This window comes from Hypomesus transpacificus, chromosome 17 (genome assembly GCF_021917145.1).
Source record: "Hypomesus transpacificus isolate Combined female chromosome 17, fHypTra1, whole genome shotgun sequence".
NCBI classification, from domain to species: domain Eukaryota; kingdom Metazoa; phylum Chordata; class Actinopteri; order Osmeriformes; family Osmeridae; genus Hypomesus; species Hypomesus transpacificus.
This window is the reverse complement of record NC_061076.1, coordinates 14,385,269-14,905,281: the sequence shown is the minus strand read 5'-3', so window position 1 is coordinate 14,905,281 and position 520,013 is coordinate 14,385,269. Positions and strand designations below refer to the sequence as shown.

The following is a 520,013-nucleotide window of genomic DNA, read 5'->3' as shown; positions in this document are numbered from 1 at the left end:
TGCACTACTGGGCTATAGAAACTCCCCTTGCTTAACCCTCTCTACAACAGTACAGGGATGCAAGTTTGATATCAGCTTTGCCAGGGACATAAATAGCTAATTCAGGCACTCACATTTGTTTCACATTTATTTGAGTGCAAATACTGTTTTTTTGAACTTCATGTAATATTGTTTTTGTTTTTGTCAAAATAAGATGATGGGTAGGCCTATCATTTGGAACTATCTTTAGTTTTGTAATATTTTCTTAGCCTACCTCAATTCTGACTTGTGTGCTGAGTACGACACCTAGGGGGTATTCCAGAAAGCAGGTTGTGTGACATACCCGGGTAAGTTAACTCCCCAGCTGAAACAGGGGGCAAGTCTTACTTCATAAAATAATTCAAAAATGGTTCTCGACAAGGGCATAGGATTTACTTTGACATTGGGGGGGACATATCGACCCTATATCTTCTTTGTCGCGCTTTCAAAATAAAAGTTTAAAATGTCCAAAACGTCTATAAAGCCGAACAATGGATTTTGGTGTTTCAAAACCCATTGACACTGTATGACTATGTTTAGCTTGTGTTCTGCTCCTCTCTCTTACCAACCGTCTCTGGAGGAGGGGATCCCTCTCTGAATTGCTCCTCCCAAGGTTTCTTCCATTTTTTCTCCCGGTGGGAGTTTTTCTGGGAGTTTTTCCTTGTCTTCCTTGAGGGTTTAGGTTGGTTGAGGGGCAGTTCTATGGGCGCATGTGAAGCCCTCTGTGACATGCTTGCGTGTAAAAAGGGCTATACAAATAAATTTGATTTGATTTGATTTGATTTGAATGTATTTTTGTACCTGCGGTATCTAGCCTAATTTTGTATTGATACACATGAAGCATTTTCCAATATTGAGGGGGACACATCCCCCACGGTTCCTACTCCAATGGTTCTCTAAAAAGAGAGAACTCTAAAAGAGAGAATCATTAATGAGTTGTGTATCTCAACACTTCAGTTGCCAAACTTAACAAACAATTATATGACATTGTATCCATACAGGAACTTGACTCTGGAAGTATGGTGTCAAAATGAAGACTTTAATTAGATAATCAATAAAACATGATCATTAAACTATAAACACTGTAATAAAATAAACAAAAATAAAAAATAAGGTATAATATTATTCTTATATACTTGCCTGTCTTGCTTGTTCTGGTTATTGATCTTCTGCTGTACTTTCTATGTGCACTATCTGGTGTATTTAGTGTGATGTACAGTGAATGAAATATAATGTAATGTCCTCAGACAAGTCTTTCCAAAGACTAGAGGTGCTTATAGTAAAATCCCTAACAATATTTCAGTATTATTGACACAATTATAGGTGTTCACGAGGAGAAATTAATATTGAGCAACTTGATGGATTTCTTATGAAATTAAAAATGTGAGCTTCAAAACTGAAAGGTGTCAGCCAGATGCGACTAAGATTCTACCCAGTCTGAAACAGCTTCCCCTCCATTGTTACAGGGGTATAGTATCTCAGAATCAGAATGGGTTTTATTCGCCATGAAAGTTTGCACAGAGAAGGAATTTACTTTGTCAGGAAGGTGCCTACCAAGGCAGCCATTATCGGCGTCATCTAGAAAGTTTCAGTATAACATGAGGAGAGGGGAGGAGAGAAAAAAGGCACCCCCAGATTATGCTCCTAGAGGAGTACAGTGTGGGAACAGGAAAAAAAAACACCTCAGCACATACATTGTACAACATTACAGAACCACATGACTTGCAACGGGGAGGGGTATGGACAAGCAGCATCTGGACCTGCAGCCATGGTAGGCGCTGGTCACAGACCCGCCAGCCACCCCGGGGGAACAAGCAGGAGAAGGCGTTGGATGGGGGTGGGGGTGGGATAGCATATCTGTAGTGGATGAAAGTTAGTGTATGAGTATGCCTGGATTGGCGCCTTTGCCTAGGCCACAATCAGTAAGATTCTCAGTTCGCAGATAGTATTGCCATGGAGACATCCTTGGTCATAACCCAAGACAGAGAAACAATCCACAGGTGTCTGTGGGAGGGGGAAGGGAAGAGACTACAGAGAGTCTCACTGCAGCACTCTCCAGGGGAGTTGTTGTTCCAGAAACGGCCTTGGCCAAAGCCTGAGCTGGTTACGGGGCCGAAAGCAGATAAGATTGGGGTTGTTGTTTGGGTCGAGTAGGCGCCTTCAATTCCACGTCTACTCATCGTTATGGTCTCCAAGTCGGTTCACTTTCCTTTGCAGAGTCGCTAGCTCCTCCATGTTGTTTTCCAAATTGCGTTCAACGCGTGGTAAAGTCTCAGTCTGAGTGCCACCAGCTCTGCCCACCGTATCAATCATGTGGGCAGCCTTAGGGGGCTTTTGACGTTTTCCATGTGTCCTGTCATGTTGGACTGTAGATCTGGTGTTACTGCATGTGCTGTCCAAGTAGGTGCAGTCAAGAGGTTCTTCCAGCAGTGGGTCATACAGAAGTTCTCTCAAGTGGTGACTGCTGGGACAACTTCACTCCCATGGTTTTCTATCATAGATGTGCAAGAAACTCTTCAATAGGTCATTTGTTTCACATAAATAGTCAGTGTGGGCTGTTTAGATCTTCTCTTCTGTGTGGGTCCTGCAGTGATGTCTGAGACTGCTTGCATGGCTAAAGGTTTGACCACAGAGGTCACAGCTGTAGGGCTTCTCTCCTGTGTGGATCCTGCGATGAACTGTTAATTCCCCAGTCTGTTTAAAGATTTTATCACAGAGGTCAAAGCTGTAGGGCTTCTCTCCAGTGTGGATCCTGCTGTGGACTGTGTAATTGCTTGCACTTCCTCACAGCTGAGCCGGCCTTGCTCCGACTCCTTAGTGCCTTCTGCTGTCCTGGAGGGCACGCTGTGTGTTGAGTCATGACAATTTCCAATCAGATTCTTTAATTCTGTTAAATAAAACGGAGAGTGCTTAAAAACCACAGTGTAAATGTATGAATGTAAGTTACTGTATTTGTTTTGGGCTTTTCCTTCCCCTGTGCTGCTCGTGAGTGGGAAGCCCTTCTGTGATGAACGTGGATGGAAAGGACATTGCAAAGGTAGAGGACATCTCAGTGGGAATTGGTGCCCTACTGGGGATCTATTTCATCTTTGGAGTTAAATATGCAGAGAATGTAAAGAACACTCCTATTTTATATAGAGTGAATGGTTGGTAAAACTCAAATGATAGGTGTAATTAAAATGGCAAATGTCTTGCTCTAAATGTATGATGTAATATTTTGTATTCATTAAGATTTGTATTTATTTATTTTTGCTAATTTGAGATAATCAACCCAGAATCATTATTGTTGTATCCTCTTCAAAAGCCTGATATGTAAATAAAAAGGTTAAACTTTGACTCTGAAAGTATGGTGTCAAAATGAAGACTTTAATTAGATAATAAAAAAACATGATCATGAAACTATAAACACTACAATAAAGTAAGCAACAACAACAAAAAAGGTATCATTCTTGCTTGTCTTGCTTGTTCTGATTGATCTTCTGCTGTACTTTCTATGTGCACTATCTGGTGTATTTAGCGTGATGTACAGTGAATGAAATATAATGTAATGTCCTCAGACAGGTCTTTCCAAAGCATAGGCAAGAAAGTCTTCAATAAGTCATTTGTTGGACATAAATAGTCATTGTGGGCAGCTTAGATCTTCTCTCCTGTGTGGATCCTGCTGTGAGCTCTGAAATGGCCAGCGTGGCTAAAGGTTTTACCACAATGGTCACAGCTGTAGGGCTTCTCTCCAGTGTGGATCCTGCGGTGAACTGTTAAACCACTAGCCCGCCTAAAGGTTTTACCACAGAGGTCACAGCTGTATGGCTTCTCTCCAGTGTGGATTCTGCGGTGATATGTTAAATCCCCAGCCTGTCTAAAGGTTTTACCACAGAGGTCACAGCTATAGGGCTTCTCTCCAGTGTGAATTCTGCAGTGAGCTGTGAAATGGTCAGCCCGGCTAAAGGTTTTACCACAGAGGTCACAGCTGAAGGGCTTCTCTCCAGTGTGGATTCTGCAGTGAGCTGTGAAACTGTTTCCATGGCTAAAGGTTTTACCACAGAGGTCACAGCTGTAGGGCTTCTCTCCAGTGTGGATTCTGCTGTGAACTGTTAATCCCCCAGTCTGTTTAAAGGTTTTACCACAGAGGTCACAGCTGAAGGGCTTCTCTCCAGTGTGGATTCTGCTGTGGACTCTGTAATTGCTAGCCTGGCTAAAGGTTTTACCACAGAGGTCACAGCTGTAGGGCTTCTCTCGAGTGTGGATTCTGCAGTGAGCTGTGAAACTGTTTCCATGGCTAAAGGTTTTACCACAGAGGTCACAGCTGTAGGGCTTCTCTCCAGTGTGGAGTCTGCGGTGAACTGTTAATCCCCCAGTCTGTTTAAAGGTTTTACCACAGAGGTCACAGCTGTAGGGCTTCTCTCCAGTGTGGATTCTGCTGTGGACTCTGTAATTGCTAGCCTGGCTAAAGGTTTTACCACAGAGGTCACAGCTGTAGGGCTTCTCTCCAGTGTGGATTCTGCGGTGAACTGTTAATTCCCCAGTCTGTTTAAAGGTTTTACCACAGAGGTCACAGCTAAAGGGCTTCTCTCCAGTGTGGATTCTGCTGTGGACTCTGTAATTGCTAGCCTGGCTAAAGGTTTTACCACAGAGGTCACAGCTGTAGGGCTTCTCTCCAGTGTGGATCCTCATGTGCTTCCTGAGGTTACTGGATGAGGAAAGGCTTTTCCCACATGTGTCACAGTGATGTGTCTCCATGACTCAGCTCTCTCTTTCTTCTCTGTCTGGTCTCTCTTGATCCTGTATCTAGTCTATGGAAGCTTGTTTCTCTCTGGTTAATGCTGTTTCTGGTTGATTATCTGTCAGGTTGAGTCTCTCTCTAGTGTCTCCTGTTGAGTCTCTTTAGTCTCTCTGATTGAGTTTCTTTAGTCTCTCTGGAGCCTTTAAGGAGTCTTCTCTGTCTAGTCTCCACCCATGATCGATTATGATTGGCCAGTAGGAGATCTGCAGCTTTCACATATAAATGACATATTTTGTCCGTCATAATGGCCCACAAAGTAGTTTGGTTTTCTTTAAAATCATAGGCTATATGATTAGAAATGGTAAAAAAGAAACACATGGTCGTTTTACAGGGCAAATAAAACCACAGAGACATATCAGTCTGTTTTGTATTCAATTTATTCCATTATCTTCATTTATCTTTTTCATCCTGCATATTTACTGATCATTGATCTGTTGGTCTAAGATCATTCATATGAAATGTTCCAATAAAGGTAAAAAAAAATTGTGAACACAAAGTCCAGGATTGAGAAATACTATTTCTAAAAGGAACCTTAAGGATCTTACATTTATCATCCAGTAAGAGAGGGCCTCTCCAAAACCAGACACACAACCCACACAGGCTGGGCAATTTTGCATTTACCAACTATTATGAAGATTGGCTCAAAAAAATGCTGCCCATCCTCAGATTTTACTCAATAAAAAAACTAAAACCATGTCACTGGGTTCTGTCTATGAAGCTGGATGAACGAAGGTAAAGTCATACCCTTCAGAAGGTGAGTCAGGCTTCTCTGTGTGAATGTAAATTCAAGATGAAGAACGATAATATGTCTCGATGTCATGTTCTGAAAATGATTTATTCTTCTCGTGGTTGCGTGCATTACCACATTACCACTAGATGTCAGCAGTAGCCTGTGCTGCACCACTGGGTAGTAAATCAAGGCACCCACAGACTTTCGTTTTTGGTGTGATGCTACACACATTGTGATCGTTCCGCGACTAAGCGTGTGTTTATGCAACAGATGCTCATGTAGGCCTATATGCACTGACAACTCTGTGCTGTGAATTATATTCATAGGCAACACTCACACACCAATTTATATTGTTAGTTTACATGCCAGCCGCCAGACCGTTATGTAAATCTGACTTTTGAGGTTGTTAAAATGTAAGCCTATTTTTTATGTTCTCAGGTTACATGACTGTAAATATTATTTACTCTTAGCGACACAAGAGGGCGCAAGAGCACACAATAATTAATGTGATGAATGTTCATGTATTGTATTGTGACCTAATGGACTTACCGTACATGGACATTTTTATGCGTAACGTTTCTTACTTTAAAAGTCAGTTCGCGCTCAACCCAACTGACAGATGGCCACATTTCGTTGTTCTGGAATAAATGTCCTATAATGAGAGACGTCGTCAGCCTCCTTTATACGCATCGTCAGCAGAACCACTGCTGATAAAACTCAACAGGTTATGGGCCCAGGAGACGTTTGGAGGAGAAGATAGTCGACGAAAGCCAAGAAAGTTGCAACGGATCGCGTGCTGAGGAAGGCTGCTAACCTGAGAAGAGGGGCACGCTAGCATGGCAGAGCAACGAAGGGCAAGTAGCAGCAGGCTACATCGACTGGTATTCGACGGCGACGAAGCAAAGTATGAAGTTTGGGAAACTAAATTGTTGGAATACTTTCGTTTATTAGGGCTGAAAAACACTGTGTTGAATGAGCCAGTAGAAGAAGCTGAAAAAGCAGCAGATCCTGAGAAAAACGCGGACGCGTATGCAGAGTTGATCCTAATGCTAACGCTAGATGACAAAAGTCTGTCTCTGGTAATGAGAGATGCGCAACATGATGACAGAAAAGTATTAAATATTCTGAGAGACTATTATGCAGGGAAGGGAAAGCCTGGTATAATTAGTTTGTACAACACGCTCAAAAGACCTCACCTCAAAAGTCCATCGGCGAAAGTGTAATGGACTATAGGCTATCATTAGAGCAGAGACCGCCATAACTGCCCTGAGAAGCGCGGGAGAAACGCTGGGGGACAGTTTGCTGGTGGCTATGGCGCTGAAGCGATTGCCAGAGAGCTTCAAGCCATTAGCAATTCATGTGGCGCACATCTACGAAAACATCACGTTTGCTGACTTCAAGACCAAATTGCGGAGTTTCGAGGAAACCGAGAACATCAGAGCAACCGGGTCGAACGATGACAGCGTGATGAAGACCCAGGGGAGAACCGGACGGCGACCTCCCAGTAGCAGCGCACATGGACCGGGCAAAGACAACAGCGAGATGGTGTGCTTCAAGTGCGGGACCAAGGGGCACCGAGCGAGAGCGTGTCGACAGAAGACGTGGTGTAGTGTTTGCAAAAGTGACACACACAGGGACGCAACATGCAGACGAAAAGACAGAGACCGAAGGGACGGCGTGAGCAAAGTGTCGGAGAATGCTGAGGTAAAGGAGGACTTTGCGTCCAAGATGGCGGACGGAAGGGCCAGTGACCAGCGGCAGCCGGCGCGCACCATCCAGGAGAGGGGCCTGATGGTGGACACCGGGGCCACATCCCACATCATCAACGACATCGCCTTGTTCACAAGTTTCGACAGCACCTTCAGGCCGGAGACTCACAGCGTCGAGTTGGCTGATGGGACCAGATGCAGCGGCGTCGCTCAGCGGAGAGGCACGGCAGTGGTTACCCTCATCGACAGCAGTGGACGGCGGTGCAATGCAAAACTGTTGGACGCTCTGTATGTGCCGTCGTACCCGCAGAACATTTTCTCGGTGAAGGCAGCAACCACGAGTGGGTCCACAGTCGTCTTCAAAGAAGACAATGATGTCTTGATAACCAGATATGGTACCAGGTTTGACATTCATGTGTTTCGCAGGTTGTACTACCTGCACACTGAGATTGAGTCAACTGATGATAAGTGTAATGCAACCCACGACCAGTGACGTGCAGTCAGGGTAGGCAAGGTAGGCAGTGCCTACCCTGCCAAAATTCAAACGTAAAAATGTTTATTAAATAATTTTATTTAATAAACTTGTAGGCTATTTGTATTTTTACTGATTATTCTTGTGAGTTATATATGCAATATGTGTGTTATTCCAATTGTTTCGACGTTACGATGACAAATGTAGCAGTTACGCATAATCAAATACAACAAAATGGTAGAATAAGCAGTGCTTTTACTGTCCTCTCATCGCGGACGACAACGAAAAACTCATGTTGCGCATGCGCACTTTGATCCTGTATTCTTTAACATGTACGTCGAAAAGCACAACTCTTCAGTGCCTTTGCACGTAAATATGTAATGCCAGTAATCATCTACGTTAAGTATCAAACATGGACCAATTAAAATCGAGATATTACTGGACATTTGCGCAGCTGACGTCATTACACCAGCAAAACGTAATCCCCGCGAAATTCAAAGTAAAAATGACGGCAGCAGTATCTCCCCATATCGTTGAACTAAGACATTTTTCAAACTCGATTTAATGACAAAAATGAGTTGCTAGCAAGAGGGAGGCCCTATGCCAACCTTGCCTGAACTACACCAGCAAAAGGGACCAAAAATTGTGCGCTCGTTTCAAACGGACTGGTATGACAGACAAGATTGGCTATGTGGCTGTGCTAGCAGTCAGCGGCTGTACTGCCATCCATAATCTACCGATTGGTGAGTCAGAAACTATTTGGGTTTTAATTTTGAATTGGTTGAATTAATGCCGACTGCAAGCCATTTGCCTTCATATTCAATTGAGCAGTGTGTGTTCTCATGTTGCTGAATGACAAACATAATTGGCCGCTGTGCAATAGTTAGGGATAAAGATGGTTGCATTCTGATGCTGGACATTGGTGTGTGTGCGTGCGTGCGTGCGTGTGCGAGAGAGAGACTACGATATGTCATGTCATGAGAGTAAGATGTGATTGTGATGTGTTTGATGTCATCCTGATTGGACATTTCTTGATATCAACCGTGCATGTGTGCCACGCTTGTGCGTACTGTTTTGACGTAGCCTATTAGCCTAAACAATAAATTTGGTAATCTGGCTTTCATAACTCAGTGCCTACCCTCTTACTGACATCACCGCACGTCACTGCCCACGACACGACATCCAAGCATGGCATGAGATACTAGGCTACTGTAATTATGATGATGTGCTTAGGTTACATGATGTTGTTGATGGTATGCAGATCAAGGGAAAAATGAGCAAGAGTGTGAGGTGTGTATTCAAGGGAAGTTTACACAAACTAGAAATAGGAACCCCGATGCCAGAGCAAAGGCTCCTTTAGAAATGATACACACAGATCTTGCAGGTCCAATAGCCTCTGAGTCATTAGATGGATACAAATATGCACAGTCTTTCACCGATGATTACTCAAATGCAGTATTTGTTTACTTTCTAAAGAAAAAGAGTGACGCAGTGCAGGCAACTGAAGAATTCCTTGCAGATGTATCCCCTTATGGGAAGGTGAAGTGTGTGCGATCTGATAATGGAACTGAGTTCACAGGTGGTGATTTCCAGGCGCTGCTGAGGAAAAGCAAAATTAGACATGAGACGACAGCTCCGTACTCACCACACCAAAATGGAACAGCAGAACGTGGGTGGCGTACTCTTTTCGAGATGGGCAGGTGCATGCTAATTGAAAGTGACATACCAAAATACCTTTGGCACTACGCAGTACAAACAGCAGCAACGGTACGCAATAGATGCTTGAACAAGCGCACAGGGCTGACTCCCTACGAGATGTTGACAAACCCAAGCCCAATGTGTCCAGAATGCAACGATTCGGGTCTGTTTGCTACAACTATAAGCAGGAAAAGGGAAAGCTTGACTTCAGGCGTTTTGTGGGGTACGATAAAAATAGCCCAGCGTATTTGGTGTACCACCCAGATACAAACAAAGTGCAAAAACACAGGCTGGTGAAATTTGTGAGCAAAACAGCTGCAGAAAAACAAACACAGACAGATGAGCCAGATCTAAATGATGACAGTGTGGGGCACAGAGTCAGGACTAGGGGGACGCAGGGGGTCAACAGGAGTGCAGAAAAGGCTCTAGAGCAAAACGAACCCGGTAAAAGTCCACATTGCGATAGTCCAAGGGCAGCAAATGAGTCTACTGAGCATAATGAAACTGTTACAAGCGTCGATCCTGAGAGTAGGCGGTATCCAATTAGAGAAAGGAGGGCACCAAATTACCTAGACGACTTCGTGAGAGAAGACAGTGATAGTGACGGGATGCATGTCACAGTAGACTACTGCTGCAGAGCAGTTTGTGGCATTCTGCAAACTTATGGTGAAGCAATGCAGTCAGACAATTCAAAAGAATGGAGAAAAGCAATGAATGAGGAAATCCAGTCTCTAAATGAGAATAAAACCTTTACCCCAACAACACTACCCGTGGGCAAGAAACCAGTGGGGGGTAGGTGGGTTTACGCAATCAAGTCTGGTGTAGATGGGAATGACCAGTACAAGGCTCGATTTGTCGCCAAGGGCTACAGCCAGAAAATGGGGGTAGACTATGGGGAAACGTTTTCACCTACAGACCCAACCAGTGTTAGAATTGTGATACAGAAGGCAGTGCAGGAAAATTTACTGGTCCACCAAATGGACGTGAAAACCGCGTTCTTACACGCCCCCATCGACCACGAAATCTACATCAATCCACCAGAGGGCTATGAAGAAAAAGAGGGTGTAGTCTATAGGCTAGATAAATCGCTTTATGGTCTCAAACAGTCTGGAAGAAACTGAAACAGGGTTTTACATGATTGCTTAACTGAAAATGGTTTCACTCAAAACCAAGCTGACAACTGTGTTTATTCCCAAGAGTCTAAAGAAGGGAAATTAATCATAATTGTGTGGGTCGATGGCTTGATCATCGCTGCAAGCAATGAAGGAAAACTGAAAAAGGTGAAAGGGATGCTTGCAGAGCAATTCAAGATGAAAGATTTGGGGCAACTCAAACATTTTCTTGGTATTGATTTTGATTTTTCTGATGGATGCATTAAGATGTCACAAGAGAAGTACATTAACACAATTCTACTGCGTTTCAACATGTCAGAATGCAGGGTGAGAGATGCTCCTTGTGAGCAAAAGCTCGAATACAGTAATGATGCAGTTAAAATGACAGATATCAGGATGTACAGAGAGGCCGTGGGCAGTCTGATATACCTGACGACCTGCACTAGGCCTGATCTGAGTTTTGTGGTGAGCAGGCTGTCACAGTACCTAGCTGAACCTACAGAGGAGCAATGGGTTACTGTGAAGCATGTCCTGCGATACCTTAAAGGTACAGCAGGCAAAGGTTTAACCTTTAGGAGAAGCACTGAGAATCTTGGTATAAAAGACTACAGTGATGCAGACTGGGCGGCTGATATCAGTGATCGCCGCAGTACCTCAGGATAATGTGTTAGTCTTAGTGAAAACAGTGCACTTGTTTCATGGAAGTCAAAGAAGCAACCTACTGTTGCACTTTCCACATGCGAAGCAGCGTATATGGCACTTGCTTCTACTGTTCAGGAACGCCTTTACCTAGAACAATTACTGGAGAATATGGATGGTTACCAATACACACAAACGGTAATACACAAAGACAATCAGGGGACGATTGCTCTTGCCAGAAATCCTGTAAATACAAAGTGTTGTAAACACATAGACATTAGATATCACTTTATTAGGTCTACTGTGAATGAGGGTAAGGTGAATTTAATGTATTGTGCTACTGCTGAAATGGTCGCTGATGTGATGACGAAGCCTGTCAGCAAGTTCAAACTGGGAAAGTTTGGTGTTTTTGTGTTACCAACCTGAGTACAAGTGGGGGTGTCAAAATGTAAGCCTATTTTTTATGTTCTTAGTTTACATGACTGTAAATATGATTTACTCTTAGCGACACAAGAGAGCGCAAGAGCACACAATAATTAATGTGATGAAAGTTCATGTATTGTATTGTGACCTAATGGACTTCCCGTACATGGACATTTTTATGCGTAACGTTTCTTACTTTAAAAGTTAGTTCGCGCTCAACCCAACTGGCAGATGGCCACATTTCATTGTTCTGGAATAAATGTCCTATAATGAGAGAAGTCGACAGCCTCCTTCATACGCATCGTCAGCAGCACCACTCTGCTGATAAAACTCAACAGAGGTAAAGGGTAAAAAACTATACAGATTGGATAGCAAATTTTTCTGTCAGGAGTATGCTGGCTCACGAAATGTAACTATAATGATAAATTTAAAAAAAAAAGAAGTCATTTAATGCATTCTGTTTGAAAGCAATGAAAAAAATATCCACAAACTTGTTAAGTGTGTGCTAAGAGTTTTGTGATTTCAGTATAAACAAATGTGCTAAACCCATTGTAATGGTTATCGATGGATCACCGATTTCACCTGTATTGTTTTGTGGACTGTGTAATTGCTTGGACTTCCTCACAGCTGAGCCGGCCTTGCTCCGACTCCTTAGTGCCTTCTGCTGTCCTGGAGGGCACGCTGTGTGTTGAGTCATGACACTTTCCAATCAGAAGCACTGACCAATTCTTTAATTCTGTTAAATAAAACGGAGAGTGCTTGAAAACCACAGTGTAAATGTATGAATGTAAGTTACTGTATTTGTTTTGGGCTTTTCATAGATGGCAAAGGATCCTACCCCTGTGCTGCTCGTGAGTGGGAAGCCCTTCTGTGATGAACGTGGATGGAAAGGACATTGCAAAGGTAGAGGACATCTCAGTGGGAATTGGTGCTCTACTGAGTATCTATTTCATCTTTGGAGTTAAATACGCAGAGAATGTAAAGAACACTCCTATTTTATATAGAGTGAAATGATAGGTGTAATTAAAATGGCAAAAGTCTTGCTCTAAATGTATGATGTAATATTTTGTATTCATTGAGATTTGTATTTATTTATTTTTGCTAATTTGAGATAATCAACCCAGAATCATTATTGTTGTATCCTCTTCAAAAGCCTGATATGTCAATAAAAAGGTTAAACTTAGGAGGAATTTGACTCTGAAAGTATGGTGTCAAAATGAAGACTTTAATTAGATAATAAAAAAACATGATCATGAAACTATAAACACTATAATAAAGTAAGCAACAACAACAAAAAAGGTATCATTCTTGCCTGTCTTGCTTGTTCTGGTTATTGATCTTCTGCTGTACTTTCTATGTGCACTATCTGGTGTATTTAGCGTGATGTACAGTGAATGAAATATAATGTAATGTCCTCAGACAGGTCTTTCCAAAGCATAGGCAAGAAAGTCTTCAATAAGTCATTTGTTGGACATGAATAGTCATTGTGGGCAGCTTAGATCTCTCCAGTGTGGATCCTGCTATGAGCTCTGAAAGTGTCAACCCGGCTAAAGGTTTTACCACAATGGTCACAGCTGTAGGGCTTCTCTCCAGTGTGGATTCTGCGGTGAACTGTGAAACCGCTAGCTTGGTTAAAGGTTTTACCACAGAGGTCACAGCTGTAGGGCTTCTTTCCAGTGTGGATCCTGCTGTGAACTGTGAAAGTGTCAACCCGGCTAAAGGTTTTACCACAATGGTCACAGCTGTAGGGCTTCTCTCCAGTGTGGATTCTGCTGTGGACTCTGTAATTGCTAGCATGGCTAAAGGTTTTACCACAGAGGTCACAGCTAAAGGGCTTCTCTCCAGTGTGGATTCTGCTGTGGTCTCTGTAATTGCTAGCATTGCTAAAGGTTTTACCACAGAGGTCACAGCTGTAGGGCTTCTCTCCAGTGTGGATTCTGCAGTGAGCTGTGAAACTGCTTCTTTGGCTAAAGGTTTTACCACAGAGGTCACAGCTGTAGGGCTTCTTTCCAGTGTGGATCCTGCAGTGAGCTGTGAAACTGCTTCCATGGCTAAAGGTTTTACCACAGAGGTCACAGCTGTAGGGCTTCTCTCCAGTGTGGATCCTCATGTGCTTCTTGAGGTTACTGGATGAGGAAAGGCTTTTCCCACATGTGTCACAGTGATGTGTCTCCATGACTCAGCTCTCTCTTTCTTCTCTGTCTGATCTCTCTTGATCCTGTATCTGGTCTCTGGAAGCTTGTTTCTCTCTGGTTAATGCTGTTTCTGGTTGATTATCTCTCAGGTTGAGTCTCTCTCTAGTGTCTCCTGTTGAGTCTCTTTAGTCTCTCTGATTGAATTTCTTTAGTCTCTCTGGAGCCTTTAAGGAGTCTTCTCTGTCTAGTCTCCACCCATGATCGATTATGATTGGCCAGTAGGAGATCTGCAGCTTTCACATATAAATGACATTTTGTCTGTCATAATGGCCCACTTTGCATATGTAATGTTGATCATTTGGTGATTTTTGCTGGAGAAACACAAAACACTTTGACAAAACTTCTTTGCCATACAACTTCTCTTTAAAGTAATTTTGTTTTCTTTAAAGTCATAGGTTATATGATTAGAAATGGTAAAAAAGAAACACATGGTCGTTTTACAGGGCAAATAAAACCACAGAGACATATCAGTCTGTTTTGTATTCAATTTATTCCATTATCTTCATTTATCTTTTTCATCCTGCATATTTACTGATCATTGATCTGTTGGTCTAAGATGATTCATATGAAATATTCCAATAAAGTTAAAAAAAAATTGTGAACACAAAGTCCAGGATTGAGAAATACTATTTATAAAAGGAACCTTAGGGTTCTTACATTTATCATCCAGTAAGAGAGGGCCTCTCCAAAACCAGACACACAACCCACACAGGCTGGGCAATTTTGCATTTACCAACTATTATGAAGATTGGCTCAAAAAAGAGGGGAGAACCGGACGACGACCTCCCAGTAGCAGCGCACATGGACTGGGCAAAGACGACAGCGAGATGGTGTGCTTCAAGTGCGGGACCAAGGGGCACCGAGCGAGAGCGTGTCGACAGAAGACGTGGTGTAGTGTTTGCAAAAGTGACACACACAGGGACGCAACATGCAGACGAAAAGACAGAGACCGAAGGGACGGCGTGAGCAAAGTGTCGGAGAATGCTGAGGTAAAGGAGGACTTCGCGTCCAAGATGGCGGACGGAAGGGCCAGTGACCAGCGAAAGTGAAACGAGTGAAATTCAAAGTAAAAATGACGGCAGCAGTATCTCCCCATATCGTTGAACTAAGACATTTTTCAAAGCTCGATTTAATGGCAAAAATGAGTTGCTAGCAAGAGGGAGGCCCTATGCCAACCTTGCCTGAACTACACCAGCAAAAGGGACCAAAAATTGTGCGCTCGTTTCAAACGGACTGGTATGACAGACAAGATTGGCTATGTGGCTGTGCTAGCAGTCAGCGGCTGTACTGCCATCCATAATCTACCGATTGGTGAGTCAGAAACTATTTGGGGTTTAATTTTGAATTGGTTGAATTAATGCCGACTGCAAGCCATTTGCCTTCATATTCAATTGAGCAGTGTGTGTTCTCATGTTGCTGAATGACAAACATAATTGGCCGCTGTGCAATAGTTAAGGATAAAGATGGTTGCATTCTGATGCTGGACATTGGTGTGTGTGTGTGTGCGTGCGTGCGTGTGCGAGAGAGAGACTACGATATGTCATGTCATGAGATATGTCATCCTGATTGGACATTTCTTGATATCAACCGTGCATGTGTGCCACGCTTGTGCGTACTGTTTTGACGTAGCCTATTAGCCTAAACAATAAATTTGGTAATCTGGCTTTCATAACTCAGTGCCTACCCTCTTACTGACATCACCGCACGTCACTGCCCACGACACGACATCCAAGCATGGCATGAGATACTAAGCTACTGTAATTATGATGATGTGCTTAGGTTACATGATGTTGTTGATGGTATGCAGATCAAGGGAAAAATGAGCAAGAGTGTGAGGTGTGTATTCAAGGGAAGTTTACACAAACTAGAAATAGGAACCCCGATGCCAGAGCAAAGGCTCCTTTAGAAATGATACACACAGATCTTGCAGGTCCAATAGCCTCTGAGTCATTAGATGGATACAAATATGCACAGTCTTTCACCGATGATTACTCAAATGCAGTATTTGTTTACTTTCTAAAGAAAAAGAGTGACGCAGTGCAGGCAACTGAAAAATTCCTTGCAGATGTATCCCCTTATGGGAAGGTGAAGTGTGTGCGATCTGATAATGGAACTGAGTTCACAGGTGGTGATTTCCAGGCGCTGCTGAGGAAAAGCAAAATTAGGCATGAGACGACAGCTCCGTACTCACCACACCAAAATGGAACAGCAGAACATGGGTGGCGTACTCTTTTCGAGATGGGCAGGTGCATGCTAATTGAAAGTGAGTTACCAAAATACCTTTGGCACTACGCAGTACAAACAGCAGCAACGGTACGCAATAGATGCTTGAACAAGCGCACAGGGCTGACTCCTTACGAGATGTTGACAAACAAAAAGCCCAATGTGTCCAGAATGCAACGATTCGGGTCTGTTTGCTACAACTATAAGCAGGAAAAGGGAAAGCTTGACTCCAGGTGTGATCAGGGGCGTTTTGTGGGGTACGATAAAAATAGCCCAGCGTATTTGGTGTACCACCCAGATACAAACAAAGTGCAAAAACACAGGCTGGTGAAATTTGTGAGCAAAACAGCTGCAGAAAAACAAACACAGACAGACGAGCCAGATCTAAATGATGACAGTGTGGGGCACAGAGTCAGGACTAGGGGGACGCAGGGGGTCAACAGGAGTGCAGAAAAGGCTCTAGAGCAAAATGAACCCGGTAAAAGTCCACATTGCGATAGTCCAAGGGCAGCAAATGAGTCTACTGAGCATAATGAAACTGTTACAAGCGTCGATCCTGAGAGTAGGCACACATTAAGTCGCGGACTGATCACGATAAGAGGACTGCTAAGTGTAGCATCAGACCAGAAACTAAATAGTTTACGGCTGTCTTGATCTAGAACCGAGTGGTGCAGCACAGCCTACCGCTCCCATCTAGTGGTAAACTGTGGTAATGCATGCAACCACACTCCCATGTGACGAGTGGAATAAATCGTTTTCACAAAGTGAAATTGACACGTCCCGTCGCATCAATTTAAAATGTTCCAGAAGAGGGGTATTGTGTTGGCATCAGAGGCATGTATACCAAAACATGAAATTATCATGTTATCATTCTTCATGTTGAATTTACATTCACACAGAGAAGCCTGACTCACCTTCAGAAGGGTATGACTTTACCTTCGTTCATCCAGCTTCATAGACAGAACCCAAAGACATGTTTTCTTTCATTGAGTAAAAATCTGAGAATGGGCAGTATTTTTGTGAGTCAATCTTCATACTAGTTGGTAAATGCGAAAGCCCAGCCTGTGTGTGTTGGCGTCTGGTTTTGGAGAGAGGCCCTCTCTTACTGAATGATAAACTTTTATAAATAAGTCTTTCGCAAACCTAGACTTTGTGTTCACAAAATGTTTTCACCTTTATTGGAACATTTAATGTGAATCCTCTTAGACCAACAGATCAATGATCAATAAATATGAAGGATGAAAAAGATAAATGAAGTTATGGAATACAAACACAGGCTGACATGTCTCTGTGGTTTTATTTGCCCTGTAAAACGCAAAAACAGCCTATAATTTTGAAGAAAACCAAATGACTATAAAGATGGGTTGGATTCCAAATACGTTTTTGTCACAGTGTTTTTTGTTTCTCCAGTAAAAATAAACCTTAGAAACATACACCTCTCACCAAGTGATCAACATTACATATGCAAAGTGGCCCATTATGACAGACAAAATATGTTTTTTATATGTGAAAGCTGCAGATCTCCTAATGGCCAATCATACTTGATACTTTTTTGTAAGGGATAGCCTACTTGATAAAAGGCCAGAGTACAACCTTTTAAAATTCCCTTTGCCCTTCTGCATGTACATTTTTGACCCTTTTGTGGAGAGCTAAACAGTTAATGACATGAAACTCTGACTTAGGTAAAAATCGTCTGCTTGATCAGAGCACCGACCCTTAGTATGCGTGTTCACTATTCAGTCGTTTATCTCTACTATGATATGGATTTAACCATAGTAGACCTAGTAGGATATGTAGGCCTAAACAGAGCTCAAAGTGATGACGCGGTCATATGACTGAAAAGTTGTCTAATGCATACAAATTCAAATTGGATCATTAATCAAGGCTGCAGTAGACCAAGTGGTTCCCTTGCAAGACAAGGGAATATGTTAAACACATATGGTCTGCTGCAGGCACAAACTCTGTAAACCCTGTACATGTACATGTTACAGTATAAAAAATATTACTAAAATGTAATACATAAAATAAGAAACTAAATCCTATCAAAATTACATTAAAAGCTGTTTAGAACAATATTTACAAGAACACAACTTTAAATAATAATTCTTCTGTCCACCTTCCTCTTCAACTGTTGAGATGACCTCTCCAGAGGTGTGTCATTCAAGTGTGATTGTCATTTTAGCATTCATGCAAATCAACGACTGTCCCAGACGAGTGTCTGGGTGACCAGTGACAAAGGGGCTGCCAAAAAGGCGGGCTGATTATTGTGTGGCAGTGTATTAAGGATAGATGGAGTCACCTTTAATCTAATTTAGGAGAAGGCCTGTTGAGCAGGAAGGAATGTTGCCGCAGACGCTATGTCTGCCTTGGAAGGCAGGAGGGGGGCTGAGAGTGTGAGGCTGGGCTGTTTGATAGAGGGGGATTTATTCTGTGTGTGTATCTTTTTATGTAGAACACTGCTGATAGTTTAGTTTGGACCAAGAGGAGACAATATAGCTGGCGTTGCTATGGTTAGTTTCAAGCTAATACTAAAACTACCTAAATTACAGATAACAATCAATAATACACTATACTAACCCTAAATGCACATAAAACCTATTTCAACCCTATAACCTATTCTAACCTAAGTGGAGTACAGTACAATAGTGCAAAATTGCAGATCAGTGACTATGTCAATGACCATACAGGAGCCTGGTGACGAGGTACAGTAGTGCAATGATACTGATAGTGCAACCAGTAGTTGAATGTGACAGTGTATAAGTGACTAGTGTGCAGTAAATCAATGTCCATATCAGTGTCCATTCAGAAGCCTGATGGCCCTTGGGTAGAAACTGTTGTCCAGTCTGCGTGTGCGCGACCGGATGCTGCGGTAACGCCTGCCAGAAGGCAACGGGGTAAAGAGACTGAAGGATGGGTGGGAACAGTCTCTTAGAATCCTGCCGGCTTTCCTTAGGCAACATGTGTGGTAGATGTCCTGTAGGGAGCTTCCTGCCGATGATGAACTCAGCAGAACGGACCACACTTCGTAGGGCCTTGCGGTCCCTGTCTGTGCAGCTCCCATACCACACTGTAATACAACCAGTCAGAATGCTCTCTATAGTGCATCTGTAAAAGTTAGTGAGGATGACTGAGTCCATACCAAACTTCTTATTAAGTGTTTCTAGCTGTTCTCAGTAGAAACTAAGGAGCTACGAACTCCAAAGGTTGGGAGCTGGATATGGATATGTCAGAGTGACCTCAAGTAAGGAGGGGGCTGAGTAGGGTAAAGAAAGGTTTGTGAGAACAACATGGTTGGGGGTCAAGGAAAGTGGAGGTTTTTGGGGAACATGCTATGGGGGAACTGGATGAGAGGGGAGCGCAGCCCCCAAAGCCAAGGTTGAGGCTGCGTGCGTAGTGGATCTTATCTTATCTCTTTGGACAAGGGGTGGGCGCTAAATATTCTGCCTATATTACCAGGTGTTGGGGAGAATTGGGTGCTTTTTGTTCTGTACCAGTATGTTGCCTATACTTGCCTATCTGCCGGAATAAAGACCATCAAGCCACTTCTCTTGACTTGAGAAAAAGACTCTGTGCGTTGATTCTACTTTTTTGATCCACTCCTACCTAAAGAATTATTGAGCTTTCCATTTCACTATTTATGAAAAGTCCACAACAAATACATTATCTTACATGAATACAGAACGTTTACAATGTGGTTTTCAAGCACCCTCCGTTTTATTGAACTGAATTAAAGAATGAGCCTGTGCACCTGATTGGAAAGTTATCTGAACATACATTATATTATACTATGGCCTATTGTGTAGGCTAATCATATATCCTATAATTTTGAAGAAAACCAAATCACTATAAAGAAGAGTTGTATGCCAAATAGGTTTTTGTCACAGTGTTGTGTGTCCAAAGAAACATACACCTCTCACCAAATGACCGACATTACATTTGCAAGGTGGCCCATTATGACGAACAAAAGATCTCATTTATATGTGAAAGCTGCAGATCTGCTACTGGCCAATCACACTCGATCATGGACGGAGACTAGACAAAGAATACTCCTTAAGGCTCCAGAGAGACTACAGCTTCTCAACTACAGAAAGACGCTCAACCATAAACAGCAGTAACCAGACAGAGGATCAACCACATGGAAACAAGCTACCAGAGACTAGATACAGGATCCAGAGAGACCAGACAGAGAACAAAGAGAGAGCTGAGTTATGGAGACACATCACTGTGACACATGTGGGAAGAACATTTCTTCATCTGTTAACCTCAAGAAGCACATGAGGATCCACACTGGAGAGAAGCCCTACAGCTGTGACCTCTGTGGTCAAACCTTTAGCCGGGCACACCATTTCAAAACTCACAGCAGGATCCACACTGGAGAGAAGCCCTACAGCTGTGACCTCTGTGATAAAACCTTTAGACATGCTGGGCATTTAACATGTCATCGCAGAATTCACACTGGAGAGAAGATCTAGAAGCAACACTGACTATTTATGTCCAATAAATGACATTTTGAAGACGTTCTTGGTGATGCTTTGGAAATACCTGTCTGAAGACTTAACATTATATGGTATTCATTGCATATCACCCTAAATACACCAGATGCACAATAGAAAGTACAGCAGAAGATCAAGAACCAGAACAAGCAACACAGGCAATAGTTATACCTTTAAAGTTTACCTTTATTTACCTTTATAGTTTAATGATCGTGTTTTTATTGATTATCTAATTAAAGTTTTCATTTTGACACCATACTTTCAGTCAGTCCTCTATTGATACAATGTAATGCTGGGAACACAATACAGGATAATCGGTCTGATTTCGCCCGTTCCAACAATCTTACGCCCCGATTATCTTGATGGTTCTACTGATTATTTTATCAGATATTCCCTTGGTGTGAGTTGTATCAAGAGTGACTGTATCTGCTCGGAAGGACGTCTGAGGCACTCCGATCGCGAATCCTAAATATTCAACATGTTGAATATTTGCGATCAGAAATGTTGTGTGTCTTTTAAGAAGTATGCTTAGAAACAGAAGAAGGTATACATTTCTTCTGGAGTAGGATTTACGTTTTCTATTATTATACAGTTAAAACAGTCCAAATATTTTACAAGTACAGCCCCCCAAGTACAGCCTCTAGGGGGCCCCGTCCTGTAGGGGGCCCGTCCTCTTCCAGCTGTGGGTCATACAGAAATTATCTCAGGTGGTGACTGCTGGAAAAACGTCACCCTGTTTTTTTTTTTGTTTTTTTTGGCTAGTGCAAAAAACTCACTCATAATAAGTCATTTTTTAACGTAAATAGTCTGTGTGGACTGCTTATCTCTTCTCTCCAGTGTGGCACATTCGGTGACGTCTGAGATTGCTAGCATTGCTAAAGGTTTTACCACAGAGGTCACAGGTGTAGGGCTTCTCTCCTGTGTGGATTCTGCGGTGAGCTGTAAATTCCCCAGTCTGTCTAAAGGTTTTACCACACATGTCACAGCTGTAGGGCTTCTCTCCAGTGTGGATTTTGCGGTGAACTGTGAAACTGAAAGCGTGCCTGATGGTTTTACCACAGAGGTCACAATTGTAGGGCTTCTCTTCAGTGTGAATCCTGGTATGAGCTCTGAAATGTTCAGCCCGGCTGAAGGTTTTACCACAGAGGTCACAGCTGTAGGGCTTCTCTCCAGTGTGGATCCTGCTATGAGCTCTGAAATTGTCAGCCCGGCTAAAGGTTTTACCACAGAGGTCACAGCTGTAGGGCTTCTCTCCAGTGTGGATTCTGCTGTGGACTGTGTAATTGCTAGCATGGCTAAAGGTTCTACCACAGAGGTCACAGCTGTAGGGCTTCTCTCCAGTGTGGACTCTGCGGTGAGCTGTTAATTCCCCAGTCTGTTTAAAGGTTTTACCACAGAGGTCACAGCTGTAGGGCTTCTCTCCAGTGTGGATCCTCATGTGCTTCTTGAAGTTACTGAATGAAGAAAGGCTCTTCCCACATGTATCACAGTGATGTGTCCCCATAACTCAGCTCTCGCTTTGTTCTCTGTCTTGTCTCTCTGGATCCTGTTTCTAGTCTCTGGAAGCTTGTTTCTCTCTAGTTGATCCTCTGTCTGCTGTTTCTGGTTGAGTCTCTCTCTGTAGTCTCTCTTGTTGATTCTCTGCAGTCTTTCTGGTTAAGTGTCTGTAGTCTTTCTGGAGCCTTAAGGAGTCTTCTCCTCCTACTCTCCACCCTTGATCAAGCACGATTGGCCAGTAGGAAATCTGTAACTTTCACATATAAATTACATCTATTGTCTGTCATAATGGGACACTTTACATACGTAATGTTGATCATTGGTTGAGAGGTATTGTGGTGTGATACAATAGAAATTCAGATAACTTTCCAATCAGATGCACTAACTACTTCTTTAATTCAGTTAAATAAAACATAGAGTGCTTGAAAACCACAGTGTAAATATATTCTTCTAAGTTACTGTATTTGTTTTGGGCTTTTCATAGATGGCAAAGTCTCCTACCCCAGTGCTGTTCATGAGTGGGAACCCCTTCTGTGATGAATGTGAAATTTGACTACACAAGGATGGAAAGGACATTGCCAAGGCAGAGGACATCTAAGTGGGAGTTGGTGCTCTACTGAGGATCTATTTCATCTTTGGAGTTAAATACGCAGAGAGTGTATTCAACACTATGCCGTGCATGGTTGGTATCAAGTCAAATGATAAAGTACTAATGGGGGTAATTTAAATTTAAATTTAGTCATGATTAGTCATTTGATTACAAGCCCGACTCCCTCACCGCTCAGCCATCTGACTCCTGCAAATTAAATGACAAATGTCTTGCTCTAAATGTATAATGCATTGAGAGCTTCTCCCCAGTGTGGGATATGCGGTGACGTCTGAAATTGCCAGCCCGGCTAAAGGTTTTACCACAGAGGTCACAGCTGTAGGGCTTTTTCTCCAGTGTGGATCCTCATGTGCTTCTTGAGGCTACCCGAAGAGGAAAGGTTCTTCCCACATGTGTCACAGCTATGTGTCTCCATAACTCTATTCTCTCTGCCTGGGCTCTCTGGATCCTGTATCTAGTCTCTGGAAGCTTGTTTCTCTCTGGTTGATCCTCTGTCTGGTTACTGCTGTTTCTGGTTGAGCCTCTCTGTAGTCTCTCTGGGAGCCTTAAGGAGTTATCTCTCTCCAGTCTCCGCCCATGATCGAGTATGATTGGCCAGTAGAAGATCATCAGCTTTCACATATAAATGAAATCTTTTTTTCTGTCATAATGGGTCACTTTGCATATGTAATGTTGATCATTTGTTCAGAGGTGTATGTTTCTCAGGTTTATTTTTTATTGGAGAAACACAAAACACTGTGACAAAACGTATTTGGCATACAACTCCTCTTTAATAATAATAACCTATATGATTAGTTACTACACAATAGGCAAAACATGTAAATGAACAATAAAAGGACTAAAAGGAGAGAAGCCTTACAGCTGTGACCTCTGTAGTAAAACCTTTAGACAGACTGGGGAATTAACAGCTCATCACAGAATCCACACTGGAAAGAAGCCCTACAGCTGTGACCTCTGTGGTAAAACCTTTAGCCGTCACCGCATATCCCACACTGGAGAGAAGCCCTGAGCAGCCCACACTGACTATTTATTTATTTCCATCAAATGACCTATTGTGGTATGACCATATGTGGTCAAACCTTTAGCCAGGCTAGCAGTGTCACAGTTCACCACAGAATCCACACTGGAGAGAAGCCCTTCAGCTGTGACCTATGTGGTCAAACCTTTAGCCAGGCTAGCAGTTACACAGTTCACCGCAGAATCCACACTGGAGAGAAGCCCTTCAGCTGTGACCTATGTGGTCAAACCTTTAGCCAGGCTAGCAGTTACACAGTTCACCGCAGAATCCACACTGGAGAGAAGCCCTACAGCTGTGAGGTCTGTGGTAAAACCTTTAGACAGGCTAACAGTTTCAGAGCTCATTGCAGGATTCACACTGGAGAGAAGATCTAGAAGCACACACTGACTATTTATGTCCAACAAATGACATATTCAAGACTTTCTTGGCGATGCTTTGGAAATACCTGTCTGAAGACTTATATGGTATTCATTGTACATCACGCTAAATACATAGAAAGTACAGCAGAAGATCAAGAACAAGCAAGAGAGGCAAGAATTCTACCTTTTTTGTTGTTGTAGTGTTTATAGTTTCATGATCATATTTTTATTGAATATCTAATTAAAGTTTTCATTTTGACACCATACTTTCGTCAAGTTCCTCTATGGATACAATGTTGTACAATGTAATATCATTTTTTATAAAGTTTGCCAACTGAAGTGTTGAGATACACTACTCATTAATGATTCTCTCTTTTAGAGTTCTCTCTTTTTACAGAACCATTGGCGTAGAACGTGTCCCCCTCAATATTGGAAAATGCTGCATGTGTATCACCCAAAAAATAGCCTGGATACCGCAGGGACAAAAACTGTACATTTAGAACATTTATTTGGAGAGCTCGACAAAAAAGAGTTCGGGTCCATATGTCCCCCAATGTCAAAATAAATCCTACACCCTTGTAGAGAACCATTGAGTGTCCCAGCTGTGAGTGATTTTATGAGGCAAGACTGGCCCCCAAAAACGTACCCATCAAGTTTGTTCAGCTTCAATGTACCCCTTCATCCCCGTTATGCTGGTGTCGTGAGTGCTCGAGCCAAAGACACTGGACATCGGGTAATAAGCGATGCCACCTCCACATAAAAGTAATACATATTTTGAATGGTCATTTTAATCTGCTACGATAATCGGGTTCATTTAGGCAAAATACATTGAATGATGGAGAATAAAACATTGTGGTCTTTGGTCAAACTAAAATGAAAATAAAATGAAATGAACCGTGGCAGCTGTTTGCCGCTTGAATTCTGCAATATCTACCCTTGCCTGAGACAGCAAACAATAGACCAGGTGTTGTACCGAAATCGGTGACCTATCGAAAACAGATTAGCAAAACTGGCAAGCAACAACAAAGAATTACAATTTGTTTAGCACATTTGTTTGTACTGAAATCACAAAACTTTTAACACAAGTCTGTGGATACTTTTCCCCTTGCTTTCACACAGAATGACTGCAATTTTTGCTAAAGTATTAAAGTTACAATGTGTGAGACGGCGTTGTCCTGCCAGGAACATTTGCAATCGAGGATCTGTATTGTTGTCAGATTTACAGAACGGTCTGGCGGCTGGCGCACCTGCAAGAATCACAATGTAGATTTACAATATAAATTGATGTGTGAGTGTTGCCAGTGAATATAATTCACAGCACAGAATACATTCTCAATGAGTTGTCAGTGAGTAGGCCTTCATGAGCATCTGTTGCATAATCACACATTAAATCGCGGACCCATCACGATAGGACTGCTGTGTAGCATCAGACCAAAAACTAAATCTGTGGTTGCCTTGATTTACTACCGAGTGGTGCAGCACAGGCTACCGCTGCCATCTAGTGGTAGACTGTGGTAATGCCTGCAACCACACTCTCATGTAACAAGTGGAATACATAATATACATGTCCCGTCGCAGCAATTAAACATGTTATAGAAGAAGGGTTTTGTGTTGGCCTCAGAGGCATGTATACCAGAACGAAAAGTCAAAGTTCCCGAACTTCATCTTATGCCTGCACGATTGTTTCTTTCTGACCTATAGATAGTCAGGTCATCACAATAGATTTCAAATGGCTAAATGATACTTTTGTTGTTTTAAAAGTGTGCTATATAAATGAAAATGAAAAAAAAAACTAAGTTGATTCAACTACACCACAGTACAACAACGCAGAGAGACATTTATCTTATCTGAATCTGTTATGGAACCATATTGCAAATAGGCTATGCAACTTTTTCTATGGCTCTGCGATCCAGCAACTCAGCTTTCATAACATTTTGTTCAGGAATCATCAACCCGATAGGCTAAACCTTAAAACGATAACTGTAATATGATGCTCTTGTCTTCCGTCGCTGGATCAGAAGCTGGCATAGTGATTTGTGACTGACTGGTGAACAGTGGGACATCCTCGATTGAAAAAATGCGCTGCCAGATGTCAAAATAAACGCTTCTTTTAACAAGATAAATTAAATGTCAATCAGCGTCCAATTGCCAGGGATAGTGAATTAAATTCTGGGGTAGGACCTGGGGTGGCCAGTCCGATATGGGGTCCAGTGCCACCCTGGCCACCCATGGCTCCGCGACTGCTGCTAAATGACTAGATGTAAATAAATCGTTTTCACAAAGTGCAGTGATACACTGCAATTTAAAATGTTCTAGAAGAGGGGTTGTGTGTGGCTTCAGAGGCATGTATACCAGAAAATGACATTGAGACATGTTATCATTCTTCATGTTGAATTTACATTCACACAGAGAAGCCTGACTCTCTGAAGGGTATGACTAACTTTGTTCATCCATCTTCATAAACAGAACTCAGTGACATACATAAATAGTATTTCCCAAACCTGGACTTTCTGTTCACAAAAAATGTTCACCTTTATTGGAACATTTCATATGAATCATCTTAGCCCAACAGATCAATGATCAGTAAATCTTCCTATTTGGAACAGTGATTACAGGCTTTCTGCTGATTGGATTGGGCGCTGCCCTGGTTTATCGGAAAACTGATGAAACGGTAACAGCTGTCAAAAGCCCCCTAAGGCTACCCGACATGATTGATGTGCTGGGCAGAACTGTTGCAGCTCAGACTGTGGCTTTTAACCGCACTTTGGATAACAGCACGGAGAAGCTCGCGGCTCTGCAAAGGAAGTTGGACCGACTCAGAGACTTGTTGGACAAAGAAAATGAGTAGACGTGAAAATTGAATGCGGCAACTCGACCAAACAACCCCAATTTTATCTGCTTTCGGCCCCGTACCCAGCATAGGCCTTGGCCAAGGCCGTTGCTGGACCAACAACTCCACTGGAGAGTGCTGCTGCGAGACTCTCTTGCAGTCCATCCTCTTCCCCCCTTCCAACAGACACCTGTGGATTGTTGCCTCTGTCTGGGCATAATCAAGGCTGTCTCCATGGCAGTACAATCTGCGAACTGAGAATCTGACTGATTGTGGCCTAGGCGAAGGCGACAACCCAGGCCTACTCACACACTAACTTTCACCTACTACAGATATGCCACCACACCCACCGACCCCCATCCCACGCCTTCGCCTGCTTTGTTCCCCCAGTGTGCCAGGCAGGTCTGTGACCAGCGCCTATCATGGCTGCAGGACCAGATGGCTGCTTGTTGCGCTGGCTTACTTCCATTCCCCAACCCCCCTACCCATTGCAAATCATGAGTTTCTGTAATGTTGTACAATGTATGTGCTTATGTGCTGAGGTGTTTTTTTCTTCCTGTTCCCACACTGTACTCCTCTAGGAGCATAGTCTAGTAATCCTCATGTTATGCTGAAATGTCTACCCCCTTGTTAGTTGTAAAAAGTAATGGGAAAAACCAAGGGGTGAATTTGTCCCTGCAGTCAGCACCTGAGAGAACTTCTGTATGACTCACCGCTGGAAGAACTACTAGCCTGAAACTACTGGGACAGCACAAGCAGTAACACCAGATCTACAGTCCAACATGACAGGACACAGGGAAGATACTCTACCCCTGTTACAATGGAGGGGAAGCTGTGTCAGACTGGTTAAAATAATCTGGCTGACACCTTTCAGTTTTGAAGCACACATTTGTAATTTCATAAGTAATCCATCAAGTTGCAATCCATATTAATTTCTCCCGATGAACACCTACAATTGTGTCAATAATACTGAAGAATTGTCAAGGATTTTACCATTAGCACCTCTAGGCTTTGGAAAGACCTGCCTGAGGACATTACATTATATTTCATTCACTGTCCATCACTAAATACACCAGATAGTGCTTATAAAAGGACAGCAGACGATCAAGAACCAGAACAAGCAAGACAGGCAATAATTATACTTATTTTTTATTGTTGTTTACTTTATGATACTTTTTATAGTTTCATGATGATGTTTTATTGGTTATCTAATTAAAGTCTTCATTTTGACGCCATACTTTGAGTCAAGTTTCTCTGTGGATACAATGTTGTGTACAATCAATGTAATATAATGATATGTAAAGTTTGGCAACTGAAGTGTTGAGATACACAACTCAATAATGATTTTCTGTTTTAGAGAAAATGATTGAGTGTTCCAGTTGTGAATGATTTTGTGAGGCAAAACAAAACGTACCTCAATTTCTTTCAGCGACACCCTTCAGCCCCGTTATGTTGGTGTAGTGAGGGCTGGAGCCAAAGACACTGGACATCAGGTAATAAACGATAGATTGGTTCTGCCACCTCCTCATAGAAGGAATACATATTTCCAATGGTCATGTTAATCTGCGATGATAAACTGCCTCATTTATGCACAGAAAAAATACATTGAATGATGGAGAATGAAACATTGTTGCAAATTATGCCCTTGCCTGAGGGACTGCAAACAATACAGTTGTTGTACCAATATCGGTGACCTATCGAAAACAGACAACAAATTACAATGGGTTTGGCACATGTGTTCGTATGGAAATCACAAAACTCTTAGCACACACTTAACACAAGTCTGTGTACTAAACTGTGAATACTTTAGTCATTGCTTTCACACAGAATGCATTGAATGACAATAGTTTTGTTTAAATCATTATAGTTATATTTTGTGAAACAGCGTAGTCCTGCCAGCAAAATTAGCTACCGAGATTATCAATGAGTTGACAGTGAGTCCATGAGCATTTGTACAGACTAGCGCTTCCATCTAGTGGTAGACTGTGTGTAATGCAGGCATTAGCTTCCAGAGACTAGATACAGGATCCAGAGAGACCAGACAGAGAACAGTGAATGAAATATAATGTAATGCCCTCAGACAGGTCTTTCTAAAGTTTAAGGGTGCTAATGGTCAAATCCTAACAATCCTTCAGTATTGACACAATTATCTGTGTTCATCAGAACTACAAAGTATTGTATTCCTTAAATTACAGATATAGTTTCCTGAACAACCTGCATGACCCTCACCAGGTCGTGTTGCTGTTGTATAGCCCTTTTTACGAGCGAGGTCACAGAGGGCTTCACATAAGCCCGTAGAACTGCCCCTTAACAAACCAAAAACCCTCAAGGAAGACACATTTTGAGAAAAACATGGAAGAAATATAGAAAAAACCCTGGGAGTTCAGTGCTCCCAAGTGTCACAGCTGTGACACTCAATGATTCTCTCTAAAATAGAAGATCGTAGAGTTGTGTATCTCAACACTTGAATTGCTAAACTTAACATAAAATGATATTACATTGTACAACCTTGTATCCATAGAGGAACTTGACTCAAAGTATGGTGTCAAAATGAAGATTTTGAAGCATTAAAGCAAGATCATCAAACTATAAACACATAATATAGTAAACAACAATATAAAATAAGTATAATTATTGCATGTGTTTGTCCTGGTTATTGATCTTCTGCATGTGCTGTCCAATTAGGTGCAGGCCAGTAGTTCTTCCAACTGTGGATCTGACTATGTACATCAAACAAATGATCTATTGGAGAGTTTCTTGCACTTCTATGATAGGCAAAAAAACAGGGTGAAGTTGTTGAGAGAGCTGAGAGAACTTCTCTATGACCAACAGCTGGAAGAACTACTGGCCTGCACCAACTGGGACAGTACATGCAGAAGATCAATAACCAGAACAAGCAAGACAGGCAATAATTATACCTTATTTTTTATTGTTATATTATAGTGCTTCTAGTTTGATGATGTTTCCTCGATTTTCTAATTAAAGTCTTTATTTTGACACAATACTTTGAGTCAAGTTCCTTCATGGACACATGTTGTACATTGTAATATAATTGTATGTTAAGTTTGGCAACTGAAGTGTTGAGATACACAACTCTGTATCCCAACTGTGAATGATTTTGTGAGCCAAACTTGCCTCCAAAAAAGGCCATTGCATGACATTGCGAGGTTCATTAGGCAAAATACATTGAATGATGGAGAATAAAACATTGTGGTCTTTGGTCAAATTGAAAATAAAGTAAAATCATCCGTGGCAGTTGTTTGTTGCTTGAATTCTGTAATCTCTGCCCTTGCTTGAGACTGCAAACAATACAGGTGAAATCGGTGATCCATCGATAACCATTACAATGGGTTTAGCACATTTGTTCATACTGAAATCACAAAACTCTTAGCACACACTTAACAAAAGTTTGTGGATACTTTTTTTCATTGCTTTCAAACAGAATGCATTAAATGACTACACTTTTTTTTGTTAAAATCATTATAGTTACATTTCGTGAGCCAGCATACTCCTGTCAGAAAAATGTTGCTATCCAGTACAGTTTTTGACCCTTTACCTCAAAAGTCAGATTTACATAACGGTCTGGCGGCTTGCGCACACTTGCGAGGGTCATCATGTAAACTAACAATATAAATGGGTGTGTGAGTGTTGCCTATGAATATAATTCACATCACTGAGTTGTCAGTGCATATAGGCCTACATGAGCATCTGTTGCATAAACACACATTAAGTCGCGGAACGATCACAATGTATGTAGCATCACACCAAAAACTAAATAGTCTGTGGGTGCCTTGATTTACTGCCGAGTGGTGCAGCACAGGCTACTGCTCCCATCTAGTGGTAATGTGGTAATGCACGCAACCACGAGAAGAATAAATCATTTTCAGAACATGACATCGAGACATATTATCGTTCTTCATCTTGAATTTACATTCACACAGAGAAGCCTGACTCACCTTCTGAAGGGTATGACTTTAACTTCGTTCATCCAGCTTCATAGACAGAACCCAGTGACATGGTTTTAGTTTTTTTATTGAGTAAAGTCTGAGGATGGGCAGTATTTTTTTGAGCCAATCTTCATAATAGTTGGTAAATGCAAAATTGCCCAGCCTGTGTGGGTTGTGTGTCTGGTTTTGGAGAGGCCCTCTCTTGCTGGATGATAAATGTAAGAAACTTAAGGTTCCTTTTATAAATAGTATTTCTCAATCCTGGACTTAGTGTTTACCTTTATTGAATCATCTTAGACCAACAGATCAACGATCAGTAAATATGCAGGATGAAAAAGATAAATGAAGATAATGGAATAAATTGAATACAAAACAGACTGATATGTCTCTGTGGTTTTATTTGCCCTGTAAAACAACCATGTGTTCCTTTTTTTAACATTTCTAATCATATAGCCTATGATTTTAAAGAAAACCAAATTACTATAAAGAGAAGTTGTATGGCAAAGAAGTTTTGTCACAGTGTTTTGTGTTTCTCCAGTAAAAATCACCAAATGATCAACATTACATATGCAAAGTGGGCCATTATGACAGACAAAATATGTCATTTATATGTGAAAGCTGCAGATCTCCTACTGGCCAATCATAATCGATCATGGGTGGAGACTAGACAGAGAACACTCCTTAAAGGCTCCAGAGAGACTAAAGACACTCAATCAGAGAGACTAAAGAGACTCAACAGAAGACACTAGAGAGAGACTCAGTAGACAGCAGTAACCAGGGAGAAACAAGCTTCCAGAGACTAGATACAGGATCCAGAGAGACCAGACAGAGAGGAAAGAGAGAGCTGAGTCATGGAGACACATCACTGTGACACAAGTGGGAAAAGCTTTTCCTCATCCAGTAACCTCAAGAAGCACATGAGGATCCACACTGGAGAGAAGCCCTACAGCTGTGACCTCTGTCGTAAAACCTTTAGCCAGGCTAGCAATTACAGAGCTCATAGCAGGATCCACACTGGAGAGAAGCCCTACAGCTGTGACCTCTGTGGTAAAACCTTTAGCCATGGAAACAGTTTCACAGCTCACTGCAGAATCCACACTGGAGAGAAGCCCTTCAGCTGTGACCTCTGTGGTAAAACCTTTAGCCGGGCTGACCATTTCAGAGCTCATAGCAGGATCCACACTGGAGAGAAGCCCTACAGCTGTGACCTCTGTGGTAAAACCTTTAGCCATGGAAGCAGTTTCACAGCTCACTGCAGAATCCACACTGGAGAGAAGCCATACAGCTGTGACCTCTGTGGTAAAACCTTTAGCCAGGCTAACCATTTCAGAGTTCATAGCAGGATCCACACTGGAGAGAAGCCCTACAGCTGTGACCTCTGTGGTAAAACCTTTAGCCATGGAAACAGTTTCACAGCTCACTGCAGAATCCACACTGGAGAGAAGCCCTTCAGCTGTGACCTCTGTGGTAAAACCTTTAGCCGGGCTGACAATTTCACAGCTCACTGCAGAATTCACACTGGAGAGAAGCCCTATAGCTGTGACCTCTGTGGTAAAACCTTTAGACAGGCTGGGGATTTAACATATCACCGCAGAATCCACACTGGAGAAAAGCCCTACAGCTGTGACCTCTGTGGTAAAACCTTTAGGCGGGCTAGTGGTTTAACAGTTCACCGCAGGATCCACACTGGAGAGAAGCCCTACAGCTGTGACCTCTGTGGTAAAACCTTTAGCCGGGCTGACAATTTCAGAAATCATAGCAGGATCCACACTGGAGAGAAGCTCTACAGCTGTGACCTCTGTGGTAAAAGCTTTAGACAGGCTGGGGAATTAACAGTTCACCGCAGAATCCATACTGGAGAGAAGCCCTTCAGCTGTGACCTCTGTGGTAAAACCTTTAGCCGGGCTGACCATTTCAGAAGTCATAGCAGGATCCACACTGGAGAGAAGCCCTACAGCTGTGACCTCTGTGGTAAAACCTTTAGCCATGCTAGCGGTTTTACAGTTCACCGCAGAATCCACACTGGAGAGAAGCCCTACAGCTGTGACCTCTGTGGTAAAACCTTTAGCCGGGTTGACACTTTCAGAGCTCATAGCAGAATCCACACTGGAGAGAAGCTCTACAGCTGTGACCTCTGTGGTAAAACCTTTAGCCATGGAAACAGTTTCACAGCTCACAGCAGGATCCACACAGAAGAGAAGCACTAAGCACTCCACGCTGACTATTTTTGTCCAACAAATGACCTATTGAAGACTTTCTTGCCTATGTTTTGGAAAGACCTGCCTGAGGACATTACATTATATTTCATTTACTGTACGTCACGCTTAATACACCAGGTAGTGCACATGGAATGTACAGCAGAAGATCAATAACCAGAACAAGCAAGACAGGCAAGAATGATACCGTATTTTTTGTATTGTTGTTTACTTTATCATAGTGTTTATAGTTTCATGATCATGTTTTTTGATTATCTCATTAAAGTCCTAAATCTAACACCATACTTTCAGAGTCAAATTCCTCCATTAATAAAATGTTTTAAAATCATATTTTGTTAAGTTTAACCTTTTTATTTACAGAGGGGAGCCCACTCCACCGGTTGACCCTCACGCAGTCACATGATGGTGATCTGTTTAACGCCTACCGTCCAGGACTGTGGCAACATCTTAGGGACAAATTCCCCACTCAGGTGAAACTCTAGCTCCTCACAGAAGAGCTCCTGGGAGACACTGAAACTCCCTCAGCTCATATTGCTAAGACCCTGAAAATATGGAGGACTGAGCTGGGAGACAGCCCAGAGAAGCATGCACTCCATGTTCTGGCGGAGTGTGATCAACAAGCTCCTAGCCCAGGTAAAAGGGAGACTGGATGAGGTTGTGGGTCTGACATCTATGACTTTTGCTGAATTCTCTGATCATGTGGTCCATGCAATAGAAAAGTTCAGAGAGCAGGAGGCAAAGACATTGGAAAAGGACAGAAGTGAACGGAGAAAGCTCTCTCAGATGCAGTTGACACATTAGCATCCAACTCACGCACCCAGTTTGCTAAAATGTACAGCGATGACCAAAGTACTTTGTCCAACACCATTCTTATTATATGAACAAGTTCCTTTGCTCTCAGTCAAGACAGGACAAGTGTCCGCAGACCTTTTCACCCTGTGAATCTGAATTTATAAATGAAACCTACCCTAAAGAGACTATAAGAATTGAAAAACCGAAAGGAGCACCTGGCGAGAGGATTTGGAACTGGCACCAGAGCATGGTGGCACCATTATAAGACATGATCGTGAAAGCAGGCAGTACCCTGCTATTGACCAAATTGACCTGGACTGGCGAGGGCAAGGATGCATTTGTACATCAGGCACCTGCAGTGACCGTACCCGACTACACCCAACCCTTCCATTTGTATGTATTAAACCGCCAGCACTATGTCACTGTTATGTTTACCCAGGTATCAGGGGAGGGGGGTAGGAAACCACCCGCATAGCTCCTTAATCTGTAGTATTGTCAAAGTAGAGAGGAGGTTCCCACCATGATATCAGAGGGCTAAAGGTTTAGGGCTTTCTCAAGAGTTAACTGTCACCTTTCAGCACTCACCTCAGCAACAGAGCTGTCTCAACTGCCCCTGCATGCTACCCTGCCTCACTCTCAATCTCATACACCTATATCAGGAGACATGCACTGAGCATTCTTTCATATTGATCATTGAAATAAGCTTAATGTAGATTGTTCATATGAACATTTCTGATATGTAAATCATGTTATCATTATATCAAATTCACAATTGGTATAGGTCTAGTAGCTACAGATCACATGTAAGCTTTCAGAAAATACATGGTTTAGGTGGTTGAATCAGTTTCCCTAAATGGCACAGCCCAAAAGGTATCAGCCATATACTCCATTCACCAATACCGAATTTATTATGCATGGGCAGCATACCAATATGGAGAGATGGATGTGTCTCTTGTCTCATTAGATAACATCCTGAGGGTATAAGCTTTCTGAGGATATATGGTTTTAATGGTAGAATTGGTTTTGCCTTCATGTTACAGACTAACATGTAGCAATGAAATTCTGCGAATTGCCAAAATTACAAGCAGAATCCACACTGGAGAGAAGCCCTACAGCTGTGACCTCTGTGGTAAAACCTTTAGCCATGGAAACAGTTTCACAGCTCACTGCAGAATCCACACTGGAGAGAAGCCCTACAGCTGTGACCTCTGTGGTAAAACCTTTAGCCATGCTGGGAATTTCAGAGCTCATAGCAGGATCCACACTGGAGAGAAGCCCTACAGCTGTGACTGTGGTAAAACCTTTCGACATGCTGGGGATTTAACAGTTCACCACATAATTCACACTGGAGAGAAGCCCTACAGCTGTGACCTTTGTGGTAAAACCTTTAACCAGGCTCACCATTTCAGAGCACATAGTAGGATCCACACTGGAGAGAAGCCCTACAGCTGTGACCATTGTGGTTGACCCCCCCCCCCCCCCCCCCCAAATAAGTAAAAACAACTGGTAGGAGGGTCAATAAACACTTTGGAGAAGAAGTTGACCCTCCGATTGGCATTGTATAATTCACACTGTGACCCTTCACCATGTAAACTAACAATCTAAATCGGTGTGTGAGTGTTGCCTATGAATATAATTCACAGCACTGAGTTGTCAGTGCATATAGGCCTACATGAGCATATGTTGCATAATCACACATTAAGTCGTGAAACGATCACAATGTGTGTAGCATCCAAGCCCCCACCCCTCGGCTTGAAGCAACGGCCCCGGTGGATGTAGGTGGTATTGCATGTACGGTTAGGTTTCCGACTCTTCCGGTCGTTTTTATTCTATTAACTCCATTCAACATTTACAAAACTATCTCCCCCAATTATTTTTGTTTGATTCTCGAACCTGGCTCATACTACTAGCTTTTTCATAGAATCATTTTTCCCGATTTTTGCTAAGTTTGAAACCAATCCGAAATGGGTAAACTAGCAACCCATTTATTTGCTTAGTCAATGAAAGTTGCCTGCAAATGTGCTCGCGGACACTAACAGGGCACGAGCACTAAAGTTCACTTTGGCCGACAGTCGATTTAAATGAGTTCTCGGAGCTAGGGAAAAAAAGAGCCACTGTTTAAAGCTAGACCGAAAGACACGGAAGTGGAAATATGGCCGCGTCCAGTCTCGCGCTCTCGCTTGCCTCACTGCGCCACTGAGCACCTTTCATAGAAATGAATGGGGACACCATCTTGGAAGACAAAAGTAGCTTACTCTAGTTATATTAACTCTATGGTAGCATCACACCAAAAACGAAAGTCTGTGGCTGCCTTGATTTACTACCGAGTGGTGCAGCACAGGCTACTGCTGCCATCTAGTGGTAAACTGGGGTAATGCATGCAACCACACATAACGAGTGGAATAAATCGTTTTCAAAAGTGCAGTTGTAGACAAACTGGCTAGAGCTCACAGCAAGATCCACACAGAAGAGAAGCACTAAGCAGCCCACGCTGACTATTTATGTCCAAGAAATGACATATTGAAGACTTTCTTGCCTATGCTTTGGAAAGACCTGTCTGAGCACATTACATTATATTTCATTCACTGTACACTAGGGACACTTTATATATCTCCATGATAAACTGCAAATGTTTACTCCTCGACAGGTCTGCAAACGCCTTTGTAAACCGAGATTTGTTAAAATGTTTGTAAACCAAGACTGTATAGGTCGAGAGGCTTTTAATGGAGATAACAAGGCTGGAGATAGAGAAACTGCAATATGAGAAGGTAGTACATGACTGAATGTATGAATAAATTACACTAAACTTACAGTTACACTGACATTTTTTTTTCTGTGTTCCCAGGGAAGAGAGAACACATGAGGAGGATGTAGTTGTTTAACTCTTTTCTATGTTTTAGTCTTTTTATACCTTTTTTATGGCTTGTCCCAAAGAAGTATTTTGTGCATTAATCTTTCAAGTTTTTTTTTTCTTTCTTTCAATGTTCTATTTATTGTTTTAGAAAATTGAAATAAAAGTGAAAACATCCAAATTCAATGAAAGTGGTGAAATTATCATTTATTTAACTTGTGAAGAGCATTGCACGGTATACTATACACATTGTTCTTTTTGTTTTGAAATGTTTTGTTTTGAAGGAAACCAACATATCTGATATGGAAATTATCAGAAAATGGGTCAAAGCAACCCAAGGACAATAGAAGGGGTTAAGTGGAGACACCCCAGTGAATATATACATATCAACATGAAACTTCCCCAGTTGTAAATGTATGTTCCAATGAGAAAATGAAGCATTAAGTTGTAAAATATGATATATACAGTATGCATACATTGATATATGATATATTTGCATACATTTCAAGAACGTAAATCATAACATTGTATGAAGACAGAATGTAAATCCTTGTTTCATTTTGTCAGCATATTAGAGTCCAAAGTTTCTAAAGAGGGCACTTTGGATATCGCTTTCATCATTTCATAATCAGAATATGGTGGCAACAGCCATTAAATACATTTACATGTTTTCATTTCGCCGACGCTCTTATCCAGAGTGACTTACAGTAAGTACAGGGACATTCCCCCAGGGCAAGTAGGGTGAAGTGCCTTGGCCAAGGACACAAATAAAATCTATATAGCTCAAATGCTATGGAACAAAAATAGCCCAACTGAAAAGTAAAGAATGCTGCTAAATGATTAAATGTAAAGAATAATGGCTTACCCTGTCTTCCCTCAAACAAAAAACTGCTGCTTTATAGCGTCTCTCACGGCCCTGCCAGTAGGGTAGTGAAGGGTGATGGGGTCTCCCACTTCTGGGGGATGCTGACTCACTGACAGGGCGCTCTCCCTTCGTATGGAGGCCACATTGTGGAGTACGACACAGGATGTCACCATCTGACCAGCCGGTTTGGGGCCACTCGGAGGCCACGCAGGCAGTTGAAGCGTGCTTTCAAGATTCCAAAGGTCATTTCTATCTTGACCCTTGTTCTGTTTAGGGCCACATTAAATGTATTCTGTGGCCGTGTGTTCGGGTCAGGATAGGGGGTCATCAAACAGGGCTGGCAGGCGTACCCTCGGTAGAAAGAAATGATCTGTGTCAATCTGCTTGCATGCTCCTGTGTGTGTACAGGTGTGTGTGTGTGTGTACACGTGTGTGTGTTCAGTCCCTCCCCCTCACAGCAGCCCTCAGGCTGCTCCAGAACTCCTCCCTCCCCTGCTCGTCCCGGGGCCACTGCAGGAAGGTTCTGGAGCTCATCATCCTCCTGAGCCGGCAGAACCTGCGGGGGACGTCCTTCTCCCCCAGCGGCTCCAGCAGAACCAAGATGGCCGCCTCGTCCTGGTCGCCCTGGAACATCCGCAGGTGTGAGAACTCCAGCTCGTAGCGGCACCAGTCCGACCGCACAAAGTGCCCCGACAGGACGAAGACGGTGCGCCGGCTGTTCTCCATGGCGATGAGGATGTTGTCGACAATCCACTTGCCCGGCAGGAAGTCCCTCTTGTGGAGGCAGAGGGACAGAGGTGCATCCTGGGAGCTGGAGTCCTCTTCAAGCTCCGGAACCAGGAAGTGTTCCACCCAGTCGGCGTCCTGCTCGCTGTAGGAGACGAAAGCGTCGTAGCTAAACCGCGAGGAGTCGCTGATGGCGTCGTCGTTGCCGAGGAGACGGCTGCGGTCTTGGCGACAGCGGCGGCGCCTGGCGCTGCGGTTGGCAGATAGCCACGCCCACATCATCCGGAGGTACCAGAGGACGTGCAGCCGGTGGAGGAGGGCGGCGAGGAGGCCGGCGGTGAGGAGGGACAGGCCACACAGAGATGCCACGAACGCCAGTCGGTGACAGTCCACCACCGAGAACCTCACCCCGCCCACCTTCTCGCCCCGCACCCACAGCGGAGAGTCACAGACGTAGCTGTCCGGATCGTCAGTGAGACGCACCCCCACACCTCCCGCTCCCGTCCCCTCCACTGTCGCCCCGGACAACGCCGTCGCCATGAACGCCACGAAGGAGCAGGAGCACAGGAAATTGTTTCCGCCGGCCTGCAGCTCTCGCAGACGCCCGAAAGGTCGTAGGTCGTTGGGGGAGAAGTCGCTGAGGGCGTTGGTGGTGACGACCAGCAGCTCCAAGTTGGGGGTCTTCCAGGGGGAGGGCAGAGCCAGCATCTTGTTCCCAGAGAGGAGCAGCTCTCTCAGCCTGGGAAGCACCACACCCAGGCTGGTCAGGTCATTGTGGCTCAGGTCCAACACCTCCACAAAGAAAGCACAAATATATATATATATTTTTTATAGGGTTCTTATGTTTATATTATCTTTTACATATATTATGAAGCTCAGTGGAAGCTTGATAACAACCCATTCATTAGAATCAGGTGTGCAAGAGCAGGGAAACATCTAGAACATGTAGGACAGCGGACCCTGAGGACCAGGGGACACACCCCTGATCTAGAACATGCAGGACAGCGGACCCTGAGGACCAGGGGACACACCCCTGATCTAGAACATGAAGGACAGCGGACCTGAGGACCAGGGGGAACACTCCTGATCTAGAACATGCAGGACAGCGTCCCCTGAGGACCAGGGGGGAACACCCCTGATCTAGAACCTCCACCTGCTTTAAGGGGCTGTTAAACCCAGTCCTCAGTAACACAGACTTTTTAGTGTGTGCCGGTGGCGTCAGCGCGCGCCTACCTCCAGGGTGCTTGGCAGGCAGGGGGTGACCCTCCGCAGCGAGGCCCAGGAGAGGTTGAGGAACCTGAGGGAGGCCGGCCAGGAGCAGGCCCCGGGCATGGAGGCCAGGGCATTCCCGCTGAGGTCCAGGTGAGTGAGCCTGTCCAGGCGTGCCACCAGGCGGCCGGCCAAGGCCAGGGACTGGATGGCGTTGGAGCTGACGTTGAGGACCCGGAGGTTCCGGAGGATGCCAGCCCCGTGGCAGAGCATCTCTGCCAGGGTGTGGTCGGTCAGGAGGTTCTCACTCCAGTCCAGGTACTGGAGGTTGGTCAGGAGGACAGAGGTGAAGCAGTGGAGGATGTAGGCCTGGGGAAGGAAGGGGAGGAGTGGGGGAAAGAGGAGAGAGGGGAGACAAAGGGAAGGGATGGAGGAGGGAGGGGGGTACTTATCAATGATGGAAAATTCTTTTGTGAAACTTTATTTCAAACCTTTTTTTCAAAAACATTACATTTCATTTGAAATCACATTAAAACATTTAATTGTTTTAAACCCGACACAAAAAGTTACACGTTTTTTTTTAGTTACAAGTTTTTTTCACACGGTGAAAGGAGAGAGAAGAGAGAGAGAGACAGAAACCTATTAAAAACCTTTTGTTCACACACATTTAAAGGAGAGAAGAGAAGAGGAAAGGGGAACAGAGAAGCCTAAAACCGAGTAGATCACATCAGAGCAGAGTACAAGAGTACAGCTCCATGGTAGCTTCATAGACTAGCTTACGTTTGTTGTGCGTGAAATGAAACAGCAATTTCAATAAATAATATTTATCATGGTATTGATCATGCCACCAAATATAGACTAAAACTTAAGTAACAAGCCTGTCTTGAAAATGTGAGACGGTAGAATGTCCAGATATTTTTCTGAAAAATAAAATTGTGAAGTCCCATCTCTGCCAGAGCAGAGAATGGATCTGAATCTGGGATGTTCAGATCGCCCCCCCTCTCTCCCCACCCTCCCCCCTTTCTCCCTCCCCCCCCCCCCCCCCCCCCCCCCCCCCCCCCCCCTCACCTTAGCCTTGATGACAGACAGCTGTCGGGGATATTGCAGCAGGAACCCCAGCTGCCGCATGGAGCTGAAGTGGTACAGGTTGACGATCTCCACGTTCCTCAGGTAGAACGTGTCAAACCCCACATGCTGTGTCTTCCGCGCTTGCTCCAGGTGCCCCGTCCCCACCAACCTTACATCCTGCAGCGACACGAAGCTGAGCGGCGCCCCATCCGTCACCTCCAGGAAGTTGACCAATGTTTCATCCGACAGCGAGGTGTTGCTTAGCGACAGTGAGCGCACGCGGCGCCGTGCCACAGCGGCAAGCGGACGCACCGACATGTTCCCGGCCATCTGGAGGTCGCACAGGGTCAGCGGCGTCTCCGGGTACGACACGTCGTCCAGGACAGCCTCCGCCAGCGTCTGGTTGGTCAGGAAGGGCTCCCGCAGGCTGAGGGTGGCCGCGCCCAGGGGCCAGGGCCGGGACAGGGAACCCGGGTCGTAGTGGCGGAGGTGGTTGGCGTGTAGCTCCAGGAGTCCAGCCGGCCCACCCCTGCCAGGTCGTGGCCCCGGATCTCCTCCAGGGAGGGGCCCCCCAGACGGAGGGTCCGTAGGGACAGCAGGCCCTGGAACAGGGGGCGGGGGCCCAGGGACCTGGGCGGGGCAGGGGTGAGATCAATATAGCACACACTCCCTCCTTCAAACTCACTCTCACACACATACACACTCCTTCCCTCACACACATACACACTCCGTCCCTCACACACTCACTCCTTCCCTCACACACACACACACACTCCTTCCCTCACACACATACACTCCTTCCCTCACACACACACACACACACATACCTGTAGGGGTTGTCCAGCAGGTTAAGGTGAGTGAGAGACAGCAGCCCTGTGAACCAGTCAGCGTTCAGGTTGGCCAACCGATTGGCCGACAGGTCAAGACGCTCCAGTCTCCCTAGCGACCGGAACGCCCTCCCCGCCACGCTCCGGAGGTGGTTGCCTTGGAGACGCAGAATGGTCAGGTGGGCGTAGGCGGCGAGGTCGGCGTTGGTCACCGCGACGATGCAGTTGAGGGAGAGGTCGAGGGCGACGACGTGGAGAGGGACCTGGGGGATGAGGGTCAGGTTCCTGGAGGAGCAGTCACACACCTGACGCGCGTCACAGCCGCACGCCGTCCCCCCCTCAGCCCTCACCCCCGGATCTGACCTCTGACCTTCGGAGAGGAGGAGGAGGAGGAGGAAGGGTGGCAAAGGCATGGCTGTCCTGAGAATGAGTGAATGGTGAGAAAGAGAGAAGAAAGAGAGAGAGAGAGAGTGTAAGATAGAGGGAGGGGTTAGTCAAGCAGGTTCTGTAAACTGCAAAAAAGAGCGAGAGGTGGAAGACTGTACCTTTCTGAAGTTCTTCTGTGTGGTTCACCTTCTGTGTGTGAGAGCGTGTGTGTGTGAGAGAGAGTGAGAGAGAATGTGTGAGAGAGAGAGTGTGAGATTGTGTGAGCGTGTTTGCATCTGGACTGACAGAGGTACAGAGGAACTCTCGTGTGTGTGTGTGTTCTGCCTGTTAGGTGTAAAAACATTGGTCAACGCCAACCATCTTAGACCAAAAGAGGAAATGAGCATTTTGTTCTTCCCGGTTACAGATTCTCCACTGCGGTTACCATGACAACTATCTCCACAAGGCCCAGGGTGACAACAAACACTCATACACACACACACAGGTCCTCTGATACAAACACTGTTTCAAATAACCTGAGGTATTCTATATGGGTTTTATTTCAGTGAGAAAACCAGGAGACTATTTTATGAAACTGTCACAGAGACCAACAGAGAGAGAGAGACAGAGAGAGACAGAGAGAGACAGAGAAAGTAGTAGGTTATTCACATGATCTAAAAAGAGGAACTGTAAAATAATCTTAACAACATCTGTGTTAAAAACATGTTCAAACTCCAGCCGTGTCTAAAAGCGTGTGAGGGTGACATTCTGAAGCTTCAGCACACACACACACGTATACACACACATATACACACACACGTATATACATATATACATGAATACACACACATATACACACACACGTATATACATATATACATGAATACACACACAGGTTCACACATGTATACACACATACACGGTGTCCAGTGGTCTCTGCCACCAGCCTTGTCAGTAGAGAGTCACACACACACACACATCCTGTCAGTAAGTGCGTTCGACATGACCCGACTTCATGCGGCGCTGCAGCCGGCTGCAGGCGGTTGACTTGAAACAGTGAATTCTGGTTAGACTTTTTGTCTGACTTGAGACGGCGCCGAGGATACATCACTGTGACGTCGCCATCAAAGTACCGTGAGATCATCGATAGGAGAACTGCCGGCTGTGTAGCCGAGCGCATTGGTCTGAGATGGTTGGCGTTGTTAGACATAAAACTCTACTGGGGCACAGGCCCCTAATTCATATCCCTTTTTTTATTTCAAGCTTGCTGCGCTCAATGCACTACTGGGCTATAGAAACTCCCCTTGCTTAACCCTCTCTACAACAGTACAGGGATGCAAGTTTGATATCAGCTTTGCCAGGGACATAAATAGCTAATTCAGGCACTCACATTTGTTTCACATTTATTTGAGTGCAAATACTGTTTTTTTGAACTTCATGTAATATTGTTTTTGTTTTTGTCAAAATAAGATGATGGGTAGGCCTATCATTTGGAACTATCTTTAGTTTTGTAATATTTTCTTAGCCTACCTCAATTCTGACTTGTGTGCTGAGTACGACACCTAGGGGGTATTCCAGAAAGCAGGTTGTGTGACATACCCGGGTAAGTTAACTCCCCAGCTGAAACAGGGGGCAAGTCTTACTTCATAAAATAATTCAAAAATGGTTCTCGACAAGGGCATAGGATTTACTTTGACATTGGGGGGGACATATCGACCCTATATCTTCTTTGTCGCGCTTTCAAAATAAAAGTTTAAAATGTCCAAAACGTCTATAAAGCCGAACAATGGATTTTGGTGTTTCAAAACCCATTGACACTGTATGACTATGTTTAGCTTGTGTTCTGCTCCTCTCTCTTACCAACCGTCTCTGGAGGAGGGGATCCCTCTCTGAATTGCTCCTCCCAAGGTTTCTTCCATTTTTTCTCCCGGTGGGAGTTTTTCTGGGAGTTTTTCCTTGTCTTCCTTGAGGGTTTAGGTTGGTTGAGGGGCAGTTCTATGGGCGCATGTGAAGCCCTCTGTGACATGCTTGCGTGTAAAAAGGGCTATACAAATAAATTTGATTTGATTTGATTTGAATGTATTTTTGTACCTGCGGTATCTAGCCTAATTTTGTATTGATACACATGAAGCATTTTCCAATATTGAGGGGGACACATCCCCCACGGTTCCTACTCCAATGGTTCTCTAAAAAGAGAGAACTCTAAAAGAGAGAATCATTAATGAGTTGTGTATCTCAACACTTCAGTTGCCAAACTTAACAAACAATTATATGACATTGTATCCATACAGGAACTTGACTCTGGAAGTATGGTGTCAAAATGAAGACTTTAATTAGATAATCAATAAAACATGATCATTAAACTATAAACACTGTAATAAAATAAACAAAAATAAAAAATAAGGTATAATATTATTCTTATATACTTGCCTGTCTTGCTTGTTCTGGTTATTGATCTTCTGCTGTACTTTCTATGTGCACTATCTGGTGTATTTAGTGTGATGTACAGTGAATGAAATATAATGTAATGTCCTCAGACAAGTCTTTCCAAAGACTAGAGGTGCTTATAGTAAAATCCCTAACAATATTTCAGTATTATTGACACAATTATAGGTGTTCACGAGGAGAAATTAATATTGAGCAACTTGATGGATTTCTTATGAAATTAAAAATGTGAGCTTCAAAACTGAAAGGTGTCAGCCAGATGCGACTAAGATTCTACCCAGTCTGAAACAGCTTCCCCTCCATTGTTACAGGGGTATAGTATCTCAGAATCAGAATGGGTTTTATTCGCCATGAAAGTTTGCACAGAGAAGGAATTTACTTTGTCAGGAAGGTGCCTACCAAGGCAGCCATTATCGGCGTCATCTAGAAAGTTTCAGTATAACATGAGGAGAGGGGAGGAGAGAAAAAAGGCACCCCCAGATTATGCTCCTAGAGGAGTACAGTGTGGGAACAGGAAAAAAAAACACCTCAGCACATACATTGTACAACATTACAGAACCACATGACTTGCAACGGGGAGGGGTATGGACAAGCAGCATCTGGACCTGCAGCCATGGTAGGCGCTGGTCACAGACCCGCCAGCCACCCCGGGGGAACAAGCAGGAGAAGGCGTTGGATGGGGGTGGGGGTGGGATAGCATATCTGTAGTGGATGAAAGTTAGTGTATGAGTATGCCTGGATTGGCGCCTTTGCCTAGGCCACAATCAGTAAGATTCTCAGTTCGCAGATAGTATTGCCATGGAGACATCCTTGGTCATAACCCAAGACAGAGAAACAATCCACAGGTGTCTGTGGGAGGGGGAAGGGAAGAGACTACAGAGAGTCTCACTGCAGCACTCTCCAGGGGAGTTGTTGTTCCAGAAACGGCCTTGGCCAAAGCCTGAGCTGGTTACGGGGCCGAAAGCAGATAAGATTGGGGTTGTTGTTTGGGTCGAGTAGGCGCCTTCAATTCCACGTCTACTCATCGTTATGGTCTCCAAGTCGGTTCACTTTCCTTTGCAGAGTCGCTAGCTCCTCCATGTTGTTTTCCAAATTGCGTTCAACGCGTGGTAAAGTCTCAGTCTGAGTGCCACCAGCTCTGCCCACCGTATCAATCATGTGGGCAGCCTTAGGGGGCTTTTGACGTTTTCCATGTGTCCTGTCATGTTGGACTGTAGATCTGGTGTTACTGCATGTGCTGTCCAAGTAGGTGCAGTCAAGAGGTTCTTCCAGCAGTGGGTCATACAGAAGTTCTCTCAAGTGGTGACTGCTGGGACAACTTCACTCCCATGGTTTTCTATCATAGATGTGCAAGAAACTCTTCAATAGGTCATTTGTTTCACATAAATAGTCAGTGTGGGCTGTTTAGATCTTCTCTTCTGTGTGGGTCCTGCAGTGATGTCTGAGACTGCTTGCATGGCTAAAGGTTTGACCACAGAGGTCACAGCTGTAGGGCTTCTCTCCTGTGTGGATCCTGCGATGAACTGTTAATTCCCCAGTCTGTTTAAAGATTTTATCACAGAGGTCAAAGCTGTAGGGCTTCTCTCCAGTGTGGATCCTGCTGTGGACTGTGTAATTGCTTGCACTTCCTCACAGCTGAGCCGGCCTTGCTCCGACTCCTTAGTGCCTTCTGCTGTCCTGGAGGGCACGCTGTGTGTTGAGTCATGACAATTTCCAATCAGATTCTTTAATTCTGTTAAATAAAACGGAGAGTGCTTAAAAACCACAGTGTAAATGTATGAATGTAAGTTACTGTATTTGTTTTGGGCTTTTCCTTCCCCTGTGCTGCTCGTGAGTGGGAAGCCCTTCTGTGATGAACGTGGATGGAAAGGACATTGCAAAGGTAGAGGACATCTCAGTGGGAATTGGTGCCCTACTGGGGATCTATTTCATCTTTGGAGTTAAATATGCAGAGAATGTAAAGAACACTCCTATTTTATATAGAGTGAATGGTTGGTAAAACTCAAATGATAGGTGTAATTAAAATGGCAAATGTCTTGCTCTAAATGTATGATGTAATATTTTGTATTCATTAAGATTTGTATTTATTTATTTTTGCTAATTTGAGATAATCAACCCAGAATCATTATTGTTGTATCCTCTTCAAAAGCCTGATATGTAAATAAAAAGGTTAAACTTTGACTCTGAAAGTATGGTGTCAAAATGAAGACTTTAATTAGATAATAAAAAAACATGATCATGAAACTATAAACACTACAATAAAGTAAGCAACAACAACAAAAAAGGTATCATTCTTGCTTGTCTTGCTTGTTCTGATTGATCTTCTGCTGTACTTTCTATGTGCACTGTCTGGTGTATTTAGCGTGATGTACAGTGAATGAAATATAATGTAATGTCCTCAGACAGGTCTTTCCAAAGCATAGGCAAGAAAGTCTTCAATAAGTCATTTGTTGGACATAAATAGTCATTGTGGGCAGCTTAGATCTTCTCTCCTGTGTGGATCCTGCTGTGAGCTCTGAAATGGCCAGCGTGGCTAAAGGTTTTACCACAATGGTCACAGCTGTAGGGCTTCTCTCCAGTGTGGATCCTGCGGTGAACTGTTAAACCACTAGCCCGCCTAAAGGTTTTACCACAGAGGTCACAGCTGTATGGCTTCTCTCCAGTGTGGATTCTGCGGTGATATGTTAAATCCCCAGCCTGTCTAAAGGTTTTACCACAGAGGTCACAGCTATAGGGCTTCTCTCCAGTGTGAATTCTGCAGTGAGCTGTGAAATGGTCAGCCCGGCTAAAGGTTTTACCACAGAGGTCACAGCTGAAGGGCTTCTCTCCAGTGTGGATTCTGCAGTGAGCTGTGAAACTGTTTCCATGGCTAAAGGTTTTACCACAGAGGTCACAGCTGTAGGGCTTCTCTCCAGTGTGGATTCTGCGGTGAACTGTTAATCCCCCAGTCTGTTTAAAGGTTTTACCACAGAGGTCACAGCTGAAGGGCTTCTCTCCAGTGTGGATTCTGCTGTGGACTCTGTAATTGCTAGCCTGGCTAAAGGTTTTACCACAGAGGTCACAGCTGTAGGGCTTCTCTCGAGTGTGGATTCTGCAGTGAGCTGTGAAACTGTATCCATGGCTAAAGGTTTTACCACAGAGGTCACAGCTGTAGGGCTTCTCTCCAGTGTGGATTCTGCGGTGAACTGTTAATCCCCCAGTCTGTTTAAAGGTTTTACCACAGAGGTCACAGCTGAAGGGCTTCTCTCCAGTGTGGATTCTGCTGTGGACTCTGTAATTGCTAGCCTGGCTAAAGGTTTTACCACAGAGGTCACAGCTGTAGGGCTTCTCTCCAGTGTGGATTCTGCGGTGAACTGTTAATTCCCCAGTCTGTTTAAAGGTTTTACCACAGAGGTCACAGCTAAAGGGCTTCTCTCCAGTGTGGATTTTGCTGTGGACTCTGTAATTGCTAGCCTGGCTAAAGGTTTTACCACAGAGGTCACAGCTGTAGGGCTTCTGTCCAGTGTGGATCCTCATGTGCTTCCTGAGGTTACTGGATGAGGAAAGGCTTTTCCCACATGTGTCACAGTGATGTGTCTCCATGACTCAGCTCTCTCTTTCTTCTCTGTCTGGTCTCTCTTGATCCTGTATCTAGTCTATGGAAGCTTGTTTCTCTCTGGTTAATGCTGTTTCTGGTTGATTATCTGTCAGGTTGAGTCTCTCTCTAGTGTCTCCTGTTGAGTCTCTTTAGTCTCTCTGATTGAGTTTCTTTAGTCTCTCTGGAGCCTTTAAGGAGTCTTCTCTGTCTAGTCTCCACCCATGATCGATTATGATTGGCCAGTAGGAGATCTGCAGCTTTCACATATAAATGACATATTTTGTCCGTCATAATGGCCCACAAAGTAGTTTGGTTTTCTTTAAAATCATAGGCTATATGATTAGAAATGGTAAAAAAGAAACACATGGTCGTTTTACAGGGCAAATAAAACCACAGAGACATATCAGTCTGTTTTGTATTCAATTTATTCCATTATCTTCATTTATCTTTTTCATCCTGCATATTTACTGATCATTGATCTGTTGGTCTAAGATAATTCATATGAAATGTTCCAATAAAGGTAAAAAAAAATTGTGAACACAAAGTCCAGGATTGAGAAATACTATTTCTAAAAGGAACCTTAAGGATCTTACATTTATCATCCAGTAAGAGAGGGCCTCTCCAAAACCAGACACACAACCCACACAGGCTGGGCAATTTTGCATTTACCAACTATTATGAAGATTGGCTCAAAAAAATGCTGCCCATCCTCAGATTTTACTCAATAAAAAAACTAAAACCATGTCACTGGGTTCTGTCTATGAAGCTGGATGAACGAAGGTAAAGTCATACCCTTCAGAAGGTGAGTCAGGCTTCTCTGTGTGAATGTAAATTCAAGATGAAGAACGATAATATGTCTCGATGTCATGTTCTGAAAATGATTTATTCTTCTCGTGGTTGCGTGCATTACCACATTACCACTAGATGTCAGCAGTAGCCTGTGCTGCACCACTGGGTAGTAAATCAAGGCACCCACAGACTTTCGTTTTTGGTGTGATGCTACACACATTGTGATCGTTCCGCGACTAAACGTGTGTTTATGCAACAGATGCTCATGTAGGCCTATATGCACTGACAACTCTGTGCTGTGAATTATATTCATAGGCAACACTCACACACCAATTTATATTGTTAGTTTACATGCCAGCCGCCAGACCGTTATGTAAATCTGACTTTTGAGGTTGTTAAAATGTAAGCCTATTTTTTATGTTCTCAGGTTACATGACTGTAAATATTATTTACTCTTAGCGACACAAGAGGGCGCAAGAGCACACAATAATTAATGTGATGAATGTTCATGTATTGTATTGTGACCTAATGGACTTACCGTACATGGACATTTTTATGCGTAACGTTTCTTACTTTAAAAGTCAGTTCGCGCTCAACCCAACTGACAGATGGCCACATTTCGTTGTTCTGGAATAAATGTCCTATAATGAGAGACGTCGTCAGCCTCCTTTATACGCATCGTCAGCAGAACCACTGCTGATAAAACTCAACAGGTTATGGGCCCAGGAGACGTTTGGAGGAGAAGATAGTCGACGAAAGCCAAGAAAGTTGCAACGGATCGCGTGCTGAGGAAGGCTGCTAACCTGAGAAGAGGGGCACGCTAGCATGGCAGAGCAACGAAGGGCAAGTAGCAGCAGGCTACATCGACTGGTATTCGACGGCGACGAAGCAAAGTATGAAGTTTGGGAAACTAAATTGTTGGAATACTTTCGTTTATTAGGGCTGAAAAACACTGTGTTGAATGAGCCAGTAGAAGAAGCTGAAAAAGCAGCAGATCCTGAGAAAAACGCGGACGCGTATGCAGAGTTGATCCTAATGCTAACGCTAGATGACAAAAGTCTGTCTCTGGTAATGAGAGATGCGCAACATGATGGCAGAAAAGTATTAAATATTCTGAGAGACTATTATGCAGGGAAGGGAAAGCCTGGTATAATTAGTTTGTACAACACGCTCAAAAGACCTCACCTCAAAAGTCCATCGGCGAAAGTGTAATGGACTATAGGCTATCATTAGAGCAGAGACCGCCATAACTGCCCTGAGAAGCGCGGGAGAAACGCTGGGGGACAGTTTGCTGGTGGCTATGGCGCTGAAGCGATTGCCAGAGAGCTTCAAGCCATTAGCAATTCATGTGGCGCACATCTACGAAAACATCACGTTTGCTGACTTCAAGACCAAATTGCGGAGTTTCGAGGAAACCGAGAACATCAGAGCAACCGGGTCGAACGATGACAGCGTGATGAAGACCCAGGGGAGAACCGGACGGCGACCTCCCAGTAGCAGCGCACATGGACCGGGCAAAGACAACAGCGAGATGGTGTGCTTCAAGTGCGGGACCAAGGGGCACCGAGCGAGAGCGTGTCGACAGAAGACGTGGTGTAGTGTTTGCAAAAGTGACACACACAGGGACGCAACATGCAGACGAAAAGACAGAGACCGAAGGGACGGCGTGAGCAAAGTGTCGGAGAATGCTGAGGTAAAGGAGGACTTTGCGTCCAAGATGGCGGACGGAAGGGCCAGTGACCAGCGGCAGCCGGCGCGCACCATCCAGGAGAGGGGCCTGATGGTGGACACCGGGGCCACATCCCACATCATCAACGACATCGCCTTGTTCACAAGTTTCGACAGCACCTTCAGGCCGGAGACTCACAGCGTCGAGTTGGCTGATGGGACCAGATGCAGCGGCGTCGCTCAGCGGAGAGGCACGGCAGTGGTTACCCTCATCGACAGCAGTGGACGGCGGTGCAATGCAAAACTGTTGGACGCTCTGTATGTGCCGTCGTACCCGCAGAACATTTTCTCGGTGAAGGCAGCAACCACGAGTGGGTCCACAGTCGTCTTCAAAGAAGACAATGATGTCTTGATAACCAGATATGGTACCAGGTTTGACATTCATGTGTTTCGCAGGTTGTACTACCTGCACACTGAGATTGAGTCAACTGATGATAAGTGTAATGCAACCCACGACCAGTGACGTGCAGTCAGGGTAGGCAAGGTAGGCAGTGCCTACCCTGCCAAAATTCAAACGTAAAAATGTTTATTAAATAATTTTATTTAATAAACTTGTAGGCTATTTGTATTTTTACTGATTATTCTTGTGAGTTATATATGCAATATGTGTGTTATTCCAATTGTTTCGACGTTACGATGACAAATGTAGCAGTTACGCATAATCAAATACAACAAAATGGTAGAATAAGCAGTGCTTTTACTGTCCTCTCATCGCGGACGACAACGAAAAACTCATGTTGCGCATGCGCACTTTGATCCTGTATTCTTTAACATGTACGTCGAAAAGCACAACTCTTCAGTGCCTTTGCACGTAAATATGTAATGCCAGTAATCATCTACGTTAAGTATCAAACATGGACCAATTAAAATCGAGATATTACTGGACATTTGCGCAGCTGACGTCATTACACCAGCAAAACGTAATCCCCGCGAAATTCAAAGTAAAAATGACGGCAGCAGTATCTCCCCATATCGTTGAACTAAGACATTTTTCAAACTCGATTTAATGACAAAAATGAGTTGCTAGCAAGAGGGAAGCCCTATGCCAACCTTGCCTGAACTACACCAGCAAAAGGGACCAAAAATTGTGCGCTCGTTTCAAACGGACTGGTATGACAGACAAGATTGGCTATGTGGCTGTGCTAGCAGTCAGCGGCTGTACTGCCATCCATAATCTACCGATTGGTGAGTCAGAAACTATTTGGGGTTTAATTTTGAATTGGTTGAATTAATGCCGACTGCAAGCCATTTGCCCTCATATTCAATTGAGCAGTGTGTGTTCTCATGTTGCTGAATGACAAACATAATTGGCCGCTGTGCAATAGTTAAGGATAAAGATGGTTGCATTCTGATGCTGGACATTGGTGTGTGTGTGTGTGCGTGCGTGCGTGTGCGAGAGAGAGACTACGATATGTCATGTCATGAGATATGTCATCCTGATTGGACATTTCTTGATATCAACCGTGCATGTGTGCCACGCTTGTGCGTACTGTTTTGACGTAGCCTATTAGCCTAAACAATAAATTTGGTAATCTGGCTTTCATAACTCAGTGCCTACCCTCTTACTGACATCACCGCACGTCACTGCCCACGACACGACATCCAAGCATGGCATGAGATACTAGGCTACTGTAATTATGATGATGTGCTTAGGTTACATGATGTTGTTGATGGTATGCAGATCAAGGGAAAAATGAGCAAGAGTGTGAGGTGTGTATTCAAGGGAAGTTTACACAAACTAGAAATAGGAACCCCGATGTCAGAGCAAAGGCTCCTTTAGAAATGATACACACAGATCTTGCAGGTCCAATAGCCACTGAGTCATTAGATGGGTACAAATATGCACAGTCTTTCACCGATGATTACTCAAATGCAGTATTTGTTTACTTTCTAAAGAAAAAGAGTGACGCAGTGCAGGCAACTGAAAAATTCCTTGCAGATGTTTCCCCTTATGGGAAGGTGAAGTGTGCGATCTGATAATGGAACTGAGTTCACAGGTGGTGATTTCCAGGCGCTGCTGAGGAAAAGCAAAATTAGGCATGAGACGACAGCTCCGTACTCACCACACCAAAATGGAACAGCAGAACGTGGGTGGCGTACTCTTTTCGAGATGGGCAGGTGCATGCTAATTGAAAGTGAGTTACCAAAATACCTTTGGCACTACGCAGTACAAACAGCAGCAACGGTATGCAATAGATGCTTGAACAAGCGCACAGGGCTGACTCCTTACGAGATGTTGACAAACAAAAAGCCCAATGTGTCAAGAATGCAACGATTTGGGTCTGTTTGCTACAACTATAAGCAGGAAAAGGGAAAGCTTGACTCCAGGTGTGATCAGGGGCGTTTTGTGGGGTACGATAAAAATAGCCTAGCGTATTTGGTCTACCACCCAGATACAAACAAAGTGCAAAAACACAGGCTGGTGAAATTTGTGAGCAAAACAGCTGCAGAAAAACAAACACAGACAGATGAGCCACATCTAAATGATGACAGTGTGGGGCACAGAGTCAGGACTAGGGGGACGCAGGGGGTCAACAGGAGTGCAGAAAAGGCTCTAGAGCAAAATGAACCCGGTAAAAGTCCACATTGCGATAGTCCAAGGGCAGCAAATGAGTCTACTGAGCATAATGAAACTGTTACAAGCGTCGATCCTGAGAGTAGGCACACATTAAGTCGCGGACTGATCACGATAAGAGGACTGCTAAGTGTAGCATCAGACCAGAAACTAAATAGTTTACGGCTGTCTTGATCTAGAACCGAGTGGTGCAGCACAGCCTACCGCTCCCATCTAGTGGTAAACTGTGGTAATGCATGCAACCACACTCCCATGTGACGAGTGGAATAAATCGTTTTCACAAAGTGAAATTGACACGTCCCGTCGCATCAATTTAAAATGTTCCAGAAGAGGGGTATTGTGTTGGCATCAGAGGCATGTATACCAAAACATGAAATTATCATGTCATCATTCTTCATGTTGAATTTACATTCACACAGAGAAGCCTGACTCACCTTCAGAAGGGTATGACTTTACCTTCGTTCATCCAGCTTCATAGACAGAACCCAGTGACATGTTTTCTTTCAGTGAGTAAAAATCTGAGAATGGGCAGTATTTTTGTGAGTCAATCTTCATACTAGTTGGTAAATGCGAAAGCCCAGCCTGTGTGTGTTGGCGTCTGGTTTTGGAGAGAGGCCCTCTCTTACTGAATGATAAACTTTTATAAATAAGTCTTTCGCAAACCTAGACTTTGTGTTCACAAAATGTTTTCACCTTTATTGGAACATTTAATGTGAATACTCTTAGACCAACAGATCAATGATCAATAAATATGAAGGATGAAAAAGATAAATGAAGTTATGGAATACAAACACAGGCTGACATGTCTCTGTGGTTTTATTTGCCCTGTAAAACGCAAAAACAGCCTATAATTTTGAAGAAAACCAAATGACTATGAAGATGGGTTGGATTCCAAATACGTTTTTGTCACAGTGTTTTTTGTTTCTCCAGTAAAAATAAACCTTAGAAACATACACCTCTCACCAAGTGATCAACATTACATATGCAAAGTGGCCCATTATGACAGACAAAATATGTTTTTTATATGTGAAAGCTGCAGATCTCCTAATGGCCAATCATACTTGATACTTTTTTGTAAGGGATAGCCTACTTGATAAAAGGCCAGAGTACAACCTTTTAAAATTCCCTTTGCCCTTCTGCATGTACATGTTTGACCCTTTTGTGGAGAGCTAAACAGTTAATGACATGAAACTCTGACTTAGGTAAAAATCGTCTGCTTGATCAGAGCACCGACCCTTAGTATGCGTGTTCACTATTCAGTCGTTTATCTCTACTATGATATGGATTTAACCATAGTAGACCTAGTAGGATATGTAGGCCTAAACAGAGCTCAAAGTGATGACGCGGTCATATGACTGAAAAGTTGTCTAATGCATACAAATTCAAATTGGATCATTAATCAAGGCTGCAGTAGACCAAGTGGTTCCCTTGCAAGACAAGGGAATATGTTAAACACATATGGTCTGCTGCAGGCACAAACTCCGTAAATCATGTACATGTACATGTTACAGTATAAAAAATATTACTAAAATGTAATACATAAAATAAGAAACTAAATCCTATCAAAATGACATTAAAAGCTGTTTAGAACAATATTTACAAGAACACAACTTTAAATGATAATTCTTCTGTCCACCTTCCTCTTCAACTGTTGAGATGACCTCTCCAGAGGTGTGTCATTCAAGTGTGATTGTCATTTTAGCATTCATGCAAATCAACGACTGTCCCAGACGAGTGTCTGGGTGACCAGTGACAAAGGGGCTGCCAAAACGGCGGGCTGATTATTGTGTGGCAGTGTATTAAGGATAGATGGAGTCACCTTTAATCTAATTTAGGAGAAGGCCTGTTGAGCAGGAAGGAATGTTGCCGCAGACGCTATGTCTGCCTTGGAAGGCAGGAGGGGGGCTGAGAGTGTGAGGCTGGGCTGTTTGATAGAGGGGGATTTATTCTGTGTGTGTATCTTTTTATGTAGAACACTGCTGATAGTTTAGTTTGGACCAAGAGGAGACAATATAGCAGGCGTTGCTATGGTTAGTTTCAAGCTAATACTAAAACTACCTAAATTACAGATAACAATCAATAATACACTATACTAACCCTAAATGCACATAAAACCTATTTCAACCCTATAACCTATTCTAACCTAAGTGGAGTACAGTACAATAGTGCAAAATTGCAGATCAGTGACTATGTCAATGACCATACAGGAGCCTGGTGACGAGGTACAGTAGTGCAATGATACTGATAGTGCAACCAGTAGCTGAAAGTGACCGTGTATAAGTGACTAGTGTGCAGTAAATCAATGTCCATATCAGTGTCCATTCAGAAGCCTGATGGCCCTTGGGTAGAAACTGTTGTCCAGTCTGCGTGTGCGCGACCGGATGCTGCGGTAATGCCTGCCAGAAGGCAATGGGGTAAAGAGACTGAAGGATGGGTGGGAACAGTCTCTTAGAATCCTGCCGGCTTTCCTTAGGCAACATGTGTGGTAGATGTCCTGTAGGGAGCTTCCTGCCGATGATGAACTCAGCAGAACGGACCACACTTCGTAGGGCCTTGCGGTCCCTGTCTGTGCAGCTCCCATACCACACTGTAATACAACCAGTCAGAAAGCTCTCTATAGTGCATCTGTAAAAGTTAGTGAGGATAACTGAGTCCATACCAAACTTCTTATTAAGTGTTTCTAGCTGTTCTCAGTAGAAACTAAGGAGCTACGAACTCCAAAGGTTGGGAGCTGGATATGGATATGTCAGAGTGACCTCAAGTAAGGAGGGGGCTGAGTAGGGTGAAGGAAGGTTTGTGAGAACAACATGGTTGGGGGTCAAGGAAAGTGGAGGTTTTTGGGGAACATGCTATGGGGGAACTGGATGAGAGGGGAGCGCAGCCCCCAAAGGCAAGGTTGAGGCTGCGTGCGTAGTGGATCTTATCTTATCTCTTTGGACAAGGGGTGGGCGCTAAATATTCTGCATATATTACCAGGTGTTGGGGAGAATTGGGTGCTTTTTGTTCTGTACCAGTATGTTGCCTATACTTGCCTATCTGCCGGAATAAAGACCATCAAGCCACTTCTCTTGACTTGAGAAAAAGACTCTGTGTGTTGATTCTACTTTTTTGATCCACTCCTACCTAAAGAATTATTGAGCTTTCCATTTCACTATTTATGAAAAGTCCACAACAAATACATTATCTTACATGAATACAGAACGTTTACAATGTGGTTTTCAAGCACCCTCCGTTTTATTGAACTGAATTAAAGAATGAGCCTGTGCCCCTGATTGGAAAGTTATCTGAACATACATTATATTATACTATGGCCTATTGTGTAGGCTAATCATATATCCTATAATTTTGAAGAAAACCAAATCACTATAAAGAAGAGTTGTATGCCAAATAGGTTTTTGTCACAGTGTTGTGTGTCCAAAGAAACATACACCTCTCACCAAATGACCGACATTACATTTGCAAGGTGGCCCATTATGACGAACAAAAGATCTCATTTATATGTGAAAGCTGCAGATCTGCTACTGGCCAATCACACTCGATCATGGACGGAGACTAGACAAAGAATACTCCTTAAGGCTCCAGAGAGACTACAGCTTCTCAACTACAGAAAGACGCTCAACCATAAACAGCAGTAACCAGACAGAGGATCAACCACATGGAAACAAGCTACCAGAGACTAGATACAGGATCCAGAGAGACCAGACAGAGAACAAAGAGAGAGCTGAGTTATGGAGACACATCACTGTGACACATGTGGGAAGAACATTTCTTCATCTGTTAACCTCAAGAAGCACATGAGGATCCACACTGGAGAGAAGCCCTACAGCTGTGACCTCTGTGGTCAAACCTTTAGCCGGGCACACCATTTCAAAACTCACAGCAGGATCCACACTGGAGAGAAGCCCTACAGCTGTGACCTCTGTGATAAAACCTTTAGACATGCTGGGCATTTAACATGTCATCGCAGAATTCACACTGGAGAGAAGATCTAGAAGCACACACTGACTATTTATCTCCAATAAATGACATTTTGAAGACGTTCTTGGTGATGCTTTGGAAATACCTGTCTGAAGACTTAACATTATATAGTATTCATTGCATATCACCCTAAATACACCAGATGCACAATAGAAAGTACAGCAGAAGATCAAGAACCAGAACAAGCAACACAGGCAATAATTATACCTTTAAAAAAAATGTTTATAGTTTAATGATCGTGTTTTTATTGATTATCTAATTAAAGTTTTCATTTTGACACCATACTTTCAGTCAGTCCTCTATGGATACAATGTAATGCTGGGAACACAATACAGGATAATCGGTCCGATTTCGCCCGTTCCAACAATCTTACGTCCCGATTATCTTGATGGTTCTACTGATTATTTTATCAGATATTCCCTTGGTGTGAGTTGTGTCAAGAGTGACTGTATCTGCTCGGAAGGACGTCTGAGGCACTCCGATCGCGAATCCTAAATATTCAACATGTTGAATATTTGCGATCAGAAATCCTGTTGTGTGTCTTTTAAGAAGTATGCTTAGAAACAGAAGAAGGTATACATTTCTTCTGGAGTAGGATTTACGTTTTCTATTATTATACAGTTAAAACAGTCCAAATATTTTACAAGTACAGCCCCCCAAGTACAGCCTCTAGGGGGCCCCGTCCTGTAGGGGGCCCGTCCTCTTCCAGCTGTGGGTCATACAGAAATTATCTCAGGTGGTGACTGCTGGAAAAACGTCACCCTGTTTTTTTTGTTGTTTTTTTTTGCTAGTGCAAAAAACTCACTCATAATAAGTCAATTTTTTTACGTAAATAGTCTGTGTGGACTGCTTATCTCTTTTCTCCAGTGTGGCACATGCGGTGACGTCTGAGATTGCTAGCATTGCTAAAGGTTTTACCACAGAGGTCACAGGTGTAGAGCTTCTCTCCTGTGTGGATTCTGTGGTGAACTGTGAAACTGCTTGCATGGCTAAAGGTTTTACCACAAAGGTCACAACTGTAGGGCTTCTCTCCTGTGTGGATCCTGCTGTGAACTGTGAAAGTGTCAACCCGGCTAAAGGTTTTACCACAATGGTCACAGCTGTAGGGCTTCTCTCCAGTGTGGATTCTGCTGTGGACTCTGTAATTGCTAGCATGGCTAAAGGTTTTACCACAGAGGTCACAGCTAAAGGGCTTCTCTCCAGTATGGATTCTGCTGTGGTCTCTGTAATTGCTAGCATTGCTAAAGGTTTTACCACAGAGGTCACAGCTGTAGGGCTTCTCTCCAGTGTGGATTCTGCAGTGAGCTGTGAAACTGCTTCTTTGGCTAAAGGTTTTACCACAGAGGTCACAGCTGTAGGGCTTCTTTCCAGTGTGGATCCTGCAGTGAGCTGTGAAACTGCTTCCATGGCTAAAGGTTTTACCACAGAGGTCACAGCTGTAAGGCTTCTCTCCAGTGTGGATCCTGCTATGAGCTCTGAAATTGTCAGCCCGGCTAAAGGTTTTACCACAGAGGTCACAGCTGTAGGGCTTCTCTCCAGTGTGGATTCTGAGGTGAACTGTTAATTCCCCAGTCTGTTTAAAGGTTTTACCACAGAGGTCACAGCTGTAGGACTTCTCTCCAGTGTGGATCCTCATGTGCTTCTTGAGGTTACTGGATGAGGAAAGGCTTTTCCCACATGTGTCACAGTGATGTGTCTCCATGACTCAGCTCTCTCTTTCTTTTCTGTCTGGTCTCTCTTGATCCTGTATCTGGTCTCTGGAAGCTTGTTTCTCTCTGGTTAATGCTGTTTCTGGTTGATTATCTCTCAGGTTGAGTCTCTCTCTAGTGTCTCCTGTTGAGTCTCTTTAGTCTCTCTGATTGAATTTCTTTAGTCTCTCTGGAGCCTTTAAGGAGTCTTCTCTGTTTAGTCTCCACCCATGATCGATTATGATTGGCCAGTAGGAGATCTGCAGCTTTCACATATAAATGACATATTTTGTCTGTCATAATGGCCCACTTTGCATATGTAATGTTGATCATTTGGTGATTTTTACTGGAGAAACACAAAACACTGTGACAACTTCTTTGCCATACAACTTCTCTTTATAGTAATTTTGTTTTCTTTAAAGTCATAGGTTATATGATTAGAAATGGTAAAAAAGAAACACATGGTCTTTTTACAGGGCAAATAAAACCACAGAGACATATCAGTCTGTTTTGTATTCAATTTATTCCATTATCTTCATTTATCTTTTTCATCCTGCATATTTACTGATCATTGATCTGTTGGTCTAAGATGATTCATATGAAATATTCCAATAAAGGTAAAAAAAAATTGTGAACACAAAGTCCAGGATTGAGAAATACTATTTATAAAAGGAACCTTAGGGTTCTTACATTTATCATCCAGTAAGAGAGGGCCTCTCCAAAACCAGACACACAACCCACACAGGCTGGGCAATTTTGCATTTACCAACTATTATGAAGATTGGCTCAAAAAAGAGGGGAGAACCGGACGACGACCTCCCAGTAGCAGCGCACATGGACTGGGCAAAGACGACAGCGAGATGGTGTGCTTCAAGTGCGGGACCAAGGGGCACCGAGCGAGAGCGTGTCGACAGAAGACGTGGTGTAGTGTTTGCAAAAGTGACACACACAGGGACGCAACATGCAGACGAAAAGACAGAGACCGAAGGGACGGCGTGAGCAAAGTGTCGGAGAATGCTGAGGTAAAGGAGGACTTCGCGTCCAAGATGGCGGACGGAAGGGCCAGTGACCAGCGAAAGTGAAACCAGTGAAATTCAAAGTAAAAATGACGGCAGCAGTATCTCCCCATATCGTTGAACTAAGACATTTTTCAAAGCTCGATTTAATGGCAAAAATGAGTTGCTAGCAAGAGGGAAGCCCTATGCCAACCTTGCCTGAACTACACCAGCAAAAGGGACCAAAAATTGTGCGCTCGTTTCAAACGGACTGGTATGACAGACAAGATTGGCTATGTGGCTGTGCTAGCAGTCAGCGGCTGTACTGCCATCCATAATCTACCGATTGGTGAGTCAGAAACTATTTGGGGTTTCATTTTGAATTTAATTTTGAATTGGTTGAATTAATGCCGACTGCAAGCCATTTGCCCTCATATTCAATTGAGCAGTGTGTGTTCTCATGTTGCTGAATGACAAACATAATTGGCCGCTGTGCAATAGTTAAGGATAAAGATGGTTGCATTCTGATGCTGGACATTGGTGTGTGTGTGTGTGCGTGCGTGCGTGTGCGAGAGAGAGACTACGATATGTCATGTCATGAGATATGTCATCCTGATTGGACATTTCTTGATATCAACCGTGCATGTGTGCCACGCTTGTGCGTACTGTTTTGACGTAGCCTATTAGCCTAAACAATAAATTTGGTAATCTGGCTTTCATAACTCAGTGCCTACCCTCTTACTGACATCACCGCACGTCACTGCCCACGACACGACATCCAAGCATGGCATGAGATACTAGGCTACTGTAATTATGATGATGTGCTTAGGTTACATGATGTTGTTGATGGTATGCAGATCAAGGGAAAAATGAGCAAGAGTGTGAGGTGTGTATTCAAGGGAAGTTTACACAAACTAGAAATAGGAACCCCGATGCCAGAGCAAAGGCTCCTTTAGAAATGATACACACAGATCTTGCAGGTCCAATAGCCACTGAGTCATTAGATGGGTACAAATATGCACAGTCTTTCACCGATGATTACTCAAATGCAGTATTTGTTTACTTTCTAAAGAAAAAGAGTGACGCAGTGCAGGCAACTGAAAAATTCCTTGCAGATGTATCCCCTTATGGGAAGGTGAAGTGTGTGCGATCTGATAATGGAACTGAGTTCACAGGTGGTGATTTCCAGGCGCTGCTGAGGAAAAGCAAAATTAGGCATGAGACGACAGCTCCGTACTCACCACACCAAAATGGAACAGCAGAACGTGGGTGGCGTACTCTTTTCGAGATGGGCAGGTGCATGCTAATTGAAAGTGAGTTACCAAAATACCTTTGGCACTACGCAGTACAAACAGCAGCAACGGTACGCAATAGATGCTTGAACAAGCGCACAGGGCTGACTCCTTACGAGATGTTGACAAACAAAAAGCCCAATGTGTCAAGAATGCAACGATTTGGGTCTGTTTGCTACAACTATAAGCAGGAAAAGGGAAAGCTTGACTCCAGGTGTGATCAGGGGCGTTTTGTGGGGTACGATAAAAATAGCCTAGCGTATTTGGTCTACCACCCAGATACAAACAAAGTGCAAAAACACAGGCTGGTGAAATTTGTGAGCAAAACAGCTGCAGAAAAACAAACACAGACAGATGAGCCACATCTAAATGATGACAGTGTGGGGCACAGAGTCAGGACTAGGGGGACGCAGGGGGTCAACAGGAGTGCAGAAAAGGCTCTAGAGCAAAATGAACCCGGTAAAAGTCCACATTGCGATAGTCCAAGGGCAGCAAATGAGTCTACTGAGCATAATGAAACTGTTACAAGCGTCGATCCTGAGAGTAGGCACACATTAAGTCGCGGACTGATCACGATAAGAGGACTGCTAAGTGTAGCATCAGACCAGAAACTAAATAGTTTACGGCTGTCTTGATCTAGAACCGAGTGGTGCAGCACAGCCTACCGCTCCCATCTAGTGGTAAACTGTGGTAATGCATGCAACCACACTCCCATGTGACGAGTGGAATAAATCGTTTTCACAAAGTGAAATTGACACGTCCCGTCGCATCAATTTAAAATGTTCCAGAAGAGGGGTATTGTGTTGGCATCAGAGGCATGTATACCAAAACATGAAATTATCATGTCATCATTCTTCATGTTGAATTTACATTCACACAGAGAAGCCTGACTCACCTTCAGAAGGGTATGACTTTACCTTCGTTCATCCAGCTTCATAGACAGAACCCAGTGACATGTTTTCTTTCAGTGAGTAAAAATCTGAGAATGGGCAGTATTTTTGTGAGTCAATCTTCATACTAGTTGGTAAATGCGAAAGCCCAGCCTGTGTGTGTTGGCGTCTGGTTTTGGAGAGAGGCCCTCTCTTACTGAATGATAAACTTTTATAAATAAGTCTTTCGCAAACCTAGACTTTGTGTTCACAAAATGTTTTCACCTTTATTGGAACATTTAATGTGAATCCTCTTAGACCAACAGATCAATGATCAATAAATATGAAGGATGAAAAAGATAAATGAAGTTATGGAATACAAACACAGGCTGACATGTCTCTGTGGTTTTATTTGCCCTGTAAAACGCAAAAACAGCCTATAATTTTGAAGAAAACCAAATGACTATGAAGATGGGTTGGATTCCAAATACGTTTTTGTCACAGTGTTTTTTGTTTCTCCAGTAAAAATAAACCTTAGAAACATACACCTCTCACCAAGTGATCAACATTACATATGCAAAGTGGCCCATTATGACAGACAAAATATGTTTTTTATATGTGAAAGCTGCAGATCTCCTAATGGCCAATCATACTTGATACTTTTTTGTAAGGGATAGCCTACTTGATAAAAGGCCAGAGTACAACCTTTTAAAATTCCCTTTGCCCTTCTGCATGTACATGTTTGACCCTTTTGTGGAGAGCTAAACAGTTAATGACATGAAACTCTGACTTAGGTAAAAATCGTCTGCTTGATCAGAGCACCGACCCTTAGTATGCGTGTTCACTATTCAGTCGTTTATCTCTACTATGATATGGATTTAACCATAGTAGACCTAGTAGGATATGTAGGCCTAAACAGAGCTCAAAGTGATGACGCGGTCATATGACTGAAAAGTTGTCTAATGCATACAAATTCAAATTGGATCATTAATCAAGGCTGCAGTAGACCAAGTGGTTCCCTTGCAAGACAAGGGAATATGTTAAACACATATGGTCTGCTGCAGGCACAAACTCCGTAAATCATGTACATGTACATGTTACAGTATAAAAAATATTACTAAAATGTAATACATAAAATAAGAAACTAAATCCTATCAAAATGACATTAAAAGCTGTTTAGAACAATATTTACAAGAACACAACTTTAAATGATAATTCTTCTGTCCACCTTCCTCTTCAACTGTTGAGATGACCTCTCCAGAGGTGTGTCATTCAAGTGTGATTGTCATTTTAGCATTCATGCAAATCAACGACTGTCCCAGACGAGTGTCTGGGTGACCAGTGACAAAGGGGCTGCCAAAACGGCGGGCTGATTATTGTGTGGCAGTGTATTAAGGATAGATGGAGTCACCTTTAATCTAATTTAGGAGAAGGCCTGTTGAGCAGGAAGGAATGTTGCCGCAGACGCTATGTCTGCCTTGGAAGGCAGGAGGGGGGCTGAGAGTGTGAGGCTGGGCTGTTTGATAGAGGGGGATTTATTCTGTGTGTGTATCTTTTTATGTAGAACACTGCTGATAGTTTAGTTTGGACCAAGAGGAGACAATATAGCAGGCGTTGCTATGGTTAGTTTCAAGCTAATACTAAAACTACCTAAATTACAGATAACAATCAATAATACACTATACTAACCCTAAATGCACATAAAACCTATTTCAACCCTATAACCTATTCTAACCTAAGTGGAGTACAGTACAATAGTGCAAAATTGCAGATCAGTGACTATGTCAATGACCATACAGGAGCCTGGTGACGAGGTACAGTAGTGCAATGATACTGATAGTGCAACCAGTAGCTGAAAGTGACCGTGTATAAGTGACTAGTGTGCAGTAAATCAATGTCCATATCAGTGTCCATTCAGAAGCCTGATGGCCCTTGGGTAGAAACTGTTGTCCAGTCTGCGTGTGCGCGACCGGATGCTGCGGTAATGCCTGCCAGAAGGCAACGGGGTAAAGAGACTGAAGGATGGGTGGGAACAGTCTCTTAGAATCCTGCCGGCTTTCCTTAGGCAACATGTGTGGTAGATGTCCTGTAGGGAGCTTCCTGCCGATGATGAACTCAGCAGAACGGACCACACTTCGTAGGGCCTTGCGGTCCCTGTCTGTGCAGCTCCCATACCACACTGTAATACAACCAGTCAGAAAGCTCTCTATAGTGCATCTGTAAAAGTTAGTGAGGATAACTGAGTCCATACCAAACTTCTTATTAAGTGTTTCTAGCTGTTCTCAGTAGAAACTAAGGAGCTACGAACTCCAAAGGTTGGGAGCTGGATATGGATATGTCAGAGTGACCTCAAGTAAGGAGGGGGCTGAGTAGGGTGAAGGAAGGTTTGTGAGAACAACATGGTTGGGGGTCAAGGAAAGTGGAGGTTTTTGGGGAACATGCTATGGGGGAACTGGATGAGAGGGGAGCGCAGCCCCCAAAGGCAAGGTTGAGGCTGCGTGCGTAGTGGATCTTATCTTATCTCTTTGGACAAGGGGTGGGCGCTAAATATTCTGCATATATTACCAGGTGTTGGGGAGAATTGGGTGCTTTTTGTTCTGTACCAGTATGTTGCCTATACTTGCCTATCTGCCGGAATAAAGACCATCAAGCCACTTCTCTTGACTTGAGAAAAAGACCACTCTCGTTGATTCTACTTTTTTGATCCACTCCTACCTAAAGAATTATTGAGCTTTCCATTTCACTATTTATGAAAAGTCCACAACAAATACATTATCTTACATGAATACAGAACGTTTACAATGTGGTTTTCAAGCACCCTACGTTTTAGTGAACTGAATTAAAGAATGAGCCTGTGCACCTGATTGGAAAGTTATCTGAACATTATATTATATTATGGCCTATTGTGTAGGCTAATCATATATCCTATAATTTTGAAGAAAACCAAATCACTATAAAGAAGAGTTGTATGCCAAATAGGTTTTTGTCACAGTGTTGTGTGTCCAAAGAAACATACACCTCTCACCAAATGACCGACATTACATTTGCAAAGTGGCCCATTATGACGAACAAAAGATCTCATTTATATGTGAAAGCTGCAGATCTGCTACTGGACAATCACACTCGATAATGGACGGAGACTAGACAAAGAATACTCCTTAAGGCTCCAGAGAGACTACAGCTTCTCAACTACAGAAAGACGCTCAACCATAAACAGCAGTAACCAGACAGAGGATCAACCACATGGAAACAAGCTACCAGAGACTAGATACAGGATCCAGAGAGACCAGACAGAGAACAAAGAGAGAGCTGAGTTATGGAGACACATCACTGTGACACATGTGGGAAGAACATTTCTTCATCTGTTAACCTCAAGAAGCACATGAGGATCCATACTGGAGAGAAGCCCTACAGCTGTGACCTCTGTGGTCAAACCTTTAGCCGGGCACACCATTTCAAAACTCACAGCAGGATCCACACTGGAGAGAAGCCCTACAGCTGTGACCTCTGTGATAAAACCTTTAGACATGCTGGGCATTTAACATGTCATCGCAGAATTCACACTGGAGAGAAGATCTAGAAGCAACACTGACTATTTATGTCCAATAAATGACATTTTGAAGACGTTCTTGGTGATGCTTTGGAAATACCTGTCTGAAGACTTAACATTATATGGTATTCATTGCATATCACCCTAAATACACCAGATGCACAATAGAAAGTACAGCAGAAGATCAAGAACCAGAACAAGCAACACAGGCAATAATTATACCTTTAAAGTTTACCTTTATTTACCTTTATAGTTTAATGATCGTGTTTTTATTGATTATCTAATTAAAGTTTTCATTTTGACACCATACTTTCAGTCAGTCCTCTATTGATACAATGTAATGCTGGGAACACAATACAGGATAATCGGTCCGATTTCGCCCGTTCCAACAATCTTACGTCCCGATTATCTTGATGGTTCTACTGATTATTTTATCAGATATTCCCTTGGTGTGAGTTGTGTCAAGAGTGACTGTATCTGCTCGGAAGGACGTCTGAGGCACTCCGATCGCGAATCCTAAATATTCAACATGTTGAATATTTGCGATCAGAAATCCTGTTGTGTGTCTTTTAAGAAGTATGCTTAGAAACAGAAGAAGGTATGCATTTCTTCTGGAGTAGGATTTACGTTTTCTATTATTATACAGTTAAAACAGTCCAAATATTTTACAAGTACAGCCCCCCAAGTACAGCCTCTAGGGGGCCCCGTCCTGTAGGGGGCCCGTCCTCTTCCAGCTGTGGGTCATACAGAAATTATCTCAGGTGGTGACTGCTGGAAAAACGTCACCCTGTTTTTTTTGTTGTTTTTTTTGGCTGGTGCAAAAAACTCACTCATAATAAGTCATTTTTTTACGTAAATAGTCTGTGTGGACTGCTTATCTCTTTTCTCCAGTGTGGCACATGCGGTGACGTCTGAGATTGCTAGCATTGCTAAAGGTTTTACCACAGAGGTCACAGGTGTAGAGCTTCTCTCCTGTGTGGATTCTGTGGTGAACTGTGAAACTGCTTGCATGGCTAAAGGTTTTACCACAAAGGTCACAACTGTAGGGCTTCTCTCCTGTGTGGATCCTGCTGTGAACTGTGAAAGTGTCAACCCGGCTAAAGGTTTTACCACAATGGTCACAGCTGTAGGGCTTCTCTCCAGTGTGGATTCTGCTGTGGACTCTGTAATTGCTAGCATGGCTAAAGGTTTTACCACAGAGGTCACAGCTAAAGGGCTTCTCTCCAGTATGGATTCTGCTGTGGTCTCTGTAATTGCTAGCATTGCTAAAGGTTTTACCACAGAGGTCACAGCTGTAGGGCTTCTCTCCAGTGTGGATTCTGCAGTGAGCTGTGAAACTGCTTCTTTGGCTAAAGGTTTTACCACAGAGGTCACAGCTGTAGGGCTTCTTTCCAGTGTGGATCCTGCAGTGAGCTGTGAAACTGCTTCCATGGCTAAAGGTTTTACCACAGAGGTCACAGCTGTAAGGCTTCTCTCCAGTGTGGATCCTGCTATGAGCTCTGAAATTGTCAGCCCGGCTAAAGGTTTTACCACAGAGGTCACAGCTGTAGGGCTTCTCTCCAGTGTGGATTCTGAGGTGAACTGTTAATTCCCCAGTCTGTTTAAAGGTTTTACCACAGAGGTCACAGCTGAAGGGCTTCTCTCCAGTGTGGATTCTGCTGTGGACTCTGTAATTGCTAGCCTGGCTAAAGGTTTTACCACAGATGTCACAGCTGTAGGACTTCTCTCCAGTGTGGATCCTCATGTGCTTCTTGAGGTTACTGGATGAGGAAAGGCTTTTCCCACATGTGTCACAGTGATGTGTCTCCATGACTCAGCTCTCTCTTTCTTCTCTGTCTGGTCTCTCTTGATCCTGTATCTGGTCTCTGGAAGCTTGTTTCTCTCTGGTTAATGCTGTTTCTGGTTGATTATCTCTCAGGTTGAGTCTCTCTCTAGTGTCTCCCGTTGAGTCTCTTTAGTCTCTCTGATTGAATTTCTTTAGTCTCTCTGGAGCCTTTAAGGAGTCTTCTCTGTTTAGTCTCCACCCATGATCGATTATGATTGGCCAGTAGGAGATCTGCAGCTTTCACATATAAATGACATATTTTGTCTGTCATAATGGCCCACTTTGCATATGTAATGTTGATCATTTGGTGATTTTTACTGGAGAAACACAAAACACTGTGACAACTTCTTTGCCATACAACTTCTCTTTATAGTAATTTTGTTTTCTTTAAAGTCATAGGTTATATGATTAGAAATGGTAAAAAAGAAACACATGGTCTTTTTACAGGGCAAATAAAACCACAGAGACATATCAGTCTGTTTTGTATTCAATTTATTCCATTATCTTCATTTATCTTTTTCATCCTGCATATTTACTGATCATTGATCTGTTGGTCTAAGATGATTCATATGAAATATTCCAATAAAGGTAAAAAAAAATTGTGAACACAAAGTCCAGGATTGAGAAATACTATTTATAAAAGGAACCTTAGGGTTCTTACATTTATCATCCAGTAAGAGAGGGCCTCTCCAAAACCAGACACACAACCCACACAGGCTGGGCAATTTTGCATTTACCAACTATTATGAAGATTGGCTCAAAAAAGAGGGGAGAACCGGACGACGACCTCCCAGTAGCAGCGCACATGGACTGGGCAAAGACGACAGCGAGATGGTGTGCTTCAAGTGCGGGACCAAGGGGCACCGAGCGAGAGCGTGTCGACAGAAGACGTGGTGTAGTGTTTGCAAAAGTGACACACACAGGGACGCAACATGCAGACGAAAAGACAGAGACCGAAGGGACGGCGTGAGCAAAGTGTCGGAGAATGCTGAGGTAAAGGAGGACTTCGCGTCCAAGATGGCGGACGGAAGGGCCAGTGACCAGCGAAAGTGAAACCAGTGAAATTCAAAGTAAAAATGACGGCAGCAGTATCTCCCCATATCGTTGAACTAAGACATTTTTCAAAGCTCGATTTAATGGCAAAAATGAGTTGCTAGCAAGAGGGAGGCCCTATGCCAACCTTGCCTGAACTACACCAGCAAAAGGGACCAAAAATTGTGCGCTCGTTTCAAACGGACTGGTATGACAGACAAGATTGGCTATGTGGCTGTGCTAGCAGTCAGCGGCTGTACTGCCATCCATAATCTACCGATTGGTGAGTCAGAAACTATTTGGGGTTTCATTTTGAATTGGTTGAATTAATGCCGACTGCAAGCCATTTGCCCTCATATTCAATTGAGCAGTGTGTGTTCTCATGTTGCTGAATGCAGTGGCGTAACTATAGGGAGTGCAAGGAGTGCAGCTGCACTAGGGCCCGTGGCGAAAGGGGGCCCGTCCTTGATCTCACCGTAAAAGTGAGACAACCTGACCGGGCCCCTTCAGGCAATCTGACCGGGCCCTTTGCACCGCTGTAATACCGCACTTAGAGGATCACATATGATCCACTGTTATAAATTCGCAAACATTTCTCAATTATGGTGTCAGTTATTCAGACTTATGAGCTATCACTTGCCCAATAAACATTTTAAAAACAGTCAGTGTTAACAACAGCAAATAATTAATTTTTCCTCATTTGCCTTTTGCTGAATGAAACAAATGTCGTTTTTATTAAGTAATATTGCCCTCGAAAAATAGCAAGGATGTCTGGGTAATATTGTTGTCAAAGATTCCCGCCCACCCACACACGATTGTTCCCATCCAGTTGTTGGAATACCACAGACAGTTGTTGTTGGGATACTACAGTTGTGTTGCATTAGCATTTTGAAGCGAATTAGGCTACCCCATGCCATGCCCTTTAACATGGCTCCAGAAAGCGGCAGGAACGAAAAGAGCAAGATGTAAGGGTGGCAAAGCTGTCAAAACTATCCTCATTTGGATTGTGGCGAAGCGTGTTGAAGAGGACGCTACGTCTGACCCCCAGCCCGGCAACAGCAATGAGTGTGAAACTCAGCCACCAGGGTAGGCTAATAATTACATAACGTTTACTGTCTGGTGTATGCAGTTGACATGGCTATTAAAAGTCATAAAAATGCACATATAGGCCTAGGCTACCAGGCAGCGGCCAGGTTAGATATAGTAAACTATGTGCAGGATGTAGTCGGAAAATAGCTCAAGCTAGATAGACTAAATGTAAACTAGCATATCTAACGAACATAAAATCAAATATTCACCATCGAAGTGACTGTTTTTTTTTTTACTAGTACCCAGATAGCACACATGACAGATCGAAACGTCATTCATAACGTCGGATAAGCCTCGGTAAATGATCAGATTTTCTTCTCATCTCTGTGCTCTATTTCAAACGTCGCAGATACGTCGGCTCATGACTGACTGTTCCATTATGCTCATTCCGTGTTGTAGCAAGAATAATCTAGAGCCAGAGACTCGCGAGTCAGAGCCGTTCACTTTAAAAAACCCGTAATCTATCTTCACATAGAAGGAGCAGTCGTTACCCTTAATTGTACATCATGAGTAGCCTACATTTCCTTGCGCATCGCTAAACTGAAAACTCAATAATTTCGCCTGACGATAGGTCGGTAAGGGGCCCGTTGGTGAGATCTGCACTCGGGCCCGCCAAGTCCTTGTTACGCCGCTGGCTGAATGACAAACATAATTGGCCGCTGTGCAATAGTTAAGGATAAAGATGGTTGCATTCTGATGCTGGACATTGGTGTGTGTGTGTGTGCGTGCGTGCGTGTGCGAGAGAGAGACTACGATATGTCATGTCATGAGATATGTCATCCTGATTGGACATTTCTTGATATCAACCGTGCATGTGTGCCACGCTTGTGCGTACTGTTTTGACGTAGCCTATTAGCCTAAACAATAAATTTGGTAATCTGGCTTTCATAACTCAGTGCCTACCCTCTTACTGACATCACCGCACGTCACTGCCCACGACACGACATCCAAGCATGGCATGAGATACTAGGCCACTGTAGTTATGATGATGTGCTTAGGTTACATGATGTTGTTGATGGTATGCAGATCAAGGGAAAAATGAGCAAGAGTGTGAGGTGTGTATTCAAGGGAAGTTTACACAAACTAGAAATAGGAACCCCGATGCCAGAGCAAAGGCTCCTTTAGAAATGATACACACAGATCTTGCAGGTCCAATAGCCTCTGAGTCATTAGATGGATACAAATATGCACAGTCTTTCACCGATGATTACTCAAATGCAGTATTTGTTTACTTTCTAAAGAAAAAGAGTGACGCAGTGCAGGCAACTGAAGAATTCCTTGCAGATGTATCCCCTTATGGGAAGGTGAAGTGTGTGCGATCTGATAATGGAACTGAGTTCACAGGTGGTGATTTCCAGGCGCTGCTGAGGAAAAGCAAAATTAGACATGAGACGACAGCTCCGTACTCACCACACCAAAATGGAACAGCAGAACGTGGGTGGCGTACTCTTTTCGAGATGGGCAGGTGCATGCTAATTGAAAGTGAGTTACCAAAATACCTTTGGCACTACGCAGTACAAACAGCAGCAACGGTACGCAATAGATGCTTGAACAAGCGCACAGGGCTGACTCCTTACGAGATGTTGACAAACAAAAAGCCCAATGTGTCAAGAATGCAACGATTTGGGTCTGTTTGCTACAACTATAAGCAGGAAAAGGGAAAGCTTGACTCCAGGTGTGATCAGGGGCGTTTTGTGGGGTACGATAAAAATAGCCTAGCGTATTTGGTCTACCACCCAGATACAAACAAAGTGCAAAAACACAGGCTGGTGAAATTTGTGAGCAAAACAGCTGCAGAAAAACAAACACAGACAGATGAGCCACATCTAAATGATGACAGTGTGGGGCACAGAGTCAGGACTAGGGGGACGCAGGGGGTCAACAGGAGTGCAGAAAAGGCTCTAGAGCAAAATGAACCCGGTAAAAGTCCACATTGCGATAGTCCAAGGGCAGCAAATGAGTCTACTGAGCATAATGAAACTGTTACAAGCGTCGATCCTGAGAGTAGGCACACATTAAGTCGCGGACTGATCACGATAAGAGGACTGCTAAGTGTAGCATCAGACCAGAAACTAAATAGTTTACGGCTGTCTTGATCTAGAACCGAGTGGTGCAGCACAGCCTACCGCTCCCATCTAGTGGTAAACTGTGGTAATGCATGCAACCACACTCCCATGTGACGAGTGGAATAAATCGTTTTCACAAAGTGAAATTGACACGTCCCGTCGCATCAATTTAAAATGTTCCAGAAGAGGGGTATTGTGTTGGCATCAGAGGCATGTATACCAAAACATGAAATTATCATGTCATCATTCTTCATGTTGAATTTACATTCACACAGAGAAGCCTGACTCACCTTCAGAAGGGTATGACTTTACCTTCGTTCATCCAGCTTCATAGACAGAACCCAGTGACATGTTTTCTTTCAGTGAGTAAAAATCTGAGAATGGGCAGTATTTTTGTGAGTCAATCTTCATACTAGTTGGTAAATGCGAAAGCCCAGCCTGTGTGTGTTGGCGTCTGGTTTTGGAGAGAGGCCCTCTCTTACTGAATGATAAACTTTTATAAATAAGTCTTTCGCAAACCTAGACTTTGTGTTCACAAAATGTTTTCACCTTTATTGGAACATTTAATGTGAATACTCTTAGACCAACAGATCAATGATCAATAAATATGAAGGATGAAAAAGATAAATGAAGTTATGGAATACAAACACAGGCTGACATGTCTCTGTGGTTTTATTTGCCCTGTAAAACGCAAAAACAGCCTATAATTTTGAAGAAAACCAAATGACTATGAAGATGGGTTGGATTCCAAATACGTTTTTGTCACAGTGTTTTTTGTTTCTCCAGTAAAAATAAACCTTAGAAACATACACCTCTCACCAAGTGATCAACATTACATATGCAAAGTGGCCCATTATGACAGACAAAATATGTTTTTTATATGTGAAAGCTGCAGATCTCCTAATGGCCAATCATACTTGATACTTTTTTGTAAGGGATAGCCTACTTGATAAAAGGCCAGAGTACAACCTTTTAAAATTCCCTTTGCCCTTCTGCATGTACATGTTTGACCCTTTTGTGGAGAGCTAAACAGTTAATGACATGAAACTCTGACTTAGGTAAAAATCGTCTGCTTGATCAGAGCACCGACCCTTAGTATGCGTGTTCACTATTCAGTCGTTTATCTCTACTATGATATGGATTTAACCATAGTAGACCTAGTAGGATATGTAGGCCTAAACAGAGCTCAAAGTGATGACGCGGTCATATGACTGAAAAGTTGTCTAATGCATACAAATTCAAATTGGATCATTAATCAAGGCTGCAGTAGACCAAGTGGTTCCCTTGCAAGACAAGGGAATATGTTAAACACATATGGTCTGCTGCAGGCACAAACTCCGTAAATCATGTACATGTACATGTTACAGTATAAAAAATATTACTAAAATGTAATACATAAAATAAGAAACTAAATCCTATCAAAATGACATTAAAAGCTGTTTAGAACAATATTTACAAGAACACAACTTTAAATGATAATTCTTCTGTCCACCTTCCTCTTCAACTGTTGAGATGACCTCTCCAGAGGTGTGTCATTCAAGTGTGATTGTCATTTTAGCATTCATGCAAATCAACGACTGTCCCAGACGAGTGTCTGGGTGACCAGTGACAAAGGGGCTGCCAAAACGGCGGGCTGATTATTGTGTGGCAGTGTATTAAGGATAGATGGAGTCACCTTTAATCTAATTTAGGAGAAGGCCTGTTGAGCAGGAAGGAATGTTGCCGCAGACGCTATGTCTGCCTTGGAAGGCAGGAGGGGGGCTGAGAGTGTGAGGCTGGGCTGTTTGATAGAGGGGGATTTATTCTGTGTGTGTATCTTTTTATGTAGAACACTGCTGATAGTTTAGTTTGGACCAAGAGGAGACAATATAGCAGGCGTTGCTATGGTTAGTTTCAAGCTAATACTAAAACTACCTAAATTACAGATAACAATCAATAATACACTATACTAACCCTAAATGCACATAAAACCTATTTCAACCCTATAACCTATTCTAACCTAAGTGGAGTACAGTACAATAGTGCAAAATTGCAGATCAGTGACTATGTCAATGACCATACAGGAGCCTGGTGACGAGGTACAGTAGTGCAATGATACTGATAGTGCAACCAGTAGCTGAAAGTGACCGTGTATAAGTGACTAGTGTGCAGTAAATCAATGTCCATATCAGTGTCCATTCAGAAGCCTGATGGCCCTTGGGTAGAAACTGTTGTCCAGTCTGCGTGTGCGCGACCGGATGCTGCGGTAATGCCTGCCAGAAGGCAACGGGGTAAAGAGACTGAAGGATGGGTGGGAACAGTCTCTTAGAATCCTGCCGGCTTTCCTTAGGCAACATGTGTGGTAGATGTCCTGTAGGGAGCTTCCTGCCGATGATGAACTCAGCAGAACGGACCACACTTCGTAGGGCCTTGCGGTCCCTGTCTGTGCAGCTCCCATACCACACTGTAATACAACCAGTCAGAAAGCTCTCTATAGTGCATCTGTAAAAGTTAGTGAGGATAACTGAGTCCATACCAAACTTCTTATTAAGTGTTTCTAGCTGTTCTCAGTAGAAACTAAGGAGCTACGAACTCCAAAGGTTGGGAGCTGGATATGGATATGTCAGAGTGACCTCAAGTAAGGAGGGGGCTGAGTAGGGTGAAGGAAGGTTTGTGAGAACAACATGGTTGGGGGTCAAGGAAAGTGGAGGTTTTTGGGGAACATGCTATGGGGGAACTGGATGAGAGGGGAGCGCAGCCCCCAAAGGCAAGGTTGAGGCTGCGTGCGTAGTGGATCTTATCTTATCTCTTTGGACAAGGGGTGGGCGCTAAATATTCTGCATATATTACCAGGTGTTGGGGAGAATTGGGTGCTTTTTGTTCTGTACCAGTATGTTGCCTATACTTGCCTATCTGCCGGAATAAAGACCATCAAGCCACTTCTCTTGACTTGAGAAAAAGACTCTGTGTGTTGATTCTACTTTTTTGATCCACTCCTACCTAAAGAATTATTGAGCTTTCCATTTCACTATTTATGAAAAGTCCACAACAAATACATTATCTTACATGAATACAGAACGTTTACAATGTGGTTTTCAAGCACCCTCCGTTTTATTGAACTGAATTAAAGAATGAGCCTGTGCCCCTGATTGGAAAGTTATCTGAACATACATTATATTATACTATGGCCTATTGTGTAGGCTAATCATATATCCTATAATTTTGAAGAAAACCAAATCACTATAAAGAAGAGTTGTATGCCAAATAGGTTTTTGTCACAGTGTTGTGTGTCCAAAGAAACATACACCTCTCACCAAATGACCGACATTACATTTGCAAGGTGGCCCATTATGACGAACAAAAGATCTCATTTATATGTGAAAGCTGCAGATCTGCTACTGGCCAATCACACTCGATCATGGACGGAGACTAGACAAAGAATACTCCTTAAGGCTCCAGAGAGACTACAGCTTCTCAACTACAGAAAGACGCTCAACCATAAACAGCAGTAACCAGACAGAGGATCAACCACATGGAAACAAGCTACCAGAGACTAGATACAGGATCCAGAGAGACCAGACAGAGAACAAAGAGAGAGCTGAGTTATGGAGACACATCACTGTGACACATGTGGGAAGAACATTTCTTCATCTGTTAACCTCAAGAAGCACATGAGGATCCACACTGGAGAGAAGCCCTACAGCTGTGACCTCTGTGGTCAAACCTTTAGCCGGGCACACCATTTCAAAACTCACAGCAGGATCCACACTGGAGAGAAGCCCTACAGCTGTGACCTCTGTGATAAAACCTTTAGACATGCTGGGCATTTAACATGTCATCGCAGAATTCACACTGGAGAGAAGATCTAGAAGCACACACTGACTATTTATCTCCAATAAATGACATTTTGAAGACGTTCTTGGTGATGCTTTGGAAATACCTGTCTGAAGACTTAACATTATATAGTATTCATTGCATATCACCCTAAATACACCAGATGCACAATAGAAAGTACAGCAGAAGATCAAGAACCAGAACAAGCAACACAGGCAATAATTATACCTTTAAAAAAAATGTTTATAGTTTAATGATCGTGTTTTTATTGATTATCTAATTAAAGTTTTCATTTTGACACCATACTTTCAGTCAGTCCTCTATGGATACAATGTAATGCTGGGAACACAATACAGGATAATCGGTCCGATTTCGCCCGTTCCAACAATCTTACGTCCCGATTATCTTGATGGTTCTACTGATTATTTTATCAGATATTCCCTTGGTGTGAGTTGTGTCAAGAGTGACTGTATCTGCTCGGAAGGACGTCTGAGGCACTCCGATCGCGAATCCTAAATATTCAACATGTTGAATATTTGCGATCAGAAATCCTGTTGTGTGTCTTTTAAGAAGTATGCTTAGAAACAGAAGAAGGTATACATTTCTTCTGGAGTAGGATTTACGTTTTCTATTATTATACAGTTAAAACAGTCCAAATATTTTACAAGTACAGCCCCCCAAGTACAGCCTCTAGGGGGCCCCGTCCTGTAGGGGGCCCGTCCTCTTCCAGCTGTGGGTCATACAGAAATTATCTCAGGTGGTGACTGCTGGAAAAACGTCACCCTGTTTTTTTTGTTGTTTTTTTTTGCTAGTGCAAAAAACTCACTCATAATAAGTCATTTTTTTACGTAAATAGTCTGTGTGGACTGCTTATCTCTTTTCTCCAGTGTGGCACATGCGGTGACGTCTGAGATTGCTAGCATTGCTAAAGGTTTTACCACAGAGGTCACAGGTGTAGAGCTTCTCTCCTGTGTGGATTCTGTGGTGAACTGTGAAACTGCTTGCATGGCTAAAGGTTTTACCACAAAGGTCACAACTGTAGGGCTTCTCTCCTGTGTGGATCCTGCTGTGAACTGTGAAAGTGTCAACCCGGCTAAAGGTTTTACCACAATGGTCACAGCTGTAGGGCTTCTCTCCAGTGTGGATTCTGCTGTGGACTCTGTAATTGCTAGCATGGCTAAAGGTTTTACCACAGAGGTCACAGCTAAAGGGCTTCTCTCCAGTATGGATTCTGCTGTGGTCTCTGTAATTGCTAGCATTGCTAAAGGTTTTACCACAGAGGTCACAGCTGTAGGGCTTCTCTCCAGTGTGGATTCTGCAGTGAGCTGTGAAACTGCTTCTTTGGCTAAAGGTTTTACCACAGAGGTCACAGCTGTAGGGCTTCTTTCCAGTGTGGATCCTGCAGTGAGCTGTGAAACTGCTTCCATGGCTAAAGGTTTTACCACAGAGGTCACAGCTGTAAGGCTTCTCTCCAGTGTGGATCCTGCTATGAGCTCTGAAATTGTCAGCCCGGCTAAAGGTTTTACCACAGAGGTCACAGCTGTAGGGCTTCTCTCCAGTGTGGATTCTGAGGTGAACTGTTAATTCCCCAGTCTGTTTAAAGGTTTTACCACAGAGGTCACAGCTGTAGGACTTCTCTCCAGTGTGGATCCTCATGTGCTTCTTGAGGTTACTGGATGAGGAAAGGCTTTTCCCACATGTGTCACAGTGATGTGTCTCCATGACTCAGCTCTCTCTTTCTTTTCTGTCTGGTCTCTCTTGATCCTGTATCTGGTCTCTGGAAGCTTGTTTCTCTCTGGTTAATGCTGTTTCTGGTTGATTATCTCTCAGGTTGAGTCTCTCTCTAGTGTCTCCTGTTGAGTCTCTTTAGTCTCTCTGATTGAATTTCTTTAGTCTCTCTGGAGCCTTTAAGGAGTCTTCTCTGTTTAGTCTCCACCCATGATCGATTATGATTGGCCAGTAGGAGATCTGCAGCTTTCACATATAAATGACATATTTTGTCTGTCATAATGGCCCACTTTGCATATGTAATGTTGATCATTTGGTGATTTTTACTGGAGAAACACAAAACACTGTGACAACTTCTTTGCCATACAACTTCTCTTTATAGTAATTTTGTTTTCTTTAAAGTCATAGGTTATATGATTAGAAATGGTAAAAAAGAAACACATGGTCTTTTTACAGGGCAAATAAAACCACAGAGACATATCAGTCTGTTTTGTATTCAATTTATTCCATTATCTTCATTTATCTTTTTCATCCTGCATATTTACTGATCATTGATCTGTTGGTCTAAGATGATTCATATGAAATATTCCAATAAAGGTAAAAAAAAATTGTGAACACAAAGTCCAGGATTGAGAAATACTATTTATAAAAGGAACCTTAGGGTTCTTACATTTATCATCCAGTAAGAGAGGGCCTCTCCAAAACCAGACACACAACCCACACAGGCTGGGCAATTTTGCATTTACCAACTATTATGAAGATTGGCTCAAAAAAGAGGGGAGAACCGGACGACGACCTCCCAGTAGCAGCGCACATGGACTGGGCAAAGACGACAGCGAGATGGTGTGCTTCAAGTGCGGGACCAAGGGGCACCGAGCGAGAGCGTGTCGACAGAAGACGTGGTGTAGTGTTTGCAAAAGTGACACACACAGGGACGCAACATGCAGACGAAAAGACAGAGACCGAAGGGACGGCGTGAGCAAAGTGTCGGAGAATGCTGAGGTAAAGGAGGACTTCGCGTCCAAGATGGCGGACGGAAGGGCCAGTGACCAGCGAAAGTGAAACCAGTGAAATTCAAAGTAAAAATGACGGCAGCAGTATCTCCCCATATCGTTGAACTAAGACATTTTTCAAAGCTCGATTTAATGGCAAAAATGAGTTGCTAGCAAGAGGGAAGCCCTATGCCAACCTTGCCTGAACTACACCAGCAAAAGGGACCAAAAATTGTGCGCTCGTTTCAAACGGACTGGTATGACAGACAAGATTGGCTATGTGGCTGTGCTAGCAGTCAGCGGCTGTACTGCCATCCATAATCTACCGATTGGTGAGTCAGAAACTATTTGGGGTTTAATTTTGAATTGGTTGAATTAATGCCGACTGCAAGCCATTTGCCCTCATATTCAATTGAGCAGTGTGTGTTCTCATGTTGCTGAATGACAAACATAATTGGCCGCTGTGCAATAGTTAAGGATAAAGATGGTTGCATTCTGATGCTGGACATTGGTGTGTGTGTGTGTGCGTGCGTGCGTGTGCGAGAGAGAGACTACGATATGTCATGTCATGAGATATGTCATCCTGATTGGACATTTCTTGATATCAACCGTGCATGTGTGCCACGCTTGTGCGTACTGTTTTGACGTAGCCTATTAGCCTAAACAATAAATTTGGTAATCTGGCTTTCATAACTCAGTGCCTACCCTCTTACTGACATCACCGCACGTCACTGCCCACGACACGACATCCAAGCATGGCATGAGATACTAGGCTACTGTAATTATGATGATGTGCTTAGGTTACATGATGTTGTTGATGGTATGCAGATCAAGGGAAAAATGAGCAAGAGTGTGAGGTGTGTATTCAAGGGAAGTTTACACAAACTAGAAATAGGAACCCCGATGCCAGAGCAAAGGCTCCTTTAGAAATGATACACACAGATCTTGCAGGTCCAATAGCCACTGAGTCATTAGATGGGTACAAATATGCACAGTCTTTCACCGATGATTACTCAAATGCAGTATTTGTTTACTTTCTAAAGAAAAAGAGTGACGCAGTGCAGGCAACTGAAAAATTCCTTGCAGATGTATCCCCTTATGGGAAGGTGAAGTGTGTGCGATCTGATAATGGAACTGAGTTCACAGGTGGTGATTTCCAGGCGCTGCTGAGGAAAAGCAAAATTAGGCATGAGACGACAGCTCCGTACTCACCACACCAAAATGGAACAGCAGAACGTGGGTGGCGTACTCTTTTCGAGATGGGCAGGTGCATGCTAATTGAAAGTGAGTTACCAAAATACCTTTGGCACTACGCAGTACAAACAGCAGCAACGGTACGCAATAGATGCTTGAACAAGCGCACAGGGCTGACTCCTTACGAGATGTTGACAAACAAAAAGCCCAATGTGTCAAGAATGCAACGATTTGGGTCTGTTTGCTACAACTATAAGCAGGAAAAGGGAAAGCTTGACTCCAGGTGTGATCAGGGGCGTTTTGTGGGGTACGATAAAAATAGCCTAGCGTATTTGGTCTACCACCCAGATACAAACAAAGTGCAAAAACACAGGCTGGTGAAATTTGTGAGCAAAACAGCTGCAGAAAAACAAACACAGACAGATGAGCCACATCTAAATGATGACAGTGTGGGGCACAGAGTCAGGACTAGGGGGACGCAGGGGGTCAACAGGAGTGCAGAAAAGGCTCTAGAGCAAAATGAACCCGGTAAAAGTCCACATTGCGATAGTCCAAGGGCAGCAAATGAGTCTACTGAGCATAATGAAACTGTTACAAGCGTCGATCCTGAGAGTAGGCACACATTAAGTCGCGGACTGATCACGATAAGAGGACTGCTAAGTGTAGCATCAGACCAGAAACTAAATAGTTTACGGCTGTCTTGATCTAGAACCGAGTGGTGCAGCACAGCCTACCGCTCCCATCTAGTGGTAAACTGTGGTAATGCATGCAACCACACTCCCATGTGACGAGTGGAATAAATCGTTTTCACAAAGTGAAATTGACACGTCCCGTCGCATCAATTTAAAATGTTCCAGAAGAGGGGTATTGTGTTGGCATCAGAGGCATGTATACCAAAACATGAAATTATCATGTCATCATTCTTCATGTTGAATTTACATTCACACAGAGAAGCCTGACTCACCTTCAGAAGGGTATGACTTTACCTTCGTTCATCCAGCTTCATAGACAGAACCCAGTGACATGTTTTCTTTCAGTGAGTAAAAATCTGAGAATGGGCAGTATTTTTGTGAGTCAATCTTCATACTAGTTGGTAAATGCGAAAGCCCAGCCTGTGTGTGTTGGCGTCTGGTTTTGGAGAGAGGCCCTCTCTTACTGAATGATAAACTTTTATAAATAAGTCTTTCGCAAACCTAGACTTTGTGTTCACAAAATGTTTTCACCTTTATTGGAACATTTAATGTGAATACTCTTAGACCAACAGATCAATGATCAATAAATATGAAGGATGAAAAAGATAAATGAAGTTATGGAATACAAACACAGGCTGACATGTCTCTGTGGTTTTATTTGCCCTGTAAAACGCAAAAACAGCCTATAATTTTGAAGAAAACCAAATGACTATGAAGATGGGTTGGATTCCAAATACGTTTTTGTCACAGTGTTTTTTGTTTCTCCAGTAAAAATAAACCTTAGAAACATACACCTCTCACCAAGTGATCAACATTACATATGCAAAGTGGCCCATTATGACAGACAAAATATGTTTTTTATATGTGAAAGCTGCAGATCTCCTAATGGCCAATCATACTTGATACTTTTTTGTAAGGGATAGCCTACTTGATAAAAGGCCAGAGTACAACCTTTTAAAATTCCCTTTGCCCTTCTGCATGTACATGTTTGACCCTTTTGTGGAGAGCTAAACAGTTAATGACATGAAACTCTGACTTAGGTAAAAATCGTCTGCTTGATCAGAGCACCGACCCTTAGTATGCGTGTTCACTATTCAGTCGTTTATCTCTACTATGATATGGATTTAACCATAGTAGACCTAGTAGGATATGTAGGCCTAAACAGAGCTCAAAGTGATGACGCGGTCATATGACTGAAAAGTTGTCTAATGCATACAAATTCAAATTGGATCATTAATCAAGGCTGCAGTAGACCAAGTGGTTCCCTTGCAAGACAAGGGAATATGTTAAACACATATGGTCTGCTGCAGGCACAAACTCCGTAAATCATGTACATGTACATGTTACAGTATAAAAAATATTACTAAAATGTAATACATAAAATAAGAAACTAAATCCTATCAAAATGACATTAAAAGCTGTTTAGAACAATATTTACAAGAACACAACTTTAAATGATAATTCTTCTGTCCACCTTCCTCTTCAACTGTTGAGATGACCTCTCCAGAGGTGTGTCATTCAAGTGTGATTGTCATTTTAGCATTCATGCAAATCAACGACTGTCCCAGACGAGTGTCTGGGTGACCAGTGACAAAGGGGCTGCCAAAACGGCGGGCTGATTATTGTGTGGCAGTGTATTAAGGATAGATGGAGTCACCTTTAATCTAATTTAGGAGAAGGCCTGTTGAGCAGGAAGGAATGTTGCCGCAGACGCTATGTCTGCCTTGGAAGGCAGGAGGGGGGCTGAGAGTGTGAGGCTGGGCTGTTTGATAGAGGGGGATTTATTCTGTGTGTGTATCTTTTTATGTAGAACACTGCTGATAGTTTAGTTTGGACCAAGAGGAGACAATATAGCAGGCGTTGCTATGGTTAGTTTCAAGCTAATACTAAAACTACCTAAATTACAGATAACAATCAATAATACACTATACTAACCCTAAATGCACATAAAACCTATTTCAACCCTATAACCTATTCTAACCTAAGTGGAGTACAGTACAATAGTGCAAAATTGCAGATCAGTGACTATGTCAATGACCATACAGGAGCCTGGTGACGAGGTACAGTAGTGCAATGATACTGATAGTGCAACCAGTAGCTGAAAGTGACCGTGTATAAGTGACTAGTGTGCAGTAAATCAATGTCCATATCAGTGTCCATTCAGAAGCCTGATGGCCCTTGGGTAGAAACTGTTGTCCAGTCTGCGTGTGCGCGACCGGATGCTGCGGTAATGCCTGCCAGAAGGCAACGGGGTAAAGAGACTGAAGGATGGGTGGGAACAGTCTCTTAGAATCCTGCCGGCTTTCCTTAGGCAACATGTGTGGTAGATGTCCTGTAGGGAGCTTCCTGCCGATGATGAACTCAGCAGAACGGACCACACTTCGTAGGGCCTTGCGGTCCCTGTCTGTGCAGCTCCCATACCACACTGTAATACAACCAGTCAGAAAGCTCTCTATAGTGCATCTGTAAAAGTTAGTGAGGATAACTGAGTCCATACCAAACTTCTTATTAAGTGTTTCTAGCTGTTCTCAGTAGAAACTAAGGAGCTACGAACTCCAAAGGTTGGGAGCTGGATATGGATATGTCAGAGTGACCTCAAGTAAGGAGGGGGCTGAGTAGGGTGAAGGAAGGTTTGTGAGAACAACATGGTTGGGGGTCAAGGAAAGTGGAGGTTTTTGGGGAACATGCTATGGGGGAACTGGATGAGAGGGGAGCGCAGCCCCCAAAGGCAAGGTTGAGGCTGCGTGCGTAGTGGATCTTATCTTATCTCTTTGGACAAGGGGTGGGCGCTAAATATTCTGCATATATTACCAGGTGTTGGGGAGAATTGGGTGCTTTTTGTTCTGTACCAGTATGTTGCCTATACTTGCCTATCTGCCGGAATAAAGACCATCAAGCCACTTCTCTTGACTTGAGAAAAAGACCACTCTCGTTGATTCTACTTTTTTGATCCACTCCTACCTAAAGAATTATTGAGCTTTCCATTTCACTATTTATGAAAAGTCCACAACAAATACATTATCTTACATGAATACAGAACGTTTACAATGTGGTTTTCAAGCACCCTACGTTTTAGTGAACTGAATTAAAGAATGAGCCTGTGCACCTGATTGGAAAGTTATCTGAACATTATATTATATTATGGCCTATTGTGTAGGCTAATCATATATCCTATAATTTTGAAGAAAACCAAATCACTATAAAGAAGAGTTGTATGCCAAATAGGTTTTTGTCACAGTGTTGTGTGTCCAAAGAAACATACACCTCTCACCAAATGACCGACATTACATTTGCAAAGTGGCCCATTATGACGAACAAAAGATCTCATTTATATGTGAAAGCTGCAGATCTGCTACTGGACAATCACACTCGATAATGGACGGAGACTAGACAAAGAATACTCCTTAAGGCTCCAGAGAGACTACAGCTTCTCAACTACAGAAAGACGCTCAACCATAAACAGCAGTAACCAGACAGAGGATCAACCACATGGAAACAAGCTACCAGAGACTAGATACAGGATCCAGAGAGACCAGACAGAGAACAAAGAGAGAGCTGAGTTATGGAGACACATCACTGTGACACATGTGGGAAGAACATTTCTTCATCTGTTAACCTCAAGAAGCACATGAGGATCCATACTGGAGAGAAGCCCTACAGCTGTGACCTCTGTGGTCAAACCTTTAGCCGGGCACACCATTTCAAAACTCACAGCAGGATCCACACTGGAGAGAAGCCCTACAGCTGTGACCTCTGTGATAAAACCTTTAGACATGCTGGGCATTTAACATGTCATCGCAGAATTCACACTGGAGAGAAGATCTAGAAGCAACACTGACTATTTATGTCCAATAAATGACATTTTGAAGACGTTCTTGGTGATGCTTTGGAAATACCTGTCTGAAGACTTAACATTATATGGTATTCATTGCATATCACCCTAAATACACCAGATGCACAATAGAAAGTACAGCAGAAGATCAAGAACCAGAACAAGCAACACAGGCAATAATTATACCTTTAAAGTTTACCTTTATTTACCTTTATAGTTTAATGATCGTGTTTTTATTGATTATCTAATTAAAGTTTTCATTTTGACACCATACTTTCAGTCAGTCCTCTATTGATACAATGTAATGCTGGGAACACAATACAGGATAATCGGTCCGATTTCGCCCGTTCCAACAATCTTACGTCCCGATTATCTTGATGGTTCTACTGATTATTTTATCAGATATTCCCTTGGTGTGAGTTGTGTCAAGAGTGACTGTATCTGCTCGGAAGGACGTCTGAGGCACTCCGATCGCGAATCCTAAATATTCAACATGTTGAATATTTGCGATCAGAAATCCTGTTGTGTGTCTTTTAAGAAGTATGCTTAGAAACAGAAGAAGGTATGCATTTCTTCTGGAGTAGGATTTACGTTTTCTATTATTATACAGTTAAAACAGTCCAAATATTTTACAAGTACAGCCCCCCAAGTACAGCCTCTAGGGGGCCCCGTCCTGTAGGGGGCCCGTCCTCTTCCAGCTGTGGGTCATACAGAAATTATCTCAGGTGGTGACTGCTGGAAAAACGTCACCCTGTTTTTTTTGTTGTTTTTTTTGGCTGGTGCAAAAAACTCACTCATAATAAGTCATTTTTTTACGTAAATAGTCTGTGTGGACTGCTTATCTCTTTTCTCCAGTGTGGCACATGCGGTGACGTCTGAGATTGCTAGCATTGCTAAAGGTTTTACCACAGAGGTCACAGGTGTAGAGCTTCTCTCCTGTGTGGATTCTGTGGTGAACTGTGAAACTGCTTGCATGGCTAAAGGTTTTACCACAAAGGTCACAACTGTAGGGCTTCTCTCCTGTGTGGATCCTGCTGTGAACTGTGAAAGTGTCAACCCGGCTAAAGGTTTTACCACAATGGTCACAGCTGTAGGGCTTCTCTCCAGTGTGGATTCTGCTGTGGACTCTGTAATTGCTAGCATGGCTAAAGGTTTTACCACAGAGGTCACAGCTAAAGGGCTTCTCTCCAGTATGGATTCTGCTGTGGTCTCTGTAATTGCTAGCATTGCTAAAGGTTTTACCACAGAGGTCACAGCTGTAGGGCTTCTCTCCAGTGTGGATTCTGCAGTGAGCTGTGAAACTGCTTCTTTGGCTAAAGGTTTTACCACAGAGGTCACAGCTGTAGGGCTTCTTTCCAGTGTGGATCCTGCAGTGAGCTGTGAAACTGCTTCCATGGCTAAAGGTTTTACCACAGAGGTCACAGCTGTAAGGCTTCTCTCCAGTGTGGATCCTGCTATGAGCTCTGAAATTGTCAGCCCGGCTAAAGGTTTTACCACAGAGGTCACAGCTGTAGGGCTTCTCTCCAGTGTGGATTCTGAGGTGAACTGTTAATTCCCCAGTCTGTTTAAAGGTTTTACCACAGAGGTCACAGCTGAAGGGCTTCTCTCCAGTGTGGATTCTGCTGTGGACTCTGTAATTGCTAGCCTGGCTAAAGGTTTTACCACAGATGTCACAGCTGTAGGACTTCTCTCCAGTGTGGATCCTCATGTGCTTCTTGAGGTTACTGGATGAGGAAAGGCTTTTCCCACATGTGTCACAGTGATGTGTCTCCATGACTCAGCTCTCTCTTTCTTCTCTGTCTGGTCTCTCTTGATCCTGTATCTGGTCTCTGGAAGCTTGTTTCTCTCTGGTTAATGCTGTTTCTGGTTGATTATCTCTCAGGTTGAGTCTCTCTCTAGTGTCTCCCGTTGAGTCTCTTTAGTCTCTCTGATTGAATTTCTTTAGTCTCTCTGGAGCCTTTAAGGAGTCTTCTCTGTTTAGTCTCCACCCATGATCGATTATGATTGGCCAGTAGGAGATCTGCAGCTTTCACATATAAATGACATATTTTGTCTGTCATAATGGCCCACTTTGCATATGTAATGTTGATCATTTGGTGATTTTTACTGGAGAAACACAAAACACTGTGACAACTTCTTTGCCATACAACTTCTCTTTATAGTAATTTTGTTTTCTTTAAAGTCATAGGTTATATGATTAGAAATGGTAAAAAAGAAACACATGGTCTTTTTACAGGGCAAATAAAACCACAGAGACATATCAGTCTGTTTTGTATTCAATTTATTCCATTATCTTCATTTATCTTTTTCATCCTGCATATTTACTGATCATTGATCTGTTGGTCTAAGATGATTCATATGAAATATTCCAATAAAGGTAAAAAAAAATTGTGAACACAAAGTCCAGGATTGAGAAATACTATTTATAAAAGGAACCTTAGGGTTCTTACATTTATCATCCAGTAAGAGAGGGCCTCTCCAAAACCAGACACACAACCCACACAGGCTGGGCAATTTTGCATTTACCAACTATTATGAAGATTGGCTCAAAAAAGAGGGGAGAACCGGACGACGACCTCCCAGTAGCAGCGCACATGGACTGGGCAAAGACGACAGCGAGATGGTGTGCTTCAAGTGCGGGACCAAGGGGCACCGAGCGAGAGCGTGTCGACAGAAGACGTGGTGTAGTGTTTGCAAAAGTGACACACACAGGGACGCAACATGCAGACGAAAAGACAGAGACCGAAGGGACGGCGTGAGCAAAGTGTCGGAGAATGCTGAGGTAAAGGAGGACTTCGCGTCCAAGATGGCGGACGGAAGGGCCAGTGACCAGCGAAAGTGAAACCAGTGAAATTCAAAGTAAAAATGACGGCAGCAGTATCTCCCCATATCGTTGAACTAAGACATTTTTCAAAGCTCGATTTAATGGCAAAAATGAGTTGCTAGCAAGAGGGAGGCCCTATGCCAACCTTGCCTGAACTACACCAGCAAAAGGGACCAAAAATTGTGCGCTCGTTTCAAACGGACTGGTATGACAGACAAGATTGGCTATGTGGCTGTGCTAGCAGTCAGCGGCTGTACTGCCATCCATAATCTACCGATTGGTGAGTCAGAAACTATTTGGGGTTTCATTTTGAATTGGTTGAATTAATGCCGACTGCAAGCCATTTGCCCTCATATTCAATTGAGCAGTGTGTGTTCTCATGTTGCTGAATGCAGTGGCGTAACTATAGGGAGTGCAAGGAGTGCAGCTGCACTAGGGCCCGTGGCGAAAGGGGGCCCGTCCTTGATCTCACCGTAAAAGTGAGACAACCTGACCGGGCCCCTTCAGGCAATCTGACCGGGCCCTTTGCACCGCTGTAATACCGCACTTAGAGGATCACATATGATCCACTGTTATAAATTCGCAAACATTTCTCAATTATGGTGTCAGTTATTCAGACTTATGAGCTATCACTTGCCCAATAAACATTTTAAAAACAGTCAGTGTTAACAACAGCAAATAATTAATTTTTCCTCATTTGCCTTTTGCTGAATGAAACAAATGTCGTTTTTATTAAGTAATATTGCCCTCGAAAAATAGCAAGGATGTCTGGGTAATATTGTTGTCAAAGATTCCCGCCCACCCACACACGATTGTTCCCATCCAGTTGTTGGAATACCACAGACAGTTGTTGTTGGGATACTACAGTTGTGTTGCATTAGCATTTTGAAGCGAATTAGGCTACCCCATGCCATGCCCTTTAACATGGCTCCAGAAAGCGGCAGGAACGAAAAGAGCAAGATGTAAGGGTGGCAAAGCTGTCAAAACTATCCTCATTTGGATTGTGGCGAAGCGTGTTGAAGAGGACGCTACGTCTGACCCCCAGCCCGGCAACAGCAATGAGTGTGAAACTCAGCCACCAGGGTAGGCTAATAATTACATAACGTTTACTGTCTGGTGTATGCAGTTGACATGGCTATTAAAAGTCATAAAAATGCACATATAGGCCTAGGCTACCAGGCAGCGGCCAGGTTAGATATAGTAAACTATGTGCAGGATGTAGTCGGAAAATAGCTCAAGCTAGATAGACTAAATGTAAACTAGCATATCTAACGAACATAAAATCAAATATTCACCATCGAAGTGACTGTTTTTTTTTTTACTAGTACCCAGATAGCACACATGACAGATCGAAACGTCATTCATAACGTCGGATAAGCCTCGGTAAATGATCAGATTTTCTTCTCATCTCTGTGCTCTATTTCAAACGTTGCAGATACGTCGGCTCATGACTGACTGTTCCATTATGCTCATTCCGTGTTGTAGCAAGAATAATCTAGAGCCAGAGACTCGCGAGTCAGAGCCGTTCACTTTAAAAAACCCGTAATCTATCTTCACATAGAAGGAGCAGTCGTTACCCTTAATTGTACATCATGAGTAGCCTACATTTCCTTGCGCATCGCTAAACTGAAAACTCAATAATTTCGCCTGACGATAGGTCGGTAAGGGGCCCGTTGGTGAGATCTGCACTCGGGCCCGCCAAGTCCTTGTTACGCCGCTGGCTGAATGACAAACATAATTGGCCGCTGTGCAATAGTTAAGGATAAAGATGGTTGCATTCTGATGCTGGACATTGGTGTGTGTGTGTGTGCGTGCGTGCGTGTGCGAGAGAGAGACTACGATATGTCATGTCATGAGATATGTCATCCTGATTGGACATTTCTTGATATCAACCGTGCATGTGTGCCACGCTTGTGCGTACTGTTTTGACGTAGCCTATTAGCCTAAACAATAAATTTGGTAATCTGGCTTTCATAACTCAGTGCCTACCCTCTTACTGACATCACCGCACGTCACTGCCCACGACACGACATCCAAGCATGGCATGAGATACTAGGCCACTGTAGTTATGATGATGTGCTTAGGTTACATGATGTTGTTGATGGTATGCAGATCAAGGGAAAAATGAGCAAGAGTGTGAGGTGTGTATTCAAGGGAAGTTTACACAAACTAGAAATAGGAACCCCGATGCCAGAGCAAAGGCTCCTTTAGAAATGATACACACAGATCTTGCAGGTCCAATAGCCTCTGAGTCATTAGATGGATACAAATATGCACAGTCTTTCACCGATGATTACTCAAATGCAGTATTTGTTTACTTTCTAAAGAAAAAGAGTGACGCAGTGCAGGCAACTGAAGAATTCCTTGCAGATGTATCCCCTTATGGGAAGGTGAAGTGTGTGCGATCTGATAATGGAACTGAGTTCACAGGTGGTGATTTCCAGGCGCTGCTGAGGAAAAGCAAAATTAGACATGAGACGACAGCTCCGTACTCACCACACCAAAATGGAACAGCAGAACGTGGGTGGCGTACTCTTTTCGAGATGGGCAGGTGCATGCTAATTGAAAGTGAGTTACCAAAATACCTTTGGCACTACGCAGTACAAACAGCAGCAACGGTACGCAATAGATGCTTGAACAAGCGCACAGGGCTGACTCCTTACGAGATGTTGACAAACAAAAAGCCCAATGTGTCAAGAATGCAACGATTTGGGTCTGTTTGCTACAACTATAAGCAGGAAAAGGGAAAGCTTGACTCCAGGTGTGATCAGGGGCGTTTTGTGGGGTACGATAAAAATAGCCTAGCGTATTTGGTCTACCACCCAGATACAAACAAAGTGCAAAAACACAGGCTGGTGAAATTTGTGAGCAAAACAGCTGCAGAAAAACAAACACAGACAGATGAGCCAGATCTAAATGATGACAGTGTGGGGCACAGAGTCAGGACTAGGGGGACGCAGGGGGTCAACAGGAGTGCAGAAAAGGCTCTAGAGCAAAATGAACCCGGTAAAAGTCCACATTGCGATAGTCCAAGGGCAGCAAATGAGTCTACTGAGCATAATGAAACTGTTACAAGCGTCGATCCTGAGAGTAGGCGCACATTAAGTCGCGGACTGATCACGATAAGAGGACTGCTAAGTGTAGCATCAGACCAGAAACTAAATAGTTTACGGCTGTCTTGATCTAGAACCGAGTGGTGCAGCACAGCCTACCGCTCCCATCTAGTGGTAAACTGTGGTAATGCATGCAACCACACTCCCATGTGACGAGTGGAATAAATCGTTTTCACAAAGTGAAATTGACACGTCCCGTCGCATCAATTTAAAATGTTCCAGAAGAGGGGTATTGTGTTGGCATCAGAGGCCAGGGAATCAGGTGGCTGAGCGATGAGGGAGTTGGGCTAGTAATCTGAAAGTTGCCAGTTCGATTCCCGGTCGGTGCACATGACGTTGTGTCCTTGGGCAAGGCACTTCACCCTACTTGCCTCGGGGAGAATGTCCCTGTACTTACTGTAAGTCGCTCTGGATAAGAGCGTCTGCTAAATGACTAAATGTAAATGTATCAGAGGCATGTATACCAAAACATGAAATTATCATGTCATCATTCTTCATGTTGAATTTACATTCACACAGAGAAGCCTGACTCACCTTCAGAAGGGTATGACTTTACCTTCGTTCATCCAGCTTCATAGACAGAACCCAGTGACATGTTTTCTTTCAGTGAGTAAAAATCTGAGAATGGGCAGTATTTTTGTGAGTCAATCTTCATACTAGTTGGTAAATGCGAAAGCCCAGCCTGTGTGTGTTGGCGTCTGGTTTTGGAGAGAGGCCCTCTCTTACTGAATGATAAACTTTTATAAATAAGTCTTTCGCAAACCTAGACTTTGTGTTCACAAAATGTTTTCACCTTTATTGGAACATTTAATGTGAATCCTCTTAGACCAACAGATCAATGATCAATAAATATGAAGGATGAAAAAGATAAATGAAGTTATGGAATACAAACACAGGCTGACATGTCTCTGTGGTTTTATTTGCCCTGTAAAACGCAAAAACAGCCTATAATTTTGAAGAAAACCAAATGACTATGAAGATGGGTTGGATTCCAAATACGTTTTTGTCACAGTGTTTTTTGTTTCTCCAGTAAAAATAAACCTTACAAACATACACCTCTCACCAAGTGATCAACATTACATATGCAAAGTGGCCCATTATGACAGACAAAATATGTTTTTTATATGTGAAAGCTGCAGATCTCCTAATGGCCAATCATACTTGATACTTTTTTGTAAGGGATAGCCTACTTGATAAAAGGCCAGAGTACAACCTTTTAAAATTCCCTTTGCCCTTCTGCATGTACATGTTTGACCCTTTTGTGGAGAGCTAAACAGTTAATGACATGAAACTCTGACTTAGGTAAAAATCGTCTGCTTGATCAGAGCACCGACCCTTAGTATGCGTGTTCACTATTCAGTCGTTTATCTCTACTATGATATGGATTTAACCATAGTAGACCTAGTAGGATATGTAGGCCTAAACAGAGCTCAAAGTGATGACGCGGTCATATGACTGAAAAGTTGTCTAATGCATACAAATTCAAATTGGATCATTAATCAAGGCTGCAGTAGACCAAGTGGTTCCCTTGCAAGACAAGGGAATATGTTAAACACATATGGTCTGCTGCAGGCACAAACTCCGTAAATCATGTACATGTTACAGTATAAAAAATATTACTAAAACGTAATACATAAAATAAGAAACTAAATCCTATCAAAATGACATTAAAAGCTGTTTAGAACAATATTTACAAGAACACAACTTTAAATGATAATTCCTCTGTCCACCTTCCTCTTCAACTGTTGAGATGACCTCTCCAGAGGTGTCATTCAAGTGTGATTGTCATTTTAGCATTCATGCAAATCAACGACTGTCCCAGACGAGTGTCTGGGTGACCAGTGACAAAGGGGCTGCCAAAACGGCGGGCTGATTATTGTGTGGCAGTGTATTAAGGATAGATGGAGTCACCTTTAATCTAATTTAGGAGAAGGCCTGTTGAGCAGGAAGGAATGTTGCCGCAGACGCTATGTCTGCCTTGGAAGGCAGGAGGGGGGCTGAGAGTGTGAGGCTGGGCTGTTTGATAGAAGGGGATTTATTCTGTGTGTGTATCTTTTTATGTAGAACACTGCTGATAGTTTAGTTTGGACCAAGAGGAGACAATGGAGCAGGCGTTGCTATGGTTAGTTTCAAGCTAATACTAAAACTACCTAAATTACAGATAACAATCAATAATACACTATACTAACCCTAAATGCACATAAAACCTATTTCAACCCTATAACCTATTCTAACCTAAGTGGAGTACAGTACAATAGTGCAAAATTGCAGATCAGTGACTATGTCAATGACCATACAGGAGCCTGGTGACGAGGTACAGTAGTGCAATGATACTGATAGTGCAACCAGTAGCTGAAAGTGACCGTGTATAAGTGACTAGTGTGCAGTAAATCAATGTCCATATCAGTGTCCATTCAGAAGCCTGATGGCCCTTGGGTAGAAACTGTTGTCCAGTCTGCGTGTGCGCGACCGGATGCTGCGGTAATGCCTGCCAGAAGGCAACGGGGTAAAGAGACTGAAGGATGGGTGGGAACAGTCTCTTAGAATCCTGCCGGCTTTCCTTAGGCAACATGTGTGGTAGATGTCCTGTAGGGAGCTTCCTGCCGATGATGAACTCAGCAGAACGGACCACACTTCGTAGGGCCTTGCGGTCCCTGTCTGTGCAGCTCCCATACCACACTGTAATACAACCAGACAGAATGCTCTCTATAGTGCATCTGTAAAAGTTAGTGAGGATGACTGAGTCCATACCAAACTTCTTATTAAGTGTTTCTAGCTGTTCTCAGTAGAAACTAAGGAGCTACGAACTCCAAAGGTTGGGAGCTGGATATGGGCATGTCAGAGTGACCTCAAGTAAGGAGGGGGCTGAGTAGGGTAAAGAAAGGTTTGTGAGAACAACATGGTTGGGGGTCAAGGAAAGTGGAGGTTTTTGGGGAACATGCTATGGGGGAACTGGATGAGAGGGGAGCGCAGCCCCCAAAGCCAAGGTTGAGGCTGCGTGCGTAGTGGATCTTATCTTATCTCTTTGGACAAGGGGTGGGCGCTAAATATTCTGCCTATATTACCAGGTGTTGGGGAGAATTGGGTGCTTTTTGTTCTGTACCAGTATGTTGCCTATACTTGCCTATCTGCCGGAATAAAGACCATCAAGCCACTTCTCTTGACTTGAGAAAAAGACTCTGTGCGTTGATTCTACTTTTTTGATCCACTCCTACCTAAAGAATTATTGAGCTTTCCATTTCACTATTTATGAAAAGTCCACAACAAATACATTATCTTACATGAATACAGAACGTTTACAATGTGGTTTTCAAGCACCCTCCGTTTTATTGAACTGAATTAAAGAATGAGCCTGTGCACCTGATTGGAAAGTTATCTGAACATACATTATATTATACTATGGCCTATTGTGTAGGCTAATCATATATCCTATAATTTTGAAGAAAACCAAATCACTATAAAGAAGAGTTGTATGCCAAATAGGTTTTTGTCACAGTGTTGTGTGTCCAAAGAAACATACACCTCTCACCAAATGACCGACATTACATTTGCAAGGTGGCCCATTATGACGAACAAAAGATTTCATTTATATGTGAAAGCTGCAGATCTGCTACTGGCCAATCACACTCGATCATGGACGGAGACTAGACAAAGAATACTCCTTAAGGCTCCAGAGAGACTACAGCTTCTCAACTACAGAAAGACGCTCAACCATAAACAGCAGTAACCAGACAGAGGATCAACCACATGGAAACAAGCTACCAGAGACTAGATACAGGATCCAGAGAGACCAGACAGAGAACAAAGAGAGAGCTGAGTTATGGAGACACATCACTGTGACACATGTGGGAAGAACATTTCTTCATCTGTTAACCTCAAGAAGCACATGAGGATCCACACTGGAGAGAAGCCCTACAGCTGTGACCTCTGTGGTCAAACCTTTAGACATGCTGGGCATTTAACATGTCATCGCAGAATTCACACTGGAGAAAAGATCTAGAAGCACACACTGACTATTTATGTCCAATAAATGACATTTTGAAGACGTTCTTGGTGATGCTTTGGAAATACCTGTCTGAAGACTTAACATTATATAGTATTCATTGCATATCACCCTAAATACACCAGATGCACAATAGAAAGTACAGCAGAAGATCAAGAACCAGAACAAGCAACACAGGCAATAATTATACCTTTAAAAAAAATGTTTATAGTTTAATGATCATGTTTTTATTGATTATCTAATTAAAGTTTTCATTTTGACACCATACTTTCAGTCAGTCCTCTATGGATACAATGTAATGCTGGGAACACAATACAGGATAATCGGTCCGATTTCGCCCGTTCCAACAATCTTACGTCCCGATTATCTTGATGGTTCTACTGATTATTTTATCAGATATTCCCTTGGTGTGAGTTGTGTCAAGAGTGACTGTATCTGCTCGGAAGGACGTCTGAGGCACTCCGATCGCGAATCCTAAATATTCAACATGTTGAATATTTAATATTCAACATGTTGAATATTTGCGATCAGAAATCCTGTTGTGTGTCTTTTAAGAAGTATGCTTAGAAACAGAAGAAGGTATACATTTCTTCTGGAGTAGGATTTACGTTTTCTATTATTATACAGTTAAAACAGTCCAAATATTTTACAAGTACAGCCCCCCAAGTACAGCCTCTAGGGGGCCCCGTCCTGTAGGGGGCCCGTCCTCTTCCAGCTGTGGGTCATACAGAAATTATCTCAGGTGGTGACTGCTGGAAAAACGTCACCCTGTTTTTTTTGTTGTTTTTTTTGGCTAGTGCAAAAAACTCACTCATAATAAGTCATTTTTTAACGTAAATAGTCTGTGTGGACTGCTTATCTCTTCTCTCCAGTGTGGCACATGCGGTGACGTCTGAGATTGCTAGCATTGCTAAAGGTTTTACCACAGAGGTCACAGGTGTAGGGCTTCTCTCCTGTGTGGATTCTGTGGTGAACTGTGACACTGCTTGCATGGCTAAAGGTTTTACCACAAAGGTCACAACTGTAGGGCTTCTCTCCTGTGTGGATTCTGCGGTGAGCTGTAAATTCCCCAGTCTGTCTAAAGGTTTTACCACACATGTCACAGCTGTAGGGCTTCTCTCCAGTGTGGATTTTGCGGTGAACTGTGAAACTGAAAGCGTGCCTGAAGGTTTTACCACAGAGGTCACAGTTGTAGGGCTTCTCTTCAGTGTGAATCCTGGTATGAGCTCTGAAATGTTCAGCCCGGCTGAAGGTTTTACCACAGAGGTCACAGCTGTAGGGCTTCTCTCCAGTGTGGATCCTGCTATGAGCTCTGAAATTGTCAGCCCGGCTAAAGGTTTTACCACAGAGGTCACAGCTGTAGGGCTTCTCTCCAGTGTGGATTCTGCTGTGGACTGTGTAATTGCTAGCATGGCTAAAGGTTCTACCACAGAGGTCACAGCTGTAGGGCTTCTCTCCAGTGTGGACTCTGCGGTGAGCTGTTAATTCCCCAGTCTGTTTAAAGGTTTTACCACAGAGGTCACAGCTGTAGGGCTTCTCTCCAGTGTGGATCCTCATGTGCTTCTTGAAGTTACTGGATGAAGAAAGGCTCTTCCCACATGTATCACAGTGATGTGTCCCCATAACTCAGCTCTCGCTTTGTTCTCTGTCTTGTCTCTCTGGATCCTGTTTCTAGTCTCTGGAAGCTTGTTTCTCTCTAGTTGATCCTCTGTCTGCTGTTTCTGGTTGAGTCTCTCTCTGTAGTCTCTCTTCTTGAGTCTCTGCAGTCTTTCTGGTTAAGTGTCTGTAGTCTTTCTGGAGCCTTAAGGAGTCTTCTCCTTTTAGTCTCCACCCTTGATCAAGCACGATTGGCCAGTAGGAAATCTGTAACTTTCACATATAAATTACATCTATTGTCTGTCATAATGGGACACTTTACATACGTAATGTTGATCATTGGTTGAGAGGTATTGTGGTGTGATACAATAGAAATTCAGATAACTTTCCAATCAGATGCACTAACTCCTTCTTTAATTCAGTTAAATAAAACATAGAGTGCTTGAAAACCACAGTGTAAATATATTCTTCTAAGTTACTGTATTTGTTTTGGGCTTTTCATAGATGGCAAAGTCTCCTACCCCAGTGCTGTTCATGAGTGGGAACCCCTTCTGTGATGAATGTGAAATTTGACTACACAAGGATGGAAAGGACATTGCCAAGGTAGAGGACATCTAAGTGGGAGTTGGTGCTCTACTGAGGATCTATTTCATCTTTGGAGTTAAATACGCAGAGAATGTATTCAACACTATGCCGTGCATGGTTGGTATCAAGTCAAATGATAAAGCACTAATGGGGGTAATTTAAATTTAAATTTAGTCATGATTAGTCATTTGATTACAAGCCCGACTCCCTCACCGCTCAGCCATCTGACTCCTGCAAATTAAATGACAAATGTCTTGCTCTAAATGTATAATGCATTGAGAGCTTCTCCCCAGTGTGGGATATGCGGTGACGTCTGAAATTGCCAGCCCGGCTAAAGGTTTTACCACAGAGGTCACAGCTGTAGGGCTTTTTCTCCAGTGTGGATCCTGCAATGTGCTCTGAAATGGCAAGCCTGGCTAAAGCTTTTACCACAGAGGTCACAGCTGTAGGGCTACTCTCCAGTGTGGATCCTCATGTGCTTCTTGAGGCTACCTGAAGAGGAAAGGTTCTTCCCACATGTGTCATAGCTATGTGTCTCCATAACTCTATTCTCTCTGTCTGGGCTCTCTGGATCCTGTATCTAGTCTCTGGAATCTTGTTTCTCTCTGGTTGATCCTCTGTCTGGTTACTGCTGTTTCTGGTTGAGCCTCTCTGTAGTCTCTCTGGGAGCCTTAAGGAGTTATCTCTCTCCAGTCTCCGCCCATGATCGAGTATGATTGGCCAGTAGAAGATCATCAGCTTTCACATATAAATGAAATCTTTTTTTCTGTCATAATGGGTCACTTTGCATATGTAATGTTGATCATTTGTTCAGAGGTGTATGTTTCTCATGTTTATTTTTTATTGGAGAAACACAAAACACTGTGACAAAACGTATTTGGCATACAACTCCTCTTTAATAATAATAACCTATATGATTAATTACTACACAATAGGCAAAACATGTAAATGAACAATAAAAGTACTAAAAGGAGAGAAGCCTTACAGCTGTGACCTCTGTAGTAAAACCTTTAGACAGACTGGGGAATTAACAGCTCATCGCAGAATCCACACTGGAAAGAAGCCCTACAGCTGTGACCTCTGTGGTAAAACCTTTAGCCGGGCTTGCAATTTCAGACGTCACCGCATATCCCACACTGGAGAGAAGCCCTGAGCAGCCCACACTGACTATTTATTTATTTCCATCAAATGACCTATTGTGGTATGACCATATGTGGTCAAACCTTTAGCCAGGCTAGCAGTGTCACAGTTCACCACATAATCCACACTGGATAAAAGCCCTACAGCTGTGACCTCTGTGGTAAAACATTTAGCCATGCTAGCAGTTACACAGTTCACCGCAGAATCCACACTGGAGAGAAGCCCTACAGCTGTGACCTATGTGGTCAAACCTTTAGCCAGGCTAGCAGTTACACAGTTCACCGCAGAATCCACACTGGAGAGAAGCCCTTCAGCTGTGACCTATGTGGTCAAACCTTTAGCCAGGCTAGCAGTTACACAGTTCACCGCAGAATCCACACTGGAGAGAAGCCCTACAGCTGTGAGGTGTGTGGTAAAACCTTTAGACAGGCTAACAGTTTCAGAGCTCATTGCAGGATTCACACTGGAGAGAAGATCTAGAAGCACACACTGACTATTTATGTCCAACAAATGACACATTGAAGACTTTCTTGGCGATGCTTTGGAAATACCTGTCTGAAGACTTATATGGTATTCATTGTACATCACGCTAAATACATAGAAAGTACAGCAGAAGATCAAGAACAAGCAAGAGAGGCAAGAATTCTACCTTTTTTGTTGTTGTAGTGTTTATAGTTTCATGACCATATTTTTATTGACTATCTAATTAAAGTTTTCATTTTGACACCATACTTTTGTCAAGTTCCTCTATGGATACAATGTTGTACAATGTAATATCATTTTTTATAAAGTTTGGCAACTGAAGTGTTGAGATACACTACTCATTAATGATTCTCTCTTTTAGAGTTCTCTCTTTTTACAGAACCATTGGCGTAGGACGTGTCCCCCTCAATATTGGAAAATGCTGCATGTGTATCACCCAAAAAATAGCCTGGATACCGCAGGGACAAAAACGGTACATTTGGAGAGCTTGACAAAGAAGATTTCGGGTCAGTAATGTCAAATGTCCCTAATGTCAAAATAAATCCTACGCCCTTGTAAAGAACCATTGAGTGTCCCAGCTGTGAGTGATTTTATGAGGCAAGACTGGCCCCCAAAAACGTACCCATCAAGTTTGTTCAGCTTCAATGTACCCCTTCATCCCCGTTATGCTGGTGTCGTGAGTGCTCGAGCCAAAGACACTGGACATCGGGTAATAAGCGATGCCACCTCCACATAAAAGTAATACATATTTTGAATGGTCATTTTAATCTGCTATGATAATCGGGTTCATTTAGGCAAATTACATTGAATGATGGAGAATAAAACATTGTGGTCTTTGGTCAAACTAAAATGAAAATAAAGTGAAATGACCCGTGGCAGTTGTTTGTCGCTTGAATTCTGCAATATCTACCCTTGGCTGAGACGGCTAACAATAGACCAGGTGTTGTACCGAAATCGGTGACCTATCGAAAACAGATTAGCCAAACTGGCAAGCAACAACAAAGAATTACAATTTGTTTAGCACATTTGTTTGTAACTGAAATCACAAAACTTTTAACACAAGTCTGTGGATACTTTCCCCCTTGCTTTCACACAGAATGACTGCAATTTTTGCTAAAGTTATTATAGTTACAATGTGTGAGACGGCGTTGTCCTGCCAGGAACATTTGCAATCGAGGATCTGTATTGTTGTCAGATTTACAGAACGGTCTGGCGGCTGGCGCACCTGCAAGGATCACAATGTAGATTTACAATATAAATTGATGTGTGAGTGTTGCCAGTGAATATAATTCACAGCACAGAATATATTCTCAATGAGTTGTCAGTGGGTAGGCCTTCATGAGCATCTGTTGCATAATCACACATTAAATCGCGGACCCATCACGATAGGACTGCTGTGTAGCATCAGACCAAAAACTAAATCTGTGGTTGCCTTGATTTACTACCGAGTGGTGCAGCACAGGCTATCGCTGTCATCTAGTGGTAGACTGTGGTAATGCCTGCAACCACACTCATGTAACAAGTGGAATACATAATATACATGTCCCGTTGCAGCAATTAAACATGTTATAGAAGAAGTGTTTTGTGTTGGCCTCAGAGGCATGTATACCAGAACTAAAAGTCAAAGTTCCCGAACTTCATCTTATGCCTGCACGATTGTTTCTTTCTGACCTATAGATAGTCAGGTCATCACAATAGATTTCAAATGGCTAAATGATACTTTTGTTGTTTTAAAAGTGTGCTATATAAATGAAAATGAAAAAAAAAACTAAGTTGATTCAACTACACCACAGTACAACAACGCAGAGAGACATTTATCTTATCTGAATCTGTTATGGAACCATATTGCAAATAGGCTATGCAACTTTTTCTATGGCTCTGCGATCCAGCAACTCAGCTTTCATAACATTTTGTTCAGGAATCATCAACCCGATAGGCTAAACCTTAAAACGATAACTGTAATATGATGCTCTTGTCTTCCGTCGCTGGATCAGAAGCTGGCATAGTGATTTGTGACTGACTGGTGAACAGTGGGACATCCTCGATTGAAAAAATGCGCTGCCAGATGTCAAAATAAACGCTTCTTTTAACAAGATAAATTAAATGTAAATCAGCGTCCAATTGCCAGGGATAGTGAATTAAATTCTGGTGTAGGACCTGGGGTGGCCAGTCCGATATGGGGTCCAGTGCCAACCTGGCCACCCATGGCTCCGCGACTGCTGCTAAATGACTAGATGTAAATAAATCGTTTTCACAAAGTGCAGTGATACACTGCAATTTAAAATGTTCTAGAAGAGGGGTTGTGTGTGGCTTCAGAGGCATGTATACCAGAAAATGACATTGAGACATGTTATCATTCTTCATGTTGAATTTACATTCACACAAAGAAGCCTGACTCTCTGAAGGGTATGACTAACTTTGTTCATCCATCTTCATAAACAGAACTCAGTGACATACATAAATAGTATTTCCCAAACCTGGACTTTCTGTTCACAAAAAATGTTCACCTTTATTGGAACATTTCATATGAATCATCTTAGCCCAACAGATCAATGATCAGTAAATTTTCCTATTTGGAACAGTGATTACAGGCTTTCTGCTGATTGGATTGGGCGCTGCCCTGGTTTATCGGAAAACTGATGAAACGGTAACAGCTGTCAAAAGCCCCCTAAGGCTACCCGACATGATTGATGTGCTGGGCAGAACTGTTGCAGCTCAGACTGTGGCTTTTAACCGCACTTTGGATAACAGCACGGAGAAGCTCGCGGCTCCGCAAAGGAAGTTGGACCGACTCAGAGACTTGTTGGACAAAGAAAATGAGTAGACGTGAAAATTGAATGCGGCAACTCGCCCAAACAACCCCAATCTTATCTGCTTTCGGCCCCGTACCCAGCATAGGCCTTGGCCAAGGCCGTTGCTGGACCAACAACTCCACTGGAGAGTGCTGCTGCGAGACTCTCTTGCAGTCCATCCTCTTCCCCCCTTCCAACAGACACCTGTGGATTGTTGCCTCTGTCTGGGCATGATCAAGGCTGTCTCCATGGCAGTACAATCTGCGAACTGAGAATCTGACTGATTGTGGCCTAGGCGAAGGCGACAACCCAGGCCTACTCACACACTAACTTTTACCTACTACAGATATAACACCACACCCACCGACCCCCATCCCACGCCTTCGCCTGCTTCGTTCCCCCAGTGTGCCAGGCAGGTCTGTGACCAGCGCCTATCATGGCTGCAGGACCAGATGGCTGCTTGTTGCGCTGGCTTACTTCCATTCCCCAACCCCCCTACCCATTGCAAATCATGAGTTTCTGTAATGTTGTTAAATGTATGTGCTTATGTGCTGAGGTGTTTTTTTTCTTCCTGTTCCCACACTGTACTCCTCTAGGAGCATAGTCTAGTAATCCTCATGTTATGCTGAAATGTCTACCCCCTTGTTAGTTGTAAAAGGTAATGGGAAAAACCAAGGGGTGAATTTGTCCCTGCAGTCAGCACCTGAGAGAACTTCTGCATGACTCACAGCTGGAAGAACTACTAGCCTGAAACTACTGGGACAGCACAAGCAGTAACACCAGATCTACAGTCCAACATGACAGGACACAGGGAAGATACTCTACCCCTGTTACAATGGAGGGGAAGCTGTGTCAGACTGGTTAAAATCTTGGTAAAATCTGGCTGACACCTTTCAGTTTTGAAGCACGCATTTGTAATTTCATAAGTAAAATTAAGTTGCAATCAATATTAATTTGCAATCAAGTTGCAATCAATATTAATTTCTCCCAAACACCTACAATTGTGTCAATACTGAAGAATTGTCAAGGATTTTACCATTAGCACCTCTAGGCTTTGGAAAGACCTGCCTGAGGACATTACATTATATTTCATTCACTGTCCGTCACTAAATACACCAGATAGTGCATATAAAAGGACAGCAGAAGATCAAGAACCAGAACAAGCAAGACAGGCAATAATTATACTTGTTTACTTTATTATACTTTTTATAGTTTCATGAGAACGTTTTATTGGTTATCTAATTAAAGTCTTCATTTTAAGTTTCTCTGTGGATACAATGTTGTGTACAATCAATGTAATATAATTATATGTAAAGTTTGGCAACTGAAGAGTTGAGATACACAACTCAATAATGATTTTCAGTTTTAAAGACAATTATTGAGTGTTCCAGTTGTGAATGATTTTGTGAGGCAAGACAAAACGTACCTCAATTTCTTTCAGCGACACCCTTCAGCCCCGTTATGCTGGTGTAGTGAGGGCTGGAGCCAAAGACACTGGACATCAGGTAATAAAAGATAGATGTTCTGCCACCCCCTCATAGAAGGAATACATTCCAATGGTCATGTTAATCTGCGATGATAAACTGCCTCATTTATGCATAGAAAAAATACATTGAATGATGGAGAATGAAACATTGTGGCAATTTATGCCCTTGCCTGAGGGACTGCAAACAATAGAGTTGTTGTACCAATATCGGTGACCTATCGAAAACATATTAGCAGTGTGGCAAGCAACAACAACAAATTACAATGGGTTTAGCACATGTGTTCGTGCGGAAATCACAAAACTATTAGCACACGCTTAACACAAGTCTGTGTACTAAACTGTGGATACTTTAGTCATTGCTTTCACACAGAATGCATTAAATAGTTTAGTTTAAATCATTATAGTTACATTTTGTGAAACAGCGTAGTCCTGCCAGCAAAATTAGCTACCGAGATTATCAATGAGTTGACAGTGAGTCCATGAGCATTTGTACAGACTAGCGCTTCCATCTAGTGGTAGACTGTGTGTAATGCAGGCATTAGCTTCCAGAGACTAGATACAGGATCCAGAGAGACCAGACAGAGAACAGTGAATGAAATATAATGTAATACCCTCAGACAGGTCTTTCCAAAGTTTAAGGGTGCTAATGGTCAAATCCTAACAATCCTTTAGTATTGACACAATTATCTGTGTTCATCAGAACTACAAAGTATTGTATTCCTTAAATTACAGATATAGTTTCCTGAACAACCTGCATGACCCTCACCAGGTTGTGTTGCTGTTGTATAGCCCTTTTTACGAGCAATGTCACAGAGGGCTTCACATAAGCCCGTAGAACTGCCCCTTAACAAACCAAAAACCCTCAAGGAAGACACATTTTGAGAAAACATGGAAGAAATATAGAAAAAACCCTGGGAGTTCAGTGCTCCCAAGTGTCACAGCTGTGACACTCAATGATTCTCTCTAAAATAGAAGATCGTAGAGTTGTGTATCTCAACACTTGAATTGCTAAACTTAACATAAAGTGATATTACATTGTACAACCTTGTATCCATAGAGGAACTTGACTCAAAGTATGGTGTCAAAATGAAGATTTTAATAAGATAAGCATTAAAACACTATCATCAAACTATAAACACTATAATATAGTAAACAACAAAATAAAATAAGTATAATTCTTGCCTGTGTTTGACCTGGTTATTGATCTTCTGCATGTGCTGTCCAATTAGGTGCAGGCCAGTAGTTCTTCCAACTGTGGGTCTTATAGAAGTTCTCTCAGGTGGTGCCTGCTGGGACTAATTCACCCCCTTCGTTTTTCTATCATAGCTGTGCAAGAAACTCTTCAATATGTCATTTGTTTGACATAAATAGTCAGTGTGGGCTGCTTAAATCTTTTCTCTGTTGTGGATCCTGCTATGAGCTCTGAAATGGTCAGCCCGGCTAAAGGTTTTACCACAGAGGTCACAGCTGTAGGGCTTCTCTCCAGTGTGGATCCTGCTATGAGCTCTGAAATTGCAATCCTGGCTAAAGCTTTTATCACAGAGGTCACAGCTGTAGGGCTTCTCTCCAGTGTGGATCCTGCTATGAGCTTTGAAATGCCCAACCCACCTAAATGTTTTACCACAGAGGTCACAGCTGTAGGGCTTCTCTCCAGTGTGGATCCTGCTATGAGCTCTGAAAGTGTCAATCCGGCTAAATGTTTTACCACAGAGGTCACAGCTGTAGGGCTTCTCTCCAGTGTGGATCCTGCTATGAGCTCTGAAAGTGTCAATCCGGCTAAATGTTTTACCACAGAGGTCACAGCTGTAGGGCTTCTCTCCAGTGTGGATCCTGCTATGAGCTTTGAAATGCCCAACCCACCTAAATGTTTTACCACAGAGGTCACAGCTGTAGGGCTTCTCTCCAGTGTGGATCCTGCTATGAGCTCTGAAAGTGTCAATCCGGCTAAATGTTTTACCACAGAGGTCACAGCTGTAGGGCTTCTCTCCAGTGTGGATCCTCATGTGCTTCTTGAGGTTCCTGGATGAGGAAAGGCTCTTCCCACATGTGTCACAGTGATGTGTCTCCATAACTCAGCACTCTCTTTGTTCTCTGTCTGGTCTCTCTGGATCCTGTATCTAGTCTTGTTTCTCTCTGGTTGATCCTCTGTCTGGTTACTGCTGTTTCTGGTTGAGTCTCTCTCTGTATAGTCTCTCTGGTGGAGTCTCTGTAGTCTCTCTGGAGCCTTAAGGAGTCTTCTCTGTCTAGTCTCCACCCATGATCAAGTATGATTGGCCTTTAGGAGATCTGCAACTTTCACATAATAAATGACATATTTTGTCTGTCATAATGGGCCACTTTGCATATGTATTGTTGATCATTTGGTGAGAGGTGTATCTTTCTCAGGTTTAGTTTTACTGGAGAAACACAAAACACTCTGACAATCTTATTTGGCATACAACTCCTTTTTATAGTAATTTGGTTTACTTTAAAATGATATGCCTACACAAATTATATTAGCCTACACAATATGTAGTATAATATAATTGATGTTCAGGCTAACTTTACAATCAGATGCACTGACTAATTCTGTAATTCAGGTTAATAAAATGGAGAGTGCTTGAAAACCACAGTGAAAATGTGATGTGAAAATGCATAAATGTGATGTATTCTTCTAAGTTACTGTATTTGTTATGGGCTTTTCATAGATAGCAAAGGCTCCTACCCCTGTGCTGCTCGTGAGTGGGAACCTCTTCTGTGCTGAATGTGAAATTTGACTACACAAGGATGGAAAGGAAATTGCAAAGGTAGAGGACATCTAAGTGGGAGTTGGTGCTCTACTGAGGATCTATTTCATCTTTGGAGTTAAATACACAGAGAATGTAAAGAACACTCTAATTTGTATGCAGTGCATGGTTGGTATCAAGTCAAATGATAAAGTATTAATAGGGGTAATTAAAATGGCAAATGTCTTGCTCTAAATTTATAATGTAAAATTTTGTATTCATTGAGATTTCCATGTAGTTATTTTTGCTAATTAGAAATGATCAACCCGGAATCATTATTGTTGTATACTTTTCAAAAGTCTGATATGTAAATAAAAAGGTTACGCTCAACACAAAATGATATAAAAACATTGTATACATAGAGGAACTTGACTCTGAAAGTATGGTGTCAAAATTAAGACTTTAATTAGATAATGAAAAAAAAGCTGATCATGAATCTCCAAACACGAATATAGTAAACAACAATACAATGCACACGCAAACACAAACCGCACTTGCAGACACAGATACACACACGCCTGCAGCCTCGGATACACGCCAAACACACACCGCACCTGCAGACGAAAGAAATACATTACAAACTACCATGTTGTTCGTAATCAATTGCGTAGACAACCTTAATGATGTGATGCAGAGCTTGATCTGCTGGTAGATAGACCTGACTGACAACCCTCCATCTCTCTGCTTCTCCAGGACAGATGAGTCAGGAGGGACACACACTGTCCCTCAAGACGGATGGAGAGAAGGAGCTGACAGGGGTGGAGGTGGAGGTGGAGGAGAAGGGGTTGATTCAGGAGGCACAGGTGCAAGAGGAGGAGGTGGAGCAGAGACTAGAAGAGGGGGTGGCAGAGGAGATGCGGGCGGAGGAAGAGAAGGAGGGGTTGGGAGGGGAGACACAGGTGCAAGATGAGGAGGTGGAGAGACTAGAGGAGGAGTTGGAGGAGGAGGAGAGACTAAGGGTGGAGGAGGAGACAGGAGAGGACAGGATGTCAAACAGGAGAGACAGCAGGAGCAGATGTCCCTCAGGATGGACCGGATATGGATCTCGCTGTTTCCTGTTTGTCGACTCTGAAAGAACATGGGCTACAGCCGAGGTACCTATCTTTTCTCCACTCCTCTCAGAGAGACGGACTCTGTCGATCAATTCACACATTCAGTACATAAACTCCTTTCTACCTGCAAAAAAAAAACTAAAGGGTTCTGTTAACAATTAAATGGTTCTGAAATCTGGAATGTTTTTTCAGATGATTCATCGACTAGAACACTAAGCTCTCTTGAGGATGAGGGCCTGAATGTGAGTTTCTGAACAAAATGCTTGTGGATTAGGATTATTCCTTATTCCTTTTTTGTGTTTCTTTCTATCCCTCCTTCCTGTGTAGCGTTACTGTATACACTTCAGTGCCAACCTGGCCTCGGTGCACAGCTCTGAGGAGTATCACTTCCTCCAGGAAGTGGTCAGAAGGGAGAGTGGTGACTTCTCATATGTTTGGCTTGGAGGTTCTGATGCTGTTGAGGTGAGCCTGAAGAGAGATATACCCTGGAAAATGTCAAAGTGACAGACACTTGATTTAGATCATCCCCTGTAAATCAAAGCTAAGTTTATTTATCAAATGCATAGAAGACAGGATGATTTTGACATGAAATGCTTCCTTTGTAGCTCCTTTGACAGTGCACTAAAAGTATAAAATGTTTGAAAAATACAACACATAACAAACAATAAGTAAAAGAGTCAAATTGGTGGCTTGAGCTCAAGTGATTCAAGTCAGATGAAGTTGTCTTTGGGCAAAATAGCAGCATGTAGAGCAAGTTTGTCTCTTGAGGCAACTGGTTCAAACACCTGATGACTTGGAGGTAGACAGTGTTTGTGTGAATGACTAATTTACCATGGGTTGATAGTTAACTAAGCATCTTTGACCGTCAACAAATAATTTGAAAGTATTAATTTAGTGGACGTTTTTGTCCAAGGGCAGACTTGAACCTGCAATCACTTAACCTGCAATCCTATGCTATTACCACTGAGCTATACCTGGGTTATCCTGACCTGTTCCTAACATCGTTTCTACAGCACGTTTCCTTGACATTAAAACTCTTCTTCATTCCCCTCAGAACCAGGCATGGTTCTGGAGTGATGGGTCCAGGTTTGAATACCAGAACTGGCACAGAGGGGAGCCCAATAATGTGAGAAACAGGGAGCATTGTATGATGATGAACTTTGGAGGTAGAGCACATTGTATTATTTCTCTCTCTCTGTCTCTTACACACACACCCGAGTTCTCTCTATATCTTTTTCTGTCTCTCTTTTTGTTTGTCCTTCTCTCTCTCACATACACAAATAACTGTCTTCTTGTATTCCTCAGGTGAATATCGCTGGAATGATGTACCATGTGGAAATCACTACCGGTTCATCTGCTCTTTAAAGCTTTGTTAATTCTGGAACTAACTCCTCGAAGGTTACATTCTTGGACTAAGCTAACTCAAGTATGTTATAGCCACACAAGGATGTTATAATTGAGGGGTCAATTGTACTGATCAGAGTATGAATGCATTTGTGTTTTTCCATCTTTGTGATACATGTAATAGCATTCTTCCTTAAACAAAATAGAAAATGTTTTTTCTGCCTGTATTTACTCTGCCTGGTAAATACAGACTGTTCCTTGACTCCAACCACCAAAACACTGTTTGAACTATGCACTTCTTATGCTTCATTATTTGATGTACTTTCTACATGCCTGATTTGTATGTCGCTTTGGATAAAGGGCTCTGCTAAATGAGTAACATGTAATGTAATGGAATATGAATCACACGGTAATTTACAGGTTTCAATGTGACCTGAGTGATTCAATAAAAGTGCTGAAACCAACAAAAGATGCTTTTTCCGTCTCCATAGCGATCCTTCCACACTTATTGAGAATCAGCAGCTGTCCACTCTAGGGCCGGTTGCATGAACTTCGATTAAGACTAGTCTTAGCCTTAAACTGTCTTAAGTTGTCAGGTTAGACTAGTCTAACTTAGCCTGTTGCATATACAGTAAGACTGACTTAATTTGAGGTAAAAAAAAGTTGGCCATCTCTCCCACTGGCTAAACCTTGCGGTAAGGGCTGAGTTGCTATGCCAGCAATCTGTTAGTAGCCAGAAATCAGATAATAAGATCGATAAGCAGTCTCAAAAATGTTATCAATATAAAAAATAAAACGATCCCTTTCCGTAATCATGAAATGTTCACTGCACCCCCTGTCAATGCAGGCTGCATCCGGCCCTGGATGGAAGGCAATTTCAAGAAAGATGGGAGAGCGAATACATGTTTGTGCTTCAAGGAGAAAAAACTGTATATATTTTGTGTTATGAGGCGATGTCAGTCGTTATAGAGTACAATCTCCGTCTGCCTTTTGACACCAAACATGGAGAACATTTCAAATGTAGCCTTCAAGAAAAACAGCAGATTGTCTAAGAATTTAAAGGCGGACTGCAATCGCAGCAGATTATGTTTACCAAAGCTACAGCTAAAAAAATGTTTTACATCGTAAACATCGTAGTTACAACTGGCCCTTCGAGGGTAACCATAATGCCAATGTGGCCCTTGGTGAAAATAAGTTTGACACCCCTGACTTAAGGCCTCTGAGTCACTTACAGTAGGGCAGGGGTGTCAAACTCATTTTCACAGAGGGCCACATCAGCATTAAGGTTCCCCTCAAAGGGCCAGTTGTAACTACAATGTAGTCATTGGTATAGCTTTGCAATATACATATATACACCAAACCTGCATGCTAAAATAGGGACACCAGCCATATGAAAGAAAGGTTATCTACTCTGCTGCCTTTACTCAAAGCTGCAGTAGACCAATTGTGATGCCTTTGCAAAACAAGGGAATATAAAACACATGTTGGACTACTGCATGCACTAACTCTGTAAACCCTGTAAGTATGTTACAACATTAAAAGTATTACTAGAATGTAATACATAAAATAAGAAACAAAATCATATCAAACATTACATTAAAAGCTGTTTTGAACTATATTTACATGAACACAACTTTTAATGATACTCTCAGTCTTCCTCGGGTCACCTTCCTCTTCAACTGTTGAGACCAGCTCTCCAGAGGTGGGATTGTCATTTTAACATACAGTGATTTTGTGCAAATCTGACTCGACTGTCCCAGACGAGTGTCTGAGTGACCAGTGACAAAGGAGCTGTATAATTCAGGTCTCTGCCAATAGAGCCCTACAACCTAAACACATTTCCCTATGGTTTAAAGGAAGATGGGAAACTGAACAGGTATTAGCATAAACCAAATAATTCCAATACCAATGGAATTACAGTTATTTGACTCTATGTACTAGACTCTACTTTATCTCTAGACTCTGTCTAGTGCTAGAAAGCAAGATGTGAGGAAGGAAAATTAGTAGGACAAGCCAGAGCTGAGGAGAAGGTCTCAGGAGATCAAGAATCCACAGGACAATGCTTCACAATTCCCTTTATACACAAGAACAACCAATCAGACCACTTCTTGACCCTTACTTATCAACATATGACTAGCAATGCTACAGTAAGTTACTCAATGAGGTGTGAGAGCCATCAAGTAGACACTCCGTCCAGCAACTCCAGGTTTTAGCATTTGAGAGGTGAGGGCAGGATGACACCCAGCCTTACATATGCATACATATTTAAAATATACAGAAATATCAGTTGTAAAATTAAGTACACCAATGAAAATTCTCCAAATGTTTGGATGTTTGATATTAGTTTAAACAATAATTGGAGGAGATATAATGAAAAAAAAAAAAAAAACGTCCCCAACTGCAACCGATGCAAGCACATGTCACAATTTACCTGAAATTGTACTCTCTAGTTATGCAAGTATTATATGTTTGTCTTCAACTAGTCAAAATCAACTAGTCACATTCAGTAAAAAAAAAATTAGAGGTAAAGTAAAAAATTATGTCCATCTCAGATTGGCAAACAACATGGGCAAATGTTCAATCTAAAACTCAAAAATGGTTGCCAGGCCATCACTAATTTTCTCCTGCAGCATTTGCTTGTCCTCCTTCCTTTGATTCTCTTTCTCTTTATTCATCGCCACCTTCTGCTTTTTCCTTTCTTTCTTCTTCTCTTTCTGTATCTCCCTCTTCTGCCTCCTGCTCTCCTTCATACTCCTCTGCTCCACTCTTGATTTCTCCTCGTTGTCCTCCTCTCTTTGTCTCTCCTGCTCCTGTTTGTCCTGGTCATGCAGAAAGGTCAGTATCTCATTGGCTTCTTTGGAATGCTGTGTGCTCCACCATTCAGCTATCAGCCTCAACTTTCTTTCTGCCCTATGTTTTTCACCTGTATGAACTGGAATTTGATAGGCTGCTTTCAACTGTGTGACAGCTGCGCTCCGGCTCCTGATTTGATACATCAAGAAACACCCATAGGAGCATAGCACATGCTGCCGCTCAAACTCCCCCAGGCTCTGGTCCTTCTTCAGGGACATGAAGATCTTAGTAGCCTCTTCCATCTGCAGGTTTTGACCGTAGGTCTCTGCCAGCTTCACACGAGCCGAGATGTTGGAAGGCTGTAGCTCCACAGCTCTTGAGAAGTGATGTATGCTCTCTGCAGTTTCGGTGTCAAGCATGCTTTCCGACGCGACCTGCTCCATCCTCGCACGCTGCCTCCTCTTCTCCAGCATCTGGAACAGCAGCCACTGGTGGCACAGGCCTGTCTGGTAGTGCAGAAAGAAGGATGTGGGAGTGACCTCCAGAGCCGTCCTCAGAACATCCAAAGACTCCTTAATGGATCCCTCCATTTTGAAGAACTTGGTTAAATGGTTGGTAACCAGAAGAGAATCTGGGGACAGGCTCAGGACCTGCTTGACAAGAGCCATGGCTTCCTGTCTGTCCTTGTCCTGGCTTTGCAGTTTTAGGGCTAAGAGGGCCATAACCTCCACATTTCCAGGCTCCAGGACCAGGGCCTTCCTTAGCTGACTGGTTACCTTGCTGGTCTCCTCTTCTCCCTGTACCTTGCCCTTTAACCTAACATCTAGTCTGTACAGCACCACAGCATAGCCCACATTGAAAGACACACTCTGTGGTTCCCTCTTAAGGGCCTCCTCAAAACTCTCTTTGGCTAAGAAGATGGAGAGCCCCAACCTAAGAAAAGTCCAACCCCTTTCTCCACAAATGGTGGGAAGTTTGCAGGCTCTCTTGGGATGACCTTTGAGGATGGCACGCATCTTTTGTAGATAGCGTTCCACTTGATCCACATTCCCAGCGTGGTAGGCAATCCAGGCATACAGTGCCCTCCAAAAGTATTGGAACAGTGAGGCCAATTCCTTTATTTTTGCTGTAGACTGAAAACATTTGGGCTTGACATCAAACGATGAATGTGAAACCAGAGATCAACGTTTCAGCTTTTATTTCCAGGTATTTACATCAGGATCTGATGCACAAATTAGAAAATATCACCTTTTTGTTCGAACCCACCCATTTGTCACGTGAGCAAAAGTATTGGAACATGTGACTGACAGGTGTGTTTTGTTGCCCAGGTGTGTCCTATTACATACATTATTCAATCAATAAATACCACTGAATGTCTACACTCAGGTTCAGATTGGGTAAGATAGGTTTTGTCTATGCAGACTGTATCCAGAGGTGAAAACAACATGAAAACCAGAGCGCTGTCTTTGGGTGAAAAACAAGCAATTGTGAGTCTTAGAGAAGATGGAAAATCAATCAGAGCCATTGCAGAAACATTGGCCATAGCCAGTACAACCATTTGGAATGTCCTGAAGAAGAAGAAAACTACTGGTGTACTAAGTAACAGACGTCGAACAGGTAGACCAAGGAAAACATCAGCAGTTGATGACAGAAACATTGTGAGAGCTGTAAAGAAAGACCCTAAAACAACTGTTAGTGAGATCAGCAACAACCTCCAGATGGCAGGAGTGAAGGTATCACTATCTACTGTTCGCAGAAGACTTCATGAACAAAAGTACAAGGGCTACACCAGAAGATGCAAACCACTCATTAGCAAGAAGAATAGGAAGGCCAGGCTGGAAATTGCCAAAAAGTACAGAGATGAACCTCAACAATTCTGGGACAAAGTTTTATGGACTGATGAGACAAAGATTAACTTTTACCAAAGTGATGGAAAGGCTAAAGTTTGGAGAAAGAAAGGAACTGCTCATGATCCCAAACACACAAGCTCATCTGTGAAACACGGTGGAGGTAATGTCATGGCTTGGGCTTGCATGGCTTCTTCTGGGACGGGCTCATTAATCTTCATTGAGGATGTAACACATGATGGCAGCAGCAAAATGACCTCGGAAGTCTACAGAAACATTTTGTCTGCCAATTTAAGGAAAGATGCAACCAAACTGATTGGCAGAGCCTTCATCATGCAGCAAGATAACGACCCAAAACACACTGCCAAAACAACAAAGGAGTTCATCAGGGGCAAGAAATGGAAGGTATTAGACTGGCCAAGTCAATCTCCAGACTTAAACCCTATAGAGCATGCATTTTACCTGCTTAAGAGGAGACTGAAGGGAGGAACCCCACAAAACAAACAACAACTGAAAGAGGCTGCAGTGAAAGCCTGGGAAAGCATCAAAAAGGAAGAATGCAAAAGTTTGGTGACGTCAATGGGTCACAGACTTGCTGCAGTTATTGAAAGCAAAGGATTTGCAACTAAATATTAAGTCTTATTCACTTGAATATGTTTTAAGTATATCTGTTCCAATACTTTTGATCACATGACAAATGGGTGGATTCAAACAAAATGTGATATTTTCTTAGTTGTGCATCAGATCCTGATGTAAATACCTGGAAATAAAAGCTGAAACGTTGATCTCTGGTCTCACGTTCATTATTTGATGTCAAGCCCAAATGTTTTTCAGTCTACAGCAAAAATAAAGGAATTCGCCTCACTGTTCCAATACTTTTGGAGGGCACTGTAGTTCCCATATGTCACCAGCATATTGAGGTCATCCTCCTGTCCCTTCAGTGCAGTTTTTGCTTTGCGAAGACATCGTAACGCGGTACGGCGGTCTCCTTCCAAGTGGCTCAAGTATGCCAGAATGTTAAAGTATGTGCCACGGTATGTGGCGTGGCAGAGCTCTAAATGATTAAAGAGTTCTTCAGAGATGGCTTTTGTATTTTTTATGTCAGACTTGTCTATGCCCCATGTGAAATGACACTGGAGAGCTTTCAGATCGTCTTCCCAAAGCGAAAGAAGCCATATATTGTGGTGGGAAGGGGGGAAATTAATAAAATCTGTGAATATTTACATCAAAATATGAAATAATTACATAATGACAGATTAAATGTAAACATCTGTAAACTTACTCTCTAAACTTACTTATTGCTTATACACTTCTGTCTCCTACTTTCTGAAACAGAAAATATCAAAAGAATAGACAAGTGTAAATAAAACAGGTGTTAATCCTTAAATATTATCATTTGGCCTAAATAAGCTTTGCACAGGGACTTGTTGATGTTGTTGCATCCGCACTGTTTGTGTAGCATAAACGTATCCTATAAAATGTTATGGATGGGTCCTGTATTTGAGAGTACAGTAGGGATTCTCAGTGTGTTTGAAGGTTCAAGGTTTCAAAAGTTTTTTATTTGCCGTAACTTTTTGTTATAGAAATATAGCAGAGATCAATTCTAAAATTGAAGTTCTAAAAGTAACTCAAAAAGTGTCCCAAATTACCTGACTTCACCCTACATTCTGAATACACTGTATATAGGGCATGATAAAGTTAAAACTAAAAATAAATTTCCGTCTTAAATATAAACTGAGGACATATACAGAAAAAAACTAACACCTAAACAGAAATTGTATAGGTTATGTTGCACCATGAGACAAGGGAGTCTATGTCATCAATAAGTATGGGTGTGTGATTGGGAATTAAAGGGGCGATTTACTGTTTTTTTGGGGCATTTCACACTGTTCCTTAAGGTCTCCGAATAGGGTATGTAACATTGGTTGGGTTGAAAATGGCCCGGGTGCTGTTCTATGCCCCCTAATAGATCCTCTGAAATGTTCCCCGGATAAAACACTAGCTTTTCTCCTTTTATGGTATGCTCATTAATATTTAGATAAGCTGCATGCTGATTGGTTGGTTTTCAACGAGTGAAACTGGGGAGCAAAAACGCAACACGGCCAACATCAGCACTCACTGAAACACCAAAGGCGGAGACTTGAAAAAAAAACGCGCAAATAAATCTATTGTGTCTACACAACGCTGTTTTTAACAGATTGACTACATATCATTTGAAAGGAACACATTACTTGTTTCCACTTCCGTTGTTGAAGCAAACTGGATTGACTTTGATCGAGGTGGGTAGAACGTTAGGCTACAGTTTAGCAACCAAAACATATCGTGATTGTACTCGGTTTCAGTTTGCTAGCTCTAGATATCTTGCTGAAAAATAACATGACAAAGACCTGGACAAACATGCATCGTGGATTGTAGATTTACCAAACACAGTTTATTTATTTGAATGAAACACAGTCCGGAACATGAAACAAAGTTAGCCCCATTGCCAATAAACTAGGCTAAATTATCACACATTCTAGCTACTGTACCTATGCGCTTGCGTTAGCAAGCTAAACCAGTTTACATGCCTAAAGTCTGGGTGTTACTAGTAACAGTTACTAGCAATGCTAATGTATCCTGTATCTAGGTCCTGCCTTTCTCCAGTTCTTTCAAATAGAACATCTAGAGTTTTTGTTTTGCAATCAATCGCCCCTTTCAAGTTTTTATAAAAACGTTAGTCTATAAACATGCCAGTTTACAAATATTTCTCAGATTTCAAATTGTTTTGTTTAGATTACTCACCAAGAGGTTCGGGAGACTCCGCCATTTTATGTCAGCAGATAACAAGGAAGTGAAAGTAAAGGTTTAAACTCTTTCAGTTAACCCATTCCTGTGAAGGTAGCAGGCTAATGCATGCAGTTTTTGTTGCAAGCAGGAAAGCATCTATCACGTGCATCCGTCCATGATCTTTGATCTCCCCGTTGTGGTTCTTTAATAACACAGAAAAAATCAACAGGAAGCACACCAGTACTCAAACATTTTAAACGGCACAAAGGGAATGTGACACAAAGGGTTCTTTACCATTCATACCACTTAATCACATGTATTTATAACTGAAGTTGTCTGTTTCTTCTGGTAAGATATACTTTATAGTTTTGATAACGCTGCCACGGTTCTCTTTAGTATCTCTTCAAAATTCCCAGATATCATTGAGGCATTATGTCTTCTCTTAGTTTTGCATACAATAGTCAGATACTGTTTTACGGTAACAAATGTGTAACTAAAGCAGTTTCAATTATACACTCTCATTTCAAGGTAATCTCCTGAGTCCTACCCCCTATTATGATCTTTGAGTGAATTCAACAGATGGATGTAGAACCTGAGAGTAGACTATATAAGAGAACAGTGTATGATAGTCAATTCAGTTTAGAGGATGAATGATTGAGGGATGAGGGTATTTCTGAGGAGGTTATCTTTAACAGCTACTTTGTACACTACACACTGTACACTACTTTGCACAATACTTTGTAGTCTGTCTAACTAAATTAGAACTTAATCAATTGTACACATATTTTAAGAACTGGTAGAGGTGTCCCCTCACAAGTATTCACTGGCAATTTCAGTCTAACCACTGGAGCTTATTTCTTAAAAGCTCTTTTTTAGTTTCTCATCTCATTTCCTTGCCTACTATTGGGATACAAAACCTCATATAAGCCAGTAGTCCACACAGCTGGGGTGTCTTAAAGTCTGCTTGTAACAGTAGCAGGTTAGCCCCAGAAACATCAGTGCTCCCAACAGGTACACACTCTCATGAACAATAAAACAGGGTTCTGTTTGGGTGCATTCATCCAAGATCATTTATTTATTTGTTTGTGGAAAACCCCAATGACAAAATACATTAGTCACGCCAAAACAATCTTCAAGCATAGACTATTTCCGGGCTCTGAAGCAATTAGATATTTTAACACTGGATTTATGTCAGCAGCCATCAGTATACCGGTGCTGCATTCATACCATAATAAGTGAAACCATTGGTACGGTACTATACATTGAGTACCATGATAGAAACGTGGAACCAATAAATCTATTCTTCAAAATGAAGTTTTGAGCAAGTTCTTTTCATAGAAAGCTCTTTCTGAAAGCATGTTTGGAATCTGAAATATACAATATATATGTACTAGGGCTTTTGTTCATAAAAGCAATTTGTAGGAACAGTTTAACTGTTAATACTCATTAACATTAACATAGTGGCACAAACATTTGTTTGTGCCACTATGTCTAATTGTTCTAACCTAGCTATGAATGGGTACGTTTAAATATTTCAAAACATGGTTTTCTTTGCAGGCTCTGAGCACACTTCTAGTTGAAACTCAAAAGCAATATCCAATAATGACCATGTTCAGTACTATCACACTAGTCATTTTTGTAACAATACATACTGTGTACAGTAACAGTATTAGTGACTATGTTAAGATTGTGGAAAAGTCATTGTCTATGTTTTGGAATATGCTACAATGTAAATAATCTCACCTGGATTTTCGTCCCCTTTCGAAGTCTCCAGAGGTTTTGTGTTTAGTCTGTGTTTCTGAAATAGTGCCTAATGACTTACTTGACATGACTGTTTGTAGAAAGTCTCTTTTAGATCCTACAGATCTTCCCTAAACCGGGAGTCCGATGGCTGAGCGGTGAGGGAGTCGGCTAGTAATCAGGGGCCGGTTTTTCAAAAATTGATCCAGATTTGGAAATCTCTTTTTCTGCTATCCAGGATCACGTAATCCATTTGATTTTTATGATGGTTTTTCAAAGCAATGTGGGATTGGATTACTCTGATCTGATCACAATTTAGCTATGTAAAGAACAACAGGTAGAATAGTGTGGGGTCACTCCAATATGCTTTATTTAAACAGAAAATAGGACTGAACGGAACAGCAGACAAACAATATAACCATCCCCCCTCCAATAAAAGTATTTTATTTGACAGAATCAAATAAAAGACTTGAACTTGAACATTGTCCATGTCTTGGAAACAGGCAGTCCACTCATACATGGTTGTGGAAAAATCTGCTGTTTGTGATGTTCTGAAAAGTGTTTCAACTGCATTGGCCAGCCTGATTAATGAATTTGTTAAATCATCATAACATTTTAGATGTACTTACTGTGACAGTATGGGTTCGAGTAATTAATATGGGTTTCTGCAGCAGACGTTCTATGGTAATAGTCAGTAGTCAAGAGATATTTATGATGAACATCATAGATTAAGATACCTAAACTTGGGTATAATCCTAATGAAAGGTTTTGCAGTCCTAGACTCCTAGTTCCAGACTGCAAATCGCTTTCAAGCAAGATCCTTTATTTTATGTCACCCCCAAAATCCCACAGAGATTTACCCTCATGGGCCTTCTACCAGATCATCCAGGCCAAACTGAATTTTTTTCTTTTGGGGAATATGCCCAATATTATTGGAGCAAACGACTGCACCTATGTGCACATACAAGCACCTCATGAGAATGAGTGGGAGTTTGTAAACCGAAAGGGGAGACACAGCATTAATGTTCAACTTGTGGGCAACGCTGAGCTCCTCATCACAAACTATGTTGTGAAGTGGCCTGGATCTGTCCATGATGCGCGCATCCTGAGGGAGAGCGCTCTATATAGAGAACTCCAAACCAACCGACCAAATGGTATCATATTAGGAGACAGTGCCTACCCTCTTCTACCATGGCTGATGACCCCTTTTCTGGCTAAACACACGCCCGAGCAGGCACGCTTCAACACTGCTCATTGCAAAACAAGATGCACCATTGAGCGCTTAATTGGAGTTCTGAAGAGGCGCTTTGCATGCCTTAACTACTTGAGAGTGGAACCACAGAAAGCATGCAACATAATACTTGCTTGCATTGTCCTACACAACATCGCGACCAGGTGCAAAGTCCCTCTCTGTGATGACGTCCCTTATGCACCTGAGCCCATTGGAGACACTGACCAACCTCCGGCATTCTGTCAGAATGAGGGCTCGACTGGACGACCAATAAGAGATGCAATTGTTAGACACTATTTTTGATAAGTCCATGACTGATGATTGTGTCAGTGTGGTTAATGTTTAATAAACAAAGACAGAATTTATTATTTGAGTTCAATATTGACGGCTGTTTGGGGGATTATTTTCTGGGGCCGAAATATTTATAATTTATAGTTTTCTGTACTGAAAGGTTGCTAGCCTACATAGCCTACCTACTTTATGTACTTCCTGTTGAACAATTCAAGTGAAATTGATAAATAAATAGAAATACTGTAAAATGCATGATATAAATGTTGTATTAATTAACTAACCAAGTTTAGTTACCTGATATCCTCCATGAATCCAACCTCCTGCTGGGATCAGTTTAATCCTGATTTTTGGGATCAAAATGATCCCGATCCTACCAAAAGGTTTTGAAAAACCCAAACTCAAGGTTTGGTCCGGATCAACAACAAGATTAAATTACGTGATCCAATCCAATTTCTGAATCCTTTTTTTCTTTTGAAATACCCATTTTCAAGATTTGATCCAATCCGATAGCCGTAATCCGATCAGATTACTTTTGAAAAACCGGCCCCAGAAGGTTGCCGGATCGATTCACCGCCCCGCCAAATTGGCGTTGTTTCCTTGGGCAAGACACTTCACCCTTCTTGCCTCTGGGGGAATGTCCCTGTACTTACTGTAAGTCGCTCTGGATAAGAGCGTCTGCTAAATGACTAAATGTAAACCAGTAGAGCAGGACCCATGGTGTCAGACACTAAGGAATGTTATCAGACAACTCAGAGTGTTTTGACTTGATGTGATGGTACAATTATTTTACACACACCAGTTTATTACTGCTTTTCTGGATCAAATTGTACTAACCAAACATTCTGACTAGCCATAAATTCACAGTTGATTTAGGAAGGTTTTAAAGGGTAGCCAAATACTGTACATTGTAGTTTTGTAAAATAGGTTTCAATCTACTAGTGAAATGAATTTGGAACCAATTACCCTTTACTGTGAGATAAACTACATCTAACCATGTGCACTATCAGTGTCATGGTCAACCTCCGACTGCAGGACAAGTTTGCAAGGAACAAGTTTGGAACTGATTTGATGCAGTAAGCTATCACATGAATACACCCTCTGCTGGTAGTCAACCCTATTATGTACTGACAATGTAACACTTTTTCACTGAAGGCTGTTTATGGCAGCATTGAACTCTGTAAGGTGGAGACATGGGAATTGACTGACTGTAGTGTAAGGCTGGGTGTCACCCTGCCCCCACCTCTCATATACTAAAACCTGGAGTTGCTGGGCGGAGTCTCTACTTGATGGCTCTCACATCTAATTTCGTAACTAACAGTTGCATTGCTAGTCATACGTTGATAAGTAAGGGTCAATATGTGGCGTGATCGGTTGGACTACTGCAACTCACTGCTCGCTGGTCTCCCAGCATGCGCAATCCACCATCCAAGTTTTATAGTTACAAAGTTGTCATTAGCCACAAGCATGCAGCCTGTACACCTTCAAGTCAATAAGATTATGTGTCAACGGGAAAGCTGCACCATCTTCTTCCAGATAAACTGAATCAACCTCTGAGCCTTCCTCACTACAAAACCCAATATTTAATATTTATAGAAAGATAAAAAAGCTCAACTACACCTATTATTAACTTGGTTATTGTGTATTGTATTGCTAAATGTGTTGAAGTTCCATTAATGTAACGTGCTCATCTTAGAATGGAGTAATAATTCCTGAAATTACCAAGTAAAACGGTTCCTTTTCTGTCCCAGCACCAGATTATTTTTGCTACTGCAGTAAATGTCTCTGAGATAATTGTACTTTAAATATTTAATTTGATTAAAAGGTAAGTCCAAGACACAGAAGGCTATATGTGTGCCTACGTATGTGTTTGTGTGTACATCACATCTTTAGTTGTTACTGTATGTGTTTATGCATTTTGCTATATATTCATTGTGTGGTGGTTTGATTACTCTCATGTCAAAGTAACAGCCAGGGCTGCATTTCCCGAATGCATCGTAAGCCTAAATTGATCATAGAGTCCATCGTACGATGTATCTTAAGGCCGAAATATGCTTCTGCGTCTCCGTTTACGGATGGGCGGGCGCACGGATACGGACGGATACGGACGGATAGACTGGGTTTATGGTTCTCCGCAGGCTGTGGGTGCTGAAAACTATTCACCGCCAGAAGAGTAGGTGGCGCAACGGTTTTTTGTAAGACATCGTCGAGTGTTTATTTACCTAGGTTACCGAGAAGTCAGAGCAAATTTACAAACTAGCCATTTCATCAATAAAATATGCACATTTTCAGCAACTACACTGCCCATTTCTCGTCAAATTTGAATTCAGATGCTGATTTACATGTACTGTTCAGCTGAAATATGAATTGTAAAAACTTACAGCAATGGCGGTCAAAGGATTCTGTTCGTCCTGTTAATTACGGCAGCCCCGCCCCTGATGCAAGCGGTTCTTAATACTGACTAATCACAGCAAAGGGGGTCTCCGTAGCTCTCCGAAATTACAACGGATAGTTAGAAAATTCAGGAGGTGCACGTCAAGCTCTCCGAGGCTCTCCGAGGGCTGATTTAGAGTTCGTAGAGGGCGTTTCACGGAGACGAGGGCGTTTCCATGTGTCCGTTTTTCAAAAAACGCAGAAGCCGTTTCCCGAAACCATCGTAGCTAAAGAGGCACTTGAAAATCGTCGTAGATTAACAAGAGCTCCAGACCAGTCGTAGATCGCTAAGTGCATCGTAGCACAGAGACTCAGTAGAGACACACGTAGGCCGACCATGAAAACTACATTAAAGTGAAAGTGAAAACTACACTTGCTGAAAGTTACTTCCGATGGAAAATAAGATTATTTTGGTTCTCTTTTTACACCAGGTATGATGGAACTTGGATATTTGTTAAGCCATACAAGTTTAAGTGCCAAAAACATATCTGAATCCGGTTTATTGTCAAGTAAATTTAGGTTACACAAAATAATTTGATTTGTTGGGTTTGGCGCATGCAATGAAGGTATTTCAAAAACTATGTCAATCTTATTCAAAATACTATAAAATTGAAATATGGCTGTTGTAATGTGGAATAGTAACTAGAAATGCATTAACGCTAGCTTTTACCAGTACAATAACACAACAACAATTGAACATTGAAGATGTTTATTAGAATTATAGGGCTGGTAGCACGCCAAGCCCGGTGGATGAAGAGGCTGGTGGCAGAGCCGAGCCTGATTTTAGGAGATGGTGGCGCCCAGGAAATGGAAAGGATCCACAGGGTTGACTGGGAAGTCACACAGGGTGAAGGGGCCAGGAGGGAGTGAAAACTACTACAAATACAAAAATCATAAAAGTATAGTAAGTCATAATGTAAGTCCTGCACCGCAGACTTGTCCCCTCTGGTTGTGGGGAATTGGATGTGGTCTGGGATGTGGCAAAGTAATGCAGTTGTGACAGCCTGCACGGATCTTGAAACTGAGGCCTTGAGAGCCCGTGTCCATCTCCAATAACCTCCAGAAAACTGCCAGTGGCATACAACTTTAACACTTCAGTAGTTGGGTTGCAGGGGTCAGTGCAAAGGACCTCCTTGTTAGCCTCTGCAGGTCTGCTTTTATGTGGTTCAGGAGCATCATGATATCATGATGTCATCTGACATATCTTACAATCATAATGAGTATAATTGATCAACCATCAATTAAAGTAGAGTTGATTATTCATGTCAGAAACAATGATTCCATGTTGAAGACATGGGGTATTCATTACTTATGTGTTTGTCATTTATCACAAAGTCATTTGTGGCCAATATGTGAGAATTATGAGATTGCAAACATGGTCTTGGAAAGCTGTTTGAAGATTGTAGATATAGTCAGCACTAGAAGATAAGACAGTAAATAAGTTGGATTGAGATGCTTGTATTTGTACATTGAATTGTTAAGGCTGCTAGCTGGGACATGCCATGTGTGATACCATTCATATGCATGGTTTTTAACCTTGTGATTCAATCAAGTAGTAAATATAGGACTCTTATATATATTTGCCTATGGAAAGTGTAGTACCAAGAAGAGTTAAAAACCAAGGCACAAGTAATTTGAGAAATAGTTGTTTTATGGGAGTTTGTTCTCCCTGCTCCTGCCCCTCACATGGATCTATAAGGTGAAAAAACATGGAAGGATTGGACAGGCAACACTGAATATATGATACAATACACAATTCAGCCTTTACTTAATTTAGATAAACATTGTATGCTTAGGCTATAAGGTTACCTAACTTTGACACTACCTTTTTAATTGGGCAGAAGACTAGGCACAGACATGGAGGGCCTTGTGAACTTCATTTCTTCAAACAAGAGCTTCCTCACCTCAATTTGGAGACAAGCCCACTTAATTTCCAAGACTTCCTATTGGTATTTAGCATCCTGTGTCGCTGATTGCAGGGTCTTAACACCGGTGTAAAACTCAGATGCAGCATAGTTTGCACGTTCACCTTATTGTCTTTGCCTTCATGTAGCATCATACAATGTACATTGAAAAGTACTCAAATAAGTAGCCTACAATAAATTTAAAGTTTTCTATAGCGACAGAAAATATTTTTTGTGTACCGTAATTCGTTAAATATTTTGGTGAACGTTTTAATTTTAAAGTCTTAAAGTTGCGTCAGAAGATTCACATTTCAGTACAATGGACAAGCGTATTGTTAGGTGCAACTTAAGAGACACGTACGATGGTTCTCCTTACGAGCATGTTCGGGAAACGCACGTAAGAAATAACGATGGATCGTTATTTTCATCGTAGAGAACCCTCGTAACAGCTACGATCTATCGTTATCGGGAAACGCAGCCCAGATGGAGCCGGATTCACTTTTCAGAGACTTTACTCCAATTCTCTAGCCTGACGTTGTCATACTCATAATTCTAGTCAGAATAAGAGTCTGATACCACTCTGTTGGACTGTGAGTATGGGGCATGTTTCAGGCTAACCCTGAAATAAAATCCCTCTTTGCTCAATTGGATAGACCTACAACCAATCAGAGCAACGCAGTACGTTGTTTGATGAAAACAAATTCAACCCAAGCGCTCTTTGGTGATGTGGTTGATCACTTCACTGTTGATCATCTGTCCATCATCGTAGCCCGCCCTGACAATTTGATTGGTGCGAACAGCTCTTGTTCGGGCTAAGTTCTCCCCAAACGAGCGAACCCAGAACGAACTTCCCGACCAAAAACAATTGAAGGCGGGCTAAGTTCGGCTGGCACCCAGGCTACCAATTGTGTGCTCACCTGTACTCCACTTCACTTCCCCATTCCCCACACACGTCTCAAACCAACCAATCAAACAATAGAAATACCTAAACTCAGGTAAATTCCATGGAAACTACCAGATTTACATATTAAAGATATAAACATAAAAATAACTGTATTCAACATACATATGAATAAACTCAACCTCCTCTAAACATTACAATATTGTACTCATTGTGGTATGTATTTTCCCTGAGATGTACCCGTAGCAAATCACTGCCACTGTAAATATCAACCTCATACATGAGAGTATCTTTCTTCAAAGACTTCTGTTCATCCTCGTCTTTCTAACGAGTCTTAGTTTGAAATATAAAAGTCCCAAATGAATATAATGAATGTGTATTATGTAACAGCATTTACAGTAAACCTAATACAGGGGTCGACATTCCATGGCTCCTTGACCTAATACTGAGGCATAACCCTAGAAATCAAAAAACTAATTTAAGAAAATTGTATTTGAGAATTTAATGTAACATATATAGGACAATGATTTGCATCAGTAGCTATAGCAATTCAGCCAGGACTCCTGTATTTCAACTGCATTAATTGACAGAAGAGAAATCTCCCTCCCTGGCAGCAGCTAGCAATTCATACATTTACATATAAGGCAGGGAGCACACAGTTGAAATCCATTATTGCAACGGACACAGATAATACAGAGGAGTTGAGTGCTGTGGACTTCAACAAGCAAACACAGAGAGCAAGTACACGTTCCATTGGTGTGTGTTGTTCATGCTGTTCTTTTTTGCTGCCCTGAGGGATATGCCCTAATTAAGCGTTCTAAAACTGGTTGTTCCCATCCTTGATTGTGATTGGCTATATCGCATTCCATGCCGTTGTAAAATCCAGTATAATCTCACAGGTTGTCCTAATAACATTCTTTAACATTCCATATTACTGCGCATCGAATATTTCAAATTGAAGAAGACGGCAAAGGTGTCCATCTGGCTGTTGCGTGGCAACGATTTATGTAGGAACTATACTTTGTAGTAGCGGAAGAATGACGGTTTATTATTAAACTATTTTGTTTCTAATAGTTTTTATTGATGAAACCATATACTCCGCTTCGCGTCGTGCCTAACAACTTCCCTTACCTGTTCTAAAATCAGCGTAAACCACGGCCTCTTGGGGCTTATTGCTTAATTAAGAAGCCAAGACCAGGTCGTGTACTGTAATTGCGTGGCTACGAAGCTAAAATTAAATAAGTGGATATCAAGTTAGCAACTAATGGCTAGACCTGAGCTTCCGTCTAACGTTTCAGTAGTTAGACCAGCTAGTTAGCACTGATACCACGGGACAATCCAATATTATTGCTAAAAAATGAACCGAATGTTGCTACTGTAGCTTGCTAACCAATAAACAGCTGCACACCAGTACTAGTTGACAGTCTTTTTCTTCGGCAACCTTTTTGTTATTTTGAGTGCGCACTAATATGGAACGCTCCCTTTTTAAAGGTAAATGTAAAAAGGCGTACAGTACTTTATGCTCCATAAAGCACACCCCGTGACTCACTCTCAACCAATCAGAATGCTTGATTTCAACCACCCGTATTATAACTTGAGATAATACTGCTGCTGTTATAGGCTTTAGTCATTATGATACAAATAAAGGCAAAAAGATGTCACAGAGATATCATCATCATCATTCAGCTGGACTACTGAGACTAATTGAGAGCATGTTTTTGTAACCAAATCAATCCAAGTGAGGTACACAACATGATAGTCTTGGCTGCATTGTTAAAGTTAATGTGTACTTTCTCTGTTAATTTGCTTTACACAACTGGAACTGCCATTCATTGTAATCTAAATGAATCAAATAGTTTGTGTATCTGCCGACAGTGTCTAACAGGAATCCCCCAATGATCTCTTTTCCAGTAGATCAGATCACATCTTCTCCTAGTCTGAACACCTTCTCCGTGGGTCTGTCTCAAAGTCAAAGGTCACATCTGTTCAAAACATTCTCTTAGTCTAAACAGAGTCCTTGTATTCTCACTTAAAATCCCCAGGTTCAATCCTTGTCACAAATTTAACATTTTACAAAGTTTAACATTACTTTTCTAAAACTAATGGCTTATATGAAGTAATGTCATCCCATTGATACAGTGTTAACAAGGGCTTTGAACTGTTTGCAAAGGTTACAAAGTACAATTTGTCAAGTTTATGAAAATGTCTGGGTGTTTAATACCAGTGTGTTTATTCAGAGCAAAACACAATGTTTGTTTTCATATTTCTGTTTCAGGTCATCAATTTCTCTTTGATGTGCTTCCTTTAAGTCTTCTTTCATTTTGTCCACAGTGTCTTGTCCAGATTTAATTTCCTTGTCTTTAAGTTTTGAAATTTCTTCCAACAGGCGTGTGTCTTGTTTATGTTTATACGTTGTGCTTTTCATTTCTTCATCATGTCTTTGTACCGTAGCTTTGTATTCCTCTAAGTATTTCCTTCGGTAATCATTAAACTCCTCTGCTTGGTTCCGAGCCTCCTCTTCATATCTTCTTCTCATGTCTTTTATTTGTTTGTCGTGTGCGTCCATCGTTTCCTGGCGCTGTCTTTCATCTCTCTCTCTTCGAATCTGGTCTTCTTTCTTTCTCCTCATGAATTCTTCACTTCTCTCTCGTTCAAATGCCTCTTGGAGTTCTCTCAGTTTCTTTCTCTCTTCTTCCCTTCTCTTAAGCTCTTCTTCATTTCTTTTGTCTTCATCCATTTTCTTCTCCAACTCCCATTGCTCTTGTTGGGTTTTCATTTCTCTCTTTGTCTCTTCTAACTCTGTCTCAAGCTTTTCTCTGTTCTGCTGTTCTTTACGTCTCCTATCGTTTTCTTCTTTTTCTTGTTTTTGCTTTTCTTCCTTCTGTTCTATGTCAAAATCCTCCCTCAGTTTATTTTGTTTTTGGTCCCATTCTTGTCTTTCTCGCTCCTGTCTTTCCCTGTCTGCATCCTCCTTTCTCCTGTTTTCTTCAGAACGTTCTTTCTCCATTTTTTCATACTTTTTAATCATTTCTTGTTGTAATTCTTCTTTACCCTTCTCTGCATCTTTAATTTGACTCAACAACTTTTCTTTTGATCTCTCAAATTTGAATTGTCTCTCTTTCTCTTCCTCATCCTTCTTCATCTTGTCTTCCATCTGTCTACTTTCAAATTCTTCTTTTTCTTTATGAAGTCTATCGTTCCATAGTTTCCTCTCTCTCTCTATCCTGTTGTTATCCTTTTTTTCTTTTAGTTGCCGTGCCCTTTCCCATTGCTCACGTTGTTTTCTCTGGGAAACTTCCATATCTTTAACCTTTCTCTCCCATTCTGCCCTCTGTTTCTCTTCTCTGTCTCTTCTCTCTCGTTCCTCTGCATCTCTTTTTTCTTTCTCCAGCCTCTCCCTCTTGTCTATTTCTTTACCCATTTGTTTTATTTCATTTTCTTTTCTTTGTAACTCTTCCTGCTTTTGTTTTCTCTCGTTCTCAACCTCAAGTCTCTGTTCCTCCATTCTTTTTTCCATTTCATTCATTTCCTCCTTGTGTTTGGTTCTAAGTTGATTCTTTTCTCTTTCCATCTCTTCTTCTTTCTGTTTGAGTATTTCATCAATTTCTTGTTTGATGGCAGCTTCAGCCTCCTGGAACATCTCATTAGTATAGCTGCCTCCTCCATTCTTCTTCACCATCTCATCTATCTTTGTCATCAGCTCCCTGACCTGGCTATGGTTGTTCTTGTCTCTGTTATTGAAGACATGGTACCTGCCTCCACAATCCTGGATCAGTTTCTTTACCGCCGCATCACCTCTTTGAATGAAACTCTCGATCGACTCTCCCTGAAGATCATCACCTCTTGTAAACAAGACAATAGTGTAAATGCCTGCATTTTTACCGAAGTTTCTCTTGATGAGATCCAAGGTATCTTTTTCCTCTTTTGTGGTTCTTCCAATCCCTAATGTCAGTAAAAAGACATGGGGACCTGGAGATAAAAGACTGATACATTTCCCTATCTCCTCTTGAACTTGATCATTAGAGAGAGTTGTATCAAACAGGCCTGGAGTGTCGACTACTGCAACAGACCTGCCATCTACCATTTCTGTTTTCTTCTGGCACATAGCTGTCACAGATACCATACTTGCTTGAGAAATGAACATACTGCTCCCCAAAATGGTGTTTCCTGTAGCACTCTTTCCACTTCCTGTCCTCCCAATCAACACAATCCTGACACACTCTTCAAGGCTGCTCTTCTGGGAACCTGACAGAATAAATGCAGTCATGTAAGCAATCTGTAAAATCTACTCATAAGCAATGTAGCAAATATAACTTGTACTATGGGCAACAATTTCATATTTTCACAAAACAAAATTTTAGATGTTGAGTAGTGTTAAAACTTTTGACTGTACTGTATGTATGTTGAATTTATGTTGAATGATGATGAAAAGTTAAAACAAAAGTATGCTCTACAGAGATATACATTTTAAAAGACCCCCAGACATTAACATTTCAATGAATATATATTATATTCATAAACCTCACACCTGTCTGTATGTTTCTGATCTGGTCCTCCAGCTCCTCAATCCTCTGCTGAAACACTTTTTCTTTATCTCTCAAATTCTTCTCCACCTGTGCCTTCATGTACATCTCAAGACTGAAGCAGCTGTCACCAGCCATCTTGTTCTCTGTCTTCTCTAGGAGTTGGGGGACTTGAGTGTTGTTGTTGTTAAAAAACTGATAACCTTTTCCACATGAGTTTAGGAGATGTACACAGCTTTCGTTGAGTTTCAATAAAGCCATCAAGTTGTCATGTGTTGCTTGAAGGTCATGAGTGAGTACAGCCAAGACAAAGTCTTTGATCTGTGAGCCATAGTTGTCCTGCAGGGTCTGCAGCTCCCCCTTGTCTTCATCAGTGAGTGGACCCACAGGCACCACCAGGAGGAAAGCATGGACTCCAGGAGGGTCACACAGAGAGACACAGCGGAGAGTCTCACGCATCACTTCCTCCTGAGTGAGGGTTGATCCATACAGAGCAGGCATCTCCACCAGGGTCAGCCAGCGTCCACATACCTCTCCCTCTCTCTTCACACACACTGCTGAGGAGAGAGACTCTGCCCTGGGCTCTCTCTGACCCAGTAAGGTGTCGCCTGCCGAAGTCTTCCCAGATCCTCTCCTCCCACACAGGACCAAGTTCATTCTAGGAATGGACCTAATACCCTCTGGCTGTGGTGTCTCTTCTTTACCTTCATCATGTTTCAGGTATCTCCACCCGTTTCCTCTCACCATCTCCTCTATCTTGTTTGTTAACTGTGAATGGTCACCTCCATGTGTCATTTTGTAATGATGTCCTCCACAATCTCTAAGGATCTGAGTCACACAGCCATTTATTTTCTCTCCTTCATGTGTTGTAATCACCAGAGAGTGTTTGAAAGCATCTTTACCAAACTGGCTCAGGATCAATCTTAATCTTTTGTTGTTCTCTTCTGTGAATTTTTGTGGTTTCAGCAGAAGTAAGAACACGTGAGGACCAGGAGCAGACAGGGACAAACACTTCTCCATCTCCTCCACCAGATCTTGCACTGTCAGATTTTGTGCAAAGAGGTCTGGTGTCTTCACAACAGTTATGTTCTTGCCATTCACATGTGCACTGTCTGACACACATGTTTTAGTGGGGAGTCTTGGTAGATTAAAGGTACCACAATCCTTCCCCAGAATATTGTTTTCAGCCATAGCTTTCTTATCATCACTCTTTCCAAGCAGCACAATTCTAAGTGATGACTCTGTTAGACACATTTCAGGGATCAAATGGGTAAATGTTATATATGATTTTTTATTGATTTTTTACTATTGACATTAAAACCTAAACTGATAAAATTAACCATGACACTATACAGTATATACAACTTTTGTTAGAACAATTTGAAAAATGTAGAAGACTTATAAAAGAACATTAAAAGACTTACCATCTTTATTTTGAGTGCTTGAAGAGGGCCAGACTGGCAAAGCCTTTGAAATTAATGATAACCCTGGAAAACACCAGGTAGAAAACATTTGAACTTTCGTTGGCCAGAATAAAACTTTCCTACTAGTTGCCTATCAGTAAATATTCACACATTATATGATCACTGTCGGAAAAATTTAGAATGTAACATTATATTATGAAAATACTGATGCTTAGCATTCCTTGTCAGTAGAGAACCCTCTCCCCACATGACCTATTTATGACACTAGGCTTATGTAAACAAACTGACCTAGGGTGATCATTATCATACTAGAGGTGCAATAAATGTGTTTAACCTTATCTGTGTTGAGTAAATCATATGGTCAAGCCTAGGGTCAGAGAACTCTGTAAGTTTTCACGTGCACGCGCACTCTACCTCTGGGATTAATCCTATTGACAGCTAATATTCAAGGGAGGGGACCTCTCACCAATATGTATAAATGGTCTTACGTCTTACATGAAGACTTGAGAACTAGACAAACTTTGTATCACGATGGCATGTGATGTTTTTGTCTCCTTGTGGTCTGGCCGCAAGCAATAAAGCTTTTTTAACTTCTCCACCGACTGACTGTGTATTGCTTTGTAAAGATTCATATTTCTGACAATCACGTTCCTATATGTAACTAACTGACTTGTTAACAGTATCCCTACATATGGTTACTTACCATATCCAGGCCATGCTCTCATATTCCACCAACCCCTCTCTTGTGCTCCTCTCTCTGTTGTTGCTCCTCCTGTAGATACTTCATGCAGCTGACAGGTGAGGTGTCCTCCTCTGTTCTCTGACACAATCTTGTCTATACTTGATATTAGTTCAGCATGGTCAACAGAGCGTTTGAGCTCGAAGTTCCTCCGTTTACATTCTCCTATCAGTTGCTGTACCTGGGGATTTATATTCATACAGGTACCCATGTCTCGTCTTCTGTTTGGTTCAGCATTAACTACCACCATTGAGTAGTCACAGGACTTTCTACTAATAGAGTAAAGGATGTTTCTGATTCTGTTTCTCTCTTCCTCAGTGAACTCTTCAGGTGTCACCACCAGGAGGAGCACATGAGGTCCAGGTGCAGACTGAGTCACACACTGCTGCAGTTCCTCTGACAGTTTATCATGAGAGATATTTGGGTGTAACAGGTCTGGAGTGTTGACCACAGTGAAGGATCTTCCCTCCACCTCGGCACTGATTGTAAGAGTATGTTGTAAATAGTCAGGGTGAAGTCCCTCAGTACCCAGGAGGAAGTTTCCCACAATGCTCTTCTCTCTGCCATTCCTCCCCAGAAGAACAATCCTCACTGTGGACCCAACATCACAATATTATGAGTGAATGGAGTGTGCATCACAGGGGCACTGCCATGGGCATCACACACTGTTCAAACCCCTAGGGGGTACATGTGTATCATTGTCAAAAATTATTATGTAGGCTAGGTATATTAAAAATATGTCAGCGCAATATTAATGATTTAACAGTTAACTTACTATCAGGGTGGCTGTCCTGGCTTCTACGTTTCTGGCTCTTATTTTCTGAGACTGAAAATGTCAAAAGAATAGACCAGTGTAAATAAATCATGTTCAATACCAGCGTTGCCACAGTTACTTTGAAAAAGTAACTTAGTTGTGTTACAGATTACTTGATTTTAAAAGTAACTTAGTTACTTTACAAGTTCTTTGATTTTAAAAGTAACTAAGTTAGATTACAAGTTACTTTATTAGTTATATTCAGCAGCTGCTGACAACACCCCCGCCGCCTCAACATAAAAATAGGTGCGTTTGAATTCATGCAGTGCCGGTGTCGCCTGCAGCCGCCTGCAGCCCGGCTGACTTGAAGCAGCCTATGGCATTCTCAGCTTCAAGGCAGCCGGCTGCAGCCGCATGAAGTGAACTAACCTATTGACAACCGGCACTATAAGTTTGACTGTGCAGTGCTGCGACTCCAAATGTTTCTTCAAATTTGACGTTGTGTTTTTGTAGCTTGATAGCACTTTGTCGCCACCAGCACAGAGTGTACAACGAACCTTGATATTTCCATCTTTAGCTGACAAATACTCAAAATAGTGATTGTATTGAAAATGCGCATCTCTCTCTCTCCTGCTACATTGTTGTTTGTGTCGCTGAGTGGTAGGTCTATGTATATTCACGCGATGGGACTTTCGTGCTGAAAACGTGACTTAATTGTCGCATAAGCTTAACTCCCGGAGACGCAAGAAGAAATCAAATATATTTTACAATTAATGACAAAATAGTAACGCACAGTGACTTGGACAAGTAACTTTAATCTGATTACTGGTTTGGAAGTAGTAACGTGTTAGATTACTTGTTACTGAAAAAAGTGGTCAGATTAGAGTATGGCACATGGATTCACAAACTATTCAAGAAAAACTTTAAGAAAAAACTTTTTTAGCATACCCCGATTTGAGAGAGAACATAATATGCATGAACATTATTGAGCTAAAGAAATATTGTATAAGATTCAGGAATGGGCCAACGACAACTCAGTTGCTTTCAACTGACCTTTGTGATAATGTAATTTTATTACTGTGTAGTCTACTTTTTCTGAAATTCGCAGACTGGAGAGAGATGCTGTCTCAATCTAGTGAGAGGTAGACCTAAGGAGACTGGATTGTGGTGACGGATTTGATACGTTAAATCCTGGAAAATGACCCGAAGTGAACGGGGTCATTCACTGTTCAATACAATATCCATATATTATTTTATCAATCCTCAGGTCTGGAGGATTCTCAAACACTGTGGAAATCATATAATTGTGAATTTATTTTATTTTAGTAAGTCTGACACAGCTACTAGCATTAAACACAATAAGACTTTCCAGAATTTTTGAATTAAGTTTAAATAACCTTCTGAGGATGGAAAAAGGATTTGTCTGACATCACACAACACTGGCAGCACCCATAGGGATCTACTGCCTAATTGTTAAACTATAAACTAAAAGGCAACTTAAAGTATACTTGCCTAAATTGAATGAAAATAATTCAACTCAAAGAGGTGTTGGCTGTGGAAGTCTTCCCAGAACTTCTCCTCCCACACAGGACCAAGTTCATTCTAGGAATGTTACCCTCCAGCTGTGGCTGTGGTGACTCTTCTTTATCTCCATCATGTGACAGGTGTCTCCACCCGTTTCCTCTCACCATCTCCTCTATCTTGTTTGTTAACTGTGAGTGTTCACCTCCATGTGTCATTTTGTAATGACGTTCTCCACAATCTCTGATGATTTGAGTCACATTTCTTCCCTCTCCTTCATGTGTTGTGATCACCAGAGAGTGTTTAAAACTCCTTTGGATGTTGATGCATCAGCACTGTTTGTGTAGCATAAACTTATCCTATAAAATGTTATGGACGTGTCTTATATACAGTATAGGTTCTCGGTATGTTTGAAGGTCCAAGGTTTCCAAAGTATTTTATTTGCCATAATTTAATCTTTGAGAAATACAGCAGAGATCCATAACAAGTTCTAAAAGTATCACTTTTGGTAGTCTTTCGAGTTTTGGGTGGGTTTCTTGGTAATCTATACAAAGTGTCCCAAGACTTCTTTACAAAAACCATAAGTCCTGATCCATGCGTAACAGGCACACCTTGTAGTGCATCATTTTCCTTAATGTGTTGCAAGGGAAAACATCCAGTGTGATGCTTATGAAAACCGAAACAAATGGAGGCCATGTGGTATATACTGCATTTGTGTTGCATTTTTGACATTTGTGTTGCACTTGCCTGTTTTTGCTGTGTTTTCTTCGTGATTGTTTTTTTTATTTGTATTCTGCTGTATGCATATACAATAGATTGCAGAGTACATGGAATTTGTAAACGAAAAAAAAAGTATCTTGTATGTAAAATGCCTTTTGTTTCTATATATTGAGTGACATTCTTTCTGCTTTACTGTGGTCATTTTGCAATCTTTGGTAGTCTTTTTATGTTATAGTCTGTGGTCAAATTATTTTAGAAAATAATATTTTTCACAATCGGCAACACGTTTACTCTTCTTTTATTGAATAAAGACAAATGATAGTATCAACAGAAGGCCCAATCAGGGTTAACTATATTAGGTTACAATGATAATTGTAGTTTGTATTTATTGGACCATTGTGTTGACCATTGATTGAACATTCAATGGTAGTATGTTTTGATGAAGATTGGTTTTGTGTCATGTTCTTTTGAATTTGTGTTCCAGTTTGGGGCTGCATGTTTTGTGTTTTAAGAATTTTGTTTAGAAAAGTCCAATTGATTCTGTAACAGTTACCAGCATCTGTACTGCTATTCAGCTTTGGGCTCCAAATGCTTCAGCATAAAATGAACTATATTTGTAGTAACAATATTATTAATGTAATAATAATTTTATTATTATTTTACAAATGTAATATGGATTACAAATAATTAGGAGCATCTTATGCCATTTAGCAAGGTCACTTACCAACAGCCATGCCACGTTCACCATGTTCACCCGCTCCTCTCTCATCCCCCCAACTCCTCTCTTCTGTTTCTGCTCCTCTCTCTGTTGTTGCTCCTCCTGTAGGATCTACATTCAGTTCACAGGTGAGGTGTCCTCCTTTGTTCTCCTCCACAATCTTGTCTATACTTGATACAAGTTTAGTCGGATCTACAGAGTGTTTGATCTCCAAGTACCTCTGTCTGCATTCTTTAATCAGTTCCTGAACCTGGGGATTTATATCAACACAGGTTTTCATGTCTGGTCCTCTGTTAAGTCCAACATTTACTACCACCATTGAGTAGTCACAGGACTTTGCACTTATAGAGTCAAGAATGTGTCTGATTCTGTTTCTCTCCTCCTCAGTGAATTCTTTAGGTGTCACCACCAGGAGGAGCACGTGAGGTCCAGGTGCAGACAGAGTTACACATTGCTGCAGTTCCTTCATGTGTTCCTCAGTAGGGACATCTGAGTCTAACAGGTCTGGAGTGTTGACCACAGTGAAGCATCTTCCCTCCACCAATCCCCTGGCTCTCTCAGTCTGGTGCAGAACATAGTTGAGATCAAACGCCTGTCTACCCAGGAGGATGTTTCCCACAATGCTCTTCTCTTTGTTATTCCTCCCCAGAAGAACAATCCTCACTGTGGACCAAACATCACAATACATTTTAGTTAATTATGAGTGAATTATAAAGTGTGCAGCTCAGATATACTGCCATGTGCATAACACACTGTTCTAAAACAATCAAGCGAGGGGTGATACATGTACTTTACTGTAAGTTATTCTTTATAAGAGCATCTGCTAAATTACTGAATGTATCCTATTAGTATGCAGGCTACTGTATTAGAAATATATCGGTACAATATTGAGGATTTAACAGTTAACTTACTCTCAGGGGGGATGTCCCTGCTTCTACGATTCCGCCTCCTATTTTCTGAGAAAATATCAAAAGAATAGCCAAGTGTAAATAAAACAGACGTTTATCCTTATATATTATCATATAGCCTAAATCTTTGCACAGAAACTTTGGACGTATAAAATAAAATATTATGGACGGGTTCAGTATCGGAGTACGATAGTGGTGCTCAGTGTGTTTGAAAGTCCAAGGTTTCTAAAGTATTTTACCTGCCCACATTTTTTATTTAGAGAAATATTGCAGATATCCATGATAAGTTCTAAAATAATCACTTTAGGTTGTCTTCTGAGTTGTGTGTGGTTTTCTCGGTAGTCCAAACAAAAAGTATAATCCAAAATCCCAAATGACCTGACTTCACACTGTTTTTGAACTTTAAAAAAAATCTGTCTTGAATATAAGTTTACGACATACAGAAAAAAACGAAGGCCTAATCAGAAAATGTATGTTGAACCACGAGACATGTGACCCTGTGGCAACAATAAGTTATATGTGCTTGATTGTGAATCAAATCAATTCAAAATGTATTTGTATAGTTGTATAGTTGTATAGTTTAAACTGTTGTATTCTTTTTCTAGTTAATCCTATTTGTATTGCTTTCCTACAGGTACACCTGCACTTAGAGATTAATGTTGTGTAATTTTTAACTTGTTTAACTACATGCTCTTATGGTTTCTTCCCTTTAGCACTATTTTTTGGTTGTTCACAATATGTACTTCTTGTTTTTGACTACCCGCAATGCTGTGGGGCTATCTTGTTGTTATTATCAGTGACCTATGCACTTTGTGAAGCTCTCTCTTGGAAGTCGCTTTGGATAAAAGCGTCTGCTAAATGAATAAATGTAAATGTAATGTATAGCCCTTTTTACAAGCAATGTCACAGAGGGCTTCACATACGCTCATAAAACCCTCAACCAACCTAAACCCTCAACGAAGACAAGGGGAAAACTCCCAGAAAAAAACTCACTAAAGGAGAACATGAATGCTTGTTATTATCCAAACGCAGTCTATCAATATGCCAGTTTACTAATATTTTTCTGATTTCAAATTGTATTGTTTAGGTTACTCACTGCGAGGTTTTGTAGACTCCGCCATTTTATGGCAGCAAATAACAAGGAAGTGAAAGTGAAGGTATAAACTCATTCAGTTAACCCATTCCTGTGAAGGTAGGTAGAAGGTTAATGCATGCAGTTTTAGTTGCAAGCATGCCAGAAACGTATCTATATGTGTGCATCTGTCCATGATCTTTTGCCTCTCCGGTGTGGTTATTAATACATCAGAAAATACACTAGCACACATAAATAAAAAAACAACAGGGACACTAGGCATTCTTTAGCAGGTGTACGTACACACCATTTATACCACTTAATCACATGCATTTATAACTGAAGTTATATGTTTCATCTGGTAAAGTATACTTTATAGGTTTAACAACGCTGTCAAGGTTCTTTTCAGTATTTCTTCAAAAGTCCCAGAAAACATTTAGGCAATATCTATAACCTCAGTTATTCATAGAATAGTCAGGCAATGTTTTACAGTGACATATTTGGAATTTAAGGATTGGTTTCAATTAGGCTATACACTATCATTTCAAGTTAATCCCTGAGTAGGCTATGAAAGAACAGTGCGTGATAGTTAATTCAGTTTAGAGGATGAATGATTGAGGAATTAGGGTATTTAAGTTGTCATTAACAGCTATTTTGTAGTAGGATTTTGTCTTACAAATGTTAAAAATATTTTGAGAACCTGTAGAGGTGTGTAGCCTACACAACTGACCAGGATTCCCTGACAATTTTTTTGTCTACTGGAGCATATTTTTTCCTTAAAAGCTCTTTTCTAATATCTCATCTAATTTCCTTGCCTACTATTAGCAGTCGCCGAGCCAAAGGGGTGGCCGGGGTGGCACTGGACCCCCCTGATATCGGACTGGCCACCCCAGGTACCACCCCAAATGTCATTCGCTATCGCTGGCAATTGGATGCTGATTGACATTTAATTTATCTTGTTAAAAGAAGCGTTTCTTTTTACATCTGGCAGTGCCTTTTTTCAATCGAGGATATTTCCACAGTTCACCAGTCAGTCGCAAATCACTCCGCCAGCGTCTGAAACAGCGCCAGCGACGGAAAACAAGACCATCATATTACAGTAATCGTTTTAAGGTTTAGCATTGGGGTCGAGGCTTCCTGAACAAAATGTGATGAAAGTTGAGGAATTTCGTTTTTTTCATTTTCATTTATATTGCACACTTTTAAAACAACAACAGTATCATTTAGCCATTTGAAATCTATTGTAATGACTTGACTAGGTCAGAAAGGAATAATCGTCCAGGCATAAGATGAAGTTCCCGAATTGACGTTTATTTACCACACGGTACACAGGCACAATAAGCCAAACAGCTGTTTAGCCCTAGCCCTCGCTAAATAAAAGAAAGGTAGCCCACAAAACAATAGTAACCGTCTCTTGTGAAACCCAGACCTAACAGAAAGAACAGACGCTAAACCTGGTCTTAACTTCGAATGCTCCAACCTCCCTGCCAAACCTCCCTCCATACCCCTTCTCCAACCACCAGGATGCCCGGCATCCGAACATTCTGGGCATTCCTGTGATTAGCAGACAGCAGGTTGATTGGCATGTCGGGCCCCGCGAAGAATACTGGTAAACAACCAACTAACAGCCTAACATAACACAAGTCTTTCGGTGTAGGTCGCTACACTATTTTTGTACTTTAACTAATAAGATTCCTTGATGAGATGCCTTATCAATTTATTAACGTTACAAAAGATTAACCCTGCAGTCAGATAGCTACCCTGTTTGCTACTGTACAATGCCTGTTCGAAATTTCAGAGTAAAGCTAGCCATGATCTAGTTGTTGATTGTAGATAATAATGGGAATATGTTTATGATTGAGATTGGACTCAAATGTGGGTAATTGGATGTGTAAACCTACATGTTATTTTTGCTTAGTGTTCACTTCAAACATTAAAAGAAAGGGTGAGATAGCAGACTTCTTCAAAAAGCTGAGCAAACAGGATCAGGTGGAAATAGACCCCAGTCCTTGCACCACCCCAACACCTCAGAGGAGCATACTAGTAAGTCAGACTAGTTTAGTCTGTGTTTGTAGGCCACACATGTAAACCTACACAAAAGTTTTTCCCCAGATTAAGCCTCACTTTAAAATGTTGGTTGTTGATTCAGGTTGTGAGTATACACTAAAAGTTATGTTTTAATATAAAAGAAGTGGACCCCCTGAAGTAGCCCTGGCCACCCTTTGGCCACCCCATATATAAAAGTCTGGGTCCGCTACTGACTACTAGGATACAAAACCTCATATAGGCCAGTAGTCCCACAGCTGGGGCGTCTTAAAAAGTCCACTTGTAACAGCAGCAGGTTAGACCCATCAGTGCTTCCAACAGGCACACACTCCCATACACAAGACAACAGGGTTCTGCTTGGGCTCACTCAACCATGATTTTATTTATTTGTTTGTGGAAAACCACAATGACAAAATACATTAGTCAACCTTGTACCCATGGCATAACTATGTAGACTAGAGAACACAGGAGAAAATACAAGGCCTTTCTCAGCTGGGATTCCACTACCTTCATCACTTCACAAATCAAACTGCTCAATCTTTAAACTGTATATACAAGATATGGTTTATTTCAACACTGCCGCTCTCATTTTTGGCAACTTAGTTTTCAAATATTCTCCATTCCATAAACTTTGTTGAAGATTCTAAGTTGTCATTATACACGGGCGCCCTCTGCTGGTCATTCCACTATATTCTGCATTCCAATTGGTCACCATGACTGTTTTATTGAGGGGATTAATTCCAGTGTGGAGAAGTGAGTAGATAGAACAGAGTCTATGACATTATTTTATAATAATATTGTTACAATTAGGGGGTAAACACCATTGTGCCGAATTCTACAGCACCACAGTTTCCATGGGAAAAGTTTAAAGTATTCTTCTGGTGGGTGACTACATATCCATGTAGCATATTCTCTTGTTCAAGACATCCTCTGTACTGCCTTGAACACACAATGCCCCAATTACTGGATTATAATCCTGGTACAAATTGTCCAGCCCTTTTGATAAATCCTGTTCATCACTAATCTGTAATCTATGTGGGTGTTGCCTGTTGCATTAGACATTTACATTTAGTCATTTTATCCAGAAAGATTTACAGTAAGTACAGGGACATTCCCCCCGAGGCAAGTAGGGTGAAGTGCCTTGCCCAAGGACACAACATCATGTGGCACCGCGGGGAATCGATCCAGCAACCTTCTGATTACTAGCCCGACTCCCTCACCGCTCAGCCATCTGACAACCCCAGCATTTCCCCCAGAGCGTTTCCCTCCACCAGTGTCAACAAAAATATCTTTCTGGAGGTACTCTGAGTGACCCCACAACTATAGTTAAACAAATCCCAACAACACACACATTGACAGACACTCAAACATATGTACAGATATAATATTCCTCAAATATTCTTATCCAAACAGAATAATTAGACCATTCTAGGGGTGTAACATCATGTCATCAAACATCAAAGCAAGCATAAATCATTTAAAAGAAAACAACAGTACCATTAGATCATAAGAGAAGGTCCAGCTAAAGAAGGATCCTTTTGAGTTGCTAGTTTCAGTCACTTCTAAATCTTTCAGTCAGAAAGTGTCCCGCCATCCCAGGTGGGACCTCCATGTATTTGGCAACACTTCAGTAAGAGGCAGACTTGGCAGGAGGGTGGAGGATACATGACCAATAAAAACAAAATGGAGTTTTCTCTATGAACCACAGTAAATGATACGGAACATGGCACTCATGTGGATGTGTATGTGTGTACGTCAAAGCAAGTCATAAGTTGTGTTTAAGCATAACTTGAGGGGACATGAGTGTACGTGTGTGTTCAGGTTTTTAGATCCATATTGGCAGAGGTATGTGTTTTCATTTCAATAAAATGTGACCTTACTTTGTAACAGATCACTTCCACTGTAAATATCAACTCCTTCCATGAGTGTTTGAATGAACTGTACACAGCCACACGTGTATGCAATGAAATGGAACAGCCAAAGAACAAATTTAGAACAATTTAAAAACAGCACTGTTGAGTCGATACAATACATCTCACTCTTTAAGTTCTGCCACAGTTTAGACCCCTACCCCGACCTCACACACACACACACACCTCTCTCTGTAAAACAATTTAATCCTGTCTTTCTCCATTCACCCCCCAGGGGTCAACCACTGTGTGTGTGAGTTTAGGTAGAGTGTGTACGAGCGTCCCTCTAGAACTCGTCGTCGGAGCTGAGCAGCAGGGTCTTCTCTGTGTCTCCGCGCGTGCTGAGGGTGCTGTGGCTGCGGGAGAGCGCCGGGCCGCCGCGCTGCTCCAGGGTGGACTGCTGGGTGTACTGCTGGTAGGCTGGAGAGAAGTTATGGATGGCGTCCTGGACCATGTCCCCCGGGTTCATGGTCTCCTTCAGGCTGCTGGAGATGCTCTTCATGGGGGCGCAGCGCCCTGGGGGGGAGGAGTGTGGGGGAGAGGGGTGTGATGGAGGGAGGGGTGTGATGGAGGGAGGGGTGAGGAAGGGGGGGTGTTGGAGCAAGGGAGGGAGGCAGGGAGGACAGGGAGTGAGGGAAGGAGGGAGAGGTGTGAGTAGAGCCCGTGGAGAGGATGAAAGATGGATAAGGGAGAGAGAGAAAGATATCAGGAGAAGCAGTGAGTGCATGGAGTTAACACAATCAACAGAATGTGCAGGACTGCCACATACAGCACACTGCCAGTGAACACCATCTACATGAAACAAACACTGATGCAACACAAATGTAACCTTCTAACACTGGAGGAGACGACACACATTCAAGATGAATGAGAGTTACAACACTGTATGACCGGCATCACAGACACAGAATGTCACAAGCTGTGGCCGGGCCAGCCCTGACACAGCTAGGGATAGACCTACCGTACTGTCCATAGATAGGAAACGGGCCTTTTAGTGCAGCGGAGAGAGGAGGGAGGGAGGGGATGAGAGAAAGGGATGGGGTAGGTGGGAGGTTGAAATAAGGATGATGGTTTAACAAAAGAGGGAATATCAAAGCGTATCCAGTTGATTTTAAAGATGGAGAAGGTTTTAACATAAAAAGGTTCCAAGGGGACAGGAGATGAGAGAAAAAGGGGAGGAGAAGTAAGATAAGAAGCAGAAGAAAAGAGAGAGAGAACAGGTCAGTGAAAAAAAGTCAATGACACGTTTGAATAAAATAATTGAACATTTAGACCAGAACACCAAGATTATGACTACGGCAAATCTTAGAATTCCCTTGAGTGAATGCAGGGTTTCCCGCAGCACTTTACAGTTAAGGCGGGCGCCTAAGCAACACGCGCCTGCCGCCTTAACTACGTTGTAACATTTTTTATCTGCTGATGAGGAGTGAGCGTGTGTCAGTATAGATTATATATATATATATATATATACATACACACACACACACACACTGCTCAAAAAAAAAGGAACACTAAAATAACACACCTAGATCTGAATGAATTAAATAATCTCATTAAATACTTTCTTTGATTCCATGGATAATTGATTTAGGAAAATAAGACGCATTTTCTATAAACCGCACCCCACCAGAATAGGAGCTTTGTGTTTGTAAATCTGAGTATAAACCGCACTGGAATATATGCCGCACTTGATACAGGAACAATAATACCAAGCAATGCATGAGTATAGGCGATCTTACTGCATTACACACTTTGGTTGTGGATAGTATGTCCAGAAAGAAAGTGAAGTCACTCATTTAGTGGCAAAATCCATTGCTGTGTCTCCAAAATTCTTTTAGATATCGTATAAATTTAGCTAGCTTGCAAATCCTGAGGATAGCCTACCGAAGATGAATTAGCCAATGTCGTTAGCTAGCGATGCTAGCTAATGTTAGTTTGCTAGCTGTATATAACATTTCACTGGGTCTTGCAGCTGTTTGATTTACTGAAATTATTATGAAATGTTATGTTCTACTAGCCATTTGCCTACTTCAGCAAGTCACCAAGGCCTGATAGTGTAACTGAGACGACACAGTAAATAATTACTCTTTCAAGTGAAAAGCCCCCGTTCAAGTGTTGAGCGTTAAATTAGCTGCACGGTCTGTAGAGATCTTGGGACAAAGCCACTTTTTGTTCTAATCCCGGGCTGTAAACCGCTTCAAAATATAAGCCGTACAACCACTAGCAAAACTGTAAAATAGGGGTACAAACCGCGGCTTTATGTTAGTGTGTTTGTATTTGTATGTATGTGTGTGTATATGTATGTGTATGTGTGTGTGCCTGCCTCACCATTGGAGTCCAGCCTCTTGTCCATGTAGACCTTGTAAGTGAAGGCGTAGCGAAGGGCCACGGCTGCGAAGAACATCTCGATGCAGATGATGAAGTTCTGGTAACCAGCAGCAACCGTGCCCTCGCCCACCGACACCTCGGCAGAGTTGATCTGAGGGATGGCACCACACTTCTCCAGGATGGCCAGGAGCATGCCTGGGGAGGGGGGGGGGGGAGGGACAGAGGGAAGGGAGAGCAGGTAGAACGGGGAGAGGGAGCAAGCGAGCAAAAGCAGAGGGAGATGTAAGGATTCACATTTTGAATCTTAAACAATGAGTTTTCTCAACAATTGTTGAGAAAAGTCAGCATTTGGCTCATACCCTGATACCCATGGTTTGCATGTGTACATATTGTCTGCATTGCACGTGGGCAGTGATAAAAAGAGATATGGAGAGAGAGAGTTGCTCACCCTGCCAGAAGGAGAGGAAGATGACAGACTTGACCATGAAGAACTTGAGCATGGGGCTGTAGGGGACGAGCAGGTCGCGGGTGGCGAAGTAGAAGAGGAAGAGAGCGTAGAGGGACAGGCTGACCGAGACGTTGTAGATGATGGTCACGTACAGGTAACCACCTGACACACTGGGGGGAGCGGGGGGGGGGGACATTAGCATCAGGTACAGGTTCTGTAAAAAATCATGTGTCATTCCACATTTAATTATTTCTAAATTGGTTCAGGCATTGTGCTAAATTATTCTGATTATTCTGAAGCAGACAATATCAATTATCAGCTATATAATCAGGAACTGATTTGCAGTGGTGACATATAATAATATATTGATATCTTTACACACACACACAGACAAAAACAGTAAGGTCCAAAAGTTTGAAACCACTTGTCAAGATACATCCATTTTGCGTTTGTTTCTAAAAGTAATAGAAATGTTTTCATAACCAAGGATCATATCAGCTTAACAATCTCTCCCCCCCCCCCCTTGCTTTAATAACAGAGTGCACTCTGGCCTCTACAAGTTTGTGCAAAAACCTGATGATCCCAGCTTGATATGACATGTTCCAAAGAGCTTCTGTTGATGTCACGGAATGCTTGGCTTTTTCAGTCTCCAATTGCCCCATTAAATGTTCAATGTGGCCTCCGACTTTTGGACTGTACCGTAATAGAAATAAACGCATCACCCTGCTTCTCCTCAACAAGCACACTTTCCTAACTAAAGCGTATTGAGTCGTGTCTGAGGTTGACCACTGGAGGGAGTGGCACAGCTCCACTCACTTGAAGTCTCCGTCTCTGTACTTCCCAAAGGCCTGCAGGATGACTGTGATCATGGCCATCAGGGGCTTGACCACACAGAACTGGAGGGTGGCCTGAGGGAGGGAAGGAGGGGGGGGGGGGGGGGGGGGGAGTGTAATAGGGAAAGTAGAGTTCAAGTACACAACTAAATTCCATCCCCCCGCCTTCTCTGATATTTGTGTTTACGGAGGGGCGGTAAAACAGCTGAAACGAGAGAGCTGGGACGTTTGGTTCGAACCTGTTTGCAGAAGCGGAGGAAGCCAATGGAGTAGGTCCTTCCCCAGAGACAACAGGTGCCGTACACACAGCTGGACCTGCAGGGGAGGGCGAGACAGACAGAGTAGCAGAGAGAGGAAAGATCAAGAGGGGAAGAGAGAGAGAGGAAGAGGAGCAGAGAGGAAAGAGAAAAAGAGAGGATAGAGAGGGAGAGAAAGGAAAGAGGCGAGAGAGCAGAGGTACAGAGAGAGAGACAGTGACAGTAAATGTGTGTGCAAAAGATACGTAGATAGAAGCCGGGAGAAAGAGAGATAGATAGAGAGATAAAATGGAGACTTACTCAATGGGCTTTCCTCTGATCTCAGCCATGATGGCACTCTCCCCTCCCAGGTACTCATAACACAGGCTGAGGAAGTTGTAGATCACAAACGCTGCAAAGGAACACACCAGTGGCGATTTCTTTAAGACTGCAAGGGAAGCTCAGCTTCCCCTAACATTTAAAACAATTCATGGTCAAATATTTACTGTTGTGTTAACATTTTAAATGCGTTAGAACATGTTCTTATCGAAGACGAGTTCGTTCAGAATCACCTACATTAGCTGATTAGCTGGTCAACTGACTGATTTCCTTATCATACACTCCCGTAGCGCAACAGTGCATTTCCCTGTTGAAGCTCAGCTTCCATGGACTTCAATAGGGCTGTTTTGAACAGTTTTTTTCAGTGCCTCGAAACTATACGGTCATTGGATAAATGCTGCAATTATGTCCCGCCCTGGACGCTCAGCGTCTCTGGGGGTGAATGGAGGAGTGGGCTGGCCTGGACGCTGGGCTTCTGCGTGATGATTGGAGGGTCTGTCGCAAGACTGCATCTCATTTTGATTGACAGTGATTTTGTACTATAAAAAGTCACCGAAGCTATTTAAGCTCAGTTTCCCATAACATTCAAAATTATTAATGGTCAAATATTTACGATAGTGTTAACATTTTAAATGCGTCAGAACATGTTCATATCGAAGACGAGTTCGTTCAGAATCAGCTACGTAGGCCTATATTAGCAGGTCGATTGACTGATTTCCTTCTCATACATTCCTGTAGTGCAACAGTGCATTTCCCTGTTGAAGCTCAGCTTCCATGACTTCAATGGGGCTGCTTTGAACAGTTATTTTCAGTGCTTCGAAACTATACGGTATTTGGATTAAATGCTGCGATTATATCCTGCCCTGGACGCTCAGCGTCTCCGGGGGTGAATGGAGGGGTGGGCTTGCCTGGACTTGCTGGGCTTCTGCGTGATGATTGGAGGGTCTGTTGCAAGACATCTCCTTTTGATTGACAGTGATTTTGTACTATAAAAGTCGCCGAAGCTATTCAAGCTCAGTTCCATAACGGATTTTGCATCTGTAGTTGAAAAACAAACTGCTGAAACCTATTTCTTAGTATTTGCTTGGCGAAATTGCTAGCCAATTTTTTCTCATACATACACACAATTATAGGCTACATCACATTCAGTTCATTTAACCTAATGCCATTATTTCCTTCGTGTTTAATATTTTCTCGTTAGATCGTTCGTTCATTCATTCGTTAATTCATTCATACAGTAGGCTAGTGTCGTTCTAGGGGTGAACTGAAAATGTATATGATATAGGCCGAAAATGAGCTTCCTCTATTTGAAAGACCTGAAGCTGCCACTGGCTTGTCATGACGTTGTAGTATTTGACTTTAGGCAACTATCGCACTGTGTTAACGTTCAATCACCATGGTAACATGATGACACATTGAAGATGTCATAAATGCATTCAATGTTTATAAATGACAAGCATTCGATTGATATTCAGATCCATGAACACATCATATGAGAAGGTAAGACCTCGATCCTAAATTAAACATGTAAGCTAATTTAAAACATTTGTTTTAAAACAATGTACTTTGAATATAATTGAAAAACAATCATATCTGCGCTGATAAATACATCATATGAAGGTAACATCTCGATCCAAAATGAAACATGTAAGCTACTTTAAAACATTTGTTTCAAATATACTTTGAATATATTTGAAAAACAATCATATTTGCGCTCATAAACACATCATATGAAGGTTGGATTTAGATCCAAAATTAAATATGTAGGTTAAGCTACTTAAAAAAATACAAATAAAATCAACTTTGAATATTTTTGAGGGTGGCCGCGGCCACGCAAGAACCTCGCAAACCTCGGTCAAAAGATGGCCAAATTCATGTTTGCGTCTATTGGGGGATAGCCAAACAATAATTAGGATATTGAAAACCTTTTGACAATGTTGGCCTTTTAGTCTAAACATAGCAGATTTACAAACTGTCTCTTTCCAGTTTGGCCTCCAATCCAGACCATTGTTCTACGTCATAATGAATAGAATGTTTAGATGAGCGCAGTGACGTCCGATATTTTCTCAACACAGTAGCACAGTTATTTGTATGCATCTTTTATGATATATCTAATTTTCAATTGATTGTGAATGTAGAAAAGGAACAATGAATCCTGAGACAAAAAAAGACAAGGTAGGTCAACCTTTCAACACCGATTATTAAAACAGTAAACTGATATGGCTGTCCTGATGGTTTGTGGAATGAACTGTAGTTTGATTGTTTCACAGAAGAAGCCTTCTGAAAGAGACCTTGAGGCAGATAAAAAAGCCACAGTGAGTCCAACTTTCATCATAAAAACCTATTATTGCGATTATTCTTTATTCGCCACACAATTACATATTAACACATATTATATTGAGTGTTGAGGGTGACAATGCAAGTCACTTAATTATCTCAATTTTGTCAAAGGCCACTGGGGAAAGCCTTTCAAATGAGCTTGGTGCCAAAGGAGACATCAAGCAGACTTCAAGTCAATCTTCCAAGACGGTGGGCAAACCTCAGAGGAAGACCTACGCCTGTGTCCTGAAAGAGGCCGCAGGGGGCTGGGAGAAGATGGCCAGACGGACCTGTCTGATGACCGAGGAAAAGCATCAAGACGTCCTCAGGTCAGCTGAGGCTGAGAAGCCCACTGCCAGAGAGAGGAATCTGGCCAGGGAGGTTGAGAAGATGAAGGTGGAGAGGATCACCTTCAAGAACACAATGCAGAAACTTCACCAGAAGCTCCTGACTGAAGTGAAAGCTCGTGTTCGAGCAGAAGAAGCTCTGGTTAGGGCTCGGACCACCCCGCTTCGCCGCGCCACCGCCAAGATGGAGGCAGAAAGAACCGCCAGCCTCTCAACAGCAAACTTGGTGGACCTCCAAAGGGCCCGACAGGATCTGGAGGATGGTTTGACCTCTCACCTCAGAGCCTGGGAGAAGGAGAGGGAGGAGCTGACATCTCAGAGGAACCAGGCGGTCGAAGCCTTGAAGTTGTCTGAGCAGGGCCTCACTGTGGCCACAGCCAAGCTGCTGGAGGTGGGAAACATGGCCCCCAAACCAGTTCAGCTTGGGGGAGAGTTCCAGACGGAGCTCTCTAGCCTCAGAGCTGAAATCTGGGCGGCCCAATCTGCCAGAAAGACGGCTGATGCTAAATGCAGCATGACCAGGGCGAACCTCATCACGCTGGAGAGGAACCTTCGGGCAGAAATTGCAGAGAAGGATGGGAAGATCCTCGTCCTGTCCAGTGACAAGAAGGAGGCCCTCCAAGTGTCGCAGAAGGCAGAACAGGACCTGGAGGCTTTTAAAGCCAATCTGATGAAGATGGCCGGTGTCATGACCAGACTGCAAGTCAACTTGAGGGAGAAGGACAAGCGCTGCCATGATCTGGAGAAGGCCCTGGACCAAGTTCAGGATGAATCCCGTCACATCAGAAAGGAGCTGATTAGTAAATGTGCAGAGATGGAGGCCCGAGAGAAACAGGCTGCAGACACAGCAGAGGAGTGGCTGTCTCTACAGAAACAGGCTGATCAATCAGCAGCAGACCTGAAGGCTCTGCAGAAACAGGCTGAGCAATCAGCAGCAGACCTGAAGGCTCTGCAGAAAGTGGCTGAGCAATCAGCAGCAGACCTGGAGGAGGCTCTGCAGAAACAGGCTGAAACGAGGTGCCAGTCTCAGGAGACCCAAACTGAGGTAGTCCAGTCGTGTCCAGGGCCTACACTAATTTTTTTTTTTGCCCATAGATACAAGCCTTCTAATATGTCCTGTAATGCATATTGGAGTGTAAACCCTGCATGTTCCCTTGTGTACTGGGGTAGATGTGTTGACACTTTGTGTTTTTCAGAAATGTTTCGGCAAAAAGAAAAAGAAGGGTGGCTGCTTTGGCCGCATGATGTTCTGGAGAAAATCCCAGCATGCATAGGGGGATGTTAACACCTTCATCCACCACCCTCGCCTCCTCCCCCCCTACAACCCTCCTCCACCACAAACCACCATCCTCTCTACCCTCCTCCACCACAAACCACCATCCTCTCTACCCTCCTCCACCACAACAACCATCATCTCTACCCTCCATCACAAACCACCATCATCTCAACCCTTCTCTATTACAAACCACTATCATCTCCACCTTCCTCCACCCCAAACCACCATGACCCTTACTGTGCACACACACGCAAGCACATACCTCATCCCTACCACCATCCACCCATCTGACCTTATCCAAACACAAACACACACATATCCTTATGTGCCCTAACACCCTAACACTTGATACATGGCATCATCCATATCAACATTCTTGCATGCTGAATAGCTCAATAAAAGATGCCTCCCAAAACTTGGGGTCTTGCTTCTTCCTTCCTCATGATAGTGGCGTAAGCCTTTGTACAAGGGATGAAACTGACCTAATAGATAAACGTTCCATGGAATCACATGACATGGAATGTGTTCTAGACTGATAGTTACAAAGCTCTGTGTGTGTGTGTGTTTATTTGAGGCATGTCCACATTGCCTTGAGTGGCTGCTGGTGTCGGGTTGTTTGCTTTTGTGAGCACACTCCCTCTCTCTCTCCTGCTCGTACTACCGGGACCTCTCCCCCACTGGCCCCTGCAGGGTCGGTGGTGACCTCCGCCCCTCTCGTTGCTTTTTGTCATTGTGTTGTCTAAATATTATTGACGTAAGACTGTCAATAACATTTGACCCTCATCCCCCAGGTCCCTCTCCACGCCGTCGCCCTCAACCTCTCCCTCAACTGCATCGCCGCGGTGACCGACACCGACCTCGCCGCCTACCCTCGCCTACGCTCGCCTGAGCACCCTGCGTCTCTACGGCAACCGCCTCCGGAGCGTGGCGGGGAGGGCGTTCAGTTCACTTTCGTTCAGCTTCTATGCACCCCTTCCGCCCCGTTTTGCTGGTGTTGACCCCACGATTGTCATTGTATAATTCGCACTGTGTTTTTGACCCTTTACTTCAAAAAGTCAGATTTACATAACGGTCTGGCTAAAACCTTTAGCCAGGCTAGCAATTTTACAGTTCACAGCAGGATCCACACTGGAGAGAAGCTGTGACTTCTGTGATGAATCCTGAGACAGGCATGTCAATGAAGAACTCACAGTAGGACCCACACAGAAGAGAAGATCTAAAAACACACATTGACTATTTATGTCCAACAAATTACATATTGAAAACTGTATGGCATATATATGATAGTAAAAACAAGGGGGTAAAATTGTCCCAGCAGTCACCACCTGATAGAACTTCTGTATGACGCACAGCTGGAAGAACTACTGGCCTGCAACTACTGGGACAGTACATGAACTGCAACTGAAGTGTTGAGATACACAACTCTGTATCCCAACTGTGAATGATTTTGTGAGGCCAAACTTGCCTCCAAAAGAGGCCATTGCATGAAATTGCGAGGTTCATTAGGCAAAATACATTGAATGATGGAGAATAAAACATTGTGGTCTTTGGTCAAATTGAAAATAAAGTAAAATCATCCGTGGCAGTTGTTTGTCGCTTGAATTTTGCAATCTCTGACCTTGCCTGAGACGTCAAACAATAGGTGTTGCAACAAAATTGGTGACAACAAACATAACAATGGGTTAGCACATTTGTTCGTACTAAAATCACAAAACTCTTAACATACACTTGACACAAGTCTGTGGATACAGAATGCAGAATGCATTGAATGACAAAAAATTGTTTGTGTTAAAATCATTGTAGTTGGGTCAATCCTGTTAACCGGTGCCTTTTGGACCTGGTAACTTCTGAAAACAAAATTATTTATTTTTCATGTTTTTAACATTTAATCAGGAAAGAGATATGTTTAACTGTTTGGAAAACATATTGGCCAAGCTCATGCACTTAAATCCTATAATAATGGGCATTTCGTTCAGACATGGACCATTACATTATTCCACCCTGTTAATACATATGAATAACAATCACAAAGTTTAAAAAAATGTAAAGGCATAACAATATTTACCTTTTCTTGTCCATTATATGTCCCTTGTTGCAATTACATGACAAATATTGTATGCAACTTATTATGTTACTACATTTTCTAACAATATTTCCACCCTGTTAGCTGTACACACCTAACAGGGGGGAATTTTGTTAACTATGTTAGCCCTAGCTCTGTGAGTGATCATGATCTAGCTAGCATGAGACCCTACATGTATACAGCCTTTTAATTCTTATATAAAACCATATTTGAAATTAAAAAAATGTTATTTATTTTCTTAACAAAGTAGCCTAACAGGGTGGAAATTTAAGGTTGTGACGAACAGGTTGACATTATGAAACTTGGAAAAAAGATGAATCTGAAAGTTCATACTAACTTCAGTTGGCCAAGTTGAATTCCTGACACAGGAAATGATATAATTTCATGAACTTTGTGTCATGGGAAGTGTAGGCTATTTTCTTAAGAGGGAAAAACTACAACCTAACAGGGTGGAACTTTTTTGGGGGGACACAAAGTAAATCCCCCCAAATAGGGTTTAATTTTTTTTTTTTTATAAAAAATATGTCTAAGTAGAAAGATTTTAACTTGGTCTACAACATAATGAGCAAATAATTTGAATATTTTATTATTTAATGACTGATATTTATTGTAAGAGTTGATCATTTGTGATGGGGACATGGCAAAACATGGCAAAATTAACATGTGTACAAAATACAAAAGTGGTTAAAATACAAACTAATTGTCTTAAAGACACTTTTTGGTTATTTATATGATAAGGAAGACCTACACCTATAATTAAAGCCTTTTAGAATAAACATTTGTAACATTTTACAGCAATTATGAAGTAGGATTTCCTGGGGACATTAAAAGGCACCGGTTAACAGGATTGAACCAGTTACATTTTGTGAGCCAGCATACTCCTGCCAGAGCATTTCGCTATCGAGGGTATAGTTTTTGACCCTTTACCTCAAAAGTCAGATTTACATAACGGTGTGGCGGCTGCGAGGATCACAATGTAGACTTACAATATAAATTGGTGTGTGAGTGTTGCCTATGAATATAATTCCCAGCAAAGAATACATTCTCAATTATTTGTCAGTGAGTAGGCCTACATGAGCATCTGTTGCATAATCGCACATTACATCGCTGACCCATTACGATAGGACTGAGAAGTGTATCATCAGACCCTAAACTAAATAGTCCGTGGTGCAGCACAGGCTACTGCTGCCATTTATTGGTAGATTGTGGTAATGCACGCAACCAAACTTCCATATAACGAGTGGAATACATCGTTTTCAAAAAGTGCAGTGATACATACACGTCCCGTCGCAGCAATTTAAAATGTTCTAAAAAAGGTGTTTTGTGTTGGCCTCAGAGACATGCATACCAGAACATGACATCGAGACATGTTATCATTCTTCATATTGAATTTACATTCACTCAAAGAAGCCTGACTCACCTTCTGAAGAGTATGACTTTACCTTCGTTCATCCAGCTTCATAGACAGAACCCAGTGACATGGTTTTAAAAACACTTTATTGAGTAAATATCTGAGGATGGGCAGTATTTTTGTAAATCTCACAAAACATCTTAGTTGGTAAATACTCAAAAGAGCCAGCCTGTATGTGTTGGGCGTCTGGTTTTGGAGAGAGGCCCTCTTACTGGATGATATCCGTTCCTTTATAAATAGTATTTCGCTATTTTTAATTATACCTTTTTATTGATATTAATATAATCGTGTTTATAGTTTCACACATGCAACAGGACGAGGTCTGTCTTTAGATAAGGGAGGGGGGCTCTAACTGCTGCTCCCAAGGTTTCTGCATTTTTTTTTGATTCGTTATATTTTTTTTGTCTTCCTTGAGGTTTTTGGTTGGTTGAGGGGAAGTTCTATGGCCGTATGTGAAGCCCTCGGTGACATATTGCTTGTAAAAAGGGCAATACAAATAAATGTGATTTGAATTTGATGATCAGTTGTCCAATGCCTACTGATCTCTTACATTTGCAAGTAAAGAGTCAAGACACTGGATGGTTCTGAAACAAAAGGGTTTATCGTCCTATTTACCAGATGATTGCCTGATAACTGGGCAGTTTACACCCTTCTCTCCTACCTCACTGGAGGATGAAGACTGAAACAGAGATGTGTTAAACGTAGGGCTGGGAAGTAGGCCTATATACTCAGATTTAGGTCATCACAGTATAAATCTGTAGCACTGATGGTAACGGTAGGCTATACAACACAACATATATGTTTTTCTTAAAAAATGTTGTCCATTTGTTTCAATAGACTACAATCTGCCCCGGCCATAATCTGCTGCCCTCACATTCATTCCTCTGGGCCCACACTCCTCCTTCACATCTGGGTCCCCCTGAAATACACACAAGCATCACATGAAAGCATGAAGGAAACATTAGTCCCAAAGCAAATAGGCCATATTACATTCACCTGGTTTCCTTTGATGTAGAAATCTTCTGGAGAAATAATCTCCAATACTTGGGTGAATATCGTGTATCATTGTAATGCATCATTGTAAATGTATGTTGGGCACTGTCGGGACACAGCAGGATATGTGAATACAAACAATTCATTTTGGGAATTACATGTATGTTATTTACCCATGAAACAGTCCACATATAATGTATCTAAGTTCAGAGTATAACCTTTTGAAATTCCCTTTGCCCTTCAGCATGTACATGTTTCTCTGTGTTTGTGCTTTGTACTTATGCCACCCAAGAAGAAGAAAGGGAACTTTTTCATTAAGCAGAGTGTTAGTCAGGCATATTAACTAGTCACACAAACAAACTAGCAGTGATAGTGACCAGGCTTCCAAATGCAGATTCTACTGTGGAAAATAGTATTAACTGGTGATAGTATATGTGACCCAGGATATAGTTACAGCTAAACCCGGCTTCTGTAAAACGAACACATGTCTCTTTTACCATGTCTAATGATATAGCCTATACTTTTGAAGAAAACCAAATACTATGAAGAGGAGTTGTATGCCAAATGCGTTTTGTCAGTGTTTTGTGTTTCTCCAGTGAAAATAAACCTGAGAAACAAACACCTCTCATCAAATGATCAACATTACATATGCAAAGTGGCCCATTATGACAGACAAAAGATTTCATTTATATGTGAAAGCTGCAGATCTCCTACTGGCCAATCATACTTGATCATGGGCGGAGACTAGACAAGGGAGACACCATAAGGCTCCAGAGAGACTACAGAGAGAGAGACTCAACCAGAAACAGCAGTAACCAGACTGAGTGAGGATCAACCAGAGAGAAACAAGCTTCCAGAAACTGGATACAGGATCAAGAGAGACCAGAAAGTGAACAAAGAGAGAGCTGAGTTATGGAGACACATCACTGTGATACATGTTGGAAGAGCTTTTCCTCATCCAGTAACCTCAAGAAGCACATGAGGATCCACACTGGAGAGAAGCCCTACAGCTGTGACCTCTGTGGTAAAACCTTTAGCCGTGCTGACCATTTCAGAGCTAATAGCAGGATCCACACTGGAGAGAAGCCCTACAGCTGTGACCTCTGTGGTAAAAGCTTTAGACAGACTGGGGATTTGACAGCTCACCGCAGAATCCACACTGGAGAGAAGCCCTACAGCTGTGACCTCTGTGGTAAAACCTTTGGCAATAAAAGCAATTTCACAGCTCACTGCAGGATCCACACAGGAGAGAAGCCCTACAGCTGTGACCTCTGTGGTAAAACCTTTGGCAATAAAAGCAATTTCACAGCTCACTGCAGGATCCACACTGGAGAGAAGCCCTACAGCTGTGACCTCTGTGGTAAAACCTTTAGCCGTGCTAGCAGTTACACAGCTCACCGCAGAATCCACACAGGAGAGAAGCCATACAGCTGTGACCTCTGTGGTAAAACCTTTAGCCGTGCTAGCAGTTACACAGCTCACTGCAGAATCCACACAGGAGAGAAGCCATACAGCTGTGACCTCTGTGGTAAAACCTTTAGCCGTGCTAGCAGTTACACAGCTCACCGCAGAATCCACACAGGAGAGAAGCCCTACAGCTGTGACCTCTGTGGTAAAACCTTTAGCCAGGCTGGCAGTTTCACAATTCATAGCAGGATCCACACTGGAGAGAAGCCCTACAGCTGTGACCTCTGTGGTAAAACTTTTAGACAAGCTAACAGTTTCAGAGCTCATAGTAGGATCCACACTGCTATTTATGTCCAAAAAATGACATATTGAAGACTTTCTTGGCTATGCTTTGGAAATACCTGTCCGAGGACATAACATTATATTTCATTCACTGTACATCATGCAAAAATACACCAGATTGGTTCGCAGAGAGTGCATATGGAAAATAAAGCAGAAGAACAAGAACCACAACAAGCAATACAGGGAATAATTATACCTTTTTATTAATTTTATTATTATCATGTTCACATCACACATGCAACAGGACGAGGGACGTAACAGCCTGTGGTCTACACCTCTCACCAACTGTCTTTAGAGGAGAGGAGCACTAACTGCTCCTCCCAACGTTTCTTTCTTTCTTTCATTTTTTTTTTTTTTTTTGTCTTCCTTGAGGTTTTTGGTTGGTTGAGGGGAAGTATATGGGCCTATGTGAAGCCCTCGTGACATTGCTTGTGAAAAGGGCTATACAAATAAATGTGATTTGAATTTGAGGATCAGTTGTCCAAAGCCTACTGATCTCTATCCATTGTTGAAGACTATGGACGCACTTACATTTGCAAGTAAAGGGTCAAGAGACTGGATGGTTCTGAAACAAAAGGGTTTATCGTCCTATTTACCAGATGATTGCCCGATAACTGGGCAGTTTACACCCTTCTCTCCTACCTCACTGGAAGATGAAGACTGGGACAGAGATGTGTTAAACATTGGGCTGGGCAGTAGGCCTATGTACTCAAATTTACGTCATCGCGGTATAAATCAGTAGCACGGATGGTAACGGTAGGCTATATATCACGATATATACGTTTTTCTTAACATTTTTTGTCCATTTGTTTCAATAGACTACAATCTGCCCCGGCCATAATCTGCTGCCCTCACATTCATTCCTCTGGGCCCACACTCCTCCTTCACATCTGGGTCCCCCTGAAATACACACAAGCATCACATGAAAGCATGAAGGAAACATTAGTCCCAAAGCAAATAGGCCATATTACATTCACCTGGTTTCCTTTGATGTAGAAATCTTCTGGAGCAATAATCTCCATTACTTGGGTTAATATCGTGTATCATTGTAATGCATCATTGTAAATGTATGTTGGGCACTGTCGGGACACAGCAGGATATGTGAATACAAACAATTCATTTTGGGAATTACATGTATGTTATTTACCCATGAAACAGTCCACATATAATGTATCTATGTTCAGAGTATAACCTTTTGAAATTCCCTTTGCCCTTCAGCATGTACATGTTTCTCTGTTTTTGTGCTTTGTACTTATGCCACCCAAGAAGAAGAAAGGGAACTTTTTCATTAAGCAAAGTGTTAGTCAGGCATATTAACTAGTCACACAAACAAACTAGCAGTGATAGTGACCAGGCTTCCAAATGCAGATTCTACTGTGGAAAATAGTATTAACTGGTGATAGTATATGTGACCCAGGATATAGTTACAGCTAAACCCGGCTTCTGTAAAACGAACACGTCTCTTTTACCATGTCTAATGATATAGCCTATACTTTTGAAGAAAACCAAATACTATGAAGAGGAGTTGTATGCCAAATGCGTTTTGTCACAGTGTTTTGTGTTTCTCCAGTGAAAATAAACCTGAGAAACAAACACCTCTCATCAAATGATCAACATTACATATGCAAAGTGGCCCATTATGACAGACAAAAGATTTCATTTATATGTGAAAGCTGCAGATCTCCTACTGGCCAATCATACTTGGTAATGGGCGGAGACTAGACAGGGAGACACCATAAGGCTCCAGAGAGACTACAGAGAGAGAGACTCAACCAGAAACAGCAGTAACCAGACTGAGTGAGGATCAACCAGAGAGAAACAAGCTTCCAGAAACTGGATACAGGATCAAGAGAGACCAGAAAGTGAACAAAGAGAGAGCTGAGTTATGGAGACACATCACTGTGATACATGTTGGAAGAGCTTTTCCTCATCCAGTAACCTCAAGAAGCACATGAGGATCCACACTGGAGAGAAGCCCTACAGCTGTGACCTCTGTGGTAAAACCTTTAGCCATGCTAGCAGTTACACAATTCATAGCAGAATCCACACAGGGGAGAAGCCCTACAGCTGTGACCTTTGTGGTAAAACCTTTAGCCGTGCTGACCATTTCAGAGCTCATCGCAGGATCCACACTGGAGAGAAGCCCTACAGCTGTGACCTCTGTGGTAAAAGCTTTAGCCATGCTAGCAGTTACACAATTCATAGCAGAATCCACACAGGGGAGAAGCCCTACAGCTGTGACCTTTGTGGTAAAACCTTTAGCCGTGCTGACCATTTCAGAGCTCATCGCAGAATCCACACAGGAGAGAAGCCATACAGCTGTGACCTCTGTGGTAAAACCTTTGGCAAGAAAAGCAATTTCACAGCTCACTGCAGGATCCACACAGGAGAGAAGCCCTACAGCTGTGACCTCTGTGGTAAAACCTTTATCCAGGCTGGCAGTTACACAATTCATAGCAGGATCCACACTGGAGAGAAGCCCTACAGCTGTGACCTCTGTGGTAAAAGCTTTAGACAGACTGGGGATTTGACAGCTCACCGCAGAATCCACACAGGAGAGAAGCCCTACAGCTGTGACCTCTGTGGTAAAACCTTTAGCCAGGCTGGCAGTTTCACAATTCATAGCAGGATCCACACTGGAGAGAAGCCCTACAGCTGTGACCTCTGTGGTAAAACTTTTAGACATGCTAACAGTTTCAGAGCTCATAGTAAGATCCACACTGCTATTTATGTCCAACAAATGACATATTGAAGACTTTCTTGTCTATGCTTTGGAAATACCTGTCCGAGGACATAACATTATATTTCATTCACTGTACATCATGCAAAAATACACCAGATTGGTTCGCAGAGAGTGCATATGGAAAATAAAGCAGAAGAACAAGAACCACAACAAGCAATACAGGGAATAATTATACCTTTTTATTAATTTTATTATTATCATGTTCACATCACACATGCAACAGGACGAGGGACGTAACAGCCTGTGGTCTACACCTCTCACCAACTGTCTTTAGAGGAGGGGAGCACTAACTGCTCCTCCCAAGGTTTCTTTCATTTTTTTTCTTTTTTTTTGTCTTCCTTGAGGTTTTTGGTTGGTTGAGGGGAAGTATATGGGCCTATGTGAAGCCCTCGTGACATTGCTTGTGAAAAGGGCTATACAAATAAATGTGATTTGAATTTGAGGATCAGTTGTCCAAAGCCTACTGATCTCTATCCATTGTTGAAGACTACGGACGCACTTACATTTGCAAGTAAAGGGTCAAGAGACTGGATGGTTTTGAAACAAAAGGGTTTATCGTCCTATTTACCAGATGATTGCCTGATAACTGGGCAGTTTACACCCTTCTCTCCTACCTCACTGGAAGATGAAGACTGGAACAGAGATGTGTTAAACATTGGGCTGGGCAGTAGGCCTATGTACTCAAATTTACGTCATCGCGGTATAAATCAGTAGCACGGATGGTAACGGTAGGCTATATATCACGATATATACGTTTTTCTTAACATTTTTTGTCCATTTGTTTCAATAGACTACAATCTGCCCCGGCCATAATCTGCTGCCCTCACATTCATTCCTCTGGGCCCACACTCCTCCTTCACATCTGGGTCCCCCTGAAATACACACAAGCATCACATGAAAGCATGAAGGAAACATTTGGCACAAAGCAAATAGGCCATATTACATTCACCTGGTTTCCTTTGATGTAGAAATCTTCTGGAGCAATAATCTCCATTACTTGGGTTAATATCGTGTATCATTGTAATGCATCATTGTAAATGTATGTTGGGCACTGTCGGGACACAGCAGGATATGTGAATACAAACAATTCATTTTGGGAATTACATGTATGTTATTTACCCATGAAACAGTCCACATATAATGTATCTAAGTTCAGAGTATAACCTTTTGAAATTCCCTTTGCCCTTCAGCATGTACATGTTTCTCTGTTTTTGTGCTTTGTACTTATGCCACCCAAGAAGAAGAAAGGGAACTTTTTCATTAAGCAAAGTGTTAGTCAGGCATATTAACTAGTCACACAAACAAACTAGCAGTGATAGTGACCAGGCTTCCAAATGCAGATTCTACTGTGGAAAATAGTATTAACTGGTGATAGTATATGTGACCCAGGATATAGTTACAGCTAAACCCGGCTTCTGTAAAACGAACACGTCTCTTTTACCATGTCTAATGATATAGCCTATACTTTTGAAGAAAACCAAATACTATGAAGAGGAGTTGTAAGCCAAATGCGTTTTGTCACAGTGTTTTGTGTTTCTCCAGTGAAAATAAACCTGAGAAACAAACACCTCTCATCAAATGATCAACATTACATATGCAAAGTGGCCCATTATGACAGACAAAAGATTTCATTTATATGTGAAAGCTGCAGATCTCCTACTGGCCAATCATACTTGGTAATGGGCGGAGACTAGACAGGGAGACACCATAAGGCTCCAGAGAGACTACAGAGAGAGAGACTCAACCAGAAACAGCAGTAACCAGACTGAGTGAGGATCAACCAGAGAGAAACAAGCTTCCAGAAACTGGATACAGGATCAAGAGAGACCAGAAAGTGAACAAAGAGAGAGCTGAGTTATGGAGACACATCACTGTGATACATGTTGGAAGAGCTTTTCCTCATCCAGTAACCTCAAGAAGCACATGAGGATCCACACTGGAGAGAAGCCCTACAGCTGTGACCTCTGTGGTAAAACCTTTAGCCATGCTAGCAGTTACACAATTCATAGCAGAATCCACACAGGGGAGAAGCCCTACAGCTGTGACCTTTGTGGTAAAACCTTTAGCCGTGCTGACCATTTCAGAGCTCATCGCAGGATCCACACTGGAGAGAAGCCCTACAGCTGTGACCTCTGTGGTAAAAGCTTTAGCCATGCTAGCAGTTACACAATTCATAGCAGAATCCACACAGGGGAGAAGCCCTACAGCTGTGACCTTTGTGGTAAAACCTTTAGCCGTGCTGACCATTTCAGAGCTCATCGCAGAATCCACACAGGAGAGAAGCCATACAGCTGTGACCTCTGTGGTAAAACCTTTGGCAAGAAAAGCAATTTCACAGCTCACTGCAGGATCCACACAGGAGAGAAGCCCTACAGCTGTGACCTCTGTGGTAAAACCTTTATCCAGGCTGGCAGTTACACAATTCATAGCAGGATCCACACTGGAGAGAAGCCCTACAGCTGTGACCTCTGTGGTAAAAGCTTTAGACAGACTGGGGATTTGACAGCTCACCGCAGAATCCACACAGGAGAGAAGCCCTACAGCTGTGACCTCTGTGGTAAAACCTTTAGCCAGGCTGGCAGTTTCACAATTCATAGCAGGATCCACACTGGAGAGAAGCCCTACAGCTGTGACCTCTGTGGTAAAACTTTTAGACATGCTAACAGTTTCAGAGCTCATAGTAAGATCCACACTGCTATTTATGTCCAACAAATGACATATTGAAGACTTTCTTGTCTATGCTTTGGAAATACCTGTCCGAGGACATAACATTATATTTCATTCACTGTACATCATGCAAAAATACACCAGATTGGTTCGCAGAGAGTGCATATGGAAAATAAAGCAGAAGAACAAGAACCACAACAAGCAATACAGGGAATAATTATACCTTTTTATTAATTTTATTATTATCATGTTCACATCACACATGCAACAGGACGAGGGACGTAACAGCCTGTGGTCTACACCTCTCACCAACTGTCTTTAGAGGAGGGGAGCACTAACTGCTCCTCCCAAGGTTTCTTTCATTTTTTTTTTTTTTTTTTGTCTTCCTTGAGGTTTTTGGTTGGTTGAGGGGAAGTATATGGGCCTATGTGAAGCCCTCGTGACATTGCTTGTGAAAAGGGCTATACAAATAAATGTGATTTGAATTTGAGGATCAGTTGTCCAAAGCCTACTGATCTCTATCCATTGTTGAAGACTACGGACGCACTTACATTTGCAAGTAAAGGGTCAAGAGACTGGATGGTTTTGAAACAAAAGGGTTTATCGTCCTATTTACCAGATGATTGCCTGATAACTGGGCAGTTTACACCCTTCTCTCCTACCTCACTGGAAGATGAAGACTGGAACAGAGATGTGTTAAACATTGGGCTGGGCAGTAGGCCTATGTACTCAAATTTACGTCATCGCGGTATAAATCAGTAGCACGGATGGTAACGGTAGGCTATATATCACGATATATACGTTTTTCTTAACATTTTTTGTCCATTTGTTTCAATAGACTACAATCTGCCCCGGCCATAATCTGCTGCCCTCACATTCATTCCTCTGGGCCCACACTCCTCCTTCACATCTGGGTCCCCCTGAAATACACACAAGCATCACATGAAAGCATGAAGGAAACATTTGGCACAAAGCAAATAGGCCATATTACATTCACCTGGTTTCCTTTGATGTAGAAATCTTCTGGAGCAATAATCTCCATTACTTGGGTTAATATCGTGTATCATTGTAATGCATCATTGTAAATGTATGTTGGGCACTGTCGGGACACAGCAGGATATGTGAATACAAACAATTCATTTTGGGAATTACATGTATGTTATTTACCCATGAAACAGTCCACATATAATGTATCTAAGTTCAGAGTATAACCTTTTGAAATTCCCTTTGCCCTTCAGCATGTACATGTTTCTCTGTTTTTGTGCTTTGTACTTATGCCACCCAAGAAGAAGAAAGGGAACTTTTTCATTAAGCAAAGTGTTAGTCAGGCATATTAACTAGTCACACAAACAAACTAGCAGTGATAGTGACCAGGCTTCCAAATGCAGATTCTACTGTGGAAAATAGTATTAACTGGTGATAGTATATGTGACCCAGGATATAGTTACAGCTAAACCCGGCTTCTGTAAAACGAACACGTCTCTTTTACCATGTCTAATGATATAGCCTATACTTTTGAAGAAAACCAAATACTATGAAGAGGAGTTGTAAGCCAAATGCGTTTTGTCACAGTGTTTTGTGTTTCTCCAGTGAAAATAAACCTGAGAAACAAACACCTCTCATCAAATGATCAACATTACATATGCAAAGTGGCCCATTATGACAGACAAAAGATTTCATTTATATGTGAAAGCTGCAGATCTCCTACTGGCCAATCATACTTGGTAATGGGCGGAGACTAGACAGGGAGACACCATAAGGCTCCAGAGAGACTACAGAGAGAGAGACTCAACCAGAAACAGCAGTAACCAGACTGAGTGAGGATCAACCAGAGAGAAACAAGCTTCCAGAAACTGGATACAGGATCAAGAGAGACCAGAAAGTGAACAAAGAGAGAGCTGAGTTATGGAGACACATCACTGTGATACATGTTGGAAGAGCTTTTCCTCATCCAGTAACCTCAAGAAGCACATGAGGATCCACACTGGAGAGAAGCCCTACAGCTGTGACCTCTGTGGTAAAACCTTTAGCCATGCTAGCAGTTACACAATTCATAGCAGAATCCACACAGGGGAGAAGCCCTACAGCTGTGACCTTTGTGGTAAAACCTTTAGCCGTGCTGACCATTTCAGAGCTCATCGCAGGATCCACACTGGAGAGAAGCCCTACAGCTGTGACCTCTGTGGTAAAAGCTTTAGCCATGCTAGCAGTTACACAATTCATAGCAGAATCCACACAGGGGAGAAGCCCTACAGCTGTGACCTTTGTGGTAAAACCTTTAGCCGTGCTGACCATTTCAGAGCTCATCGCAGAATCCACACAGGAGAGAAGCCATACAGCTGTGACCTCTGTGGTAAAACCTTTGGCAAGAAAAGCAATTTCACAGCTCACTGCAGGATCCACACAGGAGAGAAGCCCTACAGCTGTGACCTCTGTGGTAAAACCTTTATCCAGGCTGGCAGTTACACAATTCATAGCAGGATCCACACTGGAGAGAAGCCCTACAGCTGTGACCTCTGTGGTAAAAGCTTTAGACAGACTGGGGATTTGACAGCTCACCGCAGAATCCACACAGGAGAGAAGCCCTACAGCTGTGACCTCTGTGGTAAAACCTTTAGCCAGGCTGGCAGTTTCACAATTCATAGCAGGATCCACACTGGAGAGAAGCCCTACAGCTGTGACCTCTGTGGTAAAACTTTTAGACATGCTAACAGTTTCAGAGCTCATAGTAAGATCCACACTGCTATTTATGTCCAACAAATGACATATTGAAGACTTTCTTGTCTATGCTTTGGAAATACCTGTCCGAGGACATAACATTATATTTCATTCACTGTACATCATGCAAAAATACACCAGATTGGTTCGCAGAGAGTGCATATGGAAAATAAAGCAGAAGAACAAGAACCACAACAAGCAATACAGGGAATAATTATACCTTTTTATTAATTTTATTATTATCATGTTCACATCACACATGCAACAGGACGAGGGACGTAACAGCCTGTGGTCTACACCTCTCACCAACTGTCTTTAGAGGAGGGGAGCACTAACTGCTCCTCCCAAGGTTTCTTTCATTTTTTTTTCTTTTTTTTTGTCTTCCTTGAGGTTTTTGGTTGGTTGAGGGGAAGTATATGGGCCTATGTGAAGCCCTCGTGACATTGCTTGTGAAAAGGGCTATACAAATAAATGTGATTTGAATTTGAGGATCAGTTGTCCAAAGCCTACTGATCTCTATCCATTGTTGAAGACTATGGACGCACTTACATTTGCAAGTAAAGGGTCAAGAGACTGGATGGTTTTGAAACAAAAGGGTTTATCGTCCTATTTACCAGATGATTGCCCGATAACTGGGCAGTTTACACCCTTCTCTCCTACCTCACTGGAAGATGAAGACTGGAACAGAGATGTGTTAAACATTGGGCTGGGCAGTAGGCCTATGTACTCAAATTTACGTCATCGCGGTATAAATCAGTAGCACGGATGGTAACGGTAGGCTATATATCACGATATATACGTTTTTCTTAACATTTTTTGTCCATTTGTTTCAATAGACTACAATCTGCCCCGGCCATAATCTGCTGCCCTCACATTCATTCCTCTGGGCCCACACTCCTCCTTCACATCTGGGTCCCCCTGAAATACACACAAGCATCACATGAAAGCATGAAGGAAACATTTGGCACAAAGCAAATAGGCCATATTACATTCACCTGGTTTCCTTTGATGTAGAAATCTTCTGGAGCAATAATCTCCATTACTTGGGTTAATATCGTGTATCATTGTAATGCATCATTGTAAATGTATGTTGGGCACTGTCGGGACACAGCAGGATATGTGAATACAAACAATTCATTTTGGGAATTACATGTATGTTATTTACCCATGAAACAGTCCACATATAATGTATCTAAGTTCAGAGTATAACCTTTTGAAATTCCCTTTGCCCTTCAGCATGTACATGTTTCTCTGTTTTTGTGCTTTGTACTTATGCCACCCAAGAAGAAGAAAGGGAACTTTTTCATTAAGCAAAGTGTTAGTCAGGCATATTAACTAGTCACACAAACAAACTAGCAGTGATAGTGACCAGGCTTCCAAATGCAGATTCTACTGTGGAAAATAGTATTAACTGGTGATAGTATATGTGACCCAGGATATAGTTACAGCTAAACCCGGCTTCTGTAAAACGAACACGTCTCTTTTACCATGTCTAATGATATAGCCTATACTTTTGAAGAAAACCAAATACTATGAAGAGGAGTTGTATGCCAAATGCGTTTTGTCACAGTGTTTTGTGTTTCTCCAGTGAAAATAAACCTGAGAAACAAACACCTCTCATCAAATGATCAACATTACATATGCAAAGTGGCCCATTATGACAGACAAAAGATTTCATTTATATGTGAAAGCTGCAGATCTCCTACTGGCCAATCATACTTGGTAATGGGCGGAGACTAGACAGGGAGACACCATAAGGCTCCAGAGAGACTACAGAGAGAGAGACTCAACCAGAAACAGCAGTAACCAGACTGAGTGAGGATCAACCAGAGAGAAACAAGCTTCCAGAAACTGGATACAGGATCAAGAGAGACCAGAAAGTGAACAAAGAGAGAGCTGAGTTATGGAGACACATCACTGTGATACATGTTGGAAGAGCTTTTCCTCATCCAGTAACCTCAAGAAGCACATGAGGATCCACACTGGAGAGAAGCCCTACAGCTGTGACCTCTGTGGTAAAAGCTTTAGCCATGCTAGCAGTTACACAATTCATAGCAGAATCCACACAGGGGAGAAGCCCTACAGCTGTGACCTTTGTGGTAAAACCTTTAGCCGTGCTGACCATTTCAGAGCTCATAGCAGGATCCACACTGGAGAGAAGCCCTACAGCTGTGACCTCTGTGGTAAAAGCTTTAGACAGACTGGGGATTTGACAGCTCATCGCAGAATCCACACAGGAGAGAAGCCATACAGCTGTGACCTCTGTGGTAAAACCTTTGGCAAGAAAAGCAATTTCACAGCTCACTGCAGGATCCACACAGGAGAGAAGCCCTACAGCTGTGACCTCTGTGGTAAAACCTTTATCCAGGCTGGCAGTTTCACAATTCATATCAGGATCCACACTGGAGAGAAGCCCTACAGCTGTGACCTCTGTGGTAAAAGCTTTAGACAGACTGGGGATTTGACAGCTCACTGCAGAATCCACACAGGAGAGAAGCCATACAGCTGTGACCTCTGTGGTAAAACCTTTAGCCGTGCTAGCAGTTACACAGCTCACCGCAGAATCCACACAGGAGAGAAGCCATACAGCTGTGACCTCTGTGGTAAAACCTTTAGCCGTGCTAGCAGTTACACAGCTCACCGCAGAATCCACACAGGAGAGAAGCCCTACAGCTGTGACCTCTGTGGTAAAACCTTTAGCCAGGCTGGCAGTTTCACAATTCATAGCAGGATCCACACTGGAGAGAAGCCCTACAGCTGTGACCTCTGTGGTAAAACTTTTAGACATGCTAACAGTTTCAGAGCTCATAGTAAGATCCACACTGCTATTTATGTCCAACAAATGACATATTGAAGACTTTCTTGGCTATGCTTTGGAAATACCTGTCCGAGGACATAACATTATATTTCATTCACTGTACATCATGCAAAAATACACCAGATTGGTTCGCAGAGAGTGCATATGGAAAATAAAGCAGAAGAACAAGAACCACAACAAGCAATACAGGGAATAATTATACCTTTTTATTAATTTTATCATTATCATGTTCACATCACACATGCAACAGGACGAGGGACGTAACAGCCTGTGGTCTACACCTCTCACCAACTGTCTTTAGAGGAGGGGAGCACTAACTGCTCCTCCCAAGGTTTCTTTCATTTTTCTTCTTTTTTTTTGTCTTCCTTGAGGTTTTTGGTTGGTTGAGGGGAAGTATATGGGCCTATGTGAAGCCCTCGTGACATTGCTTGTGAAAAGGGCTATACAAATAAATGTGATTTGAATTTGAGGATCAGTTGTCCAAAGCCTACTGATCTCTATCCATTGTTGAAGACTATGGACGCACTTACATTTGCAAGTAAAGGGTCAAGAGACTGGATGGTTCTGAAACAAAAGGGTTTATCGTCCTATTTACCAGATGATTGCCCGATAACTGGGCAGTTTACACCCTTCTCTCCTACCTCACTGGAAGATGAAGACTGGAACAGAGATGTGTTAAAACATTGGGCTGGGCAGTAGGCCTATGTACTCAAATTTACGTAATTGCGGTATAAATCAGTAGCACGGATGGTAACGGTAGGCTATATATCACGATATATACGTTTTTCTTAACATTTTTTGTCCATTTGTTTCAATAGACTACAATCTGCCCCGGCCATAATCTGCTGCCCTCACATTCATTCCTCTGGGCCCACACTCCTCCTTCACATCTGGGTCCCCCTGAAATACACACAAGCATCACATGAAAGCATGAAGGAAACATTTGTCCCAAAGCAAATAGGCCATATTACATTCACCTGGTTTCCTTTGATGTAGAAATCTTCTGGAGCAATAATCTCCAATACTTGGGTGAATATCGTGTATCATTGTAATGCATCATTGTAAATGTATGTTGGGCACTGTCGGGACACAGCAGGATATGTGAATACAAACAATTCATCTTGGGAATTACATGTATGTTATTTACACATGAAACAGTCCACATATAATGTATCTAAGTTCAGAGTATAACCTTTTGAAATTCCCTTTGCCCTTCAGCATGTACATGTTTCTCTGTTTTTGTGCTTTGTACTTATGCCACCCAAGAAGAAGAAAGGGAACTTTTTCATTAAGCAGAGTGTTAGTCAGGCATATTAACTAGTCACACAAACAAACTAGCAGTGATAGTGACCAGGCTTCCTACTAACTAACTGGTGATAGTATATGTGACCCAGGATATAGTTACAGCTAAACCCGGCTTCTGTAAAACGAACACGTCTCTTTTACCATGTCTAATGATATAGCCTATACTTTTGAAGAAAACCAAATACTATGAAGAGGAGTTGTATGCCAAATGCGTTTTGTCACAGTGTTTTGTGTTTCTCCAGTGAAAATAAACCTGAGAAACAAACACCTCTCATCAAATGACCAACATTACATATGCAAAGTGGCCCATTATGACAGACAAAAGATTTCATTTATATGTGAAAGCTGCAGATCTCCTACTGGCCAATCATACTTGGTAATGGGCGGAGACTAGACAGGGGAGACACCATAAGGCTCCAGAGAGACTACAGAGAGAGAGAGACTCAACCAGAAACAGCAGTAACCAGACTGAGTGAGGATCAACCAGAGAGAAACAAGCTTCCAGAAACTGGATACAGGATCAAGAGAGACCAGAAAGTGAACAAAGAGAGAGCTGAGTTATGGAGACACATCACTGTGATACATGTTGCAAGAGCTTTTCCTCATCCAGTAACCTCAAGAAGCACATGAGGATCCACACTGGAGAGAAGCCCTACTGCTGTGACCTCTGTGGTAAAATCTTTAGCCATGCTAGCAGTTACACAATTCATAGCAGAATCCACACAGGGGAGAAGCCCTACAGCTGTGACCTCTGTGGTAAAACCTTTAGCCGTGCTGACCATTTCAGAGCTCATAGCAGGATCCACACTGGAGAGAAGCCCTACAGCTGTGACCTCTGTGGTAAAAGCTTTAGACAGACTGGGGATTTGACAGCTCACCGCAGAATCCACACAGGAGAGAAGCCATACAGCTGTGACCTCTGTGGTAAAACCTTTGGCAAGAAAAGCAATTTCACAGCTCACTGCAGGATCCACACAGGAGAGAAGCCCTACAGCTGTGACCTCTGTGGTAAAACCTTTATCCAGGCTGGCAGTTTCACAATTCATAGCAGGATCCACACTGGAGAGAAGCCCTACAGCTGTGACCTCTGTGGTAAAAGCTTTAGACAGACTGGGGATTTGACAGCTCACCGCAGAATCCACACAGGAGAGAAGCCATACAGCTGTGACCTCTGTGGTAAAACCTTTGGCAAGAAAAGCAATTTCACAGCTCACTGCAGGATCCACACAGGAGAGAAGCCCTACAGCTGTGACCTCTGTGGTAAAACCTTTAGCCGTGCTAGCAGTTACACAGCTCACCGCAGAATCCACACAGGAGAGAAGCCCTACAGCTGTGACCTCTGTGGTAAAACCTTTAGCCGTGCTGGCAGTTTCACAATTCATAGCAGGATCCACACTGGAGAGAAGCCCTACAGCTGTGACCTCTGTGGTAAAACTTTTAGACATGCTAACAGTTTCAGAGCTCATAGTAGGATCCACACTGCTATTTATGTCCAACAAATGACACATTGAAGACTTTCTTGGCTATGCTTTGGAAATACCTGTCCGAGGACATAACATTATATTTCATTCACTGTACATCATGCAAAAATACACCAGATTGGTTCGCAGAGAGTGCATATGGAAAATAAAGCAGAAGAACAAGAACCACAACAAGCAATACAGGGAATAATTATACCTTTTTATTAATTTTATTATTATCATGTTCACATCACACATGCAACAGGGCGAGGGACGTAACAGCCTGTGGTCTACACCTCTCACCAACTGTCTTTAGAGGAGGGGAGCACTAACTGCACCTCCCAAGGTTTCTTTCATTTTTTTTTCTTTTTTTTTGTCTTCCTTGAGGTTTTTGGTTGGTTGAGGGGAAGTATGTGGGCCTATGTGAAGCCCTTGTGACATTGCTTGTGAAAAGGGCTATACAGATAAATGTGATTTGAATTTGAGGATCAGTTGTCCAAAGCCTACTGATCTCTATCCATTGTTGAAGACTATGGACGCACTTACATTTGCAAGTAAAGGGTCAAGACACTGGATGGTTCTGAAACAAAAGGGTTTATCGTCCTATTTACCAGAGAGCTGTGACCTCTGTGGTAAAACCTTTAGCCAGGCTGGCAGTTTCACAATTCATAGCAGGATCCACTCTGGAGAGAAGCCCTACAGCTGTGACCTATGTGGTAAAAGCTTTAGACAGACTGGGGATTTGACAGCTCACCGCAGAATCCACACAGAAGAAAAGCCATACAGCTGTGACCTCTGTGGTAAAACCTTTAGCCATGCTAGCAGTTACACAACTCACCGCAGAATCCACACAGGGGAGAAGCCCTACAGCTGTGACCTCTGTGGTAAAACCTTTAGCCGTGCTAGCAGGTACACAGCTCACCGCAGAATCCACACAGGAGAGAAGCCCTACAGCTGTGACCCCTGTGGTAAAACCTTTAGCTAAGAGCGTCTCAAGAACATTCTAAGGGCGCTCTAGAATGCTCTTAGAACGTTCTTAAGAAGATCTTAGTGTTAAGAGCTTCTTAACAAATCTGGGAAACCCGGCCATTGACTATTTATGTCCAACAAATTACATATTGAAGACTTTATGGCATATATATGATAGAAAAACCAAGGGGGTAAAATTGTCCCAGCAGTCACCACCTGATAGAACTTCTGTATGACACACAGCTGGGAGAACTACTGGCCTGTACCTACTAGGACAGTACATGCAGAAGATCAATAACCAGAACAAGCAAGACAGGCAATAATTATACCTTATTTTTATTGTTGTTTATTAATTATAATGCTTGCAGTTTGATGATGTTTCATTGATTTTCGAATTAAAGTCTTTATTTTGACACCATACTTTGAGTCAAGTTCCTTCATGGATACTTGTTGTACATTGTAATATAATTGAATGTTAAGTTTGGCAACTGAAGTGTTGAGAAACACAACTCTGTGTCCCAACTGTGAATGAACAAGCAGCATCTGGACCTGCAGCCGTGGTAGGCGCTGGACACAGACCCGCCACCCACCCAGGGGAAACAAGCAGTCGAAGGCGTTGGATGGGGGTGGGGGGGGTGATGGTATCTGTAGTAGGTGAAAGTTAATGTGTGAGTAGGTCTGGGTTGGCGCCCTCGACCTAGGCCACAATCAGTCGGAGTCTCCCTATGCAGATTGTGTTGGCAAGGAGACATCCTTGGTCATGACCCGGGTAGAGACCAAGCCACAGATGTAGGTGGGGGAGGGGGAAGGGAAGAGCAAGATAGTCTCGCTTCAGCGCTCTCCAGGGGAGTTGTTTTCCAGCAACGGCCTTGGCCAAGGCCTGTGCTGGTTACGGGGCTGAAAGTAGATAAGATTGGTGTCGTTGTTTTGACGAGTAGACGCGACTCACCTTTAGCCAGGCTAACAGTTTCAGAGCTCACTGTAGGATCCACATTACTATGTATGTCCAACAAATGACATATTGAAGACTTTTTGGGGTATGCTTTGGAAATACCTGTTCATTCATTCACTGTACATCATGCAAAAATACACCAGATAGTGCATATGGAAAATAAAGCAGAAGAACAAGAACCATAACAAGCAAGACAGGGAATAATTATACCTTTTTATTAATGTTATTATTATCGTGTTTAAAGTTTCACACATGCAACAGGGCGAGGGACGTAACAGCCTGTGGTCTACACCTCTCTTTCACCAACTGTCTTTAGAAGAGGGGAGCACTAACTGCTCCTCCCAAGGTTTCTTACATTTTTTTTGTCTTCCTTGAGGTTTGTGGTTGGTTGAGGGGAAGTTCTATGGGCGTATGTGAAGCCCTCTTTGACATTGCTTGTAAAAAGGGCAATACAAATAAATGTCATTTGAATTTGATGATCAGTTGTCCAATGCCTACTGATCTCTATCCATTGTTGAAGACTACGGACGCACTACATTTGCAAGTAAAGGGTCAGGAGACTGGATGGTTCTGAAACAAAAGGGTTTATCGTCCTATTTACCAGATGATTGCCTGATAACCGGGTAGTTTACACCCTTCTCTCCTGTGTTAAACATAGGGCTAGGAAGTAGGCCTATGTACTCACATTTACGTCATCGTGCGGTATTGTAACAGGATATTGTTACAGCTAAACCTGGCTTCTGTAATATTTTATCCAAGGTTAGGACAGTAGTATTGATTAGGGGTGTGCAGCCCAGATAGTCGCATAGAAGTCGCCCTATCATGATGCTACGTTACCAAGTCACTGAATGTTAATCAGCCTACCTTAAGTTACAATTTTGCAGTCACAATTAACAGTGGATTAGAGACATTTTTCGTTTCTATATTCTGTTTATGTAGTGTATTTGTGAGTGTAGCATATACAATTTAAATAAATAAAAGGGAGACCACTGGATTCACAGTTTAATGAAGGAAAGCCATTGCATTGCTACCTGCTGGATAAACGTGTTGGCAATGTGAATAATGTGAAAACACTGTTGGTTATTCAAATATAATGAATGATTATTTGATTAACAATATCAAAATAACATTGTATACAATATGGTAGGAGGATTTACCTTGCAAGCCATAGGATATGCTACAAAATGAATGAACCATTTTGTATGCAGGAAAGTCAGCATCAAACCACTACAGATGTAGAGCAGGCTAAGGAAACAGCAGCAGGTCTTCAGGTGAGGTTATAATTAGCCTAAGTCAAATTGTCAATTGATTTGGAGTCGTCAGCATTGCTGTTTTGTTATAAAATGCTCAACCAATCATCCTATTTATTCAAGCATGGATTATTTTATATGTTTTCGTTTCATTGATCTGAATTAAATATTTAGTCAGTGCATTTGATTGGAAAGTTATCCGAACATCAATTGTATTAATTAATTAATTCAACTTCAAGAATGAAATAGATCCCCAGTAGAGAACCAACCAGAGGTGGAAAGTAACAAAATACATTTACTCACGAGTAGTTTAGGAAGCTTTTAGCATTAAGAGCTTCTTAACGAATCTGGGAAACCTGGCCAATGTCGGTGACTTTTTCCTCAAAGAAGGAGGGAAGAAGTTGTCTGCTGGGAGGGTGGGGGGGGTTAAAAACGTTCTAAGAGTGTTCCAGAGCACTCTTAGAACGCTCCTAAGAAGCTCTTAGCGTTAAGAGCTTCTTAACTAATCTGGGAAACCCGGCCATTAGCAGTCGGTTCCCTGAACCGACCTTTCCTACGCACTCTCCCTCTATGACTGACCCAACTAATGTCTAAGCTCTCTAAGATCTCTGACCCCATTCTCTCTCATCGCCCCACCTCCTGTCCCCTTGATCCAGTCCCCTCCCTTCTCTTTCAAACCATCTCTCCCTCCATCATAACTTATATTCTCCATGTCCTCAACTCTTCTCTTGCTTCCGGCACTTTCCCCTCTGCCTTCAACCAGGCCAGAGTTAGCCCTCTACTCAAAAAACCCTCCCTTAACCCAGCCGTCCTTCAGAACTACAGACCAGTATCACTGCTACCCTTATTTTCAAAAACAATTGACGCTGTATCTAACCAACTGTCAAACCTTCTCTCTCAGAACAACCTGCTTGACCCCAGCCAATCAGGCTTCAAGACTGGCCACTCCACAGAAACTGCCCTCCTGTCAGTCACCAATGCCCTCCAGTCTGCCAGAGCGGCTTCAAGGAAATCCATCATCATTCTGCTGGACCTTTCTGCAGCATTTGATACTGTTAACTATCAGATCCTGCTCGCCAGACCTTCTGAAATGGGCATCACTGGCACTGCACTTCAGTGGATCTCATCCTACCTGTCAGGAAGATCCTACCTGGGGAGGCAACATCCTGCTCAAAGGGCTCTTTCTTGGAAGTCGCTTTGGATAAAAGCGTCTACTAAATGCATAAATGTAATCAACTTATTAACAAATATTATGAGAACTGGTAGAGGATTTTCCTCACTAGAATTCCCTGACAATTTCAGTTTAACCAGTAGAGTTTATTTTCTTCAAAGCTCTTTTCTCATCTAATTTCCTTGCCTACTATTAGGATACAAAACCTCATATAGGCCAGTAGTCCCACCAGCTGGGGCGTCTTCAAAAGTCCACTTGTAACAGCAGCAGGTTAGACCCATCAGTGCTTCCAACAGGCACACACTCCCATATACAAGACAACAGGGTTCTGCTTGGGCTCATTCAACCATGATTTTATTTATTTGTTTGTGGAAAACCACAATGACAAAATACATTAGTCAACCTTGTACCCATGCCATAACTATGTAGATTAGAGAACACAGGAGAAAATACAAGGCCTTTCTCAGCTGGGATTCCACTACCTTCATCACTTCACAAATCAAACTGCTCAATCTTTAAACTGTATATACAAGATATGGTTTATTTCAACACTGCCACTCACATTTTTGGCAACTCAGTTTTCAAATATTCTCCATTCCATAAACTTTGTTGAAGATTCTAAGTTGTCATTATACACGGGTGCCCTCTGCTGGTCATTCCACTACATTCTGCATTCCAATTGGTCACCATGACTGTTTTATTGAGGGGATTAATTCCAGTGTGGAGAAGTGAGTGGATAGAACATAGTCTATGGCATTATTTTATAATAATATTGTTACAATTAGGGGGTAAACACCATTGTGCCGAATTCTACAGCACCACAGTTTAATTCCATGGGAAAAGTTTAAAGTATTCTTCTGGTGGGTGACTACATATCCATGTAGCCTATTCTCTTGTTCAAGACATCCTCTGTACTGCCTTGAACACACAATGCCCCAATTACTGGAATATAATCCTGGTACAAATTGTCCAGCCCTGCTGATAAATCCTGTTCATCACTAATCTGTAATCTATGTGGGTGTTGCCTGTTGCATTAGACAACCCCAGCATTTCCCCCAGAGCGTTTCCCTCCACCAGTGTCAACAAAAATATCTTTCTGGAGGTACTCTGAGTGACCCCACAACTATAGTTGACAGACACTCAAACATATGTACAGATATAATATTCCTCAAATATTCTTATCCAAACAGAATAATTAGACCATTCTAGGGGTGTAACATCATGTCATCAAACATCAAAGCAAGCATAAATCATTTAAAAGAAAACAACAGTACCATTAGATCATAAGAGAAGGTCCAGCTAAAGAAGGATCCTTTTGAGTTGCTAGTTTCAGTCACTTCTAAATCTTTCAGTCAGAAAGTGTCCCGCCATCCCAGGTGGGACCTCCATGTATTTGGCAACACTTCAGTAAGAGGCAGACTTGGCAGGAGGGTGGAGGATACATGACCAATAAAAACAAAATGGAGGTTTCTCTATGAACCACAGTAAATGATACTGAACATGGCACTCATGCAGCGGCGTAACAAGGACTTGGCGGGCCCGAGTGCAGATCTCACCAACGGGCCCCTTACCGACCTATCGTCAGGCGAAATTATTGAGTTTTCAGTTGCGATGCGCAAGGAAATTTAGGCTACTCATGATGTACAATTAAGGGTAACGACTGCTCCTTCTATGTGAAGATAGATGACTGTTTTCAAAAGTGAACGGCTCTGACTCGCGAGTCTCTGGCTCTAGATTATGCTTGCTACAACACGGAATGAGCATAATGGAACAGTCAGTCATGAGCCGACATATCTGCGACGTTTGAAATAGAGCACAGAGATGAGAAGAAAATCTGATCATTTACCAACGCTTATCCGACGTTATGAATGACGTTTCGATCTGTCATGTGTGCTATCTGGGTACTATTAAAAAACAAACTGTCACTTCGATGGTGAATATTTGATTTTATGTTCGTTAGATATGCTAGTTTACATTTAGTCTATCTAGCTTTAGCTATTTTCCGACTACATCCTGAACATAGTTTACTATATCTAACCTGGCCGCTGCCTGGTAGCCTAGGCCTATATGTGCATTTTTATGACGTTTAATAGCCATGTCAACTGCATACACCAGACAGTAAACGTTATGTAATTATTAGCCTACCCTGGTGGCTGAGTTTCACACTCATTGCTGTTGCCGGGCTGGGGGTCAGACGTAGCGTCCTCTTCAACACGCTTCGCCACAATCCAAATGAGGATAGTTTTGACAGCTTTGCCACCCTTACATCTTGCTCTTTTCGTTCCTGCCGCTTTCTGGAGCCACTTTTATGTTAAAGGGCATGGCATGGGGTAGCCTAATTCGCTTAAAAACGCTAATGCAACACAACTGTAGTATCCCAACAACAACTGTCTGTGGTATTCCAACAACTGGATGGGAACAATCGTGTGTGGGTGGGCGGGAATCTTTGACAACAATATTACCCAGACATCCTTGCTATTTTTCGAGGGCAATATTACTTAATAAAAACGACATTTGTTTAATTCAGCAAAAGGCAAATGAGGAAAAATTAATTATTTGCTGTTGTTAACACTGACTGTTTTTAAATGTTTATTGGGCAGGTGATAGCTCATAATTCTGAATAACTGACACCATAATTGAGAAATGTTTGCGAATTGATAAGACTGGATCATATGTGAACCTCAATTTGCGGTATCACAGCGGTGCAAGGGGCCCGGTCAGATTGCCTGAAGTTGCCCGGTTAGGTTGTCTCACTTTTACGGTGAGATCGAAGACGGGCCCCCTTTCGCCACGGGCCCTAGTGCAGCTGCACTCCTTGCACTCCCTATAGTTACGCCACTGCACTCATGTGGATGTGTGCATGTGTATGTGTGTACGTCAAAGCAAGTCATAAGTTGTGTTTAAGCATAACTTGAGGGGACATGAGTGTACGTGTGTGTTCAGGTTTTTAGATCCATATTGGCAGAGGTATGTGTTTTCATTTCAATAAAATGTGACCTTACTTTGTAACAGATCACTTCCACTGTAAATATCAACCCCTTCCATGAGCGTTTGAATGAACTGTACACAGCCACACGTGTATGCAATGAAATGGAACAGCCAAAGAACAAATTTAGAACAATTTAAAAACAGCACTGTTGAGTCGATACAATATATCTCACTCTTTAAGTTCTGCCACAGTTTAGACCCCTACCCCGACCTCACACACACACACACACACACACACACACACCTCTCTCTGTAAAACTATTTAATCCTCTCTTTCTCCTTTCACCCCCCAGGGGTCAACCACTGTGTGTGTGAGTTTAGGTAGAGTGTGTACGAGCGTCCCTCTAGAACTCGTCGTCGGAGCTGAGCAGCAGGGTCTTCTCTGTGTCTCCGCGCGTGCTGAGGGTGCTGTGGCTGCGGGAGAGCGCCGGGCCGCCGCGCTGCTCCAGGGTGGACTGCTGGGTGTACTGCTGGTAGGCTGGAGAGAAGTTATGGATGGCGTCCTGGACCATGTCCCCCGGGTTCATGGTCTCCTTCAGGCTGCTGGAGATGCTCTTCATGGGGGCGCAGCGCCCTGGGGGGGAGGAGTGTGGGGGAGAGGGGTGTGATGGAGGGAGGGGTGTGATGGAGGGAGGGGTGAGGAAGGGGGGGGTGTTGGAGCAAGGGAGGGAGGCAGGGAGGACAGGGAGTGAGGGAAGGAGGGAGAGGTGTGAGTAGAGCCCGTGGAGAGGATGAAAGATGGATAAGGGAGAAAGAGAGAGATATCAGGAGGAGCAGAGTGAGTGCATGGAGTGAACACAATCAACAGAATGTGCAGGACTGCCACATACAGCACACTGCCAGTGAACACCATCTACATGAAACAAACACTGATGCAACACAAATGTAACCTTCTAACACTGGAGGAGACGACACACATTCAAGATGAATGAGAGTTACAACACTGTATGACCGGCATCACAGACACAGAATGTCACAAGCTGTGGCCGGGCCAGCCCTGACACAGCTAGGGATAGACCTACCGTACTGTCCATAGATAGGAAACGGGCCTTTTAGTGCAGCGGAGAGAGGAGGGAGGGAGGGGATGAGAGAAAGGGATGGGGTAGGTGGGAGGTTGAAATAAGGATCATGGTTTAACAAAAGAGGGAATATCAAAGCGTATACAGTTGATTTTAAAGATGGAGAAGGTTTTAACATAAAAAGGTTCCAAGGAGACAGGAGAAGAGAGTAAACAGGGAGGAGAAATAAGATCCGGGGATCTCAGCTAGGATTGAGGCCTGCCTCGCAGACATCTCCGCCTGGATGACCGAGCACCACCTCCAGCTGAACCTCGCCAAAACAGAACTTCTCATCATCCCGGCAGTGGCGGATTGAGCGATTTGGGGGCCCCAGGCAAAGACAGGCATAGGGCCCCCTTAACTCCTATTCTTACTCTTTTCAATCCATATAATAATTATTAATATATATATAATATTGATAACCTATGGCAGCCTCAGTTGAAAAGTTAGATCAAATAAAGATATTGGGCAATCCGGAGAAAACGGTCCTAACCTCTATGACTTTGTCACCTTTTTCCCTTCTAGTGATATTTTCAACATTTAGCCTACTCATATTGCATTAATTCATTAAGAACCCCCCTTTGAAACAAGCTAACAACATTGTCACCGGCAGTATTTCAGATGCAATCGTAATTCAAACAGTACAGTGCCATCTGTTAACTGAAATTATGCCCCCAAAAACGTAAATAAGCTTCACAATTATTTAGGGAGAAAACGGCTAATTCAAAACAAGTTTGCTGGAGGCGATCATTGTCAGTAACAATGCCAAATCTGGTCTCAGTCTAGAGCCCTGCGTGGTGAAGCTGACCCCGGCAAATTGTGCAAAGAGCAAGCTAGCCTAGCTGCTGTTGCTAGCCAAACTTCACTGAGCAGCACTTGTGCTAGCTGCCGCATCATTGGATAACAGTGGAGAAAAATTGCAAATTGTTTTTTGCATTCACTTCACTCTTCTACTGTCTGTCTCACATTCTAAAACTGGTTGTTCCCATCCTTGATTGTGATTGGCTATATCGCATTCCATGCCGTTGTAAAATCCAGCATAACCTCACAGGTTGTCCTCATAACATTCTTTAACATTCCAGATTACTGCGCATCAAATATTTCAAATTGAAAAAGACGGCAAAGGTGTCCATCTGGCTGTTGCGTGGCAACGATTTATGTAGGAACTATACTTTGTAGTAGCGGAAGAATGACTGTTTATTATTAACTATTTTGTTTCTAATAGTTTTTATTGATGAAACCATATCAAATATTTGTAGTAACAGTTTTAGAAAAGCAATAAGCCCCAAGAGGCCGTGGTTTACGCTGATTTTAGAACAGGTAAGGGGAGTTGTTAGGCACGACGCGAAGCGGAGTGCCAAAAACCCCCTTACCTGTTCTAAAATTAACCAATTTATATGACGTGCTTTGCTGCGCAGTTGCTGCAATAGATGGAATAGTCCACAGTAGTATCGGGTGGGAGGGGAAGCCTGAGTTGACACAAATAGAATAAACACTCTGTTGGTATCTTTGTTGATACTTTTGTGGAAGGTTATGACTTTTAATCGATTTGTATTATTATTATAGTTATTATTGATCATATAGTAATTTTATGTAGTTTTTCAAGGGCACCCCTGGCATCTGGGGGCCCCAGGCTTTTGCCTACCTTGCCTAATGGGTAAGTCCGCCCCTGGTTCCAAAGAGCTTCTGGTGATGTCACGGAATGCTTGGCATTCTCTGTCTCCAATTGCCACATTCAATGTTCAATGTGGCCTCAGACTTTGGACTGTAGCGTATAAGAAATAAACGCATAACCGTGCTTCTTCTCAACAAGCACACTTTCCTAACGTAAGCGTATAGAGTCGTGTCTGAGGTAGACCACCAGAGGGAGGGGCACAGCTCCACTCACCTGAAGTCTGTAACAGAATTAATTAAAAACAAGTGTATTGTATATACTACAATGAGATTCACTCACTGTGTATGATGTCGCTATCGCTATCTACCGCTTGTCCGGGGGTCGGGTCGCGGGGGCAGCAACCTAAGCAGGGAGGCCCAGACTTACCTCTCCCCGGCCACTTCCACCAGCTCTTCCTGGGGGACCCCGAGGCGTTCCCAGGCCAGCCGAGAGACATAGTCCCTCCAGCGTGTCCTGGGTCTTCCCCGGGGCCTCTTCCCAGAGAGGTGATGTTGATCTGAATATACTTCTACCTGGTGTCTTGTGTTGATCTTCATGGATCTGATGGTCCTCCTCACCTCCTGTGTTTCAGGTACTGGACAGCGGAGCTTGGAGGCACATGGTGGATGTGAAGCATTTATTCTTCCTCTCTAACCTTGTTATGTCTATTGGATTCAGAAATTCTGTGAAATCTGACATGTTACTCACCGTTTAGCATCGTGTCCCTATTTGCGGTATCACCAGACTTTATTTTAAGTTTTAATATATTTGCAAATGTAGATTTTTTTTTTCGTTATGAATTATTGTATGTTGACTGACCAAAAAAACATTTATTACGTCTATGAAACCAGAGTGTCATACCACTATTCTTTGTGACAATCTGAAGTCCTATGGCCTTACACTATCTCCGTCAGTACCACTTCTCACACATTGTTGACTGTATCACTGAGTCTAGATAGTAAATGCTACTGAATTGGGTTGGGTCACCAGCAAACATTTAGCATATTTCATTTTCTTTAATTGCTTTTCTGAAGCAACTCGAAAGTCAACTATTTTGAAAAATAAATATATATTTGATCTAGCAGATTCAGTCGGTTTAATGATACAGTCTGTGCAAATAACAAGCTTTTCATATTTCACTGTGACAGTTTGTCCAGGTATTACTCAAATCAAAGGTAATGAAGATTTGTTTAGGTGGCTGTACTACGGTACAAACAGATACTTTAAGATAAAGTAACTCTTAAAAGTCTCAAGGCATCTAAATATGTGCACTATGCATATTAGTAGAAAAGCTGTCCACAATTTGTTTAGACAATATATCAATGGAAAACAGATTACAAATTCCACACTTTATAATACGATTTTGTTAGACAATTTGATGGCAGAACAACATTGGAATCATCTTACATCTTACAGAAACGCAAGTGGTGAACACTCATCACCATGTGATCATGTTGATTAATGTGTGACAGCTGACTGCTTCAATCACTCCACTCCAGTAATCACTCAATCTAATAAAGGAAACATGGTTGGGGGTTTAACATACATAGAAGTACTGCATACAATCCTCAAGGAAAAAAGAACATGACACACAATGTCTGACTTTGTTATGTATGGTGGCAACATACATAATTTTAAAATAAACATCACTAAGCACAGTAAGGCACGAATACAGCTATGCCTTTGTTTACGTGGAGTAACTGAATGTTATACATGAATACATGAATGTATTTTTGACTATATTTTTGATATTGATGTTTCTTTCATACTCCTTTGTAGCCAAATAACATTTCTCTGTAAATGTACACAGACACTAAACCAACCTTTCAGCTAATATGCTGTAGCGTGGTATGCACGTTTAAGATTTGCAATACTTCATATATATATTTGCAATAATTCATAATAAAGTATAGTAGTTCTTGGGGGCACCACCTCTTATTTGTTAAAGGGACAGAGGAAACCTTATTTAATAATATTGAATAATAGCACTCGTAATAATCAGTCTAATCTTAAGTAGTGAATTCTATGAAAGTAGAGCAGATCATATAACGTGAGAGATGTGCGAGTATTATACACAATGATTTATTTGAGAGAATGTAATGATAATGAACACATACCATGGGTTAGTTGTGCTAAAGCAGTACAGTAGGCCTAAATTCTAATGAGAGCGCACTACACAATGGCTGCGTAGAGCGCGCATGGAGGGGGAATGGAGAGAGAGTGAGGAAGAGGTAAAGAGGAAGAGGTATAGGCCTCTATAGTAACAATGGACTATCATTGGCAACTGACCTAACGATGGTTAGGTTAAATCATTTGTAAAATACAATCAAAAATCAATAATTAAATCACAACATGCCAATATGTCACAAGTAAGAAATATTGTAAATCGCAGTTACTTTTGTCGGTTTGAAGAAAGTCAAGAGGAGTCAATGGTTTGTTATGTCCAACGAATAGAAAACTGAATTTATCGTGAAAGTTCCGGGCGCTCAATGAATGTGTAGGTTAAAAGGAATAGGTTAGAAAGTGACGTGTTCACCTTAGTTTAATCTTACGAACAAGCGGGGGTGATTGTACGTTTGGGGGTTTTGTACCCCAAGGAACAGGGGTTTATCCATGTGAAGGTGACCTCTTTCGTTGGTCAGTTACTTCCCACCTGGGCGTCATCCTGAGATCTACCTAGAGGTGTGAAGTGGCTGCTAGCTTTGAGTTCCGTTATTTCAAATGTCCATGGAATGCTTAAACTTCACAATATTCCAATACAACATTCATACATGGTTTCGTTAGTATGACACAATTATTTTGATATCAAGATTGACTGACTTAACTATACCTGAAGGGAAGTTATAATCAAACATCAATTAACAACGTTCTAATGCATGAGAAAAGCACACATTATCACACCAACTACTGTCAATGAAATAGGGTCCATGAGCCATGTAGTCCTTGAGAATATGTTTGTAAATCCACAAAAGAAAGTTCTTCCTTATAAATCATTTGTCTGATACTGTGAGACCATGTGGCCTCTTTTCCTGGCCCCATGCTGGGCCAGAAGCTTTGAAGCTTCTCCTGATAAGGATGGGGGGGGAAACCCCCCTTTCCTTGTTGGGGGTAGGAGAAAGGTGTGGATGGTACCGTGCTTTGTCTGTTGACTCTCTGCTACAATGCGGATCCAGAGAGAAGTAAGAAGCAAGAGAACAATGGTCTCACTTCCCTATGGGGGGGCTTAATTCTCCTCTGTACAGTAAGTTGCTTTGGATCCTTCTTTATGATATCATCATCATAACTGTCATATTCTCCATCATTAAGTCTCAACAATTATAAAAACAATTTTTAGATAAACAAACACTTACACAAATAATAAACAGTTTGTTGTTTTGGCCAATCAACAAAAACACTTTGCAGCAGAACCATGGAATTATAAAATATTACACATTGACACATCTTTTTCAAATGACTTTTTTAAGTCTTCTGCCTGTTTTTTATGTTTCTCCCGTAAAGCACCCAATTCCATCTTCAGCTTTGCCTTTTTATCCTCAGAAAGTTCATTTTGGGGCTGATAAGGCGTTTCATTTTCAGCCATTTTCTGTCTCAGAGTATTCTCATTAAGGCCAGAAAGATCTTTCAGGGCCTGATACTCATCATGTTTCTTCTTAATAAGTGTTTCTGTCTCTGTGGCTTGTTTCTCCATGAGGGCTTCGAAGTTCCTGTATTTCTTTTTAAAATCATTAAATTCTTCAGCTTGTTTTCTGGCCTCATCTTCATATTTGTTCTTCATGTTTTCTATGTTTCTATTATGGTCTTCCTCAATTTCTCTGCTCTCTCTCTTCTCCTCTTCTCTCCTGAGTCGATCCTCTTTCTTTCTCTTGATGTTCTCTTCTTCACGTTCTCTCTCAAACTCCTCCTGAAGCTTTCTCAGTCTGTTTTGCTCCTCCTCTCTTCTCTGTTGATCTTCTATTTGTCTCTTTTCCCAGTCTTCTTTTCTTTCTTTCTCCCAATTTTTAAGTTGATCTGCCTGCTCCTTTTTCTTTTCTTTATATAATCTCTCAATTTTCTCTCTTTGTTGCTGTTCTGCCTCCCTTCTCGCTTTTTCTTTTAAAAGCCTTTTATTTTCTTCCTCTTTAATTTTTCTCTGTTTCATTTCCCATGCATGTTTCTGCTGTGTCATTCTTCTGTCATATTCCTCTTCTCTCCTTTTTCTTTCGTTCTTCTGCTCTTCTTCCCATAGTTTCTTACTCTCCAACACCTCCTGCTGTATCTCCATCTTACTCTCTTCAGTTTCTTTTATTTTTCTTTCCCATTCTAGTTTTTCTTTCTCATCGGCTTCTCTCCTCTTCTGCTTCTCATTTCGATATTCCTCACATTTCTTTTTAAATTCTTTTTGTTCATCCCGTAGTCTCTCCTCTTGCTCTTCTTGCTTCTTTTTTTCTTGCAGAATTATTTGTTTTTGTTTATTTTCAAACTCTTCTGTTTGTGATTTTAAGGTCTCCTCCATAGTTTCTAATTTTTGCTCCCAGTCCAGGCGTTGCTTTTCTTCCTCGTTTCTCCTCCTTTCATCCTCTACTTCTCTTTTAGCCTTTTCAGTTTCTCTTTCTTTGTTTACATTCTTGATGAATTCTTCCTTTTCCTTTAGTTGTTTTCCCCTCAGTTTTCTCTCCTTCTCCACTTCTGATCTCTGTTCTTCCAGTCTCCTCTTCATCTCTTCCACCTCTGTCTCATGATTCTTCTGCAGAGTCTCCTTCTCACTCTGCATCTCTTCTTCTTTCTCCTTCAGAATCTTGTCAAATTCTCGTTTAATAGCAGCCTCAGCTTCCTGGAACATTTCATTGGTGTAACATCCTCCTCCATTTTTCTGGACCATCTCATCTATCTTCTTGATCAGTTCACTGACCTGGGAGCGGTTGTCTGGATCATTGTTGTTAAAGACATGATATCTCCTTCCACAGTCTCTAATCAGTTTTTGGACCGTGTCATCACCCCTTGAAACATAATTTTCAATTGTCTGCTTCTTGAGTTCATCTCCTCTGGTAAACAGCACAATTATGAAAATCCCAGAGTTCTTCCCAAAGCATGTCTTGATCAGTTCTAATGTGTCTTTCTCTTCCTGTGTGAAGCGGCCGATGGACAGGATGAACAAGAACACATGAGGCCCTGGAGCCAAAAGACTGATGCATTTAACAATCTCCTCCCCAACTTCATCATTACTGAGAGTTGTGTCAAACAAGCCTGGGGTGTCGACTACTGCAACAGACCGACCATCCACCACTCCCTCTTCTTTCTGGCAACACTTTGTCATAGAGTTCTGGCTGGCGAGGGACTCAAACACTTCCCTGCCTAAGATAGTGTTGCCTGTGGCACTCTTTCCACTTCCAGTCTTACCTATAAGCACAATCCTGAGCTGATCTTTACTCGGATGTTCCTCATCTCCTGCAAGAGAAAGTAATTATATATTACTAATCTGTGTCAGTGAATAACAATGTACACTCACCTCATAGGGTAAAATGTTGATTCAATAGGGTTACTTCTGATTCTGACATTCTAAACAATAGTATAAACGTTTAGGTGAAACTAATAATATTTAGTTAGCATAGGTAATTTTCCAAACCTTCTAACTATCTATTATCAAAATCAATAGTTGTGCATGTAGTGCGGAACATACGAGAGAGCTGGGTCTTCTCTTTTAACTTCTGTATCTCTTCATCTTTCTCATCCAGCAGTTTTCTGAACCTGTCAGCCTGCTTCTCCACATACGTCTCTGTGGTGAAGGAGCTGAAATTGCATTCAGCCATCCCTCCTTCCACCTTCTCCAGCAGTTGAGACACTAATTGGTTATTTTGAAAATTATTTATGTTTAGGATCTCATATCTTCTCCCACAGCTCTGGAGCAGCTGCTGGATCTCTTCAGTTTTAACCAGAAAATCAGTCACAGGTTTAGCTGTAGGATCAGATTCTGATGTGAACAGAACCATGTGATTGATTCTTGATCCGTAGATGTCTTGCAGGGTCTGCATCTCCCCCTTGTCTTCATCAGTGAGTGGACCCACAGGCACCACCAGGAGGAAAGCATGGACTCCAGGAGGGTCACACAGAGAGACACAGCGGAGAGTCTCACCCATCACTTCCTCCTGAGTGAGGGTTGATCCATACAGAGCAGGCATCTCCACCAGGGTCAGCCAGCGTCCACACACCTCTCCCTCTCTCTTCACACACACTGCTGAGGAGAGAGACTCTGGCCTGGTCTCTCTCTGACCCAGTATGGTGTCGGCTGTGGAAGTCTTCCCAGATCCTCTCCTCCCACACAGGACCAAGTTCATTCTAGGAATGTTACCCTCTAGCTCTGGCTGTGGTGACTCTTCTTTATCTCCATCATGTGACAGGTATCTCCACCCGTTTCCTTTTACCATCTCTTCTATCTTATTTGTTAACTGTGAGTGTTCACCTCCATGTGTCATTTTGTAATGATGTCCTCCACAATCTCTGATGATCTGAGTCACACAGGAATTCTCTTTCTTGTCTTCATGTGTTGTGATAACCATAGTGTGTCTGAAAGCCTCTCTACCAAACTGGCTTAGGATTGATTTTGATCTCTCTTCTTCCTTCTTTCTAAATTTTACTGGTTTCAGCAGCAGTAAGAACACATGAGGACCAGGAGCAGATAGGGACAAACACTTAATTATCTCCTGTTTTAGAACCTTTTCAGTCAGATTTTCTGCAAAGAGGTCTGGAGTCCTCACAACAGTTATGTTCTTGCCATTCACATGTGCACCGTCTTTCACACATGGTTTAGAGGGGAAGCTTTGTAGAGTACGGTTACTATAATCCTTCCCCAGAATATGGGTTACAGCCAAAGCCTTCTTATCATCACTCTGTCCCAGCAGCACAATTCTAAGTGATGACTCTGTTAAACACATTTCATGGAACAAATGGGTAAATGTTGCATATACAGGATTTATTTCAGAAGTATTGACATAAAAGCCATACTGATATAATTAATCATGACACTATACAGTGTATAAACATGTTGTGTAAGAACTGTTAAAAATATGTATTATGTGTACCATCTTTATTTTGAGTGCTTGATGAGGACCAGGGTCGCCAGTTGAAGGCACCACCCAAACTGGTGGGAAGCCCGGCCTTTGAAAGGAATGGTAACCTTGTACGAAGCCCTGTATGAAAACATTTAACTCCTGTCAGCCAAGATGAAACATTCCAACTGGTTGCATATCAGTACTTATTGTATTAAAAGTTACTAGTAGCATCTGTACTGCTAAGTCAGTGTAATTGGCTTATATTAACGACATTCAATAATCAAGTTCCTATACTAACCTACTGAATTATTAACAGTATCCCTGCAGTGTAATGTAGCATTGCCACTTACCATCACTCCATGCTCTCACATCCCCCCAACCCCTCTCTTCTGCTTCTGCTCCTCTCTCTGTTGTTGCTCCTCCTGTAGACTCTTCATGCAGCTCACAGGAGAGGTGTCCTCCTCTGTTCTCCTCCACAATCTTGTCTAAACATGATATAAGATTAGTCTGCTCAACAGAGTGCTTTAAGTACCTTTGTCTGCATTCTTTAATCAGTTTCTGAACCTGGGGATGTTTATCCACACAGGTTTCCATGTTTCGTCCTCTGTTGAGTTCAGTATTTACTACCACCATTGAGTAGTCATATGACTTTGCACTTATAGAATCAAGGATGAGTCTGATTCTGTTTCTCTCTCCCTCAGTGAACTCTTCAGGTGTCACCACCAGGAGGAGCACATGAGGTCCAGGTGCAGACAGAGTCACACACTGCTGCAGTTCTTCTGACAGTTTATCATGAGAGATATCTGGGTGTAACAGGTCTGGAGTGATGACCAGAGTGAAGCATCTTCCCTCCACCAGTCCCCTGGCTCTCTCAGTCTGGTGCAGAACATAGCTGAGGTCAAACGCCTCTCTGTTCAGGAGGAGGTTTCCCAAAATGCTCTTCTCTCTGCTATTCCTCCCCAGAAGAACAATCCTCACTGTGGACCGAACATCACAATACATTTTAGTTAATTATGAGTGAATTATGAACTGTGCAGCTCAGAGGCACTGCCATGTGCATCACACACTGTTCTAAAACAATCAAGCGAGGGGGGATACATGTACTTTATTGTATCCTATTAGTATGTAGGCTACTTTACTCTAAATATATCAGTAAAATATTGATGACTTAACAATTAACTTACTCTCAGGGGGGACATCCTTGCTTTTACGCCTCCGCCTCCTATTTTCTGAGATAGAAAAATTCAAAAGAATAGACCAGTGTAAATAAAAAGTATTTATCCTTATATATCATCATATAGCCTAACTAAGCTTTGCATAGAAACTTTGGACGTATCCAATCAAATGTTATAGATGGGTTCTGTATCGGAGTACGGTAGTGGTTCTCAATGTGTTTAAAGGTCCAATGTTTCTAAAGTATTTTGCTTGCCCACATTTTTTATTTAGAGAAATGTTACAGATATCCATACTAAGTTCTAAAATAATCACTTAGGTAGTCTTTTGAGTTGTGTATCGTTTTCTTGATTATCCAAATAAAAGGTATAATCCAAAATCCCAAATTACCTGACTTCACCCTACATTCTGAAAACACTGTATATGATTAAGTAAAATCTTAAAACAATGTTCTGTCTTGAATATAAGTTTAGGACATATACAGAAAAAAACGAAGGCCTAATCAGAAAATGTATGTTGAAACACGAGACACTTGACCCTGTGGGTCCGTGTACCTTGTGGCCATTGGTTTTTCTATTTTGCAACCCGTGTTGACAAACGCAATATAGGGCCGTAATATCGTTTTGTCATTTTAGTAACTCGAACACACATTTAAGTATTACGGCTTGTTTTTGGTTGTTTTGTTTTTTTGGGAATAATGAAATAACAATATAACACAAATGGTATAACGAGCCATTAATCGTTGTTTTGATTATTCCATATCCTTTATGCTAATATCTGCAAAAAATGAAAAATAGCCTCGTAATATCGTTTTGTCCATTTTGGATGTCAGAACCAGATTATGGGGAAAGGTTTGGTTTGTTCAACCCTCCCAGAAATGTTTTATAGGAGTGGCCAGATGGGGCCACTGAAATCTTGGGGTGGCACTCCAAAATCAAAAGCCATATCTGAATTTCAGGGATTGTATTATGCTGTTGTAGTATATAAGTTAGTTGAAAACAGCAGTGGGCTGGGGAAGGATGATTGGATCTCAGTGTGGAGAGATATATGGATTGATATGCCGGATTGTTTTGATATACAGTACACAGTCATCATTTATGCAGGATACAGAGAGAATAGAGTATAGAGACTTAAACAATTGGAAAGCGTGAGAAGGTGAAGCGAGTGGAGAAAAAGAGAAGCAGAAAAGTGCAACACCCTCCCATTACCATTATCTCTAATTCACTCTCATCTGTGTTGTATGTCTGCAACCTGCTATAGCATGGGCCTACACACACGTTATTAAAGTCATTGGACTTGTGTGGGGAGGATTTGACAAGTGTGATGACTGTATTCCTCCACAGATACTATGGGCTTGGATATGGAGTTGGACCAGTTACTATTCACTTTGACTTGATGCCTGTGACCTGTGAAGAATGAATGGCACCATTCAATGGTGAAGGGCTATAACCCAGGGTTGATTGCAACTGGTGTTGGAAAACACATGTAGTAGGGCAGAATAGAGGAACTGGTTTGGTCCCTGGTTAGTCCCCAAAAATGTTGCAGAAACAGCTGAAAATATGACATAGCATTGCATCAAGGCCCAATTGGAGCAGAATTCATAGGTTATTTACAATTGTAGTAGGCCAAAAGATTTGTTTTAAAAGTTCAGGGGTGTAATTTGTTGGATATAAAGGTGTAGCACAGACAAATAAAATCTGATTTTCCTGGGAACCCTCTTGTTGCTGCTCCGTGCTGTTTATGGACTTTGAAGAAGTTGAATTTGGACATTGAATATGATCAGAACTTTGAAAACAGTATCCACAACAGTGCATCTGTCAGTTGTGTGTCTATGTAAAATGCAAAGGTAGCCCTCATGACCTCAACTTGCTCACTATGATTGCCTCAATGCACTTTATTAAAACGTACAATAGAGCTGAAAGCAGTAATTTAGGTGGGGGGAGGGAGGGTTGAGGCGTGGAGTGTTTCTTGCAAGGGTATGATTATCTTTTTCAACTGATGCCGTCTGACACGTTTGGCCTTGTTTGAACACACACTGGAGCCCCGTCTTGTAATGTTTCTAATATATTTTAAAGAAACTTGGGTTCATCAAAGATTTATTAATTAAGTAGCAACTAGAAAACTCGGTCAACATGTGCCTCCAGTTTGGTATGTGTCTTTTGCTAAAGAACCTGCTGGTAATTCTTCAAGATTGTAGGCCTACAGATCACAGGACATTTTTTTTTTTAGCTAGTCGTTGCTGCTCTCTGGTGTTCGATAGTAATAACACCCCCAATCATTACACGTCTCTCCCCCTCTCTCTCTCTTTCACTTGTGCCAGTGTGCATAATACGGCCGATCAAACAAATGAGTAAATGGCTCGTTATACCGTTTGTGTTATATGGATATTCCGTAATTCCAAAATGAAACAAAACAACGGAAACCAAGCCTTTCCCCATAATCTGGTTCTGACATCCAAAATGGACAAAACGATATTACGAGGCTATTTTTCATTTTTTGCAGATATTAGCATAAAGGATATGGAATAATCAAAACAACGATTAATGGCTCGTTATACCATTAGTGTTATATTGTTATTTCATTATTCCCAAAAAAACAAAACAACCAAAAACAAGCCGTAATACTTAAATGTGTGTTTGAGTTACTAAAATGACAAAACGATATTACGGCCCTATTTTGCGTTTGTCAACACGGGTTGCAAAATAGAAAAACCAATGGCCACAAGGTACACGGACCCCTGTGGCATCAATAGGTTATATGTGCTTAATTGGGAATGATTGTTATTATCAAATCAGTAGTCTATAAATATGCCACTTTACTAATACTTTTTTGATTTCAAATTGTATTGTTTAGGTTACTCACCGAGAGGTTCAAACTCCGCCATGTTATGTCAGCAGGTAACAAGAAAGTGAAGGTATAAACTCATTCAGTTAATCCATTCCTGTGAAGGTATCAGGGTAATACATGCAGTTTTAATACAAGCATGCAGGAACTTATCCATATTTCAGTCAAGACAATCACGTATTAGATTTGAGCATTTATTGTTACATGACATGGACATGTAGATTTACTTTGGCGGAGTGGATGGTCTAAGGGAAGCACTCCTTGCCTCCTCGATGCAACACATACATACATGACATATCAGGCAGGGAGCAATAGAGATATAATCCCCCTGTTGGATAGATACAGACAGCATGGGGGAGAAGGGGACGGTGGAGGGTGGCAGCAGCATCATTTAACGACCGGGGTGAGTGTGTGCATATCCGCGCGTCTTTTAAAGACGCCTTATCGGACGTGGCCCAATGGATATGCGCTGCTACATGGGTGTGGTAGTTGGAGGAGTAAGGAAGGTGGAGTAAGACGCCTTACGTCCCCGATCACTGACTGACGCGAGCTGCCCGATTACCCTGCCAGAACTAGCTGCGCTTATGTGTGTATCCGTTCATAATCTTTTATCTCCCCTGTGTGGTTATTTAATAACACAGAATACACCAGAAAGCACACTAGCACACATAAAAAAAACGGCAAAAAAGGGAAGAGGACACCAGGCATTCTTTAGCAGGTGTAAGTACACACCATTATACCACATTTTAACAAATTGAGTTGTATGTTTCATCTGGTAAGGTATACTTTACAGTTTTAACAAATGCTACCATGATTCTCTTTAGTATCTTTTAAAAAGTCCCAGAAAACATTGAGATAATATCTATTCTTTTAGTTTAGCAAACAATAGTCAGGCAATGTTTTACACTAACACATTTTGTTATGTGTAATGTTTCTCATTTAAAGTTAATCCCTGAGCCCTATCCCCTCTTCCGAAGATGTGAGTGAATTCAACAGATGGATGTAGAACCTGAGAGTATAGGTTAAATGAGAGAACCATGTATGATAGTTAATTCAGTTTAAAGGAGGTATGATTGACGGATGAGGGCATTTCAGTTGTCATTAACAGTTACTCTGTACATTCTGTCTAACTACATTAGAGCCTAATCAACTTTACAAATATTTTGAGAACTGGTAGAGGACACCATGTCTGTTTTATTGTTGTGATGAATTCAAGTGTGTAGAAGTGAGTGGATAGAACATAGTCTATTACATGATGTGATCATAATATTGTAACTTTTAGGGGAAAGACACCATTCTAACACATTCTACAGTAGCACAGTTTAAACTGGATCAACCTAATTACACTTATGGAGCCCTCCTCTATACACTTATGGAGCCCTCCTCTATACACTTATGGAGCCCTCCTCTATACACTTATGGAGCCCTCCTCTATACACTTATGGAGCCCTCCTCTATACACTTATGGAGCCCTCCTCTATACACTAATGGAACCCTCTTCTATTCACTGTAATTAAGGAATGTAAGGAATGATAGAAGCAGAGAAAAAATACTCTTTCCACGCCATCTTTATGCTTTTCTATTGTTTCAACAAAACAATCTTCAAGTATAGACTATTTCAATGCTCTGAAGCGATTTGACATTTTAACACTGGATTTCTGTCAGCAGCCATCAGTGTATTGGATTTGTGCTAGAATAAATGAAACCATGAGTTAGTGGGGTACTATACATTTAATACCATGATAGAAATGTGTAACCAATACATCTGTGCTTCAAAATTAAGTTTTGAGCAAGTTCTTCTTTTTAAAGAAAGCTCTTTCTGAAACAAATCATGTTTAGAATCTGAAATTTACAATATGAATATGTACTATTAGGGCTTTTGTTCATAAAAGCAATTTTCTGCCAAAGCAAATTCCTTGTCTGTTCAAACTTTCATGGCGAATAAATCCCTTTCTGATTCTGATTCGGGTATGTTTAAATATTTCAAAACGTGGTTTTCTTTACAGGCTCTGAGCAAACTCAAAAGCAATATCCAATAATCACCATGTTCAGTACTATCACACTAGTACTTTTTGTAACAATACATACTGTATACAGTAACAGTATTAGTGACTATGATAAGATTGTGGAAAAGTCATTGTCTATGTTTTGGATTATGCTACAATGTAAATAATCTCACCTGGACTTTCGTCCCCTTTGGAAGTCTCCAGAGGTTTTGTGTTTTGTCTGTGTTTCTGAAATAGTGCCTAATGACTTACTTGACATGACTGTTTGTAGAAAGTCTCTTTTAGATCCTACAGATCTTCCCTAAACCAGTAGAGCAGGTCCTATGGTGCCACACACTAAGGAATGTAACCTGCCAACCGCACGGTTTGGTGCAGCCAGCAGCATACCTTTATTTGGAAAACTGAACACAACTCATACTATTTTGACTTGATGCGATGGTACAATTTTTCACACACCAGTTTATTACTGCTTTTCTGGATAATAATAATGATAATACATTATATTTATATAGCGCTTTTCTAGGTACTCAAAGACGCTTGGATGAAATTGTACTTGCCAAAGAGTCTGACTAGCCAGAAATGTTGATTTAAGCAGATTCTGTTTCAAAAGGTAGCCGTACATTATATTGTTGTAAAATAAGATTCGATAAATCTACTAGTAAAATTGTTTTGGAACCAATGACCCTTCACTGTGAGATAAACTACATCCAACCCATGTGCACTGTCGGTGTCATGGGCCAAGTCAGACTGCAGGACAAATTTGCAAGAAACAAGTTTGAAACTGATTTGATGCGGTAGGCTATCACATGAATGCACCCTCTGCTGGTAATCAACCCTATTATGTACTGACATAGCCTATATGTGATACAACATATTTATCTTGTTATAATGTGAAACTTTTCACAAAACAAACTAACTTATCTTGTAATGACATGAACAGTTTTAATTGATTTGATAATAACCTAGGCCTATTGCTACATGGATGTGTTTTCACTTACAGTCTTAATCTTTTTACATATCTATCTTATTTTATAAATGTGTGTATTTATTCAGTGCCAGTAAGGAGGATTGCCTCAAATTTTGGCCATTCTTGGTCTGCTCCCATACTACGTGTGTGTCCTTATAAAGCAGAAGAGTGACGGGAAATACTCTCTGCGTTCCCAGGACTGCGTCACACTATCTGGACCTTGTGCCCGTACGGAAATTGGAATGAGGGCTTTTCTGTACTCTGCACCCTCGGCATGGAATGTGTTGCAAAATGTTTTGAAACTACAGAAATTAATCTCGCTTAATGCTTTTTAATTCAAAATGAAAGAGCTAGAGACAGATTCCTTAAAATGTAAATGTTTTTAATGTACCTGGCTACGACACTAACTCCTATATCTTGTCTCCTTTTGTATTTTTGTAACTATATTTGTATGTATGCTGCTGGCCATCTTGGCCAGGTCTCCCTTGAAAAAGAGATTCTTAATCTCAATGGGTCTCTCTTGGTTAAATAAAGGTTATAATAATAATTTTAAAAAGGCACTAGAATCGGGTCATGAACATCCCAATGATCATCTCTAGCCTGGCTTTTTTAGCTAGTCGTTGCTGCTCTCTGGTGTTCGATAGTAATAACACCCCCAATCATTACACGTCTCTCCCCCTCTCTCTCTCTTTCACTTGTGCCAGTGTGCATAATACGGCCGATCAAACAAATGAGTAAATGGCTCGTTATACCGTTTGTGTTATATGGATATTCCGTAATTCCAAAATGAAACAAAACAACGGAAACCAAGCCTTTCCCCATAATCTGGTTCTGACATCCAAAATGGACAAAACGATATTACGAGGCTAGTTTTCATTTTTTGCAGATATTAGCATAAAGGATATGGAATAATCAAAACAACGATTAATGGCTCGTTATACCATTAGTGTTATATTGTTATTTCATTATTCCCAAAAAAACAAAACAACCAAAAACAAGCCGTAATACTTAAATGTGTGTTTGAGTTACTAAAATGACAAAACGATATTACGGCCCTATTTTGCGTTTGTCAACACGGGTTGCAAAATAGAAAAACCAATGGCCACAAGGTACACGGACCCCTGTGGCATCAATAGGTTATATGTGCTTAATTGGGAATGATTGTTATTATCAAATCAGTAGTCTATAAATATGCCACTTTACTAATACTTTTTTGATTTCAAATTGTATTGTTTAGGTTACTCACCGAGAGGTTCAAACTCCGCCATGTTATGTCAGCAGGTAACAAGAAAGTGAAAGTGAAGGTATAAACTCATTCAGTTAATCCATTCCTGTGAAAGTATCAGGGTAACACATGCAGTTTTAATACAAGCATGCAGGAACTTATCCATATTTCAGTCAAGAGAATCACGTATTAGATTTGAGCATTTATTGTTACATGACATGGACATGTAGATTTACTTTGGCGGAGTGGATGGTCTAAGGGAAGCACTCCTTGCCTCCTCGATGCAACACATACATACATGACATATCAGGCAGGGAGCAATAGAGATATAATCCCCCTGTTGGATAGATACAGACAGCATGGGGGAGAAGGGGACGGTGGAGGGTGGCAGCAGCATCATTTAACGACCGGGGTGAGTGTGTGCATATCCGCGCGTCTTTTAAAGACGCCTTATCGGACGTGGCCCAATGGATATGCGCTGCTCAGCGGCGTAACAAGGACTTGGCGGGCCCGAGTGCAGATCTCACCAACGGGCCCCTTACCGACCTATCGTCAGGCGAAATTATTGAGTTTTCAGTTTAGCGATGCGCAAGGAAATTTAGGCTACTCATGATGTACAATTAAGGGTAACGACTGCTCCTTCTATGTGAAGATAGATGACTGTTTTCAAAAGTGAACGGCTCTGACTCGCGAGTCTCTGGCTCTAGATTATGCTTGCTACAACACGGAATGAGCATAATGGAACAGTCAGTCATGAGCCGACATATCTGCGACGTTTGAAATAGAGCACAGAGATGAGAAGAAAATCTGATCATTTACCAACGCTTATCCGACGTTATGAATGACGTTTCGATCTGTCATGTGTGCTATCTGGGTACTATTAAAAAACAAACTGTCACTTCGATGGTGAATATTTGATTTTATGTTCGTTAGATATGCTAGTTTACATTTAGTCTATCTAGCTTTAGCTATTTTCCGACTACATCCTGAACATAGTTTACTATATCTAACCTGGCCGCTGCCTGGTAGCCTAGGCCTATATGTGCATTTTTATGACGTTTAATAGCCATGTCAACTGCATACACCAGACAGTAAACGTTATGTAATTATTAGCCTACCCTGGTGGCTGAGTTTCACACTCATTGCTGTTGCCGGGCTGGGGGTCAGACGTAGCGTCCTCTTCAACACGCTTCGCCACAATCCAAATGAGGATAGTTTTGACAGCTTTGCCACCCTTACATCTTGCTCTTTTCGTTCCTGCCGCTTTCTGGAGCCACTTTTATGTTAAAGGGCATGGCATGGGGTAGCCTAATTCGCTTAAAAACGCTAATGCAACACAACTGTAGTATCCCAACAACAACTGTCTGTGGTATTCCAACAACTGGATGGGAACAATCGTGTGTGGGTGGGCGGGAATCTTTGACAACAATATTACCCAGACATCCTTGCTATTTTTCGAGGGCAATATTACTTAATAAAAACGACATTTGTTTAATTCAGCAAAAGGCAAATGAGGAAAAATTAATTATTTGCTGTTGTTAACACTGACTGTTTTTAAATGTTTATTGGGCAGGTGATAGCTCATAATTCTGAATAACTGACACCATAATTGAGAAATGTTTGCGAATTGATAAGACTGGATCATATGTGAACCTCAATTTGCGGTATCACAGCGGTGCAAGGGGCCCGGTCAGATTGCCTGAAGTTGCCCGGTTAGGTTGTCTCACTTTTACGGTAGTGATGGGAAGTTCGGTTCTTTTTACTGATTCGGTTCTTTGAATCTCGTTCAGTAAAATGAACGAATCTTTTTTCGAGTCATTTGTTCATTTCAGGGGGGGGGGGGGGGGGGGGGGTTGGGGGCTATACGTCCACTGCAAAGGACGTATAGCCCCTATACGTCCACTGTAGGTTAGTGCATGACATGTGCACCAGCAAATACTATTTCAAAATAAATTCCTGCATTAAAATAATGTATCATGAGTTTGTATGATTTGGTCATGTATTATCACACTAGCATTTAATTATCACGTCAAACAATTACACTGCACTAAACTGTAAGTGTAAATGTAAAGTGAAAATAACAAAACCAGTCAGTATGATGACTTGAGCGAATATCATTCATTCACGTCTTACTAAAACAGCGGCCACGCGAAAGGGAATAAGGAAACTGTTTCCTCTACTAAAAAATACAATGCGGGTCACGTGAAAAAAGGATCCAAAGACTCGTAGAAAGACCGAGTCGGGGAAGGAACTAATCATTCGTTTCCTCTAGCTACAGAGCCTATGCAGGTCACGTGAAAAATGATCCAAAGACTCGTAGAAAGACCGAGTCGGGAAAGGAACGAATCGTTCGTTTCCTCTTGCTACAGCCTATACAGGTCACGTGAAAAATGATCCAAAGACTCGTAGAAAGACCGAGTCGGGAAAGGAACGAATCGTTCGTTTCCTCTAGCTACAGAGCCTATGCAGGTCACGTGAAAAATGATCCAAAGACTCGTAGAAAGACCGAGTCGGGAAATGAACGAATCACTCGTTGAGAGGACTCGTTACTCCCGAGTCCTTATAAGGATTCGTTCAAAATGAACGAATCGTTCACGAACGACACATCACTATTTTACGGTGAGATCGAAGACGGGCCCCCTTTCGCCACGGGCCCTAGTGCAGCTGCACTCCTTGCACTCCCTATAGTTACGCCACTGGCGCTGCTACATGGGTGTGGTAGTTGGAGGAGTAAGGAAGGTGGAGTAAGACGCCTTACGTCCCCGATCACTGACTGACGCGAGCTGCCCGATTACCCTGCCAGAACTAGCTGCGCTTATGTGTGTATCCGTTCATAATCTTTTATCTCCCCTGTGTGGTTATTTAATAACACAGAATACACCAGAAAGCACACTAGCACACATAAAAAAAACGGCAAAAAAGAGAAGAGGACACCAGGCATTCTTTAGCAGGTGTAAGTACACACCATTATACCACATTTTAACAAATTGAGTTGTATGTTTCATCTGGTAAGGTATACTTTACAGTTTTAACAAATGCTACCATGATTCTCTTTAGTATCTTTTAAAAAGTCCCAGAAAACATTGAGATAATATCTATTCTTTTAGTTTAGCAAACAATAGTCAGGCAATGTTTTACACTAACACATTTTGTTATGTGTAATGTTTCTCATTTAAAGTTAATCCCTGAGCCCTATCCCCTCTTCCGAAGATGTGAGTGAATTCAACAGATGGATGTAGAACCTGAGAGTATAGGTTAAATGAGAGAACCATGTATGATAGTTAATTCAGTTTAAAGGAGGTATGATTGACGGATGAGGGCATTTCAGTTGTCATTAACAGTTACTCTGTACATTCTGTCTAACTACATTAGAGCCTAATCAACTTTACAAATATTTTGAGAACTGGTAGAGGACACCATGTCTGTTTTATTGTTGTGATGAATTCAAGTGTGTAGAAGTGAGTGGATAGAACATAGTCTATTACATGATGTGATCATAATATTGTAACTTTTAGGGGAAAGACACCATTCTAACACATTCTACAGTAGCACAGTTTAAACTGGATCAACCTAATTACACTTATGGAGCCCTCCTCTATACACTTATGGAGCCCTCCTCTATACACTTATGGAGCCCTCCTCTATACACTTATGGAGCCCTCCTCTATACACTTATGGAGCCCTCCTCTATACACTTATGGAGCCCTCCTCTATACACTAATGGAACCCTCTTCTATTCACTGTAATTAAGGAATGTAAGGAATGATAGAAGCAGAGAAAAAATACTCTTTCCACGCCATCTTTATGCTTTTCTATTGTTTCAACAAAACAATCTTCAAGTATAGACTATTTCAATGCTCTGAAGCGATTTGACATTTTAACACTGGATTTCTGTCAGCAGCCATCAGTGTATTGGATTTGTGCTAGAATAAATGAAACCATGAGTTAGTGGGGTACTATACATTTAATACCATGATAGAAATGTGTAACCAATACATCTGTGCTTCAAAATTAAGTTTTGAGCAAGTTCTTCTTTTTAAAGAAAGCTCTTTCTGAAACAAATCATGTTTAGAATCTGAAATTTACAATATGAATATGTACTATTAGGGCTTTTGTTCATAAAAGCAATTTTCTGCCAAAGCAAATTCCTTGTCTGTTCAAACTTTCATGGCGAATAAATCCCTTTCTGATTCTGATTCGGGTATGTTTAAATATTTCAAAACGTGGTTTTCTTTACAGGCTCTGAGCAAACTCAAAAGCAATATCCAATAATCACCATGTTCAGTACTATCACACTAGTACTTTTTGTAACAATACATACTGTATACAGTAACAGTATTAGTGACTATGATAAGATTGTGGAAAAGTCATTGTCTATGTTTTGGATTATGCTACAATGTAAATAATCTCACCTGGACTTTCGTCCCCTTTGGAAGTCTCCAGAGGTTTTGTGTTTTGTCTGTGTTTCTGAAATAGTGCCTAATGACTTACTTGACATGACTGTTTGTAGAAAGTCTCTTTTAGATCCTACAGATCTTCCCTAAACCAGTAGAGCAGGTCCTATGGTGCCACACACTAAGGAATGTAACCTGCCAACCGCACGGTTTGGTGCAGCCAGCAGCATACCTTTATTTGGAAAACTGAACACAACTCATACTATTTTGACTTGATGCGATGGTACAATTTTTCACACACCAGTTTATTACTGCTTTTCTGGATAATAATAATGATAATACATTATATTTATATAGCGCTTTTCTAGGTACTCAAAGACGCTTGGATGAAATTGTACTTGCCAAAGAGTCTGACTAGCCAGAAATGTTGATTTAAGCAGATTCTGTTTCAAAAGGTAGCCGTACATTATATTGTTGTAAAATAAGATTCGATAAATCTACTAGTAAAATTGTTTTGGAACCAATGACCCTTCACTGTGAGATAAACTACATCCAACCCATGTGCACTGTCGGTGTCATGGGCCAAGTCAGACTGCAGGACAAGTTTGCAAGAAACAAGTTTGAAACTGATTTGATGCGGTAGGCTATCACATGAATGCACCCTCTGCTGGTAATCAACCCTATTATGTACTGACATAGCCTATATGTGATACAACATATTTATCTTGTTATAATGTGAAACTTTTCACAAAACAAACTAACTTATCTTGTAATGACATGAACAGTTTTAATTGATTTGATAATAACCTAGGCCTATTGCTACATGGATGTGTTTTCACTTAAAGTCTTAATCTTTTTACATATGTATCTTATTTTATAAATGTGTGTATTTATTCAGTGCCAGTAAGGAGGATTGCCTCAAATTTTGGCCATTCTTGGTCTGCTCCCATATTACGTGTGTGTCCTTATAAAGCAGAAGAGTGACAGGAAATACTCTCTGCGTTCCCAGGACTGCGTCACACTATCTGGACCTTGTGCCCGTACGGAAATTGGAATGAGGGCTTTTCTGTACTCTGCACCCTCGGCATGGAATGTGTTGCAAAATGTTTTGAAACTACAGAAATTAATCTCGCTTAATGCTTTTTAATTAAAAATGAAAGAGCTAGAGACAGATTCCTTAAAATGTAAATGTTTTTAATGTACCTGGCTACGACACTAACTCCTATATCTTGTCTCCTTTTGTATTTTTGTAACTATATTTGTATGTATGCTGCTGGCCATCTTGGCCAGGTCTCCCTTGAAAAAGAGATTCTTAATCTCAATGGGTCTCTCTTGGTTAAATAAAGGTTATAATAATAATTTTAAAAAGGCACTAGAATCGGGTCATGAACATCCCAATGATCATCTCTAGCCTGGCTCATTTCCTGCAGTGAGCCAAGTTATAATGTTGCTGTGGGCTGGGACCAGGATCAGGGTAAGGTGTCAGCCAATAAGGCTGGCTGGGGTACCCTCTGTCACCAAGCAGGTAACCCTCAAACTCTCCCATTATAATACGAGTATACAGATTGTATTGTGTATGCTCTACACACAGAGCAGATAACGTGGTTATCACTGCTCAGTCCAACTCGTCTAACTTCATATTTATCACGTTGTTGTGGCTTAAGGAATGAAACTGGCAGAGAAAAACACTTCCTCCAGTAAATGTTTCCTCACCATCTTTATGCTTTTTCATCGTTTCAACAAATCGATGATCAAGCATGGACAGTTTCCAAGCTCGCAAGCAATTATGTGTGTTAACCCTTTAGATTTAACCATCAGTATACTGCAAACGTACCAGCATGTTATGTGAAAGTATGGGCACAGTACAGTACATTGAATACCATGATAGAAAGGTTAAATCAATAACTCTTTTCTGGTTTATGAATTAGTTATTGCTTATTAAAAAAAAAGCTCAGATTGAAAACAATATATTTTACTATCTTTAATAGACAATATCTATGTAACATTAGGGTTTTTGTTCATATAAGCTTCTAGTGGAAATAGTTCACCTGTCGATACTCTATTTGTTAATGTCACTGTGTCAACTGTTATAACCTAGCTATGAGTGTGTACATTTAAATATTTCAAAATGTGTTTTTACAGACTATTAGCACATAGCTGAAACTCAAAAGCAATATCCAATATTCACAATGTTCAGTACTATCACTCCAGTAATTTTCGTAACAATGCATACTTTATACAGTAACAGTATTAGTGACTATGTTAAGATTGTGGAAAAGTAATTATCCATGTTTTGGATATAAATGTAAATAATCTCACCTGGACTTATTGCTCCTTTGGAAGTATCCATGGGTTTTTAGCTTTGTCTGTGTTATCTGTTGTCCTGTTGTTTGTCTGTGAAATACTGTCTTATGATTTACTTGATCTGGCAGGTTGTATAAAGTCTCTTGTAGATTCTACAGATCCTCCCTAAACCAGTAGAGCAGGTCCTAAGGTGCCACACACTAAGGAATGTAACCTGCCAACCGCAGGGTTTGGTGCAGCCAGCATTTAGAACCAACAAGGACCCTACACTGTAAGATAAACTACATCCAACCCATGTGCACTGTCGGTGTCATGGGCCAAGTCAGACTGCAGGACAAGTTTGCAAGGAACAAGTTTAAAACTGATTTGATGCGGTAGGCTATCACATGAATGCACCCTCTGCTGGTAATCAACTGACTGTACTGACATAGCCAATAGACAATGTAACACGTTTTCACTGAAGGCTGTTTATGGCAGCATTACACTCTGTAAGGTGGAGACATAAGAATTGACTGACTGTAGTGTAAGGCTGGGTGTCATTCTGCCCCCACCACTCATATGCTAAAATCTGGAACTGCTGGACGGAGTGTCTACTTGATGGCTCTCACATCTCATTGTGTAATTTACTGTTGCATTGCTAGTCATATGTTGATAAGTAAGGGTCAATATGTAGTGTGATTGTTTGTTCTTCGGTATAAAGAGAATTGTGAAGCATTGTTCTGTGGATTCTTCATCTCCTGAGACCTTCTCCTCAGCCCTGGCTTGTCCTAATCGAGAGTTAACCTTAATTGTGTAACATGTTTGCCTAGTAATTGATTTCATTCAATTGCAATGTTATTATGTTTATTTAATTTAACATTACTTTTGACCATTCTTGCTCTGATTTAACCCATATAGTCTGTAATTATATTGGTATATGTCACATGGCCTTTCAGGGGTGAATTTGACCCTACAAAGGCACTGGAATCTGACCATGAACATCCCAATGATCATCTGTGGCCTGGCTCATGCCCTGCAGTGAGCCAAGTTATAATGTTGCTGTGGGCCGGGCTCAGGGTCAGGGTAAGGGATCAGCCAATAAGGCTGACTGGAGCACTGAAGTGTTTTGTCCATCTCTTCATTAACGGAGTGAGTAAATTCAGTTGAGTTCTGGACTTTTATAAGTATTGTCAATCTGCAGATTGGGAAAGAAAACTATAAATCTGACAATTTCTGACAATAAATGACAACACATCACCAGGCTTAGGTCTCAATCATGTCTCTCTCAGCTCTGAAGGCCGGAGGACCATCTTTTATTGGGCACAAGAGTGTAAACATAAATAGTGACAGTTAGGCAGTAATGGTGTTACAACAATCAAAGAGAAAGAAATTCACAGCTCCCCGTTATTGACCACTCTCAGGGCAGAGAGGGATTGTAGGTGGAGCTCTCCTTGTAGCCATCACAAGGGATGTTTATCCAGTACATGCTCCTGATGCCAAACATCTATTCAACCTGACACATACACACAATCTACTCTTGTTAGTAGCAAACTCACATGAGAATCTACTAACTAGTATCCAATGACTAGTTATATTGATTAAGAAAAGTGCTATTGATTGGTGAATAACGTAAATACACAGGAAATCCCAATGACCTCCACAGTACCCTCTGTCTCCAAGCAGGTAACCATCTAAATCTCTCACGATAATACAAGGATACAGTTTGCATTTTCAGTTGCAATAGGAGGAAACTAAATATTAATTAGGATATAGATACAGAAATTCACCATGAGCAAATCTAGCGCTCAGTGTACAATCACAATATATTTGCGAATCATTCACAGAACCAGGACACTTCCACTTTGCTGATGATGTGGGCTGGATCACATATGATCACAGTGCAGAACAGTAATTAGCTGCAGTTGCTGTATTGTGAGGTATCTTTCATTTGGAAAGCTAATGCTAGTATTTAGGTGCTACGTTTACTGGTCAGGGCCTCTTGCTAGAGACAGGCAGGAGCCAGTGAGTGATAAGCACTGATGAGTTCAGGTATGACCTTTCAATAAGGTAGGGAGGCAAAGTAGGGGAAGGTAGGTAGGGGAGGTAGGGAGTCAGGTGGCTGAGCGGTTAGGGAATCGGGCTAGTAATCTGAAGGTCGCCAGTTCGATTCCCGGCCACACCAAATGACATTGTGTCCTTGGGCAAGGCACTTCACCCTACTTGCCTCGGGGGAATGTCCCTGTACTTAATGTAAGTTGCTCTGGTCTGCTAAATGTAAATGTAAAAACGCTAATATTCTGACCACATGCTGTGCCCAGTAAGGAAAATGTATATGGAAACTATATTTGACCCACTATACTCCGTTCTATATAAGGCATTCTGTAACTCATGGCCTCACTCATGTGACCACTTTGCCTGGACTGGTTTAAATGATCCAAGCTCACTCTAATAAACCAAGTCAACCCTTTTAAATGTTGTCCATCTTTACAGCCATCGTGACATCATCCCAACACTTCCTATTCACATAATCTCCTTAATTTAATGATGGAGCTGTTTTAGGAATTTAAGTGCCATCTATGCATCCAATCACACCTGGAAATCCTAAAATATATCAAATTAACTCATTAGTGCATCAAGTCTCAAATTAATACAAAATAAATAAATGAGTGCTTAGACTGGCAACTGCAATACTATGTAATTCTTTTTGTGTCTTGTGGTTAGGGTTAGGGTCAGTGACTTAGAAACAGCACAAAACTATTCAGAAAACATTTCAGTGCAAGTTAGAACAAGAGTCACATTTCTAACAGCACGGCAGACCCGGCCCAAGCCCGGCCTTGGAAATATGCTCAGCGTCATTAATGTTATTTGGAAAAGTCCTGTTGACAAAAAACAAGTGCATCACAAATAATTTGTTCCAAACTGAGAGCATGTCCATGATGAGTCATATGAACAATATGAGGGCAGAGAATAGAGTTCAAATGAATGATTGATTTGTGCAGACAAAACACTAATGGATAATTATCAGTAAATTATCAAACATTTAAGCGGGGTCTGATCAACTCATGTCCTGCTTCTGCAGCCACTTCCTCCTCTTCTCCTCCAGCTCCTTCTGGATCCAATAGATCTTCTCAGATATCAGGTACCAGTACTCATCCTGGAACAGAGAGGACACATGCGTTAGGGAGCATCTTCAACTCTAATGTTATCACTGTACCTGTCTGTTTATCCAACGCCAATCTGCTGTTGGCAGACTGAGTGTGCCTGTGTGTGTGTCTGTACAGGTGTTCTTACCCTGCATGTGATGCATCGAACATGTGATTGAATGTGTGTGTGTGCGTATAGGTATTCTTACTGTGCTGCAGGCCAACTCGTACAAGTGATTGAATGTGCGTGTGGTGTTTGTGTGTGTGTGCGTGTAGGTGCTCCTACCCTGTCCTACCCAGCTGATGGCTGACTCGTATCTCCCCCTCCAAAAACGGTGTTTCTACTGTTGTTTTGTTATAAAAACGTGCTATAACCCGCATCGAAATATAAGCCTCACCACAAGAAAAATGTAAAATCTGGGTATAAACCGCGGCTTTATTTCCGAAGAATACGGTAACTGTGCATGCGTATGTGAGCGTCCACTCACTTGGAGGCAGTCCGGGAGCCATCGCGGCTGGCCCATGCCCATTACCTCAGTGGTGCACGGGCAGCGTGTCTTGCCAGTCTGACCATAAGAGTTATCTTGTACACAACGCTTTTATTGTATTTTTCGACATCTTCGATGTATTCTGGCTGTGAGGAAACGCGCCGACAGCTGTGCTGTAGGTCAACACTGCTAAGGATCTGCGCCGTTTGGTTCAAAAGCTCTTCGGGTGCCGTTTGTTGACGTGTTCGCCGTTCGTGTTTGTGCAGACTGCGCGCGGGCGTGTGTTTTTCATTCAGAAACGGTGCGTGTCTGGTGCAGTGAGGGCGGACTCACAGCTTATGGACGAGGTGGTTGCGCAGGTCCTGGGTGATGTCCTCATGCCAGGACTTCCTCATGCCCGGTGCTGAGGGAGGAGTTGCCGTGGACATGGAGCCCAGACTGCCCACCCCACTGTCATTCATCAAACTGAAGGGAGGGAGGAGGGAGAGGGAGAGAAAGAGAGAGAGAGGTAGAGAAGGAAAACAGAGGAGGGTGGCGAGGGAGAAAAGTAGAAAAGAGAGAACGTGAGTTATGGTGCGAGCCCAAAGCCAAGATAGATAACAGAGATGATGACTTGCCAATTCAAGGGAAAGGAGGATGTGTGTGTGTGTTACCTCTGTGCGTTCATGCTGTTGTGCTGCATGGCGTCTGGGAGCAGGTTGGACTGTTGGTTGGGCTGCTGCACCCCACCATTCACTCCCATGGGGTTCCCTCCTGGTGGACACACACACACAGAGCAGACCCACAGCGGTCACAACACAGCTCCTGCTGGCTTCCACTTCTGTGGAGAACTAGTTATGCAAAACAGCACGCACATTTAAATCATGCTAAAATAAAACTATTCATGACTGAAATGTACTCAAACGAACTACATATGAAATTGGTTTTCAATCACATTTGGTCCTCAAAACAATCCATGGTTGTTTTCTAACAACCAATCACGTGGGTGATCCAAAACATATAGGCAAGAGTGACTGTGTCAGACTCTTGATACCTGACAACAACATCCCACTCTAAAGCAAAGCTGTGACAAGCTCTCCTAATTCAAAACAAGATTGAGTTACTCCTGTGTGGTGATCAGTGACTCGGAGCCCTTTGCAACAGCCAGCACAATTGCGCTGAGCGTGCGAGTGTCGAGGCTCTCCCTTCTGCCAACTCACCCATGGTGTTGAGGGACCTCATGCCGGGCTGGCCAGGCAGACCCTGGTTGGCCATGTTGCCCTGGGGGGGCTGCTGAGGCATCTGGTTGCCCTGGTAGGTGAGGCCCAGGGCTGCGTAGGCCCGCTCGATGGAACTGGGGTCGATCTGGCTGGGGGGGTTCAAGTTGGGGGTGCTGGGCTGGCCCCCCGGTACGGTTCTGAGAGAGCCCAGGCTTACCCCTGCACTACTGAGGAGGGCTGTGGAAACAGACGACCCCTATGAGACATGTGAAGGCATATCAACAACTAGGAAGGTCTGGGACCACACATACACACACCTACACACCTGCACACACAGGTCTGTACACACACACTGCTGGTTCCGCTTGTCTCCGGTGCTCTTTAGTGGAAGGCAGACAAGACAGTCGTGTCACATGCAGTTCTTCCAATGCAGGGCTCTACATTAAAAACAATTGGCACCTTGCCCCACTGGGCCAATGGGCTTGAAACTTACTGGCCAAGAAAATGTTTACTGCCCCCCCCTTCCAAAAGTTGTAATTTATCATTAGTACAACAAAACCAAAGACTTATAAGTTATGTTATTCTATTCATTTTTAACCATTTATTAAACACATCCTGGATATAAAAGAACAAAAATGAAATCACATTTCTAGTGATTAAAAAAATAAAAAGGTAATAGTCAGCAAAACAATTAACTTTTAACCTCAAACATGATGTGCTTTCTCTTCTGCTGACAGCCATCTCTGCACAACTCTGTCTGGCTGAAACTGTGAAACCTCTGGTCCCTTAATGCTACTATATAAAAGCCTGTGGCTGGGCCCAGTAGGTACTGATGCACTGTCTGCAGTAACTGTGTCCACTGGCCCGATCGGGACAGTGAGTTGCTAATTTAATTGTCCCGACGTTATTTTTTACTGGCCCCGGGCCATCGGGCCAACGTTATTGTCGAGCCCTGCAATGGGAGATGATCTGTCTGGATGAGGCACAGTGGTCCACAGACAAGGAAAAGAACAGAGACAGAAAGAGAGAGAAAGAGGAGTTTGAGTATAAAGACAAAGCGTCCGTGAGGAGAGCTGATAGTGGCAATAGGAAGATCCACCCAACAGTAGGACTCAGGGAAGACACAACAGAACCAGAAACGGAGCCATAGCCCTCTGTTTCAGCTGCCTTAGTGACCACAGGTCTTGATGACTGACCTGACCTCACTCAACCAGTGTTAGGACAAACAGGACTGTCAAGAGTGGCCCGACTCACCCTGGCAGGACTTGCCGGCCTGGCAGTGGGTCATGTGGTTGAGGACGTTCTTCATGGTGCGACAGTGGGGCAGGTTGCACTGGCGCACCTCCCCGTTGGCCTGCTCCTGCCACTGGCACTGTCAGTTTCAACTACTTAGGGGTGCACTTCATTTAGGTTGACCTGTGCAATTAAATGAATGGAACAATCCCCATATGTGCAAACTCTGACATATATTTTCAACACACATATTTGACTATTGTAATTGACCCAGGTCTGGATGAAATCAGCATGTTTGATGTTGCAAACATTTGGTTACAGCTTTGTGCTGCTTCTTGAGTCATTGTTGAGTAAAGTAAAATTGCACTTGATGTCCAGTTCAGAAATGCCCTGTTGTAACATTTCTGCAATATATCTTCCAGTATACAAATGTCTATGTGCATACAGTTTTTATTTTAATTGTACAAAAATAAATGTCTCATGTTTAACTAGAGGTTACGTATTGCGCAATCCTATGAGAAAACCAAGCTGAGCTGGAATTAGTGCACCTCTGACATAACAGGTGAATGTAAAATGGGGCATTACACCAATCTATTTTCCAATAGCACAAACTATGTACTTTATTGTACAAAAAAATTATTGGCAAAAACTCAGACCACCAAAATAACTTAAAAAAGAAGAAACTAGTGAAAATGGAGCACAGTTTTTTTTTGCTTTCTCTCAACAAGCACCAAAATGTTAACAAGAGAAAAAAGTGGTCAAAGATTCCATTTGAACACTAAACTACTATTAAATAGTCAAATTTCCAGTCACTTAAGAAGAAACAATAACAACAAAACAAGTTTTTCAGTTAACATGTGTTTGTAAAGTATTTCAGAATGTATTTCCACTTATATGCATTTACATTAAACATTTCTTCAAAATGGCATGATATGCTCAGCAGCCCCAAAGAGGTGGCACAGTGAGCAGTGTAATTTTGCATTACCACAACTTTAATACAAAATCTAATTCCTGTAGTTTCAAGTTTTATTCTAAAAAATAAATCAATAAGAATATTTCTATATATAAAAGACAAGTGTTGTTTCTTGTTTTTTATAAAATAAGTCTCAGGATATATTGCCACTGTTTGTGTTTTGCCCCATTCCCCATCCCCAAACTTGGAGAAAAAAAGTGAGCATGTGTATCTTATGTCATTCTCCCAATATGATGCAAATGACCCAATTCATTTAAATGTTTATTCCATAAGCATTCTCCTCTTGCCCCTTATCTCATTGTGCATGTGTTTAATCATGTGAGAAGTGTTGGTGTTCACAGCAATCATTTAGGAGTGATTTGTCCCCCCCCCAAGGTGGTCAGAAAATACACAAAAGCTCATATGACCTATAACACCTCCCATACCATATGTACCTTTCCAAAATACTTTACATAGTAAAGTCCTCCTTTACTATGTAAAGTCCTCCTGGCTAGAGATGCACACACCTAACCACTAAAGAGGGAAAACTAAACAGTAGAAAAGAGTTTCTCTGTTTGCACCCAAGTCTGAAAGTCTGTACATCTAAAATTTTTGTTGAGTTTTAATTATTTTATTATAAAAACAGTATCCATCACAAGCACACAGAACCCTCCTGTCCATCAGCTGAGAGACACGACCAACACAGACATCAGCAGCTCACCCATCTAGCCACCCATCTATCCCACGCTCTATAGTGTGTTGGGGGGGGGGGGAGTGCACATTCATGGGAGAGGGTGGAGGGAGTGGATTTGAGAGGTATGGTGGTACTCTTTTCCCATCTATCATGGTTCATGTTTCTGGAAGCTTCTATTTTCCAGGATGTGGTGAGTCATCCAGCCAGTAAGATATGCCACCCCACCATCAATACTGTTTAAGATTCATATATATCCCTAAACCCTTAACAAAAAAAACAAAGTCCATTTAAAAAAAAAAATAATAACCTCACCCTTATCGCAACCCCACTGGCTGGAAAAAAGTAAATAACAAAAATATATTCTATTTGAACTGACAGCAGTTGCAATGTACTAGGTAGAAAAAAACGTGAAAGAGAAAAACGTCTGAAAACGCAAAAAAGGTCCATAGTATTAACTCACTCTTCAATTTTTCCACCACATTTAAAATCTTAAAAATATTGTAAACAAAGCAAAGTTCTCAATCCCCAAAAATTTCACTTGTATTACAAACTAAGGAAGATTACTTCCCGGCCCAAAAACCCCACTTACACCTTTTGTAAACAATCGGCAAAAAAAATATATATATTAACAGCAATAACTTACCATTCATTTTAATGTATTCATTTATTGACTTGTGGATTTAATGTAGGAAGATGCAATTCAAGTTATTTGCATTTGCACATCAGAAAAATATTAAAATAAAAAAGAATTACTTCTAGAACTGCCAGTGAGCCTTCCACCCTCCACCACCCTACTTTCTCAGTCCCAGTTCCTCCAGGACAGTTCTCTGAGCGTTGGGGCTTCCAGGTGGAGGACACGAGGCTTCATGATGTCTAGATTGTGGTTTATGTTCGTGTTCATGTCCTGGTTGTTCCCTCCCATCATGTCCCCCTGGTTCTGACCATGCAACCCTCCCATCCTACTCAACTGGGACATGAGGGCATTTTAGTCTGACCCAAACTGGCAGGGGTCCACAGAATTGGTTAGTTATCCCTGCTGTTGGGATAACTATTTTTGTTGTGAGACCACCATGCCCAGATGATGCTGGTCATGGTGCCCAGGGTGGGGTGAACCTGTCTGGGTCTGTGGAGAGATGCGGCGTGGAGAAGGCTGGGGCTGCATGCGCGGGGAAGGGCTCCAGTGGGGGGGCTGGGGCCTTGGAGAGGGCTGAGGGGAGCGGACCTGCTTGTTAAGGGAGCCTGGACCCAGACCCTGCCCCTGAAGATGAAGGGATGTGCCATGGGCTGCTGCAGGCTCATAGGGCTGTGTGCTGGGCGGGGGAGCCCCCACCGAGGTGCTGCTGCTGCTGCAGGAGAAGCCTCTGGTGCAGGGCTTGCTAGAGCATGGCCTGGGGCTGAGGAGGATCACTGCCTTGCTGGGGGGGCTGGCCCTGGACGCCCTGCCCTCCCGGGGGTGCTGACCGGGTACCCCTCCACTTCCTACCCCAGGCCCTCCATCCGGCCCCTCCATCCCAGCCATGGCATTCTGCTGCTGCTGCTGTTGTTGTTGTTGTTGCTGCTGCTGCTGTTGTTGTTGCTGCTGCTGCTGCTGTTGTTGTTGTTGCTGCTGCTGTTGCTGCTGCTGCTGCTGTTGTTGTTGCTGCTATATTTGACCCACTATACTCCGTTCTATATAAGGCATTCTGTAACTCATGGCCTCACTCATGTGACCACTTTGCCTGGACTGGTTTAAATGATCCAAGCTCACTCTAATAAACCAAGTCAACCCTTTTAAAATGTTGTCCATCTTTACAGCCATCGTGACATCATCCCAACACTTCCTATTCACATAATCTCCTTAATTTACTGATGGAGCTGTTAGGAATGTAAGTGCCATCTATGCAGCCGATCACACCTGGAAATCCTCAACATTTCAAATTAACTGCTTAATGCATCAAGTCTCAAATCAATACTAAATAAATAAATAAATGCTAAGACTGGCATCTGCAATTGTGTGTCTTATGGGTCAGTGATTTTGGGAAAGTGCAACACTATTCAGAAAACATTTCAGTGCAAGAGTTTACATTGACATGTAAATGTTAGAACAAGAGTCACATTTCTAACAGCACGACAGACCTGGCCCAAGCCCGGTCTTGGAAATATGCTCAGCGTCATTAATATCATTAATTAATATTATATTATTATTAATATTATTATATCAACTCCTGTTGACAAAAAACAAGTGCATCACAAATAATTTGTTCCAAACTGAGAGCATGTCCATGATGAGTCATATGAACGATATGAGGGCTGAGAATAAAGTTCAAATTAATGATTGATTTGTGCAGATAAACAGTAACACTCATAGATGATTATCAGGAAATTATAAAACATCCAAGCTGGGTTTGATGAACTCATGTCCTGCCTCTGCAGCCTCCTCCTCTTCTCCAGCTCTAGTCAGTTGGCTGAGCGGCGAGGGAGTCGGGCTAGTAAAGTGTAAAGTAAAGTGTTGTGTGTGTGCGTAGGTGCTCCTACCTTGCTGTTGGCTGACTCGTACATGTCTAACTCCACCTTCCCGGCGTAGGCCACCAGGTTCTCCATGCGCCGGTCCTTCAACACAGCCAGGTCCGGGGTGGGGAAGATGGCCTGTACACTGCTCACCCAACACACGCACAAACACAGAGAGACACATATAAGCCAAGTGGACGCGGGTGTCCTCCCCTGACCACACCTCCAACACTGCCTGGTCAGGGAGCGAGGCCAGGGGAATTACCTCAATTTTGGGGGGGGGGGGGGGATGTCTTGCCAGTCTGACAATAAGAGTTATCTTGTAGACAACTTTACTTGCTGTTGGTTCACCATTTGTGTATGTGCAGACAGTAAGTGCGTGTTTCATTCTTGTGTCTGTTGCAGTGAGGGCAGACTCACATCATATAGACGAGGTGGTTGCGCACGTCCTGGGAAGGGAGGGAGGTAGGGAGGGAGGGAAGTCTGCACAGTCACACTTCTACTCATTTGTATTAGTTTGACATCCAGGGTCGTTGTTAGACCCTTTTTACTGGGGCACGTGCCCTAGTATAAATCTGCTGTGTCCCAGTAAAATCTAAAGTTTGAGTTTTACATTTAGATTGATAATCTCGGGGAAAAAATAAACGCAGTATCCCAATCAACGCTTGTCAAATCAAAGGAGTTAAACCAAAAACACAAACCGATGCCAAACAGAAGTCCAGGTTTCGGACTTGGCAAACAAGTCTTAATTGAGGTAAGCTAAGAAAACATTACAAAACTAAAGAAAGTGTGTACATGATAGGCCTAACGATTATCTTATTTTGACTAAAACATAAAACAATATTACATGAAGCTCGAAAAACAGTCTTTGAGCTCCTAAGCTGATATCCAACATGCGTCCCTGAACTGTTGTATAGTGGGTTAAGCAAGGGGAGTTTCTATAGCCTAGTAGTGCATTCTGCGCAGCAAGCTTGGAAGAAAATAGAGAGATATGAAGCCCCAGTAGGGCTTTATGTCTAACAACGCCCCTGCTGACATCATTATTTCTGTAGGTTTGTTATGCTGTTTTGTTATATTAATTTTTCTGAAGTCTTATGGCGTGCAGTATCTCTTTTAGCGCCACACAATGGTGACCACATCACTAAGTCTAGATAGTAAATGCTATTGCATTGGAATGGGTCAGACGGAAACATTTAGCATATTTCCACTTTTAAACACTTTTTTGAAGCAACTCTATAGACTACTATTTTCAAAATAAAAATGCATATCTGATGTAAGCAGATTCAGCCACTTTAATGATACAGGCTTTGCAAATAACATGCTTTTCATATTTCACAGACAATTGATCTAGATATTAATCGAATCAATGTTGCGATTGGTAATGCAGCCTTAGTTTATTTGGACTACAGTACAAACAGATGCGGTACAGATGAAGTAGTTCTTAAAAGTCTCAAGGCGTCTAAATAAATGCATTGTGCACATGAATAGAAAAGCTGTCCACAAATTGTTTACACAAATGAATGAATAGCAGACTGAGCATTGTATAAAAAAATCCATATAAAGACGTTGTGTGTTCAATCTAACTAAAAGATAATTCGGTAGGAAAAATTTAATCTTACAAAAACAGAGGGGTGAAAATTCAGCACCTTGTGATAATATGGATTAATGTTTGACAGCTGACTGCTTTAATCACTCCACTCCAGTAATCAGTCAGAGGCTTACCATTGTTTGGGGTTTTAGATACAATAAGTACTGCATATGTAACGAGTGTCTAACTTTAACACCGCTACAGAGAATAATAATGATGATCAATGGGAGATGTATCAGAATATCTGGTTCTTCGGAAAGATGGTACTGTTTGCACCACAGAATGAAACACACAGAACACGTTGGCTATATTTCAGAGTAATGGAATTGTTTTTGTTTTTGATATTTTGTTTCTCTATTACCTCTGTTTTATTTTTTCCCTTCTCATGGAAAAAAAAATACACATTTACCAACCAAACAACAATTGCAATTGACTTAATGACAATAACACAAAAAATAGTAATTCCCCAAATCAATATGAAAGTGTCAATAAATTGTTCTCCCTGATTCCCTTAAGTTTTATCTATTTATTCTTATTAGCTTGTGGTTTATTTTTGCTTTTAAAATATCTATGGGATTATCACTATATTACATTGATTTGGTTGTGGGACTCTTATTTTGGAAAACGGGCTTGACTTTTTGGATATTATTTTACTCTAATTAAATGAGAGGATTATTGATTTTGATTGAAAGTACAAGTATAAAAAACAACAAATATATGAATACACAAATCAAGTAGTAGAACAACTAATTCTAAAAAATCCCTCACTCCAACCTCATCTCTAAATCACAGCATATACAAAACACAGTGCTGCGGCGTGAACTCACGCGCACTCACAATGATTTTGTACAAGTCTTTCAAAACAACAAACAACACAAAAATGATCAGTCCGGGTCCAAGTGTCTGGCTCTAGGGTAGTCCAGAGCCATAGAAAAAGAGAGTTGCGACACTTCCATAGACTCCCATTGTTATCGAGGAATGCGGAAGTTAAGCGTGTCTCATGCAACCTATAGTTCCAAACATTGTATTTTCCACCGTTGAACCCCATTCGTTTTCAGTGTCTACAAAGTAAGTTAGCTGGTACATTGATGAAAATCATGCATTTTTTCATATTTCAACCACCAAATATCAATTGTTACGAGTAGTATTTCATATGGCCAACTTAAGATAAACATTTTCGTAAGATTATAGCTTGTTAGATTCTAAATGCAGTTAGAGCTGTTAGAGCCATATATATGGCTTATGGGGTCCGAAGCAAGTGAGCTGGTAAATTGATGAAAATCCTGCATTTTTTCATATTTCAACCACCACATATCAATTGTTATTAGTAGTATTTCATATAGCCAGCTGTAGAGAAAATGTATTGTAAGATTATGGCTTGTTAGATTATAGCTTGTTAGATTCTAAATGCAGTTTGCGCTAGACTATAGTAGAGCTATGCAACACTTTTACTGTAGCTAGCTAAAGAGCATGTGTATCAACCAGAGGTTCGTTGGTTTATAGTCTGTCAAATTAGTTCTAGTTATTGGTGTTCTTTGGCATACACAGTTTACAGAATCTGCTCTTATTAGCCTATAGTACATCTGATTATAGCTAGCAACAATGAATTGCAGATTAAAGCCTTGGGTCCCCTATCGTCCAGCAACGCTCGGCAGGAATTTCAGGTCCACTCAATAGCTAGCCAGTTAGTTAGCTCAACTAGATGCATCTACTACTGCGGTCTAAGTTTTGTGAAAAGCAGACATTAAGATCACCTGCTCACTACAAACAAAAGGAGTGGAAGAACACTGGACATATTGTACAATAAAATGTTTTATTGAATTGCAGTTGGTTGCCTTGTATATTCTGTTCAATTTTTTTCTATTGAACAGTTGCCGGTGATGATGGTTAGATTCAACTTGCATCAAGTACAAACGTGTTGTTAATGTGGTAAATTGTAAGTGGGCTGATGAAGAAAAAAAAGTTGAACAAATCCCATTTACTTCAACAGTCGAAGGTTAAACGTTAAGTGGAACAATATAGGCTAGCATAGCCATTTCCAGCTCTGCTTCACAATATTGCGTTATGCATTATAAGTTAATGTTATACATACATGTTAATACAGTAGCATACATACATGATACAACACACCAGTAACCAATTGATATTGTGTTAATATACCGAAAATATCCGTGAATCGAGATGGTGCTGCTGTCGGTCCCGCCGAAAACCATTCAAACAGGTTGACAGCAGTGGGTTTTCGTTTAACTACAGCGAGCTACCGGAACCACGTGACGAAAAAGCTCTAGCTTTTTTCCTGCGTTTCACTGGCAGTGAGTGTTCACAATGTTGTAGTTCACTCCATTGTTCACCAAAAACGTCAGCGAGGACTGCCTAATGTAGATAAGAGTCAGCTGAAGATAGCCAGAATATCGGATTTCTTCAACTGAGCCTGTTTCATTCGTAATTTGCCTGAAAAAGCGACTTCCGTTGGCCAGCTCCATTGAAAACCATTCAAAAAAGTTGACAGCAGTGGGGCTTTTTGGAACTACAGCGAGCTACATGAACCACGTGATCACGTGTCGGCGAGATCAGAGCGTGTCGCAACTCTCTTTTTCTATGGCTCTGGGGTAGTCACAAAACAAATCAAATAGAATCAGGCTCTTGTCCTACCAGTCGTAGCAAGGCTCTTTCTGCTTGATCTCTCAGGCAGCCTGCAGATAGTTGGCCACAGTAGCTAGCAACCCGTAACTAGATGACTCGGTAAGGCTCTCCAGTTCACACCACTCCAACACTGGTACTCAAAGAACCGATCGGGTGTAGCAGAAATCCAAGTCAGTTCGCTGGATTCTCCCCAAGGAATGTAGAAAAATGTAGAAGAAAAGAAAAAAAGGACACAGCTGAGGCAGCTACTGTAACAGTTCTCCAACCGTACTGTAGCAGAGCTTCTTCGGCTAGCCCACCGTAAAAACAAACCACTTCAGGAAAACAAGAAAACAAGAAAAATAACAAATATTCTCTCAATCGATACTCATTCACAAAACAATAACATATATTACTAGCTAACCAAATCAATATCTTCGTCTCTTTCTTTCTTTCTTCTCAGTAAAATGCTATTTGTTTTTCTTTCTTTCTGGTCCCTCGTCTCTCGTATCCCTCTAGTTCGGTTAGCCTTCCTTTCTCCGCGCGAGAGCGCGCGAGACCCCAAACTTTCCCGCCTGCACCCCGAAAGATGCACATTCACAGCAAGTTATCCCAACATAAAAACATAAAACAAATATGTACATGGATCCACAGCATCAACCTGGGACAAAACCACACCGGCATCACTTTTCTTAATCAACAAATAAATAATAGTTCTTGTATATTACTTTTGTGAATATAATAGTTATTTATTTGTAACTCTTTATAAATAATTTTATTTTACATTTAATTAATTTGTGCCCTGTAACCCTGGGTAACACATAACTTCCCCAATATAAAAAGAACATAATACATTAGGACTTATTTAGTTAAATTGGTAGCAAAAATATTACCAAAGATAAACATCGCTGAGCAGAAGGCACTTATACAGCTATGCCAGTCTACCATTGCTTACATGGAGTAACATATCTATGTTTGATTCACTTCATACCCCCTTACTGTCATAACCCTTCCTTACTGTCATAACCCTTCCTTACTGTCATAACCCTTCACAGCCTATTAACATTTCTCTGTATGTACACAGACACACAACCAGCATTTACATTACTTTAAAAACATGTAGACCAAAGCATACCCTTCTCGCATTAAATTAATTTGCTTTGTTCAGGTATGCACCAAACACTAAGGCAATGTGATTACTATTATTGTCTTTTAAAATGTATTGTAAGAAAATAAGCCAACAAAGCCATTTGCATCAGTGGCAAAAAAACCTACATTACACAATAAAGGCTGTAGAAATGTGGCGCAGTACATCACATATGTCAGGAGTAATTGTAGATACAGTCAGTTTTGCTCTGTTGCAATTTGACTAAAACATGTATGTATCTGCTTGTGTATCTGCAATAAAGGTTGACTAACAACTACAGTCTTAAGCAGGGGGTAAGAAACCCCCATATAACCTCTAAATAGACATTGTAGAGAATGATGTCCTTACTAAAGAATAACACAGCCACTCTTTGCCTTTTGTTCATATGCATTCTTCAAGGCTGCTGACTCATGTTCATGTTTTTTCCTCAATTCATCCATTTTCTCTTTCAATGTTGTCTCTTTGTGGCTAGAAAGTTCCTGAAGGAGCTGATACTGGGTGTCATGTCCTGCTCTTAAATTATCCATTTGTTCTTTTAGCATACTGTCTTTACGCTGAGAGAGTTCATGATACTTCAATCTAAGTTCTTTTGTTTCCATGTCATGTTTCTCCATGAGGGCTTCAAAGTCCCTAGCGTATTTCTTTTTGAACTCATTGAATTCTTCAGCTTGCTTTCTTGCTTCATCTTCATATTTCTTCCTCATGCTCTGTATTTTCCCCTCATATTCTTTCTCCATTTCTTTGCGCTCTTTCTCCTCCTCTTCTCTCCTGTGTCGATCCTCTTTCTTTCTCCTGCTGTTCTCTTCTTCACGTTCTCTGTCAAACTCCTCCTGAAGCTTTCTCAGTCTGTTTCGCTCTTCCTGTCTTCTCTGTTCATCTTCTCTCAGTCTTCTTTCCCAATCCTCTTTTTTTTCTTTCTCACAAATTTCAAGTTGATCTGCCAGCTCCATTTTCATCTCCTTATACAATCTTTCAATTCTCTCTTTTTCTGATTGTTCTTCCTCCCTCCGGTCCCTTTCCCTTAAAAGCCTTTCAGATTCTTCTTCTTCTATTCTTTTTTTCTCCTTCTCAATTAATTCTTCCTTTTCTTTTAGCTGTTGTTCTTTTAGTTTTCTCTCCTTTTCAACTTCTAATCTCTGTTCCTCCAGTCTGTTCTTCATCTCTTTCACCTCTGTCTCATGATTCTTCTGCAGTGTCTCCTTCTCCCTCTGCATCTCTTCTTCTTTCTCCTTCAGAATCTTGTTAAATTCACGTTTGATAGCAGCCTCAGCTTCCTGGAACATGTCATTGGTGTAACATTCTCCTCCATTGTTTTTCACCATCTCATCAATCTTCTTGATCAGTTCACTGACCTGAGAGCGGTTGTTTGTATCATTGTTATTGAAGACATGATATCTCTCTCCACAGTCTTTAATTAGTTTTTTGACCCTGTCATCACAGTCTTCTGAAATATAGTTTTCAATTGTCTGTTTCTTTAGGTTGTCGCCTCCAGTGAACACAACAACGATAAAATGGCCAGATTTCTTCCCAAAGCCTCTCTTGATCAGTTGTACTGTTTCTTGCTCTTCCTGTGTGAATCGGCCGATTGACAGGATGAGTAAGAACACATGAGGCCCTGGAGCCAAAAGACTGATGCATTTTACAATCTCCTGCTCAACATCATCATTACTGAGAGTTGTGTCAAACAAGCCTGGGGTGTCGACTACTGCAACAGACCGACCATCCACCACTATCTCTTCTTTCTGGCAACACTTGGTCACAGAATTTCCACTTGGTTTGGATATAAACACCTCCCTGCCTAGGATAGTGTTGCCTGTGGCACTCTTTCCACTTCCAGTCTTCCCTATCAGCACAATCCTGAGTTGTTTCTTACTTTGATGCTCCTCATCACCTGCAAAAAAAAAAATATATATTATTTTTTACGTGACCTGCATAGGCTCAGAAGAGGAAAATAAAGGATTTCTTTACCTCATTCAACTTCACGTGAATGCTAGGTTTAGTAAAAAGTGAATAATATTTGTTCACAAGTAACAATTACTGGTTTTGTTATTTAAATTATGTATTTGACTTAGAGTTTAGTGCAGTGTAATTGTTTGCCATGATAATTAAATGCTTGTGTGATAATAAATGACCATTTAAAATCATACAAACTGTCATGATACATTGTATTGAATGCGGGAATTTGTCTTTAAAAAACAATAATATCTGGCTGGTTTATATACATGAGAATATGATAAATGTTTGAAGTGGACATATTGAGACCAGGAAACTGGCTATCAAATGTTGAGCAACTCCCCCCCCCCTCCCCCGAACTTCCCATCACTACCTGACGCATTCATGTGTTTTGTGGGAGTGGCTTTGGAGTAAGGGGGTGGGATATTATGGTTTGAATAGTTTGGAATAAAAGCCAAAATAGCTAACTTTGCGAAGCTTGAATACACCAGGTTTAAGTTTTCTTTGTGTTTCTATTTCAACTTCAAGGATGTTATGGATATCATGTAAGTTGCCAAACATAAGTAATAAGTAGTGCTGTCAACCGATTAAAATATTTAATCGCGATTAATCGCATTAATGTCATAGTTAACTCGCGATTAATCAATTAATCGCACATTTTATCTATTCTAAATGTCCCTTGATTTCTTTTTGTCCCATTCTTTTTTCAAATTTTAAAGCTCTTATCAACATGGAAAAGTGGTTTGGATTGCTTCGTGCACATTTTTTTTATTGAAAACAACATTGCAATCGCCTGGCTTTGACGAGGGGGCGGAGAATTCGCATGAATCGCATCAGCTGTGTGCTTGGCCATCAAGTGGTATTTCAGACTGGACGTGCTGCGATGATAGCTCATTTAACAACGACAAAACACACAGATGGTCTTGTCAATGGAACCATTTGGCAACTTTTTAAAAGTAAACTTTCCATTCAGAATCTTATTGGCATCCATTTCGGCGTCTCGCGCTCGCCATCCACTCAAAACGTAACGTTAGCCTACTACCAGAGAATGTCTAATATCCGTAAACGGGCTCTGCTACTACTCTTTAGCCGGCTCGCAAGCCAAACAAGTGTGTGTGGCGTGCCTGTTGTTTTATTTCCGGTCTAGCCAGATCCGGTGTGGTGTTGTAGTCTTTCTAACGTCGGTAATTGTTGCAACAGCATGTGAAAAAAACTACAAAGTTTGCTAGGCCAAAAAGAGCGTTAATCGCGCGATAAAAAAATTGACGCCGTTAATTTGGGTTTGCGTTAACGCCGTTAATAACGCGTTAAACTGACAGCACTAGTAATAAGGCATTTTGTCAGCCTCAGCAACTCCCTAAAAGGCAATGGTTTGCCTTGCCTGTTCAAAAAAGATCTGCCTTTACATTGCCTCAAATATACTTGCATCTGCTTCGTTGCGTCCAAATAACCACTGTACATCCTTGGGTTCTGAGCCATGCACCTGAGTAGGGGTGTCACGGTACCAAAAATTCAGTAGTCGGTGCCAATACCATTAAAATAACACGATTCTCAATGCCAATTTCGATACCATGGTAAAAAAAAAAGAGGATTGTCTAAGATTCCATGTAGGCTACTTGAACCATGAACTTCTTTAAAATATTTGAAAAATAGCAAAATGTCCTACAAAGACATACAAAACATGTGCAATAGAGCATAGCACAACATAATAAAGTGCAATTAAGCCATTCAGCTAACAAGATGAACATGACATGAGTTTACCTTCTAAGCTATGGGCTAACGTTAAAACTACAGCTAACCTAAACTATGTACATAAACCATTGTAACACACGTGCCCACCATCTCAAACATAATGTAACGTGTATTTTAGTATGACAGATTAAACAAACAGAAAAAGAGCATTCTTTGGATGTATTCAGAATTTCGCCGCGACTTCAACGAACATTGATTTATTTTGTATGATGCCAGATGTTAGCATCGGTGCTGCGCCTCTTCTGGAACTGAATCAGAACTTGCCTTGAATTCTTTAAACAAATCCAGATGACGATCTTTCAGGTGCTTAGCTAAATTGGAAGTATTCCCCCTTGGTCTGAAGACTGCGGTAGCATTTTTTGCATAATGGCTTCTGCGGATTAATTATAACGCCACGGTCATCTGCCTCAAACGCAAACTATTTTTTTGCCTTTCTTGTCAACAAGTCGAAGCGGGGCGATCGCTAAAGCAGCAGTTGTTATCTTGTTTTTCTTAATGTAAAGGTCGACTGGAACACTCCTAAAGGCGCAGCACCGATGCTAACATCTGGCATCGGCGCTCACGGTACTTACGGTGCTTCAAAAAAATGGGCATCGTCGGTGTTTTGTTATTTTAGCATCGGAAGGTACCGTAAGTATCGGTTCTCGTGACATCCCTACACCTGAGAAATGTAAAGTCCATGCAGTGCCCAGTTCAAGAGATAATCAAGCTGCAGACACACACACACAAATTATTGATATGACTGAAAAAGAATATGAATGACCCGTTCTCATCTTCTTTGCTCAACAGCAGTCACATGAAAAAATAACAAAAGACTCGTACAAGGCCTTGTACAAGCTTGTATGTTCAATAGGTTCACTGGAAACAGACTCAGTGAACGACAAGTCATTTTGCTACCTGCTAAAGCTACAGCTGAAAAAATACAGGCTGGGGTGATGTAATCGCATAGTAGTGTAGTGAAATACAATATGAGTATATGCTTAAAAATATCACTGTAAGAGAAGAATTTAAGTGGAAGTTTAAGTCATAATATAGGTTCGATTTTTTTTTAATTACACAGGCTTGACCGATTTCTTTTTATTGCAACTCTTTCATAGGGAGAAGGTTGGCTGTTCGATTCCCGGCCATGCAAAATGACATTGTGTCCTTGGGCAAGGCACTTCACCCTACTTGCCTCGGGGGAATGTCTCTGTACTTACTGTAAGTCGCTCTGGATAAGAGCGTCTGCTAAATGACTAAATGTAAATGTACATGTTTCAACTATGAGGCTGCCACATAAAACCATTCCCTGTTGCACTAAGGGGAATAAGAAGAGAATGTTTCATTCTTCACTTCACCTTTAGTATTTTGAAAATGTAAATGAACAGCAACAGATGTATGTTGCTTTTTAATCTAATCTTCATAAATAATAAGTATGCATGCTTATTATTACAAGTATACGAAAATACAGAATCAGTTGTAACATTTAAGTACACCCATGAAAATTCTCCAAATGTTTGGATGTTTGATATTGGTTTAAATAGGTTTGGAGGTGATAAAGTCAAAAGAAAATTTAAAAAATAAACTGCCCCAGCTGCAACCGACGTAAGCACACCTCACATTTCCCCATAAATTGTACCCTCTCTAGTTTGATATTGGCGAGCTGGGTTGATGTGGCAAGCTGCATCAACGCAATGATCAAATCAAGTGAGTAACATCTGTACTGTAGAGAAGATGCATTTAGTTGATAAAATAAATAAAGTTATAAATAAAAATAAACAGCTAGTGTCAGACTATATAAAATTAATGGTAATATGCACCTACTAGGCTACTTAAAAATTATACTCAGTTATTATTTCAATAAAATCCTATTAACAAAACTATTTTAAACAACAATAGTAAACTTACAACTGTGCTGAGTCTTCTCTTTCAACTTCATCACTACATCTCTCTGTTTCAGCTCAGCCTGAAGTTGTATGATCTTTTCAGCTTGTGTCTCATGTAACTTGTCCCTTGTGAAGAAGCTAAAGTTACTATCAGTCATCAGTCCCTTCACCTTCTCCAGGACTTTAGACACAGATGGGTTGTTTCTAACATCCGTTAAATTTAGGATCTCATATCTTCCCCCACAGCTCTGGAGTAGCTGCTGGATGTCTTCAGTGTTTTTCACAAAATCAGTCACAGGTTTAGCTGTAGGGTCAGATTCTACTGTGAACAGAACCATGTGATTGATTCTTGATCCGTAGATGTCCTGCAGGGTCTGCAGTTCTCCCTTATCTTCATCAGTGAGTGGACCCACAGGCACCACCAGGAGGAAAGCATGGACTCCAGGAGGGTCACACAGAGAGACACAGCGGAGAGTCTCACGCATCACAGTGAGGGTTGATCCATACAGAGCAGGCATCTCCACCAGGGTCAGCCAGCGTCCACACACCTCTCCCTCTCTCTTCACACACACTGCTGAGGAGAGAGACTCTGGCCTGGTCTCTCTCTGACCCAGTATGGTGTCGGCTGTGGAAGTCTTCCCAGATCCTCTCCTCCCACACAGGACCAAGTTCATTATAGGAATGTTACCCTCTAGCTGTGGCTGTGGTGTCTCTTTTTTACCTTCATCATGTTTCAGATACCTCCACCCATTTCCTCTCACCATCTCGTCTATCTTATTTGTTAACTCTGTGTTGTCGCCTCCATGTACCATTTTGTAATGACGTCTTCCACAATCTCTGAGGATCTGAGTCACACAGAGATTTTTTTCTTCTCCTTTATCTGTTGTGATCACCAGAGAGTGTTTGAGAGCATCTTTACCAAACTGGCTCAGGATCCATCTTAATCTTTTGTTGTTCACTCCTGTGAATTTTTGTGGTTTCAGCAGAAGTAAGAACACGTGAGGACCAGGAGCAGACAGGGACAAACACTTTTCCATCTCATTCACCAGAACTTCCACTGTCAGACTTTGACCTAAGAGGTCTGGTGTCTTCACAACTGTTATGTTCTTGCCGTTCACATGTGCACTGGCTGACACACATGTTTTAGTGGAGACTCTTGGTAGATTAAAGGTACCACAATCCTTCCCCAGAATAATGTTTGCAGCCATAGCCTTCTTATCATCACTCTTTCCCAGCAGCACAATTCTAAGTGATGACTCTGTTTAACACAATTCAGGGATCAAATGGGTAAATTTTATATATGAATATTTTCATATTTCTTTCAAACTATTGACATGAAAACCTATACTGATATAATTAACCATGACACTATACAGTATATACATCTTTTGTTGGAACTATTTAATTTTTTTAGAAGAATTATAAAAGAACATTTAAATACTTACCATCTTTCTTTTGAGTGCTTGAAGCGGGCCAGGCTGGCAAGGCCTTTGAAATTAATGATAACCCTGGAAAACACCAGAAATAAAACATTTGAAATTTCGTTAGCCAAGATAAGACTTTCCTACAGTTGCCTGTCAGTAAATATTATTAGGTATTACTGTAATAGTTACTAATACGATCTGTACTGGAATTCTATGATACTGTAATGGCTTAAATTAATGATCACATTCTATGATCACGTTCCTATATAAAACTAGGGTTAACTGACTTATTAACAGTATCCATGCAAATGCTCTGAGGAGTATCTTATTATGTAGCATGGCCACATACCATAGTCACCCCATTCTTTCCATTTCCCCGATTCCTTCTTTTCTGCTTCTGCGCCTCTCTCTGTTGTTGCTCCTCCTTTAGACTGTTTGTGCAGCTCACAGGTGAGGTGTTCCCAAAGTGCTCTGTTCTCTTCCACAATCTTGTCTATACTTGATACAAGTTCAGCACGGTCAACAGAGCGTTTGAGCTCCAAGTACCTCTGTTGACATTCTCCAATCAGTTGTTGTAACTGGGGATTTATATCCACACAGGTTTCCATGTCTCGTTCTCTGTTGAGTCCAGCAGTTACTACCACCATTGAGTAGTCACAGGACTTTGCACTTATAGAATCAATAATGTTTCTAATTCTGTTCCTCTCCTCCTCAGTGAACTCTTCAGGTGTCACCACCAGGAGGAGCACATGAGGTCCAGGTGCAGACAGAGTCACACACTGCTGCAGTTCCTCTGACAGTTTATCATGAGAGATATCTGGGTGTAACAGGTCTGGAGTGTTGACCACAGTGAAGCATCTTCCCTCCACCTCGGCTCTGATTCTAAGAGTATGTTGTAAATCATTGGGATGAAATCCCTCAGTACCCAGGAATAGGTTTCCCACAATGGTCTTCTCTCTGCCATTTCTCCCCAGAAGAACAATCCTCACTGTGGACCAAACATCACAATATTGGGAGTGAATGAAGTGTGCATCACAGGGGCACTGCCATGGGCATCACACACTGTTCAATCACCTAGGGGGTACATGTGCATCATTGTCTAAAAGTATTATATAGGCTAGATATATTACAAATATATCAGTGCAATATTGATGATGATTTAACAATTAACTTACTATCAGGGGGGAAGTCCTTGCTTCTACGTCTCTGGCTCCTATTTTCTGAGACTAAACATGTCCAAAGAATAGACCAGTGTAAATAAATCATGTTCAATACAATATACAGTGTTTTCCACACAGACTAATTTGTGGCGGTGCGCCACAGAATCAACACCGGCCGCCACCTATTGCGTTTTGTATAGATATTTTTTAACAGTCACTACGTCAGCACAGGTTAGCAACGATGCATACATACGCCGTTCTAGTAAGACGGACAGCTAACGCTATATCAGCGTTAAGGCCAGTTAATACTTCTGCGTTTTTACGGACATGCACACAGGGAACTCCCTCTCCGTCAAGGAACTCCCTCTCCGTGCCCTCTCCGAACCCCTCGGAGAGCTCCGCGTGCACCTCCTGATTTTCCTGACTATCCGTCCATCAGTCCGTCATTTTATGGATACCCCTTGGCTGTGATTGGTCCGTATTAAGAACCGCTTGAATCAGGGGCGGGGTTGCCGTGACCAACAAGACGAACAGTATCCTTTGACCGCCATTGCTTTAAGTTTACAATTCATATTTCAGCTGTACAGTACATGTAAATCAGCATCTGAATTAAAATGTGATGAGAAATGGGCAGTGTAGTTGCTGAAAATGTGCTTATTTTATTGATGAAACGGCTAATTTGTAAATTTGCTCCGACTTTTCGATAACCTAGCTAGCATCGCAGTGCAACGCCATCTATTGTTCTGGCGGTGAATTGCTTTCAGCACGCAGAGCCGTCAAAGTAGTATAAATTCAACCAATCCGTCCTACTCCGTGCGTGCATCTGTCCTTAGAGGAATCGGAGAAGTATAAATCGGCCATAAGTGCCGTAGCCAAAGACTCCGTCACACCCTAACGTTCTGGTCAACGTTCTCTGAAAGTTCTAATCGTTCAATTTCGAGCGTTCTAGGGCGAGGTGGACACATCTGGCGTATGACTAACGTAGGGTGACCAGACGTCCTCTTTTACCCGGACATGTCCTCTTTTTGAGACGTCAGGGAATCGTCCGGGATTTTGCCTCGTTGGATATTTGTGTTTCTCTGGGTCTTTGAGAAACTAATTATTACGCCCGGCCTTACAACTTTTGGAAGGGTAGGCTATCTCCCTTACGTTCCACCTTCTTGCGCGAGCTCTGACTGTAGAGAGAACTGTCATTGGTCAACCGCCTTTTCAGTGTTGCCAGATGCACGATAATTATCCTCCAAATACGATGATTGTGAGCCTTTGGTATGATACCATTTCCAATCTGGCAACAATGTGAGCACCTTGCCGCCTTTGTTGAATATATTCGGAGGACTGAAAAGTGTTTGAATTTTCTTATGTTAATATGTGACCATAAACAATTTATTATTTAGAATTTTGTATTTGTTATCATTATTGCTTTATATATGGATAAGACACATTAAAGACATTAAACAACCACTGAAAGCCACAGAAGCACTGGACTAAATGCCCTTCGTTGTTGGTCTTAATGTTTTGGATATATCCTTCCACTGCATATTGCAGTCCATTTTGCCTTGATCTGGAGGATATCGCAAAGATATTACTCCAAAAAGAATTACTGACACTGACAGACAGTGTAGTGCATGAACGAGTACATAAGACGTAGCAACAGTAACTAAGGGCGCAGGGCTTTTGCTAACAGTCATAGCGCATTAACATGCGCTTGGACCACTGATTCGCCAAACCTGCTTGCAGTCTGTGTTCTACCACAGTCCTCGACGTTTGGTCTCATCACTCTCATGATAATTTTTTTCTAAACATGATTTGATTTTGTAATGAGTAACGAAAGTTTCAGGGGAAATGTATCGGAGTAAAAGTATCAATTTTCTTTGCAAAATGTAGCAAAGTAAAAGTAAACAGAAATATAAGTAGTAAAGTTAAGTACAGATATCCCAAAAAACGACTTAAGTACAGTAACGAAGTATTGCTACTTCGTTACAATACAACACTGCGTGGGACTGAAGCATGAGGAGCGTGTAACAGCAACCAAGTAAGACATCCCTGAAAACTATTAGCGTGTGATGACGTGTCACTCGGTCGCGACGACGTGTGACCAAAGCAAACAATGAAAACGAAGCAAACGATGAATAACAACAAGTAACGCTAGGGTAACGATTGACTAAAGATAGCCAAACGCGTGCAACGTTAGACAAACGTTCCACAAACTTTCTTCAGCGTGTCCAGCGTTTAAAATTCAACGAAGAACGCTGGTCTCAATGAAAACTTTTGTGCATGTTCAAAACTTTTTTTTGGACCAGCGTTCTCCGCCGATCACCAGCGTCACCAGGGTCCACACAACGCTCTTCTGGCGCTATACCAGCGACCCTGGACGATTAGCAACGTTTCCTCTAACGGCATAGGACATAGACCAGAACGTTATGGTGTGACGGGGCCTTAAAGGTCTAGGAAAGTTGAGGCTACTTAAGCTAGGTACCTACGGACATGTGTTAATCGAAGGTTCGTCTTCGTTCTTTTGGTGAGAAGTTTAAGGAGCTAGTTACTTACCCGGCGGCATGGAGTCGACCAGTTAAATTGGGAGGATTCTCAAACATTGTGGAAATCATATAATTGTGAATTGATTTTAATAAGTCTGCAGCTCAAATACAGTGTTTCCCACAGATTTAAAAGATTTATTAAATATTATTCCAAAATGATTCACACCTTCACAAAATCAACAACAACAAACAAATAATTTCTGCATATGCTGGTAGCAACGCTAGTGCTAAATAACTATTTAACTGGTCGGCTCCATGACGCCGGGTAAGTAGCTAGCTCCTGAGACTTCTCACCAAAAGAACAAAGGGAAACCTTCGATTAAGACGTCATGTTCGTAGGTACTTAGCGAAAAGTAGCCTCAACTTTCCTCGACTTTTAGCTACGGCACTAATGCTGAAGGCTTGCTGATATGGCTGTCTGTCTTACTAGAACGGCGTATGTACGCATCGTTGCTAACGTGTAAAATGCATGAGTGACAAAGATACGGAGGGAGAGCAGGGAAAGGAAATGCAGCTGAACGTATATGCTGTGTGTTTTAACCTAAATAGTACGGCTGCAACTAACGATTACTTTAATAATCGATTAATCTATCGATTCTTTTTTAGATTAATCGATTAATCTTTTCTTTTTTTTAAGCATTAATTTCCAACCCTTTATTCAAAAACAAAACTGACAGTGCAAAAAATCTTCAGAATGTGCACAAACAGGCACACAATTTGGAAAAAGTTATTAATATTAGCGTGGATTTAATGCTATTTTCCAAGATAAGATATTTATTTGAGTTTTGTTAAAAACTTTATTGAAAATTGAAAGGTTGTGGAAGTATGCCAGACTTTATTTGAATAATCTGCTGTATATTTAAGATTTTTGGACACAATTTTGAAAAAAAATTAGATTTGCGAGGATTAAGCTATTTTCAAAGAGGGATTTTCTATCATTTCATTTGAAACTTCATGAAAAAGTAAAGGCTGTGGACGTGTACCAGCCATTGTTAAGATACTCTGGTGTCTGTTTGAGGTTTTATATTCCAAAAAAATATTATAAAAGTCTACATTCTTCAAAATGGTATGGGTAGTTTTCACCCGGTTCCCAACGCGATGCTGCAAAGTAGCGTCTTCCGATTGTGAGAAACTTTTTGAATATAAAACAAATTTACCCTCGGTCAATTAACACACTTTTTCAATGTATTTAGTGTGAAATGCTCCCACACCTTGGATGACTTAGGTCGGACTGATCTCTCTACCTTGCCAGTGACGTGCAGTCAAAGTAGGCAAGGTAGGCACTGCCTACCCTGCCAAAATTCAAACTTAAATTTTTTTATTAAATAATTTTATTTAATAAACTTGTATTTGTATTTTTACTGATTATTCTTGTGATTTATATATGCAATATGTATGTAATTCCAATTGTTTAGACGTTACGAAGACAAATGTCGCAGTTACGCATAATCAAATACAAAAAAATGGTAGAATAAGCAGTGCTTTTACCGTCCATTCATTGCGGACAGGCAAAAAAAAATCTTTATTCTTCAACATGTACGTCGAAAAGCCCAACTCATCTGTGCCTTTGCACGTAAATATGTTATGCCTGTAATCATCTATGTTACGTATCAAACATGGAACAATAAAAATTGAGATATAACTAGCCATTTGCGCAGCTAATGTCATTACACTGGCTACGTTGTAAGCGTAATGCCCGCAAAATTCAAGTCAAAATGACAGCAGCGGTGTCTGCCGATATCACAGAGTTGAGGAATTTCCCCAAGCTCTATTTTATTCAAAAAAGGAGTTAATAGCAAGAGGAAGGTCTACGCCAGACTTAGATTGACTACTGCAGCAAAAGGCACAACATGTTTTCAATCGTTTCAAACAGACTGGTATGAAGATAAGATTGGGTATGTGGCTGTGTTAACATTCAGCGGCTGTAGGCTACTGCTTGTACTGTTTACTGCGTTTACTGTTTTGACATATTAGCCTAACAATAAATTAGATAATCTAGCTTTCATAACTTAGTGCCTAGCCTCTTACTAACATCACCACATGTCACTGCTGCCATGTGTTTCAGAACAACGTTACTCAACAACGTCTCTCCGATGGCCTTTCCTCTACCTCCGCCCTACGCTCAACTAAACTTTTTTTTTTTTATACTCAAACATCTCCGCGACTTATTGAGTGGCGTAATAATCGTGCAAATAGGGCGAAATAATCGTGCGAATCGATAACGAAATTTGTTGCCAACGCTTTTAATAATCGATTTTAATCGATTTAATCGATTTGTTGTTGCAGCTCTAATAAATAGTGTTAAACATTTAAAAAATGCATTTTTACGAAACGCAATATGTGGCAGCCGGTGTTGATTCTGTGGCACACCGCCCCAAATTAGTCTATGTGTGGGAAACACTGCAATAAGACTTTCCAGAGAGGAGTCAACAAGGACGACATTGAAGCAAAGACACCCAAATATGTAAAAGTACATATATAATAAAAAATATAGCTGCAAGCAGCGATGCGGGTTCCTCCGCAAAATGGAAAAATATTATAAACATGTACACTGTAGAAGATCGAGACTTGGACAACAAGAGAGCAAAACTACTTCATGTTTGGCCAACAACAATAGGCTGAACGGGGATTTGAACTCATGAGCGTAAGGTTACAAGTCAATGTCTCTAGCCTCTCGGCTACACACCAACCACTAAATTTTATGATTAGTAAGGGCTTAACATTAACTTTCCATAGGATATTAAAACTCTTCTTGAGTTGATCTCTTTCCAGACTCTCAGTCAATGCACAACTAACAATAATCATGTGGGCAGCTGGGCTAGGGCAGAGCTCTGATTCAACTCCTTGCAAGAATAGCCTGTGACAGGACGGCATCCGACTCTCTGGTCAGGTTAAACTACACAACATGCACGATCAGGGTGACCAATAAGATTATATTAACTAACCAACAATAACATCACAAACATCTAACTGAACGAACACAACAACTGAAATCCCTGGTACGGCTTTTGTAACCAAACTATTTTCCACAAGTCTTTGCGTTTTTTGACATGTCGCACTGCATGCTGGTTACCCAAGGGTAATGACGCTGATTATCTAGCTGTGCTCTGACTGCGTGATATGAGTATTAGTGTTTGGTCAGCTTCGGGACAAAGGTTAAGAAACGGTTGACATTTCAAGGTGAAATTGCATGAAATTGCGCATGGTATTTCAGAAGGATGTCTGCCTGTTTAACTAAACAAGTAATCAAAATTATGACAGGCCAAAAGACTGTGCCTGGATGCGAACCTGTGACCTTGCGCTTTGCAGGACAACGTTTCAACCCATTGAGCCGCGGGGCTGAGAAATTCTGGTCAATTTCTGTATAAAAAAAGAAAGCCGTTTCTCCTGTAGCGTGGTTTGTTCGATTTGGACGAAGTTTAAACGGCTGTAATTCAATAATCTTTACACATATCAAGGTGAAATTGCGCATGGTACTTCAGAACGATGTCATCCTGTTAAACTAAACAGACATTCAAATTTAAGACGCGCTAAACGACTGTGGCTCGATTCGATCCTACAACCTCATACTTTGCATGTCGCCGTCCTAGCCCAGTGAGCTAACCTCAGTGTTGAATATTGTCACGTTCAGTTACTGTATAAAAAAAGTAAGCTGTTTCTCCTGTGGTAAGCGAAAGTTGAAACAGCTCTAATTCAATCATCTTTTGACATGCAAAGGTGAAATTATGTACGGTACGTCAGAGTGATGTCACCTTAAAGCCTATTAGGTTTGAAAAACCATCATTCAAAATGACATTTGATTTAGTGACACAAACATAAATACACCCCTTTCAGCCATTTTGTACTTGATTCAATTGCCTTAAGTAACATTTTTTATTACGTCAATGATACATATATGTACCAAATTTCAAGTCAATTAGACCTTTGGTTGAAGAGAAGAGGAATTTTGAATGTTTTCCCAAATTATCACTGTACAGGAAAATCCATCATGGTGGACCTTATGGGTCCTTGAGGCTCTTTTGTTCCCCATGAAAACTGAGGCATGTAGACCAAGTTTCAGAAGAATTGGAGCAATGGGGTGGAAACGCAATCACTCTAAAAGTGGACATTTGGGCGTGGCCTGTGGCGCCCCCTATGATCTGATGTGGGCCATATTTGGTGTGGGGGTACCCACTTGAATGTAGTATCAATGTGCCAAATTAGAAAATGTATGACAAGGGACTTTTTGAGATATTGGGGCGCAAGGAGAAGAAAAATAATAATAAGAATTATATATATATATATATATTTTTTTTTTTGTGCCGTAGTTGTGGCATGTTGTATCAATATGCCAAATTTCAAAACTTTTTACCAATGTGTTCATGAGATAAATTACAAGAATATTAATAATAAATATAGCTGCAAGCAGCGATGCCGGTTCCTCCGCAAAATATTATAAACATGTACACTGTAGAAGATCGAGAGTTGGACAACAAAAGAGCAAAACTACTTCATGTTTGGCAAACAACAATAGGCTGAATGGTAATTTGAACTCATGAGCATAAGGTTACAAGTTAGTCTCTATCCTCTCTGCTACACACCAACTGTTGAGATTGTATGGATAGAAAGGGCAGAGTATTAGCTTTGGTCAGCTTTGGGACAAAGGTTAGGAATTTCAAGGTGAAATTGCATGAATTTGTGCAGGGTATTTCAGAATTATGTCATCCTGTTTAACTAAACTGATAATCAAAATGATGACAGGCCAAAATATAATGGCTGTATTCCAACCTACTACTTTATACTTTACAGGTCACTATCCCAGCCCATTGAGCTATTCTCAGTGTTGAATATTGTCATGTTCAGTTACTGTATTAAAAAGTAAGCTGTTTCTCCTGTGGTAAGCGTTGTTAGATTCAGCCAACGTTGAAACTGCTCTAATTCAATCATATTTTGACATACCAAGGTGAAATTGTTTGTGGGACTTCAGAATGATGTCATCCTATTGAACTAAACAGATAATCAAAATGATGACAAGCCAAAAGATAATGGCTGGATTCCAACTTACTACCTTATACTTTACAGGTCACCATCCCAGCCCATTGAGCTATTCTCAGTGTTGAATAGTGTCCTGTTCAGTAACTGTATTAAAAAGTAAGCTGTTTCTCCTGTGGTAAGCGTTGTTAGATTCAGCCAAAGTTGAAACTGCTTGTACATTTCCTATAAAAATGGGAGAACGGGATGGCTGGGTTGCTGCTGTAAAGAATAACTTACTTATAGGTTTTTTTTAAAGGTTGTTTGGAGTGCCATAACTTGTCATGGAAGGGAATTTCAAATCATGCCTAGCATCAGTGGGGATGTGTCCTGGCTTAGGTTACTGAAATGAATTTGTGCAACAGACAAGGGATCCACCTGAACAATCAATTTACTTTATTAGAGATAACCATTAGTGTTATCTCTACCATGCATAGACTACAAGTAGCTAGGTACTGTGGTGAACCTGACTTGTTTTGCAGTGGTCTACACAGTCTCGCTTAACAGATGATTGGAGTGTTGTGATGGGCTCAAATAAACACACATTGCTATGTTTTACAACCGGAGTATTTATCAGAAGACAAGAAACCGTTTTGTCAGAATAAAAAAATAAAAAACTATGCCTCTGAATGGTTTTGAACCTACAACCCTTTGCGTACCAGCACAACATCTCAGTCAATTGAGCAATTCCCAGGCATGGAATAGACAAAGTTCAATAACTGGATAATAAAAAAAGCTGTTTCTCCAATGGCGAGCATTGTTAGATTTGGTCCAAGTTCAAACAGCTGTAATTCAGTCATATTTTGACATATCAAGGTAAAACTTTGCATGGTACTTCAGAGGCATATCACCTTAAAGCCTATTAGGTTTGAACCATCCTTCAAAAATACATTTGATTTAGTGACACAAACATATTGAAGCAATGTGGACATTTACATAGATACACCCCTTTCAGCCATTTTGTACTTGATTCAATTGCCTTAAGTAAAATTTCTCAATATGTCAATGATACATATCTGTACCAAATTTCAAGTCAATTAGACCTTTGGTTCAGGAGAAGAGGAATTTTGAAGGTTTTCCAAAATTATCACTGTACAGGAAAATCCATCATGGCGGACCTTATGGGTCTTTGAGGCTTTTTTGTTCCTCATGAAAAATGAGGCATGCATACCAAGTTTCAGAAGAATTGGAGCAATGGGGTGGAAATGCAATCACTTTGAAAATTGGACTTTTGGACGTGGCCTGTGGCGCCCCCTATGGTCCGATGTGGCCCATATTTGGTGTGGGGGTACCCACTTGGATGTAGTATCAATGTGCCAAATTAGAAAATTTATGACAAGGGACTTTTTGAGATATTGGGGCGCAAGGAGAAGAAAAATAATAATAAGAAGAATACCAATAATAACAATAGGTTCCCTCCTACCGGAGGAACCTAAATATAGCTGCAAGCAGCGATGCAGGTTCCTCCGCAAAATATTATAAACATGTACACTTTAGAAGATCGAGAGTTGGACAACAAAAGAGCAAAACTACTTCATGTTTGGCCAACAACAGGCTGAATGGGGATTTGAACTCATGAGCATAAGGTTACAAGTCAGTCTCTCTATCCTCTCTGCTACACACCAACTGTTGAGATCATATGAATAGAAAGGGCAGAGTATTAGCTTTGGTCAGCTTTGGGACAAAGGTTAAGAAATGGTTGACATTTCAAGGTGAAATTGCATGAAATTGCGCATGGTATTTCAGAATGATGTCATCCTATTGAACTAAACAGATAATCAAAATGATGACAGGCCAAAAGATAATGGCTGGATTCCAACGTACGACCTTATACTTTACAGGTCACCATCCCAGCCCTTTGAGCTATTCTCAGTGTTGAATATTGTCATGTTCAGTTACTGTATTAAAAAGTAAGCTGTTTCTCCTGTGGTAAGCATTGTTAGATTCAGCCAAAGTTGAAACTGCTTGTACATTTCCTATAAAAATGGGACATCAGGATGACTGGGTTGCTGCTGTAAAGAATAACTTACTTATAGTTTTTATAAAAGGTTGTTTGGAGTGCTATAACTTGTCATGGAAGGGAATTTCAAATCATGCCTAGCATCAGTGGGGATGTGTCCTGGCTTAGGTTACTGAAATGAATTCGTGCAACAGACAAGGGATCCACCTGAACAATCAATTTACTTCATTAGAGATAACCCTTAGCGTTATCTCTACCATGCGTAGACTACAAGTACATTTAGTCATTTTAGCAGACGCTCTTGTCCAGAGCGACTTACAGTAAGTACAGGGATATTCTCCCCGAGGCAAGTAGGATGAAGTGCCTTGCCCAAGGACACAACGTCATTTGGCACGGGCAGGAATCGAACCAAAAACCTTCTGATTAATAGCCCGACTCCCTAACGGCTCAGCCATCTGACCTCCAGTAGCTAGTGTGGAAGGCTTCTGAAGTGGTCCTTATCAATCAAGAATAATAGGCTTTGAGTCGAGGAATACGGATTACAAAAGGTATGCTTTATTACAAAGGTTCTCTCTGGGTTTCACATTCGCTAGAGCTTCTCAGCCGAGAAGTTCTGCCTCCTCCATTTCCTCCAGGTCTTTTATACAGTTCATACACGTCACACAAATAACTCTTGGCATCATCTCATCAATACGTGTTGGTCAATCTTAAACAGACGCTGGTCTGTTTATCGGTTGTCATGAGTCCAGGGTCATCTTTATCTAGGGGAACAGACTCCATGTCAACCCGACCTTGCTAATCTGTGTGAAGCATACAGCTCCCTAACTACACTCTTGGGAAAGAACATTTCTAACACAGGAAGTTTGAGCTGGAACAGCCAAGTGCTTGTCCCATAATTGACTATGGGGCCTGAGCACAACAACATTGTGACTTATCTATATTTCTCGAGCACAGCCTAGTGCTTTCCACCCAGCTCTATGCCCTAAACTGGGCCTTGCCCTGATGTGACCCCAACAAGCATATATCCAACTATAGGGTGATTTCTGGCCCACCACACTAGCTACTGTGGTGAACCTGGCTTGTTTTGCAGTGGTTTACACAGTCTCGCTAAACAGATGATTGGGGTGTTGTGATGGGCTCAAATAAACACACATTGCTATGTTTTACAACCGGATGATTTATCGGAAGACTAGAAACCGTTTTGTCAGATTAAAAAATAAAAGACTATGCCTCTGACTAGTTTTGAACCTACAACCCTTTACTTACCAGCACAACATCTCAGCCAATTGAGCAATTCCCAGGCATGGAATACACAAAGTTCAATAACTGGATAATAAAAAAAGCTGTTTCTCCAATGGAGAGCATTGTCAGATTTGGTCCAAGTTCAAACAGCTGTAATTCAGTCATAGGTTTGCAATAACAGTAGCTTGACAACTAGTAAACCTTCCCACAACAGGAGACACACCAAATATAGCAATCAAAGGGCATGGAGACATACGAATATTAAAAACTGTAGAAAGGGTACCAAAAAAGATGTCCAGCAAGAGTGGGGCAGGAGAAACAAGTGTGTTTGTGGTCTGCTGGAGATTGAGAGCATCTAATACAGAGTTCATCTGTATCAGGAAACAGCTTTTTCAGTCTGGCCCTTGTGTAGTGAATTCTGAAGACAACTTTGAATTGGATGAGGCTCATACGTGCACAAATACAAGTAGTATTAATTCTAAGTAAAACAGCACTCCACCAGAATTCATCTAGTGTAAGACCTAGTTCTTTTTCCGAAATATTCTTCAGCCCTAAAAGAGGAGGAATTTAAGATGAAAGAAGACCATGGATTGACGAAATACTATTTTGTGATACTGGGGAGGACATGATATTCTCTAACAAAGTCTTTTCAGGCAGAGCAGGGAACGAAGTGAATTGTGTTTTGATGAAGTTGCGCAACTGAAAATATCTGAATAGACCTAAATTAGAAATACCAAATTTTGTGGCTAGGTCAGTGAAGCTTCCAAAGGTCCCACCAACATAAAGGTCGCTAAAAGAGACAAGGCCCAACTTCTTCCAGTGTGCAAAGGTTTTGTCTATGCTTGACGGTAGAAACAGGTGATTGTTGCATATGGGAGTAAGGACAGAGGGGGATTTTAACCCATAATGGTATCTGAACTGTTTCCACATTTTTTGTGAGGAGAGAACAACAGGATTATTGGTGTATTGGGAGGGCCGCAGAGAGAGGGGTGCAAAGAGTAATGCAGGGAGTGAAGTGGAAGTCCAAAAGTTAGCCTCCAAGACACACCAGATAATATCAGGGCGATGGCACCATTTTTTCAGCATTTGAATGTTAGTGGCCCATAGGGCTGGGCGGTATGACGGTATATACCGTGCAACGGTAGAAATGTGTCTACCGGGAGAGATTTGGCTATACCGTTTCAACCGCGGTATACTTAATACTATATTTTTGTATTACACGTGTCAATTAAATGTCTGGTTGTTGTATTGTATATAGGCCATCATATAAATCGCATTCTTGCTATATTCAGAATTGTACTTTAACTTCTATTTGATTTGCTATTTTCGTTTGACCTGAAGCACATTTGCGTTGGTCTGACTGAAATGTCAATGTGGAGTGTATTTTGTCTAAGCGGACCACATTCATGCCGATGCTAATTACTTATATATTTGATGTCCCATTCTGCAGGTAACCAATTCGATTTGTTGTTCAAGTTTTATGTCTTGCGCTGTAAAATTCTAGTTGTAAAATTACACTGGTTGCGTTGCTAGCATTCTTGATCTAGGACAGGGGTCGGCAACCCAAAATGTTGAAAGAGCCATATTGGACCAAAAAACAAAAAACAATTTGGTCTGGAGCCGCAAACAAATTAAAAGCCTAATGTAAGCCTTATAATGAAGGCAACACATGCTCTAAGTGTCTATATTAGCCTATTATCAAAATGATAAGTAGGCTACAAATACCTAATGAGCATTCATTAAAAAAGCTAGCTAGCTTCCGTTACCTAGCAACCTAGCATAACACTCGTAGCAATGTTTGTAATATATAATAGAGTGCGATGATGTACGGTATGGTCATTTTGTACCATTTCTTAATTGAATTTACAGAACAATTACTATACCGTGATATGTACCGTAACCGTGATTTAAAATTTCTCATACCGTGATAGAAGGAAAGAAGATTTTGGCCATATCGCCCACCCCTAGTGGCCCAGTAATACTACAGCATATTGGGTAAGGCAAACCCCCCCTGCTAATTTGGATCTTTCTAAATTTATTTTCTGAATTCTTGGAATCTTGCCAGCCCAAATGAAAGACAGTATAACAGTGTACAATGACTTAAAAAATTATTTGGGAAGAAAAAGAAGGAGGGTCTGAAACAGAAATAGGATTCGAGGTAGCACGTTCATTTTGATCGTTTCAATTCGGCCAACAAGTGAAAGGGGTAACTTTCACTTGTTGGCCATCTTTGAAGGTCTGATTTGATATTGTCAGTCAGTTTTATGAAGTTATCTTTATGTAGGGACTTGAGAGAGTGAGAAATATTGACACCTAAATATTTAAAACCATTTGGGGGAAAAGTGAAAAGGCAAAGCCCCTGAGGCAATGGATTTGGCTGGTTGATTAACTGGGAAACAGAGACTCTTAGTAATATTCAGTTTGTACCCTGAAAAAGTACCAAACAACTTCAGCAGATTCACTATTTCATCAACGCAGTTCACAGGATCTTGCACGTATAGCAATAGATCATCCGCATACAATGACACTCTGTGCTCCATGCCTCCTCTGTCTATACCTGAGAATACCAAAGAGCTTCTAAGGGCTATGGACAAGGGTTCAATGGCCAGCGCAAATAGTGAACGTGACAGGGGGCATCCCTGACGTGTGCCCCGTGTGAGAGAGAAGAGATTTCTGAATTAGTTTTAACGCTAGCTACAGGTGCAGAGTATAACAGGCGAATCCAGGAGATGAATTTGGAGCCAAAACCAAATTTGTGTAGTACAGTAAACAGATACTGCCACTCAATGCGGTCAAACGCCTTCTCTGCATCCAAAGAAATCAACATCTCTGGGGTTGGAGAAGCAGAGGGACATAGAACCACACTCAAAAGTCTACGCACACTAGATGAAAGTTGACGGCCAAGGATAAAACCTGTTTGGTCTTCTGAAATTATGCTTGGAAGAAAAGTCTCAAGTCTGCGTGACAGCACTTTTGCCAACAACTTTACATCATTATTCAGTAGGCTTATAGGTCTGTAGCTACCACATAAATGAGGGTCCTTATCCTTCTTTAATTTAAGAGAAATCAGAGCTTGGTTGAGTGTTGGGGGCAAAACACCCTTTTCTAGAGAATCATTATAGACTTCCAATAGTATAGGAGCAAGTTGTTTTGAGAACTTCTTGTAAAACTCCACTGGATAACCATCCTGACCAGGGCTTTTGCTACTCTGCATTTGAGAAATGCAGGAAGTAATTTCTCCCAAATGTAGGGGTTCATCTAAACGTTTTGTAAGTTCTTCACTTAAAGTTGGAAAGTCTAGATTATTAAGAAAGTCATCCATAACAGATGTGTCAAGAGGGGGTTGTGATTCGTAGAGCGTAGAGTAAAAGGAAGCAAACTGAGTTTATTTTTGATGGGTCGGTAGTCAGGGTATGGGATCAATCAGAGATTTGTGGTATAAAGCGGGAGGCTTATTGATGCCCAAGACGGCCGGCCTTATCCCCATGCTCATAGTAAGTCGCCCTTGTACGTCTTTGTAGATATTCTGCCTTCCCTGTTGATATTAAATCAAATTCAGTTTGTAATTGTAGACGTTTGGTTGTTAAATCTGGGTTAATTGTTGAGGCCTGCTGTCTGTCTATATCCAGTATTGCGTCCCAAAGTTCCTGCTGTTTCAATCTCCTGTTTTTAGTTAAATGTGCGCTGAAAGATATGATACCCCCATGAATAAATACTTTTAGCGTTTCCCATAAGAGTGATGGGGATACCTGATCAGACCTGTTTGTTTCTAAGAAGACATCTATATTTGTCGACACAGAATGACAAAAGTCTGCGTTGGCTAGTAAGCCTGAGTTAAGTCTCCATCCTCCTTGATGTATGTGCAAACTAGAGGGGAGACAGAGGTCTAAGATGTGAGGTGCATGGTCAGAAATGACGATGGCGAAGTATTGTGTAGAGTTAACAAAAGAAAGAAGGGTTTTGTAAAAAAAAAAGTAATCAATGCGGGAATAGACCTGATGAACAGTGGAGTAATAGGAGAAATCTTTAGTAATAGGGTGAAAGAAACGCCAGGGATCGACGCAGCCAATTTGATCCATATAAGCTGATAATGTCTTAGACATTGCAGTAGGTCTGACTGATTTAGAGTGAGAGCGATCCAGTGTAGGATTTGTAACACAGTTGAAGTCTCCTCCCAAAATTAAATGATGGGTATCTAAATTTGGAAGATTAGAGAACATTGTGGATATAAAGTCTGGCCTGTCCCAGTTGGGAGCATATATGTTTGCTAAAACAACAGGTGTTTGGAAAAGCTTTCCTGAAACTATGACATAGCGACCACCAGAATCACAGTACACATGCTCTGGGGTGAACTTGATTCGCTTATATATTAAGATGGCAGTGCCTCTGGATTTGAATTTAAAATTTGATTTAAAATTTGAATGAAAAATGTGTCCAACCCAAGGCTTACAAAGTCTCACATGATCATCAATGCGTAGATGTGTCTCCTGTAGAAAGACGACATCAGCAGAAAGACTCTTTAAATGTGAGAACTTTGGAGCGTTTAATTTGCCCTCCTAAGCCGCGCACGTTCCAGGTAACTACTTTAAGATGATGCCCATTTAAACTGCCTTGTGTCATATTAGCGTTTATCATTTGTAATACCCCAGGAATCTGTCAATGAAAAAGGTGCCCAGCCCTGCCATAGGTATTGGACCATGGTGTAGTGGGGAGGGGGAGGGGAAGAGGAGGGAGCAAGAGAAATAAATAAAAATAAAAAACACTGAAACGAAAAATTAAATGAATAACAGTATTGTGAGGGAATGATAGCATTATACTGCTGATCAATGCTGCTATACCAATCAATATCTAATATGAATATGTAAACACACATGTTTTGTAATGCTAATAACTAAGATACAAATATTGAATGTGATCAATTGATTTAATAAAGTAACAGATAAGAAACATTGAAATGTAACTTTGGTGTGTGGACAAGAATGCAGATGTCAGGCAAACTGACTTGGGAGGCGAGTTCGTGACGCTCAGGGACTGGTGTGAGCACAATGAGCTAGTCAGCTCATGGGAGTAAAAGTGTCAACTTGGGAGATAAGGTGATGCTGGGAACATAACTCTTCTCTGCTTCAGGACGAGTCAGACCGGACAGTTCTTACTATGGATAATATGCCCCCTTCCCCTGGAGACCCTGCCCCCCCCCCCCTTCTCACTGGATGCTCCCCTTCTCCTTGGAGCCCATCTGCCCCTTTACATCATCTGACCTAGGAGTGGTCTTACCCTCTCCCCTTCCCCTTGAAGACCCCACCCCGTATATCATCAGGACCTCGAGATGACCTGCTCTCAACTCTGGAGAACTCAAACCCCCCCCCCCCTTGGATTGCATCAGACCTGTGGGTCTTGTCCACCCCCCTCCCTGAACAACACCAGACCTGTGGGTCTTCTCTGCCCCCTCCCTCTCCTAACATCACCAGGTCCGTGGACTGCCCACCTTGCGCCAGCATGAACGCCCTGGACATTTAATTGGTTAACAATAGCCACCCCAAGGTCTCCTGACCAATGGCCACTCACCAGACCTCCCTCTCTGGGGAGTACAAGATCTGTCTCCCAAGGGCGGGGAGACAGAACTTGGGAGGGGCAGAACTTTCTCTGATATTCTGTCACGACCACTTTCTCAACGAAGGCCTTCGTTCGTTCTAATCTTATACTCTGTTTTGGTGGGATGACTGCTGTTGCATCATCGACTGATTCATTGTACTAGACTACGGACATCTTGGTGTATTGTTTTCATTGTGTATCTTGTGATTGCATCATTACTAATTAAACTACAAATAACTTGGTCCGATGCTTAACCATGTATCATTCTTCCTCTCAACACCCAGTTTACACTATCCTTAACAATTGGTGACCTTCCGACGTGCCTGGGTGAGAGATCTGGACGAGAGGTCCCTGAGAAGGGGACCCCAGCCGGCAGGAGCGGGACAGCTGTGGTTCACTGACACTCACTTGGATATCCACAAAAATAGGGTAAGCAGAGCCTGTTTAAACGAAATCTGCATAGCTTAGGACTTTAGCTTTTAGGAGTGAGTGTCTTTAAACTGCACTGTACTGTGACTCTGGGCTGCACACTTTGAATCAAATTGTCCATAGAGAGATTAACGTTGATGCAAACTCAATGATACATTTGTAATTGTGAAACGAGGTGGGGTCTGGCAGATGTGGCACTGTGACGGGAGCGCTTGGCAGTTTCTACGTGAAACGAGGCGGGGTCTGGCAGTAGTCACACTGTGACGGGAGCACCTGGCTGTTTCTGATTGTGTCTATTGTGAAACGAGGTGGGGTCTGGCAGATGTGGCACTGTGACGGGAGCGCTTGGCAGTTTCTACGTGAAACGAGGCGGGGTCTGGCAGTAGTCACACTGTGACGGGAGCACCTGGCTGTTTCTGATAGTCGTAAATAATATGTTTGTGGAGATTTAAGGAGTAGCAAACCTCTTTTTCTTGCTTTCTCTCTCTTTCTCCCTATCTACTGCATTGCTGGAATGGGCTATGCCGAGGTTCGAGCAGGGCACATTTCACAAGCAGACTCTCTCTCTTTCTTGCTCTCTCTCCCTTTCTCTCTATTGCATTGTCGGGATGGGGCCATGCCGAGGTTCGAGCATGGCGCATTTTAGACAAGCTCTCTCTCTCTCCCTTTCTCTCGCTCTCTCTCTCTCGCTATCTCTTAGCATTGTTGGGTTAATAATGTGTATCTCTCCCTTTCTTGCTCTCTCTCCCTTTCTCTCTATTGCATTGTCGGGATGGGGCCATGCCGAGGTTCGAGCATGGCGCATTTTAGACAAGCTCTCTCTCTCTCCCTTTCTCTCGCTCTCTCTCTCTCTCTCTCTCTCTCGCTATCTCTTAGCATTGTTGGGTTAATAATGTGTATCTCTCCCTTTCTTGCTCTCTCTCCCTTTCTCTCTATTGCGTTGTCGGGATGGGGCCATGCCGAGGTTCGAGCATGGCGCATTTTAGACAAGCTCTCTCTCTCTCCCTTTCTCTCGCTCTCTCTCTCTCTCTCTCTCGCTATCTCTTAGCATTGTTGGGTTAATAATGTGTATCTCTCCCCTCGCACCTTTCCCCTCCCCTCTCCTCTCCTCTCACCCCTCCCCTCTCACACACTCTCCCTTCACACACCTCCCCTCCCTTCCCTTCCCCTCTCCTCTCCTCTCCTCCCCTCTCCTCTCCTCCCCTCTCCACTCCTCTCCTCTCCTTTCTCCTCTCCTCTCCCTTCACACATCTCCCCTCAACTCCCTACCCCTCCAACCCCTACCCTCTCACACACTCTCTCACTCTCGCCCTCTCTCTCTCGCTCTCCCCACCTCCCCTCTCCTCTCCTCCCCCCTCCTCTCCTCTCTCCCCTCCCCTCCCCCCCTCACACACTCTCTCCCTTCACACACCTCCCCTCAACTCCCAACCCCTCCCCTCCAACCCCTCCCCTCTCACACACCCTCTCGTCTCTCCCTTCACACACCTCACCTCCCCACCACTCCCCTCTCACACACTCTCTCCCTTCACACACCTCCCCACCCCTCTCCTCCCCTCCCCTCTCTTGCACTACACACACTCTCTCTCTCTCTCTCTCTCTCTATGTCTCTCTCTCTCTTTACCTCTCTCTGGTCAAGGAGCTGAGACCTACCGGTGCCAACTAAACTCCTTGTCTCTCTCTCTCTCTCTCTCTCTCTCTCTCTCTCTCTCTAATACTGATGTGTATGTATGGATCTTTGAGACTCTACCCACAGCTACGACCAGCAACAGGTTACAATTATTTTGGTGGTTGGCATTGACTGGTGACAGTGGGTTGCAGCTGTTACTAGCCTGGATCCGGCTGGTGGCAGTTGGGTGGTTGGTGAGCTCAGACTGGTGGTGGATTATATTATTGCAGTTGTGTTTTGTCTGTGGCTCCGACTGGTGGTGGATGGCATTATTGCAGTTCTATTTTGTCTGGCTCCGACTAGTGGTACATGGCATTACTACAGCTGTTATTGTTTGATTCCAACCAGTGGTGGAACAACAAGTATTTATGGTCAGACGTGACCTTGCTATCTGTGTGTGTCTGTTATGTTTGCCTTATGTTGCCTATATGTATCTGTCATGTTTGTTTTATGTCTGTTTCAAACAAGAGAAAATTATGTTTATGTGTCTTTAAGGAGAGGACAAATGGAGTGGCGTCCATCGCACGTTGAATTAAGGCCAGGTTATAAAATATTAGACTGGTGGCAGACCAAATACACAGTCAACCCAGATACTGGGTTTAAAGAAGGCAGCGGTAAAAAAGACCCCACAACCAACAGAAGAGTGGCATTAACTGAGGAAGAATACAAACTTGTGTTTGCAGGATCGCTGCAGTGCATAAACAAGGAGGAAATAAAAGAACAGTATCCAGCACAAGCAGAATATTTCGAGAAGCTGGCATCACAAATTATAGTCGAACCTTCACACTTGCAGCCAATCTAGGGCAGCAGGCACAGTGTTATCTGGAGGAAATTGTGGAATTTGAAGTTCACTCAGAGATCGAGCGTTTCTGTGAGGCTACAAGTGGACAGGACTGGAGCGACGGCTGTCGCTAGGGCCATGTTCTCTTTCCTCACGGCATTATCTTTTGAACCCCTTTACTTTCACTAATCACGTCCTTATTTACACTGGGACATATCTTAATCAGTAATATCCAGTTTGATTGTTATTCAATGTTCTCAAATTTATTTTATTACAATTCTAAAAGCTTGGCTACAGTTGTATGTATGTGGTGAAGGGGACCTGTGAGTATGTTCAGGTCTGCCGTGGGTACATGGATGTCGAATGTCCACTCTGTGGAGTGACGGTGGGTTTTCCCCTATAACATCGTTAGGGTTTTCCCACTGTGTCCAGTGTGTCCACACCACTTGGCCATAACGCTGCATAGTCTCATTATTATCGTTCTAAGCATTGTGTTCCTTAACGGGATATTTTAAATTTTGTGTTAGTTGTCACACCCTTTAAAGGGTGTGAAAGGAGGGATTCCAAGAAAACTTTAAAATATCCTGTCCGAATTAACAGTTTCTTTCTACATGTATTGACTCTTTTAATGTTCTGTTTAACAGATTGACTGATCGTACGATATGGTCGTCACACCCTTTAGAGGGTGTGAAAGGAGGGTGAGTTCTAGTGAAAAAAAAAAAAAAAAAAATTATATATATCTTCCTGTAATCTGACTGACTGTTTCTTATTGCTCATCTGAACTAACCTCCATTGTTTGCTCACACAGGTTCATAATATTTTACATTTGTGTAGTCACACCCTTTAGAGGGTGTGAAAGGAGGGATCCATGAAACTTTAAAATATCCAGTTTTAATGTTGACACCACATAGTGGTGTCAAAGGAGGGATTGTGAGGGAATGATAGCATTATACTGCTGATCAATGCTGCTATACCAATCAATATCTAATATGAATATGTAAACACACATGTTTTGTAATGCTAATAACTAAGATACAAATATTGAATGTGATCAATTGATTTAATAAAGTAACAGATAAGAAACATTGAAATGTAACTTTGGTGTGTGGACAAGAATGCAGATGTCAGGCAAACTGACTTGGGAGGCGAGTTCGTGACGCTCAGGGACTGGTGTGAGCACAATGAGCTAGTCAGCTCATGGGAGTAAAAGTGTCAACTTGGGAGATAAGGTGATGCTGGGAACATAACTCTTCTCTGCTTCAGGACGAGTCAGACCGGACAGTTCTTACTATGGATAATATGCCCCCTTCCCCTGGAGACCCTGCCCCCCCCCCCCTTCTCACTGGATGCTCCCCTTCTCCTTGGAGCCCATCTGCCCCTTTACATCATCTGACCTAGGAGTGGTCTTACCCTCTCCCCTTCCCCTTGAAGACCCCACCCCGTATATCATCAGGACCTCGAGATGACCTGCTCTCAACTCTGGAGAACTCAAACCCCCCCCCCCCCTTGGATTGCATCAGACCTGTGGGTCTTGTCCACCCCCCTCCCTGAACAACACCAGACCTGTGGGTCTTCTCTGCCCCCTCCCTCTCCTAACATCACCAGGTCCGTGGACTGCCCACCTTGCGCCAGCATGAACGCCCTGGACATTTAATTGGTTAACAATAGCCACCCCAAGGTCTCCTGACCAATGGCCACTCACCAGACCTCCCTCTCTGGGGAGTACAAGATCTGTCTCCCAAGGGCGGGGAGACAGAACTTGGGAGGGGCAGAACTTTCTCTGATATTCTGTCACGACCACTTTCTCAACGAAGGCCTTCGTTCGTTCTAATCTTATACTCTGTTTTGGTGGGATGACTGCTGTTGCATCATCGACTGATTCATTGTACTAGACTACGGACATCTTGGTGTATTGTTTTCATTGTGTATCTTGTGATTGCATCATTACTAATTAAACTACAAATAACTTGGTCCGATGCTTAACCATGTATCATTCTTCCTCTCAACACCCAGTTTACACTATCCTTAACAGTATCAAAAAAGACATAGGACATCATACCAGCCCACCCACCCCACCCAAAACCCCAACAGTCCAACTGGAAACGTAGCACGAACGTCTGATGCTCGTCTGCAGAGGGCAGCGAGCAGCCATAGTACACATACATACAACCGATTTTTCATGTAGTGTTATCTGCTCCTAATATTGTACTGATGTCATACCCTAGGCAGTGAAGCCACCCAATAAACTGAGACTATGTACCATTGCACTCTGAACAGGAGCCTCACAATTATATGATATCTAGTTTGTGGAAACAAAACGTCCGTAAGTCTAGAAAATTACATTTGAGAAAATGTAAGGTAATGCTAGCAAGTTAATGCTGGCCACTAACTGTACAACAAGATAGAGCACCTCAAGGTGGCAGGGGCCACGTAACACCCACTCAAAACGTGATGGTTAAATTATACTGACAGAATTAACAGGCCTAAATGAAGAACAAGCCTACCCATTTTTTCCCCACTGAAACGAAAATGCATGAACCTCAATCAAATCAGTTCAGTATGTTAATATATACAGATTAGCCAGCCAGAGCTAGCAGTCACCTGATGTTAGCAATGTGGCCATTCAACATGAAGATTCAGCGTTCCTCGGTAGGGCTTAATTTCTCGGGCGTATGGATGCGTTCTTGATAGAATGCCTCAGCGTCTGCAGGAGAGTGGAAAAAATGTTCTCTGTTGTCATAGGTGACACGGAGACGGGCTGGAGACAACATGCCAAATCGCACTCCTCGTTTGTAGAGAAGGCTTTTGATGTCGTTGAATGCTGAGCGCTTCTTTGCCACTGCCACGCTGAAATCTTCGAATATACGGATTCCATTACAGTTGTAGGAAATGTTCTTGTGAGATTTCGCCCAGTTCAGCACAATCTCCTTCTCCGTGTATCTGTGGAATCTCACAATAAAAGCTCTCGGTGCATCTCTTGTTCGTGACTGTAAACTTCTATGAGCGCGATCTAGCTCAGGAGGCTCAGAGAGTGATCCACCAAGCAGGGTATGAAACATTTTCGCCATTAAGTCTCTAGGGTTTTTCTCCTTGGTATTTTTTGGTAGCCCCAGCACTCAGAGATTTTGACGCTTTGATCTTGATTCCGAATCTTCCAATTTAGCCATAAGCGCAACGTTCTCCTGAATCACCGACTCTAGGTTGGATTGTAGCCCACTCACATCACATTCTATCTGGGTTATCCTGTCGCTATGATCAGATAGGCCAGTTTCCATTTCGCTATTTGTGAATGCTTGGGTGGATAATGTCGCCTCAATCGATTGGACTGATGAACGGATAGGTTCCAGGAAACCATTTAGTAGAGTTGTAAATTCGCCAGTCATCGTTTTTCTAAGTTTGTCGAGTTCTTGAACTAACCGTTCAGTAGTGAGTGGTGAAGGGCTATCCGACACGTTTAACACTGGGTGTAGGTGTAGAAGTTTGAGTTGACGTCTTGTTGGTTTTTGCCGACCTGCCCGTCATTTCTGTCCTTTCTGAATGTCGAAATCATACGAGGCACTCGAAAGTAGATAGTAGATGGAGATATAGGGTATTATATGGAGTTAGATTAGTTTCATAATTCAAACAAACAAACGCAACACGATTCAAACAAATTTAACACGATCCAAACAAACGTAACACGATTCATACAAACATAACACGATTCAAACAAACAAACGTAACACGATTCAAACAAACGTAACACGATTCACAAATGTATTTCGTGATTCACAATTGTAACGCGATTCACAAATAAATGACCCTATTACATTCGTTTGCAACCTGACAAACACAAGTTACAAATCCCTGCATTCGTTGGTGTGAATCCTTGCATTCGTTCGTGTGGATTTTTGGAACTTTCCTGACGCGCTTTGATCCACAAATGCATTTTTTCTAAAAGATATCCTCAGCAGCCTATCAGATCGTCTCTTCCAATTTTAGCCAATCACCGGAGAATGTCTAATATGGGTAGACGGGCTCTGCGTTAGCCTAGGAAACACGGAAAATGACTAAACATGAATCCTGCCATTCTCAACAATATTTAATCAGGTATGATTATCGGTCGAATAAGATTAACAAGCACTATTTCACCTACATGCTACCAGACGACATTGCTCATGATCTGAAGGAGACTATGTCCGTCATTATGTCAGGTTGTTGAAGTCCACATAGACACGTTAATGTGATTGGCTAAAATTGGAAGAGACGATCTGATAGGCTGCTGAGGATATCTTTTAGAAAAAATGCATTTGTGGATCAAAGCGCGTCAGGAAAGTTCCAAAAATCCACACGAACGAATGCAAGGATTCACACCAGCGAATGCAGGGATTTGTAACTTGTGTTTGTCAGGTTGCAAACGAATGTAATAGGGTCATTTATTTGTGAATCGCGTTACAATTGTGAATCACGAAATACATTTGAAAATCGTGTTACGTTTGTTTGAATCGTGTTATGTTTGTTTGAATCGTGTTATGTTTGTATGAATCGTGTTACGTTTGTTTGGATCGTGTTAAATTTGTTTGAATCGTGTTGCGTTTGTTTGTTTGAATTATGAAACTAATCTAACTCCATACCAAGGAGCCAAACATTCGACATGCATGGCTGCTGTTGTCTGAGAAGATCCCGGCGAAGTTCGACACTCATTCATTCATTTGCTCTGATCATTTCACCCAAGACAGTTTTGACAACCTTGGACAATTTCAAGCAGGATTTGCTAGGAAGCTGAACTTGGAAAGAGGTGCTGTTCCGACCGTATGCTCATTAGTGATGGGCAAATCGAGGCTTTTCGAAACACCGAGACAATTGAAACATTGGAGTAGGGGCCTTTGAAACGCTCGAAACCTTTACTCAACAGCGACATCTGCTGGCATTTACGAACATGGCATAACTAACATTGTTAAACTTAATTCCACATCACGTGGTAAAAGATCCTTGTGGTTGAACTGAATTATTGCCGTCCTGCAATGCAGACAGCGTGGTATCGAATACGGGAGCGACGGCTATCATGTAACAATACAAATAAGTCCAAGTATGATTTTCAAACTGTTTGAGACGATAAACTCAATGTACAGTTGTTACATACTCATATATATACTGTATAGGCTATATATAACGTTCTCGAACTGTCTCTGATTATCTCAAACTGTCTTAAACTCACAAATCTCACTTTTCTATATTTGATTGGCTTAGAGATGGTTTTGGGAGCGGTGATCCCGCCTCCTTCTACAGAGACACAAAACATTTTTTACAAGTTACAAATCTTTTCTACAAATACACAAATATTTTTTTACAGAGCTCCATCTCCTGGCACTAATTTCACGCAATACCATAGTCTCACGCATTCAAAACCTTTGTGGCTTTGCCGCCTCATTTTATACCCCGACACGTCACAGTCTTTTGGCAAGTACGAGACAGATTTCGTTCATGGTCACGTCACAAAACGTTTCGAAACACTTTGACACGTGACCGGAAGTGTTTTTAAAACCCGTCTCGAAACGTTGTTCCGATGCAGTGAGTGTTGAATGTGTCGGGACAGTATCGACACCTTAGTACCGAGCAGCCCATCACTAATGCTCATTGCAACCGCAAGCCGTAAGGACAGTATGATGTTGTGCTAACAGTTATTAGCAATGCTAACGTGTCCTGTATTTAGCATAGGTAGAATGCTAAATACGTTTCTACACACATCAGATGACTAGCTAGACTAGCTGTAGTCGGCATTAGAAGGGAAGCTTCCGAAAAAATAGCCAGAAAACGAACAGCAGTCTGGCCTATTGCTAACGCCTGTCAAGATAATCTATTTGAGAGAACTGGAGAAAGGCAGGTGCTAGATACAGGATACGTTAGCATTGCTAGTAACTGTTACTAGTAACACCTAGACTGTAGTAGGCATGTAAACTAGTTTAGCTTGCTAACGCAAGAGCATAGGCAGAATGTGTGATAATTTAGCCTAGTTTATTGGCAATGGAGATAAGGTTGTTTCATGTTCCTGACTGTGTTGCATTCAAATAAATAATCTGTGTCATGTAAATCTACAATTAACGATGCATGTTTGTCCAGATCTTTGTCAGGTTATTTTTCAGCAAGATATCTAGAGCTAGCTAACTGAAGCCGAGTTGAATCACAATATGGTTTCGTTGCTAATTTGTAGCCTAACGTTCTACCCACCCAAGTCAATCCAATTTGCTTCAACAACAGAAGTGGAAACAAGTAATGTTATCATTTCAAATGATATGTAGTCAGTCTCTTGAAAACAGTGTTGTGTAGACATAATAGATTTATTTGCGCGTTTTTATTTCAAGTCTCCACCTTCGGTATTTCAGTGAGTGCTGCTCAGGGTTGCCAGGTCCTTGTGACAAAACCAGCCCAATGGCCAATCAAAACCAGCCCAAAACCAGCCCAATGGCCAATAAAACCAGCCCAATATCAGAACTCATAATATGCCCCTGCCAAACCATATACACTGCTTTTAAAGTCCAACAGCATTGCTTTCATTGCCAAATCTATTGTAATATCTACAAAGTAACACCAAATGTTTAGTATGCCAGCATTAAAACCAGTTGTCAGGAGATTTTCTCAGGAGACTGAGAGCATTAGGCACGTGTGCACACGCACAGTGCATGTGTGCACGTGCTGATCTGGAGTCAGTTTGGTAGGATTTTGGCATAAATAAATTATTTCATTTAAAATATAAATTTGTATTTAAAGATATTAATGTAATTTGCATGCAATATAGGTCTACCCGAACCAGCGGACAAAAAAATCAACCCGCGGCAACACTTCAGAAGTAGCCCAATTCCGCGGGAAAACTGCGGACCTGGCAACACTGGTGCTGCTGTTGGCCGTGTTGCGTTTTTGCTCCCCAGCTTCACTCGTTGAAAACCAACCAATCAGCGCGCAGCTTATCTAAATATTAATGAGCACACCATAAAAGGAAAAAAGCTAGTGTTTTTTCCCGGGAACATTTCAGAGGATCTATCAGGGGGCATAGAAGAGCACAAGGGCCATTTTCAACCCAACCAATGTTACATAACCTGTTCGGAGATCTTAAGGAACAGTGTGAAATACCCCAAAAACCCAGTCAATCGCCCCTTTAAGAAGAAAATAATCGTTGCTGCTACTGTCGTCTTGGCTGCAGCCTGTGGACACCCCTGCAGCCAAACAGAATTGAGTATTCACCCAGACCATGGTATAAACTGCAGTAAAACACACTTCATAAATGTTGTCAGAGGCTGGAACTCTTACCAGTTTTTATGAGTGTTGCTGATATGGGCTCTGTTGTTTCTCTTTGTTCTCCACCACAATCTTCTGAAGTTACTTTGAAGCTCAGTTCAGTTTGACTCTCATGCATTTTCTTTTCCCCTGAAGTGTCACTTTGAGAATCTTCAAACTGACATATAAGTGGTTTTCCTCCGTTTGCTTTCACAATCTTGTCTATATTTGACAAAAGGTCATAGCGACTGTTGGTGATTTCCAAGTACCTCTGTCCACATTCTTTAGTCAGTTGCTGTACCTGAGGATTATCATCCATACAGGTTCCCATGTCTCGTCCAGCATTTACCACCACCATAGAGTAGTTATGGGCCATTTCACTTAAATCATTCAAAATGTTTCTGATTTTGTTTTTTTCCTCTTCATTGAACTCTTCAGGTGTCACCACCAGGAGGAGCACATGAGGTCCAGGTGCAGACAGAGTTACACACTGCTGCAGTTCCTCTGACAGTTTATCATTAGAGATATCTGGGTGTAACAGGTCTGGAGTGTTGACCACAGTGAAGCATCTTCCCTCCACCAATCCCCTGTCTCTCTCAGTCTGGTTTAGAACAGAGCTGAGGTCAAACGCCTCTCTGTTCAGGAGGAGGTTTCCCACAATGCTCTTCTCTCTGTCATTCCTCCCCAGAAGAACAATCCTCACTGTAGAGCAAACATCACAATACATTTTAGTTAATTATGAGTGAATGAAGTGTGCATCTCAGAGACACTGCCATGTGCATAACACACTGTTCTAAAACAATCAAGCGAGGGGGGATACATGTACTTTATTGTATCCTATTAGTATGTAGGCTACTTTACTCTAAATATATCAGTAAAATATTGATGACTTAACAATTAACTTACTCTCAGGGGGGACATCCTTGCTTTTACGCCTCCGCCTCCTATTTTCTGAGATAGAAAAATTCAAAAGAATAGACCAGTGTAAATAAAAAGTATTTATCCTTATATATTATCATATAGCCTAACTAAGCTTTGCATAGAAACTTTGGACGTATCCAATCAAATGTAATGGATGGGTTCTTTATCGGAGTAAGGTAGTGGTTCTCAATGTGTTTAAAGGTCCAATGTTTCTAAAGTATTTTGCTTGCCCACATTTTTTATTTAATTTTATTTAGAGAAATGTTACAGATATCCATACTAAGTTCTAAAATAATCACTTAGGTAGTCTTTTGAGTTGTGTATCGTTTTCTTGATTATCCAAATAAAAGGTATAATCCAAAATCCCAAATTACCTGACTTTACCCTACATTCTGAAAACACTGTATATGATTAAGTAAAATCTTAAAACAATGTTCTGTCTTGAATATAAGTTTAGGACATATACAGAAAAAAACGAAGGCCTAATCAGAAAATGTATGTTGAAACACGAGACACTTGACCCTGTGGCATCAATAGGTTATATGTGCTTAATTGGGAATGATTGTAATACAGAATACACCAGAAAGCACACTAGCACACATCAATAAAAAAAACTGCAAAAAAGGGAAGAGGACACCAGGCATTCTTTAGCAGGTGTAAGTACACACCATTATACCACATTTATAACAAATTGAGTTGTATGTTTCATCTGGTAAGGTATACTTTACAGTTTTAACAAATGCTACCATGATTCTCTTTAGTATCTCTTAAAAGGTCCCAGAAAACATTGAGACAATATCTATTCTTTTAGTTTAGCAAACAATAGTCAGGCAATGTTTTACACTAACACATTTTGTTATGTGTAATGTTTCTCATTTAAAGTTAATCCCTGAGCCCTATCCCCTCTTCCGAAGATGTGAGTGAATTCAACAGATGGATGTAGAACCTGAGAGTATAGGTTAAATGAGAGAACCATGTATGATAGTTAATTCAGTTTAGAGGAGGTATGATTGACGGATGAGGGCATTTCAGTTGTCATTAACAGTTACTCTGTACATTCTGTCTAACTACATTAGAGCCTAATCAACTTTACAAATATTTTGAGAACTGGTAGAGGACACCATGTCTGTTTTATTGTTGTGATGAATTCAAGTGTGTAGAAGTGAGTGGATAGAACATAGTCTATTACATGATGTGATCATAATATTGTAACTTTTAGGGGAAAGACACCATTCTAACACATTCTACAGTAGCACAGTTTAAACTGGATCAACCTAATTACACTTATGGAGCCCTCCTCTATACACTTATGGAGCCCTCCTCTATACACTTATGGAGCCCTCCTCTATACACTTATGGAGCCCTCCTCTATACACCTATGGAGCCCTCCTCTACACAATTATGGAGCCCTCCTCTATACACTTATGGAGCCCTCCTCTATACACTTATGGAGCCCTCCTCTATACACTTATGGAGCCCTCCTCTATACACTTATGGAGCCCTCCTCTATACACTTATGGAGCCCTCCTCTATACACTTATGGAACCCTCTTCTATACACTGTAATTAAGGAATGTAAGGAATGATAGAAGCAGAGAAAAAATACTCTTTCTACGCCATCTTTATGCTTTTCTATTGTTTCAACAAAACAATCTTCAAGTATAGACTATTTCAATGCTCTGAAGCGATTTGACATTTTAACACTGGATTTCTGTCAGCAGCCATCAGTGTATTGGATTTGTGCTAGAATAAATGAAACCATGAGTTAGTGGGGTACTATACATTTAATACCATGATAGAAATGTGTAACCAATACATCTGTGCTTCAAAATTAAGTTTTGAGCAAGTTCTTCTTTTTAAAGAAAGCTCTTTCTGAAACAAATCATGTTTAGAATCTGAAATTTACAATATGTATATGTACTATTAGGGCTTTTGTTCATAAAAGCAATTTTCTGCCAAAGCAAATTCCTTGTCTGTTCAAACTTTCATGGCGAATAAATCCCTTTCTGATTCTGATTCGGGTATGTTTAAATATTTCAAAACGTGGTTTTCTTTACAGGCTCTGAGCAAACTCAAAAGCAATATCCAATAATCACCATGTTCAGTACTATCACACTAGTACTTTTTGTAACAATACATACTGTATACAGTAACAGTATTAGTGACTATGATAAGATTGTGGAAAAGTCATTGTCTAGGTTTTGGATTATGCTACAATGTAAATAATCTCACCTGGACTTTCGTCCCCTTTGGAAGTCTCCAGAGGTTTTGTGTTTTGTCTGTGTTTCTGAAATAGTGCCTAATGACTTACTTGACATGACTGTTTGTAGAAAGTCTCTTTTAGATCCTACAGATCTTCCCTAAACCAGTAGAGCAGGTCCTATGGTGCCACACACTAAGGAATGTAACCTGCCAACCGCACGGTTTGGTGCAGCCAGCAGCATACCTTTATTTGGAAAACTGAACACAACTCATACTATTTTGACTTGATGCGATGGTACAATTTTTCACACACCAGTTTATTACTGCTTTTCTGGATAATAATAATGATAATACATTATATTTATATAGCGCTTTTCTAGGTACTCAAAGACGCTTGGATGAAATTGTACTTGCCAAAGAGTCTGACTAGCCAGAAATGTTGATTTAAGCAGATTCTGTTTCAAAAGGTAGCCGTACATTATATTGTTGTAAAATAGGATTCAATAAATCTGCTAGTGAAATGGATTTGGAACCAATGACCCTTCACTGTGAGATAAACTACATCCAACCCATGTGCACTGTCGGTGTCATGGGCCAAGTCAGACTGCAGGACAAGTTTGCAAGAAACAAGTTTGAAACTGATTTGATGCGGTAGGCTATCACAGGAATGCACCCTCTGCTGGTAATCAACCCTATTATGTACTGACATAGCCTATATGTGATACAACATATTTATCTTGTTATAATGTGAAACTTTTCACATAACAAACTAACTTATCTTGTAATGACATGAACAGTTTTAATTGATTTGATAATAACCTAGGCCTATTGCTACATGGATGTGTTTTCACTTACAGTCTTAATCTTTTTACATATGTATCTTATTTTATAAATGTGTGTATTTATTCAGTGCCAGTAAGGAGGATTGCCTCAATTTTGGCCATTCTTGGTCTGCTCCCATACGACGTGTGTGTCCTTATAAAGCAGAAGAGTGACGGGAAATACTCTCTGCGTTCCCAGGACTGCGTCATACTATCTGGACCTTGTGCCCGTACGGAAATTGGAATGAGGGCTTTTCTGTACTCTGCACCCTCGGCATGGAATGTGTTGCAAAATGTTTTGAAACTACAGAAATTAATCTCGCTTAATGCTTTTTAATTAAAAATGAAAGAGCTAGAGACAGATTCCTTAAAATGTAAATGTTTTTAATGTACCTGGCTACGACACTAACTCCTATATCTTGTCTCCTTTTGTATTTTTGTAACTATATTTGTATGTATGCTGCTGGCCATCTTGGCCAGGTCTCCCTTGAAAAAGAGATTCTTAATCTCAATGGGTCTCTCTTGGTTAAATAAAGGTTATAATAATAATTTTAAAAAGGCACTAGAATCGGGTCATGAACATCCCAATGATCATCTCTAGCCTGGCTCATGCCCTGCAGTGAGCCAAGTTATAATGTTGCTGCGGGCTGGGACCAGGATCAGGGTAAGGTGTCAGCCAATAAGGCTGGCTGGGGTACCCTCTGTCACCAAGCAGGTAACCATCAAACTCTCCCATTATAATACGAGTATACAGATTGTATTGTGTATGCTCTACACACAGAGCAGATAACGTGGTTATCACTACTCTGTCCAACTCGTCTAACTTCATATTTATCACGTTGTTGTGGCTTAAGGAATGAAACTGGCAGAGAAAAACACTTCCTCCAGTAAATGTTTCCTCACCATCTTTATGCTTTTTCATCGTTTCAACAAATCGATGATCAAGCATGGACAGTTTCCAAGCTCGCAAGCAATTATGTGTGTTAACCCTTTAGATTTAACCATCAGTATACTGCAAACGTACCAGCATGTTATGTGAAAGTATGGGCACAGTACAGTACATTGAATACCATGATAGAAAGGTTAAATCAATAACTCTTTACTGGTTTATGAATTAGTTATTGCTTATTTAAAAAAAAGCTCAGATTGAAAACAATATTTTTTACTATCTTTAATAGACAATATCTATGTAACATTAGGGTTTTTGTTCATATAAGCTTCTAGTGGAAATAGTTCACCTGTCGATACTCTATTTGTTGTCACTGTGTCAACTGTTATAACCTAGCTATGAGTGTGTACATTAAAATATTTCAAAATGTGTTTTTTACAGACTATTAGCACATAGCTGAAACTCAAAAGCAATATCCAATAATCACAATGTTCAGTACTATCACTCCAGTAATTTTCGTAACAATGCATACTTTATACAGTAACAGTATTAGTGACTATGTTAAGATTGTGGAAAAGTCATTATCCATGTTTTGGAAATAAATGTAAATAATCTCACCTGGACTTATTGCTCCTTTGGAAGTATCCATGGGTTTTTAGCTTTGTCTGTGCTATCTGTTGTCCTGTTGTTTGTCTGTGAAATACTGTCTTATGATTTACTTGATCTGGCAGGTTGTATAAAGTCTCTTGTAGATTCTACAGATCCTCCCTAAACCAGTAGAGCAGGTCCTAAGGTGCCACACACTAAGGAATGTAACCTGCCAACTGCAGGGTTTGGTGCAGCCAGCATTTAGAACCAATGATCCTTCACTGTGAGATAAACTACATCTAACCCATGTGCACTGTCGGTGTCATGGGCCAAGTCAGACTGCAGGACAAGTTTGCAAGGAACAAGTTTAAAACTGATTTGATACGGTAGGCTATCACATGAATGCACCCTCTGCTGGTAATCAACTGACTGTACTGACATAGCCAATAGACAATGTAACACATTTTCACTGAAGGCTGTTTATGGCAGCATTACACTCTGTAAGGTGGAGACCTAAGAATTGACTGACTGTAGTGTAAGGCTGGGTGTCATTCTGCCCCCACCACTCATATGCTAAAATCTGGAACTGCTGGACGGAGAGTCTACTTGATGGCTCTCACATCTCATTGTGTAATTTACTGTTGCATTGCTAGTCATAAGTTGATAAGTAAGGGTCAATATGTAGTGTGATTGTTTGTTCTTTGGTATAAAGAGAATTGTGAAGCATTGTTCTGTGGATTCTTCATCTCCTGAGACCTTCTCCTCAGCTCTGGCTTGTCCTAATCGAGAGTTAACCTTAATTGTGTAACATGTTTGCCTAGTAATTGATTTCATTCAATTGCAATGTTATTATGTTTATTTAATTTAACATTACTTTTGACTGTTCTTGCTCTGATTTAACCCATATAGTCTGTAATTATATTGGTATATGTCACATGGCCTTTCAGGGGTGACTTTGACCCTACAAAGGCACTGGAATCTGACCATGAACATCCCAATGATCATCTGTAGCCTGGCTCATGCCCTGCAGTGAGCCAAGTTATAATGTTGCTGTGGGCCGGGCTCAGGATCAGGGTAAGGGATCAGCCAATAAGGCTGACTGGAGCACTGAAGTGTTTTGTCCATCTCTTCATTAACGGAGTGACTAAATTCAGTTGAGTTCTGGACTTTTATAAGTATTGTCAATCTGCAGATTGGGAAAGAAAACTATAAATCTGACAATTTCTGACAATAAATGACAACACATCACCAAGCTTATGTCTCAATCATGTCTCTCTCAGCTCTGAAGGCCAGAGGACCATCTTTTATTGGTCACAAGAATGTAAACATAAATAGTGACAGTTAGGCAGTAATGGTGTTACAACAATCAAAGAGAAAGAAATTCACAGCTCCCCGTTATTGACCACTCTCAGGGCAGAGAGGGATTGTAGGTGGAGCTCTCCTTGTAGCCATCACAAGGGATGTTTATCCAGTACATTCTCCTGACACCAAACATCTATTCAACCTGACACGTACACACAATCTACTCTTGTTAGTAGCAAACTCACATGAGAATCTACTAACTAGTATCCAATGACTAGTTATATTGATTAAGAAAAGTGCTATTGATTGGTGAATAACGTAAATACACAGGAAATCCCAATGACCTCCACAGTACCCTCTGTCCCCAAGCAGGTAACCATCTAAATCTCTCACGATAATACGAGGATACAGTTTGCATTTTCAATTGCAATAGGAGGAAACTAAATATTAATTAGGATATAGATACAGAAATTCACCATGAGCAAATCTAGCGCTCAGTGTACACTCACAATATATTTGCGAATCATTCACAGAACCAGGACACTTCCACTTTGCTGATGATGTGGGCTGGATCACATATGATCACAGTGCAGAACAGTAATTAGCTGCAGTTGCTGTATTGTGAGGTATCTTTCATTTGGAAAGCTAATGCTAGTATTTAGGTGCTACATTTACTGGTCAGGGCCTCTTGCTAGAGACAGGCAGGAGCCAGTGAGTGATAAGCACTGATGAGTTCAGGTATGACCTTTCAATAAGGTAGGGAGGCAAAGTAGGGGAAGGTAGGTAGGGGAGGTAGGGAGTCAGGTGGCTGAGCGGTTAGGGAATCGGGCTAGTAATCTGAAGGTCGCCAGTTCGATTCCCGGCCACACCAAATGACATTGTGTCCTTGGGCAAGGCACTTCACCCTACTTGCCTCGGGGGAATGTCCCTGTACTTAATGTAAGTTGCTCTGGTCTGCTAAATTTAAATGTAAGAACGCTAATATTCTGACTACATGCTGTGCCCAGTAAGGAAAATGTATATGGAAACTATATTTGACCCACTATACTCAGTTCTATATAAGGCATTCTGTAACTCATGGCCTCACTCATGTGACCACTTTGCCTGGACTGGTTTAAATGATCCAAGCTCACTCTAATAAACCAAGTCAACCCTTTTAAATGTTGTCCATCTTTACAGCCATCGTGACATCATCCCAACACTTCCTATTCACATAATCTCCTTAATTTAATGATGGAGCTGTTTTAGGAATTTAAGTGCCATCTATGCATCCAATCACACCTGGAAATCCTAAAATATATCAAATTAACTGATTAGTGCATCAAGTCTCAAATTAATACAAAATAAATAAATGAGTGCTTAGACTGGCAACTGCAATACTATGTAATTCTTTTTGTGTCTTGTGGTTAGGGTTAGGGTCAGTGACTTAGAAACAGCACAAAACTAGGGAGTCAGGTAGCTGAGCGGGTAGAGCATCGGGCTAGTAATCCGAAGGTTGCCAGTTCGATTCCCGGCCGGTGCAACTGATGTTGTGTCCTTGGGCAAGGCACTTCACCCTACTTGCCTCGGGGAGAATGTCCCTGTACTTACTGAAAGTCGCTCTGGATAAGAGCGTCTGCTAAATGACTAAATGTAAATGTAAACTATTCAGAAAACATTTCAGTGCAAGTTAGAACAAGAGTCACATTTCTAACAGCACGGCAGACCCGGCCCAAGCCCGGCCTTGGAAATATGCTCAGCGTCATTAATGTTATTTGGAAAAGTCCTGTTGACAAAAAACAAGTGCATCACAAATAATTTGTTCCAAACTGAGAGCATGTCCATGATGAGTCATATGAACAATATGAGGGCAGAGAATAGAGTTCAAATGAATGATTGATTTGTGCAGACAAAACACTAATGGATAATTATCAGTAAATTATCAAACATTTAAGCGGGGTCTGATCAACTCATGTCCTGCTTCTGCAGCCACTTCCTCCTCTTCTCCTCCAGCTCCTTCTGGATCCAATAGATCTTCTCAGATATCAGGTAGTAGTACTCATCCTGGAACAGAGAGAGGACACATGCGTTAGGGAGCATCTTCAACTCTAATGTTATCACTGTACCTGTCTGTTTATCCAACGCCAATCTGCTGTTGGCAGACTGAGTGTGCCTGTGTGTGTGTCTGTACAGGTGTTCTTACCCTGCATGTGATGCATCGAACATGTGATTGAATGTGTGTGTGTGCGTATAGGTATTCTTACTGTGCTGCAGGCCAACTCGTACAAGTGATTGAATGTGCGTGTGGTGTTTGTGTGTGTGTGCGTGTAGGTGCTCCTACCCTGTCCTACCCAGCTGATGGCTGACTCGTATCTCCCCCTCCAAAAACTGTGTTTCTACTGTTGTTTTGTTATAAAAACGTGCTATAACCCGCATCGAAATATAAGCCTCACCACAAGAAAAATGTAAAATCTGGGTATAAACCGCGGCTTTATTTCCGAAGAATACGGTAACTGTGCATGCGTATGTGAGCGTCCACTCACTTGGAGGCAGTCCGGGAGCCATCGGCGGCTGGCCCATGCCAGGGGGCCCCTGAGGCAGGCCTGTGGGCGGCATGCCAGGCTGGTTGGGCATCATGCCCTGCTTCTGCAGCCGCGTCCTCCTCTTCTCCTCCAGCTCCTTCTGGATCTTATAGATCTTCTTGGCTAACAGGTGGTAGTACTCCGCCTGGGACAGAGAGAGGAGACATGCATTAGGGAGTATGTATGAGCCAAGACTCATTTATGTGATTGAGTGTGCCTGTGTGTGTGCATGCCTGTGTGTGTGTGTGTGTGTGTGTGCCTGAGTATGTGGTAATAGTTTTCCTACCCTGCTGTTGGCCGACTCGTACATGTCTCCCTCCACCTTCCTGGCGTAGGCCACCAGGTTCTCTATGCGCCGGTCCTTCAGCGCAGCCGGGTCCGGGGTGGGGAAGATGGCCTGCACACTGCTCACCCAACACACGCACAAACACAGAGAGACACATATAAGCCAAGAGGACGCGGGTGTCCTCCCCTGACCACACCTCCAACACTGCCTGGTCAGGGAGCGAGGCCAGGGGAATTACCTCAGTGGTGCACGGGCAGCGTGTCTTGCCAGTCTGACCATAAGAGTTATCTTGTACACAACGCTTTTATTGTATTTTTCGACATCTTCGATGTATTCTGGCTGTGAGGAAACGCGCCGACAGCTGTGCTGTAGGTCAACACTGCTAAGGATCTGCGCCGTTTGGTTCAAAAGCTCTTCGGGTGCCGTTTGTTGACGTGTTCGCCGTTCGTGTTTGTGCAGACTGCGCGCGGGCGTGTGTTTTTTCATTCAGAAACGGTGCGTGTCTGGTGCAGTGAGGGCGGACTCACAGCTTATGGACGAGGTGGTTGCGCAGGTCCTGGGTGATGTCCTCATGCCAGGACTTCCTCATGCCCGGTGCTGAGGGAGGAGTTGCCGTGGGCATGGAGCCCAGACTGCCCACCCCACTGTCATTCATCAAACTGAAGGGAGGGAGGAGGGAGAGGGAGAGAAAGAGGGAGAGAGGTAGAGAAGGAAAACAGAGGAGGGTAGCGAGGGAGAAAAGTAGAAAAGAGAGAACTTGAGTTATGGTGCGAGCCCAAAGCCAAGATAGATAACAGAGATGATGACTTGCCAATTCAAGGGAAAGGAGGATGTGTGTGTGTGTTACCTCTGTGCGTTCATGCTGTTGTGCTGCATGGCGTCTGGGAGCAGGTTGGACTGTTGGTTGGGCTGCTGCACCCCACCATTCACTCCCATGGGGTTCCCTCCTGGTGGACACAAACACACACAGAGCAGACCCACAGCGGTCACAACACAGCTCCTGCTGGCTTCCACTTCTGTGGAGAACTAGTTATGCAAAACAGCACGCACATTTAAATCATGCTAAAATAAAACTATTCATGACTGAAATGTACTCAAACGAACTACATATGAAATTGGTTTTCAATCACATTTGGTCCTCAAAACAACCCATGGTTGTTTTCTAACAACCCATCACATGGTGGGTGATCCAAAACATATAGGCAAGAGTGACTGTGTCAGACTCTTGATACCTGACAACAACATCCCACTCTAAAGCAAAGCTGTGACAAGCTCTCCTAATTCAAAACAATATTGAGTTACTACTGTGTGGTGATCAGTGACTCGGAGCCTGTTGTGGAGACTATGTTCTTTGGTCAGTAATGCTTAGAAGCCACTGTGGTGCATCTGATGAAAATGCCGGAGATGATGTACAGATTCAAAGTGGTTTTTTATTGTAAAGTTGAGAGAAATGGTGTTGTTTATATTTGCCTTTATGGGTTCTGCGTGTGTGTGTGTGCCTGTGTGTATATGTGGTTCTGTAAAGAAACAGCATACAACGGATGATTAGCATAAAACAATAACAGGCATTTCAACATATATTGCTAGTGAATACCTCACATCGAGCCATATTATTACAAAATTCTTGTAACAACGTTAATGCAGTGACACTACTGTCTATACTGTCTGTTGTTCCACGTAGGAATATCAGCCGCTAAACAGCGCAAGTAAACATGTCGTTTGCTTGCTAAAAACGATTACATAGCCTTGCTACAGTAACCACCACTTCGGCATCAGAAAACACATTTAACTTCTACAATACCGTATCTCACAAACACAGACTCATAATGACATAACTAGACATAACAAGAAGCATCAGAAATACTTACATGTATATGAACGCACACAATACAACATTATTTTATTCTCCTCAAGAAACTAACGTCCGCACCAGAAACAAGGCAGTCCACTACTCCCGCCACTGGGTGTCGTCAGCGCGAGCATCCCCAAAACCTGCACTCCGATTGGCTGTGCCCGTAGAGCCATAAGGGGTGCATGCACTAACGGCATGACCCAACAGCAGCGAAAGGGCTGTTCACGTGTACAGTCTGAGGGGGCAAAACCATCAGTCCTTCGCAACAGAGCCCTTTACAACAGCCAGCACAATTGCGCTGAGCGTGCGAGTGTCGAGGCTCTCCCTTCTGCCAACTCACCCATGGTGTTGAGGGACCTCATGCTGGGCTGGCCAGGCAGGCCCTGGTTGGCCATGTTGCCCTGGGGGGGCTGCTGAGGCATCTGGTTGCCCTGGTAGGTGAGGCCCAGGGCTGCGTAGGCCCGCTCGATGGAACTGGGGTCGATCTGGCTGGGGGGGTTCAAGTTGGGGGTGCTGGGCTGGCCCCCAGGTACGGTTCCGAGGGAGCCCGGAAGTAGGCAGACCGGACAGTCGTGTCGCGTGCAGTTATTCCAATGGGAGATGATCTCTCTGGACGAGGCACAGTGCGCCACTGACAAGGGAAAGAGACAGAAAGAGGAGTTTGAGTATAAAGACAAAGCGTCCGTGAGGAGAGCTGATAGTGGCAATAGGAAGATCCACCCAACAGTAGGACTCAGGGAAGACACAACACCACCTCCAGAAAAGAGGGAGCCATAGCCCTCTGTTTCAAACGTAAATCAGCAGCTGCCTTAGTGACCACAGGTCTTGATGACTGACCTGACCTCACTCAACCAGTGTTAGGACAAACGAGGAAGAGTGGCCCGACTCACCCTGGCAGGACTTGCCGGCCTGGCAGTGGGTCATGTGGTTGAGGACGTTCTTCATGGTGCGACAGTGGGGCAGGTTGCACTGGCGCACCTCCCCGTTGGCCTGCTCCCGCCGCTGGCACTTGTGGGCGTGGAGGAGCAGCACCAGGTGCTGCTGGATCAGCTTGCGCTACTCCGGGTCGGCCGTGGGGGGCGCCGCCCCCGGGCCCGTTCCCACGGCGCCGAGGCCAGCCTGGGCCCCGGCCGCGCCCGCTGCTCCGCCGACGGCCACGCCTCCGATGCCTGGGGGCTGCTGGGAGGCCTGGAGATGGACGGGGAGAAGTGGAGAGGAGAAGGGGGTTAACGTGATTGGACTAGGGGACTAGTTTTCACTGAATGGATGGATGGATGGATGAATGAATGATAAAGCTCGGTTTGTCTGGCAGGACAAGTGGACTACTACGGAAGTTAGAATTTAAGATTAGCACCAGAGTGATATCTATCAGTCTATCTGGCATTGACTTCATATAACTCTGCATTCAACAATATGAAGCTGAACCCAACGCTAGTTTCCTCAAGGATCACAATGACTCTTATTTGGACTGTTGCTCTTGTTGGTTAGTGGTAGCTGATTTAAACTGTTGTATTCTATTTTAGTTAATCCTATTTTTATTGCTTTCCTACAGGTACACCTGCACTTAGCGATTAATGTTGTGTAATTTTAACTTGTTTAACTACATGCTCTTATGGTTTCTTCCCTTTAGCACTATTTTTTGGTTGTTCACAATATGTACTTCTTGTTTTTGACTACCCGCAATGCTGTGGGGCTATCTTGTTGTTGTTATCAGTGACCTATGCACTTTGTAAAGTTCTCTCTTGGAAGTCGCTTTGGATAAAAGCGTCTGCTAAATGAATAAATGTAAATGTAAACAATAAGTTTAGTTGGGTCAATCAATCAGGGTTTCTGAACTGATGCCTGAACTGAACTGATGCCTGAGCGAATAGTGTTTTACTGAATGTGCATCGTGACTGTCTCCTGACTAAGTAAGTGACTTTAACTTGTAGTATTGTGTTGTGTTTTTGCTAAATCTTGTGTCTGGGTAAAGCTGAGAGACAGCAGCTATCCAGGCCGTTAAGTAGCTAGCTAGAGATCTAGTTTCAGGGTACTTGCCGCTGCGTTTTACTGAATGTGCATCGTGACTGTCTCCTGACTACGTAAGTGACCGACGAGGCGGATCACCTCTTCAAATAAGTACATACATGTTCATATTTAGATAATATTCAAACTTATTCATAGCTAGCATGTGTTTCCTTAGCAGACTTCATCCCAGCGTTTGCATCCCATGCCTCTCTTCATGCCGTTGCACTGATAGAGACATGGATCCGCCCAGAGAACACTGCAACTCCAGCTGTTCTCTCAGTCAACCACTCCTTCACTCACTCACCCCGCTCAACCCGGGCAGGGTGGTGGGACAGGGTTGCTTCTATCCCCACATATAAAATACACATCCACACCACTCTCTGTGGCTGCCAAATCATTTGAACATCATTATGTGATGCTAACTGATCCTATCAAAGCATGCTTAATTGTTCTTTATCGCCCACCAGGACCCCTAGCCGACTTTGTGGAGGAGCTAGACATGCTCCTCAACGTCCTCCCGGATGATGGAACCCCCTGATAGTCCTTGGGGACTTCAAGGTCCACCTCCAAGGAACGCAGGCCGTCGACTTTTTGTCTCTCCTGACCTCCTTCGACCTGACGCTGCTGAGCACACCGACGACCCACAAGGCAGGCAAACAGCTAGACCTCGTCCTGACACGTAACTGTATCACTGACTTAACCTCTGTAACCCCCCTGCACACTTCTGATCACTACTTTATCCAATTCTCTGTCTCTCTCCCTCCAACCCCTCCTACCTCCCCTCCCCTTGTAACTTTCCGCCGCAACCTCCGCTCCCTATCTCTCTCCCATTTCTCCTCTATTGTAACATCCTCCCTCCCTCCCATTGACGAGTTCTCGTCCCACCCCACTAACACTGCCACCGACTCCTTGTTAATCACTTTGACTTCGATCTTCTCCCTCCTGCCCGTGGCTTACGGATGTTATTCGTGAAGAATGGTCCACCCTTTGGGCAGCTGAGAGGAGATGGCGCAGGTCCAAAGACGGTCTGGACCTTGATAAGTATCACTCCCTCCTTAAATCTTTCTCTTCTCACATAACTGGTGCTAAAACCCTCTACTTTCTGAACAAAATTAACTCTGCTTCAAACCCCCACAAGCTTTTTTCTACCTTCTCCACCTTCTCACACTGCTGGTTCCGCTTGTCTCCAGCGTTCTTTAGCGGAAGGCAGACCGGACAGTCGTGTCGCGTGCAGTTCTTCCAATGGGAGATGATCTGTCTGGACGAGGCACAGTGCACCACTGACAAGGGAAAGAGACAGAAAGAGAGAGAGAGAGGAGTTTGATTATAAAGACAAAGCGTCCGTGAGGAGAGCTGATAGTGGCAATAGGAAGATCCACCCAACAGTAGGACTCAGGGAAGACACAACACAACCAGAAACGGAGCGAGAGCCATTGCCCTCTGTTTCAAACGTAATCAGCAGCTTCCTTAGTGACCACAGGTCTTGATGACTGACCTGACCTCACTCAACCAGTGTTAGGACAAACAGGACTGTCAAGAGTGGCCCGACTCACCCTGGCAGGACTTGCCGGCCTGGCAGTGGGTCATGTGGTTGAGGACGTTCTTCATGGTGCGACAGTGGGGCAGGTTCCACTGGCGCACCTCCCCGTTGGCCTGCTCCCGCCGGTGGCACTTGTGGGCGTGGAGGAGCAGCACCAGCTGCTGCTGGATCAGCTTGCGCTTCTCCGGGTCGGCCGTGGGGGGCGCCGCCCCCGGGCCCGTTCCCACGGCGCCGAGGCCAGCCTGGGCCCCGGCCGCGCCCGCTGCTCCGCCTACGGCCAAGCCTCCGATGCCTAGGGTCTGCTGGGAAGCCTGGAGATGGACGGGGAGAAGTGGAGAGGAGAAGGGGGTTAACGTGATTGGACTAGGGGACTAGTTTTCACTGAATGGATGGATGGATGGATGAATGAATGATGAAGCTCGGTTTGTCTGGCAGGACAAGTGGACTACTACGGAAGTTAGAATTTAAGATTAGCACCAGAGTGATATCTATCAGTCTATCTGGCATTGACTTCATATAACTCTGCATTCAACAATAAGTTTAGTTGGGTCAATCAATCAGGGTTTCTGAACTGATGCCTGAACTGAACTGATGCCTGAGCGAATAGTGTTTTACTGAATGTGCATCGTGACTGTCTCCTGACTAAGTAAGTGACTTTAACTTGTAGTATTGTGTTGTGTTTTTGCTAAATCTTGTGTCTGGGTAAAGCTGAGAGACAGCAGCTATCCAGGCCGTTAAGTAGCTAGCTAGAGATCTAGTTTCAGGTTACTTGCCGCTGCGTTTTACTGAATGTGCATCGTGACTGTCTCCTGACTACGTAAGTGACCGACGAGGCGGATCACCTCTTCAAATAAGTACATACATGTTCATATTTAGATAATATTCAAACTTATTCATAGCTAGCATGTGTTTCCTTAGCAGACTTCATCCCAGCGTTTGCATCCCTCTCTTCATGCCGTTGCGCTGATAGAGACGTGGATCCGCACAGAGAACACTGCAACTCCAGCTGCTCTCTCAGTCAACCACTCCTTCACTCACTCACCCCGCTCAACCGGGCGGGGTGGTGGGACAGGTTTGCTTCTTTCCCCACATATTAAATACACATCCACACCACTCTCTGTGGCTGCCAAATCATTTGAACATCATTATGTGATGCTATCTGATCCTATCAAAGCATGCTTAATTGTTCTTTATCGCCCACCAGGACCCCTAGCCGACTTTGTGGAGGAGCTAGACATGCTCCTCAACGTCCTCCCGGATGATGGAACCCCCCTGATAGTCCTTGGGGACTTCAAGGTCCACCTCCAAGGAACGCAGGCCGTCGACTTTTTGTCTCTCCTGACCTCCTTCGACCTGACGCTGCTGAGCACACCGACGACCCACAAGGCAGGCAAACAGCTAGATCTCGTCCTGACACGTAACTGTATCACTGACTTAACCTCTGTAACCCCCCTGCACACTTCTGATCACTACTTTATCCAATTCTCTGTCTCTCTCCCTCCAACCCCTCCTACCTCCCCTCCCCTTGTAACTTTCCGCCGCAACCTCCGCTCCCTATCTCTCTCCCATTTCTCCTCTATTGTAACATCCTCCCTCCCTCCCATTGACGAGTTCTCGTCCCACCCCACTAACACTGCCACCGACTCCTTGTTAATCACTTTGACTTCAATCTTCTCCCTCCTGCCCGTGGCTTACGGATGTTATTCGTAAAGAACAGTCCACCCTTTGGGCAGCTGAGAGGAGATGGCGCAGGTCCAAAGACGGTCTGGACCTTGATAAGTATCACTCCCTCCTTAAATCTTTCTCTTCTCACATAACTGGTGCTAAAACCCTCTACTTTCTGAACAAAATTAACTCTGCTTCAAACCCCCACAAGCTTTTTTCTACCTTCTCCACCCTTCTTAACCCACTTCCCCCACCCCCTCCCTCCACCCTGACAGCAGACGACTTCTCCTCCTTCTTTGAGAAAAAAGTCACCGACATTAGCAGTCGGTTCCCTAAACCCACCTTTCCTACCCTCTCACCCTCCATGACTGACCCAACTAAATGTCTAAACTCTTTCTCTCCCTTGTCCGAGGCAGAGATCTCTGACCTCATTCTCTCTCATCGCCCCACCTCCTGTCCCCTTGATCCTATCCCCTCCCCTCTCTTTCAAACCATCTCCCCCTCTATCATAACTTTTCTTCTCCATGTCCTAAACTCCTCTCTTACCTCCGGCACCTTTCCCTCTGCCTTCAAACAGGTCAGAGTTACCACTCTACTCAAAAAACCCTCCCTTAACCCTACCATCCTCCAGAACTACAGACCGGTATCACTGCTACCCTTCTTTTAAAAAACAATTGAACGTGCTGTAACCAACTGTCTTACTTTCTCTGTCAGAACAACCTGCTTGACCCCAACCAATCGGGCTTCAAGACTGGCCAATCCACAGAGACTGCCCTTCTTTCAGTCACCACTGCCCTCCAGTCTGCCAGAGCGGCTTCCAGGTCATCCGTCATCATTCTGCTGGACCTTTCTGCAGCATTTGACACGAGTAACCACCAGATCTTGATCTCCAGACTTTTTGAGATGGGCATCACTGGCACTGCACTCCAGTGGATCTCATCCTACCTGTCGGGAAGATCCTACCAGGTCTCCTGGGGAGGCAAACTGTCAGGCCCTCGCCAGCTCTCCACTGGTGTCCCACAGGGCTCCGTCCTTGGACCCCTCCTCTTCTCTCTCTACACCACCTCACTTGGACCAATCATCACCTCCCATGGCTTCTCCTACCACTGCAATGCTGACGACATGCAGCTGTACCTGTCGTTCCCACCGACTGATCCGGGGATCTCAGCTAGGATTGAGGCCTGCCTCACAGACATCTCCGCCTGGATGACCGAGCACCACCTCCAGCTGAACCTCGCCAAAACAGAACTTCTCATCATCCCGGCTAAACCCTCCATCTCCCATGATCCGTTAATCACCCTGGGATCTGCAACGGTGACCCATGCATCCTCTGCCAGGAACCTTGGGGTTACCATGGATGACAAGCTCTCCCTCACGGCCCACATTGCCGCAGTCTCCCGGTCTTGTAGATTCACCCTCTACAACATCCGGAAGATCAGGAGATACCTGTCTGAGCACTCCACCCAGCTGCTAGTTCAAGCACTGGTCTTCTCCAAGTTGGACTACTGCAACTCGCTGCTCGCTGGTCTCCCAGCATGTGCAACCCGCCCTTTTCAGAGGATTCATAACGCAGCGGCCCGCCTGGTCTACAATCTACCCAGACACTCCCATGTTACCCCGCTCCTCATCTCTCTCCACTGGCTACCCATCAACGCCCGTATCAGATTCAAGACCCTGGTACTGACCTTCCAAGCAGTGAACGGGACTGCACCCAACTAAATCAAGTCTCTCCTGCAACCTTACACCCCCACCCGTCACCTACGGTCTTCTTCAGACAACCGCCTGGTGGTCCCACCGCTCAAGACTGCCCGGTCCCAACACAAGCTCTTCTCCTGCCTGGCCCCCCAATGGTGGAACCAGCTCCCCACCTCCATCAGGGACACTGACTGTCTCCCCACCTTCAAGAAAAGGCTCAAGACGCACTTGTTCCGGGAGTACAACGGCACTTAGGAATGCTTGGCTGGACCTGATGTTAGTTTCCTCCAGGATCACAATGACTCTTATTGAGTGACTTGTTGCTCTTGTAGGTTAGTTTTAACGAAGTTAAGTCTTGTAATCGCTGTGAAATATTTTACTGTTGATTGTTCTTCTACAGGTACAGTCCTGCACCTTTTGTGGTTCATGTTGTTTTAATTTGTAACTTGTATAACTGCATGCTCTTATGGGTCTTCCCTTTTGGCACTTGTTTAGTTTTTTCACAATGTATGCTTCATGTTTTGGCTGCTTGCAATGTTTGGGACTACCTCGTTGTTATGATCAGTGACCTATGCTCTTTTGTAAAGCTCTCTCTTGGAAGTCGCTTTGGATAAAAGCGTCTGCTAAATGCATAAATGTAAGTGTAACTGGAAGTGACAGTTTTTTGAAGTTTTAAAAACTGTATATGTGCCTCTTCTCTTCAAACATGTCAGTCATACTGCTGCTACAACTGCCTCCACTCTAATGTGAACGCTTTCCAATAGATGTTGAAACAGTGATGCATGATCAGCTTACATTCAGCATCAGTGAGGTCTGGCTCGCAGGTGGCATTAGAATCTAAAGATTCATGGTGAGGTTATTCCACACCAAACTCCCTAAACTTCTTCTGTGTGGAGCACCCCGGTAGCTCACTGGGTAGGGCACGTACCATGTGGGCTGAGGCCCACACCCAGCTGCCCAGGTTTGGTTCCGGCTCAGGATATTACTGCATGTCTTCCCTTCACTCTCCCCTATATTTTTCCAGTCTCTGTCCAATAAAGCCATAAAAGGCTAAAATATATCTTTAAAAAACTAGACTTCTTCATGATGATGGTTTACATGAAGGACAAAATAAACTGCACAGGTGTTGTAAAAACAATGATAATAATGACAATACATGTTTATACAGTTTAAGATGTGCAGTAGGTAAAACCATTACCTCTTTGATGTCCTCCATCTTCATGGTTCTATCCAGCTGGTCTGTGTGTGTCTGGTCTCCCCTGACCTCTGCCAGGAGGTGTCTCTGCAGTGCTGGGACCGTGTAGTGCTGTCTGACGTGACCCTCACAGTAGGAGGCGCTACAGGTCAAGCAGGACTTGATGGCTCTGTGCTTAGGCCCAGCGCAGATATCACAGGGTACATCCCCAGCCCCTGCGTAGGTCTGGGCAGGGAGGGCAGGGCTGTAACCTGCCCGCTGGAAAGCCTGGAGCACCCTGGTCAAGGCTGTGTTAATGGAGAGCTCAGGCAGGGTGCTGAATCTCTTACTGCACTCAGGGCACACATTGTATCCCTCTAGGCTGGGCTGGGCCCAGTAGGTACTGATGCACTGTCTGCAGTAACTGTGTCCACAGGGGATGGAGACCGGCTCCCTCAGAGCCTCAGAACACACGGAACATCGGAACTGGTCCTCAGTCAGCACACTGGCACTTAAATCAGGAGGAGAAAGAAAATGGTGTGTTGACAGATTATACAGTAAGGAAGCGTTGTCAGATTTGACCCAAGAATAAAAAGCTGTAATTCAGTCATATTTTGACCTATCAAGGTGATTGTGGTAGGAAGATGGTTAGATGACATGCTCGTGATGACATTATCAAAGTTTCGTCTCCATACGGTAAACCGTCGCAGAGACAAGGCCTCACATCCGCTTTGGCGTGCCCTTTGTCAAAAGAGCTGTGCGCGTTACTCGTGAACGGTTTGACTTATCGATAAAATTCTAGATGATCTGTTACGATTTTCATGAAAATCGGAGCAACGGCCTAGGAGGAATTTGAAAAAATTGGCATTTCTTAAAATACAAACGACGGAAAAACCTACGGGACAATGACGCCATAAAGTTCAGTCGAATCGTCTGCGTCCAAGGAATCCAATGATACCTCAATTAAGAAAAACGGGCTCATGGTTCAAAAGTTATGGGCGTAAACACACCTCCAACTTTGACGCCTTGGTGGCGCTACAGTGCTTCAGTGATCAAAATGAAACTTGGTGACGATAATCAGGAGATCGTTCCAAATCAGTGTGTCAAATTTCAAAACTTCGCACCAATCGCTATGCATAATAATAATAATAATAATAATAATAAAACTAACAAAAACAATAGTTGCCCCTAATAAGAATACGTAGAAACCTTTAAGGTGGCTTCGCCACCAATGATAAGGTTTGGATTTGGATTTCTTGGGAATTGTATCACAGAGATCCACTCATAATGTGGAATCCTTTCTAAATAAGTCATAATCTGTCTAAATGTTCTCACCTCAGATCAGGAAGAGTTCCTCCTCTAAACACTAAGGGTGGATCCATAGACATCTCACTCTTTACAGACAGACAGCTGGGAACAGGAGACTCCATTCTCTCTTGTTTTACTCTAAGAAATTGCAAGATATTACATCCATTACATCTTGTATTTGAAATGCATAATGCCTTTGATACACATAAGAAAGAAATCTCGGGAATCATATCATACAGTCCACTCATGATGAACCCTATCCTGACTATTGATACTAGGGTTTTAATATCCTCACCTCAGATCAGGAAGAGTTCCTCCTGTAAACACTAAGGGTGGAGCCATAGACATCTCACTCTTCACAGACAGACAGCTGGGAACAGGAGACTCCATTCTCTCTTGCTTCACTCTAAGAAATAACAAGATATTACATCCATTACATCTTGCATTTCAAATGCATACTGCCTTTGACAAACATAATAAATAAATCTTGTTTCACTCTAAGAAAACGCAAGATATTACATCCATTACATCTTGCATTTGAAATGCATACTGCCTTTGACAAACATAATAAAGAAATCTTGTTTTTGCTAACCGAGGTCAATTGATTACACTGATTCACATCTTTCTCAATATATTCACCTCAGATCAGCAAGATTTCCTCCTCTGAACACTAAGGGTGGATCCATAGACATCTCACTCTTCACAGACAGACAGCTGGGAACAGGAGACTCCATTCTCTCTTGCTTCACTCTAAGAAATAACAAGACATTGCATCCATTTCATCTTGCATTTGAAATGCATTGTGCCTTTGACGCACATAATTAAGAAATCTTTGGAATCATATCATACTGGTCCACTCATGTTGAAACCTAGCCTGACTATTGATACAGGGTTTTAATATCCTCACCTCAGATCAGGAAGAGTTCCTCCTCTGAACACTAAGGGTGGAGCCATAGACATCTCACTCTTCACAGACAGACAGCTGGGAGCAGGAGACTCCATTCTCCTCTTTAGGACCCTGGGAAATAAAGTAGTTAATGTACTGTTACACCATGTGAGATTCTATGGGCACGACCATGATTCCAGCTAGACGAGCCAGTGGCCAATGACCAGGGCATTGCATGGTGTGCATACAGCACAGCTCTGTCCTTGTGGAACACAACCAACTGGTTGCGGTCTGCAGTTCCCGAACCTCAGTCCGTGTGAGCTGTTTAAAGGCAGGACAGGATAGTGAATGTTGTTTACAAGCACTTTTATCATATTTGCTGTTGCTTAACATCCTGATAACAAACAATACATTTAATGGGTTGATGGTAAAAATGAAATCAATCCGATATCTATGGGCATAGCAGGACTGTAATAAACACGGCAAATCATTAAGGTCGGACCATCACAAATGATTGGACTGCATTCAGACTGAATATGATGATTGGACGGGATACTTCACCTCAGATCAGGAAGAGTTCCTCCTCTGAACACTAAGGGTGGATCCATAGACATCTCACTCTTCACAGACAGACAGCTGGGAACAGGAGACTCCATTCTCTCTTGTTTCACTCTAAGAAATAACAAGACATTACATCCATTTCATCTTGCATTTGAAATGCATTGTGCCTTTGACGCACATAATTAAGAAATCTTTGGAATCATATCATACTGGTCCACTCATGGTGAAACCTAGCCTGATTATTGATACAGGGTTTTAATATCCTCACCTCAGATCAGGAAGAGTTCCTCCTCTAAACACTAAGGGTGGAGCCATAGACATCTCACTCTTCACAGACAGACAGCTGGGAACAGGAGACTCCATTCTCTCTTGTTTCACTCTAAGAAATAACAAGATATTACATCCATTACATCTTGCATTTGAAATGCATACTGCCTTTGACAAACATAATAAAGAAATCTTGTTTCACTCTAAGAAAATGCAAGATATTACATCCATTACATCTTGTATTTGAAATGCATAATGCCTTTGATACACATAACAAAGAAATCTCGGGAATCATATCATACAGTCCACTCATGGTGAACCCTATCCTGACTATTGATACTAGGGTTTTAAAATCCTCACCTCAGATCAGGAAGAGGTCCTCCTGTGAACTGTAAGGGTGTATCCATATACATCTCACTCTTCACAGTCCGACAGACAGACACCTGGAAGCAGGGGACTCGCTTGTTTCATTGAAGATATAAAAACACATTATATCTATTATACATGTTGTGTTTGAAATGCATCGCGCCTTTGACACAAATTTTATAGATTTCTTATTTTGATATGTAATTGATTATGGTATAATTTATTTGCTGAGAAAGTCCTCAAACATCCAAACGTCACTTCAATGAGAGATATGGGTTAAACCAATACAGTTGGAGCTGGATCACAGAAGCATTTATGTAACTCGTACACAGTGCCAGTGATGCAGTCAGTGATTAAGATGTCAGTGAAACACACAAATGCTGGTTACTTCAACTAGACAAATGTATTGTTTTAAACACTCGGGATGCGCGCGCAATGTGGCTGCAGAAAACCGGGAAATTATAGCATTTAAAACGGCAAAATGACCACAAGGATCATACATATAGTATTTTTGTATGATAGTATATTTTTTGTGCCAAAATTTGTGTCAGGAATGCAAGCTCTATTTCCAAACTGAATGAGCTCAGACAAAGAGGGCACACACACTTGATGAGAACCCTTTTACACAGCGTCCCCTACGTGGCTGTAATGAGCTCTGTGACAATCAACCCCTTTGACATACAACCCCGATCTCCCCGAGTTCAATGCCCCCACCCCGCAAAAGTGGAGGATTACCTACTGTCTCACGTTGTCATTTTTTGTTGAGAGAATAGAAGAGAAGAACGTCGGTTACATAACTTCTCAACACAAAATCCTCAAAACTCGCCATTTATTTTAATCGGGAATGATTATTATGATCAAAACAGTAGCCTAGCTAGTTTATAAACGTGCCAGTTTACAAAATAATTCTCAGATTTCAAATTGTGAGCCTATTGTTTAGATTGCTCACCGAGTGGTTTTGTAAGCTTCGCCATTTTCTGTTCAGCAAGTATCAACGAGGTGAAAGTGAAAGTAAATTTATTGAAGAAAGTGTTGAAATGCGTGGCTCATGGCCAATGCGTGATCACTTGAGAACCCTGTATCATAAATACAAACAACACAAAGGCACAGCGACACTAGGCATTCTTTTAGCAGGTATTAGTTGCCTACACACCATTTATATCACGTATTACATGCATTAATAACTGAATATGTCCGGTTCATCTAATAGGAATAAGGAAAACTTTACAGTTTTAACAACGCTACCAAGAATCTCTTTAGTAGCCTAATCTCTTCAAAAGTCACATTTGTGACAACATTTAGGCAATATCTATTCTCTCAGTTATTCAAACAACAGTCAGGCAATGTTTTACAGTAAAACATTTGGAATTGAAGGATTAACCTATCAATTAACCTATACACTATCATTTCAATTTAATCCCTGAGCCCACCCCCTTTACGAAGAAGTGAATGAATTCAACACGTGGATGTCAAACCCTGAGAGTCGGCTAGAGAACAGTGTGTGGTAGTCAATTCAGTTTAGAGTATGAATGATTAAGGAATTAGGGATTTAGTTGTCATTAACAGCTATTTTGTACATTTTGTCTGACAAATGTTACACATATTTTGAGAACCGGTATAGGTGTGTACACATCTGACCAGGATTCCCTTACATTATTTTAGTCTGCTGGAGATTATTTTTTCTTGAAAAGCTCTTTTCTAATATCTCATCTAATTTCCTTGCCTACTATTAGGATACAAAACTTCATATAGGCCAGTAGACCACACAGCTGGGGCGTCTTAAAAAGTCCACTTGTAACAGCAGCAGGTTAGACCCATCAGTGCTTCCAACTCTCATATACAATACAACAGGGTACTGCTTGGGTTCGTTCATCCATGATTTTATTTATTTGTTTGTGAAAAACCACAATGACAAAACACATTACTCCCTCTAGTACCCATACCATAACTATGTAGGCTAGAGAGAACACAGGAGATAATACAAGGCCCTTCTCAGCTGGGATTCCACTACCTTCATCACTTCACAAATCAAACTGCTCAATCTTTGAACTGTATATACAAGATATGGTTTATTTCAACACTGCCGCTCACATTTTTGGCAACTCAGTTTTCAAATATTCTCCATTCCATAAACTTTGTTGAAGATTCTAAGTTGCCATTATACACAGGTGCCCTCTGCTGGTTATTCCACTACATTCTATGGTGATCAATTGGAATGCAGAATGTAGTGGAATGACCAGCAGAGGGCGCCCGTGTATAATGACAACTTAGAATCAATTCTAAGGGTGTAACATCATGTCATCAAACATCAAAGCTCAAAAATAAAACACTCAAACATATGTACAGATATAATATTCCTCAAATATTCTTATCCAAACAGAATAATTAGACCATTCTAGGGGTGTAACATCATGTCATCAAACATCAAAGCAAGCATAAATCATTTAAAAGAAAACAACAGTACCATTAGATCATAAGAGAAGGTCCAGCTAAAGAAGGATCCTTTTGAGTTGCTAGTTTCAGTCACTTCGAAATCTTTCAGTCAGAAAGTGTCCCGCCATCCCAGGTGGGACCTCCATGTATTTGGCAACACTTCAGTAAGAGGCAGACTTGGCAGGAGGGTGGAGGATACATGACCAATAAAAACAAAATGGAGGTTTCTCTATGAACCACAGTAAATGATACTGAACATGGCACTCATGTGGATGTGTGCATGTGTATGCGTGTACGTCAAAGCAAGTCATAAGTTGTGTTTAAGCATAACTTGAGGGGACATGAGTGTACGTGTGTGTTCAGGTTTTTAGATCCATATTGGCAGAGGTATGTGTTTTCATTTCAATAAAATGTGACCTTACTTTGTAACAGATCACTTCCACTGTAAATATCAACTCCTTCCATGAGCGTTTGAATGAACTATACACAGCCACACGTGTATGCAATGAAATGGAACAGCCAAAGAACAAATTTAGAACAATTTAAAAACAGCACTGTTGAGTCGATACAATACATCTCACTCTTTAAGTTCTGCCACAGTTTAGACCCCTACCCCCGCCTCACACACACACACACACACACACACACACACACACACACACACACACACACACACACACACACACACACACACACACACACACACACACACACACACACACACACACACACACCTCTCTCTGTAAAACAATTTAATCCTCTCTTTCTCCATTCACCCCCCAGGGGTCAACCACTGTGTGTGTGTGAGTTTAGGTAGAGTGTGTACGAGCGTCCCTCTAGAACTCGTCGTCGGAGCTGAGCAGCAGGGTCTTCTCTGTGTCTCCGCGCGTGCTGAGGGTGCTGTGGCTGCGGGAGAGCGCCGGGCCGCCGCGCTGCTCCAGGGTGGACTGCTGGGTGTACTGCTGGTAGGCTGGAGAGAAGTTATGGATGGCGTCCTGGACCATGTCCCCCGGGTTCATGGTCTCCTTCAGGCTGCTGGAGATGCTCTTCATGGGGGCGCAGCGCCCTGGGGGGGAGGAGTGTGGGGGAGAGGGGTGTGATGGAGGGAGGGGTGTGATGGAGGGAGGGGTGAGGAAGGGGGGGTGTTGGAGCAAGGGAGGGAGGCAGGGAGTGAGGGAAGGAGGGAGAGGTGTGAGTAGAGCCCATGGAGATGATGAAAGATGGATAAGGGAGAGAGAGATATCAGGAGGAGCAGTGAGTGCATGGAGTGAACACAATCAACGGAATGTGCAGGACTGCCACATACAGCACACGCCAGTGAACACCATCAACATGAAACAGACACTGATGCAACACAAATGTAACCTTCTAACACTGGAGGAGACGACACACATTCAAGATGAATGAGAGTTACAACACTGTATGACCGGCATCACAGACACAGAATGTCACAAGCTGTGGCCGGGCCAGCCCTGACACAGCTAGGGATAGACCTACCGTACTGTCCATAGATAGGAAACGGGCCTTTTAGTGCAGCGGAGAGAGGAGGGAGGGAGGGGATGAGAGGAAGGGATGGGGTAGGTGGGAGGTTGAAATAAGGATGATGGTTTAACAAAAGAGGGAATATCAAAGCATATCCAGTTGATTTAAAAGATGGAGAAGGTTTTAACATAAAAAGGTTCCAAGGGGACAGGAGATGAGAGAAAAAGGGGAGGAGAAGTAAGATAAGAAGCAGAAGAAAAGAGAGAGAGAACAGGTCAGTGAAAAAAAGTAAATGACACGTTTGAATAAAATAATTGAACATTTAGACCAGAACACCAGGATTATGACTACGGCAAATCTTAGAATTCCCTTGAGTGAATGCAGGGTTTCCCGCAGCACTTTACAGTTAAGGCGGGCGCCTAAGCAACACGCGCCTGCCGCCTTAACTACGTTGTAACATTTTTTTATCTGCTGATGAGGAGTGAGCGTGTGTCAGTATAGATTATATATATATATATATATATATATATATACACACACTGCTCAACAACAAAAAAAAGAACACTAAAATAACACACCTAGATCTGAATGAATTAAATAATCTCATTAAATACTTTCTTTGATTCCATGGATAATTGATTTAGGAAAATAAGACGCATTTCCTATAAACCGCACCCCACCAGAATAGGAGCTTTGTGTTTGTAAATCTGAGTATAAACCGCACTGGAATACGCACTTGATTGAAACCGCACTTGATACAGGAACAATAATACCAAGCAATGCATGAGTATAGGTGATCTTACTGCATTGTGTAACACACTTTGGTTGTGGATAGTATGTCCAGAAAGAAAGTGAAGTCACTCATTTAGTGGCAAAATCCATTGCTGTGTCTCCAAAATTCTTTTAGATATCGTATAAATTTTGCTAGCTTGCAAATCCTGAGGATAGCCTACCGAAGATGAATTAGCCAATGTCGTTAGCTAGCGATGCTAGCTAATGTTAGTTTGCTAGCTGTATATAACATTTCCCTGGGTCTTGCAGCTGTTTGATTTACTGAAATTATTATGAAATGTTATGTTCTACTAGCCATTTGCCTACTTCAGCAGGTCACCAAGGCCTGATAGTGTAACTGAGACGACACAGTAAATAATTACTCTTTCAAGTGAAAAGCCCCCGTTCAAGTGTTGAGCGTTAAATTAGCTGCGCGGTCTGTAGAGATCTTGGGACAAAGCCACTTTTTTGTTCTAATCCCGGGCTGTAAACCGCTTCAAAATATAAGCCGTACAACCACTAGAAAACTGTAAAATAGGGGTACAAACCGCGGCTTATGTTAGTGTGTTTGTATATGTATGTATGTGTGTGTATATGTATGTGTATGTGTGTGTGGCTGCCTCACCATTGGAGTCCAGCCTCTTGTCCATGTAGACCTTGTAAGTGAAGGCGTAGCGAAGGGCCACGGCTGCGAAGAACATCTCGATGCAGATGATGAAGTTCTGGTAACCAGCAGCAACCGTGCCCTCGCCCACCGACACCTCTGCAGAGTTGATCTGAGGGATGGCACCACACTTCTCCAGGATGGCCAGGAGCATGCCTGGGGAGAGAGGGGGAGAGGAGGGACAGAGGGAAGGGAGAGCAGGTAGAACAGGGAGAGGGAGCAAGCGAGCAAAAGCAGAGAGAGATGTAAGGATTCACATTTTGAATCTTAAACAATGAGTTTTCTCAACAATTGTTGAGAAAAGTCAGCATTTGGCTCATACCCTGATACCCATGGTTTGCATGTGTACATATTGTCTGCATTGCACGTGGGCAGTGATAAAAAGAGATATGGAGAGAGAGAGTTGCTCACCCTGCCAGAAGGAGAGGAAGATGACAGACTTGACCATGAAGAACTTGAGCATGGGGCTGTAGGGGACGAGCAGGTCGCGGGTGGCGAAGTAGAAGAGGAAGAGAGCGTAGAGGGACAGGCTGACCGAGACGTTGTAGATGATGGTCACGTACAGGTAACCACCTGACACACTGGGGGGAGGGGAGGGGGACATTAGCATCAGGTACAGGTTCTGTAAAAAATCATGTGTCATTCCACATTTAATTATTTCTAAATTGGTTCAGGCAGTGTGCTAAATTATTCTGATTATTCTGAAGCAGACAATATCAATTATCAGCTATATAATCAGGAACTGATTTGCAGTGGTGACATATAATAATAATATATTGATATCTTTACACACACACACAGACAAAAACAGTAAGGTCCAAAAGTTTGAAACCACTTGTCAAGATACATCCATTTTGCGTTTGTTTCTAAAAGTAATAGAAATGTTTTCATAACCAAGGATCATATCAGCTTAACAATCTCTCCCCCCCCCCCCCTTGCTTTAATAACAGAGTGCACTCTGGCCTCTACAAGTTTGTGCAAAAACCTGATGATCCCAGCTTGATATGACATGTTCCAAAGAGCTTCTGTTGATGTCAAGGAATGCTTGGCTTTTTCAGTCTCCAATTGCCCCATTAAATGTTCAATGTGGCCTCCGACTTTTGGACTGTACCGTAATAGAAATAAACGCATCACCCTGCTTCTCCTCAACAAGCACACTTTCCTAACTAAAGCGTATTGAGTCGTGTCTGAGGTTGACCACTAGAGGGAGTGGCACAGCTCCACTCACTTGAAGTCTCCGTCTCTGTACTTCCCAAAGGCCTGCAGGATGACTGTGATCATGGCCATCAGGGGTTTGACCACACAGAACTGGAGGGTGGCCTGAGGGAGGGAAGGAGGGGGGGGGGAGGGAGGGGGGGGGGGGGGGGGGGGGGGGGGAAGGGAGGGAAGGAGGGGGGGGGGGGGGAGGGAAGAAGGGGGGGGGGAGGAGTGTAATAGGGAAAGTAGAGTTCAAGTACACAACTAAATTCCATCCCACCGCCTTCTCTGATATTTGTGTTTACAGAGGGGCGGTAAAACAGCTGAAACGAGAGAGCTGGGACGTTTGGTTCGAACCTGTTTGCAGAAGCGGAGGAAGCCAATGGAGTAGGTCCTTCCCCAGAGACAACAGGTGCCGTACACACAGCTGGACCTGCAGGGGAGGGCGAGACAGACAGAGTAGCAGAGAGAGGAAAGATCAAGAGGGGAAGAGAGAGAGAGGAAGAGGAGCAGAGAGGAAAGAGAAAAAGAGAGGATAGAGAGGGAGAGAAAGGAAAGAGGCGAGAGAGCAGAGGTACAGAGAGAGAGAGAGAGTGACAGTAAATGTGTGTGCAAAAGATATATAGACAGAAGCTGGGAGAAAGAGAGATAGATAGAGAGATAAAATGGAGACTTAGCCTACTCAATGGGCTTTCCTCTGATCTCAGCCATGATGGCACTCTCCCCTCCCAGGTACTCATAACACAGGCTGAGGAAGTTGTAGATCACAAACGCTGCAAAGGAACACACAAGTGGCGATTTCTTTAAGACTGCAAGGGAAGCTCAGCTTCCCCTAACATTTAAAACAATTCATGGTCAAATATTTACTGTTGTGTTAACATTTTAAATGCGTTAGAACATGTTCTTATCGAAGACGTGTTCGTTCAGAATCACCTACATTAGCTGATTAGCTGGTCGACTGACTGATTTCCTTATCATACACTCCCGTAGCGCAACGGTGCATTTCCCTGTTGAAGCTCAGCTTCCATGGACTTCAATAGGGCTGTTTTTTCAGTGCCTCGAAACTATACGGTCATTGGATAAATGCTGCAATTATGTCCCGCCCTGGACGCTCAGCGTCTCTGGGGGTGAATGGAGGAGTGGGCTGGCCTGGACGCTGGGCTTCTGCGTGATGATTGGAGGGTCTGTCGAAAGACTGCATCTCCTTTTGATTGACAGTGATTTTGTACTATAAAAAGTCACCGAAGCTATTCAAGCTCAGTTTCCCATAACATTCAAAAATATTAATGGTCAAATATTTACGATAGTGTTAACATTTTAAATGCGTCAGAACATGTTCATATCGAAGACGAGTTCGTTCAGAATCAGCTACGTATATTAGCAGGTCGACTGACTGATTTCCTTCTCATACATTCCTGTAGTGCAACAGTGCATTTCCCTGTTGAAGCTCAGCTTCCATGACTTCAATGGGGCTGCTTTGAACAGTTATTTTCAGTGCTTCGAAACTATACGGTAATTGGATTAGGCTAAATGCTGCGATTATATCCTGCCCTGGACGCTCAGCGTCTCTGGGGGTGAATGGAGGGGTGGGCTTGCCTGGACTTGCTGGGCTTCTGCGTGATGATTGGAGGGTCTGTTGCAAGACATCTCCTTTTGATTGACAGTGATTTTGTACTATAAAAGTCGCCGAAGCTATACAAGCTCAGTCCCATAACGGATTTTGCATCTGTAGAAAGACAAACTGCTGAAACCTATTTCTTAGTATTTGCTTGGCGAAATTGCTTGCCAATTTTTTCTCATACATTCACACAATTATAGGCTACATCACATTCAGTTCATTTAACCTAATGCCATTATTTCCTTCGTGTTTAATATTTTTTCGTTAGATCGTTCGTTCATTCATTCATACAGTAGGCTAGTGTCGTAGGGGTGAACTGAAAATGTATATGATGTAGGCCGAAAATTAGCTTCCTCTATTTGAAAGACCTGAAGCTGCCACTGGCTTGTCATGACGTTGTAGTATTTGACTTTAGGCAACTATCGCACTGTGTTAACGTTCAATCACCATGGTAACATGATGACACATTGAAGATGTCATAAATGCATTAACTGTTTATAAATGACAAGCATTCGATTTATATTCAGATCCATGAACACATCATATGAGAAGGTAAGACCTCGATCCTAAATAAACATGTTAGCTAATTTAAAACATTTGTTTTAAAACAATGTACTTTGAATATAATTGAAAAACAATCATATCTGCTCTCATAAATACATCATATGAAGGTAACATTTCGATCCAAAATGAAACATGTAAGCTACTTTAAAACATTTGTTTCAAATATACTTTGAATATATTTGAAAAACAATCATATTTGCGCTCATAAACACATCATATGAAGGTTGGATTTAGATCCAAAATTAAATATGTAAGCTACTTAAAAAAATACAAATAAAATCAACTTTGAATATTTTTGAGGGGGGCCGCGCCCACGCAAGAACCTCGCAAACCTCGGTCAAAAGATGGCCAAATTCATGTTTGCGTCTATTGGGGGATAGCCAAACAATAATTAGGATATTGAAAACATTTTCACAATGTTGGCCTTTTAGTCTAAACATAGCAGATTTACAAACTGGCTCTTTCCAGTTTGGCCTCCAATCCAGACCATTGTTCTTCGTCATAATGAATAGAATGTTTAGATGAGCGCACTGACGTCCGATATTTTCTCAACACAGTAGCACAGTTATTTGTATGCATCTTTCATGAAATATCTAATTTTCAATTGATTGTGAATGTAGAAAAGGAACAATGAATCCTGAGACAAAAAAAGACAAGGTAGGTCAACCTTTCAACACTGATTATTAAAACAGTAAACTGATATGGCTGTCCTGATAGTTGGTGGAATGAACTCTAGTTTGATTGTTTCACAGAAGAAGCCTCCTGAAAGAGACCTTGAGGCAGATAAAAAAGCCAGAGTGAGTCCAACTGTCATCATAAAAACCTATTATTGCAATTATTCTTTATTCGCCACACAATTATAAATTAACACGTATTATATTGAGTGTTGAGGGTGACAATGCAAGTCACTTAATGATCTCAATTTTGTCAAAGGCCACTGGGGAAAGCCTTTCAAATGAGCTTGGTGCCAAAGGAGACATCAAGCAGACTTCAAGTCAATCTTCCAAGACGGTGGGCAAACCTCAGAGGAAGACCTACGCCTGTGTCCTGAAAGAGGCCGCAGGGGGCTGGGAGAAGATGGCCACACGGACCTGTCTGATGACCGAGGAGAAGCATCAAGACGTCCTCAGGTCAGCTGAGGCTGAGAAGCCCACTGCCAGAGAGAGGAATCTGGCCAGGGAGGTTGAGAAGATGAAGGTGGAGAGGATCACCTTCAAGAACACAATGCAGAAACTTCACCAGAAGCTCCTGACTGAAGTGAAAGCTCGTGTTCGAGCAGAAGAAGCTCTGGTTAGGGCTCGGACCACCCCGCGCCGCCGCGCCGCCGCCAAGATGGAGGCAGAAAGAACCGCCAGCCTCTCAACAGCAAACTTGGTGGACCTCCAAAGGGCCCGACAGGATCTGGAGGATGGTTTGACCTCTCACCTCAGAGCCTGGGAGAAGGAGAGGGAGGAGCTGACATCTCAGAGGAACCAGGCGGTCGAAGCCTTGAAGTTGTCCGAGCAGGGCCTCACTGTAGCCACAGCCAAGCTGCTGGAGGTGGGAAACATGGCCCCCAAACCAGCTCAGCTTGGGGGAGAGTTCCAGACGGAGCTCTCTAGCCTCAGAGCTGAAATCTGGGCGGCCCAATCTGCCAGAAAGACGGCTGAAGCTAAATGCAGCATGACCAGGGCGAACCTCATCACGCTGGAGAGGAACCTTCGGGCAGAAATTGCAGAGAAGGATGGAAAGATCCTCGTCCTGTCCAGTGACAAGAAGGAGGCCCTCCAAGTGTCGCAGAAGGCAGAACAGGACCTGGAGGCTTTTAAAGCCAATCTGATGAAGATGGCCAGTGTCATGACCAGACTGCAAGTCAACTTGAGGGAGAAGGACAAGCGCTGCCATGATCTGGAGAAGGCCCTGGACCAAGTTCAGGATGAATCCCGTCACATCAGAAAGGAGCTGATTAGTAAATGTGCAGAGATGGAGGCTCGAGAGAAACAGGCTGCAGACACAGCTGAGGAGCTGCTGTCTCTACAGAAACAGGCTGAGCAATCAGCAGCAGACCTGAAGGCTCTGCAGAAACAGGCTGAGCAATCAGCAGCAGAACTGAAGGCTCTGCAGAAAGTGGCTGAGCAATCAGCAGCAGACCTGGAGGAGGCTCTGCAGAAACAGGCTGAAACAAGGTGCCAGGCTCAGGAGACCCAAACTGAGGTAGTCCAGTAAGCATAGAAACAAGCCTTCTAATATGTCCTGTAATGCATATTGGAGTGTAAACCCTGCATGTTCCCTCGTGCACTGGGGTAGATGTGTTGACACTTTGTGTTTTTCAGAAATGTTTCGGCAAAAAGAAAAAGAAGGGTGGCTGCTTTGGCCGCATGATGTTCTGGAGAAAATCCCAGCATGCATAGGGGGATGTTAACACCTTCATCCACCACCCTCGCCTCCTCCCCCCCTACAACCCTCCTCCACCACAAACCACCATCCTCTCTACCCTCCTCCACCACAAACCACCATCCTCTCTACCCTCCTCCACCACAAACCACCATCCTCTCTACCCTCCTCCACCACAACAACCATCATCTCTACCCTCCATCACAAACCACCATCATGTCAACCCTTCTATATTACAAACCACTATCATCTCCATCTTCCTCCACCCCAACCCACCATGACCCTTACTGTGCACCCACACACATGCACATACATCATCCTTACCACCATCCACCCATCTGACCTTATCCAAACACAAACACACACTTATCCTTAATCAACCTAACACCCTAACACTTGATACATGGCATCATGCATATCAATATTCTTGCATGCTGAATAGCTCAATAAAAGATGCCTCCCAAAACTTGTGGTCTGGCTTTTTCCTTCCTCATGATAGTGGCGTAAGCCTTTGTACAAGGGATGAAACTGACCTAATAGATAAACGTTCCATGGAATCACATGACATGGAATGTGTTCTAGACTGATAGTTACAAAGCTCTGTGTGTGTGTGTGTTTGTTTGAGGCATGTCCACATTGCCTTGAGTGGCTGCTGGTGTCGGGTTGTTTGCTTTTGTGAGCACGCTCCCTCTCTCTCTCCTGCTCGTACTACCGGGACCTCTCCCCCCACTGGCCCCTGCAGGGTCGGTGGTGACCTCCGCCCCTCTCGTTGCTTTTTGTCGTTGTGTTGTCTAAAAATTATTGACGTAAGACTGTCAATAACATTTGACCCTCATCCCCCAGGTCCCTCTCCACGCCGTCGCCCTCAACCTCTCCCTCAACTGCATCGCCGCGGTGACCGACACCGACCTCGCCGCCTACCCTCGCCTACGCTCGCCTGAGCACCCTGCGTCTCCATGGCAACCGCCTCCGGAGCATGGCGGGGAGGGCGTTCAGCTCACTTTCGTTCAGCTTCTATGCACCCCTTCCGCCCCGTTTTGCTGGTGTTGACCCCACGATTGTCATTGTATAATTCGCACTGTGTTTTTGACCCTTTACTTCAAAAAGTCAGATTTACATAACGGTCTGGCTAAAACCTTTAGCCAGGCTAGCAATTTTACAGTTCACAGCAGGATCCACACTGGAGAGAAGCTGTGACTTCTGTGATAAATCCTGAGACAGGCATGTCAATGAAGAACTCACAGTAGGACCCACACAGAAGAGAAGATCTAAAAACACACATTGACTATTTATGTACAACAAATGACATATTGAAAACTGTATGGCATATATATGATAGTAAAAACAAGGGGGTAAAATTGTCCCAGCAGTCACCACCTGATAGAACTTCTGTATGACGCACAGCTGGAAGAACTACTGGCCTGCAACTACTGGGACAGTACATGAACTGCAACTGAAGTGTTGAGATACACAACTCTGTATCCCAACTGTGAATGATTTTGTGAGGCCAAACTTGCCTCCAAAAAAGGCCATTGCATGAAATTGCGAGGTTCATTAGGCAAAATACATTGAATGATGGAGAATAAAACATTGTGGTCTTTGGTCAAATTGAAAATAAAGTAAATCATCCGTGGCAGTTGTTTGTCGCTTGAATTTTGCAATCTCTGACCTTGCCTGAGACGTCAAACAATAGGTGTTGCAACAAAATTGGTGACAACAAACATTACAATGGGTTAGCACATTTGTTCGTTCTAAAATCACAAAACTCTTAACATACACTTGACACAAGTCTGTGGATACAGAATGCAGAATGCATTGAATGACAAAAAATTGTTTGTGTTAAAATCATTGTAGTTACATTTTGTGAGCCAGCATACTCCTGCCAGAGCATTTCGCTATCGAGGGTATAGTTTTTGACCCTTTCCCTCAAAAGTCAGATTTACATAACGGTGTGGCGGCTGCGAGGATCACAATGTAGACTTACAATATAAATTGGTGTGTGAGTGTTGCCTATGAATATAATTCCCAGCAAATAATACATTCTCAATTATTTGTCAGTGAGTAGGCCTACATGAGCATCTGTTGCATAATCGCACATTACATCGCTGACCCATTACGATAGGACTGAGAGATGTATCATCAGACCCTAAACTAAATAGTCCGTGGTGCAGCAGAGGCTACTGCTGCCATCTATTGGTAGATTGTGGTAATGCACGCAACCAAACTTCCATATAACGAGTGGAATACATCGTTTTCAAAAAGTGCAGTGATACATACACGTCCCGTCGCAGCAATTTAAAATGTTCAAAAAAAGGTGTTTTGTGTTGGCCTCAGAGACATGCATACCAGAACATGACATCGAGACATGTTATCATTCTTCATGTTGAATTTACATTCACACAAAGAAGCCTGACTCACCTTCTGAAGAGTATGACTTTACCTTCGTTCATCCAGCTTCATAGACAGAACCCAGTGACATGGCTTTATTGAGTAAATATCTGAGGATGGGCAGTATTTTTGTAAATCTCACAAAACATCTTAGTTGGTAAATACTCAAAAGAGCCAGCCTGTATGTGTTGGGCGTCTGGTTTTGGAGAGAGGCCCTCTTACTGGACGATATCCGTTCCTTTATAAATAGTATTTCGCTATTTTTAATTATACCTTTTTATTGATATTAATATAATCGTGTTTATAGTTTCACACATGCAACAGGACGAGGTCTGTCTTTAGATAAGGGAGGGGGGCTCTAACTGCTGCTCCCAAGGTTTCAGCATTTTTTTTTGTTTCGTTATATTTTTTTTGTCTTCCTTGAGGTTTTTGGTTGGTTGAGGGGAAGTTCTATGGCCGTATGTGAAGCCCTCTGTGACAAATTGCTTGTAAAAAGGGCTATACAAATAAATGTGATTTGAATTTGATGATCAGTTGTCCAATGCCTACTGATCACTTACATTTGCAAGTAAAGAGTCAAGAGACTGGATGGTTCTGAAACAAAAGGGTTTATCGTCATATTTACCAGATGATTGCCCGATAACCGGGCAGTTTACACCCTTCTCTCCTACCTCACTGGAGGATGAAGACTGAAACAGAGATGTGTTAAACGTAGGGCTGGGAAGTAGGCCTATATACTCAGATTTAGGTCATCACAGTATAAATCTGTAGCACTGATGGTAACGGTAGGCTATACAACACAATATATATGTTTTTCTTAAAAAATGTTGTCCATTTGTTTCAATAGACTACAATCTGTCCCGGCCATAATCTGCTGCCCTCACATTCATTACTCTGGGCCCACACTCCTCCTTCACATCTGGGTCCCCCTGAAATACACACAAGCATCACATGAAAGCATGAAGGAAACATTAGTCCCAAAGCAAATAGGCCATATTACATTCACCTGGTTTCCTTTGATGTAGAAATCTTCTGGAGAAATAATCTCCAATACTTGGGTTAATATCGTGTATCATTGTAATGCATCATTGTAAATGTATGTTGGGCACTGTCGGGACACAGCAGGATATGTGAATACAAACAATTCATCTTGGGAATTACATGTATGTTATTTACACATGAAACAGTCCACATATAATATATCTAAGTTCAGAATATAACCTTTTGAAATTCCCTTTGCCCTTCAGCATGTACATGTTTCTCTGTTTTTGTGCTTTGTACGTATGCCACCCAAGAAGAAGAAAGGGAACTTTTTCATTAAGCAGAGTGTTAGTCAGGCATATTAACTAGTCACACAAACAAACTAGCAGTGATAGTGACCAGGCTTCCAAATGCAGATTCTACTGTGGAAAATAGTATTAACTGGTGATAGTATATGTGACCCAGGATATAGTTACAGCTAAACCCGGCTTCTGTAAAACGAACACATGTCTCTTTTACCATGTCTAATGATATAGCCTATACTTTTGAAGAAAACCAAAAACTATGAAGAGGAGTTGTATGCCAAATACGTTTTGTCAGAGTGTTTTGTATTTCTCCAGTGAAAATAAACCTGAGAAACAAACACCTCTCATCAAATGATCAACATTACATATGCAAAGTGGCTCATTATGACAGACAAAAGATTTCATTTATATGTGAAAGCTGCAGATCTCCTACTGGCCAATCATACTTGATCATGGGCGGACACTAGACAGGGGAGACACCATAAGGCTCCAGAGAGACTACAGAGAGAGAGACTCAACCAGAAACAGCAGTAACCAGACTGAGGATCAACCAGAGAGAAACAAGCTTCCAGAAACTGGATACAGGATAAAGAGAGACCAGAAAGTGAACAAAGAGAGAGCTGAGTTATGGAGACACATCACTGTGATACATGTGGGAAGAGCTTTTCCTCATCCAGTAACCTCAAGAAGCACATGAGGATCCACACTGGAGAGAAGCCCTACAGCTGTGACCTCTGTGGTAAAACCTTTGGCCAGGCTGACCATTTCAGAGCTCATAGCAGGATCCACACTGGAGAGAAGCCCTACAGCTGTGACCTCTGTGGTAAAAGCTTTAGACAGACTGGGGATTTGACAGCTCACCGCAGAATCCACACAGGAGAGAAGCCATACAGCTGTGACCTCTGTGGTAAAACCTTTGGCAAGAAAAGCAATTTCACAGCTCACTGCAGGATCCACACAGGAGAGAAGCCCTACAGCTGTGACCTCTGTGGTAAAACCTTTAGCCAGGCTGGCAGTTTCACAATTCATAGCAGGATCCACACTGGAGAGAAGCCATACAGCTGTGACCTCTGTGGTAAAACCTTTAGCCAGGCTAGCAGTTACACAGCTCACCGCAGAATCCACACAGGAGAGAAGCCATACAGCTGTGACCTCTGTGGTAAAACCTTTAGCCGTGCTAGCAGTTACACAGCTCACCGCAGAATCCACACAGGAGAGAAGCCCTACAGCTGTGACCTCTGTGGTAAAACCTTTAGCCAGGCTGGCAGTTTCACAATTCATAGCAGGATCCACACTGGAGAGAAGCCCTACAGCTGTGACCTCTGTGGTAAAACTTTTAGACATGCTAACAGTTTCAGAGCTCATAGTAGGATCCACACTGCTATTTATGTCCAACAAATGACATATTGAAGACTTTCTTGGCTATGCTTTGGAAATACCTGTCCGAGGACATAACATTATATTTCATTCACTGTACATCATGCAAAAATACACCAGATTGGTTCGCAGAGAGTGCATATGGAAAATAAAGCAGAAGAACAAGAACCACAACAAGCAATACAGAGAATAATTATACCTTTTTATTAATTTTATTATTATGATGTTTACATCACACATGCAACAGGACGAGGGACGTAACAGCCTGTTGTCTACACCTCTCACCAACTGTCTTCAGGGGAGGGGAGCACTAACTGCTCCTCCGAAGGTTTCTTTCATTTTTTTTTTCTTTTTTTTTGTCTTCCTTGAGGTTTTTGGTTGGTTGAGGGGAAGTATATGGGCCTATGTGAAGCCCTCGTGACATTGCTTGTGAAAAGGGCTATACAAATAAATGTGATTTGAATTTGATGATCAGTTGTCCAATGCCTACTGATCTCTATCCATTGTTGAAGACTATGGACGCACTTACATTTGCAAGTAAAGGGTCAAGAGACTGGATGGTTCTGAAACAAAAGGGTTTATCGTCCTATTTACCAGAGAGCTGTGACCTCTGTGGTAAAACCTTTAGCCAGGCTGGCAGTTTCACAATTCATAGCAGGATCCACTCTGGAGAGAAGCCCTACAGCTGTGACCTCTGTGGTAAAACCTTTGGCCAGGCTGACAATTTCAGAGCTCATAGCAGGATCCACACTGGAGAGAATCCCTACAGCTGTGACCTCTGTGGTAAAACCTTTAGCCAGGCTGGGAATTTGACAGCTCACCGCAGAATCCACACAGGAGAGAAGCCATACAGCTGTGACCTCTGTGGTGAAACCTTTGGCAAGAAAAGCAATTTCACAGCTCACTGCAGGATCCACACAGGAGAGAAGCCCTACAGCTGTGACCTCTGTGGTAAAGCCTTTAGCCAGGCTGGCAGTTTTACAATTCATAGCAGGATCCACACTGGAGAGAAGCCCTACAGCTGTGACCTCTGTGGTAAAAGCTTTAGACAGACTGGGGATTTGACAGCTCACCGCAGAATCCACACAGGAGAGAAGCCCTACAGCTGTGACCTCTGTGGTAAAACCTTTGGCAATAAAAGCAATTTCACAGCTCACTGCAGGATCCACACAGGAGAGAAGCCCTACAGCTGTGACCTCTGTGGTAAAACCTTTGGCAATAAAAGCAATTTCACAGCTCACTGCAGGATCCACACTGGAGAGAAGCCCTACAGCTGTGACCTCTGTGGTAAAACCTTTAGCCGTGCTAGCAGTTACACAGCTCACCGCAGAATCCACACAGGAGAGAAGCCATACAGCTGTGACCTCTGTGGTAAAACCTTTAGCCGTGCTAGCAGTTACACAGCCCACCGCAGAATCCACACAGGAGAGAAGCCATACAGCTGTGACCTCTGTGGTAAAACCTTTAGCCGTGCTAGCAGTTACACAGCTCACCGCAGAATCCACACAGGAGAGAAGCCCTACAGCTGTGACCTCTGAGGTAAAACCTTTAGCCAGGCTGGCAGTTTCACAATTCATAGCAGGATCCACACTGGAGAGAAGCCCTACAGCTGTGACCTCTGTGGTAAAACTTTTAGACATGCTAACAGTTTCAGAGCTCATAGTAGGATCCACACTGCTATTTATTTAAAAAAAATGACATATTGAAGACTTTCTTGGCTATGCTTTGGAAATACCTGTCCGAGGACATAACATTATATTTCATTCACTGTAAATCATGCAAAAATACACCAGATTGGTTCGCAGAGAGTGCATATGGAAAATAAAGCAGAAGAACAAGAACCACAACAAGCAATACAGGGAATAATTATACCTTTTTATTAATTTTATTATTATCATGTTCACATCACACATGCAACAGGACGAGGGACGTAACAGCCTGTGGTCTACACCTCTCACCAACTGTCTTTAGAGGAGGGGAGCACTAACTGCTCCTCCCAACGTTTCTTTCTTTCTTCCTTTCATTTTTTTTTTTTTTTTTGTCTTCCTTGAGGTTTTTGGTTGGTTGAGGGGAAGTATATGGGCCTATGTGAAGCCCTCATGACATTGCTTGTGAAAAGGGCTATACAAATAAATGTGATTTGAATTTGATGATCAGTTGTCGAATGCCTACTGATCTCTATCCATTGTTGAAGACTATGGACGCACTTACATTTGCAAGTAAAGGGTCAAGAGACTGGATGGTTCTGAAACAAAAGGGTTTATCGTCCTATTTACCAGATGATTGCCCGATAACTGGGCAGTTTACACCCTTCTCTCCTACCTCACTGGAAGATGAAGACTGGAACAGAGATGTGTTAAACATTGGGCTGGGCAGTAGGCCTATGTACTCAAATTTACGTCATCGCGGTATAAATCAGTAACACGGATGGTAACGGTAGGCTATATATCACGATATATACGTTTTTCTTAACATTTTTTGTCCATTTGTTTCAATAGACTACAATCTGCCCCGGCCATAATCTGCTGCCCTCACATTCATTCCTCTGGGCCCACACTCCTCCTTCACATCTGGGTCCCCCTGAAATACACACAAGCATCACATGAAAGCATGAAGGAAACATTAGTCCCAAAGCAAATAGGCCATATTACATTCACCTAGTTTCCTTTGATGTAGAAATCTTCTGGAGAAATAATCTCCAATACTTGGGTTAATATTGTGTATCATTGTAATGCATCATTGTAAATGTATGTTGGGCACTGTCGGGACACAGCAGGATATGTGAATACAAACAATTCATCTTGGGAATTACATGTATGTTATTTACCCATGAAACAGTCCACATATAATGTATCTAAGTTCAGAGTATAACCTTTTGAAATTCCCTTTGCCCTTCAGCATGTACATGTTTCTCTGTTTTTGTGATTTGTACTTATGCCACCCAAGAAGAAGAAAGGGAACTTTTTCATGAAGCAAAGTGTTAGTCAGGCATATTAACTAGTCACACAAACAAACTAGCAGTGATAGTGACCAGGCTTCCAAATGCAGATTCTACTGTGGAAAATAGTATTAACTGGTGATAGTATATGTGACCCAGGATATAGTTACAGCTAAACCCGGCTTCTGTAAAACGAACACATGTCTCTTTTACCATGTCTAATGATATAGCCTATACTTTTGAAGAAAACCAAAAACTATGAAGAGGAGTTGTATGCCAAATACGTTTTGTCACAGTGTTTTGTGTTTCTCCAGTGAAAATAAACCTGAGAAACAAACACCTCTCATCAAATGATCAACATTACATATGCAAAGTGGCCCATTATGACAGACAAAAGATTTCATTTATATGTGAAAGCTGCAGATCTCCTACTGGCCAATCATACTTGATCATGGGCGGAGACTAGACAGGGGAGACACCATAAGGCTCCAGAGAGACTACAGAGAGAGAGACTCAACCAGAAACAGCAGTAACCAGACTGAGTGAGGATCAACCAGAGAGAAACAAGCTTCCAGAAACTGGATACAGGATCAAGAGAGACCAGAAAGTGAACAAAGAGAGAGATGAGTTATGGAGACTCATCACTGTGATTAATGTGGGAAGAGCTTTTCCTCATCCAGTAACCTCAAGAAGCACATGAGGATCCACACTGGAGAGAAGCCCTACAGCTGTGACCTCTGTGGTAAAACCTTTGGCCAGGCTGACCATTTCAGAGCTCATAGCAGGATCCACACTGGAGAGAAGCCCTACAGCTGTGACCTCTGTGGTAAAAGCTTTAGACAGACTGGTGATTTGACAGCTCACCGCAGAATCCACACAGGAGAGAAGCCATACAGCTGTGACCTCTGTGGTAAAACCTTTGGCAAGAAAAGCAATTTCACAGCTCACTGCAGGATCCACACAGGAGAGAAGCCCTACAGCTGTGACCTCTGTGGTAAAACCTTTAGCCAGGCTGGCAGTTTCACAATTCATAGCAGGATCCACACTGGAGAGAAGCCATACTGCTGTGACCTCTGTGGTAAAACCTTTAGCCAGGCTAGCAGTTACACAGCTCACCGCAGAATCCACACAGGAGAGAAGCCATACAGCTGTGACCTCTGTGGTAAAACCTTTAGCCGTGCTAGCAGTTACACAGCTCACCGCAGAATCCACACAGGAGAGAAGCCCTACAGCTGTGACCTCTGTGGTAAAACCTTTAGCCAGGCTGGCAGTTTCACAATTCATAGCAGGATCCACACTGGAGAGAAGCCCTACAGCTGTGACCTCTGTGGTAAAACTTTTAGACATGCTAACAGTTTCAGAGCTCATAGTAGGATCCACACTGCTATTTATGTCCAACAAATGACATATTGAAGACTTTCTTGGCTATGCTTTGGAAATACCTGTCCGAGGACATAACATTATATTTCATTCACTGTACATCATGCAAAAATACACCAGATTGGTTCGCAGAGAGTGCATATGGAAAATAAAGCAGAAGAACAAGAACCACAACAAGCAATACAGGGAATAATTATACCTTTTTATTAATTTTATTATTATCGTGTTCACATCACACATGCAACAGGACGAGGGACGTAACAGCCTGTGGTCTACACCTCTCACCAACTGTCTTTAGAGGAGGGGAGCACTAACTGCTCCTCCCAAGGTTTCTTTCATTTCTTTGTCTTTTTTTTTGTCTTCCTTGAGGTTTTTGGTTGGTTGAGGGGAAGTATATGGGCCTATGTGAAGCCCTCATGACATTGCTTGTGAAAAGGGCTATACAAATAAATGTGATTTGAATTTGAGGATCAGTTGTCCAAAGCCTACTGATCTCTATCCATTGTTGAAGACTATGGACGCACTTACATTTGCAAGTAAAGGGTCAAGAGACTGGATGGTTCTGAAACAAAAGGGTTTATCGTCCTATTTACCAGATGATTGCCCGATAACTGGGCAGTTTACACCCTTCTCTCCTACCTCACTGGAAGATGAAGACTGGAACAGAGATGTGTTAAACATTGGGCTGGGCAGTAGGCCTATGTACTCAAATTTACGTCATCGCGGTATAAATCAGTAACACGGATGGTAACGGTAGGCTATATATCACGATATATACGTTTTTCTTAACATTTTTTGTCCATTTGTTTCAATAGACTACAATCTGCCCCGGCCATAATCTGCTGCCCTCACATTCATTCCTCTGGGCCCACACTCCTCCTTCACATCTGGGTCCCCCTGAAATACACACAAGCATCACATGAAAGCATGAAGGAAACATTAGTCCCAAAGCAAATAGGCCATATTACATTCACCTAGTTTCCTTTGATGTAGAAATCTTCTGGAGAAATAATCTCCAATACTTGGGTTAATATTGTGTATCATTGTAATGCATCATTGTAAATGTATGTTGGGCACTGTCGGGACACAGCAGGATATGTGAATACAAACAATTCATCTTGGGAATTACATGTATGTTATTTACCCATGAAACAGTCCACATATAATGTATCTAAGTTCAGAGTATAACCTTTTGAAATTCCCTTTGCCCTTCAGCATGTACATGTTTCTCTGTTTTTGTGATTTGTACTTATGCCACCCAAGAAGAAGAAAGGGAACTTTTTCATGAAGCAAAGTGTTAGTCAGGCATATTAACTAGTCACACAAACAAACTAGCAGTGATAGTGACCAGGCTTCCAAATGCAGATTCTACTGTGGAAAATAGTATTAACTGGTGATAGTATATGTGACCCAGGATATAGTTACAGCTAAACCCGGCTTCTGTAAAACGAACACATGTCTCTTTTACCATGTCTAATGATATAGCCTATACTTTTGAAGAAAACCAAAAACTATGAAGAGGAGTTGTATGCCAAATACGTTTTGTCACAGTGTTTTGTGTTTCTCCAGTGAAAATAAACCTGAGAAACAAACACCTCTCATCAAATGATCAACATTACATATGCAAAGTGGCCCATTATGACAGACAAAAGATTTCATTTATATGTGAAAGCTGCAGATCTCCTACTGGCCAATCATACTTGATCATGGGCGGAGACTAGACAGGGGAGACACCATAAGGCTCCAGAGAGACTACAGAGAGAGAGACTCAACCAGAAACAGCAGTAACCAGACTGAGTGAGGATCAACCAGAGAGAAACAAGCTTCCAGAAACTGGATACAGGATCAAGAGAGACCAGAAAGTGAACAAAGAGAGAGATGAGTTATGGAGACTCATCACTGTGATTAATGTGGGAAGAGCTTTTCCTCATCCAGTAACCTCAAGAAGCACATGAGGATCCACACTGGAGAGAAGCCCTACAGCTGTGACCTCTGTGGTAAAACCTTTGGCCAGGCTGACCATTTCAGAGCTCATAGCAGGATCCACACTGGAGAGAAGCCCTACAGCTGTGACCTCTGTGGTAAAAGCTTTAGACAGACTGGTGATTTGACAGCTCACCGCAGAATCCACACAGGAGAGAAGCCATACAGCTGTGACCTCTGTGGTAAAACCTTTGGCAAGAAAAGCAATTTCACAGCTCACTGCAGGATCCACACAGGAGAGAAGCCCTACAGCTGTGACCTCTGTGGTAAAACCTTTAGCCAGGCTGGCAGTTTCACAATTCATAGCAGGATCCACACTGGAGAGAAGCCATACAGCTGTGACCTCTGTGGTAAAACCTTTGGCAGTTTCACAATTCATAGCAGGATCCACACTGGAGAGAAGCCATACTGCTGTGACCTCTGTGGTAAAACCTTTAGCCAGGCTAGCAGTTACACAGCTCACCGCAGAATCCACACAGGAGAGAAGCCATACAGCTGTGACCTCTGTGGTAAAACCTTTAGCCGTGCTAGCAGTTACACAGCTCACCGCAGAATCCACACAGGAGAGAAGCCCTACAGCTGTGACCTCTGTGGTAAAACCTTTAGCCAGGCTGGCAGTTTCACAATTCATAGCAGGATCCACACTGGAGAGAAGCCCTACAGCTGTGACCTCTGTGGTAAAACTTTTAGACATGCTAACAGTTTCAGAGCTCATAGTAGGATCCACACTGCTATTTATGTCCAACAAATGACATATTGAAGACTTTCTTGGCTATGCTTTGGAAATACCTGTCCGAGGACATAACATTATATTTCATTCACTGTACATCATGCAAAAATACACCAGATTGGTTCGCAGAGAGTGCATATGGAAAATAAAGCAGAAGAACAAGAACCACAACAAGCAATACAGGGAATAATTATACCTTTTTATTAATTTTATTATTATCGTGTTCACATCACACATGCAACAGGACGAGGGACGTAACAGCCTGTGGTCTACACCTCTCACCAACTGTCTTTAGAGGAGGGGAGCACTAACTGCTCCTCCCAAGGTTTCTTTCATTTCTTTGTCTTTTTTTTTGTCTTCCTTGAGGTTTGTGGTTGGTTGAGGGGAAGTTCTATGGGCGTATGTGAAGCCCTCTTTGACATTGCTTGTAAAAAGGGCAATACAAATAAATGTGATTTGAATTTGATGATCAGTTGTCCAATGCCTACTGATCTCTATCCATTGTTGAAGACTATGGACGCACTACATTTGCAAGTAAAGGGTCAGGAGACTGGATGGTTCTGAAACAAAAGGGTTTATCGTCCAATTTACCAGATGATTGCCTGATAACCGGGTAGTTTACACCCTTCTCTCCTGTGTTAAACATAGGGCTAGGAAGTAGGCCTATGTACTCACATTTACGTCATCGTGCGGTATTGTAACAGGATATTGTTACAGCTAAACATGGCTTCTGTAATATTTTATCCAAGGTTAGGACAGGAGTATTGATTAGGGGTGTGCAGCCCAGATAGTCGCATAGAAGTCGCCCTATCATAATGCTACGTTACCAAGTCACTGAATGTTAATCAGCCTACCTTAAGTTACAATTTTGCAGTCACAATTAACAGTGGATTAGAGACATTTTTCGTTTCTATATTCTGTTTATGTAGTGTATTTGTGAGTGTAGCATATACAATTTAAATAAATAAAAGGGAGACCAGTGGATTAAAGGAAGGACCAGTTTAAAGGACCAGTTTATTAAAGGAACGCCATTGCATTGCTACCTGCTGGATATACGTGTTGGCAATGTGAATAATGTGAAAACACTGTTGGTTATTCAAATATAATGAATCATTATTTGATTAACAATATCAAAATAACACTGTATACAATATGGTAGGAGGATTAACCTTGCAAGCCATAGGATATGCTACAAAATGAATGAACCATTTTGTATGCAGGAAAGTCAGCATCAAACCACTACAGATGTAGAGCAGGCTAAGGAAACAGCAGCAGGTCTTCAGGTGAGGTTATAATTAGCCTAAATCAAATTGTCAATTGATTTGGAGTCGTCAGCATTGCTGTTTTGTTATAAAATGCTCAACCAATCATCCTATTTATTCAAGCATGGATTATTTTATATGTTTTCGTTTCATTGATCTGAATTAAATATTTAGTCAGTGCATTTGTTTGGAAAGTTATCTGAACATCAATTGTATTAATTCATTAATTAAACTTCAAAGATGAAATAGATCCCCAGTAGAGAACCAACCAGAGGTGGAAAGTAACAAAATACATTTACTCACGAGTAGTTTAGGAAGCTTTTAGCATTAAGAGCTTCTTAACGAATCTGGGAAACCTGGCCAATGTCGGTGACTTTTTCCTCAAAGAAGGAGGGAAGAAGTCGTCTGCTGGGAGGGTGGAGGGGGGGGGGGGTTAAAAACGTTCTAAGAGTGTTCCAGAGCACTCTTAGAACGCTCCTAAGAAGCTCTTAGCGTTAAGAGCTTCTTAACTAATCTGGGAAACCCGGCCATTAGCAGTCGGTTCCCTGAACCGACCTTTCCTACGCACTCTCCCTCTATGACTGACCCAACTAATGTCTAAGCTCTCTAAGATCTCTGACCCCATTCTCTCTCATCGCCCCACCTCCTGTCCCCTTGATCCAGTCCCCTCCCTTCTCTTTCCTTCATCATAATTTATATTCTCCATGTCCTCAACTCTTCTCTTGCTTCCGGCACTTTCCCCTCTGCCTTCAACCAGGCCAGAGTTAGCCCTCTAGTCAAAAAACTCTCCCTTAACCCAGCCGTCCTTCAGAACTACAGACCAGTATCACTGCTACCCTTATTTTCAAAAACAATTGACGCTGTATCTAACCAACTGTCAAACCTTCTCTCTCAGAACAACCTGCTTGACCCCAGCCAATCAGGCTTCAAGACTGGCCACTCCACAGAAACTGCCCTCCTGTCAGTCACCACTGCCCTCCAGTCTGCCAGAGCGGCTTCAAGGAAATCCATCATCATTTTGCTGGACCTTTCTGCAGCATTTGATACTGTTAACTATCAGATCCTGCTCGCCAGACCTTCTGAAATGGGCATCACTGGCACTGCACTTTAGTGGATCTCATCCTACCTGTCAGGAAGATCCTACCTGGGGAGGCAACGTCCTGCTCAAAGGGCTCTTTCTTGGAAGTCGCTTTGGATAAAAGCGTCTACTAAATGCATAAATGTAATCAACTTATTAACAAATATTATGAGAACTGGTAGAGGATTTTCCTCTCCAGAATTCCCTGACAATTTCAGTCTAACCAGTAGAGTTTATTTTCTTCAAAGCTCTTTTCTCATCTAATTTCCTTGCCTACTATTAGGATACAAAACCTCATATAGGCCAGTAGACCCACCAGCTGGGGCGTCTTCAAAAGTCCACTTGTAACAGCAGCAGGTTAGACCCATCAGTGCTTCCAACAGGCACACACTCCCATATGCAAGACAACAGGGTTCTGCTTGGGCTCATTCAACCATGATTTTATTTATTTGTTTGTGGAAAACCACAATGACAAAATACATCAGTCAACCTTGTACCCATGCCATAACTATGTAGACTAGAGAACACAGGAGAAAATACAAGGCCTTTCTCAGCTGGGATTCCACTACCTTCATCACTTCACAAATCAAACTGCTCAATCTTTAAACTGTATATACAAGATATGGTTTATTTCAACACTGCCGCTCACATTTTTGGCAACTCAGTTTTCAAATATTCTCCATTCCATAAACTTTGTTGAAGATTCTAAGTTGTCATTATACACGGGTGCCCTCTGCTGGTCATTCCACTACATTCTGCATTCCAATTGGTCACCATGACTGTTTTATTGAGGGGATTAATTCCAGTGTGGAGAAGTGAGTGGATAGAACATAGTCTATGACATTATTTTATAATAATATTGTTACAATTAGGGGGTAAACACCATTGTGCCGAATTCTACAGCACCACAGTTTAATTCCATGGGAAAAGTTTAAAGTATTCTTCTGGTGGGTGACTACATATCCATGTAGCCTATTCTCTTGTTCAAGACATCCTTTGTACTGCCTTGAACACACAATGCCCCAATTACTGGATTATAATCCTGGTACAAATTGTCCAGCCCTGCTGATAAATCCTGTTCATCACTAATCTGTAATCTATGTGGGTGTTGCCTGTTGCATTAGACAACCCCAGCATTTCCCCCAGAGCGTTTCCCTCCACCAGTGTCAACAAAAATATCTTTCTGGAGGTACTCTGAGTGACCCCACAACTATAGTTAAACAAATCCCAACAACACACACATTGACAGACACTCAAACATATGTACAGATATAATATTCCTCAAATATTCTTATCCAAACAGAATAATTAGACCATTCTAGGGGTGTAACATCATGTCATCAAACATCAAAGCAAGCATAAATCATTTAAAAGAAAACAACAGTACCATTAGATCATAAGAGAAGGTCCAGCTAAAGAAGGATCCTTTTGAGTTGCTAGTTTCAGTCACTTCTAAATCTTTCAGTCAGAAAGTGTCCCGCCATCCCAGGTGGGACCTCCATGTATTTGGCAACACTTCAGTAAGAGGCAGACTTGGCAGGAGGGTGGAGGATACATGACCAAGAAAAACAAAATGGAGGTTTCTCTATGAACCACAGTAAATGATACTGAACATGGCACTCATGTGGATGTGTGCATGTGTATGTGTGTACGTCAAAGCAAGTCATAAGTTGTGTTTAAGCATAACTTGAGGGGACATGAGTGTACGTGTGTGTTCAGGTTTTTAGATCCATATTGGCAGAGGTATGTGTTTTCATTTCAATAAAATGTGACCTTACTTTGTAACAGATCACTTCCACTGTAAATATCAACTCCTTCCATGAGTGTTTGAATGAACTGTACACAGCCACACGTGTATGCAATGAAATGGAACAGCCAAAGAACAAATTTAGAACAATTTAAAAACAGCACTGTTGAGTCGATACAATACATCTCACTCTTTAAGTTCTGCCACAGTTTAGACCCCTACCCCCGCCACACACACACACACACACACACACACACACACACACACACACACACACACACACACACACACACACACACACACACACACACACACACACACACACCTCTCTCTGTAAAACAATTTAATCCTCTCTTTCTCCATTCACCCCCCAGGGGTCAACCACTGTGTGTGTGAGTTTAGGTAGAGTGTGTACGAGCGTCCCTCTAGAACTCGTCGTCGGAGCTGAGCAGCAGGGTCTTCTCTGTGTCTCCGCGCGTGCTGAGGGTGCTGTGGCTGCGGGAGAGCGCCGGGCCGCCGCGCTGCTCCAGGGTGGACTGCTGGGTGTACTGCTGGTAGGCTGGAGAGAAGTTATGGATGGCGTCCTGGACCATGTCCCCCGGGTTCATGGTCTCCTTCAGGCTGCTGGAGATGCTCTTCATGGGGGCGCAGCGCCCTGGGGGGGAGGAGTGTGGGGGAGAGGGGTGTGATGGAGGGAGGGGTGTGATGGAGGGAGGGGTGAGGAAGGGGGGGTGTTGGAGCAAGGGAGGGAGGCAGGGAGGACAGGGAGTGAGGGAAGGAGGGAGAGGTGTGAGTAGAGCCCGTGGAGAGGATGAAAGATGGATAAGGGAGAGAGAGAAAGATATCAGGAGGAGCAGAGTGAGTGCATGGAGTGAACACAATCAACGGAATGTGCAGGACTGCCACATACAGCACACTGCCAGTGAACACCATCTACATGAAACAAACACTGATGCAACACAAATGTAACCTTCTAACACTGGAGGAGACGACACACATTCAAGATGAATGAGAGTTACAACACTGTATGACCGGCATCACAGACACAGAATGTCACAAGCTGTGGCCGGGCCAGCCCTGACACAGCTAGGGATAGACCTACCGTACTGTCCATAGATAGGAAACGGGCCTTTTAGTGCAGCGGAGAGAGGAGGGAGGGAGGGGATGAGAGAAAGGGATGGGGTAGGTGGGAGGTTGAAATAAGGATCATGGTTTAACAAAAGAGGGAATATCAAAGCGTATACAGTTGATTTTAAAGATGGAGAAGGTTTTAACATAAAAAGGTTCCAAGGGGACAGGAGATGAGAGAAAAAGGGGAGGAGAAGTAAGATAAGAAGCAGAAGAAAAGAGAGAGAGAACAGGTCAGTGAAAAAAAGTCAATGACACGTTTGAATAAAATAATTGAACATTTAGACCAGAACACCAAGATTATGACTACGGCAAATCTTAGAATTCCCTTGAGTGAATGCAGGGTTTCCCGCAGCACTTTACAGTTAAGGCGGGCGCCTAAGCAACACGCGCCTGCCGCCTTAACTACGTTGTAACATTTTTTATCTGCTGATGAGGAGTGAGCGTGTGTCAGTATAGATTATATATATATATATACACACACACTGCTCAACAACAAAAAAAAGGAACATTAAAATAACACACCTAGATCTGAATGAATTAAATAATGTCATTAAATACTTTCTTTGATTCCATGGATAATTGATTTAGGAAAATAAGACGCATTTTCTATAAACCGCACCCCACCAGAATAGGAGCTTTGTGTTTGTAAATCTGAGTATAAACCGCACTGGAATATATGCCGCACTTGATACAGGAACAATAATACCAAGCAATGCATGAGTATAGGCGATCTTACTGCATTGTGTAACACACTTTGGTTGTGGATAGTATGTCCAGAAAGAAAGTGAAGTCACTTATTTAGTGGCAAAATCCATTGCGGTGTCTCCAAAATTCTTTTAGATATCGTATAAATTTAGCTAGCTTGCAAATCCTGAGGATAGCCTACCGAAGATGAATTAGCCAATGTCGTTAGCTAGCGATGCAAGTTAATGTTAGTTTGCTAGCTGTATATAACATTTCCCTGGGTCTTGCAGCTGTTTGATTTACTGAAATTATTATGAAATGTTATGTTCTACTAGCCGTTTGCCTACTTCAGCAGGTCACCAAGGCCTGATAGTGTAACTGAGACGACACAGTAAATAATTACTCTTTCAAGTGAAAAGCCCCCGTTCAAGTGTTGAGCGTTAAATTAGCTGCACGGTCTGTAGAGATCTTGGGACAAAGCCACTTTTTTGTTCTAATCCCGGGCTGTAAACCGCTTCAAAATATAAGCCGTACAACCACTAGAAAACTGTAAAATAGGGGTACAAACCGCGGCTTTATGTTAGTGTGTTTGTATATGTATGTATGTGTGTGTATATGTATGTGTATGTGTGTGTGGCTGCCTCACCATTGGAGTCCAGCCTCTTGTCCATGTAGACCTTGTAAGTGAAGGCGTAGCGAAGGGCCACGGCTGCGAAGAACATCTCGATGCAGATGATGAAGTTCTGGTAACCAGCAGCAACCGTGCCCTCGCCCACCGACACCTCGGCAGAGTTGATCTGAGGGATGGCACCACACTTCTCCAGGATGGCCAGGAGCATGCCTGGGGAGAGAGGGGGGGGGGAGGGACAGAGGGAAGGGAGAGCAGGTAGAACGGGGAGAGGGAGCAAGCGAGCAAAAGCAGAGAGAGATGTAAGGATTCACATTTTGAATCTTAAACAATGAGTTTTCTCAACAATTGTTGAGAAAAGTCAGCATTTGGCTCATACCCTGATACCCATGGTTTGCATGTGTACATATTGTCTGCATTGCACGTGGGCAGTGATAAAAAGAGATATGGAGAGAGAGAGTTGCTCACCCTGCCAGAAGGAGAGGAAGATGACAGACTTGACCATGAAGAACTTGAGCATGGGGCTGTAGGGGACGAGCAGGTCGCGGGTGGCGAAGTAGAAGAGGAAGAGAGCGTAGAGGGACAGGCTGACCGAGACGTTGTAGATGATGGTCACGTACAGGTAACCACCTGACACACTGGGGGGAGGGGAGGGGGGGGACATTAGCATCAGGTACAGGTTCTGTAAAAAATCATGTGTCATTCCACATTTAATTATTTCTAAATTGGTTCAGGCAGTGTGCTAAATTATTCTGATTATTCTGAAGCAGACAATATCAATTATCAGCTATATAATCAGGAACTGATTTGCAGTGGTGACATATAATAATAATATATTGATATCTTTACACACACACACAGACAAAAACAGTAAGGTCCAAAAGTTTGAAACCACTTGTCAAGATACATCCATTTTGCGTTTGTTTCTAAAAGTAATAGAAATGTTTTCATAACCAAGGATCATATCAGCTTAACAATCTCTCCCCCCCCCCCCTTGCTTTAATAACAGAGTGCACTCTGGCCTCTACAAGTTTGTGCAAAAACCTGATGATCCCAGCTTGATATGACATGTTCCAAAGAGCTTCTGTTGATGTCAAGGAATGCTTGGCTTTTTCAGTCTCCAATTGCCCCATTAAATGTTCAATGTGGCCTCCGACTTTTGGACTGTACCGTAATAGAAATAAACGCATCACCCTGCTTCTCCTCAACAAGCACACTTTCCTAACTAAAGCGTATTGAGTCGTGTCTGAGGTTGACCACTAGAGGGAGTGGCACAGCTCCACTCACTTGAAGTCTCCGTCTCTGTACTTCCCAAAGGCCTGCAGGATGACTGTGATCATGGCCATCAGGGGCTTGACCACACAGAACTGGAGGGTGGCCTGAGGGAGGGAAGGAGGGGGGGGGGGGGGAGGGGAGTGTAATAGGGAAAGTAGAGTTCAAGTACACAACTAAATTCCATCCCCCGCCTTCTCTGATATTTGTGTTTACGGAGGGGCGGTAAAACAGCTGAAACGAGAGAGCTGGGACGTTTGGTTCGAACCTGTTTGCAGAAGCGGAGGAAGCCAATGGAGTAGGTCCTTCCCCAGAGACAACAGGTGCCGTACACACAGCTGGACCTGCAGGGGAGGGCGAGAGAGACAGAGAAGCAGAGAGAGGAAAGATCAAGAGGGGAAGAGAGAGAGAGGAAGAGGAGCAGAGAGGAAAGAGAAAAAGAGAGGATAGAGAGGGAGAGAAAGGAAAGAGGCGAGAGAGCAGAGGTACAGAGAGAGAGAGAGAGTGACAGTAAATGTGTGTGCAAAAGATATATAGACAGAAGCCGGGAGAAAGAGAGATAGATAGAGAGATAAAATGGAGACTTAGCTACTCAATGGGCTTTCCTCTGATCTCAGCCATGATGGCACTCTCCCCTCCCAGGTACTCATAACACAGGCTGAGGAAGTTGTAGATCACAAACGCTGCAAAGGAACACACAAGTGGCGATTTCTTTAAGACTGCAAGGGAAGCTCAGCTTCCCCTAACATTTAAAACAATTCATGGTCAAATATTTACTGTTGTGTTAACATTTTAAATGCGTTAGAACATGTTCTTATCGAAGACGTGTTCGTTCAGAATCACCTACATTAGCTGATTAGCTGGTCGACTGACTGATTTCCTTATCATACACTCCCGTAGCGCAACAGTGCATTTCCCTGTTGAAGCTCAGCTTCCATGGACTTCAATAGGGCTGTTTTTTTTTTCAGTGCCTCGAAACTATACGGTCATTGGATAAATGCTGCAATTATGTCCCGCCCTGGACGCTCAGCGTCTCTGGGGGTGAATGGAGGAGTGGGCTGGCCTGGACGCTGGGCTTCTGCGTGATGATTGGAGGGTCTGTCGAAAGACTGCATCTCCTTTTGATTGACAGTGATTTTGTACTATAAAAAGTCACCGAAGCTATTCAAGCTCAGTTTCACATAACATTCAAAAATATTAATGGTCAAATATTTACGATAGTGTTAACATTTTAAATGCGTCAGAACATGTTCATATCGAAGACGAGTTCGTTCAGAATCAGCTACGTATATTAGCAGGTCGACTGACTGATTTCCTTCTCATACATTCCTGTAGTGCAACAGTGCATTTCCCTGTTGAAGCTCAGCTTCCATGACTTCAATGGGGCTGCTTTGAACAGTTATTTTCAGTGCTTCGAAACTATACGGTAATTGGATTAGGCTAAATGCTGCGATTATATCCTGCCCTGGACGCTCAGCGTCTCTGGGGGTGAATGGAGGGGTGGGCTTGCCTGGACTTGCTGGGCTTCTGCGTGATGATTGGAGGGTCTGTTGCAAGACATCTCCTTTTGATTGACAGTGATTTTGTACTATAAAAGTCGCCGAAGCTATACAAGCTCAGTCCCATAACGGATTTTGCATCTGTAGAAAGACAAACTGCTGAAACCTATTTCTTAGTATTTGCTTGGCGAAATTGCTTGCCAATTTTTTCTCATACATTCACACAATTATAGGCTACATCACATTCAGTTCATTTAACCTAATGCCATTATTTCCTTCGTGTTTAATATTTTTTCGTTAGATCGTTCGTTCATTCATTCATACAGTAGGCTAGTGTCGTAGGGGTGAACTGAAAATGTATATGATGTAGGCCGAAAATTAGCTTCCTCTATTTGAAAGACCTGAAGCTGCCACTGGCTTGTCATGACGTTGTAGTATTTGACTTTAGGCAACTATCGCACTGTGTTAACGTTCAATCACCATGGTAACATGATGACACATTGAAGATGTCATAAATGCATTAACTGTTTATAAATGACAAGCATTCGATTTATATTCAGATCCATGAACACATCATATGAGAAGGTAAGACCTCGATCCTAAATAAACATGTTAGCTAATTTAAAACATTTGTTTTAAAACAATGTACTTTGAATATAATTGAAAAACAATCATATCTGCTCTCATAAATACATCATATGAAGGTAACATTTCGATCCAAAATGAAACATGTAAGCTACTTTAAAACATTTGTTTCAAATATACTTTGAATATATTTGAAAAACAATCATATTTGCGCTCATAAACACATCATATGAAGGTTGGATTTAGATCCAAAATTAAATATGTAAGCTACTTAAAAAAATACAAATAAAATCAACTTTGAATATTTTTGAGGGGGGCCGCGCCCACGCAAGAACCTCGCAAACCTCGGTCAAAAGATGGCCAAATTCATGTTTGCGTCTATTGGGGGATAGCCAAACAATAATTAGGATATTGAAAACATTTTCACAATGTTGGCCTTTTAGTCTAAACATAGCAGATTTACAAACTGGCTCTTTCCAGTTTGGCCTCCAATCCAGACCATTGTTCTTCGTCATAATGAATAGAATGTTTAGATGAGCGCACTGACGTCCGATATTTTCTCAACACAGTAGCACAGTTATTTGTATGCATCTTTCATGAAATATCTAATTTTCAATTGATTGTGAATGTAGAAAAGGAACAATGAATCCTGAGACAAAAAAAGACAAGGTAGGTCAACCTTTCAACACTGATTATTAAAACAGTAAACTGATATGGCTGTCCTGATAGTTGGTGGAATGAACTCTAGTTTGATTGTTTCACAGAAGAAGCCTCCTGAAAGAGACCTTGAGGCAGATAAAAAAGCCAGAGTGAGTCCAACTGTCATCATAAAAACCTATTATTGCAATTATTCTTTATTCGCCACACAATTATAAATTAACACGTATTATATTGAGTGTTGAGGGTGACAATGCAAGTCACTTAATGATCTCAATTTTGTCAAAGGCCACTGGGGAAAGCCTTTCAAATGAGCTTGGTGCCAAAGGAGACATCAAGCAGACTTCAAGTCAATCTTCCAAGACGGTGGGCAAACCTCAGAGGAAGACCTACGCCTGTGTCCTGAAAGAGGCCGCAGGGGGCTGGGAGAAGATGGCCACACGGACCTGTCTGATGACCGAGGAGAAGCATCAAGACGTCCTCAGGTCAGCTGAGGCTGAGAAGCCCACTGCCAGAGAGAGGAATCTGGCCAGGGAGGTTGAGAAGATGAAGGTGGAGAGGATCACCTTCAAGAACACAATGCAGAAACTTCACCAGAAGCTCCTGACTGAAGTGAAAGCTCGTGTTCGAGCAGAAGAAGCTCTGGTTAGGGCTCGGACCACCCCGCGCCGCCGCGCCGCCGCCAAGATGGAGGCAGAAAGAACCGCCAGCCTCTCAACAGCAAACTTGGTGGACCTCCAAAGGGCCCGACAGGATCTGGAGGATGGTTTGACCTCTCACCTCAGAGCCTGGGAGAAGGAGAGGGAGGAGCTGACATCTCAGAGGAACCAGGCGGTCGAAGCCTTGAAGTTGTCCGAGCAGGGCCTCACTGTAGCCACAGCCAAGCTGCTGGAGGTGGGAAACATGGCCCCCAAACCAGCTCAGCTTGGGGGAGAGTTCCAGACGGAGCTCTCTAGCCTCAGAGCTGAAATCTGGGCGGCCCAATCTGCCAGAAAGACGGCTGAAGCTAAATGCAGCATGACCAGGGCGAACCTCATCACGCTGGAGAGGAACCTTCGGGCAGAAATTGCAGAGAAGGATGGAAAGATCCTCGTCCTGTCCAGTGACAAGAAGGAGGCCCTCCAAGTGTCGCAGAAGGCAGAACAGGACCTGGAGGCTTTTAAAGCCAATCTGATGAAGATGGCCAGTGTCATGACCAGACTGCAAGTCAACTTGAGGGAGAAGGACAAGCGCTGCCATGATCTGGAGAAGGCCCTGGACCAAGTTCAGGATGAATCCCGTCACATCAGAAAGGAGCTGATTAGTAAATGTGCAGAGATGGAGGCTCGAGAGAAACAGGCTGCAGACACAGCTGAGGAGCTGCTGTCTCTACAGAAACAGGCTGAGCAATCAGCAGCAGACCTGAAGGCTCTGCAGAAACAGGCTGAGCAATCAGCAGCAGAACTGAAGGCTCTGCAGAAAGTGGCTGAGCAATCAGCAGCAGACCTGGAGGAGGCTCTGCAGAAACAGGCTGAAACAAGGTGCCAGGCTCAGGAGACCCAAACTGAGGTAGTCCAGTAAGCATAGAAACAAGCCTTCTAATATGTCCTGTAATGCATATTGGAGTGTAAACCCTGCATGTTCCCTCGTGCACTGGGGTAGATGTGTTGACACTTTGTGTTTTTCAGAAATGTTTCGGCAAAAAGAAAAAGAAGGGTGGCTGCTTTGGCCGCATGATGTTCTGGAGAAAATCCCAGCATGCATAGGGGGATGTTAACACCTTCATCCACCACCCTCGCCTCCTCCCCCCCTACAACCCTCCTCCACCACAAACCACCATCCTCTCTACCCTCCTCCACCACAAACCACCATCCTCTCTACCCTCCTCCACCACAAACCACCATCCTCTCTACCCTCCTCCACCACAACAACCATCATCTCTACCCTCCATCACAAACCACCATCATGTCAACCCTTCTATATTACAAACCACTATCATCTCCATCTTCCTCCACCCCAACCCACCATGACCCTTACTGTGCACCCACACACATGCACATACATCATCCTTACCACCATCCACCCATCTGACCTTATCCAAACACAAACACACACTTATCCTTAATCAACCTAACACCCTAACACTTGATACATGGCATCATGCATATCAATATTCTTGCATGCTGAATAGCTCAATAAAAGATGCCTCCCAAAACTTGTGGTCTGGCTTTTTCCTTCCTCATGATAGTGGCGTAAGCCTTTGTACAAGGGATGAAACTGACCTAATAGATAAACGTTCCATGGAATCACATGACATGGAATGTGTTCTAGACTGATAGTTACAAAGCTCTGTGTGTGTGTGTGTTTGTTTGAGGCATGTCCACATTGCCTTGAGTGGCTGCTGGTGTCGGGTTGTTTGCTTTTGTGAGCACGCTCCCTCTCTCTCTCCTGCTCGTACTACCGGGACCTCTCCCCCCACTGGCCCCTGCAGGGTCGGTGGTGACCTCCGCCCCTCTCGTTGCTTTTTGTCGTTGTGTTGTCTAAAAATTATTGACGTAAGACTGTCAATAACATTTGACCCTCATCCCCCAGGTCCCTCTCCACGCCGTCGCCCTCAACCTCTCCCTCAACTGCATCGCCGCGGTGACCGACACCGACCTCGCCGCCTACCCTCGCCTACGCTCGCCTGAGCACCCTGCGTCTCCATGGCAACCGCCTCCGGAGCATGGCGGGGAGGGCGTTCAGCTCACTTTCGTTCAGCTTCTATGCACCCCTTCCGCCCCGTTTTGCTGGTGTTGACCCCACGATTGTCATTGTATAATTCGCACTGTGTTTTTGACCCTTTACTTCAAAAAGTCAGATTTACATAACGGTCTGGCTAAAACCTTTAGCCAGGCTAGCAATTTTACAGTTCACAGCAGGATCCACACTGGAGAGAAGCTGTGACTTCTGTGATAAATCCTGAGACAGGCATGTCAATGAAGAACTCACAGTAGGACCCACACAGAAGAGAAGATCTAAAAACACACATTGACTATTTATGTACAACAAATGACATATTGAAAACTGTATGGCATATATATGATAGTAAAAACAAGGGGGTAAAATTGTCCCAGCAGTCACCACCTGATAGAACTTCTGTATGACGCACAGCTGGAAGAACTACTGGCCTGCAACTACTGGGACAGTACATGAACTGCAACTGAAGTGTTGAGATACACAACTCTGTATCCCAACTGTGAATGATTTTGTGAGGCCAAACTTGCCTCCAAAAAAGGCCATTGCATGAAATTGCGAGGTTCATTAGGCAAAATACATTGAATGATGGAGAATAAAACATTGTGGTCTTTGGTCAAATTGAAAATAAAGTAAATCATCCGTGGCAGTTGTTTGTCGCTTGAATTTTGCAATCTCTGACCTTGCCTGAGACGTCAAACAATAGGTGTTGCAACAAAATTGGTGACAACAAACATTACAATGGGTTAGCACATTTGTTCGTTCTAAAATCACAAAACTCTTAACATACACTTGACACAAGTCTGTGGATACAGAATGCAGAATGCATTGAATGACAAAAAATTGTTTGTGTTAAAATCATTGTAGTTACATTTTGTGAGCCAGCATACTCCTGCCAGAGCATTTCGCTATCGAGGGTATAGTTTTTGACCCTTTCCCTCAAAAGTCAGATTTACATAACGGTGTGGCGGCTGCGAGGATCACAATGTAGACTTACAATATAAATTGGTGTGTGAGTGTTGCCTATGAATATAATTCCCAGCAAAGAATACATTCTCAATTATTTGTCAGTGAGTAGGCCTACATGAGCATCTGTTGCATAATCGCACATTACATCGCTGACCCATTACGATAGGACTGAGAGATGTATCATCAGACCCTAAACTAAATAGTCCGTGGTGCAGCAGAGGCTACTGCTGCCATCTATTGGTAGATTGTGGTAATGCACGCAACCAAACTTCCATATAACGAGTGGAATACATCGTTTTCAAAAAGTGCAGTGATACATACACGTCCCGTCGCAGCAATTTAAAATGTTCAAAAAAAGGTGTTTTGTGTTGGCCTCAGAGACATGCATACCAGAACATGACATCGAGACATGTTATCATTCTTCATGTTGAATTTACATTCACACAAAGAAGCCTGACTCACCTTCTGAAGAGTATGACTTTACCTTCGTTCATCCAGCTTCATAGACAGAACCCAGTGACATGGCTTTATTGAGTAAATATCTGAGGATGGGCAGTATTTTTGTAAATCTCACAAAACATCTTAGTTGGTAAATACTCAAAAGAGCCAGCCTGTATGTGTTGGGCGTCTGGTTTTGGAGAGAGGCCCTCTTACTGGACGATATCCGTTCCTTTATAAATAGTATTTCGCTATTTTTAATTATACCTTTTTATTGATATTAATATAATCGTGTTTATAGTTTCACACATGCAACAGGACGAGGTCTGTCTTTAGATAAGGGAGGGGGGCTCTAACTGCTGCTCCCAAGGTTTCAGCATTTTTTTTTGTTTCGTTATATTTTTTTTGTCTTCCTTGAGGTTTTTGGTTGGTTGAGGGGAAGTTCTATGGCCGTATGTGAAGCCCTCTGTGACAAATTGCTTGTAAAAAGGGCTATACAAATAAATGTGATTTGAATTTGATGATCAGTTGTCCAATGCCTACTGATCACTTACATTTGCAAGTAAAGAGTCAAGAGACTGGATGGTTCTGAAACAAAAGGGTTTATCGTCATATTTACCAGATGATTGCCCGATAACCGGGCAGTTTACACCCTTCTCTCCTACCTCACTGGAGGATGAAGACTGAAACAGAGATGTGTTAAACGTAGGGCTGGGAAGTAGGCCTATATACTCAGATTTAGGTCATCACAGTATAAATCTGTAGCACTGATGGTAACGGTAGGCTATACAACACAATATATATGTTTTTCTTAAAAAATGTTGTCCATTTGTTTCAATAGACTACAATCTGTCCCGGCCATAATCTGCTGCCCTCACATTCATTACTCTGGGCCCACACTCCTCCTTCACATCTGGGTCCCCCTGAAATACACACAAGCATCACATGAAAGCATGAAGGAAACATTAGTCCCAAAGCAAATAGGCCATATTACATTCACCTGGTTTCCTTTGATGTAGAAATCTTCTGGAGAAATAATCTCCAATACTTGGGTTAATATCGTGTATCATTGTAATGCATCATTGTAAATGTATGTTGGGCACTGTCGGGACACAGCAGGATATGTGAATACAAACAATTCATCTTGGGAATTACATGTATGTTATTTACACATGAAACAGTCCACATATAATATATCTAAGTTCAGAATATAACCTTTTGAAATTCCCTTTGCCCTTCAGCATGTACATGTTTCTCTGTTTTTGTGCTTTGTACGTATGCCACCCAAGAAGAAGAAAGGGAACTTTTTCATTAAGCAGAGTGTTAGTCAGGCATATTAACTAGTCACACAAACAAACTAGCAGTGATAGTGACCAGGCTTCCAAATGCAGATTCTACTGTGGAAAATAGTATTAACTGGTGATAGTATATGTGACCCAGGATATAGTTACAGCTAAACCCGGCTTCTGTAAAACGAACACATGTCTCTTTTACCATGTCTAATGATATAGCCTATACTTTTGAAGAAAACCAAAAACTATGAAGAGGAGTTGTATGCCAAATACGTTTTGTCAGAGTGTTTTGTATTTCTCCAGTGAAAATAAACCTGAGAAACAAACACCTCTCATCAAATGATCAACATTACATATGCAAAGTGGCTCATTATGACAGACAAAAGATTTCATTTATATGTGAAAGCTGCAGATCTCCTACTGGCCAATCATACTTGATCATGGGCGGACACTAGACAGGGGAGACACCATAAGGCTCCAGAGAGACTACAGAGAGAGAGACTCAACCAGAAACAGCAGTAACCAGACTGAGGATCAACCAGAGAGAAACAAGCTTCCAGAAACTGGATACAGGATAAAGAGAGACCAGAAAGTGAACAAAGAGAGAGCTGAGTTATGGAGACACATCACTGTGATACATGTGGGAAGAGCTTTTCCTCATCCAGTAACCTCAAGAAGCACATGAGGATCCACACTGGAGAGAAGCCCTACAGCTGTGACCTCTGTGGTAAAACCTTTGGCCAGGCTGACCATTTCAGAGCTCATAGCAGGATCCACACTGGAGAGAAGCCCTACAGCTGTGACCTCTGTGGTAAAAGCTTTAGACAGACTGGGGATTTGACAGCTCACCGCAGAATCCACACAGGAGAGAAGCCATACAGCTGTGACCTCTGTGGTAAAACCTTTGGCAAGAAAAGCAATTTCACAGCTCACTGCAGGATCCACACAGGAGAGAAGCCCTACAGCTGTGACCTCTGTGGTAAAACCTTTAGCCAGGCTGGCAGTTTCACAATTCATAGCAGGATCCACACTGGAGAGAAGCCATACAGCTGTGACCTCTGTGGTAAAACCTTTAGCCAGGCTAGCAGTTACACAGCTCACCGCAGAATCCACACAGGAGAGAAGCCATACAGCTGTGACCTCTGTGGTAAAACCTTTAGCCGTGCTAGCAGTTACACAGCTCACCGCAGAATCCACACAGGAGAGAAGCCCTACAGCTGTGACCTCTGTGGTAAAACCTTTAGCCAGGCTGGCAGTTTCACAATTCATAGCAGGATCCACACTGGAGAGAAGCCCTACAGCTGTGACCTCTGTGGTAAAACTTTTAGACATGCTAACAGTTTCAGAGCTCATAGTAGGATCCACACTGCTATTTATGTCCAACAAATGACATATTGAAGACTTTCTTGGCTATGCTTTGGAAATACCTGTCCGAGGACATAACATTATATTTCATTCACTGTACATCATGCAAAAATACACCAGATTGGTTCGCAGAGAGTGCATATGGAAAATAAAGCAGAAGAACAAGAACCACAACAAGCAATACAGAGAATAATTATACCTTTTTATTAATTTTATTATTATGATGTTTACATCACACATGCAACAGGACGAGGGACGTAACAGCCTGTTGTCTACACCTCTCACCAACTGTCTTCAGGGGAGGGGAGCACTAACTGCTCCTCCGAAGGTTTCTTTCATTTTTTTTTTCTTTTTTTTGTCTTCCTTGAGGTTTTTGGTTGGTTGAGGGGAAGTATATGGGCCTATGTGAAGCCCTCGTGACATTGCTTGTGAAAAGGGCTATACAAATAAATGTGATTTGAATTTGATGATCAGTTGTCCAATGCCTACTGATCTCTATCCATTGTTGAAGACTATGGACGCACTTACATTTGCAAGTAAAGGGTCAAGAGACTGGATGGTTCTGAAACAAAAGGGTTTATCGTCCTATTTACCAGAGAGCTGTGACCTCTGTGGTAAAACCTTTAGCCAGGCTGGCAGTTTCACAATTCATAGCAGGATCCACTCTGGAGAGAAGCCCTACAGCTGTGACCTCTGTGGTAAAACCTTTGGCCAGGCTGACAATTTCAGAGCTCATAGCAGGATCCACACTGGAGAGAATCCCTACAGCTGTGACCTCTGTGGTAAAACCTTTAGCCAGGCTGGGAATTTGACAGCTCACCGCAGAATCCACACAGGAGAGAAGCCATACAGCTGTGACCTCTGTGGTGAAACCTTTGGCAAGAAAAGCAATTTCACAGCTCACTGCAGGATCCACACAGGAGAGAAGCCCTACAGCTGTGACCTCTGTGGTAAAGCCTTTAGCCAGGCTGGCAGTTTTACAATTCATAGCAGGATCCACACTGGAGAGAAGCCCTACAGCTGTGACCTCTGTGGTAAAAGCTTTAGACAGACTGGGGATTTGACAGCTCACCGCAGAATCCACACAGGAGAGAAGCCCTACAGCTGTGACCTCTGTGGTAAAACCTTTGGCAATAAAAGCAATTTCACAGCTCACTGCAGGATCCACACAGGAGAGAAGCCCTACAGCTGTGACCTCTGTGGTAAAACCTTTGGCAATAAAAGCAATTTCACAGCTCACTGCAGGATCCACACTGGAGAGAAGCCCTACAGCTGTGACCTCTGTGGTAAAACCTTTAGCCGTGCTAGCAGTTACACAGCTCACCGCAGAATCCACACAGGAGAGAAGCCATACAGCTGTGACCTCTGTGGTAAAACCTTTAGCCGTGCTAGCAGTTACACAGCCCACCGCAGAATCCACACAGGAGAGAAGCCATACAGCTGTGACCTCTGTGGTAAAACCTTTAGCCGTGCTAGCAGTTACACAGCTCACCGCAGAATCCACACAGGAGAGAAGCCCTACAGCTGTGACCTCTGAGGTAAAACCTTTAGCCAGGCTGGCAGTTTCACAATTCATAGCAGGATCCACACTGGAGAGAAGCCCTACAGATGTGACCTCTGTGGTAAAACTTTTAGACATGCTAACAGTTTCAGAGCTCATAGTAGGATCCACACTGCTATTTATTTCCAAAAAATGACATATTGAAGACTTTCTTGGCTATGCTTTGGAAATACCTGTCCGAGGACATAACATTATATTTCATTCACTGTACATCATGCAAAAATACACCAGATTGGTTCGCAGAGAGTGCATATGGAAAATAAAGCAGAAGAACAAGAACCACAACAAGCAATACAGGGAATAATTATACCTTTTTATTAATTTTATTATTATCATGTTCGCATCACACATGCAACAGGACGAGGGACGTAACAGCCTGTGGTCTACACCTCTCACCAACTGTCTTTAGAGGAGGGGAGCACTAACTGCTCCTCCCAACGTTTCTTTCTTTCTTTCTTTCTTTCATTTTTTTTTTTTTTTTGTCTTCCTTGAGGTTTTTAGTTGGTTGAGGGGAAGTATATGGGCCTATGTGAAGCCCTCATGACATTGCTTGTGAAAAGGGCTATACAAATAAATGTGATTTGAATTTGAGGATCAGTTGTCCAAAGCCTACTGATCTCTATCCATTGTTGAAGACTATGGACGCACTTACATTTGCAAGTAAAGGGTCAAGAGACTGGATGGTTCTGAAACAAAAGGGTTTATCGTCCTATTTACCAGATGATTGCCCGATAACTGGGCAGTTTACACCCTTCTCTCCTACCTCACTGGAAGATGAAGACTGGAACAGAGATGTGTTAAACATTGGGCTGGGCAGTAGGCCTATGTACTCAAATTTACGTCATCGCGGTATAAATCAGTAACACGGATGGTAACGGTAGGCTATATATCACGATATATACGTTTTTCTTAACATTTTTTGTCCATTTGTTTCAATAGACTACAATCTGCCCCGGCCATAATCTGCTGCCCTCACATTCATTCCTCTGGGCCCACACTCCTCCTTCACATCTGGGTCCCCCTGAAATACACACAAGCATCACATGAAAGCATGAAGGAAACATTAGTCCCAAAGCAAATAGGCCATATTACATTCACCTAGTTTCCTTTGATGTAGAAATCTTCTGGAGAAATAATCTCCAATACTTGGGTTAATATTGTGTATCATTGTAATGCATCATTGTAAATGTATGTTGGGCACTGTCGGGACACAGCAGGATATGTGAATACAAACAATTCATCTTGGGAATTACATGTATGTTATTTACCCATGAAACAGTCCACATATAATGTATCTAAGTTCAGAGTATAACCTTTTGAAATTCCCTTTGCCCTTCAGCATGTACATGTTTCTCTGTTTTTGTGATTTGTACTTATGCCACCCAAGAAGAAGAAAGGGAACTTTTTCATGAAGCAAAGTGTTAGTCAGGCATATTAACTAGTCACACAAACAAACTAGCAGTGATAGTGACCAGGCTTCCAAATGCAGATTCTACTGTGGAAAATAGTATTAACTGGTGATAGTATATGTGACCCAGGATATAGTTACAGCTAAACCCGGCTTCTGTAAAACGAACACGTCTCTTTTACCATGTCTAATGATATAGCCTATACTTTTGAAGAAAACCAAAAACTATGAAGAGGAGTTGTATGCCAAATACGTTTTGTCACAGTGTTTTGTGTTTCTCCAGTGAAAATAAACCTGAGAAACAAACACCTCTCATCAAATGATCAACATTACATATGCAAAGTGGCCCATTATGACAGACAAAAGATTTCATTTATATGTGAAAGCTGCAGATCTCCTACTGGCCAATCATACTTGATCATGGGCGGAGACTAGACAGGGGAGACACCATAAGGCTCCAGAGAGACTACAGAGAGAGAGACTCAACCAGAAACAGCAGTAACCAGACTGAGTGAGGATCAACCAGAGAGAAACAAGCTTCCAGAAACTGGATACAGGATCAAGAGAGACCAGAAAGTGAACAAAGAGAGAGATGAGTTATGGAGACTCATCACTGTGATTAATGTGGGAAGAGCTTTTCCTCATCCAGTAACCTCAAGAAGCACATGAGGATCCACACTGGAGAGAAGCCCTACAGCTGTGACCTCTGTGGTAAAACCTTTGGCCAGGCTGACCATTTCAGAGCTCATAGCAGGATCCACACTGGAGAGAAGCCCTACAGCTGTGACCTCTGTGGTAAAAGCTTTAGACAGACTGGTGATTTGACAGCTCACCGCAGAATCCACACAGGAGAGAAGCCATACAGCTGTGACCTCTGTGGTAAAACCTTTGGCAAGAAAAGCAATTTCACAGCTCACTGCAGGATCCACACAGGAGAGAAGCCCTACAGCCTGTGACCTCCTTTAGCCAGGCTGTGGTAAAACCTTTAGCCAGGCTGGCAGTTTCACAATTCATAGCAGGATCCACACTGGAGAGAAGCCATACAGCTGTGACCTCTGTGGTAAAACCTTTAGCCAGGCTAGCAGTTACACAGCTCACCGCAGAATCCACACAGGAGAGAAGCCATACAGCTGTGACCTCTGTGGTAAAACCTTTAGCCGTGCTAGCAGTTACACAGCTCACCGCAGAATCCACACAGGAGAGAAGCCCTACAGCTGTGACCTCTGTGGTAAAACCTTTAGCCAGGCTGGCAGTTTCACAATTCATAGCAGGATCCACACTGGAGAGAAGCCCTACAGCTGTGACCTCTGTGGTAAAACTTTTAGACATGCTAACAGTTTCAGAGCTCATAGTAGGATCCACACTGCTATTTATGTCCAACAAATGACATATTGAAGACTTTCTTGGCTATGCTTTGGAAATACCTGTCCGAGGACATAACATTATATTTCATTCACTGTACATCATGCAAAAATACACCAGATTGGTTCGCAGAGAGTGCATATGGAAAATAAAGCAGAAGAACAAGAACCACAACAAGCAATACAGGGAATAATTATACCTTTTTATTAATTTTATTATTATCGTGTTCACATCACACATGCAACAGGACGAGGGACGTAACAGCCTGTGGTCTACACCTCTCACCAACTGTCTTTAGAGGAGGGGAGCACTAACTGCTCCTCCCAAGGTTTCTTTCATTTCTTTGTCTTTTTTTTTGTCTTCCTTGAGGTTTGTGGTTGGTTGAGGGGAAGTTCTATGGGCGTATGTGAAGCCCTCTTTGACATTGCTTGTAAAAAGGGCAATACAAATAAATGTGATTTGAATTTGATGATCAGTTGTCCAATGCCTACTGATCTCTATCCATTGTTGAAGACTATGGACGCACTACATTTGCAAGTAAAGGGTCAGGAGACTGGATGGTTCTGAAACAAAAGGGTTTATCGTCCAATTTACCAGATGATTGCCTGATAACCGGGTAGTTTACACCCTTCTCTCCTGTGTTAAACATAGGGCTAGGAAGTAGGCCTATGTACTCACATTTACGTCATCGTGCGGTATTGTAACAGGATATTGTTACAGCTAAACATGGCTTCTGTAATATTTTATCCAAGGTTAGGACAGGAGTATTGATTAGGGGTGTGCAGCCCAGATAGTCGCATAGAAGTCGCCCTATCATAATGCTACGTTACCAAGTCACTGAATGTTAATCAGCCTACCTTAAGTTACAATTTTGCAGTCACAATTAACAGTGGATTAGAGACATTTTTCGTTTCTATATTCTGTTTATGTAGTGTATTTGTGAGTGTAGCATATACAATTTAAATAAATAAAAGGGAGACCAGTGGATTAAAGGAAGGACCAGTTTAAAGGACCAGTTTATTAAAGGAACGCCATTGCATTGCTACCTGCTGGATATACGTGTTGGCAATGTGAATAATGTGAAAACACTGTTGGTTATTCAAATATAATGAATCATTATTTGATTAACAATATCAAAATAACACTGTATACAATATGGTAGGAGGATTAACCTTGCAAGCCATAGGATATGCTACAAAATGAATGAACCATTTTGTATGCAGGAAAGTCAGCATCAAACCACTACAGATGTAGAGCAGGCTAAGGAAACAGCAGCAGGTCTTCAGGTGAGGTTATAATTAGCCTAAATCAAATTGTCAATTGATTTGGAGTCGTCAGCATTGCTGTTTTGTTATAAAATGCTCAACCAATCATCCTATTTATTCAAGCATGGATTATTTTATATGTTTTCGTTTCATTGATCTGAATTAAATATTTAGTCAGTGCATTTGTTTGGAAAGTTATCTGAACATCAATTGTATTAATTCATTAATTAAACTTCAAAGATGAAATAGATCCCCAGTAGAGAACCAACCAGAGGTGGAAAGTAACAAAATACATTTACTCACGAGTAGTTTAGGAAGCTTTTAGCATTAAGAGCTTCTTAACGAATCTGGGAAACCTGGCCAATGTCGGTGACTTTTTCCTCAAAGAAGGAGGGAAGAAGTCGTCTGCTGGGAGGGTGGAGGGGGGGGGGGGTTAAAAACGTTCTAAGAGTGTTCCAGAGCACTCTTAGAACGCTCCTAAGAAGCTCTTAGCGTTAAGAGCTTCTTAACTAATCTGGGAAACCCGGCCATTAGCAGTCGGTTCCCTGAACCGACCTTTCCTACGCACTCTCCCTCTATGACTGACCCAACTAATGTCTAAGCTCTCTAAGATCTCTGACCCCATTCTCTCTCATCGCCCCACCTCCTGTCCCCTTGATCCAGTCCCCTCCCTTCTCTTTCCTTCATCATAATTTATATTCTCCATGTCCTCAACTCTTCTCTTGCTTCCGGCACTTTCCCCTCTGCCTTCAACCAGGCCAGAGTTAGCCCTCTAGTCAAAAAACTCTCCCTTAACCCAGCCGTCCTTCAGAACTACAGACCAGTATCACTGCTACCCTTATTTTCAAAAACAATTGACGCTGTATCTAACCAACTGTCAAACCTTCTCTCTCAGAACAACCTGCTTGACCCCAGCCAATCAGGCTTCAAGACTGGCCACTCCACAGAAACTGCCCTCCTGTCAGTCACCACTGCCCTCCAGTCTGCCAGAGCGGCTTCAAGGAATCCATCATCATTTTGCTGGACCTTTCTGCAGCATTTGATACTGTTAACTATCAGATCCTGCTCGCCAGACCTTCTGAAATGGGCATCACTGGCACTGCACTTTAGTGGATCTCATCCTACCTGTCAGGAAGATCCTACCTGGGGAGGCAACGTCCTGCTCAAAGGGCTCTTTCTTGGAAGTCGCTTTGGATAAAAGCGTCTACTAAATGCATAAATGTAATCAACTTATTAACAAATATTATGAGAACTGGTAGAGGATTTTCCTCTCCAGAATCCCCTGACAATTTCAGTCTAACCAGTAGAGTTTATTTTCTTCAAAGCTCTTTTCTCATCTAATTTCCTTGCCTACTATTAGGATACAAAACCTCATATAGGCCAGTAGACCCACCAGCTGGGGCGTCTTCAAAAGTCCACTTGCAACAGCAGCAGGTTAGACCCATCAGTGCTTCCAACAGGCACACACTCCCATATGCAAGACAACAGGGTTCTGCTTGGGCTCATTCAACCATGATTTTATTTATTTGTTTGTGGAAAACCACAATGACAAAATACATCAGTCAACCTTGTACCCATGCCATAACTATGTAGACTAGAGAACACAGGAGAAAATACAAGGCCTTTCTCAGCTGGGATTCCACTACCTTCATCACTTCACAAATCAAACTGCTCAATCTTTAAACTGTATATACAAGATATGGTTTATTTCAACACTGCCGCTCACATTTTTGGCAACTCAGTTTTCAAATATTCTCCATTCCATAAACTTTGTTGAAGATTCTAAGTTGTCATTATACACGGGTGCCCTCTGCTGGTCATTCCACTACATTCTGCATTCCAATTGGTCACCATGACTGTTTTATTGAGGGGATTAATTCCAGTGTGGAGAAGTGAGTGGATAGAACATAGTCTATGACATTATTTTATAATAATATTGTTACAATTAGGGGGTAAACACCATTGTGCCGAATTCTACAGCACCACAGTTTAATTCCATGGGAAAAGTTTAAAGTATTCTTCTGGTGGGTGACTACATATCCATGTAGCCTATTCTCTTGTTCAAGACATCCTTTGTACTGCCTTGAACACACAATGCCCCAATTACTGGATTATAATCCTGGTACCAATTGTCCAGCCCTGCTGATAAATCCTGTTCATCACTAATCTGTAATCTATGTGGGTGTTGCCTGTTGCATTAGACAACCCCAGCATTTCCCCCAGAGCGTTTCCCTCCACCAGTGTCAACAAAAATATCTTTCTGGAGGTACTCTGAGTGACCCCACAACTATAGTTAAACAAATCCCAACAACACACACATTGACAGACACTCAAACATATGTACAGATATAATATTCCTCAAATATTCTTATCCAAACAGAATAATTAGACCATTCTAGGGGTGTAACATCATGTCATCAAACATCAAAGCAAGCATAAATCATTTAAAAGAAAACAACAGTACCATTAGATCATAAGAGAAGGTCCAGCTAAAAAAGGATCCTTTTGAGTTGCTAGTTTCAGTCACTTCGAAATCTTTCAGTCAGAAAGTGTCCTGCCATCCCAGGTGGGACCTCCATGTATTTGGCAACACTTCAGTAAGAGGCAGACTTGGCAGGAGGGTGGAGGATACATGACCAAGAAAAACAAAATGGAGGTTTCTCTATGAACCACAGTAAATGATACTGAACATGGCACTCATGTGGATGTGTGCATGTGTATGTGTGTACGTCAAAGCAAGTCATAAGTTGTGTTTAAGCATAACTTGAGGGGACATGAGTGTACGTGTGTGTTCAGGTTTTTAGATCCATATTGGCAGAGGTATGTGTTTTCATTTCAATAAAATGTGACCTTACTTTGTAACAGATCACTTCCACTGTAAATATCAACTCCTTCCATGAGCGTTTGAATGAACTGTACACAGCCACACGTGTATGCAATGAAATGGAACAGCCAAAGAACAAATTTAGAACAATTTAAAAACAGCACTGTTGAGTCGATACAATACATCTCACTCTTTAAGTTCTGCCACAGTTTAGACCCCTACCCCCGCCTCACACACACACACACACACCTCTCTCTGTAGAACAATTTAATCCTCTTTTTCTCCATTCACCCCCCAGGGGTCAACCACTGTGTGTGTGAGTTTAGGTAGAGTGTGTACGAGCGTCCCTCTAGAACTCGTCGTCGGAGCTGAGCAGCAGGGTCTTCTCTGTGTCTCCGCGCGTGCTGAGGGTGCTGTGGCTGCGGGAGAGCGCCGGGCCGCCGCGCTGCTCCAGGGTGGACTGCTGGGTGTACTGCTGGTAGGCTGGAGAGAAGTTATGGATGGCGTCCTGGACCATGTCCCCCGGGTTCATGGTCTCCTTCAGGCTGCTGGAGATGCTCTTCATGGGGGCGCAGCGCCCTGGGGGGGAGGAGTGTGGGGGAGAGGGGTGTGATGGAGGGAGGGGTGTGATGGAGGGAGGGGTGAGGAAGGGGGGGGTGTTGGAGCAAGGGAGGGAGGCAGGGAGGACAGGGAGTGAGGGAAGGAGGGAGAGGTGTGAGTAGAGCCCGTGGAGAGGATGAAGATTGGATAAGGGAGAAAGAGAGAGATATCAGGAGGAGCAGAGTGAGTGCATGGAGTGAACACAATCAACGGAATGTGCAGGACTGCCACATACAGCACACTGCCAGTGAACACCATCAACATGAAACAAACACTGATGCAACACAAATGTAACCTTCTAACACTGGAGGAGACGACACACATTCAAGATGAATGAGAGTTACAACACTGTATGACCGGCATCACAGACACAGAATGTCACAAGCTGTGGCCGGGCCAGCCCTGACACAGCTAGGGATAGACCTACCGTACTGTCCATAGATAGGAAACGGGCCTTTTAGTGCAGCGGAGAGAGGAGGGAGGGAGGGGATGAGAGAAAGGGATGGGGTAGGTGGGAGGTTGTAATAAGGATCATGGTTTAACAAAAGAGGGAATATCAAAGTGTATACAGTTGATTTTTAAGATGGAGAAGGTTTTAACATAAAAAGGTTCCAAGGGGACAGGAGATGAGAGAAAAAGGGGAGGAGAAGTAAGATAAGAAGTAGAAGAAAAGAGAGAGAGAACAGGTCAGTGAAAAAAAGTAAATGACACGTTTGAATAAAATAATTGAACATTTAGACCAGAACACCAAGATTATGACTACGGCAAATCTTAGAATTCCCTTGAGTGAATGCAGGGTTTCCCGCAGCACTTTACAGTTAAGGCGGGCGCCTAAGCAACACACGCCTGCCGCCTTAACTAAGTTGTAACATTTTTTATCTGCTGATGAGGAGTGAGCGTGTGTCAATATAGATTATATATATATATATACACACACACTGCTCAACAACAAAAAAAAGGAACATTAAAATAACACACCTAGATCTGAATGAATTAAATAATGTCATTAAATACTTTCTTTGATTCCATGGATAATTGATTTAGGAAAATAAGACGCATTTTCTATAAACCGCACCCCACCAGAATAGGAGCTTTGTGTTTGTAAATCTGAGTATAAACCGCACTGGAATATATGCCGCACTTGATACAGGAACAATAATACCAAGCAATGCATGAGTATAGGCGATCTTACTGCATTGTGTAACACACTTTGGTTGTGGATAGTATGTCCAGAAAGAAAGTGAAGTCACTTATTTAGTGGCAAAATCCATTGCGGTGTCTCCAAAATTCTTTTAGATATCGTATAAATTTAGCTAGCTTGCAAATCCTGAGGATAGCCTACCGAAGATGAATTAGCCAATGTCGTTAGCTAGCGATGCAAGTTAATGTTAGTTTGCTAGCTGTATATAACATTTCCCTGGGTCTTGCAGCTGTTTGATTTACTGAAATTATTATGAAATGTTATGTTCTACTAGCCGTTTGCCTACTTCAGCAGGTCACCAAGGCCTGATAGTGTAACTGAGACGACACAGTAAATAATTACTCTTTCAAGTGAAAAGCCCCCGTTCAAGTGTTGAGCGTTAAATTAGCTGCACGGTCTGTAGAGATCTTGGGACAAAGCCACTTTTTTGTTCTAATCCCGGGCTGTAAACCGCTTCAAAATATAAGCCGTACAACCACTAGAAAACTGTAAAATAGGGGTACAAACCACGGCTTTATGTTAGTGTGTACTATATGTATGTATGTGTGTGTATATGTATGTGTGTGTGCCTGCCTCACCATTGGAGTCCAGCCTCTTGTCCATGTAGACCTTGTAAGTGAAGGCGTAGCGAAGGGCCACGGCTGCGAAGAACATCTCGATGCAGATGATGAAGTTCTGGTAACCAGCGGCAACCGTGCCCTCGCCCACCGACACCTCGGCAGAGTTGATCTGAGGGATGGCACCACACTTCTCCAGGATGGCCAGGAGCATGCCTGGGGAGAGAGGGGGGGGGGAGGGACAGAGGGAAGGGAGAGCAGGTAGAACGGGGAGAGGGAGCAAGCGAGCAAAAGCAGAGAGAGATGTAAGGATTCACATTTTGAATCTTAAACAATGAGTTTTCTCAACAATTGTTGAGAAAAGTCAGCATTTGGCTCATACCCTGATACCCATGGTTTGCATGTGTACATATTGTCTGCATTGCACGTGGGCAGTGATAAAAAGAGATATGGAGAGAGAGAGTTGCTCACCCTGCCAGAAGGAGAGGAAGATGACAGACTTGACCATGAAGAACTTGAGCATGGGGCTGTAGGAGACGAGCAGGTCGCGGGTGGCGAAGAGGAAGAGAGCGTAGAGGGACAGGCTGACCGAGACGTTGTAGATGATGGTCACGTACAGGTAACCACCTGACACACTGGGGGGAGGGGGGGGGGGGGACATTAGCATCAGGTACAGGTTCTGTAAAAAATCATGTGTCATTCCACATTTAATTATTTCTAAATTGGTTCAGGCATTGTGCTAAATTATTCTGATTATTCTGAAGCAGACAATATCAATTATCAGCTATATAATCAGGAACTGATTTGCAGTGGTGAAATATAATAATATATTGATATCTTTACACACACACACAGACAAAAACAGTAAGGTCCAAAAGTTTGAAATCACTTGTCAAGATACATCCATTTTGCATTTGTTTCTAAAAGTAATAGAAATGTTTTCATAACCAAGGATCATATCAGCTTAACAATCTCTCCCCCCCCCCCCTTGCTTTAATAACAGAGTGCACTCTGGCCTCTACAAGTTTGTGCAAAAACCTGATGATCCCAGCTTGATATGACATGTTCCAAAGAGCTTCTGTTGATGTCACGGAATGCTTGGCTTTTTCAGTCTCCAATTGCCCCATTAAATGTTCAATGTGGCCTCCGACTTTTGGACTGTACCGTAATAGAAATAAACGCATCACCCTGCTTCTCCTCAACAAGCACACTTTCCTAACTAAAGCGTATTGAGTCGTGTCTGAGGTTGACCACTGGAGGGAGTGGCACAGCTCCACTCACTTGAAGTCTCCGTCTCTGTACTTCCCAAAGGCCTGCAGGATGACTGTGATCATGGCCATCAGGGGCTTGACCACACAGAACTGGAGGGTGGCCTGAGGGAGGGAAGGGGGGGGGGGGGGGGGGCGGGAGTGTAATAGGGAAAGTAGAGTTCAAGTACACAACTAAATTCCATCCCCCCGCCTTCTCTGATATTTGTGTTTACGGAGGGGCGGTAAAACAGCTGAAACGAGAGAGCTGGGACGTTTGGTTCGAACCTGTTTGCAGAAGCGGAGGAAGCCAATGGAGTAGGTCCTTCCCCAGAGACAACAGGTGCCGTACACACAGCTGGACCTGCAGGGGAGGGCGAGAGAGACAGAGAAGCAGAGAGAGGAAAGATCAAGAGGGGAAGAGAGAGAGAGGAAGAGGAGCAGAGAGGAAAGAGAAAAAGAAAGGATAGAGAGGGAGAGAAAGGAAAGAGGTGAGAGAGCAGAGGTACAGAGAGAGAGAGAGAGTGACAGTAAATGTGTGTGCAAAAGATATATAGACAGAAGCCGGGAGAAAGAGAGATAGATAGAGAGATAAAATGGAGACTTACTCAATGGGCTTTCCTCTGATCTCAGCCATGATGGCACTCTCCCCTCCCAGGTACTCATAACACAGGCTGAGGAAGTTGTAGATCACAAACGCTGCAAAGGAACACACCAGTGGCGATTTCTTTAAGACTGCAAGGGAAGCTCAGCTTCCCCTAACATTTAAAACAATTCATGGTCAAATATTTACTGTTGTGTTAACATTTTAAATGCGTTAGAACATGTTCTTATCGAAGACGAGTTCGTTCAGAATCACCTACATTAGCTGATTAGCTGGTCGACTGACTGATTTCCTTATCATACATTCCCGTAGCGCAACAGTGCATTTCCCTGTTGAAGCTCAGCTTCCATGGACTTCAATTGGGCTGTTTTGAACAGTTTTTTCAGTGCTTCAAACTATACGGTCATTGGATAAATGCTGCAATTATGTCCCGCCCTGGACGCTCAGCGTCTCTGGGGGTGAATGGAGGAGTGGGCTGGCCTGGACGCTGGGCTTCTGCGTGATGATTGGAGGGTCTGTCGAAAGACTGCATCTCCTTTTGATTGACAGTGATTTTGTACTATAAAATTCGCCGAAGCTATTCAAACTCAGTCCCATAACGGATTTTGCATCTGTAGTTGAAAGACAAACTGCTGAAACCTATTTCTTAGTATTTGCTTGGCGAAATTGCTGGCCAAATTTTCTCATACACTTCACACAATTATAGGCTACATCACATTCAGTTCATTCAACCTAATTCCATTATTTCCTTCGTGTTTAATATTTTTTCGTTAGACCGTTCGTTCATTCATTCGTTAATTCATTTATACAGAAGGCTAGTGTCGTGAACTGAAAATGTATATGATGTAGGCCGAAAATGAGCTTCCTCCATTTGAAAGACCTGAAGCTGCCACTGGCTTGTCATGACGTTGTAGTATTTGACTTTAGGCAACTATCGCACTGTGTTAACGTTCAATCACCATGGTAACATGATGACACATTGAAGATGTCATAAATGCATTCCCTGTTTATAAATGACAAGCATTCGATTTATACTCAGATCCATGAACACATCATATGAGAAGGTAAGACCTCGATCCTAAATTAAACATGTAAGCTAATTTAAAACATTTGTTTTAAAACAATGTACTTTGAATATAATTTTAAAAACAATCATATTTGTGCTCATAAACACGTCATATGAAGGTTGGATTTAGATCCAAAATTAAATATGTAAGCTACTTAAAAAAAATACAGTAAAATCAACTTTGAATATTTTTGAGGGTGGCCGCGCCCACGCAAGAACCTCGCAAACCTCGGTCAAAAGATGGCCAAATTCATGTTTGCGTCTATTGGGGGATAGCCAAAAAATAATTAGGATATTGAAAACATTTTCAAAATGTTGGCCTTTTAGTCTAAACATTGGAGATTTACAAACTGGCTCTTTCCAGTTTGGCCTCCAATCCAGACCATTGTTCTACGTCATAATGAATAGAATGTTTAGATGAGCGCAGTGACGTCCGATATTTTCTCAACACAGTAGCACAGTTATTTGTATGCATCTTTCATGAAATATCTAATTTTCAATTGATTGTGAATGTAGAAAAGGAACAATGAATCCTGAGACAAAAAAAGACAAGGTAGGTCAACCTTTCAACACTGATTATTAAAACAGTAAACTGATATGGCTGTCCTGATAGTTGGTGGAATGAACTGTAGTTTGATTGTTTCACAGAAGAAGAAGCCTTCTGAAAGAGACCTTGAGGCAGATAAAAAAGCCAGAGTGAGTCCAACTGTCATCATAAAAACCTATTATTGCGATTATTCTTTATTCGCCACACAATTATAAATTAACACGTATTATATTGAGTGTTGAGGGTGACAATGCAAGTCACTTAATTATCTCAATTTTGTCAAAGGCCACTGGGGAAAGTCTTTCAAATGAGCTTGGTGCCAAAGGAGACATCAAGCAGACTTCAAGTCAATCTTCCAAGACGGTGGGCAAACCTCAGAGGAAGACCTACGCCTGTGTCCTGAAAGAGGCCGCAGGGGGCTGGGAGAAGATGGCCAGACGGACCTGTCTGATGACCGAGGAGAAGCATCAAGACGTCCTCAGGTCAGCTGAGGCTGAGAAGCCCACTGCCAGAGAGAGGAATCTGGCCAGGGAGGTTGAGAAGATGAAGGTGGAGAGGATCACCTTCAAGAACACAATGCAGAAACTTCACCAGAAGCTCCTGACTGAAGTGAAAGCTCGTGTTCGAGCAGAAGAAGCTCTGGTTAGGGCTCGGACCACCCTGCGCCGCCGCCAAGATGGAGGCAGAAAGAACCGCCAGCCTCGCAACAGCAAACTTGGTGGACCTCCAAAGGGCCCGACAGGATCTGGAGGATGGTTTGACCTCTCACCTCAGAGCCTGGGAGAAGGAGAGGGAGGAGCTGACATCTCAGAGGAACCAGGCGGTCGAAGCCTTGAAGTTGTCCGAGCAGGGCCTCACTGTGGCCACAGCCAAGCTGCTGGAGGTGGGAAACATGGCCCCCAAACCAGCTCAGCTTGGGGGAGAGTTCCAGACAGAGCTCTCTAGCCTCAGAGCTGAAATCTGGGCGGCCCAATCTGCCAGAAAGACGGCTGAAGCTAAATGCAGCATGACCAGGGCGAACCTCATCACGCTGGAGAGGAACCTTCGGGCAGAAATTGCAGAGAAGGATGGGAAGATCCTCGTCCTGTCCAGTGACAAGAAGGAGGCCCTCCAAGTGTCGCAGAAGGCAGAACAGGACCTGGAGGCTTTTAAAGCCAATCTGATGAGGATGGCCAGTGTCATGACCAGACTGCAAGTCAACTTGAGGGAGAAGGACAAGCGCTGCCATGATCTGGAGAAGGCCCTGGACCAGGTTCAGGATGAATCCCGTCATATCAGAAAGGAGCTGATTAGTAAATGTGCAGAGATGGAGGCCCGAGAGAAACAGGCTGCAGACACAGCAGAGGAGTGGCTGTCTCTACAGAAACAGGCTGATCAATCAGCAGCAGACCTGAAGGCTCTGCAGAAACAGGCTGAGCAATCAGCAGCAGAACTGAAGGCTCTGCAGAAAGTGGCTGAGCAATCAGCAGCAGACCTGGAGGAGGCTCTGCAGAAACAGGCTGAAACAAGGTGCCAGTCTCAGGAGACCCAAACTGAGGTAGTCTAGTCGTGTCCAGGGCCTACACAATTTTTTTAAGCATAGAAACAAGCCTTCTAACATGTCCTGTAATGCATATTGGGGTGTAAACCCTGCATGTTCCCTTGTGCACTGGGGTAGATTTGTTGACACTTTGTGTTTTTCAGAAATGTTTCGGCAAAAAGAAAAAGAAGGGTGGCTGCTTTGGCCGCATGATGTTCTGGAGAAAATCCCAGCATGCATAGGGGGATGTTAACACCTTCATCCACCACCCTCGCCTCCTCCCCCCCTACAACCCTCCTCCACCACAAACCACCATCCTCTCTACCCTCCTCCACCACAAACCACCATCCTCTCTACCCTCCTCCACCACAACAACCATCATCTCTACCCTCCATCACAAACCACCATCATCTCAACCCTCCTATATTACAAACCACTATCATCTCCACCTTCCTCCACCCCAAACCACCATGACCCTTACTGTGCACCCACACACACCCACATACATCATCCCTACCACCATCCACCCATCTGACCTTATCCAAACACAAACACACACTTATCCTTAATCAACCTAACACCCTAACACTTGATACATGGCATCATGCATATCAATATTCTTGCATGCTGAATAGCTCAATAAAAGATGCCTCCCAAAACTTGGGGTCTGGCTTTTTCCTTCCTCATGATAGTGGCGTAAGCCTTTGTACAAGGGATGAAACTGACCTAATAGATAAACGTTCCATGGAATCACATGACATGGAATGTATTCTAGACTGATAGTTACAAAGTTCTGTGTGTGTGTGTGTTTGTTTGAGGCATGTCCACATTGCCTTGAGTGGCTGCTGGTGTCGGGTTGTTTGCTTTTGTGAGCACACTCCCTCTCTCTCTCCTGCTCGTACTACCGGGACCTCTCCCCCCACTGGCCCCTGCAGGGTCGGTGGTGACCTCCGCCCCTCTCGTTGCTTTTTGTCATTGTGTTGTCTAAATATTATTGACGTAAGACTGTCAATAACATTTGACCCTCATCCCCCAGGTCCCTCTCCACGCCGTCGCCCTCAACCTCTCCCTCAACTGCATCGCCGCGGTGACCGACACCGACCTCGCCGCCTACCCTCGCCTACGCTCGCCTGAGCACCCTGCGTCTCCACGGCAACCGCCTCCGGAGCGTGGCGGGGAGGGCGTTCAGTTCACTTTCGTTCAGCTTCTATGCACCCCTTCCGCCCCGTTTTGCTGGTGTTGCCCCCACGATTGTCATTGTATAATTTGCACTGTGTTTTTGACCCTTTACTTCAAAAAGTCAGATTTACATAACGGTCTGGCTAAAACCTTTAGCCAGGCTAGCAATTTTACAGTTCACAGCAGGATCCACACTGGAGAGAAGCTGTGACTTCTGTGATAAATCCTGAGACAGGCATGTCAATGAAGAACTCACAGTAGGACCCACACAGAAGAGAAGATCTAAAAACACACATTGACTATTTATGTCCAACAAATGACATATTGAAAACTGTATGGCATATATATGATAGTAAAAACAAGGGGGTAAAATTGTCCCAGCAGTCACCACCTGATAGAACTTCTGTATGACGCACAGCTGGAAGAACTACTGGCCTGCAACTACTGGGACAGTACATGAACTGCAACTGAAGTGTTGAGATACACAACTCTGTATCCCAACTGTGAATGATTTTGTGAGGCCAAACTTGCCTCCAAAAAAGGCCGTTGCATGAAATTGCGAGGTTCATTAGGCAAAATACATTGAATGATGGAGAATAAAACATTGTGGTCTTTGGTCAAATTGAAAATAAAGTAAAATCATCCGTGGCAGTTGTTTGTCGCTTGAATTTTGCAATCTCTGACCTTGCCTGAGACGTCAAACAATAGGTGTTGCAACAAAATTGGTGACAACAAACATTACAATGGGTTAGCACATTTGTTCGTTCTAAAATCACAAAACTCTTAACATACACTTGACACAAGTCTGTGGATACAGAATGCAGAATGCATTGAATGACAAAAAATTGTTTGTGTTAAAATCATTGTAGTTACATTTTGTGAGCCAGCATACTCCTGCCAGAGCATTTCGCTATCGAGGGTATAGTTTTTGACCCTTTCCCTCAAAAGTCAGATTTACATAACGGTGTGGCGGCTGCGAGGATCACAATGTAGACTTACAATATAAATTGGTGTGTGAGTGTTGCCTATGAATATAATTCCCAGCAAAGAATACATTCTCAATTATTTGTCAGTGAGTAGGCCTACATGAGCATCTGTTGCATAATCGCACATTACATCGCTGACCCATTACGATAGGACTGAGAAGTGTATCATCAGACCCTAAACTAAATAGTCCGTGGTGCAGCACAGGCTACTGCTGCCATCTATTGGTAGATTTTGGTAATGCACGCAACCAAACTTCCATATAACGAGTGGAATACATCGTTTTCAAAAAGTGCAGTGATACATACACGTCCCGTCGCAGCAATTTAAAATGTTCTAAAAAAGGTGTTTTGTGTTGGCCTCAGAGACATGCAAACCAGAACATGACATCGAGACATGTTATCATTCTTCATGTTGAATTTACATTCACACAAAGAAGCCTGACTCACCTTCTGAAGAGTATGACTTTACCTTCGTTCATCCAGCTTCATAGACAGAACCCAGTGACATGGTTTTAAAAACACTTTATTGGGTAAATATCTGAGGATGGGCAGTATTTTTGTAAATCTCACAAAACATCTTAGTTGGTAAATACTCAAAAGAGCCAGCCTGTATGTGTTGGGCGTCTGGTTTTGGAGAGAGGCCCTCTTACTGGATGATATCCGTTCCTTTATAAATAGTATTTCGCTATTTTTAATTATACCTTTTTATTGATATTAATATAATCGTGTTTATAGTTTCACACATGCAACAGGACGAGGTCTGTCTTTAGATAAGGGAGGGGGGCTCTAACTGCTGCTCCCAAGGTTTCAGCATTTTTTTTTGTTTCGTTATATTTTTTTGTTTCGTTATATTTTTTCGTTATATTTTTTTGTTGATGTAGAAATCTTCTGGGGAAATAATCTCCAATACTTGGGTGAATATCGTGTATCATTGTAATGCATCATTGTAAATGTATGTTGGGCACTGTCGGGACACAGCAGGATATGTGAATACAAACAATTCATCTTGGGAATTACATGTATGTTATTTACCCATGAAACAGTCCACATATAATGTATCTAAGTTCAGAGTATAACCTTTTGAAATTCCCTTTGCCCTTCAGCATGTACATGTTTCTCTGTTTTTGTGCTTTGTACGTATGCCACCCAAGAAGAAGAAAGGGAACTTTTTCATTAAGCAGAGTGTTAGGCATTGTCAGGCATATTAACTAGTCACACAAACAAACTAGCAGTGATAGTGACCAGGCTTCCAAATGCAGATTCTACTGTGGAAAATAGTATTAACTGGTGATAGTATATGTGACCCAGGATATAGTTACAGCTAAACCCGGCTTCTGTAAAACGAACACGTCTCTTTTACCATGTCTAATGATATAGCCTATACTTTTGAAGAAAACCAAATACTATGAAGAGGAGTTGTATGCCAAATGCGTTTTGTCACAGTGTTTTGTGTTTCTCCAGTGAAAATAAACCTGAGAAACAAACACCTCTCATCAAATGATCTACATTACATATGCAAAGTGGCCCATTATGACAGACAAAAGATTTCATTTAAATGTGAAAGCTGCAGATCTCCTACTGGCCAATCATACTTGATCATGGGCGGAGACTAGACAGGGGAGACACCATAAGGCTCCAGAGAGACTACAGAGAGAGAGACTCAACCAGAAACAGCAGTAACAAGACTGAGTGAGGATCAACCAGAGAGAAACAAGCTTCCAGAAACTGGATACAGGATCAAGAGAGACCAGAAAGTGAACAAAGAGAGAGCTGAGTTATGGAGACACATCACTGTGATACATGTTGGAAGAGCTTTTCCTCATCCAGTAACCTCAAGAAGCACATGAGGATCCACACTGGAGAGAAGCCCTACAGCTGTGACCTCTGTGGTAAAACCTTTAGCCATGCTAGCAGTTACACAATTCATAGCAGAATCCACACAGGGGAGAAGCCCTACAGCTGTGACCTCTGTGGTAAAACCTTTAGCCGTGCTGACCATTTCAGAGCTCATAGCAGGATCCACACTGGAGAGAAGCCCTACAGCTGTGACCTCTGTGGTAAAAGCTTTAGACAGACTGGGGATTTGACAGCTCACCGCAGAATCCACACAGGAGAGAAGCCATACAGCTGTGACCTCTGTGGTAAAACCTTTGGCAAGAAAAGCAATTTCACAGCTCACTGCAGGATCCACACAGGAGAGAAGCCCTACAGCTGTGACCTCTGTGGTAAAACCTTTATCCAGGCTGGCAGTTTCACAATTCATAGCAGGATCCACACTGGAGAGAAGCCCTACAGCTGTGACCTCTGTGGTAAAAGCTTTAGACAGACTGGGGATTTGACAGCTCACCGCAGAATCCACACAGGAGAGAAGCCATACAGCTGTGACCTCTGTGGTAAAACCTTTGGCAAGAAAAGCAATTTCACAGCTCACTGCAGGATCCACACAGGAGAGAAGCCCTACAGCTGTGACCTCTGTGGTAAAACCTTTAGCCGTGCTAGCAGTTACACAGCTCACCGCAGAATCCACACAGGAGAGAAGCCCTACAGCTGTGACCTCTGTGGTAAAACCTTTAGCCGTGCTGGCAGTTTCACAATTCATAGCAGGATCCACACTGGAGAGAAGCCCTACAGCTGTGACCTCTGTGGTAAAACTTTTAGACATGCTAACAGTTTCAGAGCTCATAGTAGGATCCACACTGCTATTTATGTCCAACAAATGACACATTGAAGACTTTCTTGGCTATGCTTTGGAAATACCTGTCCGAGGACATAACATTATATTTCATTCACTGTACATCATGCAAAAATACACCAGATTGGTTCGCAGAGAGTGCATATGGAAAATAAAGCAGAAGAACAAGAACCACAACAAGCAATACAGGGAATAATTATACCTTTTTATTAATTTTATTATTATCATGTTCACATCACACATGCAACAGGGCGAGGGACGTAACAGCCTGTGGTCTACACCTCTCACCAACTGTCTTTAGAGGAGGGGAGCACTAACTGCACCTCCCAAGGTTTCTTTCATTTTTTTTTCTTTTTTTTTTTGTCTTCCTTGAGGTTTTTGGTTGGTTGAGGGGAAGTATATGGGCCTATGTGAAGCCTTCGTGACATTGCTTGTGAAAAGGGCTATACAAATAAATGTGATTTGAATTTGAGGATCAGTTGTCCAAAGCCTACTGATCTCTATCCATTGTTGAAGACTATGGACGCACTTACATTTGCAAGTAAAGGGTCAAGAGACTGGATGGTTCTGAAACAAAAGGGTTTATCGTCCTATTTACCAGATGATTGCCCGATAACTGGGCAGTTTACACCCTTCTCTCCTACCTCACTGGAAGATGAAGACTGGAACAGAGATGTGTTAAACATTGGGCTGGGCAGTAGGCCTATGTACTCAAATTTACGTCATCGCGGTATAAATCAGTAACACGGATGGTAACGGTAGGCTATATATCACGATATATACGTTTTTCTTAACATTTTTTGTCCATTTGTTTCAATAGACTACAATCTGCCCCGGCCATAATCTGCTGCCCTCACATTCATTCCTCTGGGCCCACACTCCTCCTTCACATCTGGGTCCCCCTAAAATACACACAAGCATCACATGAAAGCATGAAGGAAGCATTTGGCACAAAGCAAATAGGCCATATTACATTCACCTGGTTTCCTTTGATGTAGAAATCTTCTGGAGAAATAATCTCCAATACTTGGGTGAATATCGTGTATCATTGTAATGCATCATTGTAAATGTATGTTGGGCACTGTCGGGACACAGCAGGATATGTGAATACAAACAATTCATCTTGGGAATTACATGTATGTTATTTACCCATGAAACAGTCCACATATAATGTATCTAAGTTCAGAGTATAACCTTTTGAAATTCCCTTTGCCCTTCAGCATGTACATGTTTCTCTGTTTTTGTGCTTTGTACTTATGCCACCCAAGAAGAAGAAAGGGAACTTTTTCATGAAGCAGAGTGTTAGTCAGGCATATTAACTAGTCACACAAACAAACTAGCAGTGATAGTGACCAGGCTTCCAAATGCAGATTCTACTGTGGAAAATAGTATTAACTGGTGATAGTATATGTGACCCAGGATATAGTTACAGCTAAACCCGGCTTCTGTAAAACGAACACATGTCTCTTTTACCATGTCTAATGATATAGCCTATACTTTTGAAGAAAACCAAAAACTATGAAGAGGAGTTGTATGCCAAATACGTTTTGTCACAGTGTTTTGTATTTCTCCAGTGAAAATAAACCTGAGAAATAAACACCTCTCATCAAATGATCAACATTACATATGCAAAGTGGCTCATTATGACAGACAAAAGATTTAATTTATATGTGAAAGCTGCAGATCTCCTACTGGCCAATCATACTTGATCATGGGCGGAGACTAGACAGGGGAGACACCATAAGGCTCCAGAGAGACTACAGAGAGAGAGACTCAACCAGAAACAGCAGTAACCAGACTGAGTGAGGATCAACCAGAGAGAAACAAGCTTCCAGAAACTGGATACAGGATCAAGAGAGACCAGAAAGTGAACAAAGAGAGAGATGAGTTATGGAGACTCATCACTGTGATACATGTGGGAAGAGCTTTTCCTCATCCAGTAACCTCAAGAAGCACATGAGGATCCACACTGGAGAGAAGCCCTACAGCTGTGACCTCTGTGGTAAAACCTTTGGCCAGGCTGACCATTTCAGAGCTCATAGCAGGATCCACACTGGAGAGAAGCCCTACAGCTGTGACCTCTGTGGTAAAAGCTTTAGACAGACTGGTGATTTGACAGCTCACCGCAGAATCCACACAGGAGAGAAGCCATACAGCTGTGACCTCTGTGGTAAAACCTTTGGCAAGAAAAGCAATTTCACAGCTCACTGCAGGATCCACACAGGAGAGAAGCCCTACAGATGTGACCTCTGTGGTAAAACCTTTAGCCAGGCTGGCAGTTTCACAATTCATAGCAGGATCCACACTGGAGAGAAGCCATACAGCTGTGACCTCTGTGGTAAAACCTTTAGCCAGGCTAGCAGTTACACAGCTCACCGCAGAATCCACACAGGAGAGAAGCCATACAGCTGTGACCTCTGTGGTAAAACCTTTAGCCGTGCTAGCAGTTACACAGCTCACCGCAGAATCCACACAGGAGAGAAGCCCTACAGCTGTGACCTCTGTGGTAAAACCTTTAGCCAGGCTGGCAGTTTCACAATTCATAGCAGGATCCACACTGGAGAGAAGCCCTACAGCTGTGACCTCTGTGGTAAAACTTTTAGACATGCTAACAGTTTCAGAGCTCATAGTAGGATCCACACTGCTATTTATGTCCAACAAATGACATATTGAAGACTTTCTTGGCTATGCTTTGGAAATACCTGTCCGAGGACATAACATTATATTTCATTCACTGTACATCATGCAAAAATACACCAGATTGGTTCGCAGAGAGTGCATATGGAAAATAAAGCAGAAGAACAAGAACCACAACAAGCAATACAGGGAATAATTATACCTTTTTATTAATTTTATTATTATCGTGTTCACATCACACATGCAACAGGACGAGGGACGTAACAGCCTGTGGTCTACACCTCTCACCAACTGTCTTTAGAGGAGGGGAGCACTAACTGCTCCTCCCAAGGTTTCTTTCATTTCTTTGTCTTTTTTTTTGTCTTCCTTGAGGTTTGTGGTTGGTTGAGGGGAAGTTCTATGGGCGTATGTGAAGCCCTCTTTGACATTGCTTGTAAAAAGGGCAATACAAATAAATGTGATTTGAATTTGATGATCAGTTGTCCAATGCCTACTGATCTCTATCCATTGTTGAAGACTACGGACGCACTTACATTTGCAAGTAAAGGGTCAGGAGACTGGATGGTTCTGAAACAAAAGGGTTTATCGTCCAATTTACCAGATGATTGCCTGATAACCGGGTAGTTTACACCCTTCTCTCCTGTGTTAAACATAGGGCTAGGAAGTAGGCCTATGTACTCACATTTACGTCATCGTGCGGTATTGTAACAGGATATTGTTACAGCTAAACATGGCTTCTGTAATATTTTATCCAAGGTTAGGACAGGAGTATTGATTAGGGGTGTGCAGCCCAGATAGTCGCATAGAAGTCGCCCTATCATGATGCTACGTTACCAAGTCACTGAATGTTAATCAGCCTACCTTAAGTTACAATTTTGCAGTCACAATTAACAGTGGATTAGAGACATTTTTCGTTTCTATATTCTGTTTATGTAGTGTATTTGTGAGTGTAGCATATACAATTTAAATAAATAAAAGGGAGACCAGTGGATTAAAGGAAGGACCAGTTTAAAGGACCAGTTTATTAAAGGAACGCCATTGCATTGCTACCTGCTGGATATACGTGTTGGCAATGTGAATAATGTGAAAACACTGTTGGTTATTCAAATATAATGAATCATTATTTGATTAACAATATCAAAATAACACTGTATACAATATGGTAGGAGGATTAACCTTGCAAGCCATAGGATATGCTACAAAATGAATGAACCATTTTGTATGCAGGAAAGTCAGCATCAAACCACTACAGATGTAGAGCAGGCTAAGGAAACAGCAGCAGGTCTTCAGGTGAGGTTATAATTAGCCTAAATCAAATTGTCAATTGATTTGGAGTCGTCAGCATTGCTGTTTTGTTATAAAATGCTCAACCAATCATCCTATTTATTCAAGCATGGATTATTTTATATGTTTTCGTTTCATTGATCTGAATTAAATATTTAGTCAGTGCATTTGGTTGGAAAGTTATCTGAACATCAATTGTATTAATTCATTAATTAAACTTCAAAGATGAAATAGATCCCCAGTAGAGAACCAACCAGAGGTGGAAAGTAACAAAATACATTTACTCACGAGTAGTTTAGGAAGCTTTTAGCATTAAGAGCTTCTTAACGAATCTGGGAAACCTGGCCAATGTCGGTGACCTTTTCCTCAAAGAAGGAGGGAAGAAGTCGTCTGCTGGGAGGGTGAAGGGGGTTAAAAACGTTCTAAGAGTGTTCCAGAGCACTCTTAGAACGCTCCTAAGAAGCTCTTAGCGTTAAGAGCTTCTTAACTAATCTGGGAAACCCGGCCATTAGCAGTCGGTTCCCTGAACCGACCTTTCCTACGCACTCTCCCTCTATGACTGACCCAACTAATGTCTAAGCTCTCTAAGATCTCTGACCCCATTCTCTCTCATCGCCCCACCTCCTGTCCCCTTGATCCAGTCCCCTCCCTTCTCTTTCAAACCATCTCTCCCTCCATCATAACTTATATTCTCCATGTCCTCAACTCTTCTCTTGCTTCCGGCACTTTCCCCTCTGCCTTCAACCAGGCCAGAGTTAGCCCTCTAGTCAAAAAACTCTCCCTTAACCCAGCCGTCCTTCAGAACTACAGACCAGTATCACTGCTACCCTTATTTTCAAAAACAATTGACGCTGTATCTAACCAACTGTCAAACCTTCTCTCTCAGAACAACCTGCTTGACCCCAGCCAATCAGGCTTCAAGACTGGCCACTCCACAGAAACTGCCCTCCTGTCAGTCACCACTGCCCTCCAGTCTGCCAGAGCGGCTTCAAGGAATCCATCATCATTTTGCTGGACCTTTCTGCAGCATTTGATACTGTTAACTATCAGATCCTGCTCGCCAGACCTTCTGAAATGGGCATCACTGGCACTGCACTTTAGTGGATCTCATCCTACCTGTCAGGAAGATCCTACCTGGGGAGGCAACGTCCTGCTCAAAGGGCTCTTTCTTGGAAGTCGCTTTGGATAAAAGCGTCTACTAAATGCATAAATGTAATCAACTTATTAACAAATATTATGAGAACTGGTAGAGGATTTTCCTCTCCAGAATCCCCTGACAATTTCAGTCTAACCAGTAGAGTTTATTTTCTTCAAAGCTCTTTTCTCATCTAATTTCCTTGCCTACTATTAGGATACAAAACCTCATATAGGCCAGTAGACCCACCAGCTGGGGCGTCTTCAAAAGTCCACTTGTAACAGCAGCAGGTTAGACCCATCAGTGCTTCCAACAGGCACACACTCCCATATGCAAGACAACAGGGTTCTGCTTGGGCTTATTCAACCATGATTTTATTTATTTGTTTGTGGAAAACCACAATGACAAAATACATCAGTCAACCTTGTACCCATGCCATAACTATGTAGACTAGAGAACACAGGAGAAAATACAAGGCCTTTCTCAGCTGGGATTCCACTACCTTCATCACTTCACAAATCAAACTGCTCAATCTTTAAACTGTATATACAAGATATGGTTTATTTCAACACTGCCGCTCACATTTTTGGCAACTCAGTTTTCAAATATTCTCCATTCCATAAACTTTGTTGAAGATTCTAAGTTGTCATTATACACGGGTGCCCTCTGCTGGTCATTCCACTACATTCTGCATTCCAATTGGTCACCATGACTGTTTTATTGAGGGGATTAATTCCAGTGTGGAGAAGTGAGTGGATAGAACATAGTCTATGACATTATTTTATAATAATATTGTTACAATTAGGGGGTAAACACCATTGTGCCGAATTCTACAGCACCACAGTTTAATTCCATGGGAAAAGTTTAAAGTATTCTTCTGGTGGGTGACTACATATCCATGTAGCCTATTCTCTTGTTCAAGACATCCTTTGTACTGCCTTGAACACACAATGCCCCAATTACTGGATTATAATCCTGGTACCAATTGTCCAGCCCTGCTGATAAATCCTGTTCATCACTAATCTGTAATCTATGTGGGTGTTGCCTGTTGCATTAGACAACCCCAGCATTTCCCCCAGAGCGTTTCCCTCCACCAGTGTCAACAAAAATATCTTTCTGGAGGTACTCTGAGTGACCCCACAACTATAGTTAAACAAATCCCAACAACACACACATTGACAGACACTCAAACATATGTACAGATATAATATTCCTCAAATATTCTTATCCAAACAGAATAATTAGACCATTCTAGGGGTGTAACATCATGTCATCAAACATCAAAGCAAGCATAAATCATTTAAAAGAAAACAACAGTACCATTAGATCATAAGAGAAGGTCCAGCTGAAGAAGGATCCTTTTGAGTTGCTAGTTTCAGTCACTTCTAAATCTTTCAGTCAGAAAGTGTCCCGCCATCCCAGGTGGGACCTCCATGTATTTGGCAACACTTCAGTAAGAGGCAGACTTGGCAGGAGGGTGGAGGATACATGACCAAGAAAAACAAAATGGAGGTTTCTCTATGAACCACAGTAAATGATACTGAACATGGCACTCATGTGGATGTGTGCATGTGTATGTGTGTACGTCAAAGCAAGTCATAAGTTGTGTTTAAGCATAACTTGAGGGGACATGAGTGTACGTGTGTGTTCAGGTTTTTAGATCCATATTGGCAGAGGTATGTGTTTTCATTTCAATAAAATGTGACCTTACTTTGTAACAGATCACTTCCACTGTAAATATCAACTCCTTCCATGAGCGTTTGAATGAACTGTACACAGCCACACGTGTATGCAATGAAATGGAACAGCCAAAGAACAAATTTAGAACAATTTAAAAACAGCACTGTTGAGTCGATACAATATATCTCACTCTTTAAGTTCTGCCACAGTTTAGACCCCTACCCCGACCTCACACACACACCTCTCTCTGTAAAACAATTTAATCCTCTCTTTCTCCATTCACCCCCCAGGGGTCAACCACTGTGTGTGTGAGTTTAGGTAGAGTGTGTACGAGCGTCCCTCTAGAACTCGTCGTCGGAGCTGAGCAGCAGGGTCTTCTCTGTGTCTCCGCGCGTGCTGAGGGTGCTGTGGCTGCGGGAGAGCGCCGGGCCGCCGCGCTGCTCCAGGGTGGACTGCTGGGTGTACTGCTGGTAGGCTGGAGAGAAGTTATGGATGGCGTCCTGGACCATGTCCCCCGGGTTCATGGTCTCCTTCAGGCTGCTGGAGATGCTCTTCATGGGGGCGCAGCGCCCTGGGGGGGAGGAGTGTGGGGGAGAGGGGTGTGATGGAAGGAGGGGTGTGATGGAGGGAGGGGTGAGGAAGGGGGGGTGTTGGAGCAAGGGAGGGAGGCAGGGAGGACAGGGAGTGAGGGAAGGAGGGAGAGGTGTGAGTAGAGCCCGTGGAGAGGATGAAAGATGGATAAGGGAGAGAGAGATATCAGGAGGAGCAGAGTGAGTGCATGGAGTGAACACAATCAACAGAATGTGCAGGACTGCCACATACAGCACACTGCCAGTGAACACCATCAACATGAAAAAGACACTGATGCAACACAAATGTAACCTTCTAACACTGGAGAAGATGACACACATTCAAATGAATGAGAGTTACAACTTAAAAACACAACACTGTATGACCAGCATCAAAGACACAGAATGTCACAAGCCGTGGCCGGGCCAGGTTTAATCTGGGTGGGGGTTAATTTGTCCTGTATATTTTGTATGTTTTCACATTTCCCATTTTTCCATTTCCAATGTCTAGTACCTCCAACTAAAGCACAGTACTGATCCTACCAATTCTACCTTTTACTACACACATTTGCAAATCTGGCTGATTTTGGATGAAGCAGCTCCCCCTCACCCCTCCCCCCATGATTTTCAGTGCTTTGTCCATCTATCGTTTTTTTAATCTCCAGACCATCCCACTCTGTGTCAAACTGTCTTGAAGTGTTCACCACAGTCATGTGTCTTCCAGTGACCTCAGCTGTCTCTTTGTGTTTCTCAGACAGCAGTCACTGATCCACTGCTGGTGGCTTCATCAAACACCTTCTCTCCCAGGATGGGGCTTCCTGCTGCACTCCTTCCAACACCTTCCCCAGGAAAACAATCCTGAGACTGTAACCTCCACCAATCCATCTGATAACAGGACAAAACCTATGTAATTAGTGTTGACTATACTAGCTTTAGTATAGGTCGTAGAAGCAAGACCTGGGTTAACTACATGAATGTATTTGGATTTTTCTCAGATGGCACTAATAAGACTGACAACTCAACCATATTCAAAGTGCATGTATGTCAAGCATACCAAAGCAATGAACATTTCATAGTTGAATCCTGTAATTACTATACTTGTATGTGTGTTTTATTTAATATCTTGGATGAGGATTTAATCGCCAGTTCGATTCCCGGCTGCGCAAAATGACGTTGTGTCCTTGGGCATGACACTTCACCCAACTTGCCTCGGGGGAAATGTCCCTGTACTTACTGTAAGTCCCCCATGGATAAGAGTGTCTGCTAAATGACTAACTGAGTATGAGGTTGATCTGAATATACTTCTACTGGTGTCTTGTGTTGATCTTCATGGATCTGATGGTTCTCCTCACCTCCTGTGTTTCAGGTACTGGACAGCTGAGCTTGGTGGATGTGAAGCATCTATCCATCCTCTCTAACCTTGCTTTGTCTATAGGTTTCAGAAACTCTGGGAAATCTGACACGTTGCTCAATATTTGGCATCTTGCCCCTATTTGCAGTGTCACCAAACTTTCTTTTTTAGTTTTTGCAAATGCATTTATGAATGATTGTATGTTGACTGACATTTGTCTACATCTATGAAATAAGAGGGTCATACCACTGTTATTTGTGACATTATTATGTGTGTTATCTGTGTACTAGTAGAAACTAACATTTTCACTAATCAGTTAAAATGAAAGATTATGTATAATTATGTAAAATATCTCACTTAAACTTTCTGGCATTCAAAAAGTCCATAGGCCTAGCTCTTTTGTTATGTTATTTCTGACGTTCTATGGCGTACAGTATCTCTGTCCGTGCCAATTCTCACACGACGTTGACTGTATCATATTGTATCAATGGAAAACAGATTGCACTTACATTCCAGACCGTTTAATACGATTTGGTTTGTTTAATTCAATTGAAAAAAATTGATAGGAAAACAATCATCTTACATCTTACAAAAACAGAAGGGGTAAATACTCATCACCATGTGATCATGTTGATTAATGTGTGACAGCTGACTGCTTGAATGACTCTACTCCAGTTATCACTCACTCTAATAAAGGAAACATGGTTGGGGTTTAACATACATACAAGTACTGCATGACATCCCCAAGGAAAAAAACACATTTGGTCTTACTTCGTTACATATGGTAGCAAAAATGTATAATGAAAAATCATCACTGGGCACAGTAAGGTACTAATACACCAATGCCAGTCTACCATTGTTTACATGGAGTAACATGTATTTTTGATTATATTTTTGATATTGATGTCTCATGTTTCATGCCCCCTTACTTTCAAACATCTTCCCAGCCAAATAATATTTATCTGTACATGTACACGGATAATAAACAAACATTTCCAGCTAATATGGAGAGAGAAGAGCTAATCAGAAGCAAGAGAACAATGGTCTTACTTCCCCTACACAACCATCCATCAACTGTTCAAACTTGTGAGGACCAACAACCAGACGTTCACATCATCTTCACCCTTACGATCAGTGTACTTACCATTAGTGTACTTACTATCATAAGTTACCTTCTTATGCAAGACATTGAAGTTAAAAGCTTAGATCATACTAAAATGAAGGATGGATATCTCTGTCTTCTATTGCAATAACACTGACCTCCTTCAGAACCCCCTTGATTAAGTCAAATTATAGGAAACCTTCTCAAATGTAGAGTAAATGTGGATACTGCGTAAAACTTGAAAATATATTGAAAATATATATAACATCTTTAAACTGAAATACAAATTCATCACGAAACAGTGACAAATATTTGACAACCAAAGGTCATGTTGAAGTACATGTCAAAAGGTGTCTATACACCATCTTCAGCTGCTATTAATAAAAACGTGTTCATTTACCAAATATTTCTTTGAATTTGCATATGAATGTACATTTCTCTCTTTAAGGATAAACATACAAATGATGTCAAATAAAGGTAGTTGAAAATTAAAAATGATAATGTTCCTGGAAGGTGGAATATTTTTATAGGCATTTATCACATAGACATGAACCTTCCTCACTGTCATGTACCACTATGTCTTCAATAAATCACACAATAATCTCCTTTTACTCTCTTCTTTTCTCTGTGTGTTTAGAGACATTAGATAAATAACCAAGACAAAGAGAGAGAAGAAGATAAAAAGAGTATGACAGAGTCTGCTATTTGAATGCCATTTTCAAAGTTACAATGTGATTGTAAACAATTTTTTTGTGTTCATTTTTGTCATGTGGCAATGCCAAGTAATGAACCCAATTAGTAAAGGAATCAATGGTCAATAAAGAGTCTCCAGTGGAAATGTGTTAAGCTCCAGTTCATATAGGAAATTTGACCAAGACTTGCAGGTTAGGTCTGTATAGTTTGTTGCTTTGGATCCATCTTCATGACACTATTATCATAATAAGAAGCGGTAGTCAACATAATTGTAGGGAGTTATGAAATATGATAAGAAACTAATTCACATTACTACCTCACGATACATGCCCACAAATTTCGGACCTTTTCATAACATCTCAAAAAATTAAATGGTATCATATGGTATGAAATACCATGAACTCTTTGGAACTCTGGAAAGTGTTCATTTAGTTTACTAACAATATTTTTAGCTACTGTTTCTAGCTTCCAGAATGTTCTGTTTCCTTGTGTATCTTCCATTGGATTTCACACATTAGGCCTTCACTTCCTACTCATCTGTTTTAATTTTGTTTCCTGAATGTTTCCTTAACGAATGTTTCAAAAATGTCCTTTGCACCTCCAACACAGGCACCCCAAAATGATCCGATCACTTTTCCTGCTGGTAGTCCAAAAACTGAAGCGCGTTTACCATATTTATCTGCCAACCTTACTGAGTGTGATTGTTGAGATTTAGATAGGGCATTGATCTGAGCATCCTTTTTTCTCATTTTTGCTTTAATATGCTCTAGCGCTTCAGATGATTCCTTTTCTGCTTGCTGTCTGGCTTCTCTCTCAGTCTTAATCTTCAGATCTTTCTTCTCATGTTCATGTTGCATCTTTAAACAATCAATGTGCGACCGCAGCTCTTCATTTTTTACTAGTAGTTTACTTTCATAATTTTCTTTCTGTTGCTTGAGCTTTTGCAGTTCTTTTCTCTTCACAGAATCATCTCTCAGCTGCATAATTTTATTTTCTTGTTCTTTGAACTCATTGCCTCTTTTCTTTTTATATAACTGATCTTTGTTTTTGACTTCTTCTAACTTTGAATGATATTTGATCATCAAGTCTTCATTTTCTTTTTCTGTTTGATCCTTTTTTTCCTCAAGGATCCTCTCTTTTTCATTCTTCAGGACCTGCTCTGCCTGCTGGAACATCCCATTGGTGTAGCAGCCTCCTCCATTCACTTGCACCATGGCATCTATCTTCCTTAGGAGTTCAGTGACCTGGTTGTGGTCAGTTTTTTCTTTGTTGTTGAATGAATGGTATCTCTTACCACATTTTTGAATCAATGGTTGTATTTCTTTTGCTCTTTCTACAAAGTCTTCAATGCTTCGTCCTTCCAGGTCATCGCCTCTAGTAAACAGAACTATAGTGTGAGTTGATGCCTTGTCTCCAAACATTTCTTGGATCATGTTTACTGCGACTTTTTCCTCAGGAGTGAAGCGATTTCCGATACTCAGAACCAAGAGAAAGACATGGGGCCCAGGTGCAGAAATAGTGATACATTTAGCTATCTCTGTTTCAATATCCAGAATATCTCTCTCTGTGTCAAACAGTCCTGGAGTGTCTACCACAGTTATGCGTCTTCCATTAACATGAGCTGTCTCTTTCTGACAGACAGAGGTGACAGATCCAAAGCTGACATCCTCATCAAACACTTTCTTTCCCAGGATACTGTTTCCTGTTGCACTCTTACCAGTACCAGTCCTTCCCAGGAGCACAATCCTGACACTGTCCTCGCCTTCCACTCCACCTGATAGCAGAACAAAAGTATTAGTGTCAATTACACATAATTACACAATTACATAACTACACAATTACATATTGGTGCCAAGAGAGGTTGTTGTATGGTGTGTGTACAGTAGAACAAATCCATCTGGTATATCCCAATATTTTCCAATATGTTACGTCTTAATTACGTCTTAAAGTAAATGTTAAGAGTCTACTTAGGTTTCTACATGTGTCGAAATATCTTTATGATGTGAGATTATTTGCTAGAACATGCAATGATATGAATGCCAGTTCAGTGTCTCTCTTTACCTAATACTTTGTTGATCTTCATAGAAGTCCTCATCTCCTGTATTTCACTGAAGCACTGGGATAGCTGACTTTGGAGGCTCGTGATGGATGTGAAGCAATCATCCTTCCTCTGTAATGTCATTCTGTCTACAGAATTCAGTAATTCAGGGGTATCAGACTTTTGGCAACTATCCCTACATAATTGCACTCTCTTCTGACTTTGTAGATCTTCTTTTTTCCTGTTTCCTTGTTCCTTGAAATCCGTCGTATGCTGCATCATGAAAAAGTCATTCATCCTTGAGCTGTAGATGTCCTGTAAGGTCTGCGGCTCTCCCTTTTCTTCATCAGAGAGTGGACCCACAGGCACCACCAGGAGAAAATCATTGGTAAATACTATATATGTGTTGTTTTTTTACTAATCACTTAAAACCCATGCTGATATAATTGACCACAATATTGTAGACAGTATATTGACCATTTGTTGAAACTCTGTTAAAAAACATTTTGAGCTTTTACGGAGGTCAGATGGCTGAGCGGTTAGGGAATTGGGATATTAATCAGAAGGTTGCCAGTTCGATTTGCCATGCCAAATGACGTTGTGTCCTTGGACAAGGTACTTCACCCTACTTGCCTCGGGGTGAATGTCCCTGTACTCACTGTAAGTCGCTCTGAATAAGAGTGTATGCTAAAAAACTAAATGTAAATGTATCACATGCAATCTATTTTATTATGCTTACCATCTTTATGGTAAGCATAATAAGCATCTGTACTGCCATTGAGTTCTTCCATCAAGTGATTTAGCATGAAATCATACAATATACTAAAACATAATGAAGTCACTGTACAGCTAATCTTAATAATCAAGAGTGAAGTTCACATTCAACTGATTTAGACTATAAGACTCACTGCAAATACAGGAGCAGTTTATAATCTAGCATGACCACTTACCATATGCACTCCATGCTCTCATATTCCTCCAACCCCTCTCTTTTGCTTCTGCTCCTCTCTCTGTTGTTGCTCCTCCTGTAGACTCTTCATTCAGCTCACAGGTGAGGTGTGCTCCTCTGTTCTTTGACACAATCATGTCTATACATGATACAAGTTTAATGCGATCAACAGGGTATTTGATCTCCAAGTACCTATGTTTACATTCTCCTATCAGTTGCTGTACCTGGGGATTTATATTCATACAGGTGCCCATGACTCGTCTTCTGTTTGGTTCAGCTTTAACTACCACCATTGAGTAGTCACAGGACTTTTCACTAAAACAGTCAAGAATGTTTCTGATTCTGTTCCTCTCATCTTCAGTGAACTCTTCAGGTGTCACCACCAGGAGGAGCACATGAGGTCCAGGTGCAGACAGAGTCACACACTGCTGCAGTTCTTCTGACAGTTTATCATGAGAGATATCTGGGTCTAACAGGTCTGGAGTGATGACCACAGAGAAGCGTCTTTCCAGAACCAGACCCCAGGCTCCTTCAGTCTGGTGTCGATAGTTGAGGTCAAACTCCTTCCTTCCCAGGAGTAAGTTTCCCACAAAGCTCTTCACTCTGTCATTCCTCCCCAGAAGAACAATTCTCAGCTCTTGAGGATCCTCAGACACTGAGAAGCAAACATCAGAAATCACAGATTGACTTCAGTAAGTGTCCAGCTTATAGGCACAGCTACAACCATTACACACACTAAGAATTTCCAGAGGTGAGTTGACAATGAAAGAAAAACATTAAAGAACAGACATCCTAAAAAAAGTATTTATTGTATTATTTACAAAATATAACACCATGCAACTAGAGAGGGTACAATTTCTGGGGAAATTGTGCGGTGTGCTCCTATATTTTTGTACGCCCTTCGACTGGTTAGCTCCTGCGATTCCCACAAAGCAGAAGTGTAGTAGTTAGCTAGCTCTACTATTTACCGGGGCTATGTCTGAATCTAGGGGCAAAACGGAGCACAGCTGCCAGCTGTAGGTATATGCAGGTAGCAACTGTAGGGCAAAATAACTATTTAGTTGGTCAGCTCCATGACTAATGAATAATAAAATATAGCTTCAAGCAGCAATGAAGGGGCCAAGTAATATTCAAAACGAAAAGAAAAAAAACTTTTGCTTTGAAAAACATGCATTATACATTTTGGCAACACGGTGGCCCTACCCCCAAAATGTTTGATTACCTTCATGGCATTGTGCAAAAGATGTATACCGAGTTTTGTAACAATAACCCAATGAGTTTAGTGAATATATCATTTTAGGACAAAATTCTAAATGGCCGACGTGGCAAAGTATATTTTATGACTCGGTATGCCACAAAGAATCAGAAAAGTCCAATCTTGTGATTTGGGGTCTGTTCAGAGGTTATGATGCAAGAAATCCGATGCGCAGGCTACATGTAGCTGCATTAAATCTACAAAGCACAATAAATCTGACTCTTCTTGAGTATAAACCCCTGAAAATGAAACATTATCATTACCATTATGATTATACTGCCAGACAGCTACTGTGGCATACCTGGCTTCACTAAACAGATAACGCATTATCATGACATGCTTGATGACTGTGGCTGGATTTAAACAGATGATCTTGCACTTCAGAGGAACCCATCCCATCCCAGTGAGCTATTCTCAGTGCTGGGAATTGTTGTGTTCAGTTACTGTATAAAAAAAATAAGCCGTTTCTCCTGTGGCAAGCGTTGCCAGTTTTAACCCAAAAATAATGAGCTGTAATTTATGGAACGCCGTCCTAGTCCAAAATAAATAAATAAATAGGTAAATAAATAAATAAATACATACATAAATAAATATGGCTATAAAAAAAATCTGAAATTAAAAAAAGATGGAAATAAATATATAAATATTGGCGTTATATAATTATGTAGCTGAATCCATTTACCGATGTTCAAAATGACGTTTTTGTAATGACTACATTTATTTATTTCATGAGACTTTTACTTCCTAATTCCACATGTATTTATCTTTTGAGTCTTTTACACACCACATTTATTTCCACATTTATTTTTGTGGTGGCCAACATCATGGCCACCAACAAAACTCAGCAAGGAATGTTCTTGCTCCGGCTTTAACCTATGGATATTCGGCAGCGTTGCCATAACCGCAGAATAGTTTCGCTCGCATCTTTCTCCGCCGCTATTATTGAACTACTCAAACTAGTGCACGACATTAACGTAATCATTTTCAGCCACTCCCTCTGTTCGCTGATTGGACCTACAATTTTTTTTTTTCTGGAAACCGACTTCAGAGCCGAGCTCCCAGACCTAGTACAGAAGCAAAATCCATATTGAGCGGAAGTACGTAGGAGGGCAGAGCCAGGCTAACGCCAAGTGATCACATGACACCAAATGTTTGTATATCCTCATATGAGGGTTCCGAGTCATCATACCAAGTTTGGTGTTGATTTCCCAAGGATTTGCTGAGATATGACCCAACTTCGCGGCTTGGCCACCAATAATAATAGGAAAAGGTAGAAACACTTAAGTGGCTTCGCCGCTTCGCGGCTTGGCCACCAATAATACAACTAACAAAAACAATAATAATAATAATAATATATATGAGAGAGAACAATGGTTGTGCTCGCCGAAGGCTTGAGCACACCCAATTATTTTTGATTAATGAATCAACTTACTGTGAGGAGGCAAAAATTCATAGCTGCTAGTCTCCCTCATCCCTCTGTCTGAGAATGAAACATATAGAACAAGGGAATGAACATTTGAATGGAACATTCATTCATATTTGTTCGTTTACTGAACGAGATTCAAAGAACAGAGTCAGTAAAATGATCCGAAATTCCCATCACTACTGAAGGATATCGGATAGGTATTATTATGTTTTATCTCAACTTAATTGTTGTGGGCTATTGTATTACAGTATACTGTATAATCCATTCACATGACCTTTGTGTTTTACTGACAATTAATCACTATGCATACAAATTGCATGATGAGCGCTGGGACTACAGTGTACGTCCAATGTATTGAAACCATTGTGTTTCAAGGACTACTGTTAACTATTATATAATTATATCATGTACATTCCAGTTTTCTATTATGCTGTTACATGTTTTACTATAAGTACTATTCAATAAAAAAAAAACAAGTCAAAGGACATTAAAAAAAATCTTTGTTTTCAATCTTTATGAATTGTGTTAGCTAAACAGGGACTATGAAGTTACATTTAAATTTATGCATTTAGCAGACACTAAATGCACGCTAAGTTAGTCACTCACCTGACTTAAACGAGGTCTGGAAAGCCATATTTTTCACTGGTTGAATTTGCAGAGACACAGTAAAGTAAGTAAAATAGAATTACTATGGTCAACATTTAGCTTAAAATCCTTTGGTATGATCCTCAATTAGGCCTATACGTGAAAACGTTACAGAGCCTCTCACCAAATGTACAATTATCCTCCCTTATCGTTCTCCTGTTATGTTGTACTATGATCCAATGCCTACAGTATATTTATTGTCTTATGAGACTCCGCTGGTTAGATATTAATTAACTATTGCATGCACACCAACCCAAATATGAACCTAAAAAGGTAACCTACGTAGGTTCTGACACTAAACAAATTCCGCCAAATGTTAATTTTCACAAAATAAATCAAATAAATAGTGAAGTTGACAGACAATTGAAATGAATATAGATTTCTCTTTTCCGATATCATACTAAGATGCCGGCAATCTGTCTGTGTGTGTGTGTGTGTCTGTCTGTGACTCAATTATCTTGCGATAGCCCTTTCTCTGATACACTCGCTATCTCCTGTTGGTGAGCAAGCGTCTTTACAAAGACAGTACTATAGCGGCCATATGCCATGGTTGAATTGGTTTGTGCTTTGGTGCTTTTATTTTGGTATCTGGTGGTATCTCGTGGGTATTGGCATAGGAATTAGTGAATGAATATATGCACCTGGGCACCTGTGGTAGTATGGCAAGGGGGTGAGTAGGGAGAGCACATTTTGGTTGACCGCTCAATATGCTGACTATTGGAATTTTGGATTAACTAAAACGCTTACTGGAAGAATTGCATGTCTTTTTTTATATCGCCACTTTGCACAGAAGCACTTCCACTTTTCTATCTGCTGTCCTGTTCAAGAAATATATGTATCTGCCGATAAATAAACAGAAGAACGTAACTTCCAGAGCGGACATTGAAATGTATGGCAACGCGTCACTCAAGGGAATCTCCCTTACTTAGCCTCTCAGCGAAATCCTTGTGGTCGCTACAAGTACCATTTCCATCACCCCCTGGAGGAAAGGGAAGCCCACACTAACTGTAGTGCATAATACTCCTTCAGAGTGTCTAACCAGCTTGCTAGCACACAGGCCGCTCTTCAGTCTGCATGATGCAGAGAGCGGCTGAGCGCACCACTGAGATGCTGTCAACCAGACCACTTCCATCCAGAGTCAGAGGTCTTAGGAATAGGAAAAGGTTGGGAGTGTATGAGTGTGTGAGATCATTTTAATGTGAAGGTCGTCTCACTAAATTACACAACAATCCACCATGGGTGTTTAAACAGAATAGAACAAACAACTATACTTTTACTACATTATTCTGTTAATTGCCACCAGCGGAGACACACATCAATAAGAGATTACTATACTCACTATACTACAGACTTTCTCTTGATTCTTCAATATTCTTAAACTCACAGCCAAAACTGCAGTTAGAGTACCCTTCTAACAACCATGTGAATGTTGAACTTAGTCTTCAATTCTTCATTCGTTTTATGGCAGCAATATCAATATCCATGGGCTGACCTGCCAGTTATAGGGGATGAACTTTGCCCATATACCAAGTCGTATCATTTTGTAATTGCCAGCTGTAAAGCATTTCAGTAACTACTTTGATATTCCTGAAATGCTAAGCAAAGTTCAGACTACAAAAGCCAGCTCCTTTAGTTCTGTTAATATTTTATTATTTGTCAATTTGTCTGAAAACATTGTCCTGTATATATTTCCAACAAAGCCCAACATGGCAAGTCAGCCAAGGGGTAACCCTTGTAATGCTGCTATATTTACCTCAAAATTGCACATGTAAATATGATGACTTTATTTCAGTCAAGACAATCACGTATTAGATTTGAGCATATGCGCCGGATGCGGCCCACAAAATCATATGGTCCGGCCCGCCATGGCACTGCAGGAACCATATTATTAGGTGCATTATTGGTTGGCAGCAGCACTATACATGTGGAAGAGGACCGTGGAGGCGCGCAGCGTTGCGTACCAATGTACCAAAAAATGTCGCTCGCTCGCATTAAGTGTGGAATTCCTTTCTAGCAAATCAAACCCAGAATATGTTGTTGGTTTGGGCTAAGCCCCAAATGTTTACAACGTATGGCTCCCCACCTGATTAACACTCGGATCAATAAGCAGTCTCAAAAATGGTAGCAATATAAAAAAATAACACGATCCATTTCTGTAATCATTACATTTTTGATGCACCCCTGCATCCGTGCCAGCTAACATCACAAAACAAAGAAAAGCAGTTCCAGCTATCACATTAGAGGGGAGTTTATTAAATGTTTGACTAAATATAGCAGGCACATTTTTAAGTTGATAATTCTGTACGGCCCCCGATGATTTTATAAATATCCAAATGGCTCTTGGGAGAAAAAAGGTTCCCCAGCCCTGATCTAAGGGAAGCACTTCCTGCCTCCTCGATGCTACATATACATGACATTAGAGATATAACCCCCCTGGTGGATAGAACATACAGACAGCATGGGGGAGAAGGGGATGGTGGAGGGTATCCGCACGTCTTTTAAAGACGCCTTATCGGACGTGGCCCAATGATTATGCGCTGCTAATATGGTGTAGTAGTGGGCGGAGGAAATAAAGGTGGATTAAGACGCCTCACGTCCCCGATTTAAATGGATGACGCATGGACACACGCTTCACACCGTGAGCGGGTAGGGGCGGTTTTAGGCCCGTCGCCCGGGTTGCCAAATGTGCTAGAACCGCCACTAGCGGGCAGAGAGAAAGGGAAAGAAAGAAAAAGCTGTCTGGAGGATAACTAGCCAGTTGAGATCGCGTATCGGCGTCCTTGAGAACTTTAAGTCGTATAACTTATGTTGTCAGTTCATTTAAGCCTGTTGTTGTATCAGTCTTTAGTTCGTGCAAATGTAATTTAAGTTAACTGGTGATTTTCATTGTTTGTATTCTTCACCTCTAGCTAAATTGCACTTGGCTGTTGATTCGATAGTGATTGCCAAACGTCCTTGCCCTTTCTCACGCTTGTATTTTAGGTGCTTTATGATGCTGAAGTCAGGGCTGCCAACTTTTCCAAAAACCTTGGCGCCCCCCTCGTCCGTTACTGTTTACAACGTTAGCTTGGCTACTTGTTTGGCGTTGCCTTTTTGGCGTAAGATATACAATGTGTGGCGTGAGAGTGTGAGAAATGGTTGAAATGCGTGTCACACGGCGAAACCGTGAGTTGGCAGCTTATGGAGCTAAATCAGGGACAAATCTTTTGTTAATTCAAAAAAAGAAATCTTTAGTCGAAAAACTAAAGCTTGACATTGAAAATGTACGTTTTGGTCGAAAACTTGAAAAATAAAACCATGTATTTAAAAGGGCAATTGACTGCAAAACCGATTTTACCTTGTCATAGTTGAATAACAACAGTTCGGTGGGTAAACTGAACATACCGTGAATATCAAAGTCCATTGACACCTCTTTCCTATTCAAATCTCAAAAAGAAAAAATTTGGCTGTAAAACGCTAGTTTTTCAACAAAGCTACCGGTCCTACGTAGGACCGGTGATCGCCCTCTTATTGGCTCTTGTCTGTATCTTTGTCACGCCCCAGAATTTACATCCAGACCAGCCTGAGGTAGCGTCTATCTCCAATACTAGTTTTAGGGAGGACAGACCAAAAATTTCCTATCAGTTTTGCTCCGTTTTTCTTTCAATTCCGTATGTAACCTAACGTAACTTAAACTTATCCGAAGTCAGATTTCAGTTACCTCTATTAGTTTTCTCACAAATCCAGTTTTTAGTCGTGATTTTAGGTCATTTTTTTAAACGTTCCACCGCTTTAAGCCTTGAGTTTTGTGGCACCGAGAAGCTGTAAGCTTCCCTTTAAGAACGCCATTGTTCTACGTCACAGAGCTCTGCTTCTAGCCAGCGCGGGAAATATGACTTGCATTTGTCATTTAGCAGATACTATTATCAGATTCTCTGCTCTTATCCAGACTTACATTCTTTGTACATTGCGAGCTAATGGGGTGTCCAGTACTTCGCTATAAATAATTATGTTAAATCGAGACCACGAATATGCAAATGTTTGTCACGTTTAGCATTACTGCTGTAATGTAAATTGGGCCACTTGGGGGTGTATTTAACATTGAACAGGGTTTTTGTGTGTGCTTGTTGTGACATTGCCCATTATTTTCAAATACCTTGATTTGAACACGTCTGTTTGTTTATTATGGAAAAAAAGTATACACTAATTGTATTATGAATAATATACTTTATTTATAGGGATATGAAACTTATGGTCCAAAATGTAGTCATTGCCTGTGAAAAAAACCTCCAGGTTGATAGCTCTCAGAGGACAATTGGGCACCTCTGCATCCATGGTGAAGGTTCAGGGGAGCAACTTGTATCTATTACTTCTATACTAGCTAGACAGTTTGGCTTAACAGGGAGTCACCCCATTACAGGGCCCCCTGTCTCATATCACCAAACTGTTTTACTTTTAATCCTACCTGTATCTACTTTTATAGACATACTCCGTTTTAATATTGCAAAGCTAAGTCTGTCCGTGCCGCACAGGCCCACTTGATCAGACAACCAAATGCTAAAACCAAACAAATACTACTAGTACTTACCCAATGCAGCTATCAGATATTATGGCAGACCATTTGGCTTAACAGGGAGTCACCCCCTACTGGGGCCCCCTGTCTCATATCACAAAATGGTCCATCATGAATATCCTCAAGCTACCACAAAGCCTGAATATTACATACCAATAGCTAAATGACACACTGCAAAGCTAAGTCTGTCAGTGCCGCACAGGCCCACTTGATCAGACAACACAATGCTAAAACCAAACAAATGACTACTTACCCAATACAGTCTGAATATTACATACCCATTGCAAGACTACAAACCTATTTATAAATCCTTTCACAGATGTCTGAGCTGAGGCGAGAACTTTTCTATCTGGATCTAACCCTGACAACCATTCCCAGGACCTATTCTTCTTAAACATGACCATACCCTCTAATGCTATTTTACTTGCCCTGAACTTTGATCTAATCAAATAATCAAATATCACAAAATCCCTCTCGCATGAAACATTTGTTTTGGGCACTGATCTGAGGACATGATACTGATCTTCAGACACATCATCATACCGTCCTTGTTCCAAGTGGTCCGCTACCAACCTACAGCAAACTTTCACTAAACTAGCAAATACAAGTTCTAGAACTTGTTGAGTCATAGCATCAAACTCTTCTGACGTTGACTCCAACAACTTATCTAAGATGGGTCCTCTGTGGATGTCTACATCCTCAAACAGAGTGACCCTTCATAAACTGCCTGCTGTCTGCCTGCCACTCGCTAAGCTTATAACAAGCGTTCTACACCTATCATTCATTGCTAATACATGTTCAGTAGGCAGGGCTGCCCATATATGGGAAAACTTTCTGGGGCCCTGCCGTGGTAGGGCCCAGCCGCGATGCCAGCAATAATCATGTTCGTCCCTAAATATTTTAAGAAATTATAACCAATTTTATTTTGAACTGAAATACTCACGATTAGGGCCTACTTAAAAAAGCAAACATAAACATTGTATTGTTGACTTAACCGGTGAAGTCAACGAGTGGTGCGAACGCAGGGTTGGACCAAGTGTTGATTATTAAACAGTCAGGGTACAGGACAGACTACACAACATAACGCTAGACCAAGTTAGCCGCTAGATAATGGTTGTTGTTGCTTGCTCTCCAGTCAACTTCGAAAGATGCTCCCAGCCAGGCTGCAGAAACCATCGATATATCTATGGCAGAGACGAGCAGCAGTAGCCACGATGCTAACCAAGAGGAAGCTAGTTTGAGCAAAGCTGACACTGAGAAAGCGCATGTTTTGCATTGCTCATTGCTCTGAGGATATTCTGCACTTTACCTTAACCAATTAACTGTGGCAGGAGGAGAAAGGTCCTTAAGTAAACTCAAAGTCTTGCGCTCCACAATGAGCCAGGAGAGGCTCAATCACAATACTTGCCATTGAGTGTGAAATGGCTAAACAAATTGACTTTAAATACATTATAAAAGACTTTGCATCCAGAAAGAAAAGGAAGATAGCTGTATAATAGGCAAAGATGAAGGCAGGTAAATTGCATTTTATACTAGAAAATGTGGTGTGAGTGTAGCAGATCTCAGTATGTCAAATTCTTATTTTTATGTGTGTGTGTCTGGCCCGGCACCACACAAGTTGTTAAGGCCTCTCAGTTATATTTATTAAACTTTATGTTTAAGTTTTATGTATAAAGATGTATTTGTTTTTCTATAATGTAGCACCCATCGCTGAGTAAGTATCTCTCTGTTTACATATGTTTAATGTAGAGAGAGAGAGCACACACGTACATGCGTTAATATAAGTAGCCTAAAGACCTATTAGGGGGGGCTCATTCACTGGACCTTTTCAGGGGTCCAGCCATTTCTATGGGCGGCCCTGCCAGTAGGCCTACAGTATTTGGTCATTTAAATTGGTCATTTTGTCCGGTAAAGTTACATCTTTTCAATGCTTGTGGAGTTTAAAGTCATTTTTAATTATATTAAACGTTACAAGGTGCACTGGCATTTGAAATACTAATGTGTGACAAAGCGTGATAATGTCGATCATGATCCCATTTGTTAATGTTTCTAATGGTAATTTACCACAAACCCTAAGACTATTTGGATCTAAAATCATACCAAAACTTTTGCAAGTGGCCATGTGTTGCTCCCCCTCACCTGTGAATGCAATTTCAGTAGTTCTTGTCTTTTTATCTGCCATAGAATTTCCTGTCTTGCAAAATTGATTGCTGGAAAAAAAGAATATTCGCGCTTTTTTTAAAAATAGATTTGCATTTCCTGACAGACAAAAAGGTAATGATTGGTTCCGATTGGTGCTACGTGACAACAACATTTGCATATCACGACCATGAATCATTTCGATAGAAACTTCTTTTTTAGAAACTTTTTTTTTTAAGTCACCAAGAGAGTGGTTTTTATATCATCAATGTTTGTTTTTTGTTCTGCACACTGAAAAGATGCATGTAAAGTGTCAAAAATATTTATCTTTCAAACCAGTAACCATGACCGATACTTGCTTCCACATACGGGTATATATAATAAGGCTAGTAGGACACAAACTATGTCAATCAATTGATGTGAGCATTGGAAGCGGCCTAGCATGAGTCAAGCGCGGGAGTTACAGAGGCTCAAAACGTCTGACGTCACAGGTTTCTGAAAGACTCATTCAGGGAGCCAAAACACAAAATGTATGTCTTTCGATTTTCTTTAAAATTTGACTGATGACGTCTTTCTACGTAACCTTGCTTTCCAGGAAGTATCAGGGTGGTGCCGACATGTGGGAAAAAGTTACAAGGGAAAAACCAACCTTTTTCTCAATAGAACGTTCAGATTTCAATGCATTCCTATGGGATTTTCAGCAACATGTCTTCAACTTGATTTTTCTCAAAATGTGTATGTTTTAAAATTGACTAAATATACCTTATTTTGAAGAAAACAACCTACTCTTTCATTTAAGATATGTCTCCCGGTGGTGCCGACCTTCTATGAAAGGTAGCCAAAGCAGCAAAAACGATAAACATTATTTTCACACACTTCCTCAATATGTATTGCAACCAACATTTGATAGCATTAAGGGGTAAGTGTCTACATGTTAACTGGCATGTTTGTTTTTAATATCTCGATAGTAGTCGCTAGTTATAGAGCTAAGAAAAGGACGTGGACCTTAAAATTCCGGTGCCAGAATTCTCAGTGGCGTTCTTAGCTACATTCAGGCTAACTTAGCATTCAATTTAATGCGTTTGCTACCGGCGTTCCACAGTATTTGACAGTTGGTTAGCCTAGGCCAAAAATGACGCGTTCTATTGTCCTCCCTACTAGTTTAGCTGCGCGCTGCTCTGTGTAGGCTACTTATAAGGAATTACAAAGAAGAACGTTTTGAATTATAACAAGTATATTGAAAATGGACCACGGTCGTAAATGCTGTGTTCCAGGCTGTACAGGGAAGGCTAACACTCACAGTCTTCCCAAGGAGCCAAACATTCAACAGGCATGGCTGCTGTTGTCTAGTATGAAAAGATCCTGGCGAAGTTCGACACTCAATCATTCATTTGCTCTGAACATTTCACCCAAGACAGTTTTGACAACCTTGGACAATTTCAAGCAGGATTTGTTAGGAAGCTGAACCTGGAAAGAGGTGCTGTTCCGACCATATGCTCATTGCAACCGCAAGCTATAAAGACAGTATGATGTTGTGCTAACAGTTATTAGCAATGCTAACGTTTCCTATATATAGCATACTGTATTCCTGTTCTGTATGTTGTACAGACTATGGTGGCAAACCAGTTTCCCCATTGGGGATCAATAAAGTAAATCATCATCATCATCATCATCATACCAGGTAGAATGCTAAATACGTTTCTACACACATCAAATGACTCTAGCTGTAGTCGGCATTAGAAGGGAAGCTTCCGAAAAAATAGCCAGAAAACGAACAGCAGTCTGGCTTATTGCTAAAGCCTGTCTAAATAATAATAACTATTTGAAAGAACTGGAGAAAGGCAGGTTATAGATACAGGATACGTTAGCATTGCTAGTAACTGTTACTAGTAACACCTAGACTCTAGGCATGCAAACAAGTTTAGCTTGCTAGTTAACCAAGAGCATAGGTAGAATGTGTGATAATTTAGCCTAGTTTATTGGCAATGGGGCTTACGTTGATTCATGTTCCTGACTGTGTTTCATTCAAATAAATAACCTGTGTAATGAAAATCTACAATTCAAGATGCATGTTTGTCCAGATCTTTGTCATGTTATTTTACAGCAAGATATCTAGAGCTAGCCTAGCTAGCTAACTGAAGCCGAGTAGAATCACGATATGGGTTGGTTGCTAAGCTGTAGCCTAACGTTCTACCCACCTAAGTCAAGCCAGTTTGCTTCAGCAACAGAAGTGGAAACAAGTAATGTTATCATTTCAAATGATATATAGTCAATCTGTTGAAAACAGTGTTGTGTAGAAACAATAGATTTATTTGCGCGTTTTTATTTCAAGTCTCCAACTTCGGTGTTTCAGCGAGTGCTGCTGTTGGCCGTGTTGCATTTTTGCTCCCAGCTTCACTCGTTGAAAACCAACCAATCAGCGCGCAGCTTATCTAAATATTAATGAGCATACCATAAAAGGAGAAAAGCTTGTGTTTTTTCCCGGGAACATTTCAGAGGATCTGTCAGAGGGCATAGAACAGGACCCGGGCCATTTTCAACCCAACCAATGTTACATACCCTATTCGGAGACCTTAAGGAACAGTGTGAAATACCCCAAAAACCCAGTCAATTGCCCATTTAAAGAAAAAATAAGTGTACCAATTTTTTTTCAGGTTGTGTACAATTTCGATTACATTTTGGAATGGCACGCAAAATAGATGTGTAAACCCGTGTCATAGATACGCAGAAGTATGAGACTGTGTTGATGGAGCGGACGCCATGCCGACTGCCAACTACTGCCTATTTGTTAGGCTGTCACTCATAATTCCAGCCTCTGAGTTGTACGTTAATGTACGTTTTGGTCGAAAACTTGAAAAATAAAACCATGTATTCAAAGAAAAAAAAAAGTGTACCAATTATCATAGCAGGGGGAGATGTAAGGATTCACATTTTGACTCTTAAACAATGAGTATAAAAAGAATTGTAGAGGAAAGTCAGCATTTGTCTCATACCCTGACACCCATGATTCTGAACGTGTGTTAATCTGTCTGGTTTGCATGTGTACATATTGTCTGCATTGGACGTGGGCAGTAATAAAAAGAGATATAAGGAGAGAGAGTGAGTTGCTCACCCTGCCAGAATGAGAGGAAGATGACAGACTTGACCATTAAGAACTTGAGCATGGGGCTGTAGGGGACGAGCAGGTCGCGGGTGGCGAAGTAGAAGAGGAAGAGAGCGTAGAGGGACAGGCTGACCGAGACGTTGTAGATGATGGTCACGTACAGGTAACCACCTGACACACTGGGGGGAAGGGGGGGGGGGGACATTAGCACAGGTACAGGTTCTGTAAAAAATCATGTGTCATTCCACATTTAATTATTTCTAAATTGGTTCAGGCAGTGTGCTAAATTATCCTAAAGCAGACAATATCAAATTATAAGCTATATAATTAGGAACTGATTTGCAGTGGTGACATATAATAATATATTGATATCCTTACACACACACAAAAACAGTAAGGTCCAAAAGTTTGAAACCACTTGTCAAGATATATCCATTTTGCGAAATGTAATGTAATGTAATAATAGAAATGTTTTCATAACCAAGGATCATATCAGCTTAACAATCCCCCCCCCCCCCCCCCCCCCTTGCTTTAATAACAGAGTGCACTCTGGCCTCTACAAGTTTGTGCAAAAACCTGATGATCCCAGCTTGATATGACATGTTCCAAAGAGCTTCTGGTGATGTCATGGAATGTTTGGCTTTCTCTGTCTCCAATTGCCCCATTAAATGTTCAATGTGGCCTCCGACTTTTGGACTGTACCGTAATAGAAATAAACGCATAACTCTGCTTCTCCTCAACAAGCACACTTTCCTAACTAAAGCGTATTGAGTCGTGTTGGAGGTTGACCACTAGAGGGAGTGGCACAGCTCCACTCACTTGAAGTCTCCGTCTCTGTACTTCCCAAAGGCCTGCAGGATGACTGTGATCAGGGGCTTGACCACACAGAACTGGAGGGTGGCCTGAGGGAGGGAAGGAGGGGGGGGGAGTGTAATAGGGAAAGTAGAGTTCAAGTACACAACTAAATTCCAACCCCGCCTTCTTTGATATTTGTGTTTACGGAGGGGCAGTAAAACAGCTGAAACGAGAGAGCTGGGACGTTTGGTTCAAACCTGTTTGCAGAAGCGGAGGAAGCCAATGGAGTAGGTCCTTCCCCAGAGACAACAGGTGCCGTACACACAGCTGGACCTGCAGGGGAGGGCGAGAGAGACAGGGAAGCAGAGAGAGGAAAGATCAAGGGTTGAAGAGAGAAAAGAAGGGGAGCAGAGAGGAAAGAGAAAAAGAGAGGATAGAGAGGGAGAAGAGAGAAAGGAAAGAGGCGAGAGAGCAGAGGTACAGAGAGAGTGAGAGTAAATGTGTGTGCAAAAGTTACGTAGACAGAAGCCGGGAGAAAGAGAGACAGATAGAGAGATAAAATGGAGACTTTCTCAATGGGCTTTCCTCTGATCTCAGCCATGATGGTGCTCTCCCCTCCCAGGTACTCATAACACAGGCTGAGGAAGTTGTGGATCACAAACGCTGCAAAGGAGCACACCAGTGGCGATTTCTTTAAGACTGCAAGCCCCTGACATTTAAAACAATTCATGGTCAAATATTTACTGTTGTGTTAACATTTTAAATGCGTTAGAACACGTTCACATCAAAGACGAGTTTGTTCAGAATCACCTACATTAGCTGATTAGCAGGTCGACTGACTGATTTCCTTATCTTACACTCCCGTAGCGCAACAGTGCATTTCCCTGTTGAAGCTCAGCTTCCATGGACTTCAATGGGGCTTCCTTGAGGTTTTTGGTTGGTTGAGGGGAAGTTCTATGGGCGTATGTGAAGCCCTCTGTGACATATTGCTTGTAAAAAGGGCAATACAAATAAATGTGATTTGAATTTGATGATCAGTTGTCCAATGCCTACTGATCTCTTACATTTGCACGTAAAGAGTCAAGACACTGGATGGTTCTGAAACAAAAGGGTTTATCGTCCTATTTACCAGATGATTGCCCGATAACCGGTCAGTTTACACCCTTCTCTCCTACCTCACTGGAGGATGAAGACTGAAACAGAAATGTGTTAAACGTAGGGCTGGGAAGTAGGCCTATATACTCAGATTTAGGTCATCACAGTATAAATATGTAGCACTGATGGTAACGGTAGGCTATACATCACAATATATACGTTTTTCTTAACCTTTTTTGTCCATTTGTTTCAACAGACTACAATCTGCCCCGGCCATAATCTGCTGCCCTCACATTCATTCCTCTGGGCCCACACTCCTCCTTCACATCTGGGTCCCCCTGAAATACACACAAGCATCACATGAAAGCATGAAGGAAACATTTGGCCCAAAGCAAATACGCCAAATTACTTTCACCTGGTTTCCTTTGATGTAGAAATCTTCTGGAGAAATAATCTCCAATACTTGGGTGAATATTGTGTATCATTCTAATGCATCATTGTAAATGTATGTTGGGCACTGTCGGGACACAGATATGTGAATACAAACAATTCATCTTGGGAATTACATGTATGTTATTTACCCATGAAACAGTCCACATATAATGTATCTAAGTTCAGAGTATAACCTTTTGAAATTCCCTTTGCCCTTCAGCATCTACATGTTTCTCTGTTTTTGTGCTTTGTACTTATGCCACCCAAGAAGAAGAAAGGGAACTTTTTCATTAAGCAGAGTGTTAGTCAGGCATATTAACTAGTCACACAAACAAACTAGCAGTGATAGTGACCAGGCTTCCAAATGCAGATTCTACTGTGGAAAATAGTATTAACTGGTGATAGTATATGTGACCCAGGATATATTTACAGCTAAACCCGGCTTCTGTAAAACGAACACATGTCTCTTTTACCATGTCTAATGATATAGCCTATACTTTTGAAGAAAACCAAAAACTATGAAGAGGAGTTGTATGCCAAATACGTTTTGTCACAGTGTTTTGTGTTTCTCCAGTGAAAATAAACCTGAGAAACAAACACCTCTCATCAAATGATCAACATTACATATGCAAAGTGGCTCATTATGACAGACAAAAGATTTCATTTATATGTGAAAGCTGCAGATCTCCTACTGGCCAATCATACTTGATCATGGGCGGAGACTAGACAGAGGAGACACCATAAGGCTCCAGAGAGACTGCAGAGAGAGAGACTCAACCAGAAACAGCAGTAACCAGACTGTGTGAGGATAAACCAGAGAGAAACAAGCTTCCAGAAACTGGATACAAGATCAAGAGAGACCAGAAAGTGAACAAAGAGAGAGCTGAGTTATGGAGACACATCACTGTGATACATGTGGGAAGAGCTTTTCCTCATCCAGTAACCTCAAGAAGCACATGAGGATCCACACTGGAGAGAAGCCCTACAGCTGTGACCTCTGTGGTAAAACCTTTGGCCAGGCTGACCATTTCAGAGCTCATAGCAGGATCCACACTGGAGAGAAGCCCTACAGCTGTGACCTTTCTGGTAAAAGCTTTAGACAGACTGGGGATTTGACAGCTCACCGCAGAATCCACACAGGAGAGAAGCCATACAGCTGTGACCTCTGTGGTAAAACCTTTAGCCATGCTAGCAGTTACACAACTCACCGCAGAATCCACACAGGGGAGAAGCCCTACAGCTCTGACCTCTGTGGTAAAACCTTTAGCCGTGCTAGCAGGTACACAGCTCACCGAAGAATCCACACAGGAGAGAAGCCCTAGAGCTGTGACCCCTGTGGTAAAACCTTTAGCTAAGAGCGTCTTAAGAACATTCTAAGGGCGCTCTAGAACGCTCTAAGAACGTTCTTAAGAAGATCTTAGTGTTAAGAGCTTCTTAACGAATCTGGAAAACCATTGACTATTTATGTCCAACAAATTACATATTGAAGACTTTATGGCATATATATGATAGTAAAACCAAGGGGGTAAAATTGTCCCAGCAGTCACCACCTGATAGAACTTCTGTATGACGCACAGCTGGGAGAACTACTGGCCTGTACCTACTAGGACAGTACATGCAGAAGATCAATAACCAGAACAAGCAAGACAGGCAATAATTATACCTTATTTTTATTGTTGTTTATTAATTATAGTGCTTGTAGTTTGATGATGTTTCATTGATTTTCGAATTAAAGTCTTTATTTTGACACCATACTTTGAGTCAAGTTCCTTCATGGATACATGTTGTACATTGTAATACAATTGAATGTTAAGTTTGGCAACTGAAGTGTTGAGATACACAACTCTGTGTCCCAACTGTGAATGAACAAGCAGCATCTGGACCTGCAGCCGTGGTAGGCGCTGGACACAGACCCGCCAGCCACCCAGGGGAAACAAGCAGTCAAAGACGTTGGATGGGGGTGGGGGGGGTGATGGTATCTGTAGTAGGTGAAAGTTAATGTGTGAGTAGGTCTGGGTTGGCGCCCTCGACCTAGGCCACAATCAGTCCGAGTCTCCCTGTGCAGATTGTGTTGGCAAGGAGACATCATTGGTCATGACCCGGGTAGAGACCAAGCCACAGATGTTGGTGGGGGAGGGAAGAGCAAGATAGTCTCGCTTCAGCGCTCTCCAGGGGAGTTGTTTTCCAGCAACGGCCTTGGCCAAGGCCTGTGCTGGTTACGGGGCCGAAAGTAGATAAGATTGGTGTAGTTGTTTTGACGAGTACGCGCGACTCACCTTTAGCCAGGCTAACAGTTTCAGAGCTCACTGTAGGATCCACATTACTATAATAGTATAATTAATTAATTATACTATTATTATTAATTATAATTAATAAGTAATTTATGTCCAACAAATGACATATTGAAGACTTTTTGGGGTATGCTTTGGAAATACCTGTTCATTCATTCACTGTACATCATGCAAAAATACACCAGATAGTGCATATGGAAAATAAAGCAGAAGAACAAGAACCATAACAAGCAAGACAGGGAATAATTATACCTTTTTATTAATGTTATTATCATCGTGTTTATAGTTTCACACATGCAACAGGGCGAGGGACGTAACAGCCTGTGGTCTACACCTCTCACCAACTGTCTTTAGAAGAGGGGAGCACTAACTGCTCCTCCCAAGGTTTCTTAAAAAATGTTTGTCTTCCTTGAGGTTTGTGGTTGGTTGAGGGGAAGTTCTATGGGCGTATGTGAAGCCCTCTTTGACATTGCTTGTAAAAAGGGCAATACAAATAAATGTGATTTGAATTTGATGATCAGTTTTCCAATGCCTACTGATCTCTATCCATTGTTGAAGACTACGGACGCACTACATTTGCAAGTAAAGGGTCAGGAGACTGGATGGTTCTGAAACAAAAGGGTTTCGTCCAATTTACCAGATGATTGCCTGATAACCGGGTAGTTTACACCCTTCTCTCCTGTGTTAAACATAGGGCTAGGAAGTAGGCCTATGTACTCACATTTACGTCATCGCGCGGTATTGTAACAGGATATTGTTACAGCTAAACCTGGCTTCTGTAATATTGTATCCAAGGTTAGGACAGGAGTATTGTACAGTTTAATGAAGGAAAGCCATTGCATTGCTACCTGCTGGATATACGTGTTGGCAATGTGAATAATGTGAAAACACTATTGGTTATTCAAATATAATTGTAGTCGGCGAATCGAAAGGCCAGAGACGCTTGGTGTTCGTCCCTGGCTTGGGAACCACAATTCACCTTAGGTTAGATTCTCAGGGAGATAATTGACTCGTTAATATCTGACTCCAATTTTAAGACACGTGCACGAGTGCGTTACCTGTAACCTCGAGCGCTAAACAGTTAATGACATGAAACTCTGACGTAGGTAAAAATCGTCTGCTTGATCAGAGCACCGACCCTAAAGTATGCGTGTTCACTAAACAGTCGTTTATCTCTACTATAATATAGATTTAACCATAGTCGACCTAGTAGGATATGTAATCGATCACTCAGAGGCCCCGGTAAATTCCTTCGGAGCGTGGAGATCCACTGTAAGTGACTCAGAGGCCTTAAGTTAAAACCTACTCAAAAGTATATGTTTATAATCAGTTAGCCGCATCAACCAGACTAGATCTAAGTTTTCACCGCCGTAGCCTGATAGATACGTTTCAAAGAGAACAAGTAACGTCAAAATGCACAATAATAGTTTATTATCTAAATAGCAAGATAATCAATACAATGATAATGAAATATCATCAAATACAAAACATACCTTCAGAGCAATGGTTAACAAAGGTATGTCACAATGAAGACTAGGCGCCTAACGCACCGGAGCTGTATCGTAAACCAAACTCGAAGTGATTGGTAATATTTCTTCCTATATACACCCAAACCTGACTAAAATGGGGACACCGGTCACATGACTGAAAAGTAGTCTAAACGCATACAAATTCAAATTGGATCATTAATCAAGGCTACAGTAGACCAAGTGGTTCCCTTGCAAGACAGGGGAATATGTTAAAGACATGTTGGTCTGCTGTAGGCACAAACTATGTAAACCCTGTACATGTACATGTTACAGTATTAAAATTATTACAAGCATGTAATACATAAAATTAGAAACAAAAGCATATCAAACATGACATTAAAAGCTGTTTAGAACCTTATTTTCAAGAACACAACTTTTAATGATAATTTCAGAGTCTTCCTCTGTCCACCTTCCTCTTCAACTGTTGAGACCACCTCTCCAGAGGTGTGTCATTAAGGTGTGATTGTCATTTTAGCATTCATGTAAATCAACGACTGTCCCAGACGAGTGTCTGGGTGACCAGTGACAAAGGGGCTGCCAAAACAGCCCTACATAATGAATCATTATTTGATTAACAATATCAAAATAACACTGTATACAATATGGTAGGAGGATTTACCTTGCAAGCCATAGGATATGCTACAAAATGAATGAACCATTTTGTATGCAGGAAAGTCAGCATCAAACCACTACAGATGTAGAGCAGGCTAAGGAAACAGCAGCAGGTCTTCAGGTGAGGTTATAATTAGCCTAAGTCAAATTGTCAATTGATTTGGAGTCGTCAGCATTGCTGTTTTGTTATAAAATGCTCAACCAATCATCCTATTTATTCAAGCATGGATTATTTTATATGTTTTCGTTTCATTGATCTGAATTAAATATTTAGTCAGTGCATTTGGTTGGAAAGTTATCTGAACATCAATTGTATTAATTAATTAATTAAACTTCAAAGATGAAATAGATCCCCAGTAGAGAACCAACCAGAGGTGGAAAGTAACAAAATACATTTACTCACGAGTAGTTTAGGAAGCTTTTAGCATTAAGAGCTTCTTAACGAATCTGGGAAAACTGGCCAATGTCGGTGACTTTTTCCTCAAAGAAGGAGGAGAAGTCGTCTGCTGTCAGGGTGGAGGGGGGGGGGGTTAAGAACGTTCTAAGAGCGTTCCAGAGCACTCTTAGAATGCTCCTAAGAAGCTCTTAGCGTTAAGAGCTTCTTAACGAATCTGGGAAACCCGGCCATTAGCAGTCGGTTCCCTGAACCGACCTTTCCTACGCACTCTCCCTCTATGACTGACCCAACTAATGTCTAAGCTCTCTAAGATCTCTGACCCCATTCTCTCTCATCACCCCACCTCCTGTCCCCTTGATCTAGTCCCCTCCCTTCTCTTTCAAACCATCTCTCCCTCCATCATAACTTATATTCTCCATGTCCTCAACTCTTCTCTTGCTTCCGGCACTTTCCCCTCTGCCTTCAACCAGGCCAGAGTTAGCCCTCTAGTCAAAAAACTCTCCCTTAACCCAGCCGTCCTTCAGAACTACAGACCAGTATCACTGCTACCCTTATTTTCAAAAACAATTGACGCTGTATCTAACCAACTGTCAAACCTTCTCTCTCAGAACAACCTGCTTGACCCCAGCCAATCAGGCTTCAAGACTGGCCACTCCACAGAAACTGCCCTCCTGTCAGTCACCAATGCCCTCCAGTCTGCCAGAGCGGCTTCAAGGAAATCCATCATCATTCTGCTGGACCTTTCTGCAGCATTTGATACTGTTAACTATCAGATCCTGCTCGGCAGACCTTCTGAAATGGGCATCACTGGCACTACGCTTTAGTGGATCTCATCCTACCTGTCAGGAAGATCCTACCTGGGGAGGCAACGTCCTGCTCAAAGGGCTCTTTCTTGGAAGTCGCTTTGGATAAAAGCGTCTACTAAATGCATAAATGTAATCAACTTATTAACAAATATTATGAGAACTGGTAGAGGATTTTCCTCACCAGAATTCCCTGACAATTTCAGTCTAACCAGTAGAGTTTATTTTCTTCAAAGCTCTTTTCTCATCTAATTTCCTTGCCTACTATTAGGATACAAAACCTCATATAGGCCAGTAGTCCCACCAGCTGGGGCGTCTTCAAAAGTCCACTTGTAACAGCAGCAGGTTAGACCCATCAGTGCTTCCAACAGGCACACACTCCCATATACAAGACAACAGGGTTCTGCTTGGGCTCATTCAACCATGATTTTATTTATTTGTTTGTGGAAAACCACAATGACAAAATACATTAGTCAACCTTGTACCCATGGCATAACTATGTAGACTAGAGAACACAGGAGAAAATACAAGGCCTTTTTCAGCTGGGATTCCACTACCTTCATCACTTCACAAATCAAACTGCGCAATCTTTAAACTGTATATACAAGATATGGTTTATTTCAACACTGCCGCTCACATTTTTGGCAACTCAGTTTTCAAATATTCTCCATTCCATAAACTTTGTTGAAGATTCTAAGTTGTCATTATACACGGGTGCCCTCTGCTGGTCATTCCACTACATTCTGCATTCCAATTGTTCACCATGACTGTTTTATTGAGGGGATTAATTCCAGTGTGGAGAAGTGAGTGGATAGAACATAGTCTATGACATTATTTTATAATAATATTGTTACAATTAGGGGGTAAACACCATTGTGCCGAATTCTACAGCACCACAGTTTAATTCCATGGGAAAAGTTTAAAGTATTCTTCTGGTGAGTGACTACATATCCATGTAGCCTATTCTCTTGTTCAAGACATCCTCTGTACTGCCTTGAACACACAATGCCCCAATTACTGGATTATAATCCTGGTACAAATTGTCCAGCCATGCTGCTAAATCCTGTTCATCACTAATCTATGTGGGTGTTGCCTGTTGCATTAGACAACCCCAGCATTTCCCCCAGAGCGTTTCCCTCCACCAGTGTCAACAAAAATATCTTTCTGGAGGTACTCTGAGTGACCCCACAACTATAGTTAAACAAATCCCAACAACACACACATTGACAGACACTCAAACATATGTACAGATATAATATTCCTCAAATATTCTTATCCAAACAGAACAATTAGACCATTCTAGGGGTGTAACATCATGTCATCAAACATCAAAGCAAGCACAAATCATTTAAAAGAAAACAACAGTACCATTAGATCATAAGAGAAGGTCCAGCTAAAGAAGGATCCTTTTGAGTTGCTAGTTTCAGTCACTTCTAAATCTTTCAGTCAGAAAGTGTCTCGCCATCCCAGGTGGGACCTCCATGTATTTGGCAACACTTCAGTAAGAGGCAGACTTGGCAGGAGGGTGGAGGATACATGACCAATAAAAACAAAATGGAGTTTTCTCTATGAACCACAGTAAATGATACGGAACATGGCACTCATGTGGATGTGTGCATGTGTATGTGTGTACGTCAAAGCAAGTCATAAGTTGTGTTTAAGCATAACTTGAGGGGACATGAGTGTACGTGTGTGTTCAGGTTTTTAGATCCATATTGGCAGAGGTATGTGTTTTCATTTCAATAAAATGTGACCTTACTTTGTAACAGATCACTTCCACTGTAAATATCAACTCCTTCCATGAGTGTTTGAATGAACTGTACACAGCCACACGTGTATGCAATGAAATGGAACAGCCAAAGAACAAATTTAGAACAATTTAAAAACAGCACTGTTGAGTCGATACAATACATCTCACTCTTTAAGTTCTGCCACAGTTCAGACCCCTACCCCCGCCACACACACACACACACACACACACACACACACACACACACACACACACACACACACACACACCTCTCTCTGTAAAACTATTTAATCCTCTCTTTCTCCATTCACCCCCCAGGGGTCAACCACTGTGTGTGTGTGAGTTTAGGTAGAGCGTGTACGAGCGTCCCTCTAGAACTCGTCGTCGGAGCTGAGCAGCAGGGTCTTCTCTGTGTCTCCGCGCGTGCTGAGGGTGCTGTGGCTGCGGGAGAGCGCCGGGCCGCCGCGCTGCTCCAGGGTGGACTGCTGGGTGTACTGCTGGTAGGCTGGAGAGAAGTTATGGATGGCGTCCTGGACCATGTCCCCCGGGTTCATGGTCTCCTTCAGGCTGCTGGAGATGCTCTTCATGGGGGCGCAGCGCCCTGGGGGGGAGGAGTGTGGGGGAGAGGGGTGTGATGGAGGGAGGGGTGTGATGGAGGGAGGGGTGAGGAAGGGGGGGTGTTGGAGCAAGGGAGGGAGGCAGGGAGGACAGGGAGTGAGGGAAGGAGGGAGAGGTGTGAGTAGAGCCCGTGGAGAGGATGAAAGATGGATAAGGGAGAGAGAGATATCAGGAGGAGCAGAGTGAGTGCATGGAGTGAACACAATCAACAGAATGTGCAGGACTGCCACATACAGCACACTGCCAGTGAACACCATCTACATGAAACAAACACTGATGCAACACAAATGTAACCTTCTAACACTGGAGGAGACGACACACATTCAAGATGAATGAGAGTTACAACACTGTATGACCGGCATCACAGACACAGAATGTCACAAGCTGTGGCCGGGCCAGACCTGACACAGCTAGGGATAGACCTACCGTACTGTCCATAGATAGGAAACGGGCCTTTTAGTGCAGCGGAGAGAGGAGGGAGGGAGGGGATGAGAGGAAGGGATGGGGTAGGTGGGAGGTTGAAATAAGGATCATGGTTTAACAAAAGAGGGAATATCAAAGCGTATACAGTTGATTTTAAAGATGGAGAAGGTTTGAACATAAAAAGGTTCCAAGGGGACAGGAGATGAGAGAAAAAGGGGAGGAGAAGTAAGATAAGAAGCAGAAGAAAAGAGAGAGAGAACAGGTCAGTGAAAAAAAGTCAATGACACATTTGAATAAAATAATTGAACATTTAGACCAGAACACCAAGATTATGACTACGGCAAATCTTAGAATTCCCTTGAGTGAATGCAGGGTTTCCCGCAGCACTTTACAGTTAAGGCGGGCGCCTAAGCAACACACGCCTGCCGCCTTAACTATGTTGTAACATTTTTTATCTGCTGATGAGGAGTGAGCGTGTGTCAGTATATATATATATATATATATATACACACACACTGCTCAACAACAAAAAAAAGGAACACTAAAATAACACACCTAGATCTGAATGAATTAAACAATCTCATTAAATACTTTCTTTGATTCCATGGATAATTGATTTAGGAAAATAAGACGCATTTTCTATAAACCGCACCCCACCAGAATAGGAGCTTTGTGTTTGTAAATCTGAGTATAAACCGCACTGGAATATATGCCGCACTTGATACAGGAACAATAATACCAAGCAATGCATGAGTATAGGCGATCTTACTGCATTGTGTAACACACTTTGGTTGTGGATAGTATGTCCAGAAAGAAAGTGAAGTCACTCATTTAGTGGCAAAATCCATTGCTGTGTCTCCAAAATTCTTTTAGATATCGTATAAATTTAGCTATCTTGCAAATCCTGAGGATAACCTACCGAAGATGAATTAGCCAATGTCGTTAGCTAGCGATGCTAGCTAATGTTAGTTTGCTAGCTGTATATAACAATTCACTGGGTCTTGCAGCTGTTTGATTTACTGAAATTATTATGAAATGTTATGTTCTACTAGCCATTTGCCTACTTCAGCAAGTCACCAAGGCCTGATAGTGTAACTGAGACGACACAGTAAATAATTACTCTTTCAAGTGAAAAGCCCCCGTTCAAGTGTTGAGCGTTAAATTAGCTGCACGGTCTGTAGAGATCTTGGGACAAAGCCACTTTTTTGTTCTAATCCCGGGCTGTAAACCGCTTCAAAATATAAGCCGTACAACCACTAGAAAACTGTAAAATAGGGGTACAAACCGCGGCTTTATGTTAGTGTGTACTATATGTATGTATGTGTGTGTATATGTATGTGTATGTGTGTGTGCCTGCCTCACCATTGGAGTCCAGCCTCTTGTCCATGTAGACCTTGTAAGTGAAGGCGTAGCGAAGGGCCACGGCTGCGAAGAACATCTCGATGCAGATGATGAAGTTCTGGTAACCAGCAGCAACCGTGCCCTCGCCCACCGACACCTCGGCAGAGTTGATCTGAGGGATGGCACCACACTTCTCCAGGATGGCCAGGAGCATGCCTGGGGAGAGAGGGGGGGGGAGGAGGGACAGGGGGAAGGGAGAGCAGGAAGAACGGGGAGAGGGAGCAAGCGAGCAAAAGCAGAGAGAGATGTAAGGATTCACATTTTGAATCTTAAACAATGAGTTTTCTCAACAATTGTTGAGAAAAGTCAGCATTTGGCTCATACCCTGATACCCATGGTTTGCATGTGTACATATTGTCTGCATTGCACGTGGGCAGTGATAAAAAGAGATACAAGGAGAGAGAGAGCTGCTCACCCTGCCAGAAGGAGAGGAAGATGACAGACTTGACCATGAAGAACTTGAGCATGGGGCTGTAGGGGACGAGCAGGTCGCGGGTGGCGAAGTAGAAGAGGAAGAGAGCGTAGAGGGACAGGCTGACCGAGACGTTGTAGATGATGGTCACGTACAGGTAACCACCTGACACACTGGGGGGGGGGGGGGGGGGGGACATTAGCATCGGGTACAGGTTCTGTAAAAAATCATGTGTCATTCCACATTTAATTATTTCTAAATTGGTTCAGGCATTGTGCTAAATTATTCTGATTATTCTGAAGCAGACAATATCAATTATCAGCTATATAATCAGGAACTGATTTGCAGAGGTGAAATATAATAATATATTGATATCTTTACACACACACACACACACACACACACACACACACACACACACACACACACACACACACACACACACACACACACACACACACACACACACACACACACACACACACACACACACACAGACAAAAACAGTAAGGTCCAAAAGTTTGAAACCACTTGTCAAGATACATCCATTTTGCGTTTGTTTCTAAATGTAATAGAAATGTTTTCATAACCAAGGATCATATCAGCTTAACAATCTCTCCCCCACACCCCCCCCCCTTGCTTTAATAACAGAGTGCACTCTGGCCTCTACAAGTTTGTGCAAAAACCTGATGATCCCAGCTTGACATGACATGTTCCAAAGAGCTTCTGGTGATGTCACGGAATGCTTGGCTTTCTCAGTCTGTAATTGCCCCATTAAATGTTCAATGTGGCCTCCGACTTTTTGACTGTTCCGTAATAGAAATAAACGCATCACCCTGCTTCTCCTCAACAAGCACACTTTCCTAACTAAAGCGTATTGAGTCGTGTCTGAGGTGGACCACTAGAGGGGGTGGCACAGCTCCACTCACTTGAAGTCTCCGTCTCTGTACTTCCCAAAGGCCTGCAGGATGACTGTGATCATGGCCATCAGGGGCTTGACCACACAGAACTGGAGGGTGGCCTGAGGGAGGGAAGGAGGGGGGGGGGGGGGAGGAGTGTAATAGGGAAAGTAGAGTTCAAGTACACAACTAAATTCCAACCCCGCCTTCTCTGATATTTGTTTTTACGGAGGGGCGGTAAAACAGCTGAAACGAGAGAGCTGGGACGTTTGGTTCGAACCTGTTTGCAGAAGCGGAGGAAGCCAATGGAGTAGGTCCTTCCCCAGAGACAACAGGTGCCGTACACACAGCTGGACCTGCAGGGGAGGGCGAGAGAGACAGGGAAGCAGAGAGAGGAAAGATCAAGAGGGGAAGAGAGAGAGAGGAAGAGGAGCAGAGAGGAAAGAGAAAAAGAGAGGATAGAGAGGGAGAGAAAGGAAAGAGGCGAGAGAGCAGAGGTACAGAGAGAGAGAGAGAGTGACAGTAAATGTGTGTGCAAAAGATATATAGACAGAAGCCGGGAGAAAGAGAGATAGATAGAGAGATAAAATGGAGACTTACTCAATGGGCTTTCCTCTGATCTCAGCCATGATGGCACTCTCCCCTCCCAGGTACTCATAACACAGGCTGAGGAAGTTGTAGATCACAAACGCTGCAAAGGAACACACCAGTGGCGATTTCTTTATGACTGCAAGGGAAGCTTCCCCTAACATTTAAAACAATTCATGGTCAAATATTTACTGTTGTGTTAACATTTTAAATGCGTTAGAACATGTTCTTATCGAAGACGAGTTCGTTCAGAATCACCTACATTAGCTGATTAGCTGGTCAACTGACTGATTTCCTTATCATACACTCCCGTAGCGCAACAGTGCATTTCCCTTTTGAAGCTCAGCTTCCATGGACTTCAATGGGGCTGTTTTGAACAGTTTTTTTCAGTGCCTCGAAACTATACAGTCATTGGATAAATGCTGCAATTATGTCCCGCCCTGGACGCTGAGCGTCTCTGAGGGTGAATGGAGGAGTGGGCTGGCCTGGACGCTGGGCTTCTGCGTGATGATTGGAGGGTCTGTCGAAAGACTGCATCTCCTTTTGATTGACAGTGATTTTGTACTATAAAAAGTCACTGAAGCTATTCAAGCTCAGTTTCCCATAACATTCAAAAATATTAATGGTCAAATATTTACGATAGTGTTAACATTTTAAATGCGTCAGAACATGTTCATATCGAAGACGAGTTCGTTCAGAATCAGCTACGTATATTAGCAGGTCGACTGACTGATTTCCTTCTCATACATTCCTGTAGTGCAACAGTGCATTTCCGTGTTGAAACTCAGCTTCCATGACTTCAATGGGGCTGCTTTGAACAGTTATTTTCAGTGCTTCGAAACTATACGGTCATTGGATTAAATGCTGCGATTATATCCTGTCCTGGACGCTCAGCGTCTCCGGGGGTGAATGGAGGGGTGGGCTTGCCTGGACTTGCTGGGCTTCTGCGTGATGATTGGAGGGTCTGTTGCAAGACATCTCCTTTTGATTGACAGTGATTTTGTACTATAAAAGTCGCCGAAGCTATTCAAGATCAGTCCCATAACGGATTTTGCATCTGTAGTTGAAAGACAAACTGCTGAAACCTATTTCTTAGTATTTGCTTGGCGAAATTGCTAGCCAATTTTTTCTCATACATTCACACAATTATAGGCTACATCACTTTCAGTTAATTTAACCTAATGCCATTATTTCCTTCGTGTTTAATATGTTTTCGTTAGATCGTTCGTTCATTCATTCGTTAATTCATTCATACAGTATGCTAGTGTCGTAGGGGTGAACTGAAAATGTATATGATGTAGGCCGAAAATGAGCTTCCTCTATTTGAAAGACCTGAAGCTGCCACTGGCTTGTCATGACGTTGTAGTATTTGACTTTAGGCAACTATCGCACTGTGTTAACGTTCAATCACCATGGTAACATGATGACACATTGAAGATGTCATAAATGCATTCCCTGTTCATAAATGACAAGCATTCGATTTATATTCAGATCCATGAACACATCATATGAGAAGGTAAGACCTCGATCCTAAATTAAACATGTAAGCTAATTTAAAACATTTGTTTTAAAACAATGTACTTTGAATATAATTGAAAAACAATCATATCTGCGCTCATAAATACATCATATGAAGGTAAGATCTCGATCCAAAATGAAACATGTAAGCTACTTTAAAAAATTTGTTTCAAATATAATTTGAATATATTTGAAAAACAATCATATTTGCGCTCATAAACACATCATATGAAGGTTGGATTTAGATCCCAAATTAAATATGTAAGCTACTTAAAAAAATACAAATAAAATCAACTTTGAATATTTTTGAGGGTGGCCGCGGCCACGCAAGAACCTCGCAAACCTCGGTCAAAAGATGGCCAAATTCATGTTTGCGTCTATTGGGGGATAGCCAAACAATAATTAGGATATTGAAAACATTTTGACAATGTTGGCCTTTTAGTCTAAACATAGCAGATTTACAAACTGGCTCTTTCCAGTTTGGCCTCCAATCCAAACCATTGTTCTACGTCATAATGAATAGAATGTTTAGATGAGCGCAGTGACGTCCGATATTTTCTCAACACAGTAGCACAGTTATTTGTATGCATCTTTTATGATATATCTAATTTTCAATTGATTGTGAATGTAGAAAAGGAACAATGAATCCTGATACAAAAAAAGACAAGGTAGGTCAACCTTTCAACACCGATTATTAAAACAGTAAACTGATATGGCTGTCCTGATAGTTTGTGGAATGAACTGTAGTTTGATTGTTTCACAGAAGAAGCCTTCTGTAAGAGACCTTAAGGCAGATAAAAAAGCCACAGTGAGTCCAACTTTAATCATAAAAACCTATTATTGCGATTATTCTTTATTCGCCACACAATTACATATTAACACGTATTATATTGAGTGTTGAGGGTGACAATGCAAGTCACTTAATTATCTCAATTTTGTCAAAGGCCACCGGGGAAAGTCTTTCAAATGAGCTTGGTGCCAAAGGAGACATCAAGCAGACTTCAAGTCAATCTTCCAAGACGGTGGGCAAACCTCAGAGGAAGACCTACGCCTGTGTCCTGAAAGAGGCCGCAGGGGGCTGGGAGAAGATGGCCAGACGGACCTGTCTGATGACCGAGGAGAAGCATCAAGACGTCCTCAGGTCAGCTGAGGCTGAGAAGCCCACTGCCAGAGAGAGGAATCTGGCCAGGGAGGTTGAGAAGATGAAGGTGGAGAGGATCACCTTCAAGAACACAATGCAGAAACTTCACCAGAAGCTCCTGACTGAAGTGAAAGCTCATGTTCGAGCAGAAGAAGCTCTGGTTAGGGCTCGGACCACCCTGCGCTGCCGCGCCGCCGCCAAGATGGAGGCAGAAAGAACCGCCAGCCTCGCAACAGCAAACTTGGTGGACCTCCAAAGGGCCCGACAGGATCTGGAGGATGGTTTGACCTCTCACCTCAGAGCCTGGGAGAAGGAGAGGGAGAAGCTGACATCTCAGAGGAACCAGGCGGTCGAAGCCTTGAAGTTGTCCGAGCAGGGCCTCACTATGGCCACAGCCAAGCTGCTGGAGGTGGGAAACATGGCCCCCAAACCAGTTCAGCTTGGGGTAGAGTTCCAGACGGAGCTCTCTAGCCTCAGAGCTGAAATCTGGGCGGCCCAATCTGCCAGAAAGACGGCTGAAGCTAAATGCAGCATGACCAGGGCGAACCTCATCACGCTGGAGAGGAACCTTCGGGCAGAAATTGCAGAGAAGGATGGGAAGATCCTCGTCCTGTCCAGTGACAAGAAGGAGGCCCTCCAAGTGTCGCAGAAGGCAGAACAGGACCTGGAGGCTTTTAAAGCCAATCTGATGAAGATGGCCAGTGTCATGACCAGACTGCAAGTCAATTTGAGGGAGAAGGACAAGCGCTGCCATGATCTGGAGAAAGCCCTGGACCAAGTTCAAGATGAATCCCGTCACATCAGAAAGGAGCTGATTAGTAAATGTGCAGAGATGGAGGCCCGAGAGAAACAGGCTGCAGACACAGCTGAGGAGTGGCTGTCTCTACAGAAACAGGCTGATCAATCAGCAGCAGACCTGAAGGCTCTGCAGAAACAGGCTGAGCAATCAGCAGCAGACCTGGAGGAGGCTCTGCAGAAACAGGCTGAAACGAGGTGCCAGTCTCAGGAGACCCAAACTGAGGTAGTCCAGTCATGTCCAGGGCCTACACTAATTTTTTTTTTGCCCATAGATACAAGCCTTCTAATATGTCCTGTAATGCATATTGGAGTGTAAACCCTGCATGTTCCCTTGTGTACTGGGGTAGATGTGTTGACACTGTTTTTCAGAAATGTTTCGGCAAAAAGAAAAAGAAGGGTAGCTGCTTTGGCCGCATGATGTTCTGGAGAAAATCCCAGCATGCATAGGGGGATGTTAACACCTTCATCCACCACCCTCGCCTCCTTCCCCCTACAACCCTCCTCCACCACAAACCACCATCCTCTCTACCCTCCTCCACCACAAACCACCATCCTCTCTACCCTCCTCCACCACAACAACCATCATCTCTACCCTCTATCACAAACCACCATCATCTCAACCCTCCTATATTACAAACCACTATCATCTCCACCTTCCTCCACTCCAAACCACCATGACCCTTACTGTGCACCCACACACATGCACATACATCATCCTTACCACCATCCACCCATCTGACCTTATCCAAACACACACACACATATCCTTAATCACCCTAACACCCTAACACTTGATACATGGCATCATGCATATCAACATTCTTGCATGCTGAATAGCTCAATAAAAGATGCCTCCCAAAACTTGGGGTCTGGCTTTTTCCTTCCTCATGATAGTGGCGTAAGCCTTTGTACAAGGGATGAAACTGACCTAATAGATAAACGTTCCATGGAATCACGTGACATGGAATGTGTTCTAGACTGATAGTTACAAAGCTCTGTGTGTGCATGTGTGTGTGTTTGAGGCACACAGCTGCACAGGTCAACATGAAACTCGGAATGAGCGGGGTGGTTGTCATGACACCCAGCTGACTCTTGGCTCAAGGACCTGGCACCTGAGCAGACATCCCAACCTGCAGAGACTCATTTCCAGACCTTCCGGGAGACTTGGGATGTCTGCCTGAGGGTCCCCTACTAACCCATCAAAGCACTCCATGACAACGCCTTCAAAATGCTTTATCGACACACATTTTTCTTGACAAACAGCACCCCTGTACAACTGAACACAAAACAAGACGTCAGTGATATTGTCAAACCACAAAAAGTCCAGCTCACAGTGCTTTCGTTGTACAGATCCTGACTAATACTGTAGCCCAGTGTTGTTTTATACCAAAGCCTCCTGCGCCTTAATGATGTAAACAACTCACACCCCACACAGCCTTCACTCTCTCTCCTCACTGCTCACTTTCTCACGCTCACTCATTCTCTCTCTCCTCCCCTCCTTCTCCGTTACTTTAATAACCACATTCATCATAATAATAAATAATGACAATCTCCAGGTCCAATTAGGACAAGCTGCTTGACAGAGTTAGAGTCATACCCCAACGGGAATTGGTCACAACTTCTTCCAACTTCCAAAGACGTAACAATATTCGGTGTTCGGCAGGCATCAAACTAGTTTCATTACTACGATACAGAATACTAGTTCTCGGTTCTGCACATACCATTGTGTAACGTCAGCTGGGTTGCAGAACACCTAATAACAATAAGATTTTTCGGCCGAGACAAACTGGAGACAGAGAGGAAAACATTCCGCACCTGGACACGTGCGATCACTCACCCCGACCCCACCACCCCTTGGTCCCAGTGGCGATTTATTTAAGACTACAAGGGAAGCTCAGCTTCCCCTAACATTTCCCCAAATTCATGGTCAAATATTTTGAACAATAAAAAGTCACCGAAGCTATTCAAGCTCAGTTTCCCCCTAACTTAAAAAAATATTAAATGGTCAAATATTTACGATTGTGTTATCATTTTAAATGCGTTAGAACATGTTCATATCGAAGACGAGTTTGCAAGTGAAAACATCGCCCTGGGCACCCCATGTGCTAGAACAGCCACTGCTTCTGCGTGATGATTGGATGATCTGTCGAAAGACTGCATCTCCTTTTGATTGACGGTAATTTTGTACTATAAAAGTCGCCAAAGCTATTCAAGCTCAGTCCCATCACGGATTTTGCAACTGTAGTTGAAAGACAAACTGCTGCAACCTATTTCTTGGTATTTGCTTGGCGAAATTGCTAGCCAATTTTCATCATACATTTCACACAATTATACATCACATTGAGTTCATTTAACCTGATTCCCTTATTTCCTTCGGGTTTAATATTTTTCGTTAGATCGTTCGTTCATTCATTCATACAGTAGACTAGGCTAGTGTCGTAGGGGTGAACTAGGATGTAGGCTGAAAATGAGCTTCCTCTATTTGAAAGACCTAAAGCTGCCACTGGAGCACACACACGTTTGGTCATTGAGCTTCTATCTAAGTAACACACACAGGGGCACGTGTATACCATGTTAGCAGACAGTAAAGTATGGAAACTCCACAAATGAATAGAAGGTAGAAAACATGGCCAGTTCACAAAACACACTGGCTGTTGTGTGAATCCCCGTTGCTTTTGCGGCTATTGAGGTTTAGTCAGGGAGGAACACACTAGGCCGGAAAAATACATCTAAATGAACACGACAACCACTTTTGGGTTACAAACCCAGCCATGGGTCATAGGTCATAGGTCATGGGCCATGTTCCTCAGAGCAGAGCTGTGGCTTGGCTGCCTCACACGCTACAGCACCAGAGGGGACTTGGAGGCAGGGTCGTCGGATGGCCTCCAGCTAAAACACCCTCTATTCAGCTTGGATCAACACTGGCTTGTTTGTACAAGCCCAAACACACACATACATACACACACACACACACACGTGCAAAAACACGCAACAGAAAGCTGTTCTACTTCACAGTCGACTCCACCTCCAACCCCCTCCTTCCTCGCCCCGTCCCCAGTAAAGGGTGTTTGTCTCTGGGTGGAATGTGGCTTCAGCTGCTCCTCCTCCAGGTGTGCTGGTCCAGGCTCCTACCCTCTCTGTTTTTCTCCTCCATTCCGCTTGGCTCTTTATTCTTGTTTTCCCTCCACCCTCCCCTTCCAATCCCACTCCCTACACACCTCGTTAACCTCCTCGTTAGGTCGCTTTGCTCCGCACAGGTGTGCAGGATGGGGGGAAGAGAGGGGACTCCCGTCTGCACCCTGAACAAGGCCTGCTCCCTCAGACAGCCACCCTGTGAGTGAGAGAACCACGCGTGCTTCGCGGTTTTAATGAATGCATGCTTGCTCGCAACTCTGGCGTGTGTTTGACGGGGGTGCTGTACCATCTCTAAATATAGGAGTGTGGAGCCCCCCCGGGGGCCACAGCAGCAGCTGGAGCAGGGCTAGGGAGACCCCGTGTGAGCGGCCTGGCCTCGCTCTCAGCTCCACTGCCCTCCATCACGGTGCTCCCAATGCGTGTCACACATGCACACACACAAACGTACAGACAGACACGCACGCACGCACACACAGAATGATGGTGACAGTTCACAGAGCCAGGGGCTCCGACAGTATTAGAACATTATAAAGGGATGTCAGTGGCTCGCTCACAATTTCTGAACTAATGTGCTGCTGAGATGCACAGCTGGATGGCGCAATACAGCCCGGACCATTTATCTGTCCACGAGAGAGAGAGCTCTCTACAGACTCCTGTCAAGGCTTTGGTCGTTCTGCATACAGTTGCTAGGAAACAGGCTTCCCCTCCCCAGCAATCCCAGCAGGCCTTGAAAACGTCAGGAGAACAAAGATGGCCGCCCTCATAAAGGCAGACCGCAAAGGCCATCTGTCACCGGGGGATCGGAGAGATTCCCACACACCCAGTCCTCGGGGGAATAGAGGGGGGCGTTCACACCGGAAGACTTCAGTCAACTTGAGTGTAGCCTCCGTGCTCCACAGATGGCTTCTGCTCACAGTTCTGTGTACATCACGCAGATCATCACTTTTAAGGGTGCGAGAGGTGTTGAGTGTGTGTGTGTGTGTTGGCCCGTCCTCACCCTCGTAGCAGTCCCGCACGGTGTCGAAGTACACGTAGTATTCCTCGTTGGTGAAGAAGAGGAGGCTGAGCCAGGAGTCGAAGGCGTAGATGGGCACGATGAAGAGGATCCTGACGATGTGTCGCTGCTCGTTAGGGGAGCTGTAGTAACGCAGGTGCATGTAGATCTGGGGGGGCGGGGGGGGGGGGGGGGGGGGGGGGGGTTAGTGAATAAGAGAGGGTCTGTATCTGAAAGGAGTGCTAGGTTACTGTAGTACAGGTTCTATGGTATGGGATAAAACATCCATAACACAGGCAAAACAAACAGTTATCTAGTCTGTTGACAGAAAGAAAAAACATTTATAGTCAAGTCTCCTCCTAGTCAGGGACCACAGCTCAGTCAACGTGACCTGTTGCAAAGTGGGTTAGCCGAAACCCGCTTCTCAGGAAATCAATATGTGTGTTTTCACCAGGGCTGTGACACTGACTGAGGTCTAGCCCACATCCTGGATAGAGAAGTCAATAAAAGTGAGTGTGTGTGTATGTTGTGTGAGTGTGTGTGTGTGTATGTTGTGTGAGTGTGTGTGTGTATGTTGTGTGTGTTGTGTGAGAGCTAACTGAGCGAGTTTGTTGACAATTTGCTTCAGTCATTTGTGTTCCTGTTCAGATGAGCAGACTCTTGTGTCATCAGCACCTTTTGTTGCTTCTTCCGCTCCCCTTGCCTTTCCACAATACCCCCCCTATCACCTTTCCTGGCTGGTGCACACACACCTCTGGTAAAACAACAAACAGAGGACGATTGGAGCACGGAGGGGGAGGAAGAGAGGACTGACAAGAGGGAGGGGGAGAGAGAGAGCGTGCAGCCCCGTGCTGTTGCTAGGCAACAGCCCCCGCTCTGTGATGATGTCACTGACTGCACCTGTTGTCCGAGCGACGCTCCATCTTCAACCCTAGTGAACGGCCAATGAGGAAGGACCGCTGACCTGAGCCTGAGAGTGTAACAATGCACGCCGTCTTACGTAACGCCTTCCAGTAAGAGTCACAGCACAGACTATAACATTACAGGAAGAGGCCACATGGTTTACATAATCAGTGTCAGGTACTTTTTCATCCAACCCTATTGTGAGGTAAAATTGTATTTTTTAAGCTAACTTCTTACATTCTTACATAATATTCTCCAATCTAAGATTCTATGCTTTTAGAACGTCCAGAAGTGGAGGTGAACGTGTGTGTGTGTGAGGGGGGGTAATCACCTCCTCACCTCCCCCTCCCACAGCACGCCTGGGAAGCTCATCTCTAACCCTACAGCAAGGTGTACAGTGTCACAGCCGGAGATGCCTTCTTCATCACACAGAGATTTCTTTTGAAGCCTCGCCAGGGCTTCTCCACGGCTCCCTAGCCCGAGGGGAGCCACGCCGGCTGGCTTAGCTCAGCAGCCTTGCTAGCTCATCAACCCGGGGCCTTGCAGGCCCGAGGAGGAGGACAGGGAGGCCCTGATGGGGAAGCCTATGTCCCAGGAAACATCTGCACTGTGAGCTGACTGCACCATGGCTGTCAGCAACAGACAGACCAAGTCACACTGGAAACATTTAGCTCAAACATATGCTAGGGTCAAACATAAGCTAGGATCAAACCTAAGCTAGGGTCAAACATGAGCTAGGGTCAAACATAAGCTCGAGACTAAAGTCAATTCAATATAAAGTCATATTGGCCATTGCCACAATATCGCCCTTTGTGTCAATTTGGGTTTGTCCGTGAACTGAGTAACAGTTAGATAAAGGAAGAGAGCGATAGAGCGAGGGAGCAACTGAAGGGTGAGACGTAGCAGCAAGAGGACGAGTGCGACAGTAAAGGCGTGAGTCAGCTCTGGTGGGACTTACCTGGTGACAGGTGAGCAGCAGGGCAGTCCACACGAAGAAGCCAGACACCGTCTGGGCCGTGGAGGTCATGAGGAAGATGGGCTCGTCGGAGGTGACCAGGGGCGCCGCCGGTACCCAGGAGGAGTTGGACCCGGGCGGGGCTGCTGTGGCCGGGGGCCCTGGGGCCAGACCCATGGGGCTGTCACTCCCCAGCCTCTCTGACAGGGACATGCCTCGCCTCCACAACTGACTCATCTGCAGAAGGGAAAGGGGGAGAGAGAGGGCGGGGGGTGAGGGAAAAGGTTCTGGGATTTTGTTATTTAAATAATGCACAGCTCTCTCACACACACAAACAGTGGTCTTCACCAGACATTTTGGGGTTTCCATATGGAAATTGAAAACACTGTAAACGTGAACCATACCAATCAAACTACTACCCTCTTCAGGGGAGAAGCCTCATTTATGAAAGATTAAAATACGTCTGAAAATGAGTGAGAGGAAGGTGGGCGTGTGAGGGAGAGAAAAGAGAGAGGCAGAAAGATGGAAAGGGGGGGGGGAGAAGGGATTGAGGCAGAGAACGAACACAGGAACAGAATGAATCAGTCAGATCGGGAGAATCGGTTTGACAAGGAGGGCCGCTGACCCAAATTTCTCCTTCCCGTTTTTTTCTGAGGACGGGAACAGACAGGAGATGAGGCGCAGGAGAGATGCAAATAGCATACACAGAAACAAATCCCTCCAGAGTTCTGGGACACCTTGCCACACATTGTTACCTAGAGTCTAGCTTAGTATACCTTGGAACATCATCTGAAACCTCACAGAGTAGCAGAGTGAACCACAACCCCAGAAGTGCCAAATCACTACACAACTTAGGTTAGATTACCGGACATGGTAAGTAACCTTAAGATAGACATAGAGCCATATTAGGCTTGTTGTCCATTTTTTGCAATGTGATGGTGGTCAACCGTCAGATGTGGTTAATGTCATGAGGAACTATACTAAATAAATCAGATGTCTTTGTTCGTGTTGAAGCCTGTCTGTCACATGGCTATTGACAGAAAAAAAAATACAAAAAAATCAAACGGTTGCCTGGGGAGCTCTGGAAATGTGTAGTCTTAAAATGTGTCTGTAAGGATTTAATAAAGTCGTTTATCTAATGAGTAAAAATGGTTTCTGTAGATTCTGCCATCTGCATGGTGGATAAATATAGGCTGGGCTGGCATTGGCCCTGGGTGACTCACCCTGGTTTACGACACTCATTACGGGGGCATTCACCAACAGAGAACAAAACCTAGCCTCTTCTTCCATCTCTCAGAAAGAGACTGTGTTTAAAGATAGAAGTTTGAAACCTGTTCAATGAATTCAGAGGAGTTTGAATGCCTAGCAGAGGCAATTAAAAGCCCTATTACCTATATTATGATATGAGGGTGGTATTGGAATTAATTTGACAGATAAGTGGATGCATCAATTGCTTACATGATGATGACATGAATTGGCAACCCATCATTTTGTCATGGAGTCCTGTTGACTTGGTGAACAAACGGTAACAAAGGGTGGCCTATTATTGGAACATATCTTGAATAAGTCTTGGATCAATTCTACACAATTTGAAGCTAACTATCTGGTGCCAAATTATGTAGTGAATAGCCAGTGTGTGGTCATGTCAACCGTGGTGAATAGCAAAGTAGTAGTGGATGACCAATTCCATTGGTCAGATAGAGACACAGCGAGTCTCTTGGCTCTTCAAACAGTAGCCAAGGGTGTGTTTCAAATCATCTATTGTACTCTGACCTCAATCTTATTGACATTTTTCAGTATGTTTTCACGTCTGATGCCTTCCAGCTACAAGTCAGGAAAGATGAGCCACCATTTTACATGTCTCATTGCATATAAAAACTATCTACAACACCAGTTTTTCAGTAATATACAACCAGCAAACACTACGAACAACGTATCCGATTTGAAAACGTTGGTAACATGTAACTGTGAAAATGTTGGATTTATGTTGTTTGATAATACACTACGTTCAATGAAATGAATTAATCAATCAATCACTGCAACTAATTAAAATCAACTGCGCTCAAATAATATACTGCTCTTAATCAACATAAAACCCAATTGTTCACGCCCAAAGATGGTGAATAGCTTGTTTGTCAATATCTGAATCAAAATCATTCAAAACACTAAACATTTTCCCAGTTAGCCAGCGATTGCTTACCTCAGCTGCTGCGGTTGGATTTGTTCACGCTGCAGATATTCGTATCCAGCATCAACTTTTCCTTGAAATTATTTGGAATTACCGGTCTGTATTCGTACATATAATAACTATTTATAACGAACTATTTCACTGTGCCGTTGTGTTTGTGCCTCCTTGATCATGCCACTAGACTGCCTAGTTTAAAATCATGTTTTATCTCGTTTGCGAGCTGACTGCTTGTAAAGCTAGTACTAGTAGTCTAGCTAGCAAGCTGCTGTACTCTATCAGTATCACTAGCTCTAGCTATTTAGCTAGTTGTTTGGGTGACGTTCTCAAAAGCAATCCAAAGTTTAAACTCAAGCAAGTCAGATATATCCCGATAAACTAAACATTATCAACTGTGAATGAATGTTATGTATCTCTTTAAAATCTGTAGCTCAACTAGCTAGCTGCCGTTATTTTCCTCACATCATCCATAAATTACGAGAAAACTGCTGCTGTTCCGGATCTCACGCAAGCGCAGTGGTGAAACTGGACCCTTTTCCCATGGATAATGATGTGGCCAGCTGGACTTGGATGTGTTCATTGTTGTGATGGACCCTAACTAACATATGGGCAAGGTCAAAAGTCTAGTGATTGCATTACATCGAAACTCGGCTCAAATGATCCGTGTCCAACCAAGAGCTTCTCACCTCGTTGCTCATTCTGTAAACGAATTAGTTTAATTTATTATTTGGTTGGTACGCACAATGAATGAATACAATACCAATTATGTGTGAGGAGCGTTTTTGATTTTTTATTACTTCATAAAATATACACAAATACTGTTGTAAATAAAGTTAAAGTGTGTTAAAGAACTGTACAAGATATCAGTACACAATACATAAACTGAAGTTCCCACCACCAGGACCAGCTTTCACCCTCCCCCCGCCCCTTCGCATACTGCCACTGGGTCACAAATGGGCTTTGGACCTAGCCTAGCTGAGCATTATCAATACTCCACACTGCCAGAATGTGCATTATTAAAACTGCGTTCATGTATCAGTTAAATCAGTGACATCAAAATGGAGCAGTGGATTGACGTTTAGCATCCTTCGTGTTTTGCTACATAGAGCACTGCATAAACACAGCCATTCACCCCTTTAATTTTCTTAAATATTTTTTTTCGTTTTTTTTATTTATTAAGAAAGTCGGCAATTCTATAAAATGTTGGTTAAGCCTTAAAGGCAGGCCTTTAGACAGGCCCCATGAACAAAGTGTCATATAAGCTTGAAAAAGAAAGTGTGGTTGGAAAAACTACTACTCTGCCCACCAAAAAACTGTAAAATTGTTAGAAAGTGAGAAAACAAATACACACAAAATACACAAGAAATGATCTCACAAAATGACAGTCCAGGTGTTCACCAGGGAAAGCATTTTTTAAGGTCCTTGCATAATTTCTACACACCCTGTAAACTAACAAACCACATACAACACACAAGAATGATGGCAGTGGCCCAGCTCTAGGACCCAGCTGGCAGTGTACTGGAACTTTAATGGCTAAAACAACTCCCAATTTAGTACTTTTAATTAGTTCCAAAAATAACCCAGATCCTGATTAACGCATTTTCTACATTACACTTTGAAACAACCAACCACATTTTGTCTATACACAGAAATAGAAAAACAAATATTTACAGTTAAGTAAAAATAAAAATAAAAAGTTTAAAAAAAAAGTTATTTACTTCCTGCCCCACCCCTTAATCCAGCCATAAGAGAACCCACCCATTCATACCAGACCTCTGTTAATACAAGTAATACTCCAAATTGAGGGGGGGAAAAAATAACAATTTGGACATTAAGAACAATCATAAGAATCATAGCCCCCATCACTGACAGGATGGTTTGTCGCAGTCTCTGATCAAAACACATTTAAAAAAATCATTGAGGTTCTTTTTCCCTCCCAAGTCTCCTCAGACAATGGCTTAACAAACCCAGGTCACTTTGCCTTCATCAATCTACTAAACATCACTTGAACAACTAAAACTAAGGGATGTCAAAGTGAGCAAAAATGGAGGACAAAAGAATGCATGTCAGCATGGATGAAAAGGAGTGAGAAAAGACTGGGAGTCTCGCATCAGTCTGTGGTCAATATTTCCACATGGGGTTCACATAGCCTTAACACTGGGCTTAATGATTAACAAGTCAGTAAGACAAATATTAAGCCCAACTAGTTCTACTCTCCATCACAGGTTTACAGCTAAAACGAAACACTTGCTCATCCTTTCTTTTCATCACTCCCTATACCGCTCAGTCTCTCCCACCAGCACCTCTCCATCCTTCTTCTTTTAGCTGTACTTTTCCCCCCAAATTAAAAAGAACAAAAAGACTTGTACATGAACCTGGAACTCATCAGGAACCAATAACCACTATGAGTACAGTATCTATATTCTATAAATGCATCAATTAAAACATTTCCATGGGTATATTTGTGTGTGTTTGGTTTGGTCTTTGCAGTGTAAACAGAAACGGCTAAATCTCCGCTTGCCCGGGATTAACTTGTCCTGATTTGAAGCATGCTTGTTGTGTCCAGGGCTATGTCACCAGCATGAGAGGGAGGGGGGGTGGGGGGGTACAGGGCTGTTCCGGCCACACAACACGACAACGTGGAGGATGGACAAAAGGTGGAGGAGGGGGGTACCTTCATTCTCTTATATACTGTGGTGGTAGACAAGAGCCATGGGGTTTGCTTCCAAAGTGAGAATGGAGGGGACTTATTCTCATTGTCTGACACAAACTGTCTTGAGTCTCCTCTCAAAGTTTTGAGATTCATTGTCCATACCTGAACCATCCATTCTCTGTCCAATTGGCAATTAAAAAAAAAAAAAAAAAATAAGCACAAAAAAGGAAACCTAAATCTCTGGAGTGAACGGTATCTCTTGAAGCCCTGCAACACGGCATAACACAATGAAACTCTTGTTTGCTGAAAGTAAACTTAGCAAATAACGAGTCATTTTCAAAAGCTTGTGTGAGTAAGTGCAATGTGAACACGTGACAAGGCCTCACCTGTCAGTTCATGTGCATGTGGAGCTTGAAGATTCACTTCCCCAGGTGCTCAAATGGCACGCTAACCTGTAAGGAGATACAGAGGTAGAGGGAGGTCGAAAGAGAGGGACAGAAAAAGAAAAAAAATTGAAAGGATAAGTGACTCAGAAGAAAATTAGAGGGCGACAGAGGGGGGGGTGCATTGACAGAAAACACACAATGTTCCAAATAACAAGTCAAGCAGCTGACACCATAAAACTTTCTAGAACATTAAATATACCGGCAAGAACTCACAATACATTTATCCAGCTGTGGAAGAATGAATATTTAAACACTCTTAATGACATACAACCAGATGCATCAACCAGGCGCACTGATAAAGCGTTGATGAAGCGCGTGCGTACCTGCGACGTGGAGATTCGAGACTGGTCGTGGCGGGCTGTGAGGTCAGAGGAGGACACGTTGGCAGGCGCCCCTCTGTGGAGCCTCATGCTCACTTTCCTCTCCCGCTCGGCACGAGAGATGGCCCGCGGTGAAGTGTTCCCTAAACAAAAACAGCAGCAAATTAGAACAGGCTACAACGGCCTTAAAATACACAAATCTACAATTTAGACGTCCTCAGAGAGGCAATTTGTTGCACAGCACAAAACATATAGACACACATTAAAAACACATAAAACAATAATCTAAAGATTATTTATATAGCAGCCATCCTGAATATCATGCAAGTCCAAGTAGACATTTAGGTGCATGTCAATAACTATGCCTACAATTGTAATAATAAACAAATTAATCAATTAATGAGTATACTACACGTCCACTAGGTTTCCAAGTTTTGCACGCCCCTAGTCCATTCCATGTATTTCACACCCCATAGAGTACAACATGTATTTTCCAAGACTCCCCAACAGTGTTTACCATATTTACTATCATTACAATGCCATACTAGGAAATTTTTTTTAATGAAAAAGGTGCAGTGGTCTCTTAATTGTTTCCAGAGCTGTATATGAGCCCTACTCCCAACAATCAACCTACCAGACTGCTGTACCCGCGAGGCGGGGTTGGAGATGGTCTGTTCAGGGCCGTTCCTGACTCTGTTGGCTGCTGGGGGGTTGGGTCCCGGCGGGAGGCCCCGTGCTGCGGACCCTCGCGGAGCCCCTCCGATACGCTCGTCTCTCTCCTCTCCCGTCCTCCTCTCCCGCTCTCCATCCTCCGCTGTCCGGCTGGCGCCCTACAAGAAGGTAGCACGTTACACAACAGTTATGGTTCTGGTTTGATGAAAGACAGAGGTTGAATAAAATATGTAATATCACTAAAAGTTGTGTTCCATCTGCAAGTCAATAGGTCAATTTTAACGTAGGAACATTTCCAGTGTTGACTCACAAACTTGAGCATGTTCCAGTCGAAGACGTAGTCGTAGGAGAAGCCCTGCCTGTGGAACAGGTTCCTGAAGAGCTGCCGCAGGTACGAGTAGTCGGGCTTGTCGTCGAAGCGCAGCGAGCGGCAGAAGTTGAGGTACGTGGAGAACTCGGCTGGCGGGAGCAGGGACATTAGAAGCGGAGTCAACAACATGACCAACATCTGTTTGACGAGCAACAGCTGTGCTAAATAACAGCCCAAAAGTGTTGAGTGACTCGCAGTAGTTTTCACTTAGCGTTCCTCAACAGAGCCAGTATGCATATCCTTTCAATATTCAGCAGCAAACCTAAAGCAACCTCATTGGTTGTGCTTCTAAGATTCTTTTATAAAACACATCCATCCATTCCGCCTGGCTAGCCATCACTTACAGGGGTAGCCTTTGCAGAGCACCTCGATGGGGGTGGACATCTTCTTCTCGCTGATGCGTTCGTACTTCTGCCTCTTGGTGGCAGCCTTGAGGCCCTGCCAGGGCAGAGAGCCCAGGTTGAAGTACATGAGGACGTAGCCCAGAGACTCCAGGTCGTCACGCCTCGACTGCTCTGTGGAGTGGGAGAGGAGGGAGGGAGGAAGGGGAAGAGGAGCACAGGCAGAAACAAGAGCAGGAGAGGGAAGGGAGGAGGAGCAGCAGAGAGACGAGAGAGACAAAGAAGAGAAGGTTATGAAGGTGTAACCAATGCCCACAACCTGTTACACAACATGGAGGCAGTACGGCAGCTGAGCACCAAGACCAGCCATAGAGACCCAAGCCTCCACCTCACACTGAAATATTCAGACACAAATGTTACTTCTGGCGATGGGTGCTAGGAAGACTTAGCATCTAGCTACGCTAAAGCAGGAAGTCTGTTCCCACGCTGCACCTCAGCAGGCGGGGGCATGAGAGAGATCATTGTGTGACAGTTTGTGTGTGTGTGTGTGAGAATCACATGTTCACACTGATGCAGGTGGATCACTGCCAGAGAAGAGGAGGTGAATCTGGATCATGAATGGGCAATCTATCATTGGGTGAGAGCAGAATCGAGGACAGAACACCTAGCAGCACAGAGGATCCTGATCTTCAATCAAGACTAGTTGTTTAACAGATTGGTGTGTTGGAGAATCAGGAAAGTTGCAGTTCTGACAGGTCAAACGTCTGCTCATAATGTAGGGCATCTTCAGTCTACCATGGATGATTGTGTAGGTATGTGTGTGTGTGTGTATCATTCCTTACCAATGCCCAAGTGTGTGTTGATGGAGGCGTAGCGGGCGGTGCCGGTCAGGTTCTTGTTCTCCCGGTAGGGGATGTGCTGGTGTGTGCGGGCGTCGCGGTACTTCTTGGCCAGGCCAAAGTCGATGATGTAGACCAGGTTGCCCTTCTTGCCCAGCCCCATCAGGAAGTTGTCTGGCTTCACGTCGCGGTGGATGAAGTTCTTTGAGTGGATGTACTCGATCCTGCTGATCTGGAAGAGGGGACAATGAAGAGAGATTTAACCGGAGACCCCACAGCACCAAGTATGCTGCACTGTGAACTGAGAAAGAGAGAGAGAGTGTGCAACAGGCTAAGGGCCATAAAGGATCCAGGAGAACACAGCAGCAAGGACAAAGTACAATAGACAAGCTAAAAAGCAAGGGTAAAGGACATCCCACAATCAAACTTCAAGGTTAAAAAACAAGTCAGAAGAACAACCACATCAAAAGGTCTACAGTTGAAAAACCAGCAGAAAAGTTGAATAATTTGGCAAGCCCTATTCCAATAAACGTACGTGTTGGCCAACATACATGTGAGGGCTGCCCATGGGTCTGTAGTTGTGAGTGCCTGTTAAAAATGAGACCAAATGTCTCCCCACAGGTATATCCCTACCATCTGGTCAGCCAGCAGCAGGACGGTCTTCAGGCTGAATTTGCGGGAGCAGAAGTTGAAGAGGTCCTCTAGACTGGGCCCCAGCAGCTCCATCACCATCACGTTGTAGTCCCCCTCCGCTCCACACCACTTGATCGATGGTATCCCCACTGGTCACATACACCCAAAGACGCGTAAAGACACGGGTTAAGTAAGACGTGTGACCAAAGTAGCATTACCAATTTATATAGAGTTTTGAGACTGATTTATGATACATAATACATGTAATGGCCTTCTCGGTGGTTATTGAGAGCCCCGCCCCTTCATTCACCTCCTCCCTGCATCATCTTGTAGAACTTGCTCTCGATGTGGAGCTGGGGGTGTTTGGTCTTCACGCATTCCAGCTTGATGGCCACCTCTTCACCTGTGGCAATGTTGGCACCTGAGGAAACACACACACAGGTGTCAGAACCATTAACAATGCAAATCCAAAAAGCCAATCACCTTCTACCAATAGATACAAAGGTGAGACTTTAGGAAAGGAGGACATGGGTAAATCGCTGATATACAATGTGTTGTCCAGTCGACATGTAAGGTACAAGACAGTTTAGTGCAGAACAAAATGGTGGGTAGGATATGCTAAAGGAAGAATGCCTAGGAACTACACCGGGGGATAGAAGGGTACAGCCACATACCCAGGTAGATGTCTCCAAAGGACCCACTCCCTATCTTCCTTCCGAGTCGGTACTTGTTTCCCACTCTCAGCTCCATGGCCTTCAGAGTTCGCTGTTGACAAAAAAACACACTCCGGCATTCGATACAAAGCAACTGGGATTAACACCAAGTATCTTTGTTAAGAGACACTATGCAAATGCAAAGATCGCATCTGAGGCGATGGTGAACCAGCATTTAAAAAAATCCCACTTTATTTCACTGGCCACTTCCATTGATTTACTCATGACAAACATGAAATAAAAACAACAGAATGAGTCCAGTCAGAGTGCATGTGTTTTGTTGCGTGAGCGGGTTGATTAGCGGACAGCTGTCTGGGATTCCAGCACTACACGATTAGATTTGTAGAGCTTCTGCACTGGGAGGGGAGGAGTGGTGGGGGGGCTAAGCAGAAGCAGAGAATAGAACCAACTAAATACAGAAAGAGTAAAAAAAGAAGAGGGAGAAGAGAGACCATAACCCTGACAGTTAGGAGGAGAACAGACAGAGAGAGTAAGAGAACAGAGAGAGAGGAGAACAGAGAGAGAGGAGAACAGAGAGAGAGGAGAACAGAGAGAGAGGAGAACAGAGAGAGACAGAGAGAGACAGAGAGAGACAGAGAGAGACAGAGAGAGAGAGATAGACAGAGAGAGAGAGAGACAGGCCAGCGCTTAAGCCGGGCCTGGAGGCTGCTGGGCAGTACGGGACTAGCAGACACGAGGGGCAGGAGTGGGTCGGCTGAGCCAAACTGCACGTGACACACTAGAGAGAAGGATCATCATTTATTTAGCGCTCATTCAACCACGCCACGTTCTGCAGCCGCTGCAAAGGCAAAGCAGCGCTCTACTCCGCGGGAGCGGGGGCTCGGCTAGCTGTATGTGTGTCAGAGCCTAGGAACGTACTCCGCCGTGATGGGAGGACTTCAGAGAGCCCCCGGCGGCTAGGGATAGGAAGAAAAGGCATCATTTATAGAGGAGATACTACCTCACTGATTTGGGAAACCCAAGTAAAGCACGTCGATATGCTCGTTCAAATATGGCAAAATGGGCACAATCCGGTTGTGATGACCGTTTCTCTTGTCATACCACCAAAACTACTTCTCCAACCTGCATGCTTGTCATCAGAGTCTTCATGTTTCCATAATGTTACACAAACCAACATTATATCCAGGCTCTCTTATGGCTCTTTGAACTGTGAATAGAGGCCTAATGCATGTGACCATAACTTCCTGCCATGGTCTGACATCCAAGTGTCTTGTGACTATGACACAGGATGAAAAACGGTGATTCTCAAAAAACCTCTGCTTCTAAGCTGCAACAACCTAGGCATGGATAGAGAACATAGATACAGTGCAATCTAAAATGTACCATATTTTATGAAACAAATACACAATTTTGGCATGACTACCAGGCCCCTTCAGCTTACAGCCACAGTTCAGACCAATTTATATATTTTACCAACCAACTAAAAGCACAGCATGTTTCAAGTCCCACCAGGAAGTGAACTACATTTTGCACCATGGCATCTTGGAAAGACTGTACTCTACTGTTTAATGTAGCTCTGCCCAGCAAAGTGAACTGACTACAAACCACATTCTGGGTTGGACTCGACTGTTTTTGGAAGCAACAGCTGACTAGCTGACAGACAGTTAGGCTTCTACACAGATGTGAAGCAGCAGATGGATTAGGGTTAACAAAGGGGTTAGGCTTCGTTACAGCAGAGGGTCTCACGTGCAGGGAACTGCTTTAGAGCCCTACATTAATCAACAGCTATACACTAAGCACCATTGATTAAGGACTTGGTGTGGCATAGTGACACATCGTTTTATTTCACACACTGTTCCGCTCCGGGCATGTCTCCATGAGGCAAAGGCTCTGGGCATGTCTCCATGACAAAAAGGCAGGCAGCTATGGGATACAGTCCCTGTCAGTGTCCAGGTAAGAATGCAAGTAGCAGAGCGATGCTATGTAAATACATGGCCTGCACTGTAATACACTACTGATTAGTCAACTGATCACATTGCAGTGGAGCTAAAATGCTCCAAAAAGTTTCATCTATGAAAGCACATGGAGTAAATGCAATACACTACTATACAGTACCAGCATCATGACCAACAGTACTACTACTATTCCCAAGTGAAGGACTAGGTAGCTACCACAGTCAAGTGCATCCAGCTTTCAGTCTGTAACCTACATAGAATCACTGCGTTTTTGTGGAGACAAATTCTACCATAAAGCCAAAGCTAGGAGTATTTCACAATCACTTGAAGACAGACTTCCTATTCTCAATGTCGACACTACACGTAGCTTGCGATTGCTAAAATACTTCATTGCAATGCCTAGTTGGCCAATGCACACCAAACATTCATGCACACCCACGCAATGTACATAAATTCAGTGTTTTTTGTACACTGGTTTTTGCTATGGTTAGTACGTCACTATATAGCCTACAAAGCTGTCAATGGCAAGTAGTTACTACCAATACATTCTGCAAGATCAACGATTGCTTAATCATTGCCTAATAAACTAAGAAGAGAACTTGTTACGTTGCAAGAACACTTAAAACACTTTAAACAAATTGTGGACAAGGTTGCTGCTACATTGTAAATAATACCAGCTGTCAGTAGAGTACTGTAGTAGGTTGTAGTTCCACAATAGTAGCCTGGAAATAGCTTTCTGGTTCACCAGCGTAGAAACCTTAACAATATATTTAAAAGATGCTATTATGCTAACGAATAATCATTTTAGACCATTTCTTAAATTAGAACTTTATTCTCCAAACCGCACCCTTGCACTGGGATACCCTATGTTAACTGGAGTCGAAAGCCATCTCTTTTGGCCCCCTCCCCCTCTCCGACGCGCTGATACGAGCCTAGGGTTCGGCAGAATCAGGCTCTCTTTCCCCCCTGGTTTCCTCGGTTCCCCGGTCCACCACTCACCCGATACTAGGTTTATCCGATAGCTGGTTCGGCGGTGGTGCTGATCCGTTGGTTGTCAGTCACACTGGAGCCTCGGTAACGAAGGATGGGAGCGGATTCTGTCGGCTCTCATACCAATTATTTTCTCTTGCGCGGATATGCTCCCTGTTGATAGTCCCTGAGAAGCTTCAATACAAATGCCCGTCTCTACCAGATTCTGTCTCCCCCTCTAGTTGCTCGCTACCCAACGCACCATTGACAACCTCAATGATGTCATTCACAGGATGTCAGAAGCACCCGGATGATCTTAAAGAAATACAGAACCACTGAACTGTACACATAATCTTATCTGAAAAAAGGCATGAGTTATATATAACAATTATAAAATCCGTTAATTTTATGAGAACATCCCCAATTCTTCTCCGTACTATGATGTATTATATATACAAATACGCGGATATCAGCCACATAGGCTATTAGGCTAATAAAAACGACACACACTCTTTGGTAAATAAAAACAATATGAAAACATGTAATGATTACCATCAAGTTCAGATGATATGACTCGACTTCCAAACCTAAAAGTTGTGTAAACCCCATTCAACTAAAGGACCTACCTCAACTACACCCCTTGATTTATTTACTCTTCAGACCCTGGAGCATGTTGAAAACCTATGAATACAACTATTCCTAACAATTGTACTAAAAACAGTATTACAGTAAAAACATAGTAACTATAGCATTCAGAGTCAAGTATGTCATAACACTGGGGTTTACTAATGGGGTCAAGGTTATGAGTGACAGATGGACAGGCTTTTTATTAGTGTGTGTGTTTATGTGTGTGTACAATGTTGCCAGTGTGTCAGTGAACATGCAGGAGTTTCAAGTGTATAAGGTACTGAGCCATCTTTAAATGACAACACGAGGCAGATCTGAAGCCAATACTTTCATCTTTATTATTAATCTTGTTCTCTTTTTGTTTAAATAAATTTTTCCTTTGTAAAATCTCAAAACGAAAACACTGAACAGGAGTGTTAAAGCCTGTCTTAATTTATAACACAACAACAAAACAAAAACGTACGGTAACTCTTTATCTGCATTTGTAAACAACCCTGTCCCTCCCCACCCACCCCCACTCCACACAGTTTGATAAGATTTGGCATGTCCTTTTACTCAATGCGTATGCCTTCAGCTCTTTGTCATTAAAATGTTCTTTTTATTATTGCAGGTCGGACGATAAAAAAGACAATTTCTGCTAAAAAACACAACTTAAAATGAGAAAAAAACAAACAAAAAACAAAACAATCAAAGCATTAGTGCCAATATTTCTTGGAACATACAGTCAGCAGTATACCGAATGCACTCAAAACATTGTTTTTGTATAGACCTTCTTAAGCAGCCTTGCTCACTCTTAACAAGACAGGCAGTAACATGCTCACGTACACCATCCTCACACACTCACACACGCAGCGACGCTTTATTCACTTGGTCTCATTCTCACTCATAGAAACGTTGTTCGCGTACTGTGGACTTCCTTAGTATGTGTCCCGCACGCATGGAGAACACATCACAGCCCCATACTGCCAGAAGAATTCAACAATTATCATAGTAACAGTAACAAACGTGATTGAGAGAGAAAGAAGTGAGAAAGAGAGCTGAGGGAACAACAGTAGGAGGTCAGCATCTTGAAAATGAACAATTACATTTTTCAGTAAATCCACTGTTCGGAAAAAAAAAAAAAAAAAAAAAGATTACAAAATGAAAACAACCATACAAACAAACAGAAAAACAAACTGGACATACACGGTAAGATACAGTTCAGTTGTCAATCAGAGCAGTGTTGTTTGCATGTGTTTGGATTTAGTCTCCGTTTTAAGGGACGTGAATGGGAACTGCCCGTTGAGTCCGACGCCACACAGTGGATCCTGCGTGACGGCAGACAGGTAATGCTGTTCTACAGTGACCGTCTGTCTGAAGGCTCCTCTGTATTTGGTGTGTGCATGTGGATGTAAATCTGTCTCAAGTCCCCCTACTAAGCACAACGACATCCAGCCCAGTCTCTCGGACCGACGGACTTAACTTTTTTTTTGTGTGTTTTTTTTTTTTTTCAGGTTCAAGTCTAGCAGTTGAAATCTTCATCTGTGGAAAAAGGCCTTATACACATCTAACAGTCCCTGCATTTGTATATATAGTAGCTTAAGTCTGGCCATGAGAATGTGTGTAAGCATGTCTCACATTTCTGCTTGTACGTCGTGTGTATGTATAAACGTACATATGTAATGAGTACTGAATGTGTGTATTTGTATACATATGTATGTGCTTGGATGTGTGTGATTCCCAGTGTAAGTTGCGTCAGTGTGTCTTAAACATATACTTATATAAACGGCGCGTGTCAGATGGAGTCAGCCCCTCCACCCAGAAGGTCGCCAGGCAACAGGGCGGCTGGGCTGCCCATTTGGTGCCTGTCCTCCATTTGGGGCGTGCCCCACAGACTGCTGCCGGAGTACCCAGGCGTCACCCCACCCCAGAGCCCTGCCCTGCTCGACTCCCCTCCCCCCAGCCCTCCCGCCCCGACCCCGTCCCCAGCCCCGTTGGTGCTCCACTGGGCAAAGACGCCCAGACCAGGTCCTTGGGCCGTCGGCACCTCCGGGGAGGTGATCGTACCATCCAGACTTTGCCAGCCGGAGCTGGATGAGCCCACACTACCTAGAACTCCTCCGCCTCCGTTTCCACCCGTAGTCGTTCCTCCGCCTCGCTCACTCCCCGGGGAGCTGCCTCCGCTGCTGGCCACGGCCGCGCTCGGCCCCGATGACCCCTGACCCGACCCTACCGTGACCCCCGGGCCGGCCCCCTCTGCCCCTCCCGCCTGGGAATGTGCAAAATAACGAGCCACGTCCTCCTCGCTCACAAACTCCGCCAGGATTGTGGTGTTACCCAGGACGCACCTAGGGGAGACAACGAGAGGTACTCCAATTAGGCCAGTCGAAACTGACATCGAACAATGGCAATTCCTGCGCCACAGCAATACATTTAATTCCCATCCATACTAAAGTGAGTGTTGAGAGTTCTCAGGGATGGAAGCCCGTATGAACAGTGCCCTTTTAAACGGCGTGTGCATGCAGAGGGGACCACCTACATGTGCAGTGCACCCTGGGCCTTGGCTGCTTCCTGTCTGGTGCTGTAGCGAATCAGAGCGCTGCCTTGGGTCAGGCCGAGGTGAAAGGTCAGCAGGGGGCCATGCTGCATGCAGATAGTCCTCAAGGTGGAGCCATCAATCTGGAGGGGAGGGAAAGGTTAACATGACGAAGTAGGTGGTCTGTGTGTGTCTAAAAAGGTGGGGGGCAGAATATCCAGTGGCATTCATACATCCACTGACGTGTGAAGAGGGCATGAAATGTGTGTGCATCTGGTGATGGATGGTCCTGTTCCAAGGTATCAGAAGGGGGAAATGTGTGTGTGTGTGTCTGTGTGTGTGTGTGGTTGTGTCTGTGTGTGTATACACACACTGAGCAGCGGCCAAGAGTGAAACTATAAAGAAAAAGGGGGTTGGCTATATAATTAAACAGTTTCCATCCCATGTTTCTCCCTGAGCAGTGCTTTCATGCCATAGCCATTCATGCAATCCCTAATTGATTAAATGGATCATCCAACTTCACAATCCAATTAGGCCTGGGTCACGCATGATACCGACACATTTGCATAAGATACACTGAAGGAGAATGCTGATGAACGACGATGACGATTTAATGGCTCCGCGTTCATGCCCGCTCCCACCAGCCCTGGGTGGCAATTTTGTTTTACAGCGGTTATAAATTCCGCTTCAGGGGCCTTGGTTGGAGAACATTAAATTGTGAAATTGCTCTCTTGCACGCGCGCGCGCACACACACCCTCCGCCATCAACCTTCTGCTCTGTTTCTCTAAGTCATCCAGTCATGAGCGTGTGGGTATTTCTCTACAGGCTGTCCCATTTCCTTTTCTCTCGCTTTCCTTTGCTCCCTCATTTTAATTTCCCTTCCTCCCTTCTCATGTTATTTTAGTCGCTTCCCAACCCACTCTACCCTTTTCCCGCCCCCCCCCCCCCATATGTACCTGAGGGGTCAGGTTGCTAAGCAGCAGCCAACAGCTGCCCCTGGAGGCCGCGCCATCACTCCACGCCGAGCCTATAGGAGGGAGGGGAAAGAAGAGTACAGTGAGCAGGACCAGGAAGTAAGAACATGCAGAAAGTGACAACGCGTTTTCTTCTAAGACCAGACCAACCTCTGCACATATGCAAAGTCAACGACCGTGTCAGGGATGTAACGGTTAAGAACACCTAAGCCTGTACCTGGCCCAAATCTGGACTGAGAGTCCTGACTGCCCCTGCCCCCGCCCCAGCTGCTGGCCAATCGCGGGCCTCCACTGCCCCATGGGGAGGGAGAGGCCTGCTTCTGACTGGTGAGGCCCGGAGGGGGGCGTGGCAGCTGGGAGCTGTTGCGATTGGTCTTCCACAGCTTGTTGTGTCCAATGGGCTCAGGGGGCCAGCTGGGCTTGTAGTCGGAGTACTTTGCTGCTTTGGAAACGAAAGCAAAACGGGACAGAGAGGTGCAGCTTACAAGACAGACCCCAGGAAGGGAACTAAGGAAAGGATGACTTCTGTTCAGACATGCTGCACTATCTATATATAGGAGAAACTGCAGCGCTGGTGATACCTTACACCTGCACAGACAGACACGGGAAGAGAGACGGAGATACAGGCTGAAGGAGGGAGGGAGGGAGAGAGATATAGAGAGAGAGAGGGAGAGGGAGGGAGAGAAGGAGAGGGCACAAGCATGTGCAGGTGCTTACCTGTGCTATGTGCGTTGCCGAGGGGGCTGTCTGAGGCACTGTAGGGCCAGGCACCTGGTAAAGGCAGCGAGGTGTTGAGGGAAGGGTTCGGCCCTGCAGGAGCGAGAAACAAGCCAGAGACAGGAAGTGAGCTCCCGAGAGAGGAAAAAGCTCCCCTTCTTTAACCGCAACACGACCGTGCACGACTCCAACCCAGGGATTCCCTCCATACGTCTACACACAGCAGTTTGAAAGCAGGTCATAGTGCTGTGAGGTAGCTACGCCCCGAAGGCCGGTGTGTCTGACCTGTGTTGTCTCGCAGTAACTGGTGGTCTGAGTCGTTGAGGCTGGCCGGTCCGGGGGAGCCCAGCACACTGCCGGGGGTCATGTAGGGGTCAGACTCCGGGTCGGCGCTCGGGATCCCCTTCCAGGGCACGCCTGGCTGGAACTCTGTGTCAAGACGAGCACAAAGACATGTGGTGAGCTTGGAGACGGGAGGGGATCCTCTGTATTGGCAGGAGCCTCGGCCTGTCATGGATACATGTCCTGAACTTGATCCCGAGTCCATGAGGCTATTTGCATGAGCAGCATGTCGGGGCTTGAGTCAGAACTTGACGGACCGATATCGTGAGGGCGTTGCCTTGGATGATCTCCGCCTCAAGTCAGGCATGGTTTTTGCTCAATTTTGTGGCAAAAAAATGACCGAAGGCATTCCGTTAAATCTAAACCTCCACTCAAGCAACTTCGATTCAGGAGCCTGCATGTCCAAAGGCATAGCAAACCCAAGTCAACGTAATCCATGTCTGTACTGTACCTGGAGGCCAACTGGAGGTGCCAGTCTTGGTGCTCATCTTGCTCCCTGGGGTCCGCTGCCAGTCTGAGGGGCACTGGGGGGGCATCCCCAGGCCCTCGCCCCCCAGCAGCTCGTACTGGGAGTACGGGGAGCCACCACGGGCTTTGATGGGGTTGGGCAAAGGACCTGGGGGAGGGGGGGAAACCACAGGATAGACTCAGAAGTTAGACAGGTTACAGTGGACCCGAGTTACCCATCAGTTCAATATTTGGTGTGGCATGACTCCAGATTATGATCGTGACGGGAATGGATGACGCCCCGAAGCATGAAACCAAAAGCATTTTGTTGAATGATTTAAGACTGTTGTGGCAGTGTCGCATCTCCACAGGAGACCAGGGGAGAGCCTCACCGTTCTTGTGATGGGCCGTGTCTGGAGGAGAGGGGGCGGGGGAGTGGCCCTCCATCATCCACTTGAAGCGGGACTGCTGCCCCCCTCCGTCCTTCATGCCCCCCATCATGGAGCCCAGCTCCAGGCCTGACAAGCCGCCCCCGGGGGCCAGACCTGGGGTGGGGGGGGGGGGGAGAATGAGATGAGACAACCATTTAAAGACGGCAAACCGCAGGGAGAGAGCTCGGGTTGCAGACCCCGATGGGAATGTGATAGTCTTAGACCACAGACGGCAGCCATGATTGCGTGTAATCCCACTGACATCCCACTCCCAGGAAACGAGGCTGCGGGAGATTAAAACGCTGGACCGTCGTCACAGCAACGCCGACACACTAGCCGCTGTTTTGACAAATTAGACGGATATGATTCGCAGATGGCCTCGTCTGACCTTATACTGAAAAGAGGAGTAAACAAAGAGTGACTGACGGATGGAAGCCACCATGATACTGACCCAGGGGGAAACAGAGCGAGAGAGAGAGAGAGAGAGAGAGAGAGAGAGAGAGAGAGAGGAACTATACAGGGACCAACAGTGACACTTTGTCCACACCGAAAAATGACTTATTTTGAAGTGATTATCTCTCCAATTGTGCTTGCACAATACCACCCGCCACATCGGTCCACTTGTCCTTTTAACCCCTCCCCCCGACGGACAGTTCAACTCACCAGAGTACATCCCCTGTGATTTGGCATGAAGGTCTGACAGGGGCCCCCCCACGCCAGGGTGCGGCAGGGAGTCCCCCATGGGCTGCTTGGACTGAGACCCCCCCAGGTGAGACGGGGACAGTTTGGAGCTCCCGACTCCCCCTCCTCCCACGCCGCCCTGCTGCTGTCTCTGCTGCTGCAGGATGGCCATGATCCTGGCCAGCTAGGGGGGAGACAACAGGACGGGGGATTCAACACAAAGACGTCAACATGGGAAACAGAAAATATGGACATGAAAAATGTCACTTTGGCTCTGGTTTATATGTTGAGGAATAGACGAATGGGAGCCGAGAAGGGGGACACATTTTTGGAGGATTTCAGGGGCACGGTGTGATTCTGGAAGGTTCTCTGGGTTCCGAGTGGCGGTCAGGAAGAGGGCCGGGCTACCTGCTGGGGGTCTGCCTGCTGACGGAGAGGCTGGGGCTGGGGGAACTTCCTCTGGTTCTGCAGGAGCTGCTGCTGCTGTTGCTGCTGCTGCTGTTGTTGTTGTTGCTGTAGCAGGAGCTGACAAGCCTGAGGGAGGAGGAGGCGAGGGGGAAGGGAGCAGGTGGAGGAGAGATAGAGATCAGCAAGGAATCCTCACAGTGGAGTGGATAATATAAGACACTTTGGTACACGTGTGTATTTAAAACGTATTTAATCAAAGTCTTAAATGAATGACTAAGTAACTGAAGTCAACTGTAGACAAGCTGTAGCTATATTGGGAATGGTGTCATGGGTTAGCGGAGTGGCGTTGCAAAAATGGGAAAGAAGGTAGTGCAAGTGAACCAACCATCTACAATGAGAGTAAATCCCTCGCATTTGCGACCAAATTTCACGCTGAGCGGCTAAAATGATCTTTAATTAGCCAATGGATAGTAAATTGTTCGATTTCACTCGCCTGTGACTGAGTTAGAGGCAAATAATAAATTTAGAGTTCGATTTTTACGGCACTCGTCACGCACAAAGAGAGGGATACAAAAAAAGCTATAATTCCAGTCGGAGCAGAAAACACTTACTACTTTTTTTGTAATCGAGACAATTTAAGATTACTGTTCCTTGCTCAGATTATTCTTGCTCTGCTAATCAGCTCTGCCAACTGCGAAAGAGCCTTCAGTGCCGAAAAGAGAATAAAATCAGATGTCCGCAGCAGTCTCACATCCTCACGCCTTTCACACCTGATCCTTGTTTCAACAGAAGGCCCAGAGCTTCAGCAGTAGGCCTATGAACCATTGTCAGCACTAGAGAGGTGGCTGAAGTCAAGTAGCAAGAGAAAGCCATTTGCTAAAAAACGGTAGATTAAATCCATATGTAACATAACGAATAATTCAGACAGATAATGTACTTGCATTGTTCATGCATTTCATGTAAAAAGTCTGTCGAGTTAAATAAAAAAATGTACTAGCCAATGGCAAGTCAAGCTTCATCGTGTCCGTAGAGGGTTGTGAACAGACGCTAACCGTGGATCCCAAACAAATCTACTCACCAGGTGGAACTGTTGAACGTGGGGGTAGATGTTACTGAGCACTGCTATCTGCTGGGGGGACAGCTGAGGGGGGAACACCCCTGCCCCCACGCCCCCCACGCCCCCCACGCCGCTGCCCGGAGACGGCATCTGCTTCAGCATGGGGCCTGGCACCTGCACGCACACAGGCACACACTCTGAGAACACACCCTCAACGACCTCGACCAGGAGCTCATGAGCACCATGCGGCTCTCTCAGGGTCAGGATGTACAGAGCTAAACAACACACACAATCAAAATCGCCCGACACACAGGCCTATTCCAAGACGATCACGGCGGTAAATAAATCGGGTCAGATGGATATCAAGGGGACGAACGGCTGTTTGTGCGTGAGACAAGTTGCGGGGGTGAACGGCAGGAGGCCCCCACCTGGGGCGACAGGAACTGATGAGGCACTTGGGCGCGGAGCCCCTGGGAGGGGGTGATGGGGTGCATGCCAGGCTGGGGTATCCCCCGTGGGGGGGGCATCCCTCCGCTGCCGCCTCCGTACACACCGTGAGCCACCATCTGCAGGGTGACAGGGAGGGGGCGGGGCACACAGGGACAGGTTAGGGAGGGGAGGGGGGGGCATTAAGTGGCACGGGTGGTGATGCACACATCTACCACACACGTCTGGTGTACAACATGGGAGGTTCGACGCAGCACTTTGGTTGCAAATCAAAATCAAATCAAACTTTATTTATATAGCGCATTTCATACCAGAAGGCAACACGAGGCGCCTCACAAAAGGGAGGCCTAACATGATATTTCAGGCTGCATGGTCTGGGAAAACTCTACTTGAAGCTGTAGAGTTGTGTGTTTAATCCCTGTGTTCTTTCCTCTGTCCCGTACCTTGTCACCGTAAGGCCCCATGTCTCCAGGCTCTTTGGAACTGGGCATGCGGTAGCCCCCTGCTCCCCCTCTCCCTCCCCGCCGCATCTCTCCGTTGTAGTCGCTCATCCCCCTCCGATCCCCGTCCAGCTTCTTGTCCACACTCGGGTCGTCGCCCTATCAAACGGATAACAGGACACATTCGTCTCCGGCTGGATTGGCTTTCTGAAATACTCTGCTGAGAACGGATATGAACTTATATGGACTTACCAGAAGGCCCATGTTGGAGAACTGGCGGTTCATAGGATTCATCCAGTTATCTCCTCCTCCACCCTTTAGAGTGCAAACAAATATTTTTTATGCTTTTAAAAACTAAACTTCAACCAAACCCTTTCAAAGTAATTGAAAACACCAAAACCAATGCAAAAATAAATCAAACACAAAAGACATTCCCGAAGACACAACAGATTGACTTGCGTGAGTAAAGGGCTGTTGTCTCAACCTACCTTGATGTTGCCCCTCTTGCCCCCGTGGCCTTGGTTCCAGCCGACCGAGTTGTAGGAGGAGTTACTGCCCTGCGGGCCCGCGCTGTTCCAGACCCCGCCCCCGTCGTCCTCGTCCTCCCAGCTGGGGTTCCGGGAAGCGGACACGGAGCCGTCCCCCTTGCCCCAGCCCTCCCCCACCGACTTGGAGACTGGAGGACAAACGGTTTGAATTTAGCCGGTGGGCGTGACATCAGACATATTTATCACTACAAACATTCATTCCGTTCAGCTGTTCCTGTCCGAAAATCTGTCTAGGAATGCATCATCAAGGAAGAAAAACTCGACAAATGGTATGCAAGTATGAGAGGAGCTAGTTCACAAAAAGTGACTGAGCTTGTGGAAGCGCCGTACCAGACTTGACAGGGTTGGGCGAGGGGTTCCTCCAGCCGCCGGCCTTGCTGGAGTCCTCAGGGTCGCCCCAGCTCGCGGGCTCGGTGGACTGGCCCCAGGCAGCTGTGCCGTTGTCTACAGATTGTCCTGCCATGTTGCTGCTCCCTCCCCACATACCTGGACCTGGTGGAGGCAGAGAGAGAGAGAGGCAGAGAGAGAGGCAGGGAGAGAGAGAGAGGCAGGGAGAGAGAGAGGCAGGGAGAGAGAGAGAGGCAGAGAAAGGGAGGGAGAGAGGCAGGGAGAGAGAGGCAGAGAAAGGGAGAGAGAGAGAGAATTGGGAGTTAAAATAACTTTTCAATAGTCCCAAACACACACAATCTCTAAATAATATGAAAACCCCCCTAAATGTATTATTACCCTTGTACATGTATTATTATTAATTTCTTATTAGGATTATACCTGAGGACAAATGACAGTATAGAGTCAGACTGTGTTCCTCACCCATGCCGGGAGCGGTGGCGGGGTTGGCGTCCCTGTTGGGTGGGATCCCCTGCTGTCTCCTTGGAGGCTGCTGCTGCTGAGGGGGCGGAGCCTGCTGGGCCTGGCCTTGCAGTGGCTGCGTCTGGCCAGGAGAGGCACTGTTCTTGTCCCACAGGTTGACATTCTTGTTGTTGTAGCGAGTGGGGTCGCCCCACGCGGACGTCCCGTCGTCGATCTCCATCTTGCGGCTGATGGACTGAGGGGAGGGCTCCTCCCAGCCGCTGGACTCAAGGGCTTCTCCAGGGATCTGGGGGATGGGGCCGGAGATCCAGCCCGGGCTTTGGTTCTGGCTCTGGGGTTGGGGTCCTCCGGAGCGGCCCCAGCCCCCTTGCATGGACCCTGGGGGCTGTTGGGTCTGTGATTGGTGCTGCTGTTGATTTGGGGCTTTAAGTGACGCCGCTTGGCTGTTTGGTATCTGTGCTGTGTGCGGCTTCCCGCCCCCCCAGTCCTGGTGGCCTTTTCCACCCATGTCTCCTCCACCACCTCGGTCTCCACCACCTCGGTCTCCTACACCTCGGTCTCCACCACCTCGGTCTCCACCACCTCGGTCTCCTCCACCTCGGTCTCCACCACCTCGGTCTCCTCCACCTCGGTCTCCTCCACCTCGGTCTCCTCCACCTCCCCAACTTCTCTGTGGGCCTCCCTCATCCATGTTGCCCCAGGAACTGTCGTCGGAGTTGCTTCCACCTCGGCCCCTCCCTTCTGACCATCCTCCACCACTTACTGGCTTGGCATCTCTCTGCCCCCAGTCTCCTCCTCCTCCTCCCCCACCTCCTCTCTGTCCCCAACCTCCACCTTCCCCTCTTCCCATTTCCTTCCAACCCACTGTCCCTTTCTCCTCCTGATTTCCTCCCCAGCCACCTCCACCACCACCACCACCACCTCCTCCTCCACTACCCTGTTCTCCGAACTCTCTCCAGTTACCCCTTGCACCTCCTCCTCTACGGTCACCAGCCCACTCTTGATCGTCGCTCCCCCAGCCTTTTCCCGGCCCCTCAGACGGCCCAACGTCACCCCAGCCTCCAGCACTCTTGCCTTCTGGTTCTTCTCCGAGGGATCCAGGTTTCCGCGTGCTATTCGCCCCAGGCGCTGGTGCACGGCTTGGCTGCGGAGCACTGCCTCCACCCTCCCAGCCATCCCTGGCTGGACCATGGCCTGGACCAGGGTTTGTGTGGGCCATGTGGGCCCCAGCAGATGGATCAGTAGTCTTTGAACCTGTGTTCGGGGGGTAAGTCGCCCCACGACCGGTGTTCATGGTGGATGACGAGGAAGTAGATGAGGATGAACTGCTTCCATCACTTCTCCCCCCTCCTCCCCCCCCTCCTGATCGTGCTTCCAGGTCCCAGGCCACATTCTGACGGATCTGGGTCTGCCCCCACCCGGTGTTGGACAACACCCTGGGATCCAGGTCGGTGCGACTGAGCATGCTCTGTAAGGCCACTTCAGCGTTGGGGCCCTGTTGAGAGCAGTGGCGTTGGCTGGAGTGCTCCGGCTGATTGTTTGGGTCACCGCTCCCCGCACTGGAGCCTCCCCCCACCCCTCCTCCTCCTCCCTGGCCTCCCCACTCCTCTACCCCTCCCTCCCCAGCTTCCACTGGCTTCTGATTGTCCCAAGCTCTTGTCATAGTCGCAAACGTCGGAGAGGCAGAGTCCTGGGAAACCCCTCCTCCAACTCCTCCTCCACCGCTAGCTCCGCTGCTGTTGCTGTTGCTGCTGCTCCCGCCTCGACCTCCTCCGCTACTTCCCGTTGCTAAGTTACCGGAACCTCCTCCTCCGACACCCGCCGACCCATACTCCCCCTCTGGGCCTCTGTCCCAAGCTCCCTGAGATACCGCTGGGGTATTTGAGCTACCCTCGTTGCCTCTTCCCCACCCTTTGTCTCCCGCCGACCCTGCCTTGTCGCCATGGCTGCCGAAGCCCCACACACTCCCCTCCTGCCCCTGAGCGCCTCCTCCAGCTCCTCGACCTCCCCCTCCTCCCCACCCATCAGTCTTAGAGGCACCTGTGTTGAGGTCGGAGGAGGAGGGCGGAGGCATCGCTCTCCACGATGAGGAAGTTGAAGAGGAAGAAGATGATGAGCCAGAGAGATTCCCACTCCCTCCTCCTCCTGCCCCACAGTCCATGATACCATCTGCACCTCCAGTATTTGGTCCCGGTCCACCTACTCCCATCTCCGGCCCCAGTCCCCCTCCCCAGTGCTGCTCCGCGTCCGAGGTAGGCCTGTCCTGGAGCAGGTGCTGCTGACGGTGGCCGGATGGATTCACAGAGGAGAGAGGTTGAGCGCCGCTGGCAGAGAAAGGTGAGGTGATTGAGGATGACGGCGACCCTCCCTCGGTCGTTCCTCCGACGACCCCCGCCGGGGTCCCATCCTGCACCAGGGCGGGCCAGGCGGAGGGGTTGGTGTTGGGGTGGAAGTTGGCACCGAGGCCCCCACCGCTGCTGACCCCCCCGGGGCCCTCCTGAGAGCCAGGGAGAGGGGAGACTTTGGAATTGTAGAGAGCTGTTGCTGCTGCCGGCCCACCCTCAACAACCCCCACGGCCCCGGCTGCCTGGGCCGGGGGGGCGCCCCACGCGGCGCCGGACGGCACACATTCATTGAGCGAAGACGAGGCGGACGGAGGAGAGGAGCGAGGCGAAGAGGGACTCTCGGAGCTCCCGGATCCCGTTCCAGATACTCCTCCTCCTCCTCCTCCTTTCGGCTGTTGGCCGCTTCTCTCACTCCACGAGGCACTGCTGCTGCTGTTCGGGCCGTCCAGCTCGGCTCCCTCCCCTCCCTCGGGGCCCACTCTGGCCCCGGCCACGATGCTAGGCCACTCCTCCAGGTCAGACCCGTCCACAATCACCTTCTCCCAGCCCTGAGAAGGGGGCTGGCTGCCAGAGCCCGCCCCCCATGTGGAATTTGCATAAGTTGAAGTAGTAGTAGGAGAAGAAGCAGCAACTGAAGATGAGGATGATGACGAGTGAGGGGGTGACGATGAGGATGAAGCCAGGTTGGGATCTGGTCGAAACAGAACCGAGAGAAAACAAAAGCGTTTTTTTTAAAGAAACGTAAGATGTCGATTCCTAATACAGTGGACTTGAGGATATGTGGTCAGACAAGAACACAATCAAACACGAACAGTAACCTGAATTTAAAAAAAGGTGAACGCGCGGGTGAAGCGCACCACATGGGCCCTTGGGTTCGAATCCGTCCCCGGGCCTTTAGCTGCAAGTCTTCCCCTCCCCCTGCCTACCTTGAACTGTCCTCTAGCCGAAGCATGATCCATGCCAAAACTATAATCATAAAAAGGTGAACCACGACCACCTGTTGGATTTGACCATCACTCACCTGTGGCTCCGGCTGCATCTCCATGCAGCGGGGGGGTGGCTCCCCTCCCACTGCCTCCTCCAAGCAGCATGGAGGACAGCGGGGGCTGGCCCCTCTTCAGTAGCACTTTCTGGTCCTGCTGGCAGCGAAATCGCGGGGGCACCTCCCGGGGCATGTAGCGCTGCTGCTGGGGGGGTTGAGTTCCAGAGGAGGGGGGCTGTCCGTTGGCCACAGCAGCCCGCTTTGCATTGTTCCCGGCCGGAGGGACCGCGACCCCGGCTGCTGGGCAGGGGGACGAGGGAGGAGCAGGGCCAGGGCTAGGGGACACGGAGCCTGGGGTGGCTGGCGTCTGGGTGGAGGGGGGCTTGCTTGATTCTGGCACTGGAGCGGTGGAAATGGTGGGACAAAAACACAACCGAGAACAATCAGTGCTGCCTTGTGTCAGCTTTGTGGTTTGGAAAGAATGCACTGTGCTTTGTTTAGAAATGTCAGCTACATTCACCCAGATTGTATAGCCCAGGAAAGGGCAAAGAGCTTACCTTTGATTTTCTGTTCAGTCACCTGTAATTAGAGAGGACACTATGAGCAATCGATGCAAAATGGTTAAATGTTAAAATAAACCATTAAAGTCCCCCATGCCTTTGACGTACAGAGGCAGAAAGTACCTTCTGGGAGGCTTCCCTTTTCTTTTTATCCTCTTTCTTCTTTTTCTTGTCTTCCATGAACTGCTGTTCCCTTTCCTGACCCTCCTGTCTGGAAAGAGGTCAGAATTGTCAGGGATCATCCTTTCCAATTGCCTACTATCTCAAGTGTTTAAAATTACCGCTCTGCGATATTTTGACATTTCCTTGACAAAACCAGCTATTTTGGCTGTCTGAGTTCACTGTCATTAACACTCTCCACAATTAGTTAATGTTACAAGCAGGGAGTCAGATGGCTGAGCGGTGAGGGAGTCAGGCTAGTAATCAGAAGGTTGCCGGATCGATTCCCCGCCGTGCCAAATGACGTTGTGTCCTTGGGCAAGGCACTTCACCCTACTTGCCTCGGGGGGAATATCCCTGTACTTACTGTAAGTCGCTCTGGATAAGAGCGTCTGCTAAATGACTAAATGTAAATGTAAATACAAGCAAAGCAGGGCTGTAATGTTAACCTAGTCAACTTGCTTGCCAGAAGTCTACGGTAACCACTCATTGCATTATTCATTGGAAAGCAAATGATTGTAGATGTAACCTACAGGCTATTCCAGATACAAGTACAAGCAAGAGTATGTGAAAATTGATTTTAAAATGGCAGCTGTTGGTACATATGTGTATGAGATAAATAAATTGGCAGAGAAGATGAGACCTTGTTGCTACAGTTGTATAGTACAGCAAGCGAGGGTGGCGCGAGTGTGTCTGCCATTACAAGAAATACTGACATGGGAGGTCGGTTTCACAGTCAAATAAACACTATCTAACGCTAACAGGGAACGATAACCACTTTGCAACTCCGGGGCCTACAAACTAGCCGGGAAGTAAGCTGCAAATTCAATTTAAGCACGGCACAGTTCAGCTAAGCCGCTCAAAATTACCTAGCAAGCTGTAAAGAACGAGCTAGAGCTAGCGAACTGACATTAATCCGATAGTGTAAAAACAAGCTACTCGGCGTGTCAAACTCTGTGCTATTTAAGTTAGCTAGGTTCAGCAAGGCCTAATTAACTAATTTCACATCAACCTTTTCCCAAAACGGCTAATGGTTAGTTAGGCTTTCTGAGTATTGATGCTGCATTCCTTTTAGCTAGCTAGCTAGCAAATCGTCTGCATTGCGATGGAAGATTGAGAACCGTTGGGTTCTGAAAGCGAGGCCTGTTCCCACCAGCGAGTTCGGCTACAATCAAGCCCCTACTCGTTTCTCCATGCAAGGTCCCCTAATCGCGACAGACCAGTCTTGTGCAAGCTCCAGTCAGGTACTGTAGTGGACTGCGGTGCAAGGGCTCGCTAGCGAGCTGACAAGGCCAAAGGCGACGATTAACTTCTTCAGTGACGTTTGCTGAGTAGCTTGCTAGCAAGGTAGAGCGGTGGCTATCCAGCGTTCATAATGTTCCAAGTGCTTTCCAGAAACAGACAGAATAAGACTTCGTCTACTGTACATTTTTTTTTATAACTTGTTATTAAGAACATCACGGAATACAACATGCAAAACAAGAATGTATCAGGCAAGCTACTCACCTCAGGAATCACAAACTACATAAAGTGCTTCTGTGCAAAATTCTTGCAGACCTAAGGTACTGTAGCTGACTGGCTTGCTAAGCTAGCGAGCGAGCTAGTTCTTCGAGGCGTTCAAGGCTAAATAGAAGAATAAAGGAAATCCACCAAAAGGTAAAATGTTAATTATAGAAAAGAGCTGGACATGTAAATATCCTCTCGTTTGTATGTAGTCTTTAAGCTTTAAACAAAACATGCATAACCTCTTGATGACTGTCGAGCGATGTGAGATCGGTTAGTTTACTATCGGCCATTTTGCTTCTCTGTGCAAGCGCCTGTGTTGTTGATCAGAGGGGGGAGGAGGAAGGGAGATGCGATCTGATCTCCCTGCAGAAGGGGGCGCTACCAGACCAAACCATGACGTAATGAATACATTTTGTACTTTTAACTTTGATCACGGTTAAAAACATCACAGTGTAGGTTATGTAAATCACTATTGCACTGAAACAATTTCATGAACATGAGGGTTATAGATTATACAGTACATTCAATGTATTTACATATGGGTTATGTAAATAACAAGTCCGACTTTGGAAGCGATGTTGATCATTTTAATGTAAAAATTCAGTAGAAAAAACACAGCAGCCTGGAAGTTGTTTTATAAGACCATTTCTGTCATCATCAATTCATTGGTCAATCGATAAGATCCATGGATGATGCTTTCTCTCCAACTCAGATAAACCGTCTCGGTCGTCACTCGACTACTTATCTAACCTGTATCTCTATCTATTTTTCAAGCTCTCCCTGAACATCACTTGAGTCTCAAACTCAAACTGCATGTAAAACTACATGTAAAGCAGAAAACGGAAACATCTCCCTGAATAAAATTAACATTTACTATCGTAGTAGGAACCAAATGAAATGTATTTTTCCTGAAAGAATATATAACCATAACTATAAAAAAATACAGAAAAAACGTTGATAAATGCAACCGGATGCCATCTATTGCATCCTGTCCAGCTCGACCCAGACCAGCGCTCTCTGCTGGCTGTGGATGGCATTGCGTAAGGCAGACAGCAGCTCCTCGGTGCAGCTCCATGTGCTGGGCTCCAGGGTGTGGTACAGCAAGGGGAGGTTCTCCAGCTGCAGCTCCTCCGCCTGGCACACCTGTTCCATCACACCCTCCTCCCTATGACCCGACAACAACTTCCTGCCGAAGGTGGAAAACATTTGATGGGTTATAGCTTTTGTCCTGTAATCAAAATGGCACGTCTTGGATGACGAGCCTCTCCACCATGCAGGAGAGCTTTGAGAAGGGAAGACATGTTCTATTTCTTCAGACTGAGGAAGATGACAGTGGATTACAAACAGGTAAAGCGGGCCACGTCTTACAAACTCCGGAAGGATCACAGATGTATAAATGGAACCCTACCTCAGCTTCTTGTGTTTTTTGTTCTTGGGTCGGATGTGAATGACAATGGGGTAGACCCCCTGTCTCAGTAGACGCTCAACGCTGCCCAGACCCAGCTCCAACAGACAATGCTTATCCTGGCATTCACAAAGAAACCAGACGTCAGAACCGAGACAGAAGAAAAAAGACGTAAGTATGTGCGTGTGTTTCGTGCCCGAGCTTTACCTGGCTGATGACATCTTGAATCGACTGCAGCCGTATGCCCAGAGCCTGCTCTGGGCTGGAAGAGTCCAACAGGAAGACCTTCCTGTCGCGCCTGTCTAAGGCCGGGATGGGTTCTACAACAACCAGGGGACCGGGGATACCAGAGAGGATTCACAACCAGAGGACGACAGGAAGATGAAATAACAAGACATTTGCTGTATCTGACATGACCTACATCATGTCAGAAAACACTTGAGTGCGTGTGCGTGTGTGTGCGTGTGCGTGTGTGTGTGTATGTGCGTGTGTGTGTGTGCGTGTGTGTGTGTGCGTGTGTGTGTGTGTGTGTGAGTGTGTGTGTGTGTGCGTGTGCGTGTGTACCTGGTTGACAGGTGTTGAAGTCCAGCCCAGAATCTGCAGGCTGCAGCAGTCTCTCTATCAGGGCATGGGAGAGCAGAGAAGGAGAGAAGATGACGGGTCTTTTGGTTTTGACCTGCACAGGCTGGACCATACTGTAGGGGATCAGGTGGTCCTCATGACCTGAGACACACACACACAAATACAAGAACACACATGTTAACATATCAATTTCTAGCCCAATATACAATATATAAAAGACATCCAAAGATACAAATTAGATAATGATAGTGATTTGTTCACGATTGTCAGAGGGCCTTACGGTGGCTAAGGGTGTAGAGAACTTGGGGGGTTGAACCAATCCCACGACAGCTAGGGGATACAGCCTTGACCAATCGCACGCGCTCGGAGAACTTCTTGTATAACTACACAGAGGAATGGCGAAAAACAAGTTGTTTCTTTTTCCATATTCACTTTGAATGATCACTCACGGTTCATTTGAAGGGTGATATACGGAAACGGATTATATTTAGAGGAATACCTTCTTCTTGAAATCCTTCTGCAACGCCATGGTGCGTAGCCTCACCAGTAACAGCTGTTGAGCTCTGAGACAGACGGAGGGAAATGAGGAGAATTACCAAAACTGGCATGCATACATCGGTCGACCTAACGGACAGTTCTAAGAATTCAAGTGTTAATATATTAGTTTTGCACCACCCCTTCCCCTCCTCCACCCTGTTGGTCTACTGTACCTGTTGTAGTTGGGCATGGCGCCCGCCTGCAGGGCTTTGCCCGTCCGGGTCTCCACCAGCGAGCAGCGCCACTGGTACCTTCCGTTGTAGCGAGTGTCCGTCACGTGGATGATGTCATCACAGTGCACCCTCAGGCAGGGGGAGTCGCCATGGGAACCCAGATCCATGTTGACGCGTACATAGAATGAGTCAGCTCCCAGGAAGTTGGGAGAGGAGAGCTGGGTGCACAGCTTGGAGTAGGCTGAGGAGGGAAGGAGAGGAGGAGGTGGTCTCATAGAGTATTCTCTTTTCCCTTACACTCCCTTAGAACTGGACAGGCGCTACATCTTACAGACTTCAAGCGGTTTTCTGAAACAATGAAATGACAGCACTCCGACTTCATTTCCATCATCGCTTGGCCATTCGGTGGTTGTGAGTCCAGCTCAGCAGTGGGACATACAGGAGGAAGAAGAGGCTTACCTTCAGTGTTGAGCTGGTGTTTGAGTGAGGAGGGCTCTGCCCACCACTGCAGGGAGAAATGAGCCACCTCTCCTGTGCACTGTGCCAGCACCACGCTGCCCCCACCGAACAGCACCCGCTCCAGCTGGGAACAACAGAGTCACCAACACCCGAGTTCATGGACGTCACGTGGTTGGAAGAGCAGCCATGTTGTGGATCAAGTCGAATGGTGGAATAGGTAACCACGTCAGAGAGGAATGGGGTTTACGGTATCGCTACAGCGAGTCTCTGAACAAACTTGAAGCGATTCACTGTTGGGACCATAATCAAGCTCTTGATTATGCACAAGCTCTTCTCCTGCCTGGCACCCCAGTGGTGGAATCAACTCCCCACCTCCATCAGAGACACGGACTGTCTCTCCACCTTCAAGAGAAGGCTCAAGACGCACTTGTTCCGGGAGTACAATGGTACTTAGGAATGGTTTGCTGAATCCAACGCTAGTTTCCTCAAGGTTCACAATGACTCTTGCTTAGACTGTTGCTCTTGTTGGTTAGTGGTAGCTGATTTAAACTGTTGTATTCTTCTTTTTTTAGTTAATCCTATTTTTATTGCTTTCCTACAGGTACACCTGCACTTAGAGATCAATGTTGTGTAATTTTTAACTTGTTTAACTACATGCTCTTATGGTTTCTTCCCTTTAGCACTATTTTTTGGTTGTCCACAATATGTACTTCTTGTTTTTGACTACCCGCAATGCTGTGGGGCTATCTTGTTGTTATTATCAGTGACCTATGCACTTTGTGAAGCTCTCTCTTGGAAGTCGCTTTGGACAAAAGCGTCTGCTAAATGAATAAATGTAAATGTAATGTAAATAATGTTTTGGTCATTAAAGGTTGACAGCCTCTCATCTCATTTCCAACTTTGCTGGGCTTCTAACTTTGTCTCTATGTTCCACGGCACTTCCCACCGTGTCTATATCTACAGCCTCGACTGCTTGATGCACCTCTGCATGTCGTCAGTCACGTCTCTCTCACCTCCAGCAGCTCAGTCCCCTCCTTCAGACCACACGTCTCAGCAGTAGAGCCCGCCTTCACGCTACTGATGAAGATGCCCGTCTGGTTGCCCCCGACGATGGTGATGTCATCGGCCAGGCTGCATCGTCCCCGTTTGGGCGAGGTGGGGAGGCTAGGGGCTGGGGAGAGGAGCTCCACTCTGCGGGAGGGGGACGGTACACACACACACACGCAAACATCATCATGTTTCTTGTTGGCATACTGTACAATATCTCATACTTTTGGGACAGTTCTTAACAGCAGGGGAGGGGGCGGAGGCGTACCCCAGTTGGTTGGGGCTGGGTTTGTGAGGGGCGACAGGCGGCAGGTTGACCAGGTCAGGGGGGAAGAGGTGAGAGTTTAGAGAGCTGCAGGAGTCCCATAGGGATGGCTCATTCTGGTCTCCTGCGAACACAACACACAATGAGACACAACGTCCACACAACCACTCTTAAAACACAATGCACATGCACAAATTACACAAACTGTAAAGCTCTGACTCATCACTGTGAGTCCCTTGAAAAATTGATTCTTAATCTCAATGGGTCTCTCCTGGTTAAATAAAGGTTATAATAATACAATCAATGGCCGTACGTAATTCGGAAAAATTGGATTTACAAACGCTATAGCTCCAGGACCGGAATGAGCTCCTCTACACTGAAACATTATTTGAGGAACATTCTAGATGGAAAGCAGGCAGTGATCCTTGTTCTAATTGCACCACACCTGTGAGGTTCTCGTTTTCATCACTGCCCCAAGAGTCCAGGTCAAACCTGTCAGAGGATGACATCATGACAGATATGTCAAACACAACTGGTTTTTGAAGATTTACACGTATCGAGTTGCCTTGTGTGGACCTCAACTACTTACAGTAGGAAGAAGTATAGTGGTGTCACATTTTTACATGACCGACTTACTCAGTGTTGAATCGTCTGTTTATGGAGTTCACGCAGGGAGGGAAGGGGAAGGTGGAGAGTCGGTTGATATCCTTCTCACTGTCCTCGGTCTATCGACACATGCAGCGAGAAAGAGATCAATGCAGGACGCAGAATACAGAATACAATACGTAATATAACAAGAGGACAGTGGACAGTATTTAGAGAATAAATATTTGGATGGTGTAAGGATAAGAAAGTTCAGGTAGGCAGCCTGTCTTAGAAATGGGGGTTATGGTTTGCCTTCTAAATACTGCACAACACAAGACTCGTGAATTATTTAGCATCCCATTTTCCATAGCCACACATTGTTCAAAGAGCACACAGTGAGTCTGTGCCATGGCCAGAGAACTGAAGCATGTATATCAAAGGTAGATCAGCTTTGATTTTATTCATGGACGTTAAATGTAGAGTAAAACTGAAGGACTTACAGGTGTTAACAGATTCTCATCTGAGTTGGAGCGGGAACCTGCATGCAGACCAAATCCATATTTTGACATGGATTTAACACCAAACACACTTTGTTCTTAACAGTGTTTTATTTTGTTTTTTTTATTTGCACAACCCAACCAAGCCCCTGAAATGTAGCAAAGCTCACCTTCCGAATGTTCACTCTCTTGGCCTCTAGAGGGAGTCTGTGTCAACAGAAAAAAGAGACATGAAGGACAGATGACTGTCTAGCTAGCCTCTCCTTTCCTCCTTGGGGAATCTCCTTGCCTAACCCTGGTGGATAGGATTATCTACACAGCTGATACAAACCCAGCCATCAAGTGATCTCATGGGCAGAGGAGGGTTGCCGTTTTATTGAGAGATCCAGTACAAGCACCTACATGCTGATGGAACTTTCTCTGTCAACACTGTGAATCTCAGGGATAAACTCTGTTCACTCCATGCAGAGCATGTAGAGCCACGCTAATTATGACCTGGATTGTTGTTCTTGTACAACAATGAGAAGTCATTGCAACATCGGAAGAATGGCGTTACTTGGGGGGGGGGGGGATGTTGGTACATTAGAGGAGGGCTGCCAAGTCTCACCAAAAGTTCAGAGGCATTTTTTGTGGTTTGGGGCAGGGATGAAAATTGTTCCCCAACTTTGGGGGGGACGGCCCATTGCCATTTTCTCAAGGACAGTTCCTGGGGACACACACTAGAAGTTGTGCTGTAAAGATGAAGTTTAACTTAAAAATGCTTATTGTGTGTCTTTAATAAGCACAAGGCACAAATTCCTTAATAAGAATATTGAAATGATTCAGGGATCTACTGGGGGCGACGGCATAGGTTTGATTACAGCGTTGATATGGACATAAATTAGTAATGCGAGCGAGTGTGCATAAAAAAACATTTTTTGCATTAAAGCTAATATACACTTCACATCCTGATAGCAACTAATACATCTAAAGGTTTGACAGTAAAATAAAAAAATATCTGTTGACTGAAATAAACACAACCAATGATTTGAAGGGATACTTGTCTTGTCGGTCTACGAGTGTTCATGTGTTTTGGGCGAGTCGCTTTGAAGGGAGTTGGTGAGATGTTTTATTTTGGACTGAGTTATTTGGAACTCAAGCCAAAATTCCTACGTTCGCAAAACGTACCGATCCTCGCTTTAATTTGAGCAATCTGTGGGTGGCAAACACAACATTCAGCTCACAATAGCTCCTTTTAAACAGCCTGCTCAAGGCAGAAATGTTGCACCGTTGTAACTACAGTGCCCTCCAAAAGTATTGGAACAGTGAGGCCAATTCCTTTATTTTTGCTGTAGACTGAAAACATTTGGGCTTGACATCAAACGATGAATGTGAAACCAGAGATCAACGTTTCAGCTTTTATTTCCAGGTATTTACATCAGGATCTGATGCACAAATTAGAAAATATCACCTTTTTGTTCGAACCCACCCATTTGTCACGTGAGCAAAAGTATTGGAACATGTGACTGACAGGTGTGTTTTGTTGCCCAGGTGTGTCCTATTACATACATTATTCAATCAATAAATACCACTGAATGTCTACACTCAGGTTCAGATTGGGTAAGATAGGTTTTGTCTATGCAGACTGTATTCAGAGGTGAAAACAACATGAAAACCAGAGCGCTGTCTTTGGGTGAAAAACAAGCAATTGTGAGTCTTAGAGAAGATGGAAAATCAATCAGAGCCATTGCAGAAACATTGGCCATAGCCAGTACAACCATTTGGAATGTCCTGAAGAAGAAGAAAACTACTGGTGTACTAAGTAACAGACGTCGAACAGGTAGACCAAGGAAAACATCAGCAGTTGATGACAGAAACATTGTGAGAGCTGTAAAGAAAGACCCTAAAACAACTGTTAGTGAGATCAGCAACAACCTCCAGATGGCAGGAGTGAAGGTATCACTATCTACTGTTCGCAGAAGACTTCATGAACAAAAGTACAAGGGCTACACCAGAAGATGCAAACCACTCATTAGCAAGAAGAATAGGAAGGCCAGGCTGGAATTTGCCAAAAAGTACAGAGATGAACCTCAAAAATTCTGGGACAAAGTTTTATGGACTGATGAGACAAAGATTAACTTTTACCAAAGTGATGGAAAGGCTAAAGTTTGGAGAAAGAAAGGAACTGCTCATGATCCCAAACACACAAGCTCATCTGTGAAACACGGTGGAGGTAATGTCATGGCTTGGGCTTGCATGGCTTCTTCTGGGACGGGCTCATTAATCTTCATTGAGGATGTAACACATGATGGCAGCAGCAAAATGAACTCGGAAGTCTACAGAAACATTTTGTCTGCCAATTTAAGGAAAGATGCAACCAAACTGATTGGCAGAGCCTTCATCATGCAGCAAGATAACGACCCAAAACACACTGCCAAAACAACAAAGGAGTTCATCAGGGGCAAGAAATGAAAGGTATTAGACTGGCCAAGTCAATCTCCAGACTTAAACCCTATAGAGCATGCATTTTACCTGCTTAAGAGGAGACTGAAGGGAGGAACCCCACAAAACAAACAACAACTGAAAGCGGCTGCAGTGAAAGCCTGGGAAAGCATCAAAAAGGAAGAATGCAAAAGTTTGGTGACGTCAATGGGTCACAGACTTGCTGCAGTTATTGAAAGCAAAGGATTTGCAACTAAATATTAAGTCTTATTCACTTAAATATGTTTTAAGTATATCTGTTCCAATACTTTTGATCACATGACAAATGGGTGGATTCAAACAAAATGTGATATTTTCTTAGTTGTGCATCAGATCCTGATGTAAATACCTGGAAATAAAAGCTGAAACGTTGATCTCTGGTCTCACGTTCATTATTTGATGTCAAGCCCAAATGTTTTCAGTCTACAGCAAAAATAAAGGAATTCGCCTCACTGTTCCAATACTTTTGGAGGGCACTGTATGTTGCACGCGAGCGTTCACAGTGCATGCAGAGAGGATCTCCCGGAACGCGAGGACGAGTGAGGAAATGTATACGTCTAAAAAGAAAGGAAGAAGCGATTTAACTTTGGGGGTGGGGGGATTCTCAGTGTGAGAAATAAGATGGTGAGGTGTGTGAACTGGTTCAAGTGCGCAAGTCTCACTGTCAGAGCGTGAGACTTGGCAGCTGTGGTTCGAGCATATGAGCACATCGTGGTGTTGTTGGAACACGCTGCTTAGTATGACGATGACGAGGGTGATAATGATGACAGGGGGGGGGGAACCACACCTTGCGAAGCAGCAGGTTGCCGTTGGGCTGAGGGTTGAAGCCCGTGTTCAGGCCCTGAGAGCAGCAGGGGCCGTAGCACTGCTCCTCACTGCAGAGAGACAGGTGGGACTGGGGGGAGGGGGGCAAGGAGGGAGGGGGGCATGGAGGGAGGGGGGCATAGAGTGAGAAAGGAGGAGGGAGGGATCAGAGAGGACAACACAGGCCTTCACATGAGACAGGTACACGGATTGAATAGATGTGTAGTTTCTGTTAGCATGTTCAGACAGACTGCTGGAAGACTCATGCGTGAGTAAATTGACAGGGAGAGAAAGAGAGGCTGAGTGACAGTTTGTTGTTTTGTCCGTCCACGTCCTACTCACACAGTCCAGACAGGGGGCGCTCTGCTCCCTGCTCTTCTCCCTCTCTCTCTCCAGCTCTCTCTGTTGCTGCTCCGCGTTGGCCTCCAGTTCAGCGATTCGTTTACGCAGACGATTCTTGTCCAATAGGCAGTCAGTAAACTCCAACTGCAGGCTGTCTCGACTGCGTAGTGCCTAACGGGGATGGAGACGATTCACAGTCCTGAATGAGCCTAAGCTTCGGCAGGCGTTTCGTCATCATACCCCTTGACCCCTCTGCGATGCGATCACTGCGGGTGATCTCCCCGACTTCTCCACCACACCTGGTCTCTCTCCTTCTCCAGCTCCACGACCTGGTTGAAGTAGGACATGCTCCTCTTCTGCTCCGTCTCCCAGTCCAGCTGGAGGGTCCTCACTTTCAGCTGCAGCTGCTCACACTGGGATTCCAGCTACACAACAACAGCAACAACAAAAATCACAGAACCGTCAACAACAGCACAACAGGGCTAGGGTCAGTCCATTTCGTGACGTTTTGTCACTAGCCTACGACTGAAAGGAGCTAAAGAATCCCTCTGACATAACAGGAAGAATACTGGAACGGAACAGAACTTTTTCAGGCTAGCTGGCGGCTAACGCTGGACCCGTTTCCTCACCTTGTCCCTGTGTTCCTCCGCGTCCTCCAGCTCCTCCTGCAGTCTGGAGATGGTACCGCACAGCTCGTGTCTCTGCTCGGCGGCCTCCCTGCGGTCCTGGTGCACGATGTCCATCAGAGCCTGGGCCCACGGAAACAAAATGCAGGGTAACAGAGGTGGTTCAGGGAGAAGTGCTGAGGCCTGAGACTGCAGGTCCGTCTTTGGCTTTAGCTCGGCATACTTGAGTCCCCAGTCTGGTAGTAGTCAGTCACCGAGTTAGACCTACGGCGACAGCAGCTGTGGTATTTCGGGGAGTTTCAGAAGCGGAAGAGGAACCGAGCAAAAAACAATCGACGTCAGGGAAGGAACTAGGTAACCATACAGAGAAGGTAATTTCTACCTCGTGAATATATTGACGTGGGTAGAAAGGCTTATATGGACACTTACATGCTAACTTAATGATGCATTGTTCATCCTGCGGGCGAGGGGAGCTCACCTGTGTTTGAGTGTGACCCCCCTTCTGGGTGGTTTTAAGCTGCAACGGCTTCTCCGGGACGGGGGGAGCGCTCCTCACACAGTCGCCCACCCTGCTGTTCCTCTTGACCGACCCTGGGGAGACCATGTCACTGCTCGTCTGATTCTCCGCCTCCATCAGCCTGCTGTTCAGCTGCTCCACCTGCGCATTCGGATACAGTTAGCCCGACACGGTGGAATTCACAGCAGGGCGGGGAAGCCAATTTCAGTTCGGTAATGGGTCAGAAGTTGACTCATGACTGGTTCATACTGGCTCGTCTAATTACATGCTCATAAAACATCGGTAGACAGTAATTAAGCCTGTGTTGCCGTACTACATTGCACCTTTTGAAAAAAGTTTTCTATTCTAGGGAATATTCGTGTAAAAGGCTGAACGACAAGTTTCAACAGCCTCACACTTCGATCGCATCTCTTCACCTCTCTACACATTCCTCTGGCAGCTGTTTGCCAAGATAATGGCTCCCGCTTCCTCCTTCATCTCCTCTCCCTGCTTGTCTCAGCGGCTTTCTCCCTCTCCCCCACCCCCTCCATCCACCCCACCGCCTCCCTCTCCCACCAGTGTCTCCCTCTCCTCTCCTCTACCTGAGCCAGCAGCTCCTTCTCGCGTGCGGAAGCCTTGCCCTGCTCCTCCAGGGAACGGGAGTACTTCATGGCCTGCTCCAGGTGCCTGTCCTTCAGCCTGCTAAGCTCCCTGCTCCCCGCCTCCCAGTCCTGACGCAGCCTGGATGGTATATCACACACACACGCACACACATACACACACAACCATACACACACACACCCATGCAGACACACCCACATACACACCCACACATGCACACACACACACACCCATACATACCCACACACATGTACACATCCATACAGAAATCCACACACAAACAAGGTTGAAGTCCACTTCTTGGCCTCATACTCAACATGCGTTGAAAAAAACCAACGGCATGTGAATGTTTTTGCCGCTGCGTCGTCACCTCTCCAGCTGCAGGCGGTCGTGGCGGAGCTCCTGGGCCTTGCGCTCGGCCCGGCTGCGCTCCTCCTCGGCCACGCGGCAGCGCTGGGACAGGCGGCGCTCGCACAGGCGGCTGCCCCTCAGCTGCTCCCTCAGCTTGTTGACCTCCAGCAGCAGGAACTGGGTCAGGCCCTGCGGACCCTCCTCGTCTGGGGGACAAACACACGTCACGCTCCTTCCGCCGTGGGTGGAGACGTCCAGACGGACGACGGGCGTGCAGACCGAGCGATACTGTGTGCCCTTCGCGTCCTGTGTTGTTTGCGGTGTCCCCCGTCATGTGATGTGCCCTGTATGTATGTGTTGTGAAGTTGTGTTTGAGGCGCCTGTTGATGATGGTCATGTTTTGACTGGGATATTTCTGTGAGTGATGGAGAAGGTTGGGTCCTGTCGGATAGAGGAGGATGGGGAGAACCCATGGTGCTGGGAGGGGGTAGGAGGGGTGTGGAGGCTTGGGGCCTACCCAGCATGATGGAGCAGCGGTGGGTGGGCATCTCTCCAGTCAGATGGGTGTACTGGTCTGGGTGGTAGAACTCCAGAGACTCCATGAAGGCCTGTAGACCCCGCTGGCCTCGCCCCCGCAGGATGTCAATCAAGCGGCCTGAGGAGAGATGGGAGTGCATGCTGAGTGAAGATACGAAGACATGGTGGAGAGATGAATGAGCACCGACACCCGCACTGCTATCCTGCAGGCGAGGCCTGATAAAGCACCTGGTATGTATGACCTCATTCTGTCTACTATTGCATCATCAGCCTCTCCTTGGTGGGTTTCCCCTCAGTTTCTGTCTGCCGACCCCTTTCTCTTCTGCCTCCCCTTTACTTTGCTCCTCTTCCTTTTGATCTCTCTGGCTCTTTCTACCGTTCCCACCCTCTATCATTCTCTCACTGTCTGTCTCACTCACTCACTAACTCAGCCACACACCTGTTCCATCCTTTCCTGTTGTCAATCTTTCCCCCCCCCCTTATCACTCACTCCCCCCTTCCCGAACCCCCCCCCTCCCTCTCACCGGCCTTGCTGATACGCAGGGGGTACTGGGTGGAGTTGAGGACCTCGTCCTCGTCCTGTTCGTCCATCACTTTGCACTGGCGCAGGTAGGGCGTGAGCTTGGCCGGGTTGAGGAGACGGGTCAGCTTGTGCCTCACGCCCTCCACCCGGTCCCACAGCTCCTCGCAGCGCTCCTCCGACCAGGGGAACGTGGGGCGACCCTCCTCCTCGCCCTCCTCCTCGCCCGCGTCGTAGTCCGTCGCCCAGATTTGGATGCCTGGGGAGGGGGCGGACGGCACATCCGTCAGTGCCGGTTGACGCACGCGTCCACGCAGTGGCGTGAGACCACGGGATACTGTGCCGCGACATGCGAGGGCCGCGGCTTTAGGTTTCGTTGTTGCTAGGGGCAGCAAGGAATGCGACCCTCGGGAAGCAGGACGGGGAGGACGGTGGACGTGTGGTGAGCACGGTACGTGTTCAGTTTCATTTCATCTTGTCACATCCGGGTTTTTTTTCGAACCCTCGTCCTAACCCCAATCCTAACCTCTGTCGGTGCGTTAGATGGGAAGACGTGTGCTTCCACATTCTGCGGAACCTGCTGAAAGGCATGACGTAGAAAACAAGGTTGGACGTGCAGTGTTTGCTGCAGATAGTTGGGAGTCAGATGTACTGCCTGGGCTCCAGGGAATACTGAATACTGGCCTTCGGGTTAGCACTCACTATGAGGCGGTGTGATGTATGGACTGTGGGTCAAGAGATGTCTTATGTACACTACACAGGACCTGCTGACAGAACCTACACAGGATGCCTCAACAGTTTTTTGATTCATTTGCTCTCCGTGGTACGAGGTGACTGTGAAGGGGTGGTTAAGCTCAAACACTCATAAAGCATAAAGGGGAGGACACCAGTACAGCGCTCACATTATGCCTCATGACCCAAGAATGCAAACACTTGTGTGAATCATTTCACAGTCCTAAACACGCAAGGAGCCCAGACAAAAACCTACTGCAGAGAACTTGGGGGGGGGGGGGGCACGATATAATATTTTGATTGTACTGAAATATTTAAGATGTTTAGTAATTATACCAAATAATATTTGAGATATTATCTCATGTGGGAACAATTTTGTTTAATATCTAAAACATGATCAAATCTGAATACCAAGGGCTTCTTGAAGTAGACTGTAGTCTTGAAGTACTGCACCACGAAACCCAGATTATTACAAGCTAATGGGTGAGAAATACAGTACTTAAGACCAGACTTACTGCTGAGATAAGGAACTAAGAACTGTAGGCTACCTCTTTGTTTGCACTACTAATTAACTTGACCAGCCTTTTAGCAAGTGGACTGACTTGGTTAAACATCTCCCCACCAGGAACCTTTCAAATGTAAAGTGTTAGGCCTACGTTTGAAGGAACTTGAGGTCAGCACTGATAAAGAATCAAGGAGTGGAACGGCTTTGAATTAAGTTGTACTGCAGTCCAGTCCGGCTATATTTCCATCTTAACTCTATTTCCAGTCCCACATAAGTAGAGATGTTTGTGCCTAACTCCTATAAAGTACTCGACAAGTCGGTTGTTAATATGTTTCTCGGTATTACGATGTAACTAGAAATCCCAGCAGCTATTCTGTTGCCTGTCCAATTCGCTCACGTTAACGGTTTAATCTGAAACGTAATTTAAAACGTTAAGACCTATTTGTTTGAGCATGCCATTACCATTTAGAAATACGCCATTTTTATAATAAATTGTAACGAAACATGATTTCATTAGGTACATTTTTAGGCAGCAAATTGACACTGCAACTCCATCTGCTTGGCCGCCAGTGTTGTTCGGTAAGGTAAGGTATTACAGGCAGGTTAGGACAGGTTCACCTGCTAAGGAATCTGAGTCTCCCAGTAGACTAACATATTGACACATTAGCGTATCAAACATACGGTCTACCCTACAAAACACGTTATCGAGTTGATAGTAATGATCTTAGTTACTCATGTGCTAGAGACTGCCTTGCCCACTGTATCACCGACATAAAGTCCTGAAATTCCAGTCACACTGTGGCAAAGTTGGTTCCTTTTATATACATATTTTAAAAAATGTATTAAAGAAAAGCATGCTTAACAGTTTACATAGGCTAATGCATAATTTAGGCCACTTACCACTCATTTTCAGTGACAAAACGAACTGCAATGTATAGACTCCTCAGACCAGGTTGACTCTTCTCGTGGTCATTTTAAAGTCCCAAGTCCAAGTCGGTGAGAAGATGTTTGCCTTCCTTTCTGCTGTAGTTCGGGGGGGGGGGGGGGGGGGGGGGGGGGGGGGGGGTTACCTGGGACAACTTGTCGCACTTTTCTCTGAGTCACACCACCCGTCTATACTCAACTCAACATCCAAGCGTTATGTCCTTCTCAACCAATCAGCTTTCAGCAATTATTCACAAGCAACCAGATGTATAGATCACATCATGTTAGACACAGAAATTATGTTAACAGAAAGTCTACATGACTGCTACAGGTGCCACTATTCCGACGTCAACACAGTAGGCTAGTAGGCCTAAATTCTAAACTCTTCTAAACACATTTATCCGTTAGCCATTCACAAGTGCTCAAACAGCCATGCAAGGAATTAAGCTAGATAAGACATTATGAGACTACCTACTGATATTTTACAAGCGTTTACAATGAGATACGCCCATTTACACGCAGACTTGCCCGATTCCCGTGTCTTCTTCTGTTTGCCTTGCAGCTGTCCACAAGGTGGGGCAATCCACCCACCGGCCCACTGGCAAAGCGGCCCACTTTAATGAAGTCCCAATTGAATTTCAATTGGAATATCCCAACACGGACTGATTTTCTAAGAACAAGAAACGTTTTTCGGTCGAGTTTCGTCTGATCTGTTTAATTACAGCTTATTGTCGAAGCACTCCCCTGCAGTGAGTATGACTCACCATGTTACACGCGAATCCCTGACTCACAATACAAACTAAGGCAGGTTACCATAAACCCCACTATAAAAACAGTTGGAGGGCAGCTTCGTCATTACACAATGAGAACACATTATCTCTTCAATGAGCTCATTACAACGCCATTGGACAATGTTTCCTTTATCATTTATTTTGTATTTTCATGGGGGCCCTGCTTTCTTTTAGCAATGACTTTGGGGTATTTCTGACAAATATAATATATTGAGTTGATATATAGCCTAGTTGTATATTCAGACAAGTATATGAATTACAAGACACACATTATCATGGCAACTACTGTCAGACAGATCACACTATTATAATGCCCCAAAGACAAAGTCTTTCACTATCAGAAAATGTTCACTCTGTATGCAAGTATAGTCTGGCAAAAGAAAAAAACTATTTTTTAAACCAAGAGAATGTGTCTCTCATTTACAGTGCAGAGTGAGACAGGAAATATGGGGTGCCCAGCAGGTCGACGTGTCTGTTCTCTCGGCACACCGACAGGAAATGTCCGACTACCCCGGTACCCTGGGCCTCCCCTGAATAAACAAACTGTCTAGCTGCACAGAAGCAGATACAGCTACAGTGTACCCCAGTCTCCCGCCAACCAAGCCCAACAGTCAACCATTTGGCCAAAAGTAAAACGTTTCTGACCGAGCAAGGAGTAGGGCGATGTCTTCTCTCAATGCTCAGGGTGCCGCAGAACAATAGACACTCATATCATCCTCAAATAAATCTTTGATTTTGTCAGCTCTCTATGTGTGGTTCTGTGTAGCGGCACATATAGCTGGCTGTCCAAGACAGAAATAGTCATAAGAAACAACTGTTGTATTGATTGTATCAAGCTCTGTCTCTCTTTTCTGTGTCCTCTTCTCTGTTTCCCCTCTCAACAAAATCCTCCGACACCACCGTCCAGGCCTGGAGGAACAGGCCTCGTTCTTGTCGTTTCTGAGGTGACAGAGAGACAGAGAGGGCATTGACAACTGCTCCAGGCCCGAGGCAGCGCTGCTGTTGAGGAATGTGTCATTCCAACACAACAGATTAAAATATGATGACAGAGCACAGAACAGCACAGAACAGCACAGAACAGCACACAACAGCACAACAGCACAGAATAGCACAACACAGAATCAAAGCATGGTACTTACACAACAAATCACATCAGCACAACCCTGTCCCCTCATCCATTTTCACTCAGCTGACACGTTCAGCCCCATTTCTTGGTCAGGCCGAGCAGCTTCACGGGACCAGGAGAATCACCGCTTTGTCCCCAGAGAAGAATGTGTCTTTTCTCTTCTCTTTTTTTTAGGAAAACAAGGACTGTGAAATAGGGATTAGGGGTGTGAGACGATGAGACAGATTTAAAACCTTCTCCCTCATTTGTTGACCATTTGCATGCGGCGGACTGGAACACAAGTGCGCTTTAATGATGGGCCAAAAGTCCAACACTTGTTGTTCACTGGTTCAAGGTCTTTGCTGAAGCTTGGGCTGATCCACGTTCGTGTTTGTTGACATAGAATTCTGATGAAAAGCTATACGGTATAGGAGCTCTGTACTGTTCCTTCTCTCATAATAAATCTGCAGTCATTTCTATCTCTGAAACAACACTGTAACGTGAGAGTGTTCCAAATACATTGTGGATTTAAGATCATACGATTTTGTGTTTCAGAATCGGGATCAACGCTGAAGATGCAACAACAGCAGGAAGAACGCAGAGGGTCTCAGAGAGTGAGGGGGAGGAAAGTTCATGTTTTAAAAACAAACAGGGAGGAAAAACAAAGCGGGAGTGAAAAATATGATGCAGCTCTGAAAGGATCACACACACTGGCCCCTTCCGAGGGGTTCAGGAGTCCTTCAAAGTACCCCTGGAACCCACTGGAGTCACATGTAGTACCCCTGGCCATGGAACCCACTGGAGTCACATGTAGTACCCCTGGCCATGGAACCCACTGGAGTCACAAGTAATACCCCTGGCCATGGAACCCACTGGAGTCACATGTAGTACCCCTGGCCATGGAACCCACTGGAGTCACATGTAGTACCCCTGGCCATGGAACCCACTGGAGTCACAAGTAATACCCCTGGCCATGGAACCCACTGGAGTCACATGTAGTACCCCTGGCCATGGAACCCACTGGAGTCACATGTAGTACCCCTGGCCATGGAACCCACTGGAGTCACATGTAGTACCCCTGGCCATGGAACCCACTGGAGTCACATGTAGTACCCCTGGCCATGGAACCCACTGGAGTCACATGTAGTACCCCTGGCCATGGAACCCACTGGAGTCACATGTAGTACCCCTGGCCATGGAACCCACTGGAGTCACATGTAGTACCCCTGGCCATGGAACCCACTGGAGTCACATGTAGTACCCCTGGCCATGGAACCCACTGGAGTCACATGTAGTACCCCTGGCCATGGAACCCACTGGAGTCACATGTAGTACCCCTGGCCATGGAACCCACTGGAGTCACATGTAGTACCCCTAGCCATGGAACCCACTGGAGTCACATGTAGTACCCCTGGCCATGGAACCCACTGGAGTCACATGTAGTACCCCTGGCCATGGAACCCACTGGAGTCACATGTAGTACCCCTGGCCATGGAACCCACTGGAGTCACATGTAGTACCCCTGGCCATGGAACCCACTGGAGTCACATGTAGTACCCCTGGCCATGGAACCCACTGGAGTCACATGTAGTACCCCTGGCCATGGAACCCACTGGAGTCACATGTAGTTTTAAACCAGTGAGAGAGATAGTCATATATTTGAGAGATATTTGATATGTGGAAGCTGATCAAAGCGGATCAGGAAAAGGGCCCCTTGTTCGGTGTCTCTCGTGTTGGTCGGTCGGCTCAGTCAAATGAACACACTCAGATCACCTGTTGAGTTCATCTGGGATACATGGGAGCTGGATCTCTGTCTGTGTCCCCCCCCCCCCCTCCCCCCCAAGCTCCAGATATCCTGGAGCCTCACAGGCTGCTGGTCTGAAAGACACGCCACCCGCACCTCCGCTGTAGCAGGAAAGAAAACAGGAAAAGGAGAAGTGTTCCTCAAATCTGCCCAGTCTAGGTTTCCTGAAGTTCTAGATCTAATGTGAGATGAGGGGCAGGTAAAGAAAAAACAAAGGCCTGTGAATTTGCTTTCGTGAATGTGTCTTATATTTCCATGCTCCCTGGGTGATACTGGTAACGACAATCCGAGATTGTTCAATATTCGACTTTAGTCCTATTTGTTGTGCAACTCCGTTCTGGTCCATTTGTCTTAAAGACGACGGGCCAGTCGGGCTGTGGGGAAACAGGATGTTTGCAGACGGATTGACTGTGTCACTGCTGCTTTGCTGCACTTTGTCAACAGATGCTCAGTCAGCACTGTAACACATCATGCAGTGTTCACTCCACGTTCTGGGCAGCCAGAAGGAATCTCAGTAGGGAGTGTTTGAAAGCTGTGGGTCAGGAGAATGGATCTATCAATGACAGGAAAGTCATTTCGAAAAGAGTCTGTCTGTCTGAGACCATTGAAATGCTCCCAGTTGCTCAATGGACCTGGCTTCGAATCAGCAACTCGATGTTGGCCTACCAGTGGTGAAAAGAATCAATAAGAAGATAATGCCCTTGGACCCTGTGGTGTCCAATCACTGCTGTGGACCATTTATCATTGTCCTCAACTGTCCGCAACAGCTGCTAATCATATTGACACTTGGGATAGCAGTTGTGTAACTTTTTTGCAGGGTCACTAGTGAGACTTAAAGTTGAGGGCAATTTTCAAAAAGCAAGCAGTACCAGTCAAGCCAAGTCTGTGGTGTTTTGTAGATCTAGTGAACATTCCAGAACACTCTTTCTCTCCCGACCACGGGACACTATACAAGGATCTGGGCACGGAGCCGCGGGCACCACGGAGCCCAGCCCAACCGCATTCACAGAGCTGTGTTTTCCACCCGGCCCCGTCGAGGCCACCGCAGGACGCGCACACTAACGGAGGGCCCAGTAAAAACGGCATATTAGCATTAGCGGTCTGGTTGGCATGGCAAGAACGTCTGTGGAATGCTCAAGGCTTTCTGTCTGACACTGTCGTGGATTCTAAAGGCAGGAAAACACCTCCCCAGAAGACGCTTTCTGTCCCTCCTTCTTGTCCTCTCTCTCTTCTCTATTCCTCGCTCTATCTCTCTCTGCCCCGCCACCCCCCCGCCCCCCTCTGGCCTACTCCTTTCTCTCCCACACAAACAAGCCTAACAACATCCATGTCATTGTGACGCTCACACCTTACTCGCTCCGTTGTCTTCCAAAATAGTATGGTTCCAGTTGACATGAGAATTACAGGGTGTGTGACATAACTATCTAAATGAGAGGCCCTACCACACATATGAACTGCATGCACAGACAGCTTCCTTGACCACCACTAATTCAGACTTACAAAGCAGGGTTTGCACAAAAAAAAAGACTTGTTTAACCACATGTTAAATGTTGTGTTGGATGTATTTAGACGTTCAAGCAAAGCACACAAACAGAAATGGAGAGCAAGACCAAGATAGCCACAGACCGTGAGCAAACGCTTTCATTCTTTGATTGTGTGGACTTCCTGTTAAGGAATGCATGTAGTTAAATGCACTCAGAGTACTATTAAACTTGAGGGTTGCTAACCCCGAAAAATGCTCTATTAGTCTATGTGTGTGTGCATGTGGGATCCGTGTGTATGTGTGGGGGGTGTGGGAGTGTGTGTGTGTGTATTTAAGATTCCAGACATAGAGATGGCTCCCAAAGGTCGTGACCCTCTGTAACAGGTCAACAGTTAGAGGTCCCACCGGGGCATTTTACACAGCTTCTGATGGCTCCATGTCTCCCCATAAGTACTGTCTCTCAGGGGGAGGATAACAATGGAGAAGAGGACAGCATTGTCATGACAGGATATGTTTTCATTGGGTGTAAATATAGCAGTAATTCAAATGACAGAACCATTTCGAAGAATGAACAAAGACGATTCGAGTGAAACAGAGTACTCTGTTTCCAACTTTACCTGAATGTTTACATACTAACAAACTTCCCGAGTATTTATTTGTTTATCCTCACCAACTGAGGATCTGTTTGCGAGAGTGCACAATGTCTCTGGCGAGTGTGTGATGTGTGTGTCTATGAACACAACAGTCTGTTTCTGTCAGGCAAGTCTGGCCGTCCATCACACACGAAAAGGGGCTCAGGGGATTAAAGCTTGACTCACTCACGACTCAAACTGACTGAGAGTCTCTACTACTGCATGATCATGACCACTCGGTTCACTGTGGTTTCCCTGACCCTGATTAACTCTCTGTTTCTCCTCTTATCATCTCATCTGTGACTCATGCTGGTTGGTACGGAACCCTAGTATCTGTTCTGTGAATGGGTATCAAACTTCTCACACCAAACCCCCTCAGTGAACGCTCCTTCCAATGAACTCCTCCATTCCAATGAGCAGTGTTCAGGGGAAATTCTGGGACCTTACATTACATTCAGTTCAGAAACTGGGTGTAGGTTCAGGTGGTCTAGAAATGATCACTACACCCATCATTTTATGATTTATGACAGGACTAAACCTAAATTTCCTTGCAAAACGAGTCGAGCAGAACCAACGGAAAATGATGGGAGTGGAAGGTTTCACAGGATACCTTGAGGGCCTGATATGGCCGAGGCTCATCACTCATGTTCTCTGGAACCTGGGATCCTGGATGAACACAGGCTATATTTACACTTTGTCAGAAAAACATGGATGTGTACTACAGACTGTCTAAGTGTTCCAGTGTGTGTGTGTTAAGTGTTCCAGTGTGTGTGTGTTAAGTGTTCCAGTGTGTGTGTGTTAAGTGTTCCAGTGTGTGTGTGTTAAGTGTTCCAGTGTGTGTGTGTTAAGTGTTCCAGTGTGTGTGTGTTAAGTGTTCCAGTGTGTGTGTGTTAAGTGTTCCAGTGTGTGGCTCTGCTTGAGGGTCTGTATGTGTGCGTGTGTGTCTGTGTGTGTATGCGAGTGTCTGTGAGTGTGTCTGTTCAAAGACAGCTTCCTGTTGTAACCCAGAAGAGGTTGTGGGTCGCCATAACAATAGACCATTGTCTCCGGGGCCAATCCCAGCTTCCTGACGGGTCAGAATTCACGGAAACCAGGGGTACAGTCCAAACAATAACAACGGCCTGTGTCTGAGCTCCTCGCTGCACCTCTTAACAAGAACCCCACCGCACACATCCTCCTCACCACAGACAGATACACAGACGGGCACACCCCCGCCGCCCCAGGAGCCGAACCAAACCACCTGAAAAGGACCTCGTTCCCTGGCATGAGGCACTTGGATGCCGACCCTTGGAGGACAAAGGAACATGTCTGTGGAAGACTTGTCTGTGGAATACTTGTCTGTGGAAGACTTGTCTGTGGAAGACTTGTCTGTGGAAGACTTGTCCGTGGAAGACTTGTCCGTGGAAGACTTGTCCGTGGAAGACTTGTCCGTGGAAGACTTGTCCGTGGAAGACTTGTCCGTGGAAGACTTGTCTGTGGAAGACTTGTCCGTGGAAGACTTGTCCGTGGAAGACTTGTCCGTGGAAGACTTGTCTGTGGAAGACTTGTCCGTGGAAGACTTGTCCGTGGAAGACTTGTCCGTGGAAGACTTGTCCGTGGAAGACTTCCTGTCAGACGTTTTCGAACGTGTGCCAACGACGAACTGCCACTGCTTCACCATCTTCCCACTCTGCACCCTATCTGTCCACACGTTGTCACTTGCGTGTTGAAGGGTGTGTGTGAACGTTGCAGCAGTGGTAGCCCAGCTTACTGTGACCTTCGGACCCTGCTGACAGGGCAGGGAAATCCCCTCTCTGGGTCTGATCAGACTCTGCTGCCTCCGCCATAATCACACACACACACACACACACACCCACACAATCACATGCACACACACACAAGCACACACACGCACCAATCCTGGCTGTCCCTACCCTAGCGTTCCAGGAGCACATCTGGATTTCATGAGACCCATGGACTCTCGCCCTGCTCTCCTAATGCACTTCAAATGGCAGCATGCTTGGCAAGCTAACGCCCGCCCTGCGATACACACCACACCGCCTCCCCAGACCAACAATTACATAAATATTTACTTTCATGGGAGGAAAATGACATGCAGAGAATGGCAAGAGGGGAGAGACATAAATCAACTGTTTGCGTCCTACATACGGCAGTTTTTGTCCGCAGTTTTTGTCCACCTTGCACAGGGGTTCACAATGAGAGATTGTTGCTGTTGACTTACTTTAGTTGCTACTAAAAAGACCTTGAGAAGGGTTGTAGAGATTGAGAAAGGGTACTGTGCGTGAAGTGTGAACAGACACCCACAGTGCCCTGGCCCCTCTGCTGGTGTTGGCTCATGCAGCCTTCTGCTGCACATTCCTGCTGTTATTTAGTTTGGCCTGCTGAGGGCATGGTCAATGCAAATGCCACTAGAAGCTATTTTCATAGCGGCAAACACACAACAGTAATTCATCCTGACTGAGGGATGTGGTTGTGGGGGTTTAGATTCATGAATAGTGGTCAGCCCTTAGGATTGATGGGTTTTCACAAAGTCTAGATTCAGCACTGTTATCCAGCGCTAGCCTGTGACCTGATTGATGTTAGATGGAGTAATGACATTGCAGTAGCTTTGTGATACAGTAAAAAAACTAAATCGTGTGCGTTTCCAATCTTGACTGAGATTGAGTCTTCCTTTTGGAAGTCGCTTTGGATAAAGCGTCTGCAAAATGCATTAATGATTGAGTGTCCAATGCTCACAGTCTCACAACATATTAGGGAGACCAGGGAGTCAGTCAGAAGTGACTGCTCAGCTACATTTTGGAAAACCGCTTTTGGAAAATCATAATTTTCAGTCAGAGCAGCAGATAAATGGACCTCAATTCCCACCCAGTTTCAGTCTTTTTGAAACAACACTTAACACATGGCTCAGTTGGCCTGCAGTTGTATTGTGCATGGCCCCTGTTTAATAACCTGAGAAACCAAACTAACTGAAGGATCTTTTTGGACCTTGGCGATGGTATGGGTTGGAAAGCATGAAAGAGTTAAAGGGTTCTTGGCATACTGTACAAACTGTGTGAAAGTCATTTCCTGAAGAGAAATTCTTTTTCTGTATGAGAGACTTCTCATCCTGTTTTACTAGCCCTCCTTCCTCTTCTCCTCCCACTCTTCTCCTCCTCTCATGCACACCCCCATCCTTCCCTTTTCATCTACCGCTACCCACCATCCCTCAATGGATTCTTTTAATCAATGTCTCTTCATAGTTCTTGAGAATCTGTCATATTTTGCTTTTCCCCCCCTCATCTCTCATCTATGACTGTGTTTTTGTTGTTGTTGACATGACTGGTACCCCTCTGTGTCCAGGAGGTACCTAGTTGGCATACTTACTAGTTTTCCTTTGATTTGAAATTCTCTTCTTGTCTCTCTGTCCAGTATGGTTCACTGTTTGGCTCCTTCTTTCTGTATCGTCTCCTCTGCACGCACACACACATCAGCACAATCACACAAATCCTGACCTGGCCCTGTATTGTATCCTCCAGGCCCATCTGAGAGAGCCAATCTTCTCAGAAGAACATCCACGTCAGACTGGGGTCATTGAAGCCTCTGTGTGATGGACGGACATACTCAGCCCTGTGTACATTCCCATCTGTGGGTGTGTGGGTGTTTGGGTTTGCAGTCGAATCCTGCAATAATAAGCACTTGTGATTGTTCCCAGGCCAGAGTGTGTGCGAGTGCGTGTGTGTGTGTGTGTGTGCGTGTGTGTGAAACAGAGAGAAAAGAGTGACAGTATGCATGCTTTCATTCAGAGTTTGTTACTGTTTGTGTGTCCTGTCAGCCTGCGTGTGTGTGTGTGTGTGTGTGAAGAGCTTCCCAGCGTGTGGATGACAGATCCCATTCTGAACCCTGACGCTTCCGGTGTGAGGAGGGACTGCGGTTCCCAGGCTGTCTCTGCTGTCTCAGGACCAGGGTGTCAAATGATAGCCCTCTTAGCTCATTTGTCCCCCGCCATCCCTTCCCATCCTTCTGGATCCACATTTAAACACGTGAAGGCTCACATCTGAAATGTGACAGACATTTTTTCATCCGTTGCCAGGTTCTTAGTCCTGTTCGTTACAATGTCATGCATTTTAAAAACACATCACCACAGATTGTCCTGTAAGTAACAGACACATGTCCATGTGCACACAGAAACATATACAGACATACAGACACACATTAACAAACTCCCTCTCTCCTTCCCAGGCTTATTCCCAAAGTCGTAAAGCAACACTTAAAAAAGACGAGTCTAAAAGCACATGATCTTTTAAGTGCTCCCAAAGGACCCATCAGTATTCTCCCATTCCCTCTATCACCTCTTCATCTTACACAGGAAACGACACATTGATCTCTATCACTTTATTGAGCATGGCATCCTAGTCCAAACAGCTCTTGTGTGTGGATGTACATGCAAGTGTGCGTGTGTGTGTGTGTGTGTGTGTGTGTGTGTGTGTGTGTGTGCCAACTGAGCATGGAGAACACCCTTCATTGGTACCCAGTCACCACGCTCTGAGGATAAACCAATGGGCCTCAACATCACAAAGTGTCAACATCAGAGCCCACAGAAGGAGCAGACAGACGAGTGGAAAATGACTAAACAAGGAGAAGGGGAAGAGAGAGAAAAAAATGGCTACCAGACTATCACACAAAACGAGTAGAGACTCTCGTCCCAATGGCGGATCGTTAGTTGTGTCGCATTGTGTGCAGTGACCTGTGGTCGTTGGTGGCGGTCTTTAAGTGGTTGATTGGATTGGTTGGCTGCCTGCTTTATGGCTGAAGTGGATCATGGGAGCCCTTAGCCCATTTTGCCTGAGGATCAGGGAGGATCTGCAGACCATGGAGACAATGCACAAGATCTCTCTCACCTCACTCGCAATCCAATCTGCTGCGAGACAGGGCTAGACAGAGCTTACCAGAAATTCTCGGTTGTGTTTGTTGAGATTGTTTTAAACCTAAGATCGATCTGTTCAACAGGTCTCAGAGAAAAGACCTTCCCTCTCTCTCTCTCGCTCCCTCTCTCTCTCCCGCTCTTTCACTCTCTCTCACCCCCTCTCTCTCTTTCTTTTCTCTCTCTCTCTCTCTCTCTCTCTCTCTCTCTCTCTCTCTCTCTCTCTCTCTCTCTCTCTCTCTCTCTCTCTCTCTCTCTCTCTCTCTCTTTTCTCTCTCTCTCTCTCTCTCTCTCTCTCTCTCTCTCTCTCTCTCTCTCTCTCTCTCTCTCTCTCTCTCTCTCTCTCTCTCTCGCCATCTTTATTTTGGAGAACTCCAGTCAGCCTGTGTAGGGTCTTCCACAGTCTTCCACTATAATCCTGCACAGAGATGCCTGGACCACGATGGTCAGTGAAAACAATGTTGGAGTGTAATATCACATTACCATGACAACACATTCATCTGGACTTTGGGAGGGGTTTGAGGTTAGAGGGTGCGCCTGCGGTTTCACTTACCCCCACCCCAGGAAGGCCTGGCAGCTGCAGGGGAGAAGGACAAAATGGAAGGAGCAGGGAGGGAAGGAGAAATGGATGGATGGATGAATGGATAGTGGGAGGGTGGAATGGAAAGAGCACAGAAATTCAGAAAACCTAATGTTGAAGCTGAGGTGAAGGGGGGAGACTTAAATACAGTTGGCTGGGATGTCAGTGCACAGTGGAACAGTCTCCCATGGAGGAGAACAGCAGATGTAGGAAGAGAGGTTAGGAGAGTGGAAGAGGAGGAAGAGGTTAGAAGAGGTGGGAAGAGGAGGGAGAGGTTAGGAGAGGTGGACAAGGAAGGAGAGAGGGGGGCAGGGGGTGCAGGGGAGGGATGTGACGGATGGCAGGGCCAGTGAGTCACCCACTATGAGAACTGCCAGCTCCTGTTGTCAGCAGCTGCATAGCATCAGTCTCTCTGCCTCTGAATAGTAAAAGAGAGAGAGAGAGAGAGAGAGAGAGAGAGAGAGAGGGAGGGGGGGAGAGAGACTGAGTCACCTTGATCTTGGTCCCTGTTGCATTCCGTTTTAAAAGTGTTCAAATTCGTCTTCCTCTCCTCTGCATGTCTGTTTCCAGTTTAAGACTATTTCTCTGCACACTTTATCTATGTATCTATTCATTCCAGTGCAGAAGCTTAGTGTATAGTACATATCTGCCTATCTTTGGCTATTTGGAATGTATTCTAAGTCGGTCTATAGATCTGTAAATGCTTCACAGTGGTCCTCTGGCTTTCCCACAGCTGATTGGCTGGTTGTTCTCTGGACTTAGAGACAGGCCGCAGGCAGGGGTCAGCAGGGGTCAAGGAGTTTCACCAGATTAGACCAATCACTAACCACTTTGGAATTTGAAAACTATTTGCTGGCACATCAAGGCTTTGTAAGAAGGACTGTTAGTGTGGAGCATTCCTGCTGGGGTTGTATCCTGTCAGTGTTCAGTCAGTCCACAACACTGCAGTCCTCTCATACCACTGCTTGAACCCCCCATCTTACTCTCTAGTCTAGCCATTATTCTGACGTAGATTAATTTCATATGGTTACATATGGGCAAGCAAATATGGGCATATTTTCACATTAGGCCTATTTCACATATTTCAAAAAGATTTGAATCTTAAAAAATAAAAAATAAAACAAACCGTCACATCCAAATACATGAATTCTGCACCTGCCACATACAAATGGTCCCAAAACTAAACTTTCCTGCGTGCACGCAGGTTCTTTTACGTCTGTTGTGGGTTAATCAGTGTCTTAGGTAGCTGAGCTGGGTAAATAAGCTGAAGGTAAGCACGCGAAACGTGTTGAGCATTTGGTTCATAACTCTGCTGACAAATACAATTTGCAGAGTTTTCTCATTGCCTCATGCCAAGTCTCTACCCCGCCCCGTCGTTCATATCCTGCAAATTTGTTGAAGGCGTCGTTTCCCTTTGCTGAGTTTTCGCTTAGTTCGTCTTACTGCGGCGCCGTCCCATCAGCACCTCCCTAATCTCCATCTTTCCGCAAAACAATTCGCAGGCGCAGCACAGTACCGCTGCACATTGGATTTCATGTGAAACTATCTTAACATCTCTCATGAGGTGGAGATGAAAATAGCTTTTTCACATCTTCTCGCAAGCATAAGGTTGGAGGTGAGTTTGAACAATTTGAAAATATCCACGTGGATTTACTGATTAGTAGTGTTTAAATACGCATGGAAACGTGTGCTTAACAGTTATTTTCTGTTGGTATTGTTAAATGTAGTTGAATGAAGCCATGTTTGCACAGTATCGGTCTGATTGTTCACTGTGCGTCTATAGCGCATTGGATAGATCTGTGCGTAAAAGGGGAACCTTTCGGGGAGATGACGGCCCCAAATGCAAAAGTAAAATGTGTAATTAGTATAAATGTATTTAGGATCGTTTAAGTACATGGGTGGTAAATATGTTATTGTTAATTGGGAGAGTTTGAAAATAACAATTGAGGTATTCGAATATAGAGTGAATGTGTAGTGTGTGCGTTTGTTTGAAAGAGTAAAGTGGGAGACAGAATGTGTTTCTATTCTGTGTCCACTCCTCCAGTGTCTAAACATGCACACAGTAATGCGAGAAATATGAAATTCAATCTCCATGGGAGAATATCTATACTGCAGCTTTCTTGTGACTTGATGTTTTCTTTCTCTTTACCCCCTATTTTGCTTTCTGCTTTCATACATTCTCTGCATCCCCTGGTGCATTCTTTAGAGAACCTAAAACCGCTCCACATACCCTGGCTGCATGTTCATGTTAAATACATTTAAAATCAGTGTTAAATTGCACAATAAGACAATATATATATATATTATCAATATTCAACCCTGATAAGAGTCCTTTGGGCTTGTGTCTTCCTTGGGGATATATATGCAAAGGGAGGGCTGACCAGAGAGTCCCCAGCATATTTAGAAATCACTGTCCTTTCTGAAAACAGAATGCAGCTCTGGAGTTGTAAACGGAGTCATTATGAATGTCCTTCTACTTGTGATATGTAGCCAATGGGGACTGAATCCCATTCCAGAGGACTACCCGACAGGATTTTTTCATTGCGAGGCATTGCAAGATTCTAAATAGCCTTACATACATTTCTAAAAAGTGGATCCGACCTACTCAGCATGCCACTTTAAATGACAAAACAGACTCACAAAATGAGCAGATCTCAATCCCAAAGGAGAAGCCATGAAACCCAGAATTTGATGGGAACTTTGGAATGGATTGGTTCCTGTGGTTTTCCGATAGAACTGCAGCACAACTGTTCTGGAGGCCAGCCAGTGTCTCAGGTCAGTAGATGTTTGAGCTCATTCATGTCTGCTGCAGGCCAGTTTATACCGATGGTAATCTTTGTGCAGTATGGAGGGAAAACTTTGTCACATACAGCAACAACCTGATTTAACCTTTACAGTATGCTTACTGTTGCAAGGAGTTCAGGGAACGCTGTGGTTAGATAATTTGCAAACTTGCCTTTGAAGAAACTGGCAATGGTCTTTTGTGGTGGCTTGAAGTGTAGGGGGAAGTTTAGTCATTTGACAGGGTTTGAAATGGTGCATTCTGTTGTAGCTGTCCGTTGATGTATGCTTGATGGCAGTTTGGAGAACTGACTCTTCCCTCTTTCCGTCTTTGTTTGGGTCAGCTGGTGTTCTGTTTAAAAACCTTCTGTTTGCTCTCCTGCTGTTCAGCTTTATGGATCCTTGCGTGTGTTGACAGAAGTACACTAAACACAAACAGTTTCAAACCTAGTACCAGGGGAGACACACAGAGTGAGAGGGAGATAAGGGTGGGGGAAAGGGGAAAGAGAGAGGGAGAAGGTGTGTGTGTGGGAGGGGGGGTGCTTGAGAAATAAATAGACTGCTGAAGATTGATAGTATTGTAGGAACTTGCTGTGCTGCAAGATGTTTTCCTTGAAAATAAAATCCCCTTGCCTAAAGTCATTGAACTGGAACAGCAGGCGAAGCAGAAATGAACTGTTGTCTTGAATGTTTACACGTCTTATCTTGAATGTTAGTCCACTTTGGTTCATTAGCCATCTTGAGAGAATGAGAGAGGCCATGGGAGAGAGGGGGGACGAGGGAAGTACATTAAGAATGAAATTCTGAAAAGCAGAGCAATCATATGGACTGAATCACACAGTGGTCATTGAATGAGTCGCAGACACAGACACACACACACACACACACAAACAGACACACACATCACACCAAGGGACCTGACAGGACCTTCTCCAGCCGGCCACGTTGCAGCAGTAGTTTCTTGCCTGTGAGTTTAGCTAGATGTAGTATTTGGCCCGTTGCTTTGGGTGTACTGTACCAGGCCACAGCTTGATGGTGCAGTACTGTTAAAAGACCATGGTGCTCCGGTCCAGCGGAGGCCAGCCTCAGGGCTGACCCACTGTGGCAGCACATGTCCATGACAGGCCCAGCACCGAGCCCACTTCTGCAATTAGTGGTTCTGTGGTACCAGATGTTTAACGAGAACAGTGAACTCACTCACTGGCAGGCCACTTACTTCCCAGACACAGGGAAGAGAAAGGGGATGAGATATGCTGTCGAACATGTGGGTAAGAACGAGAGGCTTGAGAAAGAGGGGGAGAGACAGAAAGAGATGAGTGGGGAGAGAGAGCTAAGTAGAGTGCGAAAGAAGAAAAAACCAAACACAATGTCTTCCCAATCAGACTTACAATCTTTATGTGACTGTGATAATGGAGGACGACTGGCTGCTCCCCTCTAGACACACTGTTCCCTTTCCTCTTACCCTGACCCTTCCTGTCACTCCCCGTCTCCACCTTCATCCCCCTTTCCTCCTCCTCGTCTCCACCAAAGTCTCCATAATCTCCCCCCCAATCCCCCCCCCCCCGTATACCCTCTCTCAGCTGAGCACCCCTTTCCTACTCTCAATCTTCCTTCCTCTTACAGTCCCCTCACGGTGCCTCCCCCCCCACCCCCCCGCTGTTTAGATGTAATCAGACATGCTGCTCTCTCTCCTGCCTCACAGCACCAGCTGCCTGTTTACGGATGTTAGCAGGTACAATTAAGAGATAAAGACCGTGTTTAGCAGAGCTGCGTGCCTCTGCGGGAGTCCATAAGCAGGCCTGTTAAAGTGTATAAAGAGCCCGGAGAGAGGATTCCTGCTCTGTGGTACATGGCACGCCTTTATGTACCCTGTTGAGATGAAAGAATAAGAGGTCGCACACTGGGAGAAAAGGAAGAATTGAAATATAATCGGAGAGAGAGGTATTTGGAAAGGCAGGTGAAATGTGTTTCCATTCCGTGCTTGATGGCTGTGATTGAAGTGAAGACGGTTGGCTCAGTGAGTTCAAATGAACAGTAGTTCCAGTAACCTTTTGTTAGTAGTGTTCCAGCCTACATGAGCTCATCCCCGACACGGACACTGTCACGCTACTGGCCCCCTGGCCTAATCGCCTTCTGAATTGAATTGCAGCTAATCGTTAATGAGCTGAGGGATCAGCACAAAGGCGCCGGACAGCAAACAAAAACCCGTCCTCCCGTCCTCCCTCCTCCTGTTCCACCTTTTTCTTCCCTATTCCATCATCCATATTACATTCTGCCATCCTCTGTCTTTGTTTCACTAACCATCCTTTACTTCCTGTCCCATCCCTGCGTCCCGTCCTTTTATTCCTCTGTCTCAAACCTGTTGCTGTAATGTACGTTGGGGTAACAATGTGGCCTTGCGCCATTTGCCTAAATTGGGATTCATTATGATTATCCTGTGGAGCGCACAGGGTACGAGAAGCAGCTACCCAGAACCAGGGCGGGGAGAGAAGCAGGGTGGGAGTGTGGGTGGTGGGGGGAGACGTAAAATGTGTGTTACCGGGAAGCCTCCCCATGCAACAGGAAAGGGGGAGGGGGGGTAACTCTGCCGGTCAGTCACTCTGACAACCAGTGACACTAATCTTCCCAGACACTGAGCAGCAGTCAGGCCAAGCCATGTTGGGCTTAGCTGCAGGTGCTCGCTGCCTAAACAGACAGGAAAAAATGGGGAGGGAGGTGGGCAGCCGAGGACATTGATAAACCTGCCCCAGCAGTAACTGGAGAAACGAGTGATGTGAAAAGCTGTTGATGGTGAACTGGGAGAAGTAAGGACCAAAGAGAGAAGGGAGGTTTTGTCCGCATCGTTAGTTAAGAGGATGTGTGACAAATCAGGCAGTTAGAACCTGTTGGAATGGATCAAATCCATACAAGACTGGCACTGACAAAGAAAGGCCCCCTGTGATTTTTTGATGCGTAAACAGACTTCAGCTCACAAACAAAAGCAGCTGTCTGTTGCAACAGACCTCTCAGCCAAGGCAAGCCAAGTGTAAAGGCGAACATTCCCAAAATATATCAATCTTGACGTCTAGCAGCCTGACACATTTACATTTAGTCATTTAGCAGACACTCTTATCCAGAGCGACTTACAGTAAGTATAGGGACATTCTCCCCGAGGCAAGTAGGGTGAAGTGCCTTGCTCACAACGTCATTTGGCACGGCTGGAAATCGAACCAGCAACCTTCTGATTAATAGCCTGATTCCCTAACCGCTCAGCCATCTGACCCCTATACATTTATGTGGCCCTGATCGTTACTCTTGCTTTGTGTGCAGCTGAGCGTGTAACTGTCTGTGTCTCCCTCTGTCCACCCCTTTCCCAGCTCCCTGACGTGATCTGACTGGAAAGCGGGGGACCCATCTTCCTGGAGGTTCGGGCGCTAAGTGGATTGAAGACGGCAGAGAGCAAGGGATGAAGGGAAGGAGGAGGATGAGGGAAGACAGAAGGAGGGATTAACAGCTAATCCAGCGTACGGCCAATCCCAGAGGAGCCTCTTTGCGCCCTAGCGAGGCGCAGACAAAACAGCCGCTCGGATTACGCCACTCTGCTTTATTGTCTTTTTTTAAGAAAAGCCTTCTTTTAGGGGGGGGGCGGGTGTTTGTTTTCTCTGTCTCTGGGTGCCGGGTGTCCCTTGGAGGGGCTGTGTAGCCCAGGATCAGGAGCAGCAGGCCTGAGGAGAGGGCAACGGCAGGACATCCCACTGACTGTGTGGTCCCACACACGGATAAACGTCTTTAGCGGGAGATGACAAAACCTAGAGTGGACCCCCTGCCCTGACAGCCTGCGACAAAAACAGAGAAGTGCAGACCGCTCTTTTGGATATCACTACACTGTGTATGGGTGATACTTGATATGAAGGACTAACTCGGATCAAGCAACAGGTTGGAGGTACCTTCTTTGCTGTTTGTCTGATGAACGGTAGATTACAGTGGCGCATGAGGTGAGATTGATCCTAAAGCAGCCAGATTACAAGGCAGTTTCCTAAGGGACTTATTTAAAAGTTCAATACTTTTGGTAACCAGAAAACCTTGGTTGATTACCAGAAGGTTCATAGGGGTGACTTTGGTGATGCACGTGCTTCAGAAGGAGTGCAGAATGAGTTTGTCTTCCTGTTTTACGATGCTGCACTGAAGGTTGGATGCTGACTTCCAGACAGACAGCTCTGAAAGGCAGACCCCAGGCACATCAGGAGGAATACAGCTGCTGATTGACCCTGGTGGCGAGTAGTGAAAGCACAAGGAGAGAATCAGGTGGGAATAAAAGGTGTTTTAAAAGCAAGTTAATCCAATTACTCTCGCTTTAACAAGTTATTTATAAACACCTCCCAGCAAGTGTGACAGGCAGGTCACAGGGAGGCACATAGCTTAAACACAGCCTGCTTAATATCTATCACTCACCTCAACTGATATCTACAGTACACTCTGCCAAGGCCTGCAGGAATTTTTACTAGGTTTGGAAAAAGCGGAAATATTTATTCTGGTTTTACGAGGATCTCGTAAACGCTCTGGAGAAGTGATTAGCGTCTAGACTGGTAGGACCTCTGTTAACTGTTTGTAAACATGAGCTTGGATGGCTGGTATAGATCCTGGGGTTACCTGGTGAGACAGCTGTTCTTCCAGTCTGCATAGAAAGACCCCCTTGTGTCCTACATTCTTCTCGGCCTTTGAGTTGGTTCTGAGAAGGAAGAAATACGCCTAAGAAATAAGCCTGAAAGCTTTCTGTAAGATGTCATTCCGGAAGGTTAAGTTATCTTTAGGTTACTAAAGAGGCAGGACGCATTTAAGTTGCGTAGTTTGGTATGTTTTTTAGGACTGAGATTGTTTTAGTTGGAATTATTCACAGGTAGGAGCCTGCCAGCAGGGAAATGCATGATTGTGTTGTTGTTGCTCACAACCAGAACGCCAATACAGACTAACGACCAGGCTCCAATCCAAACCGTGAAGATAAAATCAAGCTGAATGACTTTTTCTTGCGGAATGTTTATAGTTCCCCTGTCTTTCCCGTCTCTGACACAGAGAGGGTGGATTCTCTAGGTCACTGAGTAGGGCTAAAAAGTATATAGTTTGAGGCTGAAAACTGGACGTGTATTTCTGAACATTCACGAACCCAGATCTGAAAACAGCTCCCCAGCTGTGGAACCACAGAGGCCCGCGGTCAGAAGAGCCGACCTTGGAATGTGTCATATCTCCTCTTTTTTCTCCTCACTCCGTTGTGAATGAGGACACAATCTTTGTAAAGTTGAGTGGTCATTCTGGAGAAAAACAAACAACTTGGAAAGAGAGAGAGAGGAATCCATTTTGAATATTGACTGACTTTACATCCTGCCATCCTTCAGCACCAAAACGTGTGGAACATCCAGAAGAGGAACTGCAGCCCAACTCTGTATGAATGGTTGGCACTTGTCGTGTGGAGAATGGATTCTACACACATTCTCACCACATAAAACAATCAGAGATCTGTATTCTCTGTCCTAGGAATCCCAGCCCTGTTAAAGTGACTTTTTTTTATCCCCCAACGCTTTGTCAGTGGACCTTTCACTGGAAATCAAACCTCCTGATTTGAATTGAAGGGAAATTGTGCTTATTATTGTTGAGGACAACATGAGTCTGGGCAAAATGCCAGGGATCAAGGGCCTGGTCTCTGGCTCTCAGGGGAAGCGTCGCTTTAAGAGCGACCTCTCAGTCGACATGATCAGCCCTCCTCTCGGCGACTTCCGTCACACCATGCATGTGGGCCGCGGCGGAGACGTGTTTGGAGACACCTCCTTTCTTAGCAACCATGGTGGCAACGGGGAGACGGGAGATCCCGATTCGCCCACCAGCGGCTCCAAGACCACCCGTTTCTTGTCGCGCACCTTGCGCCACGTTCGCAAGACACCAGCGCCACGTCCAAGAGGCGGTTCCCGCGACCTTTCACCCCCGCCACCGCCCGTCTCACCCATCATCAAAAACGCCATCTCGCTGCCCCAGCTGAATGTGGACTTTCCCAACGGCCGCCTGCAGAGGGTGCTGTTCCCCAGCTCTGCCAGCTCCCCAGGGGACTCCTGTTGCTATGGTAAGATATGCTGACTAACAGGGCCACGCAAGGGGTCAATGTACTGAAACAAATAAAAAAATAGAATAGAATATAACGTAATCAAAGTGTCTTCTAGTGAAGCAGCTTTCAAGAAGACTCAATCGAGACAGAATCAAAGGCTGGCAGAGGTCAAAAGGTTTCCAAAAGTGACAGGAAGTATTGTTCGAAAATAATCTGTCACTTGCTACTGCCTTTGATTAGCATGCATGTGTAAAAGAACCACGCTCCAAGACCAACTGAGAAACTGTGTATGTACCTACCCAGGGGCGCCCCCAGGAATTTTGGGCCCCATGAGAATTTTTTTTGTTGATCATTTCTATTAGTTTTTATATTTTTTTGAATCGTCCTAGCTTTCCCCCCCCCCCTATACGGCGCCCATGTACCTACCCATTTTAACCCAACATGTAGATCTGCAGATCTCCTGGTTCACTTGTTGTTCCATGTTGTTCTAAACTGATAACATGTCAGTGATGATAGATAATGCTCTTGTTTCAGCTACAGTATGGAAACCATTGGATCATGTACATTCAGAGATTAAGCGTCCTTGATCACCATATTAATCTTTACAATTTAAATCAGAATTGTGACTGCGTGAACCCCGCTCCCCAGCCCACCAACCTTTTCCTCATCCCTCGAAGACATCTGACAAACAGACTATCTTTTCGTGAGTCATCTGGAATCACCTAGGTGACACCTGTGGAAAGTTAAAGCTAAACACAAACACACACACTTCTGGTGGGTGGAGAGAAACTGAGAGGGCATTTCCTGTCATCCCTGGTGTATGTGCTGCTTGGCTGCACCACATAAACACCCCATTCATTATACCCTCTCCAAACACTGCTTATACAAAAACTGTGCGTGTGTGTTAGAAGAGGAGGTCCATAGCACAGTACAGCATGTGGGACGTCTGGAATTTCCCCAGTCTCCGGCAACGTTACCCAACATACAAGGAATTTACCCAAGCACAAAGCACCAAGAAAGAGTAACTGGGAGTCAGGTGGCTGAGCTGTTAGGGAATCGGGCTAGTAATAAGACGGTTGCCAGTTCGATTCCTGGCTGTGCCAAATTATGTTGTGTCCTTGGGCAAGGCACTTCACCCTACTGGTCCATTCATTGATATGACGGATTCATCCGTGTACTGTTCAACATCATCTTCATGTACCTGACATAGCAGATTCATAGTTCATCTTTATAATCATGTCACATTTTCCTGTTTCTCCAGTTATTATCCTCTCTTTATCATTCTCTCTTCTATGGCTCTCTAGCTAGCAGTGGCCCTTGACTGCTCACTAGGCAAAAAACTGAGCCCCCCCCTCCAGGGAGCATTCAGAGACAGTGAAGTCATGGCACTGTGGAATGTGTGTGGGTTAGGCTGGGGCCCCAACTACCGAACACCTTCAGTGAGGATGCTTGGTTGTGTACTGCCACCTTCTGGCCAAGGCATCAAACTGCATCAAGGAAGGCATGATTGGTCTTCTCTTTGATTGTTTTTATCGCTGGGAATTCAGTGGCTTTTAAATGTATTGTACACATTAGCAACCTTGTTTCATGTGGTAGACTTTTATCAGTGTAATAACAAAGATAAACATGCCCCCGTCCCTGGTCTATGCCCCCTCCCTCTCTTCTTGTCTGCAGGTCTGCAGTCCGGTTTCGTCACGCTCCCCCGTCTCTCCCGCCTGGACAGACAGCTGGACGATGGAGACAACCGCCGTGGCTCCCTCACGGAAAATGGGGACTTCTTGATGACGCGCTCCGACTCCTTCACCTCCTTGACCTCCTTCACCGTCGACCTGGGCCCTTCCCTCATGAGCGAGGTGCTGGGCTTGATTGACAGTCCCAGCGGCCTGCAGATGACCAGTAACAGTTGGCTGCAGGAGGACAAGGAGGAGGAAGAAGAGGAGGAGGAGGAGCAGAGCTCCGTGTTTGAGATGGCGGTTGAGAGCCCCACGCTGAGCTCCCCCAACCCCTCCATGGGGAGCACGCCGGTCAGGGCGCATCCCAACCACAGGGGGCGCTTTTGTAGCTCGGAGTCGACAGAGCACGAGGAGGACGGCAGGTCTCTCAAGACGCCAGACGCGTCCATGGGGTCGCCGGTACGGGTGGAACCCACCATGGAGGCAGAGAGGTTCCAGAGGGCGGCGGACGTGCTGGCGCGTCACTATGGGGGCGGGTCCTTCTCCAGGGGGAGGAGTCCCAGCGAGGAGGGCTGCGGGTCTGATTCAGCGTCCAGTGCGTCTTCCCTGCACGGCCATAAGGCTCCGTACGCCTTCCCTGATGAGGAGGAGGAGATTAAAGTATAAATGTCAATGTTATATGTTTAAGAGCAGTAAGGAAACGTTTCACTTTTGTATTCACACTACAAGAAGACTGTTGAATCTTGACACATAACAATCGTGAAGAAATCTAGTTTTTTAATAACTTTTTGTAATCTGCATAACTGTGTTTTATTACCCCCAATACCATCAAAAAACAGGCTGACCTTGAATCTTCAAATCCTAATGGATGCGTAAAACCTTGTTGCATGAGAAGAACATTTTAAGAAGTGTTTCTACAGCAAGAACCACGCAAAGTGGGTTAGCCCAGACCAACATGATGACACAAAATTTAATAAAATCTATATGTATTGTAAAATTACAATAAACTAACCCCATTCATAATCTGAATTTTAATAATATTTTTTAACCAACATTGCAGACTCTCATATGAAGAATAAAGTTTAAGGAAGAATTTTGTGCAAGAAGTATAGAAAGGAAGAATACTGTTATCTAAATGTAAAGAAAATCCCTATATCTTTGACAAAAAATTAAAAGGGAAATCAAATGTATCTGTATCAAGATTGTAAAAACGTCAAAAGACAACATAGAGTGATGTAGTAGCTGTTCTTTAGATTTTAGTTTAAGTAGACCTGACAGCACACTTGTGATTTTTCATTTTGAGTTTCTGGACCACAACATGCACATCAATATTCATTAGATCCAAGATCAACAGTTCATAAAGATTTGTCTTTTCAAAAAACATACAGTAGATAGGGAAAGTAGGTAAGGTTTACCCTGAACCATAATAAACCTGTACAGTACATTCTGTATAACCACCCATAATGCTGATCGAGATGGCCTCAAGCATGGGCTATATGTATATTTTCAGTGTTACTATGTCCATTTAGGTGTGGATTGAGTAGGTCTATGTATATATTCTAGGTGGAAGCAGACATTGTTTTGTAAAGTTTGAATGTATCATAGGACTGTTGAAGGAAATCAAATAATTGGATATTCATGTTTTTAAATATATAGGAGCATGTACTGACCTGATGTCTATGTAACGTACACATGTGACTACTGTATGTGGAGCATTTACACATAATAGCAGTTATAATCCCAACAAAGCATACCCATTTAATTAAATAATGTTTTCATAAGAATGTATTTGTTATGTATGACAATACAGTTTAAATCATAGATTTCCCATTATTTAGCAGACTTGGTTCAGGCCAAGAAAGAAGATAATCCAATTGAGGGGTTCTTAGTGTCTGATTATTTGCTTAAATTACAGAGACTAACCTGATGAGGTAGCCTGGGGGGGGGGGGGGGGGGGGTGCTGTGCTCAACATTTAATAACCAATTCCCCGAATACGTCCACTATTGCAAACATTTATCATATTCTAAAGTTGTTTTATATTTGTGGTAGCCTTCAGAGCGTTGCACAGCCACAGCTCCCTGGTAGGTCTACCTCGCTAATGGAGGGGCAGGCAAGAGTGAACCCAAAAAGACATAAAAGATGCTGCGTACACACATTCAGTGCATCAACAGCACGCAACTGTACTGTACAAGTAAAATAATAGCCAACATAATTCAGACAAAATGAAATAGGAGGCTACCTTGCGCGAGTCTGAGATGCACAATAACATGTGTCAGACCGTTGCACAGCCACAATTCTCAAGTAGGCTACCTGCATGAGCACAGGGGAACATGTTTAGCATAGGCTACAGTGCAGTATATTTGCAACATCAATATTTTACAGATCTTTTGCAGACTTAACATTTTACATTACCACAGTTTGTTCAGTTTGTATTATCAAAAATCACAGAAAGACAACTTACCTTGCTAACACCGGAAGGGCAGGCAAGAGACAACAATAGGAGGGTAGACTAACACAGATGAAACAAACCAAAATAAACAAAACTTTTACAATCAATTGCACACAGAAATCTACATCAACTATGCAGTTGTAATTAAATACAAAGCACGCACTGAATTATTGCTTTTATTATCTAAATATGAACATCACCTTTTGACCTGTCCTATTTGAACTGATGTGCAGTTTGGTGCAGGGGGCGAATCTAGGTTCCCACTTTTGGGGGGGCTAAGCCCCTAGTAAAACCTATTATTTTTCCTGTGACCCAACAAAATTGGGGGACGTGTTCCCCCAGAAGACATTATTGAAAATATCATTTTAAATTGTGTCCTTTAGTGGGTTTTAGCACATTTCGATTTAAAATATGAAAGAAAAAAAAAGTTAAAAGTTTATTTTTATTTTAGTAAAATGTTTTGGGGGGGCTAATGAAACTTTTGGGGGGGCATTTGGGGGGGCTCAGGCCAAGGAAACATCCAAGGAAACATCCAAGGAAACATCTAAAACATGCAGGGCAGGGGGTCCCTGAGGACCAGGGTTGAGAACCACTGATAGGGTAACCCTAATCCTAGGGCAACAACATCCCACTGTTAGACAGTGCCATGGACGTTTTTGTCTGCCTATTGCATTCAAACAAAGGTGGAACCAGGAGACAAAATAATCTTACAATCACAACATTTCTTAATTATTCTTGCAAGCAGAGAGACTGGCTAACTCATTCACGTTTTGAGCACTCTTCCATGACTTATAGGCAGGGGCGTCGTTAGACCCTTTTTGCTGGGGCACGTGCCCCAGTATAAATCTGCTGTGCCCCAGTAAAATCTAAAGTTTCAGTTAACAATTTACTTCATTAGTCAGTGCATTAATTTAGGTTGATAATCCCGGAAAAAAATTACACAGAATCCCAATCAACGCCAGGGGGTATTCCAGAAAGCAGGTTATGTAACATAACTGGGTCAATTTTGCAATATTGCGCTGGGTTTCAGCTGGGGAGTTAACTTACCCTGGTGTGTTACATAACCTGCTTCGGACTCAGCACACAAGTCAGAATTGAGGTAGGCTAAGAAGACATTATAAAACTAAAGATAGTTTCTAAATGATAGGCCTACCAATCATCTTATTTTGACTTAAACATAAAATCAATATTACATGAAGCTCAAAAAAAAAATTGCTCTCAAATGAATGCGAAAAAGATTTGAGCGCTCGGATTAGCTATTACTGTTTTTTACAATCGCTATCACAGGTTTTTAAATATCTTTAACAAGTTTCCTAAACTCTTAACACAGTTAGCACAACATCCGTCTGTGTAGGCTGTACAGTTACAGTAACACATTTCTTGTTGCTTTGACACAAAACGCATAGAGTAAACAAACCTTTTTGTGCTTGAACTTCTTTTACACACAAGCTCAACCAAGACCAAAACAATCGATTTTTAGTGCCCAATTTACCAATGCTTTCACACTGTCAGCAAAACAGATAACATCGTGTTCAAAACCTAAATTATTCCAAAGTCAAAGTGAACAGCTGTTTATATTGTGAATTTTACAGTTTTTTACAATTGCTATGACAGTTTTTTCAATACCTTAAACAAGTTTTCTAAACTCTTAACGCACCAACACACCTACCACACACAATTGGCAAAACTGTTAATTTCATGCTCAAAATCACTCATTGTAAACTAAACTCAAACACTAATTGTCATAACACAAAAATACACTAAACAGGACACCATGTCTACCAAACACTAACAAACGTTCTCTTTTCACAGTAACATTTAGTCAATCATAGCACAATGTCATAAAAAACACTAACATCAGATGGAATTACAGAAAATGCATTCATTTATGCAGGTATGTGTCAGGTCTCACAGTATATGGATTATAGATTGTGTTTGCAATGCAGTTTCTTTTGAAGCCTCTACATTTTTGTTTTGTTGGGTTTAGAAAATGCATGCATTTTGTTTCTTTTGCTACAGAAATTCAGAACAAAAAATGAATGACCGATGTCAGATTAGCTTTATAGAATGTACGGTTACTGTATTGAAAAAAAATAACCGTTGTAATGTCCTGTTGCAAATCTTCATTTGCAACAGGACATTACTGCAAAAAATATGCAATTTAGCTGCCAATTACAGTATTACCCTAGCTCTGGCTCTTCTCTGAGCGCCATCACACATTCTAACTCCTCTCCCTTGCCCTTGTCCCACTCCTCTCCCTTGTCCTGGTACTTGTGTTCATCTCCTTCGTGCAGGTATTACTGTATTCTTACTTTCTTCGTGTTGCTCTATATTGTTTTTTTTCGACACAAGATCAGCACAAAGAGCTCCACTTTGCAGTTTATATACCATATGGTCATGTGATTGAAAGAACCTCAACACCATAGTGTTTCCTAGTTGGGAATCAACTGTAATTTATAGTATTTGCATGACTTCAACCAGCTTTTTCTCAGTAGCAATGGAATAAAATACAGGGGATACATTTTTGTTTTAATTCACAATATGAACAGCTGTTCACTTTGACTTTAGCCAATAAATTTGGTTTTGAACATAGTGTTATCTGTTCTGACATAGAGTGTTAAAGCATTGGTAAATTGGTCCGTAAAAATTGGTCTTGGTTGAGCTTAGACAAGTACCAGGACAAGGGAGAGGAGTGGGACAAGGGAGAGGGAGAGGAGTTAGAATGTGTGGTGACGCTCAGAGAAGGGCCAGAGCTAGGGTAATACTGTAAATGGAAGCTATATTGCATATTTATTGCAGTAATGTCCTGTTGCAAATTAAGCCTTTACTGCAGCAATTACGTATGTTACTTTCTTATTTTTTTCAATACAGTAACCGTATATTCTATAAAGCTACTCTGAGATGGGTCATTCATTTTTGTTCTGAATTTATGCAGCAAAAGAAACAAAATGCATGCATTTACAAAACCCAACAAAACCAAAATGTTCAAAAGAAACTGCATTGCAAACACAATCTTTAATCCATATACTGAGAGACCTGACACACTTCTGTAATTCCATCGGATGTTAGTGTTTTTTATGACATTGTGCTATGATTGACTAATGTTCCTGTGAAAAGAGAACGTTTGTTAGTGTTTGGTAGACATGGTGTCCTGTTTAGTGTATTTTTGTGTTATGACAATTAGTGTTTGAGTTTAGTTTACAATGTGTGATTTTGAGCATGAAATTAACAGTTTTGCCAATTGTGTGTGGTAGGTGGGTTGGTGCGTTAAGAGTTTAGAAAACTTGTTTAAGGTATTGAAAAAACTGTCATAGCGATAGTAAAAAACTGTAATGTCCCTGCCCAAGCTGATATCAAACTTGCATCCCTGAACTTTTGTATAGTGGGTTTAGCAAGGGGAGTTTCTATAGCATAGTATTGCATTGAGCGCAGCAAGCTTGAAATAAAAAAAGGTATATAAATGATGGGCCTGTGTCCCAGTAGAGTTTTATGTCTAACAACGCCTCTGCTTATAGGGAAGGATATGTGTTAGCACCTTTGGTGGCCTTGGACTGACATGACGCACAAACTTTTCATCAATAGGTTTCAAACAGTCAGGCCATATCTTACCCAATAACAGCCTTTAACCCCTCAGCAGATGGGCCAAGCACATTTGTACTAGACATAAGGAAAACAGTCTACCTCTGTGTTCTCATTTCCACAGTGATGTTGAATATCCTTATTCAAAACATTGTATCAATAATATTTGTATCACATTGTAATTTGGAACATTGGCAAGTAGGCAAATTAGTATCAGCATCTTTATAAAATGTTTTGAAAAGCATGTAAAAGTTTTGTCGGACAATTACTGTTTTTTTAAATCGCTAAGAAGCGCTTACCCATACTTCGGATACTTTTTCTAAACTCTTAACAAAATTAGCACAGCATCAGTCTTTTTTGGCATTTGAAGACATTTCCACAACGCTTACATTTTCTTAACAGACAAGCTATACCTCCCAACAAAATGATGGATTGTTTGTGTAGTATTTACGAATGTTAACACACAACATCCCACAATAGCAAAAACAATTATCCAAACCTTAGATACAGTATAAAAACATCTGCTTCTGCAATGATATTAGTTCAAAAACAACATATCTCAGCAACAAACAAAAAAAAGACAATTGAAAAATGGACACACAGCTGATTAATGTTGGGTAAAGTGGGCCAACCACAGCTGATTCCAGTGTAGCTTAGACTCAGTGGCAGGGGTTATTTCCTTCAATTACTATAAAAGAAGGACTTTGAGGAGAGATGTTGTTGGATTTAGGAAACAGAAACAGACAAATACAAACACTGTAATGTTTGGACGAGGAAGAGCAAGCTCTCCCTGCTTAGGTCGCTGGCCCCGCGACCCGATCCCCGGACAAGCGGCGGATGACGGACGGACGGACGGAGAGCAAGGGGCCCAGGGAGATTCGAGCAGGCCCAGTGAGAGATGGAGGGAGAGGTGCAGGTACAGTTAGAGGAGCAGGGCTGGGGATAAGACCAGGCCCAATTAGAGGGCAAGGTAGAGGTGTAAGAATGCATGGTGGTGGCATTCCAAGGGCTGCAAGAACAGTAGTCAGTGATGAACTTCGTACCACTATCATTGACCGTCTAATCAACCACGGTCTTTCATTACTGTGAGAGAGGCTGGTGAAAGAGTGCAACCAAAGTTGAGGCGGTCAATGGTTGCCTCCATTTTACGCATCTTTCAACAAACCAATATTTTGTTTACTGTAAGCATTACTGTAAAACTTTTTCTGTTCTATTACTGTATACTGTGTTTCTACTGTACTTCCTTTACGTAGTAAACAGTAAGAAAAAAAAGAACTGATTTGCTTTTTACTGAAATGTGTTTGAATGTGAACATTATTGTATATGTGGACATACAGTTCCCAACCAAGAAATTTAGTGTAAAAGGTGGATTGCATGTTTTCAATGCAAATACCTGAAACATAAGTCTATGCAGTTTTTATAATGTCAACAATAGCCAGTATTTTGAAACCTGGTGTACTTTGATTGACTGCATGTACCTTGTGAAGTGAAAACAAGTGTTATTCTTTGACAGAATATTTTCATTTTGAGTCAGATTTCCAGTGTTTTGGTAAAGTCAGTGTGTGCAGAGAAACATGTGTTCTGTCTTAAAATGGAGAGTTAGTATATATTTAACAAAATGTGTTTTTGAGAAGAAAATTATCCATTTGGCAAATTGTGTTTTGTAGGTGTCAGTCTGTGTTAAGAGTTTAGAAAAAGTATCCGAAGTATGGGTAAGCGCTTCTTAGCGATTGAAAAAAACTGTAACAAGAGTTGAAATCTAAATTAAGCATAGTTTAGGCTTAGATAAAAAAAAGTGTTTTGCAAAAAGAAAAGCAGGCTATTATGTGTGCAAGTAGCCTACTGTAGACAAACTTTCATTCAGTGCCAGTCATGATATTACATTGTATGCCATTATCAAACCGCTTACTGCCAGGTTACGCGTCACCTTGTGTGCATGAAGAGTTTCTATTCCTTAAGTTTCGGTTTACGAAGCATCATATGGGATGTCTTCAGTAGAATACTTAACCAGAGAATAGGCTAACTCGACTCAGTCGTCCAGCGTTGTATGAAAGAAAAAGTATGAGGACGCACTTCAGAATGTAAGTAACCTTTTAGCTATCCATGACATTTGTGTAAAGTAACGTAAATAAATCGGCTAGCTCTCGACTCGCGACTGATGGAGAAAGTGAGAATAAAAAACACTATTGAGCATTGTACTCAATATGTATATATGGCTAGGCTATACACCTTCAAAATTTTCCGGTGTTGTGCCACCAGATGTAAATGGGTGAGGGTATATTATCAGTTTTTGAGTAAGCCCTATTGAAGAATTTTTAAAAGTGGTATGTGGACTAAACGTAAGCCTATTAAAATTGTGTTACACCATTGGAAATGTATTACTTCTATTGCATCACAAAGTTGTCTCAAATGTGAGTGGGGTTGGTTGGCACACTGATATTGAAGGTATACAGGAATAGGCTACATCAAAAGTAATCAAAAGGAAAACTATAATGAAGACGTACATTAATATGTATGTATCATATGTATCATATGTAGTGTGATACATGTGTGTGTGTGTGTGTGTGTGTGTGTGGGGGGGGGGGTATTTTTGCAAGGCACTTCACCCTACTTGCCTCGGGGAGAATGTCCCTGTACTTACTGTAAGTCGCTCTGGATAAGAGCGTCTGCTAAATGACTAAATGTAAATGTAAACATTCCCTACAGTGGCGATTTTAGCTTATATGGCTCCCTGGGGAACCCGCCCCCTCCCCCCAGCTCAAATTTAAAGCCAAACAGTTGTAGCCTACTGCCTCAGGGGGGATTTTGTCCCACTTCTCTGCAGATCTTCTCTAACCCTGCGTGTCCACTACATCGCTGCGAATCGCTTCCATCGCTTGCGTTCCCACAGTGCACCACACTCGGGGGCGTGTTAGACGATGAATGCTGAGTTGTAGTTTTCTAAGGTCACTGTTGTAGTTCTTATAACCGTCATGGCCGTGTGCAGACTTGGGTTTACGTACTCGCAATATCTCTACCTCATCTTCACTGGCAGTGAGCTGGCTGGCTGGGGACTGTTGTGGCAGGCCTCTAGGAGTTGCTGCTTGACTCCAGAAATGGAGCCAGGAACCCCATCACAGCAGCATACTTCCAGGGTTATTATCGGTTATTATCGGTCAGGGTTATTATCGGCTCTGATATTAAGTATGTTTATGGTTATCGGTATACCACTACTGATACTAATAGTGCTGCTACTACTACTGCACCTGCTGCTATATCTTATGCCACTACAACTACTAATTCTGCAGATGCTGCTAATATCTCTTTTACTACTATTGCTAATGGAACTGTTTTATTCTACTACGCCACTGATACTACTGTGTCTGCTACTACGATTACTATCCTAACTATAATTTCAGCTACTAAAACTAATATTTTACTTCTACTACTTCTACAGTTTAACAGTTCAACTTTCAGCTTCTCCCGCATTGTATTTAAGCTCTTAGCTTCGTTAGATGATGCAGTTCAGCTTCCACACTGCCTCTTTTGTGTAATTCACACATTTTTGAAATTCATTTAAGCTTTTAGCTTGCTAAACCGCATCCCAAAAAATCCACCGCCAATTTATTCAAACTACAGAAGCATACCACTCATGTACGAATCCCATTCTCTTATGGAATTGAGGCCTGAGGAGAGAAGTCATACTAAAACCCCATTGGCTCACAGAACTAGGGGTCTCAGGTGGGAGGTCATTCTCAATCCCCATTGCAGTTGGACCCTTCTTGCACGGTCGGACACTACGCACAAAAGAGGCAGCTCGCAATTAAACGTATATTTTTTTCCCAGAAATATAAATTGTAGGTTACAATACTAGCAATTACAACAACTTTATTTTAACAACTACAATATATAGACACACTTTTGTGGGCTTTCCATTGTGACTTAGAGACTAGCCTTTAAATGCTGGGAGTCAGATGGCTGAGCGGTGAGGGAGTCGGTCTAGTAATCCGAAGGTTGCCGGATCGATTCCCCGCCGTGCCAAATTACGTTGTGTCCTTGGGCAAGGCACTTCACCCTACTTGCCTCGGAGGAATGTCCCTGTATTTACTGTAAGTCGCTCTGGATAAGAGCGTCTGCTAAATGACTAAATGTAAATGCTGGTTTATACTCTGTTACTCAAGTTGGAGTATAAACCAGCATTAATACAAAATGAACTAAATATCAGTGGCGTCAAGGCCCTCTAGGCCCCCTAATATATTCTAAAAATATATATTTTAAAAGTAATCTGTTATAATTGTATTTAATTAATCCATAATTTGACAATGTTTCTGAAATAAACCCTTCAATCCTGCCCTATTCAGTTTATGTTGAAATGTGAAGAGTTAAATGAAAAAATCCAGTTTTGTCACCCTATCAGAATTTTGCTGCCTCTGTGATTGGTGGTCCAGCTATGAATTAACTATATCGCTAACTTTATGACAAGTTCCACCCGCTGTGGGAACGGAGAAACGCGATCACAAGCCTAATAAACTAGCTAGCCTGTTCGTTCACTTCAAAAGTGAAGCTGCGAGTAACGTTCCCGCTAGTGAGGAGGACATGGTTTCACATTTGTTATGCGCCGTTTTCTAGGTTAACTTTTAATGAGAAGTTGGAGTTAATCGGCAAAGGAAGACCTACACCAGAACTTAATTTTGTGCAGAAAACCAAAGCTTTTGAGATCCTATGTTATAGTGTTGTGCAGAATGACCGGTCAATCTGTATGCTAAATATATGTACTAACGCAACGTCATTATGCATAATTACCTTATGCACAATTACCATGAATAATGGTAATGTAGGCCTTAATGCTGTTTAAGAGTCACGGTTCGCTACTGCTAAGTAAAGAAAAAGATAACAGAGATCCCAAATAGACATGGTTTTTTATCAGTTTCTCTTTGTCACAAAGATGATCCAGGAAACATGGAGGATTCAAAACATGAGAGCTCAAGGAAGACACCTGGTGTCACTATCAATCAACAAGAGCAGGATTTCCTGGAGCCACAGCCCACAGACCCTGGTCCTCAAATCTTTGAGGAAAAGGGAACCATGGATGATGTTAGCACTGACAGCAAAGACAGCAAAGAAGAGGTAAGAATGCTATGCAGAGAAACCAAAATAGGTTGTAAAATAACACAAGTATTAAAACAATCTTGAATTTAGCATTACGTCTAAACATGAGACCATGCATGAAATTCATGGCTATTCTTTTTTCAGATTGATTACGGGGCTATTGAAATCACTGAATTGACTGTCATTGGCTGTGACTTTCAACATATGTGTTCCCCACAAGCTAGTCAAACAGGTATGAGGACTTGTTCTCTCCATCCTTTTCATTATGAAACAATTTACAAACAATTTACAAACAGATGAGACAGTCATACGAATAAGTAAATGTTGTTGTTTTTCCAGGGACACCTAAATTAACAGTTGTGTTAATTGGCGACACTGGCTCTGTAGAGATGAACTCTCAGAATCTACTCCTCACACATGACAGACATTTAACTCCCATGGCAGCGGCTGGGTGCTCACATACTGCACTGCTACTGTATGATTTGTGTGGCATTCATGTCTCTATTATCAATATGCTGGGCTTACAGACCACAGAACGGGTTGACCAGGTGTCATTAAAGAGTTACCTTGGTCAGGTCGCTCATGAGCAGGGAATCCATGCCTTCCTTTTGCTCTCAACGCTGGGTCAGCATATTGATTCTCTCAGGAGAGGAGCACAGTGGCTCCAAAGAAAGCTGGGAGAAAAATCTCTTGCCTTTGTCGTTCCTGTTTTTACCTGTGATATTCAGCAAGACTACAGTAATGTGTTATGTGAATTGAGAGCCCACAGTGACTTAAAGCATCTGATAGAGACATGCAGAGATAGATATCACACCTGCAAACGGGGCATGGATGATCCCTTAGAGATGGTGTCATTGCTAGACAAAATAAACCTTATGGTCTCTGAAACCCCCCCCGGCTGCTACAGTGGAGAAATGTTTGATGAAGTGAGCAGGCAGACAACGGAACAAGAAGAGAGAGATGAATCAGGTATGCCTTCATAATCAATTTAAACCATATTGTTGTAGTTAAATAAGCTGTTACATTTAATCTACATTTAATCATCTTTTTCCACTCTTGTCTCTGTCCCTTGTCAAATCTATCAGGTGACATGAATGAAGAGGCTGTTGACATAAGTGACAAGGTAAAAAAAAAATATAGATTACTTAGTAAAGTTATGACGATAGTTTTTTTCTCTCCATATATGTATTTCCAGTGACATTTCTGTAATATTATGACTTAAATGTGAACATGTATTTTATTGTATTCCAAGGGGGAAAAAACACCACAAATGGAGGACACTTCAGGTGACATGGTTGACCCAGAGAAGAAACTACTGGCAAACATAGAGACGCTGATGGACATACTTCAACTACAACACAAACATGAATATAAGTTGACAACAGCTGACTTCCTCAACATTGGACCATCCTCAAAACACCAACATGAGCCCAGGTCAGAGAAGGAGTTAGCGCATACCTTCCTGCAGAAGTTGTTTCTGTTAGACTACAGAGCCAGATACATTCCTGTTAAAAAAGACGAAAGTGAGATGAAGTCCATAAATCATACTTTAACTGCTGATAGAGATACAAATGTTTATGATGCTCTTTTCAGTGAGAGAGAACAAAGTAACTCTACAGACAAACACTCCCATGTTCACCCAATGGATGTTCAGATGGCTGTATTTCACTGCTCTGACAGTTTCCTTAGACAATACATGGTCACTAAGCTCTCAGCATGTCAGTATGCCTTGCCGTTGCTTGTTCCTGACCTATTCACACGGGAGATTGAGTTTCCCCTTTGGACATTCAGGCAGATTGGAAAAAGCTGGAAATCAACAAGCAAATTAAATGGGATCACTAGCAAAAGTATGCCCATATATAAAGCACAGACCCCAATGATCGCATTCTTTCGACTTGGATCTGTGTCTTCATCAAAGTCTCAGCTGATGAACAACTTGATAAACCAGCGTCACAGCACATTTTTCCATAGAGACTGCCCTGGCAGCACCAAAACCCGCATTCTAATGGACGGTGTGGCAGAAATCGCTTGGTACTGTCCTGCTGGTAAGACCGATGATGCGTTTACTGACTGTGTTGCATTCTGTAATCTCCGTGGCGATGCTGTTGTCCATAAAAAGCAACGGGACTTTTTGACTGAATTCTCCTCAGTCAATGTTGTTCTTTTACCAAGTCTAGATAAAGATGATAAAAGGGTAGCCATTGTGCAAGATCTTGTCATGTCTCCTAAACCTCTCATCTGTCTCCTCACTGAGGATGACGTTGTTGCTTCTGAGTTCAAACCTGGGAAATACAGAATTGGTTTGAGAGACAGAAATCAGTCAGAGGTATCTGAAGAACTGACGGATATTATCCGCAAGACTCTTTCCCCACTGTTTTTAACCTTCAATCTTGAAGAAGTGGCAAAACAGTCAGGATTTAGGCTAGATGAAAATGATGACGTTTGCCAAACGGGAAAAAATGCAGCTTTGGAGATTAAGGATCTGCTTAAGGTTAAGGCACTCTCTGAAATTAAAGACACATTCCTTCCATGTCAAGATAGATTGTGGCATGACTGGTGTAGAAAGAACAAAGACCTTTATCGCCTTCAGGGAAACGTTGAGATGGAAAAAAGCAAAAAACAACATGAACTGAACAAAATTCGATACCAACAACAAGACGTATCCTTCAGTGAACTGATGAAGTTGTTTCTCACAAGCTTGCGCTCTCTGGGATCAGAAGAGAGAAAGTATTTCCTGAAATGGATAATGATCTTGTTGGACGATCTCTCCACAAATGAGCTCTCAGAGCTTCATCATAGATACGATGAAAAGTGGTCAGAGGTATTGGCCTTAAAAAAGAAACATGACAAATCAGTACAACTCAAAAAAAAGCAATTGGAATTGGAAGAAATATCTGAGAAGCTGCAATCGGCAACTGTTGGCTTTGAGCATATCTGGCGGGAAGTGGGACAAATTTACGAAGCACATGTGTCTGTTCCAAGAGGGCGAATAGCTGATATTAACTTGTCTTACCTTCCTGAGATGGCTGCAGATCTTATGATATCTGGACATCCAATGGAGCTGATGGATGGTGATGCAGGTCATGTGCCTTTGACATGGATCAAGAGTGTTTTGGATGAGGTCATTAGGAAAGTAAATGATCCCAGAGTCTTTGTTCTGTCTATCTTAGGAATCCAAAGCACTGGGAAATCTACAATGCTGAATGCAATGTTCGGACTGCAATTTGCCGTTAGTGCTGGAAGGTGCACCAGAGGTGCTTTCATGCAGCTTGTGAGGTTAACAAAAGAGATGAAAAAAGACTTTCCATTTGATTATGTTCTTGTTATTGACACTGAAGGACTCAGGGCTCTCGAACTTGCAGGAAAGGCAACCGTTCACCATGACAATGAGCTGGCAACATTTGTGATTGGCCTTGGAAACATGACCTTGATCAACATCTTTGGAGAGAACCCAGCAGAGATGCAGGACATCCTTCAGATTGCTGTCCAGGCCTTCATGAGGATGAAGAAGGTCAGACTCTCTCCAAGCTGTGTGTTTGTGCATCAGAACGTCGGAGACATCACTGCTGGAGAGAAAAACATGGAAGGCAAAAGGCGCCTACAGGAGAAACTGGATGAGATGACTCAGTTGGCAGCCAAAGAAGAGGGGTGTGATGCAGAGTGCTTCAGTGAAATCATTACCTTTGACATAAAAAGAGACGTTAAATATTTTTCCCAGCTTTGGGAGGGCAGCCCACCAATGGCTCCACCCAATCCACGTTACAGTGAAAATGTACAGGAGTTGAAGAACATGATTCTGTCCAAAACTTCAAAGTCAACTGTCATGAAGTTATCAGCATTCCAGACCCGAGTTGAAGATCTTTGGAATGCACTGCTGAATGAAGATTTTGTTTTTAGTTTCAAAAACACACTTGAAATCGCAGTGTACCGAAAACTTGAGGTTCAGTATGGAAAATGGACTTGGGCACTCAGGAGTGCAATGTTGACCATTGAAAACCAACTTTACAACAGAATTGAAAATGGAAAACTCCACAAAGCCAACTCCACATCTTACCTTGTAGCAGAAATGAGGAAGACTTGTGACAAAGTGCAAGAAGCCATGAGAAAGCACTTTGAGGAGGAGAGAGATAAAGACATATTGGTTCAGTGGCAAGGAAGATTTGAATGCAAAATAGGTGAGCTTCATGAAGAACTTGTGAGGGGGTCCAAAAAGAAGTTGGAGGAGGTAATTCAGCAGAGGGAGGCCCGCCACAAGCTGGATGAAAAAAATAAACTGTATGAAGACAAACTCTTTCAAAAGAGCAAAGAGGTCGCATTGAAACTGAAAGTCGAGGCAATGGATGAAGATCAACTTTATAAGGAGTTCAGCAATGTTTGGGAAGAGTGGGTGGTTGAATTAACTAATGACACCCCTGCCATCAAGGATATTGACATAGCTGAAAGAATAATTCATGTTCTTGTAGAGATTGGTAATGAACCTGCTCTTGTACATGAGCGTAGAACAAGCAAATTGTACTCAAACATAAGTAATTTGGGAAATTATTCTGAGTACATAATCTTAAGAAAGCACCCAGATTTAAATCAATGCCCTAAAGATGAAATGAATACACAAGATGAACACAGGCTATCCCACAAAACCAGTCTATGGGGTACTTTCAAACAATTCCTGGGAATTGGTTTTTCAGGAAATAAGACAGTGACAAATTATGACTTTGTGAACCATCTGACATATTCAGAAGAAGAGCAGCTAGCAACCTTCATCAATGATGTTGTAAAAGAAACAAAAAACATGATCATGGAGGCGCCCACAGCCACGAGAGGCTACAATGACAGTTATTTGCAAAACATAGCTGTTCATGTCCAAACAAGAGTGAAGGATTTTGAATCAACAAAAAACAACTATGCTCTCAAAAAGACATTCACTGTGGATCTGTCACTCCATGCATGTGAACATGCAGAACATTTTTTGTCAAAGTCCTACAGGGAATTCAAAAACAATAATGATGCACTAACTTACTTGGACAGAAAAAAACCACAGTACTACACGATTTTCCAAAGCTTTTATAAAGGTGCATCATCTGTGACTGTCCTTGGTGAAATCATTTGCAATCAATTGAAAGCATCCATGGTTCAAGCCATCTATGACCAAACAGCCATTGATTTGGCTGAAGAGATGCAAAGCAGTTACCCACCATTCAGTGGAAACAGGTCTAACTTAGAGAAACACATCTTGATGTTGCTAGCGGAGAAGGAAAACTTTGACAGTTACATCACCTACATTAAGAGTCCAAAGACACACTTTGAGTCATTTATAAGAGAGACTGTAAACAAATACATATTCTCAGAAAATGATGTCAAAACTCTCAGCATTATCAAAGGTAATATAAAATGCAAAGAACATTGTGTAAACCATGCGGTGCACAATGCAACTGAAAGAGTCACAACTGAGAAGGGTGACACCACAATGTGGCTGAAAGAATTCTCCAATTACCTAAAAGATGAGCTGAAATTTGAGAAGAACAGATATGTAGATATGGGTGCCATTACTACATTTGACTTTCTTGAAGAGGTGATAAGAGATGGTCTTAAAATCAAAGTCAAGGAGATAAACCAAAACTTCAGTGACGTGTCTCTACTCAAAATGGAGAACTTTCGGGAGAGGCCAGATGATATTCTGATCAAGCACTTCTGTGATTGCTGCTGGGTACAGTGTCCCTTCTGCAAGGCCATCTGCACCAACACCATGAGTGAGCATCAGGGGGTAGATCACAGTGTCTCTTTCCATCGCCCCGATGGACTCGCTGGATGGCACTTCGAAGGCACAGTACAACTTTGTACCAGTTTCTGCACATCTTCAGTTGCAAGTGATGGTAATTTTCTACCAAACCATGACTCTGATAAGTCAATTCCTTTTAAACAGTATAGAACTGGTGGTCCAAGATACGCTGACTGGAGCATCACCCCTGACCTCTCTGAACTGCCATACTGGAAGTGGTTTGTGTGTCGTTTTCAAGAAGACCTGGAAAACTACTATGGAAAGAAATTTCAGGGCTGGGGTAAAATTCCTAGTGAATGGAGGACGTACACTAAAGCCCAAGCTATTGAAAGCTTAAAGAAAATCTAAACAAATATTTAACTTGTGTTGAGACTGACACCCCAACATTTATTCAAGAAAAACTCAATGTTAATATGAACCAAATTAATCTGGTATGATACATAGAAACTTCCTTTCTATTTACATACAAATTATATATATTTGCTCTCTTTACATTTTTTGTGTGTTGCATACACAAGTCACAGACTGCAGGGTAACAAAATCCATTAAGTAAAAATGTATATAAACAGTATGGACGTTTGGTGAAAAAATACCATTACAATACAATATATGTTGTTATACCATTTGTTTAATAGAAATGTCTGCAATAGCATGTTTCTAAATATTTTAAGTGAATTCATTTATGAAGTATTCCTTGGAAAGACTATAGAACTCCTGGTCCAATGCTGACTCCCCAGTATGTAATATAGAGTGACTGTATGATCAAATGTAAGATAAGCAAATTTAACATTATTCTTTAAACGTGGTGAGCAATGATCTAAATATTTAATGTGACTTGATTTATGATAAGGCTAATATTTTCCAAATTGACAAATGAGAGTGTTCCTTGGAAACCAAGGAACTCCAACGTATGCTGAGTGGAGCATCACCTCTGATATATCTGAACTTCTGTTCTTGAAAAGTAGAAATACTATTTATATTCACATAAAGAATGTTATGTAATTTCCTCTTTTGGTCCTGTTTGTGTTGCATTGAGAGTCCTTCATCAATGGGTAATAAAGTCCAGAGTGAAAGGAAGGTTACATGGATGATATATTTGAAACTTAGTTAATATCTAGGGGGAAATACAACATTGCAATGAAGATTGTTTGTTATTGACTTTTGTTTTATTGAAATTGTAAAAATAACATGTCTCTAAATATTTCATCTGAATTGATTCATGATGTGGGTCGTCTTGTCGAAATTGTTATAAACCCTGAACTATTTGAATAAACTCATTCTTCTTTGAACCCAATAGATTTTTTATTTATTTATGACAATAGGAACATTATAATAACCAAAAATGGCACTTGCACTGATCTGATCCAGTTCTAACAATGTAGTCTCATTCTACCTTACTGGATCAACACAAACAAATGGTTGTATTCCATAGCAGAGCTCTGTAGCTTCTCCTAGCAGATCTTGAAGGACTTGAGCTGAAAGTCCCCTTTGATCTGAACGTAGCAGATATCAAGGCTCTCATGGTTGGGGAACTGAATCTCATGACCATCAGGAAGTTCTACCTCAAACATGTCTCCTGCCATCTTCATAACAATCTGGGTGAAGACATTAGTACATTGTTAGAAAGATTACACATTTAGTTATAGACTGGTTTTCAGATGCCATGGCTCATAGCTGTCTTCAGGTATCCACCCCATATCAATTAATGTGTTAGCCTTTGATGATGACCTGGTGTGGCTCAAACTCTGTATTAGTTTGGTTTACTACTACTATTACGTACTCAGTTAGCACAGCATCACACAGTGTAGGATAATCCCTTTAAACGTGCACCTAGTGTGATTAAATTTAAACTGGATCAAAATTATCTGGATTTTGAAATCCCATGTTTTGCTATCCAAGATCATGTAATCCATTTTAGATTTGTACTAGTTTTTCAAAGCAACATTAGATTGGATCACCCTAATCCACTTTTCAAGATGACCAAATTTGGATTCCCATTGTTGTAAATGGGACTACGCATAACAATGTAGGCCAATGTAGTAGGCTAGCCAATTAAAGAACAGGTTCAATAGCCAGCATGGGGTCACATTTAAGTTTTGATTTGAAGACACAGTAAAAGTCCTGCGATGACCACAGATATCGGATTAATTTAATTAAAGTGTCAAACCTTTAGATTGAGTTTTTAAGGGCAAAAAAATATACATATATTCACTAACCAATAAGCATTCATTAGCAGAATGCTAGCGTGTCATGGGCAACAACGATTCACCTTGTAAGAAATCAAAAGGACATAAGTACTCGTTCATTCAACTTTCGACCTATAATCCATGTTGAACATGCAAAACTAGAATCAAATCGGAGATTTCTCAACGACAATCAGGCGAAAGAGCCAAATCTAGCCGTTTAGCTCCATAACCTTCCATTCAATATGCACTCGCTCGCCCAGTGGAACTGGGATGCTGAGGTACTGTCTAGGCTACAGTATTTGCAGGGGGAAAAATAAGCTTGTATATATATAAGCTTATTTTTAGTGTTCATGTCCGAGTTTATATATGTATATGTGCTACTTGTTGCATATGGAAAATAAAAACTCGGACATGAACACTCTCGGTCTCTCGCTCACTAGCGCTCGCTCACACACAAAGTTCTAGGGTTTTCAAGACGCGTCATCAGACCGGAAGTCGCCATATTGGAGGCACTCCGCATCACAACAAAGCACAGGCACTGAAGTATATACCGAACGTCGTCAAGGAAAATGGTTAATTATTGTTGTGTTTCAGGTTGTACCAATAGGACAGATCGAGAAAAACATTTGGAATATTTTCGAATTTCAAAAGTTATTAAAAACCAGGGAGAGGAATGCCAGAGATTATCAAAGGAAAGGATCGAGGCGCTTTTGGTTGGCAATGCTCAATCAAGATCTACGAGGGAAAAAACACGATTGAGAGTCACTTGGCTACACCTTGAGTATCGCAATGATATTATACAGTTAAGGTTAGGTTGGTTAAAGACGTTATTGCATTACTTACTTTGGCCTTCACAACACAACAGTCGTTGATAACTTGGTACTGCGTCTCCCTCACCCATCCACACACCATTTGGTTATAGGCCTCCAAACCTTTGTAGGATTTAAGGTCTTCTGCTGTATGTGGGCTCGGCGAGAAAACCAGGTAGTTGACTATATCGGGATATGCAACTGAAGGAAGAATCACCGGGTCGTCACGGATCCAAGAAGAGGGAGCTAACTGGTAGGGATCTGCACCGCCAATAAATTGTAATTTCTCGAAATATCGCGCATTTTCTTGTGGTCCAAGTCCTTCCCTAAATGCCTTTGCATCTTGGACGCATTTTGATGAGCTTTTCGGTTGTTTAGACATGGCTACATTCACTTGAAGTGTCTCCAAAGCGCACAATACTTCATTGTACTCCGTTCAGTTTTTTACACCAACTGTTGTACTCTACTGTTGTACTCTATTTTAGTTAATCCTATTTCTATTGCTTTCCTACAGGTACACTTGCACTTAGAGATTCATGTTGTTTAATTGTAACTTGCTTAACTACATGCTCTTATGGTTTCTTCCCTTTAGCACTTATTTTTGGGTTGTTCACAATATGTACTTCTTGTTTTTGGCTACCCGCAATGCTTTGGGGCTATCTTGTTGTTATTATCAGTGACCTAGGCACTTTGTAAAGCTTTCTCTCGGAAGTCACTCTGGATAAAAGCGTCTGCTAAATGAATAAATTTAAATGTACACCAGGTGCCTCCACAATGGCCGCGCATCCGGGTTACCGCCCAGAACTTGGTGAAAACCCTCTGCAAACCAACAACTTTTTTCACAACACCCGATAACCTAATATGTCATTGACACAGGATATCCAATAGGCCTACATTAAGTGTTCTGACTTGTACTTGTCTTTAATAATCACCAGGTATACGCAATGTCGGAGTTCATTTAAGTGCTATATTCCTCATACCGTGCATGGTACAATCTACAGGTCTCCAGTTCAAATGCATTTCATAATTCAAGTCCTGCTTAAGCATTTCATAATACAAGTCCTGCTTATGGCAGTGCTAAACATTTAATCTTGCTTCAACAAAAATGTCAACATATACTGTATATACAAAGCACATAACTGAACAATGTTATCATAGTGACAGTTTAGCACAGTGTGGGCTAAACTACTTTTTTCATGTGTGCAGATAACCCCTTGCATTTTTTTTACAAGTTTATAGAACAAATGACTTGAATAATCAATTTAACTAAAATTATTTACATCAAAATGTCGCCTTACATTTCCACCTGTGTCCTGAGATACTGTGAAGGTAAAAATGATCAACATTGTAAGGGCGATCTTAGGGAACAGTACCCGATACAAAAATAAGTAAACTGTTTTCACAGCAGTATTTTGATGAATGCAGCGTAACGTAGCGTCAAGTAAAAATTAATAAAGATGCATGTCTTCTATTTGAAGATTCCAAATGTAGACTTTCGTTCCGGTGTGTTGTCGATAAATATCTTCATCAGTGGCTGAATGTCCATCCGATCAAGAACGTCCCTGTGGACGTGCAGTAAAGTCAGGTGTGTCAGTCGTCTCTAGGTTATATTGTTCCGTAGCCACGTTTTGAGGCAGCAAAGAGTGGAGAACGACCGCTCAGAGGAAGCGGCGGAGACAGGTAGACAGACAAAGTTCAATAAACTTGTCCACCTCTTTCAGTAGCTCCCTTGTATGAGGATGCAGTGTTCCAATGAATCCAGCAACATCTTGAGCTGACTACAGGCCTTTTGTCTTGGAGAGGTCACCCAGCAATGTGAGCTTCATATGTAGACGAGATTTGTCAATCTGATCGGGGAGCTGTGCAGCAGTGATCTCATTCAACCCTGAGTAGTCTCCATTTGCGACATCGATAATAGTTTGCTCTCTCATGGCAGCGACTTGCAGTCCTTCTTGGTCGAATCGGCGATCTAACTCGGTAGTGACAAGATCCAAGGCCTCAGAACTCACGCCGCCACTGCTGCTCTCCTACATCTGTCACGATGACCTTGACCTCCGCTGTATCCCTTAGACGGGCAGGGGTTGTGTTGGTTCGAGAAGGAAGGGGCATTTTAAGCTTGTTTCTTTGTGCACAAGCGGTCACTTTGGAAGTAAATTCCTTGACAAATCCATTTTCTCTCAGTGCATGCATGCGCTGTCATAGCGCACTCCCACACTCCAGTGCGCCCCTAGCACAGTTTGCCTTCTCACTTTGGAGAGTTCTAGCTACGGCCTCGCACGGTCCAAAAAGAGCCTCACAGCTCAAAAGGCCAAAGTACACTACCGTTCAAAAGTTTGGAGTCACCCAGACAATTTTGTGTTTTCCATGAAAACTCACACTTTTATTTATCAAATAACTTTCTAAATGAATAGAAAATATAGTCAAAACATTTACAAGGCTAATTATTATTATAACTTTCGTCAAATAATGCTCCATTTGCAGCAATTACAACAATGCAGACCTTTGGCATTCTAATTCTTTCTAATCATCCATTAGTCTTCTAAAAGGCAATTAGCAAACACAATGTCCACTCGAACACTGGAGTAATAGTTGCTGGAAATGGGCCTCTATACTCCTATGTGGATATTTCATTAAAAACCAGACGTTTCCACCTAGAATAGTCATTTACCACATTAACAATGTATAGTGTATTTCTGATTAATTTAATGTTATCTTCATTGAAAAAAAAGTGCTTTTCTTTGAAAAATAAGGAAATTTCTAAGTGACCCCAAACTTTTGAACGGTAGTGTATGTCCTGACTTTTGTGGCTTGTTTGTAGACCAGCTATTTTTGCCCTAGTATCTCCCCTGACTGTCTTGTCTTGCTCTAGCATCTTCAGTGTCTCCAAAAGGGCTGTATATGAGGAGCAAACCCGTGAAATAGCCCTTGTGCGTATGACCCAACGAGTCGGGCACAATGACAACAAGTTGCAGACCACCTTATCATCACCAAACATAGACTTGAACAATGTCTTACGCTTTGACAACTCACTTATCATCACTGAGACACCCCGTACAAAGTTTAAAGTGTCTGCAACAACACTAACTTCACTTGCCACTTCTTGTAACACCAAATCTAATGAATGATTACTGCAGTGCACGTACAGTGCATTTGGATCCCCAAATCCCTTTAGACGCTCCAGTGGCAAATTCAAGCACACAAAAACATCTTTAATGCATGAAAAAAGTGTTTCTCCAGATGAATCAGGCGCGTTGTAAAATCCAAGGAAAACATTGACTGCCTCGAGTTTTGAATCCACATACTGGGGACTACATGAAAACTGCTCTGATGTACTTACATCGGTAGTCCCGTTTGCTGTTAGACCATAGAAATAATGCTCTCTCGCTTCGGAAACAATTTATCTTCGAACAGCATGAGCGAAGATTTCCAGTATCTCAATCTGAATGCTGTGAGACATCCAGTTGTCTCTTTGCTGTAACCACTCGTGGGCTTTTGGCATTGCATATGTCCGCTCCATCATGAGATTCCAAAGCACTCCATCTCAATTGTTATGGCCTCTCCACCTTCAAGAGAAGGCTCAAGACGCACTTGTTCCGGGAGTACAACGGTACTTAAGAATGGTTTGTTGAACCCAACGCTAGTTTCCTCAAGGATCACAATGACTCTTGCTTAGACTGTTGCTCTTGTTGGTTAGTGGTAGCTGATTTAAACTGTTGTATTCTATTTAATCCTATTTTTATTGCTTTCCTACAGGTACACTTGCACTTAGAGATTCATGTTGTGTAATTATAATTTGCTTAATTACATGCTCTTACGATTTCTTCCCTTTAGCACTTATTTTTGGTTGTTCACAATGTGTAGGCTACTTCTGTTTTTGGCTACCTGCAATGCTTTGGGGCTATCTTGTTGTTGTTATTATCAGTGACCTATGCACTTTGTAAAGCTCTCTCTTGGAAGTCGCTTTGGATAAAAGCGTCTGCCAAATGAATATATGTAAATGTTAACGGAAGACCTTCACGGCCAAGGAATTTGATTGATCTGAATATCAGTAAGACTGTTCTGGCAGTTTTTTTGTCTTTTTCAACAATGTCTGAGAGTAGAGCATTAATTGGAACTAGAAAAGGCATTTCCTGCTGAAAATGCGTTGGAATGCTGAAATCTGAAATTATTTTTTTAAATGGCTGAAAATACAGAAATGAGAAAATACCTGCAAGCTGAAATTAATTGAAAAAAATTGTGACTCACTCTAAAGAGGCAGTGTGGTAGCTGAACTGCATCATCTAACAAAGCTAAGAGCTTCAATAGCCTACAATGCGGGAGAAGCTGAAAGTTGAACTGTTACGTTATTTTTAGACCCATGGGCAACGTTGCCGCGACGTTGTCCCTTGGTCGGCTGGTTACGTTAATTTTGGTCCCATGGACAACGTTGCCGAGACGTTGCAAATATAAGACACTCAAAAAAATACTCAAACCATTGCCAACTAGTTGTAAGGCATACTTAAGTTGGTCTGATCGTGGGGGGAAACATATTTGTCAAAACAACAAATGTTGTCTTACTAATGCTTTGTATACCCCATTCAGCTGTACCATCTTGGGCAAAGACCAATCAAGGTAACATTTGTTATGTACATCAATGTTACAGCTAATCTAGAAGAACCACAGTGTATGCCAATCATGCTAACTCATATAAACTTGTTTTACTTGTCCTTAATTACAGACACATTACAGGTTATGCTCCGGAAGATGGAGACATTGGGAGAGAACCAGCGAGAAGTTTTCCTGTTCAGGCGACCACAGGGCAGACACACTGAAGAGGTGCCAGTGATGGACCTACAGGTGGCCCAAACACAGGCTGAACTCCAAGACCTTGAGGAGCGCCTTAAGGTGCTGGAGTTGCGAAAGAGAGTGGTAAGTGTTTGGAGATCCCATGAACTATGGCTTACACGCATTCAGCGTTCACATTGGGGCTGACAATAAGTTCATGACTTCTAATTCCAGACGCTGTGATGAAGTGGAAGAAACAAGCCAGGTGAATGAATCATGATTGCAGCTTCCATATCCAATCTTTCACATGGCTATGACACATCTAGAATCACATAATATTTTTTTGATGATGTATATTATTTTAGATGTGATTTTTTTAATGATTTGTATAACCCCTTTTCACACGTGCGATTATGTTAATAGAACACTAACTTATTTTGTGCTTCATTGTCAGGGCCAACAGACAGGACCTGTAGCGGAGACTGGCAGAAGATTTTAATTCACTGTTTGGCACTTTGTTTGAAATAAAATGACTGAATGTTACATGGAAATGCTGCCTTATTTATGCTTGAGTTAGGCTACACATCACACAAACATAGTCCTCCTAAAGTTGGCTACCATGTAACCTATTATACAAGAACAATTAGCATTTTGGGCAAATGAGGTCTGCATATGGACCGCCCCAATATAAGCAGTAGAATTGAGAAATATAGGTTACTTAGTTGACGTTGCAGTTACGGACTAGCAACGTCACAAAATTACGTTGCTCAAAACAACGTTGCTAGGAGGTCGCGGTTACAGACTGGCAACGTTGGAAAATAACGTTGCCATGACCTCGCGGTTACGGACTGGTAACGTCACAAGATGACGTTGCGATTACCTTCTGGCGTCCCACAAATGCACGGTCCCGGTATGTTTGGTCCTCGAGTGACGTTGCGGCAACGTAAGGGCAACGTAACTGTGTTACCTGGGATGGTGCAAGTTTTGTCCGTGGAGCATACAAACCCCCCCCCCCCGAAACGCTGTCATGATGCGCGATATGCACCTATCTCTAACAGAAAAAAAATCCCCTATTTCCGGGAGATTGTATAGCATTTGCAGGGGTCAGGGAGCCTGTCTTTTGGATTTGTAAAGAAATCAGATATTATTTTCTGACTTGCCATAGTTAGCTTTTGTTCTCGTTGGAATATTATAATTTTAGCCCAGTCATGTCATTCACGGCAAATCGACTTTTTAAATATATTTATTTCTCAAAATCACAAACCACACTGGACATATAAAAACAAAATTACATTTTGAAAAATGTTATGAATAAAGGTGGAAAATTAAAAACCTGTTGAAAAACAAAAACTATTTTCAAGTCAAATCATTTTAAATTCTCGTGCTGTCAGCACCCCTTGTTCCCACGGCCATGCACCTATATACCTTGATAATAAGAATTTGTTATTTATAACATCTGTCCACTGAGCGGTTGGACGTTTCAGATGGGCTCTTGGAATGAGATTCCGTCGAGGTTTACTAACTAGTTACGCCTATACCTTTGTAAGAAGAATGTTATTTATAGCATCTGTCACTGAATCGTGTCAGTAGTATGTGGATAGGATGAAGTACAGTTTATTAGACTCAGTGTAACCTGTTTTAGGTTGAAATCCAAGCACTGTCATGTAATGTGAACTACTACAATGCATTCGATATTATTGACTAGTAACACAATTTCTACACTAACACCCATTCCCATGCATCGTTGCCCCCGACGACACAGGGTGTACAGAAGACGACAATTGAGTAAATTGGAGAAGAGTTTGCTGCAGTCAGACAGCACCACCTGGATGACATGGGCTGCCTATACAGACACCGAGGACAGCATGAGGGTTAAAGTACATATACAGTTTCAAAAACAACCTGCATGACTCAACAGGTCTTGTAGTTAAAACAATAACAAACTAACCAATCGTACTCAACAAATGGGTCAAATACACAGACACTCTAAAGGGCTGCATAGATAAACAGAGGTCAACCAGAATTGAGTTTCTTGATAGGTTTCTTATGAAATTACAAATGTCTGCTTCAAAACTGAAAAGGTGTCTACCAGGAATCTACCCAGTCTGACATAGCTTCCCTCCATTGTTACAGGGGTAGAGTATCTTCCCTGTGTCCTGTCATGTTGGACTGTAGATCTGGTGTTACTGCATGTCCTGTTCCAGTAGGTGCAGGCCAGTAGTTCTTCCAGCTGTGGGTCATACAAAAGTTCTCTCAGGTGGTGACTGCTGGGACAACTTCACCCCCTTGGTTTTTCATAGATGTGCAAGAAACCTGTCAATATGTCATTTGTTTGACATAAAAAGTCTGTGTGTTGCTTAGATCTTCTCTTCTGTGTGGGTCCTGCAGTGAGCTCTGAAATGGCCAGCGTGGCTAAAGGTTTTATCACAGAGGTTACAGCTGTAGGGCTTCTCTCCAGTGTGGATTCTGCGGTGAACTGTCAAATCCCCAGTCTGTCTAAAGGTTTTACCACAGAGGTCACAGCTGTACGGCTTCTCTCCAGTGTGGATCCTGCTATGATTTCTGAAATTGCCAGCATTGCTAAAGGTTTTACCACAGAGGTCACAGCTGTAGGGCTTCTCTCCAATGTGGATTCTGCGGTGAACCGTGACACTGCACGCATGGCTAAATGTTTTACCACAGAGGTCACAGCTGTAGGGCTTCTCTCCAGTGTGGATCCTGCAGTGAACTCTGAGATTGCTAGTGTGGTTAAAGGTTTTACCACAGAGGTCACAGCTGTAGGGCTTCTCTCCAGTGTGGATTCTGCTGTGAACTGTGAAACTGCTAGCACTGCTAAAGGTTTTACCACAGAGGTCACAGCTGTAGGGCTTCTCTCCAGTGTGGATTCTGTGGTGAACTGTTAATTGCCTAGTCAATCTAAAGGTTTTACAACAGAGGTCACAGCTGTAGGGCTTCTCCCCAGTGTGGATCCTGCGGTGACCTGTGACATTGCTAGCACTGCTAAAGGTTTTATCACAGAGGTCACAGCTGTAGGGCTTCTCTCCAGTGTGGATTCTGCTGTGAACTGTGAAATTGTTAGCACTTCTAAAGGTTTTACCACAGACTTCACAGCTGTAGGGCTTCTCTCCAGTGTGGATTCTGTGGTGAACTGTTAAACTGCTATATTTGCTAAAAGTTTCACCACAGAGGTCACAGCTGTAGGGCTTCTCTCCATTGTGGATTCTGCTGTGAACTATGAAACTGCCAGCACTGCTAAAGGTTTTACCACAGAGGTCACAGCTGTAGGGCTTCTCTCTAGAGTGGATCCTCATGTGCTTCTTGAGGTTACTGGATGAGGAAAGGCTCTTCCCACATGTGTCACAGTGATGTGTCTCCATAACTTAGCTCTCTCTTTTTTTCTCTGTCTGGTCTCTCTGGATCCTGTATCTAGTCTCTGGAAGCTTGTATCTCTGTAGTTGATCTTCTGTCTGGTTACTGCTGTTTCTGGTTGAGTCTCTGTAGTCTCTCTGGAGCCTTAAGATGTCTTCTCTGTCTTGTCATGATCAAGTATGATTGGCCTGTAGGAGATCTGGAAGAAACAGTTACAAGTTAATAAGAACTCAGCTTTCACATATGAAGGAAACTTGTGTCTGTCATATTGTCCATTTGGCATATGTAATGTTGATAATTTGGTTACAGTTGTATGTTTCTCAGGTTTATATTTACTGGAGAAACAACACTGATAAAAACGTAATCTCTGGCACACAACTCCACATAGTAATTTGGTTTCCTTCAAAATAATAATAACTTATATGATTAATTATTTCACAATAAGCATTACATGTAAATTAACAATAACAGGACTCTGGATTGGAATCGCAAAGTTTTAAATCCAATAATACTAATATCACAGTAAAAAATGGGGCGTTAATATTCCAGAGTTAACTTATTAAAACCCACAGAGAGTATTTTCAACAATGTGGAAAGTAACGGCGCTCTAATGGTGTCATTAAAAGACAGTGTTAAATTCTACAGACATGCAGTGAAAAAATCTACTCTTCAGAGTGTTAGGTAATTTCGCGCCACTGCTGAGGTTTAACCGCGTGGACGGTTGCTACTTCGTCATTTTGAAAACGGTTTCCGGACTGAGTGCAGACTTTCTCGGTAAGTAAGGTTATAGTGTCATAAATAAATATCACATTTTGCAAAGTGCCATACGTTTTTAATAGTATTTATGCTAACTGAAGTCATATTAACTTATCCAACTACTGTTGTCGAGCTCCAATGTGACGGTAGCAGTTGAAAGTTAGCCTAGTTAGCTAGTACTGTACTGTAGGTCTGCTCTTAGCCTATAACTGAGCAAAGGTTTTGAGCTACTAAATTAGGTAACATTATCATGAATTAGACGGGACAAACATTTGTTGCAAAACTACCCGCACTCAGGCAAATGCAGGCAAAAACGTTAAATCTATAGTACTGTAGCTAACTTAATTAGTCTTCAGAGATCTGTGAGGTAGCTGTACTGTATTTGCAACAGTACCTCCGTAAAAATAGGTAAGTTAACTGGCTTTTATGTTTTTGCTTGCATATTCCTGCAAAGGACTGTGCACACAGCCTCGGATGGTGGATTGCGCGAGTAGTGAGCAAGCTAGCAACCATCAATGCTAGAAGTCAGAATGTGTTGTCTAACTACTTCAGGTTACTGTGAAGCTAGTGAGTCATGACACACTGCCAAAATAAGCTTGAGCTATTCTTAGCTTGGCGACAACTTGGCAACCAAGTTGGCTCGCTTTCCCAACACTACAATTTGACTTCATTATAGAGTTAGCTTATTGACCTTAATTTTACCTTCACATTCATTTAATGCAGAGGTTCCCGAAGTGGGGGGCGCGCCCCCTAGGCGCAGATGGAATGAAATGCTGAGATTCAGCCCTGAAGAACTGACATGAAAACACTTATCAGTCAAAATTACAGCAATAGACAGGGTCAGGGATTTTTCAGCCGATCTTTATGAGGATGGATCAATACTTTTTTGCAAAGTCTGTCAACATTCAATCGACCATTTTCGGCGTCAAACTATTGTGGAACAGTGGCGGACCCAGACTTTTATATATGGGGTGGCCAAAGGGTGGCCAGGGCTACTTCAGGGGGTCCACAGACCAAGACCACAGACGTTCTGTTTTCCAACATGTAAGCGTAAATCTTACGATAAGTTAACAAGGCTTCAAATGTTCATGCATTGCAGTGGTGCTGGAATGAAATGCTAATTCCATTTAACAGATGTTGCATTGTACTTTTTTATTTGGTTTGCTGGTAAAATATTCCCAGACTTTTGAAGCTCTCGGTCTAACTTGTTCGGCTCTCCCACACTCTGTTCCGCCATGATTCAAAAAAGTTATTCTTCTATGCCTTGGTGCGACAGTGTAAGCGATACTGCCCCCTGCACTTCCGGTAGGGTAGTGCAATGCTGAATGAAAATGACCGGCAGCTCTGAATCTTTTTATAATATATATATATATATAATATATGACGCGTCAACGATAAAAATCCACAATTTTTCACAATCGACATAGTCGATTTTGACGACTATTCGTTGCAGCTCTATTGAACTCCCCTCGCCGACCAACGCATGCTTCGCGTCGAGGTGGTATAGGTTACTTTAGGCTGGTATTGCTTCGGTGAAACGATAACATTCAGTCATTTAGCATTCATTCATTTAGCTGACGCTCTTATCCAGAGCGATAACGTGGGTATATTACATTAACGTGGATATATTACATTAAATGCGTTAAACAAAAATAACGAATTAATCCTGTAATTAAATCATAACCCGTTAACGCGTTATTTTTCACAGCCCTAAATTATACATTTACTAATATGAATAGACTGTGTCTCTACATGTGAATTGCAACTCATTTCTTTCTTACACACACTGTAGTGTAGGCTACTCACAAACTGGAGAGACTTTGGTCACTTTGTTTTCATGAATACACTGTATAATCTGGGTCTAACCAGGTTAGATCCTTCTTTTACATTCAAACACAACTTTTAATGTATACTCACACAAAAAATGCCCCAGCCATCAAAACAAGAACACATGAATCAACAACCAACATTTTAAAGTGAGGCTTAATCTGGGAAAAAACTTTTGTGTAGGCTTACATGTGTGGCCTACAAACACAGGCTAAACTTGGCATGTGACTGACTGACTAGTATGCTGCTCTGAGGTCTTGGGGTGGTGCAAGGACTGGGGTCTATTTCCACCTGATCCTGTTTGCTCAGCTTTTTGAAGAAGTCTGCTATCTCACCCTTTCTTTTAATATTTGAAGTGAACGCTAAGCAAAAATAACATGTAGGTTTACACATCCAATTACCCACATTTGAGTCCAATCTCAAACTTAAACATATTCCCATTATTATCTTCAATCAACTTCTAGATCATGGCTAGCCCTACTCTGAAATACGTATTTTGAACAGGCATTATGCAATAGCAAACAGGGTAGCTATCTGACTGCAGCGTTAATCTTTTGAAACGTTAATAAATTGATACGGCATCTCATCAAGGAATCTTAGCAGTTAAAGTACAAAAATAGTGTAGCGACCCACAACGAAAGACGTGTGTTACGTTAGGCTGTTAGTTGGTTGTTTACCAGTATCCTTCGCGGGGTCCGACATGCCAATCAACCTGCTGTCTCCTAATCACGGGAATGCCCAGAATGTTCGGATGCCGGGCATCCTGGTGGTTGGAGAAAGGGTATGGAGGAGGGTTGGGCAGGGAGGTTGGAGCATTCGAAGTTAAGACCAGGTTTAGCGTCTGTTCTTTCTGTTACGTCTGGGTTTCACAAGAGACGGTTACTATTGTTTTGTGGGCTACCTTTATTTTATTTAGCGTGGGCTAGGGTCAAACAGCTGTTTGGCTTATTGTGCCTGTGTGATAATAATTTTGTGGTTAATAAATGTCAATTCGGGAACTTCATCTTACGTCTGGACGATTGTTCCTTTCTGATCTAGTTAGTCAAGTCATTACAATAGATTTCAAATGGCTAAATGATACTGTTGTTGTTTTAAAAGTGTGCTATATAAATGAAAATGAAAAAAAAAAAAAAACGCAATTACATCAACTACACCACAGTAGGAACTGCACTGTTAGCTAGGCCTACTAAGGTTCTGCTAAGTGCTAAACAAAAACAGATACATTTCTCTTATCTGAATCTGTTATGGAACCAAATTGCCAATATGCATGTTTTTCTATGGCTCTGCGGCCCAGCAACTCAACTTTCATGAATTTGTTCAGGAAGCCTTGAACCCAATGCTAAACCTTAAAACGATAACTGTAATATGATGGTCTTGTTTTCCGTCGCTGGCGCTGTATTAGACGCTGGCGTAGTGATTTGTGACTGACTGGTGAACTGTGGAAATATCCTCGATTGAAAAATTGCACTGCCAGATCAAAATAAACGCTTCTTTTAACAAGATAAATTAAATGTCAATCAGCATCCAATTGCCAGGGATAGCGAATGACATTTTGGAGTGGCACCTGGGGTGGCCAGTCCGATATCAGGGGGGTCCAGTGCCACCCCAGCCACCCCTCTGGCTCCGTGACAGTTGTGGAATATCTTTGGTCGCTCTGACATAAGAACAAAAGGGTAGCGGAATTCCGCAGATTTTCAGTCTGAATAACCGCAGAAAATGTGAAATAAATCTGCAGATTTTGTTTGGGCTTGGTAATGAGGACAGACCACAGTGTGTTGTCTGTCTTAAAGTGACAACTTGGAAGCCAAACAAGCTAAGACGCCACTTGGAGACAAAACAACGTTTTGTTTAGTTTGTGTGTGTGTGTGGGGGGGGGGGGGGTTCTTTTGTACCAAAGGGGGGGCCCAGCACAGAAAGTCTGGGAACCACTTATTTAATGTAACCTATTCTAGAGTCCAGCTTTAGTCTGTCGACTGTAATGTCTCTACTGTTGAGTGCATTACTGGTTAATGATTATTTTGGATGTTTTTTAACAGATGCAAAATGTTGCTGCGAGTTCAGTTTGGGGTAGGGCAATAGTTTTTCAAGCTGACATTTGATGCTCTCTTGCAAGAAGGTGTGTACATTATTCAAGAACTATTCATTCCTATTACAAAGTTTGATTTACCATGGCTTTCAAACTAATTGAGTCAACAATGTGTTTATGATTACATTTACATCTTCAAAAGATAGTCAAATAAAATCTAATGAAAATGTGTTAGCAATTTATTTTGTATTTTTTACCTGAAATAATTGTTTACCCTTTATTGTCTTGGGAAGGAAATACTTTGTGGTTCCATATTGCTTTCTCTGGTGAGCATGTGATTTATTGTTCATTGATGTCAAAATGGTAGCATACAGTTACAATAAATGCTGGTATGGTTATCAGTCAGTGTTTCCCACACATAGACTAATTTGTGGCGGTGCGCCACAGAATCAACACCGGGCGCCACACATTGCGTTTCGTAAAAAAAAAATTGTTATCGCTATTTAGGTTAAAACACGCAGTGTATTCGTTCAGCTGCATTTCCTTTCCCCTGCTCTCCCTCCGTCTCTCTGTCACTCATGCGTCTTTCTCACATCTGCACACAGTCACAACGTCAGCACACGTTAGCAACAATGCATACATATGCCGTTCTAGTAAGACCGACAGCTATATCAGCGAGCCTTCAGCATTAGTGCCGTAGCTAAAAGTCGAGGAAAGTTGAGGCTACTTTTCGCTAGGTACCTTACTCACGTTTACATTTAGTCATTTAGCAGACGCTCTTATCCAGAGCGACTTACAGTACTCGAAGTTTCCCCTTCGTTCTTTTGGTGAGAAGTCTCAAGAGCTAGCTACTTACTCGGCGTCATGGAGCCGACCAGTTAAATAGTTGTTTAGCACTAGCGTTGCTACATGCATAATGCAGAAATGATATGTTAGTTGTTGTTAATTTGTGAAGGTGTGAATCATTTTGGATTAATATTTAATGTAACAAATTATTAACAAATTAACTGTAACGAATTATTAACGAAGGAATTATTACGACCCCCCCCCCCCCCCCCCCGTCTGAAAACACCCACCCCTCCCCGCCACAATTAGATTTCTAATCTGTGGGAAACACTGTCAGTGTTTGTTTGCTTTTGACCTTCATTACATTACAGTAATTCAATAACACTGTCATGCCTTTGAGTTTTTAAATAACACTATATAAGTAGGCTGTATATACCAACAAATTAATACAAATCAATATTTATTTTTACACATTTCAGTGTTCATTTGAACACTTTCCTTCTTGATCCACAAAGATTTTCATATATTACTCTGAGGAGTGTGGTTAAATATTTGTACACATTTCAGAGTAAATTCTAACACAATTTTGAGTAGAATTAACTCTGAAAAACTGACACTGACCAAAGAGTAGATTTAACACTATTTTCGAGTGGGACCAAATATTATCTGAACCAGAGTTAAATTTAACTCTGTAGAATTAACACCTATTTTTACTGTGTACACTCTATTGCATGTGTCTCCTTTTTTATTTAAAACGGATAGTTAAAACATGGAAATTAAATCACGGAATGTTTATGAGCATTCAACTTATATTGGCCCCACTGCAGCAATACAGAACACGGTACACTATATTTCCTCTGCCCACGAGGGCGGTCAACAAAGTACACAAAATGTGAACGTACGTACCTTGAAACTCACAACACTGTCTGAATCTAAATAGCATAAACAAATATTACATACACTTTTCACAGCGTAGGCCTACTCACATATCCCCATTCATAAAGGCTAACACGGAATCTAACGCTAGCTAACAACAGAATGAACAGAATGGAAGTCAAGCTAGCTAGCTAACACCGAAATGAGTTTAAAAAACAAGCACACAGTAGCAAATTCTGGATACAAGCAACGCATATAATGCTAGTACTTACTTTTTTAGTTATTAGAACTGCAACAAAGCTTTGATCTTTAGCTAAATATTTAAGGTCTCAAAATAAATGTTAAAACGTAGGGAAACTTCATTTTACGTACGACAAACTACATTGATTAAGAGCTCACGTAACCGTGCATAGATGCAAACCAATGACTGTAAAAAGTCAAGGATGCGAACACTCGAGATTCCGTTGCACATTTTTAACACCAGATGGCACCAGAACGGTAAAAAGGCTACAATGAAAGGCATGCATACATCGATAGATCACATTTTCATAACTTTTCGTATTAAATCGTACACTTGAACTGTTAAGACAATTTTGAAGAAGGGCTTTTCTAATTATGTAAATATATGCGTGAGTATTTAGGGAAATCATCCTTTATCAAGAAGATTTCAAACAGCAAACAAAAATCTTATCGATTTTCAACCACTTTTACTTTTTTCAAGAGAAAGGAAAACGTATGGCATCTGAAACATCCTTATTTTACACAATCAAATTGGCCAAACAAGTATCCTAATAGATATTTAGCTTAGGGTAGCCTACTTCAGTTTCACAGAAATCTGCTAAAAACGAGGCTATATATAGGCTTGTAGCCTACTCCTACAGTCAGTACGGTCAGTAGCTCAGTGATCGTATAATTTAGTCCGAAACTCGCGTTATTAACAAATGCTTCGTAACTGAATAGTTTCGACTTCATTTATGCGACAAACCTGCCACAGACTATAGGCCCTACTCCATCCCAAACCGGCCGACTGCGGCAGATTACGGCCGTTGCGGATTGCATTCTATTTAAACAAATGGACTAAAAATGTTAAAGGTCACATGACATGAAAACTTCACTTTAGGAGTTTATTTAACATTAATATGAGTTCCCCTAGCCTGCCTTTGGTCCCCCAGTGGCTAGAATTTTTGATAGGTGTAAACCAAGCCCTGGGTATTCTTCTCCACCTTTGACAAAATGAAGGTTCAATTGCTCTGTTTGAAAATCTCCCCCTAGTGACGTAGATAGGAGCAAGGTTATCTCCCCTCTCTCTGCTTTGCCCGCCCAGATCATCTGGCCCGCCCATGAGAAACTGAGCTACCACCGTGCAAGGGCGAGTGCGATTTCGGTTTTTCCTGGAGAGACATCATGGCGAGCAAACAAACGAAGCATAACAGTTGCTCAGTGCTTGGATGTACAAATGCAAGCAAAAATCTTTTTTTAGTTCCATCATCCAAGCCTCTGCACGACCAGTATCTTAATTGTATTTTGCTGGAAATGCGCCGACACAACTTCCCAAAGTTTTGTGTGTCTGCGCCAAACATTTCATCCACTACTGTGTCCTCAACTTGAGCCAACACAAAGCTGGCCTTGCTGAAATTAAATTCTGGATCATTACTAAATCTCCTTGGTCAAGCTACAAACCTTGGACAAGTAAGTTAACTAACTATCATTTTGTTGCTTTACTATATATGGTTACCTAGCTTGCTACCCTTAGAATGTGGCTGTAGAATCAGAATCAGAAAGGGATTTATTCGCCATGAAAGTTTGCACTGACAAGGAATTTGCTTTGGCAGGAAGGTGCATACAATAAACATATAGGAATCTTAAATTTAAATATGTGGTCTAACTATACTAAAACTAGCAGTAATAAGTGGAATACACAAAAATAGAATAAGAGTGGGCATAAAATAAAATATAAGTTGACAAATTACAATATAAAATACAATATAAAATACAATATAAAATACAATATAAAATACAAAATTACAGGAATTGAATGTAGTGCAAAAGTAAAAGTTTTTAGACATGAAGTCATTAGTCAGTGTGAGCTCTTGGCCTTGTTGAGAAGGCCAACAGCGGAAGGGAAGAAACTGTTTGTGTGGCGTGAGGTTTTGGTCCTGATGGACCGCAGCCTTCTACCGGAGGGGAGTGTTTGAAACAGGGAGTGACCAGGGTGGGAGGAGTCCGCCACAATCTTCTTCGCTTGTCTCAGTGTCCTCGAGGTGTGCAGGTCCTCGAGGGAAGGCAGATTGCAGCCAATCACCTTCTCTGCAGTGCGGATGATACGCTGCAGCCTGCTCTTGTCCTTGGCAGTGGCAGCAGCGTACCAGATGGTGATGGAGGAGGTGAGGATAGACTCAATGATGGCTGTGTAGAAGTGCACCATCATTGTCTTTGGCAGGTTGAATTTCTTCAGCTGCCGCAGGAAGTACATCCTCTGTTGTGCTTTCTTGGTGAGGGAACTGATGTTCAGTTCCCATTTGAGGTCCTGGGAGAGGATAGTGCCCAGGAAGCGGAAGGACTCCACAGTATTGACAGGGGAGTCACAGAGGGTGATGGGGGTGAGTGGGGCTGTGTTCTTCCTGAAGTCCACAACCATCTCCACTGTCTTGAGAGCATTGAGCTCTAGGTTGTTCTGGCTGCACCAGGTCACCAGGTTGTCCGCTTCCCACCTATAGTTGGACTCGTCTCCACCAGAGATGAGCCCAATGAGGGTGGTGTCGTCCGCAAACTTCAGGAGTTTGACGGACGGATGGCTGGAGGTTCAGCTGTTGGTGTACAGGGAGAAGAGCAGAGGAGAAAGGACGCAACCCTGGGGAGATCCAGTGCTGATGGACCGGGAATCAGAGACTTGTGTTCCCAGCTTAACGCACTGCTTCCTGTCAGACAGGAAGTCTGTGATCCACATGCAGGTGGAATCAGGCACGTTCAGCTGGGAGAGCTTGTCCTGAAGCAGAGCGGGGATGATGGTGTTGAAGGCAGAGCTGAAGTCCACAAACAGGATCCTGGCGTAGGATGCTGGGGAGTCCAGGTGCTGTAGGGTGAAGTGGAGGGCCAAATTAACTGCATCGTCCACAGACCTGTTGGCTCTGTAGGCAAACTGCAGGGGGTCCAGTAGAGGGTCAGTGATGGATTTAAGGTGTGCCAGCACCAGGTGCTCAAAATACTTCATTACCACAGAGGTCAGGGCGACGGGTCTGTAGTCATTATGTCCAGTTGGCCTGGGCTTTTTGGGCACAGGGATGATGGTGGAGGATTTGAGACAGGCTGGCACATGGCATGTCTCCAGGGAGGTGTTGAAGATGTAGGTAAACACCGGAGACAGCTGGTCAGCGCAGTTCTTGAGGGTGGCTGGAGAGACAGAGTCCGGCCCAGCTGCTTTGCGGGGGTTCTGTCTCTTGAACAGTTCCCCCTGTTCACCCCCTACACAGCACCGGTACGTGCCGGTGTAGGGGGTACATCTGGCGTGCGGATGGCGTCCCGGCCCGGGGGGAGGGGGGGAGAAGCCACGTACCGGAAATGAGTCTCTGCAGGTTGGGATGTCTGCACCAAGGCTCTTTTGCTTATTACCTGATGTCCAGTGTCCTTGGCTTGAGCACTCACCACCCAACAGGGCTGAAGGGGTGCATTGACGTTGAACAATGGGTAGCCTACGTTTTGGGAGTAAGTCTTGCCTCATAAAATCATTCACAGCTGGGACACTCAATGATTCTCTTAAAAGAGAGAACTCTAAAAGAGTTAATTTATGAATTGTGTATCTCAACACTTCAGTTGTCAAACTTAACAAAAAATTATATTACATTGTAGAACATTGTATTCATAGAGGAACTTGACTGAAAGTATGGTGTGAAAATGAAGACTTTAATTAGAAAATCAATGACACCACGACCATACAACTATAAACACTATAATATAGTAAACAACAATTTAAAAAAAGTAAGGTATAAATGATGTCTGTCTTGCTTGTTCTGGTTCTTGATCTTGTACTGTACTTTCTATGTGCACTATCTGGTGTATTTAGCATGATGTACAGTGAATGAAGGTCTTTCCAAAGCCTAGGGGTGCTAATGCTAAAATCCTTAACAGTCCTTCAGTATAGACACAATTAGGCCAAGTGTGAATCCTTTGCAAGACAAAGGAATATGTTGAATCACTGCATGAACAATCTCTGTAAACCCTGTAAATATACACAATACAACATTAAAAGTATTACTAGAATGTGATACGTAAAATAAGAAACAAAATTATATCAAACATGACATTAAAAGCTGTTTAGAACTATATTTACAAGAACACAGCTTTTAATTATAATTTCAGTCATCCTCATTCCACCTTCCTCTTCAACTGTTGAGACCACCTTTCCAGAGGTGTCATTAAAGTGTGATCGTCATTTTAGCATTCATGCAAATCAACGACTGTCCCAGACGAGTGTCTGGGTGACCAGTGACAAAGGGGCTGTATTATTCAGGTCTCTGCCAATACAGCCCTACACCACGATTATCCGTCTTCATCAGAACTACTAAGTATCTTATTCCTTAAAGTACAAATACAATTTTAAGAACAACCTGCATGGCCTCAACAGCTCTTGTAATTAAAGCAATAACAAACCAATCTTACGCAACAAATGGGTCAAATACAGACACTCAGGGCTGCAGAGATAAAGAAGTCAACCAGAAATGAATATTGAGCACCTTGATGGGTGTTTTATGAAATTACAACTGTGTCCTTCAAAACTGAAAGGCGTCCGTCAGTGTTTACCAAGATTCTACCCAGTCTGACACAAACTTCCCCTCCATTGTTACAGGGGTAGAGTATCTTCCCTGTGTCCTGTCATGTTGGACTGTAGATCTGGTGTTGCTGTATGTGCTGTCCCAGTAGGTGCAGGCCAGTAGTTCTTCCAGCTGTGGGTCCTACAGAAGTTCTTTCAGGTGGTGACTGCTGGGACAACTTCACCCTCTTGGGTCTTTCTATCATAGATATGCATAAACTGTTCAATAGGTCATTTGTTTGACATAAACAGTCAGTGTGTGCTGCTAGATCTTCTCTCCTGTGTGGGTCCTGCGGTGAGCTGTGCAATTGCTAGCACGCCTAAAGGTTTTACCACAGAGGTCACAGCTGTACGGCTTCTCTCCAGTGTGGATTCTGCGGTGAGCCGTCAAATCCCCAGTCAGTCTAAAGATTTTGTCACAGAGGTCACAGCTGTACGGCTTCTCTCCAGTGTGGATTCTGCGGTGATCTGTGTAACTACTAGCACGTCCAAAGGTTTTACCACAGAGGTCACAGCTGTAGGGCTTCTCTCCAGTGTGGATCCTGCGGTGATCTGTGTAAGTGCTAGCACGGCTAAAGGTTTTACCACAGAAATCACAGCTGTAGGGCTTCTCTCCAGTGTGGATCCTGCTATGAACTCTGAAATGGCCAGCCTGACTGAAAGTTTTACCACAAAGGTCACAGCTGAAGGGCTTCTCTCCAGTGTGGATTCTGCGGTGATCTGTGTAACTGCTAGCACGGCCAAAGGTTTTACCACAGAGGTCACAGCTGTAGGACTTCTCTCCAGTGTGGATCTTGTGGTGATCTGTGTAACTGCTAGCACGGCTAAAGGTTTTACCACAGATATCACAGCTGTAGGGCTTCTCTCCAGTGTGGATCCTGCGGTGAGCTGTGAAATGGGCAGCCTGTCTAAAGGTTTTACCACAGAGGTCACAGCTGTAGGGCTTCTCTCCAGTGTGGATCCTGCAGTGATCTGTGTAATTGCTAGCACGGCTAAAGGTTTTACCACAGAGGTCACAGCTGTAGGGCTTCTCTCCAGTGTGGATCATCATGTGCCTCTTGAGGCTACTGGATGAGGAAAGGCTCTTCCCACATGTGTCACAGTGATGTGTCTCCATAACTCAGCTCTCTCTTTGTTCCCTGTCTCTCTGGATCCTCTATGTAGTCTCTGGAAGCTTGTTTTTTCTGGTTGATCCTCCGTCCGGTTACTGCTGTTTCTGGTTGAGTCTCTCTTTAGTTGAGTCTCTGTAGTTTCTCTGGTTGAGTCTCTCTCTGTAGTCTCTATGGAGCTTTAAGGTGTATCCTCGGTCTAATCTCCGCCCATGATCAGGTATGATTGGTCAGTAGAAGATCTGCAGCTTTCACATATAAATTAAATCTTTTGTCTGTCATAAGGGGCCACTTTGCATATGTAATGTTGATCATTTGATGAGAGATGTAGGTTTCTCAGATTTATTTTTACTGGAAAAAACACAAAACACTGTCACAAAACATATTTGGAATACAACTCCCTTTCATATTTATTTTGTTTTTCTTAAAGAATTATGGCTATATTTACATTTATATTAATTAATTTAGCAGACACTTTTATCCAAAGCAACTTCCAAGAGAGAGCTTTACAAAAGTGCATAGGTCTCTGATCATAACATCGAGATATCCCCAAACATTGCGGGTAGCCAAACATGAAGCATACATTGTAAAAAAAAAAAAAAAAAGTGCCAAAGGGTAGAACCATAAGAGCATTTAGTTACACAAGTTACAACTAAACAACATGAACCTCAAAAAAGGGCAAGAGTGTCTCTTTTCTCATGGAGGTGGGGAGTTGATTCCATCACTGGGGCGCCAGACAGGAGAAGAGCTTGTGTTTGGACCGGGCGGTCTTGAGCGGTGGGACCACCAGGCAGTTGTCAGAAGAAGACCCTAGGTGGCGGCTGGGGGTGTGAGGCTCGAGGAGAGACTTGATGTAGTCGGGTGCAGTCCCGTTCACCGCTCGGAAGGTCAGCACCAGGTTCTTGAATCTGATACGGGCTGTGATGGGTAGGCAGTGAAGGGAGATGAAGAGCGGGGTAACATGGGAGTTTCTGGGTAGGTTGAAGACCAGACAGGCCGCTGCGTTCTGAATCCTCTGGAGAGGGCGGGTTGTGCCTGCTGGGAGACCTTCGAGCAGCAAGTTGCAGTAGTCCAACTTGGAGAGGACAAGTGCTGGGTGTAATGCTCAGACAGGTATCTCCTGATCTTTCGGATGTTGTATAGGGGTTGAACCTACACGGCCGGGAGACCACAGCAATAGTTTTTGAAAAAAAGGTAGCAGTAATACTGGTCTGTAGTTCTGGAAGACAGCTGGGTTAAGGGAAGGTTTTTTTAGTAGAGGGCAAACTCTGGCCGTTTGAAGGCAGAGGGGAAGGTGCCAGAAGTAAGAGAAGAGTTAAGGACATGGAGAATATAAGTTATGATGGAGGGAGACATGGTTTGAAAGAGAGTGGAGGGGACTGGATCAAGGGGACAGGATGTGGGGCCATGAGAGAGAATGAGGTCAGAGATCTCTGCCTCGGACAAGGGAGAGAAAGAGTTTAGACCAGGGGTCTTCAATGTTTTTCAGGCCAAGGTCCCCCAAACTGATGGCGAGATGGAGTAGGGACCCCCTACTATATAAATTGCATAAAATTATGTTTATTATACTAGGCCTATTGCCATTTATAAACACAGCTACCTTGTTATTGTGCATTCAATAAGCTATTCAAATAAGACACAGGTATTTGTTTATTTTTGAGCTTCGCGCTTTTAGAGTGCATAAACGCGATCTGATTGGCTAGCAGTGCATAAACATTTTTGTTCACCAGCCACTGTGGTAGTGGTTTTCCAAAGTTACTAACCACTGAGCAATTTCATTAGCTTTTGTTTGGAAATTAAGTTTGATTTGATAAAGATGACTAGGGTTTGCTACAATTGACTTGAATAACTAGTTTTACAATACTTTCAAATGTAAATGACAATTTTTTACACCTAAATCAAGACTACAGTACATAAAATGTAGGCTATAGCTAGCTATGTAGGCTACAGTCACCAAATCTTCAGCTTTTAATTCTATTACACTTAGTATTGCTAGTTTATGTACCCTTAGTATAGTTGGACCACATTTAAATTTAAGATTCCTATATGTTTATTGTATGCACCTTCTTGCCAAAGCAAATTCCTTGTCTGTGCAAACTTTCATGGCGAATACATATCTTTCTGATTCTTTCTGAGCTCTTATAAGTGACAAAGACGTAAAGAGTAGCTCATTGCATATAACTGTAGCAAACCAGCCGTCTTCGTTCGTTTCTTTGCAATGCTTTTGACATGGCCAACGGCTATGTGCCGCCACATCCCTGCCTTGCACTGAGCAGGGTCCTCACTCAGGTTTTAAAGCGTGTTCGCGCGTCTGTTGCTTAGTAATGAACCTACGGAGGCCGAGACTGTTTAACACAGGGGGAAACGATACGTGTTGGTTGAAATGCGTGTCTGTCTCACGGTCAATGCGTGAGGCTTGAGAAACCTGTTCAATGAGATTATTATTTTAAATGTGTTTTGAGAAGACTACAATAAAAAATAGAAATAAAACAATTAAAAAAAGAAATATAAAAATTGTCTCATCAACCAAACATTTCGCGACCCCCCTGCAGTACTTCTACGGACCACCTGGGGGACCAACAGGGGGACCACTTGGTGGACCCCCTGTTGAAGACCTCTGGTTTAGACATTTAGTTGGGTCAGTGATAGAGAGTGAGAGGGTAGGAAAGGTGGGTCTCCTCAAAGAAGGGGGAGAAGTTGTCTGCTGTCAGGGTGGAGGGAGGGGGTGGGGGAAGTGGGTTAAGAAGGGAGGAGAAATTTGTGGGGATTTGAGGCAGAGTTTGTTCAGAAAGTAGTGTGTTTTAGCACCAGTTATGCGAGCAGAGAAGGATATAATTAGACATGGTAAAAAATAGAGACACATGTTTGTTTCACAGGGCAAATACAATTTACTGAGAAATATCAGTCTGTTTTTGTATTCCATTTATTCCATTATCTTCATTTATCTTTTTCCTCCTGCATATTTACTTATCATTGATCTGTTGGTCTAAGATGATTCATATGAAATATTCCAATAAAGGTTACAAAAGAAATTCTAAACACAAAGTCCAGGTTTGCGAAATATTATTTATAAAAGGAACCTTAAGGTTCTTACACTTTTGTTGCTCCATAGCTAATTTTTCCTGGCAGGACTACGCTGACTCACGAAATGTAACTATAATGAATTGAACAAAACGATTGCAGTCATTCAATGCATTCTGTGAGAAAGCAATAAAAAAGTAGCCACAGTTTAGTCCACAGACTTGTGTTAAGTGTGTGCTAAGAGTTTTGTGATTTCGGTATGAACAAATGTGCTAAACACATTGTTATTTTTTGTTGTTGCTTGCCACACTTCTAATCTGCTTTCAATAGGTCACCGAATTCGATACAACACCTGTATTATTGGCAGTCTCAGGCAAGGGCAGAGATAGCAGAATTCAAGCGACGAACACCACTGGTAATATAACTTTATTTTCAATTTGACCAATGACCACTGTTTTATTCTCCATCATTCAATGGATTTTGCCCATACATAAATGAACCTCGCAATGTCTTGCAGATTAAATTTACCATTTGAAATATTTACCTACCTACCAACCTATCGCTTATTACCTGATGTCCAGTGTCCTTGGCTCGAGCACTCACAACATCAGCATAACGGGGGTGCAAATGCTGAAGGGGTGAATGCTGAACGTTAACGCTGAACAAACTTGATGGGTCAGTTTTGGGGGGTAAGTCTTGCCTCATAAAATCATTCAAATCTGGGACATTCAATCATTCTCTTAAAAGAGAGAAATCTAAAAGAGAGAATCATTAATGAGTTGTGTATTTCAACACTTCAGTTGCCAAACTTGACAAAAAATTATATTACATTGTACAATATTGTATCTATAGAGGAACTTGACTCTGAAAGTATGGTGTCAAAATGAAGATTTTAATTAGACAATGAATGACAACAGGACCATAAAACTATAAACACTATAATATAGTCAACTACAATAAAAAAGTAAGGTATAGGTTATGATTGTCTTGCTTGTTCTGGTTGTACATCTGGTGTATTTAGCGTGACGTATGGTGAATTAAATATAATGTAATGTCCTCAGACAGGTCTTTCCAAAGCCTAGGTGCTAATGCTAAAATCCTTAACGATCCTTCAGTATTGACACCATTAGGCCAAGTGTGATTCTTTTGCAAGACAAGGGAGTATGTTAAGACATGTTGGACCACTGCATGCACAATCTCTGTAAACCCTGTAAATATACATGTTACAACATTACAATTATTACTAGAATGTGGTACATAAAATAAGAAACACAATTCTATTAAACATGACATTAAAAGCTGTTCAGAACTTTATTTACAAGAACACAACTTTTAGTGATCATTTCAGGGTCTTCCTGGGTCCACCTTCCTCTTCAACTGTTGAGACCACCTTTCCAGAGGTGTGTCATTAAAGTGTGATTGTCATTTTAACATTCATGCAAATCAACAACTGTCCCAGACGAGTGTCTGGGTGACCAATGACAAAGAGGCTGTATTATTCAGGTCTCTGCCAATACAGCCCTACAACACAATTATCCGTCTTCATCTGAACTAAGTTTTGTATTCCTTGAAGTACAGATACAACCTGCATAAGCCTCAAAACCTCTTGTAATTAAAACTATAACAAACCAACCAATACTCTTACTCAACAAATGGGTCAAATACACAGACACTGTAAAGGGCTCTGGAGATAAACAGAGGTCAACCAGAAAGGAATATTGAGCACCTTGATGTTTTTTTTAATGAAATTACAAATGTGTGCTTCAAAACTGAAAAGGTGTCAGCCAGTGTTTACTAAGATGTCTGACACTGCTTCCCCTCCATTGTTTAAGGGGCAACTGTAGCGACGGTGTCCGGTCATGTTGGACTGTAGATCTGGTGTTACTGCATGTGCTGTCCCAGTAGGTGCAGGCCAGTAGTTCTTCCAGCTGTGGGTCGCACAGAAGTTCTCTCAGGTGGTGACTACTGGGACAACTTCACCCCCTTGTTTTTTCTGTCATAGATGTACAAGAAACTCTTCAATAGGTGATTTGTTTGATATAAATAGTCAGTGTGGGCTGCTTACATCTTCTCTCCTGTGTGGGTCCTGCAGTGAGCTCTGAGATTGCCAGCCTGGCTAAAGCTTTTACCACAGAGGTCACAGTTGTAGGGCTTCTCTCCTGTGTGGATTCTGTGGTGAGCTGTTAATACCAGATTCATTCTAAAGGTTTTACCACAGATGTCACAGCTGTAGGGCTTCTCTCCAGTGTGGCTCCTGCAGTGAGCTCTGAGATTGCCAGCCTGGCTAAAGGTTTTACCACAGAGGTCACAGCTGTAGGGCTTCTCTCCAGTGTGGATCCTGCTGTGAACTGTGACACCGCAAGCCTTGCGAAAGGTTTTACCACAGACTTCACAGATGTAGGGCTTCTCTCCAGTGTGGATCCTGCGGTGAGCTATGTAACTGCTAGTTTGGCTAAAGGTTTTACCACAGAGGTCACAGCTGTAGGGCTTCTCTCCATTGTGGATCCTGTGGTGATCTCTTAAGCTGCCAGCATGGCTAAAGGTTTTACCACAGAGGTCACAGCTGTAGGGCTTCTCTCCATTGTGGATCCTGTGGTGATTTCTTAAGCTGCCAGCCTGGCTAAAGGTTTTACCACAGAGGTCACAGCTGTAGGGCTTCTCTCCAGTGTGGATCCTGCAGTGAACTCTGAGATTGCCAGCCCAGCTAAAGGTTTTACCACAGAGGTCACAGCTGTAGGGCTTCTCTCCAGTATGGATCCTGCGGTGATCTGTGTAACTGCTAGCATGGCTAAAGGTTTTACCACAGAGGTCACAGCTGTAGGGCTTCTCTCCAGTGTGGATCCTCATGTGCCACTTGAGGTTCCTGGATGAGGAAAGGCTCTTCCCACATGTGTCACAGTGATGTGTCTCCATAACTTAGCTCTCTCTTTGTTCTCTGTCGGGTCTCTCTGGATCCTGTATTTAATCTCTGGAAGCTTGATTCTCTCTGGTTGATTCTCTGTTTGGTTACTGCTGTATCTTGTTGAGTCTCTCTATGATTGAGTCTCTCTCTGCAGTCGCTCTGTTTGAGTCTCTGTAGTCTCTCTGGAGCCTGATGGTGTCTCCTCTGACTAGTCTCCACCCATGATCAAGTATGATTGGCCAGTCGGGGATCTGCAGCTTTCAGATATACATGAAATCTTTTGTCTGTCATAATGGGCTAATTTGCATATATAAAGTTGATCATTTGTTGAGAGGTGTGTGTTTCTCACATTAACTTTTACTGGAGAAACACAAAACACTGTGTGTATTTAAATTGTATTTAGCTTACAACTCCTCTTTATACCAATGAGGTTTTCTTCAAAATTATAGGCTATATGATTAGCCTACACAGTACGTGTTACATACACTAACCATAAAATTACTTTGGATTGGAAAGGCAAATGTTTAAATCCAATGATAATAATATACTCTGTCTCTATTACATGTGTCTCAAGTTCTATAAGTTCGAAAAAGTGAGACTTTGTTGAGTAATCTATACTGCTATTACATATGTTCAATGTCTCTGTTGAATGACAAATATAATCTATGCTTCTGTTGAATAAAAATACAATCAATGCTTCAGATATACCAAAATGTGCAATGACAATGTTGAACATATATTCCAGATACAATCAATGCTTCAGATAAAATAAGTAATGATTATGATTATGCACCAGGACTTGACAGTGTCTGAGAGAATGAGAAGAAGGTAATTCTCCAGAGAATGTATCCCTTCATGAGAAGAGGAATGCAATCAGTCAGCCTACTCTCAGGGGTGCACGGGGTGATATGATTTGCTGCAGAGAATGTGGAAGTCAAGGCCAGTGAGAGATACTGGATAGGGGAGGCGAGATGACCACACCATGACCACACCATGACCACACCATGACCACACCATGACCACACCATGACCACACCATGGGACAAGTGGACACCCAAATTAGAACCTCAACAAAATGGTGCCCTCCGATGTGTTTGGGGGAGAGAGATGTGGACGAGTAGGTCCCAGAGAAGGGGACCCAGCAGACAGAGTAAGGGAGCAGGGCGTGGTGGTTGACTGACACTCACTTGGGCGCATCTTACCAAGGTAAACAGAGCCTGTTTAAACATAATCTGCATAGTTTACGACCCAGTAACCTTAGGAGTGAGTGTCTGTAAACTGCTGTTAGGACTGTGACCCAAGGCTGCTGGAACCAAATTGACCCTGTACCAAAACCCCTTTAAAGATACTTGGATTTCAGATCAACATTGATGCAAACGCAAAGATAGATCATAATAGATCCCTGATGTAATTTTTATTTTAAAGAACAGCATTTTACTTACTAATTTTGTATTTAAGAGCAGCTTACAGTGTCTGGTTACTCCTACAGCTGCTCTGAAATAAAAATGCTGTCTGCTGTTAGGGATTGCAAACCATAACATTTGTAACCCTAGAAGAAGTCTGCAGTTGTCTTATGCATGCATGGCCATAAGTTAGTTATTTGTCAGGTGTGACTAGGAAATGCCTGTGACACTAGGGTAGGTCAGAGGTCACAGTATTACTAAAGTGTATAATGCCATGCAACTTTGAAAGTGGAAAATAGAAGGAATTTCAAAGTCTTTTCTAGGAGCCCTATCTAAAAACCTAAACAAAAGCTATCTAGCATGCAGTGTCCTTTTGTCTTTGCTTACGAAGGCTGTGCTAATAATCTCACATTCTCCCTTATTGTGATACTATTGAAATTACTCCTTTAATTTCCTGTATTCATTATCCACCCTTCTGAGATACTCAACTTGAGTGTATCAGGCACCTGCACCTTACTGGATGTAGTATGGTAAGATGTTTCTGTGGTACAGCCCCCAGACACAGGGCCCAGTCCACTGGGAGTGTTTCTCAACTGTTGTGCATGGACGACCCCCATCCTACATGGAGGCACCTGAGAGAGAGAGAGAGAGAGAGAGAGAGAGAGGGAGAGAGAGAAAGAGAGAGACCTAGAGAGTCTTCGTTCCTTTTTCTGTGTTATGATTCCACTGCAGTGTTGTTCCCCTCAAGCTTGCGCTCACCAGCCCGGCCTTGGATACAGCTGTGGCTTGCGGCAGGCTTTGGCTCCAGCCCAGCTCCTCCTTCCCTCCCACACACCCAGACTGACATCCAGGCTGTATAGGGTGGGCGTAGGGGCAGGTTGGTCAAGACCTGGGACTGTCAAGCCTAGGGCTCTCCCATTTGGTCCTGGGTGGGCTTGGCGACTACAGTTGTGGATCAGGGCTGGGCTGTGATGTTAGTGGACAGAGGTGTGAGTGTGGGGGCGAAGGTGCCATGTTTTTTGTATGTATGTCCTGTGTGTCGTAGGAACTACATGAACGACAGCCTGAGGACCAACGTGTTTGTGAGGTTCCAAGCTGAGACCATCGCCTGTGCCTGCATCTTCCTCGCTGCCAGAGCCCTGCAGGTGGCTGGTGTAGCTTTCTCCCCTTCTCTCTTCCATCCCACCTCTCGCCCCTTCACCTTTCTCACTGTTTGTAGATACTAGTTAGATCTACAGTTGTATTTAATCTTGCTATCCTCCTCTGTAGATGCCCTTGCCCTCCAGTCCTCACTGGTATCTGCTGTTCGGAGCCACTGACGAGGAGATCAAGGAGATCTGCCTAACCACCCCCAAACTCTACACCAGGAATAAGGTAACACACACTGTCCGCACAAAGCCACATATATCTTCCACCATACTGTTTCCTAGCCTTTTGGGGTCCATGATTGCAATGGCATCTTCTCTGTCTCCTCAGCTTAACTACGATCATCTGGAGAAGGAGGTGGAGAGGAGGAAGATGTTTCTGCAGGAGGCCAAGCTGAAGGCCAAGGGGATGAATCCTGACAGGACACCTGCACTGTCTGCTCTGGGGGGCTCCTACCCCGGCTGCCAACCTTGTGAGGGCAAACTTTTATTCTTCATTCAACCTTTATTTAACAAGGAAAACCTGTTGAGACTAAATCCATTTTTTAAGGAGACCTGGCCACAAATGGCAGTAGAGCGATGCGTAGGCTCTTTTGCTTATTACCTGATGTCCAGTGTCCTTGGCTTGAGCACTCACCACCCAACAGGGCTGAAGGGGTGCATTGACGTTGAACAATGGGTAGCCTACGTTTTGGGAGTAAGTCTTGCCTCATAAAATCATTCACAGCTGGGACACTCAATGATTCTCTTAAAAGAGAGAACTCTAAAAGAGTTAATTTATGAATTGTGTATCTCAACACTTCAGTTGCCAAACTTAACAAAAAATTATATTACATTGTAGAACATTGTATTCATAGAGGAACTTGACTGAAAGTATGGTGTCAAAATGAAGACTTTAATTAGAAAATCAATGACACCACGACCATACAACTATAAACACTATAATATAGTAAACAACAATAAAAAAAAGTAAGGTATAAATGATGTCTGTCTTGCTTGTTCTGGTTCTTGATCTTGTACTGTACTTTCTATGTGCACTATCTGGTGTATTTAGCATGATGTACAGTGAATGAAGGTCTTTCCAAAGCCTAGGGGTGCTAATGCTAAAATCCTTAACAGTCCTTCAGTATAGACACAATTAGGCCAAGTGTGAATCCTTTGCAAGACAAAGGAATATGTTGAATCACTGCATGAACAATCTCTGTAAACCCTGTAAATATACACAATACAACATTAAAAGTATTACTAGAATGTGATACGTAAAATAAGAAACAAAATTATATCAAACATGACATTAAAAGCTGTTTAGAACTATATTTACAAGAACACAGCTTTTAATTATAATTTCAGTCATCCTCATTCCACCTTCCTCTTCAACTGTTGAGACCACCTTTCCAGAGGTGTCATTAAAGTGTGATCGTCATTTTAGCATTCATGCAAATCAACAACTGTCCCAGACGAGTGTCTGGGTGACCAGTGACAAAGGGGCTGTATTATTCAGGTCTCTGCCAATACAGCCCTACACCACGATTATCCGTCTTCATCAGAACTACTAAGTATCTTATTCCTTAAAGTACAAATACAATTTTAAGAACAACCTGCATGGCCTCAACAGCTCTTGTAATTAAAGCAATAACAAACCAATCTTACGCAACAAATGGGTCAAATACAGACACTCAGGGCTGCAGAGATAAAGAAGTCAACCAGAAATGAATATTGAGCACCTTGATGGGTGTTTTATGAAATTACAACTGTGTCCTTCAAAACTGAAAGGCGTCCGTCAGTGTTTACCAAGATTCTACCCAGTCTGACACAACTTCCCCTCCATTGTTACATGGGTAGAGTATCTTCCCTGTGTCCTGTCATAGTGGACTGTAGATCTGGTGTTGCTGTATGTGCTGTCCCAGTAGGTGCAGGCCCGTAGTTCTTCCAGCTGTGGGTCCTACAGAAGTTCTTTCAGGTCGTGACTGCTGGGACAACTTCACCCTCTTGGGTCTTTCTATCATAGATATGCATAAACTGTTCAACAGGTCATTTGTTTGACATAAACAGTCAGTGTGTGCTGCTTAGATCTTCTCTCCTGTGTGGGTCCTGCGGTGAGCTGTGCAATTGCTAGCACGCCTAAAGGTTTTACCACAGAGGTCACAGCTGTACGGCTTCTCTCCAGTGTGGATTCTGCGGTGAGCCGTCAAATCCCCAGTCAGTCTAAAGATTTTGTCACAGAGGTCACAGCTGTACGGCTTCTCTCCAGTGTGGATTCTGCGGTGATCTGTGTAACTACTAGCACGGCTAAAGGTTTTACCACAGAAATCACAGCTGTAGGGCTTCTCTCCAGTGTGGATCCTGCTATGAACTCTGAAATGGCCAGCCTGACTGAAAGTTTTACCACAAAGGTCACAGCTGAAGGGCTTCTCTCCAGTGTGGATTCTGCGGTGATCTGTGTAACTGCTAGCACGGCCAAAGGTTTTACCACATAGGTCACAGCTGTAGGACTTCTCTCCAGTGTGGATCTTGTGGTGATCTGTGTAACTGCTAGCACGGCTAAAGGTTTTACCACAGATATCACAGCTGTAGGGCTTCTCTCCAGTGTGGATCCTGCGGTGAGCTGTGAAATGGGCAGCCTGTCTAAAGGTTTTACCACAGAGGTCACAGCTGTAGGGCTTCTCTCCAGTGTGGATCCTGCAGTGATCTGTGTAATTGCTAGCACGGCTAAAGGTTTTACCACAGAGGTCACAGCTGTAGGGCTTCTCTCCAGTGTGGATCCTGTAGTGAAATCTGAAACTGTTAGCATGTCTAAAGGTTTTACCACAGAGGTTACAGCTGTAAGGCTTCTCTCCCGTATGGATCCTGCTATGAACTGTGACAATGCAAGCCTTGCTAAAGGTTTTACCACAGACTTCACATCTGTAGGGCTTCTCTCCAGTGTGGATCCTGCTGTGAGCTGTGAAACTGCTAGCACGGCTAAAGGTTTTACCACAGAGGTCACAGATGAAGGGCTTCTCTCCTGTGTGGATTCTGCGGTGAGCTGTCAATTCCCTAGTGTGTTTAAAGGTTTCATCACAGAGGTCACAGCTGTAGGGCTTCTCTCCTGTGTGGATCATCATGTGCCTCTTGAGGCTACTGGATGAGGAAAGGCTCTTCCCACATGTGTCACAGTGATGTGTCTCCATAACTCAGCTCTCTCTTTGTTCCCTGTCTCTCTGGATCCTCTATGTAGTCTCTGGAAGCTTGTTTTTTCTGGTTGATCCTCCGTCCGGTTACTGCTGTTTCTGGTTGAGTCTCTCTTTAGTTGAGTCTCTGTAGTTTCTCTGGTTGAGTCTCTCTCTGTAGTCTCCATGGAGCTTTAAGGTGTCTCCTCGGTCTAATCTCCGCCCATGATCAGGTATGATTGGTCAGTAGAAGATCTGCAGCTTTCACATATAAATTAAATCTTTTGTCTGTCATAAGGGGCCACTTTGCATATGTAATGTTGATCATTTGATGAGAGATGTAGGTTTCTCAGATTTATTTTTTCTGGAAAAAACACAAAACACTGTCACGAAACATATTTGGAATACAACTCCCCTTCATATTTATTTTGTTTTTCTTAAAGAATTATGGCTATATTTACATTTATATTAATTAATTTAGCAGACACTTTTATCCAAAGCAACTTCCAAGAGAGAGCTTTACAAAAGTGCATAGGTCTCTGATCATAACATCGAGATATCCCCAAACATTGCGGGTAGCCAAACATGAAGCATACATTGTAAAAAAAAAAAAAAAAAAAGTGCCAAAGGGTAGAACCATAAGAGTATTTAGTTACACAAGTTACAACTAAACAACATGAACCTCAAAAAAGGGCAAGAGTGTCTCTTTTCTCATGGAGGTGGGGAGTTGATTCCATCACTGGGGCGCCAGACAGGAGAAGAGCTTGTGTTTGGACCGGGCGGTCTTGAGCGGTGGGACCACCAGGCGGTTGTCAGAAGAAGACCCTAGGTGGCGGCTGGGGGTGTAAGGCTCGAGGAGAGACTTGATGTAGTCGGGTGCAGTCCCGTTCACCGCTCGGAAGGTCAGCACCAGGTTCTTGAATCTGATACGGGCTGTGATGGGTAGGCAGTGAAGGGAGATGAAGAGCGGGGTAACATGGGAGTTTCTGGGTAGGTTGAAGACCAGACAGGCCGCTGCGTTCTGAATCCTCTGGAGAGGGCGGGTTGTGCCTGCTGGGAGACCTTCGAGCAGCAAGTTGCAGTAGTCCAACTTGGAGAGGACAAGTGCTGGGTGTAATGCTCAGACAGGTATCTCCTGATCTTTCGGATGTTGTATAGGGGTTGAACCTACACGGCCGGGAGACCACAGCAATAGTTTTTGAAAAGAAAGGTAGCAGTAATACTGGTCTGTAGTTCTGGAAGACAGCTGGGTTAAGGGAAGGTTTTTTTAGTAGAGGGCAAACTCTGGCCGTTTGAAGGCAGAGGGGAAGGTGCCAGAAGTAAGAGAAGAGTTAAGGACATGGAGAATATAAGTTATGATGGAGGGAAAGATGGTTTGAAAGAGAGTGGAGGGGACTGGATCAAGGGGACAGGATGTGGGGCCATGAGAGAGAATGAGGTCAGAGATCTCTGCCTCGGACAAGGGAGAGAAAGAGTTTAGACCAGGGGTCTTCAATGTTTTTCAGGCCAAGGTCCCCCAAACTGATGGCGAGATGGAGTAGGGACCCCCTACTATATAAATTGCATAAAATTATGTTTATTATACTAGGCCTATTGCCATTTATAAACACAGCTACCCTGTTATTGTGCATTCAATAAGCTATTCAAATAAGACACAGGTATTTGTTTATTTTTGAGCTTTGCGCTTTTAGAGTGCATAAACGCGATCTGATTGGCTAGCAGTGCATAAACATTTTTGTTCACCAGCCACTGTGGTAGTGGTTTTCCAAAGTTACTAACCACTGAGCAATTTCATTAGCTTTTGTTAGGAAATTAAGTTTGATTTGATAAAGATGACTAGGGTTTGCTACAATTTACTTGAATAACTAGTTTTACAATCCTTTCAAATGTAAATGACCATTTTTTACACCTAAATCAAGACTACAGTACATAAAATGTAGGCTATAGCTAGCTATGTAGGCTACAGTCACCAAATCTTCAGCTTTTAATTCTATTACACTTAGTATTGCTAGTTTATGTACCCTTAGTATAGTTGGACCACATTTAAATTTAAGATTCCTATATGTTTATTGTATGCACCTTCTTGCCAAAGCAAATTCCTTGTCTGTGCAAACTTTCATGGCGAATACATATCTTTCTGATTCTTTCTGAGCTCTTATAAGTGACAAAGACGTAAAGAGTAGCTCATTGCATATAACTGTAGCAAACCAGCCGTCTTCGTCCGTTTCTTTGCAATGCTTTTGACATGGCCAACGGCTATGTGCCGCCACATCCCTGCCTTGCACAGAGCAGGGTCCTCACTCAGGTTTTAAAGCGTGTTCGCGGGTCTGTTGCTTAGTAATGAACCTACGGAAGCCGAGACTGTTTAACACAGGGGGAAACGATACGTGTTGGTTGAAATGCGTGTCTGTCTCACGGTCAATGCGTGAGGCTTGAGAAACCTGTTCAATGAGATTATTATTTAAAATGTGTTTTGAGAAGACTGCAATAAAAAATAGAAATAAAACAATTTAAAAAAGAAATATAAAAATTGTCTCATCAACCAAACATTTCGCGACCCCCCTGCAGTACTTCTACGGACCACCTGGGGGACCAACAGGGGGACCACCTGGTGGACCCCCTGTTGAAGACCTCTGGTTTAGACATTTAGTTGGGTCAGTGATAGAGAGTGAGAGGGTAGGAAAGGTGGGTCTCCTCAAAGAAGGGGGAGAAGTCGTCTGCTGTCAGGATGGAGGGAGGGGGTGGGGGAAGTGGGTTAAGAAGGGAGGAGAAATTTGTGGGGATTTGAGGCAGAGTTTGTTCAGAAAGTAGTGTGTTTTAGCACCAGTTATGCAAGCAGAGAAGGATATAATTAGACATGGTAAAAAGGAGAGACACATGTTTGTTTCACAGGGCAAATACAATTTACTGAGAAATATCAGTCTGTTTTTGTATTCCATTTATTCCATTATCTTCATTTATCTTTTTCCTCCTGCATATTTACTTATCATTGATCTGTTGGTCTAAGATGATTCATATGAAATATTCCAATAACGGTTACAAAAGAAGTTCTGAACACAAAGTCCAGGTTTGCGAAATATTATTTATAAACGGAACCTTAAGGTTCTTACACTTTTGTAGCTCCATAGCTAATTTTTCCTGGCAGGACTACGCTGACTCACGAAATTTAACTATAATGAATTGAACAAAACGATTGCAGTCATTCAATGCATTCTGTGAGAAAGCAATAAAAAAGTAGCCACAGTTTAGTCCACAGACTTGTGTTAAGTGTGTGCTAAAAGTTTTGTGATTTCGGTATGAACAAATGTGCTAAACACATTGTTATTTTTTGTTGTTGCTTGCCACACTTCTAATCTGCTTTCAATAGGTCACCGAATTCGATACAACACCTGTATTATTGGCAGTCTCAGGCAAGGGCAGAGATAGCAGAATTCAAGCGACGAACACTGCCACTGGTAATATAACTTTATTTTCAATTTGACCAATGACCACTGTTTTATTCTCCATCATTCAATTGATTTTGCCCATGCATAAATGAACCTCGCAATGTCTTGCAGATTAAATTTACCATTTGAAATATTTACCTACCTACCAACCTATCGCTTATTACCTGATGTCCAGTGTCCTTGGCTCGAGCACTCACAACATCAGCATAACGGGGGTGCAAATGCTGAAGGGGTGAATGCTGAACGTTGACGCTGAACAAACTTGATGGGTCAGTTTTGGGGGGTAAGTCTTGCCTCATAAAATCATTCAAATCTGGGACATTCAATCATTCTCTTAAAAGAGAGAAATCTAAAAGAGAGAATCATTAATGAGTTGTGTATTTCAACACTTCAGTTGCCAAACTTGACAAAAAATTATGTTACATTGTACAATATTGTATCTATAGAGGAACTTGACTCTGAAAGTATGGTGTCAAAATGAAGATTTTAATTAGACAATGAATGACAACAGGACCATAAAACTATAAACACTATAATATAGTCAACTACAATAAAAAAGTAAGGTATAGGTTATGATTGTCTTGCTTGTTCTGGTTGTACATCTGGTGTATTTAGCGTGACGTATGGTGAATTAAATATAATGTAATGTCCTCAGACAGGTCTTTCCAAAGCCTAGGTGCTAATGCTAAAATCCTTAACGATCCTTCAGTATTGACACCATTAGGCCAAGTGTGATTCTTTTGCAAGACAAGGGAGTATGTTAAGACATGTTGGACCACTGCATGCACAATCTCTGTAAACCCTGTAAATATACATGTTACAACATTACAATTATTACTAGAATGTGGTACATAAAATAAGAAACACAATTCTATTAAACATGACATTAAAAGCTGTTCAGAACTTTATTTACAAGAACACAACTTTTAGTGATCATTTCAGGGTCTTCCTGGGTCCACCTTCCTCCTCAACTGTTGAGACCACCTTTCCAGAGGTGTGTCATTAAAGTGTGATTGTCATTTTAACATTCATGCAAATCAACAACTGTCCCAGACGAGTGTCTGGGTGACCAATGACAAAGAGGCTGTATTATTCAGGTCTCTGCCAATACAGCCCTACAACACAATTATCCGTCTTCATCTGAACTAAGTTTTGTATTCCTTGAAGTACAGATACAACCTGCATAAGCCTCAAAACCTCTTGTAATTAAAACTATAACAAACCAACCAATACTCTTACTCAACAAATGGGTCAAATACACAGACACTGTAAAGGGCTCCGGAGATAAACAGAGGTCAACCAGAAATGAATATTGAGCACCTTGATGTTTTTTTTAATGAAATTACAAATGTGTGCTTCAAAACTGAAAAGGTGTCAGCCAGTGTTTACTAAGATGTCTGACACTGCTTCCCCTCCATTGTTACAGGGGCAAATGTAGCAACGGTGTCCGGTCATGTTGGACTGTAGATCTGGTGTTACTGCATGTGCTGTCCCAGTAGGTGCAGGCCAGTAGTTCTTCCGGCTGTGGGTCGCACAGAAGTTCTCTCAGGTGGTGACTACTGGGACAACTTCACCCCCTTGTTTTTTCTGTCATAGATGTACAAGAACCTCTTCAATATGTGATTTGTTTGATATCAATAGTCAGTGTGGGCTGCTTACATCTTCTCTCCTGTGTGGGTCCTGCAGTGAGCTCTGAGATTGCCAGCCTGGCTAAAGCTTTTACCACAGAGGTCACAGTTGTAGGGCTTCTCTCCTGTGTGGATTCTGTGGTGAGCTGTTAATACCAGATTCATTCTAAAGGTTTTACCACAGAGGTCACAGCTGTAGGGCTTCTCTCCAGTGTGGCTCCTGCAGTGAGCTCTGAGATTGCCAGCCTGGCTAAAGGTTTTACCACAGACTTCACAGCTGTAGGGCTTCTCTCCAGTGTGGATCCTGCTGTGAACTGTGACACTGCAAGCCTTGCGAAAGGTTTTACCACAGACTTCACAGATGTAGGGCTTCTCTCCAGTGTGGATCCTGCAGTGAGCTCTGAGATTGCCAGCCTGGCTAAAGGTTTTACCACAGAGGTCACAGCTGTAGGGCTTCTCTCCAGTGTGGATCCTGCTGTGAACTGTGACACCGCAAGCCTTGCGAAAGGTTTTACCACAGACTTCACAGCTGTAGGGCTTCTCTCCAGTGTGGATCCTGCGGTGATCTATGTAACTGCTAGTTTGGCTAAAGGTTTTACCACAGAGGTCACAGCTGTAGGGCTTCTCTCCATTGTGGATCCTGTGGTGATTTCTTAAGCTGCCAGCCTGGCTAAAGGTTTTACCACAGAGGTCACAGCTGTAGGGCTTCTCTCCAGTGTGGATCCTGCAGTGAACTCTGAGATTGCCAGCCCAGCTAAAGGTTTTACCACAGAGGTCACAGCTGTAGGGCTTCTCTCCAGTATGGATCCTGCGGTGATCTGTGTAACTGCTAGGTTTTACCACAGAGGTCACAGCTGTAGGGCTTCTCTCCATTGTGGATCCTGTGGTGATTTCTTAAGCTGCCAGCCTGGCTAAAGGTTTTACCACAGAGGTCACAGCTGTAGGGCTTCTCTCCAGTGTGGATCCTGCAGTGAACTCTGAGATTGCCAGCCCAGCTAAAGGTTTTACCACAGAGGTCACAGCTGTAGGGCTTCTCTCCAGTGTGGATCCTCATGTGCCACTTGAGGTTCCTGGATGAGGAAAGGCTCTTCCCACATGTGTCACAGTGATGTGTCTCCATAACTTAGCTCTCTCTTTGTTCTCTGTCGGGTCTCTCTGGATCCTGTATTTAATCTCTGGAAGCTTGATTCTCTCTGGTTGATTCTCTGTTTGGTTACTGCTGTATCTTGTTGAGTCTCTCTATGATTGAGTCTCTCTCTGCAGTCGCTCTGTTTGAGTCTCTGTAGTCTCTCTGGAGCCTGATGGTGTCTCCTCTGACTAGTCTCCACCCATGATCAAGTATGATTGGCCAGTCGGGGATCTGCAGCTTTCAGATATACATGAAATCTTTTGTCTGTCATAATGGGCTACTTTGCATATATAAAGTTGATCATTTGTTGAGAGGTGTGTGTTTCTCACATTAACTTTTACTGGAGAAACACAAAACACTGTGTGTATTTAAATTGTATTTAGCTTACAACTCCTCTTTATACCAATGAGGTTTTCTTCAAAATTATAGGCTATATGATTAGCCTACACAGTACGTGTTACATACACTAACCATAAAATTACTTTGGATTGGAAAGGCAAATGTTTAAATCCAATGATAATAATATACTCTGTCTCTATTACATGTGTCTCAAGTTCTATAAGTTCGAAAAAGTGAGACTTTGTTGAGTAATCTATACTGCTATTACATATGTTCAATGTCTCTGTTGAATGACAAATATAATCTATGCTTCTGTTGAATAAAAATACAATCAATGCTTCAGATATACCAAAATGTGCAATGACAATGTTGAACATATATTCCAGATACAATCAATGCTTCAGATAAAATAAGTAATGATTATGATTATGCACCAGGACTTGACAGTGTCTGAGAGAATGAGAAGAAGGTAATTCTCCAGAGAATGTATCCCTTCATGAGAAGAGGAATGCAATCAGTCAGCCTACTCTCAGGGGTGCACGGGGTGATATGATTTGCTGCAGAGAATGTGGAAGTCAAGGCCAGTGAGAGATACTGGATAGGGGAGGCGAGATGACCACACCATGACCACACCATGACCACACCATGACCACACCATGACCACACCATGGGACAAGTGGACACCCAAATTAGAACCTCAACAAAATGGTGCCCTCCGATGTGTTTGGGGGAGAGAGATGTGGACGAGTAGGTCCCAGAGAAGGGGACCCAGCAGACAGAGTAAGGGAGCAGGGCGTGGTGGTTGACTGACACTCACTTGGGCGCATCTTACCAAGGTAAACAGAGCCTGTTTAAACATAATCTGCATAGTTTACGACCCAGTAACCTTAGGAGTGAGTGTCTGTAAACTGCTGTTAGGACTGTGACCCAAGGCTGCTGGAACCAAATTGACCCTGTACCAAAACCCCTTTAAAGATACTTGGATTTCAGATCAACATTGATGCAAACGCAAAGATAGATCATAATAGATCCCTGATGTAATTTTTATTTTAAAGAACAGCATTTTACTTACTAATTTTGTATTTAAGAGCAGCTTACAGTGTCTGGTTACTCCTACAGCTGCTCTGAAATAAAAATGCTGTCTGCTGTTAGGGATTGCAAACCAAAACATTTGTAACCCTTGAAGAAGTCTGCAGTTGTCTTATGCATGCATGGCCATAAGTTAGTTATTTGTCAGGTGTGACTAGGAAATGCCTGTGACACTAGGGTAGGTCAGAGGTCACAGTATTACTAAAGTGTATAATGCCATGCAACTTTGAAAGTGGAAAATAGAAGGAATTTCAAAGTCTTTTCTAGGAGCCCTATCTAAAAACCTAAACAAAAGCTATCTAGCATGCAGTGTCCTTTTGTCTTTGCTTACGAAGGCTGTGCTAATAATCTCACATTCTCCCTTATTGTGATACTATTGAAATTACTCCTTTAATTTCCTGTATTCATTATCCACCCTTCTGAGATACTCAACTTGAGTGTATCAGGCACCTGCACCTTACTGGATGTAGTATGGTAAGATGTTTCTGTGGTACAGCCCCCAGACACAGGGCCCAGTCCACTGGGAGTGTTTCTCAACTGTTGTGCATGGACGACCCCCATCCTACATGGAGGCACCTGAGAGAGAGAGAGAGAGAGAGAGAGAGAGAGAGAGGGAGAGAGAGAAAGAGAGAGACCTAGAGAGTCTTCGTTCCTTTTTCTGTGTTATGATTCCACTGCAGTGTTGTTCCCCTCAAGCTTGCGCTCACCAGCCCGGCCTTGGATACAGCTGTGGCTTGCGGCAGGCTTTGGCTCCAGCCCAGCTCCTCCTTCCCTCCCACACACCCAGACTGACATCCAGGCTGTATAGGGTGGGCGTAGGGGCAGGTTGGTCAAGACCTGGGACTGTCAAGCCTAGGGCTCTCCCATTTGGTCCTGGGTGGGCTTGGTGACTACAGTTGTGGATCAGGGCTGGGCTGTGATGTTAGTGGACAGAGGTGTGAGTGTGGGGGCGAAGGTGCCATGTTTTTTGTATGTATGTCCTGTGTGTCGTAGGAACTACATGAACGACAGCCTGAGGACCAACGTGTTTGTGAGGTTCCAAGCTGAGACCATCGCCTGTGCCTGCATCTTCCTCGCTGCCAGAGCCCTGCAGGTGGCTGGTGTAGCTTTCTCCCCTTCTCTCTTCCATCCCACCTCTCGCCCCTTCACCTTTCTCACTGTTTGTAGATACTAGTTAGATCTACAGTTGTATTTAATCTTGCTATCCTCCTCTGTAGATGCCCTTGCCCTCCAGTCCTAACTGGTATCTGCTGTTCGGAGCCACTGACGAGGAGATCAAGGAGATCTGCCTAACCACCCCCAAACTCTACACCAGGAATAAGGTAACACACACTGTCCGCACAAAGCCACATATATCTTCCACCATACTGTTTCCTAGCCTTTTGGGGTCCATGATTGCAATGGCATCTTCTCTGTCTCCTCAGCTTAACTACAATCATCTGGAGAAGGAGGTGGAGAGGAGGAAGATGTTTCTGCAGGAGGCCAAGCTGAAGGCCAAGGGGATGAATCCTGACAGGACACCTGCACTGTCTGCTCTGGGGGGCTCCTACCCCGGCTGCCAACCTTGTGAGCGCAAACTTTTATTCTTCATTCAACCTTTATTTAACAAGGAAAACCTGTTGAGACTAAATCCATTTTTTAAGGAGACCTGGCCACAAATGGCAGTAGAGCGATATTCAAAAGTTACGTTGACCACATCTTTCTTGCTCGTGTCAGGGTCCTCGGGGTGTGCAATCTGCCTGCTCTTGAGGACCTGCACACCTCGAGGACCCTAAGGCGAGCAAGGAAGATTGTAGCCGACCCCTCCCAGCCTGGACTCACTCTGTCCCAGCCACTCCCTTCGGGCAGAAGGCTGCAGTCCATCAGGACCAAAACCTCACGCCACTAGAACAGTTTCTTTCCATCTGCTACTGGCCTCTTCAACAAGGCCAAGGGCTCACACAGTCTTTAAAACCACAGGGTTTAAAACTTTAAATATCTGCTATATATTGCACTCATGCCATCTTTGCACCCATGTCACTTTTGCACTAAGTACCCTATTTCTATTTTGTTATTTACAGTGTACATTATAGCTATTTTATACTTTATATTTAGTGTATTTATTTACATACCTGCCCCCTTAGTATTAGTTACTATTAGTTAGTTAGACTCTGCACCTTGTGTAGTATAGTTAGACATATTTATTTAAGATTTACTCCTATATGTTGAATGTATGCACCTTCCTGCAGGAGTAAATTCCTTGTCTGTGCAAACTTTCATGGTGATTAAAACCCTTTCTGATTCTGATGTATGACAGTCTACCACTAGATGGCAGCAATAGCCTGTACAGATGTGCAACAGATGCTCATGTACTCACTGTCAACTCATCGAGAATCTCTTCTGTGTTGTCATATTCATGGCAACACTCACAGACCAATTCGTATTGTAAGTCTACATTGTGATCCTTGCAGGTGTGTGCCAGCCGCCAGAACGTTCTGTAAATCTGACTTTGGAGGTACAGGGTCAACAACAATACAGATCTTTGATTACTCATTTTGCTGGCAGGACTACGCTGTCTCACTCTCTACTGTGATTCTAACAAACAAAAAAATGCAGTCATTCAATGCATTCTGTGTGAAAGTAAGGAAAAAAGTATCAAAAGTTTAGTCCACAGACTTGTGTTGAGTATGTGCTCATAGTTTTGTCATTTCAGTATACACAAATGTGCTTAACCGATTATAATTTTTGGGTTGTTGCTTGCCACACTGTTTTGCAAAACTTTTTCAATAGGTCGCCGATGTTGGTACAACACCTGTAATGTTTGCTGTCTCAGGCAAGGGCAGACGTAGTAGAATTCAAGCGACAAACAACTGCCAAAGGTAACTGCCAAAGGTAATATAATTTTATTTTCAATTTGACAAACCTTTTATTCTCCATCATTCAATGGATTTTAAATATTAAATTAAATATGTATTACTTTTATGAGGAGGTGGCAGAACCACCAAGGCTCTACCGCTTATTACTTGATGTTTTTGGGGGATCTGTCTTGCCTCATTAAATCATTCACAGCTGGGACACTCAATGATTATTTAAAAAGAGAAAACTCTAAAAGATAGAATTATTAACAAGTTGTTTATTTCAACACTTCAGTTGCCAAACTTAACAAAAAATGATATTACATTGTACAACATTGTATCAAATCGAGGAACTTGACTGAAAGTATGGAAAAAAAATGAAGACTTTAATTAGATAGTAAATTAAAAAAACACGATCAGGAAACTGTAAACACTATAATATAGTAAACAACAATAAAAAAGGAAGGTTTAATTTATGCCTGTCTTGCTTATTCTGGTTCTTGATCTTCTGCTGTACTTTCTATGTGCACAATCTGCTGTATTTAGCGTGACGTACAGTAAGTAAGACTTTATTTATATAGCGCATTTCATACAAGAATTGTAGCTCAAGGTGCTTTACATCAAATCAATAAAAACAATAATACAAGTGATAAAAGTAAATTAAAATAGCAAATCTAAAAAACAATAATATAACTGATTAAAGTAGTAAAACCCCTTTGAGATAAAAAAAAATGCTTCGGTAAAAAAGTAGGTTTTAAGCCGTCTTTAAAAAATGCGTAGCCTGTTTGCTTCCCTTATATTTATGGGTAATTTGTTCCATAGTTTTGGGGCGTAATTGACAAAGGCCGAATCACCAATCTTCTTATGACTGCTTCTGGTGACTTTTAATAGGCCTGCATTTGATGATCACAGTGTTCGAGCTGGTGGGTAGTTTATAAGGGAGTTAGCAATGTAGCTAGGTCCTTGTCCGTGTAGAGCTTCGTATGTGAGGAAAAGGACCTTAAAGTAAATTCTGAAGGTAACAGGGAGCCAGTGTAAAGTGGCTGGGACAGGACTAATGCGTTATCTCCTTTTAGTTTTGGTTAATAATCTACCAGCAGATTTTTGAATGAGCTGTGGTTTTCTTGGGAAGACCAGTGAAAAGTGGACAACTTCACAGTCTTGGTTTTTCTATCATACCATATGCATACACTGTTAAAGAGGTAATTTGTTTGACATAGTCAGTGTGTGCTGCTTAGATCTTCTCTACTGTGTGGGTCCTGCAGTGAGCTCTGAGATAGCCAGCCTGGCTAAAGGTTTTACCACAGAGGTCACAACTGTAGGGCTTCTCTCCATTGTGGATCCTGCTGTGAACTGTAAAACTGCTATACCTGCTAAAGGTTTTATCACAGAGGTCACAGCTGTAGGGCTTATCTCCAGTGTGGATTCTGTGGTGATTTGTAAAACGGCTATACCTGCTAAAAGTTTTATCACAGAGGTCACAGCTGTAGGGCTTATCTCCAGTGTGGATTCTGTGGTGATTTGTAAAACGGCTATACCTGCTAAAAGTTTTATCACAGAGGTCACAGCTGTAGGGCTTCTCTACAGTGTGGATCCTGCTGTGAACTGTGACATTGCAAGCCTTGCTAAAGGTTTAACATTTACATTTAGCGGACGCTCTTATCCAGAGCGACTCACGGTAAGTACAGGGACATTCCCCCCGAGGCAAGTAGAGTGAAGTGCCTTGCCCAAGGACACAACGTCATTTGGCACAGCCGGGAATCGAACCATCGACCTTCTGACTACTAGCCCGATTCCCTAACCGCTCAGCCATCTGATTCCCTTGGGTCCAGTGTGGATTCTGTGGTGATTTGTAAAACTACTATACCTGCTAAAAGTTTTATCACAGAGGTCACAGCTGTAGGGCTTCTCTCCAGTGTGGATCCTGCTGTGAACTATGACATTGCAAGCCTTGCTAAAGATTTTACCACAGACTTCACAGCTGTAGGGCTTCTCTCCAGTGTGGATCCTGCTGTGAACTGTGACATTGCAAGCCTTGCTAAAGGTTTTACCACAGACTTCACAGCTGTAGGGCTTCTCTCCAGTGTGGATCCTGCGGTGATCTATGTAACTGCTAGTATGGCTAAAGGTTTTACCACAGAGGTCACAGCTGTAGGGCTTCTCCCCAGTGTGGATCCTGCTGTGAACTGTGACACTGCTAGCCTTGCCAAAGGTTTTACCACAGACGTCACAGCTGTAGGGCTTCTCTCCAGTGTGGATCCTGTAGTGAAATCTGAAACTGTTAGCATGTCTAAAGGTTTTACCACAGAGGTTACAGCTGTAAGGCTTCTCTCCCGTATGGATCCTGCTATGAACAGTGACATTGCAAGCCTTGCTAAAGGTTTTACCACAGACTTCACATCTGTAGGGCTTCTCTCCAGTGTGGATCCTGCTGTGAGCTGTGAAACTGCTAGCACGGCTAAAGGTTTTACCACAGAGGTCACAGCTGTAGGGCTTCTCTCCTGTGTGGATTCTGCGGTGAGCTGTCAATTCCCTAGTGTGTTTAAAGGTTTCATCACAGAGGTCACAGCTGTAGGGCTTCTCTCCTGTGTGGATCATCATGTGCCTCTTGAGGTTACTGGATGAGGAAAGGCTCTTCCCACATGTGTCACAGTGATGTGTCTCCATAACTCAGCTCTCTCTTTTTTTCTCTGTCTGGTCTCTCTGGATCCTGTATCTAGTCTCTGGAAGCTTGTTTCTCTCTAGTGGATCCTCGGTCTGGTTACTGCTGTTTCTGGTTGAGTCTATGTAGTCTCTCTGGAGCCTTAAGATGTCTTCTCTGTCTTGTCATGATCAAGTATGATTGGCCTGTAGGGGATCTGGAAGAAACAGTTACAAGTTAATGAGAACTCAGCTTTCACAAATGAAGGAAACTTGTGTCTGTCATATTGTCCATTTGGCATATGTAATGTTGATAATTTGGTTACAGGTGTAGGTTTCTCAGGTTTATATTTACTGGAGAAACAACACTGTGATAAAAACATAATCTCTGGCACACAACTCCTCATAGTAATTTGGTTTCCTTCAAAATAATAATAACCTATATGATTAATTACTTCACAATAAGCATTACATGTAAATTAACAATAAAAGGACTCTGGATTGGAATAGCAAAGATGGAAATCCTATATTGGATTCAAACGTATTTCATAGGGTCATAACACAATGTTAAAATTTTAAATGAGTCTTTATTAACAATTCTCGAAATAATTAAAATATATGTAGCCTATATCTAGGCAAACCCAAACCATAACATACTGTTTTTCAAGTCTACATTGTCACGAGATTATACTGCTGATTATGTAAAGAAAATAATAAAGGCGTAAATATATGGCCTACACTAACATGCAATTCATACAAATTAACTTGACAAAAGATTGAGTCATCCAAAGTTAATGTAGCTAGCTACATGCTATGGTAGCCTTCGGCAGTTCTGTTAGCTCAACAGCCTGCTAAACATGCAATCCATCGCCGTCCAAAATATAAGCTCCCTCTATGGACGGCACTTTGAACAGCATCGCCGTCCGTAAGATCAGCAGCCATCGCCGTCATTCTATGGACGTCCATATGGACGGCTATGACGCCGTCCATGATCTATGCTCCCCCTAACGACGGACGTCCCTGCTAATCCATTAGCCTGGCTGCCAGCCCAACTTCTCCCCGCCCAAAAAAAAATTTGGTCGGGAAGTTGGGTCTGGAGGGTCTCGTATTGGGGACCAACTACAGAAAACCAGAATCTGGGCGAACCAATGAAATTGCCAGGGCGGGCTTTATACGATGATGGACGGATGATCAACAGTAACGTAATCACCCACGACACAAAAGAGCGCTTAAGACTTGAATTCGTTTTGAACAAACATGGCTACCGGTGGAGATCTGGGATATTATGATTCTGCCATCGAGTCTGTTTTAGAAGACATCGACAGCGCATTAATTTTGAAAGAGGAAGAGAGAGACGCAATCAAGGCATTTGTCGATGGAAAATATGTTTTTGCCGTCCTTCCTACGGGAATCGGTAAAAGTTTAATTTCTGTTTAAACTCTGTTGCTCTGATTGGTTGTAGATCTATCCAATTGAGCGAAGAGGCATTTGTTTTCCAGGCTCGTTTGAAACACGCCTCGTAGTCAAAGCCCAACGGAGAGTTCTCAGACTCATATTCTGACTAGAATTATGAGTATGACAACGTCAGGCTACTAATCCATCGCCGTCCAAAATAAATGCTCTCTCTATGGACGGCACTCTGAACAGCATCGCCGTCCATATGGACGGCTATGACGCCGTCCAAAATAAATGCTCCCTCTATGGACGGCACTCTGAACAGCATCGCCGTCCGTCCATCCATGCAAAGATCAGCAGCCATCGCCGTCAGTCTATGGACGTCCATGACGCAAAAAAAGATATAGCTCCTACTGGCGGAATGTTGATTCAGCGTAGTTTCAATTAAGTTTGCTATCTGGGTGCCTTAAAAAGGTAGTTTGGGGTGCCATAACTTGTCATGGAAAGGAATTTCCAATCGTGCCTAGCACCAGTGGCGATGTGTGGGTTACTGAAATGAATTTGAGCAACAGGCAAGGATCAACCTTGTAGGCTACTTCAGTAGAGATAAAACGGTTGTGGATCTGACACTGCATGAATAGTCCTAGGCTATGGCTAACTCTCATATCCACCTGTTTTTTAACCTTCGACCATACACTGGGTTCAGAAATGACAGGTAAACGGATGTAGTTCATGGCCTTGCGTTCTAAAAACTGGTCTGTTATTGTTTACGTTTCAAAAAAGGTCTGAACACGGCACACTATCTTTACTCTGCCCACGAGGGCGGTCAAATTAGAGTACACAAAACGTGAACATACGTACCTTGGGACTAACAACACTGTCTACGTTTAAATAGCATTAAAAAAAATATGACATCCACTTTTCACAGCGTAGGCCTACTAACGTATCCCCATTCATGAAGGCAAACACTGAATCTAGCTAACAACACAATGGAGGTAAAGCTAGCTAGCCAACACCGAAATGAGTTTTAAAAACAAGCAACGTCAAAAGCAACGCATATAATGCTAGCACTTACCTTTATAGATATTAGAACTGCAACAGAGCTTTGATCTTTAAATATATTAGCGTTAGGTCTTTAAATACATTTTAACAAGTAGGGAAACTTCATTTTACGTACGACAAACTACATTGATTTAGAGCTCACGTAACCGTGGACACAAACGAGTGACTGTAAAAATTCAAGGATGCTAACACTCGAGATGCCGTTGCACATTTGAAACACCAGATGGCACCAGAACGGTAAAAGGCTATAATGATTGGCATGCATGCGTCATCATATTTTCATTGATTTTCGTATTAAATTGTACACTTGAACTGTTAAAACAATATTGAAGGGAAGGGCTTTTCAACGTCGGCAGTTTGACAACATCAAGAAAAAGGATCATCGCAGCGGGCAAAGCAGTCCTGTTCAAAAGCGCTGGAGATCTGGAGGTCTTTCATTCAGGATCTTGAGACTCTTGAGACCCAAAATGACTGACTTCGTCTCATTTAATTGAGGTGTAAGATTCAATTAGTTAAATATTACTTGTGGCAATGAAAGGCTTATATATGAATTTATTGAAGTGAACTCTGTTATTTACTGAGTAGCTTTGGCTACCTGTTTCTCAGGCCACTTAGACACATTTTGGCCATTCTCCTGTGTTCTTCTTTAAGGTCCTGTGGTTGATGTATGGTAAACTTAAGTAGGCCTGCTAACCTACCTAGCTATTGAGCTTTTTATTTTTGACTAGAATGATATTGGCCAATAGTATTTCCTCTTATTTCATACTATTAAAGGCTGGGATTTAACTTGACCCAAATTATTATTTTCTGCATGAAAAATATGTAATAATAGTCCCTCACTTCATGTTATTCCAGTGAGTAATTTGGCAGATGGAATCTGCATTTTGTAATGCTTTGGCCTAGCCAGTTTGTGATTTGTGAGTGTGTGTGTGCACGTGGGTGTGTGTGTGTCTGCGTGTATGTTGCTCTCTCTCCCTCACTATGCCCCTCATCCCCCGTCCACCTTTTCTCCTATGTCCCTGAATAGTAAATATGGGTAAAGGCTTATTTGTCATTCACCTGAACATAAGAAGCTTGCCACATAAAATTGATCTTTTAAGAGCCTGGCATGTCTATAATAAACCCAGTGTTATCACACTATCTGAGACTTGACTGAATACAAAAATATCAGATGATGAAATCAAACTGTATGGCCATGTTGTGTATAGAGCTGACAGGGGTGCTCGTGGTGGAGGAGTAGGCACTTATGTCTCCTCAAATGTATTTTCCGAACTTGTTATCCTGAAGGAAAACCCTGTACATTTTGAATGCCTTTTTGTTAAAATTTGTTTTCACGCAAATAAACAGCTGATCATAGGAAATATTTACCGACCTCCAAACTCCCCCTCAGAGTCAATAAACTCCATAGGCACTACTATCAAATCTGTGGATAACTCAAATGAGATGATTATACTGGGTGACTTTAACATCAACTGGTTAGACCGTTAATCTCTAAACGACAGACATTTCTTTGAGAGCCTAAACCTGACTCAACTTATCCGAGAACCTACTCGGGTTGACCACAGATCTAAATCTTTATTAGATTGGATTTTGGTCACCCACTCTGAAAGAATCACTGAATATGGTGTACTACCCGATTGCTTTAGCGATCATTCTATGGTTTTCTGTGTATGGAAAATTAGATTGTCTCGCTTACCACCCAAGGTGTTCAGGGTAAGGCAGAGTAAGCATCTTAACTCTGAGTTTTTCATTCAAGATATAAATTGGAATACGCTTCACCTTATTCCTTTTGTTGAAGACGCTTTGGCATTTTTTTTACACTGAAGTTCTTAAAGTTATTGACAAACATGCCCCTTGGATATCAGTAAGGGTTAAGGGCAGACACTTGCCTTGGATTGATGCTGATCTAATACATCTTTTTAAACAAAGAGATAAGGCATGGGAAAAGTACCACCTGTCAAAGGACTCAACAGACTGGGCTGTATATTTAAGCAATAAGCCCCAAGAGGCCCGTGGTTTACGCTGATTTTAGAACAGGTAAGGGGAGTTGTTAGGCACGACGCGAAGTTGAGTGCCGATAAACCCCTTACCTGTTCTAAAATCAGCGTAAACCACGGATTCGCGGGGCTTATTGCTTTTCTAAAACTGTTACTACAAATATTTTATATGGTTTCATCAATAAAAACAAAATAGTTTAATAATAATAATAATAAAATAATATAAAATAATAATACTACAAAGTATAGTTCCTACATAAATCGTTGCCACGCAACAGCCAGACGGACTTCTTTGCCGTCTTTTTCAATTTGAAATATTCGATGCGCAGTAATATGGAATGTTAAAGAATGTTATGAGGACAACCTGTGAGGCTATGCTGGATTTTACAACGGCATGGAATGTGATATAGCCAATCACAATCAAGGATGGGAACAACCAGTTTTAGAAAAACAATTAAGAAATGTGTACAACTAAAACAAGAAACGCTAAATTGAATTATAAAAGTTCTCTGTCTAATAACTTCAGAAGTCCTAAGAAGTTCTGGAAAAGTCTCAATTCTTTACTCAACAAATCAACTAAAAGCATTGCCACAAAAGTCAAAGTTCACAATGACATTATTAGTGATCCTTTTGCGGTTGCCAATGCTTTTAACCAACACTTCTCCACTATTTGTAGTTCACAATCGTTCAACCTCTCTTACTCTAATCCGACAGATGAGTTAAGCAGCTCCTTCTCATTCGCTAGAATGAATCCTATTGACGTCCAACAGGCAATCTGATCTAAAGGCAGGTCATGGTACTGATCCTGATGGTCTGGAGATCAAGTTTATCAAGCTCGCCTCTCATGTACTGGCATTTCCTTTATCGGATTTATTTAACTTATCGTTATCCACTTGTGTGGTTCCATCAATGTGGAAGTCTGCCAGAGTAATACCAATACACAAGGGTGGCGATGCACTTGACCTTAACAACTACAGACCCATTTCCATCATACGTAGTATAGCAAAAGTGTTTGAAAAACTAATATTTTATCAACTATTTAAATATATTAATGATTTCTCCATTCTGTCACCTAATCAATCTGGTTTCAGACCTAAGTTTTCTACAACTACTGCTCTTCTAAAATTGACCAATGATGTCTCATCCTCCTTAGGCAATAACATGTCGACTGGTGCAATATTTATAGATCTCACTAAGGCCTTCGATATGGTTGATCATTATATGCTTCTTGACAAACTACATGCGATAGGCCTCTCTAAACAATCTCTTCTTTGGTTTAACTCTTATCTCCATTCTAGACGTCAGCATGTCTCTTTTCAGGGTTATCTATCAGAATCCTTAATAATGGAAAAAGGTTTCCCTCAAAGCTCTTCCTTAGGGCCTCTTTTATTTTATCATTTATCAATGATCTTCCTCGAATATGCTCAGACTGTCTTATTCATCTATATGCAGATGACACGGTGATCTATGCATCTAACACGTCGATTTCTAGGATTCAATCCACACTGCAATCTAACTTTAATGCCATCCAACTTTGGTTCCATTCCAACCACCTACTACTCAATAAGAAAAAAATCATATAGTATGCTGTGTCCCACCAGATCAGCTATACCGAATCAAGACAACTATCTCTTACTTAAAATCTTAGATGATAATCAGCCAGTTAAAGTTGATTAACTCAAATATTTGGGCCTTATACTTGACTCACAACTCTCCTTTAGGCGTCACATTTATTCAGTAGTCAATCAAATAAATTGTAATTTACAAATATTGTATTGTTCTATTAACTGTTTCACTCAACTGATTAGGTTAAGAATTGTGACACAGCTAATATTTCCAATATTAGACAGTGTAGATGTTGTCTAACAAAACACATCAGAATCCAATCTAAAAGCACTAAATGTTGTTTTCAATAGTATGTGCAGATTTGTGTTGAGATGTCCATTCACTACTCACCATTGTATTACAGTTTTTCACAATTGTTAACACACAAAAAGCAAAACTTTGGCATAATTTTCACAACCTTAACGTCATGTACTAATTGCTCAACCCAATTTATCACTACTTTACACTCCCTTATCTGCATTAGACTCTGACTTTCCTTGTTTACATACTGATGTCAATTACATATCACCTTGTTGTCAAAACACTACACACAATGTTCAGTTGTTGCACACACTTCTCAAGTAAAGTCTCAAAGCATCAACCTACAACACACAACTATTTAAATCTCTAAACACTTAGGTCTGGTGAGCAATTTGCGATCAGGACTGCAGCATAAAAAGGGCCTTGAGCCCTACTGTACTGTCAACAATTAATGTACAATTAATGTTTTATGTTTGACTATGAAAAAATTTGGCCTACATTGAGACATTTTACAAAAGTTGAAGTGGCTCATTCTCCAGAGTCATTGTCATTCATATGGTGTGTTCCATTTCGAGAATTGTGTTTTCAATTTTGCACTACTGTGTGCTGTGAATGCTTGGTAGTGTGTAGCAAATGCTTATTGTGTGTACTGTTATGAATGGTATGTGTGTGTCATTTGAAAATATGGCTGTGTGTACCAAATGAGAACACGAGTTCCATTTTGTAAACAGGTGAGAGATTTGATGGCAAAGAGTCATCTTGTAAAGGGAGTGTCAGGTTTAGCATTTTGTGTGTGAGGTTTTCAGTTTTGTGTGTGCAGTTTTGAGAAACGTGTGTTAACAATTGTGAAAAACTGTATGTATAACACACTAAATTTATTATCACCAAAAGCCAGAAGACAGTTTCACTGGTACCAGATTATATTCAAATGTATCTACTCTGACTATCCTCCTTACCTGAAGGAATATTTAATTCCATATAGACCTATCTACAGATTGAGACACACCGAATACCCCTTCTTTACTGTACCAAACATCTCAAAAGAGTGGCAGGCATACCTTTAAATGTAAAGCCCCTTCAGACTGGAATAGCCTACCAGGGTCTATAAGATCTATCACTTCTTTGCACTCCTTTAAAATATCCCTTTATAATCACTTACAAGCAAATTGTTGCTGTAAATGTTTTGCTCATGTTTGACTGGACTTCTTTCTTTTTTCTTTATGAATAAATACTGTACGTGTGTACGGGTGAAGGTTTGTGTATGTGTGCATATATATGCATGTATGTGTATATGTGTATATATGCCTCTCA

At 43.0% G+C, this 520,013-nt stretch overlaps 31 protein-coding genes, 1 long non-coding RNA gene and 2 pseudogenes across 59 annotated transcripts; 12 read left to right on the top strand and 22 right to left on the bottom strand.

Moving 5' to 3' along the window:
* Positions 1–3,651: 3,651 nt before the first annotated feature.
* Positions 3,652–22,988, bottom strand: LOC124479513 (zinc finger protein 721-like). Its single transcript, XM_047038280.1, has 5 exons — positions 22,963–22,988; positions 22,836–22,867; positions 21,317–21,989; positions 13,082–13,749; positions 3,652–4,751 (listed from the first exon to the last, which is right to left on the bottom strand). Exons 1-5 carry the CDS (start codon positions 22,986–22,988, stop codon positions 3,652–3,654), a joined length of 2,499 nt encoding a protein of 832 aa, XP_046894236.1.
* A 667-nt stretch (positions 22,989–23,655) lies between these two features.
* Positions 23,656–33,013, top strand: LOC124479512 (zinc finger protein 420-like). The gene is made up of 2 exons (XM_047038279.1): positions 23,656–23,936; positions 31,646–33,013. The coding sequence occupies exons 1-2, from the start codon at positions 23,656–23,658 to the stop codon at positions 32,955–32,957; spliced, it is 1,593 nt and encodes a 530-aa protein (XP_046894235.1). The 3' UTR covers positions 32,958–33,013.
* A 4,037-nt stretch (positions 33,014–37,050) lies between these two features.
* LOC124479248 (toll-like receptor 2) lies at positions 37,051–41,951 on the bottom strand. The gene is given in 6 exon segments (XM_047037902.1): positions 37,051–38,992; positions 39,434–39,778; positions 40,478–40,977; positions 40,980–41,107; positions 41,305–41,724; positions 41,850–41,951. Coding segments are annotated over 5 exon segments (2,466 nt in total). The 5' UTR covers positions 41,718–41,724; positions 41,850–41,951; the 3' UTR covers positions 37,051–37,912.
* A 4,711-nt stretch (positions 41,952–46,662) lies between these two features.
* Positions 46,663–47,667, bottom strand: LOC124479367 (zinc finger protein 271-like; the record flags this gene model as incomplete). Its single annotated transcript, XM_047038103.1, has 2 exons — positions 46,663–46,880; positions 46,974–47,667. Coding segments are annotated over 2 exons (912 nt in total), but the record flags the coding sequence as incomplete, so codon positions are not given.
* Positions 47,668–84,257: 36,590 nt separating this feature from the next.
* On the bottom strand, positions 84,258–96,081 carry LOC124479511 (annotated as a pseudogene).
* A 6,552-nt stretch (positions 96,082–102,633) lies between these two features.
* On the bottom strand, positions 102,634–478,586 carry LOC124479268 (zinc finger protein 658B-like). Its single transcript, XM_047037945.1, has 3 exons — positions 478,287–478,586; positions 474,495–475,333; positions 102,634–103,450 (listed from the first exon to the last, which is right to left on the bottom strand). The coding sequence occupies exons 1-3, from the start codon at positions 478,492–478,494 to the stop codon at positions 102,827–102,829; spliced, it is 1,671 nt and encodes a 556-aa protein (XP_046893901.1). The 5' UTR covers positions 478,495–478,586; the 3' UTR covers positions 102,634–102,826.
* LOC124479354 (ladderlectin-like) lies at positions 105,156–107,853 on the top strand. Its single transcript, XM_047038084.1, has 4 exons — positions 105,156–105,300; positions 105,586–105,720; positions 106,313–106,424; positions 106,564–107,853. Exons 1-4 carry the CDS (start codon positions 105,193–105,195, stop codon positions 106,632–106,634), a joined length of 426 nt encoding a protein of 141 aa, XP_046894040.1. The 5' UTR covers positions 105,156–105,192; the 3' UTR covers positions 106,635–107,853.
* On the bottom strand, positions 109,067–115,416 carry LOC124479299 (interferon-induced protein with tetratricopeptide repeats 5-like). The gene is made up of 4 exons (XM_047037997.1): positions 114,024–115,416; positions 112,538–112,568; positions 112,134–112,395; positions 109,067–110,469 (listed from the first exon to the last, which is right to left on the bottom strand). The coding sequence occupies exons 3-4, from the start codon at positions 112,154–112,156 to the stop codon at positions 109,185–109,187; spliced, it is 1,308 nt and encodes a 435-aa protein (XP_046893953.1). The 5' UTR covers positions 112,157–112,395; positions 112,538–112,568; positions 114,024–115,416; the 3' UTR covers positions 109,067–109,184.
* Positions 122,993–134,952, bottom strand: LOC124479234. 3 transcript variants are annotated; one of them, XM_047037869.1, is made up of 8 exons: positions 134,909–134,952; positions 133,816–133,860; positions 132,911–133,567; positions 129,967–130,017; positions 129,156–129,782; positions 128,453–128,515; positions 127,034–128,269; positions 122,993–126,750 (listed from the first exon to the last, which is right to left on the bottom strand). In XM_047037869.1, the coding sequence occupies exons 1-8, from the start codon at positions 134,931–134,933 to the stop codon at positions 124,739–124,741; spliced, it is 4,716 nt and encodes a 1,571-aa protein (XP_046893825.1). In that variant the 5' UTR covers positions 134,934–134,952; the 3' UTR covers positions 122,993–124,738. The 3 variants fall into 3 exon arrangements, with proteins under 3 accessions (XP_046893825.1, XP_046893827.1, XP_046893826.1); XM_047037871.1 differs by lacking the exon at positions 134,909–134,952 and adding an exon at positions 134,115–134,407; XM_047037870.1 differs by lacking the exon at positions 134,909–134,952 and adding an exon at positions 134,052–134,076.
* LOC124479316 (transmembrane protein 184B-like) lies at positions 138,169–151,413 on the bottom strand. Of its 2 annotated transcripts, none has more exons than XM_047038028.1 (7): positions 151,335–151,413; positions 143,007–143,097; positions 142,689–142,764; positions 142,433–142,524; positions 141,617–141,786; positions 141,169–141,363; positions 138,169–139,356 (listed from the first exon to the last, which is right to left on the bottom strand). In XM_047038028.1, exons 1-7 carry the CDS (start codon positions 151,396–151,398, stop codon positions 139,127–139,129), a joined length of 918 nt encoding a protein of 305 aa, XP_046893984.1. In that variant the 5' UTR covers positions 151,399–151,413; the 3' UTR covers positions 138,169–139,126. The 2 variants fall into 2 exon arrangements, with proteins under 2 accessions (XP_046893984.1, XP_046893985.1); XM_047038029.1 differs by lacking the exon at positions 151,335–151,413 and adding an exon at positions 143,262–143,368.
* On the top strand, positions 154,990–158,669 carry LOC124479400 (zinc finger protein 658B-like). The gene is made up of 2 exons (XM_047038143.1): positions 154,990–155,888; positions 157,836–158,669. Exons 1-2 carry the CDS (start codon positions 155,088–155,090, stop codon positions 158,667–158,669), a joined length of 1,635 nt encoding a protein of 544 aa, XP_046894099.1. The 5' UTR covers positions 154,990–155,087.
* On the top strand, positions 163,136–166,964 carry LOC124479399 (zinc finger protein 658B-like). Its single transcript, XM_047038142.1, has 2 exons — positions 163,136–164,163; positions 166,020–166,964. The coding sequence occupies exons 1-2, from the start codon at positions 163,234–163,236 to the stop codon at positions 166,962–166,964; spliced, it is 1,875 nt and encodes a 624-aa protein (XP_046894098.1). The 5' UTR covers positions 163,136–163,233.
* On the top strand, positions 167,554–295,151 carry LOC124479398 (zinc finger protein 208-like; the record flags this gene model as incomplete). The annotated part of the gene is given in 7 exon segments (XM_047038141.1): positions 167,554–167,893; positions 282,997–283,006; positions 287,391–288,057; positions 288,723–289,707; positions 291,681–292,352; positions 294,316–294,674; positions 294,834–295,151. Coding segments are annotated over 7 exon segments (3,351 nt in total), but the record flags the coding sequence as incomplete, so codon positions are not given.
* On the bottom strand, positions 178,737–199,624 carry LOC124479236. Of its 6 annotated transcripts, none has more exons than XM_047037876.1 (7): positions 198,909–199,623; positions 192,217–192,301; positions 185,165–185,209; positions 184,331–184,957; positions 184,011–184,118; positions 182,612–183,850; positions 178,737–182,379 (listed from the first exon to the last, which is right to left on the bottom strand). In XM_047037876.1, the coding sequence occupies exons 2-7, from the start codon at positions 192,236–192,238 to the stop codon at positions 180,371–180,373; spliced, it is 4,050 nt and encodes a 1,349-aa protein (XP_046893832.1). In that variant the 5' UTR covers positions 192,239–192,301; positions 198,909–199,623; the 3' UTR covers positions 178,737–180,370. The 6 variants fall into 6 exon arrangements, with proteins under 6 accessions (XP_046893832.1, XP_046893834.1, XP_046893836.1 ...); XM_047037878.1 differs by lacking the exon at positions 192,217–192,301 and adding an exon at positions 188,016–188,094 and having other exon boundaries at positions 198,909–199,622; XM_047037880.1 differs by lacking the exon at positions 198,909–199,623 and adding an exon at positions 196,608–196,860.
* LOC124479362 (histone acetyltransferase p300-like) lies at positions 201,088–204,208 on the bottom strand. Its single transcript, XM_047038096.1, has 5 exons — positions 204,028–204,208; positions 203,703–203,939; positions 203,157–203,256; positions 202,837–202,968; positions 201,088–202,026 (listed from the first exon to the last, which is right to left on the bottom strand). The coding sequence occupies exons 2-5, from the start codon at positions 203,782–203,784 to the stop codon at positions 202,008–202,010; spliced, it is 333 nt and encodes a 110-aa protein (XP_046894052.1). The 5' UTR covers positions 203,785–203,939; positions 204,028–204,208; the 3' UTR covers positions 201,088–202,007.
* Positions 213,223–255,262, bottom strand: LOC124479235. Of its 2 annotated transcripts, XM_047037872.1 has the most exons (8): positions 254,498–255,260; positions 249,954–249,998; positions 249,081–249,749; positions 222,595–222,645; positions 221,769–222,407; positions 221,441–221,503; positions 220,018–221,253; positions 213,223–216,316 (listed from the first exon to the last, which is right to left on the bottom strand). In XM_047037872.1, exons 1-8 carry the CDS (start codon positions 254,526–254,528, stop codon positions 214,773–214,775), a joined length of 4,278 nt encoding a protein of 1,425 aa, XP_046893828.1. In that variant the 5' UTR covers positions 254,529–255,260; the 3' UTR covers positions 213,223–214,772. The 2 variants fall into 2 exon arrangements, with proteins under 2 accessions (XP_046893828.1, XP_046893829.1); XM_047037873.1 differs by lacking the exon at positions 222,595–222,645 and having other exon boundaries at positions 254,498–255,262.
* LOC124479250 (histone acetyltransferase p300-like) lies at positions 257,413–272,936 on the bottom strand. Of its 10 annotated transcripts, none has more exons than XM_047037904.1 (16): positions 272,887–272,936; positions 271,932–272,014; positions 271,573–271,683; positions 271,305–271,415; positions 270,765–270,875; positions 270,497–270,607; positions 270,153–270,263; positions 269,885–269,995; positions 268,574–269,060; positions 264,029–264,326; positions 260,809–261,099; positions 259,464–259,563; positions 259,144–259,275; positions 258,617–258,743; positions 258,292–258,475; positions 257,413–257,812 (listed from the first exon to the last, which is right to left on the bottom strand). In XM_047037904.1, exons 2-16 carry the CDS (start codon positions 271,982–271,984, stop codon positions 257,808–257,810), a joined length of 2,343 nt encoding a protein of 780 aa, XP_046893860.1. In that variant the 5' UTR covers positions 271,985–272,014; positions 272,887–272,936; the 3' UTR covers positions 257,413–257,807. The 10 variants fall into 10 exon arrangements, with proteins under 10 accessions (XP_046893860.1, XP_046893864.1, XP_046893863.1 ...); XM_047037908.1 differs by having other exon boundaries at positions 258,617–258,734; XM_047037907.1 differs by having other exon boundaries at positions 272,673–272,921.
* On the bottom strand, positions 275,158–290,644 carry LOC124479329 (transmembrane protein 184B-like). Of its 2 annotated transcripts, none has more exons than XM_047038049.1 (7): positions 290,626–290,644; positions 279,167–279,257; positions 278,842–278,917; positions 278,516–278,607; positions 277,699–277,868; positions 277,249–277,443; positions 275,158–275,436 (listed from the first exon to the last, which is right to left on the bottom strand). In XM_047038049.1, the coding sequence occupies exons 2-7, from the start codon at positions 279,193–279,195 to the stop codon at positions 275,207–275,209; spliced, it is 792 nt and encodes a 263-aa protein (XP_046894005.1). In that variant the 5' UTR covers positions 279,196–279,257; positions 290,626–290,644; the 3' UTR covers positions 275,158–275,206. The 2 variants fall into 2 exon arrangements, with proteins under 2 accessions (XP_046894005.1, XP_046894004.1); XM_047038048.1 differs by lacking the exon at positions 290,626–290,644 and adding an exon at positions 279,422–279,480.
* Positions 299,524–314,999, bottom strand: LOC124479328 (transmembrane protein 184B-like). 2 transcript variants are annotated; one of them, XM_047038047.1, is made up of 7 exons: positions 314,981–314,999; positions 303,516–303,606; positions 303,192–303,267; positions 302,939–303,030; positions 302,120–302,289; positions 301,670–301,864; positions 299,524–299,863 (listed from the first exon to the last, which is right to left on the bottom strand). In XM_047038047.1, exons 2-7 carry the CDS (start codon positions 303,542–303,544, stop codon positions 299,634–299,636), a joined length of 792 nt encoding a protein of 263 aa, XP_046894003.1. In that variant the 5' UTR covers positions 303,545–303,606; positions 314,981–314,999; the 3' UTR covers positions 299,524–299,633. The 2 variants fall into 2 exon arrangements, with proteins under 2 accessions (XP_046894003.1, XP_046894002.1); XM_047038046.1 differs by lacking the exon at positions 314,981–314,999 and adding an exon at positions 303,771–303,865.
* LOC124479397 (zinc finger protein 260-like) lies at positions 305,650–312,476 on the top strand. The gene is made up of 5 exons (XM_047038140.1): positions 305,650–305,676; positions 305,953–307,212; positions 308,236–308,351; positions 308,565–308,584; positions 311,701–312,476. Exons 1-5 carry the CDS (start codon positions 305,650–305,652, stop codon positions 312,474–312,476), a joined length of 2,199 nt encoding a protein of 732 aa, XP_046894096.1.
* On the top strand, positions 316,012–333,097 carry LOC124479396 (annotated as a pseudogene).
* LOC124479332 (transmembrane protein 184B-like) lies at positions 319,626–333,938 on the bottom strand. Of its 2 annotated transcripts, none has more exons than XM_047038052.1 (7): positions 333,919–333,938; positions 325,077–325,167; positions 324,757–324,832; positions 324,503–324,594; positions 323,693–323,856; positions 323,243–323,437; positions 319,626–321,442 (listed from the first exon to the last, which is right to left on the bottom strand). In XM_047038052.1, the coding sequence occupies exons 2-7, from the start codon at positions 325,103–325,105 to the stop codon at positions 321,213–321,215; spliced, it is 786 nt and encodes a 261-aa protein (XP_046894008.1). In that variant the 5' UTR covers positions 325,106–325,167; positions 333,919–333,938; the 3' UTR covers positions 319,626–321,212. The 2 variants fall into 2 exon arrangements, with proteins under 2 accessions (XP_046894008.1, XP_046894007.1); XM_047038051.1 differs by lacking the exon at positions 333,919–333,938 and adding an exon at positions 325,332–325,371.
* Positions 334,952–363,119, top strand: LOC124478982 (zinc finger protein 678-like; the record flags this gene model as incomplete). The annotated part of the gene is made up of 2 exons (XM_047037425.1): positions 334,952–335,683; positions 362,892–363,119. Coding segments are annotated over exons 1-2 (960 nt in total), but the record flags the coding sequence as incomplete, so codon positions are not given.
* LOC124479395 lies at positions 340,139–349,931 on the bottom strand. The gene is made up of 6 exons (XM_047038138.1): positions 349,787–349,931; positions 349,187–349,234; positions 346,501–347,154; positions 345,574–345,891; positions 344,183–345,286; positions 340,139–340,368 (listed from the first exon to the last, which is right to left on the bottom strand). The coding sequence occupies exons 1-6, from the start codon at positions 349,812–349,814 to the stop codon at positions 340,139–340,141; spliced, it is 2,382 nt and encodes a 793-aa protein (XP_046894094.1). The 5' UTR covers positions 349,815–349,931.
* On the bottom strand, positions 360,487–361,869 carry LOC124479375. The gene is made up of 3 exons (XR_006957436.1): positions 361,741–361,869; positions 360,672–360,747; positions 360,487–360,521 (listed from the first exon to the last, which is right to left on the bottom strand). It is a non-coding gene; the product is annotated as an uncharacterized LOC124479375 (long non-coding RNA).
* Positions 369,596–385,802, bottom strand: LOC124479302 (transmembrane protein 184B-like). Its single transcript, XM_047038002.1, has 9 exons — positions 385,309–385,802; positions 383,112–383,345; positions 381,254–381,419; positions 373,677–373,767; positions 373,357–373,432; positions 373,107–373,198; positions 372,181–372,350; positions 371,727–371,921; positions 369,596–369,924 (listed from the first exon to the last, which is right to left on the bottom strand). The coding sequence occupies exons 2-9, from the start codon at positions 383,343–383,345 to the stop codon at positions 369,695–369,697; spliced, it is 1,254 nt and encodes a 417-aa protein (XP_046893958.1). The 5' UTR covers positions 385,309–385,802; the 3' UTR covers positions 369,596–369,694.
* LOC124479287 (myosin-9-like) lies at positions 374,573–379,064 on the top strand. The gene is made up of 2 exons (XM_047037972.1): positions 374,573–375,990; positions 376,127–379,064. Exons 1-2 carry the CDS (start codon positions 375,895–375,897, stop codon positions 377,435–377,437), a joined length of 1,407 nt encoding a protein of 468 aa, XP_046893928.1. The 5' UTR covers positions 374,573–375,894; the 3' UTR covers positions 377,438–379,064.
* Positions 386,469–395,453, bottom strand: LOC124479300 (casein kinase I). The gene is made up of 11 exons (XM_047037998.1): positions 395,196–395,453; positions 392,242–392,332; positions 391,878–391,988; positions 391,568–391,716; positions 390,938–391,166; positions 390,099–390,269; positions 389,695–389,843; positions 389,347–389,542; positions 388,716–388,855; positions 388,333–388,398; positions 386,469–388,213 (listed from the first exon to the last, which is right to left on the bottom strand). Exons 2-10 carry the CDS (start codon positions 392,315–392,317, stop codon positions 388,366–388,368), a joined length of 1,254 nt encoding a protein of 417 aa, XP_046893954.1. The 5' UTR covers positions 392,318–392,332; positions 395,196–395,453; the 3' UTR covers positions 386,469–388,213; positions 388,333–388,365.
* LOC124479230 (trinucleotide repeat-containing gene 6B protein-like) lies at positions 397,266–411,501 on the bottom strand. Of its 5 annotated transcripts, XM_047037857.1 has the most exons (22): positions 411,402–411,501; positions 411,163–411,279; positions 409,606–409,708; positions 409,495–409,516; positions 408,977–409,336; positions 405,611–408,646; positions 405,131–405,292; positions 404,741–404,928; positions 404,505–404,567; positions 404,256–404,411; positions 403,794–403,931; positions 403,387–403,539; positions 402,309–402,434; positions 401,883–402,084; positions 401,181–401,333; positions 400,793–400,957; positions 400,285–400,428; positions 400,000–400,092; positions 399,500–399,724; positions 399,265–399,335; positions 398,311–398,450; positions 397,266–398,119 (listed from the first exon to the last, which is right to left on the bottom strand). In XM_047037857.1, the coding sequence occupies exons 3-22, from the start codon at positions 409,675–409,677 to the stop codon at positions 397,567–397,569; spliced, it is 6,222 nt and encodes a 2,073-aa protein (XP_046893813.1). In that variant the 5' UTR covers positions 409,678–409,708; positions 411,163–411,279; positions 411,402–411,501; the 3' UTR covers positions 397,266–397,566. The 5 variants fall into 5 exon arrangements, with proteins under 5 accessions (XP_046893813.1, XP_046893812.1, XP_046893814.1 ...); XM_047037856.1 differs by having other exon boundaries at positions 411,163–411,481; XM_047037858.1 differs by having other exon boundaries at positions 399,500–399,721; positions 411,163–411,481.
* Positions 411,716–426,432, bottom strand: zmp:0000000896 (caspase recruitment domain-containing protein 11). Of its 2 annotated transcripts, XM_047037896.1 has the most exons (25): positions 426,106–426,432; positions 425,607–425,729; positions 423,474–423,728; positions 422,930–423,067; positions 422,432–422,618; positions 422,043–422,181; positions 421,423–421,602; positions 420,948–421,067; positions 420,618–420,743; positions 420,319–420,489; positions 419,960–420,067; positions 416,883–416,919; positions 416,716–416,753; positions 416,267–416,355; positions 416,076–416,122; positions 415,634–415,754; positions 415,332–415,509; positions 414,319–414,442; positions 413,860–414,100; positions 413,649–413,712; positions 413,430–413,532; positions 413,132–413,290; positions 412,775–412,887; positions 412,571–412,686; positions 411,716–412,348 (listed from the first exon to the last, which is right to left on the bottom strand). In XM_047037896.1, the coding sequence occupies exons 2-25, from the start codon at positions 425,611–425,613 to the stop codon at positions 412,141–412,143; spliced, it is 3,069 nt and encodes a 1,022-aa protein (XP_046893852.1). In that variant the 5' UTR covers positions 425,614–425,729; positions 426,106–426,432; the 3' UTR covers positions 411,716–412,140. The 2 variants fall into 2 exon arrangements, with proteins under 2 accessions (XP_046893852.1, XP_046893851.1); XM_047037895.1 differs by having other exon boundaries at positions 425,607–426,432.
* On the top strand, positions 438,339–449,230 carry cdc42ep1b (CDC42 effector protein (Rho GTPase binding) 1b). 2 transcript variants are annotated; one of them, XM_047038009.1, is made up of 3 exons: positions 438,339–438,540; positions 443,063–445,794; positions 447,451–449,230. In XM_047038009.1, the coding sequence occupies exons 2-3, from the start codon at positions 445,341–445,343 to the stop codon at positions 448,113–448,115; spliced, it is 1,119 nt and encodes a 372-aa protein (XP_046893965.1). In that variant the 5' UTR covers positions 438,339–438,540; positions 443,063–445,340; the 3' UTR covers positions 448,116–449,230. The 2 variants fall into 2 exon arrangements, with proteins under 2 accessions (XP_046893965.1, XP_046893966.1); XM_047038010.1 differs by lacking the exon at positions 438,339–438,540 and adding an exon at positions 439,303–439,700.
* Positions 455,276–465,631, top strand: LOC124479232 (interferon-induced very large GTPase 1-like). The gene is made up of 6 exons (XM_047037861.1): positions 455,276–455,559; positions 458,403–458,584; positions 458,711–458,798; positions 458,906–459,535; positions 459,652–459,689; positions 459,819–465,631. Exons 2-6 carry the CDS (start codon positions 458,417–458,419, stop codon positions 464,688–464,690), a joined length of 5,796 nt encoding a protein of 1,931 aa, XP_046893817.1. The 5' UTR covers positions 455,276–455,559; positions 458,403–458,416; the 3' UTR covers positions 464,691–465,631.
* Positions 478,587–486,813: 8,227 nt separating the features above from the next.
* LOC124479241 (zinc finger protein 208-like) lies at positions 486,814–505,405 on the bottom strand. The gene is given in 5 exon segments (XM_047037892.1): positions 486,814–487,644; positions 492,899–493,466; positions 498,250–499,238; positions 504,415–505,183; positions 505,185–505,405. Coding segments are annotated over 5 exon segments (3,378 nt in total).
* A 2,481-nt stretch (positions 505,406–507,886) lies between these two features.
* LOC124479510 (cyclin-L1-like) lies at positions 507,887–508,683 on the top strand. Its single transcript, XM_047038278.1, has 4 exons — positions 507,887–508,001; positions 508,126–508,230; positions 508,333–508,474; positions 508,625–508,683. Exons 1-4 carry the CDS (start codon positions 507,909–507,911, stop codon positions 508,681–508,683), a joined length of 399 nt encoding a protein of 132 aa, XP_046894234.1. The 5' UTR covers positions 507,887–507,908.
* The last annotated feature ends 11,330 nt before the right edge of the window (positions 508,684–520,013 follow it).

What these genes read in the sequence shown, in the direction of transcription:
- LOC124479513 (XM_047038280.1), bottom strand. Translation starts at nt 22,988, where the DNA reads ATGTGGGAAGAACCTTTCCTCTTCGG. An exon ending in GAAGAACCTTTCCTCTTCGG is followed by an intron (nt 22,868 to 22,962) that starts GTAGCCTCAAGA and finishes TGGCAATTTCAG; the next exon opens with ACGTCACCGCATATCCCACA. An exon ending in ATCCCACACTGGGGAGAAGC is followed by an intron (nt 21,990 to 22,835) that starts TCTCAATGCATT and finishes GAGTTATGGGGA; the next exon opens with CACATCACTGTGATACATGT.
- LOC124479512 (XM_047038279.1), top strand. Translation starts at nt 23,656, where the DNA reads ATGACCATATGTGGTCAAACCTTTAGCCAGGCTAGCAGTGTCACAGTT. An exon ending in TGTGGTAAAACCTTTAGACA is followed by an intron (nt 23,937 to 31,645) that starts GGCTAACAGTTT and finishes AAGCTTTTCCTC; the next exon opens with ATCCAGTAACCTCAAGAAGC.
- LOC124479354 (XM_047038084.1), top strand. Translation starts at nt 105,193, where the DNA reads ATGTCAAACAGGAGAGACAGCAGGAGCAGATGTCCCTCAGGATGGACC. An exon ending in GAGGTTCTGATGCTGTTGAG is followed by an intron (nt 105,721 to 106,312) that starts GTGAGCCTGAAG and finishes CATTCCCCTCAG; the next exon opens with AACCAGGCATGGTTCTGGAG. An exon ending in TATGATGATGAACTTTGGAG is followed by an intron (nt 106,425 to 106,563) that starts GTAGAGCACATT and finishes TGTATTCCTCAG; the next exon opens with GTGAATATCGCTGGAATGAT.
- LOC124479299 (XM_047037997.1), bottom strand. Translation starts at nt 112,156, where the DNA reads ATGCTGGTGACATATGGGAACTA. An exon ending in CTGGTGACATATGGGAACTA is followed by an intron (nt 110,470 to 112,133) that starts CAGTGCCCTCCA and finishes GAGGGCACTGTA; the next exon opens with TGCCTGGATTGCCTACCACG.
- LOC124479234 (XM_047037869.1), bottom strand. Translation starts at nt 134,933, where the DNA reads ATGGCGGAGTCTACAAAACCTCGCA. An exon ending in GGAGTCTACAAAACCTCGCA is followed by an intron (nt 133,861 to 134,908) that starts GTGAGTAACCTA and finishes ATATTTTCTCAG; the next exon opens with AAAATAGGAGGCGGAATCGT. An exon ending in TGAACGTGGCATGGCTGTTG is followed by an intron (nt 130,018 to 132,910) that starts GTAAGTGACCTT and finishes TGACATTTTCAG; the next exon opens with TCTCAGAAAATAAGAGCCAG.
- LOC124479316 (XM_047038028.1), bottom strand. Translation starts at nt 151,398, where the DNA reads ATGCTTGTGTGTATTTCAGGGGGACCCAGATGTGAAGGAGGAGTGTGG. An exon ending in ATCAGAGGAAAGCCCATTGA is followed by an intron (nt 142,765 to 143,006) that starts GTAAGTCTCCAT and finishes CCTCCCCTGCAG; the next exon opens with GTCCAGCTGTGTGTACGGCA. An exon ending in TACAGAGACGGAGACTTCAA is followed by an intron (nt 141,787 to 142,432) that starts GTGAGTGGAGCT and finishes CGCTCCCCCCAG; the next exon opens with TGTGTCAGGTGGTTACCTGT.
- LOC124479400 (XM_047038143.1), top strand. Translation starts at nt 155,088, where the DNA reads ATGGAGACACATCACTGTGATACATGTTGGAAGAGCTTTTCCTCATCC. An exon ending in GTGGTAAAACTTTTAGACAT is followed by an intron (nt 155,889 to 157,835) that starts GCTAACAGTTTC and finishes ACATGTTGGAAG; the next exon opens with AGCTTTTCCTCATCCAGTAA.
- LOC124479399 (XM_047038142.1), top strand. Translation starts at nt 163,234, where the DNA reads ATGGAGACACATCACTGTGATACATGTTGGAAGAGCTTTTCCTCATCC. An exon ending in AGATCCACACTGCTATTTAT is followed by an intron (nt 164,164 to 166,019) that starts GTCCAACAAATG and finishes TGAGTTATGGAG; the next exon opens with ACACATCACTGTGATACATG.
- LOC124479236 (XM_047037875.1), bottom strand. Translation starts at nt 198,939, where the DNA reads ATGGATACTTCCAAAGGAGCAATAAGTCCAG. An exon ending in CAAAGGAGCAATAAGTCCAG is followed by an intron (nt 185,210 to 198,908) that starts GTGAGATTATTT and finishes TTTCTATCTCAG; the next exon opens with AAAATAGGAGGCGGAGGCGT. An exon ending in AGAGAAGACCCAGCTCTCTC is followed by an intron (nt 182,380 to 182,611) that starts GTATGTTCCGCA and finishes TTTCTCTTGCAG; the next exon opens with GAGATGAGGAACATCCGAGT.
- LOC124479362 (XM_047038096.1), bottom strand. Translation starts at nt 203,784, where the DNA reads ATGCCTCAGCAGCCCCCCCAGGGCAACATGGCCAACCAGGGTCTGCCT. An exon ending in GAGGTCCCTCAACACCATGG is followed by an intron (nt 203,257 to 203,702) that starts GTGAGTTGGCAG and finishes TGTGTCCACCAG; the next exon opens with GAGGGAACCCCATGGGAGTG. An exon ending in AACAGCATGAACGCACAGAG is followed by an intron (nt 202,969 to 203,156) that starts GTAACACACACA and finishes CCCTCCCTTCAG; the next exon opens with TTTGATGAATGACAGTGGGG.
- LOC124479235 (XM_047037872.1), bottom strand. Translation starts at nt 254,528, where the DNA reads ATGGATACTTCCAAAGGAGCAATAAGTCCAG. An exon ending in CAAGGACTTCCCCCCTGATA is followed by an intron (nt 222,408 to 222,594) that starts GTAAGTTAATTG and finishes TTTGGTCCACAG; the next exon opens with TGAGGATTGTTCTTCTGGGG. An exon ending in AGAGAAGACTCAGCACAGTT is followed by an intron (nt 216,317 to 220,017) that starts GTAAGTTTACTA and finishes TTTTTTTTGCAG; the next exon opens with GTGATGAGGAGCATCAAAGT.
- LOC124479250 (XM_047037904.1), bottom strand. Translation starts at nt 271,984, where the DNA reads ATGTATATGGATACACCCTTACAGTTCACAGGAGGACCTCTTCCTGAT. An exon ending in GGAACTCTTCCTGATCTGAG is followed by an intron (nt 271,416 to 271,572) that starts GTGAGGATATTA and finishes GTTATTTCTTAG; the next exon opens with AGTGAAACAAGAGAGAATGG. An exon ending in GGCCGGCAAGTCCTGCCAGG is followed by an intron (nt 261,100 to 264,028) that starts GTGAGTCGGGCC and finishes TTCCCTTGTCAG; the next exon opens with TGGCGCACTGTGCCTCGTCC.
- LOC124479329 (XM_047038049.1), bottom strand. Translation starts at nt 279,195, where the DNA reads ATGGCTGAGATCAGAGGAAAGCCCATTGA. An exon ending in TACAGAGACGGAGACTTCAA is followed by an intron (nt 277,869 to 278,515) that starts GTGAGTGGAGCT and finishes CCCTCCCCCCAG; the next exon opens with TGTGTCAGGTGGTTACCTGT. An exon ending in CAAGAGGCTGGACTCCAATG is followed by an intron (nt 275,437 to 277,248) that starts GTGAGGCAGCCA and finishes CCTCCCCCCCAG; the next exon opens with GGCGCTGCGCCCCCATGAAG.
- LOC124479328 (XM_047038047.1), bottom strand. Translation starts at nt 303,544, where the DNA reads ATGGCTGAGATCAGAGGAAAGCCCATTGA. An exon ending in TACAGAGACGGAGACTTCAA is followed by an intron (nt 302,290 to 302,938) that starts GTGAGTGGAGCT and finishes CCCTCCCCCCAG; the next exon opens with TGTGTCAGGTGGTTACCTGT. An exon ending in CTTCCTCTCCTTCTGGCAGG is followed by an intron (nt 301,865 to 302,119) that starts GTGAGCAACTCT and finishes CTCTCTCCCCAG; the next exon opens with GCATGCTCCTGGCCATCCTG.
- LOC124479397 (XM_047038140.1), top strand. Translation starts at nt 305,650, where the DNA reads ATGAATCCTGAGACAAAAAAAGACAAG. An exon ending in CTGAGACAAAAAAAGACAAG is followed by an intron (nt 305,677 to 305,952) that starts GTAGGTCAACCT and finishes ATTTTGTCAAAG; the next exon opens with GCCACTGGGGAAAGCCTTTC. An exon ending in GAGCACCCTGCGTCTCCATG is followed by an intron (nt 308,352 to 308,564) that starts GCAACCGCCTCC and finishes AGTTCACAGCAG; the next exon opens with GATCCACACTGGAGAGAAGC.
- LOC124479332 (XM_047038052.1), bottom strand. Translation starts at nt 325,105, where the DNA reads ATGGCTGAGATCAGAGGAAAGCCCATTGA. An exon ending in ATCAGAGGAAAGCCCATTGA is followed by an intron (nt 324,833 to 325,076) that starts GTAAGTCTCCAT and finishes CCTCCCCTGCAG; the next exon opens with GTCCAGCTGTGTGTACGGCA. An exon ending in CAAGAGGCTGGACTCCAATG is followed by an intron (nt 321,443 to 323,242) that starts GTGAGGCAGGCA and finishes CCTCCCCCCCAG; the next exon opens with GGCGCTGCGCCCCCATGAAG.
- LOC124479395 (XM_047038138.1), bottom strand. Translation starts at nt 349,814, where the DNA reads ATGGCTTTCCAGACCTCGTTTAAGTCAG. An exon ending in TGAATTTTTGCCTCCTCACA is followed by an intron (nt 347,155 to 349,186) that starts GTAAGTTGATTC and finishes TTTGCTTCTCAG; the next exon opens with TGTCTGAGGATCCTCAAGAG. An exon ending in GAGAGCATGGAGTGCATATG is followed by an intron (nt 345,892 to 346,500) that starts GTAAGTGGTCAT and finishes TCTCTGATGAAG; the next exon opens with AAAAGGGAGAGCCGCAGACC.
- LOC124479287 (XM_047037972.1), top strand. Translation starts at nt 375,895, where the DNA reads ATGGCTGTCCTGATAGTTTGTGGAATGAACTGTAGTTTGATTGTTTCA. An exon ending in AGGCAGATAAAAAAGCCACA is followed by an intron (nt 375,991 to 376,126) that starts GTGAGTCCAACT and finishes ATTTTGTCAAAG; the next exon opens with GCCACCGGGGAAAGTCTTTC.
- LOC124479302 (XM_047038002.1), bottom strand. Translation starts at nt 383,345, where the DNA reads ATGAGTCAGTTGTGGAGGCGAGGCATGTCCCTGTCAGAGAGGCTGGGG. An exon ending in TACAGAGACGGAGACTTCAA is followed by an intron (nt 372,351 to 373,106) that starts GTGAGTGGAGCT and finishes CCCCCCCCCCAG; the next exon opens with TGTGTCAGGTGGTTACCTGT. An exon ending in CTTCCTCTCCTTCTGGCAGG is followed by an intron (nt 371,922 to 372,180) that starts GTGAGCAGCTCT and finishes CTCTCTCCCCAG; the next exon opens with GCATGCTCCTGGCCATCCTG.
- LOC124479300 (XM_047037998.1), bottom strand. Translation starts at nt 392,317, where the DNA reads ATGGAGCTGAGAGTGGGAAACAAGTACCGACTCGGAAGGAAGATAGGG. An exon ending in CTTTGGAGACATCTACCTGG is followed by an intron (nt 391,989 to 392,241) that starts GTATGTGGCTGT and finishes GTGTTTCCTCAG; the next exon opens with GTGCCAACATTGCCACAGGT. An exon ending in CTCGCGGGTACAGCAGTCTG is followed by an intron (nt 388,856 to 389,346) that starts GTAGGTTGATTG and finishes GTTTTTGTTTAG; the next exon opens with GGAACACTTCACCGCGGGCC.
- LOC124479230 (XM_047037857.1), bottom strand. Translation starts at nt 409,677, where the DNA reads ATGGAAGACAAGAAAAAGAAGAAAGAGGATAAAAAGAAAAGGGAAGCC. An exon ending in AGATGCAGCCGGAGCCACAG is followed by an intron (nt 408,647 to 408,976) that starts GTGAGTGATGGT and finishes TGTTTCGACCAG; the next exon opens with ATCCCAACCTGGCTTCATCC. An exon ending in TCTCCAACATGGGCCTTCTG is followed by an intron (nt 404,412 to 404,504) that starts GTAAGTCCATAT and finishes TCCGTTTGATAG; the next exon opens with GGCGACGACCCGAGTGTGGA.
- zmp:0000000896 (XM_047037895.1), bottom strand. An exon ending in CGGAGGAACACAGGGACAAG is followed by an intron (nt 420,744 to 420,947) that starts GTGAGGAAACGG and finishes GTTGTTGTGTAG; the next exon opens with CTGGAATCCCAGTGTGAGCA. An exon ending in AACAGACGATTCAACACTGA is followed by an intron (nt 416,123 to 416,266) that starts GTAAGTCGGTCA and finishes ATCCTCTGACAG; the next exon opens with GTTTGACCTGGACTCTTGGG.
- cdc42ep1b (XM_047038009.1), top strand. Translation starts at nt 445,341, where the DNA reads ATGAGTCTGGGCAAAATGCCAGGGATCAAGGGCCTGGTCTCTGGCTCT. An exon ending in AGGGGACTCCTGTTGCTATG is followed by an intron (nt 445,795 to 447,450) that starts GTAAGATATGCT and finishes TCTTGTCTGCAG; the next exon opens with GTCTGCAGTCCGGTTTCGTC.
- LOC124479232 (XM_047037861.1), top strand. Translation starts at nt 458,417, where the DNA reads ATGGAGGATTCAAAACATGAGAGCTCAAGGAAGACACCTGGTGTCACT. An exon ending in AGAAGAGAGAGATGAATCAG is followed by an intron (nt 459,536 to 459,651) that starts GTATGCCTTCAT and finishes CAAATCTATCAG; the next exon opens with GTGACATGAATGAAGAGGCT. An exon ending in CTGTTGACATAAGTGACAAG is followed by an intron (nt 459,690 to 459,818) that starts GTAAAAAAAAAA and finishes TTGTATTCCAAG; the next exon opens with GGGGAAAAAACACCACAAAT.
- LOC124479268 (XM_047037945.1), bottom strand. Translation starts at nt 478,494, where the DNA reads ATGGGAATATGTTTAAGTTTGAGATTGGACTCAAATGTGGGTAATTGG. An exon ending in TCAGAGCAGCATACTAGTCA is followed by an intron (nt 475,334 to 478,286) that starts GTCAGTCACATG and finishes GCAGTTTCATAG; the next exon opens with TTCACAGCAGAATCCACAAT. An exon ending in GCCACGCTGGCCATTTCAGA is followed by an intron (nt 103,451 to 474,494) that starts GCTCACTGCAGG and finishes AGGAACCTCAAG; the next exon opens with AAGCACATGAGGATCCACAC.
- LOC124479510 (XM_047038278.1), top strand. Translation starts at nt 507,909, where the DNA reads ATGAACGACAGCCTGAGGACCAACGTGTTTGTGAGGTTCCAAGCTGAG. An exon ending in TCGCTGCCAGAGCCCTGCAG is followed by an intron (nt 508,002 to 508,125) that starts GTGGCTGGTGTA and finishes CCTCCTCTGTAG; the next exon opens with ATGCCCTTGCCCTCCAGTCC. An exon ending in CTACCCCGGCTGCCAACCTT is followed by an intron (nt 508,475 to 508,624) that starts GTGAGCGCAAAC and finishes TGCTCGTGTCAG; the next exon opens with GGTCCTCGGGGTGTGCAATC.